At 41.2% G+C, this 528416-nt stretch overlaps 4 protein-coding genes, 2 long non-coding RNA genes and 2 pseudogenes across 24 annotated transcripts, besides 22 other annotated features; 2 read left to right on the forward strand and 6 right to left on the reverse strand.

Moving 5' to 3' along the window:
- Positions 1–7675: 7675 nt before the first annotated feature.
- LOC124900191 (uncharacterized) lies at positions 7676–122717 on the reverse strand. 5 transcript variants are annotated; one of them, XR_007058832.1, is made up of 5 exons: positions 119856–119980; positions 117759–117969; positions 116675–116781; positions 68001–68046; positions 7676–10662 (listed from the first exon to the last, which is right to left on the reverse strand). It is a non-coding gene; the product is annotated as an uncharacterized LOC124900191 (long non-coding RNA). The 5 variants fall into 5 exon arrangements; XR_007058830.1 differs by lacking the exon at positions 7676–10662 and having other exon boundaries at positions 67884–68046; XR_007058833.1 differs by lacking the exons at positions 7676–10662; positions 68001–68046 and adding an exon at positions 82824–84392.
- Positions 49324–50523: an enhancer, noted in NCBI's record as "P300/CBP strongly-dependent group 1 enhancer chr5:77995230-77996429 (GRCh37/hg19 assembly coordinates)". NCBI's record gives its function as "activates an origin of replication core promoter dependent on BRD2, BRD4, P300/CBP, MED14 and CDK7 cofactors, with strong dependence on P300/CBP, by STARR-seq in HCT116 cells {active_cell/tissue: HCT116}" and the evidence as "EXISTENCE:reporter gene assay evidence [ECO:0000049][PMID:35650434]".
- Positions 49855–49999: an enhancer, noted in NCBI's record as "145 bp enhancer 185 fragment used in the MPRA reporter construct; PK_construct_3747". NCBI's record gives its function as "activates an SV40 promoter by MPRA in K562 cells {active_cell/tissue: K562}" and the evidence as "EXISTENCE:reporter gene assay evidence [ECO:0000049][PMID:23512712]".
- Positions 49922–49932: a transcriptional cis regulatory region, noted in NCBI's record as "NFE2L2 motif; enhancer activity is reduced when this motif is scrambled". NCBI's record gives its function as "necessary for full MPRA enhancer 185 activity {active_cell/tissue: K562}" and the evidence as "EXISTENCE:site-directed mutagenesis evidence [ECO:0005528][PMID:23512712]".
- Positions 77703–77997: an enhancer, noted in NCBI's record as "tiled region #2428; HepG2 Activating DNase matched - State 5:Enh". NCBI's record gives its function as "activates a minimal TATA promoter and a strong SV40 promoter by Sharpr-MPRA in HepG2 cells {active_cell/tissue: HepG2}" and the evidence as "EXISTENCE:reporter gene assay evidence [ECO:0000049][PMID:27701403]".
- Positions 77703–78072: a biological region, named in NCBI's record as "Sharpr-MPRA regulatory region 2428".
- Positions 77963–78072: an enhancer, noted in NCBI's record as "active region_22714". NCBI's record gives its function as "activates an Ori minimal core promoter by ATAC-STARR-seq in GM12878 lymphoblastoid cells {active_cell/tissue: GM12878}" and the evidence as "EXISTENCE:reporter gene assay evidence [ECO:0000049][PMID:35858748]".
- Positions 85860–85939: a silencer, noted in NCBI's record as "silent region_16125". NCBI's record gives its function as "represses an Ori minimal core promoter by ATAC-STARR-seq in GM12878 lymphoblastoid cells {active_cell/tissue: GM12878}" and the evidence as "EXISTENCE:reporter gene assay evidence [ECO:0000049][PMID:35858748]".
- Positions 106965–107024: an enhancer, noted in NCBI's record as "active region_22715". NCBI's record gives its function as "activates an Ori minimal core promoter by ATAC-STARR-seq in GM12878 lymphoblastoid cells {active_cell/tissue: GM12878}" and the evidence as "EXISTENCE:reporter gene assay evidence [ECO:0000049][PMID:35858748]".
- Positions 107595–107644: an enhancer, noted in NCBI's record as "active region_22716". NCBI's record gives its function as "activates an Ori minimal core promoter by ATAC-STARR-seq in GM12878 lymphoblastoid cells {active_cell/tissue: GM12878}" and the evidence as "EXISTENCE:reporter gene assay evidence [ECO:0000049][PMID:35858748]".
- Positions 110331–110460: an enhancer, noted in NCBI's record as "active region_22717". NCBI's record gives its function as "activates an Ori minimal core promoter by ATAC-STARR-seq in GM12878 lymphoblastoid cells {active_cell/tissue: GM12878}" and the evidence as "EXISTENCE:reporter gene assay evidence [ECO:0000049][PMID:35858748]".
- Positions 111056–111155: an enhancer, noted in NCBI's record as "active region_22718". NCBI's record gives its function as "activates an Ori minimal core promoter by ATAC-STARR-seq in GM12878 lymphoblastoid cells {active_cell/tissue: GM12878}" and the evidence as "EXISTENCE:reporter gene assay evidence [ECO:0000049][PMID:35858748]".
- Positions 113667–113886: an enhancer, noted in NCBI's record as "active region_22719". NCBI's record gives its function as "activates an Ori minimal core promoter by ATAC-STARR-seq in GM12878 lymphoblastoid cells {active_cell/tissue: GM12878}" and the evidence as "EXISTENCE:reporter gene assay evidence [ECO:0000049][PMID:35858748]".
- Positions 127126–335875, reverse strand: ARSB (arylsulfatase B). Of its 10 annotated transcripts, XM_011543390.2 has the most exons (9): positions 335816–335875; positions 334854–335475; positions 318923–319109; positions 314333–314523; positions 305212–305419; positions 235501–235744; positions 189273–189343; positions 131769–131891; positions 127126–130579 (listed from the first exon to the last, which is right to left on the reverse strand). In XM_011543390.2, the coding sequence occupies exons 2-9, from the start codon at positions 335163–335165 to the stop codon at positions 130314–130316; spliced, it is 1602 nt and encodes a 533-aa protein (XP_011541692.1). In that variant the 5' UTR covers positions 335166–335475; positions 335816–335875; the 3' UTR covers positions 127126–130313. The 10 variants fall into 10 exon arrangements, 8 of the variants coding, with proteins under 8 accessions (XP_011541692.1, NP_000037.2, NP_942002.1 ...); NM_000046.5 differs by lacking the exon at positions 335816–335875 and having other exon boundaries at positions 334854–335227; XR_001742066.3 differs by lacking the exons at positions 127126–130579; positions 335816–335875 and adding an exon at positions 133234–133414 and having other exon boundaries at positions 131830–131891; positions 334854–335227.
- Positions 159601–160101: an enhancer, noted in NCBI's record as "H3K4me1 hESC enhancer chr5:78105507-78106007 (GRCh37/hg19 assembly coordinates)". NCBI's record gives its function as "activates a minimal SCP1, AML or CMV promoter by ChIP-STARR-seq in naive H9 embryonic stem cells {active_cell/tissue: H9 hESC(naive)}" and the evidence as "EXISTENCE:reporter gene assay evidence [ECO:0000049][PMID:30033119]".
- Positions 191743–192037: a silencer, noted in NCBI's record as "tiled region #14877; HepG2 Repressive non-DNase unmatched - State 16:ElonW". NCBI's record gives its function as "represses a minimal TATA promoter and a strong SV40 promoter by Sharpr-MPRA in HepG2 cells {active_cell/tissue: HepG2}" and the evidence as "EXISTENCE:reporter gene assay evidence [ECO:0000049][PMID:27701403]".
- Positions 237478–237527: an enhancer, noted in NCBI's record as "active region_22720". NCBI's record gives its function as "activates an Ori minimal core promoter by ATAC-STARR-seq in GM12878 lymphoblastoid cells {active_cell/tissue: GM12878}" and the evidence as "EXISTENCE:reporter gene assay evidence [ECO:0000049][PMID:35858748]".
- Positions 249986–250075: a silencer, noted in NCBI's record as "silent region_16126". NCBI's record gives its function as "represses an Ori minimal core promoter by ATAC-STARR-seq in GM12878 lymphoblastoid cells {active_cell/tissue: GM12878}" and the evidence as "EXISTENCE:reporter gene assay evidence [ECO:0000049][PMID:35858748]".
- Positions 324550–325069: an enhancer, noted in NCBI's record as "H3K27ac-H3K4me1 hESC enhancer chr5:78270456-78270975 (GRCh37/hg19 assembly coordinates)". NCBI's record gives its function as "activates a minimal SCP1, AML or CMV promoter by ChIP-STARR-seq in primed H9 embryonic stem cells {active_cell/tissue: H9 hESC(primed)}" and the evidence as "EXISTENCE:reporter gene assay evidence [ECO:0000049][PMID:30033119]".
- Positions 325070–325588: an enhancer, noted in NCBI's record as "H3K27ac-H3K4me1 hESC enhancer chr5:78270976-78271494 (GRCh37/hg19 assembly coordinates)". NCBI's record gives its function as "activates a minimal SCP1, AML or CMV promoter by ChIP-STARR-seq in primed H9 embryonic stem cells {active_cell/tissue: H9 hESC(primed)}" and the evidence as "EXISTENCE:reporter gene assay evidence [ECO:0000049][PMID:30033119]".
- Positions 334550–335409: a silencer, noted in NCBI's record as "silent region_16127". NCBI's record gives its function as "represses an Ori minimal core promoter by ATAC-STARR-seq in GM12878 lymphoblastoid cells {active_cell/tissue: GM12878}" and the evidence as "EXISTENCE:reporter gene assay evidence [ECO:0000049][PMID:35858748]".
- DMGDH (dimethylglycine dehydrogenase) lies at positions 347481–419591 on the reverse strand. Of its 5 annotated transcripts, NM_013391.3 has the most exons (16): positions 419437–419591; positions 413530–413704; positions 405727–405825; positions 404101–404265; positions 401204–401408; positions 394221–394469; positions 392200–392398; positions 383156–383325; positions 382604–382757; positions 380750–380915; positions 379821–379951; positions 378350–378567; positions 376341–376498; positions 374188–374247; positions 355190–355324; positions 347481–348214 (listed from the first exon to the last, which is right to left on the reverse strand). In NM_013391.3, the coding sequence occupies exons 1-16, from the start codon at positions 419535–419537 to the stop codon at positions 347999–348001; spliced, it is 2601 nt and encodes an 866-aa protein (NP_037523.2). In that variant the 5' UTR covers positions 419538–419591; the 3' UTR covers positions 347481–347998. The 5 variants fall into 5 exon arrangements, 3 of the variants coding, with proteins under 3 accessions (NP_037523.2, XP_011541657.1, XP_006714660.1); XM_011543355.3 differs by lacking the exons at positions 347481–348214; positions 355190–355324 and adding an exon at positions 366202–373850; XM_006714597.3 differs by lacking the exons at positions 347481–348214; positions 355190–355324 and adding an exon at positions 370572–371598.
- Positions 347804–349003: an enhancer, noted in NCBI's record as "BRD4-independent group 4 enhancer chr5:78293710-78294909 (GRCh37/hg19 assembly coordinates)". NCBI's record gives its function as "activates an origin of replication core promoter dependent on BRD2, P300/CBP, MED14 and CDK7 cofactors, and independent of BRD4, by STARR-seq in HCT116 cells {active_cell/tissue: HCT116}" and the evidence as "EXISTENCE:reporter gene assay evidence [ECO:0000049][PMID:35650434]".
- On the reverse strand, positions 350029–351065 carry LOC100505796 (IMPACT pseudogene; annotated as a pseudogene).
- Positions 371620–372121: an enhancer, noted in NCBI's record as "NANOG hESC enhancer chr5:78317526-78318027 (GRCh37/hg19 assembly coordinates)". NCBI's record gives its function as "activates a minimal SCP1, AML or CMV promoter by ChIP-STARR-seq in naive H9 embryonic stem cells {active_cell/tissue: H9 hESC(naive)}" and the evidence as "EXISTENCE:reporter gene assay evidence [ECO:0000049][PMID:30033119]".
- Positions 419684–439986, forward strand: BHMT2 (betaine--homocysteine S-methyltransferase 2). Of its 2 annotated transcripts, NM_017614.5 has the most exons (8): positions 419684–419732; positions 427397–427529; positions 429286–429377; positions 430604–430795; positions 432726–432873; positions 433109–433291; positions 433545–433773; positions 438410–439986. In NM_017614.5, the coding sequence occupies exons 1-8, from the start codon at positions 419700–419702 to the stop codon at positions 438489–438491; spliced, it is 1092 nt and encodes a 363-aa protein (NP_060084.2). In that variant the 5' UTR covers positions 419684–419699; the 3' UTR covers positions 438492–439986. The 2 variants fall into 2 exon arrangements, with proteins under 2 accessions (NP_060084.2, NP_001171476.1); NM_001178005.2 differs by lacking the exon at positions 430604–430795.
- BHMT (betaine--homocysteine S-methyltransferase) lies at positions 461726–482205 on the forward strand. Its single transcript, NM_001713.3, has 8 exons — positions 461726–461835; positions 465684–465816; positions 469176–469294; positions 470267–470458; positions 471135–471282; positions 475963–476145; positions 477672–477900; positions 480850–482205. Exons 1-8 carry the CDS (start codon positions 461803–461805, stop codon positions 481031–481033), a joined length of 1221 nt encoding a protein of 406 aa, NP_001704.2. The 5' UTR covers positions 461726–461802; the 3' UTR covers positions 481034–482205.
- Positions 462052–462896: an enhancer, noted in NCBI's record as "H3K4me1 hESC enhancer chr5:78407958-78408802 (GRCh37/hg19 assembly coordinates)". NCBI's record gives its function as "activates a minimal SCP1, AML or CMV promoter by ChIP-STARR-seq in naive H9 embryonic stem cells {active_cell/tissue: H9 hESC(naive)}" and the evidence as "EXISTENCE:reporter gene assay evidence [ECO:0000049][PMID:30033119]".
- On the reverse strand, positions 464724–469232 carry LOC124901012 (uncharacterized). The gene is made up of 2 exons (XR_007058837.1): positions 469154–469232; positions 464724–465215 (listed from the first exon to the last, which is right to left on the reverse strand). It is a non-coding gene; the product is annotated as an uncharacterized LOC124901012 (long non-coding RNA).
- RNY3P1 (RNY3 pseudogene 1) lies at positions 520152–520251 on the reverse strand (annotated as a pseudogene).

Genomic DNA, 528416 nt, shown 5'->3' on the forward strand with positions numbered 1-528416 from the left:
CTTTGCCAGAGAACATTCTGAATTCCTTAAAAATCATCAGTTCAAAACCATACAACAACTGCACCTCCATACGCACTTCTCAGAGCCTGGGACTCTCTTTAGATGGGGATCCTCCCCTCCCCCCGAGAAAGATCCATGCCTGTATCTACACGAGAGTTGCTGATGCTCTTCCCAGAGCTGGAATGCTCTCTTTCATCTTCTCCCGCAGCCAAATTCCACTTATCTTCATTGAAAATGAAGTTTGCAGTACCACATTTTTGCTCTAAAAGGATATATGTGCTCTTTCCATTTTGTGAAATCACACACTAGAAATAACAGGGCTTGTGGGGAAAGTAGGGTTAGAAAATGACTCAGAATCTATGTAACATTGTAACCACAGCACTAACAAAAACTAACCATTCCAAAAAAAATACCAGTAGAGCTAATGAACTGTGTTAAATTCCTAATAAATACTATAGTACATGTAAATATACGACTTTACTTTTATAAAAAGATGAAGATAACTGTTGAAGGGGAGTTGTTTGAGGCTGCTGACTTGAGATAAACACAAAATGTACAAATAAGAGGAGAACTCTCTGTCCTGTCCCCCAACCCACATCCCACAAATCCTTCCAAGGTAGAGAGGTCAAGGCCAAATCAATCCAAGAGAAAGAATGTAGGGTGAAATGGGCCTACAGCACCCTGTGTTCTCTGTAACTAGATGCACCCTGCTGTGTTTTGCAGCTGTAGTTACTTGGTGGTGCAGAAACATTAAAGTGCTGGGAACCCTTGAATATGAACCAACACAACTCCACCCATTTTACTAATATCTAATAACTAATGAGTTAGTTTGTGTTATCCATGCTCTCATTACAGAAACAGCCTTGATAACAGAGTACACTGTACTTAATTCTATGTTTAAAAAGTAGACTAAGGCTGGACATGGTGGCTCACGCCTGTAATCCCAGCACTTTGGGAGGTCGAGACAGGCGGATCACCTGAGGTCAGGAGTTCAAGACCAGCCTGGCCAACATGGTAAAACCCTGTCTCTACTAAAAATACAAAAATTAGGCCAGGCACAGTGGCTCACGCCTGTAATCCCAGCACTTTGGGAGGCCGACGCAGGCGGGTCATGAGGTCAAGAGATCAAGACCATCCTGGCCAACACGGTAAAATCCCATCTCTACTAAAAATACAAAAATTAGCTGGGCATAGTGGCGCACGCCTGTAGTTCCAGCTATTCGGGAGGCTGAGGCAGGAGAATCGCTTGAACTCAGGAGGCAAAGTTGCAGTGAGCAGAGATCACGCCACTGCACTCCAGCCTGGCGACAGAGCAAGACACCACCTCAAAAAAAAAAAAAAAAAATACAAAAATTAGCTGGGCATGGTGGTGGGCACCTGCAATCCCAGCTACTCAGGAGGCTGAGGCAGGAGAATTGCTTGAACCCAGGAGGTGGAGGTTGCAGTGAGCTGAGATCATACTACTGTATTCCAGCCTGGGTAACAGAGAGAGAGTCCGGCAAAAAAAAAAAAAAAAAAAAAAAAGTAGACTATACTTCATCCCACACATTTACTGAGCACTTACTATATGCCAGGGACTGGCTGTTCTAGGTACTGGGGATACATCAGTGAACAAAAAGAAATGCAAAAATGTCTGCCCTCATGGGTTGTGGAGACTTGAACACACATCACCAGATGGTTTGTATTATTCAGGATATATGTTTCATATGTGTGTAGCTTGAATTGATGCATGTATATTTTAATCTATTGAAGACTAGGGTTGAGCCTTACTTACGTCTTTGTATCTTCCCCAGTGTCTGACACAGTAAACTACTATTGGGACATGTAAATTAGGGCAATTATAGCCATTTAATACTCTGTGTTATGGAATTCACAGGAGAACTACCTGTAAAATATAAAACTAATTTTTCTCAAAACTGTGTTTGCAGATTTTTGGGCAAAAATCAAGACATGTATCCCCAGATGGGATAACTTGGGTCTAAAGAGCAGATAAATTACACTTAATATGAAGCAAGAAGTTAGGGATGGCAAAGTAGGGAAGAATAGAGAAGGAGACAGATGCTAAAAAGTGTAGTTCATGAAGAAAGTACATTCTAAGTTCTGTGGAAAGAAAGAGAACAGCAGGAACTTTGGGATATCGTGAATCCTGCTTTTATCATGTGCTTCAGACACATTTTCAAGAAGCACTCACTACAAGGCATAAACGAAGAGGAAATTAGGAGAAATTAAAGGGTGTCTGCACATTTTGGTCAAATGACAAGGAGGCCTTGGAAGAAGATTATTGAGCCAGTTGGATAGGTCATGCGGTGAAATTACAGTGATGTCTGGCTAAAATGTATGGTACTGAACTTACTTGCCTGTGCAAATCACTCTATTCTTTGAATGTCTGAACACTGTACTCCACCTAGAGTACCTTGTTTCAACACGGCTAGCAATTTTTCATATGTGAACACTTTGCATCCTATTTTTTTCTGAGTAAGAATCTGCTTGGAGTTAAATAAAATATGCATTTATAACAGACAGGAAAGCACTGATATATTTTCATGATTGTCAGCATACTGACTATTGATTAACTTTAAGTTTGCCTATTCATCTTCATTAAAACCTACTTCCCAAATCCACCACCACCCACTTTAAGAGATTAATTGATATTTCCTTTTTCTTTCTTTCTCTCTCTCTTTTTTTTTTTTTTTTTTTTTTTTTTTTTTTTTGAGACAGAGTCTTGCTCTGCTGCCAGGCTGGAGTACAGTGGCGCAATCTCCACCTCCCGGATTCAAGTGATTCTCCTGCCTCAGCCTCCCTAGTAGCTGGGCTTACAGGCGCACACCACCATGCCCTGCTAATTTTTGTATTTTTAGTAGAGATGAGGTTTCAGTAGGCTGGTCTCAAACTCCTGACCTCAAGTGATCCACCCATCTCAGCCACCCAAAGTGCTGGGATTACAGGTGTGAGCCACCACGCCCAGCCCTATATTTCCTAAAACTGCAAATGATCATAGAATTTCAGTGCTAGGTGCAAACTTAGAATTCAATGCCTTTTGAAGATCACATAAAATACTAGACAATTTAAGCTGAGAGTCTCTTCAAGGAAACTAGCAGATTGCAGTTCCCACCCACAAGGTCTTGTGGAAAGTCACTAACTTAAACATGATTATTCAGCTTTTTTTGTTCCGTGGATGTAATTATACAAAGAAACCATCTGAAATTCTAAGAATCCATTTTTTCTCTACAAATAAGGGTTGAGAAAAGGTAATTTTGAGCACAAACACTTGCAGGGCTTTACTGATGAAAAGCAGAAGTCTGACCTGCATGAGACAGAAGCCACTTTTTGGCCACAGAAAAGGTCTGGCCAAAGTCTCCAATGGACTTAGAAATGTCGTATATTTATTTCTGCTTCCAGTTGGCAGTTTTTAAGTTGGTGACAAAATGAAGCCTGTAAATATAAACGAAATTTCTCTATTTTTATTGAAATCTCATTATATCAAGGTGCTCGGCTGTCTCTTGAATGAAAGTAACAAAATATCTCCAACTAAGAACAAGGATTACAGGTGCAAATAGAGATGTAGGATATTCTAGTACCACATAACAGAGAGAGCAATAGCACTAAATCAGACACGAGGGTCATAGGATCCCAATAAGGAAAATAAGGAAAATCTCCACGATCTGTAGAAAAGACTCCTTTTTCCCTCACAGATCTGTTAAAGGATCCGAACAGTCCACGTTCCAGTCCAGCCAAAGAAAAACATGAACCTCAAAATACTCACTGTGGCTAAGTCATAAAAGAAATAAACACACAGAACTTTGGGCACTTGTGCTCTTCCTGGAAAAACTGAAGACTCTTGGCAACTTTTATCTTCCACTTACAGTCTCTACCTCCTGGCCTTCATTTCTTCTATACGTGAAGCAGTAGCTTTAACTTGCCCACTGACTTTTCCTTAAAAAATAGTCTGTTTTCCTGCCTCTAGTTCCAAAACTAGACTCCATGTGATTTTGGCAAATTTCAACCTAAGAAGGTACTCCGTTCATTTCCTCCTATTATGTCACCACTACCATAAACAAATCCATTTGGCCCTCATCCAGTTGAGCTTATCCTTGAAGTGAGGTGGAAATTTCCATATGGTGAGAATTTTTTACTGCAATATTACTTTATAAGTTGCATGCAAATTCTGCAACATTCTTAAATGCTCAATAACATGTAACTGACAAATTCAATTAAATGAATCTTATTCATTTGGAATCCTCACCTGCAGGCATTTTCCTGGATTACAAACCTTTCTCAGAAGAGGTATAAAGTACAAAGAATCTAGGGGGATTAGCTGTCTTACGGTGTTCATGACAGGCATAAAACCACCCAGGGAAAGCATGCTTTGGCCCTTTTTAACAATAATGCTGTGCATCTGGTCTGTGACTTGGGCTTTCAAGAGCTTCATCTTTTCTATTATGAATTATGTGCAGCTCTCAAAACCTCTAAGAGGTAAGATTTTACTGTTACCCTCCCCACTAGTACCTATAATGAAATTTGGAAAATACCCACTCAGCATGATTCAGTAGCAATGCTTAAAATGAGAACTTGAAGAAACCATTGCTATTTTTTTGCATCATGAAGAGGATGCTTGTCCTTAATCTAGCCCTGACTGAAAAACTAATTTCCAATCTAAAAACCTGCCTGCAAGGAACTTTTTTTTTAAAACTCTTCCAGTCCCTTTCCTGGAAACAAGAAGCACAAAAATGTATATCTGTAATACTAGCAATTGCTGGTTTGGGCATTCTATTTTCACTTAATGCTAGAGTTAGAAGATATATTATTTTCTATTGATAATAAAAATATTGGATATCACTGATTATAGTATGTATTCTGCATACTTCCAAATAGATCTGAGGAACTTCTTATTAGAAATAACAGAAGGTGGTAAGAGACTCTCTTGCCAGGGTTCTGGTTTACCACAGTCAAGCATTAAATTTAGCTCTGGGCTTCCCAGAGCCAAGACAAGAATGACATACAATTAATGATATAGTTCTCATGGTCTGGTAAAGGAATCATAGTTGTTCTTCAAGTCAGGCAAACATTTTCCTGGCACAAACTTCCAAAAGGAATTGAATCATGGGCCTCACATAAGAGACACTGGACAATCTAAACATGTAGGTGCAGAAACTTCACTCAGAGGAAGCAGTAGACTTTGCCTCAGAGAAACAGTGAATGTGGAAATTAACAAGAGAAGAAAGCCTGCTCTAGACTATGTTTCTGCTATGGCTGAAATTGCATTATTTAAACTTAACTTCTACCCAAACTCTAGAATGCATAGTGTACCCTCTGTGCCCTCAATTTAAAAAAGAAACATAGAGCTGGGAGCCATGGCTCATGCCTGTAATCCCAACACTTTGGGAGGCCAAGGCAGGTAGATCACCTGAGGGCAGGAGTTTGAGATGAGCCTGGCCAACATGGTGAAACCCTGTCTCTACTAAAAATACAAAAATTAGCGAGGTGTGGTGGTGCACACTTATAATCCCAGCTACTTGGGAGGCTGAGGCATGAGAATCACTTGAACCCGGAAGGTGGAGGTTTCAGTGAGCCGAGATGATGCCACTGCACTCCAGTCTTGGTGACAGAGTGAGACTCTGTCTCAAAAAATAAATAAATAAGTAAAATAAATAAATAAGAAAAATAAATGAGCCTTGTGTTAAGAGAATTATGCAAAGATAATTCCACTTCTTCATTAACTTCACAAATCTTTCTCAATTTTAAATCTTCTACTATTCCACATAGAACCCATTTGACAACTATGACCTGTGTTCATTTCAGAACAACTTTGGGAAGGTTTTCAATGAAAACAAGAATTAGGGACAAGGCCAATCCACACAGCTGAGATTAGTTCTAGTTCTCTTCCAACAGAATAGCATGTGCTATGCTAATTATACAAAATAATGTTCAATCACTTTTGAGGTCATATAAATGAGAACAACATAAGCTGTGAAATTAAAATGAACCATAAAACTAGTTTTATAGCTCAGAAGTGATTTCTTTAAATATCCCATGAAATTTTGCTCTAAGACAACTGTCTCAAAATAGTTATAAATGCCTGTTTTTCCAGTGTCATGAGAAAAATATTTGATATTAATTCAGCTCTCTCCACTACATTCAGATATGCTTCACAGATGTTTATGTTTTCTAGATGTGTAGTGAGAAAATCTTCTTGATAGGAAAAGATTATGGGCCTTAGAATCCTAGGACTGTGTACAAATTGCATTTCCTCCACCAGTTACTACATGATTTTAGGCAAGTTACTTAACCTCTACAAATCTTAGTTTCTTCACCTTTAAATTGGGATAATATTACCTACTGCATGGGGTTGTTCTGACTATTATTATTATTATTATTACAATGTATGTAAAAGTATCTACTACAATGCCTAACATAAAAATAGGTGCTCAATAGATGTTTGTTCCCTCCCACTGACACCCATACTCTTGCAAACAGAATTTTCTACTAGTCCAGGAGACTATCCTTCCCAACTTGCCAGTTACATAGCTTTCTTATACTGCTTTTTAAAAATGATACAAGAGTCTAAACAATGTGGTACTGGCATAAGGATAGATATAGAGATCAATGGAATAGAGAGCCCAGAAACAAACCCTCACATTTATGGTCAATGATTTTCAACAAGGATGCCAAAACATTTCTATGGGAAAAGAAGTCTTTTCAATAAGTGGTGCTGACACAACAGGATAACATATGCAAAAGAATGAATATAAACTCCTACTTTGTACAAGTAAAAAAATTAGCTCAAAACGATCATAGACCTAAACATAAGAGCTAAAACTATGAAAGTATGAAGAACACGTAGGAGTAAATCTTCATGATGTTGGGTTAGGCAATAATTTCTTGGCTATGACACCAGAAGAATAAATGCCAAAAGAAAAAATATATATAAACTGGACTTCATTAAAACTAAAAACTTGTGTGTGACAAGGGGACATCATCAAGAAAGTGAAAAGGCAACCCACAGAATGGGTGAAAATATTTGCAAAATGTGTATCTGTATCTCATGAGGGACTTGTTTCTACAATATATAAAGAACTCTTACAAAGCAACAATAAAAAGACAAACCAATTTTTAAAATGGCAAAGCACATAAATATTTCTCCAAAAAGATATTCAAATGGCCAATATGCACATGAAAAGATACTCAGCATCATTCATCATCAGTGAAATGCAAACCAAAACCACAATGAGGTACCACGTGATACACACTAGGATGGCTAAAACAGAAAAGACATATGATAACAAGTGTTGGTGAGGATGTAGAGAAATTGAAATTGTCAAACTTTGTTTGCTGGTGGGACTGTGAATGGTGCAACCAGTCTGAGAAACATTTCGATAATGTCTCAAAAGATGAAACTTAGGATTATTGTACTATATGACTCAGAAATTCCTCTCCTAGGTAAATATCCAAGAGAAAGAAAAATATGTCCATACAAAAACTTAAACACAGATATTCACAGCAGCATTATTCATAATAGCCAAAAAGTAGAAACAACCCAAATGTTCATCAGCTGATGAGTGGACAAACAAAATGTGGTAAATACATACAATGGAATATTATTCAGCCATAAAAAAACACGAAGTATTGAAACATGTTACAACATGGATGGACTTTGAAAACATTATGCCAAGTGAAAGAAGCCAGTCACAAAAGTCTACCTATGGTACAATTTTGTTTATATGAAATGTCCCGAAAAAGCAAATCTAAAGAGACAAAAAACAGATTAGTGTTTGCCTAGGGCTAGGGTGGGGGTGGGAGGTAGAGGGCAGTGTGGAGTGATTGCTAATGGGTACCCAGTTCTTTCTAGGGTGATAAAAATGTTCTGAAATCAGATTGTGGTGATGGTTGCGGAACTCTGTGAGTATACTAAAATCCACTGAACTGTAGACTTCAAGTGGGTGAATTTTATGATATGTAAAATATATCTCAATTTAAAAAAATGAAATCAAGGTAAAAATGATAGAAACAGTTGTGTTCTCAACAACCAGGAGCAACTTCAGTGAACATTTGCTGAACACTTACTATGTGTGTGAGAGGGATACAAAGGCAACTAAGCAAGGCCTCCATCCTCAAGGAGTTTAAAATCCAGTGTATTTATGTGGTTCAGTGAAGGTCAATGAATATTTTAATTGCCAGTGTGACCAGAATTAAATAAAGAGCTGTAATACATAGTATTTGCTTAACACTCAATGCCTTTAAGGACTGTGCTACATCTAGGGGTAGAGTTTGCATGTCCTGGTCCACTAGAGTCACCCAGGCTTTTGGGTGAGAGAGAAGGAACTAGGCAAAAGCTCTACACTAAAGATAAGAGCAGGTGCCAGGGGGGTCCATCCACACTAGAAACAGATGCTGGGTGGGGAATGGAATTAGAGAAGGTTCTCTAGGGACTGAGAGTTAACAAGGTGAGAGGTAGAAGGCAGTACACAAAAGCCCTGAAGCATCAGAGAGAATGGCAGAAGACACAAATGGAGGGAAAATGAGAAGATATTAACTCAGGGGTAAGGTTGATGTTAGTGGGGACACCAAGGGTCCTAGAAGTCACATTACAAAGTTTAAACTGAGGGCCCTGAGGAGCCATTGAGGGTTTTAAATCCCAGGAATGATCTGATCTTGTTTTAGAAAGATCTCTCTGGCTGCTCTGTGAAGAGATGCATTAAATGGGAGCAAGACCAAGAATGGAAAGACTGGTCTTCCAGGAGAGTGGGGATAGGATTAGGATCAGTGGTGGCAGTGAGCTTGCAATACTGATTGGGCAGTCATTGAGAGGAAAAGACGTCAAGGATGATGTCCAGGTTTTGAGGCTGAGTGATGCATGGCAGGTTGTCCAGGCCATGGAAGCAGCAAACATGGATAAGGGGCTGGATTCTGGTGGGGGCCATGGTAAATGGGACATATTCTTCATATGAGTGGAAAAGACCACAGGCAATGGGATAGGCAAAATTGGAGCTTCCCTCCTGGAACTTTAAACGCCAGTGTCAAATCCTTTCCTTTGCCACCAGATTGTGTAATTGGGTTCAGCTATACTTTCCTTGGCCAACTTCTGTCTCAAAAACTCAGACTACACCAACATTAAATTGTGCCGATAAATCTTACTGAATGCTTTTCAGCTTAGCTTAATGAAAAATATCAGCTAACAGACTAGGGGAAACACTCTCCCCAGGGGACTTCATGATCCAGATTCTGGTAGAGCCCGGGACACTAGCTCTTTATAAGTTTCTCCAGGCTGGAGTGAATGAGATATCATTGTTGTTTATTTCAAAGGCACATGAAGTGCACCAGTGGTCTAAATCAGTATTCCTCATGGACACCGCTACATTGGTTAGTTCAACAACTAAAATAACTACAGAAAAAGAAATTCACTTCTTTTGAGTTAATCTTTTGGAGTTACACAGACTACTACTTTAGAAACCATCATAGGTTTGTAAACCAGAACAGGCCCTCCAATCCTAATGGAATTATTGATTCTCAAGTCAAATAGAGTTTCAGGACAACTCTTAATGCATTTATTGATTGCTAATGGGATCAAATTAACATGAAAAAATAATTGATAAACACATCCTAAAAATAAAGTTACATCTGAAACCATCTGTTTCCTAATGTGGGATTCTGTCAGTGCAAAATTCCCTTAGAAACCTGAACTTTCTTTGACCTGATGGAAAGTAGCCACGTCAGCATCGGATGAAAGACAGTATGATATGCATGTCCAAAAATAAACAATTGCTGTTAAGTGCATTTTAACCTCAAAGGCCTCAAAAGAAAAAGCAACTACCATGTCTACTGATAACACAAAAGGAATTTAGGAGAAACATTGCAAACGTAGAAAACAAATTGTTAAGTCATTCTTATCTTTGTCTGAAACTGGCTGTGGCCCAGAAGCCCAGCTTCTCTTTCTCTCAGCCCAGAACCCTTCCCCAAAGCTCCAAGTTCATAACTATATTGTAAATAGATGAAATGTGTCAGCACCTAAAGACAGCAATGTCAGTGCAACCTGCTAACACTTCAATGTGAGAGGCTGTACGTTTACTGTATTCCTCAAAACACAGGCTCATGAAATGACTTTGAGAAAATGTATGCATTTCCCTCATTTTCAATAGTGTAAAATAATGTCATTTAATAATGCTTGTTTATATGCCTAAGTAGAACTTTAACAAATTCAGTTTTATTATATTGTTTAAAACTCAAATCTCACATCTTCACATCTTTATGGAAATTAATGGCAATAGTTTACAGCATTTAACAAAGTACAGACTGCAACCATGGTGGTTTAATTGTTATCTCGGGCTGTCTCAGGTAGTGATGGAGTGGGAAGACCAAGCAGTTTCTTTTCTTACAGTTTGTTGTCCAAGCACTAGGCAGGACCGTGTTTTAATTACAGACTGTTTTTTAAATAATGAAACCTAACCAAACATTTGTTATGGCAATTGCATGGCAAGGAAATGCTTTTAAAAGCCTCATTTCCAGGTTTAATTTTATTTGTATCTTGAGATAACTTTATGGTGAAATACATTTGCTGAGTGGGAAGTTCCAGCAGAGAACAAATGTCTACTTACCCAAGTGTTGCTCTTCAGCCAACATCTCATAATCAACTTATAGAAACCTCTCAAGTGGAAGGGTAAGTTGGACCTTTACCAGATAAAACAAGGAACTCACAATGGAACACAGACCTCAAGGTAGAAGCTATAGCACTCTTAGAATAAAACATGAGAGTAAATCTTCTGTACCTTGGATTTGGCCGTGGACTCTTAGAGATGCCATCAAAACCACAAGAAGTAATACAGATAGATAAATTGGACTTCATCAAAATTAAAAATTTTTGTGCATCAACAATGTTATTAAGAAAGTAAAAAGAGGGGGTGCAGGGGAAAAGCATCAGAATAAATAGCTAATGAATGCTGGGCTTAATACTTAGGTGATAGGTTAATAGGTGCAGCAAACCACCATGGCACACGTTTACCTATGTGACAAATCTGTGCAACCTGCACATGTACCCCAGAACTTAAAATAAAATAAAATGTTTAAAAAAGAAAAGAAAGTAAAAAGAAGGCAGGCACAGTGGCTTACACCTGTAATTGCAGCACTTTAGGAGGCCAAGGTGGGAGGATTGCTTGAAGCCAGGAGTTGGAGATCAGCCTGGGCAATGTAGTGAGACCCCAATCTTTACAAAAAAAAAATTTTTTTTTTAATTAGCCAGATGTGGTGGTGCTCACCTGTAGTCCCAGTGCCCTGAGGAGGGAGGATGGCTAGAGCCCAAGAATTTGAGGCTACAGTGAGCAATGATCACACCACCACACTCCAGCCTGGGTGACAGAGTGACACCCTGTCTTAAGAAAGAGAGAAAGAAAGAAGAAGGAAGGAAGGGAGGGAGACCCTGAAGGGGAGAGAATAATTACAAATCACCTGTCTGGTATCTAGAATATAAAAATAGTTTTTATACTTCAAAAAGACAATTTTTAAAAACAGGCAAAGCACCTGAGTAGACATTTCTTTAAAGAAGATGTGCAAATGAAAATAAGCACATGAAAAGATGCTCACCATCATTGGTCATTAGGAAAATGCAAATCAAAACCACAATGAGATACTACTTCATACCACTAGAATGGCTATAATAAAAAATAAATAAGTTGAAAATAACAAGTTTTGATGAGGATATGAGGAATTGGAACCCTCATACTTGGTTGGTGGGGATGTAAAATGATGCAGTTGCTGGGGAAACAGTTTGGCAGTTTATCAAAAGTGAAACACAGAGTTAAAACATGACCCAACAATTCTACTTATAGGCATATATCCAAGAGAACTGAAAGCAGGTGTTCAAATGAAAACTTTAACAAAAATGTTCATAGCAGCTTTATTCAGTGGTCAAAAAGTGGAAACAAACCAAGTCTAAGCTAAATGTAGTATATCCATACAATGGAGTATTCTTAAGCCATAAAAAGGGATGAAGGCGGGCACAGTGGCTCATGCCTGTAATCCCAGCACTTTGGGAGGCTGAGGCAGGCAGGCAGATCACTGAAGTGAGTGGTCAGGAGTTCAAGACCAGCCTGACCAACATGGTGAAACCCCATCTTTACTAAAAAAAAAAAAAAAAAAATTAGCTGGGCATGGTGGTGAATGCCTGTAATCCCAGCTACTTGGGAGGCTGAGGCAGGAAAATCACTGGAACCCAGGAGGCAGAGGTTGCTGTGAGCCGAGATGGCACCACTGCATTCCAGCCTGGGTGAGAGAGTGAGACTCCATCTCAAAAAAAAAAGTTGGGGGGTGGGGATGAAGTGCAGATACATGCATAGATACAAATGGATGCTGAAAATATCATGTTAGATGAAAAGAAGCCAGAGACAAAAAGGCCACAGAGTATATGAGTCCATTTATATGAGTTGTCCAGAATAGGCAAATTTGTAGAGACAGAAAGCAGATTAGTGGTTACTAGGGGTTGGGGGGATGGGGAAATGAGGAATAACTGTTTAGTGATTACAGGCTTTCTTTTTGGGGTGATGAAAACATTCTGAAATTAGGTAACGGTGATGGTTGTATAACCTTGTGACTGTACTGGAAGCTGTGGATTGTAAACTTTAAAATATGGTTAGTTCTCATTTATAAGTGGGAGCTAAACATCAAGTACTTATGGACATAAAGTTGGCAATGATAGATACTGGGGACTACTAGATGGGGAGAAAGGCAGAGGGCAAGGGTTGAAAAACTAACTGTTGAGTACTATGTTCCGCACCTGTGTGACAGGATCCTATATACTCCAAACCTCAGCATTGCACAATATACTCAGGTAACAAACCTGCACATGTACCCCGAATCAAAAATTAAAGTTGGAAACATTTTTTAATAATAATAAATTATGATTTATTTATGTTTCATGATATGTGATTTTTTTCTCTCAATTTAAAAGCTGTATTTTCCAAAACCAAAAATAATTAGTGAGAAAAGTGGCATGGTTTTATATTTTTGAAAAATCCCTTTTACATATGACTTACTGGGAGAAAGTTGGATGTTCATATTAGCTTCTGCATTGAAGCTGTGGCAATGTATTTTGGTTGAAGTATATGAAGAAAATCCAGCTTCCCACAGATGTGTAGTTGGAAAAAAAGGAGATTTTAATAGGCTTTCCAGATCATTGTGGATGTTCATCTTTGATACACCAAAATTCAACAAGTGATAGTTTTTTAGAGGTTAGTTATAATGTGGAGTCTGAAACCAAATCAATTAACTTTTCATATTCTATGATATTAAAATCCATTGGTTCATCTTGCAAAACTACAAAAGTGGAAGGGTGCGACTGAGAGGTGGTGAAACATTTTTCTTTGTAGATACAGAACACTGAATTGCTCTAAAGAAAAAAATGGAAAAGGACAAATATTATGTCTAAGGTATTATTTAATGATTAGCAATGGGGTTATTCAGCTTTGAGGAATCATTTAGGTTGAATGCCATAAATACAGCTGACCCTTTATATATCCATGGGTTTGGCATTCATGTATCCAATCAACTGTGGATCAAAATATTCCCCCCAACCCCGCAAAATCGATGGTTGCATCTGTACTGAACACGTACAGACTTTTTTCCTTATCATTATTCTCTACACAATACAACTATTTATATAGCAGTTACATTGTATGAGGTATATGAGTAATCTAGAGACAATGTAAAGTATACAGAAGGATGCTGGGTGCGGTGGCTCATACCTGTAATCTTAGCACTTTGGGAGGCTGAGGCAGGAGGATCACTTGAGGCCAGGAGTTCAAGACCAGCCTGGTTAACATACTAAGACCCTGTCTCTACAAAAAAATTGAAAAATTAGCCAGGTGTAGTGGCATACACCTGTAGTCCTAGCTATCCAGAAGGCTGAGGCAATAGCATCGCTTGAGCCCAGGAGGTCAAGGCTGCCATGAACCATGATCATGTGACTACACCCCAGCCTGGGCAGCAGAGTGAGATTATTTATTTATAAATAAATAAAGTCTACGGGAGGATGTGTGCAGGTTATATGAAAATACCACACCATTTTATATAAAGGACTTGAGCACCCATAAATTTTATGGAATTATGGGAATCCTAGAACCAATCCCCCATGGATGCTGATGGACAATTATATTAAGCTCTCTTCTATATGCCAGGAATTTGACTAGATGATAGGATAGGGTGTGAAAGGAAAATGGTAGGAGAGTGCACGACATAAACCTTTGCCTGCTACAAAAGTTTGCCAAGCCAGGCTGGGTAAAGGCTGCTTTTCTAGGACTGGACTCGTGATAGAAGACTTTATAGCCCAGCTGGCCTACACTACCAGAATGCAGACTTCGCCAGGGTAATGCTGGGGTGCCTGTGTCACACTGACTTACCAACACAAGATGTGCTCAAAAAATATTTGAACTTTACTAAATTAGGAAAAGCATACACCAGTAGAAATATTTTTCTTTATTGTTGCTTGACTCAAAACATTGAAAGGTCCTTTAAAAAACCTGTAATTTAGCTTATTCCATAATTTTAATGAGTCTTTTTATATCATTGCGATTATACTATAGCCTTGTAGCTTTCTTTTGTCATGTAATCCCATAATCTAAGAATTTCCTCATGTTAATAAAAATTCTGTCTGCTTGAATTTTAAATCCCTCCCCCGCCCCCATCAAGGCCCGTTTCTGTACCTGCTAGTACAACCCAGAGTGCAGATTCCACTAGAAAATCCCCACAGTTCTCATACATGTCTGTTAGGACCCCCAGATTTCAAAAATCACTTAAAAAACACCACAATGGGGCCAGGCACAGTGGCTCATGCCCGTAATCCCAGCACTTTGGGAGGCCGAGATGGGTGGATCACTTGAGGTCAGGAGTTTGAGACCAGACTGGTCAACATGGTAAAACCCTGTCTCTACTAAAAATACAAAAATTAGCTGGGCATGGTGGTGCACACCTGTAATCGCAGCTACTTGTGAGGCTGAGGCAGGAGAATCGCTTGACCCTGGGTGGCAGAAGTTGCAGTGAGCTGAGATCGTACCACTGCACTCCAGCCTGGGTGACAGAGCGAGACTCTGTCTCAAAAAAATAATAAAATTTTAAAACCTCAATCTTCTATCACACCATGTGTCCTGCATTGTTGTTTAATGGTGTCTTTGGTGGCCAGCCTGGGAAGGAAGGCCAGGCTGGCCAAGTAGAGTAGGGATGAACCGGACTCACTGTGGAGAAACATCTAGACCACTTCTATGGGTTCAAATCCATCCATACTATGGACTACTTGGACCGCAGACAAGGCACCTAATCTCTTTGTGCCTCAGTTTCCTCATCAGTGAAAGGAGGAAAGTGATGATTGTTCCTACCTTGTTGGGCTGAATAGATGCATGTAGAGTGCTTATTAATAGTGCTTGGCATGTAACAAATGCTGGCTGTTATTATTAATGAGAATCAGACAGCCCTGGGTTGGAAGCTCCTCTTTCCACTTGCCCCTGAATGTCACTGGGTACCTTGTTTAACAATTCTCAGTACTTCCATTTTCTCCCCAAATTCGTATTGTAAGACCTGTCTCACAGGGTTACTGTAAGGATTGGCATTTGAATGAGCTCTGTGCAAAGCAGCTACAAAGCATGCTCACAGTGGGCACACAGGAAATAGTTATGTCTTAGGCTTCTTAACAAGCCCACCACACTCAACATCACAGAGCAGGTGTTTGGCGAATTAAAGAGAGAGGTTTGGGGATGGAGGATTTTCCGGGCAGGAAGGGAGGCACAGGTGCTGGCATTTGGATGTTTCCCTGCTAGGGTCCAGGTTCTGCTGAGTGGAGAAGCCCCAGGGATCCCCACTACCCCAAGGCCCATCAAGGCGAGAGGGACCACCTGAGCCAGCAGATTGAGTTTTCTTAATTTGTTTCTAATCACATGTTCTGGCTGGAGGACTTTTCCTGCTGTGGTAGGGTGGGAATGTTTCCATGAATGTTTTACCAGAAAGATCTGGTTCCTCTGTTTAAACAAATATTTATCACTTGTGAAATCACAGAAATGGAAGGCTTTGTATGAAACAGGCACCCCAGGCAGTTCCCAACAGGAGGCTCCTTTGCAGAGTCTTCCTGGGAGACTCCTGCCTGGCTGGCCCGGGGTCCCTGGCAGTCGGCCCCACTCCTGCCCTTTCCCTGCAGCATGGTAAGTTGTTCAGCAAGCTCAGCTGTTGTAAAGTGCCTGAGTGCCTTGGGAATTAGGAGACGGAATGAAGAGAGTGAGTTGATGTGTAAGTCTGGTACTCAAATAACTCAGGAACCATTAAAACATGACTCAAGAAACACATCTGTCTCTGTGAGGCAGGCCTGCCTCCTTCTCCTCCAATCTCTTCATGCCTCACTCATCTCCATCTTGGGGCAGCTTCTTTCCTGTATTTCACCTCACTTCTGGCACTCTGTCCAAGTCTGGGAGCTCTCCTTTAATACTCTTGGACCCAAGTTATCTGCCTAGGCTGGAAGGCAGCCTCTCTCAGACAAAAGCTATGTCCTCAACTCCCTGAAAATGCAAATCATGGCCCCTCTGCATTGTCACAGACTATGACTCCACCTCTCCCCACTTCTAAGGACTCGGCTCTCAGCTCACCTGGACTCAGTGGGCTCCTTTGCAGTTCTCTCTCGCTCTCATGCTGCTTGCCTTTGCTTGTGGATGCTAAGGTGTTAGAGAATTCGCTGCTGCCCTTGCGTCCTGCCTTGCAAACCCTAGCATTGGTTTTTCTCCATCACATACTCCACATCCATTTTTGGTTACATGTGCCCCTGCCGCCTTGAGCCAATAACTGGTAAATCATTATGAAGATTTCTTTTTATTTTGCTTCTTCTTTTTTTTTTTTTTTTTTTTTTGAGATGAGGACTCGCGTCATTGCCCAGGCTAGAGTGCAGTGGTACAATCAAGGCTCACTGCAGCCTTGACCTCCCAGGCTCAAGTAATTCTCTAGCCTCAGCCTCCCAAGGAGCTGGGACTATAGACATAAATAACAATGCCTGGGTAATTTTAAACTTTTCTGTAGAGATGGGGTCTTGCTGTGTTGCCCAGGCTGGTCTCAAACTCCTGGACTCAAGCAATCCTCCTTCCTCAGGCTCCCAAAGTGCTGGGATTACAGGCATGAGCCACTGCATCTGGCCAATATTTGTGAAGATTTCTATGGACAAGATGCTGTACTAGTGGCCCAAGAATGGCAGGTTATAAGACTTGGCTTCGGCTGGGCACAGTGGCTCACACCTGTAATTCCAGCACTTTGGGAGGCTGAGGGGGAAGGATCACCTGAGGTCAGGAGTTCGAGGCCAGCCTGGCCAACATGGAGAAACCCCAACTCTGCTAAAAATAAAAAAATTAGCCAGGCATGGTGGCACATGCCTGTAGTCCTAGTTACTCGGGAGCCTGAGGCAGGAGAATTGCTTGAACCTGGGAGGCGGAGGATACAGTGAGCTGAGATGGCACCACTGCACTCCAGCCTGGGTGACAGAGTGAGAGTCTGCCTCAAAAAAAAAAAAATCACTTGGCTTTATCATCAAACAGCTTCTGAGCTGACTCACGGCCTTCTAGGCTGTAAGTTAGGTGCCACTGAGTGCATTCATAATGGCAACCAGGAAGGACTGTTCTTCACTGGCATGCTCAGAGAAGGCTTCCCATACGAGGCGGGGGTTTGAATTTAAGGCAGGACAGTGGTTCTCAACCTATTTTATTATATTTCATTTTATTTTAGGTTCTCAACCCATTTTAAAGAAATATATGTGCTGGGGTCATAACCCTAGAAATATGATACCTAGCAGCTCCTCCCTCTCCCCCTCCCCCCTTCCTCATCTGTATCCTCCTCCTCCTCCTCCTCATCTGTATCCTCCTCATTCTCCCCCTCCTCCTTTTTCTTCCCCTTTCTTCTTCTCCTTCATTTTTAAGTTTAACAGATAACTGAGTTAGGTAATCAATATTGAGAACTATTGGTTTTGGCCAGGCAGAGATAAGGAAGATGGTTTTGATGTTGGAAACAGGTTTATCCAATGAAGACAGGCAGGAAAGTACAAAGCTTATTTATCTGGGGGAGGGTGGACAAGAAAAAAACTAGCTTGGCTGGTATATTAGTGCTTGAAAGGCAGCTCAGAAGTTTGGATTCTATACTTTATGCAAAGTTGAGCCATTAATGGTTTTTTTGTTTTGTTTTGTTTTGTTTCCTTTTTGAGACAGGGTCTCACTCCATCGCTCAGGCTGGAGTGCAGTGGTGTGATCTCAGCTTACTGCAGCCTCAATTTCTCCATGCTCAGGTGCTCCTCCTACCTCAGCCTCCAGAGTACCTGGGACTACAGATGTGCATCACCATGACTGGCTAAATTTTTTTGTATTTTTATAAAGACAGGGTTTCATCATGTTTCCCAGGCTGGTCTCGAACTCCTGAGCTCAAGCTATTCACCTGCCTTGGCTTCCCAAAGTGCTGGGATTACATGTGTGTGCCACCGCGCCTGGCCTCATTGATGGTTTTTGAGGAGGGGTGAAGATCTAAGGAATACAAAGTGTTTCTATAACAGGCACTTGCTCCACCTAGAATTACCTCTCTCCTTACACTTGGAGGAGGTACACTGCTTTCCCTTGTCCAAAAGTTCCAGTCTGTTTTGTAAATTGTAGCTAAAATTAAAACTAGATGTCCCCATTGAACCCTGCCCCAGAATGAGTGGCAATGATTATATTCACTGTTTTTTTCCCATGTCCTCTGAAAGACAATCACAAACATCAGTCTGATGTTGTTACATTTCCCAAGGTTTCAACCATTTTATCATGTCTGTGGTGAAGTAGTTCATTTTCATAGAATTGCAGGTAAAATTGTTGGAACAGCAAGAAAGAAGGGACCAATGTATGAGATACAGCAAGGGAAGAAATGTAGGACTTATTGTCTCACTGGATTGGGAAGAAGGCAGCAAGGATCATATATAAGTAACTCTTGAGAAAATAGGGAATTTTTAATGGCAGAGCAGCTGCCTTCAAAGATTTGAAAGTTGTCAAAAGGTAGAAGAACTAGGCTTATTGTATGTATCAGTAAGCTTCTTCAAGAAGTAATGGCACAGGGGCTCATGCCTGTAAACCCAGCATTTTGGGAGGCCAAGGTGGGTGGATTGCTTGAGCTCCTAGGAGTTTAAGACCAGCCTGGACAACATGGTAAAACCCCCTCTCTACAAAAAACACAAAAATTAGCTGGGCATGTTAGCACATGCCTGTAGTCCCAGCCACTTGGGATGCTGAAGTGGGAGGATTGCCCGAGCCCAGGAGGCCAAGGCTGTAGCGAGCCATGATGGTGCCACCACACCCCAGCCTGGGCAACAGAGCGAGACAGACAGAAAGGAAGGAAGGAAGGAAGGAAGGAAGGAAGGAAGGAAGGAAGGAAGGAAGGGGGGGAGAGAGAGAGAGAGAGAGAGAGAAAGAAAGAAAGAGAGAGGAAGGAAAGAGAGAAAGGAAGGAAGGAAGAAAGGAAGGAGGAAAGGAGGAAAGGAGGAAGGAAGGAAGGAAAGAAGGGGAAGGGGAAGGAAGGGAAAGGAGGAAGGAAGGAAGGAAGGAAAAAGAATAGGAAAGGAAAGGAAAGAAAAGAAAAGAAAAAGAAGTAGTAACCGTATAAGAGAATTCAACTAGATCATGGGAGATAAGATAGGACGTTGTAGGATTCCAGGTCCTAACAGATGCTTAACATGCAGAGTCAGCCATCGCTCTAAGCAACAGCCATTAGTAGCAACAGCATCTTTCATTTGTATAAAGTCAGATATTAACCTTTTTTGGACACAGCACAAAACAGCACAATCTGGGCTCTAGAAGTTGCTGATGGACCAGGAATGGTGGCTCATACCTGTCCCAGAACTTTGGAATGCCAAAGCAGGGTTACAGGATTGCTTGAGGCCAGGAGTTTGAGACAAGCCTGGGCAATGGAACAAGACCCCTGTCTCTACTAAATTTTTTTTTTTTTTTTTGAGACGAAGTCTTGCTGTTGCCCAGGCTGGAGTGCAGTGGCTCGCTCTCGGCTCACTGCAGGCTCCGCCTCCCGAGGTTCACGCCATTCTCCTGCCTCAGCCTCCCCAGTAGCTGGGACTACAGGCGCCTGCCACCTCGCCCGGCTAATTTTTTGTATTTTTAGTAGAGACAGGGTTTCACTGTGTTAGCCAGGATGGCTCAATTTCCTGACCTCGTGATCCACCCGCCTCGGCCTCCCAAAGTGCTGGGATCACAGGCGTGAGCCACCGCGCCCGGCCTAAATTTTAAAAATTAGCTGGGAATGGTGATGCCACCCGTAGCCCTATGTACTTAGGAGGCTGAGGCAGGAGAATTGCTTGAACCCTGGAGTTCAAGGTTATAGTGAGCTATGATTACACCACTGCACTCCACCCTTGGCAACAGAGCAAAACCCAGTCTCAGTTGAAAAAAAAAAAAGTTACTGGTGAAAAACGTATTACTTAGGCCCTCTTTCCTCCTTCAACCTAGTAACCCAAATGAGCAAATGCATTATCCAAAAGAAAATACATATTATATTTACACAACATAATCTTTCCTCCCTGAAAATTAAAAATCCCTTTTTCAAGCCCTTCTCACTGTTATTCAGAATGTATCATAGTGTTCTATTCTCTCTAGAATCAAGAAAGCCCCTTGGGACAAGTTAGATGCTCAGCAATGTCTACTGGCTCTGCAAGATCTCCTGAAGAATGAGACCTTCAAGACATAAGTGGGCTCATAGAAAAAATAGAAAGGGCAGCTTGATGGCTGTCTACTGGAATATATGCAGAGTTCTCATCAGGAGGACACTGAGCAAACGGCCTTCATCATTGCTAAGAACAACAGGAAATAGCCTTAAGTTTAACAGTGAGGTTAAAATGACCCTCAGAAGGATGTAATAAAATGTTCTTTGTAAATCTCTAAATAATGTAAACCTCTTCCTCGAGATTGTGTTAAACTGAACCTCCAAAGGCTACACCTTAGCTCTATAATTCACTCTCTTTATGACACCTTTGCTAGACTGTGAGTACCTCTAGAGCAAGCTGCTATTGTCATCATTTCTGTGTTGTCACTGCATCCCCAGGATCAAGCATAGTGCCTGGTTCACAGTAGGCACTCACTGAGCATTTGATTTTTTTAAAAATGGATGTATTTCATTACCTACTGCCTGAGAGTACTGCATAGCTTTCTTTTTCTTTCTTTTTTTTTTTTTTTTGAGTTGGAGTCTCACTCTCTCGCCCGGGCTAGAGTGCAGTGGCGCAATCTCAGCTCACTGCAACCTCCATCTCCCGGGTTCAAGCAATTCTCCTGCCTCAGCCGCCTGAGTAGCTGGGACTACAGGCGCATGCCACCACGCCCAGCTAATTTTTTGTATTTTAGTAGAAACGGGGTTTCACCGTGTTGCCCAGGCTGGTCTTGAACTCCTGAGCTCAGGCAATCCTCCCGCCCCAGCCTCCCAAAGTGCTAGGATTACAGGCTTGAGCCACTATCTTGGCAGCTTTTTTTTTTTTTTTAATGAAAGTAAGGAAGTAGCCAAAAAGAAAACCCCTAGCACCACCAATCTCCCCACATAATATGCAGTTTGGCAAATAGAGAAGAACCTTGGATCCCAGTGAAGAGATATGAGGAGGTGATCACTGGGAATGTGGAGGCTTGGAAATGGGCCAGAAAAGTCCGGGCAGTTCCAGAGTTCTGCCTGCAGACGATTAGAGCAATAAATGGAGTGTATGCATCATTAAAATGAACTACAAATGAGAATCTGAGATAAGCTGACATTCAAACTCACTTAAACTTTGTACTTACAGAATGAACATTTTGCAAATAGCCTCGGGGTTACAGTTCTCTTAAACTTTTCACATTATTGCTGTAAGATGTGGTGGGCCTGAAATACCACAATGGCCTGCTGATTGTGCCAAAAAAGCAAGTGAGGCAGATGCACGAGGAAGGAGGGGTTCGCCTTCTTTCTCCCTGGTTGCCAGTTTATGAGGACAGGCTGTCTTTTAAAATGGAAAAAATCTAAAAGGAAATTTTTTTAAGCAAAAATAAGAAACAGGATATTTGGAAAAATATGTATATTAAGGAAAGCAAAGGAAAAGAAGGCACAAATAAGAATAAGCGTTCCAGGAGCTTCTTAAGAGGAGGGCCTTTGAAGCCCTATTTGAAAAAAACAATAAAAATGTAACCACAGAGCAGAGGTCTTTGGGAGTCTTGAAACATAAAGATATATCTAAGTCTTATGAGGGCAGCATGGTGTTTTGTGTTTACATTTTGCCAGGGATATAGCTTTCCCATGAATTCTTCCTTATCTTGAGGAGAAACACTATCTACAAACAGGCAAAACCCAATTATGATTATCACTTAGAAAGTTGTGCATTGGTGAACTGTTGGTCATAGTCAACCCGGTTACCCCTGCCCCACCAAAAGCCTTTCTTCCATCAACTCCAGATAGCAGCCAAACAGGCTATCACCTTCTCAGCTTTCATCTGCACATGAATCCTTTTTAATCTCCATTTCCCACCATTCACAAGACACTAAATTTTACCTCTGACTATTTTTTGCATGAACTTACCAAACATAATAAGACACAAGCATTATCAGTCTCCAAAGAACTCGAGCCAGCCTAGAAAGTCTCTCCAGAAATACCACAAAAATCTATTGGTCCATTGCTGTATACTCCAGCATTCACCATAAGTAACACCGTTAGTTTTTCTGTTTATTTGTTTCTGGCTTGTTTTTTTAAATTTATTTTTATTTTTTATTTTCCATAAGTTATTGGGGTACAGGTGGCATTTGGTTACATGCATAAGTTCTTTAGTGGCGATTTGTGAGATTTTGGTACACCCATCACCCGAGCAGTATACACTACACCATATTTGTAGTCTTTTATCCCTCGCTCCTCTTTCAGCCTTCCCCCTAAGTCCCCAAAGTCCACTGTATCATTCTTACGCCTTTGCGTCCTCATAGCTTAGCTCCTACATAGTAGTGAGAAAACATGATGTTTGGTTTTCCATTTCTGAGTTACTTTACTTAGAATATTAGTCTCTAATCTCATCCAGATCACTGCAAATGCTGTTTAATTCATTCCTTTTTAAGGCTGCATAGTATTCCATGGTGTGTGTGTGTGTGTGTGTGTGTGTGTGTGTGTGTGTGTGTGTATGAGCAAATGCATTATCCAAAAGAAAATACATATTATATTTACACAACATAATCTTTCCTCCCTGAAAATTAAAAATCCCTTTTTCAAGCCCTTCCCACTGTTATTCAGAACGTATCATAGTGTTCTATTCTCTCTAGAATCAAGAAAGCCCCTTGGGACAAGTTAGATGCTCAGCAATGTCTACTGGCTCTGCAAGATCTCCTGAAGAATGAGACCTTCAAGACATAAGTGGGCGCATAGAAAAATAGAAAGGGCAGCTTGATCTCATATATATATATAAAATATGTAATCATGGTATATATATAAAATATATATATAATCATGGTATATATATACATAATATATATAATCATGGTTCCATGATTTTTGCTGAATTGTGCTGCTATAAACATGTGTGTGCAAGTGTCTTTTTTGAATAATGACTTGTTTTCCTCTGGGAAGCAGGATTGCTGGATCAAATGGTAGTTCTACTTTTAGTTATTTAAGGAATCGCCACACTGTTTTCCATAGCAGCTGTACTAGTTTACATTCCCACCAGCAGTGTAAAAGTGTTCCCTGTTTACCGCATCCATGCCGACATCTACTCTTTTTTGATTATGGCCATTCTGGCAGGACTGAGGTGGTACTGCATTGTGATTTTGATTTGCATTTCCCTCATCATTAATGACATTGAGCATTTTTTCATGTTTGTTGGCCATTTGTATATTTTCTTTTGAGAATTGTCTATTCATGTCCTTAACCTACTTTTTGATGGTATTGTTTGTTTTTTTCTTACTCATTTGGTTGAGTTCACTGTGGATTCTTGATATTAGTCCTTTGTCAGATGTATAGATTTTGATGACTTTTCTCCCACTCTGTGGGTTGTCTGTTTACTCTGCTGACTGTTCCTTTTGCTGTGCAAAAGCTCTTCAGTTTAATTAGGTCCCAGCTATTTATCTTTGTTTTTATTGCATTTGCTTTTGGGTTCTTGGTCATGAAATCCTTGCCAAAGCCAAAGTCTAGAAGGGTTTTTCCAATGTTATCTTCTAGAATTTTTATAGTTTCAGGTCTTAGGTTTAAGTCTTTGATCCATCTTGAGTTGATTTTTGTATAAGGTGAGAGATTCTTATTCTCCTACATGTGGCTTGCCAATTGTCCCAGCACTATTTGCTGAAAAGGGTGTCCTTTCCCCATTTTGTTTTTGTTTGCTTGGTCGAAGATCAGTTGGCTGTATTTGGGTTCATTTCTGGGTTCTCTATTCTATTCCATTGGTCTATGTGCCTATATTTGCACCAGTACCATGCTGTTTTGGTGACTATGGCCTTATAGCATAGTTTGAAATCAGGTAGTGTGATGCCTCCAGATTTGTTCTTTTTGCTTAGTCTTGCTTAGGCTATGCGGGCTCTTTTTTGGTTCCATATGAATTTTAGAAGTGTTTTTTCTAATTCTGTGAAGAATGATAGTGGTATTTTGATGGGGATTGCATTGAATTTGTAGATTGCTTTTGGCAGTATGGTCATTTTCACAATATTGATTGTACCCATCATGAGCATGGGATGTGTTTCCATTTGTTCATGTCGTCTATGATTTCTTTCAGCAGTGTTTTGTAGTTTTCCTTGTGGAGGTTTTTGACTCCTTGGTTAGGTATATTCCTAAGTTTTTTTTTTGTTTGTTTGTTTTTTTCAGCTATTGTAAAAGGGGTTGAGCTCTTGATTTGATTCTCTGCTTAGTCATTGTTCATGTATAGAAGAGCTACTGATTCGTGTACGTTAATCTTGTATCTGGAAACTTTGATGAATTCTTTTATCAGTTCTAGGAGCTTTCTGGAGGAGTCTTTAGGGTTTTCAAAGTAAATGATCATATTGTCAGCTAACAGTGACAGTTTGACTTCCTCTTTACTGATTTGGAAGCCCTGTATTGGTTCATTGCTGTATACTCTAGCATTCACCATAAGTAACACCGTTATTTTTTCTGTTTGTTTCTGCCTTATTTTATTTTATTTTTTATTTTTTTGAGATGAAGTCTCTCTCTGTTGCCCAGGCTGGAGTGCAGTGGCATGATCTCGGCTCACTGCAACCTCCACCTCCCGGGTTCAAGCAATTCTGCTGCCTCAGCCTCCCGAGTAGCTGGGACTACAGGCACACACCACCACACCCGGCTAATTTTTTGTATTTTCAGTACAGATGGGGTATCATCATGTTGGCCAGGCTGGTCTCAAATTCCTGACCTCTAGCGATCCACCTGCCTTGGCCTTCCAAAGTGCTGGGATTACAGGATTACATTTCATGTACCCAGCCTACATGAAATATCCTTTCTGAGGGTTGAGCTTGGCACACAGACAGGGCCTGGTGAAATGGTGGGTGGGGACCGAGGGGCCTCACCACGGTGTCTTTTGATGGCCTGGCTTTCTTTGCTTTGATGTGCACCGGTTCTTCAGGCCTGGCTCAATGTAGTCCCCCTGGTTCATGTTTAGAAGGCAGACTTTCTCAGTGTCTCTGTCCAAACTCTAACAATCTAAACAGCATGGCTCTCCCATGGCTTTTCTTCTTTGAGGTGAGAAGGCCTGAACCATAGCCTTCTATTCTGGTCCAGACAGCTGTGGATGGCCAAGGCGGGGAGGATAGGCGGGTTCTCTGAGGAGGGGATGTGGGTGGGGAGTAACTGGTATCTCTGCTACAATTCCCTACAATCTCCCACTCTGTTCTGGTCTATCTGGGTAATGAGCAAATTTCTGCTCCTTATCATCTTAGACTTTTAATCTTAATAATTAACGCAATTATCTGCCAAACTACTTGTCAAACAGATTCTGTGAGAATTAGTGTCTAATTATTCTAACCTCTGGTTATTCACTCTAGAAAATGACAAGCTCTGGGAGTACCTTTGGGGTTAGGTTCTTTCAGGGCAAAGATCTTGATAGAAAGACAGAGCAAAGTCCTTTTGGGTGTGGTTCTGTGTGCAGGTCTAAATATAGTTGCTTAGAATGGGCCTCAGGAAAATCCTGAAAGTGGGTGAGGTTTCTGTGTCTTCTTCTGGAACCCCTCTCACGCTTCCTGGCAAGTTATCCTGAAGACTTCCATTTGTATAGAGCTTTACAGTTTGCCAATAACTTGACGTAGATTATCTCCTCTCCTACTCACAAATACCCTGAGGAAGGTATCATTACCATCATCATTTTATAGCTGAATTACTTTATCATTTTATAATCAAAGATACTGGGCTCATTCAACAAATATTTATAGAGTAAACCAGGTGTCAGGCCCAGTGGAAACACAACGATGAAAGAACAATACCCAGGTCCTCCCTTCAGGGAGGCCAGCAGAGAATACTAATCTCAAGCAGGAAGTGACAGCACAGCACTAGGCTAGGATGCCTCGTAGAAGGACCAATGATCCCAGAATGGAACAGCTTTCTGCAGGAGTCATTGCCTGATTTTTTATAGGACCATGGTTAGTAAGATAACAAGAGCTACAGGAAAAGCATTCTAGGCCATCCCGTTCATTCTTATTTGACCTCTCAAAAAGGAGATCTACCAATTCAAATGAATTTCCAATGGTGGCATATTGGATCTTAAAACCAAAAGAGGTCGTTGGAGCAGGCAGTGTGTGGGGTAGTGTGGGCCCAGACATGTCCTCCTGCAGTCCCCAGGTTGGCTATGCCTCCTTGCAGGGACTGCAGACCAGCCTCTGGGACACTTTGCTGAGTAGGCCTGACAACTGTGGCCTCCTCTTCTGAGGCAGAGCATGCAGTAACTCCTCATTCCTCCCCTCAATGAGAGATCTCATTACACCACATAGAGGGCAGCCCTTCTGGAAGTGACAACCAGGGAAACGGAGTCAAAGCTCTTCAACTGCAAAGGCGTAGTCTAATACACACAAGTACCAAGAAGTGTTACAGGTTGAGCATCCCTAATCCAGAAATCCAAAATCTAGAAAGCTCCAAAATCTAAACTTTTTAAAGTGCTGACATGATGCTTTGCTTTCTGATGGTTCAGGGTATACAAACTTCGTTTCATTTCCAAAAAATTTTTAAAATATTCTATAAACTTACATTCAGGTTGTATGTATAAGGCATATATGAAACATAAGTGAATTTCATGGTTAGACTTAGGTCCCATCTCCAAGATATCTCATTATGTATATGCAAAAATTCCGAAGTCTGAAAAAAATAAAAAATCTAAAACACTCTGGTTCCAAACTTTTTGGATAGGGGAGATTCAACCTAGCAATTGTTTGTGGTCAGAGGTGAGAGTTCAATCCAGGACAACTTTTCCTGTTTCTCTGACCTCCCTAAAGAATACATGGAACCTGAATCTCCCCTGCAGAGGTGCAAAGGCAGCTAATACCCCAGGGCAGCAAACAGATCTCCAGAATTTTCCGCAAAGAGACTAGTTCAGCATCTCCAGGGATTGTCAGGCATTTTTACCACTGCACGCTTTTGATTTTTCTCTCAACTGAGCACAACAGAAAATTATTTTGAGGAAAAAAATATATCACTTCAGCCATGCTAACTCCCCTTTAAAGCCATCTGGGATACCAAAATGGGTGAGATAAGTGTAAAATAATTTTAAAAGATGCCATTCCTAGAAATAGTACAGAACTGCTTCCTTATGTGGCTTGTTGGTGGCCAGGGGTCTGCAGGCTGTCCTGGATCCAGGCCCAGGAAGTGACTCAGATGTGGCAAAGAAGCCATGTTGTTGAAGAACATCCCGGGGCTGGATTTGGGAAAGGCACATATTCGATGATGACATAAATTCTGGTCTTGTGCACATATTGTTTTGCAAAATCCAGGCATGAGATCATTTGGCTTGAATATATTCTCTGAGGGTTTCTCACAGACAAACACAGTTATCTGAATTGAGTTAGACCAGGGGAAAGGCATTTTAGGGATTATCTGATTGTACATGTAGACGTTTAAGCGTTTCTCAGTCAGGACAAAAACCAAGGGTTTTCTATTTGCTCTCTGGAGGAAAAGCCCACGGATCTCTTATCATGTCATCTTTTTCTACTGCTTTATGGAGAAGAACTTACAATGTTTTCTCCAAATCACTGGATAAAAAGAAAGAACAGCTGTTGCTCTTCTTTCAGGCAGCATTTATTTGACTAGATGAGTGGTTGGTTGGTTTTGTTTAGTTTCTTGTTTTAGATAATTCAGAAGAATAAGAGCCTCTAAGATTACTCACAGTTTTAACTAGGACTTTCTACTGCAAGTGGGAGGTCATGAATAATACTCGCTTTAGAGAAGCTGTAGTGCCTCTTTCCAGAAGAGACTGGTTTGACACATCACACCCTTGTGGTGTTTCTGACCACTTACATCAGAATCACCCCAGGGAAACCAGTTAAACCACACATATCTGGACTCCACTCCAGAGAGCCTCAGGGAGGGATCATGGGCCCAGGAATCTGCAGGTGTTTCTGATGTCCACCACACTTGCAATCCATAGCCCTACCAATGCCAAAGAAAGTGGTCATTTTCTCATTCTGCCACATCCTTTGCTTGATTCTGCTCAGAATTTTTTCTTAATATAACAACTAAGTCCAAAATATTACCACTCAACAGAAAGGTACAACAAATTCAGGCCCATTAACAGTGTGAAATACTAAAGGGCGGCTGGGCACGGTGGCTCATGCCTGTAATCCCAGCACTCTGGGAGGCCGAGGCGGGCGGATAACCTGAACTCAAGAGTTCGAGACTAGCCTGGCCAACATGGTAAAACTTCGTCTCTACTAAAAAAGTACAAAAACATTTAGCTAGGCGTGGTGGCATGTGCCTGTAGCCCCAGCTACTTGGGAGGCTGAGGCAGGAGAATCACTTGAACCCGGGTAGAAGAGGTTGCAGTGAGCCAAGATTGTGCCACTGCACTCCAGCCTGGGCGACAGAGCGAGACTCCGTCTAAAAACAAAACAAAACAAAACAAAACCTGAAGGGCAAGAAAGAACCTGAAGTCTAACCGATCATCAGTTTCTTGAGTAGAAGAGAGAGAGCAGCAAGTGTCCTAAGGCAGACTTGCAGGCCAGAGGGGAAAGGAGATACCTCAGAGTCTTGTGCAAGAGGCCAGGTAGGGCAAGTTTTATCTTTTTTTTCATCTGCAAAATGTTTAGAGTCATCTTCTGCAATCAAGAGGCTTGCAAATAAGGACAGACTCAGAAAGGCTCAGAAATATTCTCAAGAAAGAAGGAAGGAGCAAATTTTATGAAATCCTGAGAAGATGGATAAAGAATGTACACCCCCATATTTGGAATACTAGAAATGGGGGAATGCCCATTGAAATTTGAAAGACATTTTAGGTGTATAGAAATGCAATGACTGAATAACACAACTGGTCATAAACTTAAGGTAATTATTATCTCAATAGATATTCCAGATTGGAACTACAAATACATTCAAGAAATATTTTAAAATTTAGGGATTATAGATCTCTATCAGGTTATTAAGGTAACTGGTGATAGATGAGATGCATGCCTCACTTTAAGGCTGATTTCCTTGGAGAATAATAGATATATACCAGCAATTTTTCTTGGGGTCACACCAAAATACGGTATTTCTAGGGTTTTCATGTCCTTAGTTGTTTGGGGTATACATCTGTTGCATGGCAGCAGCCGTATAACAGGACATGAATTTCAATTCTATTTTTCCTGCTTACTAGCTGTGAAATGTTGGGTAACTTACTTTACCTTTTTGGGCCTCAGTTTCCTCATTTGTAAAATTAAATATCTATATGTATGTATTGCCATTATATATTTACCATATATACACACTATATATGTATTTTAAATTATATATATAATTTGTATATTATGTATATAATTTAAATATATATAATTTGAAATAAAGTGTGTACACACGGTAAATATGTAAATATTATTTATGTATTTATTTACTTATTAAATATGTATTTATATAAATACATATTTAAATTATATATGATTTATTTCTTTATTTATATTATATATAATTTAAATATATAGGCCGGGGTGGTGGCTTGAGCCTGTAATCCTCAGCACTTCGGGACGCCAAAGCAGGCACATCACTCAAGGTCAGGAGTTCAAGACCAGCCTAGCCAACACGGTGAAACCCTGTCTCTACTAAAAATACAAAAATTAACCAGGCATGGTGGTGGGCACTGTAATCCCAGCTACTTGGGAGGCTGAGGCAGAAGAATCACTGGAGCCCAGGAGATGGATGTTGCAGTGAGCTGAGATTGTGCCACTGCACTCCAGCATGGGTGACAGAGCAAGACTCCGTCTCTCTCTCTCTCTCCACATATATATATATAATTTAAAATATATGTATATACACACTATATATATTTTAAATTATGTGGTACATATATATACCATTTAATTAAATGGTATGTACCTATATATATACACATACTATTACAAGAAGAATGACAAACCATCCTCCTGTAGCCACTAAATTACTGTGGTAAATTTAGCTTGTTGACCTACTGTAACATGTGAAATATACCGTGTTTCACATCAGAGGTAGATTAGTGCTGGTGTGGGATCAATGTGGTAGCTTGGTCTTCTTGGTACCAATTTCTTACATCTTTATTGTAATCACATTTTTATATATGTATTATATATGTATATATAAAATACTTTTTATAGAATGATCATAAGAATGAAATATATGATCATGTTTGTGAAAGTGACTGTCATGAGGTGGGTGGGTAATCTGTGAATGCTTCTGAATCATGACATTTCAGGCTGAGTTCTAGGGGAAACATGTTCTGTACATTTGGCCACACATCATAATTTTAGACCATACAGTAAATAGCGAAATGTCTACACTAAAAATATGTAGAAAAAATTATACATGAATACACTTATCAATTGGCAAATTAAAAACACAACTTAATTCATTTATTTCTGAGTTTTAAAAACAATGTATGAGAAATGCTCTGACTTTGTTTAGCAGAAAAGTGACTTACTGAATAGAAAATGCTAAGTGTCTACACTTGAGAATCCACATTAACTAGATAAGTATGAAGGGCAGCTGTGTCAGAGGTCCCTTTCTCTCACCTCCTTATGTTGGAGGTGTTCCTCAACAGTTGAGGAAGAATTAGACTTCCTCCACAATACAGACAGGACCAGTACCTGAATTTCCAGGTTCTGAGAAAAAGAACATGACCTAGAAGCTTCGGCTGACTGTCTGGCATTCCTCATAAATTATGGAAGGCATAATTAATTCTTTTCCATTCTGAATACACATAACTTATCTGTTCTCAAATGCAACTTTGTACTTTATATTCTGTTCTCCCACGTGGTTCTAATGGAGAATGAAATAATTTATATTTTTATTGCAACTTTCCTGGTGCTGTCAAAAATTCCATTGTGTAAACAGCTTTTTAAATGCAATTGACAGAATCCCAACAAGAATTACAAGAGGCATGTGTGAACTCATGTGTCATCTAAGTAATCAACAGAAAGCAGATGTTTAGATGCAAACACAGACTAACCATTTTCTTGTGGCTACTAAATTACTGTGCTGAATTTGGCTTGCTGACCTACTGTGGTATGTGAAAAGTGCCATGCGTGCATGTTCTTTTTTATGCTGGAGGTATATTAGTGCTAGTTTGGGATCTATGTGATACCTTGGTCTTCTTGGTACCAATTTCTTACATCTTTTATTTTAATCGCATTTTAAAAATATTTCTTACATCCTTTATTTTAATATCTTTTTTTTTTTGCAATTTTTTCCTATCTATCAGCTTATTTTTTCCTGTGTAACACTAGAAAAAGGAAATTAGGAGTGCAGTTCCAAGATGGCCAAATAGGAACAGCTCCAGTCTACAGCTCCCAGCGTGAGTGACGCAGAAGATGGCTAATTTCTGCATTTCCAACTGAGGTACCGGATTCATCTCATTGGGGCTTGTCAGACAGTGGGTGCAGGACAGTGGGTGCAGACCACCAAGCGTGACCTAAAGCAGGGCAAGGCATCGCCTCACCCGGGAAGCGCAAGGGGTCAGGGAATTCCCTTCCTAGCCAAGGGAAGCTGTGACAGACGGCACCTGGAAAATCAGATCACTCCCACCCTAACACTGCACTTTTCCAATGGTCTTAGCAAACGGCAAACCAGGACATTATATCCTGTATCTGGCTCGGAGGGTCCCATGCCCATGAAGCCTCACTCATTGCTAGCACAGCATTCTGGGATTGAACTGCATGGCAGCAGTGAGGCTGGGGGAGGGGCACCCGCCATTGCTGAGGCTTGAGGAGGTAAACAAAGCAGCCGGGTAGCTCGAACTGGGTGGAGCCCACCGCAGCTCAAGGAGGCCTGCCTGCCTCTGTAGACTCTACCTCTGGGGGCAGGGCATAGCCAAACAAAAGGCAGCAGAAACTACTGCAGACTTAAATGTCCCTGTCTGACAGCTTTGAAGAGAGTGGTGGTTCTCCCAGCATGGAGTTTGAGATCTGAGAACGGACAGACTGCCTCCTCAACTGGGTCCCTGACCCCTGAGTAGCCTAACTGAGAGGCATCCCCCAGTAGGGGCAGATTGACACCTCACACGGCCGGGTACCCCTCTGAGATGAAGCTTCCAGAGGAACGATCAGGCAGCAACGTTTGCTGTTCAGCAATATTCGCTGTTCTGCAGCCTCCGCTGCTGATACCCAGGCAAACAGAGTCTGGAGCGGACCTCCAGCAAACTCCAACAGACCTGCAACTAAGGGTCCTAACTGTTAGAAGGAAAACTAACAAACAGAAAGGACATCCACACCAAAACCCCATCTGTACGTCACCAGCATCAAAGACCAAAGGTAGATAAAACCAAAAAAGATGGGGAAAAAACAGAGCAGAAAAGCTGAAAATTCTAAAAATCAGAGTGTCTCTCCCCTCCAAAGGAACGCAGCTCCTCACCAGCAATGGAACAAAGCTGGACGGAGAATGACTTTGACGACTTGAGAGAAGAAGGCTTCAGACGATCAAACTTCTCTGAGCTAAAGGAGGAAGTTCAAACGCATCGCAAAGAAGCTAAAAACCTTGAAAAAAGATTAGAAAAATGGCTAACTAGAATAACCAATGTAGAGAAGTCCTTAAATTACCTGAGAGAGCTGAAAACCATGGCACGAGAACTATGTGACAAATGCACAAGCTTCAGTAGCTGATTCGATCAACTGGAAGAAAGGGTATCAGTGATTGAAGATCAAATGAATGAAATGAAGCGAGAAGAGAAGTTTAGAGAAAAAAGAGTAAAAAGAAAGGAACAAAGCCTCCAAGAAATATGGGACTATGTGAAAAGACCAAATCTACATCTGACTGGTGTACCTGAAAGTGACAGGGAGAATGGAACCAAGTTGGAAAACACTGTGCAGGATATTATCCAGGAGAACTTCCCCAACCTAGCAAGGCAGGCCAACATTCAGATTCAGGAAATACAGAGAATGCCGCAAAGATACTCCTCGAGAAGAGCCACTCCAAGACACATAATTGTCAGATTCACCAAAGTTGAAATGAAGGAAAAAATGTTAAGGGCAGCCAGAGAGAAAGGTTGGGTTACCCACAAAGGGAAGCCCATCAGACTAACAGCTGATCTCTCGGCAGAAACTCTGCAAGCCAGAAGAGAGTGGGGGCCAATATTCAACATTCCTAAAGAAAAGAATTTTCAACCCAGACTTTCATATCCAGCCAAACTAAGCTTCATAAGTGAAGGAGAAATAAGATCCTTTACAGACAAGTAAATGCTGAGAGATTTTTTTCACCACCAGGCCTGCCCTAAAAGAGCTCCTGAAGGAAGCACTAAACATGGAAAGAAACAACCGGTACCAGCCACTGCAAAAGCATGCCAAATTGTGAAGACCATTGAGGCTAGGAAGAAACTGCGTCAACCAACGAGCAAAATAACCAGCTAACATCATAATGACAGGATCAAATTCACACATAACAATATTAACCTTAAATGTAAATGGGCTAAATGCTCCAATTAAAAGACACAGACTGGCAAATTGGATAAAGAGTCAAGACCCAACAGGGTGCCATATTGAGGAGATCCATCTCATGTGCAGAGACACACATAGGCTCAAAATAAAGGGATGGAGGAAGATCTACCAACCAAACGGAAAACAAAAAAAGCAGGGGTTGCAATCCTTGTCTCGGATAAAACAGACTTTAAACCAACAAAGATCAAAAGAGACAAAGAAGGCCATTACATAATGGTAAAGGGATCAATTCAACAAGAAGAGCTAACTATCCTAAATATATATGCACCCAATACAGGAGCACCCAGATTCATAAAGCAAGTCCTTAGTGACCTACAAAGAGACTTAGACTCCCACACAATAATAATGGGAGACTTTAACACCACACTGTCAGCATTAGACAGATCGATGAGACAGAAAGTTAACAAGGATATCCAGGAATTGAACTCAGCTCTGCACCCAGCAGACCTAATAGACATCTACAGAACTCTCCACCCCAAATCAACAGAATATACATTCTTCTCAGCACTACATCACACTTATTCCAAAAATGACCACATAGTTGGAAGTAAAGCACTCCTCAGCAAATGTAAAAGAACAGAAATTATAACAAACTGTCTCTCAGACCACAGTGCAATCAAACTAGAACTCAGGATTAAGAAACTCACTCAAAACCGCTCAACTACATGGAAACTGAACAACCTGCTCCTGAATGACTACTGGGTACATAACGAAATGAAGGCAGAAATAAAGATGTTCTTTGAAACCAACGAGAACAAAGACACAACATACCAGAATCTCTGGGACACATTTAAAGCAGTGTGTAGAGGGAAATTTATAGCACTAAATGCCCACAAGAGAAAGCAGGAAAGATCTAAAATTGACACCCTAACATCACAATTAAAAGAACGAGAGAAGCAAGAGCAAACACATTCAAAAGCTAGCAGAAGGCAAGAAATAACTAAGATCAGAGCAGAACTGAAGGAGATGGAGACACAAAAACCCTTCAAAAATCAATGAATCCAGGAGCTGGTTTTTTGAAAAGATCAACAAAATTGATAAACCGCTAGCAAGACTAATAAAGAAGAAAAGAGAGAAGAATCAAATAGATGCAATAAAAAATGATAAAGGGGATATCACCACCAATCCCACAGAGATACAAACTACCATCAGAGAATACTATAAACACCTCTACACAAATAAACTAGAAAATCTAGAAGAAATGGATAAATTCCTCGACACATACACCCTCCCAAGACTAAACCAGGAAGAAGTTGAATCTCTGAATAGACCAATAACAGGCTCTGAAATTAAGGCAATAATTAATAGCTTACCAACCAAAAAAAGTCCAGGACCAGACGGATTCACAGCCGAACTCTACCAGAGGTACAAAGAGGAGCTGGTACCATTCCTTCTGAAACTATTCCAATCAATAGAAAAAGAGGGAATCCTCCCTAACTCATTTTATGAGGCCAGCATCATCCTGATACCAAAGCCTGGCAGAGACACAACCAAAAAAGAGAATTTTAGGCCAATATTCCTGATGAACATTGATGCAAAATCCTCAATAAAATACTGGCAAACTGAATTCAGCAGCACATCAAGAAGCTTATCCACCATGGTCAAGTGGGCTTCATCCCTGGGATGCAAGGCTGGTTCAACATATGCAAATCAATAAATGTAATCCAGCATATAAACAGAACCAAACACAAAAACCACGTGGTTATCTCAAAAGATGCAGAAAAGGCCTTTGAGAAAATTCAACACCCCTTCATGCTAAAAACTCTCAATTAATTAGGTATTCATGGGACGTATCTGAAAATAGTAAGAGCTATCTATGACAAACCCACAGCTAATATCATACTGAATGGGCAAAAACTGGAAGCATTCCCTTTGAAAACTGGCACAAGACAAGGATGTCCTCTCTCACCACTCCTATTCAACATAGTGTTGGAAGTTCTGGCCAGGGCAATCAGGCAGGAGAAAGAAATAAAGGGCATTCAATTAGGAAAAGAGGAAGTCAAATTGTTCCTGTTTGCACATGACATGATTGTATATTTAGAAAACCCCATTGTATCAGCCCAAAATCTCCTTAAGCTGATAAGCAACTTCAGCAAAGTCTCAGGATACAAAATCAATGTGCAAAAATCACAAGCATTCTTAAACACCAATAACAGACAGAGAGCCAAATCATGAGTGAACTCCCATTCACAATTGCTTCAAAGAGAATAAAATACCTAGGAATCCAACTTACAAGGGATGTGAAGGACCTCTTCAAGAACTACAAACCACTGCTCAACAAAATAAAAGAGGACACAAACAAATGGAAGAACATTCCATGCTCATGGATAGGAAGAATCAATATCATGAAAATCGCCATATTGCCCAAGGTAATTTATAGATTCAATGCCATCCCCATCAAGCTACCAATGACTTTCTTCACAGAATTGGAAAAAACTACTTTCAAGTTCATATGGAACCAAAAAAGAGCCCACATTGCCAAGTCAATCCTAAGCCAAAAGAACAAAGCTGGAGGCATCACACTACCTGACTTCAAACTATACTACAAGGCTACAGTAACCAAAACAGCATGGTACTGGTACCAAAACAGAGATCTAGACCAATGGAACAGAACAGAGCCCTCAGAAATAATACCATACATCTACAACCATCTGATCTTTGACAAACCTGACAAAAACAAGACATGGGGAAAGGATTCCCTATTTAATAAATCATGCTGGGAAAACTGGCTAGCCATATGTAGAAAGCTGAAACTGGATCCCTTCCTTACACCTTATACAAAAATTAATTCAAGATGGATTAAAGACTTGAATGTTCGACCTAAAACCATAAAATCCTTGGAAGAAAACCTAGGCAATACCATTTAGGACATAGGCATGGGCAAGGACTTCATGTCTAAAACACTAAAAGCAATGGCAACAAAAGCCAAAATTGATAAATGGGATCTAATTAAACTAAAGAGCTTCTGCACAGCAAAAGAAACTACCATCAGAGTGAACAGGCAACCTACAGAATGGGAGAAAATTTTTGCAATCTACTCATCTGACAAAGGGCTAATATCCAGAATCTACAAAGAACTCAAACAACTTTACAAGAAAAACACAAACAACCCCATCAAAAAGTGGGCAAAGGATGTGAACAGACACTTCTCAAAAGAAGACATTTATGCAGCCAAAAGACACATGAAAGAATGCTTATCATCACTGGCCATCAGAGAAATGCAAATCAAAACCACAATGAGATACCATGTCATACCAGTTAGAATGGTGATCGTTAAAAAGTCAGGAAACAACAGGTGCTGGAGAGGATGTGTAGAAATAGGAACACTTTTACTGTAAACTACTTCAACCATTGTGGAAGACAGTGTGGTGATTCCTCAAGGATCTAGAACTAGAAATACCATTTGACCCAGCCATCCCATTACTGGGTATCTACCCAAATGATTATAAATCATGCTGCTATAAAGACACATGCACACGTATGTTTACTGCAGCACTATTCACAATAGCAAAGACATGGAGGCAACCCAAATGTCCATCAACGATAGACTGGATTAAGAAAATGTGGCACATATACAGCATGGAATACTATGCAGCCATAAAAAAGGATGAGTTCATGTCCTTTGTAGGGACATGGATGAAGCTGGAAACCATCATTTTCAGCAAACTATCACAAGGACAAAAAACCAAACACCGCATGTTCTCACTCATAGGTGGTAATTGAACAATGAGAACACATGGACACAGGAAGGGGAACATCACACACCGTGGCCTGTTGTGGGGTGGGGTTGGGGAGGGATAGCATTAAGAGATATACCTAATGTAAATGATGAGTTAATGGGTGCAGGACACCAACATGGCACACATATACATATGTAACAAACCTGCATGTTGTGCACATGTACCCTAGAACTTGAAGTATAATAATAAAAAAAAGAAAAAGGAAATTACTAAAGGACATTATTATCTTATAATTTCTATTTTCTAATTAAATCATATCTTACAAAATTTATCCTTGGCCAGGTGCAGTGGCTCATGCCTGTAATCCCAGCACTTTTGGAGGCTGAGGCAGGTGGTTCATGAGGTCAGTAGTTCAAGACCAGCCTGGCCACGATGGTGAAACCCCGTCTCTACTAAAACTACAAAAATTAGCCAGGCGCAGTGGCAGGTGCCTGTAATCCCAGCAACTCAGGAGGCTGAGGCAGGAGAATCACTTGAACCAGGGCTGTGGAGATTGCAGTGAGCCGAGATCGTGTCACTACACTCCAGCTTGGGTCACAGAGTGAGACTCCATCTCAAAAAAAAAAAAAAAAAAAAATTCCTCTAAAACTTTCACTGGTGGTAAATATTTATATAATACTTGACAATTTATAATGTTCAGTTTTTCCTTTGACCTTTACAGCAACACTGTGAGAAAGGCAGGGTAAGAATGGCTACCTCCACCGCCACCCTGACCCCCATTTTACAAATTAGGAAACTGAAGTTAGAAATTCTAGAAAGAATGTAAAATGACTTGCTGGTTGTTCATTCTAAATAACTACAAATATCTTTTTTCAATGACAAAACGTCCTTTTTCAGCTTCCTGTGGTTTTCTTGAGTTCTAAATTATTACCCAAAAGAAACCCTAAAGAAGTGAAGTTCATAGTACATGTTCTCATATGTTTAAACCCTACTGCAACAAATACTATTATAAAGAAGTTAATGAAAATAATAAGAGTAACATGTTAATCATGATTATTATATATCAGGTAATGTATTAAGTGCTTTATGTGTTTCATCTCCTTTAATCCTTACGACTTCTCTAAGCAGAGAGGAATTATTATCTCTGTCTTACAAATAAGGGAAATACATTTGGAGAGATCTAGCCACTTGTCCAAAATCATGGACACAGTATTGTTGAATTTTGTAACAGACCCAGCTCAATCTGACTCCAAGCCCAGAACTCTTAAGAAGTGCTTTAAGGCCAGGCGCAGTGGCTCACGCCTGTAATCCCAGAACTTTGGGAGGCCAAGACGAGTGAATCACCTGAGGTCGGGAGTTTGAGATCAGCCTGACCAACATGGAGAAACCCTGTCTCTACTAAAAATACAAAATTAGCTGGGCATGGTGGCACATGCCCGTAATCCCAGCTACTGGAGAGGCTGAGGCAGGAGAATCGCTTGAACCCGGGAGGCGGAGGTTGCGGTGAGTGGAGATCGTGCCATTGCACTCCAGCTTGGACAACAAGAGCAAAACTCCATCTCAAAAAAAAAAAAAAAAAAAAAAAGAAGTGCTTTAACAAAACTAATTCTACATCTGTGCTGATGATGCAAAATAAAGGTATTTGTAGATCTCTCTACAAATAATTGTCTTTTTCAAAAAAATTCAGTAGTATATTGCTGGTGCAATTGCAAAATGATACTGCCACTTTGAAAAACAGCTGATCAATCTCTTGATTGACAAAGAGTAAGCATACACCTTGATAAAGGTAAGCATACACATAGCATATGACACAGCAATCCCATTCCTGGGTATTTCCTCAAGAGAAATGAAAACACATGTCTGCAGCAAGACCTGAGTTGGAATATTCATAGTAGCTTTATTCATGATAGCTCCAGACTGGAATAACCCAAATGTCTACTAACTGATGAATGGATAAAAATACAAAAATTAGCTGGGTGTGGTAGTGCATGCCTGTAATCCCAGCTACTCAGGAGGCTGAGGCAGGAGAATCATCTGAGCCTGGGAGGTGGAGGTTGCAGTGAGTCGAAATCTCACCACTGCACTCAAGCCTGGGCAACAGAGCGAGATTCTCAAAAAATAAAAAATAAAGGACAAGGAATGGAATTTCACGCAAAGAACTCCTCAAAACAATGCTTTCCAAGCTTAGGTGATATGGTTTGGCTCTGTGTCCCCACCCAAATCTCATTTTAATTGTAATCCCCAGGTGTTGAGGAAGGAACCTGGTGGGAGGTGATTGGATCATGGGGACAGTTTCCCCCATGCTGTTCTTGTGATAGTTGAGTGAGTTTTCACAAGATGTGATGGTTTTATAAATGGCAGTTTCCCCTGCACATTCACTCTCCCTCTCTCCTGCCATCTTGTAAAAAAGGGTCTGTTTCCCCTTCCACTGTGATTGTAAATTTCCTGAGGCCTCCCCAGCCATGCGGAATTGTGAGTCAATTACACTTCCTTTGTTTATAAATTACCCAGTCTCAGGTAGTATCTTTATAGCAGTGTGAAACCGGACTAATACACTAAGGGATGATGAGAACCCTTGGGAGAGGCTTATTCAAACTGCAGGTCCCTCTCTTGAAGATTCGGACTTAGGAGGTCCAGAACTCCTCTGTGGAGTCCAGGATTCTGCAGTTTAAATAGGCTTATGAGGGATTACAATCAGGGGAATTTGGGTAACAGTACAGAAAAACAAACCTGCTTATAACCAAGGAACCAGGCTATCCGGTGGGATTTATAGGGGTATTTGCCCAATCTGAATCTGTAATTTGAAGCTGCTTTAAGGACACACAACAAAGTCTCTTTATGATCCCTGTTATGAAGCAATTACTATTGCTCTGGGACTCAGCTGAGTCTCCTCCTGCAGGAGCTCCATTCAAAGTGGCTGATGTGCTGGGTGTGCCAGGACAAGACTAAAGAAGCTCCTGGCTTGTACAGATCCACTGTGGCCCTTCACAAGGTGGGTGTAAGGCAGAGTCTCAGCTGTTTTCTGAGCAGCAGCTTCCAAGCACACACTGAAGACACCCACCCAGCCTATGCCCCTTTATGAGGCTGAACCAGTGCCTCAAGTAGGAAAAAAGCTTAGAAACTGAAGGGAGAAGTACACTTAATATTCTCAAAACAGGTATTGATCTTTTTTAAAATTTCTTTTTTCAGGAAAACTTTAGCCAGGAGTAGAATGAACGTCAGATAAATATCTCGAAATAGCTGAAGAGTGCTCATGTGGAAGACAGAATTGGCCTTTCCCCGTGCTCTCCTGAGGGACAGAGGTTTGGCTTTTGCCCCATGCTCCTGAGTGGGTAGAAGCTATGGAGAGGGGGTATTTTGGGCTTGACAAAAGGAAGAACAAATAGAAAGAACAAGGAATTACAGCCAGACCAGCTGCTGCTTACCTGCTGGCCCTGCCCTCACTCACTCACTGTGGGAACTTGGGCAAGCAGTTAAGCTCTCTGCATTTCCTCATTTGCAAAATGGAAATAACAACATTTGCAGGGCTGTGGCAGGGATTAAATGAATTATTTGTAAAGCTCTTAGCAGAGTGCTGGGCACATAATCAGAGCTCCATATGGGGTAGATTATAAAAATAAGAACAGTCAAGGCTGAGAAAGGTGAAGGGGTTGCCTAAAGTGGAAGTCAGTTTCCCATCACCACAGGTGTGCAAGCACAGTCTCCACTCACCCTTAGGAAGGGATGAGTGAGCAGCAGGGAGAGGTCTAAGCATCACTTGAGTGGTTGGATAGGGAAACATTTGAGCAATTTTATGGCTCTTAGAGAAGGTAGGGAACATATTTTTGTGCTTATAAAAAAATTGTTCTTTTGCTTTTACTGAAAACATTTACTCTCTCTATGCGGCCAGCCTTTAACCTTTGAGTTTAAAAATCTGAGGCCTCATGATTTCTACTGGGAAGTTAAGACATTACACAATGTTCACTCCTATTCCATCTTTAATAACAAAGCTTGGAATGTGAATCCCAAAACAAAGTTATGGCAAAATACATACCAGAATAGCAAGGAAAATAACCATACAGAAGTTTTGATGGACATGCCCACTGCATAAACAATGCTGTTACCTCTAGAACATTTAAGGAAACAGTATTATCTGTGAGTCTTGGGATGCTGGAACTGTAAGTTTTCCTAAATGCATCATACAGATGCCCCAATGTTTGCAAAAATTGGAATAAAGGTAAAAGGAAAACAGTATGGACTTCCTGTAAGCCTACTGAAAATTTGTGTCAGATATTTTAAATTAAAAATAGTACATTAGGCCAGGTGTGGTGGCTCATATCTGTAATCCCAGCACTTTGGGAAGCTGAGGCAGGTGGATCACCTGAGGTCAGGAGTTTGAGACCAGCCTGGCTGGTGAACATGGTGAAACCCTCTACTAAAAATACAAAAATTAGCTGGGCGTGGTGGCACACATCTGTAATCCCTGCTACTCAGGAGGCTGAGACATGAGAATAGCTTGAACTCAGGAGGCAGAGGTTGCTGTGAGCCAAGATCTCATCACTACACTCCAGCCTGGGTGACAAAGCAAGATTCTGTCTCAAAAAAATAAAAATAGTACATGCATTTATATCTCTTCTGTCCAAAAGACCACCAGTCAAGACATATGAAAAATGTATATATATGTATGTTATTATAGTCCAAAGAAGAGGAGGCAACAGCCACTTAGAATTATAAAAGTTCTGAAGCTGGCACAGTGGCTCATGCCTGTAATTTCAGCACTTTGGGAGGGTAAAGTGGGAAGATTACTTGAAGCCAGGAATTCAAGACCAGTCTGGGCAACATAGTGAGACCTCTGTCTGTACAAAATATAAAGTAAAATAAAATATTTCAAAAAAGTGGATATAGGAGTAGTGACTGGTAGAACAGAGCTGAGAAAGCTGAAATCTAAGAACTTTCAAAGAGAGGCATCAATGAGAAGCAAGCCAGTTCACACTACAGAAAACTAGGATATCTCAGGAATTAAGAGTGTTAGGTATTTTGGAAAATGTAGGTTAATTATGGAAATAAAAACAGAGGACTGGTTGAAAGTTATGGAAAGAGAATTTATAATGCCATGTTTTCCCCTCCCCCACCCAGCAGGGAACTACTCCTTCCACCCCCACCAACACTCCCACCCCCGTAGTCTGGAAATTACACACTTATTCTCTGAGAAAAGTGGACATAAGAGGCTCTCTATTCTGGGACATCAGCACATCTTAGATCTTAGGGAAGGGTGGAAGGGAGATGTTCCACTGAAAATAGGAAGATGGAGTAAAAGTTTGAGTAGTAAACTAAGAGTCCCTCAGTCTCTTTCTCTACTGGAAAACAAATGGCAGCCAGTAAAGTAGCACACAGGTGGAAGACTGGAGTCTTTTTCTTTGAAAGAAATGTGAAGATTCCAAAGAAAAGGTCTACAAACCCTGACATTTTAGGACCTGCAATTAAAGAACAGCTTACCACTTGATCTCTCTAGAGCAGGGACTGCCATTAAACAACTATCAATGAGCTCCATAATATGTCACTATTAAATTTGATCAGACAATTAAGGTCAGCAGATTCCTCCAAGATAAAAGACAAAACAAAACACACAAGAAAAGAAAAAAAGGATCTAGAGGAAATAGAGATATTACAGAGAGCAGAATATTAAAAGAATTCTAATATCCTCCAAAAAATGGGAGAAAACATGAAACAAGAATAGGGTGTTATGAAAAAACAATTTGAGTATTGAAAAAGTGCCCTTGATAGCTGAAATAAAAATTCAACAGAAAGATTGGAAGATAAAATATCTCCCAGAGAGTTGATGAAAAAGACAAAAAATAGGCAATAGGAGAGAAAATATCAAAAAAGTTAGAGTCAATCTAGAAAGTTCTATATCTGACTAATAGGAGTCAAGAAAGAGAGACCAGAAAAAAATAAAGGAAATTATTAAATATATAATAAAAGATATTTCTCAGTATTTAATGAAATCATTCTCCAGATTGAACATGAGAATTGTATGCCCAACCTAATGAATGAACAAGGTTCACCAAGTCACATTATTTTAAATTATGATGGAAATTACACTGAAAATAAAGAGTAGATCCTAAAAATTTCCAGAGAAAGCAAAATAGTGCGGGAAAAAAGTGAAAATTTAAAGAGTAGGAAACAGAATACTATCGGATTTATCAACAGCAACATCAGAACTTAAAAGACAATAGAGCTACCAAAATTATAAGTCAAAGAGATATAGAATTCTATGCCCAAACAAACTGTCAAGTATGAGGGTAAAATGACATTTTAAGACATCCTAGGTCTCAAAAACTTTACATTTCAGCAACTACTAAAAATGTGCTACACCAAAATGAGGGTATAAAACAAGAAAGAGGAACACGTGGGATTCAGAAAATGGGATCTGTGCAGACCTAGAAAGGCACTGCTCAAGGCCGGGCATGGTGGCTTATGCCTGTAATCCCAACACTTTGGAAAGCTGAGGTGGGTGGATCACCTGAGGCCAGGAGTTCGAGACCAGCCTAACTATCATGGCGAAATCCCATCTCTACTAAAAATACGAAAATTAGCTGGGTGTGGTGGTGCATGCCTGTAATCCCAACTACTTGGGAGGTTGAGGCAGGAGAATAGCTTGAATCTGGGAGGCAGAGGTTGCAGTGAACCAAGATCGCACCATTGCACTCCAGCCTTGGCGATAAGAGCAAAACTCCGCATAAACAAAACAAAACAAAACAAAACAAAACAAAACAAAACAAAACAAAAAGCACTGCTCAGATCCCCTTCAGAAAATGACTTGTTGCTCTTGCTGCCCAACCAAAAAGGGTGTGATTAGCTGACAACCTATAGCTAGTAGTTCCTTTGGGATCTGCCTCAACTTTTGAGCCAAGGTCACATTTTTCTTGGGGTAGCCCTTAGTCAATGACTAAGCAAGATGTTGAAGAAATAACGTGGGCGTCTAAAAAGGCAGTGTTTGCACTGGCGCTCCCCATTGGACGGGTGGAATCTTTGTCAGGTTTGCAACTCAGGGCAGCAGCTCCCCTGTCCAATCCTTAATTCCCTTTTCCTTTCAGAGCAATTGCTCTTCCATAAATCTTTTGCACTCTTAACTCTGTGTTAACGACCTGCTTAGGCTAGAAGAGCTCTGGGCTCTGAAAAGGTAACCTCTAGGTTAAAAAATCTGATTAGATAATCTGATAGATTCTACCATGTAGAAAATTGTTTTAAGAGGAATTTTATAATTTTGTGAGAGGATCTAGAAAGACTAAGGGACACATATGTACAAGAGTAAAAGTAAGAAAAAAAGAAATGCAAATAATAACTGCAGATAGGCAAAAAATTATAAAATGGAGGAAATTATACTACTTAACTTGCCTGGGAACATAAAATGTAAAAACTAAATATCAATTTATTTATTTTTATTTTTAAAATTTTTGAGACAGAGTCTCACTCTGTCACCCAGGCTGCAGTGCAGTGGCATGATCTCAGCTCAGTGCAACCTCCACCTCCTGGTTTCAAGCAATTGTCGTGCCTCAGCCTCCTGAGTAGCTGGAACCACAGGAGTGTGCCACCATGCCTGGCTAATTTTTGTAAGTTTAGTAGGGATGGGGTTTCACCATGTTGGCCAGGCTAGTCTCAAACTCCTGGCCCCAAGCCTCAGCCTTCCAAAGTCCTGGGATTACAGGCATGAGCCACCGCACCTAGCCAAATATCAATTGAATTAAAAAGTTGTGACACTATATTGAGACAAGGCAAGTGGGGATGTTAGAGAAAGAGAGCTAAATCCCCATTCTGCCATTTGTTAGAAAGTCAAGAGATAACATCTAAAATTGATGTGTCTGTAATGGCAGTGTAAATATGGCAAATATCAGAAGAAATAGCTGAAGTTCAAAGTTCTGCCTCTGAGGCATGAGACTAAAGCGTGAAGTAGAGGAATGCAGTCCTCCTTCATGAGCCTTTAAATACAATTTGGTTTATATTTGTTTAGATAAAATATTAAAAAATTAATTTACAAAAAGAATGTTAACTCATAGGCTAGAAGTAGAAACCTCATTAATAGGCATTGGTTCCCAGCAGGAATCTGCAGAAATACAGAGGGAAGAATGGTGGGGGGAGGCGCCATAGCCTGAAATGGCCCTAGTCCCAGGCACCAGCCCCAGTGTAGTGCATGGGGCTGCAAGGTCTCCTCTGCTCAGAGGCTGTGATTCTGTATGTTATAAACTGAGTGATATGGTTTGGCTCTGTGTCCCCACCCAAATCCCATCTTGTAGCTCCCATAATTCCCACGTGTTGTGGGAAGGACCTAGTGGGAGATAATTTAATCACAGGGGCGAGTCTTTCCCATGCTGTTCTCATGTTAGTGAATAAGTCTGATGAGATCTGATGGTTTTAAAAACAGGAGTTTCCCTGCACAAGCTCTCTCTTTGCCTGCTGCCATCCATGTAAGAAATGACTTGCTCCTCCTTGCTTTCCACCATGATTGTGAGGCCTCCCCAGCCACGTGGAAATGTGAGTCCATTAAACATTTTTCCCATATAAATTAACCAGTTTCGGGTATGTCTTTATTAGCAGCATGAAAACAGACTAACACACTGAGAGTCCCTGATCAGCAAGTTCTTCCTCCATTAACTCTACCCACTGGCTTATCAAAGATGGAATTTTCTGGCCTGTTGAGGGGATATTCTTGAGTCTGGAATTTACTTATTGGAAAAGAAGAGAAACAGAATTGTTATCAGCCATCTGGCTAGGGGGAAATTCAAATACAATAATAAAAGAAAGAGAGAGAAAACATCCAATTCAGTGGGCTGCTTTTGTCAGGAAATCTTATTAAACTGCTGCTCTGTGCTCAGTGTCCATGATAAAGAGCATCAAGGCAGCTTTGGACAGAGATTTAAAAGCAGGGGCAGATGAGGAAAGTCCAGCAGGTCAGGGTAAGGAAGAAACACTGTATTTGCTCCCCATACTGATGATCAGATTATAATGGGGAAGCTTGCTTCAGATAAGGCATGGTGACTCATAATTTTATCATTTTGAGAATGCAATATAAATAAATCCATACAATATGTGACCTTTCATGATTGGCTTTTTTTCACTCAGCATAATGCCTTTGAGGTCCATCCAAGTTTTTGCATGTATCAATAATTAAGCACAATAGCTTGTTTAACCATTCTCCTATTAAAAGACATTTTGGTTGTTTCCAGTTTGGGGCTACTACAAGTAAACCTGCAGTGAACATTATGTCAAGGTTTTGTATGGATATAAGTTTTAATTTATTTGGCATAAATTTCCAGGAGTGCAATGCTGGGATAGTAAGAATATGTTTAGCTATGTAGAAAACTGCCATCCTGGCTGGGCATGGTGGCTCATGCTTGGGGGTTCAGCACTTTGGGAGGCCGAGGCAGGCAGATCACTTTAGGTCAGGAGTTCAAGACCAGCCTGGCCATCATGGGGAAAACCCGTCTCTACTAAAAATAGAAAAATTAGCCAGGTGTGGTGGCGTGCGCCTGTAGTCCCAGCTACCTGGGAGCCAAGGCAGGAGAAGGGCTTGAACCCAGGAGGCAGAGGCTGCAGTGAGCCGAGATTATGCCACCGCACTCCAGCCTGGGCGACAGAGCAAGACTCCATCTCAAAAAAAAGAGAAACAAAATGAAAAGAAAACTGCCTTTCTATTTTTCAGAGTATCTGTGTCATTTACATCCCCACCAGCAATATATGAAAGGTCCACTGTCTCCACATTCTCACCAGCCTTTGGTATTGTTTTATTTCTTTTTTGAAAGATCAGAAACTTCCTGCTGCCTTCCATTTTTTCTCTTAAAAAAATCAGTATTATGTCTGTATATAAAACCTTATGTACAGGCTGGGCATGGTGGCTCACTCCTGTAATCCCAGCCCTTTGGGAGGCTGAGGCAGGTGGATTACTTGAGTTCAGGAGTTCAAGACCAGCCTGGTCAACATGGTGAAACCCCATCTCTACTTAAAAAAAAAATTAGCCAGGCATGGTGGTGAAGGCCTGTAATCCCAGCTACTTGGGAGGCTGAGGGAGGAGAATTGCTTGAACCTGGGAGGCAGAGGTTGCAGTGAGCGGAGATTGAGCCACTGCAATCCAGCCTGGGTCACAAAGCAAGACTCCATCTCAAAAAAAAAAAAAACCCACAAAAAAACCTATGTACATTTAAAGCATAATAGTAAAACAAACACCTGTTAACACACCATCCAATTTAAAAACTAAAGCATTACCAAACCTAATTCCACCCCTCTGCCTTTCCCACTAAGAAGGTAACCACGCTACTGACAGTGTAAACCAGTTCTCTGGGAAAAAACACTGATTTGCAGTTCTTGTCAACTTCCATGGTGTAAATAATCCCATGTGACTGATGTCAAGCTACCAACCTAAAGTAACTGAGTGCGGAGCTGGAAGAGATGTGTGTAGTCGGTTGTGGCAAGCCTGTACAAATCTGTTCCAGCACCACTGTTGCTAAACTTGGTATTTATCATTCCAAGAAAAAAATGCGCATGCACACACACACACACACACACACACACACACACAGTGATAGGCTGAACAATGAACCTGAGATGCCTACATTCTAATCCCTGGAACCTGGAAATGTTACAGTGAATGGCAAAGACTTGGCAGATATGATTCAGTTAAGGCTCTTGAGCTGGGGAGATGATCCTGGATTATCCAGTTGGGCCCTAAATACAATCACAAGTGTCCTAATGAATTGAGGCAGAGGGAGGATCGACTACAGAAGAGAAGGCCATGTGACCACAAAGCAGACACTGGAGGGATATGGCCAAGGAATGCTGGCAGCCACAAGAAACTGGAAGAGGCAAGGAACACATTCTTCCCCAGGGCCTCTGGAGGAAGCACAGTGCTGCCAAGGCCTTGATTTTTAGCCCAGTGAAATGGATTTCAGACTTCTGGCCTACAGAACTGTGAGAGCATAATATAATAATCTGTTGCTTTAAACCACCAAGTTTGTGGTAATTTGTTACAGCAGTGACAGGAAACTAATACACACACACACACACACACACACACACACACAGTGTTTTCTACAAATTACCAAAATATCTATAATATTCACGTAGCTAGATTTTATCTTTATACAATTGCTATGTTCTTATCCAGAGAGATTCCAGGACTTGAGTTTTTTTCACTCAGCATTGTTTCTAAGATTTATTCATTTTACTTCATGTAGCTGTAATTCCTTTATTTTCACTATTGGTTAATATATTCCATCATGGCCGGGTGTGGTGGCTCACACCTGTAATCCCAGCACTTTGGGAGGCTGAGGTGGGTGGATCACGAGGTCAGGAGATCGAGACCATCCTGGATAACACAGTGAAACCCCATCTCTACTAAAAATATAAAACATTAGCTGGTCATGGTGGTGGGCACTTGTAGTTCCAGCTACTTGAGAGGCTGAGGCAGGAGAATTGCTTGAACCCGGGAGGCAGAGCTTGCAGTGAGCTGAGATTGTGCCACTGCACTCTAGCCTGGGCGACAGAGTGAGACTGCGACTCAAAAAATAAATAAATAAATTATATATATATATATATATAAAATCATGTATTACTTATCCATTCTCGGTAGGATTTAGGTAGTCTCCTTTATCAGATTAAAGAAGACTGGTTTTTCCCCTGAACTGAGATGATACCCAGGATATTACATTTGCTTTATTCTTTCAATCAAAGATTGGGTGAGGTAACAATTGTGGGAGGTAACAAGTTGCATTGAATGTTATAAGATTCCAGGATTCCAAATACTCCACCGAGAGTACATGTGAGTCATCTTACAGATAAGGAGAGTGGGGTAAGGTACATTAGGGTGTGATGTGGGCAGGGTCTCTCCTCATCAGCCTGGAAATGTGCTCACCCACAGGAGAGAGACCGCCTGCTCCCTGCCACACCCACACCCAGCACACAAACAGTACCCAGAAGGCACGCAATCAGTGAGGAAAGAGTTGGGGCCACTCTGGTTGAGGAAGAGCTGGATGAGGGTGGAAGGCTGGCCTGAGACACAGTGACTCACCAATGTGAGGATGGCCCATTAGATGCAACTCAAGAACAAGATGGTTTCAAAAAAGATGTCTGGCTTCTAGCTGGACAAAAGACCCTTGTTTCCCTGAATATCCAGAAAGATAAAAGGCATAAATGAATCGGAATTAACCACGGATGACTCAGCCTCAGGTCACATGGGTGAGTGTTCATGAGACATTTTTCTCCTTCTGCTTTGGAAGGTTTGCCTGGGGCAGTCTTGCTCGACTGGTAGGTGAATCAGCTTGCAAGCCTGAGTGTCATCACAGCTCTCACTGTTCAGCCTCCTATTTATTTACCCCTTACCACATAGGTGAGCTCCTTCCTCAGTTTCACTAAAATTATCCCTTCCTGTGAGAATCGCAGAATTTATGGATGGTTTCAGGGGGACATGGAAGGTATATCTCATTTTGCTCCATAGCCCAAGCAAATGAAAACCCAATTTTTCAAATTAACCCTCTCTCAAGTTTTACCTCGGAATTGCTGAGTCAAAGAGCAGGAACATCTCTGATTTTGGTATACTCCCTTGGAGCACCATCATAGTCAGCCCATGAAATCAAAAGTGCTTTATATGGCAGAGCACCTCCTTACTCCACCAGAGGCAGGGCCACCGACAAGAGTGGCCTTAAGTAAGGGAAGACACAGCCGGGCAGGTACGCCTGGCAGGCTTCAAGTGGGCCACAGCGGATACCTTAGACATGTCCTGGGCAAAGGCTTCCTTATGCCCATCCCATGGCACCGTCTCTGGGGCTGGGAAGCTGGCAGACTTGACCCCTCCCCATCAGCCTTCCCACACATTTATAGGCACCTCTCAACTGTTCAACATATGGTCCTCTAGCCTGGGGATGACTTACATTTTTTTTCCTTCATTTTTTTCTACTGTTTGCCCTTTGGCCACCTAATTTGTCATATGATTGACTCCAGAGACTGGGTGAAAATCCGATGGATGATATGTGATCAAGAAAGATAAAAGGATAAGATAGCCCTAGCTACCCACATTATCTCTGGCCCTTATCATTTAGAGACAATCTTTATTTTTTTGAGATGGAGTCTCACTCTGTCACCCAGGCTGGAGTGCAGTGGCACCATCTCGGCTCACTGCAGCCTCCGTCTCCTGGGTTCAAGTGATTTTCCTGCCTCAGCCTCCCAAGTAGCTGGGATTACAGGCACATGCCACCATGCCCAGCTAATTTTTGTATTTTTAGTAGAGATAGGGTTTCACCATGTTGCCCAAACTAGTCTCAAACTCCTGACCTTAGGTGATCCACCTGCCTCAGCCTCCCAAAGTGCTGGGATTACAGGCATGAGCCACTGCGCCCAGCCTAGAGACAATTTTGAATGGCCTATATGCTACAACTTCCTGTTCATGAGTTCTTCAGCAGCTTTACTCTCCAGAGCCTGGGGAGGAATTCCACCTAGCTAGAGCACATCAAGACTATATTAAGGTCTCCTGATTTTCTTTTTAATTTTTAAAAATTTTTCTATTTTTTTGAGATGGAGTATCACTCTGTCACCCAGGCTGGAGTGCGGTGGTACAATCTTGGTTCACTGCAACCTCCACCTCCCTGGTTCAAGCAATTCTCCTGCCTCAGCCTCCCGAGTAGCTGGGATTACAGGCACTCACCACCACACCCATCTAATTTTCGCATTTTTAGTGGAGACGGGGTTTCCCCATGTTGACCAGGCTGGTCTCAAACTTCTGACCTCAAGTGATCTGCCCACCTCAGCCTCCCAAAATACTGGGATTACAGGCGTGAGCCACCGTACCCAGCCAGGTATCCTGATTTTCTATCCAAAGTTCTCTTTCTGTTACACCATATCCTATTTTTTAGAGTTGAAATTAAAGACATACTTGTCATCAGCGGTTCAGTAGGGCATTTAGCAGGTCAATCTCCTAGCTCTTATTGTCATGAATAGGCAGATGATAACTCTGAAGGTCTTTGCCAATAGCTGTTAGCAGTCTTTATTTCCATAATCATAGACTGAGACAATAAACTCACTTGCAAGGCAATGTCTAATACCTTTAGTAACAACACTAAGATTGGGTACATCGCCAAGAGCTCCCAACATTTCTAGATCTATTCAAAATCAATGGCTTTCTTTGCAAAGCACAAAGGCAAACACCAAACCATCCAAAATCAATACAGAAGAGTGATAGATAGGGAAATAGGACTGGGTAGCACAAAGGATAAAGAAATAACAAAGCCAAAGGTTATGGAGTGATTGCTTTCTAATTTGTCTTTATAAAAAGAAAAAAGAATCAAATGAGAAATTGGCAAGTTACTGAGTGAAAATGTCAGAAACGTTTTATATTCTAGGGTTTTGCCACATACTGTCTTGCACAATGTTAAAGGAAGTGAAGTTGAAATTGAGAATATTTTCACAAGTCTGAGCCAGCCAGGAAGCCAGGGGAAAATACTCTTAAATTTGGGAAAATTACAGGCCTGCTATTTGACATTAGTTGGAGAAAAACATCAAACCTCAGAACTTATTCTGAGAACCTGAACAAGAGACGTACTTTAAGAAGCCCTGTGCCTTGTCCAGGGGAGCGTAGATCCCCCTAGGACTTAGAAACACTATTGGTAAAGGCCTTTAAGGAAGCCTCCAATGAGGGGAAATGGATAAAGGGGGCTCAGATTTCCTTTTTTTTTCTTTTTCTTTTTTTTTTTTTTGAGACAGGGTCTTGCACTGTCGCCCATGCTAGAGTGCAGTGGTATGATCTCAGCTCACTGCAGCCTTGATGGCCTGGGTTCAAGCAATCCTCCTGCCTCAGCCTCCCAAGTAATTGGGACTACAGGTGCACATCACCATGTGCAGCTAATTTTGTTTATTTTTTGTAGAGATGAGGTCTCACTATGTTGCCCAGGCTGGTCTTGAACTCCTGGACACAAGAGATCCTCCTGCCTCAGCCTTCCAAAGTGCTGGGATTGCAGGAGTAAGCCACTGTGCTGGGCCAGGGGCTCACATTTCTACTAAACCATCTTCTGAATGTGCAGAGAACAATGGCATAGAGAACCTGACCCTAAGGACTGGGGCTGGGGAAGAACACATAAGCGAGGTTGGAGAGCCAGGTCTCCCCCTTAGGCATGGGCCCAGAACCACGGTGAAATTAAAAATAAACAAACTTGCCATTTTGAAAAAGAAAAGTGATCAGGGCATAAGCCTTACCAGATAATAAAACATATTATCAAAATATAATAAGAAAAACTGTGTGGTATTTATATATTAATACAAATAGTCATCAAGCACAATGAAACAGCCTAAACATTTTTCACTCTGTTGCCCAGGATGGCTTGATGTGATCCTCCTGCCTCAGAAATGCCATTTCTGAATATAAAACAGAAAATTCAGTATAGAGTCAGCTGGCTTTCAAATCAGTAGGGAAAAATTATCATTTTAAAAATTATATTGAGACAACTGGGTAACCATCCAAACAAAATAAATTCTAGATAGTTGAAACTGTAAAAGAACCATACAATTACTAGAAGAAACAAAGGACACTTTTATTTTTTGTAATCTAGTAGTATAGAGATATAAGACTCAGAAACTATAAAAGACAAGACTGACAAACTTGTCTTTTATGAACATGAAAAGAAAAAATTTCTGCATGGCAACCCCTCTGCATAAGCAGAATCAGAAGAAAAGGCACTGGGAAAAAATGTGCAGTTCAAAATAGAAATAAAGGAGAAAATCCTTTAATGTATAAAGAGCTCCTACAAATCATTAAGAAAAAGACCAATAACCCATGATCACCCTTATACAAAATATAAGAAATACAAATTAAAACTATCATAATAATATAATAAAATATAATTAAGTACTATCTTCTCTTGTTAAACTGGCACAGATGAAAAATCAGATAGGGGCTCCAGAGACAGGTACTGTGTTATTGTTAGTAGAAGTGTGAATATATCCAACTTTCTGGAAGGCAGTTTGGAAAACACCTATCCAAATTATAATTGCACCATCACTTAGGTCCAGAAATTTCACTGTTAGGAATGTAATGTACAGATACTCTTGCACACATGTGAAATAAACTATGTATAAGGGTGTTCTTTATCCCACTATTTATTAATAGGAAAGATTGAACAACTAACTGTGTGAATGGAGTGGTGGTTAAATAAATTTTATTACAGGCTTGGTGGCCCACACCTGTAAGCCCAGCACTTTGGGAGGCCAAGGCAGAAGGATGGCCTCAGGCCAGCCTGGGCAACAGAGCGAAGAATGTTCAGAATTCTAGGCCTGGGTTTGATTCCAGCTCTGCCACTTACTAGCTTGATATCCTGAATGATTATTTAATTTCTCTGAGCCTCTTATTTCTCATCTGTAAAATGGGAATAATAATATGACCTACTACATATGAGTATTGGGAGGATTAAGTGACATAATCCATGTGAAGATCTTAGTCTTGCTCAGAAAATATTGGTTTTCTTTCTTTTCCACCTCTTTATTAAGGAATCACTGGTGTTGTTCGCTACTGAAAGTAAATATAATTAAATTATAAATTATAAAGTAAATATAATCAAATCATGACTGGGAGCCAAGTGTGGTGGCTCACACCTGTAATCCCAGCACTTTGGGAGGCCAAGGCAAGTGGATCACTTGAGGCCAGGAGTTTGAGACCAACCTGGCCAACATGGTGAAACCTGTCTCTACCAAAAAAATACAAAAATTAGCCAGCGTGGTGTTACGTGCCTGTAGTCCCAGCTAACCGGGAGGCTAAGACAAGAGAATCATTTGAACACAGGAGGCAGAGGTTGCAGTGAGCCGAGAGTACCACTGCACTCCAGCCTGGGCAACAGAGCAAGACTCTTGTCTAAAAAAAAAAAAAAAAAAAATATATATATATATATATATAAAATATATATGTGATAAATATATACAAAATATATATTATATGTGATAAATATATACAAAATATATATTATATGTGATAAATATATACAAAATATATATTATATGTGATAAATATATATAAAATATATATTATATGTGATAAATATATATAAAATATATATTATATATGATATTATTATACATTATATGTTATATATATAATATATAACATATATATGTTATATATGTGATAGATGTGTTATATATAATATATATGTGATATATGTGTTATATATAATCAAATCAGTGTAATCCTTGCACGCGTTCAAGAAAACACAGAACAATAAAGTTAGGTGAATTAGAAACAGATCCCAGAATTTTAAAGTGTTTAATGAATCTCATAGCAGGTTCTACAAATTAGTGGGGCAGGTAAGTATTAATTAAGATATAACACTGGGATCTTTGGTTAACCATGTGAATATAAATCAATTTAGTATTCTCACCTCATACCATATACAGCATAAATTTCAGATTAAGTAAAGAATTAAGTGTTTAAATTTTTTTTATTTTTAAGTAATATAAACTCACAGGAAGTTGAAAAGATAGTACAGAGTTCTGTGTACTCTTTGCCCATCTTCCCTTAAAGATAACATCTTCTGTAGCTGCCATATCAAATATCAAAACCAGGAAATGGATCATTATCATTAATTCGAGTACACACTGTGGCCAGTGCGGTGGCTCATGCCTGTAATCCCAGCACTTTGGGAGGCCGAGATGGGCAGATCACTTGAGGTCAGGAGTTCAAGACCAGTCTGGGCAACATGATGAAACCCTGTCTCTACTAAAAATGCAAAAATTAGCTAGGCATGGTGGCGGGCTCCTGTAATCCCAGCTACTCAGGAGGCTGAGGCACGAGAATCGCTTGAACCCAGGAGGTGGAGGTTGTAGCAAGCCAAGGTCGCACCATTGCACTCCAGCCTAGGTGACAGAGCGAGACTCCGTCTCAAAAAAAAAAAAAAAAGAAAAGTACACATTTTGCTTTTTTTCACTGTTTTAAAAATCATGATTTGCGTATGTGTATATGTGTAGTCCTATGCAATTTTATAAGTAAACTTCACTTATTACTTATTTATCTATTCATTTGTTTAAAGGAACTTTATTTTTTTTTTCAGAGCAGTTTTAGGTTCAGAGCAAAATTGAGTGAAAGATACAGAGATTTCCCATATACCTCCTGCCCCGACACAGGCAACATTCCTTACTAGAGTAGCACATCTGTCACAACTGGTTAACCAACCTTGACACATCATTATTACCCAAAATTTGTAGTGTGGGTTTGGACAAACGTGTAGTGACACGGATTCCCCATTATGCCATCATGCAGAGCAGTTTCACTGTCCTAAAAATTTTCTGTGTTCTACCTATTCATTGTTTCTCCTGATCCCTAATCCCTGGCAACCACTGATCTTTTTACAGTCTCCCTAGTTTTGCCTTTTCTACAATAGAATGTCATATAGTTGGAATCATACAGTTTGCAGCCTTTTCAGATTAGCTTCCTTCACTTAGTGATAGGTATTTGTTTCCTCCATGTCTTTTCATAGCTTGATAGCTCGTTTCTTTTTAGTACTGAATGATAGTCCATTGTCTGGTTGTACCACAGTTTATTTATCCATTCACTTGCTGAAGGACATCTTGGCTACCCCCAAGTTTTATGAAAAAAGCTGCTGTAAACATTTATGTGCAGGTTTTTGTATAGACATAAGTTTTGTTCCATGCAACTTTATCCCATTAACAGATCGGTGTAACCACTACCACAAACAAGCTTAAGAACTGTTGCATCACCACAAAAAGACTCCATCATGCTACCTCTTTGTATTTGCATTCACTTCTACCCCTGCTTCCCACTCCTTGCTACTCCCAACCTCCAACACACATACATTCCTGTCCCCTGACAGCCACTAACTATTCTCCATATTAAAGTTTTGTCATTTCAAAAACGTTATGTAATTGAGATCACACAACATGTAACCTTTTGAGACTGTCTCCTTTCACTAAAAATAATACCCTTGAAGTCCATCTAAATTGTTATACGCATCAATAGGTGATTCCTTTTTATTGCCGATGAATATTCTATTTTATGCTTATACCTGAGTTTGTTCAGCCATTCACCAATTGAATGACATTTGGGCTGTTTCCAGTATTTTGCTATTATGAATAAATCTGTTATGAAAACTCACACACAGCCTTTCATGTGAATGTTTTTATTTCTCTAGGACAAAAATTCCAAGAATACAATTGCTGGGTAATATCGTAATGCTCACTTCGGGAAGAAACTACCAAACTATTTTCCAGAATGATTATATCATTTTACATTCTCCCAAACAATGTATGAAAGATCATTTCTCCACATCCTCTCCAGCACTTGGTATTATTTTCTTACATTTTTTATGTCAGCTGCTTCTATAGTTGCGTTAGGAGTTAAATGTTTTAAAAATCTCAAATCTCCAGAAGAAAACTAGAAGAAAACGTGGGTGAAAATTTTCTGATTTCTGGCAGGGGAATTACTTTCTAAAGTTAACAGTTTCAACCAGATGAAACTTTAAAATTTCTAATGCCCCAAAACATCACTGACAACAACAAATATAAGCAACAAATTGGGGAGAAACATCCATGAAAAATCAACCCTGCATTACTGAGACTCCTAAGCCAGGCACCCAGAAACCTACCCTGTTTCTGTGACCCAAGTTCAGCTTGTCTTCGAGAAATTATAGTAGGTGAAAAATTTAAGTTATTGATACAAATTGCAAAAGGCTTTACAGAAATGTTTTATCAGTGTTTGACCTATCAGTAACATATGAAAGTGACTATGAAAATGGCTTTTTAAAGATATATTCTTTTTTTTTTTTTTTTTTTTTGAGACAGGATCTCACCCTGTCGCCCAGGCTGGAGTGAGGTGGTGTGGTCACTGCTCACTGCAGCCTTGACTTCCCAGGTTCGAGGAATCCTCCCACTTTAGCCTCTTGAATAGGTGGGACCACAGATGCATGCCACTATGCCCAGCTAATTTTTTTATTTTTCATGGAGATGGGGTTTGCCATGTTGGCCAGGCTGGTCTTGAACTCCTGGGCTCAAGTGATCCTCCTGCCTTGTCCTCCCAGAGAGCTGGGATTACAGGCATGAGCTACTCTGCCAGCCCAAGATACATTTTTTGAAAAACCAACCCTGGATCTTAATAAATGAGAAAAGGACAGGAAAAAAAAAACCCACAAATGGAATAAAAATTTTAAAACATGAGAAAAATATTGTAAATCATTAAAAATTAAAATTCAAAATTACCTAGGAAAAACATACTTATTAAAATATCAAAAACAGATCATGTATAATACTCAGTCTCACTGGGAGTGGGACGAGGCCAACATTCTTATGCATTGTTCCCTTCTACTGGTTTCCATCTTCCCTGGTCTTATTCCCCTGGTTCCTCACTCCTGCTCTTGGGTATCACTCCCAAGTAAACGACCTGATATGACCTTTGTCTCAGATTCTGCCTGTAAGAGAACCAAGCCATGAGAGTTGGTAACAGTGGTTTTAAAACTCAGACTCTCAGGATGGGATTTTGGAGTACAGTGGTGATAACCTGGGCAGGCAGTAACATCACAATCACCAAGACTGTCACCTGCACAGGTACAGGTAGAAGGTGACACACTGGGTTATGTGACAACTTTGACACTTGAATGGAGTTGAGCCAATAAAATTACAAAGATTTGGGAACTGGTCAGATTTTGTTAACTCTTTGGAAGTCTTGACAAACAAATGATTCAGGTTAGCTAAGTGTCAACTGAGGTATGATGTGAAAGCCAGAGGCCTCTAGCCATTGTAGGGTAGAATGTGGTTAAAATCAGTCCCAGGAACCGATTATAAGGGTGACAGAACTGCAAAGGACAGTTAACTCATGGCTTCAACAAGTCTTTTTTTTTTTTTTTTTTTAACAAATAGGACTTTTTATGTGCCACTATTATAAGTCTGAACTATAAATAGATTCTTGGAACTGGTGGTTCATATCCATCAGCTGGTTCAACTTTAGCACCTGTCTCGTCCCCAGTGGCTTTTCCAGAACTACTGCATTCACCATGAAGCTCCATGAGTTTTCCCAATTCAAACTTGGGCTTCTTCAGCATTTTTAGTCTTCTAACGAAGACATCATGGAGAGGATAAATAGATTGGCAAGCCTTTTCTGTGTCTTTTCAATGCTGTCTGGAATCAATTTATTGACCACTTCTTTCAAGTCATTTCTCTGCACTTATCAGGTCATGATTTCCAAATCTTCTTCCGGATTTGGTAGACCTGTTAATGCTGAGCATAACAGGTCTTCTATATCTGATTGTTGTGGTATTGTTTTTTTTTTTAGTAAAATCAATGCAGAACAGACAAAGCAAGTAACCATTGGTAGTTTTTTTTTGAGATGGAGTCTTACTCTGTCAACCAGGCTGGAGTACAGCAGCATGATTTCGGCTCACTGCAACCTCTGCCTCCCAGGTTCAAGCAATTCTCCTGCCTCAGCCTCTTGAGTAGCTGGGCTTACAGGTGACCACCACCACACCTGGCTAATGTTTGTATTTTTAGTAGAGATGGGGTTTCACCATGTTGATCAGGCTGTTCTCAAACTCCTGACCTCAGGTGATCCACCTGCCTTGGCCTCCCAAAGTGCTGGGATTATAGGCATGAGCCACCGCGCAGTGGTAGTCTTGACATGGACATGACCTTCAATCATTGTCTGCCATTTTTTTGACCATGAAGCACATTTTGTCATGGGTAAGATCCATGGCATGGAAGTTATGCAGTTTTTGCCCAAATATCTTCAAAAATCAGCTTAAATTTTCTAAATGCAACTTCACTATTCTGCAAATCAGCAGGACTCACTTCAAACATGTGACCCTTGAGGCCATCAGATGCAGTTTTGGTTCCTTGGGTCCTGGTGACTAGGGTCTTTCCAATATTTCTTATATTGAACACAGCAGGGGCTTTCACATCATGCCAATCTTTCTTAGAAAATGGATCAACTGGGGTGGAGCCAAGATGGCCAAATAGGAAAAGCTCCAGTCTACAGCTCCCAGTGTGAGCGACACAGAAGACGGGTGATTTCTGCATTTCCAACTGAGGTACCAGGTTCATCTCAGTGGGGAGTGCCAGACAGTGGGTGTAGGACAGTGGGTGCAGCACACCGTGCATGAGCCGAAGCAGGGCGAGGCATTGCCACACCCGGGAAGCGCAAGGGTCAGGGAATTCCCTTTCCTAGTCAAAGAAAGGGGTGACAGATGGCACCTGGAAAATCAGGTCACTCCCACCCTAATACTGCGCTTTTCCAATGGGCTTAACAAACGGCACACCAGGAGATTATATCCTGCACATGGCTAGGAGGGTCCTACACCCACAGAGCCTCGCTCATTGCTAGCACAGCAGTCCGAGATCAAACTGCAAGGCAGCAGCGCAGCTGGGGGAGGCGCCCGCCATTGCCCAGGCTTGAGTAGGTAAACAAAGCGGCCGGGAAGCTCGAACTGGGTGGAGCCCACCACAGCTCAAGGAGGCCTGCCTGCCTCTGTAGGCTCCACCTCTGGGGGCAGGGCACAAACAAAAGGCAGCAGTAACCTCTGCAGACTTAAATGTCCCTGTCTCACAGCTTTGAAGAGAGTAGTGGTTCTCCCAGCATGCAGCTTGAGATCTGAGAACGGGCAAACCACCTCCTCAAGTGGGTCCCTGACCCCCGAGTAGCCTAAATGGGAGGCACCCCCCAGTAGGGGCGGACTGACACCTCACACGGCCGGGTACTCCTCTGAGACAAAACTTCCAGAGGAACGATCAGGCAGCAGCATTTGTGGTTCACCAATACCCGCTGTTCTGCAGCCACTGCTGCTGATACCCAGGCAAACGGGGTCTGGAGTGGACCTCCAGCAAACTCCAACAGACCTGCAGCTGAGAGTCCTGACTGTTAGAAGGAAAACTAACAAACAGAAAGGACATCCACACCAAAACCCCATCTATACGTCACCATCATCAAAGACCAAAAGTAGATAAAACCACAAAGATGGGGAAAAAACAGAGCAGAAAAAATGGAAACTCTAAAAATCAGAGCGCCTCTCCTCCTCCAAAGGAATGCAGCTCCTCACCAGCAACGGAACAAAGCTGGATGGAGAATGAATTTGATGAGTTGAGAGAAGAAGGCTTCAGAAGATCAAACTACTCCGAGCTAAAGGAGGAAGTTTGAACCAATGGTGAAGTTAAAAACCTTGAAAAAAAATTAGATGAATGGCTAACTAGAATAACCAATGCAGAGAAGTCCTTAAAGGACCTGATGGAGCTGAAAACCACAGCACAAGAACTATGTGATGAAAGTACAAGCCTCAGTAGCCTATGCAATCAACTGGAAGAAAGGCTATCAGTGATGGAAGATGAAATGAATGAAATGAAGTGAGAAGAGAAGTTTAGAGAAAAAAGAATAAAAAGAAACGAACAAAGCCTCCATCAAATATGGGACTATGTGAAAAGACCAAATCTACGTCTGATTGGTGTACCTGAAAGTGATGGGGAGAATGGAACCAAGTTGGAAAACACTCTGCAGGATATTATCCAGGAGAACTTCCCCAATCTAGCAAAGCAGGCCAACATTTAAATTCAGGAAATACAGAGAATGCTACAAAGATACTCCTCGAGAAGAGCAACTCCAAGACACACAATTGTCAGATTCACCAAAGTTGAAATGAAGGAAAAAGTGTTAAGGGCAGCCAGAGAGAAAGGTCGGCTTACCCACAAAGGGAAGCCGATAAGACTAACAGCTGATCTCTCAGCAGAAACTCTACAAGCCAGAAGAGGGTGGGGCCCGATATTGGACATTCTTAAAGAAAAGAATTTTCAACCCAGACTTTCATATCCAGCCAAACTAAGCTTCATAAGTAAAGGAGAAATAAAATACTTTACAGACAAGCAAATGCTGAGATATTTTGTCACCACCAGGCCTGCCCTAAAAGAGCTCCTAAAGGAAGCACTAAACATGGAAAGGAACAACTGGTACCAGCCACTGCAAAAACATGCCAAATTGTAAAGACCATCAAGGCTAGGAAGAAGCTGCATCAACTAACAAGCAAAATAACCAGCTAACATTATAATCACAGGATCAAATTCACACATAACAATATTAACCTTAAATGTAAATGGGCTAAATGCTCCAATTAAAAGACACAGACTGGCAAATTGGATAAAGAGTCAAGACCCAACAGGGTGCCATATTGAGGAGATCCATCTCATGTGCAGAGACACACATAGGCTCAAAATAAAGGGATGGAGGAAGATCTACCAAGCAAATGGAAAACAAAAAAAGGCAGGGGTTGCAATCCTAGTCTCTGATAAAACAGACTTTAAACCAACAAAGATCAAAAGAGACAAAGAAGGCCATTACATAATGGTAAAGGGATCAATTCAACAAGAAGAGTTAACCATCCTAAATATATATGCACCCAATACAGGAGCACCCAGATTCATAAAGCAAGTCCTGAGTGACCTACAAAGAGACTTAGACTCCCACACAATAATAATGGGAGACTTTAACACCACACTGTCAACATTAGACAGATCAATGAGACAGAAAGTTAACAAGGATATCCAGGAATTGAACTCAGCTCTGCACCAAGCAGACCTAATAGACATCTACAGAACTCTCCACCCCAAATCAACAGAATATACATTCTTTTCAGCACCACACCATACCTATTCCAAAACTGACCACATAGTTGGAAGTAAAGCACTCCTCAGCAAATGTAAAAGAACAGAAATTATTACAAACGTCTCTCAGACCACAGTGCAATCAAACTAGAACTCAGGATTAAGAAACTCACTCAAAACTGCTCAACGACATGGAAATTGAACAACCTGCTCCTGAATGACTACTGGGTACATAACGAAATGAAGGCAGAAATAAAGATGTTCTTTGAAACCAACGAGAACAAAGACACAACATACCAGAATCTCTGGGACACATTCAAAGCAGTGTGTAGAGGGAAGTTTATAGCAGTAAATGTCCACAAGAGAAAGCAGGAAAGATCTAAAATTGACACCCTAACATCACAATTAAAAGAACTAGAGAAGCAAGAGCAAACACATTCAAAAGCTAGCAGAAGGCAAGAAATAACTAAGATCAGAGCAGAACTGAAGGAAATAGAGACACAAAATACCCTTCAAAAAATCAATGCATCCAGGAGCTGGTTTTTTGAAAGGACCAACAAAATTGATAGACCTCTAGCAAGACTAATAAAGAAGAAAAGAGAGAAGAATCAAATAGATGCAATAAAAAATGATAAAGGGGATATCACCACTGATCCCACAGAAATACAAACTACCATCAGAGAATACTATAAACACCTCTACGCAAATAAACTAGAAAATCTAGAAGAAATGGATAAATTCCTCGACACATACACCCTCCCAAGACTAAACCAGGAAGAAGTTGAATCTCTGAATAGACCAATAACAGGCGCTGAAATTGAGGCAATAATTAATAGCTTACCAACCAAAAAAAGTCCAGGACCAGATGGATTCACAGCCGAATTCTACCAGAGGTACAAGGAGGAGCTGGTACCATTCCTTCTGAAACTATTCCAATCAATAGAAAAAGAGGGAAGCCTCCCTAACTCATTTCATGAGGCCAGCATTATCCTGATACCAAAGCCTGGCAGAGACACAACCAAAACAGAGAATTTTAGACCAATATCCTTGATGAACATTGATGCAAAAATCCTCAATAAAATACTGGGAAGCCAAATCCAGCAGCACATCAAAAAGCTTATCCACCACGATCAAGTGGGCTTCATCCCTGGGATGCAAGGCTGGTTCAACATACGCAAATCAATAAACGTAATCCAGCATATAAACAGAACCAAACACAAAAACCACATGATTATCTCAATAGATGCAGAAAAGGCCTTTGACAAAATTCAACAACCTTCATGCTAAAAACTCTCAATAAATTAGGTATTGATGGGACATATCTCAAAATAATAAGAGCTATCTATGACAAACCCACAGCCAACATTATACTGAATGGGCAAAAACTGAAAGCATTCCCTTTGAAAACTGGCACAAGACAGGGATGCCCTCTCTCACCACTCCTATTCAACATAGGGTTGGAAGTTCTGGCCAGGGAAATCCGGCAGGAGAAGGAAATAAAGGGCATTCAATTAGGAAAAGAGGAAGTCAAATTGTCCCTGTTTGCAGAGACATGATTGTATATCTAGAAAACCCCATCGTCTCAGCCCCAAATCTCCTTAAGCTGATAAGCAACTTCAGCAAAGTCTCAGGATACAAAATCAATGTACAAAAATCACAAGCATTCTTATACACCAATAACAGACAAACAGAGAGCCAAATCATGAGTGAACTCCCATTCACAATTGCTTCAAAGAGAATAAAATACCTAGGAATCCAACTTACAAGGGATGTGAAGGACCTCTTCAAGGAGAACTACAAACCACTGCTCAATGAAATAAAAGAGGATAGAAACAAATGGAAGAACATTCCATGCTCATGTATAGGAAGAATCAATATCGTGAAAATGGCCATACTGCCCAAGGTAATTTGTAGATTCAATGCCATCCCCATCAAGCTACCAATGACTTTCTTCACAGAATTGGAAAAAACTACTTTCAAGTTCATATGGAACCAAAAAAGAGCCCTCATTGCCAAGTCAATCCTAAGCCAAAAGAACAAAGCTGGAGGCATCACGCTACCTGACTTCAAACTATACTACAAGGCTACAGTAACCAAAACAGCATGGTACTGGTACCAAAACAGAGATATAGACTAATGGAACAGAACAGAGACCTCAGAAATAATGCCGCATATCTCCAACTATCTGATCTTTGGCAAACCTGAGAAAAACAAGCAATGGGGAAAGGATTCCCTATTTAATAAATGGTGCTGGGAAAACTGGCTAGCCATATGTAGAAAGCTGAAACCAGATCCCTTCCTTACATCTTATACAAATATTAACTCAAGATGGATTAAAGACTTAAATGTTAGACCTAAAACCATAAAAACCCTAGAAGAAAACCTAGGCAATACCATTCAGGACATAGGCATGGGCAAGGACTTCATGTCCAAAACACCAAAAGCAATGGCAACAAAAACCAAAACTGACAAATGGGATCTAATTAAACTAAAGAGCTTCTGCACAAGAAAAGAAATTACCATGAGAGTGAACAGGCAACCTCAGAATGGGAGAAAATTTTTGCAACCTACTCATCTGACAAAGGGCTAATATCCAGAATCTACAATGAACTCAAACAAATTTACAAGAAAAAAGCAAACAACCCCATCAAAAAGTAGGCAAAGGATATGAACAGACACTTCTCAAAAGAAGACATTTATGCAGCCAAAAAACACATGAAAAAATGCTCGGCATCACTGGCCATCAGAGAAATGCAAATCAAAACCACAATGAGATACCATCTCACACCAGTTAGAATGGCGATCATTAAAAAGTCAGGAAACAACAGGTGCTCGAGAGGATGTGGAGAAATAGGAACACTTTTACACTGTTGGTAGGACTGTAAAGTAGTTCATCCATTGTGGAAGTCAGTGTGGCAATTCCTCAGGGATCTAGAACTAGAATACCATTTGACCCAGCCATCCCATTACTGGGTATATACCCAAAGGATTATAAATCATGCTGCTATAAAGACACATGCACACGTATGTTTGTTGCGGCACTATTCACCATAGCAAAGACTTGGAACCAACCCAAATGTCCAACAATGATAGACTGGATTAAGAAAATGTGGCCCATATACACCATGGAATACTATGCAGCCATAAAAAAGGATGAGTTCATGTCCTTTGTAGGGACATGGATGAAGCTGGAAACCATCATTCTCAGCAAACTATTACAAGGACAAAAAACCAAACACCGCATGTTCTCACTCATAGGTAGGAATTGAACAATGAGAACACATGGACACAGGAAGGGGACCATCACACCCTGGGGACTGTTGTGGGGTGGGGGGAGGGGGAGGGATAGCATTAGGAGATATACCTAATGCTAAATGACGAGTTAATGGGTGTAGCACACCAACATGGCACATGTATACATATGTAACAAATCTGCACGTTGTGCACATGTATCCTAAAACTTAAAAGTATAATAATAATAAAATTTTTAAAAAATTTTAAAAAAACAGGACAAGAATGGAGCTCATGTTAAGTGTTCTCATCACAAATTTTAAAAAAAGAAACAAAAAATAAAGTGGCACATGGAAAAAAAAAAGAAAATGGATCCACCACTTTCTTCTTGGCTTCCTTTTTGCTGCCTTTGTAAGGCACCTGTTCTTGCCAACCATCATGGTGCTGCTCAGACAGCCAAAAGGGTGGAAATGCCAACAAGTCTTTTATGGTAAAAGTCAGGGCCCTGATAGAAAAAGAGAGACTCTGAGACTTGATTTAGGGATATTTGGATGCACGAATCTGAGATGCAAGCTCTCATGCTTCTCTGAATTCTCTCCCCTTGCAGACCAGAGCAGATGCCCCTTGCCTGGGAACCCTGCTAAAGCCTCACCTGATTTGTACTCTTCAAGATGACCTTGCCTCTTTTTATTGTCTTCAGACCAATAACGAAGATTATGTCTCAGCACAATCTGAACAGAGAAACACAGCTCCCTGCTCCAAGAGTAAATATCTAACATACCAAAGACATTGCTGGGCTTGGTTAATGTGTCCCAGTAGCAACCAAGGATCACAATGGGGGTGTAGATCTTAAAGGAATAAGATTGTGTGTGTGGATGGGGGGTGGCAAGTGTGTATTACTGGCAAGAGTAGAATATAAATAAGATGGGATAGAGTGCAATTTATTGATATAGGAGCCCTCTCTCATGACTTGAAGTTTAACATCAGGGAAAAGACACCTAGAACCTGTCCTAATAGACGGCTAGAATAGCTCCTTAAAGTTTCTGCTAACAATGGCCCAAAAGAAATGAGGTGAAAACGCTGATATTGCCTCAGCATAGTATTCATGAAGGGTTCAGAAAGTTCAGATATGTGGGAATGTTAGAGTGGATTTATACAAAACCATAGGAGCCACCACTGTGCTATATTCCTCAGGAAGGTGGAGAGAATATTCCTGTCAGTAGAGTAGCAAGGGTACAGGTGAGGGAGGCACTGACATCTTTGAGAAGTCTGATGATGGCCATCCTTGATAGGGACCAGGGTTGATAGCAGGAGATGCTGTCATGGAAATAGGCTCCCCATGGGAATCATACAAACATACTTGAAAATATAATTAGGAACAAGTGACAGTTAAAGTCCCTGCTCACAAGACATGAAGAAAACAGGAGACTCCTGGAGAATTATCTTTCAACACTTGCCTGAAAAACCAAAACCAAGCAAATAAAAAACACCTTTGTGATAAACCTATTTTTGTTTTAAACACTCAACAGAGATCCTTCTGTAGATCTTTTATGGAGATGAAGATTTGACTTTGGTGGTTGTAAATCATCACTATGTTGGGGTTGCTAACTCAGGAGTTTATCCTTTTTATTTTTATTTTTTAGATGGAGTCTTGCTCTGTCACCAGGCTGGAGTTCAATGGTGCGATCTCGGCTCACTGCAACCTCCGCCTCCTGGGTTCCAGTGATTCTCCCGCCTCAGCCTCCCGAGTAGCTGGGACTACAGGCATGTGCCACCACGCCCAGCTAATTTTTGTATTTTTAGTAGAGACGGGGTTTTACCACGTTGGCCAGGATGGGCTCCATCTCTTGACCTCACGATCTGCCTGCCTTGGCCTCCCAAAGTGCTGGGATTACAGGCATGAGCCACCGCACCCGGCCAGGAGTTTATCTTCTCTATGGAGTGAACCTAATGCCAGTCGGGACCAGGATGAGCGTGCTATTTGCAACATTCCTTGTATCCAGCATCCTTTGCCATGTCATTCTATAGATGCTCTCACTAAAGTGATGGCCAATTTCCTTACCCTTCGAATCCGGGCTTTGGCAAATGGGATGTTAACAACAGCTCCCAAACAGAGGATCACATAGTACTTGCGTGAGCCCACTCCCCTCTTATGTTCTTCAAGCATGCCATGAGAACACGCCTGGGTCAGCCTGCTGAAGGAGCTGAGCTGAGTCATCCCGGTGACAGCCAGCTGACTCTTAGCAGTGAGAGGCACCCCCACAAAGCTGCTCTGCTGACCACCCCAGACACACGAGCAAAAGAAATGTTTACCATTACATGTCACTGAGGCTTTGTGGTTATTTATTATGTAGGATTGTTATGGAAAGAGCTATCTGATAGATACCATGAGGCAAATATGTAAGAATGAAAATTACTTTGAACAGGAAGAAGACATGATTACCTTCAGGAGTCGGTTGACCTCTTTTCTGCAGGTGCACAGTTGGAACCTGGAGAGAACGAAGAATACTAGTGGTGGAGTTGAACAATAACAACAACAACAACACCTCATAACCAGTAAGGTAATGGTCTCATCTAACAAATCCCTCTCCCAACACATGAGCATGAAGTGCTCCGGCTGGGCGGGGAGGGGTTTGCTGCTGTGTGTAGCTGCCTTCCTGGCCTCTTGTCCTCACCAGCTCCCTGTTCCCCATCATCCTTCCTATGCAGTCTCAATTCAACAAATATTTACTGACGCCCCATGCTGCCTGCTGTCCTGCTGAGGCGGGAGGAAACCTGTTTCAAGAGGAGCCCTAGTACAGTTCCTGCCCCCTGGCACCAGCTCTTGTTGAAGAGATATTTACACAAGCATACGGAGAGCACTGAACTCGGAGTCTGGTGATCCAGATTCGTGTCCCAGCTCAGCCACTCACAAGCCTGGGGCCCACAGAGAAATTCTATCTCCTGCCCACACCTCAGTTTTCTCCTTTCTAAAGCAAAGATAATAATCCCCAGCTCACACATGTGGGAGAGGATTCACGAGAATGGAAAGACATCGTAGGAGCTGGAAAGGACTCCCAAGGGACAGGGGTGGGTGCCACCAAGACCAGGCACTAAGATGGCCAGAGGACATTAACTCCTGGCTCTTCAAGGGGGAGGGAGTGTGGATGCTCACTCAGGGTGTGGAACCACAGAGTTGGAGGGAACCTAAAATAAGCCTTCCTCCACAGGGAAGAGGGAGACCCAGGCCTGGTGGGCCCTGGCTGCTCCTGCTGGAATTAGACTTTCATGGACTTGGTATTTGACCCAGCCTGAGCGATGTTTCCTTTGAAGCTCTTGTTGGAAGCTTCCACAAGTAGCACAGCCCATTCCCTGCCACCCACCAACTGCAACCACAGACTTAGCTCAATGTGGAATGTCAGAGAGACACAAATATGGCCTTTTGCCTCAGGCTGTTCCCACCTGGGGTGTAACTGCAGGAGCCTGAGGCTTCCTGGGATTTCAGTTGCTTCCCAGAGCTCAAAAATAGTTACCCATGGATCAAAATCAGCATGTGAACAGAGCATCAATCTACTTCAAAACCAAAGCATCTATCTACTTCCAAACTAGATTTGGGCCAGCTATAGTGGCTCACACCTGTAATCTCAGCACTTTGGGAGGCTGAGGTGGGAGGACTGCTTGAGGCCAGGAGTTCAAGACCAGCCTGGGCGACATGGTGAGACTGTCTCTACAAGAAATTAAAAAATTAGCTGGGCATGGTGGTGCACAACTGTAGTCTTAGCTACTTGGGAGGTTGAGGTTGCAGTGAGCTAAGATTGTGCTACTGCACTCCAGCCTGAGCAACAGAGCAAGATCCTGTCAAAAAAAAAAAAAAAAAAGAAAGAAAAAGAAAAAAGAAAAGAAAAGAAAAGAAAAAGAAAAATGATTAAAAAAAAAAAAAAGAAAGAAACAAAAAAACCAAAACAGATCCGGTTTCCAGGGCTCTAATCTTGGAGAGACTAGGCTGGAAAAAAGCTGTAGTCTCATCTATGACCTGAGGGACGACTCTACTGATAGGAAGGGGATGGGTTGTGTAGAACCTGGATAACAGGGACCAGGAAGCAAGACAAGGCCAGCTTTATCCAGGGCCATGCTAGGGAGGGAGAACCTCATTTGAGAGTGGGCATTCTGGGTGTCACAGGCTCCTCCAAGCCCGGATGAGACCCCTCAGGTTGGTCCTGAGTTGATGAAATCCCCTTGCTTCCTTCCCTCTCCATGTTGGAAAATGCACACTCGTCCCTTGGATTCGCTACTTTTGGCCACATGAGCAGCTTCATCTGGTTCTTCCTGACCCAGAAACTCCACACCTTGTGGGTGTCTTGTGGCAGGGTGCCCGGCCCCTCTCCAGGACACTCTGCTGAGGTTCCACACTCATCAAACAGCTTCCAGTAATTCAGTCAGCCTCAGTACCCCACTCCCCAGCTGGAGAGGAGATCCCCTCCTTGGAGGAACAGTTTGCTGACACCCTAAGTGACGCAATTATTCCCAGGAAGGGTTTGGAGAGGCAGCATTTGACAAGACGTGGGGCTTAGAAACCCAGCTGGGGCAGAAAACTCTGAGCCCCAGCAGATCTGCTCAGGTCTGTGACTGGAGTCACACTATAGCAGAAGCAGATCGTGACCCCCTCCCCAGACCCTGGTGGACCCTGAAAGGATTTGGGGAAGACCAAATTTCCTGTACATACCGTTTGTATGGAGAACAGTCCTCTGGCAGTCACAGTTACAGGGACTCAGTCCTAGGTTTTTATCCACTCAGACGGGGGACCTACAAGAGGGTGCCCTTTGCCCTCTAGCACAAAGATGCCTTCGGGCTCACAGCAGCCCCCCTGAGACCTGACCTGGGTGCAGACCTCTCCACTGGCAGCACCAGATCTTTCTTCAGCTCTGTGAGGTGCTTTTTTTTGCAGTTTCTAACATAGCCGTGGCAGCTAAGCAGACACTTGTCTTAAAATCCTCATTGCAGCTCCTCTTGGGTCCCACTGAGAGCCCTTTGGCAAAGCTCGAGAGCTTGCCCACACTATCAGTGTTCAGCCAGGCCCTGCCCTGTGTATAAACAGGAAATCTTAAAGTTCCAATGTGCACCTTCTTCAAGCAATAAAGACTCTTAACAAGCTCCACAGTAAAAGACACTGACCCAGAAAAGCAAACTTCCACAGAGGGGAGGCTGCGTTAATGGAGTCGACCAGTCATTAGTGGCAACCCCATGACTTTAAAGATTTGCACAGATGACCTGGACGGGAAGAATAAAAGCAGGCTTTTCAAAGAGCTGCAGAGTGTGGAAATTCAGGAAGTGTAGCCCACAAGTAGGACATGCCAAGTAATTATTAAGAAGGGAACAAAAGTGAAAAGAAAGAATCACAGGAAAACTCTAGAAGGAATTGAAAGAAACTAAGTTTTGAAAGAAAAAGTGAGTGAAAGAAAAGAAAAACAAATAACAAAAGAAAAATGTGTTCATCTGTCATAGGGGAGAATGATCTTCCTGCGGATCAGAAGCCAACCGGGTTATTGTTAGTAGGTGATTTCCCAGGGATGGCACCCAGCAAACAGCTGCAGGGTGAAGGTAAACAGGACGCTGGGGAGAACGGGAGGATGATACAATTTCATAGGAAGTGCTGTTATTCCTATGTAATATTTACATAAAAATCTCATTTAGGTTCACTGCCTTATTTTCTTGAAAAAGGATGGCAAATTTTCAGCCTCTTCCCGTGAAAGAAATCATACAATGCCCCCTTTAAAATGTCACATATGTCACATTTGAAAATTAACCACAAAAAAAGAAAAAATAATGCCCATATAGAAAAAATACCTTTCTGATTTTGAAACAAGGAGTTCCATTCTCTCTAATGCCAGGCATTTTTTTAATCTGATAATAAATTAGAGACCTTGGGAAGAATATTCACTTTTTTAGGCCACAATAAAAATAGCTACAATAACAACAGTGGTTACTTTTATTTATTCATACATTTTGGAGAGAGAGAGGGCTAATTCCAAAAAAATAACACGGGGAAGAATTCTTATAAGGCATTTACCATAAACAATATTCTCTTTTCTTTACCACCCCCCCGCCAACCCTGACTCAAGACTATTCTCAATGGTTTATGTATATTAACTGTTTTAATCCCAACACTAATTGCATAAGGTAGCTATGATTATCATTTCCTCTTTACAGATGTGGAAAAACACAGCACAGAGAGGCTGAGCAACTTGCTCAAGATACACAACTAGTAAGTGGTGAGGCTCAGATTTGAACCCAGCTAATCTGGTGCCACGGTCCGAGTTTTTCAACAGTAAACTATGCTGCTAGTAAGAACACCCCAAACCACACAGAAGAAATTGTGTCTAAAAGTAGAGTGTTGACTTTACATGAATATTTGTGTTAAGTATTAGGTCACAAGCTAGGCTGTAACATGGGTTCCCACTTAAAGTTACTTTCATAGGGTCCCAAATATTTTATCATAAAGCCAAAAGAGTCAATCTTTCCAAGTTTTGTTTTCCCTAAAGTTATCTTCCTTCTAGAGGTGAGAGGGATCCCCAGTGTATACTTCCTTCTAGGAAGAAGAGAGTCACTGCTATCACTGCTATGTGTCACTTTTTTTTTTTTTTTTTTTTTGAGACAGGGTCTTGCTCTGTCACCCTAGCTGAAGTGCAGTGGTGTGAACATGGCTCTGTGCAGCTTTGATCTACTGGGCTCAAAGGATCCTCCTGCCCCAGCCTCCTGTATAGCTGAGACACAGGCGAGTGCCTCCTTGCGTGTCTAGTTTTTGGCTTTGTTTTTTGTAGAAACAGGGTCTCCCTACATTGCCAGGCTTGTCTCAAACTCCTAGGCTCAAACAGTCCCCCCACCTCAGCTTCCCAAGTGCTGAGATTACAGGCATGAGCCACCGCACCTGGTTAATGTGTCACTTTGAAATCAGCTGTTTCTGCAAGAACTGTGAAAGAGTCATCATAAAAGACTAAATTGGCTGGGTGCGGTGGCTCACGCCTGTAATCCCAGCACTTTGGGAGGCTGACCTGGGCAGATCACGAGGTCAGGAGATCGAGACCATCCTGGCCAACATGGTGAAACCCCATCTCTACTAAAAATACAAAAATTAGCTGGGCACAGTGGTGCATGCCTGTAATCCCAGCTACTCAGGAGGCTGAGGCAGGAGTATCGCTTGAACCTGGGAGGCAGAGGTTGCAGTGAGCCAAGATTGCGCCACTGCACTCCAGCCTGGCAACTAGCTAGACTCCATCTCTCAAAAACAAAAAACAAAAAACAAAAAACAAAAAGACTAAATTAGGGCCGGGTTCGGTGGCTCACGCCTGTAATCCCAGCACTTTGGGAGGCCGAGGAGGGCGGATCATCTGAGATCAGGAGTTCAAGACCAGCCTGACCAATGTGGAGAAACCCTGTCTATACTAAAAATACAAAATTAACTGGGCATGGTGGCTCATGCTTGTAATTCCAGCTACACGGGAGGCTGAGGCAGGAGAATCACTTGAACCTGGGAGGCAGAGGTTGCGGTGAGCCAAGATCATGCCATTGCACTCCAGCCTGGGCAACAAGAGCAAAACTCGGTTTCAAAAAATAAAAATAAAAATAAATAGAAGACTAAATTAGAGTTTGGGGAAGAAAAAAAACCCCTAAGTTATAAAATCACAAATCCCGGGCAATAAGTTAAATCCTTCCAATCCTCCCCTTCTTACTTTGGTTTTGAAATATTTCTTTCATTTGTATCAAAAAGCACTCTCCAGACCAAAGGCTGTCACTGCCAGTGAGTCAGGTATATTCCTAACCCTGTTTTGTGGGACTCTTCAGTGCCTTCTGTCTCCGAGGAGACCCCATCCCATCCCAGGGCCCATCTGGAAACACATGTCTCAAGTGAGCCAGATTTAAAATAGGTTTAAGTGTGAACATTTTCACCTCTTAACTTTAAACCATGCAATGAGATAGAAAACAGTATGTTTGTAAGTTCTCCATCACATGAGAAACAAACTTTGATGACCACCCAGCCAACAGGGTTTTAGAAAAGCAGAAGTTGTAGTTTTGAAAACATTAAGATGCTTATTTTAAGAATCAGAAATCTAGGCCAGGCACGGTGGCTCACGCCTGTAATCCCAGCACTTTGGGAGGTCAAGGTGGGTGGATGACCTGAGGTCAGGAGTTCAAGACCAGCCTGGCCAACATGCTGAAACCCAGTCTCTACTAAAAATACAAAAATTAGCCAGGTGTGGTGGCAGATGCCTGTAGTCCCAGCTGCTCAGGAGGCTAAGGCAGGAGAGTCACTTGAACCCAGGAGGCAGAGGGTGCAGTAAGCTGAGATTGCACCACTGTACTCCAGCCCTGGTGACAGAGCAAGACTCTGTCTCAAAAAAAAAAAAAAAAAATTTAAGAATAAGAAATCTTACTTTATGCATTAAATAATCACTGGTCACAAAATAAAATTCAGAGTTATTATTTCCCTAAGTCCTATAACTATAACCTAAGTTCTCTAGATGGTAGTTTTGACATGTGTGGATGTCTTTATCAGTTCTGCAAATCTCTCAAACATCTGCAAAGCAGTTTTAATGGAATGTGATTGTGTGTTGAAAAGCAGTGTATAACTTCTCCAGAAATTTTGTCCTAATGCTCTTAGTCTCAGGCCTTCTCTGCAAGACCCTTTGTAATCCTTTAGTGGAAATGAATTTCTATTGGTGGTTACTTTCATTTTTTTCAAACCATACAGATGCTAATAAGGATTTGCTGCTTGCTTATTTAAAGAACATGATTAAGCCATTTTAAAGTATCTTTGTGGGCCAGGCACCAGGTGTTTTGTTTTGTTTTGTTTTTGTTTTTTTCATACACTTGGGCGGGGGGGGGGGGGGGATGGGGGTGGGGAATGGCTAATTCCAAGGAAACAACATGGTTAGCAGTGTCATAACACATATTTGCAAACAGCATTTTTCTGAATGTTGTTTATTATGTAAACTAAAGGACCTTTGTTCTGCAGTAAAATAGAGCAGATAAGTAAATCACTGTAGAAAATCAATTTCTAAATGGTTTCTTAAAAATAAAGTTTTAGGCCAGGCATAGTGGCTCACACCTGTAAATCCCAACACTTTAGGAGGCCAAGATGAGTGGATCATGTGAGGTCAGGAGTTTGAGACCAGCCGGGCCAACATGGTGAAACTCCATCTCTACTAAAAATACAAAATTAGCCGGGCATGGTGGCACATGCCTGTAATTCCAGCTACTCAGGAGGCTTAGGCTGGAGAATCGCTTGAACCCGGGAGGCAGAGGTTGCAGTGAGCTGAGATCGTGCCATTGCACTCCAGCCTGGGCAAAAAGAGCAACACTCCATCTCAAAAAAATAATAAGAGGAAGAAAAATAGTTTCAGGCCAGGTGTAGTGGCTCATGCCTATAAGTCCAACACTTTGGGAGGTCGAGGTGGGAGGATCGCCAATGATCTTGAGCCCAAGAACTCAAGGCTGCAGTGAGCTATGGTCATACCACAGCACTCCACCCTGGGGCGACAGAATGAGACACTGTCTCAAAAAATAAAGTTTTAGTCAATTTATGTTTTATATTTTAATTGTAGAAAATGTTAAAAATATAAGAAAACATTAAAATTACTCATAACCTCACCTCCCAGAAAAAGAATTAACATTGTGTTTCACTTTTGTCCCATATATACATGCATTTTTAAAATCTGTTTTGTGCCCTGAGTTCTGCTCAGGTTTGTCCCTTTCTCTGATGATCAAGGCTTGGTACGTGAGTCAAGGTGGTCACCCCAGTTGCCATCTTCTCTCTGGATAAGTTCATTCCTTACAGGATGCTCAGGCTCTCATTCAAACTTCTGGTGGGCCTGCCCCAGCAGTTTCCAGAAAAGCCCAGGCATTTCTGAACTTTATTTTGTATTTATTTATTTATTTATTTATTTATTTATTTTAAGACAGAGTCTTGCTCTGTCACCCAGGCTGGAGTGCAGTGGCATGATCTTGGCTCACTGCAGCCTCCATCTCCCAGGTTCAAGCAATTCTTGTGCCTCAGCCTCCCAAGTAACTGGGATTATAGGCACGTGCCGTCACACGGGGCTAATTTTTTGTATTTTTAGTAGAGACAGGGTTTCACCATGTTGGCCAGGCTGGTCTCGAACTCCTGACCTCAGGTGATCTGTCTGCCTCGGCCTCTGAAAGTGCTGGGATTACAGGCATGAGCCACCACACCTGGCTATGAACTTTAGCTTGGACTCAATCTGGACCATGCTCCCATGCCCTGGTCCCCAATATTCTTTGTGAAGAAGGATAACAGAAACATGGCAGCTGCATTCTAATATTGGAAGGGTGATTATGGAGCAGAAGGGGCACAGAGGCTCTTTGAAGCTCTAGGGGACAAAACTAGGTTGGGTGGAAAGTAGAATAGCTTACTTCAGAAGCAGAGAGTTCTCTGCCCTTGGCAATATTCACTTGTGGGGATGGCTGTGGGATCGAGCATGGAAAGCAGAGATAGTCAGTGACAGTGTCCTTGTCAGAAGGTTCTGTGACCGTATGTATTTCCAGGGTTGACTCTGTATCTACATGGCATGATTTATGGGTGTCCTGAACATTCTTTTTTCTTTTTTTTGAGATGGAGTCTTGCTCTGTCACCCAGGCTACAGTGCAATGGTACAATTTCGGCTCATTGCAACCTCTGCCTCCCAGGTTCAGGTGATACTCCTGCTTCAGCCTCCCAAGTAGCTAGGACTACAGGTGTGTGCCACCTTGCCCAGCTAATTTTTGTATTTTTAGTAGAGACGGGGTTTCACCATGTTGGCCAGGCTGGTCTTGAACTCCTGACCTCAGGTGATACACCCACCTTGGCCTCCCAAAGTGCTGGGATTACAGATGTGAGCTACCGTGCCTGGCCAATGGTGTCCTGAACATTCTGCCTCCACATCAACAATCTTGATCATGGCTGTAGCCACGGGGCCCAGGACGGGGCCTGGCACATTGCAGGCACTCAGTAAATGTTTGTTGCAATGAATGAATGAACCAACCTGGCTGCAGTGGCTGCTCCTTTGCTCTCCACTTTTAGAGACTATGGACCAGCAGACATGCTGGACTTTGACCAGGGCCTGGTGGGAAGTGCTGAGAACTGCTGGCTTCTTATTTCACAGAATTATCCATTTTCTGTTGTTTCTTGGGAGGGCCCTTGGTCTTAGCTTTCACACAGTGGTATGTAGAATGAACTGGGAGACAGCCAATTTAGGCTTTTTCATCTACCAAACAAACCAAATCCATAACATTTGATTTGATGGATGGAATCCCCGGTGGATGATTTCACTCAGCCCTTTAAACAATGGAATGAGACCACTGGCCTCCTGCAGACTTTCTCTTGATGGGGGGTGAGGGAGGAGTGGTGGTCTGGAATGGGGAGATAAGTGGTAAAGGATGGAGGCTGGGTGCAGTGGCTCACGCTTGTAATCCCAGCACTTTGGGAGGCCAGGGTGGGCAGATCACGAGGTCAGGAGATAGAGACCATCCTGGCTAACTTGGTGAAACCCTGTCTCTACTAAAAATACAAAAATTAGCCAGGTGTGGTGGTGCACACCTGTAGTTCCAGCTACTCGGGAGGCTGAGGCAGGAGAATCACTTGAACCCGGGAGGTGGAGGTTGCAGTGAGCCAAGATTGCACCACTGCACTCCAGCCTGGGTGACAGAGCAAGACTCCATCTCAAAAAAGAAAACAAAAACAAAAACAAACTTGGCCGGGTGTGGTGGCTCACGCCTGTAATCCCAGCACTGTGGGAGGCTGCGGCAGGTGGATCACTTGAGGTCAGGAGTTCGAGAGCAGCCTAGCCAATGTGGCGAAACCCTGTCTCTACCAAAAATGTAAAAAATTAGCTGAGTGTCGTGGCGGGCTCCTGTAATCCCAGCTACTCGGGAGGCTGAGGCAGGAGAATTGCTTGAACCTGAGAGGCGGAGGTTGCAGTGAGCCGAGATTGAGCCCCTGCACTCCAACCTGGGTGACAGAGTGAGACTCCATCTCAAAAACAAACAAACAAACAAACAAACAAACAAAAAACCCTCTACAAAATGGCATTTTAGGACTTTATAATATTAATATTTTTGGCTGCTTTAATGAGTATGAGTAGCTGTTCCATAAGCAGATACTATGTCACATAGGGTAGATTTCAAGCCACTGCTTTAGAAGATGGTATGCTTGAATTGATTGTACACCTGAGGACTGAAGTTGAAACCACCAGCTAGAAGTGAATGCTTTTTGCTTTGTCATGGGCCAGTGGACTTTGCCTGGGAATCTCCCCTGAGCTGAGGCCAGCAAAGGTTGCACTCTGAAAGAGTATGAAAGGGTGGCGATATGTCTCATTGGTGAACCAGGTAATGGAAAATGCCTCTCCTCATCCTGCACAAGAATGCCAAACATCAGCCACAGTGCTCCCTTTTCTTTTGTACCAGTGTGGTTTATAGAAACTGGACAGTATCAGTGGACATTTTCTCTGGGCTTTTAAGGGGAACACATTGTATCTTGAGGCATTTCATCTGCAGAACCTGTACTTAGAACAAAGAAAAACTTCTGCGTGCTCGGTAAACAAAAGATGCCCAGTTTCCCTTCCCCATATTGCCAGCTGCCATGACACACAGTTTGGCCTCAGCCCACTCAACCACAGGTGAATTTGACCACAACCATACACCCTCGCAACCTACCAACTACAGTGACCTAGAGATAGCACTTTCTAAATGTAAAATGTCATTAATATGAGTGTTTATTGTCTAGCAATAAAGTTATGCCTATCATCAAAGTATCCAGGATCCAGAGGGAATGGAATAGGGCAGTAATTTTGAATCTGGTTGTGATAAAAGCCCAAAGCTAGACAGGCAAGAGGAGCGTAAGTGGCATGGCTTTAGCCTGCGTACTCTCAGGGTCTTATCTGCTGTCAGCCAGGTAGGAGCCTGTGGCTTTAATTCTACCTCCCCAACTTCCCACCTCACCCCCAGAACTAAACTGCCATCGGTCTCATATACCCTCCTCTGTCCCCAGTGACTGAAGTCACCTCCAACCAGGCTGTGACTACCAGCCTTCCTTTTTCCCTTCATGATTTTTCCAAGTGAAGGGACTAAATGAAAATATAAAGCAAGTCTTGTGATTTTTCTGAGGCTACATAAACTACCTGCCTCATTCCAGTGAGCTCTGCAGGGGTGTAACCTCCATTTTAACAAGGTTATGATATACTAACCCTCACCCCATCACCCCACAATTCTCTTCTCTCACCATGGACTAAATATTTTTCTTTGTTCCCCCAAAGGAAGCTTACTCCGTAAAGATTTCTGAAAAAAAAAAAATTTTTTTTAAAGGAAAATGTGCCAGGGCAGAGATGGAGGAGGTGGTAGGGCAGGCTGGGAGGGTGGGGTAGGGAGGTCCACAGGCCTCCCTGTTCACATCACACAGAACGTCCCTTAGAAAAACCCTCTAGAGGCCAGGCACAATGGCACATGCCTGTAATCTCAGCACTTTGGGAGGCTGAGGCGGGTGGATGGCAAGGTCAAGAAATCAAGACTATCCTGGCCAACATGGTGGAACCCCATCTCTACTAAAAGTACAAAAATTAGCTGGGTGTGGTGGCGTGTGCCTGTAGTCCCAGCTACTCAGGAGGCTGAGGCAGGAGTATTGCTTGAACCTGAGAGGCAGAGGTTGCAGTGAGCAGAGATCGTGCCACTGCACTCCAGCCTGGCGACAGAGCAAGACTCCGTCTCAAAAAAAAAAAAAAAAAAAAAAAAAAGAAAAAGAAAAAGAAAAGCCCCCTAGACATATCTCTCCCCACCCCCACCCTCCATGTCCCCTGCCTCCGTCTTCTGAAAGCTCCCTTTGCATCAACATTCTAACCTTTCCCTTCATCCCAAACTCCCCATCCCGAATACCTCATCCCTTCTCTCATGCAAAGTAAGTTAGTTCCTGGGCCTGCAGAGACAAGATGACTTTATGGTTCATAAACAAGAGCTCTCCCAGCTACCAGGAGCCCCACTAGTGGAAACATTTTAAATACCTGATCATTTTCCTGGGTTTAAAATTTTTTTTGTTTCGGTTACCTGCACAAACTCATCCAGACAAATTGTACATGGCCTCCCTGGAGGTCCCCCTTGCCAAGCTGAGCCCACAACTTTGATGGTGGCAGCTTCTCGCTATGCCACACTGATTTCTGAAATGAGCTCGAGTCCACAAGTGGACCCCCACTGACCCCCCAGGTAATACACCCCTCAGTTCAGATTCAAAGCTTTTGGGGACCCCACTCACGGGTGGCTTCTAGGTACGCAGCCTTCGTGGCAGCACAGGCCGCATGGCTAGAATGCTCCTGCCTGTGGTTTAATCCTCTGCTGTTGCCATCTTTAATTTTTAATTTTTATGGGTACATAGTAGTTATATATATTTATGGGGTATGTGAGATATTTTGATACAGGCATACAATGCATAATAATTACAACAGGGTAAATGGGGTATCCATCACCTCAAGCATTTATCATTTCTTTATGTTATGAACATTCCAATTATACTCTTTGTTATTTTTAAATGTACTATAAATTATTGTTGACTATAGTCACCCTGTTGTGCTATGAAATACTAGATCTTATTCATTCTATTTAACTATATTTATGCACCATTAACCTTCCCCCCTTTCCCTCCCCTATCCACTACCCTCCTCGGCCTCTGGTAACCATCATTCTATTCTCTATCTCCATGAATTCAATTATTTTGGTTTTTAGCCCCCACAAATGAGTGAGAGCATGCAAAGTTTGTCTTTGTGTGCCTGGCTTATTTCACTTAACATAATGACTTCCAGTTCCATCCATGTTGTTGCAAATGACAGGATCTCATTCTTTTTTATGGCTGAATAGTACTCCATTGTGTATATATGCCACATTTTCTTTATCCATTCATCTGTTGATGGACACTTAGGTTGCTTCCAAACCTTGGCTATTGTGAATGGTACTACAGTAAACATAGGAGTGCAGATATCTCTTTGATACACTGATTTCCTTTCTTTGGGGTATATACCTACTGCTGTTGCCATCTTGAAATTCTTAAGAATTTTGAACAATTGGCCCTATATTTTCAGTGCACTTGGCCCTGCAATTATGTAGCCAGTCCTGTCCACATATGGCCATCCTAGAAAATCTCTCTTCCTTCAAAGCAGTTTCTCCACAGCTCCCCACCAGCCTTAACCTCTAGGCCCATCTGCCTTGGCCAGCTGGGCCCCACTCACTGTAGGGTGCTGGGCCTGTACAGATGGTGGGGACTTTTTCTCTAACAAAGCCACAGAAACTAGGGTCCCTGAGGGGGAGGTGAGGGGAAGGAGGCAGGGAGGCTTGAGAGAGGTGTCCCTGCAGTTATCCATCTGACAACATGCCAGTTCCAGAGATTCCCCCAGTAGAGAGAATTCCTTTCCAACTGTTCTGAAAATAAGAATATTCCTGAGAGGGCCAGCCCCCGCCACAGGATTGGTCTCCACCCTGCTGTGAACACGTCTGTAAGCTGTTGTAAGCTGACTGGTAGCGGAGATCCTGGTACAGTAGGAAGTCTGAAGGAAGGAGAAGGATATTTTGGCACTTGGAGGAGAGGAAATTCAGGAAGGAGAAATCTGGCTGAGGGGCGACAGAGTGGGCAGTAAGACAGGGGAGAGAGAATAGAGGGGACTGCAGGGGGAGATGCTGGAGAAGTGTTTCTTCTACTTCACAATTTTGCTGGACTCTGAAGACAAAAGCCTTGATGGGTAAAAGGGCCTGTATTAGCTTCCTGTGGCTTCCATAACAAATTACTGCAAACTGGGTGGCTTAAAGCAATAGTAATGTATTCCTACAGCAAGAAGTCTAAAGCGCACACAGTGTCAGCAAGGTGGGTCCCTTCTGGAGGCTCTGAAGGACAGCATCTTCCAAGCCTCTTCCCTGGCTTGTGGAGGCTGCCTGCCTGGCCAGCTTTACTGTTCCTCGGGTTGCTGACACCCACTGCAATCTCTGCCTCCTGTGTGTCTCTGAGTGTCAAATCTCCCACTCCTTTATTTTATAAGGACACCAGTCATTGGATTTAGAGCCCACTCTAAATGCAGAATGATCTCATCTCGAGAACCTTATCTTAGTAATATCTGCAAAGACCCTATTTCCAAATAAGGTCATATTCACAGGTATTGGGCATATATTCTTGAGAACCTAAGTCAACCCACTATGGGGTCTTTAGATTTTCAGTTTCCATTTGCCTTTTATTCAAGCTTTACTTGAACTGTTGAGCTTTGGATTTCCACTTGATAGAAATACTGAAATCCTGAGACCTTTTATTAATGAATAATAGCAAAACCTCTGCAAATTCGAGGCAGTTTAAAATCATGTCCTTCGAGAGACTCTGCAGGATCTCCTAGCATCCCAGGAGAATGGGAGGGAACAATAGCAACATGCCTTTGATCTCTTCAGTAGGAAAGTTTCAACAGGAGCCAAGGCCTGTGCTTTAATATTGTTGTGCATTAGTCAGAACATAGATATGTGAGTGTTTACAATCTTGAGACATAAGTGGAAAAGTAACAAGAATGTGGCTCTAAGAGATACTCACCAAAATAACTTGTTTGTTGAAAAATAGGGAAAAATCTAACACAATATTGGTGAATAAAACTTCTAATGAGTGAACCCCATTCATACTCCTTTCCCATGCTTTTAGGGAAACATAAATTATATAGAAATAGTACTACAGATGAACAAATGGAAGTTATGTATGATTTCTAATAATTAAAGAAAGGTTCCGTTATCTTGGGAGATTTGGCATTAAATCTAAATTATTAATATAGGAAGATAACCATATTAAAAGTTAGGGGTTTTTTTCATCATTAATCTCCACCAATTTAAGTTATTTCTCTTCAAGTATCATCATGGCTCAGATCAAGCCTCCAGAGTATTCTGCAGATTTGAGATGGAAACTTCTTCCTTCTAATGACAGGCTTCTCTCTATTTAGGATACCAGAGAACCTTTCATTTCTCTTTTTTTTTTTTTTTTTTTTTTTTTCGAGATGGAGTCTCGCCCTGTCACCCAGGCTGGAGTGCAATGGTGTTATCTCGGCTCACTGCAACCTCCACCTCCCAGATTCAAGTGATTCTCCTGCCTCAGCCTCCTGAGTAGCTGGGATTATAGGCTTGCACCACCACACCTGGCTAATTTTTTTTTGTATCTTTAGTAGACACAGGGTTTCACCATGTTGGCCAGGCTGGTCTTGAACTCCTGACCTCAAATGATCCGCCCGCCTCCACCGCCCAAAGTGCTGGGATTACAGACGCTCATGCCTGGCTGTTTCATTTCCCTTTTTTTATGTTCAGAAAAATCTGAAACACCCAGTGAGCTCGCTCATCCTAATCACATTTCATGACCAGTAATACCACCATGCAATTAACTTAATAAATGGTTTTCATTTAAAAAGTAGAAAGAATAGTTAACAAAATTATAAAAATGAATAAAGGGAAGTCGCCCTACCGGACAATACATCTCACAGCTACAATTCTTACAATATTGTAGCACTATCACATAAAGACCCACATACATGAATGAAATGGAATTACAAACGTTGACTTCAGTAATTTATATAATAAAGGCAACATTTCAAATCAACTAGATAGCCATCAAGAAAAAGGATATTTGCACCCCTACCTCATATCTTAGAGTAAAATTAATACTGAATACAGCAAAGGTAAAGATGTAAAAAAACGAACACATATATATACGTGCATGTGTTCATGCGTGCACACATGCACACACAGAGTGGAAGAAAACATGGGGAAAATTTTATAATTTCAGAGTGAGAGAGGCCTTTTCAAGTATGACAAAAATCCAGAAGACTAAAAGAAAAGAGAAATTTAACTACACAAAAATAACTTTTTTGCATGGAAAAACCATCATAAGCAAAGTCGAAAGGTAGATAATAAATGGGAAAAAATGTTTATAGCTCACATCACAAACAAAAGACTAATTTCCTTTCTCTCTTCCTCTGTCTCTGCACACACATACACACAACCACCTACACACTTTTCTTACAGAGAAAGATCTAAAAACCAATAGAAAAATGGGCAGAGGCTATGGAGACAATTTGCTAAAGAGGAAGCAAACACTGAAAAGATGTTCACCTCGTTCATAGATTTTCATATGTGTAATATGATTTGAAAGTACAATTCAATTACATTTCAAAAAGAAGTTTGTTTTCAAAAACAAACAAAATGCCATGTTTAACTCATCAGATTGGAAAGGCGAAAAGACCTTGAGCATATATCCAGTTTGCTCTTTATAACAATGTGACTGACACTATTCCCACCAAGATGGAGTTCCCTCCCTTTGTGTCCCCTCTCCTTACACCTGGGTGGGCTTGTTAACTCTCCCCACTGGATGGATCGTGGAAGGGATACTATGTGACATCCAAACACGTCTTTTTATAAGGATGCCTCCTTCGATCACTTGCCCCAGGCATCTTTCTTGCCTTCCCCTAGCCCTGGACATGCTTCTAAAGTCTAGACCATAAAAAGGATCTAGCTTCCACCTGGCACTCTTTCTGTCTTCCAGGTACTCTCTGGAGCCCTGGGCTCCCATGTAAGATGTTTGGCTACCCTGACGTCACCAAGTTGAAGAAACCATGTGGAGAGACCACAAAGAAATAGAAATAGAAAGAGATACCTGAGTGGTCCCAGTGATTCCATCACTGAGAGTTTTGGCCTGTGCACCAGAGGTGTAAGTCCTGTACCAGATATGTGAGGAAATCTTCAAAGTTACCCATCTGAAAAGCAACCTCCTCTGAGACCCCAAACCAGAACAGTCCAGCCAAGCCGCCCCTGCATCTGGAAACTGTGAGAGATGAGAAATAACGATTGTTGTTTGAAGTCACTAAGTTTTGGGGTGATTTGTTAGGCACCAATAGGTAACTAATGCACATACCCATATAACTTGCTGCTGGTAGAGTAAAGTGCTACATCCTCCTTGAAGATTAGTGATTTATTAACATCTAATCAAAATAACACATACATAAGCCCTTTCCCCAGACATTCCACTTTTAGAATTTTCTTGGGCTGGGCATGGTGATTCATGCCTGTAATCCCAGCACTTTGGGAGGCCAAGGCGGTTGGATTGCTTGAGGTCAGGAGTTCAAGACCAGCCTGGTCAGCATGGGGAAACCCCATCTCTATAAAAAATTTTTTAAAAAAGAAAGAAAGAATTTTCTCAACAAATATACTCACACAAATGCAAAGTGACATATGTACAGTATTATTTATCACAGCACTATTTCAATAGAGATTATTGGAAACAACCTAAATATGGGCCCGTTTTAGCAAATTTTCATTCCACAGATTATTGTGCCATCTAAAAGAGAATGAAGCTATTCTTTGTATGTTTATATAAAAATAAATCTCCAACTTTAATGCAAAACAACAAAAAAGTAAGGTGCAAGGCAGTGTGTATAGCACAGTCGCAATTGCAAAAGAGAAGAAAGAAAAAAATATTTGTCCATAATTGCATGAATATGCATAGATTATCTTAGCAGTTACACAATGAAATTTCTACATCCATTGCCTGGGGAAGAGAACAGAAGACTAAGAGATCAGAGTGGGAGGGCAGAGTTTCACTGTGTGCTTTTAGTACCTCTTAATTTTATGCCAGGTGAATATATTATCTAATCAGAAATAAATAAATCAGATTTACTTAAAAAATAAATTTCTATCAATTGTTTCCACTTTTACTTAACACTGGACTTTTAGATATTAGGGCTGGATCGTCAATCTGAGGTACATGTCATGCAGACAGGGAAATAATAGGAAGAGGGCAGTTCCCTGGCAAAGCCCCACCCTCAAGCCTGAAAACCCACAGCCCTCAATGAGAATAGGCATTCCTGTTTTCATGCCCCAAAAGTTGCCTTTTGGCCTGCCATGCCCCTATCTTGTACCCATATAAACCCTGAACCCCAGGCTCTGGGGGAGATGAGCAGACAAACAGCAGAACGCATGGCAGAGCAAGAGAGAAGAGAAGGAGCATCTGAATGCTGAGAGGAGTTTGGCTAGGGATGATCACAAAACAGATTGGCCACTGAACAGCCAAACTCCAGGGGAAGATCATCTTCCCACTCCATCCCCCTTTTAGCTCCCCATCCATCCCACTGAGAGCTACCTCCACCACTCAGTAAAATCCCCGCATTCACTCTTCAAGTCCGTGTGTGACCTGATTCTTCCTGGATGACAGACTAGACCTGGGTGCCAAGAGGGTCCACTGAGCTGTCTAACACTTAAGCCATTTGTGGACAGCAAGGTTAAAAGAGCGCATTATAACACACGCCCACTTGCGCTTCAGGAGTCACAGACACCCACCCCTACCTAGATGCTGCTGTGGGGCCAGAGCCCAAATGTGCTCACCCTGGTTCCTGCACCTGCCTGTCTGCATGCTCCCCCTCCTGCAAGGGGTTTGAGCTCATGGAGGCTGAACAGAAAGCCACACCCCTGTCACACTTCCTGCAAGGAGGGCCAGGGAACTCTCCTGTCTCACATACAGTCCTGAGGATTCAGGAAGATTTTTCCCCAGGGTGTATACACATGGGCTAGGAGGTTAAAGGAATTGGCTTCTAGATGCAGAATGTCTATAAAACTCATTAGTCTGGGAAAGCACCTTGCTGGTTCTTCCTCCTTTTCCCTCTCAGCCTTTCTTCTCTCACTTGACGGAAGACAAGAGTACCTCTCACCTGTCCTGCATTTTATTCTGATGCATTGCTCCAGGCCAGGAAGAATTTTGGGAAGCCAAATAAAGAAACAATTCAAACAATTCAACATTTGTTTGTTATTTTGCTTTAAGATTACTTTGGAGATTTATTTTCATCTCATCATACAAAGAATAGCCTCTTTCTATTTGGATGGCACATTTCAAAATGTTGGCATTGATCTTGAGAAAGTGAACAACGTGAAAGATTGGGAAATACATCTTTTTGCAGATCAGATTCTTGCAAAAGTAGTTTGTAGGCTTTTGTTTTCAATAAAATTAAAAGAGGACCCATTGAATTATCAGCTGGAAGAACATTAAAATTATTATTTTGAGACAATGTTTCACTCTGTCACCCAGGCTGGAGTGCAGCGACACAATTGGCTCACTACAGCCTCAACCTCCCAGGCTCAAGTGATTTTCCCACCTCAGCTGCCATGCCCAGCTAATTTTTGTATTTTTTAGTAGAGATGGGGCTTGACCACGTTGCCCAGGCTGGTCTCAAACTCCTGAGTTCAAGTGATCCTCCTGCCTCGGCCTCCCAAAGTGCTGGGATTACAAGCATGAGCCACTGTGCTTGGCCATAAATTATTATTATTATTGTTGTTGTTGTTGTTGGGTTTTTTTGAGACAGAGTTGGACTCTGTAGCTCAAGCTGGAGTACAGTGGCAAGATTTTGGCTCACTGCAACCTCCACCTCCCCGGCTCAAGTGATTCTTGTGCTTCAGCCTCCCAAGCAGCTGAGACTACAGGCGCGCACCACCACGCCCAGCTAATTTTTTGTATTTTAGTCGAGACGGGGTTTCCCCATGTTGCCCAGGGTGGTCTCAAACTCCTGAGCTCAGGGTCCAACTGCCACAGCCTCCCAAAGTGCTAGGATTACAGGTGTGAGCCACCGTGCCTGGTCCAAAAATTATTTTTGATGATAGATCACACAGATCATTTTTTATATATAACTGAGGACTTCAGAGAAATGAGTGATTTTACTCTGACAAAACTCCTTTCATGGACCTCTGCTTATTTATATGAACAATGTTCCTCTGCATTAACATTTTTAAAAACAGCCATAAAAACAGCCAGGCACAGTGGCTCAGGCCCATAATCCCAGCACTTTGGGAGGCCAAGGCAGGCAGATGGCCTAAGCTAAGGAGTTCGAGACCAGCCTGGGCAACATGGTGAAACCCCATCTCTACAAAAAAATACAAAAAAATTAGCTGGACATGGTTGTGCGTGCCTGTAGTCAAAGCTACTTTGGAGGCTTAGGTGGAAGGATCACTTGAGCCTGGGAAGTAGAGGTTGCAGTGAGCTGAGATCACGCCACTGCACTCCAGAGGCAACCCTGTCTCAAAAACAAACAAGAAAAAAACCACCACAGCATCATTTTTTAAAGACAGAAAAGTGGAATAAAATTGATGTAATAAATTATACTCATTCACATATAACTGAATTTGTTTAAAGACCCAAACAGCCCTATTGATTTTACTGAGATACATTTCTAATAAAATTTTAATATTTAATGATTACAGTTGGTCAAAACAATTATACTCCATCTAAACTTTTTATTACCCTTACTTAGAACTTTCCAGTCCCAGGAAATATTTTAAATTTCAATTTGTTTATATACTTTTGCTGCATGAAAGAAGGATAGAGTGACTTTTCAAAAAGACTTTCAAGTATTCAGAATGTTATATTGGGGTAATATTCTTTTGGTGAAATAGAATAAAATGAGTTAAAAGTGAAAGAGTAACCATGTAAAATTTCCAGGTGTTAAAGAATAATTTATTGATATATTTTTAAAATTATGATGGTGGCTATAAAATGGCTATAGTATTTGGATACATTTTAAAGAATGATGTAAGAAGGTTTTTAAAAGGTTCATATTTATTATGTATTGGAAGTTGTATCTTTTGTTAAAGAGACATTATTTATTTATTTATTTATTTATTTATTTATTTATTTATGACAGTCTCACTCTATTGCCCAGGCTGGAGTGCAGTGGCGCCGTCCTGGCTCACTGCAACCTTCAAGCATTTCTCATGTCTCAGCCTCCTTAGTAGCTGTGACCACAGGCCCGCACCACCATGCCCAGCTAATTTTTTGTATTTTTAGTAAAGATGGGGTTTCACCATGTTGGCCAGGCTGGTCTCCAACACCTGGGTTCAAGTAATGTGCCCTCCTTGGCCTCCTAAAGTGCTGGGATTACAGGCGTGAACAACTGCACCCAGCCTGAAGAAACATTTTAAATAACGTAAACTGCAAAGGGAAGAAGTAGTTTTTCAAATTATTTTAAGCAATACACAAATAATTTGAAATATTGCCTTAGAGACCACCTGGTTCACCTCTCTTTGTGAATGAAAAACTTCTGTAAGTAACTTTCTTAAGGTCACCAAGTAACAAAAGGGACCAGACCCCAGTCTCCTGCCTCCTGCCCAGTCAGGCAGGTCTAACACTGGCAATCTTCCTAGTAAGGGTAAGTCCTCTATGGTCCTGGGCAGAAACAAGTGAGTGACAAAGAGCAAAGGGAATAGAGCCCAGATAGGAGTGTTTGGCACTCTGCCACCCCCTCAGGAATGTGAATGTAGGTAAAACACAAGCAACAAAATGCTGTCTTCCACACATCCTCGTGGGGTTGCACAACCTTTTGATGCCTTCCTAAGACCACCCTTCATTTTCTTTCCCATCTTTTTCATCTCTGATTTCCATGACTCTCCTGCCCTCACGTGCTCATCGGGCACCTCTCTGGAGAAGCAGCCTTATTCCTGGCCCGAGTCCAGCAGGCAGAAGAATGAGGCTGGAGAAAGGTCAACACCTGGCACCTCCTTAGCTTTGTCTTGGCAGCTCCACTTTTAAGCTTTTCCTTTTTTCACCCCTACACCTGCTTTCCAGCTTTGCTCAAACTCATTCAGCTACAGGTGGGGTTACCCAATAATGTATCCTCTATACTTGCATGCATTTGAAAGATACAGAGGGGGTGTTGTGCTATTCCTAATTATGCCAGAAAAACAAGTAGAATCCAGGACCGTCCTGGGCTATAGGGCTCTTAGTGAGGAAGGAAGGGCAAAGCTGCTCAAAATGTTGGATTAGGAGTGGGGAATGTCAGAGCAGCAGATAAACCAGTGAGATCTGTCTGAAAATGAGTGATGAGACTCAGTTGAGGAGAGAGATGCATAGACAATGTCTGGTGTCTTGTTTTTGTCTAACACTCTGGGGAGAGCCAGTATCACTGTGGGCAAAATCAGCAGCAATCTACTTGATGTGATATGAGGAGTACAGAAAAATCCAGAAATTATACATATATATTTCTGGTGACTTCTGCAATGCCTGATATAGTCCCTAAATTAAAATTATTGCTTAGGCCTTCTGGAAATTACTTCATTTTACCTGGGAGATATAACTTGGTGGGCACACCACAAATCCATCCTTCTTTACCTTGTAGAGAAGTGTCACGAAAACATGGGCTACACGGATAGGTAAGTTTTGGAGTGGGAACTAGAGATGACATAGGAGAAAATTCTGAACAGAAGGTACTGGACCACGTTTATTGGGAGGAGGGGCACCTTCACACATGCAACCCACTTAGTCCTTCCATAACCACATGGATGAGCACAGCCTTTCCTGCTTTACCCACTGTGCAATGCCAGGAGGGCCTGTTGCCTCGTAAAGTGTCTTTGAAAAGATCATTACAGGAGACAGATTGTGCTAGAATAAAAAAGAATAACCCTTTGTATTCATGTAGTTCTCCATGTTGATAAAAGCTTTCACTCGCATTCCTTCATCCAGATGTGGTAAGAGCCCCATGAAGTTCTGACTTCAGGTTTGGTGACTTGGTGTTTTTTCTATAGGCCAAAACCTCTATGCAGTTTATGAGAGATCAATCCTGACAAATTGCCCTTGGCCTTATAGGGAGGATTATTGGATCCCTCCAGTCACGCATGTTGAGAAAATATTCATTGACAACTAGATTCACATATAACCTTTACTGAAGTCTCTAAGTTCCTTAAAACCGAATGATTTGCCCACCTTTCCAGCCTCTTCTCTGTTTTTTCCTGTTCTATCCTCTAGTGTGGTCTCTTTTGTGGTCCTGGCCTATACCAAATCATTTTCCACTGGTTGTTTTCTCTGCCTGGACCTGCTTTCCCCTAGATCTTTATATGGCTGGCTTATTCTCATCCCTCAGGATAAGATTAAATTCTTTAGACCCCCCCTTCCCCCTCTTATATAAAGTGACCTCCCTGGTTACTGTCTAATACATCATCCTGCTTATTTCCTTGATAAACACAGCACAACCTGTAATTGTCTTATTTACTTATTATATACTTTTATCATGTCTTCTCACTAGAACATGAGTCCCATGAGGCAAGGACCAAGTCTCACTTTTCACTGCTCTATTCCCAGTGACCAGTACTCAATAAATATTGTTTTATGAATAAAATGAACAAGCAACTGCAACTGGGAATATTTGCTCTGTGTCTGTGGCCAGCTAACATTTCTATCAGGGATAGTTTTGCTATAATTCCAAGCAGAGTTTATTCTGGAAGCTACAGTCAGTCAATCATTTGCTTACCTAAGTAGAGGCACCCAGTGTGATGGAAAGAAACCATCATCTATTTGAAAGAATCATCAGCATGTCTCAGGAAAGGGAGCATCAAGATCATATTGGGTCAACTTATTAGGTCCAAATCCTCCAATCTATATAAATAAAGTGCTTGATTTTTTAAAGGGAAAATCTCATACACTTTCATCAAATTTTAATCGTACTATTATGAGGAAGCATAGCATGTAGAATGGTTTAATTGGAAAAGATATCAAGCACAAAACACTCTTGAACCTGTTTTGGCAAGATGCTGAACTCAGCAATTATTCACCCCTAGAAGGTTCCAGAGGTTCCAGCATATGTTAATCCAAGAACAATTTTATTGGACTCTGTTCATCTTAGACTGTAGATACTGTAGCCTGTTTTACTTTTATTTAAAAATCTACTTTTATTGCTGTCTTAGGACCAGGATGTTGGATTCTTTAAGTGGAAATTCCCTGGGGTTCTGGCATAAGCTAGTGATCAGAAGGAAGGGAGCTAAAAAGTCTATGGGAAGGCAAAGGAAAAAAATCTTAGAAACAAAGAAGAGAAAAGAATTTGAAGAGTTTTTGAAGGGCAAAATCATTTTCAGACTTCCCCTAAAACAATAAAGGCCAATTCTAAATGTATGTGGTTCTACATTTATATTTTTACTCTATAAGAATATATCCAAATTAAATAAAAAATTACAAAGTGTGACTATAATTTTGGCAGTTTTCTTCCTAGACTGTAAGATAGGAAAACAAGTTTTCTTTTGTTTGTTTGAGACAGGGTCTCTCTCTGTCGCCCGGACTGGAGTACAGTGGCAGGATCGTGGTTCACTGTAGCGTCAACCTCCCGGGCTCAAGCGATCCTCCCACCTCAGCCACCCCTGGCTCCAAGTAGCTGGGACTACAGGTGTGCACCATCACACCTGGCTGATTTTTAAAATTGTTTTTAAGTACAGACAGGGTCTCACTATGTTGCTGAGGCTGGTCTCAAACTCCTGGGCTCAAGCAATCCTCCTGCCTCGGCTTCCCAAAGTGCTGGGATTACAGGTGTGAGCCAACACAGATGCCAGGAAAATGAGTTTTAATACTCTAATATTGGTATAAAAGCTGAGCAAATTTTCCCAGAAATGAGATACACATTTTAACTACAATGATGTAATGAAGACCTGTAATTAAGTAGACTCCATACTGTTATTAAAAAAAAAAAAACCAAAACTGAGATTCTAGTAATGATAGACTAGACAATTTAAACCAATCCACTCACTGAGAGCAGCTAGAATAATGAGATACAATACAAAAATACCTGCTTGAAGGTATCCGAGAGCTAAAAAGACAACAAAGGGCTGGGCATGGTGGCTCATGCTTGTAATCCCCGTACTTTGGGAGGTGAGGTGGGAGGATCACTTGAGCCCAGGAGTTCAATACAAGAATGGGCAAGATAGCAAGACCCTGTCTCTACAAAAAAAAAAAAAAAAAAAAAAAAAAAAAATGTAAAAATTAGCCAGGCATGATGGTGCATACCTTTAGTTCCAGCTACTTGGGAGGCTGAGGTGGGAGAATTTCTCGAACTCAGGAGTTTGAGGGTACAGTGAGCTATGATCATGCCACTGCACTTCAGCCGGGGCAACAGATCAAGATCATGTCTCTAAATAATAATAATAATTTTAAATAAAAAAAAAGGAGAGAAAAAAAGAATGTAGACCAAATCAGAGAAATAATAAGGTACTTTATAAAATAAGATTACAAACCCAAATATAGCAGTAATTGCATGTAATACAATAAGGCAATGAAAAGCCAAATATCTTCAAACTGGTACCAAAAACCAATTTGATGTTCATTAAAATTCTATCTGTGAATATAGACATGTTAAAAGTGAAAAGGTGGGCTGGGCATGGTGGGTCACACTTGTAATCCCAGCACTTTGGAAGGCTGAAGCAGAGGGATCCCTTGAGGCCACCAGTTCAAGACCAGCAAGATATTATTTGTAAAATAATAATACTTTTTTAAAGTAAAGAGATGGACTTAAAATACATTTTAAATATCAATGAAAACAAAGTGGGTATAGCCTTATTTCTATCAGTTACTAGTAAACCATATCTCCAAAAACATACACTTAATGATAAAATATACGTCTTATTAGGAAGATATCACAATTCTAAATTTGTATCCACCTAAAAATCTAATCTTCAAAATAATATAAGGCAAAAACTAACAGAACTAAACAGGAAAATAGACAAAAATATTAATTTAGATTTAGTGGGAGGTTTTTTCTTTTTTCTTCTTTTTTTTTTTTTTTTTTTTTTGAGACAGGGTCTTACTCTGTTGCCCAGGCTGGAGTGCAGTGGTGCAATCTCAGCTCACTGTAACCTCCGCTTCCCAGGCTCAAGCCATCCTCCCACCTCAGCTTCCCGAGTAGCTGGGACTACAGGCACATGCCCCCATACCTGGCTGATTTCTGTATTTTTTGTAGAGATGGGGTTTCCCCATGTTGCCCAGGCTTGTCTTGAACTCCTAAGCTCAAGTGATACAGCACCGTGCCCAGCCTAGCGGGAATTTTTTAAAAAACATATTTTGTAACTGAGAACAAGCAGATAAAAATTGGTAAGAACACAGAACACTTTAGCAACAAGTGCCAAATAACTTGAGAGATAAGATGGAGCATTCAACAACTACAGTGCATATATTTGTAAAGCATATATATAGAAAAATTGATCACATACTGTGTCATAAAGCAAGTTGAAACAAATTTCCAAGGATTGAAGTTATATAGCATATGAAAAGAATTGCACACCGCAGATGAAAAGAAATCAGTACCAAAAAACCCTAGAAAACCTTCACATCGGCCAGGCGCGGTGGCTCACGCCTGTAATCCCAGCACTTTGGGAGGCTGAGGCGGGTGGATCACGAGGTCAGGAGATCGAGACCATCCTGGTTAACACGGTGAAACCCCGTCTCTACTAAAAACACACAAAAAAATTAGCCAGGCTTGGTGGCGGGCACCTGTAGTCCAAGCTACTCGGGAGGCTGAGGCAGGAGAATGGCATGAACCCAGGAGGCAGAGCTTGCAGTGAATGGAGATGGCGCCACTGCACTGCAGCCTGGGCAACAGAGCGAGACACAGTCTCGAAAAGAAAAGAAAAGAAAAGAAAAGAAAACCTTCCTATCTATGGAAATTAAGAATATGCTTTTAAATGTCCTCTGGATCAAAGAAGAAATCAAAATGGAAATTAGAAAATATTTTGGAATGAAGTGAATGAAATCATGAAGTGAATGAAAATGCTACATATTAAAATTTGTAGTAATCCCTTGCTTTGAAAGCATTGCACATTATGTATTGACTTTCTCCTATGGAAGAGCTAAATTTAACTCCTTAAAACCTTCCCATGTTTCCCCTTCTCCCAGTATGTCCCTTCTTTCCATTCTTCATTCTCCCAGATAGTTATAGCACATTTTGGTTAAATTAATAGTCGCTAGTTATATTATTTGACTATATAAATATTTTTCACAAAACGTGAATGGGATAGATGTTGCCTTCAAGGCAGATCAGTCTTTACCTCTTACCTACATAATTTACTTTCTTATTATACTTTTGCTATCCTCAAACCTCCTCACTCCAGCTGCCAAGGACATCAGCTAACAATAAAGTAGCTAAAAATCTCCACAATCCAGACAGTTAAGGGCAAAAGCTTCCCTGATCAAATGGCAACTCAAGATGGAAAGGGATGTGTTTGTATATTGCAAGATGGCAAGAGCAAAGCTAAGGAATGCACAAAGGAAACAGTGTTAAAAAAATAAAAAGTAGTAGATGCTTTCAAAGTGGCTGGGGATAGCTGCTTCTTTTTGGCTGTGAGAGTGCAGAGCAAGAACAGACTGAGCTGAGCATTCTTAATGATTTTATTACAAGAGAAATATAAAAGTTCAAAATGGTCTATTTATTTTCCTCCTTTTTAATATGGGGGGGAGAGGGAGGGAGACAGACAGACAGCTCCCAGGATACACATCCATTGCTTAATGGGTGTTCCCTGGGATACAAGAACTGTGCTTATGAATTTGAGTATCGAGTCCTTTCTGCTGCAACCCCTAGGAGATACTCCTCTTTATATACTAAGTAGAAAGGGCATAAGCAGAAAAGAAAGGAAAAGAATCCTCTTTCCCAGCCACAGCAGGTGGGGAGGCAGAAAGCAACTGTCTTTATTAAAGGCATCGAAGCAGAATGAATATGGTTTTGGTGTTCTGAGTTCCTGATTGGAAGCCAAAATTCCTTTTCTGACAGAAGCAGTGTGAACCCATGTAACTATCAGGAATTGTCACGTAGGGTATATTCTTGTGTCAGGATGGTAGCAGAGAATAACAGATATCATCTATAAAAAATCAGAGTTAGGGTTTTACTTTTCTCCTGTTGAAACAGATTTCTTTGGAAGAGCTGGAAACTTAACAACTATTCATTTTTCCATTCATTCAGCAGATATTTATGAAACACTTATGAGTACTAAGCACTGAGCTAGAGCTGAAAAGTCCTCTCAAAATGAACTTATAGTCTAGTAGGGGATGCAGATATAAAAAGACACTCACAACTGTACAATAAAGTTACCCTGGGTAGATATGGTGCTGGGGGCACCAGGAGAGGTAGTCTTTGGTGCAGCCTGGGTGGATGGATGGGAGGCTTCTGGAAGAACTGTCATCTAAGGCGACACCTAAAACTAAGGATTTGTAGCACTGCAGCTATGGGAAAATATTATTAATCCCAACCTTCAGACTTACTAATTTATAAGACCTAAGTGACATGTAAGTTCAAAATCGATTGTATGCTACTTTTTCCTACACAGAGATTGAAGTCAATCATACTCATTGCTGCGGATGCTTCTGAAGCTTTTCACCAGTTGCCTTATCCCTGAAACCCCTTCTTTTGCTCTGCTCTCCACATCACCACCTGAAAAGATCCCAACCCACTCAGCTGCTTTGTTCCACTTCTTTCTGACCCATTTTGTAGCACTGCCCGAAAACATTACTTGGAAATTCAATGAGAGTTCATGGTGGGGAAGGCTGGGAACTGCTTTTTAGAACTTGCTCAGAAAATGCCTTCAAAATGTAACTAGCCAAGTCTAGCTTTTGATCAAATTTTAATGATCACTCTGATATAAACCACTTTCTATTCCTGATCTGTTTCCCAGGACCTTTCCTGCAATTAATCATCAGCTAAATAGATTCAGAGGGCTCCAGGCCAAAGTAAAAAATGCTCCGAGGCTTGCAAGTGTCTCAACAGATTGTGCAGGAACTTTAGTGAGCATTCTTTATTAGCTCAGACTCACTCTGGGCCGCCTCCACAACCTGAAGTAAGGCTGGCCTGTTACCTTTGTTTCCTCTAGTTTCCATGGATACCACCCGAAGGAGCTTTGAAAGTTTCTAATATAGGCTTCCCTTCTTTTGATAATTCCCTTGGAAGTCTATGGTGGGGTCTATATGGCTCTTAGTTTTTAGATGACATGGCATTCTCTCCATCACCTACCCCAATGTAGCGCTGATGCCCTCCAGTCATTGGGAAGGCAGTGTTGGGATGGCCCAAGCACACCAGGGCTGCCTCTAGAAGCCACATTTCTTGGACTTGAGATTTGAACCTTGTCAGGAACAAAGCAATTAACTGAGTTCCCCGTAAGTTGGCCGGACAAGTGAAGTGAGCTGGAAAATTGAGGTAATTTTCTGGACCAGTCAGACTAGAAACAAAAAATAAATGTAAAAGCAACCCAGCTTCAACTTTCTGGATCTTTCAGTAAAATAATTTCAGCCCAAATGATCTGGAGAATTGCCTCCATTTTATGTTGTATTGTGGACACAGTCTTAGGGAATCCATTTGCCCCCCCAAACCGGACATCTCTACCTTGAATGCACTTTTATAAGAAGTGCTTCCTGGTTTCCCCATTTTTTTTTTCATAATCTATGTAGAGGATAGAATCATTCCTACTTTTTCTTCCCCAAGCAATGCTTGCACATGGTCACAGTTGGAAGCCGTAACAAGCAGGATGGAAGAAATCACATCCTATTCACAGCTAACAGGTGAACCTGCAAATTAATTAACTGGTGGAAATGCTCAAAACAAGTCGTTAAGGAGCCAGGTAATGTTTGTGGATGAGCTGCGTGCAGGTGGGCTGGCCATAGCCATGGCCCAATTCCTCACACGCGTCTGGGCGGTCCAGAGGGCGGGGTAAGGGGCAGGGAAAAGGGCAGTCGGGAACTTTTTTTCCTTGGCAGCCCATCTGCTGAGGTCACAAACAAGCCACACTCCAGCTGCTCTGCCATCTCGGCCTTGTGGGTGGTCTCTCATATACTCGACCAGCCACACAACACAGCCCACCCCCTGCTTATGGCCTCTGCCAGAGTATTTATTAGGAACCGTGCCTTCTTGGAACACTAAATAGCTAGGCTTCATAATTAAAGACTTCATTAGTTACTTGTTGCGAATTTCCATGGCTAATGGGACTCAGGGCTGCATTATTTATGGCATTGGAAGGCTTCCCATCAATCAATCTCAGATCTCCTCTTTTGCCAGGTGCCCACCACACACCCCCTCCCCACAAGTCTGCCAGCAGGATGGGAGGTAGTCAGTGCCATGGTTAACAGGAAAAAAACTCCCAGGGTCTCCACACTGGTCTGCATGAATTCATAGTGAGGCCAAAACTAGGCTGGGAAATGGAGCAAATCTGATGCCCATTTATCATCTTTTAATTGTCTTCTCTTCTTGCTCATCTCATAAGGGGGCATTTCAGCAGATGAGGCTGAACTTGCTCCATGGCCTGTCTTTCAAGATTGTCACTCTAGGGATTATTTTAGAAGCTCTTTGGGGCAGAAGAATGGAGACCTTTAGAGAAAAGGAGCTAAGAAATGCGTTCAGAGCTGCCAAGGAAGCTGGCAGAATACGATCATGAGATCAGTACATTTTTCCTTGAAAGAGTCATTGTGTGGCCTAGTTTGAGAAAAAGCTTTCTTTTCTAATTCCTACTGCATGAGAGAATGCATAATATCAACACAGCTGATATTTGATTACTACCTCATTTCAGGGACTATTCTAAGCTCTTTACCCTCATTCTCTCATTTACTCCTTATGCAGTAGCTCTACACCACAATCTGTTCTCCTCTTCCAAGAGTCGTAGCTGGAACATGGCTGTCCAGCCTGGGACTGCATTCCTCGGTCACCCTGGAAGCCAGGTGAGGACATGTGACCACACTTTCACCAATGGAAGCTGAGCAAGGGCCTGCCAATCTCCAGCCAGAGCTTTTAGAAAGCAGGCTGCCTCTTTGATGTTCCTTCCTCCTTTCCTGTTAGCTGAGCTGGTGGAACATGGAGTGGTCTTAAAACACAAGTTGGGCAGGCTTCGTAGCTTACGCTTGTAGTAATCCCAGCACTTTGGGAGGTCAAGGTGCGCAGAAAATGAGGTGAGGAGTTTGAGACCAGCCTCACCAACACAGTGAAACCCCGTCTCTACTAAAAATACAAAAATTAGCTGGGTGTGGTGGCAGGCGCCTGTAATCCCAGCTACTCGGGAGGCTGAGGCAGAATTGCTTGAACCTGGGAGGCGGAGGTTGCAGTGAGCAGAGATCACGCCACTGTATTCCAGCCTAGGCAACAGAGCTAGACTCCATCTCAAAAACAAACAAACAAACGAACAAACAAAAAACACAAGTTGTTTATCAGAGTTGGTGTCCAAGCCACTCACCATTCCAGAGCATCCATCCTGGGTGGTTTTGTGACAGAAATAAACTGCTTGCTCCTTAGCTTGCTACATGTTAGGGCTCTTTATTAGAAAGCTTATCTTACTACCCTAGCATACTTTGCAACAACCCTCCAATGTAAGTTTATTTATTTTAATATTTTTTAGAGACAGGGTCTTTCTCTCTCATCCAGGCTGAAGTGTTGTCACACCATCATAGCTCACTGTAGCCTCAAACTCCTGGGCTTAAGCCACCCTCCCGCCTCAGCCTCCTGAAGCACTGGGATTGCAAGCGTGAGCCATTAAGCCTGGCCTTTAAATGAAACAAACAAACAAAAAACAACCCATTTTACTGCATTTACAAAACTGCAACTCAGAGAAATAAGGTACTTGGTTTAAATTCATCAGTTACAGTGAGCAGCACTGGGGTTCAAATCTAGGTTTCTGAAACAATCTATGATGATAGGGGGCAGAGTGGTGGTTCCCCGGGGGAGAGTGGATTGACTGGCAGGGTGCACAAGGGAACTTTTTTTGTTTTTTTAAGAGCAAGGTGCTTGGATTAGTAATTATGTTTAACATTTAGACAACATTTTATCATTAAACAAGGCACTTGCATGCAGATAACTCATTTAAGCCTCACAAGCACTCTGAGGAATAGGTATTATTCTTGTACAGATGAGATTGAGGTGTGGACAAGTGAGATATCTTTAAAACAGTTAATAAGAAGTGGCTCTAGGATTTGAACATGGATTTTTTACTCTACATCCTGGACCCATTCTATTATACAAGTGCTGAAGAAACTCTCCCAGGTACAAATTCCAAAAACCAACTTATTCTAGCTTAAGCAAAAGACAAACAAAAACCACACACACACACACACACACCACCCACCTTCCTATGTTTGGTCACATCACTGGGGACCAGATTCCTTGTTCTTTTTTTGCAGCAGTAGTCTTTCTCCACCTGGCTGGAAGAAAATGGGGCCAAAGACAGCTCCAACTTATGGCTTCCAAGCTTAGCCACTCATTAGGAAAGACTGAGTTCTTGCCCATTTCATTCATATATATATATATATGTGCTAGGGAAATACCTTTGCTGGACCAGCTTGGGTCTCTCGTCTTCCCCATGGGCTATTCTTTGAAGCCAGGGGGATGGAGCAAGACATTGTAATTAACAGTCCCACTGGAACCACTATTAGAATGGGTAGCCCACCAGGAACAATTGTTCATAGGAAATGGAGGGAGGAGGATGCTGATGTCAGAATCAGGAAGGGATGTTGGGCACACAAAAACAGACCCACTCTCCGTATCCCGCATAATGGAAAGAACTCCCTGTAGAACTGGCAGCAGCATCCCTTAGTTTGGAAAACTCTATCTATCTGCACACACACATGTAAAATTATTTTTCAGTCTTGCTATAGACATCCTATTGTGCAGTGTGGTCCAAAAAGTTGCATTCCATGACTTGCCTGTTTATTCCAAACCGTCTCTAGAACTTGTTAGTAGCTGCTTTTTAACCATAGTGCCAGGAGAGTCCATTCAGTACATGTGCACAGTCCTGTCCCAGGGAGAGCAAAGTCCCTGATTTAAGGTATTGAGGGAGTAAAATAATTGCACATATGTGTGGGTATGTGGGTGCTGTGTGTGTGTGTGTGTGGAGGGGTTATATTCACACTTAGTTTTCTGTCTCCAGGTTTTCTCTCCAGTTTCTGTCTGAGGATCAAAATTCATTTTCACAACAATCTCTCGGCAAGAAAGAAAGACTAATAAGATGTCAGATATACCATTCTGTCTGTCCCTCAGGCATGCAGGGGTTTTTGGCAGTGCTCCCAGCCAAGGCAATGCACTTAGTTACCCCATGGTCCCAACTGCTGTGCCACAGACATGAGCTTCACAGTCAACTGGAGCAAGAAAACAAGTGGACAGAGTTGTTCAGTCTGGCAGGAACTGTCACCTCTCCCCTCGGGCATGTGAGCTCTCTAGCAACTTGTGACCCATTTCTAAGGCTCCAGACATTTCTGTTCCATGCATTATATTAAACAGTAGAAACTTTTTAAACTTTTAAGTTAAAAAAAAATTAAACCCACAGTAAAACATACATTTTACATTGACTTTGTACACTCATATATACAATATAACCAAAAGCATTTCTTGAAAAACACCCGTTCCTGTTTACCCTTACCCTGTTTGTTGTACTCTGATATAGTTTGAATTTTATTTATATTTATTTATTTATTTATTTTTATTTTTTTGAGACAGAGTCTCGCTCTGTCGCCCAGACTGGAGTGCAGTGGCGCGATCTTGGCTCACTGCAACCTCTACCTCCCGGATTCAAGCAATTCTCCTACCTCAGCCTCCCGAGTAGCTGGAACTACAGGTGCCCGCCACCATGCCCAGCTAATTTTTTTTTTTATTTTTATTTTAGTAGAGAAAGGGTTTCACCATATTGGTCAGGTTGGTCTCGAACTCCTGACCTCAGGTGATCCACCTGCCTCGGCCTCCCAAAGTGGTGGGATTACAGGCGTGAGCCACTGCACCCAGCCTGAATTTTATTTAAAAAACAACTGCTGGGTGATTGATTTCATGACCTGCAGCTTGGAACGCACACAGTCTAACCATTCTATGCAGTGTCCCTGCTGTGCTATCAGCTGAAACTGTGAGCACCTTCCCATCAAACGCTTCCAAAGCTCTTTGTCTCAGGACTCCGGCCTACACCATTCAGCTCGAGAGTATGTAAACTGTGCAGGTGGGGTAGGCGAGTCTATGGCCTCAGACATCATCTCCTCCCTCCTTCATGAGGAGCCTCAGAATGGGAAGGGGCATTTCCTCAGCTGCATCAATCCCTTCCACATCACACCAGCACAAGTGGTCAGCTAGGCTCTGCTTCACATCTCCAGCAGCCAGGAGCTCATCACTGCTGCTCTAGCTGAGTAATGAAAACATCCTTCCAGTTTCCAATAGAAATGACCTTGCTGCCACTTGCACCCTCCATCCTGGTCCTGCCCTTTGAAGTCGGGTGAATTGAATCTCTTTTCCACACTACACACTATACTTGAAAACCCCTGAAGATACCCATAACTGTCCTGAATCACCATCACCAGTTCTTTCCATTTATAAAGGATCAGTTTTCCAGGTCCCTCACCATCCTGTCGGCTGTTTCTGGATACACCCTTGTTTGCCAACATCGTTCTGAAAGTGTGGCTCCCAGGGCAGGAAATTGAATACTTGGGGTGTGTGTGTGTGTAATTTGAAAATACTTATTTTAAGAAATCAGATAGGTTGTATAAGGAACAGAGCACTGGATTCTAAGATTGTAGACCCCTGTCCCAACTGCATGACATTGGGCTAGTCCCTTTCCTTTTTGATTTCTTCATTGCTAACAAGAGAGGGGGTATGGTTAAACGGGTATAATTTCAGTGTGGGAAAATGAAAAAGTTCTGGAAATGAGTAATAGAGATGGTTGCACAATGTTGTGAATGCTCTTAATGCCACTGAATTTTACAGTTAGAAATGGTTAAAATGATCCATTTTATGTTATATATAATTACAATTTTAAAAAGAGAAAGAGGGTTGGGCTGAATATCTTTCCAATGCTAAGATTCCTTCCAATATTTCTAAAGCAGTTACCTTCTGACCCCACATGACTTTGGCTTTGAAGGCCCTAAGGGCCAGGCCCAGCTCAGCAGGAGATGCTGTCCGGGACTCCCACTCCAGCACGAGGGAGACTGTGCATACACCCCTTTGCACAGCCTCCCTACCCCATTGTCCTGGAATCATGTGGTCTAGTAAGGTCTAAACACTTCCACAGCAAAATTAGAGCAGTGGTCCTGGTTGGACCCCTGGGATCAGAGTCCCTGCAGGGCACTTAAACCAAGCAAGAGCTTCTTCAGACAGCCTGACCTCCAGGTTATCTGTGGGGCAGACCCAGAGGTGCAGTCTTGAGGAATTTCTTCCCTACTCCCTGGTTCTGGATTTTTAAATTCTTTTTTCCCTGCTCTCTATTCCAGGGAAGTGGTCGGCTCCAGGGCTGTAGTTCCTTTTCTCTAGTTTTGGGAAGCGGCCTCCCCTCCACGCGCACACGACCTCCCTTTTTTTTTTTTTTTTTTTTTGAGATGGAGTCTCACTCTCACCCAGGCTGGAGTGCAGTGGTGCGATCTTGGCTCACTGCAACCTCTGCCTCCCAGGTTCCAGAGATTCTCGTGCCTCAGCCTCCCAAGTAGCTGGGACTACAGGCATGCACCACCATGCCCAGCTAATTTTTGTATTTTTAGCAGAGCCGGGGTTTCACCATGTTGGCCAGGCTGGTCTTGAACTCTTGACCTCAAGTTATCCACTTGCCTTGGCCTCCCAAAGTGCTGGGATTACAGATGTGAACCACTGCACCCAGCCGACACTACCTCCTTTTAAAAGGTAGAGGGAAGAGGAAATAAACAATAGAAACCCCAAAAATCTGAATCTAAGGACCAAAGAGATGGCCTTCCTAGGCCCAAAACGGTGTGTTGTGCAACCCAGGCAGCCTGCGGGGAGAGGGAGAGATTTGTTTAGTCTTGTGAGACTGATGATCGGCATCCTGCAGGGGTAGGTGCCTCCCAGCAGGGCAGGATCTGAGCTGGAATTCCCAGGCCCTTCTGAGAAAAAACACCCAGGGCAGACTGACCAGCTCCCCAGAGCATTGTGGAAGCCTCCACACCACAGTCAAGAAGTATTTAGGGACTTTGAAATTTAACAGGAAGGGTGAGAGTATTATATCATCCATGTTTTTTTTTTTTTTCTTTTTGCAAACTATGAGGGAGCTGCAAACGACCTCAGGGATCTGATTCACAGTGCTGTTCATATTTCAGACATTCAACAAATGACTGGAAGCAACTCCATGGGGCAATAGGAGATCAAATTCATTCAACAGGGACCTAGGACCTCTTCTGAGAAGCTGCAGCAGCTAAGGACATTCATGCACTCATCAAGGCTGACAAAAAGCCTACGGCAGGAGTCAAGACTGAAAACAACAGTCACATGAATTTGAAGGTGGCAGGGAAGATGGTTTGTGGTACAGTTTAAAGTTAAGAGCCATATATCACTTAGTAAGCTAATGAAAGCCTATTGTGAATGACAGGATTTGCCAGTGAGGTAGAGCAGATTCTGATTTGATAGGCAGCCAATCAGTCAAACAGACACACCTGCACAGGTGCACATGGAGGATGAAGATACAATTGATGGGGTCCAGCATCAGACAGCAAGTACCTACTAAAAAGGGAGCCGGCTACGTTATTCCAGATTTCTGTTCCTACAGACCAAGAATATGTTCTCAATGAGAAAACCACGACTTCTTTCCACCACATCCTGACAACTACAGCAGTTTCTCTAGTCTTTCATTTTCCCTTTCCCTATCGCTTTATTGTACAGTCATGTGTTGAATGTGCCGTGTTTCAGTCAACAATGGATATACATGCATATACAACAGTGGTCCCATAATCAGAATACATATTATACATTTTTTTTTTCTTTTTTGAGACAGAGTCTTGCTCTGTTGCCTAGGCTGGAGTGCAGGGGCACAATCTTGGCTCACTGCAACCTCCATCTCCCAGGTTCAAGCAATTCTTGTGCCTCAGCCTCCCGAGTAGCTGGGATTACAGGCACCTGCCACCACATCCGGTTAATTTCTGTATTTTTAGTAGAGATGGGTTTTGTTATGTTGGTCAGGCTGGTCTCGAACTCCCAACCTCAGGTGATCCCCTTCCCCCCACCCATTCCACCTCGGCCTCCCAAAATGCTAGGATTACAGGCATGAGCCACCACGTCCCACCTATTATACATATTTTTACTGTATATTTTCTATGTTTAGATACATAAATATTTACCATTGTGTTACAGTTGCCTACAGTACTCTGTACCATACAGAGTTGTAGCCTAGGAATGATAGGCTATACCATACAGCCTAGGTGTGTAGTAGGCTACACCATCTAGATTTATGTAAGTACACTCTATGATGTTCATACAACAAAATCATTGAACATTTCTCAAAATGTATCTCTGTTAAGTGATGCATGACTGTACCTAAAGTAACTGGTGTGTGTGCACAAGCTATCACATTTTTAAAAAGCTAAATGGCCAATGATATGTTTTGATCAACATCAGATGGCGATGGTTGGGAAAAATTAGTGGTTCTGTGAAAATGTCATTTTTCTCCATTGTGGCATGCTGATTCAGCTGTTTATATTCCAGGAAGTTATTTTGCTCTCACTGTTTAACAACAACACAAACAATGTAAACAATTCTTGCATGCCTTGTTCGGAGAATTATGTTTTTCATTAATCATTGTAAAAGCAAGGATGATCTTGCAACCTTTTTGTATGCAGCCATTATATGTAGGGCAGTCTGTCTTTAAGTAGGGATAGATCACTCTAAAAGAAATAAGTCCTAGATAGCTTTCCCTCCAAGTCATCTTGTTTAAATACACTTGTTTAAAATGAAAAAAAAAAAGCGGGGGGTGGAGATGAAACCAGAACAAAACTCGCAGGTGGCAGTCTAGGTGTCCATTAACAATTACAGAACAATTGAAGAACCAAACCCATCTGAAACCCATTAGAAGCAATGTAAGTGCTACCATGCAGTCACCCCTCCCACCTTCCCCCAACACCAAGTGGCTTCTCCTCAAGGCAAGGCCATGACATCCACATCTGGGTCCAAAGAGTGGCGTGGGAGTCACAGCTTTGGTTTCTGGAGTCAGTTAGAACCTGAGTTCAAATCCTGACCCTGACATTTACCACCTGCATGACTCTGGACAAATGTTTTGTGTTCTCTGTGCCTTGGCTTTCCTGTCTATGAAGTGAAGATGATGGTATTTACTTCATAAGTGCTTGGGAGGATAAATGAGACAGTTCACATAAGGTGCTTAGTGAACAGTGAGAACTCAAGAAACCTACATTATTATGTTCTGTGGTGTTCCAAATATGCAGGAGCCGAAAGCCATTTGTGCTCTTCAACAGATGGAGCTACATGGATTTTCTCCCCAACGTATTATAAAAAATTTCAAATATACAAAAAAGCCAAAGATTGTACAGTGAATACGCATATACCTACCACCTAGGTTCCACAATTAGTATTTTGCTATGTTTTTTCACTTATCTCTTATCCATAATCCATCTTATTGTTTGATACAATTTAAAGTAAGCTGCAGACATCAGTACTTTTTAGACTACATATTCTATAGATTTCTTAAAAAGAAAAATTACATTCAGTGAAATGCACGGACCTTAAGTACACCATGCATGCATCCATCTTGACTTCTTAGTAAGTGTCCAGCTTCTGTTGCCATAGAGATGGCTTTGCTGTGGGTTGGGCTCTGCCAGGGAACAGGTGGTGGGTGATAGTGGTGGGTGGTCTGGGAGCACGTGGGAGGAGAGGGTCTACCCCTCTAGAGGCTGCTTACTTTTTGAGGCCCAGCAGAGCTCCCAGCTCCCCAGGGAGGTGCAGATTGAGTTATGCTCCTGTCACTATTTCACAGGTTCAAGCCAATTTTAAAGGTTATTTAGTTTTCTCAATGTAGAAAATCCTGTTTCTGCTTCCCTAACAGATGGTGATTCAGTCTGTTTGCATGCCTTGGGCAACCTCACTATGTTGGCTTTCCCAATTTAGAAGTTCTTTCTAAAGATGAGCTGAGATCCTTCCTGAAACTCAGAAGTTCTTCCTTCTGGAGACAGGTTCAAGATTCCTGCTGAAAAAGGAAGCCTGTTCTCTCATGTGCCCTTCATTTTCTCTAAATTGAATTTCTCCAGGTCATTCCATCCTTTCTCATTTGGCACTTATCACGTTCTGTCTTGAACTGTTAATTAACATTTCATCAGCTGGGTGTCTCCTTAATGAGGTTTCCTGCAGTCAAGGACCACAGCTAAGGCTTCTCTATGTATGGCAGCCTGAAGGCACTGCCCACCTTGAAGGTGCTCAATGAATGTACTGATTGATTTAGGTGGAAAAAGAATATTACATGGGTTAGATATAAATGTAATAGATCTTCGAGTCCAAACAATGAGTTTTGCCCTTTAAACATAGTTTGGACCATATATTATGTGTAGGGATGTATGTGCATCTCTTAGTCTATATTCTGTAGAGGAAACAGCCATAGAATATAACACCTAATGAAGAGCCTTGCTTATTAAAGTTATAAATAAAAACAGTGTTCTACCAGCTCTATGTTGTCAAGGCAGGGCTGCCTGAGCCACCATGCTGTATACTTTGAATTATTTGCATCATAATTTTGGGGAAGAAAATCCTGCTGTCCAAGAACCTCTGAAATATAAGGCAAGTCTTAACACTTCTCCCAGGGATGAACTGCATTTGAAATCATATTTCAATCCAAGGTACACCCAGAGCTTTGTTGTGAGAGAGTTCTTCCAGTCCCTAGACCTATCTTCCAAACAGTGTCTCACTGTTTCCTGTAAAGGGCAGTGGTTTCTACTGGGCTGAATACATGAAGAAAGCCCAGTTCCATCCAAGTCTTCTCCACTCACGTTCTTGCCCATTCATTCACAGGAAACCCAAGTTGAAATGGCTATAAGTAAACTTTCTTTGATACCATAAATGCCTGCACTTGGGACAGGCAAGGACTCTGCCCACTCGGCGATTTACATCTTTTCAGGTTGTGTTTACAGAAAGGAACATCTCCAAGCTAATTTTTACCAGAGCTTCTCTTCTCTGCCTCCCATGAGACCAAGTGTTTGCCAGAAGCCGAGTCATCACTCTGACAACATGACGGTGCCCCTACCCTGCATGTGTTTCTTTTCTTCCAAAACCAATAGAAAAAAACCCCAAAACCTATGTTCACATGTGGTTTTCATGAAAGGAAAGAGTTGTTGACACCATCCAGATGGGGACTGGGAGGCGCTGGTTTCCAGCCTGAAGCTGGGTAGGGCTCTGGGTGAGCGGGATTAGGAGACTCTGATATACTTGGGATGACTCATATCCACTGGGGGCTTAGGAGATGTAAAATAAGCCTGTGCTAGATTTTGCTGTGAAACTCATGATACAAAGGCACATCTCCAACACACCATGGCATTCAGAAGGGCTTCTTTAAGGAGACATCTTCAGAAGGAAAAAGAGCAAATTAGAACTTCAGTGTTTTTGGAGAAGACTCCCGGCTACCTCACCTGTTGCATAAGGCCTTGTGGCCAGCCCGGGAGTTATAGACGATGAGAGTTACTGGTTGTTTTCTAGAGAGGCACAGTCTAGTCTTGTGGAGGGGCTGAGAGGTGCTCTCTGAAACAGCCAGACCAAGAAGGCTGGGGATGTGTGTCCATCATGCTGGGGGTGAATTAGCACCAAGGATCAAGACTGAAGAAGTCCAATTCTGTGTTCAGTACACTTCACATGGAGCCTGGGATAAGGTGAAATAACCTGCTGGGTTGGCCCTTGAGATGGATGGAAAGTGAAAGAAGGGATAGGAGGTAATCAGGAGTGTCCAGGACAATTGTCCTGGACAATTTCCTCGATCGGAAATGGTACCCGTGCTTTTATTTTATTCGTTGCTCAGTGCATAATGAATCTGTTTGGTTGAAATGAAAGGATAGCATCTAGGAAAACAGCTGCCTTCAAAACAAAAGTGATTTTGCTTTCTGGAGCTGCCCTATCAGCAAAGGCAGTTTCACCTTCACCTTGGGGTCAAAAAGATTTGCCTCTTGAATGCATGAGTCAAACCTAAACTGTGTCGGATTTTTTAAACCTATGACCTTTAACCACATTGTTGATTCACAATGTCAAAAAGCTTCATTCTTCTTTTGGACTGGAAAGTTTAAACATACTTAGCACAAAGTTGAATCCTGGGTCCACATTTTTAAAAAAATTACCTTTCTAGTTCAGCTAGAAGAACCTCATTTTAACAGAGCACTGTTTGAAAGACTGCATAAATTATGACCAACAATAACAAACCTTTTTAAACAAACACATTAGAATGTATAACCAAAATACATGTGAGTTTTAGTCACATGATGCTATTATTACTCAAATTATTTTCAAAGTTCCTCTTTCAGAGTGGCCTTGAAGACAACTTGAACAGAAGCAGAAAAATGTCACCTGACTTGATAGTCACAGGTTTGCTTCCTTGATCTCATCCAATTTTCTGCCTTTCACATTCTTTTTGCAACTTTAACCTTGCCCTTCTCCCCTCTTTCACTTCATGAACTAATAACCATGGGACTCCCCCGCCCAACCCTTTAAATATATTGTAATGATGCTACCTGGGAATGGAAAAGTCCAGGAGAAAGACTATGGGGCCAACAACAGCTGGGAATCAGAGAGCCCCATGGTGTATGGGGCGTAACACCCAATATTCCTTTGGGTATTAAGTGCATATAAGAAACATAAGAGGAGGCTGGGCGTGGTGACTCATGCCTCTAATCTCAGCACTTTGGTAGGCCGAGGCGGGTGGATCATGAGGTCAAGAGATCGAGACCATCCTGGCCAACATAGTGAAACCCTGTCTCTACCAAAAATACAAAAATTAGCTGGGTGTGGTGGCACGAGCCTGTAGTCTCAGCTACTTGGGAGGCTGAGGCAGGAGAATTGCTTGAATCCAGGGGGCAGAGATTGCAGTGAGCCAAGATCGTGCCACTGCACTCCAGCCTGGGAGACAGAGTGAGACTCCGTCTCAAAATAAATAAATAAATAAATAAATAAATAAATAAATAAATAAATAAATAAATGAATGTAAGAGGATAACTGATCAAGTGTTCTCTACACAAATCACCACCAGTTGAACCCCCATTAAGGCAGGTAATAGTCCTTGGCTATAGACAAGAGTTGGTACCATGCGCCTAATGTAGGTCTGGATTTGGTTAACATCCTTTTGTGCAACAGGTCAGAGAAGGACTGATAACCAGAACACTGGCAGGCTGTGCTGGAACTGCTTGTTGCTGGATGGCAGGGACATTTGAGGCACAGAGATAAGAAGGGAAAGAACCAACTGTTGCGCGGATTCCCTCAATGGCAGCAGCTGTGTCTTAGTCTGTTTGTGCTGCTAGAACAACATACCTGAGACTGGGTAATTTATAAAGAACAGAAATGTATTTTCACAGTTTTGGAGGTTGAATGTTCAAAATCTAGATGCCAGCAGGTTCGGTGTCTGGTGAGGCCCAGTCTCTGCTTCCAAGACATTGACTTGTCGCTTTGTCCTTTGAAGGAAACGCACTCTGTGTCCTCACATGGCAAATAAATGGAAGGGCGAAAAGGGCCAAGCTAGTTCCCTCCAGCATTTGAATAATGCGCTAGTCTCATTTACGCGGGCAGAGCCCTCCTCCTGGCTCATCACGTCCTAAATGTCCCTCTCTTAATACTGTTGCATTGGGGATTAAGCTTCAACATGAATTTTAGGGGAAGAAAAACACTGAATGCATAGCAAGCTGTAAGAGAGACTTATGAGTTGTCTTGGGCCAATGTCTGGGAAAGGATTAGTTTGAGGGAGTTCCAGTATTGTAGAGCTACAGGAGGAAAAAGTGCCAGGTCAGGGTAGCTGAGAACAATGGAGAAATTGGGGGATAACCTAGATTTGGAACTGGAAGACCCACTTGGATTGTTGTGAGGATTAAATGAGATCTTTATACAAATAATTTGAAGCCACAAAATTGTTTTTTGTTGATGCGTCATTCACCATTTTCCTCATTCACGAGGAAGGCAACAAGCATTAATTTTTCTGGCCCTCCATTAAGAACCTGTCTACATCCTCACCTAGCTCCTGAGCGCCTTGCTTTTTCCATAGCTTAGTGAAAGCCTGCTCCTGTCCTCACCCTAGGCTAATTCCCCCACCTGTGCAACACCTGTGCTCTTCTAGGGCCATCCCTTCCTACTTTGTGAGTTCTTGTTCCGTCAGTTATGCCTCATTTGTTCACATTCTCAGCCTCTCCTTTCCTCTTCCTCATTATCATTCAAACATGCTCTACTATCACCCAACTTAAAAAAAGAGCAACTTCCTCCTTTATGGCACTATGTCCCTATAGGTACTTCCTTTTCTGCATTCAATTTCCTCTTCACAGTCAGCCTTCTGGAAAGGGCGGTCTCTACTCACTACCTGAAATTGCTTAGTCCCTTCCTACTTGAGCTCACTTCAGCTTGGCTCCTGAATCCATCGCTGCACTGGAACTGGTTTTGTCAAAGTGACCAGTGACCACCCCTCACCAAATCCAATGGGCACTTTTTCATTCTTCTATTAATCAATGTTTTCTAAACCTCTTACTCAGCTTCTATGGGAACTTTCTCTCCTATTTTTCTCCCACTTTTCCAACTGTTCTGTCTCATTTATCCTCTGCCATCCACTTCTCAAACATTGGGGATTCCTCTTGGCCTCTAGGGGCACTGCTGTTTCTTCAGCTCTTAGGAGAAAGCTGGTTGGCACACAGTTGGTTCACAGTCAAGGACCTTTCTTGAGCCAAAGGGCTTGGAGTTGGTGCTTTCTTCCTCTTGGACCTGGCTTTGGGGGTTCAGCTCTCCCCAGGTGAGTGGTCTAGTGAACCAGCCTGGGGCTGCCCCTACTGGGAAAGAACCTGTCCTAAAGGTGCAGTTTCCACCAGCAATGCTCCAGCCACCAGAACAAACCCCAATTTATTTCCTCATCCTTATCCTTTTTTCGGCCATGCCATTTCTAGAGCTCACCTTGCCTCTTTAAGGGATAAAACAGAGCTGAGATTTGCATCTGGGCCTATGAGGACAGGGAATAGGTGGCCACTCAGTTTGCTGGATCTGTCTCAGATCTGTCTATTACCGGCCAGAGTGGCTCCTTTAGTTAAACCCGGAGCCCCACGGATAAGTCTCCGCACTGAGGTCAGGGGCTAAAGCCCTAAAACATCCATTCCTTGGGGGCTTCCTTTGCCTGGTTGCATTCTTTACAAAGTTATCTTCCCCAGGATCCTACAACTGTTTATGTGTTGAGGTTCTTGGAGCAGGCATTCACAAAGGCAACCTATCTGACCAACTGGTATCCACAGCCTCTTTTTTTCTACACATACTTGTTCTTTTTTGTTTTTTTTTTTTTGAGATGGAGTCTTACTGTATCACCCAGTCTGGAGTGCAGTGGCACAATCTCGGCTCACTACAACCTCTGCCTCCAGGGTTCAAGCAATTCTCCTGCCTCAGCCTCCTGAAGAGCTGGGATTACAGGTGCCTGCCACCATGCCTGGCTAATTTTTTTTGTTGTTGTTTGTTATTTTTAGTAGAGACGGGGTTTCACCATGTTGGCCAGGCTGGTCTTAAACTCCCGACCTCAAGCGATCCACCTGCCTTGGCCTCCCAAAGTGCTGGGATTACAGGAGTGAGCCACCGCTCACCCGGCCTTTTTTTCTACACATATTTGTTCTGAGATATCTGATCAAACACTAGGGCTCCAAATACTGCACGTGGCTGGTAGTACAATCTCTAGAACAAGAACAGGGCCTCTGACCTCCAGGCCACATGTTCTTGCATGATCAACACATCTAAAAGTCAACTCATCAAAACTCCCCAAAGTCGTCCCTTCTCTCTTTCCATTCCTTCTGCAACTTTCTTTACTTCCCCATTCCACTGCTGGCCTTTTGCTGGTTGCTCTTGCTTCTCCTTAAAAATGTAGCCAAGATGTCACCTCCTTGGAAGCCTCCCTGGTCCCAAGATTGGATTGGTAGTCCTTCCCTCTGTTCATATAGCGGGCTGTACTTTCCCGATATAACACTGTCACTTGTTCCCTTTCCAGTTTTCTCCCTAGACTGGGCATTGCTTGAGGGCAGGAGCCCTGCCTTGGTTATAAACATCCAAAAGAAACTGGGCATGTGAAATGGAAAAATCCTCTGGTTGCAAATGGGAATATTGCTCTTCCTCAAACACATCACCAGTTTATTGAGCAAACTGAAGTCGGTAAGATTCCATTTATTTTTCTCTCCCACCATTGTCTTCAAATGGACTCTGTCTAGTTCTCCTTACTTGCTCTTTGGTGACTTCTCCAGGCAAATGCCAAGACTTTGATCACGTTCAGACATCTGAACAGTCTCACTTGCGATATGAAAAGGTCCAGTCTAGGCCTGGGAGGTGGCTCATGCCTGTAATCCCAGCACTTTGGGAGGCTGAGACAGGTGGATCACCTGAGGTCAGACGTTTGAGACCAGCCTGGCCAATATGATGAAACCCTGTCTCTACTAAAAATAAAAAAATTAGCTGAATGTGGTGGTGCATGCCTATAATCCCAGCTACTCGGGAAGCTAAGGCAGGAGAATCGCTTGAACTCAGGAGGTGGAGGTTGCAGTGAGCCAAGATCACACCACTGCACTCAGTGACAGAGCGAGACTCTGTCTCAAAAATAAATAAATAAATAAATAAATAAATAAATAAATAAATAAAACAAATAAATAAAGGTCCAGTCTAAACCCAACTTAAATCTCATATCCAATTTAAGTTTATTCTCTCTATCCAGCTCAGTCTGATGTTCAATGGAGAAGGCAGCGTGACGTGTTCTGTCATTTTTTTTTTTTTTTTTTTTGAGATGGAGGTTTGCTCTTGTTGCCCAGGCTGGAGTGCAATGGCATGATCTTGGCTCACCGCAACCTCTGCCTCCTGGGTTCTCCTGCCTCAGCCTCCCAAGTAGTTGGGATTACAGGCATGCACCACCACACCTGGCTAATTTTGTAATTTTAGTAGAGATGGGGTTTCTCCATGTTGGCCAGGCTGGTCTCGAACTCCCAACCTCAGGTGATCCACCTGCCTTGGCCTCCCAAAGTGCTGAAATTACAGGCATGAGCCACCGTGCCCAGCCTCCTTCTGTCATTTAATCTTCTCACAGCCCTCTCCCCGTCTTAATCCCCTTCCCCTTCCCCTCTCACCCTTCAGGATTCCCCAGGACTGAGCAGATGAGGAGGAATGAGAGGGAAGGGGCAGAGAGCACCATGTGCAGTTTGTGGCTTTGCCTGAGTGTTTGGTGTCCTGTGCACTCTAAGCCTAACTCTTTTTAGGGCATATTGATGGGACTTTGAGGTATCTTCTCCCAGCACAGGGACTTCTTGCCTTGGGTCCTATGCCCTCTATCTCTGAGTTCCTGTCTGCTAGACACTTATGCCCCAACAGGTATCTCTCTTTAATACCTCTGGCTGTCACTGGGCCATGGAAACCCACTCGCCCTTAACTTTTTGTTAAGTAAAACTTATAGGAGGCCATTGATTTGGGCTGAGCTCCGGTACTAGGCTCCAACAGATCAGACCAAAATGGAAACACTCCCGCTAAAGTTCCACATCACCAAATGTTGCTGTTTATCTGACCTTCTGAGAAACCAGGAGAGATTACAGCCAAATCCCCAAACAGGCCAGTTTTAGCCGACATGACAAGGAAGTCCCCTCTGCTTTAATCCTTCCAAGGAAAGTAACCGAAAGTAACCTGATGCTAACCAATCCACTTTTTGTTCCCCATTTCTGCTCTCTTCAGCCCTTTTCTGTCCATAAAGTTAACCTCTTCTGCTCAGCTCATCAGAACACTCATTGTATTTTATTGAATGAGATGTTGCCCACTTCTAGATTCACTAATAAAAGCCAAGTAGATCTTTAAACTAAACGTGTTGTAATTTGCCTTTTGACACTTTCAAATGGCATCTTGCTACCCAGCTGCCCTCTCTCTTCTTACCCTGCCTCCTGGCTCCACCTGGCTCCTGCTTTCACAGCTCTCGAGAGCCAGGTGCCAGTCATCATGCCCCCAGACTCCAGGGGACACATGGCAAGCTCTCCCAAGACCTTTGGCATTCGCAACTCTGGTAGTAGCACTATGCGGGCTGAAATGTTTTCACCACTCAACAAGCTTCTGTCCATAAAATGAGAGTTTGTCTCTCCTTGCAAGGATCTCCCTAAACCCGAGGTTCTCTTGGACCCCTCTTTGCTTGCTTTGGGGGAGGGGATCCCCTTCCCCATGGAAAAGGAAGGAAAAAGCAAAGCTTGCTCCTCTTACACATTCCCTTCAAGGAACTCTCCATGAACCTCTAGCCTCTCGTTAGCAAGTCCAATGGGATTCTTTTAGCACCTCTCTTTAGAATGTAGGAGTGCTTATTACCCACTGACTCCAACTTTGAAGCTTTGGCCAACACCTGAGACAACAGGATAAGTTCCATTCCATATCCTGTTAGCTGTTTCTTCTGCTTAAAATACTCTTTCTCCTTCCTTAGACCTGCCTTCAGTCTCACATACCTCCCTACCTGCAACCTCATCCAAACTGCCACAGTAAATAGGACAAAAAGGGTTAGATTGGAAACTTATCTCTGAACAAAACTCAAAATCATAAAAATACATTTACTTTATCTATTTTATAAAACAGATATGGTATATATGATTGTGCACAATTCTGAGACTGAAAAAAGAATGAGTCAATTATATGGGGCTTTAGCTGTTTGATAAAATGATATGACAACACATTATGTTTTCCTTTATTTCACATTCAAAGGCAGGAAGATGAAGAGGAATACTTTTGCAAAAATATTCAAGAGTTTCATAATTTCCTGAGGGCCTCTCTTCCACCTTTGATATTCAAATCACCTTCTTTTGAAGAGGCTTTTTTGTCACATCCTTGTCAATTTTCCCTCTGTTAGCTGCTCTAATTCTGCCAGATTCTTCTTTGTCCATGGGCTTACCCATGATTGAGTAGTTCTCTAACTTCACTGCCCACTGCATAAAAAAAGTGCATTTGCTTTGCGTCATATTTCTGTATGGTTACAGCGCTGGGAAATCAGTGGGAGGATGGCTGACAAGGAGCATGAGGCGGCCGGCTAGAGGGAGGAGGCAAGTTTAACGAGGATGGGGTGTTTGCATTTGGATACCTTTTATAAATGGCAGGTAAGTTCATCAGTCAACACTGTGCTGTAACAACTTCTGCTTCCCCATGCCACCTTATGACTTTGGGGCTTAGATATTGAATACTGGGATAACCAGGAACCTCTGCCAGCATCCAGGGAGGTGGCATACTTTAAATGGCTCTCAGCTAAGTTGGAGGCAAGGACTAACTGGAGCGGGCAGAGTACGCAGGAGACATGGATAACCGGGGGGAGTATGTTGAGCCACAGAACCCAGAAGCAATTGGAACGTTCTGAAAGGGAAGGTAAGGGAGGGGCCAAGACGAGTTTGGCCTCTGTGACCACCAAGACTCAAGCTATCTTAGTCTACACATAGGAGACCAAGCTTGTGTCTTCTTTAACCTCAACTCCTGCCTTACATTTTTTTTCCAACTTCACTTTCCTTAAGGAAACCACTAGTTTATCTTCACTGTGTCTAAATCAAAAGAACACCCACACCCACCCTGTGGAAGAAGGAACGCCTCTGTAAACATGGATTGATAACTAAACAGCATCAGGAAGCACATCACCTGCCCTTTGTAACTAGTCCTCGGCATTTGCAAGACTAATCTCAGCACCAGGTATAAGTGATGGAGCCAGTTTTCTGCAGGGAAGTCACACGTGGAAAAGCATTTGTAAAAAAGCATGAACAAACGAAGGGGGAAAATCTTAGGGAAGGATTGGAAGATGAAGGGGGAAAATCTGAGTCTGTTCAAATCTGGAGACCATAAAAAGTGTTTGAAGCCATAAGCTTATATCTTGGAGGAGATCCCAGGGTAAACAAAACTTGCCTGAGGAGTCTGGATAGTGTAATAGTCCGCCCTGATTTGACGAATGTGCTGAAGCCCTCCCAGCTAATAGAGAACAAGCCCTTTGAAGCTCCAGATACAGACTTCCCTAGAGCAGGCAGCAGGGTGGAGCTGCCTGGAGGCTGAGAATGCAGGGTCTGCAGGCAGAACGTCAGGGTTTGGAACAAGAACCAGAGGGAAATCAAGGACTAAAATGTCATCCTAAAATCAGAAGGTGGTTAGGTCCTTGGAATTCAACAAATCGAACACTCATCCTACTAGTATTACCTAAGCCAAGCCCTGCTCTGAGGCAGATATTCCATGAAACAAAGCAGACACGGGCCATTTCTACTGATTAACAATACAGTGTGATGACCACTCCTATGGGAGATGCGTGAGTCAGGAACTCCCATTCCAGTTCAGCGGGGTTAGGAAAACCTTCCCAGGGAAAGGGGCCTTTCAGCTTAAACCTGAAGGATGCGTTAGTCAAGCAAAGAGAAAAGAGAAGAATGAACTGCACCAAGGGACTCACCTGTGTTAAGCCCAGAATCACGAGGGTGCTGGTGGACTGGAAGAGCTGAAGGAGGTTCAGGAGTTCAGATGAAAGAAACTGGGATTATTCATACTGGAAAAGGAAGGCTAAAAATTGAATGAAAGTTTTCATTATAATAAGGTGTTTATACAGAAGGCATGACCTCCTGCACTGAGCCTTGCTCAAAAGAAAAGGGGCTCAGGGGTTCCCAGAACTGATCCAGACTCAGGGATGGGCCAACCCAAGTAGAAGGGCCAGAAGGCATCAAAGCACCATCCCCAGAGATCCTCAGAACCCCTCTCAGGGAAAGCCTGTGTGGGGTTGGGTGGAGTAAGACCCTTGGCAGTGAGGGTGAGATGGTCCCAAGGGCTACTCTTAGTAAGAAATAAGTGGTTGTTAAATTGCTTTCTAAAAAAGGCAGTCAGTTATCTGTAGGGCTTTCCTTTTGCCAAAGGGTGTTCCAACTGGGACCAGACCTGTGTGCTTGGATCAGAGGGCAAGGACTGGGCAGCGCCCAGTGGCCTTCCCTCTCTAGCTCTTCCCAGCAGGGCCCTTATTCCAATATTAATGTCCCAACATTAAAAGAACATTGCCCAGGTGCAGTGGCTCATGCCTGTAATCCCAGCGCTTTGGGAGACTGAGGTGTGTGGATCACCTGAGGTCAGGAGTTTGAGATCAGCCTGGCCAACACGGTGAAACCTCTTCCGTACTAAAAATACAAAAGTTAGCTGGGTGTGGTGCTGTGTACCTGTAATCCCAGCTACTCAGGAGGCTGAGACAGGAGAACTGCTTGAACCTGGGAGGCAGAGGTTGCAGTGAGCCACGATTGTGCCACTGCACTCCAGCCTGGATGACAGGGTGAAACTCTGTCTCAAAAAAAAAAAAAAAAAAAAAAAGATCACTTTGAAGGATCACCAAGTGAGTAGCCTTTCCAATGTGCTCACAAGTCTCACTTTGGCTCTGTCCATAGAAAGGAAAAGGACCTTGACTATTCTCTGGCTACCTCTTCATTTTTCCTCACCTCCTGCCACAATTCCAGACACAAAATAGAAATCAGAGACAGCTGTGTGCTCAGAATGCCCACCTGGAACAGGAGGACTGGTAGCCAGCCTGGGACGAGGGTTCAGGTTCAAACAAAGGCTGGTTTTTCCTTCCTGTCTCCTCCCAGCTGGGGCTCCTTCCCACCCTCTTCTGCTCCCTCTACTATGGGGCCCAGGAGACTGGGGGAGAGGGCTGGTCAGGCCACTCAGGAAAGAGCCATGGGGGCCAATAAACACATGGAAAAGTGCAAACATCTGGCAGTGAAAGAAACACAAATTAACATTTTAAAGTCTGTCAATCCAGCAAGAATCTTAAAAATGTATAATAAGTACTGGTAAAAGTAAGGTCAATCTCTACTCACTGACGATGTTATGGATAAAACCTTAGTAACAAAGGGAAGGGCTAATGGCACCCACTGCTTACTGCTCAATGCCTTCCCTGTCCCAAGAGAGGCTGTCTCCCGCCATCTGGGGATGGGTTAGCTGGACCTAGTTTGGCTTTGCTTAGTAACTAGATGTTTTGGACTGGGGTGATCACCAGGATGACATATTCTCTTTTTTTTTTTTGAGATAGAGTCTCGCTCTGTCATCCAGGCTGGAGTGCAGTGGCCCGATCTCGGCTCACTGCAAACTCTGCCTCCAGGTTCAAGCGATTCTCCTACCTCTGCCTCCTGAGTAGCTGGAACTACAGGCACCCGCCACCACACCCAGCTAATTTTTGTGTTTTTAGTAGAGATGGGGTTTCGCCATGTTGGGCAGGATGGTCTCGATCTCTTGACCTCGTGATCCACCCACCTTGGCCTCCCAGAGTGCTAAAATTACAGGCATGAGCCACCCGCCCCAGCCGGGATGACATATTCTAAAAGCACCATCAGCGGAAGCCCACAGCAGCCCCAGTCAGGTCCTGTCTTCAGAAGGTGACTCCCCAAAACTGTTGCCTGAGAAGCAGGGACTTTGCCTCATCCCAAACAGTAAGAGGGGTGGTGGACATAATGACTCTGGCTTCGCTACTTAACTTTTTTTTTTTTTTTTTTGAGATAAAGTCTTTCTCTCACCAAGGCTGGAGTGCAGTGACGCAATCTCAGCTCACTGCAACCTCCATCTCACGGGTTCAAGTGATTTTCCTTCCTCAGCTTTCTGAGTCACTGGGATTAGAGGCATGCACCACCACACCTAATTTTTGTATTTTTAGTAGAGATGTGGTTTCGCCATGTTCGCCAGGCTGGTTTCGAACTCCTGACCTCAAGTGATCTGCCAGCCTCGGGCTCCCAAAGTGCTGGGATTACAAGCATGAATCACCATGCCTGGCCCCAGCTACATGGGGCAACAATGTTGCCAGTTTAGCCATCAATGTATTTTTCTAACCAGGTTGTGTTGACCAGTAGGGAGTCCTCTAATTTATATATTAATCCAAAACATGCTATCTGAACCTAAACATAGTTTTTGTTCCTCTTTTCAAAGATAGATCCTTGGCCAGGTGTAGTGGCTCACACCTATAATCCAAGCACTTTGGGAGGCTGAGGTAGGTGGATCACCTGAGGTCAAGAGTCCCAGACCAGCCTGGCCAACATGGTGAAACCCAGAGGCATGGTGGTATGTGCCTGTAGTCCCAGCTACTTGGGAGGCTGAGGCAGGAGAATCGCTTGAATTCAGGAGGTGGAGGGTGCAGTGAGCTGAGATCACGCCACTGCACTCTAGCCTGGGTGACAGAGCAAGACTCCATCTAAAAACAAAACAAAACAAAACAAAAACACCCCAAAACAGAGATCCTCACAAAGCAATATTCTTTATAAGAAAGTCCACATATCCAGGCCAACACTTTTGTTCATCCCAATCCCCAGAAATAAATCATTACAAACAGAACTTTCAGAAATATTCTTTGTATCTGAAGTATTTGTTACTCTTCACCTCAGAGCCCTAACCACAGAATGTAAGGACCTATTGACTTTGTAGCCAAGAGAACAGTCTACGTTGCTAGTAGAAATCACCTCCTCCTCCAGAATTCAGCAAGACGGTACCTGACTGTAACTACAGATTAAATAACAGCTGATGTCAACTGGTCATAGAACTAGATACAACATTCATTCCGTTCTCAAGCCAGCACTCTCATCAGAAGCTGTAGTGATACTTTATGAACCCACCTGTAAATTTCATCTGTTCTTCATATCAGCATTGTGCTGTTGGTTTTGTCTGCAAGTTCACTGGGAAGATGGCACAGATGGCCACCAACTTCTGCGACCTGTGTGTGGGGAGGCGATTTTCATGTGAAGTATATGAAAAACTCACTAAATTTAAAGATATTTGTAAAATCCCGGAAGCCACTAATTAGCATTTCATCCTACTATGTCTCCCTCTTTAGTTGTTGCTGCTTCTTGGCTGAACCAAGAAGCCAGCCCCCTCCCTGGCTTCCCCGCCCCCACTCCTCACATGCCTTTGTCATGCTGGTGTTCTTCTTCAACTCTAGCTTTGGCCATCACTCACCACAGATTACCTGGATCATAGATTGCTTGAACAGGATTTCCTACAAATTATCCTCAGTCCTTTGAGGGGCAGGTCAAAGGCAAGGGAAGGGGGCCAAGGGCTAGGGGTCCAACCATGCGCGGGAGAACAGAGCGGGGGCTTTGAGTTAAGAGCTTTGAGTCTGGGCTCCAATTCCAATGCTACTGGCCGAGCGACTTCACGCAACATAATTTCTAAAATGGCAAAAACATTTATCTAAAGAGTAGATATTATTGTGAAGGGTTTAGTGGCCACTGTAAGAGTCAGTAGTGTCTGGCCAATAATGCATCCTTAGTAAAGGTTAGTTCCTTACCTTGCTCCTGTAATTAGCAAGATATGGCACATCTGATGAGTTAAACCACAGAATCCAAAGAGGCTGTGGTGAACTGGGGCCAGGTGAGGCCACGTGGGCACCCAGGGGCTACGGGCTGGCTGATGAGACAGAAAAGGGGCAATTTCTAGGTATTAGTAACACTGAGTTTCCTGGGGTATAGGAAGGGCCCTTATGATCTAGGGGACCATAGATTATAATTGTAAACCAAAAAGTATCTGAGACAGGTCTCAATCAATTTAGAAGTTTATTTTGCCAAGGTTAAGGACATGCCCAGAAGCAAAAAGCACGGAATCAAAGAAATGGTCTGGGGTTTGTGCCTTTCTCCAAAGATAATTTTGAGAGATGGCTTCAATATTTAAAGGGGAAGCTGGGTGTGGTGGCTCATGCCTGTAATCCCAGCACTTTCGGAGGCTGAGGCAGGTGGATCACCTGAGGTCAGGGGTTTGAGACCAGCCTGGCCAATATGGTGAAACCCCATCTCTACTAAAAATACAAAAATTAGCTGGGCATGGTGGCGCACACCTGTAATCCCAGCTACTCAGGAGGCTAAGGCAGGAGAATTGCTTGAACCTGGGAGGCAGAGGTTGTAGTTTGCCAAAATCGTGCCACTGCACTCTAGCCTGGGTGACAGAGCAAGATCCAGTCAAAAAACAAAAACAATTAAAGGGGAAAAGCAGGCTGGAGAAGAAAGAGGGAGGGTATGGAAATCCACGTGTTGCAAGAAAAAGGATCAGGTAGGACAATAGTCAATTATGTATTCGTCTCAAGCTCAGTAAATTGGCACTTTACCGATAAGGTGAACCTGTGAAGATATTTAACCTTTTATCTGTAGCTTAGCTTTATCTGCTTAGGAACAGAAGGAAAGGCAGTTTCTGCATGAGTCAGCTTTCAGCTTAGTTTTTTTTTCTTCTGGTATAGTGAATTGGGGTCCCAGTTTTTCTTTTCCTTTCACACAACCTTGGAAATTAAGGTAGAGAAAGGGGATCAGAACCTGACTCAGGGAACTTCTTTTGTTCTTTCTTTTACTTCCCACACTATACTGATGTAATCAGGGAACTTCTTAACCCAAGAAACTTACGTGTTGTTTCTTTCTTCCTCCTCTCAGTATTGACTTATTTCTTCTAAACATTTCATCTCTGTCTATTGCATCTCTACCAACTTGTTTATTGACTTTCCTGGCTTCTTCCTTTGGTTGGATCCTATGATTTTCTACTGTCTCGCAGAGGATGTGTATGTTGATTTCTTATCGTGTTTATACATTTCACTCATTTAGAATTCTTCCCTTGCTTTGGGGTCTCCAGGCACACGAGCAAAACAAACTGTTAGAAAAAAAAGTGCAGCTGTGATTCTTCTTGGAGGAAATGACAGGCGGAGGGGAGAGTAGTGCATCAGGAAGTGAAGTCGCCAGTCACCATGGAGCACCACCCAGCACCAGGCGTCGGGCCTGGGCACATCAGAGCCAGCGTGCCTGCCCCAGAAACATTTCCTTGTCTCTAGGGCAGTGTTGCCAAGTCATACACCTGACATTACCGACATTGAATTACAGTGAAAAGTGATTCACTCTTTATTCTCTTTCTTTCCTTCCATGCTGGAAACAGTTCCTAGCTCAAGTTTAAGAACAATACATATTACTGTGTCTATTTTTGTGATTATCAATGATAGAGGTATTTCTTTTATCATGGTAATAAAAAAGCATTCCTTTAAAGTACTAGAATAAGTAAAGAATATCAATTTAAGGAAAGGCACCATGGTAAGACCCCCACTGACGAAAAGGCCTGCATGGGCCCCAGCGGTCTGAGGTGGGGCTGGGAGGGGCTGCTGGGGGGCTGCAGAACCTCTGAGATCGCTTGGCATCCCCCCGGCCCTGGCTGCCTGTGGCGTTCCAGCTGCTTTTTTGGGCGGGAAAGGAGCATCTGTGGACCTCAGTGATAGAACTGCAGGTCCCACTGAGACGAACCCTTATCCTTGTCCTGGAGTCCTGGATGTGGGGGGGCCCCATATTTCCATCACCTGTATGAGTTAAAGCCAAACACTTTCATTCATGCTCTGGCCTAAGAACCAAGGAAAACCAGATGCCCTATTATGAAGCCCCAACAAGTAACCTTTTATTTTTTCTTATTTTTTTTTGAGATGGAGTCTTGCTCTGTCATCCAGGCTGTCAGAGTGCAGTGATGTACTCTCACCTCACTGCAGTCTCGACCTTCCAGGCTCAAGTGATCCTCCCACTTCACCCTCCCAAATAGCTGGGACCACAGGCATGCACCACCACGCCCGGCTAATTTTTATACATATATTTTTTGTAGAGATAGGGTTTCGCCATGTTGCCCAGGCTGGTCTCAAACTCCTGGGCACAAACGATCTTCCCGCCTCGTCCTCCCAAAGTGCTGGAACTACCGGTGTGAGCCACCGCGCCCGGTCCAAATAACCTTTTCAAACCAAACCGGCTGCTTCCCTAACAGATCCAGAGTACATGCTAATCAAAGGTTTTGCCTTTAGAAATACTTTATACAGAAAGAATTCACAGCTCTCATGTGGGTAAAAAACGAAAACAGGCCGGGCGTGGTGGCTCACGAGGTCAGGAGATCAAGACCATCCTGGCTAACACAGTGAAACCCCGTCTCTACTAAAAATACAAAAAATTAGCCGGGCGTGGTGGCGGGTGCCTGTAATCCCAGCTACTCCGGAGGCTGAGGCAGGAGAATGGCGTGAACCAGGGAGGCGGAGCTTGCAGTGAGCAGAGATCGCGCCACTGCACTCCAGCCTGGGCGACAGAGCAAGACTCCGTCTCAAAAACAAAACAAAACAAAACAAACAAAAAAAACCCAAAAAACAAAAAACAAAAATTAAGACAATGTAGGTTTCCTTGCTGGGCTTCACGCAGCATTCCTCTGACTGGTGAGCCCCTCTGCTTTCCCATCCTGTCCTGGGTCCTTCTCCTCCTGTCCAAGCCTCACGTTTGTGCTCCGCTGCAAGTGAGCATCCTGGGAGCAGGGACTCATCAAATGCCCCCTCACCCCCTGCTGGGGTCTGGCCGGGCTTGGGTGCCTTTATCTTCACCCAGTGCATGTTACAGCATGAGCTTGAATGATTTCACCTATAAAATGTTGACATAAAGGGCAAATCTAAACTTCGATTCATTTAATGCAAATAAAAGCCCAGTAAATCCTGTTTACCTGTTTTCCCGAGGAAGGAGGAGCGTGCGTGTTTATCTCCTCTGTCTGGCTCTGCAAGGCTCTGGTCTGCACTAGAGGCAGAGTCCCTTCCTTGCTGGCCTGAATGATCACACACTGGCCCCTCGGTGTCCAGGCCCCCTCCTGAGGCCCGTGGAGGAGAGTGAGCACAGGGTGGGGTGTGAGTGTGAAACCACGGCCCTTTGGAGTCAATATCCTGGGAACATCTGGACCTCATTAATGAGATTAAAAGGAAGATTTCCTGAAGACTGACTGACATTTACCTACCATCTTGAATCTCTAAGAGGGCTCAGCAGGGCACAGTAGGATTTGAAAACCAACCTGGGAAGGGGCCACTTAATTACTGTCTTGTTACAGGGGTGTAAAGGTTCACGATGGCTGTCTCCAGGTGGTGGTTTACGGATTGTTTAATTTTGTTATGTTTTCTATATTTTTAAAAATTGTAATAGTAATATGTATTATCTCTATTGTCAGAAAAGTAATAAAGGTGATTAAATGAAATATCTGAAGTGCAGTCAATGACTGGTGACTTTGGTGAATTAGTTTGAGAATGAAAACATCTCTCCAGCTTCCTGATGGCCACAAATCCCTGATGTCAGGCCCAGGGAGTTGCCGCTCTCCTCTTCTGCCATCCTGGCGGTGGCTCCCATGGCACCAGGGCAAAGGTACAAGAGACGTGGTGGTTACTTCTATACCATCTGAATCCACCTGGGTAGCAGGGATGGTCAGGGCTTTTCAGCAGGAACCAGTCTATACACAGTATGACTATTCTCTACTTGAACAAAAAATAGGATTTAAAGTTTAAGTGGTCACTGCAAAGGATAATAATTATTTCAATATATTTAGTATCGGCCAGTATGATGGTTAATATTGAGTATCAACTTGATTGGATTGAAGCATGCAAAGTATTGTTCCTGCATGTGTCTGTGAGGGTGATGCCGAAGGAGGTTAATATTTGAGTCAGTGGACTGGGAGAGGCAGGCCCACACTCAATCTGGGTGGGCACCATCTAATCAGCTGCCAGTGCAGCTAGGATAAAAGCAGGGAGAGGAACATGGAAGGACTAGACTGGCTGTGTCTTCTGGCCTCCATCTTTCTCTCGTGCTGGATGCTTCCTGCCCTCAAACATCAGACTCCAAGTTCTTCAGCTTTTGGACTCTTGGACCTATACCTTTGATTTGCCAGAGGCTCTTGGCTTCCCTACTTTTGAGGTTTTGGGACTCGGACTGGCTTCCTTGCTCCTCAGCTTGCAGACAGTCTATTGTGGGGCGTTACCTTGTGATCATGTGACTCAATTCTCCTAATAAACTCCCTTTCATATATCCATCTATCCTATTAGTCTTGTCCCTCTAGAGAACCTGGACTAATACAGCTGGCATTTTATTTTAATTTTTTTTGAGACAGGGTCTCACTCTTATCCAGGCTGCGGTGCAGTGGTGTGATCATGGCTCACTGCAACCTCGACCTCCCAGGCAATCCTCCCACCTCAGCCTCCCAAGTAGCTGGAACTACAGGCATGCACCACCATGCCCAGCTAATTCTTAAATTTTTTTGTAGAGATGGCGGGGGTTCACTATGTTGCCCAGGCTGGTTTTGAACTCCTCGGCTTAAGCGATCCTCCCGCCTCAGACTCCCCAAATGTTGGGATTACAGGTGTGAGCCACTGCACCTGGCCAATTTTCTTAAAAACACTTAAGCTGAAAAGAACTTTATATCATAGAATTAGGTTGTAAGCCTCTTAGGTGCAGGGGCCATGCCTTTAGTTTTGTTTGTATCATTTCTCTGGTCACTATACCTCCTCCCCAGCACCTGATACATGGGTATGAATCCTTCTTCAGGAAAACCTGTGCAGCAAAACCTCAATTTAGGAAACCGAAGTCAATGTATTTAGATTTTGGAAATACAAAAGCAAAAATTTGCATTTACAAAAAGATTTACAAAAAGGTTTCTTCAAATAGTGAATTCCTCTGCATCATTTAAAATGTTTTATTCACAAATGTTTATGTTTACAAGCCCATTTTGGTTATTTTCTTGACATAAATCATTTTACACTTGAACAAAGATTGGCTATTGAAAAAATGGAAGAGATGAAAACCAAGTAAGCCTTTTACAATTAAGATTGAATGAATGTAAACATTACTTCCAGTTATTTAAAAATTATATTAAAGGCTGGGTATGGTGGCTCACACCTATAATCCCAGCACTTTGGGAGGCTGAGGTGGGAGGATTTCTTGAGTGCAGGAGTTTGAGACCAGCCTGGGTGATAGAGCAAGACCCCTGTCTCAAAAAAAAAAAAAAAAAAAAGAGGCAAGAAAAAAATTATGTTAAACAAGATACTCTTTTTAAAGCAGCTAGTACAATGCCTGGCATATAGTAAGCACTCAAAAAAATTAGCAGCTTTTATTAGAATACTTTCAGAAAATGAGATTTAGGAAATGAGTTTAGAAAATCTCAGGCTATTTTTTTTAGCACAGTATTATTTCACATCCTCCCATTGGATTTCAGTCATTTGAGAGCCAATCAACCAACATTTATAGAATATCTGTGTGCCAGGCATTGTTCTGGACACTAGGGATATGAGACTTTAGCAATTATCTAATTCAACTCATCACTTTACCAGGAAAAAAACCGAGGCACAGAGAGGATGAAGTGATTTGTTCATGGTTAGTCTACTGCTAAATAGCAAAGTTGAATGCTTTTTCTACCATCTCTTTTCAAACAGCAGCATTTGATAAATGCATGTGGACTTGACAATCTATTCCCCAGGAGGCTAAACGAGACCATTTTCCTCTGATGTGGTGTGAAATAAGTCCACAAATCTGACACTCCCTTTGAAAAGTAAGATTTTCCTCCCCTAGAATATGGGCTGGCCTTAGTGACTCATTTCTAACAAATAGAAAAATGGTATAAGTGACAGTGTACACCTCTAGAGACTAGGTCATGAAAGGCCCTGTGGCTCCCTGTTTATTTGCTCTGGAGGAAGTTAACTGCCATGTGTGAGGACATCCAAGCAGCCTGTGGAGATGCCCACATGGCAAGGAGCTGAGGCCTCCAGCCAAGAGCCTTGTGAGTGAGTCAGCTTAAAAGTGGAGCCTGCAGCCCCACTCAAGTCTTCAGATGACCACAGGCCTGCTTGACAACAATCTCACGAGAGACCCTGAGCCAGAACCACTGGGCTAAACCACTCCCAGTGTCCTTACCCTCATAGAATGTGTGAAGTTATGAATGTTTATTGTTTTAAGCTGCTAAGTTTTGGGGTAATTTGTTACGCAGCAATAGAGAGCTAATACTCTCTTTTACTGTCACTTTGTTTTCACTCCTACCCTTCCTTGACCTCCCTCTAATACCTTATTTTATAGTTTATATTCTTAGGGCAATGATTGACACTTTTTTTAGTTCTAAAATTTTTACTATATTTATTTATTTAACAGCTTTACTGAGATATAATTTATGTACTATAAAGTTGGTTGACACATTTAAAAATTGTAATAAAACATAAAACTTAACATTTTAACCACTTTAAAACATACAATTCAGTGGCAGTAATTGCATTTATGATGTTGTATAACCATGACCACTATCTAGTTCCAGAACTTTCTCCTCACCCCAAATGGAAGCCCCATACATATGGCTGACACATTTTAAAAGATTAATTTTATTTTGTCCCCCAAATCTGGGGGGACAAAAGTAACAAAGAAAAATGAGCTCACAATTAAATAAGCAAAACCTTCTGTAAAGGTAAAAAAATTTGCCGGGCACAGTGGCTCACACCTGTAATCCCAGTGCTTTGGGAAGCTGAAGTGGGTGGATCACTTGAGGTCAGGAGTTTGAGACCAGCCTGGCCAACATGGTGAAACCCTATCTCTACGAAAAATACAAAACATAGCCAGGCGTGGTGGTGTATGCCTGTAATCCAGCTACTTGGGAGGCTGAGGCAGGAGAATAGCTTGAACCTGGGAGTTAGAGGCTGCAGTGAGCCGAGATCACACCACTGCACTCCAGCCTGGGTGACAGAGCGAGACTCCATCTCAAAAAAAAAAAAAAAAAAAATTGGAAAGAAATAACATTATTTCTAACAACAATATATCAATCTTTTCACATTCTTATATAGAATCAGAGAATCTAATGAAATACATTCTATTATGGATAAACCAAAATCTCAAGTACTTGTTTTACAAAAAATTAAGTCTTCAAAACTCTTTTGAAGTCCACTGGGTGCAGAACATCCCCCACTGTGCCTGAAAACCAAGGAACTAGAACTGGAGACAGCTGTTGGGAGGACAGCAGCGATAACAGATAGGTGCCCTGTAGCGATGGCCTCCAACGGCTACCTACACCCAGCCCTGGGATTCGGAGGATGCAGAAGGAACATCTGGGCTCAGCTATTTCATGCTGTCGGCCATACACTTCCAAGTGGGAGGTGATGGCAGTTTGGTCAGCTGTTTGCCAACCCAGGAGTTGGGTAAAGGTTGGTAAGAGATGTTATTAGTTTTAGCACCATTTCCTTCCAATAGTCTCATTTTAATACAATACAGGTTAGTAGTGACCAGAAAATATTGCTACTGAATTGAAGGATGACTATACAAGGACTTATATCAGATTATTTGTTGCTTTTAGTTTCTAGTGTCCCATAAAGTATAGAAATGGAAATTGCTGACAAGAGAGTACCTTTGGTAGGCACAGTTCCTTTTCTCCCCCCACTGGAGAGGACGCTACAACCTTGCTATAGAGTGTCCTGTGACTGCCCAGTGATGTAGATTATGCTCCTACCCCAGGAGGGGCAGCTTGAGAACAGAAAAGCAACAGCTGGAAGACATTTATATTACCTCTGTATTCAGCTCATTGGACTAGCATCTTTCATGGTGTGAGACTTTCTCATTTACTCATTTGTCCATTTATTCATTTGTTTTAAAAAATGAGGCCAGGCATGGTGACTCATGCCTGTAATCCCAGCACTTTTGGAGCCCAAGCTGGGATAATTGCTGGAGCCCAGGAGTTTAAGACCAGCTGGGCAACATAGGGAACCTTGTCTTTTCAAAAAATAAAATTAGCTGGGTGTGGCGGTATATGCCTGTAGTTCCAGCTATTTGGGTGCCTGAGGTGGGAGAATCACTTGAGCCCAGGAGTTTGAGGCTACGGTGAGTTGTGATTGTACCACTGTACTCCAACCTGGTGACAGAGTGAGATCGTCTCATAAAGATATAAAAAATTAAAAATAAAATAAAAATTAAAAAATGAGTGCCTTCAGGCAGTGTTCCAAGCATTGGTGAACACAATGGTGGGGCTAATGCAGAAAAGAGTATCATTTTTGCACACATTTCTCTGGGTTTGACACTCTCTGGAGCTAATATGGACTGTTCCACATTAGTAAGACATTAGTGGGATTGAGAAAGGGCTGCAGGTGTCAAACTGCATCCTCTTTGCCAGACCCCAGAACCTCAAAACAAGCAGTAAAACAGAGAATAAGAGGACTGTGGGTGTGCCCTCCTCTGCTTTACCAAGGCCCAGTATCCCAGACACTGGCCACTTGCTTTTTCATATCCTTTCCTGAGGTTTCTTCTCACTGCTAGTAAATAGCAGTGCAAGTCTTAATATATTATGAAATAAAGCTACAATCACAATGACTAACTCCATGCAATATAGGAAAAGCCTCGCTGAACAGATGCCACAGAGCCAAGCATCTCCCACCCAGCCCTCTTAGTGTCTACCATGAACATCCTCACAGAGCAACTCCACCGCCTATTACGGGGAGGCCTCTAGCTTCAGCCCTAGGGGCAAAAGTAAGGCAGGGCTCAGCAGCGTTCCAGAAATCAGGGGTGCTCAGGTAGAGAAGCAAAGTGGCCTTCCCAGGGATAGGACTACTGAGGTCAAAAGGAAAGGCAGGAAAAGCCACAGAAGAATTGGAAGTGGCAGGAAGTCTAGACAGAGTGAGCAATGGCTGGGGGGAAATAAATTACGATAAAAACACATTTCTTTATTTTAAAAGCCACAGTCATGGTGCAGGCATTTTGCTGTTGACCTGAACAACAAAATGGGCCTTATGCTCTGTGATGAGATAAGTGAGTAAGGGGTGAACCAAGAGGGGTGGTTCACTTGGAGTGCCTGAACATGATCCTTCACCGACAGGGAGAAGCCTTGGCCAACAGAACCATTAATCACTGTCTGCTCCCTTCATTTGCGTAAGAAATGTGATTCACTCCAATAAAACTGGCTATTGGCAGAGGGGAATCGAACGTCTGACTTGTGAGTCTAAAAGAGCCAGCTGTTCCAGCCTCCAGGATTCAGTGAGAACTTCCTATTTCAAGTTAAGTTCCCAGCTGTCCCAAGGCTTAGGAAAGGGGGATAAACCCAGCCACCCCCACCTCTAGACACATGCTCCAGCCAACAGCAGGAGTGTTGCAGATTTTATCAGCTTCTTAAATGCATTAGGGGTTGAAATTAGACACCTCGGTGTGGTTTAAGAGCAAGAGAAGGGCCAAGTGAACCCAGGTTGGGATAACAAATGAGACAAGAGTCGTGAGAAAAGGCCTGAGGTCCAACTTCCAATTGAAAGGTTTTCTAGCCTCCCTGAAATCCTACATCCAAGGGCCCCACACCCCAGTGGCCTTGGGATCACAGCGGGGGTCCTGTGCAGGGAAGTACACGGGGACTGAGTGTTTATGGTAGAACTGTAGGCGGGACAGGAGCTTTGTGACGATGTGAGGATATTCTCTGGACAGGTCATGTCTTTCTTCAGGGTCCCGATCAATATCAAAGAGCCAGAGGGTCTTGGTTGGTGGGTCTGATGAGGGTATCTCAGAAACATTGTATTGAGACGGTGGAGGGAACCAGTAACCACAGCCTAGCAAAGAAAACAAAACAGTTTACTGAGGGAGAAGCACAGAGGCAGGTTCTAATTTCAGGGAAGGAGTCTGAGGCCAAGGCTGCACTGGGTTGTGGGTGTGGAAACATAAAAAGATGCGGCCCTAGATGCTGTCTCTAGATGCTTCTCAGACTTGACTTCTGGTGCTTTAACTAGACATGTCTCACTGCTTCACAAGCAAGGACACCCAGAAACGTGTGTGCATGTGTGTATGTCCTTGTCACAAGGACTAGGGCATAGGGGTGCTCCTGGCATTTAGTGGGCATGAGCTAGTGATGCTAAAGTCTTGCAATACATGGGACAATCCCAGTCAAAAAAGACTTGTCATATTGCAAACGCCAAAAATGTTCTCATTGTAAACATTGATTAATTACATCACAGCCTTAACCATCATCCCACATATTTTAAAAGTATTGAAAAGATATCACTCTTAGAGAATATAATCAGAGGAGCAACCTCCTTCCCCAGCTATACCACTGGTTGAGGGTGTAGCTCTCAGAGACTCTCTTTGTTAGCTAAATGTGCTGTGCTTGATAGCCACATATATTTAAAATCCGTATTTTCCATGAAGCATAAGAGTGACATTTCTTCCTTTCACCCCTGCTACAGTTAATTCTCTCTGTCTTTCTCTCTCTCTCTCTTTTTTTTTTTTTTTTTTTTTTTTTGGTTAGGACGAGTAGGTTAAACCATTTCTTCCTATCTCCTCATTCAGCAGCCCCAGAGATATGTTTTGCAAAAGGCATTTGTTACTTCGGTAAGCTTCTCCTTGATGATCCACTGGGAAAGCTTACTTGCACCATGACAATGATGGAAGCTGTGTAATTGGGAACAGGCGGAGTCTTAGAATTGGGAAAAGAAAACCCTGAATAAATAGTTGTCTTTCTAGGACATATATCAGGAGGGATCATGAAAGATTAGAAAGACAAATTAAGATTTCAGGTATCTGAGCAAAGTGAGGTAAGTGGTAGGGCTTAGGGGCCTTGAGGAGGAGCCACAGAGGAAGAGGTGGGAAACGGTTAGAACAAGAGTGATAATGTCCTCTCTTTCCAGAGAAATGGCCGTGGGAATCAAATCCCAGGAGGGCAGATAGACTGGAGATACTGCCCTGAGGACACAGCCCTGCTTTGTCTACCACGGGAAGGGAAGTTTGCTAAGCTAAGGACTCTACCTGGGTAGCCCGTGAGGAGTTTCCAATTTCCATGTCTAATTGCAGCATGGACAGATGTGTTAAAGGCTGAATATTCTGGAAGAGAAGAGTCATCCTTTGCTGGAGCCATGCTGTTCCTGGGACCTGGGAAGAAATAGTTTGAAAGAATTAGATCACTGTTATTGGAACGTGTTGTTATAAATCAGCATTTTATACCCTTGCAGAACAGTAGCTTTTATTCAACACTGGAGTGCAAATGTGTATCTTGCCACAGAAATGAATCTTTTATTAAATCCAAACAGAAAGCTATAGTTACATGAAATGTCAGTCATAAACCACCGCAAATATAAAGGAAATCCCAAAGAGATTACAACACTAATTCATCCTTAAAATCGCTATGTTCTGCCAATGTACAGCTAGCCATATGCAGAACAGTGTTCTGTTACAGCAGAGTGACTTTTTTTTGGTTTTTGTTTTTGGCTGTTAAACATTTAAACACACTTTCTGTGTATACTTATACCTATGTAAATAGTATAAGAAATTATAAAATGTACATTTTCATGCAGTCATTTCAAGCTATGAGAGTTCATGCATGCCATGATAGAGTACAAAGACTTATTTTTTAACAACTCTTAAGGAATCTAAAAGTGAGCAGTGCTCAGTTAACTATTCAGACAGGATAACTATGGGGGTAAGAACAAATTTGGTATACAAATTTTTGGCTGGTATCATGGATTATATTAATTTATCATTTTTGAGATCTTAATTGATCATCAGGTTGGTTTTTTGCTTTTGTGGGGAGCAATTACTAATCTCTACCACCTCTTAAGTTTGAAACCAATTAAGAGGTAGAAGATAGACAGATGGAACAAAAAATACTGCTTTTGTTACTGACAAAATTGACTGGAGAGAATACAGCTTCAGATCTGTAGCAGAGAGATCTTGTTTGTAACTGACCCTTGACTTAGAAAGATTTAATCCTCACCATTGATCTTGCTGAACACCCAGTGGGCTCCCTTAGAGCACACAGCCAAGAGCAGACCAGAGTGCTTACATATATCCAGGTGACAGGCTGGCTGGAAATTGGACAGCAAAAAGGGTCTCGGTTGAACATGCTCAGTTCCTCCTTTTGAATAACTCCTTCCTTTGCCTGATTATGAAAGGAGTGAACAAGGCAAGAGTTCTACTCTTGTGGAAGACCCTGGTGGGTCCACAAGGGCCCTCACCTCACTCCTACTTATGCCTATGGTTGAGGCCTAGCTGAATAACATATAGTCTGTTTTAAGCCCACATTTATCTGTTAGCTTTTCAAATATGGTCACAGCAATCATCTTGGGATCACTTCGAAAGGTTGCTGAACCACCAGCCTAATAATTAATTGTCATAATATGTGATATGTCTGTAAAAGTATAGACTCCATTGGAGTGGTTAACCCATCTGTCTGCCTTCCTTCGATAATAGACTTTGAGAGAGCCCTTATCCTCACCCAAGCAGGACTTCTGTGCTCCTGGGGTTTTCATGCAGGGTGTGTCGGTGGTGGAAAAGGCGGGACATGCCATTCTTTTGACAGTCTTTTGGAAATGACCTTGTAGAGACAAGCTGGAGACAGATCCGGCAAACACTGGTGCTTTCAGAACTTCAGTCTCAACAATCACACAGCAGCAAATCTTTAGCACCAAAGAGGAAAATATTTTTGACTTCTTGTTTCTCTGCTTGCGGATATTTTGGCTCCAATACAAATGGATACTTCTAGTACTTGAGGTGCATGAGCATGTCTATCACAGGAAATGGTTGCTAACATACAGACTGTGGTAAAACTGTGAACCCTCATGGTTTACTCCTCACAAGTTTGTATGAAGGCCACATTTTGATACCAAAGAATGTTAAATAAAACAAGCATGTTTTGTGAACACAAACAAAAAAAGGAAATTTAACTATCTCATCTATACTTATATTTATACACATTTTTTTCTTAAGACAAACAGGAACATAAAATACCTAAACAATAAATAAGCCTAAGACTAAACTATGAAAGATACTATTATCTTGACTTTATTGTTTTCATTTTGAGAAATTAAACAAAGGGAAAATTACAAAGAATAATATGACTAACACCCTATGAGCCATCACCCAAAATGAACAGATGTTAACATTTTACCATGTTTGCCTTTTTTTAAAAAAAATAAAAGAAACTGGACAATAAAAATGAAGTTGAAGTCTCCTTTGTTCTTATCCTCAAACCCTGTCCTTTCATTTACTCCTCTAGAGGCTGCTGCTATTGTGACTTCAGTGCATCCTTCAGCCATTTTAAAATGCAGAATACATATGTGCCAAGGGATAATATATAGCACTGTTTTATGCTTTAAAAATGTATGTGTGTACTGTTGGTGGGAGTGTAAATTAGTAAAGGTATTATGGAAGACAGTATGGAGGTTCCTCAAAAAATTAAAAATAGAACTACCATACAGTGCAGTAATCCCACCACTAGGTATTTATCCAAACGAAAGGAAATCGGTATACTAAAGGGTTACCTGCACCTCCATGTTTATTGCAACACTATTTATAATAGTCAAGATATGGAATCAACCTAAGTGTCCATCAATAGATGAATGGATAAAGAAAATGTGATATATAGACACAATGGAATACTATTCATCCACAAAAAAGAGTTTGTTGGTAAAGCCATCTAGGCCTAGAGTTTTCTTTGTGGGAAGGTTTGAAATTATTGATTTAATTTCCTGAGCAGGTATAGGACCATTTAGATCTTCTATTTCTCCCTTTGTCAGTTTTGATAACTTGTATTTTATTAGGAATTTGTGTAGTACATGTGAACTTTTGTTTTGTATTATCTTTTAAATGTTTGTAGCATCTGTAGTAATATTGCCTGTTTATTCCTGATATTGGCAATTCATGCTTTTCATTTTTTCCCAAGATACGTTTTGCTAGTGTTTAATTGATTTTATTAGTCTTTTTTTTTTTTTTTTTTTAGATGGAGTCTTGCTCTGTCACCCAGGCTGGAGTGCAGTGGTGCGATCTTGGCTCACTGCAACCTCTGCCTCTGGAGTTCAAGCAATTCTCCTGCCTCAGCCTCCTGAGTAGCTGGGATTACAGGTGCATGCCACCATGCCCAGCTAATTTTTTGTATTTTTAGTAGAGACAGAGTTTCACCATGTTGGCCAGGCTGGTCTGGAACTCCTGACCTCATGATCCGCCCGCCTTGGCCTCCCAAAGTGCTGGGATTACAGGCGTGAGTCACCGCACCTGGCCTGATTTTATTGGTCTTTTCAAACAACAAACTTTTGGCCTTGTAGATCCTATCTGTAGTATGTTTGTTTTCTATTTCATTAACTTCTTTTATCTTTATTATTTCCCTCCTTTTATTTTCTTTGGGCTTAATTTGTTATTTTTTTTATAACCTTTTGAATAACAGATATTCAACATTTTCATTTCTAATACGGACTATGAATTATCCAAGCACCAATGTAAAAAACATGTAGTCTGAAGTTGTTGGGCTCAATGCTCTGTATATCATTTAGGTCAAGTTTGTTAACTATGGTGTTCAAATCTTTTATATCTTTATGGACATTTTTGTTTGTTTGCTTGTTCTATCAGTTACTGAGAGAGGTATGTTAAAAATCTCTTCTATGACTGGATAATTATTTTGAAAACTCCCTCTTTAATTCTAATAGTGCTTTCCTCCTTTAAATCTACTTTATCTGATGTATAGATAGCTCAGTTTTTAGCTGTCATTGTTGCTGCTGTTAGTACCTGCATAATATATTTTTTCCATCCATCTGTCAACATGTGTGAGACTCTTATGCAATAGAAAGAAGTATAAAACAGGGTATGATAGGCAGGATAATGGTTCCTCAAAATGTCAACATCCTAATCTCCCAGAACCTATGAATACATCACCTTCCATGCCATAAGGGACTCTGCAGGTATGATTATAGGTAAGACCTGTAAGATGTGAGGATTATCTCAGATTTATCTGGATGGGCCCGATCTAATGACATGAGTTCATAAATGCAAGGAGTACTTCTTGATTATGGTCAGAGGGAGATGTGGCTGCAGAAGAAGGGTCAGAGAGGTGGCAACTTTTCCTTCTAATCAATAGGGAGACATAAGAGGAATTTAAATATATTTTTTAAAGAGTATATCATATAGTTCACATATGATCAAATTCACCCATTTTTAGTGTAAAATTCTATGGTTTTTAGTATGATATATTCACAAAGTTGTATAACCATCACTGTAACATATTTTAGAACATTTTTATCACCCCAGAAAGAAACCCTGCACCATTGGCAGTTAATCCCCATTTACTCCCACACCCTCCAGCCCTAGGCAACCCTTAACCCACTTTGTGCTCTGGATTTACCTATTCTGGACATTTTATATAAATAGGATCAGACAATATGTGGCCTTTCGTGTCTGGCTTCTTTCACTTGGCATAATGTTCTCAAGGTTCATTCATTTTGTAGCACGTATCAGTACTTCATTCTTTTTAAATAATGAATAATATTCCTTTCATTCCTGTATATTGCCAAAAATATACCACATTTTCTTTATTCATCAATTAATGGACACTTCTTTGTTTATACTTTTTGGCGACTACGAGTAATGTACCATTAACATTCATGTACAATTTCAGTGTGGATGTACATCTTCACCTCTCTTGGGTATATATCTAGAAGCAGAATTGCTGAGTTATATGGTAAGTCTATGTTTAACCTTTCGAGTAACTGCAGAGCATTAAAAAATGGCTGAAATGTGTTCTGTATTACATTCTCAATTTTATTCTTTTTAGAGACAGGATCTCACTCCATCACCCAGGCTGGAGTGCGATCTTAGCTTTAGCTCACTGCATCCTTAAACTCCTAGGCTCAAGCGATCCTCTCACCTTAGCCTCCAGAATAGCGGGGACTACAGGCACATGCCATCATGCCCAGCTGATTTTTTATAGAGATGGGGGTCTTGCAATGTTACCCAGGCTTGTCTTCTGGCCTCAAGCAATCCTCTCACTCCAGCCTTCCAAAGTGCTGGGATTACAGGCATGAGCCACCATACCCACCCAATTTCATCCTTTTGTATATAGATATCTCAGTTGTCTCCAGAACCATTTGTCTGAGAGAGTATTTTTTTCCTCTTTAATTGTCTTGGTATCCTTGTCAAAACCCAATTGACCATAAGCATGAGGGTTTATTTCTGGACTCTCGATGCCATTCCATTGATCTATAGTTATTAAAAAATCGATAACCATCTATCTATCTATCTATCTATCTATCTATCTATCTATCTATCTATATAGATACAGGTTTCACTATGTTGGCCAGGCTGGTCTCTAGCTCCTGGCCTCAAGCGATCCAGCCTCCCAAAGTGCTGGGATTACAGGTGTGAGCCACACACATAGCTGATCTATGTCTATTCTTATGCCAGTACCACACTACCAGGACTTGTCAAGCTTAGTAGTAACCTTAGAAATCAGCAAGCCTGAGTCCTCCCACTTTTATTTTTTCCCAAGATTGCTTTGGCCGCACTGGGTGTTTTCACTATTAACTTGACAGTGTATTGGATAAACTGTCAGGACCCAAGACAGGAGGCAGAGGTTTCTTAGAATGTTAACAAACTTTTAAAATTTCGTTGACAGAGTTGGACTAGATGCCAATTTAAGAAATATTTGTTGATTAACAACTGTATGTGGTAATACAGCACTGTGTTCTGGAATTCCATGACATGAAGTGATGAGCAAAGAGACATCTAAGAGAAGTTCCCAAGGTGAAAGCCAAGATATTTGGTGACAAAAGAATATAAAAGATAAATAAAATCCAAGGTTTTGAGTTTGGTGATTGAGAGAATACTGTTGATATTGGCAGAATAGAGATGTTCAGACGGGAAATAGTGGGGAGTAAAGGATTCTGGAATGAGACATACTGATTTTAGGAATTAACTTGAGCTCAAGGTAGACGGCTCCACAACATATTGGAGCTATAGGACTGGCCTCTGTCTGACAGACTGAGGCACACACTAAGCACCACCCGCAATGCAGTGATTGCTTAACCCTAGAAGTGGATTCGCTGCCTAGGGAGGGAAGCAAGAAAGCAGACGCCCAGAAACAGAGCACTGAGGGCCAAAGGAAAACAGCAAACGGAGTAGAGAGGAAAATAATATGAGGAAGTGAACCAGTTAAACAGGACATTACAGAAGCCAAGAGAGCAGAGGGTTTCAGATGGCGAATCAGAAGAGCCAAATATTCCATCTATTAGCTTGATGAATGAGCAGAAGCTAGGGAGTTAAGAGAGAAGTATAAACAAACAAATTTTTCTCGTTTCCTTCTGAGCTGAAAGCCACCTCTGAGATAATAAAGCTTTCTGGCCAGACAGAAATATTCAGCTATAAGATGGATTAGCCGTGTGTATTGATTTTGGATGGGAAAAAGGAGATCAGCAGAAAATTTTAGGACTGATGAAATATGTTACATAATACGTAGTAAACTTACAGCACTCCTTATCTGAGCAACCCCTAGAAATTGGGAGTTGTTTGTTACCAGAATGAGGTGGCCTGGTGGTGGTTTCAGTGGAGAACTGTGTTCTCCAGACCCAAAGTAGGTTCTGGAAGTAACTCAGAAGTTGTCTTGAAATAGGATGGTGAGTTAGTGGGTCGGGGTCCAGGTTCACCATCTCCATTTCAACAGAGTTCAACTCCTTAAGGAAGAATCTATAATATCTGCTAAATATGTTGTACTTCTCTACATTTTTTTAATTTATTTTTTTATTTTTTGAGATAAGGTCTTACACTGTTGCTCAGGCTAAAATACAGTGGTGAGATCACAGCTTACTAGCTTACTGCAGCCTTGAACTTCTTGGCTCAAATGATCCTCCTACCTCAGCCTCCTGAGTGGTTAGGACCACAGGCATGTGCTACCATACCTAGCTAATTTTAAAAAAATTAGAAAAAAAATTTTTAAAGAGGCCACTATGATTTTTGTAATTGTTTCCCTACGTTACCTGGCTGGTCTGAAACTCCTGGCCTCAAGCCATCCTCCCACCTTGGCTTCCCAAAGTGCTGAGGTATTATAAGTGTGAGCCACCACACCTGGCCTACATTTTTGTTTGAAGAAAGGGTCTATGGCTAATATATATAGTTTGAAATACACTAATTAGTGATTCCAATGGGTTCACCAAAAAGGGAAGGGACTGAGGGGAGGGCTGGAGATACTTCTGATCTTCATGAAAGGCAATCCTACTCTCTTGACTGCACAAGGCATCCTCTTGACCTTGGAAAGTATTGTATAATACAGTCTATGATTGTACTTTTAGGAAACACAGTATTTTTCATAACAATGCAATTTATATGTTTGTTGTATATATGTTGGAAAACACAGAAAAACATGAAAAGGAAAATAAAAATGACCTGTTAATTTATTAGTTGCTGTTAACATTTTCGTATATAGCCTTTGAGACTTTTAACTACATAATGTTTAAACAAAATAAATATGTGAGCTGACCTGCAAATAAGAAGAGGAAAGTCCATGGAAGACAGGAAGTTTTCATGCTCAGAGAGAAGAGCATGGGTAGAGATCAGCAAGAAATTAGTAGAGAATCTAATAATCCATCCAAAGTATGAAAGCAACCAAGAACCAGTTTGGCTTCTGAAGAGGGAAATGATGTACAAAAGCAATATCCCAGAAAGACAGTTCTTAACGATGCATGTACAGCAGACTGGAGTGATATGGTATTGAGTCTACAAAGTCATCACAAAGGCCACCATCATATCCTGGAGGGCAGGCTGCAGCTGACAAAAGGGTGAAAAAGAGTGAATTCAAGAAGGACTCAATTTGTACTATAAAGCATTTGGGGTGGAAGCCATAGAGAGAACTAATAATAATAAAATAGTAATAGCAGCTAATATTTAGCAAACATAATACAGATGAGGCATTGTTTTAAGCACTTGGTGTCTAATTTAATCCTCGTGAAAGTCCCATGGATGAATAAACTGAGGCACAGAAAGGTTAAAGGCACATAGCACCATTTGGGTCAATATGAGGAATATGTTTCCACCAGACAGAGCTTCCCCAAGACAGAAAGAATGAGTTTCCTTGGGAGGATGATTTTCTGGCATTAGAGGTGTGCAAGCAAGGGCTTGGCAGGGTGGTGAGGGAAGCGTGGCACAAACAGCGCTGTAGGGTGAACGGGAGGGTCTAGAGGCATTTCCTCTCCGAAATGCTGCTCAAGTACAATGAGCTGGACATGATTGGAGAATGGGGCTTAGGAAGACCTACTGTTGTGACCCTGAAGGAAAGCAGTGCTAGGGATGGTAATGAGGATGGAGGAAAGGGCTGTATCATTGAAGTGGCATCCTACCAGCCCTTCTCCAGGAGGCCATAGTACACAGTAGCATAGAACATGCACTTTTGGAGCCAGACTGCTTGGGTTTGAATCTCAGCTCCATCACTCACTGGCTGTGTGATCTTGGTGTTAGCTGGCCTCCCTAGGCCTCAGTTTCAGTATTGTTGTGAGGTCTAAATGCAACGATACATTAAAAATGTCTAGTACTAAGTACAGCATATAGAAAGTGCGCAGTTATTACCACCCGTGCAATCTCAGGCAACTTTTTAAACTTCCCATGCCTCAGATTACTATCTATAAAATTAACATAACAGTAGCAAGTGAGATAAGACATATATAGTGCTTAGTAGAATATCTGTTATATTGTTAAGACAATTGCCAACATTAAAGATAATAATATCTAATACTTAAATACTACATGCTTATAAACATAAAACACTGCTTTAAGTGTTCTATGTATAACTCATTTAATCCTTGCTCTATGAAACAGATATTAACATCTGTCAATAACTATCACTGAATGGTAGCTATTATCATCAGTATAATATAGTTTCATTTTCTTTTACAACCTCTTCTACCCAAGACCTTACAAAGAGGAGGAAAGGAGGCAAAAATCACTATTATATCAGAAAAACAAAATAAAACCAAACAAAAAAACAACCAAAGTCACTTCTCTGGTGTGGATTTAGAAAGGGTCTATATTTGTTCCCCCATTTATGTTCCAGAATTTAAAGAGGGTTGGGGTAAAAAGGATTTATGTGTAGAAGCTGTAATTTACCACTTTTAGTCTGTAGCCCCTTTTCTGTCCGGTTTGTTTGGCCTGCCATTCATTTCTACTGAGTTCTATTTGTTTTTTATCATTTCACAATTTATGAAGATCAGCAAAATTTCATTCTTCGCCAATAACCCATCTGACTTTCCCTGCCAGTGTGATGCCACCTTCACTTAATGATGTATGCATATTTACTTACAGTAAAACTTACTCACTTGGGCTAAGTGAGAAAAACACCCCAGCTGTCCCAGAAATTTGGTTCTTGAGGAGTTTTCTAAACTGGAAATTCTGTCGAGTATGTTTTTAATGTACAGGCAAGATTTAGGTTTAATTAGCAACTATCTTCAACTTTTGTACTTAAAAGTTCCTAAAAGTAGCTTGTTTATTTATTATGTAAATCAAATGTGTCTCTTAAAGCTTATTTACGCTAAAGTTCAGTTTATACTAAACATCTGATTGGCTGACCACTTCTTTATGGCTCACTCTAACAAAAGTTCAAAGGATCTCAAACTGAAAGTGAGGTTCAAGTCATTAAGGTCCTTCATGTGCCAGCTAGTCAGAGACCCAGAGCCCGTGAGTCCCCCTCCCAGATCAGCGCACCCAGGCCGCATCTGAGCGACTGCGCTGGTGCACATGTGGCTCAAATCTCCAGTCTGCTCATGGTTTTGAATGTCCCAACAACTGCAGGCTTTGGCCAAGGCCACCCTCTCATCTCGCTGTGTGGTAAGGGCTTACATATCCAGACGTGCATGTATGCACTGTTGTCTAGATTTTTGTTTTTAAAAATAATCGTGGACCTAAAAATAGTTTCTTCCTAAAATTAATTCCCTAAAATACACTGACTAGAAGCCCCACACTCTGAACTGATGCTTTAGTGAACCTCTTTGCTTAATTTTTGAAGATGAAAAAAGCCCCTAACAGCTGGGAAGTGGGGCTGTGCACAGCTGTTTTGGATGGCGCAGTGGTATGCCGTATGCCAGGCGTGTCCAATCTTCTGGCTTCCTTGAGCCACACTGGAAGAAGAAGAATTGTCTTGGGCCACACATAAAATACACTAACACTAATGACAGCTGATGAGCTAAAAAAAAAAAGAAATTGCAAGAAAACTCATAATGTTTTAAGAAAGCTTATGAATTTTCAGAAAGTTTACAGGCATGGTGGCTCACGCCTGTAATCCCAGCACTTTGGGAGGCTGAGGCGGGCAGATCACTTGAGGCCAGGAGTTCGAGACCAGCCGGGCCACTGTGGTAAAACCCCATCTCTACTAAAAATACAAAAATTAGCCAGGTGTGACGGTGCATGCCTGTAATCCCAGCTACTCAGGAGGCTGAGGCATGAGAAGCACTTGAACCCAGGAGGTGGAGGTTGCAGCGAGCCGAGATCGCATCACTGTACTCCAGCCTGGACGACAGAGTGAGAATCTGTCGCAAAAAAAAAAAAAAAAAGTTACGCATTCAAGGCCATCCTGGGCCACGTGCAGCCCGTGGGCCATGGGTTTGAATAAGCTTGCCCTATGCCATCACTCTAGTTCTGAAAAGTAACTCAGAGAAATCAATCACTGGCATTTCAATAGCCTTTAGAACAAGCTCTTTTTCTTATCTTATAAAGTCATTTAACCACTCTGAGTTCCTGTTTCCTTGTATGCAAAAATGAGAACCAAAATACTACCTAAATAGAATGAGTGTGAAGAGGAAATAAGATTCTACACGTAGTGAGCATTCTGTGCACCATAAGTGCACGGATTCTGGGTACAGGTCTCTTGAATTTCCACGGTGGTCGCCATAAGCCCAGGCAAATAGGTAAAACCAACTGACCAACTGAAAGAAATCATTTCAATATATGTTGAACCTATGGCCTCTGACTGACAGCTGTCAAGTCAAGGTGTGACCAACTGCTCAACCCTCTTATGACTGTGAGATCTGAACCAGCTGCAAAGGGAACGAGGTATTGTTAGAAAATTATGTGGGGAATATGTGGTAACATTTTCCCCACATAACCTGTAGTGGTATGCCACACTACAGGTCTGGCCAGAATTGTAAAAACAGAGTGCAATAGAACAGAGATTCCCAATTCTGGTTCTGCCTTGGGGTCACTGGAGCCTACAGTCCCTTTCATACCTGTCTTTGGTTCCCTTAGTCTAGCCCAGCTGAGCCCTGGCCTAACATAGGCTGCCTGAAATTACCATCTTCAGCAGCATCTGTTGCACTTATGATGGTCTTTGCACAGCTATTGCCCTAGGACAGTCCCACACAGGACTTCCTGCCTCACCAGGTAGCCCATGTCATGGATGGTCAGCTGGAGCAATTTGAAAGATCTCAAATGTGCCTCCTATAGTATCCATCCTATTATTTTCATGCTGCCTGCAGTGGGCACCTAGGAGACATTCAACTCCCACTCCTTAGAAGACAACGCTCTTTTTCCCACCTCCACACTTACCTTACACATAGTGGGGACAGGGAGGAGCAGGAAGTTTCTACTCTAATTGGCATTTTTATTTAAAATAGATTTTATAGCTAAATCAAATGTTTATGAGCATGGATGTACGCAGTTGGTCAGTGAATTTCAGAATGGAAGAAACAAAAAGATGTCTTCCCAACTGCTCGGGAATCAGAGTCTGGAAAGCAAGAGTAAGGAGACAGCAGAGAGCTGAGAAGTGTCTTGATCCTGTGGCCATGGTCCCCCCAAACTAAATTGATTTACTTCGTCAACAAATACTTCTTGAACTAGTCCTAGTTGCTGGGCACACAGCCAGGTGGAGGAAGGCAAGGAGACAAGCAGTGATGATCAATTTTGATGGGTGTTGTGGCTAGGGATGGGGGCTCTAGGAAGGCAAGGTGGGGACCTTGATTAGTCTAGGGAAAGGAGAAGATCTCCCTGAAGAAGTGATGTCTCAGATGAAACTGGAAGGCTGAATTGGCATTAGAAAGATTTCAATTTTTATTATTTTTTTTTTGAGGCGATGAGGCAAGTATGCGTGTGCTGGGGGCAGCATGGGAGGAAAGTGGAAAAGGAGAATAGTGATCTGGGCAGAGGCACAAAGCAACGTAGTACATTCTGTAGAGCCCGTACATTTAGGCCCCAGAAATTCTCAAGTTATATGGTTTCTGCTGCAACCTTAACTTGAGCATAAACATTTCTTTAGGCATTTCCAAATATCTAACCACACTGCTGGAATCAATCTCATCCTGTAGGAGTCTGCTTCTCAGGCTTACTATAAGCTGGGTATAGGTGCTGTAGTGGATTCTAAATTTGCTTGCTATTGATTTTATGAACTGATTTCTCATTCCTGGGCTTGCGGCTCTGTTAAAAAACAAAACAAAACCCACCAGGGTTCTTGGCTCAAAAGGGCAATTCTAATTCATATATCATTTTGGAAAAAAAAACACACAGAATGAATTCAATAGTCTTCAAGTGCACAAACATGAAATAAAATAAAAACATCCAGTGTTTATTGAGGCCAGTGAACTAACACTGAGTAGTAAGAGGGGAGGGTGTGTCCTAGTGTAGAAGCAAGAGTAAATGTGACCTGTCCTGAAATAGGAGCCTAAAGAATCTAACACAAGGCAAAGAAGACAGGACCGATAAGGGAGGCAAAAAGAAAACAGAAAACAAAGAAGAGAGGTGGGGTTGGGGAGAAAGGCAAAGGGAGAGGTGATAGGAAGGAGGAGGAGGGAGAGGAGGAAGAATGTTTTATCAGGCAGGATATTCGGGGAGTATTTACAAGCCAATTTTTTCTTTTTACCCTGTCTGTCTCACTGCTTGTCCAACTTTTCCAAAATTAGGTGAGGCCACTGGGGTGAGAGGGATAGAGTGAAGCTCAGAGTAACTAAGGCTCAAGCATCATTTAACGCCTGACTGTCATAGGCACTTACTAAACATGTGCTGTTCTGTTTTCCAGTTGTCCAGGCTGCCTCTTCACTTTTACCAGAGCTAATTAATAGCAGTATTAGCAGCAAGATTGAGATCCCTGGCTTTGGAGCCAGACTAAATGGGCCAGCTCTCCTACTTCATAACTCTGTAACCATGGGCATTTTACTTAGCCTCTGTTTTCTAGCTGATAAAATCAGTAAGTGCCTCAGAGATTTTTTTGGGAGAATTAAATGAGATAGTACATTGAAAGCCCATAATAGGGTCCCTGGCAGAGAGTAAGCTCTCAATAAATGTTAGCTATTATTGTTATCATCATCATATAGTAGTTATTGAAATTACACAGTTAAGGCAGTGGTTTTCAAACTTTTAAGGACAAAATCTTCCTCCCAAACAAACTCTATGCAGCTGCCCAGCAGAGGTGGCCAATGTCCACCTTGGTTCATCTTTGGGAGTCTCCAGAGGTCCCTCCAGCTCCATGGACCCTAGGGGGATGCTGGTGGCCTAGGGCACTCTGCTGGATGCCCCCATGTGGGTGCAGGTACATGTGGGGAGTGAGGGGGCCTGGGAGCCACACCAGCTTTGGGGAGGAGGGGGCTGGCTTGTGGGTCTAGATTATAGACCTTTCACAGGCACTGTGCCTTTCACAGGCACTGCCACCCCTCGGGGCCTGTGCAGCTCTGCCAGCGTGTACCAAAGAAGAGTAAAATAGGGAGGCCTGACCACCATTAAATACTTCCCTCATTTCTGAACTTGAACCTGGTTGCTGCAAGTTTTCTGTTAGACCCTCACTACTTACTTAGAATCCTGTCTGTCCTTGGAGAAATTCTTACAACACGAAACAGGAGTGTTGGGAAAAATATGCCAGACATGAAGCTAATCAGAAAAAGGTGAGGAGGAATATTGCAGATGTTATTTATTACCTACAGGGGACAAATTAAAATGCTCATAATTTTTATATATGCACTCCACATGACGTATTTCAAATGAATCTTAAGTTTATGATTTTCAGTTTACAAAGTCAATTTCTCTGACACCTACTCACTCAGTTCATATCTGATATTTTAAAAGTCCTAGTGAAAAAAGAGCTTTGATGTGGCTTACTCAGCCTAGACAGAGTTCAAATGTTAATCATTATTGCATTGTGCATAGTAAGTATTCAGAGAATGTGCTGGTGTTACAGGGAACTTCAACAATTGGTTAAGGTCTGACATCAGCCAGCAGTGTTGATTGAGCAGTGTAAACCAAAAATGACAGAAAACAACCATTCAATGAATCCTCAACTCATGACCGTTGTAGTAAATTAAGCCACCTATACCTGAAATAGGTTGACAAGAGCTCTTCTCATGCTTTGGTTTAAATTTGAGTCTTGAAAAAATAACTTATTTCATATTATTCATTTACTTACTAAACAAATACCTATGTTGTTGATCACTATATGTGTTAGACACTAAATCTTCAGAATGAATAAGCTGGAGTTCAGCAGGTAATAATAAAATAATTTTGTTTAACCACCATAAATTCTAAAATAGTGGAATAAACATTTGTTGCCTGAATAAATAAAACGCACAAAGTGCTAGGAGATTCCAAAAGACATACCAATTCCCCAGGAGGATCCAGGAAGAGCCCTATGGATAGGCCAATGCAATAGGTAAAGAAAGAGTGACAAATATGATCAAGGCAGAAGGAGGGTCTCTCTTTTTGAAATTTTCTTCTTTCTAAGGTGTCCTTCCCCTTTTCAGTCTCTAAGTGAGACAATGCGTGCAAAGCACTTACTGCAGTGCCTGGCATAGAGAAAATGCTCCATCTGGGTTCATCTTTGGGAGTCTCATTTCTACCTGCCATTCTTTTTTTTTTGACGGAGTCTCACTCTGTCACCAGGCTGGAGTGCGGTGGCACAATCTTGGCTCACTGCAACCTCTGCCTCCTGGGTTCAAGTGATTCTCCTGCCTCAGCCTCCCGAGTAGCTGGGACTACAGGCACACGCCACCATGCCCAGCTAATTTTTGTATTTTTAGTAGAGACGGGGTTTCACCATGTTGGCCAGGATGGTCTCGATCTCTTTTTTTTTTTTTTTTGAGACAGAGTCTCGCTCTGTCGCCCAGGCTGGAGTGCAGTGGCGGGATCTCGGCTCACTGCAAGCTCCGCCTCCCGGGTTCACGCCATTCTCCTGCCTCAGCCTCCCAAGTAGCTGGGACTACAGGCGCCCGCCACTATGCCTGGCTAATTTTTTGTATTTTTTAGTAGAGACGGGGTTTCACCGTTTTAGCCGGGATGGTCTCGATCTCCTGACCTCGTGATCCGCCCGCCTCGGCCTCCCAAAGTGCTGGGATTACAGGCGTGAGCCACCGCGCCCGGCAGGTCTCGATCTCTTGACCTTGTGATCCGCCTGCCTTGGTCTCCGAAAGTGCCGGGATTACAGGCACGAGCCACTGCGCCCGGCCTCTACCTGCCATTCTTTTCAGCCTCATTTGCTTATTCTTTTTTCACTGTTCATCTCTTCAATGTTTTCGTTCCTCTAGTTTCCATGCCCAACATTTCGCTGGGTATTCTAGACTCCAGAATCTTATCTCTAACCCAGACTGTTGTTTTGTGTATCCAACCATAGTGCCTCTAGCCCAGGTGAACCTGCACAGTAACAAAGCCCAGCCTTCTCACTTCCTTCTCACATCATTCCTTCGATGGTGCTCCACTCCTGTATTTCACATAGGGATATTGACATCCATCTGCTGGCCTTGGCCATCAAAACAGGTTCAACCTCTTCAGCTTGTCTCTCCCTGTATCCACCATGGACAATAGCTTACCTACTCTCTCTGGCTCCATCACCTTTCTGCTGCCCCCGTGAGCCATCCTGCTTTTTGGGGTAAGGGTAGGAATCACAGAGATCCTGTATATTCAGCTGCCCCTAAGATAGCTTTATGGGTAACCCCTCTCTAATGTCCGATGTGCACTGCCAAGTCCTGGACTCTCAAACTGGGTGCCTTGTCTCCACTTCTTCTGGCTGTATTTAAGGTGGAAAAAATATATGGACTGAGAAAAGAACAGGGAGGAGGATGGAATTCTGGAAAGAAACACCATTTGAAAGGCAAAGCATAGGGGAAGGGGCCTCTAAAAGGCTGAGAAGGAGGAGTTAGACTAGAAGAAGGCCTCAGAAGCCAGGGGAAATACTCCATGGAGAAAATGGTTAATGTCAAAGAGAGGGAAAGTATGAGAAAGCAGGAAAGGAGATAACTGGATTTGGCAACAGGATGTTATAGATGATGTGGAGACAGAAAATGCACTGAGCTTTTAACATATAATGGCCATAATAAACATGAACTTGCGGATCTGATGAGCTGGTAACAACAAAGATAAGATTGGAAGAAAAGCAAGTATTTTTTTCTAATCATCCTCCAATTAAAGTGACAACAGACAGCCATCTCCAGTTCTGGCACCAGCAGATGCTAATCGAATACAGAACTAGGGCCACCATTGAATTCACATTTTTGGTCTGTCTCTGTCTAAATACACGTTTTTTTAAGTAATTGGTAGAGTCTGTCAACAAATGGTTATAAATAGGCATTGTGTGTAAAAAAAAAAAAAAAAAGGGAAACTAAACCCAAAATATTCCTCTTCAGCCTGTGATTATGATGATGAGCATGGCCCAGGCTGAGTCTCTGGCAAGGGATGAAAGGAGAAAGACCCCCCCGCCCCCTACATGGCATTTAGTGCAATCCCAACCACAAAGCCTCACCATCCAAAACGCCTTGCTGAAGGCTGAGCTCACCCTGTGTTGTACGGTTCATATTCCGGTGTGCAGGAAAGACGTGTCTAGGCTCTGAGCACAGTTTTGGATAAGGATGAAATAATGTTCATTTAATACTTAATTTGGAAAAAGGGCCCTGCCCACGGAATCAGCCTTTTAATGGCTGTCAGGTGGGCCTGCCCCCTCCGGGAAGCTTGGTGATGCCATCCCTCCTGACCCCAGGAGCCCATACTGGGGTAGCAGTGGCAACAATTACAGTGCAGAAAACTGAAGCTGGCTGGTGTTCTTCCAAGGGCAGCCCTCCACAACATTGCTGTCCATGGCCCAAACCCAGGCATGTTACACAAACCCTGTAGTCACTGACATGAGGGCCACTAGGTGATGCTTGCCAAAGGTAAAAAAGCAAACATTTGAGACAACTCTTTCCAGCCTCCTCTAGTTCTTGACAGCAGCCCCCGAAAGTAAGGACGTTTTATATTTTGAGAAGTTATCAGGGTTTCACATGAACTGGGATTCAGAACACAATTTCTCTTTCCAATGAAAACTGGAAACACATCTGAGACAGTAAGCAAAGACGGTTTCTTAGCTCTGCAATTGACTTAGAATGAAATATGAAGGAGGTGCCACCCAGCTCTTCAGAGCAGCTTTGAAAAGGTCCAGCTTCAGAGGGCACCCGCCTCAAGTGCTCAAGAATCTGTAGATGCAGATTTGAATTTGGCAGCTTGGTTATGAAGCTCAACAGACAGACATTCTGAGATTGCTGAAGCCTCAGTCCTCTCTCAACCCATGTTAACTTTCACATCCATAATCCCAGCATGCTTCCTGAGAAATGCCAACCGTTAGACACTTTAGCCACATTCATGAAGTGACTCACTTGAGGGGCAGGATCTGAAGCTGTGCTGGCTAGCCGAGTCTGGAGAGAGACTCCCTCCCTAACAGTCAGTTTGTCTCTTTTCCTTCCCCTGATGCTGGTGCTCACCTACTCACATGAAGGATGATGTGTATGGCAAAATCCTACTTCTGAACCCGCATACGGAAAACCAATTAAGACGGGGAGAAAAATGAAACAGAACTGTATTTCCCATCTGACTCAAACAAGAATGTTTAGAATCAGGCAGATTTAGAAATAGAATGCAGGAGCCTGCTATCATAGTAGAGGCTCATTTTACTAGAGGATGGTACCCTACAAAGGTGTAGGTGAGCAGAACCCCACAGAGTCAAGGCAGATTTTGAAGCTTTGGCTGGTTGATCTGATGCCCTCTCCTGGCTCTCATAGGGTTTGGCAGATGAAAAATCTGGATAGAAGGGAAAATTGGAAAGACAGAGCCCCAGGGCAACACCCCTACACCTTGCGACCAACCTCTTTCTTGGGGAAAGAAGGATTGTGAATGAAAAAGTGGGAATATTTGTAAGCAAACAATCTGTGACAAACCCAGAGTTGGCTTTCTGAATGAGCAAGAGAAGCAAAGTAGCGGCCAGTCGCGGTGGCTCACGTCTGTAATCCCGGCACTTTGGGAGGCCGAGGCAGGCAAATCACTTGAGGTCAGGAGTTCAAGACTAGCCTGGCCAACATGGTAAAACCCCATTTCTACTAAAAATACAAAAATTAGCTGGGCGTGGTGGTGTGCACCTGTAGTCCCAGCTACTCAGGAGGCTGAGGTGAGAAGATTGCTTGAACCCAGGAGGCAGAGGTTGCAGTAAACCAAGATCACACCACTGCACTCCAGCCCGGGTGACAGAGCAAGACTCCATCTCAATTAAAAAAAAAAAAAAAAGCAGCAGCAGCAGCAGCAAAGTAGGAAGCTGTGCACAGAGGCTGGAGGAGCACTCACAGACTCCCCTCTCCACCATGCATTTTACCCAGACCTCCGTTTGGGGCTGGAATTCCCAGAAAAAGCACTCCCCCTTAACTGACCAAGACTTTGCATTTTACAGGGGGTTATACATTAAAATAACAATAATAACAAATCAACAAGAATTTTTTGAGCATCTGCCATGTTTAAGAAACTGTATAAGGTGTCACAGGAATTACAGAAAAACATTAAATTAATTAATAATTTTTTGGAGGGTGTGCAAGGTACTGTTTTAGATACCAGGAAAAGTATCTCTACTTAAGAAGCTTAGAATGAATTGGGAGAATAAATGTCAATAAAAGGCAATACATGATAAATGCCAAAGGAGTGGTAAGACACAAGTTAATTTAAGCATTAATTACTTTGAAGAGTAAGCACTACAGAACTCCAGAGATGGAAAGTCTATTTCTGGTTGGTTGGAGGGGAGACTTCCCAGAGAAGGTGAGACTTAGGGGATGAAGGCTTGCACTAAAACATCAGTAGGATTCAGAGAGGAGGATGAGCAGGAACAGGACATCCCAGGCAGAGTGTGGAAGAGTACAAGGTGAGAATTCACCAAGTTTGTTTGGACTCTGGATAGTTGAGCACCCTGGCTGGCTTGAGGAGGACAAAGTAAGAATTGTTAGGAAAAGATGGGTTGCGTTAGTACCTCCAACATATAGAAGTTAGAACTTTATTCAGTAGGTACTTGGAAGCAAGTAAAATTTTTTTTTAGCAGGGATGAAAGGCCTGTTTTAGAAAGACACATCTCCATGTTCATTATACTCTGATTACTAATTAAGTTTCTAGGATGACCTGATAGTACAAAAAAGTTGCTCTATACAACAGCCAGGAATAACTCTGTCACTGGAAGGGGATAGTCTACATTGTAAATACGTACCTTAGCATTCTGTATCAGAGCAGAAAGAAACCAATTGAAGAGCCTAGTCGGGGAAGTACTGAACCAGTCCAGGGTTGGATTGGTCAAGTAAGTCTAGACGATGAATAGAGCAGGAAAAAGGACTGCTAGGTCTGGAATGGCATCACTGGAAGAACACGTGAGAGATGTTGCTTTTGGAGGAAGATGAATTGCATGACATTAGCAATTGAACGTGTAGGTTTAGAAGTGCTGATGGATTTGCCACAGGTGCACTCTCACTCACACTCCTCAGCACGCTAGGAATAAAACTGAAACTGCAACATGGCCCACAGTGTCTGCGTCATCTGCCCTGTCTCCTTCTTGGGATCACACTCTGACCACATTTCTCGGCCTCCCTTGCAGTTGGGTGTGTGCTGGCGGAATGTGAGTGCGGTTGGGAGCACCACTTCCAGGCAGGCCTGGGCCCAGAAAACCCTCTCATGCACAGCCTTCCATGCAGAGAAGCACGCTGGCCTTGGCAGGTCATTAAAAATGGCAGAGCTGCAAAATGAAAGGAGCTGTGGTCTCCAAGACACTGCTTTGAACAGGGATATCTAACTGCTCAGGAATATCTAGTTTGCACTTCTGCAAATGAGAAATAAATGTCTATACTGTTCGAATGTCAGTTTTGGTTTGTTCCAGCAGCCAGCGTTATCTTAACTAATCTGTCATTCTCCCAGTCTCATCTCACCCCACTGCTCTCACTGTGTATGTTCCAACCACACTGGTTTCCTTCAGTTCTTTGGGCACACGAAGCTCTGTTCATCCAGTCTAGCCCTTCCCTGCTGCAAAGGTCTTTGTGTTAGCTCTTTCCTCTACCTGGAGCACTTTCTACAACTCCTTGCCTGATAACTCCTTTTCCAGGTCTCAGATCAAATAACACTTCCTCAGAGCAGATATTTTTTGACCTCCCAAATTAAATCAGGGCAACCCCTGTTCATCTTCCATAACACGTCTTACAATTTATCATTATATATTCATTTAATATATTTAATATTATTTAAATTATATTTGTTAAATTAAATTAAATATATTTAATACATGTCTCCCTAGAAAAGTATATGATCCAAAAAAAGCAGGGATCATGACTCTTGTTCACCAGTGTACTGTTCATTCAGCACCTAGCACCGTGTGGGTGTTTGAGAAATATTATGGAATAAATGAATGAACTGGAGTGCTGCAGTCACAGTTAGATTTGAGAATGATCGCAATAGGGACAGATAGAGAGTGGAGAGAACAGAGCAGCAGGCTGAGAAACAGCCCCGGGAAACACACACTAGGGTACAGCATCTACCTTCCACCCCTAAACAGAGGCCGTGGAGGAGAATAAAGTTTAGAGAAGAGAAACTAATTAGAGAGATAATGATTACAGAATGAAGAGCACTCAAGTTCTTGAGGGGCCTTAGACATCATCTAACCTGTTCTCCCCTTTGCATAGATGAGGAAATAGAAGTAAAGTTCCCTGGCTTAGCTAATTGGTGTCCACGTTGGGGTGGCCATACTAAAAATGTTAGAATTGTTCTGTTTGCATTGATACCTGAGAGGGAATAGGATCAAAGTCTTTAAATTTGTGGCCAGGATAAAACTGTGGTCCTACTGCCAGATTTAAGGGGTGCCTTGTGAAGGTCTCATAATGGACTTAAATGAACCAATGTCTCCTAAGATCTCAACTCCAGGACATTTTCTCCTGCAGGGATTAAAGAGAAGGGGGACTGTTTGAAAACATGAGGAAGGGACATCTAGGTCATTATTTGGTTGTGTTTGCTCTCCTTCAAGTGAAACACTTATCTGAATGCAATAAAGAGGCTTCTTCAGACAGATGAAGAGCAGGCCCTGTGGGCCATGGAGAGAGTCAGTTTCCTCCCCAGTGGGACTCGTCTGCTTTCCTGGAGAGTGTTTTCACTTCCATGTTGAAGCTGGAACTCCAGCCTCCCGACAGACAATTCTCCCTAACGCACTCCCCTCTGCACTAGGGACGGCCGCCTCTTGTATTAATACAATTAAATTAGCCCGTCAGTTCCCTGGTATCCTTTGAACACTTGAGAGAAAGTCGGCAGCTTACTGGGGCTTTTCCAAGAGAAATATGTGCTACTAAAAAGTGATTTCTACACACATCCCTCCCTCCCTTGATCACGAGGTAATTACTGGGCTATGAAGGCCGCTGAAGCTGGGTCCTGGCAAAGCTAAGTGTGTGCTGCTTTCCGACTGCCAAAGGGAGCAGACAGAGCCCTGGCCTTGGTCCACTGGGGCCTGCACCACTCTTGCAAGCTTCCATGAGTGAGGTCAGTGGCATCCAAGTTCCCACAGAAACAGTGCTGGTCTCCTCGGCTGGAGGGCTTGATCAGCCATCTGCTTCCCTGCTCAGGCTGCTTTCCTAGTCGATCCAGCCCAGAGCCCTTGCAGAGCTACAAATGATGCAAGTGCTATGAAGACCAGAGGTCTTCCCCCATGGGATATAGTAATGTATTCGTTTCTTCAACAAATATTTACTGAGCATCTACCCTGCACCTGTGCTGGGCTAGGAACTGGTTTTATCCCATTTGATGGTTATTTATTGAACACCTACTTTGTACTAGACGTTGTACTCCAGTGCTATTCCCTGCAGGCAAGGAGCTGGAGGTCTGGTCAAGGGCCTATTTGTTGTTTCAGTGCCCTTATTCTCCCACCCGAGGGCACCTGGCAGAGCCAGACAGGGCCCCTGGCAGTCCTGCTGAGTGAAAGGTATAAGCAGGCACCCAAATGGCTCTAACAGTCTTCAGCCATTAACGTTCTTTCATTTCAAGGAGCTCACATAAGACACAGGCACAGTGAGACTCTTGCAAAATGAAACAAATGCCAGGGAAGAGAAGTCTCTCAGGATTTGCAACTGCTCACTGCAGATGTAACCAAAATGTGGAATGAAAAAAAAAAAAAGATCCCTTCAGACTCAGTTTTTGTGGAAAAAAAAAAGTGTTTCACTTCAGCTCAGCATGATTTTTAAAAAATCAAAACTGATTCAATTCCCTTTTCCTTTCCTTGCCACCCCATCCGAACCACCCTATCACTGAGGTTAGAGGACTTACTTGGTCAATGTCATCACATAAGCCTCTCTTAAGGAAAAAAAGTAGAGAGTAAGTTAGAGAGGATGGGAAGGTTGAGAACTGCCTACTGTTTATATGACAGAAGAAATGGAAACCACTGTACAATTCTAACTTATCAAGCAGGGTGAAAACACCACTAGGAGCAAAAGGGAGAGAGCTCAGAGGGATCAGGAGAAATCTTTTGACATGGCAGATAATTAAGACACTAAAACTAACAACCAAAGGCAGAAAGGCAAGCTGTAATTACCCAAATGCTTTCAAAGCCTGGAGAGGAGACAAAAATGGGTGGTTCCTATTTTAACCAATGTGGATAGCCTGGTAGGGACTGGCCTTTCTGTCCCCAGTATGGTTGGCTGCAGTCATTGGCCTCTGACCTCCCAGCTCCCGGACAGTGGCCATTATACCTGTGCACGCTGAGGGAATGGGCAAATGCTGCCCCGTGCTCCATGCATCTTCCAGGTCCATGGCAAGTCTCCTGTAAAATCAAGGCCACTTGAGGGCAGGGACTACCCATTCAAGCTCCTTTCATATTACACATAGCACTTTGCTCAGAAAGAGTCACATGTATATTTGCCAACCAGAGACCATTAGCAGGGACACAGCATCCGGCCTCCAGGGTTTAGTGATAGCAACACGCAAGATACTGTTTCTTACAAGTGGGAAGTTCCTCACAGACTTACTCAAATGAGTGCACACTGGAGAGTGAAACAGAGACCCCGACCAACCAACGTTGTCATGTCATAAATCACATTTCCCAGGGGCTGCTGAAAACACCCAGCCTTTTCCTAATAATTGCTGAGTCGCATAACAAGCAAAAGGCTTAATCCTACAGTCCCATCAAGTTTACCTGTAGGAGGAGTTACTTTCCACTTATCTGTATGGAGAATCTGCCATATTAGGGACATATCAGAGCATAAGTCAGCCAACGAGGCACACAGGCAGCTATAAGACATTATCAGAACCTAAACTGTTGTGATTTTATACCAAGTATGTGAAAATTTAATAAGATTAGAAGGAAAACAAAATGAGGTTGTTAGGAAGAAAGACGTCTTTCTGTTTCTATTCGTTATTGTTACTTCTAATTGTTTTTCCTTCTATCCACCCTCCACCACTCCAGGAAGAGGCTACTGGAGGCTCTTTCACTGCTTTCCACAGAGGTAGGAACCATTTCTGAGAAAGCAAGGCTCACTCTTCTCAGCACTGGGTGTTTCTGGTCCTCTCTGACCTTGACTAGAAAAACAAGCAGGAAAGAGGAGGAATGATAATAAACATATGGTCAGCATGCCTTTGTCTTCTGATAAGAAAAGTGGCTGGATGAGCAGGAATGTCCAATGGAAGCAAATTTAAAATTTTTGATTATCATCGACTGAGCAGCCGGGTGGCTCTGTGGGTTCCGGGGCACAGTCACACTTAGACACGATGCCTGTGGAACTGGTCGCGGTGCCGAACCCCAGGCAAGGAGCACTTCAGGGGAGCAGTTATTCACTGCTGTGGAAAAAGCAACACCAGGGAGAGGCACTGTGAGCTTGGGCTCCCAGAGTCCCTGCCTTGTTGCTTTCTAGCTGTGCGGCCTTGGGGGCAAATTGCTTAACTTTCTAATATTTTACTTTTCTGTAAAATGAGACTAATACTACCACCTACCTTCATTGGGTTTCTGTGAGCGTTAAATGCACTAATGCGCTATGAGTACTGAGCAATACAATAGAGAGAAAATAGGGTGGCCTTTATTGTTATTATTATAAAATCTGTTCTGGATTACCTTCCTCTCTAACACCCTAGTGTGTAAGTTAGGAACTAAAGGGATGACAATAATCAAACAAAATTAACCCAAATGCAGAGAAAATACAAAACAATAACAAAGTCACAGTGTCCCCTGGCATGTGTAACAACTGTATACCTGAAGGATGTCATAGGCTGTTAATATGTAAAGATCTTTAGAGATCTTCTTCTGCATGCAACATGCAGTATCAGATACCATCAGAGAAATAATAATATCTTTCATATGAACAACCATCATTTACTGAGATGGCCCCCTTCAGAAACTTACAGGGAACAAAATGTGATTCCTGGACTGGCACTTCTCATCTGGATATATTACAGGATTGATGCTTTCAGCCTCCTGTATCCATGCAACTGGATTTTAAAGCATTTGTAGGTCTGTGCAGCCACATCACACTGTTGCCTCCTATTAAGTTCCTTGTCAGTCACTCCTCCTCACCCTGCGCTTTGCAGGTGGCCCACGCACAGCACTCTACATTGACCTGATGACATTCTGGCCTATTAGATTTGCCTCATTATGCTCCACCATCAGCTTCTCCTGGATTCCAACTTCATCGTCTCCATACTCACGATTACTCATAGGCCCTCTGGCCTCTGGAATGTGATAAATATGGTTTTGGTAGCTTCCTTCAAGTCACACCACCGGAATGTGCCATGTGGACAGGAAGCTAGACAAGACGGTTACCTCAAATGGGCAGACATCCCCAAGAACTCTACAGTTCCATTTAAGACTCCACCAGCTGGCATGCTCTCGCCATGCTTACTCTTCCGCTCCCTGTCACCTCCGATTAGCTACTCTTTCTCCACTTTCCTGCAACCATATCTGTGGTCTGCACTGGCAGAAAGCTGGGCCATGAAGGTGGGAAATGGCTGAGGACAATACAGTGAGTGCAGAGCATTCCGTGTTGGGGTGTGGTGATGGAAGGGGTGTTTTGGGAACACGAGGGTGGTAGAAATAAGGCCAAGAAAAAAATCCACTCTGAAAAATGTTAAGCTACTGGACTTAAGAGCTTCTAGTCTCCCTCCTTAAGAGTGAGACATAATAGAAACATTTGAGAGAGTCAATAATCCAGGGCCAAGCCTGCCCTCCACATTTTATGTTCCCAGTTGGTTGGTGGTCCCCAAGCTCTATCAGATAGCACATCTTCATCAGTTGGCTTCCAGGTTGATTTAGTCATATGAAAGTGTCTTTCTTTTAAAATGCTCCCATTCTGGCTCCCTTGGGTACAGGCACAGTGAAAATGGCACATTTCTCTTCTACAACCTCAGGAAAGCATACTCCTCATTGGAGGGAGGCAAGTGATTCACCTCAACAGAGCCTAAGCCCGGGCAAGGAGCACTTCAAGGGAGCCTGGTTTCCAGTACCATATGCTGCTCCCCACCCCTTCCTGAGCCAATGGGAGGAAATGCACCTAATTTCCAAAGACTTTTAAACATATTTGGGGAACCTTAAGGGAAGGCCTTTTAAGAAGGTACCAAAAGGGTAGATAGAACAACAATTTGGACCCTCTTCTCTAACTAGGAGATCCTCAGAGGTAACCAGGGGTGAGGAAAAGGGACAATAAAGCAAATCCAAGAAACGAGGGGATGAGAACAAAATACTGTTTCCCCTTAATCTCTCAAATACTTAAAAAACATAGGCCGGGCGCGGTGGCTCACGCCTGTAATCCCAGCACTTTGGGAGGCCGAGGCGGGCGGATCACGAGGTCAGGAGATCGAGACCATCCCGGCTAAAACGGTGAAACCCCGTCTCTACTAAAAATACAAAAAATTAGCCGGGCGTAGTGGCGGGCGCCTGTAGTCCCAGCTACTTGGGAGGCTGAGGCAGGAGAATGGCGTGAACCCGGGAGGCGGAGCTTGCAGTGAGCCGAGATCCCGCCACTGCACTCCAGCCTGGGCGACAGAGCGAGACTCCGTCTCAAAAAAAAAAAAAAAAAAAAAAAAAACACCTTGCCATGAAAAATGTCAAACATGCACAGAAGTAGACTGAGCATCATAATAAACACCATGTACCCAACAATCATCAACTTGTGGCCAATTTTCTTTATCTTTACCTCCCACCCCCTCCTCCCCATATTATTTCCAAGCAAATTCCAACCATCATATTTCATCGGTAAATATTTTGGCATATATCCCTAAAAGACAAGGATCCTTAAAAAAATAAACCCCTCATAATCATGATACTATTATATTAGTAGGAATTTAATGTGCAAAGATGAGCAATGTTTCCTAGAACATTCACAATAATTCCCTAATAGCCTCCCATTTCTAGTTAGTGTTCAAATGGTCTGACTCCACATGGTTTTTAAGCCACTTTTCTGATGACGAGGCCTGCATGACCTCCTGGGTGGCTGGGAGGATGCTGTTCTAGAGCACGTAGCTGGCACAGGGTAGCTCAGCATGCTCTCCGGGCACATCCTGTACTGGGTGGAGTGAGATTCAGTTCATGTTGCACTTACACCTCCCCGCACACAGAAGCACTCCCACTAAAGCATTTCCCTAATTTCCGGAGCCACAGGCAGCTTCAGAAGTCCAAATACTTTTGAAGGCCACAAGGGACCCATCTTACTCTCAGCCTTCAAGACAGGTCAGCGCTCCTGCCTCCACTGGTGCCCCCACCCTGTTTGCAGTGATGCTGGAGGGACACAGGATGGCCCCCTGGGCTCCCTCTGCTCGGGTCAACGATGTGTGACTTTTTGCTGGACACGGGGTGTCTAGGGCAGCACACAGCAAGACGCCAATATGTGTTAGCTGTGCCATGTGCCCTACTTTTGATTTCTCAACTAGTCAGAGCTAAGATGTTAATGAAATCTACAGGCTTTCATCTCAGATAACGGATTTGCAAAACAGACATGTATAAATGACAAACTGTGTTTCAGCCACTGTGCTGGGAGGGATACAGAGATGAATGGACAGATGTCCAGGTCCCTGTCTTGGACAGATTCAGCATCTAACAAAGAATGTGAATAAATAACTCTATCATAATGGGCTAGAGCTACAGGTGCATAGAACACGCTGAGCGGGCACCGAGGGGGTTGCAATCAGTATGCAATCCTGCCAGGAAAGGTGGTGGTCAGAGCGGCTGGGAAGGACTTGCCAAGGAAGCTTACATTTGAACTGGATCTCAAAGAACAAGCCAGATTTTACCAGGCACAGAAAGGCAGGAAAGGTCACTTGGGCAACGGGAACAGCATGAGGAAAAGCACGGCAGCACATTGGTGGTGTAGGTGTCTTGTGACAGAGCTTTCGGCACATAACACAGTGCCTCTCTTCTCTGTCTACAACAAAGGCCAGCCCCGTGGAGAGCTAAAAAGAGTGAGGAACAACAGGCAGACAGATGATCCTGGAGCACGTTCAGGGAGGAGGGCAGGAGCCAGGTCTGGCTCAGCTCCCCAAGTCAGCGGCACTTCTTGCCTTCAGCTGAAGCTGGGAGACCCATCCTACGGTCAGGCTGAGGGCCGCCAGAGCCTGCGGCCAGGCCTAACACTAGGCAGAGACGACTCTGCAGCTGTCTGCTCACACTCACTGCCAGTCACGCTTCACTCCACTTTCCTGCTCTGAAAATCACGTCCTGGCAACCTGCCCATCGGACCTGGAGCCAGCCTTGCCCTCTCCACTGCGGGCCTGTAGGCCTGGCCTTGAACCCCAGCCTGCTGACATGCTTCTCAAGCTACAGGCCCATTGCTTTGGCCCTCTGATTCTGGCTGACCATGGGCCACAGAGAGGAATAGGGGGCAGCTGATGCTGGCAGTTGTAGACTGCACAAGCAGGACCCATCTCTGGGCCCTTTCCATCAAGCCTGGTCTGGTGGCCAGTGTGGTGGGCACCCCACTAGACCCCTTGATCCGGTAGTGAGTTCCAGAAGAAAAGGCACAGCTCCAAAGCTCATCTGGAGCAAACTCTGTTCTCCTAATCTCCATTCACTTCTCAAATTTCCCGACCCCCGCAAGCTTCACTGGCCTCCTAGAACCTCCCTACCAAAGGAAAAGGTTAAGTGGTCATTTCTTTAACTCTCATTTCTCTTTCGGGGACAGAGCCTGCTATTCAGGGGCATCAGGGAAGCAGGGGAAATAAGGATGGGAGTGATTAAGTGCATGTCCAAAACCAGCTCTCTGATCTCATGACTTTCTTGTACCCTTGGTACAAGTGCTCCAGAGAGAACTGAGTTGTGAAATGACAGGTAAAAACAGCACAGTGAAAACCCTTCTTGCTTTGAACAGAAAATGCAGTTGGTGCCTGTGAGTTATTTGTTTCTCCTTTGCTTTGGAAAGAGATTGTCTAGAGAATTTGGAAACCTACATCCCATTTCAGAAAGCAGACCAGATTTCTGCTGACAGTTAGTTTGGCAGGGGGTAGAGTTTGTCTGTTTTTGCCATGAGAGCTCGTTTTCTGGGGGACACACCACACGGTTCTAATTCTAGATGCCAGCAAAGCTGCGCCTTTAACCATGAAACTTGAATTAGCATTGAATGGCTTTTGAGTTTTTATTTAGGATGCATTTTAAGAAAATACAAGGCCCTCCAGCTGCAAACAGTAAGTGCCACCAAGGACTATGTGAGTTAAACATCTTTAGGATCTGTAGTCAGCCTTCCTGTGCTTTGGGAGTTTCAGGAACTTTCAACCACAGAGTACTGTGTTCAGTTGTGTCAGAAAATGACTGGGGTTGGATTTCTCCTAAGCTCTCAAAGGCTTTGAATCTTTGACATAGTGTTGTTAACATAGTTAAACTGTTTTCTACACAGAAGGCTTACTCAATACAACAAATTAGCAATACAAGAAAAGTTAGGTAAAGTTTCTATAGAAAATTCAGATCCTACAATGTTAGATTAATTTAACAACATGAAAAAATGTCCAGAGCTGTAGGTGTGATGAACTGAAGGCTCCCCCTGCTTTTGGAGGCAGCAGGAGCGCAGTACAGAAGCATGCGTTTGACACTCACAACCCGCTGCCATCCTATCATCATGTTAGGTTTCATCTTTCCAACTGGACTGCAGTTGCTGAGGTTAGCCTCCGTATACTATCCTGGTCTTGCCCCCATTTCCTAGTACAGTGAAACAATGGATGCTCTGGAATGTTTGTTGATTAAATAATTGAGATCACACATGGATACACTAGAAACTTTTTTGCAGGGCAGCATTCTTTCGGTTAGTGGGATTCTGTTCTGGGTAGAGAAGCTGCTTCCCTCATTCTCTCCCTAAGAACCTAAATTCCATCAAGAGGACACAATCACACCAGCAAGAGAAACTAGTAGGACAACTGAAATTCATCACAGGAGGCCACAAAAGAGTTAATTCAGCTCTGATATGAGGATTATGAGACAAGGGTATAAGGATTACACACAATGGATTTATAAAAGAATACAATTTTTTTTAAAGGACAAAAGTAGTGACTAGGGACGTTTGTTTCAGATGAAGAAATAACCATGTTAACCTTTTAAACATTTGCATCTGTGAATTGTAGCGGCTCAACATAAAGCAGATTGCCTACATCCACTGCAGCCATTCTGGCATGAGAAAGTTCTCTTGCCTAAAGCAAAACAGATGTGTGAGAGGAAAAAGCAAAGTCTCTTATGGGTGTATCAACATTCATAATTATATAGTTATCTCAGGAACTATAGATCGTGTGAAGCAATGAATATGGAATCCTTCCCATATTTTTTCCCTAAAAACTCAGTATAAAAAGCAGAAACTTAATATTGAAAAAACACTAATTATAAAGGCAGATGAAAAAGTTAACAGTGTATTCACATTTCATCCATACATTTTTTTTTTCTTTTTGGCCAACTGAACTAATCCTGTACCAGTGATTAAATATTCAGAATTTTTGGCCAAGTGCTGCCTAAGAGAGATCCACTTGACTGTTCAAGCAATTAGAAAAAGTGCCACATCCTTGCATGTGCCTCCAAGCAGGAAAGAGCACATCAGGGACATCTGCATATGTGTTCACATATGGGATTCACAGGCAAATCAACTTGGAAATGGGAAAGTACACAAAGGCTACCCCACTTGAGATGCAGGTCAGTATTTACAGAGCAGTGGGCAGGTGCTCGGCTGTCTGCTAGGTCCTGGGAAAGGTACAGGAGAAACACAGGCAAGAGCATGGGCACTGAACAGGAAGGAAAACAATACCCTGGAGGGCACAGCCCCCTAGCCCAAAAGAAGAGTATTTACAGTGGGGAGGGGAGGACAGAGCATGGACAAAGTCTCAACAAGCAATCATCCGAAACCAGGCTGGGAAAGTTGTTTAAGGAAATTTCAAGTTTGAATGATATGTAAAACGTGTATATGTAACAGATGAGAAGTGGCTACACAACAATCAAATCAATTTGGTAAAGATAAATGCTAATACGATTAAAATGACCCCAAATATTTGTATTATCACATTATTATAGAAATGAAGTCATATGAACATTCTGTTCAAACACACACACACACACACACACACACACACACACACACATGATATCACAATTTAGCATTAAATGCAGCTTAGAGGGCTTGAAATTGTACTGGTACACATGAGTTTAATAATAATTGATGGGCTGATGTGGTGGCTCATGCCTGTAATCCCAGCACTTTGGGAGGCTGAGGCAGGTGGATTGCTTGAGCTCAGGAGTTCAAGACCAGCCTGGGTAACATGGCGAAACCCTGTCTCTACAAAATACAAAAATTAACCGGGCATGGTGGCATGTGCCTATAGTCTCAGTTACTCAGGAGGCTGATATGGGAGGATTGCTGGAGCCCAGGTGATCGAGGCTGCAGTGAGCCGTGCTCACACCACTACGCTCCAGCCTGGGCAACACAGTGAGACCCTGTCTCAAAAAATTTATAATAATAATTGATGATAAAAAAGTTTACAAATTATGTGTACAGAGATGGAATAAGTAAATTTCTTCCTTCCTTCCTTTCTTTTTTTTTTCTCTTGCTCTGTCACCCAGGCTGGAGTGCAGTGGTGCAATCTCGGCTCACTGCAACCTCTGCCTCCCGGGTTCAAGTGATTCTCCTGCCTCAGCCTCCCAGGTAGCTGGGATTACAGGCATGTGCCACCACACCGGCTAATTTTTGTATTTTTAGTAGAGATGGGGTTTCTCCATGTTGGCCAGGCTAGTCTTGAACTCCTGACCTCAGGAGATCCACCCACCTCAGCCTCCCAAAGTGCTGAGTTTACAGGTGTGATCCACCACGCCCAGCCAATATATTTTCATGAACAGTTTTTCTACTTATGCAGTTATACAAATTAAACATGAGATATAATCTCTACCTGAAGTCATATAGCATTTACTTATCACTTTTAAAAAATGCAAGGCCAGGCACAGTGACTCACACCTGTAATCCCAACACTTTGTGAGGCTGAGGTAGGAGGATTACTTGAGTCCAGGAATTCAAGACCAGCCTGGGCAGCAAAGTGAGTCCCCATCTCTACAAAAAATAAAAAATTAGTTGGGCATGGTAGCACATGCCTGTGGTCCCAGCTATTCAGGAGGCTGAGGTGGGAGGATCACTTGAGCCAGGGAGCTCAAGGCTGCAGTGAGCCGAGAGGATGCCTTTGTGCTCATCCTGGAGGACAGAGGGAGACCCTGTCTCACAAAACAAAAAAAAAAGCAGTGATTTGTACTCCAGATAATAGAGTCATGCAGTACTATAAAAATCTCTTCTCATTTTGTATTTATTATGAGTACTGGCAAAAGAGAGGGTCATCTTCATTTTCTTCTGATTTTTTAAACATAAAATATTTGCTGAAATTGTTTTCTAATATACAAAATTGTTTGAGTGAAAGAAAAAGAACTATAAAACACAAGTACCAAACAGTCTCCAATAAAAACACTTAGATAATAATCCATTTGGAAAGAATGAGCTCCAAATATGGATTTTATGAGTAAACAAAGGTTCTGTATTGCAAAAGTTAATAGACTGTCTTCACATTTAATTTCATGACCACTTCCTCTGTTTGACTCTTCTGTGGCATAGCTTGAGATGTCTGCAAGCCCTGCTACTTCTGAAGGAAAATATACAGAGCAAAAAGACATGCTGTTAATCAAAGACTCTGGCATCTGAATTTAATAATCAGATGCCATTTGGAGTCTATACAGTTTTTCAATAGTGTAACACACAAATCAGTCAGCACATACATTTCAATAGTGATTAATCTCTTTTTACATGCACATCTGCGATCCCTTATGAAATAGTCTTAAAAGCAACCTAATAAGAAAGGAGAAAGAACCTGTGGGTCAAAAAGGATCATCATGAAGCCAAGAGATGTTGAGTCAGTCTTTCCCTAAGTCTCTCACCACATAAAGCTACTGCGCCTTTATTTACATATTTTTCCCAACTGAAATGGTCTCTCCTCTCTTTTAAAGGCCCACTCTTTTTTTTGAAGTCTTCAGGGAATTCCATGTAGGAACATTCTTCCTCTTCCCACCTAATATGTCACTGGTTCATCATTTTCTCTGTTACTCACTTGCTTCTGTAGCACCCACTGTTGGGTGTTGTTCGTTATCTTTATGTATGTCTACCTCCTGTTCCCTAACTCAGTTATACGGTCTTACAGGACAAAGAACTATGGATTATATGCTTTCCATGTCTACAGCAAGCTTCCTCAAAGTGTGGTCCTTGAATCACCAGAAATTCCTTGGATGTTTGATCAAAATATAGCTGAGAGATCCTGAAGCTGCATGAAGGGAGGGCCTAGGAAGCTGCATTTTCAGCATGCTGCCCAGGTGACTTTAATTCACATCAAGGATTGAGGACCCCTGTATACAAGGACTAAGAGAGTGCTATGAATAGAATGGGTACCAAGAAGTATTTGTTGAATATATAAGGGCACACAAAGTAAAAAAAACCCCAAACTAAAACAACAAAACCAACCAAACAAACAAAAAACAATGTGCAAAGTTAAAGGCGTTGGGATTATTTAGTCTTGTGCCTGTAAGTTTAATCACAACCCAATTATCGAAAAGATTATTGAAGTTGACTGTAGTAAAGCATTATTTTAAAGAGATTGCTTATTTTCTAGTCGCATGGTTGCTGAATAAGGCAAACGATCTCCCCTAAACTCCTAATTAGAAGATCATAATGGTCATCTCCTTTCCCCTTCTCCACCCTTCCCTGTTGACCTTCCCCAAGAATCCTTTCCTTGGCTTTCCTTCTTGTCTCTATTGCTTTTTCCCTGCTTTTTTCTATGAGACTGACTGCTTTTCACTCATCTCACTGTGGCTTGCAGCTTCAAGAACAGAAGAGAGCAGGCCACAAAGACAAATTAGAACAAGACACCCCTCTCTGTGCCAGAAAGTGTGACTTGGCAAATGGAGGACAGGCTGTGCCCCTGTGCAGTTAGCAACCTGTGAAACTGTATGTGGCAGCCTGTCAAAAAAGGTGGAGGAAAGCATCTGGGCCTACATTTTCCTGAAGATGGCTTTTCAAAATTTCTGTTTTTAGCTGACTTCACTCTTCTCTATATGCTATTAGGTAATAAGAAAAGTTCCAAACATTATTCACTGGGATGCTCAAAAGTAAGCTACATGTGCCATATTACTGTAAGACAAGTATAAAGGGCTTGCATTTTATTTCCACAAGGAATGAATAAAGGGAAAGGAATTTACTTTTGGGAAAAGGTAACACAAAGAACTTTGGTCTATGAAGGACACAAATGAATTCTCATCTTCAAAGATATTTTGAAATAATATAAGAAATGACCCATCTGTGGTAGTTTATGGTTGATCTAAGTAAGACAGCCTCCTGGGGCCCCTTCTTTCTTGGAGAAGGCACTTTTCCTATGATGCCAGGTTCCTAGTTCCCGCCTCTTCTGCCACTTCTGCAGGAGCCACCCGAGGCCTTGAGGGGCCCTTTCAGAACCTTGGGTCTGAAGTCATTTCTTATGCCCTGGGTTATCATCTTCAGTAGAAAGTTGGTGGTAGCTACAACAGCAGCGAGCACTCAGGCCAGTCTGTAAAACACACAAAATGACTTTCCTGAAGATATACAGATTTCTCAGGGTACGGTTGTATCAGGACTGCATTTCTAGTCCAGGAGATTTCTTACAATCTCACTAGACTGTGAATTCCTAAAGGGCAAGGACTGTCTCCTTCATTATTCTAGTGCCTAACAGGGCCTAGAAAAGAAGGTGCTCAACAAAGACTCTTACTGATTAAGGGGGCTTGATTAGCTCTGTCAGCAAATTCTGCCTCCAAAAGTCCTTCTCTGTTTGGCTCCCGGAGAATATTTCCCTTCTGTGTGTCACTCCCCAGCCCCACCCTCAGTCACAGATTTCTGGTCCCTGAACCCTGGATTTCCAGGTGTCATTCCAAGGTCAGGTGGAACCAAGGGCTCCATGGTCTTCACCCCCTGGTGTTACTCCTGAGATTATGTTATGTTTGGTGGGAAAAGGAATTCTGCAGATGCCATTAAGGTTACTAATCAGAGAGCATCTGCATGGGCCTAACCTAATCACATGAGCCTTTTAAAAGTAGGGAATTTTCTCCAGCTTGTTACAGAAGCGAGATTCTTGTTACAGTTGAGAGATTCTAATTGTGAGAGGGATTCAACAAGAGGAAGCTTCTCCATTGCTGACTTTACCATGAAAGGGTCAATGGGACAAGAACTTGAGAAGCTGAGGGTAGTCCTTGCGGAGACAACAGGGACTTCAGTCCTACAACCACAGCAACTGAATTCTGCCAACAACCTGAGCAAGCTTGGAAGAAGGTTCTTCTGCAAAGCCTCCAGGTAAGAGCCCAACCTGACTGACACCTTGAATTCAGCCCTCTGAGACCCTAAGCAGAGAACCCAGTTGAGCCTGCCCAGCCTTCAGACCTACAGAACTGTGAGGTAGTAAACAGGTGTTATTTTAAGCTGCTAAATTTGTGGTAATTTGCTATACAGCGATAGGAAATAAATGCAGCAGCCCTCTGGGCCCTTCTGTAGCAGTACCCTCCTTGTCTTCCGGACTTCAGTTCAATCAGTTCTCTACTGGGAGAGATAAAGAATGATCATTAGTAGGCACAAAATAACAACAGCTATGGTGACCACTGTTGTCCTTGTTCACTGACCAATAATCCAACTGCTTCACTCTCTCTGGTTTATGCTTCCCTCCCCAAACCCACACATCCTTCACAGCTTCCTCTCTGTTCTTTCTCTAGGTGAGCTTTGGCAATTTATGGTAAAAGCCTCTATCCTTGAGCTATATCCTTTATGTTCCCAGGACCCACTCGGCTTCAACATAAGCAAATAGAAATATAAATAAAGATAAAAGTATGTGTAGATCCTGCAGAATATCTACAGTCAGGTCTGGGGCAATAAATGGGTGCCTTTAAGAGTCAGATCTGATTTGAACAGAAATAAATCAAATTAAGATCTCTGATAGGCCGGGCGCGGTGGCTCACACCTGTACTCCCAGCACTTTGGGAGGCCAAGAGGGGTGAATCACCTAAGGTCAGGAGTCCGAGACCAGCCTGACCAATATGGTGAAACCACCTCTCTACTAAAAATACAAGAATTAGCTGGGTGTGGTGCCATATGCCTGTACTCCCAGCTACTCAGGAGGCTGAGGCAGGAGAATCTCCTGAACCTGGGAGGCAAGGGTTGCAGCGAGCTGAGAGTACGCCACTGTACTCCAGCCTGGGCAACAGAGTGACAGCGAGACTCTGCCTCAAAAAACCCAAAAAAACAAAACAAAAAATGTCTCTGATATACAACTAAGGGCTGGGCACAGTGGCTTACATCTGTAATCCCAACACTTTGGGAGGCCAAGGCAGGTGGATCACTTGAGGTCAGGAGTTCAAGACCAGCCTGGCCAACATGGTAAATCCTCGTCTCTACTAAAAATACAAAAAAATTAGCTGGGCATGGCAGCACGTACCTGTGGTCCCAGCTACTCAGCTGGCTGAGGTAGGAGAATGACTTGAACCCAGGAGACAGAGGTTGCAGTGAACCAAGATCACACCACTGCACTCCAGCCTGGGTGACAGAGCAAGACTCCGTCCCCCTGTGCCGCCCCCCAAAGAAAGATCTCTGATATACAATTAAGATCTCTGTGGATCTCTGATATACAGCTAAGATCTCTGTAGATCTCTGATACACAACTAAGATCTCTGTAGATCTCTGATACACAACTAAGATCTCTGTAGATCTCTGATACACAACTAAGATCTCTGTAGATCTCTGATATACAACTAAGGCTGCACAGGCTTGAGCATCTAGGGCCGAGACAGCTGCAATCTTGGATACTCTTAGTTATATCTGAGATAAAAGTCCTGCATCTGAGATACATATCTGAGATAAAAACTCCCATTTGTAAGGTTCAGGGCTTTACCCAAACTACATGGTGCTCAGCAGAATGGCCATCTAGAATCTTGCACGGTTCGCATTTCATTTCTTCTTTCAGAAACCCCACTTTCCTTGGGTTTAAATGGAAAGAACCCATAAAATAAAGCTCTTTTTTTTTTTTTTTTTTTTTTTTTTTTTTTGAGACAGAGTCTCGCTCTGTCGCCCAGGCTGGAGTGCAGTGGCGTGATCTCAATCTCGGCTCACTGCAAGCTCCGCCTCCTGGGTCCATGCCATTCTCCTGCCTCAGCCTCTTGAGTAGCTGGGACTTCAGGCGCCCGCTACCAGAAGGGACATGCTTTTCAAGTGTCTTGCTTGATCTCCTATCATAATGAATCCTTCCTTTCTCCTTAAGCAACCTTGCTCAATCCTCTTTTTAGGACTAACTTGATTCTGTTTTGCATTGCAAGCAGTTGTTTATAGATGCCCCCTCCCACCCTTGCCCTGGCCCTCTCTGGCTCCTTAGGGGCAGAGGCCATGTCCCATTGATCTTTACACTTCCCTGGGGCCTGCACAGTGAGCAGTGAATACCCGTTGAAGGAGTTTAATTTCTGCATGGAGTTAGATTTATAGTTGAGATTTCCTTTGCTGTTAGGTTTCAGGTAGGTGCTTAAGATCCCTTGATCCAGGGAGAAAAGGGCCAGGCGGCAGTTGCCACTCAGTCTGCTTCTGAAATCTCCCCACAGGAGTAAGGAAGGGGCTGCTGGGAGGTGATGGTCCTACCATCATGAGGAGGTTGAAAGAAAGGGTAGGGGAAGGAAGCTCCGAGGGCCAACCTCACTTCCCATCCCTCAGCCAGCAGCAAGCAGGGCTGCTTCTCAAATTTGATCTGTTCTCTGCCTTGGCAAAGACCAAGTGCATTCCCTGTATGTGAAACAATGCAGTTGCTGTTTCAAGGCAGACAAAAAGACTGTGGGTGGGAAAATATGAGGAAAGTCTTTTTCGTGACTTATTTTTTTTCAAAACGTATGTTGTGAGAAAAGGTGTCATGAAGATAAAATATGCAGTAAATTCTGAATCATGAAGGAAAAACATTTCCCACTGTCCTCTAAAATCTACTATATTTAGTTATTTATTCAATCACTCAGCACACTTCAAATGTGCCCTGACTAGGTGATGCTTCCCTTTGGGAGATTTGTGTATGTGCTTGTCTTCTAGACTGGAGGGTCTCCAGGGCTGGGACCTTCCACAGTTCGTCTTCATATCCCTAATGCCTAGCACTGTGACAGCAAGAGCTCAGGAGATGGCAGAGCCACAGAGACTGAAGGGGGCCACAGAGGTAGAGAGGAAAAAGGCAGAGCCAAGGGGCCTGGGAGGCCAAGTGCTTTAGGACAAGCACTGGCAAATGGCACAGAAGGGCCAAGTCAGCTCATGCTGAAAAGGAGCCAAGGGATTCAGAAAACCCACTGGTCACCTGCAGGGGGCTGCTATGGTTTGTTGCTCCAAAATCCATATGTTGGAACCCCCAAGGTGATGGCATTAAGAGGTGGGGCCATTGGGAAGTGATTAGGCCCTGGGGGCTCCACCCTCATGGATAGGATTAGTGCCTTTATCCAAGAACCTGAGGAAGAGAGTTCTTCCCTTTTCCCCTTTTGTCCCTTCTGCCACGTGAGGACTCAATGTTTCTCTCCTCTGGAAGATGCAGCCACAGGGCACCATCTTGGAAGCAGAAAGGAGCCCTCACCAGACACCAAATCTGCCGGCACCTCAGTCTTAGACTTCCCAGCCTCCAGAACTGTGAGAAATAAAGTTTTATTATTTATAAATTACCCAGTCTGTGGTATTTTGTTAAAGCAGTAGCAATGGATTTAGGGATATTTAGGAAACAAGGTTGATTGCAGTTGGGTCAAAAGTAAATGGAAGAAACATTCACTGATATCTACAAATAAACATGTTTTTAAAAGTCTCTACTAAAAATACAGAAATTAGCTGGGTGTGGTGGTGGACGCCTATAGTCCCACCTACTCGGGAGGCTGAGGCAGGAGAATCGCTTGAACCCGGGAGGTAGAGGTTGCAGTGAGTCGAAATCGCACCACTGCACTCCAGCCTGGGCAACAGAGCAAGACTCCAACTCAAAAAAGAAAAAAAAATCATGTAAATATACACTGCTACATGACTGGCTAAATAAACTACAGAATACCATGCAGCAGTTAAAAGAATAAAGTAGACCTTTATCAGGGTTTCTCAGCCTCAGCATTATTGACATTTCAGGTGGAAAACTCTTTGTCATAGGGCTGTTCTGTGCATTGTGGGATGTTTAGTACATCCCTGACTTCTACCTACTAGATGCCAATAGCATTCCCCACTCAGGTCGTGACCACCAAAAATGCCTGCAAAAATTGCCAAATCTCCCCTGGGGGGCTCACTAGCCCCTGGTTGAAAACCACTGATTTATACTTACGGATCTGGAAAGATCTCCAAGACAGATCATTGACAGAAAAAAGTATGTGGCAAAAAAAAAACCCCACAACATTTTATATGATATTATCTATGTAAAAAAAAAAAAGTATTGTACACACCACTGCTCCATAAATCCATATTGTATACATAAGCACATCTAAAGTGGTCTATAAAGTCAAAACTGTTAGCAGTGGTCACCTCTGTGGAGGGGGACAGGGAATAAGGGTCATAGTGAACTTTGTTTTGTTTTATTTATTTATTTATCTGAGACGGAGTTTTGCTCTTGTCACCCAGGCTAGAGTGCAATAGCGTGATCTCAGCTCACTGCAACCTCTGCCTCCCGGGTTCAAGCTATTCTCCTGCCTCAGCCTCCTGAGTAGCTGGGATTACAGGCATCCACCAGCACGCCCAGCTAATTTTTTTGTAATTTTAGTAGAGACAGAGTTTCACCATGTCAGCCAGGTTGGTCTCGAACTCCTGACCTCAGATGATCCACCCACCTCAGCCTCCCAAAGTGCTGGGATTACAGGCGTGAGCCACTGCACTGGGCCAATTTTGGTTTTATTTGTATGGCTGTGTTTAAACAAATAATGAAAATGGAAATGTATTTGGTGTTAAAATTAGTAAATGAATGGAAATTGAAGATATGGAGAAAGCACATGCAAACTACTTCTGACAAGGTTTAGTGGTGAGAGTGAGGCAGAATTCAAGGAAGGAATTTTTAGAATGTGGGAAAATTGAGCACTGCTAAATTCAGTCAAGTTACAATTTTGTATAAAGCACTATGAGGAGGCGGTGCATATCTTCTAGAATGCTTCTACTTATTAGCTCAAGATTTCAATAACACTTTGCCAGCAATGACTTTCCCACTAGAATTAAATATGCATGAAATAACAGAATTCCTCTTTCTGTTTTTCTACCACATGTTTCTTTAATTTGTGTTTCTTTGGTGTGTGTACAGCTTTCTCTAACTAAACTGCTGATGCCATTATGGAAACTGTCACTCTTCAGAGTTGGAAAGACCCAAGAATAAAAGCTGACTCTGACTTGTTTGGTCTGGCGTGGCTGGGGATACTGCAGGAGTGTATTTGTTTTTCATTAATTTGTTTGTCATTTTTCTCCATGATCTATGGAACATTTATTTCCCCTGAAGCAAAAAGACCTGAAATGTCAAAGGTTTTTTGGTTTCTGTTGGGGTAATGAATTGTTGAGAAAAAGAGATTTTTTCTTATATGCTATTTTATTGTAGAAAGAGACATTTTGTGACCTTTTGCTGTTTTACAGTGATAATGAATTTTCTGACAGACTTGGAAACTTTGGGCTTCTATGTTAAAATAATAAAGTTTGAGGAATAACATTGACCTGGACCTTTGGAGAATTAATCAAATACAGATTTTGGAAAATTGATGACTTTGGTCTTTATCAAGACACTCTAGTTTATTACTGTCATCAAGGCAGTACACAGATTTATACCACATAAAAACATCCAACAATTAACTACAGACCCAAGTCCCTGAACAGAGATTTTGACACTCTTGGTGGTTGGGAGGTTTAGGCCCAGGAGACCTTCAGCCTGATCAGTGTTGCTTTGTTGCCTTTTTTCTTTGTTCTTTTTCAAAAATTTAGTTGCAAAAGTAATAGGTACACTGAATTGAATAAAAACGATACTAAAAATTATACATAATCTCACCCTCTAAAGCTAACTGACCATTATAACAATTTGGTATTCTCTTTCTAATCCTGTTTTTTTCTTCGTTTGTTTGTTTTTTGAGACGGAGTCTTGCTCTGTCACCCAGGCTGGAGTGCAGTGGCGTGATCTCGGCTTACTGCAAGCTCTGCCTTCCGGGTTCACGCCATTCTCCTGCCTCAGCCTCCTGAGTAGCTGGGACTACAGATGTGTGCCACCATGCCCAGCTAATTTTTGTATTTTTAGTAGAGGCAGGGTTTCACCATGTTGGCCAGGATGGTCTCGATCTCTTGACCTCATGATCCGCCCGCCTCGGCCTCCCAAAGTGCTGGGATTACAGGCGTGAGCCAACACGCCTGGCCTCTAATCCTGTTTTAATGTCTATATTATTTTTACACAACTGAGATACTGAATACAAAATTTTATTATTTTGTGGTTTTTCCTCTCAAATATTGCATATAATGTTTTGTTTCTAATCTCAAAACACTTTAAAGGAAAACTGTAGGAACATTAATAAATTCTACCATTGTCCCTATGAATGTGATGATTAGATCCATTTTTCACATGCTCTGAAATTGTAGGTGTGTTTTTGCTTTTATTTTTGGGAGGTGAGAAAACAGGTTCACTGAGTCCAGGAGGCAGGCCAAGCTCACATAATGATGACACTGGGCAAGATGCTCTGTGTCCCTTGGAGACACAGTAACTGACCAATGGGTGTCCCAGTGACTACTTTGGCCTGGTGTGTAATACCAGGCCACAGAAATCTCTCAGCCATTTAAGAGGCATGAGCATGGGGAATTTTCCTCTTTTGCACAAAGTAGTGGCACTCCTAATCACCTAGTTTCTCTACTAAAACTCTTTCTGGGGACTTTTTGGGGTTTGCCTATACCCATCCATAGTACTTCCGCAAGATCAGAGGAAGTACTTGAAAGAAGTCAGAACCCATAGCCTAAGTAGGTTTCCCCAAGAATGTTCATAGGAGAAGAAATCTGCTACCTGATTCTTGATTTCCAGGGACCTTCTTCTAGGGTGGTAGATACTGAGCTCCTTGCCATTTTTTAGAAGCTTGGGTTTTCTTTCTGAATGTTCACATAAGGAGAAAACCAGGAACAAAAGGAAAAGAGACCAAGCTTCTGTGATGAGCTCTAAAATCTTCATGTCTTGCTGGCTTGAATATATCTTAAACTTTTTTTCAGCAAATGCATCATGTTACTTTAGGATCAGAAAACATTTTGGCATTTGGATAATCTGAAAGATAATGTAAATTGCTATACAACTAGCTTAAATAGAAATGTGGGGGAAGAGATTATAAATACTTATGATATAATTTGGATATCTGTTTCCTCCAAATCTCATGTTGAAATGTGATCCCCAATGTTGGAGGGGGGGCACAGTGGGGAGTGTTTGGGCCATAGGGGCAGATCTCTCATAAATGGCTTGATGCCCTCCTTGAGTCTTGTTCTGTTCATGTTTTAAAGAGCTGTTCTTTAAAAGAGCCTGGCATCTCTCTTGCTGCCACTCTTGCCATGTGCATACCTGCTCTCCCTTTGCCTTCTGTCTGAGGCCTCATCATAAGCTGAGCAGATGCTGGTGCCATGCTTGTACAGCCTGCAGAATCATGAGCGAAATAAACCTCTTTTAAATTACCCAGTCTCAGACATTCCTTTACAGCAACGCAAAACAGACTAATACAATTTATAAAACAGTTCTGAAATTCAAGGTCTTACATCTCTGTCTTTAATTAGATATCTTAGAAAAAATATTTAGTCTTAAATACTTATACAAATATTTTAAATTCTAAAGATTGAGCTTCAAATTGGGTGAAAGTCCTCTAGACTAGGGGCTCAATATTCAAATTGTAGTCAGAGACCCAGCAGTATTGGCACCACTCAGGAGTCTGTTAGAAATGCTGAATTTGGGCCCCACCCCAGCCTGACTGAATCAGGTGATTCGTGTGCACATTCAGGTATGAAAGGCACTGCTTTAAGTGTAGGGTAATAGACCAGATGTGTGGAATGCCAATGTTTTCACCTAGTATTCCCAGGTGAGTTCCTAGGATATACAGGAAAGTTATCAGACCTGTTCACAGCCTGCTGTTTTCTTCCTCATTAATAGCCTAATTTCTGGTATTATCTTTTCATCATGACTTAACTAATCATCAGAATCTGCCCCCAACTGCTGAGAGAGACAGTAGCTCATAACTATCTGTGATTTTCTGAAGTAGGAAAACAATGCCAAGATTATTGTCCTCTTGGTTTTCAGTCAGGTTAAGATAGGCAGAAAAGAAGATGGCTGGTTTAAAAGCATTTTAACAGCTGCACTGGTAATATACTGCATTTTGACAGATGTGGTTAGTAACTCTAAGGAGTGCATTTTTCTCTCACTTGCTTACTTTTGTTTCTAGAAGTAAAACAGCCTATGGGTAATAATAAGTTTTCAGAAGTATTCAAAAGTAGGCCTACGGTCAGGAATGTGTTTGGTTTAGCAGTTAGGAGAATTTAAACTCAAATCCAGTTGGTTTTTAATTCAGCTTAATCACCAAAACCTGATAAAGTGCCACCAAGTTATCTAAAAGCAAGCAGATACTGCACAATGGAAGAGTTGATGTCATCCTTGGAGCTGCCAAACCATCAACAATTTGGAAAGCGATTTTAAAGAGAAAATGTAAAATATGAAAAATGTAGTTCTTAGCTTTTCTTACATGCTCTTCCAAGTGTCTGTGATTTATGGGCATCTTTTTCCTTTCTTTTCTAAATTGGTTTTCACTGTCATTATTTTCATTTAAAAAATGTTTATTCATTTCAGCTCAATGCAGGGTAAATGCTGCTGTTTATAATTTGTGGAAAGACTAAGAAAAAAATCCCATATACATTTGAAAATATGATTACAATTAGAAAAAGGGAAAGGTTTAGATTCCTTTTCAGTCTCTAACATTTGTTTTTTAAAACATTAGTTGTTAACAATTAGAAATCAAGTACTATATTCTAACTTGTCCAAAAAATAACCCAGATCCAATCTTCAACTTTCTTTAAATAAAATGTATTTATGTCACAAATAATTCTTATATCTCAGTCAAAAGATAAGGGAAGGTAGTACTTAAGCTGACTTTCTCATTCCTCTTTTATTATTTTTTTCTTTTTTGAGAAAGAAGCTAAAAGTCAGCTATAAGCACTGAACTATTTTTTTCGAAGGAGTTTTTACAAAATGATGTAAAAGAAAGGATCTGAAATGAATATAAATAGTTCAAATACCCATGACTTCCTCTTTAAGTCATTTTAAATTTATACTAATGTCAGTCTCAAGTAAACCTCAGTCTCTTAAACTTGCCATCAATTAAGCCAAATCTAAGCTTTCTTACGTCTCACTTTACAAACAAGCATTAGCTATTACAATCAAGTACCTCTGACATCTATCCAATCTTTTCCATAGATCTTTTTTAAAGGTTAAAAAAGTTAACCCCATGTCTTTCCTTTTTCTTTCTTTTTTTTTTTTTGATGGAGTCTCGCTCTGTTGCCCAGGCTGGAGTGCAGTGGCACGATCTTGGCTCACTGCAACCTCTGCCTCCTGAGTTCAAGGGATTCTTCTGCCTTAGCCTCCCAAGCAGCTGGGACTACAGGCGTGCACCACCATGCCTGACTACTTTTTGTATTTTCAGTAGAGATGGGGTTTCACCATTTTGGTCAGGCTGGTCTTAAACCCCTGACCTTGTGATCTGCTCGCCTCAGCCTCCCAAAGTGCTGGGATTACAGGCATGAGCCACCATGCCTGGCCCCTTTTTTCATTTTTTCTTTAAGAAAAGACATTTATTCAACAACTACTTATTGTGCTACTGTTCTAGATGTTTGGGTATAGAAAAGAACACAAAAGACTAAATTGTCTGCCCTCGTGGAACTTGTATTTTAATGGAGACAGGAGGATGATAAATAAATATTTAAAAAATAATATGTGCTCTAAAGAAAGGCAGGTACTGGGGGCAGGGGGTAGCTACACAGTGCCTAGAACACAGTGCACTGTCAACAATGGTTAGTTTCTTTTCTTTATTGCTCTCCATGTGATTTCTCTCAACTCCTTTTACTTAATTGTGTATATTCTCTGGTTCAAAACTGCTTCTGTGAAGGCATTTAGGAAAGAAAACAAATAGCACAGGTGTTACCCCTCATGTATTAAAGGAAGAAGCTAAAGCTGACTGCAAGCTCTTTTGCTGTGAAAACAGTATGATACCCCCAAAATAAGTGAGAGAGATACTAACAGACTTCTACAAACATTCCAAATTTGAAAATAAGGGCAGGTAACAGGGCAGAATGGAAGCCTCCAAGGGGGAACCTATTTGGCTGCCATGGGTCAGGAGCATTAGGAATCACCTATGACAGGAAGTCCCAGAGCATCCCTGGCATATCAGAAGGAAAGGGCACCTACAGGGGGTTCATCCTAATAGGGGCACAGCCAGCTGCATACCTAGAACAGAGTCCAGATAGTGACAAGAGACTGTAAACCTGGCCCCAGATCAACGGCTCCATCAAATAGAGCCCACCTAGACATGATTTTCTCTTTCTAGGATGGCCCACTGTACCAGTCACTTCTCATCCATAGGCTATTAGACCACTAAACTAGTTATAAATATCTTATATAAACTACTTCTCCTGCCTTTTTTTTGAAATAGAGTCTTGCTCTGTCGCCCAGGCTGGAGTGCAGTGGTGCACTCTCAGCTCACTGCAACCTCTGCCTCCCCGGTTCAAGCAATCCTCCCACCTTAGCCTCCCTAGTAACTGGGACTACAGGTGTGTGCCACCATGCCCGGCTACTTTTTTGTATTTTTTAGTAAAGACGGGGTTTTGCCATGTTGGCCAGGCTGGTCTTGAGCTCCTGGCCTCATGCAATCCACCCACCTTGGCATCCCAAAGTGCTGGGATTACAAGCATGAGCCACTGTGCCCAGCCCCTCCTGCCTTTATACTTGAGATTATTCTAACACTTTGCTGAGATGGATTCCAAGGATAATCCAGCAATATCATTTTTAGTAAAAACCAGCCTACAAAGGAAAATTTATATTTTACTCATATGACTGAATCAGGCCCACCCAGGACTTCCTCTTGGTTGAGGCACTTAAGGATATGGGACTTGGATTACATCTATCAAGTCCTTTCAGGCAGTGCCTAAACCAGCCTTTGTTTGGATAATTGGGAGAGAAATGGCTAGACTTTGACTAGGGCTGTCATTCCAAAGAATTCTGGGACCCACAGTCCTAACGGCAAAACAAGAGTCTCTACAAATAAACTTCCACAATTTCTGATTTTTTTTTTTTTTTACTTCACTGAGAGTTTCCGGTCAAACAGGAAGTGCTGAAACCCCAGCATCTATATAACCACCTGTGGAATTAGCAGATTTTTCTTTATTTTGGGATTAAAATAGTGCAGACACAAAGGGACTTTCCTGTGGACAACAGCAATAGCTGTTTTAAAAATTCTACAAACTAAGAATAGGAGGGAGTTTTCTTACACTGATAAAGAGTATAAAAAAAATCTGCAATCGATATCATACTGAACGGTGAAATGTTGAAAGCTCTCCCTAAATAGAAATAGAAAAAGCCCACCAAAATATTAACAATGCTTATTTCTGGGTAGCAGAATAATAGGTTTAGGGTGATTTTTTTTGTGTGTATTTTTAAAAATTTTGAGCTTTTCTGTATTTTTAAAAATTTCTTGCACCACCCCCCCATCTATTATTTGTACAAAAGGAGCTTCCCTGCTGCATACAGGATGAAATCCCATCTCCTTAGTGTGACATATTGTCCTTGTTTAGCTTTCCCATCTCTTCTTTCATGCCTCCCCTTTGTCCCCCAAATAGGCTCACACACCTTTTGCTCACAGCCTTTTCTATTTCCTTTGATGGTCTTTTCCACCTAGGAACTCTTTGAGGTTCAGTGGAGGTGAAAGAGGGCCTGAGTGTTTTAGCCCTCCTTCACTCTCATAGCAACTATCAGACTCCATGGAAATGATCTGACAATTAAGTACAACTTGTAACGTCTCTACCACCATAGCTTTCAACTGTTATCTGATTTTCTTTTAACTTTTTGTATGTTCTTGTTCTCTCCAACTAGGTTATAAGCGACTTGTTGTATTTTTCATGAAGTCTAGGGCAACACAGCAGGTATTTGTGGTAGCAGAATAATGGCCCCCTAAAGATATCCACGTCCCAATCCCCAGGACCTGTGAATATGTTAGGTTACACGGCAAAGGGGCATTCAGGCTGCAGATGGAATTAAGATTGCTAATCAGCTGACTTTCAAATAGGGAGGTGATTCTAGATTATTTATCCAGGTGGGCCCAATGTTATCACAAGAGTCCAGAAAAGTTGAAGAAGGAGGCAGAACAGGTCAGACAAGATGAGATGATGGAAGCCAGGTTCAAAGAATGTGCTAGAAAAGGACCCAACCTTCCATTGCTGGCTTTGAAGATGGAGGAAGGAGGCCATGGGCCAAGGAATGTAGGCAGCCTCTAGAAGCAGGAAAAGGCAAGGAAATGGGATGTCCCCTCAGCCTTTGGAAGGGACTGCAGCCCTGCCAATCGGTACCCTGGATTTAGTCCAGTGAGACCCATGTCAGACTTCTGACCTACAGAACTGAAAACATTCAAAAAATACGAAAATAGAGTGATGGTTAAGTATTGGTTGTTTTAAGCCATTGAGTTTATGGTAATTTGTTTGATCAGTGATAGAAAACTAATAGTGTTAAATATTCTTTTCCTTCATTCACATTAAAATCAAGAAAGATAAAACTAAAGTTGTTGAAGTAATGGACAAATTTAAAGATATCCTTTTTGAGAACACCTTTCCTAATCACTCCCAAATGCTGTCACTTCTTCATTTGTCCTTACTGCTTATATTATATCACTTATCATTTGTTCTACTTTATTTTATAACTGTGTTAATATCCTTTCCTGGGCATATGTTTTCCTCTGATTCAAAAGAATCTTTAGAAGCAGGGGCCATATACTCATTCCCTAGGTATTTTCTGCCAGAGGTAACAGACTTCAGTCTATAAATGCCTGATTACTAACATCTTACATTATGGGTTACTAAACAGGCCGTTTAGTCTGTTTTCAACAACGTCCCAGAAATGTTTTCAAAAGTTTTATTTCAGCCTTATACACAAGCACCCTAAAACCCCTAAAAATTCTGACAAGATCAATAAATATTTACAAAATAGATTTACTTTGTAAATTTTAATTTCATTGGATATGTTCCCTAAAATTTTATGAGGTTTTATGTTTTTACAGAATTTTATGGTAGACTCTTTCAAGAAAGATGGATATATTTATCTTTACAGATGGTAAGACTGGGGAACTGAGGTAGGAGAATGACTGGTCCAGACTGGGAGAGGAAAAAAGGAGTCTGGACACCACCAAATCTTTACCAGACCTGGGGAGGCTCCAGGGTGGAAGACGGAAGGGGCGGAGCCACTGGACCTGAGAGGGACTGTTTGGAAGTTAGTCTGCTTTTGTGTTGAAATTCAAAATCAGCATAGAACCTTTAATCAACTATAATTAACAGGCTACACTTGGAAGCTATGGCTAAAATTTCTAGGCTGTACCAGAATTAAAGAAAAGTAAGCAAATAAATAAATGGTCAGTTGGACATGAGACAGTTTGGCATCAAAGTAACCCTGGGGAAAAAAAAACAAACGCTGATGTACAAATGGAGTTATGGGCCACTAACCACGTGGTGCTGTAGAGAAGGGATCTGGTGAGGCAGCTGGCCCTTCATCAAATGGCCTAACTCCAGATGCAGGGCCAGGCCAAGTCCTTCAGGTCAGCTTCTGTGATCTGGCTCAGAGAAGCCCTAGAAAATGTTGCTTACCCTGATTTCTCCAAACATAAAATTGGGGCAGCGGGATTTGCCATTTCTGCGTAGCCTAGGCCAGTGGTGAGAGTTAATTAGTGTTTTTAAAGTGCTGTGGATTTGGTTTGGTTTGTGTATTTTCTCGGGATGAAAGCCAGGATGCCAGCACCAAGTGTTAACAGTGAAGGTTTCATGCGTGCTCCTTGAGATGTGCTGTGTGAAGTGGGGTGGAGGGGATACGAGGCTTGTGGGACTGCCTTTGGCATCAAAAAGGCCACATTTCCAAACAGACTTTAGTGCTCCCCAAAGCGGAGGGGGCAGACTAGAAGCCTTTGAAAATTAAAAAGGAGAAAGCTATCTGTGTTTTGGCTCTGTGATTGAGGGCATGTAGCAACCCACACCAAGGAAAATTTGACGAGCTGCTAAAGACAAATATTGGCAACTAGAGACGACACAAAATTCTAACTGCTCTGACCTAGTACAGGCAGGCACGGAAGCAGCAACTCCCACTCTATAAGAACCCAGCAGATTTCAGATATTCCATGCTTACCGGAACCCTCCTTGGAGGTGGTTTTCACAAATAAAGCTTTATGGCTTTATTCCTGATTAAGGAAGTCACATGTGCTCATAATTTAAAATTAAAACTAGAGAAATACATAAAGTGAAAAGTGCAACTTTCCCACCCTGCCCCAATCGTAGCAGCCAGAATGTAATTGTTGTTCACTGTTGTTTGGACATATTTACAGGAGATATTGTTATAATCGTTCCCAACGTATAGGTGATGAAACAGATGGCTGGAAGAACTTACCCACAAGCTCACAGGAAATAAGTCAGAGCTGGTATTGAATAAAACCCAGGGCTTTCTGGCACCCCCAAACTCTACCTGTTTTACTAGGTGACACTGCCCACCCCACACACAGCTCCCTCATCCCCCCAGCACCCTCCAGTGGAGTGAATACAAGGCACTGACAGGGCTTCCATGACTAGCTCTACAAGCAGAAGCTACCACCATCTGCAGAGTCAGATTACATGTGAATCTAGCAAGGCTAATGTGACTACTCGACCCATTTTTCCAGCCTCCTTTAAATGAGTCATGTCCCATCAACATGCTATTATATAGGTGAGATGATCGTAACTCATATCTGGGTGCCCTTCTCCCACAAGACAAGGGTAGGACACAAAGCGATGAGACCTGCGAAATCAGTAGGACATGATGTACATGCCGGGTCTGAACAGCCCTGAGTTCCAGCTCTGATATTTAACAGCATGCATGACCTGGTGCCTCAGTTTCTTCACTTGGATTATAAAGAGTGAACAAACTGCCAAGGGGCCCTTAGCCTCTGGCATTCTATGCAATGCTGAGCAATCTGTAGCAGGGTGAGCCCCATGCATTCCCCCTAACTCTTGATTCTGCTTAATATCTAATTTCAGGCTGAAAGAAAGATGCCTCTGTGTCACTACTTCTCTAATAGACCCAAAAAGAAATAAAAATGCCTTGAAAATGATGTATGAAATTACTATTGTTCTCATTAGACTGATTCTAATCGAATCAGCTGATGATAAATTATTCATTTATTAGCGTGCATTCTTTCAATATGTATTAATCTCTTATACATAAGACACCGAGAGAACTATACAATGAAGCCTTGCTCTCCTTATAGCTCCGGATGGGGAAAACACGTGAATATAAATACTGCACTATGAGGCAGCAAGAGCTCACCGTCCTGGGAAGCTCCAGAGAAACTCAAGGGACTCAAGTTCAAAAGAATCAGAGAGGGCTTCACGGAGGAGTAGGAATGTGCACTGAACTCTACAGAAGGCGCAGGGCAACAAGGGAGATAAACAGGACTGAAGGAGGGCATTGCAATGGTGCTGAATGGTGGGCGTTGTAGGAGGGCTTGCTAGTGGACAGCTGGGAACCACCAACAGCCTTCCAGCAGGGTGGGGAGAGGCTGTGTCCATGCCCTCTTCCAGACTCTTCCAGACTGGGTTTTAGCCAGACCTTTAGGTTTGGCTTTAGCTTAACTGATCTCGAGTATTTATAACAGTACCTCATGCATCCCAGGCCATCATCGTTTATTTATTTACTGAATAAACAATCTTGGAAATGGCAACATAATACTGGGAAATGGCTCTGAATGTCGCTCTGAGGAGGAAACAGGGAGCAGCTCCAAGCATTCCAACCTGGACGACTCTTGGATCTCAAGCATGGATTTGGCAATTGCACCACAGAAAATGTGTGTGTGAGAGAGGAGAGGGTGGGAAGAAGGCTGTTCTTTCACCCTATAATCAGGAGCAGAAATAACATCTCATTAGAAACTTTAAAGAGAAGAGGGCCTTTAAATGAAATAGTAACAAAGCTGTATGGAATCACTTTGAAGAGCTGGCCTTTGGTGGGGTGGAAAATGCTAACATCTGTCACTGCCCTTCATCTATAATCAAGCTTCTACCAGCAGAATGTGTGTGTCTCCTGTGTGTGCGTACGTTTTAAATATATACACCTATGTTACATGATCGGATATGTGTGTTCCAGCCATCATAGAATGCCACGTCTGACTTCCAAAGTGAGTCGTGGTCTCAGATGGGGCAGGATCATTACTGCAGAACAGCCAAGATCAAGCCCGGCACCTGCAGGATAGGTGTATATGTTTTTCCTCAGGCAAAATAATGCCTTTGAAGCAGTTCTCCTTGTGGTCTGAGCCATGCTTGCTGGGGCCTTGCAGGAGTGTGGAATTTGGGGCTGGAGCTCTCCTTGGAACCATGTAGAGCTGAATTCAGACCTGCAGGACCTCTTGCCTACCCTGGGATTATGGCTGTTCCCCACCACTTTAGAGGTTTCCAGGCTTTCCCACTAATCAGCTTCAATGGTGCTATTCCCCAGGCTCTCTCACGGGTTTCTTACACTGACCACCCTGTGCTGCTGGACGAAGACAGAAGTATTTTAAAGACATGGAGGAATAAATAATTCTTAGGAGTTTTCTCAGAAGGGAACAAAGGAAAAGAGAAGGGTACTATCTGAACAGAGACCAAAGCACTTCCAAGGTTACTTCAGAACAAAGCCTTCAAAAATGAATAAAAAGTCTCCTCAAAGCACACAGGAAAGCAATTACATCCCACACTCTGACACAGGTCATGAAGCTGGGAGGCAGTGGAGGGAGGAAGGGGATAAAAGCAGAGCTAGGGTTGGGGCACTGAGATAACCAGTGAATGATGAAACAACCAGAGGGAACATCCCAGAAAACAGGAGCAGAACCGAACTCAGAACAGCAAGAAGAGGCAGAGCCCCAGACTCAGAGGGAAGTCAGGCCGAGCCAGGCCAGAGGCAAAGGCTTTATAAATCTCTATTTGTCTATTGAGGAGGTCTGGGAAAAGGGATGAAGTTGGGCAGGGAAATCCCACATCATCTTTTCTGGCCGATCTTTTCAATGCAGGGAGCGATGAGGGTGGGCACTTAGAAGCTGAATGAACAGTTTCAAACATCTGTATATAATGTCAATTACAACTTAATAAGTGACTTGTAGCTTCTAAGTTATTTTTACTTAGGCACAAAAGGTAGGTTTGGGGTTTAAAAGGAGTATAAGTGGCCATCTGGAGGTACTTTTAGGCTCAGGAAAGGCTGTAAGACAATAAAACAATGACTTTGACAGGTTGATCTGTTTATCATTCATTAGCAGATATTTACTGATATTAACCCAACAACTTACTACGATGTTAGGTTCTGTGCTACGGAGACCTTACTGTGCATATGGCAGTAAATGAAAAAGATAGAGACCCTATTCTCATGCAGTTTCTCTTCAGTTTTGGAAGGAGGGAAAGTTACGTTTTATTTATTTTTTATATTTTTAAATTGTGGTAAAATACAAACAACATAAAATTTACTATCCTAACCACTTTTAATTGTATGGTCCAGTGGCATTAAATACATTCACGTTGTTATGCTGTCATCATCACCATCCATCTCTACACCCACTCAACAATCATGCCCCATTCTCCCCTCCCCACAACCTCAGGCAACCACCATTCTATTTTCTGTCCCTATGAATCTGACCACTTTAGGTACCTCATGTAAGTGGAGTCATATAGTTTTTCCTTTTGTGACTTGCTTAGCATAATGTCTTTAAGGTTCATCCATGTTGTAGCATGTATTAGAATTTCTTTCACTGTTAGTGCTGGATACTATTTCATGGTATATATATGTGTATATATATATATATATATATATATATATATATATATATGCCACATTTTGTTTATTCATCCATTCACTGATGGACATTTGGGTTGCTACTACCTTTTGGCTGTTCTGAGTAATGCTGAGTAATGCTGCTACAAACATGAGTGTACAAATACCTGTTCAAGCCCCTGCTTTTAATTCTTTTAGGTATATACTCAGAAGTGGGATTGCTGGATCCTATGATAATTCTATTTTTAATATTTTGAGTAATCACACAATGTTATTGTCCATAGAGGCTACATTATTTTACTTTCCCATTAACAGTGAATAAGGGTTCCAATTTCTCTACATCCTCAACAATTCTTATTTTCCCCTCCCTCCCTCCCTCCCTTCCTTCCTTTTTCCACTCTCTCTCCTTTTCTTTCTTTCATTTTTTAAATTGTAGTCATCCTAATGGTATAATTTACGTATGCATCCTTGAGACTTTATGCTTTACTGCAGAATGGTGAATCTCCTGATCTATGAGAGATTTGGTGACCCCTGGTGTGTGTGCATGTTTCTCTATGAATGTGTACGTGTATCAATATTTTGTGCCGATCTTTGAGTATTTTTACTGTTAGTATCCAAGCCACAACCTACCATGTGCATGTGACCATGAAAAAAATCCTGACTCCACCAGCAGGATGGGCCTCTGGGCACCCTATAATTTGACTAGGGGAATGGGGTGTGTGTTGGCAGGGAGCGGGGGAGGTGTAGCTGCTGAAATCCAAGAGGCCAGCTTCTGGGAGCATGTGGTGCTAGGCAGAGGGCAGAAATCTCCTGGGAAGTGCGTAATGCCTATTCGTATGATTCACAATCAGAGGAGACATTGGTCAACAAACCCCAGGATGACCCACTAAGGGAAAGAGGAGATAGAAAAGCGGATCGATACGGTGATGTTTCGGAACGGAAATCAGAAAGGTGGCCAGGATATAGTAATAAGAAACTCATAAAATAATTCAAATTCCTCTAGTGCATATAATGTTTCTAGCATTTGCACTTGTGTTTATCTATTTATGATCATGCCTTTGGCAACATCACTGCTTATCAATGGACACACTCCTTCTAGCAGGCAGAAAAAGGAGAGAAGCAGAGTAAGCAGCTTTGCTCCTTTGAGGTCCCATTCATATAGAGACCCACAGAACACTGAAGCCAGAGGGACCTTGGAGATCATTTAATTCCTTCTTTACTCCACAGGTGAGGAAACTGACGAAGTGGCTTTAGGGAAGGTGGAGGTGGAACGCTACCTTCTTCTCCCGCAGTAAGCACCAACGATCTGGGAAGAGCTGGAGTGAGAAACCACAGAAATGCTTCTGTGATAACACTGACTCCATTGTTAACCCTCAGTTTACACCCGAGATTGGCTACTTCTGATTTAACTCCACAAAAGCCTCTGTGCTCTATGAATATGATATCCAGACTTGGCTGTCCCCTAAGTACATGTTTTTTTATAGCTGGATTTAATTTTTCCTCATAAATGAATTGCATAGAAAAGGAAACGGGCTTGTATCATCATCCTAAAAATGAGCAGGCACCCAAAGACAGCTCTTCTTGTTTCTTCTTCTGCCTCTCAGTAGAGTGAAGTGAATATAAAAACTGGGCAGAAAAGGCCCATGGGATTGCCATGTGTGAGGAGGTGGGTGGCACCTTGCTACCTGCAGGCACAGACAGCAGAGAACGCTGTGTGTGTGTGAAGCAACAGTGAATGTGGTTCTACATCCTTGCAAGAGCTGACAATGTCCTTCGTTATCTGCAGGAGTCAGAGCAGGAGTCCCAAGCTGGTGGGGAAGCCAACATGAAGGCCTGGGTGGGCTCCAGAGAGGGAAGGAAGAGCAGCAGAAGGCCAAAGAGGATGCCTAAATTTGTGGCGGCAGTACTGGGTCTTATAATTCTACCACATAATACATAGGAAACTGAGTCCAAGAGAAGTAAATGTCCTTACAGTCTATGGATGGCAAGATTAGGAAAATTTTCTATTCTAATTTCCATGCTCTTACCAACTTTTACTCTGGAGAAACCTTTTGCCTGTGCTGTTATTTTGCTAGGGCCCTTTAGGTAAGACAGGAGAAAGCACAGCAAGTTGCACCAAGAACCCTGCAGCACACAGTGCTGTGGTGATAGTGTATTCGTCCGTCCTTGCATTGTTATAAAGAACTACCTGAGACTAGGTATAAATAAGAGAGGTTTAATTGGTTCAGGGTTCCACAGGCTGTACAGGAATCATGGCTGGGGAGGCCTCAGGAACTTACAATCATGACAGAAGGTGAAGAGGAGGCAGGTATGTCCTACATGGCTGGAGCAGGAGGAAGAGAGCGAAGGGGGAGGTGCCACACACTTTCAAACAACCAGATCTCATGAGAACTCACTCACTATCACAAGAACAGCAAGGGGGAATCCATGCCTATGATCCAGTCACCTCCCGCCGGGCCCCTCCTCCAGCATGGGGGATTACAATTCGACATGACACTTGGGTGGGACACAAATCCCAACCATATCACATAGGAGTATAGTTCTCAAGCTCCTACTTCAAATGCCAAACCAAAATACAGCTTAGTGAGTGAGGGGTCTTAAGGTTTTTCATTTGTAGGTGGAATTTAGCAGGTGAAGACATTTACAACCATTATAATGTGGGTGGCATATTCCACATATCCCCTAGACCTAGGTTATACTGGGCTTTGCAGTGCATTAAATTACTCAGAAAGTTTTAAAGCCATTCCTGCCTCCCCACTATTCTCTTCCAGCCACCCTTAGAGACTTTGATATGACTGAAATGTATCTCTTAGGTGTACTGGGGTAGAGAAAAGTTTAGGAGTCATTGATGTAGCCTCACAGTAACTATTCACAGCTCTGTGATCAGCTCAGCTGATCAACTTACTTCCTAGCACCTTCTAGAAGGGGTTTTTAGGCCAATAGAAATATAATGCAAGTCACTTATGTAAGTTAATTAAAATTAAATTTTCTATTAGCCACATTAAGAAAGGAAGAGGAGAGAAGTAAAACACTAACAATATATTTAATTCAATATATCCAAAGTATTATCCTTTCAACAAATAATAAATCTATAATATTGTATGCATATAATACATAGGTGTACTAAGTCTTGAAAATCGGATGTATATATTCTACTCACAGCACATCTCAATCCACAGTTAGCCATATTTTAAGTACCTGACAGCCACATGTGGCCTGTGGCTACTATACTGGACAGCACAAATCTAGACTGTTCTTACAGTCCTTAGGGCTCAAACCTTGCCCTTGCCTCTCTCACTGACATGCGTTTACTCCAAAAGAAATAGAAATTTCTCCACGATGTAGCCATTCTCGCCTGTCTCAGGGCCCTTTCCTGTCCAGGTCTTAATGTGTCCACTTGGTCTTTATTGCATCTCAACTCTCCAATTGTCCACTGAGTCATCAAGTAATCATTACTGAGTGCCTAGCAAGCTCCCAGTATTTGTGTTAACTGACAAGGATAAAAAAATACAGGAGATGCTGACTTCCAGGAGCTCTCAGCTTGGAAATGCAGGCACAAACACGAACATGTGAGGGATGCTATACGGAGACACATGCACACAGGAAGGAGTGACTGCTCCTTCTGGGGCTCTGGAAAGCATTCACAGAGGGAGACATGGGGCTGGGTTTTTAAGGGATGAGAGAGATTATAGACAGGTAGGGAAAATGTGTTTCAGGCATAGGGAAAAGCATATTCATGACAGTACGATGATCTGCATGGAGATGACAAGTGTCTAGGAAGTGAGAACATGACAAGGAGTGCCTGGAGTGAGGCTGGCCGGGCAAGTGGGGCCCGAGTGCCTGGTGACACATTTAGAATGACTGTGGGGTAATTCTCTGAGCAGGAATCTCTGAATGAGAATATTTTGTGGTGAGCTATAATGCAGTTTGGAAAAAACAAAGAAGTAAGGAGAGCCTGAACTAAGTGGGCAGCAGTATGTCCAGAAAGGAGCGGATGGGAGCCCCCATGTGAATAAGGGAATATAAGGGCACTGTTTGCAAGATGAGCATTATGATGAAAGCTGGGCAAAGGGTCTAATTGCTAAGGCTTTCTATGCCCAAACTCACTATGCTGAGGGCATTAGGGCCACTCGCATGGTATTTATACAGGCCTATTACAGTCCGTTGTGATCTGGAAGCACTACATGCATGCCTGCCCTGAAGGAAATGGTAAGGCTCTTTACAGGTTAATTTAGGCAGGAGGCAGAATCAAGCGGAATCACTTCCAGGACTGCTAGGAAAGTCACACTTGTGACACCCAGCAGGTGTTGGGCAGTACCTGACCAGCCCAATCAGATAATGTGGTTGCTCACACTACCTGGAACCCAACTGTGGCTTATCTGACTGTGAGTTTTCTGGAAGGTGGCTCTGGAGCTCTCAGGTAAGAACAGGGCAGCAACATGACATCTACAGTGAGAAGGAGCCTCAGAGATGCCATGAGTTCTTCTTTTGTAAATGGGGAAGGCTGGGGCAGGGAGAGTTCAATGGCTTAAAGGCTAGTAAGCGGCAGAGCAAGAATAGAATTCACCTTTCTTATTTCATAAGCTGGTGTTGCTTTCACAGCACACTGCCCTCTGAGATGAGCGGGAGATATGTCCCGAAGAACTGTTTACCTTTATAGCAACTCAGGAAAAAAGAGAAAGCTAGGCTAGAGACACACTAGGTAATCAAACCATCTTGGTGGGCCAATTAGATTTAATCTAGTAGCAATGCACTGGTACTCACACGGTGAAGAGTCCACGAAGTTCGGGTCAATATTATGCAGCAGCTCAATTCTGGGGGATGGGCTTCCTTCACTGGAAAACAATTTTTAAGGGAATGTTAATTTCCTCTCTCTAATGGGCATGAATTATTTTAATACTTCCCTTCCTTGTACTTATAGGAAATAACAAACCTGCCAGTTAACAACTCTGTCATGAATTTGGAGGTCTCCACAATCACGGCTGGTGCATCTTCAAGCAGTCATCGTTTGTTTACATTGACCGAACCCTTTACATAAGAACTTCAGTGTCAAGCATATGAAGATATTTTAAAAAATGATTCTGGGACCCTTTGAAATAAATATTGTGGCCTTATTTAAACATGACCATTTTTTACACCAGAGAAATGAGAACTCAAGTCACCTCATATAGACTTCATACTGAACACTTACGAGTAAATGAAGAAACTGCATCTGCCAAAATGGTGGCACCAATATTACAGATGCAACATGCCTCTTAAAGAGTAACCTACATCAGAAAAATTAATGTCCTCCATGTCCAAATTTGCAACACGGATCTTAGATTTAATATAAATACATGAGAAATACCTAGATCTCTTTAAGGCTTTAAAAAATGTGTACACACAAATACAATCACAACCTACATTTGTGCTGAAAAGTGACTTGGAGATCGCTTAGTTCAACCCCCTCTTCTTACAAATGATGAAGGTACATAGTAAGTTATTGGTAGAATATTGGGTTGTGTGACTCTCAAAGCAGTGTTCTTAAGAAATTGGGAGCATAAACATCACCAGATGTATGTAGGGAGCACAATAGGCACCCAGGTCATTTTGCTAGTGTAGACTCAGCCTTACAGAAGTAGCTAAAAACAATTTAAATCATTGAGGGTGTACTGAGGACTCCCTGATAATCTAATACAGTTCAGCTAAGTACTAAAGGTTGCAAAGTACTGTTAACACCACAGGATTCATACATAATATAAATAATCAATAAGGCTCCTGACGTAACCAAGACATGGTTTCAGGTGTCCCAGTGTCCACACGCCAAACTCACAGTTAGCTGTTGATAGCAGTGGTTTGGGATTTCAATGCCCAATACAATTTCAAAAAATCTGGGTTGTGATTCACAACTTTGTATTTGCCAAGTAAGGAAATATAAAAACAAATCTTAATGAATTAATTTAAAACAAAACAAAATAACAAACTTCAACTACCATCACCATTATTTTATAAAATAAACAGCAAAAAAGGTAGGAAAGACACGATCTCTGAATAAATAACAGCTCCTTAAATTGAGCATATTTAACTTTGGTATTCTATCAGATGTCATTGTCCCCCTCTACTCCATAAATCACAGTGATCAGAGACAGTGGAAGAGAAACATTCAGGGGTGCCCACGGTCCTGGGACAGCAGCGGCAGCACTGCAGGGGTGGGGGTGGGGCATATTTCCCAGGACCTTTCTTTTCTCATTTTCTTTCGGAGACACTTAACTGCCTGAATATCCTGGAGACTATCAACCAGTCCAAAATGCCAGGAACTACGGTTTGATCCCAGAAGCTCTGAATGGAAGTAGAAATGATATGTAAAGAAAATGGTAAATATGAGAAAATCTAAATAGAATGATGATGATGTCTAATTTGTGGGCTTAAAACCAAACAAGTATGCCAGGTACAATGGCTCACGCCTATAATCCCAGCACTTTGGGAGGCTGAGATGGGAGGATCCCTTGAGGCCAGCCAGGAGTTTGAGACAAGCTTAGGCAACATACTGAGACCTGGTCTGTACTACTACTACTACTACTACTACTACTACTACTACTAATAATAATAATAATTTGAGCATGGTGGTGCATGCCTGTAGTCCCAGCAACACAGGAGGCTGAGGCAAGAGGATCCCTTGAGCCCAGGAGTTCAAGGCTGTAGTGAGCTATGATCACACCACTGCACTCCAGCCTAGATGACAAAGTGAGACTCTGTCTTAAAACAAACAAACAAATAAAACCAAGCAAACAGAGTTAAAATCCTGGAAAATAATAGCAAGCAAGGAAAGGAAATCAAATGAAAGCATTTTAAAGTATTTATATTGTTTGGAAGTGGGGTAAAGCTACTGATTAAATTTAGATTTAGCTAAGTAAAACTTTTGTGTTAAATTTTTAGGGCAACTATTAAAAATAAAGGCTTTTTCTGGACTATAGGTTGAAAACTCAAAAATTTCAGGGCCAGTATATTAATACATAACTACGCAGCTTTAAAAGTAGAGTTCACTGTAATACCCCAAAATATTAGGCACAATTAAATAAAAACATTTTCCTAATAACTTTAGAGAGAGTTTATATACATACTCTTCATTCATGTCATTTTTTTCATTATTCAGAAGAGTCACAGGTATTTTAAAATAAGTAAATTTAATACGATGAGATGATTTTTTGAAACCAAGCGTTGTGTATAATCCTAGTTGATTGTTAGGAAAAATCTTCATAGGCAGAATCATCATGATGCAAATAGGAGCCAACCCCTCCAACTATCTTAAGTATGTTGTCATTCTACTTTTAAAATGCACTCATCAGAATATTTTGATAAGGATGTGGTTAGAGATATGGGCCAAGAAAACACAATATATGACAAGTGATTGAAACAATGACCAAACACCATTAGGGACTTCCTGAGGGGGAGGTAGAGAGGGATTGTGGATTTCCGTTAATAGTTAACACTTTATTAACACAGATTCAAGTAATTATACCCTCCACCACCACACACACACACACACACACATCAACTTAAGAAGGCACAGAAACTGCATGGTTAATTTCAGTGCAGACAAGGGTACAGTGTACTGATACTGCAACCAAGAAGGTGGGTTCAAGTCACCTGGAGAAGACAATCTGGGGGCATGGGACAGAAACGGAGCTTGTCGGAAGGAGGGGAAGGGGTGGGTGATGAGAAGTCTCAAAGCTAACTCTGCAAGCCTCATAATTTTGCCTAGGAGATATTTCAGAGTCATAATTTTGAAAAGACCAGTAAATGGCAGAGACAATGGTCATTAGAGAGACATGGCCGATTGCTGGGGAGGAGAATCCTCAGGGCTGAATGCCATATATAGGAAGAGCATGCCCCAGACCCTGCGCAGGGCCCACTGTCTACTGAGGAGTTAAAATTTCCCCAGACCGAAGAAGCTGGACATGGGTACACAGCTTGGGAAGAAATGTTCACCACCATATTAATAAACTTTCTCTTTATAAATTCAAAGAAAGGGAAGTTCAGTAAATACCCATATGTTTTCAGCATTAAAGACCCTCTTAAGAACCCACAAATTCTTGGCCACTTAAATTTGAGTAGTCTCCAATAATCACATGAAAGATCCCTCTCTTGGATTTAGAAGGAAAATGCCTGGTGTGTGGTGAGTTTTCTGTTTTTGTTTTTGTTTTTTTCCCTTTTTTTTTTTTTAGAGAAAACGTTTTCCATTGTTGTCTCACTGCCATCCCTTCCTCACTCCTCTGGAAATTTTTGATATCAATAATCTCCACTTTCTTATGCATGTTCATCTATCCTTCTGTTAAAAACAAAATAAGAAAATTTTATTAACCATCTTATTTGCCATTAGGTATCTTGTTTTTTGCAGTACTCATTCTCAAACTTTGCTGTACATTAGAATTACCTGGGAAGCTTTTAAATCCCAGATGCACAGGCTGCATCTCATACCCGTAAGATCACTGGCGGTGGAACCCAAGCATTGGTACTTTTGGACTCTCCAGATGATTCCAATGTGCAGCCAAGCATGGGAACCGCTGCTCCTAAGCAGTGCTTCCCAAACCTTAATGTACATATGAATCATCTGGGGAGCTTGTTAAACTGTGGATCCTGATGTACTTGAACTGAATGGGGCCCAATAATCTGCATTTCTAACAGTTTCCCAGGTGACATTGATGCTGCTGGTCTCAGAACCACACTTGAGGTATCATGGTTTGAGGAAGCCTCCCGGAGTCCTTCCACATGGGATCTCAACTCTTTTGGAGTCTCTTAAATTAAAATCTTATTTGGATTAGGGCTGATTCAAACATAATGATTCTCAACCTTGGCTGCACAATACAATCACCTGAAGAACTCTTAAAAAATACTGATGCATGGGTTCAATCCCAGGAGACTGAGTTCTGAGTTTCAGCCTGGGCATAAAGATTTATAAAAGCACCCAAACTTAGCTTTATTGAAGTATAATTTTAAAACCATACAATCACCCATTTAAACTGCACAGTTAAATGTTTTTGGTATATTCACATGGTTGCACAATCATCAACAGTCTAATTTTAGAACATTTTTATCCTCCCAAAAGAAATACTGTACCCATTAGCAGTCATTCTTCATTTTCTACTTCACTCCCCTCCCCAGCCCTAGCCGATTGTTAATCTGTCTCTACAGATTTGCCTATTCTGGACATTTCATATAACTGGAACCACACAATACTTGGCCTTTTGTGGCTGGCTTCTTTCACTTAGCATAATGTTTTCAAGGATCATCAATGTGGTAGCATGCATCAAATATTTCATTCCTTTATATGGCTAAATAATATCCCATTGCTTGAAGATATCACATTTTCTTTATCCATTTACTTGGTTAGTATTTTGATTGTTTTCAATATTTGGCTATTATGAATAATCCTACTATGAACATTCATGTACAATTTTTTGTGTGGGCATTCGTTTTCATATCTCTTGGGTCTATAACTAGGAGTGGAATTGCCAGGTCATATGGTAACTCTACAACATTTTGAGGACTTGCCGAACAATTTTCCAAAGCAGCTACGCCATTTCACACTCTCACCAGGAATAAGTGCTTCAATTTCTCCACATCTTTGACAACACTTATTAATGTGTCTTTTTGAATGTAGCCATTCTAGTTGGTGTAAAGTGATATCTCATTGCGATTTGATTTGCATTTTCCTAATAATTAATGATGAGCATCTTTTCATGTATGTATTGGCCATTTATATATCCTCTTTGGAGAAATGTCTATTCAGATCATTTGCTCGTATTTTAATGGGGCTACTTGTCTTTTTATGATTGAGTTGCATGAATTCTTTATATATTCTATTTGCAAGTCCCTTATCTGATACATGATTTGCTAATATTTTCTCCTATTCTGTGGGTTGATTTTTCACTTCCTTGAGAATATCATTTTGAGAATAAAAGTTTGCATTTTGATGTAGTTCGACTTATGTATTTTCTCCTGTGTTGCTTTTATCTAAGAAACTACTGTCTGACCCAAGATCACAAAGCTTTACTCCTGAGTTTTCTTCTAAGAGTTTTATAGTTTTAATTCTTACATTTAGGTCTATGATCCATTTTAAGTTAATTTTTGTGTATGCTGTGAGGTAGAGATCCAACTTCATTATCTTCTTTTTTTATTATGTTTAATTGACATATAAATATACATATTTATGGGCTAGAGTATATTTCAATATATGTGTACAATGTGTAATGATAAGTCAGTGTAATTAGCATAACCATCACCTCAAATATTTATCATTTCTCTGTGTTGGGAACATTCAAAATTCACTCTTGTAACTTTTCAAAAATATACAATAAATTGTTGTTAATGATAGTCACCCTATAGTGCTATAGAGCACTAGACCTTATTCCTCCTATTTAATTGTACTTTTATATCCATTAACTAACCTTTGGCTATTCTCCTCTCCCCTACCCTTCCCACCCCTCAGGAAAAACACTACTCTACTCTTTGCTTCTATGAGATCAACGTTTTTTAGCTTCCATGTATGAGAACATGTGGTATTTATCTTTCTGTGCCTGGCTTATTTCACTTAACATAGTGACCTTCAGTTTCATCCATGTTACTGTGAATGACAGGATTTCATTTTGTTTTATGGCTAAAGAGTATTCCATTGTGTATATATACCATATTTTCTTCATTCACCCACTGATGGACCCTTAAGTTGATTCTATATCTTGGGTATTGTGAATAGTACTGCAATAAATATGGGAGTGCACATATCTCCTTGATATACTGATTTCATTTCCTTTGCATATATACCCAGTAGCGGGATTGCTGGATCATATGGTAGTTCTATTTTTAGTTTTTTGAGGAGCCTTCATATTGTTTTCCACAATGGCTAGACTAATTTGCATTCTCACCAGTGGTGGATAAGAGTACCCCTTTCTCTACAACCTCGCCAGGATCTGTTATTTTTTAACTTTTTGATAATGGCCATTCTAACCGGGTTGAGATCATATCTCATCGTGGTTTTAAATTTGCATTCTCTCATGATTAGTGATGTTGAGCATTTTTAAAAATAAATCTACTAGCCATTTGTATTTCTTATTTTGAGAGGTGTCTATTCAGCTCATTTACCCATTTTAAACTGGATTATTTGGGGGGTTTTTCTGTTGAATTGTTTCAGTTCCTTATATATTCTGGATATTAATCCTTTGTTGAATGAAGAGTTAGCAAATATTTTCTCCCATTATGCAGGCTGTCTATTTGCTCTGTTGATTGTTTCCTTTGCTGTGCAGGAGATTTTAGCTTGATATAATCCCATTTGTCTATTTTTGCTTTTGTTGCCTGTGCCTTTGAGGTCTTCTCCATAAAATCTTTGCCCAGACCAATGTTCTGAAGCATTTCTCCTATGTTTTCTTTCAGGAGTTTCATAGCTTCAGGTCTTATATTTAAGTCATTAACCCATTTTGAGTTGATTTTTATATATGGTGAGAGATACAGGTTTGGTTTCATTTTTATGCATGTGGATATCCAATTTTCCCAGCACCATTTATTGAAAAGACTGTCTCTTCCTCAATAAATGTTCTTGGTGCCTTTGTCAAGGATCAGTAGGCTATACATACACGAATTTATTTCTAGGTTCTCTATTTTGTTCCATTGGTATATGAATCTGTATTTTACACAAGTAACATGCTGTATTGGTTACTATACCTTTATAGTATCTTTTGAAACCTGGCAGTGTGATGCCTCCAACTTTGTTCTTTTCATTCAGGATTGCTTTGGCTATAGGGTCTTTTGTGGGTGCATGTAAATTTTAGGATTTTTTAATTTCTGTTGAGAATGTTATTGGTATTTAGATAGGGATTGCATTGACTCTGTAGATTGCTTTTGGTAGTAAGATCATTTTCACAATATTTATTCTTCAAATCTATGAATATGAGATATCTTTTCATTTTTTGTGTGTTCTCTTCTGCTAGCTTGTTGCTGGCATATAGAAATGCTACTGATTTCTGTATGTTGATTCTGTATCCTGCAACTTTACTGAATTTGTTTATCAGTTGTAAGAGTTTTTTGGTAGAGCTTTTAGGGTTTTCTGTATATATGATGATATCATCTGCAAATAGGGACAATTTGACATCCTCCTTTCCATTTTGGAGGTCCTTTATTTCTTTCTATTGCCTGATTGCTCTGGCTAGGACTTCCATTACTCTGTTGAACAAAAGTGGTAAAAGTGAGCATCGTTGTCTTGTTTCAGATGTTAGGGGAAAGGCTGTCAACTTTTTCCCATTCAGTGCGATGTTTGCTATGGGCTTATGATATATGGCCTTTATCGTGTTGAGCTGTGGTCCTTCTATAACTAATTAGTTGAGTGTTTTGATTATGAAGCGATGTTGAATTGTATCAAATCCTTTTTATGTATCTATTGAGATGGTCATGTGGTTTTTATACTTCATTCTGTTGATGTAATGTGTCATGTTTATGGATTTGTATATGTTGAACCATTCTTGCAACTTTGGGATAAATCCCACTTGATAATGGTGAATGATCTTTTAAATTTATTTTTATTTTTTGAGATGGGGTCTCATTTTGTTGCCCAGACTGGAGTACAGTGGCTTGATCATGGCTCATTGCAGTCTCAATCTCCCAGACTCAAGCAATCCTCCCACCTCAGCCTCCCTAGTACCTGGGCTATAGGAGCATGCCACCATGCCTGGCTAATTTTTAAATTTTTTGCAGAAATGGGATCTCCCTCTGCTGCCCAGGCTGGTCTTGAACTCCTAGGTTCAAGTGATCCTCCTGCCTTGGCCTCCCAAAGCCCTGAGATTACAGGCATGAGACACCACACCTGGCTGTGAACGATCTTTTTAATGTGTTGCTGGATTCAGTTTGCTAGCATTTTGTTGAGGCTTTGTGTGTCTATGTTCATTGGGGATACTGGCCTAAAGTTTTCTTTTCTTGTTGTATCTCTGTCTAGTTTTGGTATCAACATAATGCTGGTCTTGTGGAATAAGTTTAGAAGAATTCCCTCCTCTTCAATTTTCTGGAAGAGTTTGAGAAGAATTTTTATTAGTTCTTTAAATGTTTTGTAGAATTCTGCAATGAGGTCATCAGGTCCTGGGCTTCTCTTCAATGGGAGACTTTTTATTACAAGATTCAATCTCATTACTTATAATTGGTCTATTCAGGTTTTCTATTTCTTCTTGGTTCAATCATGGCACATTGCATGTATACATGAATTTATCCATTTCCACTAGATTTTCTAATTTGTTGGCATATAGTTGTTCATAATAGTCTCTCATGATCACTTGTATTTCTATGGTATCAGTTGCAATGTCTCCTTTTTTGTTGGTGATTTTATTTGGACCATTTACATTCTTGATTCATCTAGCTAATTATTTGTCAGTTTTGTTAATCGTTTCAAAAACCAACTTTTAATTTCATCGATCTTTTGTATTATTTTTTAGCGTGAATTTTTTTATTTTATTATTATTATTATTTTATTATTATTATACTTTAAGTTTTAGGGTACATGTGCACAATGTGCAGGTTAGTTACATATGTATACATGTGCCATGCTGTTGTGCTGCACCCATTAACTCGTCATTTAGCATTAGGTATATCTCCTAATGCTATCCTCCCCCCTCCCCCCACCCCACAACACTCCCCAGAGTGTGATGTTCCCCTTCCTGTGTCCATGAGTTCTCATTGTTCAATTCCCACCTATGAGTGAGAACATGCGGTGTTTGGTTTTTTGTCCTTGCGATAGTTTACTGAGAATGATTTCCAATTTCATCCATGTCCGTACAAAGGACATGAACTCATCATTTTTTATGGCTGCATAGTATTCCATGGTGTATATGTGCCACATTTTCTTAATCCAGTCTATCATTGTTGGACGTTTGGGTTGGTTCCAAGTCTTTGCTATTGTGAATAGTGCCGCAATAAACATACGTGTGCATGTGTCTTTATAGCAGCATGATTTATAGTCCTTTGGGTATATACCCCGTAATGGGATGGCTGGGTCAAATGGTATTTCTAGTCTAGTTCTAGATCCCTGAGGAATCATCACACTGACTTCCACAATGGTTGAACTAGTTTACAGTCCCACCAACAGTGCAAAAGTATTTCTATTTCTCCACATCCTCTCTAGCACCTGTTGTTTCCTGACTTTTTAATGATTGCCATTCTAACTGGTGTGAGACGGTATCTCATTGTGGTTTTGATTTGCATTTCTCTGATGGCCAGTAATGATGAGCATTTTTTCACGTGTCTTTTGGCTGCATAAATGTCTTCTTTTGAGAAGCGTCTGTTCATATCCTTTGCCCACTTGTTGATGGCGTTGTTTTTTCTCGTAAATTTGTTTGAGTTCATTGTAGATTCTGGATATTAGCCCTTTGTCAGATGAGTAGATTGCAAAAATTTTCTCCCATTCTGAAGGTTGCCTGTTCACTTTGATGGTAGTTTCTTTTGCTGTGCAGAAGCTCTTTAGTTTAATTAGATCCCATTTGTCAGTTTTGGTTTTTGTTGCCATTGCTTTTGGTGTTTTAGACATGAAGTCCTTGCCCATGCCTATGTCCTGAATGGTAATGCCTAGGTTTTCTTCTCGGGTTTTTATGGTTTTAGGTCTAACGTTTAAGTCTTTAATCCATCTTGAATTAATTTTTGTATAAGGTGTAAGGAAGGGATCCAGTTTCAGCTTTCTACATATGGCTAGCCAGTTTTCCCAGCACCATTTATTAAATGGGGAATCCTTTCCCCATTGCTTGTTTTTCTCAGGTTTGTCAAAGATCAGATAGTTGTAGGTAAGCGGCATTATTTCTGAGGGCTCTGTTCTGTTCCATTGATCTATATCTCTGTTTTGGTACCAGTACCATGCTGTTTTGGTTACTGTAGCCTTGTAGTATAGTTTGAAGTCAGGTAGCGTGATGCCTCCAGCTTTGTTCTTTTGGCTTAGGATTGACTTGGCAATGTGGGCTCTTTTTTGGTTCCATATGAACTTTAGTTTTTTCCAATTCTGTGAAGAAAGTCATTGGTAGCTTGATGGGGATGGCATTGAATCTATAAATTACCTTGGGCAGTATGGCCATTTTCACAATATTGATTCTTCCTGTCCATGAGCATGGAATGTTCTTCCATTTGTTTGTATCCTCTTTTATTTCCTTGAGCAGTGGTTTGTAGTTCTCCTTGAAGAGGTCCTTCACATCCCTTGTAAGTTGGATTCCTAGGTATTTTATTCTCTTTGAAGCAATTGTGAATGGGAGTTCACTCATGATTTGGCTCTCTGTTTGTCTGTTATTGGTGTATAAGAATGCTTGTGATTTTTGTACATTGATTTTGCATCCTGAGACTTTGCTGAAGTTGCTTATCAGCTTAAGGAGATTTGGGGCTGAGACGATGGGGTTTTCTAGATATACAATCATGTCATCTGCAAACAGGGACAATTTGACTTCCTCTTTTCCTAATTGAATGCCCTTTATTTCCTTCTCCTGCCTAATTGCCCTGGCCAGAACTTCCAACACTATGTTGAATAGGAGTGGTGAGAGAGGGCATCCCTGTCTTGTGCCAGTTTTCAAAGGGAATGCTTCCAGTTTTTGCCCATTCAGTATATTGGCTGTGGGTTTGTCATAGATAGCTCTTATTATTTTGAGATACGTCCCATCAATACCTAATTTATTGAGAGTTTTTAGCATGAAGTGTTGTTGAGTTTTGTCAAAGGCCTTTTCTGCATCTATTGAGATAATCATGTGGTTTTTGTCTTTGGTTCTGGTTATATGCTGGATTACATTTATTGATTTGCGTATATTGAACCAGCCTTGCATCCCAGGGATGAAGCCCACTTGATCATGGTGGATAAGCTTTTTGATGTGCTGCTGGATTTGGTTTGCCAGTATTTTATTGAGGATTTTTGCATCAATGTTCATCAAGGATATTGGTCTAAAATTCTCTTTTTTGGTTGTGTCTCTGCCTGGCTTTGGTATCAGGATGATGCTGGACTCATAAAATGAGTTAGGGAGGATTCTCTCTTTTTCTATTGATTGGAATAGTTTCAGAAGGAATGGTACCAGTTCCTCCTTGTACCTCTGGTAGAATTTGGTTGTGAATCCAACTGGTCTTGGACTCTTTTTGGTTGGTAAGCTATTGATTATTGTCACAATTTCAGAGCCTGTTATTGGTCTATTCAGAGATTCAACTTCTTCCTGGTTTAGTCTTGGGAGGGTGTACGTATCCAGTAATTTATCCGTTTCTTCTAGATTTTCTAGTTTATTTGCATAGAGGTGTTTGTAGTATTCTCTGATGGTAGTTTGTATTTCTGTGGTATCAGTGGTGATATCCCCTTTATCATTTTTTATTGCGTCTATTTGATTCTTCTCTCTTTTCTTCTTTGTTAGTCTTGCTAGCGGTCTATCAATTTTGTTGATCTTTTCAAAAAACCAGCTCCTGGATTCATTAATTTTTTGAAGGGTTTTTTGTGCCTCTATCTCCTTCAGTTCTGCTCTGATCTTAGTTATTTCTTGCCTTCTGCTAGCTTTTGAATGTGTTTGCTCTTGCTTTTCTAGTTGTTTTAATTGTGATGTTAGGGTGTCAATTTTGGATCTTTCCTGCTTTCTCTTGTGGGCATTCAGTGCTATAAATTTCCCACTACACACTGCTTTGAATGTGTCCCAGAGATTCTGGTATGTTGTGTCTTTGTTCTCGCTGGTTTCAAAGAACATCTTTACTTCTGCCTTCATTTCGTTAAGTACCCAGTAGTCATTCAGGAGTAGGTTGTTCAGTTTCCATGTAGTTGAGCAGTTTTGAGTGAGTTTCTGAATCCTGAGTTCTAGTTTGATTGCACTGTGGTCTGAGAGACAGTTTGTTATAATTTCTGTTCTATTACATTTGCTGAGGAGTGCTTTACTTCCAACTATGTGGTCAATTTTGGAATAGGTGTGGTGTGGTGCTGAAAAAAATGTATATTCTGTTGACTTGGGGTGGAGAGGTCTGTAGATGTCTATTAGGTCCGCTTGGTGCAGAGCTGAGTTCAATTCCTGGGTATCTTTGTTAACTTTCTGTCTCATTGATCTGTTTAATGTTGATAGTGGGGTGTTAAAGTCTCCTATTATTATTGTGTGGGAGTCTAAGTCTCTTTGTAGGTCACTCAGGACTTGCTTTATGCATCTGGGTGCTCCTGTATTGGTTGCATATATATTTAGGATAGTTAGCTCTTCTTGTTGAATTGATCCCTTTACCATTATGTAATGGCCTTCTTTGTCTCTTTTGATCTTTGTTGGTTTAAAGTCTGTTTTATCAGAGACTAGGATTGCAACCCCTGCCTTTTTTTGTTTTCCATTTGCTTGGTAGATCTTCCTCCATCCTTTTATTTTGAGCCTTTGTGTGTCTCTGCACATGAGATGGGTTTCCTGAATACAGCACACTAATGGGTCTTGACTCTTTATCCAATTTGCCAGTCTGTGTCTTTTAATTGGAGCATTTAGCCCATTTACATTTAAAGTTAATATTGTTATGTGTGAATTTGATCTTGTCATTATGATATTAGCTGGTTATTTTGCTCGTTAGTTGATGCAGTTTCTTCCTAGCCTCGATGGTCTTTACAATTTGGCATGATTTTGCAGCGGCTGGTACCGATTGTTCCTTTCCATGTTTAGTGCTTCAGGAGCTCTTTTAGGACAGGCCTGGTGGTGACAAAATCTCTCAGCATTTGCTTGTCTGTATAGTATTTTATTTCTCCTTCACTTATGAAGCTTAGTTTGGCTGGATATGAAATTCTGGGTTGAAAATTCTTTTCTTTAAGAATGTTGAATATTGGCCCCCACTCTCCTCTGGCTTGTAGAGTTTCTGCCAAGAGATCTGCTGTTAGTCTGATGGGCTTCCCTTTGTGGGTAACCCGACCTTTCTCTCTGGCTGCCCTTAACATTTTTTCCTTCATTTCAACTTTGATGAATCTGACAATTATGTGTCTTGGAGTTGCTCTTCTCGAGGAGTATCTTTGTGGCATTTTCTGTATTTCCTGAATCTGAATGTTGGCCTGCCTTGCTAGATTGGGGAAGTTCTCCTGGATAATATCCTGCAGAGTGTTTTCCAACTTGCTTCCATTCTCCCCGTCACTTTCAGGTACACCAATCAGACGTAGATTTGGTCTTTTCACATAGTCCCATATTTCTTGGAGGCTTTGTTCGTTTCTTTTTATTCTTTTTTCTCTAAACTTCCCTTCTCGCTTCATTTCATTCATTTCATCTTCCATCACTGATACCCTTTCTTCCAGTTGATTGCATCAGCTCCTGAGGCTTCTGCATTCTTCATGTAGTTCTCGAGCCTTGGCTTTCAGCTCCATCAGCTCCTTTAAGCACTTCTCTGTATTGGTTATTCTAGTTATACATTCGTCTAAATTTTTTTCAAAGTTTTTAACTTCTTTGCCTTTGGTTTGAATTTCCTCCTGTAGCTCAGAGTAGTTTGATAGTCTGAAGCCTTCTTTTCTCAACTCGTCAAAGTAATTCTCCGTCCAGCTTTGTTCCGTTGCTGGTGTGGAACTGCGTTCCTTTGGAAGAGGAGAGGCGCTCTGTTTTTAGAGTTTCCAGTTTTTCTGCTCTGTTTTTTCCCCATCTTTGTGGCTTTATCTGCTTTTGGTCTTTGATGATGGTGATGTACAGATGGGTTTTTGGTGTGGATGTCCTTTCTGTTTGTTAGTTTTCCTTCTAACAGACAGGACCCTCAGCTGCAGGTCTGTTGGAGTTTGCTAGAGGTCCACTCCAGACCCTGTTTGCCTGGGTATCAGCAGCGGTGGCTGCAGAACAGCGGATTTTCGTGAACCATGAATGCTGCTGTCTGATCATTCCTCTGGAAGTTTTGTCTCAGAGGAATACCCGGCCGTGTGAGGTGTCAGTCTGCCCCTACTGGGGGGTGCCTCCCGGTTAGGTTGCTCGGGGTTCAGGGATCAGGGACCCACTTGAGGAGGCAGTCTGCCCGTTCTCAGATCTCCAGCTGCGTGCTGGGAGAACCACTGCTCTCTTCAAAGCTGTCAGACAGGGATATTTAAGTCTGCAGATGTTACTGATGTCTTTTTGTTTGTCTGTGCCCTGCCCCCAGAGGTGGAGCCTACAGAGGCAGGCAGGCCTCCTTGAGCTGTGGTGGGCTCCACCAAGTTTGAGCTTCCTGGCTGCTTTGTTTACCTAAGCAAGCCTGGGCAATGGTGGGTGCCCCTCCCCCAGCCTCGCTGCCGCCTTGCAGTTTGATCTCAGACTGCTGTGCTAGCAATCAGCGAAACTCTGTGGGCATAGGACCCTCTGAGCCAGGTGCGGGATATAATCTCCTAGTGTGCCGTTTTTTAAGCCCATTGGAAAAGTGCAGTATTAGGGTGGGAGTGACCCAATTTTCCAGGTGCCGTCTGTCACCCCTTTCTTTGACTAGGAAAGGGAACTCCCTGACCCCTTGCACTTCCCGAGTGAGGCAATGCCTCGCCCTGCTTAGGCTTGCGCATGGTGCGCTGCACCCACTGTCCTGTGCCCACTGTCTTGCACTCCCTAGTGAGATGAATCCGGTACCTCAGAGGGAAATGCAGAAATCACCCGTCTTCTGTGTCGCTCACGCTGGGAGCTGTAGACCGGAGCTGTTCCTATTCAGCCATCTTGGCTGCCAGATCTCCGTGAATTTTGTTTATTTCTGCTTTCATCATTATTTCTTTCCTTCTACTAATTTTGGATTTGGCTTGTTCTTGCTTTTCTAGTTTCTTGAGATACATTGCTACGTTGCTGATTGGAAATCCTTCTACTTTTTGGATGTAGGCATCTATTGCTATACATTTTCCTCTTAACACTTCTTTTGCTGTATACCATAGGTTTTTGATATGCTGTATGTCTATTTTCATTTCTTTCAAGACATTTAACATTTTCCTTCTTAATTTCTTTATTGACCCATTGACCATTCAGGAACGTGTTTAACTTCCATTTCCATGTGTTTGTAAAATTTCAAAAGTTCCTCTTGTTATTGATTTCATTGTGGTCAGGAAAGATATTTGAGATCATTGCAGTTTGGTGGTTTTCTGCAGTAACAAGGTTTTCTCTTGTTTCTCTTTCTCCTTTGTGCATCTGCTCTACCAGCGAGTTTTACACTTGTGTGTGTTTTCATGAGAATGATTATCATCTTTTTTCTTCCAGATACAGGACTCCCTTGACTGTTTCTTGTAAAGCCAGTCTAGTGGTGATGAATTCCCTCAGTTTTTACTTGTCTGGGAGACTTTCTTTCTCTCTCATTTCTGAAGGGTAGATTTGCTGGGTATCGCATGCTTAGCTGACAATTTTTTTTTCTTTTGGTACTTTGAATACATCATCCACTTCTCTCCTGGCTTGTCAGGTTTCTGCAGAGAAATATGCTGTACCCTAGAATGGCAGAACACAGCTGTTATTTGGGCCCTGGAAGACAATGTGCAGCACAGCAATGACTCCACTCCCCAGAGTCAAGGGTATCTCAGCAGCTCAGACTTCAGGAGGCTAGTACAGCCCCAGGAAGGAAGGACACTAGAGCTGTTTGGCCTGCAGGATGGGGTGTCTCAGCTCAGCCACTGCTCTGTTTCCCTGGGACACAGGATACCATGTCAGCACAGCCCTGGGATTTGCAGCTATTCAGCTCAGCCAGGGTACAAATTCCCCAGAGGGTGATGTGTCATTTCGGCTTGAGTCCAACAGGTATGACTGCTCTGGGTGGACCAGGCACCATTTCCCTAGGATGCAGCGTGCTGCTTTGACTTAGGCATTGGAGGGGCATGATTTCTCTGAGCAGTCAAAGTACTGTTTTCCCAGGAATCAGGACACTGCTTCAGCTCTGGCCTGAGGAGGAAAGGGTGGTGGGAGGTGGAGCAGCTCCACCTCTGCTTGGCCCCACAGGGGAGCACAAAACAGTTGCTCGACTTGGGGATGTCAGGCCATTGGGCTGGGGCAGTTCAGCAATGGCTTAGCCTCAGGGATAAAAGAGAGCCATGCATACTTGCCCCCAGAGCAAGACACATCCAGCCATAGTTCCAACTCCAAGATGGCATAGCATGGTAGCTATGTGGGCCACAGGGTGTGGATCATAGTATTGGCTCCTTCTCTGGGGGAAGCACGGACATGTGGACTTCAGGCAGCTCCCTCAGCTAGGCTTAGTGTCTGTGAGGATTGCAGGGGACCCCAGTGCTCAGGTCTGTAGGTATCCACGGTGTTGATGGGGCTGCTGGGATCCTTTTGTTTACCTCCTTGCAGTAGGGAAACGTTCCTCCTAGTTCATTCCCAGCTGCTTCCAATTGGGGTTAGGGTAATGGAGGCCTGGCATTTCTTCCCATTCTCTATGTGGCCATCCCAAGTTTCTGTGCTCACCAGGGTATCTGTTACTTCTCTTGTGCACCACTGTGCTCCTCCTCAGTTATTTTTGTTAAAATGAAGTTGTTTATTCATTGTTCTGGCTATCTTTTTGAGGGAGAATAGCACTAGGGTCTTCTAGTCTACCATCTTGCTGATGTCATGCTTCTTCAACTTCATTCTTCTGCATGTGGGTAGCCAGTTATCCCAGCACTATTTTTTTGAAAGGACTATTTTTTCCAATAGTCTTTTCAATAGTTCCAATGGAACTATCTTGGCACCCTTGTCAAAAATGCAATCTGATTTTAACCCACATCTAAGATTAAGAATCACTGCTCTCTGGCCTTGTTATAGAGGTCACCATATGTGATTACATGTTCTAAATTCTTGATTTTGTTCCTATAGAGCAAAAGATGGGTATCTAGCTTTTAGGACACTTAGGTAAGAAGTCCATATATAATGATAATGGCTTCCCCTTGAAAACAAGTCCTGGTTTCCCAGAAAGTATCTTAAGAAATCTGTTGATAACTTTCTATAATCAATATCTTAATATATGCCATATAGGGATATTAGTACCTTGAACACAAAGCTTTATCACAATGACACAATTTCTTCCACAAAGGTGTGTATACCAAAGTGGGTTGGAGAAAAAGTGTATGTTGTATGTTCATAACACAGTTTCAGCAATATCAACTCTTGTGATCACTTGTGATCTTGCAGAATAAACAGTGGCCCTATCAGAACCATAAAATGGTTGTGGGGTTGATTATTGCTATACTATAATCATGTGTTAGCTTCTATCTTCTCTATGTCTCTCTCTACACACACACACATATATGCATGTATTCATTTTTAGGTAATGCTACAAATACTATAGTATTCCAGGACATCATACAGTTCCAAAGTTTCATTTCCATACAATCATCAGAAAATGAACTTTCCTCCTGACCAATTTCTGAAGACATCACTCTCTCATAAGAAGTATAGCATTGTCTTTGGGAGCAAAGCCTTTCAGGGTGTGCATCCCAACTCCAGAAATTACTGGCTATATAAACTTGGGTGTTGTTTTTCTCATCAGCAGAATCTAGATAAAAGTACCTATCTTACAGAGTTGTTATGAGAATTGCATGAGGCAACAAAAGCCCTTTTATTGTAAAATATAGATCCAGATTCTGCAGACATGGAAATAATATAACCTCAAAGACTATAACCTGGGACACAGACACAAGAATAATATGAAGATAAAATGAAACATTAATATTCCTACCTATTCTTCTTGCTGGCAAGTGCTCCCTTTATGAAACACACTGGGGTAGATGTAATTTTAATTTCTAAGACATTTTATGATGTTCTCTCCAATATGAGAGTCTCTTTTTGGAAAAATATCAGTGTCAATATAGTCAAGTCACACAGTCTACTCATTATAGACTGTATATTAAAAAATACATATTGCAATCTGTTATCTAGGTATTTTCCTTATTTTTTGGTTTTGGTAGATGCTATAGTTTAGCTGCATGAGCTATACTGTCTTTATCAGATTGTTGATTTTATTTGTGAAATAAAAATCTCTAAATAATGACTGACGGTGTTAATGATAAACGGGTTTTCAATAATCACACAAGTTCATGAAATGTCCTGGTTTTACGTGAATCAAGGTAATGGGTGTTTTTATTACAGCAAATACTTGGGCTCCAGGCTTATAGGAACAAAGCAGAGCTCTCTAATTAGCTTCTTTAAGGTAGGCACCCATGGGACAGTTCAAGGATTGCCACCGTACAATGTTTACCCCCATCCCAGCACATATTATTGGCTATGGCAGTAAGTAGACAAAGACCTATGTAAAGAAAATAACAGAACTATCTTGTTTGCCATTTGCCACTTAGTGATGAAGACCTACCTCTAAACCGGTGAAGTTGGCAAGTTTTACCCATGCCTATAACAACCAAACTAGTTATTTTGGGGTTTCATTTGTTTTGGCTAGGCTAGTTTGGATAACAGTAGCTTGCACTGATAGAACATTTTTTATGTGCAACACACCATTTAAAATACTTTACACGTATCATTTCATTCAACCTTCAACACTGTGAGGTAGAGACAAGCTTGGCATGGCATGGTTAAGTGACTTACACAATCATGTGGTTGAGCAGGTGACAGGACTGGGTTTGGAGCTCAGGCAGACTGACCCCCAAATCCCATCTCTAACCTTCTATGCTAAATTCTCTGCTCAGTAAGATGTACACATGGCCTCAGTGTCTCCTTGAATGTATGGTGTTTCCATTCATTTGGTTTATTTTTAAGGCTCCATAAACAAATATCTCTATTAACTGCAAATGCTTCTATTAATAAAAGTTAAACATTTTTCTTCACCCTCTTCTCTTGAAAACTTATAAAGTAGTATATCATTGTCTCTGATGATATTTTCAGTATTCTGTTTGAATTTACCCCAAATTTCACATTTGCTAGAGTATTTTTATTTACAAAAACAGGGCAAGGAGACAGCCACTGACCAGTGACCAGTTTCCAATATGCTATAAATATTTTCTAAAAGTCTACAGTTTCAGACACTGAGATCACAGCACTGTCCATTTATAAATAGTTTCCAGTTTTTGATTTTCATTTTCCTATTAGTTGAAGGGTGGGGCAACAAAACATTTCCCATAAATAAATGAAATGGTATTACATTCCATACTTCTTTTACCACTAACTGCTGACCATCTGTCATAAAAGACACACCCTGAAAGGCAGTATCAAATTTTTAGAAATAGCAATGACAATACTTTCTGAGAAGAAATTTTGAAGAAAAAAAATAACCCCAGTTACTAATGAAAACATTGACCAACACATCCACAGGGTAATGTCCGACCTGTTAACCCTTTGGAAGCACCATCATCCTTGTTATCATCTTCACTACCAGCTACCGAGTTCTTACAATGTTCCAGGCATGGTGCTAAATGTTTCAAACACACTCTCTCACTAAATCCTCACATAGGTGTCTACAGGATAGGTTGTTATTTGTTACATTTGTTACAGACAAATGTAACTATTATTACATTTTACACAAGGAAATCAATGCTTAAAGATTGCACAAGTAATTAATGGAGGAGACAGGATTTAAACCAGATCTAATCAAAAAGTACCGATTTTTAACCACTATCCCGGTGAAACTCCTTACAGGACTTATTTCCTTTGTTAAGGGTGTGTGTGTATGGGGGGCAGGTGATATTTGGTTTGTGTAAATCCCATGCTTCCTGAAAAGCCATTTCAACATGCAAATATTACCATAAATTAAGAGTATAGGCACGGAAATTAGAAAATGTTGATGAAATTCAGTGAGGAAATATGTAAGTTGAATTCACTGGGTCTAGAGTTATATATGGAAAGATATTTTTCATATAGATTGTTATTAAGAAGGTTTATTAAGTTTTTTAAGTAGTCTAGAGAAAAAAGTAATCAAAAATCACTGAATCATACCCTTAATATAATCTTTTCCTATTCATTACTAAAAAATAATTGGTAGGACTTCTGGGTTAATTCAGGATAAACTTCAGGGACTAATATGCCTTTCTTCCAATTTCCATTTTAATATCCACGAAGAATTACAAAAAGATGAAAACTGGCAACAGCGTTGGAAACTAAAGAGAAGACCATATGCCAAAGTCCCAAGGGGATTTTCACTAATGCCAATGCTGAAGAGACGAACAACACATTCTTGGATTCTGCCATAAGAATCAAAACATGATCCCAAAGAAAGTAGAAGAAGATGGATTTGCTTTGCCTCCATCGAATGATGGGACTCAGGGGCTATGCTAAACAAACAAAAAAAAAAGAGTGATGATCTTCCATGAACTGTCCTTAGAGAGGCACCATTGTGCCTCCTCTCACCCCGAATGCTGGCTGCTTTCCTCTCTATGTCCACCCCCACAGCAAGCAGCAGACTAACATGGAAGAGATCAGGCATGAGATGTAGCTTCCTGGAACATGGAACCACCTAACAAAACAATCTGAAACAACCTCAGAACACTCCATACTGTGAGTGTAGGATAGAAGCCCTTTTATCCAAAAGGTTGGGAAATTAGGGAATCAAATAATATAGCATTCCTTAAACATTTAGTTTGAACTTAAAAACATAGATACTTCCAACTATGTTGTCAATTTTGGAATAAGTGCAACGTGGTGCTGAGAAGAATGTATATTCTGTTGATTTGGGGTGCAGAGTTCTGTAGATGTCTATTAGGTCCGCTTGGTCCAGAGCTGAGTTCAAGTCCTGGATATCTTTGTTAACTTTCTGTCTCGTTGATCTGTCTAATGTTGACAGTGGGGTGTTAAAGTCTCCCATTATTATTGTGTGGGAGTCTAAGTCTCTTTGTAGGTCTCTAAGGACTTGCTTTATGAATCTGGGTGCTCCTGTATTGGGTGCATATATATTTAGGATAGCTAGCTCTTCTTGCTGAATTGAAGTAAAGCACTCCTCAGCAAATGTAATAGAACAGAAATTATAACAAACTGTCTTTCAGACCACAGTGCAATTAAATTAGAACTCAGGATTAAGAAACTCACTCAAAACTGCACTACTACATGGAAACTGAACAACCTAATCCTGAAGGACTACTGCATAAATAATGAAATGAAGGCAGAAATAAAGATGTTCTTTGAAACCAATGAGAGCAAAGACACAACATACCAGAACCTCTGGGACACATTTAAAGCACTGTGTAGAGGGAAATCTATAGCACTAAATGCCCACAAGAGAAAGCAGGAAAGATCTAAAACTTGACACCCTAACATCACAATTAAAAGAACTAAAGAAGCAAGAGCAAACACATTCAAAAGCTAGCAGAAGGCAAGAAATAACTAACAGCAGAGCAGAACTGAAGGAGATGGAGACACAAAAACCCTTCAAAAAAATCAATGAATCCAGGAGCTGGTTTTCTGAAAAGATCAACAAAATTGATAGACCACTAGCAAGACTAATAAAGAAGAAAAGAGAGAAGAATCAAATAGACACAATAAAAAATGATAAAGGGTATATCAGCACCAATCCCACAGAAATACAAACTACCGTCAGAGAATACTACAAACACCTCTATGCAAATAAACTAGAAAATCTAGAAGAAATGGATAAATTCCTCGACACACACACCCTCCCAAGACTAAACCAGGAAGAAGCTGAATCCTGAATAGACCAATAACAGGCTCTGAAATTGAGGCAATAAATTAATAGCCTACCAACCAAAAACAGTCCAGGACCAGACGGATTCACAGCCGAATTCTACCAGAGGTACAAAGAGGAGCTGGTACCATTGCTTCTGAAACTATTCCAATCAACAGAAAAAGAGGGAATCCTCCCTAACTCATTTTATGAGGCCAGCATCATCCTGATACCAAAGCCTGGCAGAGACACAACAAAAAAAGAGAATTTTAGACCAATATCCCTGATGAACATCGATGCAAAAATCCTCAATAAAATACTGGCAAACCGAATCCAGCAGCACATCAAAAAGCTTATCCACCAAGATCAAGTTGGCTTCATCCCTGGGATGCATGGCTGGTTCAACATATGCAAATCAATGAACGTAATCCATCATATAAACAGAACCAAACACAAAAACTGTATGATTATCTCAATAGATGCACAAAAGGCCTTCGACAAAATTCAACAATGCTTCATGCTAAAAACTCTCAGGAAACTAGGTATTGATGGGACATATCTAAAAACAATAAGAGCTATCTATGACAAACCCACAGCCAATATCATACTGAATGGGCAAAAACTGGAAGCATTCCCTTTGAAAACTGGCACAAGACAGGGATGCCCTCTTTCACCACTCCTATTCAATATAATGTTGGAAATTCTGGTCAGGGCAATCAGGCAAGAGAAAGAAATAAAGGGCATTCAATTAGGAAAAGAGGAAGTCAAATTGTCCCTGTTTGCACATGACATGATTGTATATCTAGAAAACCCCATCATCTCAGCCCAAAATCTCCTTAAGCTGATAAGCAACTTCAACAAAGTGTCTCAAGATACAAAATCAATGTGCAAAAATCACAAGCATTCCTATACACAAATAACAGACAAACAGAGAACCAAATCACAACTGAACTCCCATTCACAATTGCTTCAAAGAGAATAAAATACCTAGGAATCCAACTTACAAGGGATGTGAAGGACCTCTTCAAGGAGAACTACAAACCACTGCTCAACGAAATAAAAGAGGACACAAACAAATGGGAGAACATTCCATGCTCATGGATAGGAAGAATCAATATAGTGAAAATGGCCATACTGCCCGAGGTAATTTATACATTCAGTGCCATCCCCATCAAGCTACCAATGACTTTCTTCACAGAATTGGAAAAAACTACTTTAAAGTTCAGATGGAAGCAAAAAAAGCCCGCGTTGCCAAGACAATCCTAAGCCAAAAGAACAAAGCTGGAGGCATCACGCTACCTGACTTCAAACTATACTACAAGGCTACAGTAACCAAAACAGCATGGTACTGGTACCAAAACAGAGATATAGACCAATGGAACAGAACAGAGCCCTCAGAAATACAACCTTCTGATCTTTGACAAACCTGACAAAAACAAGAAATAAGGAAAGTATTCCCTATTTAATACATGGTGCTGGGAAAACTGGCTAGCCATATGTAGAAAGCTGAAACTGGATCCCTTCCTTACACCTTATACAAAAATTAATTCAAGATGGATTAAAGACTTAAATGTTTGACCTAAAACCATAGAAACCCTAGAAGAAAAAAACCTAGGCATTACCATTCAGGACATAGGCATGGGCAAGGACTTCACGTCTAAAACACCAAAAGCAATGGCAACAAAAGCCAAAATAGACAAATGGGATCTAATTAAACTAAAGAGCTTCTGCACAGCAAAAAGAAACTACCATCAAAGTGAACAGGCAACCTACAGAATGGGAGAAAATTTTTACAATTTACCCATGTAACAAAGGGCTAATATCCAGAATCTACAAAGAACTTAAACAAATTTATAGGAAAAAATCAAGTAACCCCATCAAAAGGTGGGCAAAGGATATGAACAGACACTTCTCAAAAGAAGACATTTATGCAGCCAACAGACGCATGAAAAAAATGCTCATCATCACTGGTCATCAGAGAAATGCAAATCAAAACCACAATGAGATACTATCTCACATTAGTTAGAATGGCGATCATTAAAAAGTCAGGAAACAACAGGTGCTGGAGAGGATGTGGAGAAATGGGAAGGCTTTTACATTGCTGGTGGGAGTGTAAACTAGTTCAACCATTGTGGAAGACAGTGTGGCGATTCCTCAAGGATCTAGAACTAGAAAAATCGTTTGACCCAGTGATCCCATTACTGGGTATATACCCAAAGGATTATAAATCATGCTACTATAAAGACACATGCACACGTATGTTTATTGCAGCACTATTCACAATAGCGAAGACTTGGAATCAACTCACATGTCCATCAATGATAGACTGGATTAAGAAAACATGGCACATATACACCATGGAATACTGTACAGCCATAAAAAAGGACGAGTTCATGTCCTTTGTAGGGACATGGATGAAGCTGAAAACCATCACTCTGAGCAAACTATAGCAAGGACAGAAAACCAAACACTGCATGTTCTCACTCATAGGTGGGAATTGAACAATGAGGACACTTGGACACGGGGCGGGGAACATCACACACTGGGGCCTGTTGTGGGGTGGGGGGTGGGGGTAGGGATGGCATTAAGAGAAATACCTATTGTAAATGATGTGTTAATGGGTGCAGGACACCAACATGGCACATGTATACATATGTAACAAACCTGCACATTGTGCACATGTACCCTAGAACTTAAAGTATAATAATAATAAAAAAAAATAGATAGTCACTTCATAGTCTTTGCATGCAGGGCTACTGATTGTTGTTCCTATCATCTTTATTTCATAAACCATATCTATAATGTTTTATCTATAGTTTCTAGTGCTGTTTTTCTTAAAGTGGAATAAGAACCTAAGAACATGTGAATTTTTAGATTTTCATAGAATAATGGTGGCCATCTAAATTTAAAATCCCTTCATACATTCTCTTTAAAAACCATATTGATAAAGAAAGAAAGTAATATCAACCAAAGCAGAAGCCTATGACACAAGCAGGAGACAAGGCCTATTTAAACCCTGGGTGAAGTGAGGAAACAACCCTCTGAGACCTGAAGAGTCAGGACTGGTACCCACCCAAGGGCAGAGTCAGGCTAGAATTATGCAAAAGAGGGTTAGGGGGTACAAGAGGAGTGTATTAGTCCGTTTTCATGCTGCTGATAAAGACATCCCCAAGACTGGACAATTTACAAAAGAAAGAGGATTAATTGGACTACAGTTACACATGGCTGGCGAAGCCTCACAATCATGGTGGAAGGCAAGGAGGAGCAAGTCCCATCTTACATGGATGGCAGCAGGCAAAGAGAGAATGAGGAAGATGCAAAAGGAGAAACCCCTGACAAAACCATCAGATCTCATGAGACTTATTCACTACCACGAGAACAGTATGGAGGAAACTGCCCCCATGATTCAATTATCTGCCACCGGGTCCCTCCCATGACACATGAGAATTATGGGAGTACAGTTCCAGATGAGATCTGGTGGGGACACAGAGCCAAACCATATCATTCCACCCCTGGCCCCTCCCAAATCTCATGTCCTCCCATTTCAAAACCAATCATGCCTTCCCAACAGTCCCCCAAAGTCTTAACTTGTTTCAGCATTAACTCAAAAGTCCACATTCCAAAGTCTCATCTGAGACAAGGCAAGTCCCTTATGCCTATGAGCCTGTAAAATCAAAAGCAAGCTAGTTATTTCCTAAATACAAGGGGGATACAGACATTGGGTAAATCCGACCATTCCAAATGGGAGAAATTGGCCAAAACAAAGTGGCTACAGGGCCCATGCAAGTCCAAAATCCAGTGGGGCAGTCAAATCTTAAAGCTCCAGAAATGATCTCAAACTCCATGTCTCACATCCAGGTCACGCTGATGCAAGAGGTGGGTTCCCATGGTCTTGGGCAGCTCTGCCCCTGTGGCTTTGCAGGGTACAACCTCCCTCCTGGCTGCTTTCATGGGCTGGCATTGAGTGTCTGTGGCTTTTCCAGGTGCATGGTGCAAGCTGTCGTGGGTCTATCATTCTGGGGTCTGGAGGATAGTGGCCCTCTTCTCACAGCTCCACTAGGACTCCGTATAGGGGTTCTGGCCCCACATTTCCCTTCCATCCTGCCCTAGCAGAGGTTCTCCGTGAGTATCCCACCCCTGCAGCAAACTCTTGCCTGGGCATCCAGGCATTTCCACACATCTTCTGAAATATAGGCAGAGGTTCCCAAACCCCAATTCTCAACTTCTGTGCACTGGCAGGCTCAACACCACGTGGAAGCTGCCAAGGCTTGGGGCTTACACCCTCTGAAACCATGGCCCAAGCTCTACATTGGCCCCTTTTGGCCATGGCTGGAGTGGCTGGGACACAGGGCACCAAATCCCTAGGCTGTACACAGCACAGGGACCCTAGGCCTGGCCCCTGAAACCACTTTTTGCTCCTAGGCCTCCAGTCCTGTTATAGGAGGGGCTGCCATGAAGACCTCTGACACGCCCTGGAGACATTTTTCCCATTGTCTTGAGAATCAACATTTGGCTCCTGATTACTTATGCAAATTTCCACAGCCTGCTTGAATTTCTACTCAGAAAATGGAATTTTCTTTTCTATCACATTGTCAGGCTGCAAATTATTCAAACTTTTATGCTCTGCTTCCCTTATAAAACTGAATGCCTTTAACAGAACCCAAATAACCTCTTGAATGCTTTGCTGCTTAGAAATTTCCTCTGCCAGATACCCTAAATCATCTCTCTCAAATTCAAAGTTCCACAAATCTCTAGGGCAGGGGCAAAATGTCACCAATCTCTTTGTTAAAACATAGCAAGAGTCACCTTTGCTCCAGTTCCCAACAAGTGCCTCATCTCCATCCAAGACCACCTCAGCCTGGATTTCATTGTCCATATTGCTATCAGCATTTTGGGTAAAGCCATTCAACAAATCTCTAGGAGGTTCCAAACTTTCCCACATTTTCCTGTCTTCTTCTGAGCCCTCCAAACTGTTCCAACCTCTGCCTATTACCCAGTTCCAAAGTGGCTTCCACATTTTCAGGTATCTTTTCATCAGTGCCCCACTCTACTGGGCCAATTTACTGTATTACTCTGTTTTCATGCTGCTGATAAAGACATACCCAAGACTGGGTAATTTACCAAAGAAAGAGGTTTATTTGGACTTACAGTTTCACTTGGCTGGGGAGGCCTCACAGTCATGGTGGAAGGCAAGGAGGAGCCAGTCACGTTTTACATGAATGGCAGCAGGCAAAACGAGAGCTTGCACAGGGAAATTTCCCCTTATATTACCATCAGATCTTGTGAGCCCTATTCACTATCATGAGAACAGCATAGGAAAGACCTGCCCCATGATTCAATTACCTCCCACTGGGTCCCTGCCACAACACATGGGAATTCAAGATGAGATTTGGGTGGGGACACAGCCAAACCATATCAAGGGGAAAGGACTCAAATAACGTCTGATAAGATAAACTCCAGAAAGAGAAGGTCACACCCAAGGGACAAAATGTTGATAGAGGTCTCATACCTGACAGATCAAAGCACTGGCTAGTGGGGAGTCAAAAGGGAGTCCAAGGAAGTAGCTTGGATAAGGAAGTGTGCAGGACGAGAGTGGCTGCCTTGGGCAGCTGAGATGCTGAGAGAGGAGCAGCTGAAGAACAAGTGTCCTTTGGAAGATGGATGGTAAAGGGAAGGAAGGACATGGCCAAAGATCAGGGTTCCATTATAATAACACAGTGTCAGAGAATCATGAGAAGGCAGACCAAAAAGAAAGGGGCTGAGCCAAGATGGCCGAATAGGGACAGTTCCGGTCTACGGCTCCCAGCATGAGCGACGCAGAAGACGGGTGATTTCTGCATTTCCATCTGAGGTACCGGGTTCATCTCACCAGGGAGTGCAAGACAGTGGGCGCAGGCCAGTGGGTGCGCACACCGTGCGCGAGCCAAAGCAGGGCGAGGCATTGCCTCACCTGGGAAGCGCAAGGGGTCAGGGAGTTCCCTTTCCGAGTCAAAGAAAGGGGTGACAGACGCACCTGGAAAATCGGGTCACTCCCACCCGAATATTGCGCTTTTCAGACTGGCTTAAAAAACGGCGTACCACGAGACTATATCCCACACCTGGCTCGGAGGGTCCTACACCCACGGAATCTCGCTGATTGCTAGCACAGCAGTCTGAGATCAAACTGCAAGGCGGCAGCGAGGCTGGGGGAGAGGCGCCCGCCATTGCCCAGGCTTGCTTAGGTAAACAAAGCAGCCGGGAAGCTCGAACTGGGTGGAGCCCACCACAGCTCAAGGAGGCCTGCCTGCCTCTGTAGGCTCCACCTCTGGGGGCAGGGCACAGACAAACAAAAAGACAGCAGTAACCTCTGCAGACTTAAATGTCCCTGTCTGACAGCCTTGAAGAGAGCAGTGGTTCTCCCAGCACGCAGCTGGAGATCTGAGAACGGGTAGACTGCCTCCACAAGTGGGTCCCTGACCCCTGACCCCCGAGCAGCCTAACTGGGAGGCACCCCCCAGCAGGGGCACACTGACACCTCACACGGCAGGGTATTCCAACAGACCTGCAGCTGAGGGTCCTGTCTGTTAGAAGGAAAACTCACAAACAGAAAGGACACCGAAAACCCATCTGTACATCACCATCATCAAAGACCAAAAGTAGATAAAACCACAAAGGTGGGGAAAAAACAGAACAGAAAAACTGGGAACTCTAAAACGCAGAGCGCCTCTCCTCCTCCAAAGGAACGCAGTTCCTCACCAGCAATGGAACAAAGCTGGATGGAGAATGATTTTGACGAGCTGAGAGAAGAAGGCTTCAGACGATCAAATTACTCTGAGCTACGGGAGGACATTCAAACCAAAGGCAAAGAAGTTGAAAACTTTGAAAAAAATTTAGAAGAATGTATAACTAGAATAACCAATACAGAGAAGTGCTTAAAGGAGCTGATGGAGCTGAAAACCAAGGCTCGAGAACTACGTGAAGAATGCAGAAGCCTCAGGAGCCGATGCGATCAACTGGAAGAAAGGGTATCAGCAATGGAAGATGAAATGAATGAAATGAAGCAAGAAGGGACGTTTAGAGAAAAAAGAATAAAAAGAAATGAGCAAAGCCTCCAAGAAATATGGGACTATGTGAAAAGACCAAATCTACGTCTGATTGGTGTACCTGAAAGTGATGCGGAGAATGGAACCAAGTTGGCAAACACTCTGCAGGATATTATCCAGGAGAACTTCCCCAATCTAGCAAGGCAGGCCAACGTTCAGATTCAGGAAATACAGAGAACGCCACAAAGATACTCCTCGAGAAGAGCAACTCCAAGACACATAATTGTCAGATTCACCAAAGTTGAAATGAAGGAAAAAATGTTAAGGGCAGCCAGAGAGAAAGGTCGGGTTACCCTCAAAGGGAAGCCCATCAGACTAACAGTGGATCTCTTGGCAGAAACCCTACAAGCCAGAGGAGAGTGGGGGCCAATATTCAACATTCTTAAAGAAAAGAATTTTCAACCCAGAATTTCATATCCAGCCAAACTAAGCTTCATAAGTGAAGGAGAAATAAAATACTTTACAGACAAGCAAATGCTGACCGATTTTGTCACCACCAGGCCTGCCCTAAAAGAGCTCCTGAAGGAAGCACTAAACATGGAAAGGAACAACCGGTACCAGCCGCTGCAAAATCATGCCAAAATGTAAAGACCATCGAGACTAGGAAGAAACTGCATCAACTAACGAGCAAAATCACCAGCTAACATCATAATGACAGGATCAAATTCACACATAACAATATTAACTTTAAATGTAAATGGACTAAATGCTACAATTAAAAGACACAGACTGGCAAGTTGGATAAAGAGTCAAGACCCATCAGTGTGCTGTATTCAGGAAACCCATCTCACGTGCAGAGACACACATAGGCTCAAAATGAAAGGAAGGAGGAAGATCTACCAAGCAAATGGAAAACAAAAAAAGGCAGGGGTTGCAATCCTAGTCTCTGATAAAACAGACTTTAAACCAACAAAGATCAAAAGAGACAAAGAAGGCCATTACATACTGGTAAAGGGATCAATTCAACAAGAAGAGCTAACTATCCTAAATATATATGCACCCAATACAGGAGCACCCAGATTCATAAAGCAAGTCCTGAGTGACCTACAAAGAGACTTAGACTCCCACACATTAATAATGGGAGACTTCAATACCCCACTGTCAACATTAGACAGATCAACGAGACAGAAAGTCAACAAGGATACCCAGGAATTGAACTCAGCTCTGCACCAAGCGGACCTAATAGACATCTACAGAACTCTCCACCCCAAGTCAACAGAATATACATTTTTTTCAGCACCACACCACACCTATTCCAAAATTGACCACATAGTTGGAAGTAAAGCTCTCCTCAGCAAATGTAAAAGAACAGAAATTATAACAAACTATCTCTCAGACCACAGTGCAATCAAACTAGAACTCAGGATTAAGAATCTCACTCAAAGCCGCTCAACTACATGGAAACTGAACAACCTGCTCCTGAATGACTACTGGGTACATAACGAAATGAAGGCAGAAGTAAAGATGTTCTTTGAAACCAGCGAGAACAAAGACACAACATACCAGAATCTCTGGGACGCATTCAAAGCAGTGTGTAGAGGGAAATTTATAGCACTAAATGCCCACAAGAGAAAGCAGGAAAGATCCAAAATTGACACCCTAACATCACAATTAAAACAACTAGAAAAGCAAGAGCAAACACATTCAAAAGCTAGCAGAAGGCAAGAAATAACTAAAATCAGAGCAGAACTGAAGGAAATAGAGACACAAAAAACCCTTCAAAAAATCAATGAATCCAGGAGCTGGTTTTTTGAAAGGATCAACAAAATTGATAGACCGCTAGCAAGACTAACAAAGAAGAAAAGAGAGAAGAATCAAATAGACACAATAAAAAATGATAAAGGGGATATCACCACCGATCCCACAGAAATACAAACTACCATCAGAGAATACTACAAACACCTCTACGCAAATAAACTAGAAAATCTAGAAGAAATGGATACATTCCTCGACACATACACTCTCCCAAGACTAAACCAGGAAGAAGTTGAATCTCTGAATAGACCAATAACAGGAGCTGAAATTGTGGCAATAATCAATATTTTACCAACCAAAAAGAGTCCAGGACCAGAAGGATTCACAGCCGAATTCTACCAGAGGTACAAGGAGGAACTGGTACCATTCTTTCTGAAACTATTCCAATCAATAGAAAAAGAGAGAATCCTCCCTAACTCATTTTATGAGTCCAGCATCATCCTGATACCAAAGCCAGGCAGAGACACAACCAAAAAAGAGAATTTTAGACCAATATCCTTGATGAACATTGATGCAAAAATCCTCAATAAAATACTGGCAAACCAAATCCAGCAGCACATCAAAAAGCTTATCCACCATGATCAAGTGGGCTTCATCCCTGGGATGCAAGGCTGCTTCAATATACGCAAATCAATAAATGTAATCCAGCATATAAACAGAGCCAAAGACAAAAACCACATGATTATCTCAATAGATGCAGAAAAAGCCTTTGACAAAATTCAACAACACTTCATGTTAAAAACTCTCAATAAATTAGGTATTGATGGGACGTATTTCAAAATAATAAGAGCTATCTATGACAAACCCACAGCCAATATCATACTGAATGGGCAAAAACTGGAAGCATTCCCTTTGAAAACTGGCACAAGACAGGGATGCCCTCTCTCACCACTCCTATTCAACATAGTGTTGGAAGTTCTGGCCAGGGCAATTAGGCAGGGGAAGGAAATAAAGGGTATTCAATTAGGAAAAGAGGAAGTCAAATTGTCCCTGTTTGCAGATTACATGATTGTTTATCTAGAAAACCCCATTGTCTCAGCCCCAAATCTCCTTAAGCTGATAAGCAACTTCAGCAAAGTCTCAGGATACAAAATCAATATACAAAAATCACAAGCATTCCTATACACCAACAACAGACAAACAGAGAGCCAAATCATGAGTGAACTCCCATTCACAATTGCTTCAAAGAGAATAAAATACCTAGGAATCCAACTTACAAGGGATGTGAAGGACCTCTTCAAGGAGAACTACAAACCACTGCTCAAGGAAATAAAAGAGGATACAAACAAATGGAAGAACATTCCATGCTCATGGGTAGGAAGAATCAATATCGTGAAAATGGCCATACTGCCCAAGGTAATTTACAGGTTCAATGCCAACCCCATCAAGCTACCAATGACTTTCTTCACAGAATTGGAAAAAACTACTTTCAAGTTCATATGGAACCAAAAAAGAGCCCTCATTGCCAAGTCAATCCTAAGCCAAAAGAACAAAGCTGGAGGCATCACACTACCTGACTTCAAACTATACTACAAGGCTTCAGTAACCAAAACAGCATGGTACTGGTACCAAAACAGAGATATAGATCAATGGAACAGAACAGAGCCCTCAGAAATAACGCCGCTTACCTACAACTATCTGATCTTTGACAAACCTGAGAAAAACAAGCTATGGGGAAAGGATTCCCTATTTAATAAATGGTGCTGGGAAAACTGGCTAGCCATATGTAGAAAGCTGAAACTGGATCCCTTCCTTACACCTTATACAAAAATCAATTCAAGATGGATTAAAGATTTAAACGTTAGACCTAAAACCATAAAAACCCTAGAAGAAAACCTAGGCATTACCATTCAGGACATAGGCGTGGGCAAGGACTTCATGTCCAAAACACCAAAAGCAATGGCAACAAAAGCCAAAATTGACAAATGGGATCTAATTAAACTAAAGAGCTTCTGCACAGCAAAGGAAACTACCATCAGAGTGAACAGGCAACCTACAAAATGGGAGAAAATTTTCGCAACCTACTCATCTGACAAAGGGCTAATATCCAGAATCTACAATGAACTCAAACAAATTACAAGAAAAAAACAAACAACCCCATCAAAAAGCGGGCGAAGGACATGAACAGACACTTCTCAAAAGAAGACATTTATGCAGCCAAAAAACACATGAAAAAATGCTCACCATCACTGGCCATCAGAGAAATGCAAATCAAAACCACTATGAGATATCATCTCACACCAGTTAGAACGGTAATCATTAAAAAGTCAGGAAACAACAGGTGCTGGAGAGGATGTGGAGAAACAGGAACACTTTTACACTGTTGGTGGGACTGTAAACTAGTTCAACCATTGTGGAAGTCAGTGTGGCGATTCCTCAGGGATCCAGAACTAGAAATACCATTTGACCCAGCCATCCCATTACTGGGCATATACCCAAATGACTATAAATCATGCTGCTATAAAGACACATGCACACGTATGTTTATTGTGGCATTATTCACAATAGCAAAGACTTGGAACCAACCCAAATGTCCAACAATGATAGACTGGATTAAGAAAATGTGGCACATATACACCATGGAATACTATGCAGCCATAAAAAATGATGAGTTCATGTCCTTTGTAGGGACATGGATGAAATTGGAAACCATCATTCTCAGTAAACTATCGCAAGAACAAAAAACCAAACACCGCATATTCTCACTCATAGGTGGGAATTGAACAATGAGATCACATGGACACAGGAAGGGGAATATCACACCCTGGGGACTGTGGTGGGGAGGGGGAGGGGGGAGGGATAGCATTGGGAGATATACCTAATGCTAGATGACGAGTTAGTGGGTGCAGCGTACCAGCATGGCACATGTATACATATGTAACTAACCTGCACAATGTGCACATGTACCCTAAAACTTAAAGTATAATTAAAAAAAAAAAAAAAAAGAAAGGGGCTACATTTAGCAAAGAAACTGCACTTCACTATAGCAATACACAGCGCTCTTGAAGCACCTGAAGTAAATGAAAGTGTCCAAATCCCACTCCTACGGATTGCCTGCTATCTTAGATCCAGGAAACGCCAACATACATAAACGTGAACAAAACCAAAAAGAACTCAGCATCTATGCAAAGTTACCATACGAGTTAAAAAAAATAGAAAATGAGAATTCAAAAATTTGGCAAATGAAAACATTCTCCTACTATGGAAAAACAGTCATAAGGCAGAAGAAAACCATTACAGGATATTTCAACATGAATTAAATATAATGAAATCATCAACTGCCAATATTAAAGAAACAACAACCATGATTCAGAAATTGTAAAACTCAGACATCACACTTTTTAAAGGAAGGGAACTGGGAAAAAAAGGACAAAATCTTAGAAATGACAAAACATTATACATGACATTCTCTATGTGAAAGCGTGTAGAGAATAGAAATTAAAAGAGAAAGGATAATTAATTCAAAATAAAGAAAAAATAAAGAGGCAAAGAGGATACGAGAGAAATTGACAGAAACCAAATTTATGTAAAGAAGATTCAATAATACCTATAACTAGGAGTTCCTGAAGAAGAAAAACAAAACAGTAGAATATAATATTTAAAACTGTAATTTTTTTTTTTTTTTGAGACGGAGTCTCGCTCTGTCGCCCAGGCTGGAGTGCAGTGGCGGGATCTCGGCTCACTGCAAGCTCCGCCTCCCGGGTTCACGCCATTCTCCTGCCTCAGCCTCCCAAGGAGCTGGGACTACAGGCGCCCGCCACTACGCCCGGCTAATTTTTTGTATTTTTAGTAGAGACGGGGTTTCACCGTTTTAGCCGGGATGGTCTCGATCTCCTGACCTTGTGATCCGCCCGCCTCGGCCTCCCAAAGTGCTGGGATTACAGGCGTGAGCCACCGCACCCGGCCTAAAACTGTAATTTTTAAAAACTCTGAAATAAAAGAAGATCTGAATATACAAAGTGAAATAACTCACTTTTATCTGAGAAAACTGACACAGTAGGGTCACCTTTGTGACACATCTGGAAAAATTCTTAGATTTTAAATCATAACTATAATAATAGTGATAATAAAAAATCTTCTGGGTGCCCAGACAAAAAACACAAAGTCACTTGCAAAGGAATAAAATCAGGCTGATATTAGACTTATCAACAGTAACATAGAAAACAAGCAAAGATTAGGGTAACATTTTCAAGAAACTCAAAGCAAGAAAGTGTGGGACAAGGGTTTTATTTTAACCGGTTGAGCTGGTGTTCAATTATCAAGGTTGTAGAAAATGTTTTAATAAACATGCAAGAATTCAAAGAATCCTGAGAAATCTATTCAAGGATGAATTCCTCCAACTAAGAGATAATTGTGAACACTTTAGAAGTGGATGGGTGGTCAGTATTGAATATATTATTGAAGATCTAAAACTAAAACAAAATTGTGGATAAAGAGAGAACAGTATTACATATTACATGCTCTGATACAGTAGGAATAACACTACTTAAATCACAAAACTGGAAGAGAATGAAAAGTTACATAAGTTGCTTGATTTCCTTATGGGTAATAAGTGGAAGCTGAAGATGTCATTTAAATGTGACAAACCAAATAGTGGAACCTAAGTAAGAAAAAAGGGACTAAGGAATTATATAAAGATATTTGTATAATGATAAACAGTAGGATAAAATATAAATTTTTCTAAATATTAAAGAACTACTAAATAAAAGGTCAAAGATAAAAAGTAAATGTAACAAAACAATGAAAAAACTAAGAATAGAAATAAAAATATTTATAAATATGTATAAATTCATCTACTAAAACATTACAGACTGGATCATAAAGAAAAACCTAACACTATACTTAACAACTACAGAATACGCATTCTTTTCAATTACACCTGATGTGGACAACAAGAAAGACCATCTACTAGGCCAAGTCTCAAATTTAAAACAATTAGCCCAGGAGTGATGGCTCACACCTGTAATCCCAGCGCTTTGGGAGGCTGAGGCAGGAGGATTGCTTGAGCCCAGGAGTTTGAGACCAGCTGAGGCAACATAGTGAGACCCTGCCTCTACAAAATAAAAATTTAAAAATTAGCTGGTTATAGCAGTACATGCCTGTAGTGCCAGCTACTTGGGAGGCTGGGGTGGAAGGATTGCTTGAGCCCAGGAGGCAGAAGTTGCAGTGAGCTATGATTGCACCACTGCACTCTAGCTTGGGTGACAAATTGAGACCTTGTCTCTGTTAAAAAACAATAATAATAATTGAAATAATACAAAGCATTTCAATTATTTGTGGTCCTCAAAACCACAACTGAAATAAACTAGAAATCAATAATTTAACTAGGGAAAAACCCAAAATTTGGAAACTTAACAATGCACTTCTAAATACATGGTTCAAAGAAAAAAATCACCATTTGCACCATTCCCCATAGAATACATTCTTTCAAATGAAAGAACTCAAACATAAATAATTACATTCAAACATAAATAATATTAATATTCTAACATTCAAACATAAATACATTCAACATATTACATTCAAACAAAAATAATATTAATAATATACAGAATTCTTGTTAAATCCTTTCTGCTCAAGATGCTGTAGACGTTAGTTTATTGTCTACTGGTGAGTATTATTATAGCAAAGTGAACCAGGTAAAGGCAAACAAAAACAAGACAGGATTGCAGTTTTGGTATTTGACAAGGTGGAGTTTATGCCAACATTGTTGGTAAGTATCATGATCGAAAGATGAAATAAATACATTCTTTCATTTTTAACAATAATTATTTATATTATTATTATTTTTTTTTTTGAGACAGAGTCTCGCTCTTTTACCCAGGCTGAAGTGCAGCGGCGCAATCTCGGCTCACTGCAACTTCCACCTCATGGGTTCAAGCGATTCTCCTCCCTCAGTCTCCCAAGTAGCTGGGACTACAGGTGTGTGCCACCACACCCAGTCAACTTTTGTATTTTTGGTAGAGGCAGGGTTTCACCAGGTTGGCCAGCCTGGTCTCAAACTCCTGACCTCAAGTGATCTACCTGCCTCAGGCTCCCAAAGTATTGGGATTACAGGCATAAGCCACTGCGCCTGACCTATATTACTATTTATGTTTGATGGTAATAGAAATATATTCTTTCATATGAAAAATTTGGAAGAACTCACCATTTATGTACCTCTACTGAAAAATTACTTTAAAATATTAATCAACTAATCAAAAGATTAATCAAACTTAAGAACTAAGGAAAGTTATAAATAAAAATGTTGGTAACATTAAACATAATTAAATATATATATATAAAATTTCGCAACATGTGATTACAAAGTAGAATGAAGAAGAAACTTGCTTTGGAAGAAGAGTTATAAGATTTAAAGTATTCAATTGCAAAAAGCTGGGTCTGTACTGATAGATTGAATTTAAAACACTTGAAAGTGAGAAATAGGCAAGAAAATACTGGTAAAGAAAGTAAAGGCACAATAAATTTTTCTTTGGATACTTCTGCTTCCAGCCAAATTAGATTTACTTAACCCTCTTGCCTAAAACAACCCAAAGAAAAATGGACAGAATATTTAAAACAGTATTCAAAACACTGGATATCAGGCAAAGAACAATGATTATTCCAAGATGAAAAACAAAGCAGGTGAGTTTTTAATCATTGCCCAGTTTACTGCCTTGAGAGAATTTCTAAGCCCTGGTGCAGGGAAGGGCAACTGAAATGTAGTCCAATGAATTCCTTGAGTTGAGCAGACAGAGCTGAGTCCAGAGACCAAGGGAGCTTGAGCTCTTAGGACAGAGGACCAGAGAAGAGAAAGCTGCACAGAATGAGAATCCTGGAAATCTGCAGAGGATCCCCTTAGAGCAGAGGTCCCCCAACAAAGACTGTGGACCGGTACCCATCTGTGGCCTATTAGGAACTGGACCTCACAGCAGGAGGTGAGCGGTGGGCTAGCAAGCTTTACTGCCTGAGTTCTGCCTTCTGTCAGATTAGTGGCAGCACTAAATCCTCATAGGAGTGCGAATCCTACTGTGAACTGCGCATGCGAGGGATCTACGGTGTATGCTTCTTATGAGAATCTAACTAATGCCTTATGATCTGAGTTTCATCCTGAAACTATCCCCCGACCAACCCTGGTCGGTGGAAAAATTGTCTCTCACAAAACCAGTCCCTGGTGCCAGAGAGTTTGGGGACCATTGTCTTAGAAAAAGATGCCTGTGAGTGAACTACTCACAACACGGGAAAGAACTACCTGTAAGGATTAAGGGGAAGACTGCTCAGCATTCACACAGAGTTGGGAACAGTACCCGTTCCCATCAGCCAGCCTTGAAAAACTCACAGGCTGCTGTGAGAAGGTTTGACTAGAGAGGATTTGACTCAGCAGTGGAGTATAATTAGCTGTAGACTGAGCACTGCTCTGCAGTTGCCTAATAAATCCTAAAAGCAATGCTCAAAACGATCAAACTGTTTCCAAATAACTTAACTGCATCTCAGAACAAAGCCAGAAGCTTTATTTTTATTTATTTATTTATTTATTTTGAGGCAGGGTCTCAGTCTGTTGCTCAGGTTGGAGTGCAGTGGTGCAATCTCGGATCACTGCAACCTCTGCCTCCCGGGTTCAAGCGATTCTCCTGCCTCAGCCTCCCTAGTAGCTGGGATCACAGGCGCCCGCCACCATGCTCAGCTAATTTTTATATTTTTATTAGAGACGGGGTTTCACCATGTTGGCCAGGATAGTCTTGAACTCTTGACCTCAGGTGATCCACCCGCCTTGGCCTCCCAAAGTGCTGGGATTACAGGTGTGAGCCACCACACCCTGCCTAGCTAGAAGCTTTACAAGAATACAAAAATATCCAGCACTCAACAGGGTAAAATGTACAATGCTTGGCATTGAATCAAAGACCAAAAGGGATAGAAATATGACCGGTATAATGAGGAGAATAATCAATCACAACCAACTGAGAAGTGATATAGATGTTGGAATTAGCAGGGGACATTAAAATATTTATTATAACTGTATTCTATATGTTCAGGAAGTTAAGTAGTTACAGGGAGGATATTAAAAAGACCCAAGTGGAGCTTCAAGAAGTGAAAGCTACAATGTGTGAGATGAAAAATACATTGCATGAAATTGATGAAAGATCAGACATTGAGAAAAAAATCAAAAACCTTAAAGGCTTAGAAATAGAAACTGCCCAAAATGAAATAAAGAGAAAACAGAATTTTTTTTAAATAAAAAGAGCATTAGTAAACTGGGGGACAACTTTAAGTGTCCAAGTGAAAAGCATGAATATGTACATTGTTGCCAGATTAATTTACAGGCTTAATCTCACTCAGTATAATTTTTGAGAAGCTTTTCTTTTAATTTAACAAAATAATTCTAGAGTTCACCAAGAAAAATTAAAAAGTGAGAGTTGTCAAGAAAATTTTATAAAGACAATATAATGAAGGACAGGCCGATAACCATTTCTACCAGATATTTAAATATACTCGAAAAAGACAATGATTAATAGTCAGATGCCAGCATGAGAACAGATAAGTCAGTGGGCTAAAACAGGGGGCCCCAAGACAGAGCACAGTACTCATAAGAACTTAAAACCTAAAATAGTGCCATAAGTCAGTGAAAAGAGAAATATTATTCAATAATTAGTCTGAGTTCTCTTGTTAGTATGTGGAATGAAGTATCATTTTATGTGTTTTTTTTTTTTCTTGAAGTATCCATTTTAGATCAGAGGTTAACATTTAGCTCATGGACCATCATGCTTTATTTGGCTTCATGGCATCTGTAAAATTGAGGTGAAAAGATTTGTTTTTCCTTTAACTTTCTTCTTGAAATGATATTGATAGTGGGGGAAAAGTCTTTATAATGACATACTAAGTTTTTAAGATATTTTAATATTCAGTTGTCACCACTGTCATGTTATGACATCTTAAAGTGTTTCCCATTGATGATAAAAAAGAAATTCCTATCATTATGATCAGGAGATTGCTTTTTTTTTTTCCTGAAACAGGATCTTGCTCTGTTGCCCAGGCTGGAGTGCAGTGGCATGATCACAACTCACTGTAGCCTCAAGCTCCTGGGCTCAAGTGAACCTCCTGCCTCAGCCTCCTGAGTAGCTGGGACTACAGGTGTGTGCCAACACACCCAGCTAATTTTTGTATTTTTTGTAGAGACAGGGTTTCGCTATGTTGCCCAGGCTGGTCTCGAACTCCTGGGCTCAAGCAATCCTCCCTCCTCGGCCTCCCATAGTGCTGGGATTATAGGCGTGAGCCACCACGCCTAGTCTGCTTATGTTTTACATTGTTTAATTAAATATAAAATAATTAAAAAGAAACTTGCAAGGTTTTAATCCTTTGGTTTTCCTTTTTGTCAATCAACCTTATGAAATGTCTTCAAACAACCTATAGGCTGATTATTGAGCTGAAAAGCAGAAAAACTACACAGAATTGGAAAGAGCTTAGAGAAGTCATGTCCCCTAGAAATGGCAAACATAGTCTGTGGCTTGCAACAAAGAAAAACTGAAGCAGTCGAAGGAGCTCCTATTGTAAATAATGTCACCCACTCCAGAACTACTATTTCTTCTAACATTTTAATATTTTGAAGCAGTCCTAAGAGAAATTTGTAACTATACAGCTAATAAAACTTCTGATGCTCTCAGCACAGACAACTGTTTTTCATCCGTTACTGGCATTCCTATTTCACGAGCCTCTTCAAATTTTCAAAAACTACCATCATCTCGAAAGTGGTATTTCCATTTCTGGAAAAAAGTTTCAGACCTCTGGGCACAGATCGGGTGTCTCTGACATTTGGCTGTCCATTTGTTTTTGCTGCTTTGGAAAAGACACAACAGACGTCAATGTGACTGGGCGATTTCTGTATCAGCAGGCAGGGGTGCCAAATGTTCTGCCACCGATTCCGAACTTGCCTAATGCTGTGAGAAGCACCAACTTCATTAGGCTCGAGGCTGAATTATTATTTCAGGAATTTTTCTCAAGCAATGGGAACAGAATGAGAGCGGTTTTTTGCTTTCTAAATAGAAATTTGCTGAATTTCCAGAAAACAAGTCTTGAAATGTATGATCAAACTTTGGGCAGAAATTTTACTTTTAAATAAAAAAAAAAAAGAAAGCCCATTATCTCATGATTTAGCCTACTTGGACAATAATTTTGGCCATATCTTTTGGTTAAAGCCCCGCAGTCACCACTATGTACGGTACTGAAGAACGTGCCCCTGTTCCATAAGAGATTGGCCGCTAGGAGAACGTGCTAACACCGAAGAAAGATCTGCAATTTGGAGCTAAGAGTGATTAGACTTTTCCCAATTTCTCTGCAGTCAGAAGCAAACATGAGCCAAATTCTTAAAGGTTACTTCTGATCAACATAATCTTAAGGTTGAAATGTGCATTTGTAATCCAAAATTTAGCTATATGGACAAACATCAATGATGTGAACTTTGCCAAAGATAATAACCTCAGTAAATTTGGGACTCAAAATGAATTCAACTATTTTTCGATTCAATCCCACCCTCACCTGGCAAAGTGTCCTATAAAGCTTTGATTCCACATGCTATTATGTCCTTATGCAAGCCAGGGTTTACAACATTTTTGCCACCAAAACAAAACAAAAGAAAAATCAAAAATGATTGGATATCAAGCATGCCACAAATGTTGCCATCTCAAAGTCACTCAAAGCTTTCTCCTACTCCAAGCCAAACCGCTACAGCCTTTATATTGAAAGTTGATGATAAACTGAATTAAAGTTCAAGATTTGCTTTGCTTGGAAATCTTTGTTTTATTTTTACCATGAAGTGGGCATTAAGTTTTGCATTAAAATAAGCAAAAGGGGCATAGGCTTGTAAAGAATGTTTTAGAAAAGAATGTGTAATCAATTTCTAATATCACAAAATAGGTAATATCTAGATTTTTGTGCCTATGTTTAGGTACTTTTTTCCTGTAAGTTCATAGTTTTCATCGGTCTTAAAGAGGCCTACAATCTTAAAAAACTGCAAAAAACATTACTCCTCTGATTTAGACACTGACCTCACATAACACGCACACCATCTTGCAACAATTTAAGAATTATGGCTGAGCACAATGGCTCACACCTGTAATTCCAGCGCTTTGGGAGGCCAAGGCAGGTGGATCACTTGAGGCCAGGAGTTCAAGACTGGTTGGACCAACATGGCAAAACCCAGGCTCTACTAAAAATACAAAAATTAGCTGGGTATGTTGATGCATACCTGTAATTCCAACTACTCGGGAAGCTGAGACATGAGAACCGCTTGAACCCAGGAGGCAGAGATCGCAGTGAGCCAAGATCATATCACTGCACTCCAGTCTGGGTGACAGAGCAAGACTCTGTCTTAAAAAGAAAAAAAAAGAAAAAAGAAATACATGGAAGAAACTCAAACCACAACACCTAGAAGAAAATAGATATTTAGCACATTTGAAGCTGAGAAAAATATTTCTGAACAAAAAAGCAAGAGAAAAACATTTCATTGACAAATAAACATGGGAAAGACATCCATGTAGAAGACATAAACAAAATAAAAAGACAAAAAAAAAGGAAAAATATTTGCAAGAAATACAACAATCCAAAAACCTGACATAAAGAAGCAAACAAATCCACAAAAAACACCTACTTTTCAGTAAAATAAGTGGAAAAGCACATGGAATGAATACTTTCAAAGACAAAATACAAATGGAATATAAAAAGTTAAATATTAATCTCCATAATAATAAAAAATCAAGTTAATACAAGACTATTTTGTCTATAACATTAGCAAAGGTTTTTTAAAAAGCTTGATAAGGAAAAGCTATGAGGAAGATGAGCACTTTCTACACCTGTACAAGAGTACATTGATACAGCCTTTTTAGAAAGCAGTTTGGTAATGTTTATCAAATGCTTTTAAAATCATGTAGGGGCCACCCTTGGCCCTCCGCAAGTTCACTGAAAAATCAGTTCACAAAAGGTGAATTAACAGGAGAAAAGGCATACAAATGTATTTAATGTGTATACATGGGAGCCTTTAGAATGAAGACCCAAAGATATAGAGGAAATCGTTCATTTTTATGTATAGGTTTAACAAAGTATGGACAGCCATATAGAAACATGATTGGATAAAAGGGTATGCTCTAATGCTAATAGCCTGAGTGGGGAAACCCAGCAAGGTCTGTCTCTCTGGATTCTTCTCGGCCTCTCTGGGCATGCATTCCTTCCTTCTGGATGTGGGGTTGGACCCGCTCTGGAATGGGAATGTTATGACCTACAGTTAAAACAAGTTAGGCCAGATAACTTTTTTATGGCCACTTTTTACACAAATAGGGCAGAGGGAAAATTAGAATAATATTTCTAGGTTTTATGATTAGCCCTGGGGAGAAGGGGTTCTGGTTTCTATGACCTGCCCTGGGGAAGAAGGATTCTGGTTTCCATGGCTTGCCTCAGGAAAAAATGAGACTGAGAGACAAGAGAGCAGGAGGAGGTCAGAGAAAAACTTCTGTTGTAGAGGCTGCTTCTGGGGCCTCCAGTTTGGGGTATTGTTTTTCAAGCCCCAACATTGGTCACTTTCTTTAGCTCAATGATTTAATTTCAAATCATTTATATCTAAGGGAAAAAGTCCAAAATGTAGACAAACAGTTCATGTAGAAAGAGCTCATTTCAGAGCTAATGTTTTAAAAAACTAAAAAAGAAAGTCAAGGGAATGGGTAAGTATATCAAGGTATATCCATGCGATTGAATGTGCAGTGACTGAAATAGTGTTTGCAGTAAGTTTCTTGGATGACACAATCAAAAACCAATGGTCTGTTAAATAAGGAAAAAAGATGTAGTAAAAAAATGCTGAAAAGAAAAATTCTAAGGAAATATGACAAAATGTTTATAGTAGTTGTTTCTAGGTAAGATTTGAGTGATTTTTTTTTTTTTTTTTTTTTTTTTTGAGACGGAGTCTTACTCTGTCGCCGAGGCTGGAGTGCAGTGGCACCGTGTTGGCTCACTGCAACCTCCATCTCCTGGGTTCAAGCAATTCTCCTGCCTCAGCCTCCTGAGTAGCTGGAATTACAGGTGCCCACCACCACACCCGGCTAGTTTTTATATTTTTAGTAGAGACGGGGTTTCACCATGTTGGCCAGGCTGGTCTTGAACTCCTGACCTCAGGTGGTCCACCCACCTCAGTCTCCCAAAGTGCTGGGATTACAGGCATGAGCCACCACGCCCAGCCAATTATTTTTATTTTTTGTAGTTTGCAAATTATCTACAATGACATATAGTACTCACGCTTGGGGAAATTAAATTTAAATTTAACATATCAAGTTTAGATCATGGATAGAGGCAGAAATGTTTCAAAGAAAAAGAAAAAAAAGTCATCGCATATGAATGAGCACATAATGAGCACAAAGCTTCAAAATTTCTGGTGAGAGAAAAGGTTTTACTGCTTTGCTTCTCAGCTTAGCTGTTCAGTGGCATTACTTTTTCTGTGACTTGGATGCTGTAGAGTGTTCTTGAAATGACAAATCATAAACTGATCACTGTCTCCAAACTGACAAATCAACTTTTCAGGCAAGAATAAGAGGGAACAATTTGAGGCTAGTGAGGATTTTAAAATAATATGAAAATAATATGACTCATAAGAACCAAAATAATGTTTAGAAATGGTGAAGAAATGGCTACCCAATACTATAAATGTTGCTGCTTGAAAAGTGATCTTTAAAATTTAATAAATTCTCGAAGGAAAACATGGAACTTTGAGTTGCAAAATAATTGAAAGAAGGTTATAAAGCTAATTAAATCAGATTTTCCCTTGGGTTTGTAAGAGATGAGGACCTTCCCTAGTCTCACCCTTCTGGGTGAGGCCCATTAGAGAGGAACCCATAGACTCCACGTTGTGAGAGGTTGAGCGGCCTGGCTGAACACTTCTTCTATCCATTCCTGAACTCACAGGACTTTAAACTTTAATGTTTAAACTTGAATAGCTATCAAACTTCCTTTGTAAAAACTAATCTTAGGCTGCTGAACCCTACTATTTTTTAACATTAATTATTAATTACAGAAAAATTGATAATATAAAAAGATAAGAAATAATCTATATATTTTGCAACTGGAAATTGGTCAAAGTATGGTATTTCCAGAGTGTTGAATACTATGATTATGTTCAGCAGGGACTATAAACTTAAATGCCTACAGAGACTAAGTAGGTAACCTAAATGAGTGCAGTGGATCTGTATTGGAACTTGGGAACAATAGAGATTGAAGATTTGAAGGGTGGATACTTCATCTACAGAAGGCAGCAGCTATTTGATTCTAGTCAGTTGTTGGCCTTCTGGAAATGTGGGTGCAGTGCTGTCAGACCTTCCTATTTTTAAAACACTTTTATTTGGAAATAATTTCAAATTTACAAAAAGTTGCAAAAATAAGACATAACAAAAGAATACTTATGCACCTTACCTATATTCTTTTATTTAATTTTGCAGTCCATTTGAATTCTCTCTGTGCACATGTACATACATACACACACACACACACACACAATTTTTTTCTGAACCATTTGAGGGTATGTTAAATATATCATGGCTTTTTGCTCCTAAATACTCCATTGTGTATTTCCTATAACTAGAGACCTGAAACCTGCTATTCTTGAGCTGGGATACCTGGAGTGGGATGAAGAGATGGCCTGAGGAAGTCCTCTCCCCCTGGCCACTAAGGGACAGTCAATCAGCTGCTAACCCCAAACAGAGCTGTAACACCAAACAGAGGTTGAAAACCATTGCACTAGGTCATTCCACCCGTAAAAATAATACCTCCAATATATGCATATTTATTTATAAATTAGATTTATGTACAAGTCTACTAATATATTATGTGTCTTAAAAAACATATACTTTAAAAAGGATGAGATGAAATTAGATATTAATACAAATACAAGATTGAAATTTTCTTCCTGTACTCCAAGGGAACATCTTGCAACCTCTAAGGCATGTGCCTCCCAACCTTGGGGGCTATTGCTCTACACTGTGGGGGTTAAACAGGAAAAAGACCATCACGATTTCCAAATCTGAGTCTGGGTCCTGTTCCCTGATGTATCTTCTTCACATCAGCCAGCTCTATCTATCACAACATACTTTTTTGCCTTCCTGGCACTTATCACAACTGGCAGTCATCTTGCTCATCTGTGTGTTCATTTGTCCAACATCTTTCTCCCCCAACTAGAATACAGCTTCCTGAGAGGCAGGATCTTGACTGACTTGTTCATTCCTAATTTCTCAGCATCTAGAAGAAGGTATGGCACATAGTAGGTGCTTGTTAGATACTTGCTAATAAATGGAAATAAACATATCCCTAGTTCCTATTCCAGCTTTTTCCCTGCTGTTTTGTCCTCCATTCTTCCAGCAGACAACAGGACTAGTTCCCTGACCCCCTGCAGGAAGCTAACAATACCCTAGCCTACTTCTAAGCAAAACGTCGCAGCTTCAAAGACCTTCCATGGAGGGCGATGGGCTGAGGACAATCTTGTTCTTCACGTAAAACACAGGCCCACAATCTCAAATTTATAATTTAAAAATATATATACTTACAATGTCTCTAAAGGCACTTATTTTTCTTAAAAATCATGTATTTGTAAGCTGAACTATCATTTTAACACAAAAGCTATCATTCTTGCTCAATGGAGTCAGGCTGCTCTTGGAGTTTCTGTCCTGGGAGGAAAAAGGGCAGGGTGTAGGTACCTGATGGTTTTCCACACGTCGAAGCCATCCAGAGGCTTTGTGCCATTGGTGTGTCCCCTGGCCAGCTTCACGAGTGTTGGCAGCCAGTCAGAGATGTGGATGAGCTCCCGGTTCTTCACGCCCTTCTGCTTCAGCAAGGGGCTTGCCACAAAGCCCACCCCTCGGACGCCTCCTTCCCACAGGCTCCATTTTCTTCCTCGAAGGGGCCAGTTATTACCCCCTGCCAAAGTCTGCCCTCCGTTATCTGAAACACAGTAAGGTCTTGGCATGAGGATGATGTTAACTCTTAAATACATTTAAGAACAGAGACTGTATGTACATTGTTACTAAATGGTGCTTAAATAATAAAAAAAAAGAAAATTCCTTGCCTTTTCCCACCCTAAATTCCCTTTTCCCATTGACATAGCCTTTCATTATTCAGACATAAGTAAGGCCCAGTGTGATACATATCTACCTTTAAATCCTCCATGGAGAGAGCCACTGGAAAACAAGGCAGTCCCTCGATGATATGCGCTTTGGAGATCCCTAAGCTAAACAATCCACTAAACTTTAAATACACCTGTGTAACTTTGTATAGCATGGGAGAATGAGTCCATGGAAGCTGGGACCCTCTCCATGCATGAAGAGAAAACTAAGGGAATTTCACTTAGTGACTTAATGCTCCTTATAGGTGGAGACAAAAACTGACCTTTTTCTTTTCCTCTTGGAAAAAAAATTCTACAATTTAAACTGGAAAATGAATTAACACTCTACACTCTGGCAATAATATCTCTTTCTTAAGTGTGAAAGCTGAGTATTTCTCCAGTGGTTGATAAATGTCTCTGTAAACAGAACATTAGATGGAAAAATATAATTGTGAAAAAAATTTTTCCCCTCTTGACAGGATGGTGAAATAAAGTTTCATTATGCACAATACCAGGGAAGAGAAGGTTTCTCTTCCAAGACAACAGAAGGAATGGGAGATCTTGGCAAAGACAGGGTAGAAGCTACTAGAGTAACTGAAGTTAAGTATCTTCCCAGCCAAATGAGGGCTCAGAGTTAAGACATTAAAGTGGGCAGTAGAAAAGAAAAAGTGCCATTTCTTACATACTGGGGTTATAGAATCATACAAACTCCCAAAGTATCCACAGATTTAGGTGACTTTAGAGACACATTTTAAATAACACATATTTTGCATTAAACTTTAAAAAAAAAACCCACTATTACCCAAATGAGCCACATGAGGGCAGTATGACAGACCACCTGCTGTATAGAATGTTACATATAAAAATTTATTAAGAAATCAGAGATCTATCAAAGCTACAAGATGCATCTGGGAGGAAAGAGAATGAACACTTGTTAAGCACTGACTGCACTAGGAGTGACTCTGATTTTGCATTATCTCTCACAGAATCTGGGGTTGGCAGACCTGGAATAGAAGCCTGAGGCCAGACACTCACTAGCTGTGTGGCCAGGGGTGATATACCACCTCAGTTTCCTCGTCTTCATGTGGAAATAACAATCACTAATTGATTTAGTCCATTTTGTGTTGCTATAACAGAATACTGAGACTAGGTAATTTATAAAGAAAACAGGTTTATTTGGCTCACAATTCTGATGACTGATAAGTCCAAGCGCTAGGCACTGGCATCAGTTGCTGGTGAGGGCTTTTGTGCTGCATCATAACATGGCAGAGAAGTGGAAGGAGAGGCAGGTGCAGGTAAAGAGGGACCAAAGAGCAGGAAGAGCCTCACTTTATAACAACCCACTCTCATGGCGACTAATCCATTCCCTTGAGATTGAGAACTCGATCCTGGGAGACAGCATTGATCTATTCATGAGGAACCCGCCCCCATGACCCAAACACTTCCTACTGGGCCCCACCTCCCAAGATGCAGTGGCAATTAGACTTCCACATGAGCTTTGGTGGAAACAAACCACATCCAAACCATAGCACTACTTCATGTATTATGATGGAAATGAAGTGACATTGCTTATGATCTTTTCTTGGCAGGGTACCTGACACAACCTAAGTGCTCAATACATGGTAGTAACTGCTGTTGTTCTTAAAATTTACAACAACCCAAATAGTTTAGTATTATAACCATTTTGTCACGTTTTTTAAAAGGAAGTTTGAAAAAGCCAAACAGTGAATAGATGGCAATGCTAGGATTCCAACAAGGTCTGTGTGACACCCCAGGCCTCTGCCCCTAGAGCACCACACTCCTGCTATCCCTAGTATAGAGTGGGCTCACACATGTAGGCCACATAAACTTTCACTTCCTGATGAAAACCACAAGTACGGTCAACCTCAGCAAAGTGTACACTCTTCCTATGAGTGTACATAGGAAGTTATTTCAAGGTAATGGTAATTCCTTTTAGAGAAGGCTTAGCTGCTGTTGGGGAAGAAATTCAAGGCTCTACTGCCAAGGAAACTTTTGGTGGCGCCCTTAACACACCAGTTCTCAGTTCTTTTCTGTGCTTCTCGAAAGGGAGTAGAGAAGAGTCTTGAGTTAGATCAGGTGAGGAAACAATTCTTCAACACATGGGTCGGTGACAGACAATCTCATCATTTGACATCACAGACTTACAAGAATCTTTCTTCAAACCTCCCCACATCACTTCTTGACAAAAACTCAAGGCCCAAACATTCACTCAGGCCAGTTGTTGAAATACACATTCCATTTCATATTGAAGCTGAGCAGACCCGTATATTCAAAACAACAAAAGGTCACCATCAGTAGAAAGAAGAAATTCCTCCATGTTCATGATACTGCACAGAGTAGCAATCACTCATAACCAATGTATCGAAACTTAGAAGAAGGTGCTATTCATGTGATACAAAAATACACTGGAAAGAAATACCTACACTCTTCCCGTGATATCAAGAAAGGCTGAGACAGAACGATTATTTCACTCTGTTGTCTGGATTGCTGTAAGTGATGCTGGCTCAATACTTTAGAAGAAGCCTGTTGTCTCTGTTTTAAATAGATACACTTCTCTGAGGTATTATGTAGTGTCCTTCAGTTGCACATATTTGTTAGTGCTCAACGGAAAGTATTGGATGAAGATGGTGGTGGAAATAAGAGTGGAGATGATGGGGACAAGGGTGGCTGGATCTGGAATCTGATTCTAGGAGCAGCTCTTCAGTTATGACTCAGATAGGAAAATTCTCCGGGTTGTACAGAGAATTTGGCCACTTTTGCTACTGTAGGAAAGGGAAGGTGTTTCCACATATCATTAGGGGAGGCCACGGATGTAGTAAGTGTGACTGTTTTTGCAATTAGTTCTCTGTGATGTTTTGCCATTAGCAATAAGCGATTCTATCAACAGTTATTCTTTTTAAGAGCACTCCAAAGAGAAAGCACTGTCAATGGACACATGTGCAACTTCTCCAAGGCTCTCCTGGCATAGCGCCAACTGCAGATGTGGCCTCAGCAGAAGGGCAGTTCAGCTTCGCCTGTCCTTGTACCCCCACAGATGGCACCTGGCCGATGGTTGCCACTTATCAGCAATGGGGCAGAATCCACTGAGTTAGGACATTAGTTGGTTAACTATATGAGAAATAGGGTGCGGTCCATAAGTTCTAGTTCAGTCTCCTGGGTATTTCAAAGAATTCAACATAAAACTGGTAGGAGTAGCAACAAGAATAAAATAAGCTCTTTTGCAACAAGGTGGAAAAGGGAGTTTCCTATATTGCTCACTGAAGTTTGACATAAATTAGAATTTAAAAAGACAATGGAACCATCAGCATTTCAAAGACGTTTCTTCTCATTTTCCCTTCTAGTTTTATTTTTCGGCAAAAGTTAATTTCTTTCTTGTTAAGAATTCATATTCAAGAGAAATTTTTGTTTCATTTCCTGACTGACATATGAAAAAAATTCCAAATCAAAATAAGATGACGCCAGCTCCTAAAAGAAGCAAAGAAACGTTTTTTCAGGGAGATGGTTTTGCAGCAATGTTTTGGCACAGGGAAAATCTAATTATAAGGCCTTTACTGTCTAGAAAAGAAATGTCAAAGTAAGACAAACATTATCATATACAGACCGTAAATCTCACTTTATTATTCACTATTGAACAAAAATAACTGTCAAAAAGTCATGGAAAAATATTGGTTTGCCAAAGATCTAAGCAAAAACATTAAGTATATGACAATGAAGCCTCATCCATATCCAGCTGATAAAAATCAAAATGAAACCATGACAACAGCATTAATTTTTAGAACTACTCCCCAAACAATTTAATGTGTGGCTTGGCCGTGGAGGGCTGCCCTGAAACATCATCTCTACCCCAACATCCCTGTGCATGCTTCAGCTGGGGCTTACCCTAGTCATCCTTCCCAACCTGACTCAAAGATCACAAAAGGAAAAGCAAGGAAGGCTCTAGCAGCCTCATACCAAGCCTGGACATCTCTTTGAACACGGCCCTGATGCAAGGGTGACTAACAGATGAGTAGGCAACATCGTTTCAAAAATGGAGAAGCCTCTTTGTCCCAGAAAAGTATCTGCTTGTTGATGGTTGATTCTTTGGATTTTTTTTTAAATTACTGAGAGGCAAACTGGAGTGCTAATATATGTCTTAGTACACATCTAAAGGATTCGGTAAATTCAATCTTCTCCTGCTAAAAGATTTTGGAGACATTATCTACCTAGATATTCAAATTACATTCTGATATTCTCAAATCTTATCTTTTTTTTTTTTTTTTTGAGACAAAGTCTCACTCCTCCAACCAGGATGGAGTGCAGTGGCAGGATCACAGCTCACTGCAGCCTCGATCTCCTGGGCTCAATCAATCCTCCCACTTCAGCCTCCCAAGTAGCTGGGACTACAAGTGTGTGCCACCACGCTTGGCTACTCTTTCCCTGTTGCACTACATTGAATCATTTCTGACAGAATGTGCATTTGATTCTGCCAAGTCTACCTTTAAAACAGCTTTCCAATCATCCCCCCTTCTGCAGCCCATTGCTTTAGGTCAGGCACTCCTCTGTCTGGGCTCCTGGGCTAATTTATATACCGCTTCAAGTTCCCACCAGAGGTGTTTGTAAAACCCAAAATCAATCAGGCCACATGCATGTTTAAAGACCTGATTGCTTTCCAATCAGGGAAAAAGTTCCAACTTCAGGCCCACATATAGAATCCTTCATATCTGCCCCCAACCTCCTTTTTGGGTATCAACTCCTGTCCTCCCCCATAAAAAGTGCCCTGAGCTTCAGTCACGTAGAACTAACTTCTCCCTGTTGTTAGAATATGTCATGCCCTTTCATGCTAATTTTGCCTTTGCACATGTTGGCTCCCTTGCCTAAAGTGCCACGGGTTAAAGATCATATCTTCTGTGAACCTGCCACTTAGTGCCCTAGATGGTCTTCATCTCTGCTCTGTATTTCTGCTACATTTTATGTGCACATTTTCTACTATACTTAGCTCTGTCTATTGTTAATCAGTTGTTCATGGCTTTGTCTTCCCCATGAACTCTGCTTCTCAAGAGCAAAAAGTTTCTTAATGTTTTTATTTCCAAGACCTAGCACAGGACCTACCACACAGAAGGGCTCAATGATTTGGAGGAACAAATAATTAGGGAAAAGGCCACTCACCGAAAATAGAGGTTAAAGGCACTAAACATTAACTTAGGTCACTGCATTGTTTTTTCTAAGCCTTTGTCCAGCTACTCTGTGACCTTGACTTTTCATTGGCTATTCTACATACTGCTGCTTAAACTATAGGAGCTGGCAAGGGGTGCTCTTGGACCCCAGTGAGAATTTAAGTAAATCAAACCCTCAAATATCAGAATTGTTTGTCTAATCTGGTCCCTGGTCAGTTATGTTGGAGTCTAAGAGGGTTGATTGGGAGCATTTCAAGAAGCATCAGTCTTGGCCTGGAAGAAAGAACTCACTTATTCCTTTAACACATCTTTCTTGAGTGCTGCCATGTTCCAGGGACCACTCCAGATCTGGAAAAAGGGCAGCAAACAGGATGGACAAGGTCCTGTCCCTCACGGAGTGAGTGAGAAAAAGAGATAAGATCTCTCCATTCATGGGAGGCAATGACTGGGCTTTGTGGAGGAGCTGAAACCATAAGGACAGGACAGAGCCAGCCAAGTGACCACCAGAGAGATGAGAGCCCAGGCACAGGGAGCAGGAGGCCTTATGCAATCGCACATTAGAGACTAGGGTGTCTGTGTCAAGGCTGCTTCTTAATTAAAGACTAGTTATACTATTAGGTATACTCTGCTGCCAGAAGTTAAGGAAAACTTGAGCTAAATGATGACTAGGTATAAACAAAAAGGTATAGGTCTAGGTGTTTTATGACCATCATCACTTTCCCCTATCACCCCTACTGCCCCATGTCTAATTTCACTGAAATGCAGGGAACTGAGAGGAGCTAAGCACTGTGGGTTTGGGCAAGTACTCAATCTCTGAGCCTAAGTTTCCTTATTTGAGAAATGAGGATAACAAAATACCCACCTTAATATTGTGCCTGGCATAGAAGCAGTGCTAAATAATATTAGCTATTTTTATGTATGCTAGTCATCAGCACCAGCAAAGTACACAGAACAGAATAGGCTCCTATCTGGATATTTACTAAACATATATTAGATTTAAGTATCATAGCCACACTCCAAAACATCACGTTTTCATAAGACCAAAGTATTCTAAGCATAGAGTCCTCCTAGATTGCATTCTCTATTCTTTTTTTTTTTTTTTTTTTTTTTTTGAGACAGTGTCTCACTCTGTCTCCCAGGCTGGAGTACAGTGGTGCAATCTTGGCTCACTGCAACCTCCGCCTCCAGGGTTCAAGCGATTCTCATGCCTCAACTTCCTGAGTAGCTGGGTCTACAGGTGCCCACCACCATGCCCAGCTAATTTTTGCATTTTTAGTGAAGACAGGGTTTCGCCTTGTCGGCCAGGCTGGTCTTGAACTCCAGACCTCAGGTGATTCATCCACCTCGGCTTCCCATAGTGCTGGGATTACAGGCAGAAGCCACCACGCCCAGCCTGCATTCTCTATTCTATAGGTAATTTCTTGAGAAGTGCAACAACACAGTGAATTGTGAGGGGGGTTGTTACTATCAGGGGAGAGCCAGGATAACTCCTTTCTGTTCCCATGAGTTTAAATAAAGGACATCAATTATCATAGAAAAAAACACTATAACAATAGCCTGGGATTCAAATTAAACACCAGAAACTGAAGATTTGTTCAAATACACATTTGATTATTCGTAGGGGTTTAAAATGGTTTGCAGCATTCAGGGCAGATAAGTGCTCTGACCACCAGCTCAGACACTAACCAGACTTTACATCTTGACTAAGAGCACCAGCAAGGAGAATGTCCAGCTGGGCTAGCAAGAGGAGGGTTCTGGTGGAGTGCGACTGGCAGCCAGGCACCAAATAACCGATTGATACGGTTTGGCTGTGTCCCTACCCAAATCTCATCTTGAATTGTAGCTCCCATAATTCCCATGTGTTGTAGGGGAGACCCAGTGGGAGATAATTGAATCACAGGGGCAGATTCCCCCATACTGTTCTCGTGGTAGTGAACAAGCTTCACGAGAGCTGATGATTTTAAAAGGGGTTTCCCCTTTCACCTGGCTCTCATTTTGCTTTTGCCTGCTGCCATGTAAGATGTGCCTTTGTTCTTCCCTCACCTTCCACCGTGATTGTGAGGTCTCCCAAGCCACATGGAACTGTGAGTCCATTAAACCTTTTTCTTTATAAATTACCCAGTCTTGGGTATGTCTTTATCAGCAGTGTGAAAATGGACTAATACACGGATGTAGCCACCAAAAGATGTGGAGATTTAAAAAAGATGCATGCAGGGAAAGGGCAAAATCAGGGATGAATGAGGATTAAAAAGAAAAATGTTATAAAAGTTTGTAGTAAAATATTTCCTCACTTTAATGAGGCTAATGCCATTGCTTATAATGCTGAGATATCAATGGGGTTTTATCTCTCCTTTAACATTTATTAAGGATGAAAAGACTCCAAAGTCTGTTGAAAGATTGAAAACGTTTATTCTCTACAAGTTAAAATGGAACTGGAAACTGGAAAACAGTGTCCTAATTTATTACATATTGGCAAGCAACAACTTAACTTTTTCCTGTAATTTAAAACATAAGTATTCACAGATCTTGGAGATCTTTAGATGAAAGTTGTAAGGTAAGCACAAAATGTTGAGGTGCTCTCACTTAGGAGGTATGGGTAATGCAAGGTTTGATCTTCATATTCAGAATCCCCCTGACAAGTAGCACAGAAGACCCATGTTTGATGTATTAAGCGAGTAAAAGTACCAAATATTTGGTCTGTCCTTTTTAACAACTAAAACCCTGTTTGTTTTTCCTATTGTTTAATTTTTAGGAATGTTTGATATTTTTTACTAATGGATTTCCAGGCAAACTAATTTTTTTGGCACTCTTAGGGAGTGTTACAGTTTACTCACACATTATTTGGCTCCCCTTTCAGACCTAAAACCCACTGAACGTGGCCAGATAATTTTGACTAGACAGCTGTTTATCCTTCAGTAATGCCACTAGAGAAGTAATGAATGAGAAAAGTACCACACAAGTGCTGGAGAGTCTGGCAAGTTCAAGGGCAGCAGGAGAAAAGTGAAAATACCATCAACACACAGGAACAAACAGAATTGTGGTTTCAAAAGAACAGGTGTACTAACAACTTGCGTGGTGAGAAAGATGGAAATTTATGTCAATGTGTTTTCAGAGATGGTTAAGCCAGAGAAAGCTAGCACATTCTATCTGGGCAGACATCAACTATTTCAATTTGTCTTTATGATTCCAAGTATATAATACAAGTTAAATGTTCTCAATTTTTATCCTTGGAACAGAAACAACATTTTACTGAATCTCTACTTCTTAAGTAGTAAGATATGCCTTTAAGGTTACTCAGAAAAATCAATGAAACTGAGTGGACAGGCAGTTTCATTTCCTCAGAGTTCTCTGAAGTTTTGCCAGATTCTAAAGGATCTCACTGATGTTTGGGTGTTTAATGCAGAGAGAGGCAAACAAAAGTCACGAGAACACTGATGAGCACAATCCTCCCTGAAGAATAACCGGAGAGTAAAACATTTAATGGCAGAAACAAAAATAACTCAATATATCCAAACATGAAGCAGTTTGTTTAAAGCATTTCAAATATTGAATGCATACTTAATCAATAATAACAAGAACCTCTTCGGATCTGCAGATAACACTTGCTCCAAGGCCAAAGTGAAATAAACTCTGTGAGCCCCCAGAGTCCTGGGCAGCAGCCCCACCTCTGACCAGGGCATGCACAGTGGGAGTGAGGGCAGAATCCAGGTGATTGACACTGGACATCCCAAGCAGGTGAGGAGGCCACTCAGGAGGAAAGAACATGGAAGGCAGCCTGGAGCTCCATGCCTAATGAGAGGCAAATGGCTAACAGGAGGCCTTGCAGCAGGAGACAAAGGGATGAACAGCCAAGGGCCAGGATAAAAAACCAAACCAACCAACCAAACAAACAAACAAACAAATCAAAACAAATGCCCCTGAGTTACCACAATAGGCACCACGAAGTCCATGCAATTAGAGACTAACTCAGGACCTATTCAGTCTCAGACGCAATTCTAGCAATATGTGCGGTGTCTGGTGTCCTAATTTTATAGCAGGCTAGAATCTGCAAGTCAGGAAGATGCATACTGCTGGACATAATCTTTGTAGAAGGAGGAAAGGAGAAGAAAAGTATAAATTGTAAAAGTAGACCACAAACTAAAGTGTCTTTACCTGTTTTTCCAACATTAAATGATCCACACTGACGTATATTGAAGACACCACTGAAAGATGCATACTACAATAAAAAAATTAAAATGATGACCCTACATCATTAAGATAGTGAGAGACTCATGGCATAGTTAAGGATGGTTTAGACCTAGCAAAAAGGTTTATATCCCATATTCCTGTCATTAATCCTATTTATCTACAGCAATACAATGTGCCTGCCTTCTTCACCTGATACCTTGCAAAGGTCACAACGATAAGCACATGAAAACTTTCACTATCCTGGCATAAAGTTAGGCATATAGACTGAAAAGAGAGAAAATTATTACAGGCTAAGCAGTATGCCTCATGTGCCCTGCATCTCCACTGGAATGATGTTTCCAAATATTAAGTAACAGCTTTTCTCATTCCTAGTAATTTTGTCACCCTGTGACCCTCAACCCAGGAAGCAGGCAGGGAGATCCATGTCTGGGCTCCGGAAATGGATAGTCAGCAGGTGGATGAGCTAATAGATTTAGCTTAAGCAATCACTCAGAGCCAGGGGAAGAGAGAGGACTGGAAACGAAGCTAAAGGACATGGCTGTGACCTTAAGCACACATCTTGGGCTCTGCCCCCAGGACTGGATCTAGTGTAGAAGAAATAATGGACGGAGGGATACAAGAGTGGAAAGAACCATGCCTCATCCCCTGGAGGAGCCGGGGGGCAGATGAGAGGATAGCAAGACTCCCTGCGGTTCTTGTGCCCAGTATAGTGTGGCAGCAGCAGATGACAATGGTTGCACAAGGTGATGGAAGGCAGGCTCAGAGGCTTCTCACACCACAGTGTGGAAGGGGTTGCAGCTGAACTGATGAATGTTTTTGATTTGGTGTTGAGAAGAGCACAAATGTGGCACAGAGATGGTCCAAAGAGTCTCCGCAGGCAAGGAGGTCGCAGCATGATCTAGATGGATGATATAAAAAGGCCAGCCAGGAACAGGAATGTTTCTGCAGAGGCTTGTGCAAGGATGACTATGGACCACACACTTCCTTCAGCTCCAACGCACTGGCTCCCTGGAGGGGAGCCAGGATGAGATCATGAATTAACTGAGATGATCTGAATTGACTGGAACCAGGTTTCCTCCACCCAGCAGAATAGGGACCCCAGAGGTACTGCGTTCAGTGACAGGGTAAAAAAGAAGTAAGTTATATTCTTTGCAGATCTAAGTTTGTGCACTGAAATTTGTGATTACTATGCATATGTGTGAGCACTATGGCTGGATGTCCTAGACTTGATGGATATAATAATTGTGTTAGGCTATTTTGTAGGCGAAATAGAAGTTAAATCCATTTTTATTGTTTTGGTTATTTTGAAGCAGTAATATGGACTCATTCCAAGACTTTACATTTTTATGTAATAGCAACTATAATGATAGGAAAAGTACTGAAATCAGAAGAAAGTTTGTTTCTATAACATGCCTCTCAGGCTTTTCAAATCTAACATCCCCACCCTTTTCATAACAAATATTTTGTGATGCTCCTTTGTCCTGAAATGGAATTTATATACAATACTGTAACTATATGTCTAATTAAAAAAAATAACTCTCAGTGTAATACAGAGTAGAAAAAGGCAATTAATAATAAAATAGCATGTATTTCATAGGAAAATGCGCAGGTTCAACCCTAAAAGACATAGCAAAGTGGTTAGATGAGTGCATACAGTTATAGACGAAATAAATTTGGACTTAAGGCCATTCTATAGTAGAAATACAAAAAAAAAGAGAGAGCAGGGATAAATGCTAAAATAAAGATTAGAATATTAATTATATATTAAAACCACGCAAAAAATACTTTGTGTTTATGTGTAAAACATAGAGACTAGACTTAGGTTCTAGTCTCAGAAAATTGTAAACAAGCTTTTAATCTTCATGACTAACCAGCAGGATATTTTGTAAGTTGTACAGGACTTGGGACAATTCCTCACTGTGTGGGGTTATTACGGGCATTGCATCCTGAGCCCCCTACTCACTAACTATCAGTAACACTCAAGTGAATTTCTAAAATACTCTCAGTAAAAACCACTGCCCTATACAATGGCAGGATTGGGACATATGGCCAGAGATAGGTAGTGACCTCTCTTTCAAGAGGCTTCACAGGTTAGCACTCATTACCTTGTGAATTTAACACAGTTTGGGGTCTGGCCTAAACCTCTGTAAGCTTATAAATAATTCTAACAGCATATGGAAAGAGGTTCCACTTTTTAGAAGCAGAATCACTGTAAATGATATATATATAATCACAAAGTCAATTAATTGATTTACAAAGTAAATTTATCACAGTGACTGGCATGTTTATGGCCCATGGGAGTGGCATAAATGTATGGGAAATCAAGTTATAATCAGATCTCCTGGTAAGTAAGGACTCAGATATAATATTTGTATTTTTGTAATATGTGGACTCTCATAATAATTATTTTTCAGATCTAAAATATATTCTATAAATATAAAATATTTATATTTACTATATTCAAAAATGCACTAAAAGCTGCTTTAATGAGAAAATTCACCAATTTTTAAATATTTTTTTCTAGCAACTAAGACTTCAAAAATGATTAATCTAAGTTCATTCAGGAAAAAATAGATAACGTACATGCCCTATACCCATTAAAGACATTGAAATTAGTAATTAAAAACCTCCCCACAGGCCGGGTGCGGTGGCTGACGCCTGTAATCCCAGCACTTTGGGAGGCTGAGGTGGATGGATCACATGAGGCCAGGAGTTCGAGACCAGCCTGGCCAACATGGAGAAACCCCGGCTCTACTAAAAATACAAAAATTAGCCAGGTGTGGTGGCAGGCACCTATAATCCAAGCTACTCAGGAGGCGGAGGCAGGAGAATCGCTTGAACCCGGGAGGCAAAGGTTGCAGTGCCGAGACTGTGCCACTGCACTCCAGCCTGGGCGACAGAGTGAGGCTCTGTCTCAAAACAAAACAAAACAAAACCTTCTCACCAAGAAAATTTCAGGCCCAAATGCCTTCATTGGCAAATTCTACCAAACATTTAAGAAAGGAATAATACTAGTTCTATACAAACTCTTTCAAAAAATAGATAGGAATCCTGTACTTCCCAACTTATTCTATGAGGCCAGCATTACTCTGACACCAAAATGAAACAAAGACATTACAGAAAAAGAAAACCACAATGAACACAGGTGTAAAAATCTTTAACAATATTTAGGAAATCAAATTTAGCTTTATATAAAAAAACATACATTAGTTTTCTATTACCACACACTTAGCAGCTTAAACAATACACACTTATTATTGTACAGTTCTGCAGGCTGTACAATACATTCAGCTGCTGAGGCCTGTACAAGTCTGATGCAGGTCTCACTGGGCTAATGTCAAGGTGTTGAGAGGGCTGCATTCCCTTCTGGAAGTTCCATTTCCTTGCCTTTCTAGCAAATCCATTTCCTTGCCTTTCTAGCTTCTAGAGGCTGTTTTCACTCCTTGGCTCATGTCTTTTGAGCTTCATAGTAGAGTTATGAGTGGATTGCATACCAGCAATACAGTAAGAGAGTATTCTGAGTTTGTCCAGGTACTTAATTTTACCTGTAGGTTTTATACTTTGAAAAGTTTTCTTTTGCACATTAGCGTTTTTTCTTTCAGACTGAAGAACTGCCTTTAGTATTTCTTGCAAGATGGATCTAGTGGTGGTGAATTCTCTCAGCTTTTGTTTGTCTGGGAAAGATTTTATCTCTCCTTTATATTTGAATGATAATTTTGCTGGATACAATATTCTTGGATGGCAGGCTTTTTTTGTCTCTCTTTGAGCAATCTGAAAATGCCATTCCACTCCCTCCTGGCCTGTTTAGTTTCCTTAGAGTAATCCGTTGCCACATGAATTAGAGCTACTTTACGTGTTATTTGCTTCTTTTCTCTGCTGCTTTTAGGATCCTCTCTTTGTCCTTGACCTTTGAGAGTTTCATTTTTCTATGCCTTGGAGTAGTCTTATTTGGGTCAAATCTGTTTGGTGTTCTCTGACCTTTCTGTAGCTGGATATTTCTCTTTCTCAAGTTTTGGAAAGTTTTCAGTTCTTATCCTTTTGAATCAACTTTCTACCCCTTGCTCTCGCTTCACTCTCTCTTGAACACCAACAGCAGTAATTCTTAGATTTGGTCTTTTGAGGTAATTTTTTACATATTGTAGGTGGTCTTTGTTACATTTTATTCTTATTTCTTTTTTCTTCTCTGATTGTGTATTTTCACACAGCTGGTTTTTGAGCTCATAGATTCTTTCCTCTGCTTGGCTCACTCTGCTGCTCAGAGCCTCTTAAGAGTTCTTCAGTTTGGCAAATGTATTTCTCAGTTCTAAGATTTCTGTTTGATTTTTTAAAATTATTTCAATCTCTTTGTTAGATTTCTCTGATAAATTTCTGCTTTTCTGTATTATCTTGGAGATACCTGAGTTTCCTTAAAACTGCTATTTTAAATTATTGGTCAGAAGCTAATAGTCGCCATCTCGTTAGGGTCAGTCATTGGATTTTTGCTTTGTCCTTTGGGGAGACTGTGGTTCCCTGTTTGCTGTTGTTACTTGCGGGTATATGTCTATGTCTTTGCATTGAAGGATTAATTATTGATTCTAGTTTTCTCTGTCCAGCTTGTTTTGTCTTTCATTGAATATATTTGCTTAATCTTTGCAACTAGATTGCTGCCTCCTTTTCGGCTCTAGGTGGCGCTATAAGCCCAGGTTCACTTTGGCTCTAGTAAACGGTTGCAGTGCTGCCTGTCCCAAATGGGGGAGTCACCAAAGGGATTATCCCAGGTATGTTCTACAGGCTCCTAGGCAGGAACCCCTAGTCAGCAGTGTGGGAAGACTGGCTAGGGGTTCCTGCCCATGGGAACCTGTGGAATGTACCTCCTACAGTGTGGTGCTGCTGAATAGCCACTCTGATTTGGTGTCTCATTTGGCTGAGTTACAGAGCAGAGTTTCCAGGGTTGGGGATGGTAGTCTCACCTTCTGACCTTTGTTGCAGCCTGTCCTCAGAGATATTTCTCCCTACAGGCACTCACAATGCTTCCCATGAGTTAAGGCAGGGACAGGACTCCTGCTACGGAACCCAAGAAGGTGAGGAAGCTGGTTGACCACTCAATTTCACTTTTTCCAGTGTAAAAACAGAATTGAGGGAGATTTTCCACATGCTTGGTGCTGAAAGAATGTAGGGGAGGGGACTCGCAGACGTGGAAATCTGATTCTCCAATCATATGCTCAAGGTTTTTCCACTTCTCTGTGGCCCTGGGGGCTGTCTCATCCTCATACTTGAACTCTGGGTTGTTGCTGGTGAAAATCTCAATGCTATATATTTGTTTTTGGTCTTCTATTGAGGGATTGAAGCTGGCTTGCTTCTATACTACCATTTTGAAATCCTGCATTCCTTGATTCATGCCCTCTTCCTTCACCTTCAAAGTCAGCAATGGGCGGGCGCAGTAGCTCACGCCTGTAATCCCAGCACTTTGGGAGGCCTAAGGAGGCAGATCACGAGGTCAGGAGATCGAGACCATCCTGGCTAACACAGTGAAGCCCGTCTCTACTAAAAATACAAAAAAATTAGCTGGGCATGGTAGCGGGCGCCTGTAGTGCCAGCTACTTGGGAGGCTGAGGCAGGAGAATGGTGTGAACCCGGGACCTGGGAGGCAGAGCTTGCAGTGAGCCGAGATCGCGCCACTGCCCTCCAGCCTGGCGACAGAGCAAGACTCCGTCTCAGGAAAAAAAAAAAAAAAAAAAGTCATCAATGATGGTTGAATCCTTTTCATATCATATTACCCGACCTCCTCTTCTGCCTCCCTCTTCCACTTTTAAGGTCACCGATTGCACTGGTCCAACCAGATAATCCAGGACAATCTCCTCATCTTCAGGTCAGTTTATCAGAAACCTTAATTTGGTCTGCAATCTTAATTCCCCTTGTCATATAACATAACATATTCACAGGTTCCAGGCTTTAGGGCATGTTTGGAGGCAGGAGGGAGACGGGGGATTACTCTGCCTACCACAAACATGATGATAAAGTGATATTTATCCCAAGACTGCAATCAATTTTCAAATAGAAGAACAGAGTTAGAAGAATTATACTATCCAATTTCAAGAACTACTATAAAGCTACAGTAATCAAGATTTCATGGAACTGGAATGGAGTGCCTAGTAAAACAACCACATTTAAATGGTCATTTGCTTTTTAGCAAGGGTGCCAAACCAACCAATAGGGAAATAGTTTTTTCAAAAAAAAATAATGCTAGAGTATTCTGATATCTACGTTAAAAAAAACAAACAAAACCTTGACAAACCCTACTTCATAACACACATAAAAATTAAAGATGAATCATATTACAACTCAATAATAAAAGATAACCAAATTAAAATATTGACACAGGATTTAAATAGACATTTCTCTAAAGAAGATACACAAAAATAGATGGTCAATAGATACACAAAAAGATGTCCCACATTAGTCATCCAAGAGGCACAAACTAAAACCATAAGAAGATACCACTTTATACCCAATAGGATTACTATATAACAAAAAAGACAGACAATTGACAAGTGGTGGTAAGGACGTGGAGAAACTGGAACACTCATAAATTGCTGGTGGGAGTGTAACATGATGCAGCTGCTTTGAAAAACAGTGTCTTAGTCTTGTTTTCTGTTGCTGTAACAGAATACCATAGGCTGGTTAATTTATATAGAAAACAAGTTTATTTAGCTCATGGTTCTGGAGGCTGGGAAGTCTAAGAACATGGTGCTGGCACCAGGTGAGGGCCTTCATGTGGTGTCATAACATGACAGAGGGCATCATATGATAAGAGGGCAAGAGCAAGAGAGACTGAGAGAACTCACTTTTATAACAAAGCCACTCTCAATGTAATGAACCCATTCCTGTGACAGTGACATTAATCTATTCATGATGGCAAAACCCTCATTAATCCATTCATGAGGACAGAAGGATTCGGTTTCCAACACATGAACTTTTGGGAGATACCTTCAAACCATGGCAAAGGGTTTAGCAGTTCCTCATAAAGTTAAACATAGATTTACCACATGATCCACCAATTCCACACCTAGGTATATACCCAAGAGAAGTAAAAATATATGTCCACACAAAAATTGGTACCTGAATGGTCATAGCAGCATTATTCATAATAGCCCAAAAAAGTAGGAACAACCCAAATATCCATTAACTGATTAATGGATTTTTTAAAATGTATATTTTCAGCAATGTATAGCAATAAAAGGGATATTATGCATCAGCAAAAAGAAATGAAATACTGATTTATGCTACAAAATGGATGAACATCTAAAACATTATGCCAAATAAAAGAAGCCAGACACAAAAAGCCATATATTGTATGATTCCATTTTTACGAAATGTCTAGCTTAGTAAAATCCATAAGGACAAAACATAGATTATGTGATTGACAGAGGGAGGAAAGGGAGTTGGGAGTAACTGCTAAGGGGTAGAGAATTTCTTGTATGTTTAATTTTTAAAATGTTCTAGAATTAGACAATGGTGATGATTGCACAACTTTGTGAATATACTAAAAACCAGTGAACTGTATACTTTAAAAGGATGAATTTCATGGTATATGAATTATATCTCAATAAAAACAATACTGTATGAGGAAAAAGAAGATAGATCAAAGACCTAAATGCAACAGCTAAAACCATAAAACTTTTATAGAAAAACAGAGAATAGGTCTTAGAATAGGTCAAAAGTTTCTTAAAACCAACAGTTTTGTTTAATATATTTATGTATAAAAATAGATAAGACCCATAATGGTGTACCAGGGAGCAAAATGATGATGTAACTTCAGAGGGGGAATAAGCAGTGGGAGAAAGTACAGCTCTGGTCAGCTGGGGAGATCTCATTGCAAGTAAGCACCCATCCTGGATGTTTTGCCATTTGGATGAGAGGTGCGTTAAAGAAAAAATCCTACATTCAGGAAAAGTCTTCCTAGTGTCACAAGAATGTAAAAAATCTGCTTCATTTAAACAGTCCAAGCCTGCCCACTCCATGTATATTTCAGAACACAAGCAGGGATATATCTCAGCACAAAAGATGTGATTCCTCGAGACAGCATTCTAAATACTTCCCTAATTATCAAAACCCAGAGCTTCCAAGACATGTCAGATTCTTTGTTCTTGTTTTCACCAGTCCATCAAATTTGCTTGGCTTCTTTTATAAAACAGTAGACCTCCTCTGGAGTCAATGTGCTTCTCTTTCTCTTACAGGCCCCTACTTTTATACTGCATTTTTTCAGCGAGGCCTTTTGTGGTAAGCTGACCCTACAAAACATCTGCCTGGCATATGAAACACAAAATTCTTTTTTGGAAAGCTTTCTGTATGTATCAGAGACCATTTCATTGTTTATTCCATTTTTGGCTTCCTGAAAGTTTATGGAATCAAATGGAAAATGACTTCAAAATAGATAAGAGATTACATGAATCTTTTCTATACTTCACATAGTCATGAAGATATATTAACCATATCAGATATGAAATCATGTGCTGGTGATTTCTTTTTAATTTACATACAGTAAAATTCACTTATTTTGGTGTGCATCATTATGGATTTTAACAAATAGAGTCATATAAATACCACCACAATCAGGATAGAACATTCTATCACTGTGATATAACTCCTTTGTACCACCTCTTTGTAGACAAATTGTACACCCAGCCTTAACCCCTGGCAACCACTGATGCTTCTCTGTCGTTAAGGTTTTGCTTTTTCCAGAATGTCATATAAAAAAATCATAGTGTGTGTAATCTTTTCAGTCTGGCTTCCTGCATTCAGCATAATGCATTTGTGATTCATCCATGCTAATGTGTGTATCAACAGTTCATTACACTACTGAGTAGTAGTCCACTGCACAGAAGTACCACATCTGTTTATCTATTTGCTAGTTGAAGGACATTTGGGTTTTTCAGTTTTTAGTAATTATCAATAAAGATGCTATAAATATATGGGTATTGTTTTTTGTGTGAACATGCTTTCATTCAATTTCATTCAATCCCATGAATGAGACTGCTGCTTTCAAGGTATTTTTTTTTTTCATCTTTAGTTTTCAGCAGTTCCATTATGATGCTGGTGTAGTTTTCTTTGAGTTTATCCTGTTTGGATTTCACTGAGCTTCTTGAATTTGTACATGTATCTTGCACCAAATTTGTGAAGTTTTCACACATTATTCCTTTATATATTTTTTCTACACTAATATTTCTGCTCTCTTTCTGGACTCTAATGACATAAATGCTAGACCTTTTGATATTATTCCATAGGTCCCTGCAGCACTGTTTTTCTTCCTTTTTTCTGTGTTTCAGGCTGTATAATTTTCTTTCTTTTCTTTCTTTCTTTTTTTTTTTTTTTTTTTTGAGAGAGGGTCTCACTCTGTTGCCCAGGCTGGAATGCAGTGGCGCTATCTCAGCTCACTGCAACCTCTGCCCTCCTGGGTTCAAGCAATTCTCCTGCCTCAGCCTCCTGAGTAGCTGGGACGACAGGCGTGTGCCACCACACCTGACTAATTTTTGTATTTTTTGGTAGAGATGGGGTTTCATCATGTTGGCCAGGCTGGTCTTGAACTCCTAGCCTTAAGCAATCTGCCCACCTCAGCCTCCCAAAGTGCTGGGATTACAGGCACGAGCCACCACGACCAGCCCAGACTGTATAATTTCTATTGATCTATCTTGAAGTTCACCGACTCTTCTTTATCAGCTCCATTCTGCTATTGGACCCATAGAGTTAATTTTAAATTTCAGATATTGTGTTTTTCAGTTCTATAATTTTCATTTGTTTTGTTTGTTCATTTGTTTGGCTTTAGTTTCTATTTCACTGCTATTTTTCCATTCATTTCAAGAGTGTTCAACTTTGTCTCATGGAGAATGGTTACAATAGCTGCATTAAAGTTTTTGTCTGACAACACCAATATTTGGATGATCATCTCAAATGAGCTCATCACAGCTGAAATAATCTATTTTTAGTCTTTTCCCTTGAGTACTGCTCGTATTTTCCTGTTTTTTTTTTTTTGTATAATGAGTAATTTTGGACTGTCTATTAGACATTTTGAATACCATGTTCTGAGCCTCTAGGTCTAGTTAAAATCCTCTCGAGGGTGTTGATGTTTGTTTGGTTAAGCAGAGAATCAACCTAGTGAGACTCAGACCACAAGTTTTGTCTCACCTTCTGTGGACAGTGGCTCTAATGTCAGTTTAGTTTTTAAAGCCTTTGCTATGAGGTTTGGGTTTGCCCAGCGCATGTGCCACTCAGGGGTTAATCTAGGACCTGGGCAGTGGTTCACATGGCAGTTGAGTTTTCGAAGCCTCTGCTTTGCTCCTTTGGGCCTGTGTGGCATATATGCACTTGGAGGTGAGCCTGGGGCTTAGCTCATACACAGAATCAGGGGATCCTCTTCTCCAGTTCTTCTCTCCCTTTAGATCCTTCAGATCCACCCCCAACCTCCGCTCCAGGGGCCCCTTTATGTGGTTTCTCTGATCAGAAAAACAGGTTTCTGTTAGGTTGTAGTTCCCCATTCTGTCATGCACTTCTGCATAACTGAGGTTGCCTTTGGGAGCAAAGTAGCAAAAAAAAAAAAAAAAAAAAAAAAAAAGAGGAAAATAACAGAGATTATCTCACACTCCGGTCAGAAATGTGGGTCTTCTTTTGAGATTTTAGGTGCCTGCACCCCACCACAACACCAATGCAGATCTTCAACTGGGGCCTGTCTTGGGGTAGAGTTAAGAAAGAAAAGGGAAAGAAAAAGAAAAAACAGTCTGGACACTGTGGCTCACACCAGCCAGGCAACATAGTGTGATCCAATCGCTAACCAAACATAAAAAATTAAAAAAAAAAAAAATTAGCCAAGTGTAGTGGTGCATGACTGCAGTCCCAGCTATTTGGGAAGCTAAGGCAGGAGGATCACTTGAGCCCAGGAGGTAGAGGCTGCAGTGAGCTATGGTTACACCACTGTACTCCAGCCTGGGCAACAGCGTGAGACTCAATCTCAAAAAATTAAAAGAAAAGAAAAAACAAATAAAATAGGAATTCCCCATATTCTTGAGCAAGAGCCCACTTTCCTAGACCTCTGGTTAGAAGTAGGAGGTTTCTCTTGGAGATGTTGCTGCCAGTGCCTGCTGCATAGTTCCATAATTCCATTGGCTCTTAGGTCAAAGCCAAGAGATAGAGGAGAGAAAATAAACCTCCAAAACTCACCACACAAGGGATTCATGAAGCTTTGACTTTATTCCCCATTCTCCATTCACCTGATTTTGTTTTCTTCTCTGTCCCTATTCTTATCATCCCTGCTGTTATATTAGGTTGGTGCAAAAGTAATTGCAGTTTTCGAAAACCTCAATTACTTTAGCACCAACCTAAGTACTTTTAAGAAGCCTCAGATAGTTGCTTTCAGTATTATCCAGAGTTTTTAATCAATGAGAAAGATATTTGTTGACTTCCTCCATCCTGGTGAGCACGGGAAGGTGGTGCCCATGATTTTAATGAGAATGGGCTAAGGGAACTTGTGATACTTGTCTTGATTTTTTTTAAACCTTCATCTGAATTGATACAGGAGCATACTTCATGTCAGGTAAGAATAAAAAAGGAAACAATTATTTGACACACCTTAATTAAGCACCTGCTAGGTGCCCGCTACTCTGGGAAAAGGCAACAGGGGTTCAACACATGGTCCCTGCTTTCGAGGGAGGCAACATCCACAGAAAGCATAGCCTATGTGAAAAAATACAAGACTGTACACAACTAAGGGCAAAAAAGATACAGAGAAAGGAAACAAGGTAAAAACTGGGGAATTAGAGGTGACACGGAGGCCGTTCAAGCCCCCAGCTAGACCTTGATGGAGAAGACAAGGCACTTTCCATCAGAGGGCAAGGGGATGGGGCGGGGTGATTATTATTCCAAAGTTGGCTTTGTACCTTTTTATTACACAGTGAGTTTGTTTTCCCAAAAGGAAAGAAAGAGACTGTTTCTAAGGGCATTTGATCACTCCTGACCCTGTTCTTCCCTCGCCTTCTCTCAACGTGGTGGAAAAGTGTTTCCAGGACTTTGGTTCAGAGTGAGGACTGGAGGCCCAGCCACACTGGAGTGAGTCATGAGATCTTTCCTGGGGAGTCTTGAATTACCACATACAAAACTCTCAGTAACTGTCGGAACTCAGCTGGTTGCTGGTTTTGCTTGCATGCTTTAGCTGCGTTAAAGCACTCGGTAGTTTATTTTTCATATTTTATTTGGGTTAATTCCTAAAAATCACAAAGGCAGCGCCTTCATGCTAGGACAGTATCTATTATATTTTTTAAAATTTTGTTAAGTATTCAGGAAGGCTTTGCGTGGACTGCTCCTGTTAGAAGACAACCACAAAGCGGGGGAGGCCACGGGTAGAGCGGTTGCACAGATGGCAAGTGTAAGCAAATAGCGGCCAAGTCCATTGTGAAGTTTCACTTGCAGCTGTGTGGAAAATACCTATGCTGGTGACTCAATGTCTTTGGATTTCTAGCTTTAAATTACAGCAGAGAAGACTCATTTTCAAGTGCTGAGCATATAGGGAGACTGGCAAATGTGGGCCAGTTTTGAGCCCATCAGTTACCATACACTGCACTACAGAAGGATAATTAAAAGCAGGGGGAAGGGGGAAGTCTTGTGGTAATCAGGGCATCAAGCATGGTACCTGGACAGCTGGCATGGCAACCAACCTGACAGCAATACTGTGTCTATTTCCAATAATAGAAATTTAGCTCCCTTCCAGTGTAGCTGTATGCTGGGGTCTTGATTTTCTTTTCTGGAATGAGGTGTGCGCAGATGCAACGTTATTGCTCACCTGGCCCATCAGAGTCACGTATAAATGGTCAGGCCAGTGACTGTATCATACTTGTGCCTCTCACAGTTTTGTCTGGGAACTCTACCTTGTGTTGTAAAAGACCTTGTGTCCTCTGACCCCCCTCCCCCGACTTCCACTCTCCTCTTGGTCTGCCGCTGGGACTGTATTTTGTCGCTTATCTAACACAAAATAAACAGAACAATCTGGAGCTAATTTAAGTGGTTTACCATATCAGGATACAGCTGGGAAAGATTTTAAGAAAAGGCTCAACAGGAACAATAGCGCTGTGAAGTGGAGCAGCAGCGGAGAGCACAGGAAGGCAGTTTCAGGCAGCCTGGCAGACAGCTGTCAGCCACTCCAATAACAATTCCTGCAGCCAATGAAAACGGGCAGGCTCTGTGCGGGCAGCCTGGCCGGAACACCAACAATGAAAACAAGGGATTAGAGAGCATTCTCAGTTAATGGCTTGAGTGTCAGGGCCACCAGTCTCCCGGGAGCCAGTGCTCCCAACCAGCAAGGACTGGAGAGGAACTGCAGATGAAACAACACTTCATTTCTCTACAACACTGGCCAAGACTTTTTTTTTTTTTTTTGACATGCATGCATCCACGCTGGCTTTATCCTGACTTATGAATCCAGCAAGGCCCACAGAGGAACATCTGGTTTTGACATTAATTTCTTCTACTCTGCAGGATGGTTGGGTTTTTAACTCATTGGGGGCCTTTGGCTAGACCTTGAATTTCCTGGTGCAACTTGACAGAGGTGAGAGGGCTTGAGGGAGTTAAATAAAACTATGTGCTGCCCTTGAAAGGACTTGCAAATGCTTTATATATTAAACAAAGAAACTCCACTTGGATCAAGCTCTTGACAAAGATCCAACCAATTAGGTAAACGGTATAGTCTCGAAAGGCAGTGACATTTCATGCAAGGAATACTGAATTGGAAGCATGGAGACTTGGACTCTTGGTCTACTTCTGTCACTGCAAAAGGTTTCTGGGTCAAAGTTTCCTCACTTAGGACCATGTGCCCTTATCCTCTTCTTCATCATTTCATTTATGATATTAGCTTATGCTCACACATTTTTTTTTCCAGAGAGTACTTGACTTAGTAAAAATTTCCCTCTAACAACAGCAACTTTTGGGTTTATTATAAAGTAATTCCACATGTTTAAGAATAACTTTAAAAAATAATCTGTGTCTGTGTTCTTAAGTTGTAGGGAAAAGAGAGAGAGATCAGACCATTACTGTCTCTATGTAGAAAGGGAAAGACATAAGAAACTCCATTTTGATCTGTACCCTGAACAATTGCTTTGCCCTGAGATGCTGTTAATCTGTAACTTTGCCCCAACCTTGAGCTCACAGAAACATGTGTTGTATGGAATCAAGGTTTAAGGGATCTAGGGCTGTGTGGGATGTGCCTTGTTAACAAAATGTTTACAGGCAGTATGTTTGGTAAAAGTCATCGCCATTCTCCATTCTCGATAAACCAGGGGCACAATGCACTGCAGAAAGCCACAGGGACCTCTGCCCAGGAAAACTGGGTATTATCCAAGGTTTCTCCCCATGTGATAGTCTGAAATATGGCCTTGTGGGATGGGAAAGACCTGACCATCCCCCCAGCCCGAGACCCGTGAAGGGTCTGTGCTGAGGAGGATTAGCAAAAGAGGAAGGCCTCTTGCAGTTGAGATAGAGGAAGGCCACTGTCTCCTGCCTGCCCCTGGGAACTGAATGTCTCGGTATAAAACCCGATTGTACATTTGTTCAATTCTGAGATAGGAGAAAAGCCGCCCTGTGGCGGGAGGCGAGACATGTTGGCAGCAATGCTGCTCTGCTACTCTTTACTCCACTGAGATGTTTGGGTGGAGAGAAGCATAAATGTGGCCTACATGCACATCCAGGCATAGTACCTTCCCTTGAACTTATTTGTGACACAGATTCCTTTGCTCACATGTTTTCTTGCTGACCTTCTCCCCACTATCACCCTGTTCTCCTGCCGCATTCCTCTTGCTGAGATAGTGAAAATAGTAATCAATAAATACTGAGGAAACCCGGGGACCGGTGCCGGTGCAGGTCCTCTGTATGCTAAGCACCGGTCTCCTGGGCCCGCTGTTCTTTCTCTATACTTTGTCTCTGTGTCTTATTTCTTTTCTCAGTCTCTCGTCCCACCCGATGAGAAATACCCACAGGTGTGGAGGGGCTGGCCCCCTTCATAAAGTAAGAAGAATGTCATCTGAAGGTCCAATAAAAATAAACAAATGAAGAAGTAGAAATTAATGTTGTATTAGTCACTGCCCCATCTATTGTTACATCACATCATAATACATCATTGAAATAGCATTGATTATTAAAGTTTCCATGATAATAGAATGTAAGACTAAATTTTCAGTGTAAAAATAAGAGAGATATGGATAGGTCTTCTAAAAGCAGAAAAGAAGATGAAAACTTCTAAAGGATAAAAAGATGGGTAGGATTGGGAAATATCCCCTTTAGAAATAGAACATCTCTTCTATTTCTAGACCAAGTAAGTTCAGACAACGATTACTTCAAAAATATCTGAGCACACTAAAAAAATTTTTAAAAATCCAACTATCTGAAAATATAAAATCTCTCTAGAACAGCTCTCAAGCAATAGTGTGTCGAATCACCTAGAAGTCTTGTGAAAACAGACTGCTGGGAACCATCTCCAGAGCTTCTGGTCCAGAAAGGGGCCTGAGAATTTGCCTTTCTAACAAGTTTCCAGGTGATAGTGATATTGCTGCTCCTGGGACCATACTTAGAGAACTATTGCTCCAGAAAGAGATTTAATGGCTAATACAATAAAGTCAAGTGATCTTACTCTGTATTTTTGTTGTTGTTGTTCTTTTAAATCAACAAAAGTGATTCAAGTGTCAAGTGTGGTTGAATGGTGAGAATGAAAAAATAAGCAAAAAACGAAGGGGTATTGAATCAGTGCAGAATAGTCAGAAGTCACACACAGAGAAAATGGATGTATTTTACCTTTGGTGAGGAGTAAATTATAAAAGGACTGTAGCTACTTTCTGAAAGGTAAAATTGTCCTGACTCAAGGATGAAAAGGTATGTCAAAGGGGAATGTTTTATAATAATGAGTCCCTGGGTCTAGACCTGATACCAGTGGTTCTCATCCTGGCTACATTATAGAATTACTTGGGCACACTTTGGGAGGCCAACGCAGATGGATCATCTGAGGTCAGGAGTTTGAGACCAGCCTGGCCAACATGGTGAAACCCCGTCTCTACTAAAAATACAAAAATTAGCCGGGTGTGGTGGTGCACGCCTGTAATTCCAGCTACTCAGGAGGCTGAGGCACTAGAATCGCTTGAAACCAGGAGGCGGAGGTTGCAGTGAGCTCAGATCGCACAACTGCACTCCAGCCTGGGGAACAGAGTGAGACTCCCTCTAAAAAAAAAAAAAAAAAAAAAAAAAAAAAAAAAAAAAAAGAATAACTTGGGCAATTAGAAACTTGAAAGGGGGCTTTCCGGGTGATTTCCAAGTACAGAGAAGATTATGAACCTGCCTACAAGGTGTTCTACTCTGCAGAAAAGATGAAGTGTTGAATCACAAAGAGACGAGAGACACAGCTTTCTATGGATGGTGATTTTAATTCCCATGACTGGACCACAGAATCTCAATACAAAGACAATGAGGTCAAGATAGATTAAATGATATGCAAGAGGCTGTACAGCTAGTTAGGGGCAAATCCACTATTAAACCTCTTTTCCTGAAGCCCATCCAAATTTCTGTCTACCATATTATTTGACTGAATTTGCAATAATAATTTTAAAAATAGAAAAAAGGTGGTATTTGGGGAGAATCTAAAATAGAGATCTCAGTACACAACAGTAAGGTCAATTATCACATTGGAGATTCCAGTGTTTTCAATCAAAATATCCACTATAAGAAACTAAGAAGTCAACACAGGCTTTCATCAATTCTGAAACTACCTCTAATGTAAACAGAGCTTTCACTATCTACAAGCCAAGTGGTTCCAGTGAGGTTGGTTACTGACGTTATTGTAGTACACAAAAGCCATGGGAAATTGAAGCATAAGGAAAAAGAGAGAAGATGGCCTACAGTGATGTTGTCTGGCAACCTTAAGAGATCACAGGCAGGCTCTTCTCCAGCAAGCTGTTTCTCATACTCCATCAACGATATCAACATATTGCACTGGGAGAGGTTTGCCAGAAGGAAAGTGAGGTCATGGAGTGATTTGGTGAAGCCCACAGCTCGTCTGTAACTCAGCCTACTTTATGGGACTCAAAGTGAATTAAAACTACATTTTAAAAGCTGTGTCTTCCACCTGGTTCTCCTCACTGTTTTTGGCTAGCAGGAAAAGGGCCTGTCAGTTTTATCTGTAGGAGGTAAAAAGGAACAGCACATTTCAGGGAAAAGCAAATAAACATATTTGCTGCGGTGGTTTCAGGTTTACCAATGCAGCAGGTGGGTCAGGAAGCACAGCACTGATCCCAATCACTGCAACATTAACATTTTGCTCAACCAAACATGATGTCACATGGCCCATGAGAAAGCATGTTTTGAGCTCATAATATGAAATAGAGGTCAGACAGGAGCTTCTCCCCCATGTGACCAACGCATCTACATTTTACAGGAATTTCTTCCTCTTGGGATCAATTCACAATACCTCTATCCATTTCCATGTCTTGATAAAAACCAAATAGAAAATCAGAAATTATTTTTAAAGCAGCTTTGCTGAAAGAATATTCAAGGCATTAGAAAGAAAGAATCAATATATCATTTTGATCACTTAAAAGCTTTTTTTCATGGTTACTCAAAACCCACGCAGAGCTAGGAGATAGGGCTCATTAAATCAGAGGGATTCTGGAAGACCATTTCCTGGTCAGCTGGAGCAATGTTGCCTGCACCAGTCCTATCCCTAACAGCCAAAAACTGTGATGAGAACCAGGCTTTTAAAATGTAGTTTTAATTCGCTTTTTTTTTTTTTTTCTTTTGTTGAGACAGAGTCTCGCTGTCGCCCAGGCTGGAGTGCAGTGGCGCGATCTCCGCTCACTGCAGGCTCCGCCTCCCAGGTTCACGCCATTCTCCTGCCTCAGCCTCCCAAGTAGCTGGGACTACAGGCGCCCGCCACCTCGCCCGGCTAATTTTTTGTGTTTTTAGTAGAGACGGGGTTTCACCGTGTTAGCCAGGATGGTCTCGATCTCCTGACCTCGTGATCCGCCCGCCTCAGCCTCTCAAAGTGCTTGGGATTACAGGCGTGAGCCACCGCGCCCGGCTTAATTCGCTTTTGAGTTTCATAAAGTAGGCCAAGTTACAGACAAATGCAGCAGTGTGAGGTAGACTTTCTATTTTTCCTATCCTGTTGTGTGATGGAACTTACTTATTTCTTTTGATTCTCAGGTTTCTCATGCTATAATTAAACACAAATGTGGCTCCTATCATTTTATTTTACAAAAGTGAGTTAGAGCCTCTTAATCCATATTTCAATATAGGCTCAGTGTTACATATTTGTGTTTGGAGCTGAAATCCACAGACCTGCCAGCTTAGTGCATCACAATTATTCTCTGCTACTATGTGTACATGTTTATACCAAAGTATAAAGGTACCCAAGATTTCAGCTGGGGGAAAAAAAATTTCTTTGCTAGCTGTAGTCACCTCAATAATGATTTCTTAAGATGACTGCTATTGTTAAAACTCATGTTTTTAAAAAAATTTTTAGTGTCAGAAAAATTTTCACTATAAAAGGTTAAATATTTACCTTAGGAGTAGAATAATAATAATTCACATTTTCCTCTTTATACCTTTCAATACCATGATTTTTTTTTTTTTTTTTTAGACAAGATACCACTTTATCACCCAGGCAGGAGTGCGGTGGTGCAATCATAGTACGTTGTAACCTCAAACTCCTGGGCTCAAGTCATCTTCTCACCTCAGCCTTCTGAGTAGCTGGGATTACAGATATGTGCCACCACACCCAGCTAATATTTAAAACTTTTTTTTCGAGACAGGGTCTCACTATGTTGCTCAGGCTGGTCTCAAATTCCTGGCCTCAAGTAATCTTCCTGCCTTGGCCTCCCAAAGTGCTGGGATTACAAGCATGAACCACTGTGCCCAGCAGCCACATATTAATATTTTTTATCAGAAACATTATCAAATTTTTAATTAAAATTAATGAACAAATAATAAGGATTTCTTTCAAAAGCTGACTTTAAATCTAAAATCATGTGGTTTATTATACAATAAAGTCTAATCTGGTAATCCAAAAGTTAGAAAGTATTATTTTAAATATTAATTTACAAAGAAGAAAGAAATGAACTAGGAAGTACTACCTTGTTTTACAGAGAAAAGTAACATTTCAGAGTCTATTATTTAACAATATAAAAGAAAACAAGCCCTTAATGTGACCACCAATCCTTCTCAATGCCACACCTTGTTGGACAGAATGGCCCACGTATCAGAATGGAGCAGCCCAACAAATACTCAGAGCCATCAGATGATGCCAAGGATACCTCATTATTCGTTTTATTTCATGAAAGTCTTTGTTTTTGAGACAGAGTCTCGCTCTGTCACTCAGGCTGGCGTGCATGATCTCAGCTCACTACAATCTCCGCCAGGTTCAAGCGATTCTCCTGCCTCAGCCTCCCGAGTAGCTGGGACTACAGGTACCTGCCACCACGCCCAGCTAATTTTTCTGTTTTCAGTAGAGGCAGGGTTTGGTCATGTTGGCCAGGCTGTTCTTTAACTCTGGCTCAAGTGACCTGCCTTGGCCTCCCAAAGTGCTGGGATTTATAGGTGGTAGCCACCACACCTGGCCTCATGAAAGTCTTCTTATGGACATTAAACGTTCCTATTATTTTTCTAGTAATTTGCCAGGCAATGGGCTACTTTCTTTAGTTTTTGAGCTTGCTCCTTGTTCCTTATGTGTGTATTTTTGCCTAGAAGAGACATAATTCAATTCTGGCAGAAACTTTCCCTTTTGTCAAACAAATCTGGTTTTCACTATCAATGCGCAATCAGCTTGGTTTCTGCTTCCCAGTCATTTCCTGGATACCTTTTTGAGTTATTTGATAATTACTTGACCAAGAACTACTGCTGCCACCTCTAATCAATTAAAATTGACACAATTTCTAGGCCCTTGGCTTTTTTTTTTTCTTGAAGTTTCATCAGTCATGACCTTAGGACCTTTCTGAGCTGCATTGATACCGTAACTAAAAGGAAAACAAGTGATTCCAGGAAAAGACTATCTGCATTGAGGATCGTGATTAGGAAAGCACTTTGTTAATGTCAGTCGAAGGCAAGCTAACTCTACACACTAAAAGAAAAGATGTCCTACAGGCAATAATGAGAAAGGTCAAATAGGCTTTCTACTAAATATGGATACTACATTAATTTGGGGAAAAAAAGAAAAGGAGAGTGAGGGTATGAATAAGAAGGTAAAATGGAAGCTAACACCAACCAGATCTAAGTGGACACTACAGGTTGAATACTCCTTGTCCAAAACACTTAGGACCAGAAGTGTTTGGGATTTAAAATTTTTTTTGTGGGATATTTGCATATACATAATGATACATCTTGGGGCTGGGATCAAATCTAAACACAAAATTCATTTATGTTTCATATACACATAGCCTGAAGGTAATTTTATACAATATTTTAAATAATTTTGTGCATGAAACAAAGTTTGACTGCATTTTGAATGCGACTAGTCAAAGAAGGTCACGTGTGGAACCTTCCACTTGTGGCATCATATCGGCTCAAGAAGTTCCAGATTTGGGAGCATTTCAGATGGTGGATTTTCAGGTTAGGGATGCTCATCCTGTATAGCCTTTATGTAGTCTTAGTTTGTGTCTTCATTAATGCTCTGAGATTAGCATTTATTACAAGTCTTCCTTAAGATCAATGATTCATTGTAAAATTACTGAAGTTCGGGATGAATATAATGTGGTAAGCGCGTATGACTTCCATAAAATCCAAAATATCCAAGATACTTACATCTCATATGTGAACAGCTGATAATAATTACACACTCTACCTTACATTTCTTTTAAGGCTCTCAGCAGGCGGTCTATGACAGCTTCCCATGCAAGTTCTAAGGCAAGATAAGAGACAAAGCTGTGGCCAGGTGCCCTGACTACGGAAAGAAAGAGAAAAAAGGCCCAGAAATCTTCCCTGGCCTGTTCCAGTCCAGAAGAAAGGAGACTGGGCCTGGGCACACAGACAAACTGTCTTTAGTTTAAAGAGGAGAACAGACTTTATCAGATTTCAGGGTTAATGTGGTAAAACACTAAACTTGCCTGTCTTCCGGGAAAATGCACGTAGAACAAGAGGTCACTGAGATGAGGACCCCTGGGAATCCTACCTCAAGACCCTCTGTTTCCTTCCCATCCCCAAAGACATCTTTCTCTTATTGATAAAAACAGAAAGATAAGAAGGAAGCTACAACATCAATTTGTTCTGCAGATTAAATGTTACATTAATGCCAAGTTTTCTCCTTGAGATTTATCATTTTCCTATTAAGTTGTATCATTTATCATGTCCTAAAAGCAATACAAGTGTGTAAGAAAATCAGGAATGGAGCAAAGAATGAGACAAAGGTTTAGTAAGTGGAGGTTGTTATTCATTCTTGGGGGGATCTTTTTGGCCTGTTTCTACCAGTAATTATAAACACATAGATACACACACACATGTATTTCAATGTCAAACTTTAAATTACCAACTTGCTATGTGCCAAGCACAGGGAATGATATAGTGGTGAACAAGACAGACAAGGCCCCTGCTCCTATAAAGCTGAATTCTGGTGAAGGAGACAGGTGATAAATAAGGAAAGCAAATAATAAACGTTGAGAGAATTCCCACTGTGGTGAGTGCCAGGACAGAAACCAAACACTGTGATGGGGCAGACCATGAGGGAAAAGGGAGAGGGTGCAGAAGATAGAGGAGTTGACTTCTGAGCTGAGAATTAAAATGACCAGGAGTCAACCCTGTCAGGTCAGGATGAAGAGAGCTCTAGGCAGAGGAAGCTCAAGTTCAAAGGCCCTCTCTAATACAGTATTAGGTAGTTGGATACATTGTGCCAAAGTTCCTTTTAAACTACAGACTATATTCTATATTCCTATAGTTGTCTGTTGTCAAGAAAAACTTAAGCTAAATGCATAAAGCACAAAGGAACGTCAACTCAAATTTTATGATTATCATTACTTCTCTCTCATTATCTGTATAACCCACCTACTTAATTTTATTGAAATTTATTTATCTGATAGGATACATGCCCATCTGAAGTCATTTTTTTTTCTTTTTTGTCTGAGCATACGCATTTTTCTCAATTAAATCACTGGTTTTTTAAAATGCAATTGTGTTTGTTTTATTTTATTTTATTTTATTTTGAGACAGAGTCTCACTCTATCATCCAGGCTGGAGTGTGGTGGCACAATCTTGGCTCATCGCAACCTCTGCCTCCTGGGTTGAAGTGATTCTCATGCCTCAGCCTCCAGAGTAGCTCGGATTACAGTTGTGTGCCACCACACCCAGCTAATTTTTATGTTTTCAGTAAAGACGAGGTTTTGCCATGTTGGCCAGGCTGGTCTCGAATTCCTAACCTCAAGTGATCCACCCACCTCGGCCTCCCAAAGTGCTGGGATTACAGGAGTGAGCCACTGTGCCCAGCCTGCAGTTATGTTTAAAGGTGGAATATTAAACCACAGGTTCAAGGGGGAATCAAGGAAGACTAGATATACTTCAATCAAATTTGGCCACCATCAGTTAATTTCTTAGAAACTTATAAGAGAACAGACCAAGAGACAGACACAACTCAAACAGTCACCACACTTCCTTACGCTGGCTCATCAGCATCATGAGACAGGCTTTCAACCCTAAAGACAATTCATTCTAGTTTTTAACTATAAATTTGACTGAGGTGTAGAAAATAGATGTATTAGTAAATAGGCTTATTGTTTCTCTTAGGAATTGTATTGTCTTCTAAATACAGCAACTAAATATTTGACATGTAATTTTATAGTTAATATATCTGCACATTAGGGATTTCTGATGGCACTATTACATACATATTAAAACCACTACTCTTAATGCTTCTGTTAGCTGAAGTCAGAAGCTTTAGGAAGGCAACACATTGTGAGGTTTTTTTATTAAGTTATTTTCTACGTGGAATTAAACTTTATAGAAACTTTTCAGGGATGTTTTAATTCAGTTCATTGCAGACTGTATCAAATTTTATTTCAAGGGACTTTCTTACACTGAAAAAAATAAATTCCTTATTTTAGAATAGTTTTAGATATACAGAAATGTTGCAGAAAGTTTCCATATGCCCCAAGCCCAGTTTTCTCTATTGCTAACAACTGACATTAGTCTCATAAATTTTAAGTGGCAAAAATCTCAATATCATGTGCACACACACACACACACACATGCATGCACAAATACACATCTAAAGAACTTTCAACCCAACATGGTATTTCTGAAACTTAGAAACTTTCAAGACCTCTTCTTAATGCCTGATTTTCTAAAATGTTAGAATAACAGTGATTTATTAAATTAAGTAACTCTTCTTCAGACATTTTTAGAGTCAAAGCAATTTTTATCAAAAGGTCACTACCAAATAATTAGCTAATTAGCAAGAACATTTTTTTCTCAGTTCAAAAAGTAATTAGAAATTATAACCATGAAGGGGTGCTAATTGGGTTTTCACAGAAGCATTAAGTGCCTGAACATTTTTTTCATTTGTTTCACCCCTCTGCCGATGAAAGTTACCGTGATTAATCCTTTCTCTTCTGCATGACAACAGCAACATAAAATGCTGCAGTTGAGTACTGGTAATAGAGGATAAGGAACAGAGTCAATTAAGATTTGGGATTTTCCATAAGTGTGAGATTTCCTATTGATTGGCTACAATTTCAATACAGGAAGCTAGGAACCCCACTCTCCAATCTGAGAGAAGAAGGTGGAGTTGCAGAGAGAATGGAGCTCAATATTCCCTCGTGGGCTCACCTGCTGTGACTTTATACAGCATGTTAGCTGATGTTCCGGTGAACCTGTGACCCACACTGGAGAATGATCATGACAGGGCAAGCTGTGGGGACCACATAGTCCTTATTCCATTAATGTCTGCTTACCACAAACATCAGCGCACTTGCAACATCCCCGTGGTTCTTGAATGTGGAGAAGCTGCCAGTGCCAGTAGCTAGCCTGGGATTGGACTTCAGGCAGAGTTCATGTATGATCCAAATACCCAAGTTTGGTCAAGTTTGATTCACTTTTGTGTGCTTAGTGTGCAGCCCTGCATTGAGGAACCACTGAGAGAGTTACTTATTTATTCATTTATTCATTTATTTATTTATTTATTTATTTTTGAGAGGGAGTCTCGCTCTGTCACCCAGGCTGGAGTGCAGTGGCACGATCTTGGCTCATTGCAACCTCCGCCTCCCGGATTCAAGTGATTCTCCAGCCTCAGCCTCCTGAGTAGCTGGGATTACAGGTGTGTGCCACCACACCCGGATAATTTTTGTATTTTTAGTAGAGACGGGGATTCACCATGTTGGTCAGGCTGGTCTCGAACTCCTGACCTCATGATCTGCCCGCCTCGGCCTCCCAAAGTACAGGAGTGAGCTGGGTTTACAGGAGTGAGCCACCGCACCCTGCTGAGAGAATAATTTTCTAATAGATGAAGAAGTAAAGCGTTCACTTACCCTAAAAGAACTGCAGAGATTTTGAGTGATACATACCTCTAGAAGCCCAGGAATCAAGGGCTTTCCAATAAGGCAAACACAAAGCTCTCATCTGAATTCAGAGCACTGGCTGGTTTGCACAGAGCACTGGCTGCTAAGTGCCCAGACTCCTGTTTGGCAAGCCAGTGTCCTAGGGAGCATGAATGCATTTTCAGGGAAAAAAAGGCCAGCTTCACATCCAAACCCCCAAGAGATAGGAGGAGGGAATTTGGACAGAGGAGCCACCTGTTACAAATGAATTCCAGAAAGGGTAACAAGTGTGTTCTCTGAGAAAAGAAATTGGGTGGCTGGAGGGAGGCAGACTTACTTTTCATTCAGATGCTCTTGTCATTTTAAAATTTTGTACTTTGTGCACTGTTGGTTCAAAAATAAAATAGGCTGGATGCGGTGGCTCACACCTGTAATCCCAGCACTTTGGGAGGCCAAGGTGGGAGGATCGCTTGAACCCAGGAGTTTGAGACCAGCCTGAGCAACATAGCAAGACTGTCTCTAATAAAAAATAAAATAAATTATTATTTAAAAGTGAACTCTGGATGAAGTCATTTATCTGGAATAAGACTACTGTGCAGTCATCTGAGCAACACTTCAAACAGGAGACAGGATGGAAGTCAGGGGTAGAAAGATACACTGTGAGACTTAGGTCTTAGTGGTCCTCTACCCTGCTAGCCACAGGCCATACCTGCGGCGGGTTATCAGAACCCTCAGAAGGCAATAAGGCTGGGACAGCAGTGGGGGACACACCTCCACCACAGGGGATGGGGTGAGCATCCCTCGGCACCTGGACTCTTGTCCCCATAGAGCTCTGCACATCTGGTGATCTGACTCCTAAAACCATTCCTCTGTGCTTCAGCTCCTCATAGATCACCATCAGAAGTCCTTACAGCCAGAACCTCTGGCTCACATTGAGATCTGGCTCTCCCCAGAGGACAACTGCTTCCTCTGCAGCCTTGTTGCTTGTTACTGCACTTCCTAACTTTTTCCCACCCTCCTTTCTAACTGCTGCCCCGCCAGGTTAGAAGCCCATGCTATCAGACTATACTACTTGATTACAGGGATTTACAAACTCCTGGATCAGACCTGCCAGGAGTTTGTAGATTCTCTTTTGAAGATTTTAAGACCTAACATCCTATCAGTCTCTCCACTCTCTCATAAACCTTGATGAATTCAAAGCTGACACAGATGATCTTTCCCAAAACCTGGACGCTCAATGACCTGTCCTTTTCTCCTTCCATGATCTAAATTTCCACTCTGCTAAAGAAACTCAATCCCAGAGTTGTATCCTAGATCTTAAGATTATAAATATTTGCAAACCCTCCACAATCTCAGTTTCAAGTCTCACTCTCCAATGACCACCAACCATCTTCCAGCTCACTTCCTTTAGAGCTGAGCTGTTCAAAACAATACCCACTGGGCACATGCGGCTAGAAATGTGGCTAGTCTGAATTGAGGTGTTCTGTAAGTATAAAATACACAACAGACTGTGCGTGTGTGTGTGTGTATACACACACATATATGTGTATGTACATACATATGTATGTGTATATATGTGTGTGTAAAAGACTGTAAAACATCTCATCAATAACTTTTTATATTGATTATAAACTGAAATAATATTTTGGATATACGGAATATCTAATTACTAAAATTAATTTCACGTGTTTCTTTTTAGTTTTTTAATGTGGCTATTTAAAATTACATATGTGGAGAAGATTAAAATCATATCATGTATCTTTTCTGACCACAATGCTTTGAAACCAGAAATCAGTAACAGAAGAGATCTGGAAAATTCACAAATACAGTATGTGGAAATTATACAACATGCTCTTGAATAACCAATGGGTTAAAGAAGAAATCAAAAGGGAAGTCAAAAATATCTTGAGACATATCACTTAAATGTCTCCTTCATATCACTAAAAGAGGCATTGAAGAGGGTAGGAAAGACAGTCACGAATTGCTGCCATGCCTCACACATCTCCCCAGTAGCAGCTGCGTGGCACAGAGACAGAATCTGTGTTCTTGGGGGAAGGAAGGTGTAGCGATTGTGGGACTGTGCACTGGAACTCAGTGCTGCCCTAAAACAGTGGAAAGCAACACCGGCAGAATTCAGCTGGCACCCGTGGAGGGAGCATTTAGACCAGCCCTGGCCAGAGGGGATCAACAATCCCAGTGGTTGGAATCGAAGTTCCAGCAAGGCTCACCACCATGGGCTCAAGTGCTCTGGGATTCTAAATAAACTTTAAGGTAGTCCAGGGTACAAGGACTGCAATTTCTAGGCAAATCCTAATACCATGCTGGGCTTAGAGCCAGTGGATTTGGTGGGGGGGGAGGAGGGGGCACGTGACCTACTGAGACACCAGCTAGGATGGCCAAGGGAGTGCAGCTCGCAGCCCTGGGAAAGACTACTTCTTTCCACTCAAGAAGAGGAGAGGGATGACTAAAGAGGCCTCTGTCTAACAACTTGGATACCAGCTCAGCCACAGCAGGATAGGGCACCAGACAGAGTCCTGAGGTCCCCATTCCAGGCCCTACCTCCTGGAGGACATGTCTAGATATATCCTGGGCCAGAAGGGAGCCCACTACCTTGAAGGGAAGAACCCAGTCCTGGCAGCATTCATCACCTGCTAACTTAAGAGCCCTTGGGCTCTGAATAGTCAGCAGCAATACCCAGGCAGTACTTGCAGTAGGCCTTGAACGGGATTCAGAGCCAGGCTGGCTTCAGGTGTGACCCAGCACATTCCCAGCTGTGGTGCCTATAAGGAGGGATGTCTTCTGCTTGAGAAAAGGAGAGGGAATTGTAAAGCGGACTTTTGTCTTGCAGCTTAAGCATCAGCTCAGCCACAGTGAGGTAAAGTACCAAGCTGACTCTTGATATCCCTGATTCCAGGCCTTGGTTCTTAGCATTTCTGGAGCTGCCCCTGGGCAGTGACGGGGTTTCACCATGTTGACCAGGATGGTCTTGATCTCCTGACCTCGTGATCCTCCCGCCTCGGCCTCCCAAAGTGCTGGGATTACAGGCATGAACCACCGCACCTGGACTATAATAACAGATTCTTAATCTTTCAAGCTCCAACCTGCTGTGAGTTGGTCAGGACAAGGGAGTCAGTATGAACATGTGACTATAAGGAAACGCTTTTTGAAATTATCTTTGCTTGGACCAAAGGCAGAAGTTTGCATGTAGGTAGTTTATGTTGGAAGTGATCCCAGAGAGCAGGAGGGAAAGGCTGGGAGAGCCAAACAGGGAGGGAGGGAAAAAGCAACACCTGGATGTGTTATCAAGTTGGCTGACCACCGCCACAGGTGGCTCATGCTCCATCTCACTGGGACCCTTTGAGAATTCCAATAAGATTCATCTCACAGCTGGGGGATCCATGGGGGAAACATCCATCCACTGGTTCCCAATGAGTAAGTGTGGCCCCATGGGCACTGACTCCCAGCACACCTGGGTTATGCACATGTGAGCCCCTCAGTGTCAGAAAACATGGGCTCAGGGCAAGGCACTGTGATTGCCCCTGTGAGAAACTCACGAAAGCCTGCTCTGACCTGGTCACCATAGCAGCAGCTGGAACAAAATATGGTGCTTCAAGCATCTGCAGTGATGCATAGACGCGTCTACAAGAGACACTGTCTTAGTAAGTGTGGTTTCTAAATGACAGCCTGGAGCTGAAGGATGCAATTGTGGCTTTTGCTTTAACTATGGATCACAGTCCCTTAAGCTCACGTCGTCATCTGAAAAACAGAGAATAACATACCTACCTCACATTCTGGAAAAGACTTAAAACTAAAATGCTGCCATTCAATAGTTTTAAGAATTTCAGTAAGATTTAAAGACAGCAATTGGCTATTGAGTCATTAGCTCCTGCTTGCCCCAATCCTACCCAGTTGCAAATTCTGAGGACTTCAGTGAATAGGTTCAGCTCTGCTCAGGCCCTAGAGACTGACAGCTTCATGTTGAGTCTACAGTTTTCTCTGCTACCCTACAGTATTATGTGTGGGCATCTGCCTGCTTTCCAAATGTACATTCCAGTTTCCTGAAAGCGAGGTTCCAAGGCCTGCCCAGCCCTTATGAACCTCCTTTTCCAGGGGGTGCTGGGCTCTGTCCACATAGCATGGCTGAATATGATCCTGCTTCTTCCTGGACCTACGGAACCTAAACATGGATATAATATTTGTAATTGCCCAGAGATTACTGCTGCAGTATCCTCACCAACCAGTGCAAAATGGCAAAAGCCCAGATAGTGATGATGATGAAGATAATAATAATAGCTGTATTTATTAAATTCCTGCTTATGCCAGGCCTGGTGCTAGGTGCTTTATGTGAATTCTCTCATTTAATCCTCACAATAGTCCGCTGAGCAAGCTTTATCCCTATTTTGCAGATAACAAAACAGATGCTCAGAAAAGTAATTTATCCATATCACCAAATTAGTAAGTGGTAGAATGAGGGCCTGAGCCTCAGGTCTGTACAATTACAGAGCCTCTATTCCGATTTAATCATTGTGCTACACAGTCTCTCCAAGATGGGTCCTAAACCTGCCATGTCTACTTGGCCGTGATAAGTCAGACTCCTTGTCAATTTTCTGGAGCCTGTCCTATAGCCAGCTCAGCCTCCTATCTATGGCTTTGCCCAGCCTTGGCTTCCCACCTTCTCCCTGTTCCCAACATGCCAAGTTGAGTCTACTATTAACAATATTTTCCAAGGAATTGACTGGACCTGGAATCTTTTTGGTACATTTCCGTATCAGTCATTTGACTTGAGCAGTCTTTGAAATCAAAAAGTGATATAAAGTCCTCATGTATTCTTTGAGTTACGATTAAATCTAGGTTTATTACCAAGTTCCTACGATGAGCAATATATGCCCAAAGCTAAGACTAGTAAGAGAGCAAGGAGAATGTGCTTCAGGGAATAGACTGAATTGGGGTTGAGATAATGACATGTAACTTTAAAAGCAAAGCATTGTCCTGAAACACCAACAATTAAAATCATTTTTCTTTTCCAAAATGTGTCTCTTACTCTCTACACACTGTATATATACATGACAGGGAGAAAGATCCACCGACCATTATTTTCACACCTGCAAACATATTCTCAAAGTTCCATATGTTTTTCAAGGCCTCAATGCTTAAGAAAATACACCTTGGCTGACTGGTTGCATATCTCCAAGGAAGAGGCTGTTTATGTCTGCTCCTGTCTGAATCTTGAGACTTGGAACACCTTATTATCATGACCCATAATTTCTTCCTCATTTACAGTTCTCAGCAGGATCTCCAGTTGATGGCTACACAGACCGTGCCCTAATCCATAGGAACACAGTTTCTGCATTCAATGTAAAAAGTGATCTTGCTTAAGTCCCAAAATCAATTAGTGCTTCAAGACTTGGGAAAATATTATCAACAAAGGAATAGCCACCCAAGGAAAAAAGCAAATAAATCCCTGCAGAGAAAATAAATGCCATTCATTTCCAGTCATATACAGCAATAAAACTGATTAAATTCCTCACAAATATAAGCTGACAAAGCAGTGGGAATGTGATAATGAAGGTCTCATAGCTTCACAGGGACTTTGCCTCCGAGAAGCTAGCAAGGATGCCTAAATCCTTTTTATTACTATTGGGAGGAAAGAAGTAGCAAGATTGAGAATTCTTTACCTCTGTTACAGTTCTATAAATTTTTATAAATAACTGTATTACTAAGCAAAGCACAGGGTAGAATTTAAGAAAAAGGAATGCCCCTAAAAATGAGATATACCTCCCCACTTTTCAGAACAGTATGTTCTGTCGTAAACAAGACACTTTACTATTCACATAGCCATGTGATACTATGATTGCAGCACCTGAAATGGAAAGTAAAAGATCTAAATTTTCAAACCATTTCTGGCACTGGTCCCCTGTGCTTTTCGACAAATGACTTCCCTGTGTTTATTTCCCGATTTACAAAACGGTGATAATTATTTCTAACCTACCCCAGAGAAGTAGAAGATAAAGCATGCTCCAGAACAAAAAGTATTTTTAAAAGACCTTAATAATAACAACCCTCTTTTTTGGAAAAAAAGATTGTTTCTATTTTATGGGGAAATACTTTACTAATCGTGAGTTTGTCCATAGAAAGATTTTATAATATTAAAAAAGAAAGATTCCTGAATATGGATGGATTAGCCTTGAGAATATATTTGAACTATATAGTTTCTAATGATTAAAATTTCAAAGAAAATATGTTTTACAATATGGATCCTGAATAACATATTCAGGATCCCACAATCCTATTTGTTGTATGTTATAATAACTTTTCTTCCGGCCATAATCCTATTTTTTATATGTTGTAATAATTTCTCTTCTGGCACCAAGGAAGAAAGGATAGCACATCACAGCAAACAAGTTAAGCATCTGGGTTTTCTTTGAAGCAGCTGGAAAGGCTTTCTTTCCCCATTCTGCCTCCATTATGTTGCATTCTGCATTGATGAAATAACAATAGGTATGATCGTGGTTCCTGTCCAAGTGCCTTTCTACATGCTGAGTCCCCACTGGAGGTATGGACTATAAGAAATGAAACTTGCTTCCCCCACTTTTTTTTTTTCTTTAACATTCCAACCCCAGTCTTATGCAACCAAATGAATTGCATCTTTCAATGGAGTCACTGGGAGGCAATACCCTTATTTCAAAGATGATGCTCAAAACTGGTTTTGGAATTGCCTTCGAAGCCAGTTTATGAGTTTCCTAAGCAAAATGACTTTACTACTCCTGCCTCCAAAGTACATTAAACAGACACAGCTTTTGCCTTGAAGACTCTTACAGTCTACTATGTGTTATTCTCACCCAGCCTGATCATTGCAAGAGAAAATCTTCAACAAAATAATCCCTGGAGAACTCTCAAGAGGTATGAATTACTGCAATTATGAAGCTACCATCTAAAGCAGCACTGTCTAATGGAAACAAAATGTGAGCCACAAATGTAATTTAAAATCTTCTAGTGGCCAGATCATGAAAAGATAAAAATAAACTGTTGAAATTAATTTTTTTTGAGACAGGGTTTTGCTCTGTTGCCCAGGCTGGAGTGCAATGGCATGATCACCACTCACTGCAGCCTTGACCTCCCTGGCTCAGTCAATCCTCCCACCTCAGCCTCCCGAGTAGCTAGGACCACAGGCATGTGCCATCACACCCAGCTAATTTTTGTATCTTTTTGTACAGATGGGGTTTCACCCTGTTTCCAAGGCTGGTCTCTAATTCCTGGGCTCAAGTGATCAAGTTCTGGGATTGCAGGCGTGAGCCACCACGCCTGCCTGGCTGAAATTAATTTTAATAATATATTTTATTCAACCCAATATATAAAAATATTATCATTTCAATATGTAATTCATATAAAAATTATGGAGGTATTATTTTTCATTATTTTTTCATATCATCTTTGAAATTCAGTATTTTACCCTTACAGCACATCTCAATTCAACTTTACCACATTTCAAATGCTCAATAGCCATGTATGACTAGTGGCTACCTGTTGAACAGCACAGACCCAGGCCCTTTTCTCCCCTGAATAATGAAGGCCAGGGCACTATTTAGTATTGAATAACTGAGCTCTTCCTGCCATTTTCTTAATTCCTTTAATTTATGAGTAGATAAAGTATAAAAACACTATCTATAACACTGGGCAGTTTGGTGTTCTAACAAAGAAAATCTTAGGTCAATCCAACACACACCGGAAAGAATAGAAGTCAAAACAGAGATAGTAAAGAAAGGCTTAGAGGCTCTTTCACCCACCACCAATTCTGCCTCTGATTGGCCTCTGATGCCACACTAGCTTGGAGAGACTGTATGCAGCTTCCTCAAAGCTGGGAAAAGGCCAGAGGCAGCTTTGAACCAGAGGAGTTTGCCTCTGCCTAGGAAAAACAGAACCTGTTATCTAAATTGCCTAATGATTCACAACCCAAACAAAGGAAACTCACAAGACCAGAATCCAGAGACAGCAGGGGGCCAGAAAAAGCTGAGACAGGAATGTCATGCTTAGGACCAGAAGGGGAGAAAGGAGATGAAATTGAAGACTCAAGAAATGCCTCTGAAGACTCTTAATTTCATTATCTCAAGAGACCAAGGCAGCCAGGCCTCTGTGCATTCTTAGGAGTGCAGACTCCATGGCCCAGACTGTGCGCAGACAGACTTCATATCTGTCACATGGGATGGAGGCACATCCTTCGGGGAGTCACATTAACCATCATCAAGATTTGCCAGTGTCAAGAAGCACAGGATGAGTATGATGGGTCCAAAGGGCCTGGGACCTGAAGAGGGCTGTCTAACAGCCAAGCAAACCCCATGGCCACATGCTAGACTGCTTCCCCACTGCCCACAGGGAGCTAAGGGAAACCATAGCTCGTGCCTCATGATGTAAGTAAGGATCTGTGGGCAACTGTGATTGCCATTTGCTTTTGCTTTTTTTTTTTTTTTTTTTTTTTTTTTTGAGACAGAGTCTTGCTCTGTCACACAGGCTGGAGTGCAGTGGTGCCATCTCAGCTCACTGCAATCTCCGCCTCCCAGGTTCAAGCGATTCTCCTGCCTCAGCCTCTGAGTAGCTGGGACTACAGGGGCATACCACCACATCTGGCTAATTTTTTATATTTTTAGTAGAGATGGGGTTTCGCCATGTTGGCCAGGCTGGTCTCGAACTGCTGACTTCAGGTGATCCGCCCACCTCGGCCTCCCAAAGTGCTGGGATTACAGGCGTGAGCCGCCATGCCCGGCTGCTTTTGCTATTTTTGTGAATGAAGGAATAAAGTTGATCTCCTTTAAAGAATTTAAAATTCTTCCATCGAAGAATCAAAAGAAAACAATGGAAACCTGAGATTTTGAACTTTAACAAAAATCCATGAAATTAATTGTATTCTCTTCCATAATTTGCCTGTTTTAATATAACAATGTTTTAAATTATTAACCAGATAAATTATTTATTTTCCCTTCTATATATTCAAGCAAAATGAACACTCCAGGAAGATGTGCCCCATTTCTCCTGTGGTCTTGTGTGCCTCTTTGAACACCAAAGGCTGGACAGGCCTAGTCAACATGCTCAGAACACACCTTCACTTCCTCTTCCTACATCCCTGCTCACTCCCCATGCCCAAAACGTCCTGCTCTCCGTGTCCATTGCCTACCTACATCTTAACAATCACTCAAGCACAGTTTAATGGATGTCCCGCCTCCCCTAAGAAGCTCCTCAATGACCCCTCTGCTGTCCAGACTTCATCTTTCTGTTCTGCCCTTAACCTGGGGAACCGTGGCTCCTGCAGATGTGTAGCTGAATCTTGAATCCACGCATACTCCTGTACCTCACACAGTCCCCGAGTTCTTTGCTAGGCATTGTGCTAGACTAGTGCCTGACATGTTTTTGGTCCCTCCTTCACAATTCACACTCCCTTTGGTAACATTTCTTCTCATACTAAGTGATTTTCAGTCTAGAGGGCAAGGAATCAACACAGTCTTTACAGGGGATGGATCATGGCCTCAGACACGGGAAAGGAAATCTCCACACCACACACTTGCCTGACCCCCTCTTCACCCACAGAGGAATCTGAGACTTGTGCCTCACACTGAATTAGAGACCACTACCATGATTCTAGGTGTGCTTTAAGAGAGGAGACTGGCCCGGCGCAGTGGCTCACTCCTGTAATCCTAGCACTTTGGGAGGCCGAGACAGGTGGTTCTCCTGAGGACAGGAGTTAGAAAACAGCCTGGCCCACATAGCAAAACCCCGTTTCTACTAAAAATACAAAAAAATTTGCCCAGTGTGGTGGTGGGTGCCTGTAATCCCAGCTACTAGAGAGGCTGAGGCAGGAGAGTCACTAGAACCCTGGGGGCTGAGATTGCAGTCAGCCGAGATCGCGCCACTGCACTCCAGCCTGGGTGACAAAGCAAGACTCTGTCTCAAAAAAAAAAAAAAAAAAAGAGGGAGACTGTATCTTACTGATCTTCAGAACTCCTCAGGACAGTACATTGTCTTAAATAACAAGTAGAGTTATGCTTGTTAAAGTTATGCTTGTTAACTGACTAATTTCTGTTACCAAAAAGAAAATAATGAGTGGTCAGGTGACCTCACCTGGGACCAGCCTGATGATCACAACCCACCATAGACACCAACCGGTCAGGCCACTCCCTCCAGCGACTCACAGATGTGATCTGAATGCACTGTACACAGGGTTATTTGCAGCCCTGAGTTTTCCTTAGGCCCCACTACTCAGCCTGCTCTATTACCTCTGGACTCCAGAGGGACCTTCAAACAAAAGGGGACACCAAAGTGGGAGTTTAAAATGGCAACCTACGGCCAGCACTGTCAGCGCAAACACAGCACTCCCTTTGTTCCCCACCTCTATTTCTTTTATATTTTGACTAATTTGCATGTATCTGAATAGTTCACCAGATCACAGGCTATTTTGAGGACAGGTATATAACTTTTTTGGTAGCTTCCACGGCAATGGATGTCATTCTTAATGTTTGCTAAATTTGTTACAACAATCCTCATTTTTTAAAAAGAAGATATTGACAAGAAAGTGTTCTGAGATGGAAACAAAAGAAAAAGAAAAAGAAAAAAAGATCCTTTTCTTTGAATAGTCACGGTAGGAGAGGCTGATTAGATATGGCCCATACTGTGAAAGAAAAATACAAAAAAAGATCATAAAGATTACAGTCAGTTAAGAGTGTAAACCACTGGAAAGGAATAAACCTGTGGTGCCAATAATCTCTGAAATATTTTCTCATTAAGAAAACATGAAAAAAGAGTCCTACAAGGTTAAGGATTGTTCTGTAAGAAAGGAACAAGCCTGGAAGGCAGAATTTCTGTATACAACATTTTGTTGATGCTTTGTACCTAACTGCCAAAGACAGCAAGAGAAGCGACTGGGGATTTTTTTCAAATATATTTTTATTATTGTTTTTAAGCCTGATGGGGCAATCTCATGCTTCTGAAAGCAATGGACAGCAGCCTGTTTGAAGCCAAGCACAGCGGGGTGGTCCCCCACCAAGAGCTTAGGCACTGCGTTCCCAGGCCCTCCACGGAAGAGCAAGTCTCTGATAAACTCCTGGGGAGGAAGGCGACTGTAGTCTTTCCTCAGCTGACTAAGCCAGAGCTTCAAATCAAGTCAGAGAACCACAGTAATCTTTGTATAACCCCAAAGCGGAGAGGAATCTGGGACAGAATGCCAACAAAGGCTAGCCCGGGAAATCTCTCTCTCGTTTTCTGGAGCGAATGCCTTGATACAAATATATTGCACACATATGTGCAGCAGTTACCACTGCCCTCAAGGAGAACCCCACACAAGGAGAGTAAAATGGGAAAGTATTAGTCTGTTTTGGTTCTTTAGTAGCTAAAATCTAACCAACTTTCATTTTTTTTCTTAGAAATATTACTACAGGGTAAATCCTCATTTTTACATTCTAGAAGAGATGAGTATAAACAATGCATCACTTTTGTTTTTTCAACTGATAATACTGGTGCCCCCTTTGAAACCTAAATGTCTATCTTGAATCTATTACTAATGACAATGTTAAAAAGATTCCAGACCAAAAGCACCAGCATCTATTTTCCGCTCATTCATGAATGCATATTCCTCACTTAGTGCCCCCATCTTCCTCCAGCTGCCTGTCTCTGGCCATTTCACTGCTCATTAATATTTCTACTGGAAGGGGAGGAGAACTTGAGAAAGATAAAAAACACAATCAGCCCATTTTTACCACTGGTTTCTGGGTAGAATGCAAGCTAGAAAAGAATATGAAATTTTGTAGAGAGTCATGTTTTCACATGAAGTGATATGAAAACATGACTCTACAAAATTTCATTATTCTTTGGCAAATATAGTTTGTCCTATGCTGATTGGTATGGTTTGGCTGTGTCCCCACCCAAATCTCATCTCGAATTGTAATCCCCAGGTGTTGAAGAAGGGACCTGGTGGGAGGTGACTGGATCATGGGGGCTGGTTCTCCCATGCTGTTCACATGATAGTGAGTAAGTTCTCACAAGAGCTGATGGTTTTATAAAGGGCTCTTCCCCCTTCACTTTCTCTCTCTCTCCTGCCACCATGTAAGATGTGCTTGCTTTCCCTTCCGCCGTGATTGTAAGTTTCCTGAGGCCTCCCCAGCCATGTGGAACTGGCTCTTAAACCTCTTTCCTTTATAAATTACCCAGCTCAGGTATTTCTTTATAGCAGTGTGAGAATGGACTAATACACTGATTTTCACCCAATTCCAAAAGATGGCTGCATATGTATCAAAAAGGCATACTTCAGCCAAAAAGTCACGAGCAGTCTAATAGCTCTTTGTTTTAGTTGGAATTCAGTGAACTACATTCTCCCATGGTGGAATCCATTCCCAGGGGTATTATGTCAGATACCGCTTTACCTCCCATGTGACTGAGGCAGCCTATAGCTGCCTTCTGACAGTCATCAAGGCAACGCTAACCTTTCTGCATCATTATCAGATGGACTCACCTAACTGTGGTAAGAGGACAAGTGTAAGAGACAAGGCTAAGTCTCCATTCTAACATAAGTGGTTGCACTTAGCCTCTCTGGGTCTCTGTTTTTAAAATGAAAACATTGTGTGGGGATTGTCTCTAAAACCCTTTCCAGCTCTATCTTTCTAGAACTTCAATTATCCAGGATTTCTCTGCATGGCTCCCATACTCTAAGCTGACCTGGATCACAGCCTACTGACACAGTGATTATAAGCTTGAGCTCTGAAATCAGACAGGCCTGAGTTTGACTCCATTCCTCCACTTAGGAAGTGCTATGCTTTGAATGAGTTATATTACTCTCTAAGCACCTACTTCTTCATCTAGAAATTGGGGATAATAGTAGTACCTATTAAATGGGTAGATACATGTAAAGTGCTTGGCACAACAACTAGGTTACAGGAAGTACTCATAAATTTTTGGTTGTTACTGTCATAATCATTCTCCATTATTTTCTCCATGGAGGCATCTGGAATGGACCATTCTCTCTCTCTCTGCCTATTCAAACTCTAGCATCCTTCCGCCAACAGCTCAAGCCCCAGCTCCTCTGTGAAGTCTTCTCACACAACTCCACTCATATTTCCCCTCCCTACTACGAAACAGCACTTACTGTCATTGTCAATGTCACACCATTTAGAAATTAGTTGTATAAAGTCTTACACTATTAGCAAGTGGGTTGGATAGCTAGCCTTACTGCTCATATAAGAATGTAAACTCTTGAAAGCAGAACCTGGAACTTTTATATGTGCGTAAACACAGAGGTGACACTGCTCATCACACAGAAGATGCTCAATAAATGAAGGTGAGTTGAGGTTTTTATTTTACCGAAAAAGTATTAATGCAAGTTCCCAAGGTGTCAAATATATACCCATGGATTGAAGAATGGGCCTGAATTTTTATAATCGTTTACAGCTTCCTACGTATTTTTCTGGATTTACAACAAAATCCCTAAGTAGAAGAAATCAGTCCATGGATCCCCAAGAAAACTAGAGCCAGCTCCCGCTCAAGTTTCAAAGGCTCTGAGGTGTGATGCTGTTAAAAGCATCTATTTGCCCAAAGTTGTTCTTATCTTCACAGTCACTCACAAGTCACAATATTTTAAACAATTATTCCCAGGCCCACAACAATTACTTTTTTTTGTGGAGGTCAATGGCGATAGAGTCGCTATTGTCTGTTTTTCAGAGAAGTCTGCTGAGCTGCCTTGTGGATGGGGACACTGGGACTATCACACAAGTATTAGGACGAGCATTTGCATGTGTGGTGAATGTTTCTCCTAGGAAAAGAACTAGTAGAGGATGGGAGGTGATCAGAAAGAATACTAAAAAATTTCAATCATTCCAAAGTGACTGCATGGAATTATGGTCCCCAAAGATGTCCTAACCTCAGAACCTGTGAATATGTTACCTTACATGGCAACGGGGAGTTAAAGTTGCCATGGAATTGAAGTTGCTAACTAGCTGACCTAAATATAGGGAGATTATCCTGGATTATTGGAGAGGGCATAGGTTATGAGCTCTAAAAGTTAAAGAAGGAAGAATAGACTAGAGTGACGAGAGAGAAGAAAAAGGAGGAGAGATTCAAAACATGAGGAGGACTCAACCCACTGTTAAAGGCTCTGAAGGTGGAAGGAGAAAGTCAAAGAATAAGGGGAAGCCTCCAGAAGCTAGAATGAGCCTTAAGCTGACAGCCAGACAATGAGGGTCTTGGTCATAGGACCACAGGGAGTTGAGTTCTCCCAAAAAACCCAAATGGTCTCTGCATTAGCCCTAGAAGACCAAATAGCCCAATGCTTACTTTAATGCCATTTCTGGCATCCTGGAACATCAATAATGGTGAGGTACAGTTTACCAGCACAGATAATCAGTGTAGCTACATCACAGTAAAACAAGGCACATTATTTGGTGTTAGTATTAATATCTGAATAGTCTCTTTCAAATATAGATAAGCATTCTGGATGTCATTTGGAGCAAAAAACCTCCTATGTCCTTTACTATATATGTTACAATTTTAATCAAAGTATAGCTGTTTAGTATAATAAAAATAAAATACTACAATCATTAATGGTTAATATTTTGTTATAAATATGATTGCTGATATTATAATAATATATATACTTAAGAACTTTCAGAGTTAAAAAATAGGAAAATGAATGAATAGTTAATGAAAGAGAAAATGTTACTTTGGAAGGCCAAGGCAGGTGGATTGCCTGAGGCTAGGAGTTTGAGACCAGCCTGGCCAACATGGTGAAACCCTGTCTCTACTAAAAATACAAAAATTTGGCAGGCGTGATGGTGGGCACCTGTAATCCCAGCTACTTGTGAGGTGGAGGCTGAGGCAGGAGAATTACTTGAACTGGGAAGGCAGAGGTTGCAATGAGCTGAGATCACGCCACTGCACTACGGCCTGGGTGACAGAGCGAGATTCTGTCTCCAAAATAAAAAATAAAAATAAATAAATAAATGAGAAAATGTGGTAGATAGATAACTTTAGGAAGAACCTTGTATATTTATGAAACCATAAATATTTATTAAAATTAAATAATAATACATGGCAAATAGATTATATAATTTTGATTTTTCTAGTAGTATATGGTAAACTAGCATTCATCACTTTAAACAAAATGACCTTTAAGCATCACATTTAATTTTTGATTATTTAATTTCATTTTTAAGTCATACATTTTTCAAAAAAAGGAGATGAATTAAAAGCAGAATTTCAACTTTGCTCCCTCAATAATTAATGGTACAAAAAACTCCAAAATCATATCCAATAGCTTGCATAATAAATCACCTTCAATTTAAACATAAAGAATATAAGAAATATGAAGAAAAGAAGAAAGTATCAGAGGAAATAATGAGGTTCTCAAAACATATTGTATTCTCAGTAATCAAAATCAAAGACTGCTTTAAAAAATAATTCCTCATGATTTTCAGAAGCTAAAATATAAATGAAAAATGTGTCATAATAATTGTTACAGGCTGCTAACCATCTTCAGTAGAAGAAGGAGGATTCTTGACATTCCTGATGCTCATTAACAGACTATTGAATTAGGAAATAAGCCACTTCGTCCTGTGCATAGTCAGCCTCATTCCCTACTGTTTCCCAGGGCCTAGCAGAGAGCTTGGCCCGTGGCAGGTGTGCCGCTGATGAGTGAACAAGTGAATGAATGAATGAATAATAAGCATAGGTAGTAGCAAATAGCCTGATGAGAGTAACAAGAGGAAACAGAAGCCATAAAAACAAATAAAAAGCAAACCGGAGACCAAAGGCTAGAAATGGTTTAATCTCTAGCCACTTAGCTATTATTATATCACACAACCTAATAACAATAAAGCACTCAGTATGTGTCAGGAAGTGCTGCAATCTCATCAGTACTATCGGGTAGTTATAATTTTTATCCACACTTTGCTGATGAAGAAAATAAGGCACTGGAAGTTTAAGTATCTTACCCAAGATTGCATAGGCATCAGTGAGTGTTGGACTCAGGCCATCTGCCTCCTGAGTATTTACAAAAGTCCCAACGTCCCTCTCTGGGTATTTTTCGTTCTCTCTCCTCCCCTCTCCTCCACTCCCCTCCCCTCCCCTCCCCCCTTCTCTCCTTCCCTTCCTTCCTTCCTTTTCTTTCCTCCTTTCTTTTCTTTCTGTCTTTCTCTCTGTCTCTCCCCCCCCACCTCCCTCCCTCTCTCTTTCCCTCCCTCCCTCCCTCTCTTTCCCTTCCTCCCCGCCTCTCTCTCTTTCCCTCCATCCCTTCCTCTCTCTCTCTCTTTTTTTTTTTTTTTGGTGGATTCTCACTCTATTGCCCAGGCTGGAGTGCAGTGGCGCTATCTCAGCTCACTGCAACCTCCGCCTCCCGGGTTCAAGCGATTCTCCTGCCTCAACCTCCCAAGTAGCTGGAATTGCAGGCACAAGGCATCATGCTGGGTTATTTTTGTATTTTTAGTAGACATAAGGTTTTGCCATGTTGGCCAGGCTGGTCTCGAACTCCTGACCTCAAGTGATCTGCCTGCCTCTGCCTCCCAAAGTGCTGGGATTACAGGTGCGAGCCACTGTGCCTGGCCAGGGTCTTTATTTCTTTCTAAGATCAGATGATCTTGTAAGATCCTTACAACTCCTAAGAAAAAAAAAAAAAGAGGGGTGGGGAAGGGATAGGTGTAATACAAAATGTCAAGTTGCCCTTAACCCTTAACTTGAATCAAAATAAATGAACCTCTGCTCACATAGGAAGCTGTCTTTCTCACTTACCTCAAGAGATTTCTCAAAGCCTGCAGGTCTCACTGGTGCCTGCTAATTCCCTCATGATTTTATTTTGCATCTCTAGTCAGCAGAGTCTTGAAGTTTGATAAGCCCTGCATAGGTCTTTATGCTTAGACAGGGCTCACCTAGCTACTTGTCCAAATAGGAGTCCTAACAGTAATGCATTCAATAATGTTTGTTTGCAGAGTTCACAGACACATTAATAATTAGTTTGTCTTTGTAGATTCTATATCTTTAAATATTTGGCTAGACGACTGTAGGAGACAGCAGATATGGGTACCAGATAAGAAGCAATGTAAGTAAATGCATTTTTTTAGCAGCTTGTGACAACCTGAATTTATTTCAGCTCCTTCTTCTTGCTGTCACTGTAGTTTCCAGGTGATTATTTCTACATAGAATCTACTTTTCATTTTGCTTCATCCTCCAGTGCAGCCTGTCCAACATAACATAGCTCTTGCCTCACAGAGAATTTTGGCTCCAGTGAGTTCTGAGAGGAGCATAAAATATAAGAAACGGATTCATCTTAAATGTGACCTTCAAAATGGAGTGCAAAAGATGAGATTAAAGTAAACCCAAACAAATTGGAAAGTTTCTTGCAATTTAGTCAATAAATATGCTCAGTTCAAGGAAGTTCGATATATATATATCTTACATATATATGTAAGATATATATATGTAAGATATATATATCATATATATGTAAGATATATATATGTAAGATATATATATCATATATATGTAAGATATATATATGTAAGATATATATATCATATATATGTAAGATATATATATGTAAGATATATATATCATATATATGATATATATATCTTATATATATAATGAATATATATATTCATTAATTATAAACTCATAGAAAGGCCACAGTGCTCTCTTCTCACAGAATTGTGAAAATCATGACTACTTCATGTTTCTCCTGCTAAAAGTTCATAATATCAACAATAAGACATTATAGCATAGTATATATTAAGTACTATAATAAAACATTGAAGATCTGATAAACATAGAGATTGAGAGGCATTTTTTCCTTCGACTCTGGGATTATGAATTCAATGGTTTGACACAGAGAATACAAATGCAAGACCCTTTGGTGCGGGGTGGGGGTGGTTTTAAAATGTATTGGTTATTGATTTCGGAACTTCTAGTTCCAAAATGATAACACAGACACAATCTAGGTTCACTCCTCTCCACAGAAAACCAAAACAAATATAAGGTGCCAAGATTATCACCAGCAACATCGCAGAACTCAAACATGAGGATGATTCCATTTCCAGGGTCACAGAGAAGTGAAAAACTCTGAGGAGATGGTAAAAGAATCAAATGTCCATATCTGCTACACCCCCCACCCACTGTGGCCCAACTCATGGTTTCTACACTGGAAAAAGTGAGATGGAGGTAAACAACCAGCTTCCCCACCATCCTGGGTTCCCTGGCAGGAGGCCTGCCCATGCTTTAACCCATGGGAAGCAACACGAGTACCCAAAGGGCAACACATCCCTGAGAACAGCCAGAGACAAAGAGGGGAGGTGGGACTACCATCCCCAGCCCTGGAACCTCTGCTTTGTAACTCAGCCAGGGACACCAAATCAGCATGGCTGTTCAGTAAAATGTATTGGTTATTATTTTCACTCAATAAAATAATCAACAAATTAGTACCTATTACTAATAAAATTTTAAAGTGATCCAACATGCTCTCAGTGTGGACATTAACAGGTGAAATCTAAAGAGGTGGCATGAATTAATGACTGGCTATGGAAAAGTTCATTCAAGTCTCATTATTCTGAGGCATGGGTTGTAATTTTCCTCTATGATAGACGCGCCAAATAAATGCATAATTGCAAAGAGTAATAGAATGTGGACACACTCACTGATTTATTCACATAACAGCTTTTCCTTAGCTTTGTCAGAAATTCATTTAAGTGTCTGAAGAACCCAGTGAGATTGGTTTCCTAGCACATATAACTTTGTTCCTGGCACAGAATTTCTATAATATTTTATAAGTCTGCCAATTGCATAAGTATATTTAAAACCTTGAATGAGCTCTCTCTTTGCCAACTACCAGTTTTGAAGGAAATTCTTATATGTAAGGGGAAAAGGGACGTAAGATTTAGAGGAATTAGTTAAGATTATTAACTCCATTTGAGTATTAAATCACATGTAATATTGTGAAAGCTCAGATAATAAGTGCTAAAAGTTTAGACTCTGCAATAAATTGCTCTATTTGTCTAAGTAGAAATGTGTTATTGAACAGGATCCGGTCACTGTCCCTTAATGGTTGTGCTACTGACATCTGAGGCAGGACACTTCACTGCAGGACTGGCCTGAGCACTGCAGATGCCTGTTCACTAAATGGAAACTTCACCCTCAAGTCACTGTGACAACCAAACCACTTCTGCTCTCCGTCTCATGTGTACTATGAATCTATGCACTCTGATGCACTACTGCTATGTGGATTATGTGGGTACTCTGGCCATGGGCTTCACTCTTTCCAGCTCTTTGCAGATGTATCCATGCCATGGGGAGAACATGAAAGGCTTTCATTAGCACTGACAACATCCTGAAAACTGGCAGAATTACAAAACCATCAGCTTTCCTAGTAAAAAGAGCTCTCAACATCAAGTGGTCCAAGCTCTCCTATGTATTTCTTTTTTTTTTTTTAATACTTTAAGTTCTAGGGTACATGTGCATAACGTGCAGGTTTGTTACATATGTATACATGTGCCATGTTGGTGTGCTGCACCCATTAACTCATCATTTAGCATTAGGTATATCTCCTAATGCTATCCCTCACCCCTTCCCCCGACCCCACAACAGGCCCCGGTGTGTGATGTTTCCCTTCCTGTGTCCATGTTTTCTCATTGTTCAATTCCCACCTATGAGTGAGAACATGTGGTGTTTGGTTTTTTCTCTTTGCGATAGATTGCTGAAAATGATGGTTTCCAGCTTCATCCGTGTCCCTATAAAGGACATGAACTCATCATTTTTTATGGCTGCAAGTATTCCATGGTGTGTATGTGCCACATTTTCTTAATCCAGTCTATCATTGGTGGACATTTGGGTTGGTTCCAAGTCTTTGCTATTGTGAATAGTGCCGCAATAAACATACATGTGCATGTGTCTTTATAGCAGCATGATTTATAATCCTTTGGGTATATACCCAGTAATGGGATGGCTGGGTCAAATGGTATTTCTAGTTCTAGATCCCTGAGGAATCGCCACACTGACTTCCACAATGGTTGAACTAGTTTATAGTCCCACCAACAGTGTAAAAGTGTTCCTATTTCTCCACATCCTCTCCAGCACCTGTTGTTTCCTGACTTTCTAATGATTGCCATTCTAACTGGTGTGAGATGGTATCTCATTGTGATTTTGTTTTGCATTTCTCTGATGGCCAGTAATGATGAGCATTTTTTCATGTGTCTTTTGGCTGCATAAATGTCTTCTTTTGAGAAGTGTCTGTTCATATCCTTCGCCCACTTTTTGATGGGGTTGTTTGTTTTTTCTTGTAAATTTGTTTGAGTTCATTGTAGATTCTGGATATTAGCCCTTTGTCAGATGAGTAGATTGCAAAAATTTTCTACCATTCTGAAGGTTGCCTGTTCACTCTGATGGTAGTTTCTTTTGCTGTGCAGAAGCTCTTTAGTTTAATTAGATCCCATTTGTCTATTTTGGCTTTTGCTGCCATTGCTTTTGGTGTTTTAGACATGAAGTCCTTGCCCATGCCTATGTCCTGAATGGTATTGCCTACGTTTTTTTCTTCTAGGGTTCTTATGGTTTTAGGTCTAACATTTAAGTCTTTAATCCATCTTGAAATAATTTTTGTATAAGGTGTAAGGAAAGGATCCAGTTTCAGCTTTCTACATATGGCTAGCCAGCTTTCCCAGCACCATTTATTAAATAGGGAATCCTTTCCCCATTTCTTGTTTCTGTCAGGTTTGTCAAAGATCAGATAGTTAAAGATATGTGGCATTATTTCTGAGGGCTCTGTTCTGTTCCATTGGTCTATATCTCTGTTTTGGTACCAGTACCATGCTGTTTCAGTCACTGTAGCCTTGTAGCATAGTTTGAAGTCAGGTAGTGTGATGCCTCCAGCTTTGTTCTTTTGGCTTAGGATTGACTTGGCAATGCGGGCTCATTTTGGTTCCATATGAACTTTAAAGTAGTTTTTTCCAGTTCTGTGAAGAAAGTCATTGGTAGCTTGATGGGGATGGCATTGAATCTATAAATTACCTTGGGCAGTATGGCCATTTTCACAATATTGATTCTTCCTACCCATGAGCATGGAATGTTCTTCCATTTGTTGGTATCCTCTTTTATTTCATTGAGCAGTGGTTTGTAGTTCTCCTTGAAGAGGTCCTTCACATCCCTTGTAAGTTGGATTCCTAGGTATTTTATTCTCTTTGAAGCAATTGTGAATGGGAGTTCACTCATGATTTGGCTCTCTGTTTGTCTGTTATTGGTGTATAAGAATGCTTGTGATTTTTGTATATTGATTTTGTATCCTGAGACTTTGCTGAAGTTGCTTATCAGCTTAAGGAGATTTGGGGCTGAGACGATGGGGTTTTCTAGATATACAATCATGTCATCTGCAAACAGGGACAATTTGACTTCCTCTTTTCCTAATTGAATGCCCTTTATTTCCTTCTCCTGCCTAATTGCCCTGGCCAGAACTTCCAACACTATGTTGAATAGGAGTGGTGAGAGAGGGCATCCCTGTCTTGTGCCAGTTTTCAAAGGGAATGCTTTCAGTTTCTGCCCATTCAGTATATTGGCTGTGGGTTTGTCATAGATAGCTCTTATTCTTTTGAGATACGTCCCATCAATATCTAATTTATTGAGAGTTTTTAGCATGAAGGGTTGTTGAATTTTGTCAAAGGCCTTTTCTGCATCTATTGAGATAATCATGTGGTTTTTGTCTTTGGTTCTCTTTATATGCTGGATTACCTTTATTGATTTGCATATATTGAACCAGCCTTGCATCCCAGGGATGAAGCCCACTTGATCATGGTGGATAAGCTTTTTGATGTGCTGCTGGATTTGGTTTGCCAGTATTTTATTGAGGATTTTTGCATCAATGTTCATCAAGGATATTGGTCTAAAATTCTCTTTTTTGGTTGTGTCTCTGCCTGGCTTTGGTATCAGGATGATGCTGGACTCATAAAATGAGTTAGGGAGGATTCCCTCTTTTTCTATTGATTGGAATAGTTTCAGAAGGAATGGTACCAGTTCCTCCTTGTACCTCTGGTAGAATTCGGTTGTGAATCCATCTGGTCCTGGACTCTTTTTGTTTGGTAAGCTATTGATTATTGTCACAATTTCAGAGCCTGTTATTGGTCTATTCAGAGATTCAACTTCTTCCTGGTTTAGTCTTGGGAGGGTGTATGTATCCAGTAATTTATCCGTTTCTTCTAGATTTTCTAGTTTGTTTGCGTAGAGGTGTTTGTAGTATTCTCTGATGGTAGTTTGTATTTCTGTGGGATCAGTGGTGATATCCCCTTTATCATTTTTTATTGCATCTATTTGATTCTTCTCTCTTTTCTTCTTTATTAGTCTTGCTAGCGGTCTATCAATTTTGTTGATCTTTTCAAAAAACCAGCTCCTGGATTCATTGATATTTTGAAGGGTTTTTTGTGTCTCTATCTCCTTCAGTTCTGCTCTGATCTTAGTTATTCCTTGCCTTCTGCTAGCTTTTGAATGGGTTTGCTCTTGCTTCTCTAGTTCTTTTAATTGTGATGTTAGGGTGTCAATTGTAGACCTTTCCTGCTTTCTCTCGTGGGCATTTAGTGCTACAAATTTCCCTCTACACACTGCTTTGAATGTGTCCCAGAGATTCTGGTATGTTGTATCTTTTTTCTCATTGGTTTCAAAGAACATCTTTATTTCTGCCTTCATTTCATTATGTACCCAGTAGTCACTCAGGAGCGGGTTGTTCGGTTTCCATGTAGTTGAATGGTTTTGAGTGAGTTTCTTAATCCTGAGTTCTAGTTTGATTGCACTGTGGTCTGAGAGACAGTTTGCTATAATTTCTGTTCTTTTACATTTGCTGAGTGCTTTACTTCCAACTATGTGGTCAATTTTGGAATAGGTGTGGTGTGGTGCTGAAAAGAATGTATATTCTGTTGATTTGGGGTGGAGAGTTCTGTAGATGTCTATTAGGTCCGCTTGGTGCAGAGCTGAGTTCAATTCCTGGATATCCTTGTTAACTTTCTGTCTCATTGATCTGTCTAATGTTAACAGTGGGGTGTTAATGTCTCCCATTATTATTGTGTGGGAGTCTAAGTCTCTTTGTAGGTCTCTAAGGACTTGCTTTATGAATCTGGGTGCTCCTGTATTGGGTGCATATATATTTAGGAGAGTTAGCTCTTCTTGTTGAATTGATCCCTTTACCATTATGTAATGGCCTTCTTTGTCTCCTTTGATCTTTGTTGGTTTAAAGTCTGTTTTATCAGAGACTAGGATTGCAATCCCTGCCTTTTTTTGTTTTTCATTTGCTTGGTAGATCTTCCTCCATCCCTTTATTTTGAGCCTATGTGTGTCTTTGCACGTGAGATGCATCTCCTGAATACAGCATACTGATGGGTCTTGACTCTTTATCCAATTTGCCAGTCTGTGTCTTTTAATTGGAGCATTTAGCCCATTTACATTTAAGGTTCATATTGTTATGTGTGAATTTGATCCTGTCATGATGTTAGCTGGTTATTTTGCTCGTTAGTTGATGTAGTTTCTTCCTAGCCTCGATGGTCTTTACAATTTGGCATGTTTTTGCAGTGGCTGGTATCAGTTGTTCCTTTCCATGTTTAGTGCTTCCTTCAGGAGCTCTTGCAGGGCAGGACTGGTGGTGACAAAATCTCTCAGCATTTGCTTGTCTGTAAAGTATTTTATTTCTCCTTCACTTATGAAGCTTAGTTTGGCTGGATATGAAAGTCTAGGTTGAAAATTCTTTTCTTTAAGAATGTTGAATATTGGCCCCCACTGTCTTCTGGCTTGTAGAGTTTCTGCCGAGAGACCGACTGTTAGTCTGATGGGCTTCCCTTTGTGGGTAACCTGACCTTTCTCTCTGGCTGCCGTTAACATTTTTTCCTTCATTTCAACTTTGGTGAATCTGACAATTATGTGTCTTGGAGTTGCTCTTCTCAAGGAGTATCTTTGTGGCATTCTCTGTATTTCCTGAATCTGAATGTTGGCCTGCCTTGCTAGACTGGGGAAGTTCTCCTGGATAGTATCCTGCAGAGTGTTTTCCAACTTGGTTCCATTCTCCCTGTCACTTTCAGGTACACCAATCAGATGTAGATTTGGTCTTTTCACATAGTCCCATATTTCATGGAGGCTTTGTTCGTTTCTTTTTATTCTTTTTTCTCTAAACTTCTCTTCTCACTTCATTACATTCATTTGATCTTGAATCACTGATACCCTTTCTTCCAGTTGATCAAATCGGCTACTGAGTCTTGTGCATTCGTCACGTAGTTCTCGTGCCGTGGTTTTCAGCTCCATCAGGTCCTTTAAGGACTTCTCTGCATTGGTTATTCTAGTTAGCCATTCATCTAATCTTTTTTCAAGGTTTTTAACTTCCTTGCCATGGGTTCGAACTTCCTCCTTTAGCTCGGAGAAGTTTGATCGTCTGAAGCCTTCTTCTCTCAACTCATCAAACTCATTCTCCATCCAGCTTTGTTCCGTTGCTGGTGAGGAGCTGCATTCCTTTGGAGGAGGAGAGGCACTCTGATTTTTAGAATTTTCAGTTTTTCTGCTCTGTTTTTTCCCCATCTTTGTGGTTTTATTTACCTTTGGTCTTTGATGATGGTGATTTACAGATGGGGTTTTGGTGTGGATGTCCTTTCTGTTTGTTAGTTTTCCTTCTAACAGTCAGGACCGTCAGCTGCAGGTCTGTTGGAGTTTGCTGGAGGTCCACTCCAGACCCTGTTTGCCTGGGTATCAGCAGTGGAGGCTGCAGAACAGCGGATATTGGTGAACAGCAAATGTTGCTGCATGATCATTCCTCTGGAAGTTTTGTCTCAGAGGGTTACCCGGCCATGTGAGATGTCAGTCTGCCCCTACAAGGGGGTGCCTCCCTGTTAGGCTACTCGGGGGTCAGGGACCCACTTGAGGAGGCAGTCTGTCCGTTCTCAGATCTCAAGCTGCGTGCTGGGAGAACCACTACTCTCTTCAAAGCTGTTAGACAGGGACATTTAAGTCTGCAGAGGTTTCTGCTGCCTTTTGTTCAGCTATGCCCTGCCCCCAGAGGTGGAGTCTACAGAGGCAGACAGGCCTCCTTGAGCTGCGGTGGGCTCTACCCAGTTCGAGCTTCCCGGCCACTTTGTTTACCTACTCAAGCCTTGGCAATGGTGGGCGCCCCTCCCCCATCCTCGCTGCCACCTTGCAGTTTGATCTCAGACTGCTGTACTAGCAATGAGCGAGGCTCCATGGGCGTAGGACCCTCTGAGCCAGGCGCGGGATACAATCTCCTGGTGTGCCGTTTGCTAAGACCATTGGAAAAGCGCAGTATTAGGGTGGGAGTGACCCGATTTTCCAGGTGCCGTCTGTCACCCCTTTCTTTGAGTAGGAAAGGGAATTCCCTGACCCCTTGCGCTTCCCGGGTGAGGCGATGCCTCGCCCTGCTTTGCCTCAGGCTCAGTGCACCACACCCATTGTCCTGCACCCACTGTCCAACAATCCCCAGTGAGATGAACCCAGTACCTCAGTTGGAAATGCAGAAATCATTCGTCTTCTGCGTCGCACATGTTGGAAGCTGTAGACTGGAGCTGTTCCTATTCGGCCATCTTGGCTCCACCCCTCCTATGTATTTCTTAAATCTGTCCTCTTATCTCCATCCACCTTCCCTCTGCCTTTACTCAAGTGCTCCTTATCTTCTCTCCTCTCTTTATTGTCAGAGCCTCCTAAAAGGTCGGCCTGCTTCCAATCACCCTCCATTTCAGTTCTAAAGTGAAAATCTGATCCTGCTTAAAACTTTTAAGTGCCTCACTGTCACCATGAGACCCTTCACAATTCCTCCCTGCATGTGCACAGGCCCCTTCTGAGTGGACCCCTGGGTCATGCTCTCTAGCCTCACATCTCGCTGCTCTCCACCTTGCAGTCCAGGCTCCAGCAATGCAGACCCCCCTCCAGGACTGCTCTCCCAACCTCCCTGTCTTTATTTATGTTCCTTTCTCACAGGCTAGAATGCTGCCCAATCTCCTCCCCACCTGTGTTCTGCTTATCTGGCCAAGCCATTCCCAACCTTTCCATCTCAGAAAGCCTCCCCACACCCTGGGCTCTGAGAGGTGGCTCTTATTGTGTGCAGACAGCACCCTGGGCTTCATCCTAATATTCCCACTGCATAATAATAATACATGTACCTGTCTACTTCACTAGAGTGTGAGTTTCCTAAGGGAGCAATATGTCCCAGTTATCTTTTTATCTGCAATGAAAGACGGAGTGAATAAATGAATGGTCAATCAACTTGCGTTTAACAGATAATGAAACCGAGGCTAGACTCTACATATAACTCATTGGCAGGAAAGTTGGGACTCAAACTCTGATCATGTTCTATCAGAGAAGGATTAGAAGTGTCATCCTTGGATTTAAAAAACCTGGAATTAAAAAGTGCTAGCTAGAGTAATCAGACAAGAGAAAGAAATAAAGGCATCCAGATTGGAAAGAAAGAAGTCAAATTATCCTTGTTTGCAGATGATACGATCTTACATTTGGAAAAACCTATAGCCTCCACAAAAAAACTATTAGGACTGATAAGCAAATTCAGTAAAGTTACAAGATACAAAATCAACATACAAAAATCAGTAACATATAAAAATCGGTAACATTTCTATGTGCCAACAGTGAACAATCAGAAAAAGAAATCAAGAAAGTTATCCCTTTTACAATAGCTACCAATAAAATAAGATACCTAGGAATAAGTAGTAAGTAGATCACTACTTAACCAAAGTAGTGAAAGGGCTCTACAATGAAAACTATAAAACATTGATGAAGGAAATTGAAGCAGACACAAAGTAATGGAAAGATATTTCATGTTCATGATTGGAACAATCAATATTGTTAAAACGTCCATACTACCCAAAGCAATCTACAGATTCAATGCAATCCCTATCAAAATACCAAAGACATTCTTCATAGAAAGAGAAAAAATAATTCTAAAATTTATATGGAACCACAAAAGACCCAGAATAGCCAAAGCTATCCTGAGCAAAAAGAACAAAACTGTAGGAATCACATTACCTGATTTCAAATTATACTATAGAGTTATAGTAACCAAAACAGCACGGTACTAGCATAAAAACAGACACCTAGACAAAAGGAAGAGAATAGAGAACCCAAAAATAAATCCATACATCTACAGTGAACCCATTTTCAACAAAAGTACCAAGAACAGACACTGGAGAAAGGATAGTCTCTTCAATAAATGGTGCTGGGAAAACTGGATATCCATATGCAGAAGAATGAAACTAGACCCCTATCTCTCACCATATAGAAAAATCAAATCAAAATGGATTAAAGACTTAAGTCTAAGAACACAAACTATGCAACTACTAATAGAAAACATTGGGGAAACTCTCCAGGACATTGGACTAGGCAAAGACTTCTTGTGTAATATCCCACAAGCACAGGTAACCAAAGCAAAAATGGACAAATAGGATTCCATTGAGTTAAAAAGCTCCTGCACAGTAAAGAAAATGACCAACAAAGTGAAGAGATAAGCCATGGAATGGGAGAAAATATCTGCAAACTATCCATTTGACAAGGGACAAATAACCAGACTATATAAGGAACTCAAACAACTCTATGGGGAAAAAAAATCTAATAATCTGATTAAAAATGGGCAAAAGATCTGAATAGACATTTCTTAAAAGAAGACATATAAACGGCAAACAGGTATATGAAAAGGTGCTCAACATGATTGGCTATCAGAGAAATGCCAATCAAAACTGCAGTGAGATATCCTCTCACCCCAGTTAAAATGGCTTTTATCCAAAAGACAGGTAATAATGAATGCTGGCGAGGATGTGGAGAAAAGGGTACTTTTGTACAATGTTGGTGGGAATGTGAGTTAGTACAGCCACTATGGAGAACAGTTTGGAGGTTCCTCAGGAAACTAAAAACAAAACTACCACATGATCCAGTAATCCCACTGCTAAGTATATACCCAAAAGAAAGAATATCAGTATATCAAACATACACTTGCACTGCCATGTTTATTGCAGCACTATTCACAATAGCCAAGATTTGAAAACAACCTAAGTGTCCATCAACAGATGCATGGATAAAGAAAATGTGCTACATATACACAATGGAGTACTATTCAGTCACATAAAAGAATGAGATCAACCACGTGCAACAACATGGAGGGAACTGGAGGTCATTATATTAAGTGAAATAAGCCAAGCACAAAGACAAACATCACATGTTCTCACTTATTTGTAAGAGCTAAAAATTAAAACAATAGAACTCATAGAGGTAGAGAATAGAAGGATGGTTACTAGAGGCTGGAAAGGGTAGTGGGGTGAGGGTAGGGGGGAAGTGGGTATGGTTAATGGGTACACAAATATACTTAGATAGAATGAATAAGAGCTAGTATTTAATAACACAATAGGGTGACTACAGTTAATAATAATTTATTGTACATTTTTAAATAATCAAAAGAGTTTAATTGGAATGTTGGTAACACAAAGAAATGATAAATGCTTGAGGGCATAGATATCCCCATTACCCAGATATGATTACTATGCATTGTGTGCCTGTATCAAAATATCTCATGTACTCCATAAATATATATTTATACCTACTATATACCCATAAAAATAAAAAATAGAAATAAAAAAACAAACCCAGAATAGTATGTGTGTAATGAGAAAGACAATATTTGTTAACAGTGGTATTAATCACACACTGCAGAAGAAATGGCATGAATCAATTAAGGTTGTGATTTATATGCAGTAAGAACATGGAAAGCAGAATAATTAAATTTAAACTTTTCTCGTCAGCTTTTTGAAGAGTCTATTTCTAGAAATAGGTGCATTTACCTGAAATGAAAACTACCTAGGAGCGCCTGAACTTCAAACCCAGTTGGTTTCCAGCTGTCATATATATATTCCTCCTAGTGAGGAGGATATATGTATAAACATAAATATATGTCAAATTTAAATAACCACATACATTCCTTGTAAGGTAAATTCCTAAAGTTTGAATAAGAGTTACCTTAGCTCAGAGGTTCTCAAATTTCTGTGTACAAAAGAATCACCTGAATTCTTGTTAAAAATGGAGATTTTTGGGCCTCTGGGTTTCTAATTCAGCTGGGCTGTGATAGAGTCTGAGAAACTGAATTTTTAAGATTGTGGTGAAATTCACATTACATGAAATTAGCCATTTTAAAGTATCCAATTCAGTGACATTTAGAACATGGCACAATGTTGTGCAGCCATCACCTTGAAAATTGCATTTTTAACAAATGCTCCACTGCTGCAGGTGGTCCCCAGACAGCGCACTGAGAATAACTATGCTAAGATGATGGGTAGAGGTGGCAAGGAATGAATCATGGATTTCTCTCAGATTATAACAGAAATTTTTAAAAGTTAGCTTTATCAAACATCAAAATCTAAAAATTATGCCTTTGCCTTTACCGATCACCAAATATAATCCAACACCAGGAAGCTAGATTGTTTTCATGGTTTTCTGTACTAATGGACTCAACATTTATTGATTTGAATGCAACCAGTATTCTTATCCTTATAAAGAAGTACAGGGCTAAGTGAAGTAAAGTGAGAGAAGTGGGAAAAAATGAATCACTGCTCTGTGATTAGTTAGTCCAGGTCCTTGGGTTATAATTACATTATTATAGCACATTATTAATTTCAACTTCAGGAAATGAAATTGTCAATAAACACAGAAGTCTCTGGAGAAAGAAATGCAAATTAGGTTTCTCCTTATATTCAAACCCTCATCTAAATGTAAGTAAAACTAATTATTCTGGTAAGGCTTAATACAGGCTGGGCGTGGTGGCTCATGACTGTAATCCGAGCACTCTGAGAGGCTGAGGTGGGTGGATTGCCTGAGCTCAGGAGTTCGAGACCAGTCTGGCCAACATGGCGAAACCTTGTCTCTCCTAAAAATACAAAAATTAGCCAGGCATGGTGGTACACGCCTGTAATCCCAGCTATTTGGGAGGCTGAGGCAGGAGAATCACTTGAACCCGGGAGGCAGTGATTGCAGCAAGCCAAGATCATGCTACTGTACTCCAGCCTGAGTGACAGAGCGAGACTCCATCTCAAAAAAAACAAAACAAACAAAAAAAAGAGTTAATATAAATACACAATGGCTGCATTAAGATGTTGAGGTCAATCACTGTTTTCAGGGTTGCAGAATCGGTTTTCCTAGTCTTAACTCATGACCTAGTTACTCAAGAGTTGTCCCTAACCTTAACTCATTTTACTCCAGGTCAGATTCCTGTGCAGGTTCCTGGAATTTAGCAACTACAAAGATCAGCCATGGTGACAAGCATCCAGAATACAATGGTGTCTTCCTAACAGCCACTAGTGCTGCTTCTCTGGACCACTACCCTGCGAAAACAACAAACACAGAACAAGATGAAACCCCATCACAACATAAGAAACCAAGATGGACAGACAGCTTATAATGCCAGAATCTTGGAAACATGTCCAGAAACTACAAGACCAGAGAAGCTGGGCTGAGGAAATAAGAACTGGCCCACCCTGCTTTGCCTCATGACACAGAGCCCTTCACCTAGATTAAGAGAGGCAGGAAGACAGCCTGAGAAGGGATGGCACTAATTTAAGCAGAGGAGAATTATTACCTCCTCTACTTCTGTGTGCTTAGAGATCACAACTCCCAGAAGACAATAGGCAGGAAAAGAGAAGGTCTGGCAGTGCTGGCACACTGTATCCTGAGGAATGTCCCCAAAAATAAAGCCCTGAAAATGTGGAGATAGGAAGAGTCTGGGGTTCTTTTAGCCTGTCAAAGAATTAGAGTGCCAAAAAAGAAGAAACTGTAACTAGGTGGGTCAGGTTCAATAGAGTAGAACACTTAATGCCTATATGCCACCAGGAACTCTGTGAGGTGTATGCATCAACCTGACCTCAAGCTGCAGATTTGAGAAGGAATCAACCAGGAAACAGTGACCAGAGGCCACAAGACGGCCACACATTCTGTGTGTGCAGATCCTTCACCACTATACTCCAAGGAAGAGCATCTAGCTGGCAATGACTTCCTATAAAAATAAAGATTTTAGAAAAGTTCTATTCAGAAAGGTTCAGGAAAAGGATGGGTCCTGTGAACACAAGCGTAGAAATGCAGTACAATGGGATGAAATAAATGGAAAAGAAAATGAGATGCAAAAAGACAACTGATTAGGTTAATTGGGTTTTGACCTCAAGTAGATCTGGGTTTGAATTCTGGCTTTTTCAGTTGTTAGCTGTGTGGCCTTGGACTAATCGCTTAATTTCTTTAAGCGGCTCACACTGATAATCCTAGCATTTTGGGAGTCTGAGGTGGGAGGATCACTTGAGCCCAGGAGTTTGAGACCAGTCTGGGCAACATAGCAAGACCCTATCTTTATTTTTTTATTTTATTTTTTAAAAAGAAGTTTTGATTTCTTCATTGGTAAATGGGATCAAGAAACCATTTACTATCTCACAGGGTTACATTGAGGTTTAATGCTACTAAATACTATACTATACTATACTAACAAGCTTGGAAGAAAAGGGTACTGATTGAAACAGAGACAGCATTGCAAAAAAACTAAAAATACAATCAACAATAATCTATGTTGGAGATATTAAGGTGTAGGATTAAAATTGCAAAAGTGTCTAAACTGGTAATGCAGAAGAGCTCCAAAGCCTGAGAAAAAGGACAAAAAAAATGAAAAGGATGAGAGAAAAGCTGAATCAGGGATTCAACACAGTAATTAAAGATATTTTTGAGACATAAATCAAGTAGAACAAAAGCAATAAGCTAAAATAGGAACAAGGAAAGCCTCCTGGAGTGAATAATCATCTCAGCATGCAGTTTCAGGGCTCACTATATTTCAGGCAAAATTAATTTCAAAACATTTTAAAGACACACACCTAGATATAATTCAGCAAAAAATGTAAACTATGGAAATAATTTTTTAAATGCCTCCACAAAAGGCTTCAGGGACCAGCTAAACAGAAAGATCTTTCCAACATTCTATAAACTATTCCAGAGCATAGAAAAAGATGGCAAAACTAACCACATTATTTTATGAAGTGAGCACAACCAAGACAACAAAACCTGACACAAAAAAGAAACCACTAACTCTACTTCCACTTCTGAATTGATGCAAAAATCCTAAATGAAACCCTAGCAAACTGAATTCATCAGTATAATAAAAATACATAGGCACGGTCAAGTTGGATTTAACCTAACAAAGCAAAGATGATCCAAGATTAAGATATCTATTAATATAGTATCAAAATATAAGACAATCCTATTTAAGGTGATCCTCATTTTCTCAGTGAGAAGCTCCAAATGTTACTACTACCAGCTTGAATAAATATAGATGTTTATGAAATAGTCAACTATCTGTTTGAAAGTACAATTATACATACACATTTGCAATCATATAATAAAGGAAATATTTATCTTAAAATATTTTTCCATTCTCAAATATCATGAAAAAAATTGTATTCCACCTCTTCCCATGCACTCTTCTTTCTTTCTTTCTTTCTTTCTTTTGAAACAAGGTCTCGCTCTGTTACCCAGGCTGGAGTACAGTGGCGCAATCTCAGCTCACTGCAGCCTCAACCTCCTAGGCTCAAGCAATCCTCCAGCCTCAGCCCCTCCAGTAGCTTGGACTACAGGCACATGCCACCACACCTGGCTAATTTTTGTATTTTTTGTAGAGACAGGGTTTCACCATGTTTCCCAGGCTGGTGTTGAACTCCTGAACTCAAGTGACCTGCCTGCCTCGGCCTCCCAAAGTGCTGGGATCACAAGCGTCAGCCACCAGACCCAGCCTCCCATGCATTCTTGATGGGAATGTTATCACAAGAGCCACTTAGAGATATTTAATACAGTCTTCCAGAACTAGCATCTTCACTTCTGTCTGAGCACATTTAAGCCCACGTACAATACATTAATCCATATATACTTTCACTTTAGAAAATCATTTGTCCTGAAATTGTCTAATTGTGATCTCTAGAACAAAGACTTGTTTTATAAACTTATGACTTCCAATTCTTGCAACAATGAGGTCATTTCCCAGGAATAATTTTGCTACACCAGTGTTACATGTCCTAGCATCTTTTTTTTAATTGATTCTTTCTAGTGACTTCTCTAGGCATTCAAAACCAGCACTGATCAAAATGCTATGCCAGGATATTCAAAATAAATTAAATTGAGAATGACTCCCAGAATCTGAGAGATCTTGTTAAGGGCTGAAATATGTCTACCTTTTTTTTCTGAAGAGTAAGTTTTGGGAGAAAAACAAATTTTAACCTTTTTCACAGCAGGACATACTTAGAAAATTATAGTATTTGGATAGCACCCACACAAGTGAACAAGGCTGCTCAGGGTAGATGCTATTCTGGCCCTGCCCAGGCTCCTCAGTAGATCAATATTGCAGCACACCATATGGAAAGCTCTGCTATACCATGAGGTCCTATGAGAACACTGAGATCATCATCTGGGAGGCAGGATACTGTAGTGGAGCCAGGCTCTGCCTGGCTGCATGACCTGGGGCAAGTTACTTATGCCCTTTGTGCTTCAGTTCTCACATCTGCAAGATGGGACAATAATAGTTCCCAGAGAATCCATTATCATGAGGATTCACTGAACTAATTCGCATGAAACACTTAGAACTGCGTCCCACACATAGTAACTGCTCAACAAATGCCACGTTCAATAACTATGCCTGATTGAAAGCAAAACAAAACAACTCGTGAAAAAACAAAACCACAAAAGTATGAGTAGAATACCAAAATGAATTCCTCAACATGTCACCTCACCCCTACATGGTCATGTTACAGTAAAACTCACCAGATGACAAGCCCTGACCTGGCACTTGGAGTTTCCAATCAAATTGTTAGATTTCAGCCAAGAATCTCTAGGGATTTGAGAAAACCAAACCACTCTCATTAAAGACAGACTATAACAAAGATATAAACAAACTGAAAAAAAGAACTCAAAAGGAAGAGAGATAATGTTGGCAATATCAGCAAACTTTAAAAAAAGTATATACATACATATATATACACACACACATAATACACATTTAAGAGTAATGGTTAAGAGCACAGGCTTTGGGGAAACAAGTTATGACATCTATAAATTAAAAACAGAACTTCACAAAAAAGGAATTATCAGAAAACACAAAAGAGTTGCTGGTAATTAACAGACATGGCAGTTAAAATAAATTCAATAGGAAGCTTACAAAACAGTAAGATTTCCCAAATACTAGAAGAAAAATAAAGAAAACAGGAGAGGGAAAAAAAAAACTAGGAAAAATTAGAGGACTGACCTGGTGACCAAATAATAGGAGTTCTGTACAGAAAAAATAGGGGAAGGTGGGACGGAGGGCCACACAATTCCAAAATAAATCATATAAGAAAATTCCCCATAACAAAAGGATCTGCATTTTCAGATTGAAAGTGCTCTCTGAGTACTCAGCATGATGAATAAATGATGATCTACACCCAAAGCACATCACAGTGAAATTTCAGAAAACCGTCTCTAATGAGAGGGGGAAGTTGCACATGTAACAGATTAGGAAACAGAATGGCATCGCCATAATGAAAATGATTTTCAAAAGTAATCTCTGAGATTATGAGTTTTATTTCTCCCTTTTCTAATTTGTCTATAATAACATATATAACTTTTACTGTCAGAAAAAAAATATTTTTTTTGAGACACAGTCTCACTCTGTTGCCCAGACTGGAGTGCAGTGGCACAGTTTCGGCTCACTGCAACCTCTGCCTCCTGGATTCAAGCAGTTCTCCTGTCTCAGCCTCCCGAGTAGCTGGGACTACATGCACTCGCCACCATGCCCGGCTAATTTTTGCATTTTTAGTAGAGAAGAGGTTTCACCATATTGGTCAGGCTGGTCTCGAACTCCTGACCTCAGTTGATCCACCCACCTCGGTCTCCCAAAGTGCTGGGATTACAGGCGTGAGCCACCGCGCCCGGCCCCAAAAACAATTTTAATACCAAAAAAATCTAAACTTGGAGACACTTTCATAGATTTAAATGGCTCCATTATTTGTCTTCATAATGTCACAATCTGTCTCTTTGCAGTGATACAGAGACCCTTCTAGTTGGTGGGAGTTGTGACCATAGAGGATGTCTGGGTTGTAGAGAGAGCTGGGAACAAGCCACTCTAGGGATTCACTACCCAGCAGCCCTGTATATGAGTGATGTCCACTCATACTTACTCAGTTAGTGAACATGTGTTTTCAAGCCACAGTCCCAGAATATTTTGATATCTGAGGGAACGGGGGAAGCCCATCATTCTTTTTCCTTAGATATATCTTTCCATCCACAATTACCATGTCTCCACTATTGCAGTTTGCATTTATTTTAATAAGGCAATGCTAACCGCTCCAATTTGTCTTCATTCCACTTATCAAATACCATGTCCTAGGCTTTGCCAAGAGATGATTTTCCTATTGACAGACTTACCTGTAGAAAAGATGAACACCGTGTTGTTCCAGAGCCCACTGCTTTTTAAAGCTGCAGTGACATTTCCTACTGCTTCATCCATAAGGGACACCATTCCTGCATAGTGATGCCTGTTCTTGTCTTGGATAAAGTCATATGGCTTCAAGTATTCCTCAGGGACCTGAAGGGGCTCATGCACAGACTGGAGAGCAAGGTAGAGAAACAGAGGCTGGAAAGAAAGTTTGTGCAAACCAGTTAAGAGGATATTGAAGCATTAAATATAGAAGGATAAGACAGTTCAGATTTATGCATTAATAAAAATAATATCAAGACAACCTACAGAATGCATTGAAAGTATTTGTGAATCACATGTATGATAAGGGACTCATCTCCAGAATATATAAAGAACCCTTACAACTCAATGATAACTCAACTACAAAATGGGCAAAGAATCTGAATAGCAATTTCTCCAAAGAGGATACACAAAAGGCAATAAACACATGTAAAGACAGTCAACATCATCAGTCATTATTAAGATGCAAATTAAAACCACAATGAGGTAACACTTCACATCTGTTAGGATGGTGATAATTTAAAAATGGAAAAGAACAAGTATTGGTGAGGATATGGAGAAATTGGAACTGTCATTCATTACTAGCAGGAATGTAAAATGGCACACATAGCCACTTTGAAGAAACATTTTGGCAGTTCCTGAAATTGTAAAACATAGAGTTACCATATGACCCAGCATTTCCATTCCTAGAGAAATCAAAGCATACATCCACCCAAAAACTTCCATGAATATTCACTGCAACATTATTCATAATAGCCAAAGAGTAGAAACAACCCAAACATCTATCAATTGATGAATGGATAAACAAAATATGGTATATTTTCAGCAACATATGGCAATAAATGAAATAAAGTATTGATACATACTACAACATAGATAAACCTTGAAAACATTATACTAAGTGAAATCAGTCAATCGTAAAAGTCCTCATATTATGTAATTTCATTTATATGAAATTCCAGAAATATAGGCAAATCTATAGAGACAGAGGGTGGTTGCCTGGGGCTGTAGGAAATTGTGGGGGAGAGGAATGGTGAGTGATTGCTAACAGATACAAGGTTTTTTTGGGGGGATGATGAACATGTTTTAAACTTAGATTGTGGTATGGTTGCATAACTGAAAATTTACTATTGAACTGTATACTTTAAATGAGTGAATTTTATGATATGTAAATTTTGTTTCAATAAAGATATTAAAAAATATAACAAAAGACACAAGACAAAAAATTGAAAATAAAAGCCAGAGTCCCAGAACGGCCTCAATGGACCTAATCCAAACAAATAATAATATCAGTAATGGCAACCACATATTAAATGTTGTCTACATACTAGACAGTATGATAATAATTTACACATTCTATCTCATTTAATGAAACCACCCTATGTTACAGCAATTTTACAGATGAGTTAACTGAGGCTTAGAAAGGTTATATGTGTGACTTGTCCAACTCCACATTAACCGAAGAGCAATTTCCTATTGGAAAACCCACTATTACGATATGGATGTGTACCAATAGAGGCTTTAGCTTTTTGCTTTAGCTGAAAATAAGCCCTCATCTTTTAGAAGAGGTTTAGTATTTTTAAACTATATTTTATGAGAAAAAAAGTGAACACCATGCCTTGTTAGTCTTTGATGCAGGACCAAACATAAGACCAGTTTAATTCCTGAAACTAAGAAGTATGACACACTGATTCTATTTTACCACTTACATCAATTTGCAACATTTAACATTAGTGGCATACCAGGTCAGCTTCTCCTTTTTAATGAGCCTTTCTGAAGGCATTCTCTTCATAGTGCTACAGAATTCTTTAATGAGTTGAAAAGCCTCAAAGAGACAACAACTAGTTTAACCCAAAAATAAACGTATAATTCTGTTAAAGTATTTGAGGCATTTAAATCTCATAAATGAATGAAAATGGTTAGAAACAGACTTTGGTGGGGGGGTGGTGCTCATATTTCATTCTTCATTGTTGACAAGTTGTTTTAAATTTTATATTACACATCCTTGTAATGCAAAAAGGAGTATCCATACATAGAGCTCAAATAGACCCCCCAAAAGTTTATTTATTGTTCAGGTCTTTGGAACTCAGAAATACGTTTTCCCTAAACTCACAAAGTTAAAAATAGCTGCTAAATGTCAAAGTCGTTGCTTTAAAACCTATTAAACTAAGGACGCAGCTGATGGAGTGAAAATGATGATAATGTAGAACCCGTACTTCCATTATTTCCATGGGAAAACATTCCAAATTCCCACTCCAAAAGTCTATTCTATAACCTCTGACACCATTTCAGTTCTGCCTCTGCTTCCACTCGACACACATACACCTTCTACTCCAGCTGCATGGTCATGCTGAAGCGTCTATGTTCGTGTAGACCATGGTGCAGGACATCCCAACAGATGCCCTGCCTGGGGGTGATGAAGGTCTTGGCTGCGATGTCTGGAGGGAAGAACGTGCAGGTGCATCGCTGACCTGACAGTGCAGTATGGGTCTGCTCTGGGTACTGCTATCTGGGTCTTCAGCACTAGACTGAGCCAACTCCAGCCACCAGCCAAGGTCCAGATGGGGATAGGATTAAAAATCGGAAGTCTACAACAATTTGCAGCCCACGTAAAGTTTTAAAAAAAATCAGGAAATATCACATCGATCTGTTTTTATATAAAAAAACTTTTTTGGAAAAATCAGAATTTCTGACTACTCTTTGTCCACACTCCATCTGGTAACAAAAGGCTGGAGTATGAGAAACAGGGGCCCCATCCCCCTCAAATGCTATCCAATTTTCTAGTTTCCCACTGTTCTACATAAACTGCTTCACTTCTTTAGGTTAGCAGCCTGGCCCTTGCAAACACGAGATTTTGTGACTCTGATCTGGACTCTTAACAGTGGCAGGGGGCAGGGGATACAGTGGGGAGAGAGGGGGCCCACAGCTTAAGGAGAAGATGTTCTCATCCAGGTCATTAGCAGCAACATGGCAACCACCTGGCGAAGGAGAGAAAGGAGAAAGAGGGTAGGTGATTCCCAGCCAGCAATTGATTACTAAAGGCAATGGCTGGGAAGGCGGACAGGGGAGTTCTTGAACAATGACCAGGGAAAAAAAGATTTGGGGATCATTATTAAAGGTTCTTATAAATATTCAGTATAGAAATCATTCTACTCACTTTGTTAAATATGGTGAAAAATAATCTGAAAATCTTTCCTATAATTATTCCTTAGTAGCTAAAGACATTACCATCACTTTTATAAAAGAATATAAATTTTCAGGACCCTCTAAATTATGCCAAGGGGAAAATTAAGTCCTGGAGACTGTGTCACGTAGCATGTTTGCAACTTCTGTTTCTTAGATTATAGAGTAACTCTCTTCCTTATTGTTCTTCTTCTGTAAATAACTAGGAAAGACCAGAGACCAGGACTCCTCCCCTTCTTATTGAAGATCTTTGTTATAGATTAACCACCTCCTTTATTGTCCTGTACCTAACTCAGACCAGATGACCCAAAAAACACCATGACTGTTACATCTTCAGTGTGGAATGTTAAACATACCTTTCCCAAAAGAAAACCACCACCTTGACTAATCAGATCATTGTAATTATGCATTAAGCCTTGTACAGAAAGATGTTGAAATTCTTTTAAGCTCCCCTAAATTTTGTCTATGTAAGTGATATGGTTTGGCTGTGTCCCCACCCAAATTTCATCTTTAATTGTAGTTCCCATAATCCCCATGTGTCAGGGGAGGGACCCAGTGGGAGTTAATGGAATCATGGGGGTGGTTACCCCCATACTGTTCTCTTGACAGTGAATAAGTTCTCACAAGGTCTGCTGGTTTTATAAGGCGCTTTTCCCCCTTTGCTTGGCACTTCTCTCTCCTGCTGCCACGTGAAGAAAGACTTGTTTGCTTCCCCTTCCACACCATTGTAAGTTTCCTGAGGCCTCCCCAGCCATGTGGAACTGAGTCAATTAAACCTCTTTCCTTTATAAATTACCCAGTCTCAGGCAGCTTTTTTTTTTTTCCTGCAAAAACCCTCAGCTCACTGGAGGGCCAGTGGAACTCAGGCAGTTCTTTATAACAGCGTGAGAATGGACTAATACAGTAAGAAATCCCAAACTTCTACACTTTGAAACACGGACTTCCATTCTTTGGAATCTGTGCTTCCCAAGAGGCCATCCTTAAACTCTGTACTTGAATAAACTCTCTTTAAACTAGATTCTGATCCTTTTGATTATTTTAAGTTGACACTCTTGAGGGGTTAAAAATAAGAAACTATACCAGTCCATGTCGGTACTATAGCCCATTTCAAGAGGTCAGGACTGATGCACATTTTAGATATTTCCATCCCATACTACAAAAAATAAAGTTTCAACACTCAGAAGGTGAACTTTATTCATGAAATATTATAACTCATTCCCCAACAGTAGTAAATGTGAAATATTTCTATACTATTTTTAAATTGAAAAAAGAGAAAGAGTAGTGTTTTTAATACTATATGGTAGCCTAGTGGAATGAATTAACTAGGACTCCAAGGTTCTCCAATCACAGTGAGGACCCCACCTGCAGCCACTATTCCTAGGACCCTGCCTGTGAACAGCTGTGGTCAATTTTCCCACTCCTGCCAACCAGAGCTCGGCTCACTGTCAGCCTAAAGCCAGCAGCTGCCATCACTGGAGCCTGATCTCTCCCCTGCTTTTTCTTAGGTCCAGATCCCTGTTCTCATCAACTGTCACAGTTACTGCCTTAGCTCCAACCCTACCTGTAACCCTTTCCAGTGTCTTGGGAATGTGAAATGAAATCCTAGGCATGAAATCATTACTAAATATCTAAGTATTACATAAAAGCAAGACATTATCACCTAGAGCTATTAGCATATTCATGTTTGAGATATTGGGGGTTCTTTTCCCTTTATTTATGCTACATGGTTCCTAAGATATATACTGTAAATATCCTCACCATGCTAAGAAAACTTATTTCAGTGAGGAAGAAAGTCTTATTTTCATTTCTTTAGTGTATTCTCCTAATTTAAAGTATAAATGAAAAAAAAAGCATATGATAGGTTTTGAAATTGTTTTTCTTTGACTTCTAAATTAAGACATTCTTTTCCAAATTGTGTCACAGAAAAGTAAGAGTCTTCCACTAGAAATTAACATTTTCTTTAAGAAGCTTCTAGTAGATCAGGTGTATAACATTACATTTGCTTCCATTCTGCAAAGTGCTGACATGGGGGTGTTTTTTTGTTTGTTTTTCTTGAGATGGAGTCTTGCTCTGTCACCCAGGCTGGAGTTCAGTGGCACGAGCTTGGCTCACTGCAACTCTTCCTCCCGGGTTCAAGCGATTCTCCTGCCTCAGCCTCCTGACTAGCTGGGATTACAGGTGCATGCCACCAGGCCTGGCTAATTTTTGTATTTTTAGTAGAGATGGGGTTTAACTATGTTGGTCAGGGTGGTCTCAAACTCCTAACCTCACAATCCACCCGCCTCGGCCTCCCAAAGTGCTGGGATTACAGGTGTGGGCCAGTGCACCCGGCTGACGGGGGGCTGTTTTTAAAAGAAAGATATTTTATGAATATGTTACTTTCAGTCTGTAGTGTCACTAGTATGGGGAATTATCCTGCTGAAAAAGAGAAAGAAGGTTCCTTCTTAACATATGTGAAATGGTAATTAGCAGTACCTTCCTGAGTCCAGCATCAGCAACTGTGTTTCAGTTATGAACTGCCTCCAAATGCTTTTTTCCTCTTAAGTGCTTTTTAAAATAGGCACAATTTTAAGTTAGCCTGTGGATTCTTCATGTGGCTTTCTTTAATGATTTTTATCTTAGAACAAGTTCCTTATGCTACAATCTATATATAGTACCTGAGAAATTAGCCCAGAATTAGATTCAACATCGGGATAAAATCGTGAAAAGCTCAGCTCCTCAAACTGGTGAGTTGCATCATTTTATACAGAATTGAAAATGTAAACATGTATTAGCTGTCTTAAACATTCTTGGGTTACAGCTTGACTATTGATTATTTCATTCACTTATGTCTATGACTGAAACTTTCCTTTGAAGATACTGGGAATGCTGGATACTGCTATAGCATGTTTCAGACACAATAGGAAAATGACCATCCTCTCATCTGGCAATTTCCAAACAGTTACCTACGAACAGCGGCTATGGTAATAACACTCCTTCCATGGCTAGCAAGCTTTTAGGGCCTCCTATTGTCCTCAGTTCCGTGTTTTCCCCACCACCCTAGTTAAGAGAGCCCACCCACAAAGATCTATTATTTCACTCCAGTTGCTTCCTCTTATCTGCTTAATGTTATGGAACCCTGTGAGGGAATATTCCATCGTTCTTCAGTAGGAATGAATTTGTATTGTGGGCAGATTACAGTTGTTGCACAGATTAAGGTATGGCAGATTGTGAACCTGTAATAGGTAGCTGGCTTCTGCTTGCCTCTCCATATTTGAGAGGAATGCCCTGAATGACCCATCCGAGAATGGCTGTCACTGCACCAGGTGTCAGTGATGACTGCACATTAGAATCACTGGTAGGAGCCCAGGAGGAGGAATAATGAAACACCAATGATTGGGTCCCACCTCAGACCAATGAATCACAATATTTGGCATCAGTATTTCTTATAAGTTTCCCAGATGATTCTAATATATGGTCAGGACTGAAATCATTAAGGTGAATCATGAGCTGGGACTCAGAATCTCTGGTCTTGGATATTAGCTGTGAACTAGGGAGGCTGATTAAGTACATGAGGTCTGGAGTCAGAGAGCATGAGTTTAAATTCTGATTCTGACTCTCAATAGCTCTGTGACCTTGAACAAGTTACTTAACTTCTCTAAGCCAGTTTGCTTATGTGTAAAATGGTGGCTCCCTCAAAGAATAATACACAGTTCTCTTAAGACTTTACCTTGTTAAGTGTTAAGGTGCATCCATAAAATGTCAAATATGTAGAAGAAAACTGAGGATTTAAGCCAATTACCTAGCAACTATTTTTCCAATTATCTGAATATTTGTTTAGATTTAAATTTAAAATCTGTGTATTTCCACATATTTGAGAGAATGTTCCCATTTCTTCGTGTTCCACAGAAAGCATGGTTGCTTCAAGATATCAGCATAGGAGAGTGATCGCCAAAAGTGGGACGCAGCTGAGGACAGACACCTCTATCTGTGTTTTCACTTCTACATGTGCTCGATTTTTTTTTTTTTTTTTTTTTGAGACGGAGTCTTGCTCTGTCGCCCAGGCTGGAGTGTAGTGGTGCGATCTCGGCTCACTGCAAGCTCCGCCTCCCGGGTTCACGCCATTCTCCTGCCTCAACCTCCAGAGTAGCTGGACTACAGGCACCCACCACTGCACCCGGCTAATTTTTTTTGTATTTTTAGTAGAGACGGGGTTTCTATTATTTTTTAATGAATGTCAGGAGTTGTATAACATTTGATAGTGTAAATATAATTTGAAGTTCGAGGTAAAGTTGTCTTCTGAAAGATTTTACCTTAGCTTGTGGAAGTCAAATAAGGATGCCAGCAATCTGGCATTTAACTCATTCAGGGAAGATTTCCAATACTGAGTTCAAACAGGCAGAAACTGGAAGGGGAACCAGCAGCCACATACCAAGTCCAAACAGGTATGTAAACCAGAATCCACACGGTGATCTTCTTATAGTTTAGATATTTGACCCTCCTCCAAACCTCATGTTTAAATTTGATCCCCAGTGGGAGCCTAATGGCAGCTGTCTGGGTCATGGAGGTGGATCCCTCACGAATGGCTTCATGCCATCTTTGCAGTTATAAGTTCTCACTGTATTAGTTCCTGAGAGGGCTGGTTGTTAGAAAGAGCCTGGCATCTCTCTCTCTCTCCTCTCCTGCCATGTGATCTGCACACGCCAGCTCAACTTCACCTTCCATTATGACTGGAAGCTTCCTGAAGCCCTTACCCAGAAGCAAATGCTGGTGCCATGCTTCTTGTAGAGTCTGCAGCACCACGAGCCAAATAAACCTCTTTTCTTTATAAATTACCCAGCCTCAGCTATTCCTTTATAGCAACACAAACAGACTAAGACAGACCTGCACCAAGGACCTTCAGGCATTGTCAAAGAGGCAAAGTGCAGGAAATTGGAAGAACCAGGGAGCACTGCATATTCTATAATTTGTTGTGTCAGGGTCCCACTGAAGTATTATTTTTATGGGTGTTCTTAATGAAGCCATATTTTGAGCCCAGTGTCTGACAATACAAATATTTGTTCCCATTTCAAAAGCATTTATAAGCTAAATCCAGAGAACTTAGCTTAAACTTTACCTCATGAAGTTAACTCTAGGTTAACAAAATAATCATAATAATAAGATTATTCATGTGTTACACAAAAGCATCAGTATAGTAAATGTGAAAAATAAGCTCATTGGTATACCAGGTATATGGATTAGAAGACCCAATATTGTTAAGACATCCATTCTCCCCAAGTTGTTCTATAGTTTCAAATATAAATCCAAGCAGACACTTTGGGCAGGGGGGAGCTGGCATATAGAAATTGACTAGATGATTCTAAAATTAACATGGAAATGCAAAAGATCTAGAATAGCAAAATATTCTTGTAGGGAGGAAGTACAAGGTTAGAGGAACTGCCCTGATCCCAAAATTTATGGATCCCTTAACCAAAAGTTTGTCATAATAAAGCCTCACCTTACACCTAAGCCAATCATTTTTTAAGTCATTTTATTAATTACTCACAGCACATGCACGTAATATACCAAAATTTTTAAACTATATTTCTATTGAAATACTACCAACATAGTATTCCTCAAAGTGTGATCTGGGGACCACTCTTAAGAATCACCTTTTAAGAGTTTCTCTAAAATGCTGATGTACGGATTTCTCCCACGCCTAATAAATCACACCCTAGAGGTGGGCTCCAGGAATCTTCCTTTTTAACAAGCTTCCCAGGCTGATTCTGGGATACTGTATAATTTGAAAAGGACTTCCCTAGAATTTATTAGATTTTTCCCTAAACAACAATGGCCTTTTCCTACATTTGTCTGAAAAGACATTAGTGTAACAAGATTTTGCTATCAGTAAATAGAAGCAAAACTTACCTTCTCTGGTGGATGGTTAGTTATGAGGGCTATAGCCCTTTTGGTGAATATGTTTGTTGAATACATATTTTTATATCCTGTTGCAACTTCTTCGCCATCTCGAAAATCAAGAGCACATCGTGTGACATTCAGAGCGTCAATTAATGTACAGCGTTCATGGGAATAATAATCTTCACTACCCAGGAGATATCCTGCAAGAATGGAAGACGAAAATAGTCAGCATAGCATAAAACTTGTTAAACAAACTAATGTTTCAGCATTTAATTGCCTAATGCAATTGATTACCCGTGACGAGGCTAATCAAATGACAAGGCTAATCAGCACCATTTCTCAACATGTCTATATCTGGTGGCAGAAGGCATTAAAACATTACTGCATAAAAACTCAAATCTATTCCTCATTCGCCTTTAGAATATAGGCGCTATCATGTAACACTAACAGTTTTTTTTTTTATCAGAGTTGAAACTCAGTAAGGGTGATAAAATCTCAATCCTTCAAAGCTATATAATGGTAAAAATAATGTACAGTTAATGTGACTTGTTACAGGTTTTTACTCTAAGGTGATCACATAAATGAGTGCAGGATTCAAACAATGTTTGTTGTTACTGATGTTGCGAGACTGGCTTCAAGGTTATTTACAGAAGTGGTTCTAGGAAGAGTCATCTTTAGTCAGATGCTGACACCCACTGGTGAAAGATACAAACCTTTCCTAATAGAGGATCTCTAGACATAACAGAGCCAACAGATCAAACTAAAGTGAGCACTGAAATAAGACTTTTCTACCTAAAATGATCTCAATTTCACCCCAGATTTAAATGGCATCAACGGCCTATCCCATAATTTAGACTTCACATGGAAGAAAATGGGTTTTCTCAAATATAGTTGTTTCTGCAAATGTTCCATCTTTTCTATATTTTAAAATATTATATTTCTATATTTTAAAGTATTAAAATAAGCTGTGCTACGTATGATTCCACTTGTATTAAATGCCCACAACATGTAAATCTATAGAGACAGAAAATAGATTAGTGGCTGCCTAGGGCTGGAGGGACTAGGGGGAAATGGGGAGTGATTGCTGAGGTGGATGAGTTTCTTTTTTGGGGATGATAAAAATGTTCTACAATTGGATTGCCATGATAGTGGCACAACCTTCTGAATTTATTAAAAATCATTGAATTGTACACTTTAATTGGGTGAATTGTATGATATGTGAATTATACTTTGATAAAGTTATTAAAAAGAAATATTTGCTAGACTCTTAGCTATCTCCTGACATATACTGCTTATTAACCTTAAAATGAGGATGATAAAATTGACCTAGCTCTTTCTTCAGTCCTGAACTTTCCCTATAATGAAAATTAAGAGCTTTACATAGTTTATATAATAAATCAATTCATTTTAAATTAAATTCTCCTTTTCTATGACTCAATAAATTCAAGATCTTGAATACAATTAATACTTTGGTCTTAAAATAACTTTTATATGGCAATCTTTTCTCCTATGTATATAATGGAAAACGAAATACAAAGTACTTGTTAATTAATGTGTAACAGAGAAAGAAATGTATCCATAAAAATAATTTCAGCCCTTACATGGGTGATTAGAATGTCAGAACACTGGAGGTCTATTTAAGGTTTTTAATAACTACTGGGCATTAAAGCTTGAGGAAATCACTTCAGGTTCTTTAACTGTTAAGTGTGAGCTGCTTTCTATCAGTTAGCAGAATATAGGACAGATACACTTCATTAGCAAAGGCATGAACTACAAATATTTAAAAGATAATACAGATAGGAGAATTCCAGAAATAAAACTATTCACATACTTGGCAAAACTAATACCAAGCAACCATGTGACAATCACATGAAGCTTTTCTTCATAATAATGATTCACAAATTTGAACTTCAATACTGAGCCTAAAGATGATGGCAGCCTATGCTTTTGGGGGAAAAAAATAGAAAATGCTTCTTGAACAACCAAATCTTCTCTGATGCTTTATGTACCAGCTGCATTGAGATATAATTCACATACCACACAAGTCACTCATTTAAAGTGTAAAAGACATTGGTTTCTAGTGTATTCACAGGCTTGTGCAACTATCCCACCATCACCTGATTTTTAGCAAAAGAGCTGAGATGTAACAGTGAGAAGAGCTGTGTGGTCATCATAACCTTCTTGGCTGCAAGTCTCCCTTCAAATGAATTTGGGGTGTGTGTTCATCTAAATCCAGGTTAGGCTTCTTAATTCTCATAAAAGGATATCATTTCTACCTTCTGTCCAGCTGAATTTTTAAGTACCTAACTTGGTTTTAATAAACAATTCAAAATATCTACAGCCCATCCTCTTCCCAGAGTATAGATATTGACTCATCTTTTAGCAAAGGCCTGATTGAAAAATTTCTAAGGATGTACAGGCTGTTTGCTCCTCTAGAATTTCCAAGATGACAAAGTGATCTTACATCAAGTCTAATTTTAACAGCTATTTGAGGTACTGAGAATACATCCGGGTCCATTTAAAAAAAAAAAAAAAAAAGCTAAGATTGAGTAGTGAGGTCTGCTGGTGGACCTGGATGAGAGTGGGGCACACACACCCTCCTGTCTGACATCCTTGCATCTTGATTTTAACCCTGAATCCAATGAGGCATTACAGAGCCATGTGCTTCAGCTGCATTGTTTTGGCCCCCATATAATTACTTTTACTGAATTGCACTTTGGTGCTCTGGCCCTAGCTTGAACAGAAGAAAATACCTCAAAACATCTACAAGAAAACCACCTAACGTATTATTAAAATGACATTTTTAAAGATGTTGTCCACCTTACCTTCTCCTTCTCCCAAAGGAGAAATTTCTGTCAGGCCTAAGAGCCAGAAAATGCTTTTGCTTTTCCTGAACATCTGGTTTCCATTTATCTTGTAAATAATGTAACTCTTATAGTCTTTTCCTTTCTTTCTCCCTCTTCGGACAAATAAATTTCAAATCTCAGGCTGGGCGCGGTGGCTCACACCTGTAATCCCAGCACTTTGGGAGGCCAAGATGGGTGGGTCACGAGGTCAGGAGTTCGAGACCAGCCTGACCAACATGGTGAAACCCTATCTCTACTAAAAATATAAAAATTAGCTGAGCGTGGTGGCACACACCTATAATCCCAGCTACTCAGGAGGCTGAGGCAGGAGAACTGCTTGAACCCGGGAGGCGGAGGTTGCAGTGAGCCGAGATCATGACACAGCACTCCAGCCTGGGCAACAGAGCGAGACTCCGTATATAAAAAAAAAAAAAAAAGAAATTTCAAATATCAGAGATGAATATGAAGACAGCCTAGAGCCATGCAACTTTTCTGTAATTTGATGCCATTAACCTATTCCATCTTTTTCTACTCATCCTGATTATTTAATCCTGTTTAAACTTTCTATGTTCAATATGTGTTCCTTTTTGGCTACGGAGGGTTGTAAATAAATAAATGAACAGATGGGAGGTAGGTAGGTAGCTAAATAGCTAAACAGATAGCTCACTATAAAAAGAACTTGAAAGAAAGATATATAGCTACTGGCAAGATACACAGGTTATTAATTCAGGCACAGGTTATTACAGGTTTAAAGAGGGCATATTTTAAAACAAACTCTAGGTTTCACATTTAGTTTCATAGGGCTATCAAGTTTATAAAATACTTATTATTATTTCTTATTATCCTTCTTATTACCATTTATTTGGCCTCCTCATTTTCCTTTGTTTTTTAAAACCTATCTTCCCCAACTTTGTGATTGCAAAAACAGATTTCACAGGTGGAAGAATGCCAATGGAAGAGTCTTCCCCCACCCCCTTCAAAAAAAAAGGAAAAATTGTGAATACATTCCACAGGGAGAAAAAAACACACCAAACCTTTGTGAAGGAAATATTCATTTTTTATTTTATTATTATTATTATTATTATTATTATTATTATTATTATTATTATTTTTGAGACAGAGTCTTGCTCTGTTGCCCAGGCTAGAGTGCAGTGGCATGATCTCGGCTCACTGCAAGCTCCACCTCCTGGGTTCATGCCCATTCTCCTGCCTCAGCCTCCTGAGTAGCTGGGACTATGGGCAAGTGCCACCATGCCCGGTTAATTTTTTTGTATTTTTAGTAGAGACAGAGTTTCACCGTGTTAGTCAGGATGGTCTCCATCTCCTGACCTCGTGATCCGCCTGCTTCGGCCTCCCAAAGTGCTGGGATTACAGGCGTGAGCCACCGCACCCAGCCTGGAAATATTCTTACATTAGGTTTTGCCAGGCATTAAAAAAATAAAAAATCAATCCATATCCCTTTTTGGTAATAAGGGTCTCTGAGAGTACAGCGGTCTCCAACGTGGATAGTAAACTCTTGCAAGGCCCTAAGGTGGCATTTAGAACTCCAACAAAGGTAATGGGTTTGCCCACCATAAGGTCAGCACAGAGCCCTGTTTACAGAGGTAACATTAGAAAGCAGCCCCATTACAGTGCCGACTGATTCACTCTGTGTTCAAATATCCAGTTCTTTCATTTGATTGCACTTGGGTGTGTTTTATGAGATGGCTGCAGTTAGTCTAAGTTGTTAAAGAAACATGTGCATTTCCATTACCAAAGTAGGTATCAAATCCTCGGCGGGTTGGAAGGCATTCTTTCCGGTACATTCCCAGGTGCCATTTTCCGACCATATGGGTAGTATAACCTGCTTCTTTTAGGAGCTGGGGCAGGAGTTTTTCATCCAGAGGAACACAGCTGGGCTGACAGGGCCAGATTATTTGGTGCTGTAAACCTGTACGGATCTTACAGAGATAAACATAAAATTATAGATTAATGACATTGAAATATTGTGAACAAGCAGATAAAATGGCCTTCTACCTTACTGATCATATCTGTTGACTTGGATGTTTAACTCTATTCCTGTACTGGCTTGAGGATATTTCTGAAAGGCAGAATTCTCTTATTCAAATGAAGTAGTGGACATAAACAGGATTTGAAAGACAAATAAAACCATTCCAACGAACAGATATTTTCAATATTTATCAAGGCACTATGTTAGAAACCATTAACTTGTTACTTTTTGCCTCAAAAAAAGTAGCAATAATATGTGGTGTGAATCTAACAAGAAAAAAGCGTTCCAATTTTGGGCACACAAGAAGTTGGTGTTTGATTAGAAGACACTTCTGTAATCTTCGAAAACTTGGTGATTTTTTTACAAGTGGTTTTGTTTTTGTTTTTGTTTTGAGATGGAGTTTCACTCTTGTTGCCCAGGCTGGAGTGCAATGGCGCAATCTTGGCTCATTGCAACCTCCACCTCCCAGGTTCAAGTGATTCTCCTGCCTCAGCCTCCTGAGTAGCTGGGATTACAGGCGCCCACCACCATACCTAACTAATTTATTTGTATTTTTAGTAGAGACGGGGTTTCACCATGTTGGCCAGGCTGGTCTCGAACTCCTGACCTCAGGTGATCTGCCTGCCTTGGCCTCCCAATGTGTTGGGATTACAGGCTTAAGCCACCGTGCCTGGCTGAGTTATTTAACAGTATAATAAAACGATTATTGCATTTTTTATTCTACTTTATGTAAATCATTATCTCAAAAGAGAGTGTTCAACTTTTTCTTATAAAAAGCGGCCATCTGACTGCTGCTTGGGAGTGGCTCACACAAGTATGCCCAGGGCATAAGGTCCATACAGCAACTAAACTTTAAGCAATGACCACTTCTTAACTTTTGGTGTAATATTGAGTAGAATACCCACAATTATATGAAAAGGATATTAAAATAGCCCTCCCTTTTCCAACTACACATCTTTGTGGGGCCAGATTTTTCTTCAACTTTTACTAAAAATAATATATCATAACAGGTTAAATGCAGAAGCAGATACAACAACCTAGCAAACTTCTATTAGTAGAAAAGATGTACAAAAAATATAAAACAATGCCATTCTTCTCACTTAACTATTTGGTTTTGAAAAATAGAGCTTTTTTCATAAGTTATTTATGTTAATATAGTGGGTTTATTACTATTTTTCATTGAATAAAAAAATTTATAATTTGTTTTAACTTATGGGGCAAATTTTGAATGGTAACAACCCATTTAAATCTATGCTCCCTGGGGTCCTCAATAATTTTTAAGCAAGTGCAAAACCCTAAGACCAAAAAGTTTGAGAACTGATACTCTAATGTCCAACAGTGATCATTGCCATGAGGAAAAGTAAAGAAGGAGAGGGAGACAGTGACAGAGGTGGCACTTGTGATAGAGTGGCAAAAGAAAGCTTCTCTGGGCCAGGCGGGGTGGCTTATCCCTACAATCCCAACACTTTGGGAGGCTAAGGCAGGAGGCTAGCTTGACTCCAGGAATTCCAGACCAGCCTGGGCAACATGCCATGATCTCATCTCTACTAAAAATAAAAATAGAAAAAATTAGCAAGGCATGGTGGCCTGTGCCTGTAGTCCCAGCTACCAAGGAGACTGAGGTGGGAGGATCACTTGAGCCTGGGAGGTCGAGGCTGCAGTGAGCTGTGATCATACCACTGCACTGCACTCCAGCCTGGGCAACAGAGCAAGACCCTGTCTCAAAAAGAGAAAGAAAGAAAGAAACCTTTTCTGAAGAGGAGATATTTGAGCAGTGACCAGAATAAAGTGAGGCAGTGAGACTTGGAGAAATCCGGGGTAAGAGCAATCCAGACCTAAGGAATAAAAACTTCAAAGGCCCTGAGACCTGAGCTTACTAGACAAGTTCAAAAGGCCCGCCCAGAACCCAGTTTGGCCCTGTCACAGCTCTTGTGCTGGTGGGTGCCACTGTAGCCCCTGCTGCGGCATGACAGGGTATCCCTCCTTGTCTACCCAGTCCCACCCTTCCCTAAAACTTAACACCTCCTGCCTCCTTGTCCTGGCTTAGCCAGGGAGATGCTCTTCTTTGTAGAAAGTGGGACTGGGGTCTCAAATTCAACTCTGCACCAGACACCAGCCTTCCCCAGCCCTGGGAGCTCTTGATTTATAGAATAAACAGGCTCTGGGGACACAGGAGGTAAGAGTGCCAGTTCTCAACCCAGGCCACGGCTGGTCCCTTCATCAGCTATAAGGTGGAGAGCAAGAAACTTGTTGCTAACAAATGATTTTTATAAGTGTTTGTGAGTATTTTATTTGCCTTATAATTTAAAGTGGAATAGCATAAGGCTCAGAGGATTAAATCCCATCCTGGCTTTATCACTTATGAGCTTTGTAACCCCGGGCAGTAACTTCATTCAGTAACTCACTAACTTCAATAACTTTAGTAAGTTAGGAATTGCACCTGCTATTGCTTTACTGCATGATCTCTTTCCACATCCTCCTAAAAGAACCACATGGAATATCTTAAGTGTTAAGTTAAAGTGGGTTTATCTTGAGGATGATAGTTAAGTTCACTATCTTGATGTGGTGATGGTTTCACAGGTATATACCTATCAAAGTTTATCGAATTGTATACTTGAAGTGTGTACAGTTCATTGTATGTCAATCATATCTCAATAAAACTGTTTAAAAATAAAAGTGAGTTTAAGTTTCCTACTGAGATTGTTATGCCTCTCCTAGAAATAATTAGACACCTATCTACATTGGGAGATGTGTCAGATACCTTCTGTTTGCCCTTCAAATCCACGCTGCTTTCTCAGTCCTGCTCTCTGCCCTAGGAGGCTGACCTATGAGGATCAAGTCAAAGGACACTTGTCTTCAGGTTTCTGATTGGGCTTAGCCAATGGGGAGCCCTGGCAGGAGTGAGAGGGAAAGAGGAGAGTGCATGGCCTCACCTGACACGCTGCTTAGCCTGGCTACATGAGTCTCTCTACCAAAGGTCACTCTGGAAGCAGACTTCTTTCTCTATCTGCCTCTCTCCTTCTAGGTTCTGGTAATTGGCCCTTCCTTTCTTCTCTTCTGGTCTAGGAGTAGTAACAGCTCCACTGGATTACTACACTATCCCTAGCATTTTGCCCCACACATTCACACCTTTTAAAATGGTCCCTTTGTAAATAAACCCTCCCTAATTTGAATGTGCCACCTCTTTCCAGCTGGGACCCTGAATGATAAGGATGTTATAATATCCAGGCTGGGAAAGGGAAGCATTCCTCTTAGCACATTTGCACGCATACGTACACACACACACACACACACACACACACCCCAAATCAAAGTATTCTTTCCATGGTTAACTCTGGAAGCTTACTGAAGAGAAAATTGACCCTAGGACTCAAAAACTTCATAGCATATAGTATGCTAATTGGCAACCAGGCAGGATAAGTAAAGATAATATTTTATGGAATCCAAAAGCCCCAGTGGAGATAAATGCTCTGCGAAAATTCCCTTAAATGGAAAGCTCATCCATCACATGCAGAGAATTAATTCTGATTGCTAGAAAGCACTGCCAAGAGATGTTGTGTGATTTGGTTTTCCTAAGCCGTGGGCACCAAGCCAGGTGGTCAGCTGAAGCCTTCCTCCATTACTGACAATCATATGGAGCAGGGAATGTGTTCTTTTCAGTTCCTGAGAATTTATTTGACAGAGCATTTTTATGGCATTATTGGGAAGCAGAAGCCAAACCCTGGATGACATCCAAAAACATGTTTTCGGTCTGTTCAAACACTATCTGAAGGAAGGAAGCTGTAATGTGTAGAGAAGCAGTAAACAGGCAAATGCCGAACTGGTTCCAACCCAGCACTTCAGCACAGAACTACAGAGCCACGCCATGCTGCAAGGGGCAGGAAGGCAACCGGGCACCAATAGGAATCAAAAGAAAAAAATAAGGGTGCCCTGATAAACACAACAGAATATAAAACAATTTCATTCTAACACCCATCTGCAATGTCCAAAGAAGTGTGTGTGAATGGAGAAGGTTCTACATGTAATATACGAAAGTCCAAGGGGTTACTTCCCTATCTACCATGTGTGGCTGTCTCCTCTTCATTAAACCAAATCTTCTCTCAAAAAACAACTTCTCCTAAGATTTTACTTGACCATCAAAAATCCTCTCCACAAAGGCAAAAGGTCTGCAAATCCAGTGGAGGACCTGGCTTGTTCTAGGCTCTTTCTGTGACATAACTGAGAGATCCTTATTTACATATTGGTTGCACGTAACAATTTATTTGGTCCAGTGTGTTATTCTGTCTTCTGCACACCTAGGAGTTCCTTGCAGTATAGTCTCATGAGCTTAAAGGAGAAAATCCAATCTCTTGCTGGGGGAGAGGAAGATGGCAGCTCCCATATCAGAATCTCTTTCAACTCCCCTTTCAGAGGTCCAGACAGTCAATTGATTAGTTATCTATATGGGAGTTCAGAGCACAATATTTCAGCTACACTCAAACTCTCCCAAGAGCGAAGCAAACCACTGCTGCACAGAAGGCGATAGATGCTCTTTCTCTCCTCACCTCAACAGTGTTGAGATAATATCCCGTTGAACAGAAGGGAGGTTCTGTCCAGTCAGTCTGGTCTGAGCAAAATGAACTCATATCCTCATGTGCCCACATATGTGTGCAATACCTCCTGCTGCAGTACTTAAAAATTCAGAAAAATGGGCCACTCTACCCCTCCACCTTATACACCAGAGAGCCTATGGGAAGCTTCATGATCAGAACGCAATCACAGAACATGCTGGTGGCAAAGCAGGAGTTCAGAATTTCTAGCCTGTGCCTCGGCCAGTACACAGCAGGTTTTAATCACGGTCAAGTAACACTTGTGCCACCTTAGGGTTTATTCCTGGAGATGCCCAAAGAACAAATGGATAGTGGAAAATCTGCTCCCTCCCCACAGAAGCCATCTGAAAAGCAGTCAGCTGCCCATGCTGCTGAAGCCAAGAGCCTACAGACACGCATTATGTGTGCTAGGGGCCTGGCTTTGCCATCTGGCTTGGCCCTTCAGGACTCGGGCTGCAGAACTGGCCCGTGTCACTGACAGTTTTAAGAGTCTATTTATTTTGGTGTTGATTAGTGAAGAGTGCAAATCTCTGACTAAACCCACAAAGGGATGTTGTTTGTAAAAAAGAATAAACAAGTCAGAAAGGGTTTCAGTGCCTCCCTCTGTTTAAATTATAATTCCAAAGAAAGCCCAAATGGAAAAGGAAGGAAAATATGAAGAAAGCTGAGGGAAAGGAATCTCTCAAAAGGTGATATGATTAAGGAAACGCAAACAAAAGATAATGACCAGAGAGCAACAGCTTATGCTCAAAGTGATTCCTGAAATGACAAACCTCGTAAATCAAGCAACCAGAAAATCCTCTAACTCCACTGGTCATATTCCACTTAGCTCCAAACTTATTTCCTTATTTCCTCATTTGCAATTTCCTGGCAGGTAAAAGATATAAAATCTGGAATTGTTTCTTTAAAATAGCTGCAATGTTTGCAGAATGAGGCCTCCGCACTCCCCTTCCCTCCTGGGAAAATGTCTCTTGGATTTGGCTAGGCTTAGGAAGGACACCTGGCTTTAGCAAACCCATGAAAGTCACCCCAGGGCTCTGCTGTGCTTTAGTGAGGCCATCTTGCTTGTCCCTATGGAGCTAATGCATCCTTTGTTTCTCCCCCTAAAGGAGCACAGAAATAAAGACACTGTTTTCTCTTAGGAGGCACCCATGGTCTCAAGGCTACATGGTCCTCTGACAGCTCCCTCCTCCTGTGCCTTTGCCAGGGGATCCTAGGAGCGCCCACCTTGAGACATGCACTTTCCCCAATCCCTGCACCCTGTAAACATTTCTTCCAGCTCTGCACTCTCCTGTGCCCCACTTCTGAACCTCAAAGTCCAGGGAGAGGCGACCACTGGCAGGAGTCCACTGAGAGGCCAGCAGGCGAGGAGCAGGCAGGACAGTGAGGGCGAGGAGGACAAGAAGCAGGAAAGGGAGGGCATGCTCAGGCAGAGCGCCTGCACCACCATGCCCTCTTCTGCCTGCAGCATGCATCTTTCCTGCTCACCTTCTTGAAGCAAACTTGAAGCAAAAGTCAAAAATTACCCACGATGCTCCAGCACAGCCTCCTTCCTATATTTCCTGTCCAAGGTTCCGCCTCAGGGGTGAGTGAAAAGCCGTGAAAATGTCTTGTCCATTTATCAGTGTGATTAAGAAAAATGTGGTTTGGATCCCTTAAGAATGAAACCTTGGAGTCATCTTTCATTGCTTCTATTCTGTGCCAAGGTTTATGGAGTTCTGGTGGAGTGGCCCCCTTGGTACCCAAGGTAAGGACATTCCCAGTTGAGGACCAGAGTTACTTTTCTTAACTATTTTCCCAGAAGAGTGTTTTCCTTTAAGGCCTATCACTTTCTTACTCTTTAATCTTTTCAATTTCTTAAAAAAGAAGTAAAGGCATTAGAAATGACATGGCAATTTCAAGCAGTTTAATTAAGATGGTGAGCTCTTTCACGAACTGTGTAAAAGTGCTTCTCACATTTGATCATTTAATTGTCCAACACTGAGTGCTTCTTTAGCCCAGAGACAGACAAGGCAATCTAATGGAGAAGTCAGACCTCAGAACCACTTATCACAATTAAAATATGTATTAGGAATAACAAAGGTATAATGAATATTTTGTATAGAATAAAGTCAATTTGTAAGAATATGGAAAATTAGTAATATTAAGTTTTCTATTTGAACTAAATGCAGTACACAAATTCTATTAGAAAAGCTGGAGAATTTTTAAATTAATATTTTTAATCTTGAGGTTTTAAACAAGGGAAAAATAAATATAAAATCGATTTTCTCATATGCATAACATGCCTCCAAGCGATATCAAGAAACCAATAAACAGGAGCTGCCTATGGGAAGGAGGGTGGGGAGACAGGCTGAAAAGATCCTCATCTACATGTTTATATTTTTTACATCTTTTATATTTGAAGGTTTTGAATGTATTTCCTGGAGATGATTTTAAAAACAGGCTACTTTTTTTTTTTTTTTTTTTTTTTTTTGAGACAGAGTCTCACTCTGTCACCTGGACTGGAGTGCAGTGGCACCATCCTGGCTCACTGCAAACTCTGCCTCCCCAGGCTCAAGCGATTTCCCGCCATCTACCCCCCTGCCCCCGGGTCTCAACCTCAGTCTCCTGTGTAGCTGGGACTACAGGCGCTTACCACCACACTTGGTTAATTTTTTAACTTTTTATAGAGATGGAATTTCACCGAGGCTGCTCTCGAACTCCTGGACTCCAGTGATCCACCCACCTAGGCCTCCCAAATTGCTGGGATTACAGGCATGAGCCACTGCGCCCAGCCAAGCTTATTTCTTTTAAAGAAAAAGAGAGAATATGTACAATTAATTCTAATTGGAATTACATGCATCCAAAGAATGCCACATGGCACTTGACTGTATTTCCTTAAAATATGCCCATTTAGAACACTGTTAGATTCGAAATGTTCTTTAGTGTATAATAGCCTCAATGTCACCTTACTATAAAAACTGACACAAAAAAAGTTCAAGTTTTAACACTTTTTAATGGGTGGGCAGCATTAAACCCAGGGAGACCCAGCCTCCCTCCTCTAGCTCTTGGCCTGCCTCTGGCACCCTCATTCACTCAGCTACCATCTCATTCTTACAACAAGCTCGTTCCAGCCTCAAGAGCTTTGCTTCTGTTGCTCCTTCCTCCACGTTAAACTTTGCTAGGATATGTGCATGGCTGACTCCCTTCATTCAGGCCTCTGCTCATACTACCTCCTTGAAGACACCTTCCTGAGTCAAGATCACTTGACCTACTTTATTTTCTTCTCCACATGTATTGTCATGCTATTTAAATTCACCTTACTTGTTTGTATTTCTTTCTTTCCCCACTTCCCCCCCGCGAGATGGAGTCTTGCTCTGTTGCTCAGGCTGGAGTGCAGTGGCGCAATCTCGGCTCACTGCAATCTCCGTCTCCCGGGTTCAAGCAATTCTCCCGCCTCAGCCTCATGAGTAGCTGGGATTACAGGTGCGCACCATCATACCTGGCTAATTTTTGTATTTTTAGTAGAGACAGGGTTTCACCATGTTGGCCAGGCTGGTCTCAAACTCCTGACCTCAGGTGATCCGCCTGCCTCGGCCTCCCAAAGTGCTGGGATTACAGACGTGAGCCACCACGCCTGGCCTGTTTGTATTTATTTCACTTCCCTCTTGGTTACTCCTTCTCCTTACCTCACCCCCTTCAGATTATAAGCACCAAGAGATTCCCAGAGTACAGTGGCGTAACTTGCTGCTCAGTAAACATTTGTTGAATGAAAGAATGAATGAATATATCACACTTAATGGTGATCGACTGAAAGCTTCCCCTCTAAGATTGGAAACAAGACAAGTATGTCCACTCATGCCACTTCTACTCAATATTGCACTGGAGGTCCTATCCAGGGTAATTAGGCAAGACAATGAAATAAAAGGTATCTAGATTAGAAAGGAGGAAGTAAAACTTCTTCTACTTGCAGATGACATGATCTTGCACTAAAAAACTCTAAAGATTATACACACACACACAATTAGGGCTAACAAGTTCATTAAGGTTGCAAAATGATCAATGTACATATATCAGTTGCATTTCTATGTAACAGCAATGAACTACTGAAAATAAAATTAAGAAAGGAAGTCCATTTACAATACCACTGAAAATAGTAAAACAGGAATAAATTTAACCAAAGCACAATGCTTACACACTAAAAATTATAAAATATTGTTGAAAGAAATTAAAGAAGACCTAAATAGGCTGGGTGTGGTGGCTCACGTCTATAATCCCAACACTTTGGGAGGCCAAGGCAGGTGGATCATTTGAGGTCAGGAGTTCAAGACCAGCCTGGCCAACATGGTGAAACCCCATCTCTATTAAAAATACAAAAACTAGGTAGGCGTGGTGGTGGGTGCCTATAGTCCCAGCTACTCAGGAGGCTGAGGCAGGAGAATTGTTTGAACCCATGAGGCAGAGGTTATAGTGAGCCAACACTGTGCTCCAGCCTGGGCAACAGAGCAGAGTGAGACTCTGTCTTAAAAAAAAAAAAAAAAACCCTCTAAATAAACAGAAAGACATCTCATATTCTTAAATTGGAAGAGTTATATTGTTGAGGTAGTAATACTCTCCAAATAGTTTTACAGATCACTGAAATCCCTGTCTACCAAAATTCCACTTCCCTTTTTTTTAATAGAAATGTACAAGTTGATCCTAAAATTTATGTGGAAATGCAAGGGGCCGAGAATAGCCAAACTATCTCGAAAAAGAATAACAAAATTGGAAGACTTGCATTTTCTAATTCTGAAACCTTTGTAATACAAAGCTACAGCAATCAAGACAGTGAGGCACTGGCATAAGGATAGGCATGTAGATCAATGGAATAGAATTGTAAGTCATACGTCTATGGTCAATTGAGTCTTGACAAGGGTGCAAAGGGTGCAATGAGGAAAGAACACTCTTTTCAACAAATAGCACTGAAATATTTGGACACCTACATGCATCCACATACCTCAAATTGTACATAAAAATGAACTCCAAATGGATCAAAGACCTAAATGTAAAAACTGAAAACTATAAAATACTATAAAACATAGAGGTAAATCTTCATAATCTTGGATTAGAAAATGGTTTCTTAGACATGGTACCAACAATATAAGCAACCAAAGAAAAATAGGTAAGTTGTACATAAAAATTTGTAACTTTTGTTTACATCAAAGGACACTATCAGGAAAGTAAAAAGCAATCCACAGAATGGGAGAAAATATTTGCAAATAATCTATCTAGTAAGGGTTTATTTAATAGTATCCAGAATACATAAAGAAATCTTACAACTCAAGAATGAGAAGATAAATTACCCAATTTTAAAACAGGCAAAGGATCTGAGTAAACATTTCTCCAAAGAAGACATAAAAATGATCAATAAGACATTAAAAGATGTTCAACATCATTAGTCATTAGGGAAATGAAAATCAAAACTACAATTAAATACCACTTCCTACTCACTAGGATGACTTGAAGGCTATAATCAAAAAGATAATGACAAGTGTTGGCAAGGATGTGGAGACGCTAAAACCCACATACGTTGCTAGTGGAAATATAACGTGGTATAGCTGCTGTGGAAAACAATTTCCAATTCCTCAAAGAGTTAAACATAGAGTTACCACATGATACTAAGACAGCCAGGTGGGAGGGGGTCCCTGGCAAAACTCCAGCTGGACTGTGCACTGGGGTGGAGCCACGGAGGTGGCGCCTGGCCTCTCCTCTTCCTATGGCACCTGGGATTCAAACGGGCAATGAGGGAAGCACTGTAGCAGGGACTCTGACCTTTCAGTGGGTCCCTGTTTCCCCCTTTTTTCCTTTTCACCCAATAAAACCCTGCTTTACTCACCCTTCAAACCATCTGCGAGCCTGAATTTTCATGGCCATGGGACAGACAAGGACCTCATCGTTAGCTGAACTAAGGAGAAGTCCTGCAACAATACGGCGTTTCACTCCTACATATTAACCCAAAAGAACTTAAAAAATATGCTGATACAAAAACTTGTACATGGATGTTCACAGCAGCATTATTCATAATAGCCAAAAAGCGCAAACAACCTAATGTCCATGAATTGATGAATGTATGAACAAAATGTGGCATGTCCATATCATGGAATATTATTGAGCCATAAAAGGGAACAATACATGCTACAACATAGATGAAAGGACATCTATTGTATTCCATTTATATGAAATGTCCAAAATAGGTAAAGTCACATAGATAATAAGAAGGCTGGTGGTTTCCAAGGGCTGGTGGAATGAGGAAATGAAGAGTGACTGCTAATAGTTGAGTGGTTTCTTTCTGAGGTGATGAAAATATTGGTTACACAACCTTGTGAATGTACAAAAAACCATTGAATTGGATACTTTAAAATGGTAAATTATATAGGATGTGAACTATAACTTAATATTGCCAGTGGGAATGTAAATTGGTACAATCCCTTAAGATGCAATTTTGCAATATTTATCAAAATTACAAATGCATCTATCCTTAAACCCAGAAAATTCCATTTCTAGGAACTTATCCTTCATATACGTTCCAATATGTACAAAATGACATATGTGCAAAGTATTCACTTCACCATTCTTTGATATATCAAAAGGCTGGAAACAACCTACATGTTCATCAGTATGCAACTGGCTAAATAAACTACAATGTATCCATTTAACAAAATATTATGCAGCCCTAAAAGCTGTGAGGATAATCTTTAGTCAACAAAATGGAATGATTGCAAATGTTAAGTAAAAACAAACAAACAAAATAGGAGCTGCAGATCAGTGTGAAGAGTATGTTACCATTCATACAGAAAAAAGAGAGAAATGATATATAAAAATATATAATTCAGAGCATTATTTGTCTACAAACATAGGAACTGAATGTCTAAGGAAGTGTGTGTATGTGTGTGTGTGTGTGTGTGTTTTGGTAGATTTTCACTGTAAGCCCTTTTGCAGCTTTTAAGTTTTTAAGCCATGTGAATGTATTTTCTATTTTAAAAATAAAATACGGATTTTTTTAAAGATTTCACAAATAATGAATGAATGAGTCATAGGGCTGTGGGAAGGCCCCTAGCCTGAGTGTAGAGAGACCTGAATTTCTAGTTCTTTTTTTTTTTTTTTTTTTTTTTTTTTTTTGAGACGGAGTCTCGCTCTGTCGCCCAGGCTGGAGTGCAGTGGCGCAATCTCGGCTCACTGCAAGCTCCGCCTCCCGGGTTCACGCCATTCTCCTGCCTCAGCCTCCCAAGTAGCTGGGACTACAGGCGCCCGCCACTACGCCCGGCTAATTTTTTGTATTTTTAGTAGAGACGGGGTTTCACCGTTTTAGCCGGGATGGTCTCGATCTCCTGACCTCGTGATCCGCCCGCCTCGGCCTCCCAAAGTGCTGGGATTACAGGCGTGAGCCACCGCGCCCGGCCGAATTTCTAGTTCTTGAATTTACCAGTAACTACTTACCCCATCTGCTAATTAGTCTCCTCCATTGCCTCCAACCTGTACCCAGTCCCTACACATATTTCACCATAGCATGCACATTTAAAATAGTTCATTTGTGAGGGCTGTGAACAATTAAATGTCTCACTATAAAAGGCTGAATTAAGTAAGTTCCTAGCAGCAGAACAAGTAGTACACGCAATTTGTAAGATACACTGTGTTGGGCAAGATTAATCTTTCTACCAGTAGATGGGGTTAGTATGATAGGTATGATAATGTGCATTTGCCAAGTTAGAAACTCGCCCTAATGGACACAAGAGCCTTAGAGTTAAATTAATTTAGAGCTAGACAAAGTCTAGAGTTCAGCCCAACTCCTCTGTTTCACAGATGTGGAAATGATGGCCAGCGAGGTCACAGTCTGACCAGCCAAGACCAAAACCTACATCTCAGTTCCTAACCAGTCCTCTTTACTCAATAAATAATTTCTGAAACCAAAAAAACTAAAACTCAGGATTTCATGAGAGTATAAAGTCCAGTCAGTCTAGGCTTGTTTATCAACTTGTGCTTTTCTTTTCTAAAGTTAAATAATTATGGGAAAGGGGTCTGTAAATATTAACTTAAAGCATGACTGCCAAGTTCATAGATATGACTCTTTTTTTTTTTTTTTTTTTTGAGACGGAGTCTCGCTCTGTCGCCCAGGCCGGACTGCGGACTGCAGTGGCGCAATCTCGGCTCACTGCAAGCTCCGCTTCCCGGGTTCACGCCATTCTCCTGCCTCAGCCTCCCGAGTAGCTGGGACTACAGGCGCCCGCCACCGCGCCCAGCTAATTTTTTGTATTTTTAGTAGAGACGGGGTTTCACCTTGTTAGCCAGGATGGTCTCGATCTCCTGACCTCATGATCCACCCGCCTCGGCCTCCCAAAGTGCTGGGATTACAGGCGTGAGCCACCGCGCCCGGCCAGATATGACTCTTAACAACTTCCTTCAAGTAACTCATTTTGAGACAGTCAAAAAATTCCTTCATTTTATTGTCTAAAATTATGCATAACAAATGACTCAGAAATAAAATCTATTTTTATTTTACATGGAATATAGGCAATTCCTAACTCAGAAATATGATGGGTTGATTCTTTACCTTGAGATATTTAGGAATGACCCAAATGTCCAAAAGTAATACAGGGATTATTTAGTATGTATGAAGCAGTCCTTGGGATGTTATTTTTAATAATTTTGAGTAGGCAATATGGCTTAGTGGTTATAGGCATCAACCCTAGGGCCACGTGCCCTGGGTCAAATCCTGGTCCAACATATACTAGCCCTGTAACCTTGGGCAAGTTTCTTAACCTCTTCCAGCATCAGTTTCCTTGTTACAGAACAGAGATGATAGAGTTGTTGTGAGAATCAAATGAGTTAACACTTGTAAGTGCTCAGAACAATACCAGCATATAGTATCTGACGGAGACTCCTGAGCCTTCCCTGAAATTTCTACTTCATTAAAAGTGGACACTTGCTCACCCTGGGTAACATCTACTTGGGTCTCATGAACTCTAAGAGAATAAAGTGGGTGAGAAAACTGGAGGAAAAAAAATGTTTGGGGAAGCAAGGCTGCTTTAGAATCAGCTACACTGAGAGGCCTCTAAACCTTTCAGAGTGCCCAGCTTCTCTACTCATCCTTTACTTCATAACCATGGGGTACTCTAAATACTAAAGTTTGTTCTCCAAGACATAATTTTGGTGACTGGTGGGGGAGGATGTTAGGGGACAAAAGCAACTGATTACGGGAATGGGTTTTTTATTTTATTTTGTTTTGAGATGGAGTCTTGCTCTGTCGCCCAGGCTGGAGTGCAGTGGTGCGATCTCGGCTCACTGCAACCTCTGCCTCCCGAGTTCAAGCGATTCTCCTGACTCAGTCTCCCGAGTAGCTAGGACTATAGACGCATGCCACCACACTCGGCTAATTTTTGTAGTTTTAGTAGAGACGGGGTTTCGCCGTGTTGGTCAGGCTGGTCTCGAACTCCTGACCTCAGGTGATCCACCTGCCTCAGCCTCCAAAGTGCTGGGATTACAGGCGTGAGCCACCGTTCCCGGCCCAGGAATGGGTTTCTGAAGTTGGTATTTGCTTTCCTGTCCAACTCTGTTGGAAGGGAGGAAGTTGGAGAAATGAATGGCCCTTCCATTCTTTTGCAATCTGAGTTCAGTTCTCTTACTTCAAAGCAAATGCAGAACCCTTTGGGCAAACCTCACCTTTCCCTTCTTCTTCTTCTTTACTGGCACATCCCTTTACTCCCACAAAGTGTCCAGGGTGAGATTTACACAATGTAGGGGATTCCTAATTACACGTAGCAGCCAAGGTCAGAACCGCCAAAAGTACTAAGGTGGATGGTGAAGGGAAGCATCCTTTACTCCCATTTCTAACCTTGGCTACAGCTATTTCTCACCCTTAGCAACACCCAATCTTTCCTCTTTATAAAAGCCTTCAGACCACTGCGCATATCTTTATCACAAGTAAGCCCTCCCTTCTCTTGATCTTAGGACCACGTGAGGCTAGGGTTGATCTGACAGGTTATGCGAACACACACTTGGGAGGGCAACATTCAAATATATATCCCCTGTCAGTAGCACAGTAAGCTCAAAATATTTTTGTTGAGTAAACAGCATATGTACTCTGTGAAGGCATGCAGGTGGTATCCAACAGTTCCCATTTACTGTATTTAATATGGTCATAATAACTTCAGGGTCTTAGAAATATGACAATCGTATTCAGATTGAGGGGAAAAAAGGCCAATTTCATAAGCCCGGGACGACCAGTGGATGCAGGAAAAGCACAACGGACACTGCCTTGACCACTTTCTAGCTGTGCGATTCTTATGCCAACGAGCCTTTACAGGCTTCCTGCCTCGTCTGTAAAACGGGGTAAAAACAACTACCTCATGCACTGTTTCAATAATTCACTTTAAAAACAACAAAGTGCTATGCAAATGTTCTTGATATTCTTAGCCATCTAACATCTATGCACGCTCTACATTTATATTTCCTTCGTTAACTGTGGAGCCGTTCCTAAAGGGAAGCTTTTAAAGCGATAATGAAGATGCTCAGAAGAGTTCAATACAAGGTTACATGTGAAAGGAATGTCAGCAGCCTAAGAAAAATCAACCTAGCATCAGGTTTCATTCCAGGGGTGTTGAGAACCTGGAAAAAAATAATCTTTGGTGGGACACTCCTAACCTATCACCGCTGGGTTCCCACGGGCCAGGGTCGCACCCACGGCGAGCACCCCTTCATTTTACCTCTCCCCTCGTCTTTGCTCCCAGCCCACGCCCTCCCCAGCCTCCCACCTCAGGACCGCTCCGCCTGCCGGCCGCGGCGCCCAGCACCCGGCATTCCCATAAACCCCTTCGCCCGGAGCTTCAGAAAACGAAAGACAAAGCCACCCGCCCAACCCGGCGGCCGGGGCGCGGGTCCGCGGGGCGCCAGAGCCGGGCATGCGCAGAGGCCGCGGCGGGCTGCCGGCCTGGAAGAGCGAGGTTGGGGCGAGAAGCCGCCGGGACCCATAACTGGGTCGGCGGTCCGAGCCCCGCCTGCCAGCGCCCGCGGCCTCAAGGGCCGGGTAGGAGCGGCAGGGCGCCGGCGAAAGGCGGGGCGGGGGCGGCGCGGGCGGCGGGGGCGCCGCGTACCTGGTAGCGGCCAGTGAGCAGCTGGCTCCGCGACGGCGTGCACAGCGGCTGCGTGTAGTAGTTGTCCAGGAGCACCCCGCCGGCCGCCAGCGCGTCCAGGTGCGGCGTGCGGATGCGGGAGCCGTGGAAGCCGACGTCGTTCCAGCCTAGGTCGTCTGCCAGCAAGAAGACCAGGTGGGGCGGCCGGCTGGCCCCGGCGCCCGAGCCCGGCGGCGCCAACAACAGCAGCAGCAGCAGCGGGAGGACGACGGGGAGGAGCAGCCGCCGAGGTCCGGGGCCTCGGGGCAAGCTCGCCGCGCCGCGCGGACCCATCCTTGTCCGCCCGCGGTCCCAGCGCCTGTGGCGCCACCAGCCCCTTGTACCGCTGATAGAATGAGGAACTGGGCTGCCGGGGCCTGCTCCGCCCCGGCGCGGGACGGCACCCCCAGCGGGCCGTGGGCTTGCGAGGCCGGGCGCTCGGCCCCCGCCGCCTCCGACCCGGGCCCCCGGCTGCTGTGGCGGAGGAGGAGCCAGAGACGAACCCGCGGGCGCCCGCTGCCCGGCTTCTTGGAAACTCAGCTGACGCTTGGAGGGCACCAAGGCCCGTTATCTTCCCCGGCAATTAAATTTGCACTGTGGTTTCCTAAAAAAAAAAGATGTGTTCTTTAATAACGCTTCACAATTTACAAAGCATCTTCACAGCCCGCGTCTCCTGTAAAGCCTGCAACAACTCTGACAGTTAGACATTATAATTAGTGCCAATTTTTCATAAGAAAAAAGCTTATAAATGGTTAAACCTCTGACTCAGATCCTGAACCATGATGTCTAGCTAGCAAGTCATTTCTAGCACAAGAGCCCAGCCTGTGGCAGGTGGGAGGACGGTGAAAAGGCAGAGGTCTAAATAGCCTTTCACATTCATTTATGCGTAGTGTACACCCATGAAGCCGCTTCCTCCCCACTAGCAAACAGGAGGCCAAACACACAGTCTGATTGCACGGTGCCCTTTGGAAGGTGCGGTTACTTTCAAGTTGCCCTGGGAGGATTTGGAGTGTTGCGTGGTCATTGAATAAATAGCTCATTCGCTTGTCCGGATATGACCCCACTCAGAGCTGGCTCCCCCACTAAGCAGTGACACTAAGAAGCACACAGTATCTAGTTAGCCTGAAATATCTGAGTGGAAGGAAAAAATCCTTTAGTCACGTGCTTATTGAATTAGGAAGTTAGCCGTATGACCAGTAGATTCCCGTTGCCATCCAGACTTTCTGTCTACTCTGTCTGGAGATATTATAGTTGTTAACAGGTGTAGGGGAAAATTTTTGCATTGCCTAGAGACCATACCCTTCCAGGTTGAGTCTGATTCCGTGGAAGTTGTTTACAACTTTATAAGTTATAGATAAATAACAATGGAAAATAATTCTTATTTATATATACACAAATGAACTTTATCCAGCGGAGTAGCAATCCTTCCCCTCCACCACTACCAAGGAAAACAGTTTCACCTCCGCTTGCATATTTATTTTAGTATTCCTGATCTGTTCTTTGGATTGTCCTTTGAATTGGTTTTAACACCTTACCAATTTCCTTATTAATGAGTTAAATAAAATCATGTATTCACTTTTATATTTGTATGAGGGTCATGATTTTACCTTTTTTTCCCCAAGAATCCTTTAACACATGAAATGTTTGCCTCTTACATACACTTTTTTTCTTTGCATGAAGTAGATTAGTTTATGTTGTATGCACTTTAATCTCTAGTGGAATCAATGAAATTTAGCAGAAAAAAGTGAAAATTTTAGCATTAAATTCAAAGAATAACTTTTGAGAGAACTGTTTGACTCATTATGTCAAGGGTTGAACTTTTCATTTAAACACCCTGTAGAAGACCTTGAAGGACTGAGAATTTCCGCTGTGGTTTTGTGTCTTTCTCCCCCGTAATCCTTCCTATTCTCCTTGATAAAAATTAAGAAGAAATAATTGATGGGTGCTAATCTGCAGGAACAATTCCTCCTTTAACCAACTTCCCCTGAAACTAGCTAAACTTGCACAGATTCTTACGTCCTATGTTTTTAAAATAAAAGCATATGTTAATAGTGCTCTGGAAATGTGCAAATTGAAGAGTTAATTCTATTTTCCATCTATGTATTGAACACATAATGTGCAGTACAAGCTAGTTATTTTATAAAATCTCTCAATTGGAGTTTGATGTTTCTTCACAATTAGATAGAGGTTATGGATTTGTGCAGGAATACCACAAAAAGTGATGTGGTATGTTTCTCGGTGCTTCCTATTAAGAGGCACATGATGCTGAATTGCTTTCTTATGGGATAACTTTGTTAAGGTAAACATTTCCTCATTGTAAGGTTAATATTTTCTTCTTGTAATTAATAAATATTTTATGGAGAGATAATTTGAGAATATGTAAATATCCTATTATGCCTCACACACATTATTTTGCTTACCAGTTTTAGTATCTTGCTTCTTGCTTCAATTAGTTATAATTAGGATGGCTACCAAATGCTGATTTTCTAATTCCTTCATTTCCTCTATATTTATGAGTTGCCTTTCTACTGTAAGGAAGAACTTTCCCTTCTCATTTATTTATTTCACTATGAATTCATGAATTCTTGTTTTAATCAATATGCTATAATCCTTTGCTATAGTTATTTCAATGCTCAAATTTTCTCTGTTTTGGCCAGTGGGAGCCCCTACAATCTGGCTCATATCCTTTTGGCATGTCCTCTTGAATCTTTGAGCATGTCCACACATTTTGATACAATGAGATTTTCTAGCCTCAACTTGCACTTTTCCTCTCCCAATCCTGGAATCAGACATTTCTCCAAGCAACACTGATTCTTTTTTTTTTAGACGGAGTCTCATCCTGTCGCCCAGGCTGGAGTGGAGTGGCGCGATCTCAGCTCACTACAATCTCGGCCTCCAGGGTTCAAGAGATTCTTTTGCCTCAGCCTCCCGAGTAGCTGGGACTACAGGCACATGCCACCTTGCCCGGCTAATTTTTGTATTTTTAGTAGAGACAGGGTTTCACCATGTTGGCAAGGATGCCCTCGAGCTCCTGACCTCAGGTGATCCACCCCCATCGGCCTTCCATAGTGCTGGGATTACAGGTGTAAGCCACCACGCCTGGCCAGAACGCTTATTCTTTTTAGGGATGACATTGAGAAACCAATCTCTGTGTTTTAGATGTGCTCATTGCTACTGGGCTGTCATCACTTCTGGGATCTCTCTCAAGACAAAGACAGGAACTATATATATATATATATATACACACACACTCACACATACATATATAAGTGTTTATACATACACCACACCCACATACTATATCTAAACATATGTATAAAACCATGAGTTTATAATGAGTACCTCTAATTCTATTTCCCCTCGTTTCTATATGTGTATGGGTTGTACCAGTTTTCATCACTAGCAACTGAGTAGTATAGTGAAAACAGTTTGGCAATTTCTTACAAAACTAGACCTATTCTTAGCCTACAATCCAGCAGTCACACTCCTTGGTATCTATCTGAAGGAGGTGAAAACTTATATCCACACAAGAACCTGCACACATGTTTATAGTAGCTTTATTCATAGTTTCAAAAACTTGGAAGCAATGAAGATATCCTTCGGTAGGTGAAAGGATAAACGGTGGTACATCCAGACAATGGAATAGTATTCAGTGGTAAAAAGATAGGAGCTATCAAGCCATGAAAATACATGGTGGAACTTTAAATGCATATTATGAAGTGAAAGAAGCCAATCTGAAATAGCTACATACTATATAATTCCAGCTATGACATTTTGAAAAAGGCAAAACTATGGAGACAGTAAAAAAGATCAGTGGTTGCTAGGTTTGGGAAGTGGGGATAAGTAGACGTAGCATGGGGGATTTTTTTAGGGCAGCAGTCACCAACCTTTCTGGCACCAGGAACTGGTTTTGTGGAAAGCAGTTTTTCCACTGACCGGGCAGCAGGGGTGTGGGGATGGTTTCAGGATGATTCAAGCACATTACATTTATTGTGCACTTTATTTCTATGATTATTACATTATAATATATAATGAAATAATTATACAACTCACCATAATGTAGAATCAGTGGGAGCTCTGAGTTTGTTTTCCTGCAACTAGATAGTCCCATCTGAGGGTGATGGGAGACAGTGACAGATCGTCAGGCATCAGATTCTCGTAAGGAGCACGCAGCCTAGATCCCTCACACACGCAGTTCATGATAGGGTTTGTGCTCCTAGGAGAATCTAATGCCTCTGCTGACCTGGCAGGAGGCGGAGCTCAGGCGGTAATGCAAGTGATGGGGAGCAGCTGTAAGTATAGATGAAGCTCTGCTCGCTCGCCCACTGTTCACCTCCTGCTGTGCGGCCCAATTCCGAATGGGCCACGGACAGTACCATCCATGGCCCGGGGGTTGGGGACCCCTGTTTTAGACCAGTGTCACCCCTGTTTTAGACCAGTGATACTACAATGGTGGATACATGTCATTATACATTCATCCAAACCCATAGAATGTACAACACCAAGAATAAACCCAAAACTAAATTGAACTTTACATGATTATGTTGTCAATGTAGGTTCACCAGCTGTACAGATGTACCACTCTGGTGGGGATGTTGATAATGGGGGATGTAAGCATGTGTGGGGACAAGGGTTATATGGGAAATCTCTGTACCTTCTTCTCAATTTTGCTATGAATCTAAAACTGCTCTAAAAGAACTAAGTCTTTTTTAAAAAGCACTGTACTTTTTTTCTAATCTGATATGAGATGATATATCAGTATAGTATTTTCGTTTTGCTTTTCTGTTATGAATAAAACTGAATATTTTTTCATGTGATGAAGGGCCTTTTTAATGTCACTTTTGTGAATTGTCTGTATTATTTTCAATTGGTTTTTTGGTCTTTTCCCATTCAATTTTAAGAATTCTTTATATATTACACAGGTTACCCCTTTGATTGTGATATTTATCACAAATATTTTCTTCCAGTATGTCACTTGTCAAATTGGTGTTTTTAACATGGAAAAGTTATTTTTTAATGTTAGACAAATTTATCAATATTTTCTGTGATTACATCTGGATTCTGAGTCACAGTTAAACAATCCTTATACCAAAGTTAAAGTAAAATTTACCCATTTTTTCTACTAGTAATTGTATAGTTGCATCTTTATATTTAGATCCCTGATCCATGGGCATTTATTTTGTGTACAGTGTGGAATATGGATCTCCTTTTCTTTTTCCAAATGGCTGGCCAGTTGTCTCAGCACCATTCATAGGGAATTCCATTTTTGTACCAATGATATGAGATGCCACATTTATAATATGCTTAATTTCCACATATACTTGGCTCTATTTCTAGGTTTTCAGTTAGTTAGATTCTACTTGCCTGTCTGTTTACTCATAGCACCAGACTGTCTCAGATTATAGGCTTTACAGTATGTTTTCATGTATGGTAGGGCTAATGACTCTTCATAGCTTTTCACTTTCAGTGTTTTTCTGGCTGTTCCTGCATGTCTTCTTCCTTTTCTTTTTCTTTCTTTCCCTCTCTCTCTCTCTTTTTTTTTTTTTTTTTTTTTTTGACAGTGTCTCCCTCTGTTGCCCAGGCTGGAGCACAGTGGTACAATCATGGCTCACTGTAGCCTCGACCTCCTGGGCTCAAGTGATCCTTTTGCCTCAGCCTCCCGAGGAGCTGGGGACTACAGGTGTGAGCCACCACACTCAGCTAATTTTTAAAACTTTTCTGTAGAGATGGGGTCTCACTATGTTACCCAGGCTGGTCTTGAAGTCCTGAGCACACGTGATCTTCCTGCTCTGGCCTCCCAAAGTACTGGGATCACAGGCGTGAGCCACCACACCTGGCCCCAAAGTCTTTATAATATTCAGTTGTCATATCTAAGAATAAGGAGTCCCTTTCCATTTAAGGTCTATTTTTGCACCTTTTAGAACTGTTTTCCTCATATCAGTTTTGCACTTTTCTTGAACTTATTTCTAAATATTTTTATCTTCTCTTTTGCTATTGAAATGGGGCTTTCTCTACCATCATAACTTTTAACTGTCTATTATTTGTGGACATGAAGGCTACTGTATCTACCAATTTGCATCTACCAATTACTGAACTCTTTATTGTTTGAGTTGGTTTAATCATTAGTTTCTTTTAGGGTTTTCCCAGTACATAGTCATATCAGTAAAAACTATTCCAGCCAGTTAGAAGGTGCAAAAATTGGGACAGAAATAAAAGCAGCTCCTGAAGTCAGTAAGAAAAAGACCAACAAACCAATTTTTAAATGGGTAAAGTATAGGAACATAATTGTTTACAGAAGAGGAAATACAAGTGGCCATTAAGTATATGAACAGATGCTCAATCTCACTCAAAAAGAGAAATTCAAACAGAAACATCAATAATATACCAGTGATAACCCAATGCTTTGGGGAGAGTGTAAAGAAACAAGCCCTCTTATACATTCATCAAAGAAATGAAATTTGGCATAACCTCTAAGGGGAACAACTTTGCACATCCATCAAAATGCACATACACTTTAATTCAGCAATCCCAGTTCTAGGAATTTATCCTATAGAGATACTCAATGTGAGAAATATACAACAAGATAATAATTTTAGCCTTATTTGTAATAGAAAAAGGCCAATAATAGGGTCTGGTTAAATTAATTATGGAATGCTAAGCAATCATTAAAAAGGATGATATGGATAATCTCCAATATACTGTTAATTTCTAAAAGTTAGGCAAAGGACACTATGGTTGGTATGCTCTCGTTTGCTTAAACATAGATGTGTGTATATATATATGCATGTATATAGATATATATAGAGAGAGGTGCATGCATGTTTATACAGTATTTCAAGAATGTACGGAAGAAATAATAACATTAGTTGTCTCTGGATAGACTGGTTAACTGGGGACAGGGATGGGAAAGAGAATAACTTTTCACCATATACCCTTTTATATCTTCTAAATGTTAAACTCTGTGCATATATCATCTATTTCAAATAATAATAATAATGTAATAACATAGTTTACATTTCAACAAAAAGTAAAGTTCATCATAATTGAGAACAGAGGACCAAGAATAAGTCTTCCCCAGTGAACACCTTTGTAAAGCCTGCAGGCCATGCACTAAGAGAATCATATAGATGCTAGGGCTGTGCCTCTTGATTTCTGCAGTTTGCAACGTTCTTGGCTTGTGCTGACTGGTTATAAGCTACATTAAGAAGTCATGATTCCTGCATCTCGGTGTTTCTTCTAACTGTTTTTGTTGCAATGTCTTTGAATATGATAAATATGACATACAAAGACTAAACAATTTTAAATACTTTATCTCTAAATGATTAACTGTTGGGGTAGAGTAACAAGAGCTTCCTTGCTGGAGAGATAAGCGTGGTAAGAGGTCTTTCTTCAGAGAGAAAACTTGAAGTTCACTAACTACATGTGGCAAATTGTGGTTAGTGTTACTTATTGCTTCATTACTACCCTGAACTGTCCAGAAGGAGATAGACTTGAACATCAGAAAGGAGATTAAACTTTGTTAATTTAGATGCCAGCTATTAAATATTTTTATGATCTATTTAGTTTTAGAAACAGATAGGAATGGATTTATTACTACCTTATCTAAGTGAGGAGCAGAGAGTCTTCTTAAAAGCCTTTAAGATCATAAACCAAACTTATAGAGGTGTTTTTGAGGTCCTTTTATCCTTCTTTTAGCTAACAAATATAAGTTATTCATTAGTGTTAACTACTGTCAATGCATTAAGAACCATCAAGATTCTAAGCATATAGAAAGGTAATTCTCTGGCCAGGTGTGGTGGCTCACACCTGTAATCCCAGCACTTTGGGAAGCCAAGGCAGGCGGATCACCTGAGGTCAGGAGTTTGAGACCAGCCTGGCCAACATAGTGAAACCCCGTCCATACTAAAAAAAACAAAAATTAGCTGGGCATGGTGGCACGCACCTGTAATCCCAGCTACTTGGGAGGCTGAGGCAGGAGAATTGCTTGAACCTGGGAGGTGGAGGTTGCAGTGAGGCAAGATCGCGCCACTGCACTCCAGCCTGGGTGACAGAGCGAGACTCCATCTCAAAAAAAAAAGGAAAAAGAAAAAAAAATTGTGTGTAAGAAGAATCTTCAATTTATTGTTGGTTTTGTTCTTGAGTTAGTGTATGTGTGAGCATTGGGAGGAAAAGGGTCAGAGAAAGAAAAAGAAAGATTTACTTTAGTTCTGAGATTCTCCAAATTTATGAACTTGATAGTCTGAATAAGAACCACTATGGCCAATTCAAACTGAAACTCCCTTGACCACTTCATCCCACCCATTGCTTACCACCTCCTACTTCCTTAAAAGACAACTAACTAGAGAGAGAAGACAGGGCAAAATAGTGCCATTCTTATAAAAATATTCTGGCATAGCACTTTTTTGTGCATAAGACAATTGCATGAAAGTGTACATAGGTCAAGGAATCATCACAAAGTAACCACCATGTAACCACCAGTCAGATCAAGAAACAGGATGTTGGCCTTTTATCTTATTGCTTTTTTCCTTTCTTTACCTTTCATACAGCCTGAGCCTTAGAGTTGGCACAGTACTCAAAATATACTACTGAATTGCATCTGTTTTTTCTGTATGGGACATTTTACATTGAATACCCATTTCTTTTTTTAATTTTTTTTAATAGAGACAGGGGTTTCACTATGTTGTCCAGGCTGGTCTCGGACTCCTGAGCTCAAGCAATCCATCCGCCTCAGCCTCCCAAAGTGCTGGGATTACAGGTGTGAGCTACCATGCCCAGTCCATTGTATGTCCATTTCTTAAGCATCAGCTCTAAGCCAATTCCTTCTAACCATGCATAAGTATCTAAAACCAATGTGAGCACTTGTATTAAAAAAATTAAAATAGTCATATTGTATGACAAAAAAAGGATGATATGGAATAATCTCCATTAATATACCATTAATTTCTAAAAGACAAAGGAGGTAAGTCTGAATGATTCTAGAAGTTAAGAACTCTCAAAATGAATGCATGTAGCTGAGTCTATGAGTGTTGGAGGCCTATTGGTGTAGCTGCGAGTTCTCCGAATTAACTTACTTGTAGAATACAATGTTTGCCGAAGCATAGGCAATTAAAATGTGCTAATTTAAAGCCAGTTTAATCATATACATGTATATATGAGATGATTAAAATTGGGGGAGGGGAGGACTTGGTAGGGTAAATAAAAAAGAACTGAAATACTTAATGATGTCATCAAGCCTACCACCAGACTTCTTGTTACATGAATTCATAAAATAAATAATTGCTTAAATTACTGTTAATAGGATTTTTTTTTTTTACTTGCAGCTAAATGCTTTCTGATGCCCACTATAACCTGTCTTATTAGCAAACTGCTCCTGGATGGTAAGATCACATGTTTCCTGTCTCTTACCCTTACCTCTTATTCATTTTTCAATACAGTCTGGTTTTTGCCTTCACTGGTATCCTGAAATTGTTCATGCCAGTAGCACCCATGACCACTCTGCTTCACCTGAGGGATGCTTTTCAGCCTTTAGTCTTATTTGACATCTTTTTATCTTCTGACACTGTTAGCCATCCCCTCCTTCTCAAAATGTTCTCTCCCCTTGGCCTTCATGACATCATGATTTGTAATTAAACACCTCCCTGTTTTTTTTAGTTAAATGCTTGATCTCTCTAGTCTATAAACTTCATGAAGGCAGGGCCATGTCTGTCTTGTTTATCACTGCTCTTTCAGTGCCTAGCCTATAGTAAGTACTCCACAAACATGTGTAGACTAATGAATACTAAGAAAAGCAATTACTCATAGAACTTAAAATACAGGAGAGGCATTAGTAGATGTTATGTAGACTGTGCTTGGTTGGTGGCAGACCTGGGAAAAGCAGGTCTTGTGATTTTTTAGCCCAGTAGCTTTTGTATCACCCACCCCACCACCTCTGTGCTTCATGGCATGCTAATATTTCCAAAATCTTTTCCTGGAGAAAATACAATTAAATAATGTATTACCCTTTTATCATTCATAATGCAGCTTTCCATACATGTTATGGTTTGAATTTTTCCCCACAACTTCATTTGTTGGAGACTTCATTCCTCAGTGTGGCAGTGTTGGGAGGTGGGGCCTAGTAAGAGGTATCTAGGTCATGGCCTTTCTCATTATTACCTTTCTCTCAGGAATGGGTTAGCTATTGCAGGATTTCAGCCCCCTTTTCTCTCTCACAAGCATGCCCTCTCACCTCTTCTGCTTTTCTGCCATGCTATGAAGCAGCACAAGGCCCTCATCAGATGCAACCACCAGGTCTTGAACTTCCCAGCCTCCAGAACCATGAGCTAAATAAAGCTCTTTCCTTTATAAATTATCCAGACCCAGGCATTTTGTTATAGCAGCAGAAAACAAACTAAATACACTACTACTATTCTAATTCATTAGTGGCAGGGGGATAAATAAAAATAGGACAATAATTTATATTTTTTATATGAAGATTCATCTGAAGAAGGATATAATTAATTTGATATTTGGTGCTCTGCTTTCCTGGGACTTTGGCTAAAGAATGCTGTTTGCATAGCCAAAACTTTCTTCCTTTCACAACTGCTGTGTTTCCTGATAATATCAACCTTTCCTTTTGTTCAAGTAAAATATGCACAAAATCTTCTCAGTAAAATTCCAGAATCTCATCTGTCTGCTATTTAATGTCCCACATGGTATACTTTAAAATGTTTTTTTCTGTTATCCTTCCTTATCAGTAGAAAAGAAGAAAGACACAGATTAGTTAGGATGTGAACATTAGCAACATAACACCACACATTCATGTTTTGGTAATGTGTTAACTAGAAACTGTTTTTGCAATTCTAAAAAGCTTTCTTCACTCAAGGGAAGAAAGTGCCTATCATTCATCATCACATTCTTGAGAATGTTTTTCTGAGCTGTAGATACGGACTTCTGCACATCACCAGAGTGTTTTCAAGTATGCTGGCTGTTTGCTGTTCATGTCTGACGCTAACCCTGGACCCATTCCTTTGAGGCCTCCCTGGACCCATTCCTTTGAGGCCTCTCTCTGTGTATGTTCCACTTTTCAGAAGCTAGTGGTTTTAGTTGGACCCTTTTAAGTTAAGGTTCTCACCCAAGAACTGGCCAGCAAACCATCAGGAGCTGAGAGCTTTGGGAACTGGTCTTTCATTCTCTCTCAATGTCTCCCTCCTTATTGGGAGCTCTCATTGCCCCCTTGGCTTTATGGCTTCTATTTCTATCCATCTTTTCAGCTTCAGCTTTTAGTACTAACCAGTTTTTCCTCTGATAGTTCACAATCCAAATTCCCATGGAAGAAATCTGGTTAACTCATCTCAATTCTCCATGGCCAAGTTGTGTTGAAGGTCATTGTCAGCCCATGAATTGGCTGATGCCAACCCCGGTGCTGAGGCCAGGATGACTGGCTGGGTATGAGTGGGGGTGCTGGGGTAACCTACAAAACCTAATAGCACCTAACATACAACAAAAGAGAGAATGAGGGCAACTTCTTAAGGAAATCAGAGTAGACGTCTTTTATATTGTGGGTAGGATTTCTTTAAAACTTTAACATTCATCTGAATAGTCTATTCTTTTATTCATTAGTTTTAGCGCTATATTAACTATATGATATGAATTTAATGTTATACTTTCATTATTGCTTCTTGATAATATAGTATCCAAAAAAGAGTCTAGACCTATTTCACAGAGGAGGAACCCAGAGATGGTATGTAACTATCCTAAAGTCATGGGGTTATAGAAAGGCAGAGAATGAGAAGCAGATATCCCAATTCCCAGTCAAAAAAGCGGATATCCCAAATTCCCAGCACTAACATGAACTGGATTAAAGAACCTAGATAATATTCCCAATAATTAGGAAATTAGTTTGTTACCAAAGGGATTTCCTTCTTTTCTCATCTAAGAGGATATGCCAAAGAGAAATGAACATGTGAAGAGTTCTAATATGTAACTACTGTTATAAAACATTTAAAATGTAAAATTGGCACCTTTTCAAAACTTACACATTAAGAAATCATTTTAAAGTTTATTCAAATGACAGAATCTTATCATGCTTCACATTCTGTTTTTTGAATACTTAAGAAAACTTCTATAAATGTGTAACAAATGTATGTATGTATAAATTAATTATAAATGAGAAACCACCCTTTACAAAAAAAATTTATTTATTCCATCAACTACACCCAAATAATTTCAAAAAGTATATCAAAGAATTATTTCTAAATTGATTTTTTTCTTGCTGTACGTAGCGCTAAGGAAAACCTGTCAGCTCTTAAGCTTTTGTTTGACCTGCTTTGTCAAATGCTTTGTGAAATGATATTCAGAACAGCACCATGTGATGTCAACTTGCATTAATTCTTTCCCAAAGAGAGGTGTTCAGTATTCAAACTGTGTTTATACTGGCACAATCTATTTATGTGTCAGCTTCATTTCTGAAAGTTTACAAGTACCTCTTCCTTTGGAAGACTCTGTTCTTTCTTGCAATTTCTCTTCTAAAACAACCTTTGAAAGGACAATAATAATGTCCTATAAAGCTCCTTTCAGGGAAGTCATTAAGAAAATGATAAATATTTCACAGAATTGAATTAAAATGTTGGCTATATGTCAATGTTAAGTTTTACTATTTTCATCACAGATATATCATGAAAAATTAAAACTTTCATTTATTCATCTAAGGAAAGATTTCTCAAAGAAGTAAATCCATAAACAATATTGTACATGTTTTTATGTAAAAGATAATTTATTAATTTGTTTTCAGCTGTCAAGAACCGAATGCATTTGTTACTAAAATTATAAAATGTCCCTTAATTAGGTTATAGTAATGATTGTGTATATTAGCAAACACCTAAATGTTTTACTGATTGGGTAATGTGGGGTAAATAAAAAAACATTCATTTCAAATTTCTTCATTTAAAAGAACAATGTAAATCATTTATCTATTATTCTGTCTTGCTTAGAAAACACTTAACAGAAAGGTTTCATTAAGATTCTAAATTTAGACTTTGATGATTTTGAAATGAATTCCTGGTTTCCTCTATTCCCCTGGGAGCCAGTTATAATAATTTCAAGGACAGTCATTAGCAACTCTAATTCAGTTGACTGCTGAAGGTCTTTTTTCAAGTTTTGTCCTTTCCACCTTTTTTCTGAAGCCGGTTTCTGGTTGGTTCGGTCAATACCAAAGGTTCTTGTATGATGACTGCTGGGTAATTTTTGCCTAATAGTTCAACTTCCACTTGCTGTCCCACTTCACTTAGTTGTACAGGGACATATGCGAAAGCCAGACTCTTCTGGATGCTGTAGCTATAGCTTCCAGATGTCGTGTTGCCAACCACCTGGAAAACAAGACCCAACAGTCCTCAGCATCTTGGTCACAGCTCTGTGCTCCTCATCTCTGGGTGAAAAAAAACTAAAATACAGATTCAACTTACAAAATGGAAGTTTTATGAAGTGCTGTCTGGGGGGACAACGCCAGAGACACAGGAGGAAAACTTCACATTTTGAGAAGATGAATGAAAGTTTACAAATTATGAAAAGTAATTATCAAGGTACACATCTGTATTACTCTGAAATTTCTCATTTTTAAAATAGTAATACTTGGTTTAGGCCAGGAGTGGTGGCTCGTGCCTGTAATCCCAGCACTTGGGGAGGCTGAGGCAGGCGGATCATTTGAGGTCAGGAGTTCAAGAACAGCCTGGCCAAAATGGTGAAACCCCGTCTCTACTAAAAATACAAAAATTAGCTGGGCATGATGGCGGGCGCCTATACTCTCAGCTAATCAGAAGGCTGAAGCATGAGAATTGCTTGAACCCGGGAGGTGGAGGTTGCAGTGAGCTGAGATCTGGCCACTGCACTCCAGCCTGGATGACAGAGTGAGACTGTCTCGAAAAAAAAGTCTATATAACAAGCTTGATTAAAAGATAAAAAGGTTACTGGAAATCAGGTCTAAAGGAAAGAATGAAAAAGAAGGAAAAGCAGAAAATACAGAAACATTACATTACATCAAAACATTACATGGAACAAAAATAAAAGGAAGACAACAAAAGTAAAACACGATATATAGCCCTGCTCAAAATGGCTTCTCCTGGCCACACAACATTGCACTAATCCTTAAAGTCCTACCGTCTGGCACAGTGGACTGCTTACAGCTGGAGCTCAAGACATTCATGGATGGAAATCAGCCTGGTGATCATTCAGCTGCCTCAGCAAAGAGCACATTACAAACAACAATCTTACTATAGCACTTCTAGTATTTTAGATGCTAACACATTCATGACTTTAATTGCAGACTCCTATCTCTGTAGTCCCAGTTTTTAATTCTCTCTTTGAAACCCCAAATCAGAAGCTCTCCATATGATTTCTCTCTCTCTTTTTTTTCTTTTGTTTGAGACAGAGTCTCTCTGTGTCACCCAGGCTGGAGTGCAGTGGCTCCATCTCAGCTCACTGCAAGCTCCGCCTCCCAGGTTCATGCCATTCTCCTGCCCCAGCCTCCCGAGTGGCTGGGACTACAGGCACCCACCACCACGCCCGGCTAATTTTTTTGTATTTTTTTAGTAGAGGCGGGGTTTCACCGTGTTAGCCAGGATGGTCTCGAACTCCTGACCTCGTGATCAGCCTGCCTTGGCCTCCCAAAGTGCTGGGATTACAGGCATGAGCCACCACGCCCGGCTGTTCTCCATATGATTTCTAAACTTACTGTGAAAACTGGTTGACCGTGAAAAAAGAAAACTTTTTGACTGTGAAAAATAAAATGTGAATACATTCATTAGTAAAAGTTTATCTCTGGCTGATTAATAACTGCCAAGGTATAACACATGCTTTAAAATTGCTTTTCTCCTTTAGATCATAGTTCAGTGATACAGGCAGGGATTAGGGTCAGAGAGGTTAGAATTTTAATCATTGCTTTTTTTTTTTTTTTCTGGTGTGGAGTAAGACTACTGACACTCCATATTTATTGCTTTATATTATAAGAATTAAAGAAGCAGAGACTAGAAAATCACTTTTGGAAATTTCACAATCACCAATTTGCAACAGAAATGGAGGCATAATATTTACGCTAACAAATATGTTGGAAGAATTGTCACCTCAGCCCATAACTGCAAGTGGATACTCCTGGATTTTCACTTACTCCATTACTCAGTGATGAACATTTTTTGTTTTTTTTCCAAAGCCTTAGATGATTTTCAGGTGAATGTGTGTTGTTCTTCTCCACTAGTATGTTTCTGGCACAGTTATGTTTAAAGTGATCTGGTCCTACAGAATCCCTCCATACCAGCGTGATACCACCACCATGATATTCCTCACATTTAAAATCTCCATGAGATGAAGAAGATGCCCACCAGCTGCTCTTTCCCCATCATCCTCACAATCCTGTAAGAAGGTCTGTTTATTCTCACAATATACTCTGTAGGCATAGATGCTGTGGGTGGTACTAGCTATTTTCTTATTCTCATACAAGTTGGAAAGAACCATTTTCACCTGTTTGGGACAAACTACTGGATCAAAGTCTGCCTGAAAAGTACTTATTCGGTCTGTAACAGAAATGCCATGATCAATCAGAGATAATTCTATTTCTCTTTGATTTTCACTGATATCAAAATCCAGTGCTGTCACCGAACTTTCTGGCTGACATGCAAAAATGAGATCATCTTCACATTCAACATCTTCCTCTTCAGTTTCTTTCTTTGCCTCTGGGCCTGGTTCTGTCATCTGAGGTTTTTGTATTGGAACATCTCTTATTTTCTCCACTCACAGGTAAAGAATACTTTCACCAATATTCTGTCATTTTCTCATTAAATATTTTGGGAGGAAAAGAAACTTAGCCTGGATCCCAGGGACACAAAGCAGGTACTCTCACCGAACCAGATGGGGTGGCCACATATATATTTCCTCAGGCTATTCAATAAATGGACAAGTTCTTGCCCTTTAAGCCAATGAGCATTCAACTGATAGACAGGTGGAGCTGTACCTGGGTCCTCATTTGGCAGCATCACTTGCAAGCAAAGTGTCCATTTGGGGTCATCTATATCGTAGCTAATTCTAATACAAAATATTTTGGCACAGTCATCAATGACACACCATTCCTCGCCATCAATGGCTACCATTGCTTCAATTTCCTCATCCTGCCTTTGGTTACTCCCTGCGTCCCCCTCAGCCATGTAGCCCTGGAAGCAGCTCTGCGGCTGCACCTAATCATTGCTTTTGTTTGCTTGTTTTTTGAGATGGAGTCTTGCTCTGTTGCCCCAGCTGGAGTGCAGAGGCGCAATCTTGGCTCTCTGCAACATCTGCCTTCCAGGTTCAAGCTATTCTCTTGCCTCAGCCTCCTGAGTAGCTGGGACTACAGGTGTACACCACCATGCCTGGCCAATTTTTGTATTTTTAGTAGAGACGGGGTTTCACCATGTTGGCCAGGCTGGTCTCGAACTCCTGAACTCAAGTGATCAGCCCGCCTTGGCCTCCCAAAGTGCTGGGATTACAGGTATGAGCTAGCATGCCTGGCTTAATCATTGCTTTTTGAAAGACTTTCTTGATAACCTTGTTTTCATTTCCCCATCTGTAAGAAAGAGATTTGGGTTTGGAGCCCTGGAAGAGTTAAGCTGGTTTGCTTGAGCATCTTCAGAAAACAGGAAGAGACCTAGGCCAGTCTCAGGGTGTGATCCCCTGACTCACTGGGTCAAAAGCACACAATCCTCAGCCCTTCTCATCTCCTAACATCCCAGCAGTGATTTGTCTTGCAGTCATTCTGCATTAGTAACCTAAAAAAATAGAGTCCTTATTTATGAGTGCTATTTTTAAAATTTGCCTTGCTTTCTGCTAGAATTTACTTTCATTTCTACTTGAATTTCTCTCTAATCCAGGTTTAGAAGCCCAGGATATTTCAGAAATCTGGCTTTTCCTTTTACCTTATTACTAAATCTCCAGGGAAATGTTTTCCCTTGCATAAATTTTAAATAGTTCTACCTAAAATCTTCCAGGTTCAATTAGATCCATTCTGCCTTTTAGTTCAGTGAACTGTGAGAACAATCTGTCCCCACCCTCTGCCTGGCAAATTCTCATTCTTTGTTAAAACAAACATTGACCTTCTTTTTACCAATGTGAATAATTCTCATTTATTTTTAGCCTTTTCTCATTTCTCTCGCAAATTATGAGAAGTCTCTATCTGACTTCCAGAAGATAACATGGCAAATGGCCTTTGAAGGAAGTTAACATAATTTAAGTTTGATGTTCTATTGTGTTTTTCTTTGACTGTCCCCGTGTGTTTTAGTTTACAAATAATAATTTTAAAAAACCTTCTAAGCTCTCCAAACCTCTCCACAAACCTCTTTTTCAAAACTTCCTTCCAAGCTAAGCATCTTTTAATAACTGAGCCACCGAATATAAAGAAAGCCTTTCTCATGACCATCTTTATGCCTTGATTTCAAAAAAATTAAACCTCATTTAAGGTTATAATCCCTTTCTCCAGCACTGCCCAGCTCCCTGTTGGACTTGACCTTTCCCCAAGGCACTAAAGACCATCTGACATGCAATATACTTTATTTATTTTGTCCATTGTCTGTCTCTCCCTCCTCTGGAATGTAAACTCCATGAGGTCAGAGATTCTTGTGTTTTGTTCACTGCTGTATTCCCAGTGCCTAGAATATCGCTGGCATATGGTAGACACACACACACACAAAAAAGTCAATAAACAAATACATTTGTACCCTATCTCCAGCATTGGAAATGCTTGCAAGAATAAAATACTAAATACCAAAAGCAACACAAGTCAAGACAAAGTCTGAAAAGAAAAAGCAAAAATTATTTCATATCAGTCCAGAGTAAAGAGGATCCAAGGAGGGCCTCTGAAAAAGGATCAAAAAGAAGACTATCTGTATGTAAAATGATGACCTTACTAAGCATCAAAGAGCAGGCAAACTCATATTAGGAAATCTAAGAGATAGAATCCTATAATTGGATTAGCAGCTTTATAAGCAGATGGCAAGGAATATAGCATGTAAATGCAGTATATGCATAGGGCAAAGGAAAAAACCTTTAGATTAGACCTTGGGTTTTCAGGGTTTTAAAACTAATTTTGTTATCATCATATTTAAGGTGGCTAAAAATCAGTTGATTGTGGATGACGTGGGAATACAGAATAATATAGCATAATATCTCTTTCATTCCATGCTGAGTAAAACAGAAGGTTGGTGGAAGGGTAAGTGTAGACTGTATTAAGAAGTACTGAGAAAACTGAATGGGAATAGAGTGAAAAATATAAAACAAAGGGAAGATGAGGTGGGAGGAAATGTAGTGACAAGAAGACGTTATCTCATCCAATGGCTTCATTTTACAGATGAGAAAGCTGAGGCCCAGAGATCAGCTCAGGATCAGGTCAAATAGTTAATTAATGGCAGAGCTGGTTATAAGTATAAATCATGTGAATTGTGGGCAAATATGAATTGGAGGAAGAATACATATTGAGAAAAGAGGGCTGAACCAGAGATACAGAACAGAAAGAGAAAGAAGAGATAGGGAGAAAGGTAGCAACAGTTCAAACAGAAGAGCAAACTCAGCCCAATTTAAGAAGGAAGTGGAGGTCAGCCCATCCAGGCTTACAGACAGGCGAAGGCACTTGAGATCTGAGAAAAGTCAGTTGGCTTCACAGGCTCTAATAACATCCACCTGATACTCAGATGCACAAGAATGTGGGCATAGAATTAAATTCTTAAGGCCAGGGGCAGTGGCTTATTCCTGTAATCCCAGCACTTCGGGAGGCCAAGGTGGGTGTATCACCTGGCTGGTGATCAACACCAGCCTGGGCAACGTGGAGAAACCCCATCTCTACTAAAAATACAAAAATTAGCCAAGCATGGTGGCACGCACCTGTAAACCCAGCTACTGGGGAGGCTGAGGCAGGAGAATCACTTGAACCCGGGAAGCGGAGGTTGCAGTGAGCTGAGATCACGCCACTGCACTCCAGCTTGGGCAACAGAGTAAGGCTCTGTCTCAAAATAAATAAATAAATAAATAAAAATAAAATAAATTCTTAAGAAACTACAGGGGGACATCAACAGAGACAGAAAAGAGATCAAATTGAAGTGTTCAACATGTCTTAGAAGAAAGGACCAGAAATTCAAAGTTGGAAACTAGACCTGGGTTGGAGATCAGTTCTATCAATCACTGGCCACGTAACCTCAAGCAAGTTACTTCTGAGCCCCTCAAAGCCTCATCTTTAAAATGGAAATGATCATATATATCTGACAGGTGTGCTGCAAAGTTAAATGGGAGAGCACATGAAAAATATCTGGTATACAGTAAGAACTCAGTAGATGTTAGTTCTTTGTCAAATTGACCCATGCTTTAGCCCCAAAGGCTGTGATTTGACACCACTGGCTTTCTCCACTTCTAGCACTCTTTGTGTTACTGATGAGATAGAGAAAATGGAAACAAATATCAAGTAGGCTGCAGTGAATACGAAAAAAACCCAGGCACAGAAGCTCTGAGTCTTGGGTAATGACCAAGCTGACCCTGTTCATTGTGGAACAGCTGCTTAGATGAGCTTTGAAGGCTCCATTCCCTCCCCATGGTCTAAGCTGGGTGTCCCACATATGCCTGCTAACACCAGGAAAAACACACCCACACTCAGTTTCAACAAAATTGGGTTTTACAAATAGTAATAAAAAAATGGAGAAAGTAACTGAATGCAGAAAGCTTGGGAGAAAAAATGGAGAAAATAAAGTCCCATTGATACATTATCTGACTAACTCTGGTTTTACTGAACACAAATAGAAAGAATAAAAAGTAACATTCCAAAATGAGAAGGTGATTTTACTCTTCCTGAAGAACCAAATGGTTTCCACTTTTCACTTTATTTTCTAAGGTTTTACCCTCTATTGTCATAAATGTTTTCATCTGGATTTTTTCTCTGTTAATATGCTAATTGCCTCCTTCTGAAAGATCCATAAAAAGTTAAATCAGAATGCCAAATTTTTTATAAAATCCATCTTTTGCATTTACAGACATGGATGTGGTGAGCAAATAGATCATTTACCCTCTAAATCATATCCTTCTCATTGTCCAGTGTGTTTCAAGTCTTTGGGTTTGTTTTCTTTAAACAGAATATATAGAATTTTATGTTTTCAAAAATGAGCAACATTGCATTTTCCTTTCAGTCAATTGCGTTCTGTCTTTTGAATGTCAGCTCAGAAATCAAAAGCGTGTCATCCCTCCAACAAATAATTAATAGCAAAAGGGTTTAAGAGGAAATAGGAACAAGGGGAGTTTCTGTTGCAGAAGATGCCACAGCCCCTGGCAGTGAGGTCCTCAGCACTCACCTTGCCATTGTACCAGATGCTTTCATTTCCCTCTGGATCAACATCATCCGTTGCCAAGGTGAGGCAGACCAGTCTTCGTTTCAGCCCCTTGGCTTTAATCTGTTTCAGTGCTTGCTTTCCTATGAAGTCTGCTGGCTGCAGGAATCCAAGATAATGATGATGAATGAATGCTCAGACACTGTGACAAGGTTAGAGATGCAAGCATTTAAATTTGTCTTTCCTATTTTCTCACCAATTACACATTAAATAAAAATACAGATCGGATCATATGTCTAGACAAATATTTCTTAGTCCTCAAATGAGAGTATCAGCCACCTATTCCTTCAGAATATGTTAGACTTAAGGGTAATAACTTGTGATGACAATTTACCAGAACCAGGCAGAAACCTAGGCAGAAAAACATAAGGCATGTTGCAATGGTGGATTATGAAAGTGACCCTTGTGTCTAATGGGTCTGGACAGTGGTACGGGCTGTCGGTAAGCAATGTGCAACTCAATTTCTACCTATAGAAAGTCTTTTACCTGAAGAAAATTCACTTTTTTGAAACATGGTGCTAAAACAAACCCAAAATGCAGTATTTTTTTTCTTTTGCTTCTTCAGAATAATGTCTCTGGAATGTATTTACCTATTGGATTGCATTCATTAGTTCATTCTGAAACCATTTATTGAGCCCCTACTATGTGTGAGGCATAATGCTAGGCCCTGTGTGGGTAACAAAATGAGTTAGACACAGACATTTTTATCAAAGAGTTTATTCTCTAATACTGTGCTTTTCAACCTTTTTTTTTTTTTTACTTCTTCCGTGCAACACATGACAGATGACATTCCTATTCCTAATACACTCCCATGGGCACACTCAGGGCCATTCCCAATGCAATCAATGCAAGGGAATGACAGCGACATTGTTATAGGGATAACCTTGAATTCATTCTTATGTGTTACAAAAAAAAAAAAAAAAGTAGGAATCAGGCAAACTGGAAGACTTCGCACTTACTGGTAATACACCTTAATACACCTTACCTGTGAGTAGGACACACAAGTGAGCAATGACTCCTCAGCAGAGACACTTAGCTAATAAGGGAGATAGAATTCTACTCAACCAAATGCCAGGAGACACATGATAAGTGTGATAAACTAGTCAGAGGTGAAGAGAGAGCACTGAGAGTGAGCGCCCTGGAGGGAGGGCTGACATCCGTGGGAGGTTAGTATGAGACTTCTGCATACTCTGCCTAGACAAGCATCTCTTATGTGAAGGAAAGGAAATTTGTGATATATAAATCGTATCTATGGTGAATAAGATTTAATCAGAGATCACAATGTGGAAAACAAGATTCTCCAAACAGTTCCCACAGACAGACTACTCTCTGAACGCAAAGAAAGGAAACAACCAAAAGCTTTAATTTCTTTATTGGCAATAAGAAAGAGTATTTCATGCCTAAGATGTCCTCCACCGCTAACATTTAGGACTTACACAGTTCTTTCTGCACTTGAAACATTTAGGACTGAGTGTAATAAATCCCCTTAACCTCCAGAGAAGCAGCAGCAGGGGTCCTCACACACCCTCACCTGAGACCCCCCCAGTCCATTCCTTTCCTAGTTTAGAACCTCTAGGATGAACCTACAATGAAATATGATTTCTATGGATAATCCAACTTTAAATTGCTGACCTACACAGGAAGTTAGAGAAAGTTTCCATTAGCCGAGGTTAAAATAATGTGCAAAATGAACATCCAATTCTTTCTCCTTCCCCAGGGTGATACAACTGGTAAGAACCAACTATAAAGCTTTATTATGAAGCCAGATCATGAAAATTTAAAGAAGATTGGAACCCGTGTTATTTAATATAGGACAAATGGGGGTGGGGAGTCACAGGAAGAGCTTGATTCATTTGAATTCATATATAGGATAAATTCATGATAACAAGTCATAACAAACCAAAGTTCACTATAGTTAAAACAGGCAGAGTTGACCCTTGAACAATACCACTTTAAGCTGTGGAGGTCCACTTACATGTGGATTTTTTTCAACTAAACACAAATAGAAAATACAGTATTCGTGGGATTTGAAACCCATGTATATGGAGGGGCTGACTTTTTGTATATATGGGTTGGTGGTTCTTGAGTAAACTCAGATTTTGGTATATGTGGGGGTTCTGGAACCAATCCCCCACATACACAGAGGGATGACTATATCTAAGAAAGAATTCTATAACAGCAACATTTTTTTTTTGCTATCTTTTAAAAAGGAGACTTGCAATCATAGAATAATGATGACAAGGGGTGCTTTTCAGAGTTCTTGTCTATGTTGGAATCAATAACTATACTGAAAAAATTTTATGCTTTATTGTGCAGAGAAGCACTTAAACAATAGTCAGTGACCAAATTGACTTACACGGTGTGATTTATGGAATGCCAGCAGATCTGAAATTATTTCCTCACCTACCATCATGGAATCTGAATCTTTACCATTAGAGATTCATTTACAGCTTGAAGGTTCTTAATCTTCCTGAGTCCCCTATTAAATAATTTTCTTTCAATTATTTATTCAACTATTGTTAAGCCCCTGCTGAATATCAGATACTGTGTTAGGCAGCGGGTATTCAGAGCTTCAGAGAACATGATCTTGGGCCCAGTCCTGAAATTACTACATCTCCTCAATGTTTTAACAGAAAACAATGTTTTAACAGGAAAATGTTTTTCCTCAATGTTTTAACAGAAAAAAAGAACAATTTGAGATTATTGGAAACATAGCAGAACATGACACACAGTAGCATATCAATTAGCAATACAAATTTTGAAATATGACTCATGGTTGGTTCCTTGTGTTCTAGGGTGTAAAAATCACAAAAGTTTTGTAAATCTAAAACAAAGAATATCTAATATGTGGAGGCAGAAATGCAAACAAATAGAAGCTTTGATAGAGGTATGGACAGTGGGGGCCCAAGGAAGAAAATGACCCAGTTCCGCCTGGGATGGGAGAGCGGGGATCGGGGCATTCTTTGAGTTGAGTTTTGAAAGACGAGTAGGTTTCATAAAACTACTGTCTGTACAGCCTTTCCCAAAAGTGTCTGTACTTACATTATAATCTGATCTACACAAAAACACCCCACAGATACTGGATTTGGAGTCCAAGAGCAGTGCATTAACTCAGTCAAAGACAGGCAATCAACAAACTGGTTAAGAACCAAGATCTCAGGAGGCCTAGCCCTGTTCATTTCGCCTACTCTGAACAGCCCTAATGGAGCCACTTAAATCAATATCTGCTACACCTCTGGAGGCGATGTGGTGGAAGCTGGCCATGACCAGCTGGGGGTGCTGGATGAGAGCTATTGGGGCAGAGCTAGGCGAGGGTTGAGATGTGCTGGAAAAGGAGACTAACTCTACCTTTGTCAAATTCACAATTTTACCAAAGGCTAAGAAGGAACATCAGGTATTAGCTAACCATGAGGGAAACAGGAAAGGTGGGGGGAGAGTGGGCAAAAACTTTCTCTAGAAAAAAAAATAGAGTAGTAAATTCAGTTTAAAAAATAATAAAATATTAATCAGTAACATTTACAATTTCTTATGCCCTTGCTGTGTCACATACTAAAATGATGGCTTCACATTCAAGAGCTCATTTAATCCTCATGACAACACTTTAAGATGGATATTTTAATCCCCAGTTTATGAAAGACTAAACTGAGGCTCAGTTACATGACGAGATAAACCTGCACCTTTAGATTTTATCCATATTTTTTTAAATGCCTGTGCCTGGAGTCTATCATTAGAAAGCACTCTAAATAAAGTGCTTTAAATACTCTAAATAAAGAATGTTTCTTTTAAATTTCTTTTAGGTGGCCGGAACCTATTTTGAATGAATTTACTATAAAATAATATTTGTGTACTATGTAAAAGTATCTGAAAACATTCAGAATGTTAATATTAATGCAATTTGATATCTGTATTTGTATATCCCTAAATTAGGAATTAGGTCTTTTCAGTAATTTCATCCTCAGACATGAAATAAAACATATTCTAACAAAAACAACAGCAAAAATCTTATTGAAAGTAAGAAACACTTACTTTCTTTCTTCTTTTCTTTTCTTTTCTTTTCTTTTTTTTTTTTTGAGACAGAATCTCTCTCTGTCACCCAGGCTGGAGTGCAGTGGTCACAATCTTGGCTCACTGCAACCTCCACCTCCTGGGTTCAAGCAACTCTCTTGCCTCAGCCTCCTGACTAGCTGGGACCAGGCACACACCACCAGGCCTTGCTAATTTCTGTATTTTGGATAGAGATGGGGTTTTGCCATGTTGGCCAGGCTGGTCTTGAACTCCTGACCTCAGATAATCTGCTTACCTCAGCCTCCCAAAGTGCTGGGATTACAGGTTTACAGGTGTGAGCCACCGCACCCAGCTGGAACACTTCAATAAGTGCCATAAGTACAGACAGGAGGCTGCACCTGCCCATTGGCACAATCCCCCTGTCTCAAACCAACAAGGCTCCTGACTTAGGAAGATTTAAGTAAAATGAGGGCATTTCATTTTCATTTTACTTGGCTTTGCTCCCAAGATTATAGATTTTACTCTACTATATAATTATTAATTATAAATGAGAGGAAAATGTGTCTGAAGGTTAATGCTGTAATTAAAATAGGTGCTTTCAGGATGACCCAAGAACAGAAGTATATTTCTTTAATAAGTCATTGCCAAATTAACTATATAAATAGCTATTAATATCTTTGAAAAATGTATAAATTTCTGGAACACTGAGACTGTAGCCTAAAAATAGTCTTGGCTTCTGTTTTTAAAATTTATTAATTTTAAATAGCAATATGAGTCATTAAAACATCCACCTGTAATACATACTAAATATAATATCTACCTATATGAAAACATTAAGTAGATTTTTAAGTGAAATATAATTACTCATCTCTCATTAGCTCTATTAAAGGAACCATATTACCTAAAAGCACATGTAAATGAAAGAAAGTAAATCAGTATATTTTTGGTTGTGATTCTTAGGGCAATGGAGAGCTCTGAGATATGTAGTTAAAATCAAATTTGACAGCAGCACGGTAGGCAGGGTCTGATATGGAGAGTCAGGGTAGTGGGCTATAAGACACTGGGTAGAGATTATGAAAATACAGTCTTGGACCTTTTCTTTTCCATCTATATGGAGTCAAAAACCCATCAGAAAATCCAAAGAAGTCATCAATTTTTTGATTGATTTTGTATCAGTCAAAATCTACTCATCTTTCAAAACTCAGCTCAAGCAACTTCTCTATACAATTGGTGATGATGGAATGCTGTCCCCAGCCCCACTCTGCCACCCCAGGTAGAATTGAGTCATATTCTTCCTTGAGCCCCCACTGTCCATACCTCTATCATAGCTTCTGTTTGTTTGCATTTCTGCCTCCACATGTTATTCTTTGTTTTAAATTTATAAAACTTTTGTGACTTTTTACACCCTCATAGAAAGTTCTAGAGACATAAGGGAATCCGTGTAACATCCTCTGTCCCAGTAAAGCTTCCTTGGGAATCAGGCACAGCACTGGTTGTGGAATCAGGCTACTGTGTCTTATAGGCGGGGAAGGGCTGCAGAGACTGTGATCATCAGGTACTGTAAGTGGCAGAGTGGAGATGGAAATCCAGATGACAGGCTGTGCCACTATCCTTCAATATTTTCCTGAAAAGCTTCTCATTTAGAATGGATTTTGGATCATCATTTAAAGCAATCTGGGTGGGAATCCCGTTGCAAAGCCTATGGCCATCACTCACCTACAGTCTATGACAATCTGAACTTTCTTCACTCAGTTGTGCAGTACCCTGTGCACCTGTGACACTGTTTATGCCTCAGGAAACTTATAATAAAGCCATAAACTGGATTCATTCATTTGGGGGAATGAATTCATTTAACATCCCCAACCCCCATAATAGACAAATTACAGCATTATTCATTTCATATTTACAGACTTAGAATCACAGGAGTCTTAAAGCAAGCAGAAAACTTAGTCCAAACTCATTTTCCATATGAGAAAACTAAAGCCCTACAAAATTATGGATCTTGCCAGCAGCAACAAAGTGAGTTAGCACCAAACCTTAAACCCAAGCTTCTCAACTCTTGGTTCCTTTTCCACTATTCAGAGCTTCTTAACATTCCACATAAGTTAACAATAACCACAATTTCAACATCTCCTTGATAGCAAAATGTTAAATTATTAGTTTAGCAACTAAATTGGTTATTATTGGCTAGAAAATGAATATTCCCTGTATTAGTCTGCTCTTGCATTGCTATAAAGAAATACCTGAGACTGGGTAATATATAAAGAAAAGAGATTTAATTGGCTCATAGTTCTGCAGGCTGTACAGGAAGCATGATGCTGGCATCTGCTTGGCTTCTGAGGAGACCTTAGCAAGCAAAGTTAGAATCATGGTGGAAGGCAAAGGGGGAGCAGTACTTCACATGGCCAGAGAAGGAGCAAGAGATAGAGTGCAGAAAGATACTACTCACTTTTATATGACCAGATCTCATGAGAACTCACTCACTATTGCGAGGACAGTACCAAGGGGGATTGTGCTAAACCAGTCATGAGAAATCTGCCCCCATGATCCAATCACCTCTCATCAGGCCCCACCTCCAACATTGGGGATTACAATTCAACATGAGATTTGGTGGGGAAACAGATACAAACCATATGATTACACCTCTGACCCCAAAATCTCACATCCTTCTTATATTGAAAACTATAATCATGCCTTCCCAGAGTTCCCCAAAGTCTTAGCTCATTTCACCATTAACTCAAAAGTCCAAAGTCCAAAGTCTCATCTGAGACAAGGCTAGTCCCTTCTGCCTATGAGCCTGTAAAATCAAAAACAAGTTAGTTACCTCTAAGATACAATGGGGATACAAGCACTGGGTAAACATTCCCATTCCAAAAAGGAAACATCAGCCAAAAGAAAGGAGCTATAAGCCCCACAGAAGTCAAAAACCCAGCAGGGAAGTCATTAAATCTTAAGGCTCCAAAATAATCTCCTTTGACTCCATATCTCACATCCAGGGCACACTGGTGTGCCCAAAAGCTTTGGGCAATTATGCTTCTGTGGCTTTGCAGGGTTCAGCCACCGTAACTGCTCTCATGGGCTGGTGTTGAATGCCTGCAGCTTTTGCAGGCTGAGGGTGCAAGCTGCTGGTGGGTCTACCATTCTAGGGTCTAGATGATGGTGGCTCTCTTCTCACAGCTCCACTAGGCAGTGCCCCAGTGGGGACTCTGTGTGGGGGCTCCAACCCCACATTTCCCCTCTACACTGTCTTAGGTAGATGTTCTCCATGAGGGCTCCACCCTTGCAGCAGGCTTCTACTTGCCCATCCAGGCATTTCCATACATCTTCTGAAATTTAGGTGGAGGCTCCCAAGCCTCAACTCTTGCACTTTGTGCACCCACAGGCTTAATATCATGTGGAAGCTGCCAAGGCTTATGGCTTGCACCCTCTGTAGCAGCAGCCCAAGCTTTACTAGGGCTCATTTGAGTCACAGCTAGAGCTGGAGCAGCTGGGATGCAGGGAGCAGTGTCCCAATGCCATGCAAGGCAGTGGGGCCTTGGGCCTGGCCCACAAAACATTCATTCCTCTTAGGCCTCTGGGGCTGTGATGATAGGGATTGTTGTGAAGGTCTCTGAAATGCCTTCAAGACCTTTTTCCCCAGTGTTTTGGTTATCAGCACTTGGCTCCTTTTTACTTATGCAAATGTCTCCAGCCTGCTTGAATTCCTCCCCAGAAAATGGGCTTTTCTTTTCTACTACATGGTCAGGTTGCACATTTTCCAAACTTTTACACTCTGCTTCCCCTTTAAATATAAGTTCCAACTTCAGGTCATTTCTTTGTTCACACACATGAGCATTGACTGTCAGAAGTAGCCAGGCCACATCTTGAATGCTTTGCTGCTTAGAAATTTCTTCCACTAGATACTCTAAATCATCAGTCTCAGTTTCTAAGATCCATAGATCCCTAGGGCAGGAGCACAATGCAGCCATGTTATTTGCTAATGCATAACAAAAGTGACCTTTATTCCCATTCCCAATAAGTTCTTCATTTCCATCTGAGACCTCCTCAGCTTGGCCATCTCTGTCCATATCATTATCAGCATTTAGGTCACAACGATTCAACACATCTCTAGGGAGTTTCAAACCTTCTCTCATCTTCCTGTCTTCTTCTGAGCCCTCCACATCCTTCTAACCTCTGCCCATTACCCAGTTCCAAAGCTGCTTCCACATTTTCAGATATCTTTATAGCAATATCCCACTCCTCTGTACCATTTTTATGTATTAGTTTGTTCTCTCACTGCTATAAAGAAATGCCTGAGACTGGGTAATTTATAAAGAAAATAGATTTAATTGGCTCACAGTTCTGTAGACTATACAGGAAGCAAGATGTGGGCATCTGCTTTGCTTCTGGGGAGGTCTCAGGGAACTTACAATCATGGCAGAAGGCAAAGGGGGAGCTGGCATGTCTTACATGGCAGGAGCAGGAGCAAGAGACAGGAGGGAGGTGCTACATACTTTTAAACAACTAGATCTCATGAGAACCCACTCACTATTGTGAGGACAGTACCAAAGGGGATGTTGCTAAATCATTCATGAGAAACCACCCCCATGATCCAATCACCTCCCACCAGGCTCCACCTCCAACAATGGGGATTACAATTTGGCATGAGATTTGGTGCAGACACAGATCCAAATCATATCACTCCCACACACAGGTAGTTTTCATTCTCTGCCCTTAGCAATTTAAAAGAAAGCACTCATATAGCATTTTTCTAACCAAAATTACTGACCAGTTAAAATTCCTTCTCAAAAATGTTTAATATTACTAGAACAGGAACCATAGTCACTAAAAAAGGGGGATAAAATAGAAACCTGGGAAAATAACTAAAATATAGTTCCTAAGCCAGGCAAGTAATCAGGCTAATTAGCGTTCAAATCAAACCAGATTTTCAAAACTAAAGCCCCCATTACATGTCTTTAATATTAAATCTTACTAGATTTGATGTTAAAGAGAACACTTAATTTTTCGGTTTTTTAATCTGATGATTCAAAGGAAAACTGTGAAATGGACCTGTGGCTTTATCAGATTTATGTTTAACTGCTTTGGCCAACAACTATAATATAGAGTTTTCATAATAGATTTCATCTCTCTAGAGTAGAGTGAAGAACAATTGCCCATTTGATATTTTAAGCATAGCACTTAAGCCTAAATGCAAAGTAAATAATAATCAAAGGAAATTTTAAAAGCATGAAGAAATGAGGCCTCAATAGGGACCCAAGATCTTCCTTACTGGGATCTTAAAAAAAGAAAAAGGATTTCATGTATAGTTCCTTTACTCTAAATGACTTATTTAGATTCAAATCAATAATATGGAAAGGAACTAACACTTAGTGAGGTACCAAATGTTCTTTATCTCATCTAATACTTATGACAAATTTATGGAGTGAACATTTTCTTCATTTTACAGATGAGAAAACTGAAATGCTCATAGATTAAGCAATACATCTAGTCAGAATCAGTAAATGTCAGAGTCACAATTCAAACCCTTCAACAAATATTTACAGAGCCCTCACTAGTGATCAGACACAGGGGTGAGGCTAAGGATTCTTGGCCTCTGTCCTCAAAGTTGAGGAGGTGGTCAGGAATATAAGGCGTGGTCAGTACCAGGGCAGAGGCAAGTGCAGAGTGCTATAGAAAACGGATTCTCAACACTCACCTGCCTCAATGACCACCTATATCTGAAGGGTCCAAAGCCATACTTGCAGAGCTAAGCTCTCCAAACCCACATGCTCAGATGCCTTCTGGGACTCTCTGCTTGGCTACCCCAGAGTCCTCCAACCCAAGTCCTGACAATTTCCCACCCACACCCCTCCACCTGTGTTTCCTAGTTAATCCACAGTTCATTAACATCCTCCTCTCACCCCTTCACATGCAGTCCCTCATGTGGTATCCACCCTTCCTTCTAAATAGCACTCATTGCTCTTTCTTCTCCATCCTATGGCCACTGCTTTAGTTGAAGTCTTCGCCTTCTCTCCACTGGATTTATTTGATAATTAGGAGAATGATCTCCCAGTCATCAGACGAACTCACTTTTAATCTGTTTCCCATCACTAGAGTGTCACTCCTTACTCAAAATTCTTGGGTCACTCCCCAGGTTCTCCAGGATACACTCCAAATTCCTTAGCTTGGCACATGAGACTCTTCATAATGAGGGCCCAGGACTTTTCAAGTATCATCTTTTGACATTACTTTCAACAACAAAATATTTACTGGGCATCTGCTATGTGCCAGCCCTGAGCTGGGTGTTGGGGATAAAAATAATAAACAAAACATATGTTGTATGGCCAGCACCTGTACTCAGGAAGCTTACATTCTGTTCAAAAGAAAAACAGGAAAAATAAACAAAATAATGGCAAGCTCTAAGTGCTGTAAGGAGAATACAGCTGCAAAATTTTTAAAAATTATCCAGTAAAATCCAATGATGTTTTAAAAGGTGACATATCATCACCAAGTGGGTTTTATCCTAAAAACGAAAGGCTGGCATAATGTTAGAAAATTAATAAATGTAATAAACCATATAACAAAGTAAAACAAACAAAATGATTATCTCAGTAGATGTGGAAAATCATTTGCTAAAAATCCAGTATCTATTCCTGATCTTTTTTAAAAATGTTAACACTAGGAATAGAAGCAAATGTCTTCAACTTGATAAAGAACTTCCAGGCAAGAATATAAGGCAAGCCCATCTTGGCCAACATGGTGAAACCCCGTCTCTACTAAAAAAATACAAAAAAAATTAGCTGGGTGTGGTGGTGCATGTCTGTAGTCCCAGCTACTTGGGAGGCTGAGGCAGGAGAATCGCTTGAACCCGGGAGGCAGAAGTTGCAGTGAGCCAAGATCGCGCCACTGCACTCCAGCCTGGAGACAGAGTGAGACTCCATCAAAAAAAAAAAGGAATATAAGGCAAGAAAAAGAAAAAAAAGATATCCAAATTAGAAAAGACAAAGAAAAGCTTTATTTTTATACAACATGATTGTCCATGTGACAATCTGATGGAATCTACAAAAATGCTACTAGAACCACTAAGCAGATTGAGCAAAGTTCCAAAATATAAGATCAACATATAAGACCAATTGTATTTCTATAATTTGGCAATAAACAACTGAAAATTGAAATTAAAAATACCATCTACAACAGTATCAAAACATGAAATACTTAAGGATAAATATGTTAAAAGATATGTAAGACCTGTATACTGAAAACTATAAAAGATTCCTGACAGAAATAAAAGATGACCTGAATAAATGGAGAGATGGAACTTGTTCATGAATTGTAATACTTGAATTGACCTGTAGATAAAATGCAATTCCAATAAAGTCTAGCAGGTTTTTTGGTACACATTGACAAGCTGATTCTAAAATTAATGAAATTCAAAGGACCTAGAATAGCCAAAACAGCTTTAAAAAAGAGAACAAAGTTGCAGGGCTATCACAACCTTATTTGAGCAACAGTAATCAAGACACTGTAGTATTGGCATTTGGAAAGATAAACAGATATACAGAATACAACAGAGTCCAGAAATAGACCTACAAACAAATGGACAAAGATATAAACATACTGACGAAGATATAAAGGCAATGAAATTCAGAATATATAGTCTTTTCAACAAATGGTGCTGAAAGCAATTGGTTATCCAAGTACAAATAAATAAAACTTCAGTCCATACCTCATACCAGATACAAGATCAACTAAAAATGGATCATAGACCTAAATGTAAAAAGTAAAATAATAAAACTTCTAGAAGAAAACATAGCAGAAAATCTTTATGACTTTGGATTAGGCAAAGATTTCCTAGATATGAACCAAAAGCATGATTCATAAAAGAACAATTGATAAGAACTTTAAAATTCAAAAATTAAAAATGGCTCTTTGAAAGACACCATGAGACAAATGAAAAGTCAAGACATCTGAAAAAAATTTGCAAAGCATGTATCTGATAAAGAATACAGAAAGCACTTTAAAAACTCAATTAAAAAAAACAAACCCTAGGTAAGAGATTTAACCAGACATTTCACAAAAAAAGATATAGAAATGGCAGGGAGGCACATCAAAAAATGTCCAACATCATTTGACATTAAGGAAATAAATTAAAACCATCATGAGACATCACTACATATCTCTTAGAATAGCTAAAGTTAAAAAGACTGACCATGAAAAGTATTTGACAAGGATGTAGAGGAGCTGGAACTTCACATACTGCTGGTAGGACTATAATATATAAAATGGCACACAGCTTGGCAAAACGGTTTCTTACAAAGTTACCATACACTTTCATTTTATTCAGTCATTTCACTCCTAGGTATTTACCTAGGGAAAAGAAAGCCTATGTTCATACAAATACTTGTACACAAATGTTCACAGTGTCAGCTGACTGTTGAACAACTCAGGTTTGAACTGCACGGATCCACTTATATGTGCATTTTTTTCAACCAAGCAGATCAAAAAGACAGTATTTGCAGGATGCAAAACCCAACTTTTTCTATAGGCAGTTTCCACAGACAAACTGCCGGACTTCAAGCAAATTTTGGTACCCTTGGGCAGTCATAGAACCAATCCTCCAGGTATACCAAGAGACTACTGGAGTTTTATTTGTAATAGCCCTAAACTGGAAACATCCCAAATATTTATCAATGAGTGAGTACACAAACAAATTGTAGTATATCCATACAATGGAATACTACCTGCTATAAAAGGGAATTATTATTATTTTTTTGAGGCAGAGCCTTGCTCAGTTGCCCTGGCTGGAGTGCAGTGGCACAAACATGACTCACTGCAGCCTTGACCTCCCAGGCTCAAGCAGTCCTCCTTCCTCAGCCTCTCAAGTAGCTAGGACTACAGGCATGTGTCACCATGCCCGGCTAATTTTTTGTGGAGATGGAAGTCTCACTATGTTGCCCAGTCTGGTTTCAAACCTGGGTTGAGGCAACCCTTCCACCTCCACCTCCCAAAGTGCTGGGATTACAGGTATGAGATGCCACTGGGAATGATCTATTAATAAACATAACAACACAAATGACTCTCAAGTTATGCCGAGGGAAAGAATTAACACACAAAAAAAGTATATACTCTATGATTCCATTTTTATAGATTTTGCATTTATTTTAAAAATTGCAAAATAACCTATAGTCTCAGACATAAATTGTTGCCTGGGGGGTAGGTGAGGCTGTGGGGAGGGTGGCGGGTAGGGATCACAAAGGGGCATGGACACCCCGGGGATGAGGGATAGGTTTACTATCTTCACTGCGGTGATGGTTTCACTGCTGTATCATGTACTAAAACTTATCAAATTGCTTACTTTAAATATGTCAATTATTGCATGTTCAAATACACTTAAAATAATAATAAAAATAAAAGCAATCTTAAAAATTATTTCAATTCATTCCTAGACCTGGGTTTCCATGGATATCCAAATTTGAAAGCAGTCAGCTAAACTTCACATTTCAGCTCTTAGGGTAGAAACAAAGTACTGTTTCATAACAGAAATTGGATATATATGAAAATAATGATTCAATGGCTTTAGTTTAATGTATCCTGACAGGTGTTTCAGGAATGGTCAACTACACTTCAGCTAGGTTTTACTTCTTTCCTCTTCCTTTCCTTCTCTTCCCCTCCCCTCCTTTCTCCTCTCCTTCCCCTTATCACTCAGCAATGAAAATGGGTAACAGAATAAGGATAGCTTAATTCAGATGACACAATTATGTGGCTCATAAAGATAACATGGCACCAATGTCTTCAACCACTGTGTTGGAGGCATTCCATAGGATTTTAGACTTGCAAAAGTAGCCTTCTTTTACAGATTAAAAATCTCAGCATGAAAATCAAGTTAAATGGCTTTCCTGGGCCACGCAGTTAGAATTTGGTGACTTAAAAAAAATTCACTTACTACCCAGTTCTAAAAGAAAAAACAAAGATATGGGGCAGAATACGAACCTGTAGCCTAGCTGGAATAGGCTCTAGATCTATTAATTTACATCCTTTCCACCACAGTTCTATAGCACCATCCTCTGACCAATCCACATGTTTTTCTACTTTCCTATGTACTTTCAAGACTGAAGTTGGTATGAAGTTATAAGAACTAAAACAGTGGTTCTCAATATTCACTGCATTAAAAAAAAAAAATCACCTGTGGAGCTTTAAAAAGGAACCATGGACCTTACACCTAGAGAAAATCTAATTGATTTGGGGTAGGTCCATGTACTTAAATAAACTGCATTGAAACTACCTGGAGGGCTTATTAGAATAGATTGTTGGGCCAAGTGCGGTGACTCATGCCTGTAATCCTAGCACTTTGAGAGGCTGAGGCAGGTGGATCACCTGAGGTCAGGAGTTCAAGACCAACCTGGCCAACAAGGTGAAACCTCGTCTCTACTAAAAATACAAAAATCAACTGGGCATGGTGGCGGGTGCTTGTAATACCAGCTACTGGGGAGGCTGAGGCAAGAAAATTGCTTGAACCTGGGAGGCGAAGGTTGTAGTGAGCCAAAATTGCACCACTGCACTCCAGCCTGGGCAATAGGGCAAGACTCCGTCTCAATAAAAATAGTTAGATAGACAGATAGATCGATAGATAGATAGATAGTTGGGCTCCACCCTGGCAGCTTCTGATTTTGGGGGTCTGGGATGGTACTCAACAATTTGAATTTTCTAGCAGGTCCCAGGTGACAGTGATGCTGCTGGTCTGTGGACCACACCTTGAGAACTACTTGAGTAGTTTTTAGTTCTTTCAGTTCAGGTAATTTTTAGTTCTTCAGGATAATATGTTCAGCCAGTTGAAAATCTTTGGTTGAAGACAGTAATTCTCCATCTCTGCAGAATCACCTGGGGAATTAAAAACAACTGATGCCTGAGTCCCTACAAGAGCTTCTTTTTAAATTGATCTTGGGTGTAGCCTGGGCCTTGGGATTTTAAACAGCGAAATATTATTTAAAAGAATCATACCCCAGATGATTCTAATGTCCAGCCAGGGCTAAGTATCACTGAAAATTTTCTGCCTCCTCAATTCTTATTACCATTTACCTCAAATTTCCCAAAGAGAATTGGATGCTTTGACCACTATATTAACAATTTCTTTCTAGCTTGTTGTCTGTGAACAATGGTTTGATTCCACTTGGATTTTTTTGTTTTTAGCACTCTGATGTTTTAATAATAGCTAATATTTACTGAACACCTGGGGTGTGGAAGGCTTGGTACTAAGCGCTTTGCCTCTTTACCAGCTTTTTTGGGTTGTTTTGTTTTTGGTTATCGAACAGTTATGCTTTAAATATTTCTTCCAAAAGAGACCCTGCATTTTCTAGAATCAACATTGTCTTATAACTTATGTTTAATAGAGATTACATTTTATTCTGTTTCTACTAGTTAGAAGCTCTACACGGGGAGAGAGGGGAAGGAGAGAGAAAAAGGGAAAGAGAGGGAGAAGGAGAGAGTGAGAAAAAGAGGGAGAAACATATTATAGAAAACAAATTCTTCTGATGTGCTTCAACACATTACGTTTAATACTTGAGTCTCTGTGAATCTTCGTGGAGGTTCTCCAGAAATGGACAAAAATTCAATATTTCCACCATGAAAATTCCAGGAATGCCTATGACTCCATCCAAAGGCAGCTGATTTTCCTTTTGCTCTTGATTAATGCATTTCTTCCATCTCCAACTAAACAAAGGCTACTGATTTTCCTCCCAAAAGTTACTTCCTTTGGAACATACCAAAAATACCATTGAGAACAATGATATGAGTCGTTTCAGGTGAAGCGTTTTTAGTTAAGAAGATTTTAAAAGTACAGATTCAATTATTTTTACCGCAGCTTTGGTCAAGGCTTCCTGAAGTGGCTCTACGGAGCACTTCCCACAAGATGGCAGTGTTGTATGCGGCTGGAGAGCCCTCCACTTGCGGAAGGGTTATCTTCACAATTACGGCTAAGAACGTATCCCTACAGCTTTAGTTCCTGAAATATTATTTGTTTCCAGGTTCATGAGATCTGAGAGCCATCAGGAGTATATCTTTAACATTTAGATCTATGGGTTAGCAAGGTGTCTAATCAGCGGTACTTAATAAATGTCTACTAGATGAACGGATGAATGAATGATACATGTGTATCAACTTCACATAAGCCAACAGCAGGGGAAGGAGGCTGGAACAACTCCAAGACGGAAGGAAGCAAGGGCCACTGCGCCGTCTCCCTTTGTGATGAAAGAGTTCTTCAGTACTCCATTGTTCTTTTCCCTACTTGCTGACAGGTTTTGACAAGAACACGATTCACCCTAATAAGGCCTGATGGCCCATCTGCTCACCCAGCCATTTTCCTCCTTAAAATGGGCAAAGCAGCTATTCTGATCCTATCATAAAACACAAAATTAGTTACAGCAAAAACATGTGGGGGAAGTGTCTATTAATAAAAGGTAGTCCATACAAACAATATATGTTACCAGAGAGAGAAATTCTTGGGCAGTCTTTCAAGTCTGATAAGCCCACTGTGGAAAAGGACTTTGTGGGGGAAAGTGGTGGGTGGGAAAGCTCCACGATGAGGTCAGAGGGTGGCGTTCGACCTAAGCTAAAGCAGTGGCCTCCCCCAGGTCACTTTCCCTCTCTGTGCTTCAGTTTCCTCTGCTTCAGATGGGGGAGGGGAGTACCAGCTGATCCCCAGGGACCCATCTAGCTCTGATACAGTCAGCTTCTACCTTTTCTTCACATTATGGCTTAAACGATCATAGTGTAAATGCCTAAGGGCCAACCAGAGAATTCTAAATGTTTGCTCTGAAGGGAAAGAAATAACTGATTTCAAACAATTGTAAAATGCCAGGGTTTTTGCTGTGTTTGTTTTGGTATCAAATATAAATATCTCTCTGTATTAGCTGTTGCTTCTGTTCTCCTATAGCATCGATTTTCCGAAGCAATTATAGGCTTACAGTATTTAAAATGTTGTATGAAGCTAGTTTGGGTAACATTTTGGTTTTTAGGCACAGGACTTGAATGGTCAAGTTACAAAGCTTAGTTTGTAATGTTAATAAGGTTTCCAGGCATCCGTTTCACATTATAGACTGCTACAAAACCACCAAAGTTGATCTAATCTATTCACCTGTCTTGGAGATTAGCAAGCATCATTATGAGTAGGTTAATACCAACTAGCCACTTGAATTGACATAATTGAAAAAGACTGGCTCAGTTGGGGGCCAGGTCCTTGGGCTACAAGGACCTTTACCCTATAAAATCATTAGGAATTAACTTTGTGACACTTGAATGAGAAACAACAATTCAGAAATTATAAAAACATGCCAGAAATCAAAATTAGTATCTTCTAAACAACTAACTACGTTCTGAGATGAGCTTTGGTTATTTGGCTGTATAACTTAACTAACAAAGACACAATCCACCCCTGCTAATAATCATAAAAGATATTTGAAAATCCCATTTCAATACGAAGGGATTATTTATCTATGCCTTATCCCCAAACAATAATATCCGAACACTGAAGCAAAAGAATCAGTTATCTATCTACCTACTGGTGACCAATAACAGAAATTTAGCACTTTCAAGAGTTGGGCCATTTTTAACCTTATTTGAAACAGCTAAAGTAAGGCTTCTGCTATCAGAGGGAGCAATCTGCTGCTAGGGTCTGCCCAAATTCCAAGCACCTGCTTTCTCTGGTCTGGAGGCAGATGGTACATCATAAAAATAAAAGCCATGGGGAGAATGTACAGAAAGATATTCCCTTTAAAACCCTTTAGGAGGTTCGTTTTCCTAAAATCTCATACTATAAATACACATGTTTTATTTTAATATTATAGCTCAGAATTTGGGAACTGACACAGGGTCATGAAAAAGGTTTCCTTGGCCTGATTGAGTCATATACATGTATTCACGTATTTCCACAGGATGGGAAATCAGTCTTTAGTTTACAACCATCTAGGGCAGGACATTTTATTTTTGGAGTTCTAACAAATATCCTAAACAGTAGCCGCTGCTGCCCTTATTCTTCAATACTACCACTCACCCCAGCTCTATTAAGTTGTTTTATTATAACTCTTAGGCACTGCTCAATGGAGTAACCTCATTTATATTTGTAAGGCTTGTACAGATGAGCTTGGCTGTAATAAATTGGCCTCATGATATGCTTTTCCACTATAATTATTTAGAGTAATGCTTCTCAAACCTTAGATGCATCAGAATCCCCTGCAGGGGTTGTTAAAACAGATTTGTTGGCCTGACTCCCAGAGATTCTGATTTAGTAGTTCTAGGGTGGGACCTGAGAATTAGCATTTCAAACAAGCTCCCAATGAGGCTGATGCTGTTAGTCTGAAGGCTACATTTTAAGAACCACTGATGTAGGAGTTCCCTTTGGAGTGTCTTATCGGTTATGATTATTTGGGCTTATATTAGCTTCTCAGTTAATACCCATTTTATGCCGAAAACGTTTGAAACGTGTTATTTGCTTATATTCAGATGTTGCAGTTACCCACAAAGATGCTTGATAAGCAGATGGACAGATATGCTGAAGTGAGGCTGCTCCACACTGTGAGTATCCAGAAGGATCAATGAATGCACTATGTTTGATCAGCTAATGTGCAATTTCCCAAGTCACCAGGAGTTACTGCAAAATACACAACATGGCGCACTTCCAACATAAATGTCTACTAGAATCTGACAGATAATCTTCTTATCCTTACTAATTTTTATCTTAGAATTTAGATTTAGCCCTTAAAGATGCTGGATTCTGCTATCTTAAATCTGTAAGCACACTCCAATAGTTTGAACTAAGCAAATGTTGACAAAAGAGTAATATGACACAATTGAGCAATGCTAGTATTTATGTTCACCTTGTTTCTCCTATAATCCATACTTGGTTAAATTTTAAAGAATGGCTCTGTCACAAAATAGCATCATAATGTTAAGATTTACTTCAAGCACACTTTGGAATGTAAACATACCTTATTTAACTTCACAAAATATTCCAGTCCAGCTTCCAAAGGATTTGTATCACAGTTCATCTAAAAAGGAAACACACATTTTAAATCTTAGATGAGTGCAAGTCATTTTGGTAACATCACTTTCATATTTGTTTTTAGGAGAAAGAACCCTTTTTGATTTTTCAACACAGATTCTAAAGAAAGGCAAACTATAGACCGGTTTTGAAAACAATTTTTTAATCCAAAATTCGATGTAGCCTTTCAGCAAAACTGGTCATTTGAATATAACAAATATAGAAACTAAAATTCACTGTGTTTCCACAGCTCTCCCATTTTAATAAACATCTGAGGGAATGTACGTGATGTTTCTTCTAGAAACAAGATTTTCACATGTTTTTCTGCAATAATTTTACATAACTACGTTTTGAAAAGTTATTAAACAATTTACTTATCTTACAATTCACCAAGAATCAGGGTAAGGTGGAGGGAAAGCAGATAGTAGGAAGGTGGCTGATAGAGTTCAGGAGAGGAGAAAGGAATAAGCGGAGTTTGAATCTGTATCTCTTCAAATGTGGCCAAGTCACTGTAATAGCTACCAAGTCAGGGCTAACGCCAATATTTGGTAATAGACCTGAAGTTAATGGTTTTTGTTTCTTTCTTCGTTTTGTTGTTTTCTTCGCAGTGAGAGAACTAGTCTAAACCCCCTACAAGCAGTCAAACTTTTAAAGCAACACAGCACCTGCATAAACTAAATGAAAGTACGCTTGTTTTATATGACGTAAAACGTTGCCTCATATTTCTTAATCAATTTGAGCTATTCTAAAATTATATTTATCTGTTCAAAATTTCAGAATTTCTTCAAAGAAAAAAATAAAAATGAAGCACAGAGGATTGCAGTGCCAACACTAGAGGGCGCTCTGGCACTGCTGGGAAATCGGAGGGACGGGAGAAGGAGAAAAGCTCTCCAGAGGAGGTCGCCGGGAGAGGAAATCTGAGAAAATAAAAGGCAGGAGAATGGAGAAATGTCTGACTCCCAAAGGGCTGCTCCTGCTGCTTCATTCCTCGGAGAGTGTGGGGACCGCGCTGTCCTCCGTTTCTGTCCCTGCGCCTAGCCTCGCCTCAGTCCCCAGTTGTAGCTAGAGAATCCCCTAATAGGGGATCTCTCGTGGAGAGCTTGCCCACTTGCTTCTGCGCACTCTAAATGCCCTTGGGTCTCTGCCTGGGCTTTGAAACACACTCTCCCCTTCAATCAAATGCACTTTATTATGTGCTTGGCACTTCCTAGACTCTCTCTACTATCTATGATAATTCTGTAGCATAAAAAATCCATTTTTTAGAAAAGTAAACAGAAGTTCTGGAGGGTTAAGCCAGATAGCTGGTGCGTGGTGGAGGAAAAATTCAAACCCAAGAGTCCCCGCTCTGAGTTCATCTTTTACCACTATCCCTTATCTTACCTTTCAGGTCTAAAACCTCAGTGTCTTCCAAAGAAACAACTACTGAATCTGAAATAGTGACTGGGTCCAGGGATAGCCTGCCATATTGGAAATAAAGTAGGAGAACAGAGTTTAAACCACAGGCTGGCCACTTACTAGGTAATCTGGACCAAGTGGTTCTCTAAGTCTCAGTGTTATTATGCGTAAAATAGAGGTAATGGAGAGTTGAGAAGGAAAATGAAATCATGCATATGAAAATATGTAAATGGTTAAAGCACTATACAAATAGAAACTCTTAATAACCATTATTAATGGTGGAGGAAGGCTGGACCACCACATTCTGGACCATCAACCCTGCCCCTCAGAAAGGAGTGTTAATTCACCAAAAGGTATAAGATAAGAAGAAAATGAAGACGGGCAAAATGACAGAGGAGGAGAGATTTTGAAAAGTGTTACTCTAATCCCATGAGGCAAGCCGGCTCCCCAAAGTCCAAGACAGTTATCTAGGGCTGTCAGCCAACTAGGATGAATTAAGGCAGAATAAACATATGTCAGAATTCCACTGAACTTTCACTTGAGAAATTAAGGAGAAAAACCTCTTCCCCTAATGAAATAAAGTTATCTAATGATATGTAATTTCTCTTACAGCCAAAACCAATGTTATTGCAGTTCAAACCAGCCCTTATATAAAAATGAGATAAATAAACATAAAATGTTAATAAAGATGCTAGCATTTCAAACCTCTAACCCCCAGGCTCTGAAGGCTTTCTCCAGGCGTAAGGCATTCATGGCATAGGTTCCAAAATTGTCGATTCCCTCCTCCTGGCCTGCATTCATGATAGCGTCATACAGCGCCACAGAATCTTCTCTTCTGTGATACAGCTCCCAACCCAGCTCACCTGAAATAAACCCACAGGTGCCACAGCAGGGCAAGAACAATGATCACTAGATCTAATGTGCATTAGCTAGAACACATATAAGCAGGAGAAATTCCACTTATGCAACACAGACATTGTCAGTCTCTAAAAAGACCAGCTCACAAAAAGTTACAAGACCCCACTGCAAAGAAGCCCACCATATCACAGATGCATTTGTGCCGATCCTGACTCCCATGTAGATGGTGGTATGCAGGACACCTCTTGTCATGACACAGAAAGACTATAATACAGGAATTAATCTCCACCCTGGACCCCAGCTTTCTAATGAGGCTTGACTGTTTTCTGGGACAATGACGTTAGGTGAATAGTTAGCATGGCACAGTTTATCAGGGCAACGAGTTCAAGGTTTAAACCAACCCCTTGCCCAAAAATCACAAGCTTAAAAATATAGTTAACTAAGAATTATTCAAGTTATCCTCATAGTGAGAAAGCCATAGTCTCTGACTTCTCCCCCTCCCACTTCTTCCCTAGTCATTTCCTTCACCAACAGAGCTGTGGGCAAAAATCAAAAGAAATTAAATGTAACCCAAAAAATCCTGCTTATTTTTGTGTTCTTGTTTTGTTTTTTTGTCTTGTTTTTTTGTTGAGACAGGGTCTCACTATGTTGCCCAGGCTGGTCCTGAACTCCTGGGACAATCAATCAGTCCTCCCACTCTGGCCTCCCAAAGTGCTGGGATTACAGGTATGAGCCACTGCATCCAGCCCTGCTCATTTTTTATTCTAGAATTTGCCAACGTTGGGTGGAAGAAGGGCAGGGAAAAGGTATAGCAGCAGCCCAGAGAAAGAGCTATGGTCTTTAATCTCTGTGTTCTCCTGTTTCCCAAGGTGGAGGGCTCATGGTAAGGTGTTTTTATGGGATACCACAGAATAGGAGCAACATATAATTGAATGAATGCCTGGGCATGCAGTACTCCTGTGAGAGACAAGGAGGTCTAGAAAAACTTAGAAGGGAGCCCAGAGCACCACTGGGGAACTGAAGAGCATTCATTCATCTCTGTATCAAATACCTACCATGTGCAAGGTTAGGTGCTAGAGGAAGACATCTCAGTGAACTTACAGTCTGGAAGGAAAGAAGGATTGTTGGCAATGCTCTAGGAGAGGTACCTGATACCTTCAAAATGGTCTCTATGGGAGATTCTATCTCCAGGAGACCATCTTGAATGTTCACAAATAGAGTTGGCTGGCCCGACTATTTCAGCCAATCCTCTTCCCCACTTTTCTTTTTTTTTTTTTTTTTTGAGATGCAGTTTCACTCTTGTTGCCCAGGCTGGAGTACAGTGGTGTCATCTTGGCTCATACAACCTCCGCCTCCCGAGTTCAAGCAAATCTCCTGCCTCAGCCTCCAGAGCAGCTGGGATTACAGGCATGTGCCACCACGCCCAGCTAATTTTGTATTTTCAGTAGAAACGGGGTTTCTCCATGTTGGTCAGGCTTGTCTCGAACTCCCGACCTCAGGTGATCAGCCCGCCTCAGCCTCCCAAAGTGCTGGGATTACAGGTGTGAGCCACTGCACCCAGCCCCCACTTTTTTTTTATCTGCCCTTCCAGATGGTAGGCAGCGATGGGACTGGAGCAACAACTAGAAATCTGTGGAACCACTTTCAAGATGAGGAGTGAATAGACAGACTAGACATAAGAGCTGGGCAGAACAAAAATCTTCCTCCAAAGTCGCATGGACAAAAGTGAGTGTGAGTGTGCACATGCATACACACTCACACATTTCTTGTGACATGACCTTTTAATTTTAAATTTTAAATTTTAAATTGACCTTTTAAATTTCAGAGACTTAGTCCAGGTTGTTTTCCAATCTTACCAGTATAAGATATCCTAATAGCAGTGACAGGAATGTTGGAAACCTTTAAGGACTTGGTTTGAAGAAACTTGAAAACATCATCACTAAGATCTTCAGAGGTCAGTTTCTGAAGGACCTTTCTTGCCTGTGGCCCAGCAACTCCAAGAACTCCAAGCTCATCAGTTATGTTTTTAATTTCAACATCATATCCACCTTTGACTGCTTCTTCTTCAATCCATCTGCGTTTTAGTCATGAACATGGTGTTAAATATTGCTTGAATAATGTACTTTGGTAATAAATTATCTCTCTGAAGACATGCTTTGTGTCTAGAGTTATCAGAAAGTCCCCAGAGTGTCATTTCATGAAATCACACTGATTTTTAAAGTTGAGGAAACCAAGCCCCTGAGATGTTAAGTGATGATTCTCTTTAAATCACCCACTTATAAATTTGGGGGGTAATTTTTCACAGTACAGAAGGATCCTTCAATTTAATGAGCTCTGCCACACAATTCTTTTAAATAGTGACACAGCCCTTTTGCATTTAAACTAATGATTCAGCCTTGCAAAATTAATTTAAACCCAAATTTTCTCTAATACCTGTACACAGGAGGCACACTTATGTTGCTAAAGGTTAATAATGTGCCTGCCACAAGACACGTAATTGCTCTGAGAATCACAAGGAAAAGACAGAAACTCTAGTTTCAATTTCTATGGCTTGATGAGTTATTGGGACCCAGCTATAGGGCTGGTTTCTAATTTATTGAGCAGTCCTTGAGCTATCTAAGTCTATCACAAAATGTTCATCTGGATTTACACAAAGCTAAGCTATTAAGATGGTCCCAGTACATCTTGGATTGGAGCATATAATTTGCATCACTGTACAACTAAGATGAGAATCTGTCAGAGTAAGACATGTATTAAATAATAATATTCCAAAAATATTTGGAATATTAGACTAAAGACTTTATAATAGAATGAAGATTCATGTAAAGGCTGGACTTGGCAGGTCAGCAACTTAGATCCAGCTGTGGGCCAGAAAGCACAAAGCATCACAAAGGACAAAGATAATTTAGGAAGACAGCTTACAGAAGTGGACCAAATGCGGGCATCAGAATCAAAAAGCTCGTGTGAGTAAGTTCCCTTATCCCAAACCTCAGTTTCCTCATCTGATCATGGGAATAATATATACCTTGCAAAATATTAAGAGAATTCATTAAGGTAATATCTAAAAAAGGTTCTGGCACATTGATGATGCCTAATAAATGGATTAATATTATTAGAACAAGTAACCTATGGATGAATTACCTTTGGGAGGGGCAGGGGCCCTCACTTCAAATATTTTTGTATTAAAAAAAATAAAGTTTATTTGAAACAATCAGGTTTAAGAAGAAATAAAGTTGTACTTTCGAGTACTGGTAAAAAGAAAAACTTAATGTAAGATTGAGTCAATATATAATGTGTACAAAATTTTCTTACTAGGTGTGCACTTACCTAAGATCATGAAGTTCTGATCCAGAGCCAGTAATTAAAAGAAACTCCCCAGGAGATTGGTGAGAAACAGTCAGCTCAGCATACACTCGACCCTTGGGTGTTAACATGTGACTTATATTTGTAAAACCCACCTACATAAAAAAATTAAAAATTACCTTAGGATGAACTAAAAATCACATGCATCCTTTTAACACCTATTGAAATAACAATGTGGGTGTTAAGAATGAAAAGTATCTGAATCTTACTGTTTGTGTCAATCGTATGAATTATCTGTAAACCTAAACCCAACAGTAATTTGAAGTTCTCCATTTAAACAATCATTTAAAACTATTTGCCATTAAAAAGCTCTTCTTCATTTAACTGCAGAACTCAATTTTAAGTTCCCATCGAAACAATTAAGCAAAGTCATAAGGTCCTTGGATGAGAATTCACTCAACAAAAATTTAAATTTGAAAATTAGCTTGTAGGCTGGGTGTGGTGGCTCATACCTGTAATCCCAGCACTTTGGGAGGCTGAGGCGGGTGGATCACCTGAGGTCAGGAGTTCGAGACCAACATATAGTGAAACCCTGTCTCTGCTAAAGAATACAAAAATTAGCTGGGCATGGTGGCACATGCCTGTAGTCCCAGCTACTTGGGAAACTGAGGCAGGAGAATTGCTTGAACCTGGGAGGCGAAGGTTGCAGTGAGCCGAGATCACACCACTGCACTCCAGCCTGGGTGACAAAGCAAGACTCTGTCTCTCAAAAAAAAAAAAAAAAAAAGAAAAGAAAAAAAGAAAGTAAATAAGCTTGTATACTTGTATACTTTTGGTCAGTTGAAGAGTTCTAGTGTTCATCCAGAAATCATTAGGTGAACTAAAATAACATATGGGATGAAGAATTAAATAGGTCAGAATCCTGGACCTTGTATCCCTACAAGGCTATTTACCTTTGGAATGACATTTGCAAAGAGATGGTCCAGTAGTCTAATGGAATCTTGGCCTTTGATGTTAAACTTGCCAAATGGTGATAGGTCAGTTACCGCTACTCTTTGCATAACCTGTTTATACTCCGAGCCCACAGGCTCAAACCAGTTTGTGCGGCGAAAACTTGGCCTGAAACACAACATTTAGTGTCATAAAACAACTCCCGTTCATTTTTCAAAAATTACAGAATACGATATTTTAATAAGCCCTACTCATCTAGAAAATCCTACGGGCAGCGGGGAGTGGGACTATGGGAGGCGAGACCATGCAACCTGAAATTCTGTTCTGCAAATCATTCATGTATGTTGGAATCTGACCCTTTAAAGTTACTCATTTATCCCTTTGACCTATTTCTCAGTGAGTAAAGTGCTGATTAACTGGAAAATAAGATATAATTCATGGGCTCTCAGATCTGGAAGAGAGTTTATAAGTCAACCAGTCTGGTGGTTTTCAACTCTAGACGCATATTAGAATCATCTGGAGAGCATTTTAAAATGGCCCTAATTAAATCAGAGTGTCTGGGTTGGGAGGCGGGGTGGAGCTGTCTGGTCCAGTGCTTCTCAAACATTAATGGGAATACAAATCACTTGCACTTGTTAAATTCCACATTCTGAAGCAGCAGGTATGGGGTGGGACCCCATAGTCTGCATTCTGCCAGGCTCGCAGGAGATGCCTATGCTGTTGGTCCACACCTGGGGTACATAAGGATCTGGTCCCAAATCTTCATTTTTCAGAGAAAAGGCACAAAATGATCTCCAAGGCCTTCACATTAATGACAGAGCCAGACCTGGAACAAAGGTCTCTTGACTCATTACTAAAGGTCCTTTCTGCTTTATGAAGTGGACTTCTAATGTGGTATTTTAACTTCAGAGCAGGATGCTATGTCTGTAACATGAATTTTCAATAGTTTAATTATTAAATGGTAGAAAAAACTTAGGCCAGATCCAATCAGCACTAAGTGAAGAGTAAAAGTGATGTGTTAGAGTAATTTAGGAAAAACCAAATCAGTATTTGGCCACCAAATAATCTAGATTGGCTGCTTATAAAGCCCAAATTCATTCATCAACAACGGGTTCTCTGCTATACTTTGTATGAATTAGATCTAGTCTTAAAATAGCAAAACCTATTGTAAAAAGCAAAATGACAGCATAAAAATAAGGATAATGTAACTTCTAAATTTGCAACTTGTTTTCCCTTGATCTGTGGATTCTCTTGAGAAAAAAATATATAATCACTATTAATCCAAAGTACAACAATGGCAGGTAGCACTTTACCCAAATTCAGAGAACTGTTTCAGTGGCATACTTTATGTTTTCGCTTAACCTGGAATGCTATGCAAATGACCTTATCAACTGCACATATAATTTGCATGACTCAGTGCACACACTCTAGAAAGCAGTTGCTTTGAGCAATTTCAGGATGAACAGAAAATCCAAAACTCCAGGTACATTTTGTGGTTATACACGATGTGATTCCACTGAGCACCCTAAAGTACAGCAAACCTTTAGGAGCCAACTGAAGCCAGGTGGGAATTTGGAGGGCGGTCGCAAGTTTCTTCCGAGCATCTGGTAAATGCCAAGAGGCTTCACCAAGGCTGGCTATAGGACTCTCAGGGTCACGTGAGTCCTAGATGTGGGCCAGTGTCTCGTGGGCTAGACTAATGCCACCACTGCCAGAGAGTAATTTTTGTAGGACAAAGCTCAGTGCTCCTTGGAACAGGGTGGAGCAATGGAGTGTAAGGCAGAATCAGCGCTTTTTGCTGTCCCGTTGTTTCACCCCTCGGTCAGAACCACAGGCAGGTAAAGTCCTTCTCCCACCTGTACTGAGTGTCCTGGCCTGGTTTGTAGAACCAGTGCGGCTGCTCCCAGCCAGCATGGAACCCCATGGAACACTTAGACTCCAGCCTTTGATAGAGCCCACTGACTCGTTGAGTCGGCCTCCCAGCAAACCGTTCTTCTTTAGGATAACCAACTGAAAAGGAAAAATTGGTACTTTAAATCACATATAGCCAAAACAACAAGATACTTACATGGGATTCCAAATATGGAAATACAGTACTTAAAATCCAGATGCATAAACATACATACATACATATATATGAATGATTCATGTAGAAAACAGAGCTGTCATTTATATGACTCATCAAAGAGTAAAGTAAAAATATATTTAAAATTTAAAACCAGTGAGGCATTCCACGTGTTAAATATATACATCCATATATATTCCTTGTTATGTCTCAGGGGCACAATGCTTTTTGGAGTCCCTAACTACCGCCATCCCAGTGAATAGAATAAAGACCATCTAAAGTCAGAGATGCTACAATTCAATTCCGTCAACACTTTGTAGACAACAGTACATTTGTACCTTACCAATATTGTTGAATCCATATGATTCTCTTGCTTTGGCCTCAGTGTACTGGGTTGTTGTCCATTTGCCATAGCGATTAGGATCCAATTCTATCAGATCAAAAGGAGGTTCTCCATGCAGGATCCAGTCACTGAGATATTTCCCTACCCCACCAGCGTGGATTATGCCATATCTTTCAAATACAGGGATAGAAAACCCATTACTAACACATGTAGTTTTCAAATGAAACATAATCAAACTATTTTATAGGGCTTCAAAGTTGGACTGTTCTGTGCTAATCAGAACACACAAGTAACATAATCTCTATGGAACAATTTTTTCCTTAAAAGTGACATGTTTAGGCATCCAAATTAAATGTGCCTGACTTGATAGCTAGTTTATTTACAGTTTCAAGAGATGTACACCTGCGAAATAGCTCCTTATTGGGCAGGGCACACTAACTCACACCTGTAATCCCAGCACTTTGGAAGGATCGTTTGAGACCAGGAGTTCGAGAACGGCCTGGCCAACAAAGTGAGAACTCATCGCTACAAAAAAATTAAAAAATTATCTCGGCATGGTGGCACGAGACTGTGGTCCCAGGTACACGGGTGGCTGAGGCAGGAGGATAACTTGAGCCTAGGCGGTAGAGGCTGCAGTGAGCCATATTCGCACCACTGCACTCCGGCCTGGGTAACAAAGCAAGACCCTCTCTCAAAAAACAAAACAAAACAAAAACCAACAACAACAAACAAAATAGCTCTTTATGGGGAAAAGGCTCGGTGATCCTTGACTCCTAACTAATAAGAATTTTGCTTTAGGAAAACTAGGGGTTGGAGCCAGAATGCAAACAGACAGATGTGGCTGGTACCCTAACAGCCCTCCTGAGCTATGATTATCCTGACTGGTAGGAAACACGGTGGGAGAAACATATGTACTGTGGTGTCCCATCCATCTCTTCTCAGACTCAAGTTAGTTCTGACCTCCTTAGACAATGACCTGTGCGCAAGGAACTTGAGCCATTATCTTAGAAACATTCAGGCAAAGAGGCCCTCACCTGAGGACTTGTGGAAAGAGGTAGAAAGGAACACTGTCTCTTGTATTTTGCAACTAATAGGCCACTTGATGGGGAAGGTGGGCTTGTTTTCTATTTTCTTAAGATGATACTTTAAAATCAAGAACACGATGCGGAAAATAAAGGGGTTTTGACATCAGAAAATGGATGGGTTTTACATTGGCCATGTGTAGTTCTACCCACTCAGTCTTGTCTAATGAAGGCCTCTACTGTGGGTTTATGTGTGGTTTAAGTCAGGAGCTTCCAAGGAACTGAATGAGCAGAGAGTCATGGGGAGAGAAGCAAGAAAAGGGGATACAAAGCAGACATCAAGACACAGAAATGCTAGTATCCCCAACAACAACAACTTAGCCAGAACCACAGCTTCTAAGAGCATGGGAGGAACTTTAGCAAATGCTGAAAATGTTAACTAACTTTTCCCACAACAAGACACCTGTTTTGCTTTCATAAAAATGAGTGCCTACATTTTATAAAAGACTTTCTCAGGCCGGGCGCGATGTCTCACGCCTGTAATCCCAGCACTTTGGGAGGCCGAGACGGGCGGATCACGAGGTCAGGAGATCGAGACCATCTTGGCTAACACGGTGAAACCCCGTTTCTACTAAAAATACAAAAAATTAGCCGGGCGTGTTGGCGGGCGCCTGTAGTCCCAGCTACTTGGGAGGCTGAGGCAGGAGAATGGCATGAACCTGGGAGGCGGAGCTTGCAGTGAGCCGAGATCGCGCCACTGCACTCCAACCTGGGAGACACAGCGAGACTCCATCTCAAAAAAAAAAAAAAAAAAAAAAGACTTTCTCAAAGAGAATAAAAACCCAGCAATTTACATTCCTTTGGGCATTTTAATAGACATGGGGCATCCAAGTTATCCACAAACAACCTCTCTAAATTTTAAGAAAGCAAGAAAAATTATTAAATATATGCTTAAAATGTTTATTAAACTTAGCACATTCACTTAACCAGGCCCAATGCCCATATAGATCAAGTACCATTTTTGAGAGCTATATTGTTGATAAGACTTGAAGGCTTATGAAGTTCTACCAACACTGAGTGCCTCCCATTTACCAGGCATAGTTTCCGTCTAACACATAGAAGCTGATTTATGCTTTAGCAAGTCTATTTTAAGGAGAAAGATCAGCCCCCACACAGAGGCTAAATAAAGTCACACAGCAGTAAAGAGTAGATTCAGGATACAAATTCATTTATCTGACCCTGGAACGCATGCTCCTTGTTATCGGACTTTCCTATCTTCAGTAGTTCTCAGTCTTTGTTCAGCCAAGACACACATAGCAGATACAGCACTGTCTATATTTTTGACAGACTTCCAGGGCAGAGCCAGGGGTGCTTTGATTTCCTATGGCCTGGCTGCTATACCATCATGTTCTTTCCCTTTCAACCATGCACATGAGCAAATAAATGGGCAGAGTGCTGTTATTTGGGTGGGAGTGGTGGGCGGGGGGGGAATCCTGAATCAAATCTAATTTATTTCTAAAAAGTAAATATTTTACAAACAAGTTATCCAACCATTAACAAGCTTTACATAAAATTCCATACAACTGAGTGTTATGAACTACACATGGCCAATGTAAAACCAATCCCTTTTCTGATGTCAAAACCCCTTTATTTTCCATATCATGTTCTTGATTTTAAAGTATCATCTTAGGAAAATAGAAAACATCTCTGGAGAATCCCTGGCTTAGCAGCTAAAAGTATAAAAGTATGGGGAAAAGATCTGGGTATGATTCTTATTCTTCCACTGTTAGCTGGGTGACCTTGGGCAAGTTATGTAACCACCCTGCGCTTCATTCTTCTCCTGTGCACACTTTATGGTGCTGGTGGAGAATTAATTGCCAAGGCATTTAAAAGCACTTAGTATACTGCATGGCACATAGTGGGCAAGGAATACATGGTGGCTATTGGGCCCTTGTATGACCAGTTGAAAGGATTTTAATAAGGAAGTAAGGTGTGAAGTGAAAGTAGAAGGGAACTTAAAGAGGAGAGGACAATTAGGTTCTTCTTCTGTCTCTAGCATTAATCTGCAGAATTCTAGATTCTTCTCAATGACCCTAGGCCTATATGCTTTTTGAGTGTTTGTATCTGCTTTTTATAACTCTGTTAAATGACTGGATGTTACATCTTATAGCACTCTCCCCTCTTTAAATTTGCTGTTTATAATCCGTTCTAAGCCAAGAAAATCAGATTCAATTAAATACAATTCATAAGACTTTTTTGGGCATTGTGTTAGTTACCTAGAAGCAGAAAAACTTGTTGGAATTGTGACAAAACAAATGTCCAAAGTAAAATAGCTGTGGCTGAGGATATTCTGCGAGTAAGGTAAATGGGCACTGGCACATATGTAAGCAGTTTGCAAACACCTATTCCCTGAACTGGCTGTACCAAGAATTACAGATATTATTATAATAAAATACAGATTCCTGGGCCCCTCTCCGGACCACTAAATCAGAATCTATAGGAGTAGTGTCTGGAAATCTGTTTGTTTGCTTGTTTGTTGCAATTCAATACATCTTTCATGGTGCTATGGACTGAATGTTTGTGTCCTCCCATAATGCATCTGTTGAAGCCCTAATCCTCAATGTCACGGTATTTAGAGATGGTACTCTAAATACTTTGGGAAGTACTTAGGGTTAAATGAGGTCATGAGGGTGGGGCCCTCATGATAGGGTTAGTGTCCTTCTATGAGGAGACACCAGAGAGCTTGCTTTCTCTCCACACACACCCACCCACCAAGGAAAAGCCACATGAGCACACAGCCAGAAGGTGGCCATCTGCAACCCAGGAAGAGAGCCCTCACCAGAACTCTGCCATGACGGCTCTGTGATCTCAGACCTCCAGCCTCCAGAACTGTGAGAAAGTAAATTTCTGTTGTTTAAATCACCTAGTCTATGGTACTTTATTATGGCAGCCCAAGCAGACTAAGCCACATGGGTTCTAGTGACAAATAATAGGAATTTCACAGATGAGAGGTATAGGAGATAAAAAATGTGCATGTGACTAACCACATGGTCAAGACTCTGCTTTTTAACGTGCTCCTCAGATGATTCTGCTCCTCACCCAGGTATGGGAACCACTGGCCTCCAGAGCCATGGAATGAGTGCACTGATATAAGCCAGGAGGGGCAGCTAATGGGGGTATTCCATTATATTACATAAGAAATATCTTAGAAACCTCAACTTTAGGTAACGGGAAGGCTTTTTTGGTTTAGACCAAACCTGTCAAAGACAGGGAGGCACTTTGCCCACCCCCACTCCCACCTGTTGTCTTCTCCACCCACCTCCCAGTATCTATGACCTGAGAAAATTAGCCAGAGCAATCAGGGGAGGAGTCTGACATCAGTCACATGCAAACAGATGTGATTTCTAGGTTATAAGTAACTTGTTCTAGAGGAAGCAACTTCCTACTTTCTTTAGCAATTAGTTAATAGGTGTTCCACATGAGATCAGTGACTCTATCTGCTCAGAACATGCCTTACAGTCAATGATCCTCAATTTCTATTATTTAATACTAAAATTCAATTGGAATATCAAAGAGAATAAAATACTTAGGAATAAATTTAACAAAAGACGTGCAAAACTTTTACTCTGAAAACTACAAATCATTGTTCAAAGACATTTTAAAAGACCTAAGTAAATGGAAAGACATTTCATGTTCATGGATCAGAATACTTAATATTGTTCAGATGTCAATACTCCCCAAAATGATCTACAGATTCAATGCAATCTCTATCAAAATCTCAGCTGGCTTCTTTGCATAAATTGACAAACTAGTCCTAAAATTTATGGGACTTCCAGCCAAAACAATTTTGAAAAAGAACAAAGTTGGAGGATTCATACTTCCTGATTTCAGAAATTACTACAAAGCTAGTAACTTCTAGTAACAGTAATTAAGAGAGTGTCAGCTGGGTGTGGTGGCTGATACCTGAAATCCCAGCACTTTGGGGGGTCGAGGTGGGTGGATCACTTGAGGTCAGGAGTTTGAGACCAGCCTGGCCAAAATGGGAAAACCCCATCTCTACTAAAAATACAAAAATTATCCAGGTATGGTGGAGCGTGCTTGTAATCCCAGCTATTTGGGAGGCTGAAGCAAGAGAATTGCTTGAACCCGGGAGGTGGAGGTTGCAGTCAGACAAGATCGTGCCATTCCCTGGGCAGCAGAGTAAGACTCTGTCTCAAAAATAAATAAATAAATAAAAGACAGTATAGTAGTCGCATAAGAATAGACACAGATGAAGGAACAGAATTGAGAGTCTAGAAATCAACCCATACATCTATGGTCAATTTATTTTTTATAAAGATGCTGTGGTATAATAAAAATTAAATATTTGGTCTTTATTCCCAGTTCCTGACACAGAATTCATAAAACATTTGAGATTTACTATTTTTTGAATGTTAATGAGATGACTCTTGTGGAGAGGAGAGCAGTCCTAGGTAGCTTCAGGATGGGGGCTGGTAGCCAGAAAAACCAACCATGTGATTAGAGAGTTAGAACTTTCAGTCTACTCATCTGACAAAGGGCTAATATCCAGAATCTACAAAGAACTCAAACAAATTTGCAAGAAAAAAACAAACAACCCCATCAAAAAGTGGGCGAAGGATGTGAACAGACACTTCTCAAAAGAAGACATTTATGCAGCAAAAAGACACATGAAAAAATGCTCATCATCACTGGCCATCAGAGAAATGCAAATCAAAACCACAATGAGATACCATCTCACACCAGTTAGAATGGCAATCATTAAAAAGTCAGGAAACAACAGGTGCTGGAGAGGATGTGGAGAAATAGGAACACTTTTACACTGTTGGTGGGACTATAAACTAGTTCAACCATTGTGGAAGTCAGTGTGGTGATTCCTCAGGGATCTAGAACTAGAAATACCATTTGACCCAGCCATCCCATTACTGGGTATATACCCAAAGGACTATAAATCATGCTGCTATAAAGATACATGCACACGTATGTTTATTGTGGCACTATTCACAATAGCAAAGACTTGGAACCAACCCAAATGTGCAACAATGATAGACTGGATTAAGAAAATGTGGCACATATACACCATGGAATACTATGCAGCCATAAAAATGATGAGTTCATGTCCTTTGTAGGGACATGGATGAAATTGGAAATCATCATTCTCAGTAAACTATCGCAACGACAAAAAACCAAACACCACATATTCTCACTCGTAGGTCGGAATTGAACAATGAGAACACATGGACACAGGAAGGGGAACATCACACTCTGGGGACTGTTGTGGGGTCAGGGGAGTGGGGAGGGATAACATTAGGAGATACACCTAATGCTAAATGACGAGTTAATGGGTGCAGCACACCAGCAAGGCACATGTATACATATGTAACTAACCTGCACATTGTGCACATGTACCCTAAAACTTAAAGTATAATAATAATAATAAATAATAATAATAATAAAGAACTTTCAGTCTCACTCCCTACTCCAACCTCCAGGGAGTGGAGAAGAGATATTGAGTGCAGTCACCAATAATGTAATCAATCATGCCTATGCAATGAAACCTCCATAAAGACCTAGGCATGGGGTTCAGAGAGCTTCTGGGTTGGTGAACACAGTGATGGGCTAGGAAGGCACCTGGAAAGGGCCTGGTGGTGCTGCCCCACCCACCCCTAACCCCTCACATTTTGTCCTATGTATCTCTTCCATTTGGCTACTCCTGAGCTGAATCCTTTATAATAAAAGAGTAAACATAAGTATTTTCCTGAGTTTTGTGATTGGTTCTAGCAAATTATCAAATCTGAGGAGAGGGTTGTGGGAACACCCAGTTGGTCAGAAGTATGGGTGTCTCCCGAGACTTGAGACTGTTGTCCGAAGTGAGAGCAGTCTTGTGGAACGGATCCCTTAACCTGTGGGGTCTATGTTAATTCCAGGAGTTGGTGTCAGAATTGAATGGAATTGTTGGACACCCAGTTAGTACTAGAGAATTGGAGAATTGGTTGTTGGTGCTGGAAAATACCACACATTTGGTGTAAGAAAAGGAATCAGAAAAAAGACATTACAGATGCCAGCATAATTCAATGAGGACAGAATAGTCTTTTCAATGAATAGTTCTGGGACAACTGGCTATACATATGAAAAGACTAAAGTTGGACACCTACCTCACGTCATATGCAAGAATTAACTCATGACTGATTACAGAACTAAATGCAAAAGCTAAAACTATAAAACTCTTAGAAGAAAACATAGGTTTAAATCTTCACGAACTTGGATTAGACAATGGTTACTTGTATATGACACCAAAAGTACATGTGAACCAAGGAAAAATACATATTCTGGACTTCATCAAAATTAAAAAGTTTTGTATTTCAATGGACACCATCAAGAAAGTAAAAAAACAACCCACAGAATGGGAGAAAAGTTCTGCAAATCATGTACCTGATAAGGTTCTTATATCTAGAATATATAAAGAACTTCCATAGCTAAACAATAAAAAGACAAATTACCCAATTATGAAAATGGCAAAGGATATGAATAGACATTTCTCCAAAGAAGATACATGAGTGATGTGCAGGAGAAGCACTCCTACTTCCACATGCCTGCATATGGACTCTATAGGTGACTATAAAACCCTCAATTACATTATAACTTCCCATCCCAAATCTCCATCTGACTTTCTCCCTCTGGATGTCCCACATACCTAAACTTAACACTTCAAGCCCAACCCATCAAAAATGGAACTCATTATTTTCTTGTCTCTCTCTCCATGTCTCCAACATATAGACGGTGGTCAAGTTAGAAAGGTTGCCATCATTTGCCATTTTTCTCTTTCCCTTCAATATCTTATGAAATTGATCACCAAATCTAGATGATTTTATCTCCCATCTCTCAGTCTTCACTGCTGCTACCTTGGTAGAGACCCCAGCTTCTCTATTGGATCAGCAGAGCTGTGCCTCAGGCAGCCCTCCAGCTCCAATCAGACCTCACTGCTTTGTTGTCAGCTGTATTCCAATGCCTAGCCCTAGGCCTGGCACAGAGCTAGCAGTTATTATACATTAGTTGAATAAATGGCCAAATAAAATGGGGAAGAAAAATAGAATATTAGAAGATGTGATATGATAGTTGAGTGGGCTTGACATCAATATTCACCAAATTAATGGAACAAACATCAGAAATGAAACATCAAAGAGGCAATGGAGTCATAAATAGAAAGCAACCTGAGGACTTATAAAGAAACAAATCATGTTGGACAAACATGAATTATGGTGAAAAATGCAGCAGACATGTTATACATTTGATATTTTGAATTATCTTTGTCACATCGTGTTATGAAAACATCCTTGTAAAACTGGGGCAAATTGACTATCTGAAGATACACAGCATAAAACCAGAAACAGTTAATAGAAATGGCAGGAAATATGCAAAGAGAAAGCTCCAGGAGGCCGGGTGCGGTGGTTCACACCTGTAATCCCAGCACTTTGGGAGGCTGAGGTGGGCAGATTGCCTGAGGTCAGGAGTTTGAGACCAGCCTGGGCAACATGGTAAAACCCTGTCTCTACTAAAAAAAAATTACAAAAAATTAGCCGGCGTGATGCCGGGTGCCTATAATCCCAGCTACTGAGGAGGCTGAGGCAGGAGAATCGCTTGAACCCAGGAGGCAGAAGTCGCAGTGAGTCAAGATCACGCCACTGTACTCTAGCCTGGGCAACGAGAGCAAAACTCCATCTGAAAAAATAAAAGAGAGAAAGCTCCAGGAAATCATTGCCCTTCTGTGTTCCAGGAAATAGTTGCCCTTCTTTAAAACATATACAAGTGATTGAACCAGTATTTTTTATTCATTGTATGAATCCTTGGTCATGAAAGGGAGAAAACTCTCTGGGTCTCTCTCTGTTTCTCTTTCTCTCTCTCTCAGCCTCCCACATTTCCCTTTTGCATCCTGAGAATATGGAACTAGATTTAGCTAAAATAAGTGATTCTACAATAAATGTTGAATTACATGAAGATACTTACCCAAAGCCTATAGCCACCCAGTAGTTTCTGACCCCCTGATGGGGCCCCACCATAGGCAGAATGTCAGGAGAATACGTGATAGGACCATTGACAACATTGATGATGTCAGCCTTTTTCAAGACAGGAACCATTTCCATGGCAGCTTTGATGTGTTCCATGATTCGATCTAGATCAGACTCAAAGAGTTCCTTTCCAAAACCTAAAAAGATTTGCCCTTGTGGTCAGGATGCCGTAGCTGAGCTGACAAGTCCTGTAAAGTGATTTAAGCCTCTGACATGGCCTACATTTAAAGATGGCCTGTTAGGAAAGTACTGCCATTTTTTGTTAAAGTCTAAATTTCATATTCCCTATCAACAGATGAGTATCCATTTATATTACTGAAAACAATGGTATTGTTCTTGAAACAAAATCATAAAAGTTAACCTTTAATTAATATAAAATTTAAATGTATGAATAATATAGTTTCTGATATTTAATCCAATCAGTTTTTTTTAAAAAAAAACTATAATTTGGTTTGTCAAGAAGATCGTTATGCTTCAATTAACCATAAGAACCTGTTTCATCCCCTGAGATGAGGGCAAATGGGAGTTTACAAAGTCATGGCAGAATACTGGAAAAAGTGGAACACTCCTCCAAGATCTAAGATGATGGATTTTAGACCCCTTTTAACTCTCCTTTCAGCAAGAAAGGAATGGTGTGGAGGCCTCCTTCCTCCAGCCTGCCCCCATACACATCCAAGGGCTAGAGTTCTGAAAACAGGCAGGGTCTTGAAGTGCAATCCTCCTCTTGTCCTAAAAGTCATTGTGATGAGCTTCTAAAAGAATGTCTCTACCAACACTAGTGATTTTTCCACACAGCAGCCAGCCAGCTTCTTGCCCTTCCTGGGGACTACAGGTAGGGTCAGTCTCATGGAGGCCTGCAGACCATCAGGGTGGACTAGCACACACGGGTACCCATGCTCACAGACAGCTAACAATCCAGCTCTCCCTCCAAATGGCATTATTTAAATATTTGTTCAAGATTTATTTGAAGGAGAAGCTGCCAGCATGGGGGAACAGCAGAGAGGGAGGCTCTCAGTGGCATTTCAACCCTCCCTGTGGGATCAGGAGCAATTCTGCTCAGGCCCAAATGTGCAGAGCCCACTCAGCACAACCAAAGCCCTGAAACCAGCTGGCCTAACTTCTGTAGAAGGCAATTTAGTGATCATTTGCTATTATTTGGGCCTACTCTTTGAGGAGTAGAGTGGAGGGATTCATTTCCTATCTCAAGAAGCTTATCAAAGTATAATTTTAGGAAGTACCATTTCCTACATTTCTTTGTATTCCCTGTAATATTTCAATGCCCCAGTGATTTTTTAGCTCTTTTTATAGATTAAAAGCTGAGGTACCTCCTTAGATGACCCAATCTTCAATCTGGCTCTGTGGAAGTATTTCATGAAAAGCAAAAACAGAACCATCTCCCTTAAAGAACTTGAAAGAGAAACTATAGTATCCCCTGCTTTGGCATAGAGGCACAAGCCTTTTCCATATCCACTTATGTAGCATGGGAAGTACTCCATTTACAGTACCAAAAACCCTGCTCTGTTATAGACTCTTGGGTTTTCCTTCTTATTAGGATGGATATCTGGCCTCTGATATCAGTTGTGTTTCCAGCTGTAAAAGCACAATAGCATCTATATTCAAATCTTGAAAGCAGACCAAGCTGGCAGTGGATTGAGGAAAAAACGGGGAGGCAGGAGGTTGTGTGGGCAGGTAAAAATGTATCTGGAACCTTTCAAAGCAGCTGGAAATGTTACTTCAGCTTCTCTACCATCAACTACATCTTTCTTTTCCCCTACTCCCTGCTGTGATTGTTCAAAGGGATACGAGAACAGAGCTCACCTCAAACCTGTCACCTCCAATGTCCCAGGTATCTGAAAGTCTAGTATTATGTTGTTGTCTTATTCTACAGCCATCCTCCAGCCATGGAGAGGATGAACCATTCATGTCTGACTAGCACACACTTTCATTTGCTGAACCCACCTGGAGGAACTCCATTGGTGACCCAGGAGTCCTGAACTTTCATTTTCTCTTGACTTTCATATGGACCAAACAAAAGCCCATCCCTTTCCTGTCGGAGATAATATGATCCTTCCAGGTCACGGAGCACAGGCAGTTCTCGTTTCAAAGCTTTCACTTCAGATATAGTCGATGTAACAACATATTGATGTTGAACCGGAATGAGAGGATGTTCTAGTCCAATCATTTTACCTACTTCACGAGCCCAAAATCCTTAAACAAAAAAATCATTTAAAAGTGTCAGCCCATATATAAACACATAACTGACACTCATATAGCAATTTATATTAGAATAAAATGTTTAGAAGGCTTAAGTACTCATGGCAAAGTCTAATAAATGTCATAACAATCTAAACTTTTGTCATTGCAAAACTGAATGGGGGAAGAGAAGACAATATTTTGCATTACCCAGAGATTTGAAGATATCTGTGATCTAGGGGAACTCCATTCCTGAAAATGTTATTGCCCATAAGCAAAGGTAGGCAGGAAAAAAACAAAAAAATTTATTTGAAAGAAAAAACGAACAACCCAAATATACAAAAGGCACAAATGTTAGTAAGAAGTACCGTAACAAGACTGCCCATATTTGTGGACAGGGACAGTCAGGCAAAGGAAGAGGCCCCTGTGTTGCTGTGACCAACATAATACATAATGATATACCTAAGAAAGCCCTACAAGCCAACTCCTCTATCCTCTAAGCCCTATTCTCCCCAAATTGTTGATGCCTAAAATTCCAAAAGTACAAGATTGTTCTGTTAAGCTAAAATTGAAAATGGTGCATACTTCGGGAGAGAAAGCACATTAAGTTTTATCTGTTGTTTTAAAAGTTTAGTTTGAATAAGTTTGTAAGATCCTTTATTGTAAAGGCACAAAAGCACCAGAAGTCAAAACCAGGGAGAAAGAGAAGCCACAGGAAAGGGGAGATTGGTCTCATAAGTAGGCAGGGAGTTCCCCAGACGAATGTTTCCCACTTCACCGTTAGCACAGAGATTGTTTTATTTGCGGAGGTGAATGTTATTTTTTTCATTTGCAAAAGATAGAACTGGATAATTTGTGGCTGAAAGGACCCTTGATTCTTTCCCAGGCTGACCCTTCAGTACATAGATGTGGGAGCTAAAGGCTAGTAGGGTAAGACATGCCCCAGGCCACACTGGACATCCTGTAATCATCACATCTTATTGGTTTTTCTTGCTGCAGACTTTATTTTAAAAATCCAAGGCACCTTCACTGTATAAAGGGATTTTAGAATCTAAAATAATAAAAATGCTTATTATTTGGCAAGGACATGGTGTTGACTGACCACCATTAGATGATTTGGGGGCAGGGAGTTCTATTTGCTTGTTTGTTTCATAATAATTTTGAGTGATCATTGAAATGATTACATGATCCTATTTATTTCTTTAGGGGTTACACAATAAGTTTTTAACCAGTACTGTCTCTGCTGTTTTTCTGAATCTAATAAGGAGTTCTGAAGTCTCTATCATTATGAGGTTCCAAGCTAGACAGAGAATCATCAATTATGAGTCAGTCTGGGAACCTAGATTATGTACTTGTGTGTGTAAGTTTATTTCCATGTAACCATCTAAACCTTTCCTTTGCATTCTATTGTTTTGTTTGTTGCAATGGCTAAGTTGGTCACACTTGTATAATGAATCCAGAAACGGGTACCCATTTGCAAACCAGAAATCTAACTGTGGGCATCAGAGCTATTTGCCGGTGTTTTGTTTTGTTTTGTTTTGTTTTGTTTTGTTTTGTTTTGTTTTTTGAGACAGAGTCTTGCTCTGTTGCACAGGCTGGAGTGCAGTGGCACGATCTTGGCTCACTGCAACATCTGCCTCCAGGGTTCAAGCCATTCTCCTGTCTCAGCCTCCTGAGTAGCTGGGATTACAGGTATCCGCCGCCATGCCCAACTAATTTTTGTATTTTTAGTAGACGAGATTTCACCATTTTGACCAGGCTGATCTTGAACTCCTGACCTCAGGTAATCCGCTGCCTGGGGCTCCCAAAGTGCTGGGATCATAGGTGTGAGCCACAATGCTTGGCCTGTTTTGTTTTGTTTTTGAGACATGGTCTCACTCTGTTGCCCAGGCTGTAATGGAGTGTAGTGGCGCAATCATAACTCACTGCAGCCTCGACCTCCCAGGCTCAGGTGATCCTCTCATCTCAGCCTCCTGAGTAGATGGGACTATAGGCACATATCACCATGCCTGGCTAATTTTGTATCTTTTATGTAGACAGGGTTTTGCCATGTTGCCCAGGCTGGTCTTGAACTCCTGGACTCAAGCAATCTGCCCAACTCAGCCTCCCCAAGTACAGGCGTTTTGGTCTTTTAGTAATTTTGAGACTTAATTTACTCTTGCTAGTAGGAAGATGTGAATTACCAATGTCAGGACTGTGTACAAAAATATAGTAAAGCCACATATTCTAGTTATATACACTAGGACAATTTTTAAATATACAAAAATCAAAATTTTTAGCTAAGCAATTCAAACTGCTATAGTATCCCCAATATATTTGTTTCAATTAAAAACATAAATTGAAAAAAATAAGTTCTGCCCTATTCAAACATATTTATGAATTTCTGAGTCCAACTGCTTGCTTACTAATGCACTTCATCATGAATACAAAGTGGAAATGTATGCAGAAATATCTTATCACTATATTACTTCAAATCCCATAGCAAGCTGTTTTACCCATAGATATCTATGGGGCTGGTGTCCTTTAGCATTCTCTTCTTCCATATGTCAATCAAATTAACCTAAATCTAGCTAGAGTTACACTTCAACTCCTGCCTGATCACCCACCCATTAAGTTCAAGGGAAGAGAGACAAGTGTGGAAGACTCATTCTAAAATCTACCATTATCACCTGAAAAACAACTAAAGAGAAGAGTCAATTAAAAATGACTACTGGAAATGGCTTCCATTTTTTAAAAATGCAGTGATTAATAAAAATGAGGTTAAAATGCAGGCTGAAGGTTCATGGACAAGTTTACTTCTACTAGATGGTTTATATGATGACAATGATGGCCTCATGCTTTGACGCAGAGTATCAGGCAAAATTAAGCAATTCTTTTTGGCTGAACACTGAGCTTCAGGTGAGCACAACCCAATCACATTTCTGATTTGCCATGTTAGGAAAATTCTTAAGTAAATTTTACAAAGTTATCTCAGATTTAATGAGTCAATTGGAAATGAGGTAAAGAAAAACGTTCAACACCATGCGGAGAAAAAGCCTGCATCATAATAACTAGTACCTGCCCGCGTCCCTGAGCTGTACCTGAGGGAAAGGGTAGAGTGAAGCCAATTTGGAAAGCTTTGGTAACTAAAGGCAAGTTAGACTACTGCCCATCAAGAGGTCGGAAGCATCAGAAACTTCCCCAGTTCTGCTAGCTCCGAATACAGTCATTATATTCTCTCTCCTAGAAACACCTACACAATAGTGTTTCTTCAAAGATTTTTCTTGCAAATCATCTGGTACAGACAGTACAGTACCTGGAGTAGTTATTTAAAATGCAGCTTCTGAGAACCCACCCAGAACACCTGAATTAGAATCTTTTTGAAGCTTGGGAAACTTCCCAAGGTGATTCTTACTCACACTAGCTTGATTACCAAGCTCTTTGGGAAGTCAACTTACCAGCAGAATCGGTGCTGGATTCTGCACCCACTCTGCTAGTAAATTGGAAAAGAAAGGAGTTGAGCAGTCTTAAGTCTGGTACCAAGAAGCTATCATAACCTGATGCTAGTGTCTCCCAGACTACGGCATGGAATATCAAGGAAATAATTGCAATGATCATAATAATTATTATACCTTTTTTTTTACTGCTTTCTACCTGGTGAGCCCCGTTCTGGGTACTTTACATTATTAGCTTATTTACTACCCATAATAACTTTTCAAGATGGGGACTATTATCCCTATTTTACAAATAAGTAACTTACCCAAGTCACTCAGTTGGCAATGTCTATGTCTCTGGGCCACAGAGTGCCACTGCCATGGACAATGCCGAAAACACATCAGCTGACAAATTTTTACTCTTAGACTTTTCTTTTTATGGATACCCTGCAGACCCCAGCAGCCTTTACATCTTTTTCATTTTGGTTGTATTTCCAAGTCCATATCCTGGTTCCTTTAATCATATTTCAGTGCTGGTCTGAGGGCCTTGCCTGAATTTGGGAGATACCCTGGTCACACTGAGAAACTGTGGGAAACATTCCACCAGCCACACACTCTCCACTCATTTTATTATAGCATGATGACTTCTGCAGATAGTTGCTTTTGTTCATAAAACTGGTCTTTGCTAGCTTCAGTTCTAAAAGGGAGCATATCCAAACTTTTGTTCCCAATTACTGAGGCTTACCCTTTGGGGAATCTTCTATCTTTTAAATACAGATGTTTTGAAAACAGACTTACAGATAATTAAAAACACACATACACACACACACACACACACACCCCTCCACACCTCCTGTGGACTACTAATATGTAATCAGTTAGATTTTCTTGGTAATTTTGCCCGATGGAAGAGAAAAAGAAAAAAAAAAGATTAGGGAGCAGAGATCTGGTCTAAATGAGATAAAGAATTGAGATAAGCTACTTCCCACAAGTTTCAGCAAAGAAATGCCTGGAGTTACTAGGAAAAGGGATTGGAAGTGGCTGGGCAAAAAGCACAAGAACAAGGGAAAAAGGGAGGCATTACCACTCCATGCAGGGCCACACTGTCCTAATACCAGGGACTTGTTTTCCAGGCTCGTACGAGACAAGCTGTTCTCAAGGACCTCCTTTCCCTGCCCTCCTGCACCCCATCACCCCACAAGATTTCACAGCTGCAGAGAAAGCTTCATCTGGTAACTAGTGTTACGGGTTTAGGTCAGATCTCTTTGGAGATCATTCTATCTTCCTCTTCAGTGATTCCTTTTTGTTACAGTATGTAGTTTAGAAAAAAAATGTATTACAATGACAATTCATTATGTACATATGTTTATCCATTTTAGGAAAACAATGCATAAATGTGTTAAATTAAGGTCTTCTATGTTATTTCTCAAAATGTCAATCAGGAATGTATGATTGCCTAAAGTACTGTGTTGAGAAAAATGGTGGGGCTTTGTCCAAGTCCATCTGAAATGAGTGCAGCGATTAATTAGCAATGTCTGCCACAGGTGCTGGATGTGGAAGTCTCAGTATGTTACTTTAGTATTTGCTATAATGATGAAAACAGTCAAATGTTTTTAGGGCCTGAATTCATGAGACTATAGAAAAAGTTGCAAAATTACAAAGAATCCTTGCTACTTAGAAAAAAGTCTGAATTATTTCATTGCCCTAAGTTTTCTGACAGAATTTAGACCAGAGATTCCTAAGGACATTAAGAGAGGATAGTGTCAGATGGAGACTGGAGGGAAAGTGAGCCTTAAAAACAATGCAACATTGTATTGTACCACTGCTCTTATTTTTTAGGCAAGTTATTTTATATTATTGCAAATTTCAAATTATATTAAAGAAAGCATGAGATTTTATGGCTTTTCAAATAGGAGGCATGGGTGAGAGAAATTCGGAAATAACTAATTTAGACACTTAAATATTGAAGACATGACTTTTTCTCTAGGACCACTAAAAATGCTTTGTTAAAAATAATATCAATCGGCTGGACGCAGTGGCGCACGCCTGTAATCCTAGCACTTTGGGAGGCCGAGGCGGGTAGATCACCTGAGGTCAGGAGTTCGAGAGGAGCCTGGGCAACATGGTGAAACCCCGTCTCTACTAAAAATACAAAAATTAGCCGGGTGTGGTGGCAGGCGCCTGTTATTCCTGCCACTCAGGAGGCCGAGGCAGGAGAATCGCTTGAAACCTGGTTGCAGTGAGCCGAGATCGCGCCATTGCACTCCAGCCCGGGGCACAAGAGCAAAACTTTGTCTCAAAAAAAAAAAAAAAAAAAAAAAAAATATATATATATATATATATATATATATACCTCAAAAGTTACAATACAGAGGAAAGAATCATAAGGGTATGGGTTTCTGGCTTGTCCTCATGGGATATCATTTGATCTGATAAATAATAAAGATTGTTTTCATTTTATAATTTAAGCAAGAGCTCAAAGAAAATCAGTCACTGCCTCATGCTTATTTTAGGTTTTAAAGGAAACATTATAAACCATAGGAAAATATAGACTATTATCCCAGTTTAGACTGCACAAGCATTTTCACTGTAATTTATTTTGCATGTGTGATACTTGAAAATGACTTGACATGCAATCCACCTATTAGAAAGTGTATTAACTCAAGAATCAAAAGGCCAGATCCCAGTCCTGGCTCTGACATAACGATCAGTGGCCGCTTGGCCAAGTAACATGACCCTTTTGGACCTTGCCTCTGCAAATGAAAATGAGTGTGTTGTTGGATTATCCCAAATATCCCTTTTGGCTTCACTACTCTGAGTCCAAACGTAACAGAACAACAAAAAGAGAAGATTATGAAATATGTTTAATAATGTTCTAGAAGGAAAAGCATTTAAAAACTTTTTCAACTAGAGTCAAAAGTCATCAGAAATGGATGAGAGAGAACCCAAATGATCAAATCTGCCCTAAAAAGCAAATTGGACACAAAGAGGATGCTTATGAACTTCAACACTAGAATCTGGTTATTCATATAGAGAAACAGTGAATACAGGAAGGAAAAATAAACATAATTTGGAAAAACACAATCTGGAGCAAAATAAAATGCAGAATGGAGAAAATAAGCAACTTTTTTTGGATAACCAAGGACAGAGTGATAGCGCATCCACCAAGAGCAAAGTGATAGAGGGAGGGCTTTGTCACTTAGAAACAGACAAAATGTTTAACTTGGGAGCATCACAGTGCTTCATGACAATGTCCATCGTACGAAACATTACGGCTAAATATCTTCTTTCTTTGGCACTTAAAAAACACTAATTTCAAAAAAATGATATGCTTACCTGCAGCATTCACAATTCTATTTGCTCTCATAGACCCCTGTGGTGTTTCAACGTCCCATGTTCCATCTGACCTGGCTTTCAGAGAAGTTACTGGTGCAGGATATTTTAAAAGGGCACCACATTTCCTAGCCCCAGCAGCCAGTGCCATAGTTAGAGAATAAGGATCAATGTGACCATCTCCAGGATTATACAATCCAGCTAAAACCTAAATCAATCATACCAGAGTCAATACTCAAATATATATATACTTATTACTCAGTAAAAATATATCCTGCTAGTAAACGTTTAGTAAAACTGGACTTCAAAAGTGTTTCTTGATCTGGAAAGTGACTGGGTCCCTGAAGACTTCATGAAAAAGCCACCATTCAAGTCCTGGACTGCTGAAAAGAAAGAGAAATAAACCTCTATCTTGTTTACACCTTCTTATTTTGGTTTCTGACATTTGAAGACAAATCTAATTCCAACTGATATATCAATTATAATTTATATTTAATTTTTAATACTGTTAATAAATTCACATTAAATAATATATCTGGTGTCAGGAAATTTATGTTTGATTCAATCATTCAACAATTAATTCTTGCATATCTACTTTGTTTTAGGCCTTCAGGCAAGGTACTGTGGGGAAAACAAAGAAGAATGAAACTCAGATGGGATACGTTGATAGAATGATCAGTGAAATATTATATATGGGTCTCATCTATTCAACAAAAATTGGCTGAGCACCAAATACAAGCAAGGAGCTTTTGTCAAATGTCTTTTCTGTATCTATTGAAATAACTGTGTAGTTTTGTCCTTTATTCTATTAATGTGGTATTGTTACATTGATTAATTTTTAGATGTTAAACCAACCCTGCATTCCTGGAATACATTCTATTTGGTCATACTGCATAATCTGTTTTATATGTTACTGAATTCAGTTTGCTAGTATTTTGTTGAGGATTTTTGTATCTATGTTCAAAAGGGATACCAGTCTTTCTTTTTGGGGGGATGCCTTTGTCTGATTTTGTTATCAGGGCAATACTGGCCTCATAGAATGAGTTGAGAGGCATTCACTCTTCTATTTTGGAAGAGTTTGAGAGAGATTGGCATTAAGTCTTCTCTACATATCTGGTCAAATTAACTAGTGAAGTCATCCAGGCCTGGGGTTTTCTTTGTGGGAAGTTTTTGATTACGAATTCAATCCTTTCATTTATTATAGGTCTTGTGCAAGGGACTTTCTATTTTAAGGGAATTCACATTTCTAAAGACTTCCAAATGTCACACAGGTGTTTTATAATGGATAGGACCTCGTTGTAGTAATCCCACATCTGTTTGGTTTGGTACCTTCTCCCAGATGCAGAGAATACCCTTCACACATATTCCCATTGCTTAATGAATGCCCTTGAGAAAAATTCATGATAGTGAGGAGTTCCAGCAAAGCATTCAGGATTGACATATAAACAAATGTAAGTATATCCTTACTGGTAGTGGAGGTAAAATTTCAATGCAGACAATGCAGTGCAACACCAATCTGCCATCACACTGGTATCACACACAACTATAGACAAGGGAGTGCCAGCAGCCTGTGAAGACTCGCAAAGGCAAACAACCCTAGCACCCAAGTCAATGATACAAACCCTCAGAGATGGGAACTGCTGCAGTGGTCACCAGCAGGGAAATAAGCATGTGTTTCCCCAACAGCCCCATCTGATACACTTGGGCAAGATGTATAATGCAAGGGAGTCAGAGAGCATGGGTTTAAATCTCTACTCCAGCTCTTTCTAGTGAATGAGCTTGGGCTCACTATGTAAACTGTCTGAGCTAAAATTTCCTGTTTAACAATAATATATACCGCATAACATAGATATAGATATAAACTTTTTTTTTATTTCTGAAATTTTAGAGACAGGCTCTCACTTCGTTGCTCAGGCTGGAGTGCAGTAGTGTAATCATAGCTCACTATAACCTCAAACACCTGGGCTCAAGAGATCCTCTTGCCTCAGCCTCCCAAGTAGCTAGGACTACAGACGGAATCCTACTACCCCACACTCAGTTAATTTTGTGTGTGTGTGTGAGTGTGTGAGACGAGGTCTCAGTATGTTGCCTAGGCTAATCTTGAACTCCTCGCCTCAAGCAATCCCCCCACCTTGGCCTTACCACATGCTGGGATTACAGGAGTGAGCCATGGCATCCAGCCTGCCCCATACTATTATTGTGAAGATTACATGAAATTATGCATGTAAGGACTTAACATACTAACTGGTACATAAATACGTGCCATGAAATTATGCATGTAAGGACTTAGCATACTAACTGGTACATAAATATGTGCTACAGTAAGTGTTAGCCATTGTTATTATTATTCAAAAGGAATTATTACCCACTAGGAAAAAACACTAAATTTCATGTCAAGTAGGTTCTCTCAGGCAAATGTGGTATAAATCTAGATCCGTACCTAGCACAGAGTCTGTAAGGGGAGTACAGCTATAAGCTAGGTGATATTTGTAGAGCAACGTACCATGGCATTTCTTAATTTGATTTTTAAAACATTTTAATACCACAGTCTTTCTAGACATTTATCATATCAGGTTATCATTCTCTCTGCAGTTCTCAAACAGAAGGTTTGTGTATGGAAACCCTTAGATCTGGGGGACACAATAATGGAAAGGTATTGAAAATGTTTAATCAATTGTCAAAGGTGAAAAACTAACAAGATTTGTCATTACCTTTTTATATATCATTTACTGTATATAACAGCCTATCTTGTAAGTTACCCAAATTCCAAAATTAATCATATGATTTTGTCACATTTAAAATGTGTGTACCAAGTTTTCTGTTTTTAGTTAACTTCTTAATAACTTTTTCTAATTTTTACTTAAGTCAACAAATGGTAAAAATGCCCTTAAGATAAATACCTTATTCATGTTGAGTAAAGGGAACATCTCTTGAATTTTTTCAGGTTCAATGAGATACTGTTCTGTTGCATGCCAGCCAGTCCGAGTCATTTGATATTTAAATTCATCTACCCTTACAGGGGTGGTAGCAAGTCTGATACTACCTGGCTGATGGAATCCCACCACCTGTGACAATAATTCCAGTGAGAGCATATAAATAAGTCATTGTTTGGTACTCAAACATGGTTCTGCTCCAGTATAATGAAAATGCAGCTGTACAAAAAGATTTATTACGAGTGAAAGAAATAACTATTAAAATATTTGCATCTTATTAAAAGACACTTATTCAGCAACTACCATATTTACTAAGTGCCTGTTCGGAGCCAGGCACTATTCTAAGCCCCACAGGTGTAGGGGTGAACAAGAAAGGTAAAGACTCTGCCTAAGTGGAATTTATACCCCACAGTTGAAGACAGACAGCTAAATGCAAAATCACAGTAGCATGGAATGAGTGTTAATGTACAGCGTGAACAAAAACTGTATGAAAAAGAGAAAGACAAAAAATTTAAGGAGAGATCATGTAGAATCAAAATGTTGCAATGCTTAGATTGTCTGAATTGAAGTAAACATTCATTTGACATTTATTAAAGTCCTTCAGTTTGCCAAGCACTCAGTTACAGAGATAAAAGATATAGCCCTTGCCCTCAAGTTACTTGTAGGGAGGACCAACAAGTAAATCAACAATTACAATAGAGAGAGATTCAAGTTATAAAAGAGGTGTGCACAAATGCTCTGAGAACCAAGAGATGGGACCTCCAGCTTTGACTTGCCTAGCAGGCAGGAAAAGTCAAGGAAGGCTTCTCAAAGGTGGTGACCCCAGGGAAGGTGGATGCCGAAGATGGGGCCAGGGGAAGCAGCAGAAAACAGAACACAACAAAAACAAAAAGCAGTGATTTGAGAGAGCTCAGCACATTCCAAAACTATATGTTATTGAGAGTAGCTGAAGCAGATAAGCAGAGGGAAGAATGGAAAAAGAAACAGTTGGGACAGCAGGCAGAGGTCAGCTGACAAAGGTCATGTTCCTAAGGCCATGCTAATCCTTTGGCTTTGTCTGGTAGACTGTGGGGAGCCATTGGATGGTTTAGGCAAGGGAAGTGACATGGAAAATTTGAGACCTCAGTCTTAGCCTATGGATACTCTTTTGCCTGCCATTTTATTTTGAGAGTTTGAGTAAATATGAGAAGGGATAAACATGAAAGTGAGGGGCTCTTAATGAAGTACTGTTCAGAGTCATGGGACAATCTGGTACATTCTATCGTCAGATCCTTTGCAATGCAATTGCTGAAAGACTCCAATTTCTTAGTTTCTAGATATAGTAACTGGCTAAAGATACTTTTGAAAGCTGCTTTTTATTCTTTCTTCATTTAAAAAATAAAGAATGGTTCATGACATGAATAATATACTTTGAGAAATTAAGTTGATTTTAAAGCAGACTCTAGAGGTTCTTACCTTAAACTCTCATCATATTCCTCTACTACATTAAGCACTCCACACGGTCATACACAATGATGCATCAAAATCCTTCAGAAATCTTACATGTTTCTGAGAAGCCGACCTAACAGACAGTTTCAAGTTAAATGCCTTTACCTGACCAGTTTCTTCTTCCAGTTTCTCATAAAGTTTGATGCTATCATAATGTATTTTCTTCAAGTTTATTCCAGGATGAAAGTAAGTTGTTAAACCTGCCTTAAAAGCAGAGAGGAAAAGAAATACTGAAAAAAAATTAACATTCTCAAAATGTTGACAGTTTATCTGTTAAGCAATAATTTAATGCTGGAAAGAAACTGAGAAGCACCAGCCAGTCCTTTGGGATGAGAACACATCAGCACCAGTTTGAGCACACCAGAGCATAAGGCTCATGACAGGTTTTAAGAAGCAATGTGAACTATGTGAGTAAAGTGAGAGCCAGCCAATAAACATACATGTTAAGTCCCTACAAGTTAACATGGATAGCGTTGTACAGAGATTCAGAAATGGGATGATTTAGATGGAAGGTTTAGGACTATGTGCTATATAGTCCTATGTATGACTATATAGAAAAGTATCTTGGGAGGCCAAGGTGGGCAGATCATGAGGTCAAGAGTTCGAGACCAGCCTGGCCAACATGGTGAAACCCCGTCTCTATTAAAAATACAAATGGTGAAACCCCGTCTCTATTAAAAATACAAAAATTAGCTGGGCGTGGTGGCGGGCACCTGTAATCCCAGCTACTCGGGAGGCTGAGGCAGCAGAATTGCTTGAAACTAAAAGGCGGAGCTTGCAGTGAGCCAAGATCACGCCTCTGCACTCCAGCCTGGGCAAAAGAGCAAAACTCCATCTCAATAAATAAATAAATAAAACTATGGGGGAGGCCAGGCGTGGTGGCTCATGCCTGTAATCCCAGCACTTTGGGAGGCCGAGGTGGGTGGATTACCTGAGGTCAGGAGTTCGAGACCAGCCTGGCCAATATGGAGAAACCCCTTCTCTACTAAAAATACAAAAAATTAGCCAGGCATGGTGGTGCAAGCCTGCAGTCCCAGCTACTTGGGAGGCTGAGGCAGGAGAATAGCTTGAACCCGGGAGGCATAGGTTGCAGTGAGCCAAGATCACGCCATTGCACTCCAGCCTGGGTGACAGAGTGAGACTCTGTCTCAAAAAAGAACAGAAAAAAGTAATGGGGGAATGGCATACAATGTGGATTCAAGCCAGCAAACCATGTGTGTGTTCCCTTAAGCAGAAGGACCATGGACTAGCACAGGATCTTCTTTGACCCAGTCTCCACCCTTCTCTTAAATGGAGCAGCCCTCCTGGCCCTTTCCTGAAATTGCAAAATTTAAGAATTAGAAAATTCCTTATCACTGGAGCCTGAAGAATAGGTGAACAGACTTTTGTCAAAGTTTAACCTGTTTGATGAGCACATAGGTGGTACACTGCAAATCTTTGTTGAATAAATATTGATTGATTATTCTCAGAAAAAAGTATCTAAATATTAGCTACACTAAAACTCCTTTTCTCAAATCTGGCAGATGTAATGTGGAATCCAGAAAAAGAATTCTAAGCAATTATTTGAAGCAGGTTCTCTCAAATATCTGGGGCCTCACTGGGCAGCTAATTTATCCTGGAAAGCTCATCAGAACACAATCTGTTCACAGTAAAATCTACTTAGGAGTATTTATAAGGTACTTCTATGGTAGTGGTGGGCATTTCATCCTCCTGCACTCAAATATGCCATTAAAGTTTGTCAATCATCCTTTATAACCAAAACCCTGAGGCTTCCATCCAGTACTTGTTCAAACATCTGGACATATCCATGGCTGATTTTTTTTTTTTTAAGAAAAATCCTGGCCCAGCTTATAGGTCATCCAGTAGCACAGCTCCATGTGGAAGTAGAGAAGGGATTCCATTACAATGCACCTGTAAGCCAAACTCTTCAACTTCATGGCCAAACATGCCCTGCTGCTTTAACATGTTGGTATCCAGTGTGCATGCAAACTTTCCTGGTTCAATAATAGAGAATCTCTGGCCTTCAGGTATCTGCTAGTGACCCCCATTTTGTCTTAAACATATCTCCTATATATATGTCCTATATAAAACTGACAATATATATTTTCAGTTGAGAAATCTGGTCATCACAAGCACTGGCCTAGGGTACTGATCACCATCCACTCCTCAAGATCCTGTAAGCTTTATACCTGGGTTAAGCTAGACCACTGGAAAATTATCTATCTACACTACGCAATCCTCTTCTCCCTCACTCCAGAAATTTTAAGTTAATTCTCTTTCATGTGAAAAGGTCACATTGGTTCATTTTTTCAAAAACTCTTACTGAAGACATTTAGCCCAATGTACTTTGTGTAGGTAACAAATTATTTTAGAAATTCGTTGTCAAGGAAAAGTTAGTCTCCCTTACCGCAACAGTATACCCAGTTCTACTAAACAATTTACACTACCCTCTTTTCCTTGCTGCTACGATAGTCAGAAGTAAGATATGGACTCAATTTTCTCACTCAGACATAGAAATTATTTAATTTTTATACCCTTTCTTTTATATATTGGCTTTTAAAATCTGTGTTTAAAATTTGGGGCTACCCATATTAGCGCTTCCATTTAAATTATTTGAAAGTGATATTGCACATGGTATCTTTTGTTAATGTAAGTGCCAGGCTTGAATATGAAGATGGCACAATGTTTTAATCTTCTGTGACTTCAACGAGGACATATTAAATGAGAAGCCTGAAAGAAGGAGAAAACATTGTTCTTATCACTCAGGATTTTATAGTCTGAGGTTATGAAACTTTCATACAGGAAACAATTAAATCAAGGGTAAATGATTGAGTCCTAGACACATAGTAACTATGAAACTAGGGAAAGAGAAGATGCCAGAAAGGTCACAGAAGTCATAGGAAAGGAGTTTAGCTGTCGTTTGGAAAAAGTGATTGTAGCTGGTAGAGAAGATAAGGAAGGGAAGATGAAACGGAGATATAATCATTAAGAATTACAACCCTTCAAATAAATTAAGAATTTGTAAATCTTTCTTGAGATAAATAAACAAATAAGTACAGGAGAATGTAAAGGTCTTCCTTAGACTGACAATTAATAAGATAGAAGGAATGATGGAGTTAGAAAATTCATTCCTGGATGCTAAATAATGGATAGCATAACGGATGCTAACTAGTGCTTCCCCTGTCTCCTTAACAAACCTCTCCCTCTCTCAGGAGCCTCTACTACCTCAAAAAGTCCAGTGACTGATGTCAAACCATCCTATATTCCAGTGGCTCCAAATCTTTCACTCATACATTTACACCCAATACAAAGTTTGGAATATAACCACTAAAATACGTGTATTTCTTTCCTTACATGTGATATGTAAATATTAATAGAGATCATAAACACACAAAACAACTGAGAATAAGTGAAGTACTCAAAAACACTTTTTATTTTATATACTGTGTAGAAAAGCTTTTGAATATGAAGCTTATTAAGAACATTTTAGCAAGAGCTATGTGATTAATACATTTCACTATTAAAATATCTGTGCTACCTTAACGTTTGTAATACAGCGATGTGAAGGCCTGGTTCTGGCTTTACGTTATTTTGAGACTGCTTTCAATGGTGGTATAGCTGCAGAAGACACCGCTCAGTGAGGCACACACCCAAGTGAGAGAAGTGCACGATTGGCTGTGTCTCTGCATCCTGACACCCCTTCCTCTACCTCAGTCAACACCCATATGAAGGTTTCTCTTCACATTTGACTATGACATTTCATGTTCTTGTGTCTGCCTGTTGTTACAAACTAGTTGGAAGGTATTGCATTTTTTGTATTTTAAGTAAATGGGAACAAATCCTGTTGAAACTCCTCATTTAGAAAAAAATTGAAATGGATTAAAAGTTTATTTCTCACATATATGAGAGTTTTTCTATGTGATACATATCATTTTGGGGCAGAAAACCTAATAATAATACCAACATTTCCAAACATCCCTTTTCAAAATGCTGTTTTCCCAACAGGACTATTTTGCAAAAGGCAATTATTTCTCACCTACTGAAAGCATCACTTTTTCTGTGAAGGGACAGGCTGCATCTATTTTTTTAAATATATAATCTGCTATGTAGAAATCACTGGCAGCCATTTGCATTCACAACTTTTTAGCTACTGCTAGTAGATAACCAGGAAACCTGTATGTAATACAACACTCCAAAGTTCACCCCTCTCCCTTTCATCACACATGATATTATTTAAAGCCCTATTTCTATAAAGCTAATCACAATGGTGATATCCTATAGCACGCAATCTGCACCATGTCATGGTATACGGAAGACAAGAGAAAGAATGAGGACACTCCCACCATGAAGTGCCAACCTCCCGCGTAGTCAACCTTGAAATCATACACAACACATCATCCACATCAAATGTGAGGGTTATTTATAAATATCAGTAAAGCTTAACTTCTTTCTTACATTTGCAGACAAAAACAAATGGAAAGTTCTTATATCACCTCCTACACCCCAAATGGATCATCCTGAATCTTTAGTCCTCAGCTCTCAAAACATCTACTTTGGTACCATCCCCAAGGGCAGCCCCTTCTCGGGATCCCAAGCTCAAAACTTCCTTCTTACTCCATCCTCTCTTGTTTCCCTGCATCCACATGAAATGCTCTATCCTATTAGGTATATCATGAGCTGACAAAGCAGTCTTGTTAAAACCTTAGGATTTATGGATTTGTGATTCCATTTAGAAGATTCACTTTGCAAGCTGTGCTTTCCTCTCCAAGCATTTGATTCCCACACTCTCCAGACACTTCTCTCATGGAGCACATATCGTGCTTCAGGGAAACTGCCTTTATTTTTATAGTCTGCCTCTTGTTAGCTGGCTCTGCAACCTTCCTTATTCTCAGATCTACTCCACAAATATCTCGGTGTTAAAAATTCTTAATATCAGCCTGGCGCGGTGGCTCACGCCTGTAATCCCAGCACTTTGGGAGGCCGAGCAGGGCAGATCACGAGGTCAAGAGATTGAGACCATCCTGGCCAACATGGTGAAACCTCATCTCTACTAAAAATACAAAAATTAGCTGGGTGTGGTGGTGCGCACCTGTAGTCCCAGCTACTTGGGAGGCTGAGGCAGAGAATCACTTGAACCCAGGAGATGGAGGTTGCAGTGAGCTGAGATCATGCCACTGTACTCCAGCCTGGCAACAGAGTGAGACTCTGTCTCAAAAAAAAAAAAAAAATCAATGCGGCCAGGCTTAGTGGCTCAAGCCTATAATCCCAGCACTTTGGGAGGCTTAAGTGGGAGGACTGCTTGAGCCCAGGAGTTTGAGACCAGCCTGGACAACGTAGGGAGACCTCATCTCTACAAAAAACTTTAAAAATTAGCAAGGCGTGGTCGTGCACAGCTGTGGTCCCAGCTACAGGTGCTGATGTGAGAGCATTGCTTGAGCCCGTAGGTTGAGGCTGCAGTGAGTCATGATCACGCCACTGCACTCCAGCCTGGGTGACAGAGTGAAACTCTGTCTCAAACACACACACACACACACACACACACACACACACACACACACACACAAACACCTAATATGTTGGATTTCTTCATGCTGCTGCTCAGAGGGAGGCATCTTTGACTTGCAAAAAACCCTAGAATCAACTTCCTAGGACAACTGTCTTTTATTCCAAGGGGGCCAAATAACCTGGCTTCTGATGCCTGATTCCACCTTGAACTCACATTGCATGGATCCTTATTTTGTAAACCATAGCCTAATACCTTGTATGCAAAGCAGGATAATGCCTTTCCCCACTCACTTTGGTATCTTTGTGTTTAAGAAAAAAATATTTTGCGTAGTTAACTTTTAGATTAAGGGTATGTTGCTTTTTATTCATGGGACATCTAAGAAATAAAATTTCAAGGAATCCCGTAACCTCTTCTAAAATGCAGGCCAGGCCAGGTGCGATGGCTCATGCCTGTAATTCTAAAGTCTTGGGAGGTTGAGGCTGGAGGATCATTTGAGGCCAGGAGTTCAAGACCAGCCCGGGCAACATAGTGAGACCCCCATTTCTAAAAAAATTAAGAAAATAGCTGGGCATGTTAGCGCACACCTGTATAATCCTAGCTAACTGGGAGGATTGCTTGAGCCCAGGAGTTTGTGCTTATAGTGAGCTATGATTGCACCACTGCACTCCAGCCTGGGCAACAGAGAAAGACCCTGTCTCAAAAAATAATGATAATAATAATAGTAATAAAATCCAATGCAGGTCACATTAAATCAGTATATAAGTGAGCAAATAAGTAATTCAAACATTAAAGCGTATGCCCTCAGTAACAATTCAGAAGTGGTGAGAGGGTGTAAGCCCTCCCTCGAAGGGTATTTCCACTTGCCTACATTTCCCTGCCTAAATGATCTTTCCAGAATAGCCTCATGGCCCCCTGGCTCACTGCTCCCTGGTCTCTGTTGGCAGGTCGCCTCTTTGAAACATCCTCCCTAGCACCTCCTTCTTCTCCTCCTCCATCATTTTGCATCCTTGACTGTACTTTACTTTTCTTCATGGTGATTACTCTCTAGCATTGATAGGTGTTTTCTGTCTGCCCCACCAGAATGTGAGTTCCACAAGGGCAAGGTCTTTGGGCTTTTATGTCTGGGCAGCACTCTCCCCCAGATTCAGCTGGAAGCAGGCAATCCTTTTCATGCTAGACTCTCCACCCTATACTTTGAGCACATACTAGATGTCAAAAAGCCCCTCAAAGTGAGGTTCCCTCTTCTCAGCCAAGGAAGGCTAATGATGAAATGGGATGATGAGCAGGGGCTAACGCTGCCCAAAAGAAAACTGCACCAGCAGTCCTAAAAACTTCCTCTCCCATCCCTAAATGATGTCAGAAATCCCTGGTTTGGCAATATGACAGCAGTGTCAATCCCTTCATCTACCTGGGCAGCTTTCCAGGTAAGCCTAGTCAATTATGGCGCAGCCCTGGAACAATTATGCATACCATGAAGAATGCAAGACTGACTTGGCCTGTGTCTCATGTAACACAAAAGCTGTGCTACACTTTTGCAGTCCTCATATTCAAGTCCTCAGGGGGCCAAACTGTCATCTCACAGCATAAAATTAAAACCATAAGGCCAGGCGCAGTGGTTCACTCCTGTAATCTCAGCACTTTGGGAGGCCAAGGCAGGCGGATCATGAGGTCAAGAGATAGAGACCAGCCTGACCAACACGGTGAAACCCCGTCTCTACTAAAAATACAAAAATTAGCTGGGTGTGGTGGTGTGCACCTGTAGTCACAGCTACTCGGAAGGCTGAGGCAAGAGAATCGCTTGAACCTGGGAGGCGGAAGTTGCAGTGAGCCGAGATCGCGCCATTGCACTCCAGCCTGGTAACAGCGAGACTCCATTTCAAAAAAAATAAAAAATAAAAAATAAAAATAAATAAAACCATAAGTAAATAAAAGGACCACCAAATGCAGGTGAGGGGAGTATAGGTAAAGATCTTGGGCCCATATCCAGGCTCACCCAGACAGTATCCTTCCATATAAAGCTGACATTTATTATCCAATACCTTGCGTTTAATAATTTTGCACATGTTAACTCAATCTTCATCACAATCCTATTAGGTAAGTACTATTAATATTCCTATTAAGACATCAGAAAATGGAAACTTATGTAACTTGCCAAAAGTCACACAAGGGTAGAAAATTGCAAAGCCAGGATTCGAATCCAGAAGCCATCTGTTCAAGATAAAGACATCATAAATATTGGTTGTCATCTGGAAGTACACCAGTTAAACTACAACTGCACTTCCAACGCTATTGAAGGGGAACGCACTCTAAAGAGCTCACAGTTGGGAGTTGTGAACGGGAAGGAAATGGACTTTACTCATGCACAATTCCACGCTTATGACAGTTTGGGGTGCTTTTCTTACTGCGTGCCAGGTAGATCCAGCCGTGAGCTCTGATTTCTCCAGCAGGACCACATCTTTCATCCCTGCTTTGGCCAGGTGATAAGCCAGACTCACACCAACACAGCCACCTCCAATTATCACTGTTTCTGCTCTGTCTTTCCATTGTGTTTCTGCAGATAAGGGTGGTTTTTCCTCTCTGGAAGAGGGAAAGTTAAAATGGGAACTTCAATCGGCAATGGTAGCTATAGTTCTGGCCTAAAGCACTTCCCCTTACCCGTTTCTCTAGTACTTAACACCCACTGACTGAGATTTGCATGATACTGATTTAATAATTTGGAGCATCTAAACTGTGATTTAGGCAACCTGGTTGGGGGAGGGGTGTTTGAGCCCCATTCCATATAATGATTCTGGTCCATTGTAGCTACTATAGCCAAAGAAATGAACAAGTAGCTTCTTTTTTTCAAAGAATCTAGAGAACAGGTCAGGTTTGGTGATGCACACCTGTAATCCCAGCACTTTGGAAGGCCGAGATGGGAAGATTGCTTGAGCCCAGGAGTTCAAGACAACCCTGGGCAACATGACGAAGCCCCGTCTCTATAAAAAATACAAAAATTATCCAGGCTTGGTGGCACATGCCTATAGTCCCAGCTACTTGGGAGGCTGAGGTAAGAGGACTGCTTGAGCCTAGGAGGTTGAAGCTGCAGTGAACCATGAGTGCGCCACTCCACTCAGACCTAGCAGACAGAGTGAGGCCCTGTCTCAAAAGGAAAAAAAAAAAAAGATTTAAAATTGTACAGCTGTCTAGGGTACTTTACCATGAATCAAGCTTGTAGGACTGGAAGTTGCTCTAGATGAGTCTGAGTGAGAGGTGAGTGAATGTGAAGGCCTAGGACATTACTGTACACTACTGTAGACTTTATCAACACTGTACATTTAGGCTACTCTAAGTTTATTTTTAAATGTATTTTTCTTTTTTCAATAATAAATTAACAGCTTACTGTAACTTCATTATTTTATAAACTTTTAAATTTTTTTGATTTTTGTAATAACAGTTTAAATGCAAACACATTCTACAGCTATATAGAAATATTTTATTTCTTTATATCCTTATTCTGGAACCTTTTTTCTATTACAAAATATATATATTTTTTTAACTTTTCAAACTTTTTTTTTTCCAAGACAGAGTATTACTCTTTTGCCCAGCCTAGAGTACAGTGGCTTGATCTTGGCTCACTGCAACCTCCACCTACTGGGTTCAAGCAATTCTCCTGCCTCAGCCTCCCATGTAGCTGGGATTACAGGTGTGCACCACCACACCCAGCTAATTTTTGTGTTTTTGGTAGAGATGAGGTTTCACCATGTTGGCCAGGCTGGTCTTGAACTCCTGACCTCAAGTGATCCTCCAGCCTTGGCCTCCCAGAGTGCTGGGATTACAGGCATGAGCCACTGTGCCTGGCCTCAAACTTTTTTATTAAAAACTAAGACACAAACACACACATTAGCCTAGGCATACACAGGGTCAGGATCATCAATATCACTGTCTTCACACCTCCAAATCTTGTCCCACTGGAAGGTCTTCAGGGGCAATAACACATACACAGCTGTCATCTCTTTTTCTTTTCTTTTCCTTTTTTTTTTTTTTTTTGAGACAGCGTCTCACTCTGTCACCCAGGCTGGAGTGCAGTGGCGCCATCTTTGCAAATTCCACCCCCAAGGTTGAAGCGATTCTTGTGCCTTAGCCTCCCGAGTAGCTGGGATTACAGACACGTACCACCACGCCCAGCTAATTTTTGTATTTTTAGTGGAGACGGGGTTTCACCATGTTGGCCAGGCTGGTCTTAAACTCCTGACCTCAAGTGATCTACCTGCCTTGGCCTCCCAGAGTGCTGGGATTACAGGCATGAGCCACCATGCCCGGCCAGAGCTGTCATGTCTTATGATAACAATGCCTTCTTCAGGAATACCTCCTGAAGGACCTGTCTGAGCCAATTTTACTGTTAACTTTTTATTTTATAAGTAGGAGTATACTCTAAAATGATGATTTAAAGTATAGTGTAGTAAATACATAAACCAGTAGCACAGTGATTTATTATCATTGTCAAGCATTATGTACTGTATGTAATTGCATGTGCTATAGCTTTATGTGACCGGCAGCACAGTAGGTTTGTTTAACCAGCATCACTACAAACACGTGAGCAATGTGTTGCATATGACATTATGACAGCTATGACATCACTGGGTGATAGGAATTTTTCAGCTCCATTATAATCTTACGGGACCACCATTGTATATGTGGTCCATCATTGACCGAAACATCATTATAAGGCACATGACTATACATATATGTATATTATAATATGTATATTCTATGTGTATACACATTTTAGAGTAAATTGTAGGTATCATACCCAGTTACTTCTAAATATTCTTTTGCTAGTTTGGTAAGAAAAAGGACATTCTCTTACATAACAACAGTACAGTTTTCAAAGTCAAGAAATTTAACATTGATATACTATTATCTATAGTCCATATTTAAATTTAATCAATTATTCCAATCAATTTATAGCTACTTTTTTCCAGTCAGAGATCAAATCCAGGATTCTGTCTCTTTAATCCCCTTTAATTTGGAACAGTTCCTAATACTTCCTTTGTGTTTTATGACCTTCACATTTTCGAAGAGTACTAGCCAGTTATTCTATTTTATTTTTTTTTTAGATGGAGTCTTGCTCTGTTGCCCAGGCTGGAGTGCAGTGGCACGATCTCGGCTCACTGCAAGCTCCACCTCCCAGGTTCATGCCATTCTCCTGCCTCAGCCTCCCAAGTAGCTGGGACTGCAGGCGCCCACCACCACGCCCGGCTAATTTTTTTTTTTTTTTGTATTTTTAGTAGAGACGGGGTTTCTCCATGCTAACCGGGATGGTCTTGATCTCCTGACCTCGTGATCCGCCTGCCTCAGCCTCCCAAAGTGCTGTGATTACAGGTGTGAGCCACCACGCCCGGCCAGTACTAGCCAGTTATTTTATAGAACAGTTCTTACTGTGAGTTTGTCTGGTGTTTCCTCATGATGAGACTTATGTTATGCATTTTTGGCAAAAACATCATGAAACTGATGTTGACTCCTTCCCAGTGTATATGATTAAGAAGCGTATGATGTTGGTTTGTCCTGATATTGGTGTTGTTTCTGTCTGATGACTTGCTTAAGGTGGTGTCTGTCTGATTTGTCTAGTAAAGCTACCATTTTTTCCTTTGTATAAGTAATAATGTGAAGTGTTACTTTGAGACCATGTAAATATCCTGGTCCTTATCAAACTTTTACTGAGTGGCTTTAACATCTATTGATTATTTCCTAACCCCATCATTCCTATTATATTTAATAGTTGGCATTCTACTGTAAGGAAGTAATTTTCTTTCACCCTTGTTTGTTGGTTGTTTATATTAACATGAATTTATGGATATTTATTGTTTTCAGTGGTTTCTAATCCATTACTAGTCATCATTTATTTGAATACCAAATTGTCCTAGATTTGGCCAGCAGGAGGTTCTTTCAGTTGACTCCTGTATGCTTTTGACATGGCTACATAATTCTTAGAGCATGTCCTTATTTCCTGGTGCCACAACATGTTTCAGCAGTTTTGTTTCACCGGTTTTTAGATGACTATTAATGTCTCTTTGTATGCTGTGTGAGAAAAAAATAATGTACATATGACCCAACTACTTTGGACGGAAATCCATTTTTAAACAGACTGGGCATATCTTGTACTTTAGTTGAAACCATTATAGTGGTGACAAAAATAATAATCTTAAAGGTTCTTTTTTGTGTGTTCAAAAGAAAGAATTATTTCTTTCAGGACAGTGGTCAGTTGAAACAACAACAACAAAAGAGAACTTAAGATCAGGAAACCTGGGTTTGAGTCCCCAATCCAACTGAACAGCTATTTTAGAGAAATTTACACAAGGGTCTCAAAGTTTTCTCATTTGCAAAACGGAGCTGTGAAGGTTCTGTTTGGCAACATATGATAAAGCATTATCAAATATATAGTATTTCCTCGGCCCAGCATGCCATAATAGGTTTCAGACTAGGTATAGTGTTTTTGATTATGTGGATAACTATCTTAAAATCCTTCTGAATGTAGTCGAGGATGTTTATAAGAGTATTTGAAATAAAACTTAGGAGCCATGCAAAAAACCCAGGTCAGTTATCTTCTGTATTAGAAATGATAAGCACAAACTGTATGCTTGTTCAACTGCTTTCCAAAATAAAACATTTTTTGATAGTTTGAAATTGGGTATATAAAGAATATGCAATTGAAATAACTCAACTTTTGGGTGTTTTTGTTTTTGTTTGTGAGATGGAATCCCTGTCGCCCAGGCTGGAGTGCAGTGGTGCAATCTCGGTTCTCACTGCAGTCTCCGCCTCCCAGGTTCAAGCGATTCTCCCGCCTCAGCCTCCCAAGCAGCTTGGACTACAGGTGCACACCATGACACCCAGTTAATTTTTGCATTTTTATTAGAGACAGAGTTTCACCATGTTGATCAGGCTGGTCTCAAACTCCTGGCCTCAAGTAATCTGCCCACCTCAGCTTCCCAAAGTGCTGAGATTACAGGCATGAGCCACCACACTCAGCCAAAATATGAATTTTTTGGATAGTCTTGAAATTTGTATCTTATTTATCTAATCAGTTTGTTTGTTAAATTTCCATTTTATTTTGCACTGGATTAAAAACATCATTATTATAAATATTTTTGCATTGCTTTACAATTTACAAAGCACTTTCACATGCATTCTCTTATTTAATATTCACAGCAATCCTGTGAGTTATATAGAGCAAAATTAGTATCCTCATTTTATAGATGAGGAAACTGAACCTCAGAAGTGTAAGGTCACATTCTGTGTAACAGATGGCGCAGGAACTGTGAGTTGGTGGCTACTGCATTCCCAGTACTGGAGACAAACCTAGCACATCACAACACCCAGTAAATATTTGTTGAATGGATAGATGGAACTCAAAAGCAGGTCTTCTGATTCCAGAATTTCAGGTCATAGGACATAAAATAAAATTCGAATCAACTCATAATAATGTTGAGTGATGCTGATAAACAAGCCTTTCCTGGCAACCAGGAATAATCTACAAATATAAGAAGTCGAAAGATGTTCAGCATTGCTCATATTTAAATACAGACCAATCAAAACAAGGACATGCCATTTTTACCTATCAGATTTAGCAAAGATAACAAAATGGGCTATTCTGGGAACCAGGGAAGATGTGGGAAACAGACACACACTGGTGTGCCGCATGCAAACTCTTGCCACCCACTTGGAGAATGTGTTGCTGTCTTTCAATCTTTCAGATGCACGTAACCTTTTCCCTAACAAGTTCACCTTTAAAAACTGTTGCTACCGACTCCCATATGTACTCAAAGATAGATGCCTAAGAATTTTCACATGCACGTTATTTGCAGTAATAAACAACCAAAAACCATTTAAATGTTAATGAATAGACTAACGATAGTGTAGAATATTGACAGGATGGAAAACTATGCAGCCATTAAAAGGAACAAGGCAAGTCAGTGTGTGCTGATATGGAACAATCTCCAAGATATATTGATAATTGTAAAAAGCAAGATGTCAAAAAGCCAAAGGAAAACCTATACTGACCTGTGTTTGCCTATGCGTAGACTGTCTCTGGTTAGATTCAGAAGACACTATTAACAATTGTTCACTGGCCAAGGGGATTGGGGCAGGAGAGACTTTACACGGGGAACCTTTGGATACTGTTTCACTTTATAATTAAAAGATAATTCGAGAAGATATATCAAGGCCTATTTCTTGGAGGCCAGAGCGCTCCTAACCCCTGAGCCTGCCTCAGCCTCTGGCTCCCACCCCCGCAGCCGCCCCGTCGCCTCTGAGCAGGACGGGGCCCCACTCACCCTTCCCGGCCGCAGACAGAGCGCGGGCGCCCGGGGGAGCCCTGCAGCGGGCAGCTCCGCAGCAGGAGGCCCCGCAGCAGCTGCGCGCCGGGACGGAGCATGACTAGGCCGAGGCCGAGGGCGCAGGCGCCTGCTCCGAGGCCAGCGGGCAGCCTGAGGCCGCGGGGCCGGCGGGGCGGGGGTCGGATCCTCCCCCCGGGCTGGGGGCGGGCTCCTAGACGGCCGCGCGCCCGGGAACCCGGCGCCCACAGAGCCGCGGCACCATGGCACCTGCTGGACGCCCGGGGGCCAAGAAGGTGAGTTTCGTCCCCTCGATCCTCGCGGAGCTCCTGGCCGCTGGGCTGCGAGCGACTCCGTTCACACCCGGCGTCCATCCCTAGCCAAGCCCTGGGGCCTCGGCAAAACACTTGGACGGGATGGCCCTGAGCCTCAATTTTCCCCTGTCACGGGTTGGTTAGCGTTTATGGAGCCCTTACTCGGTGCCTGGCGCTGCACAGAGTGCTGTGCTCAAGTTATCTCCTCATCTTCACAATTATCCCCATTTCACAGGTGAGGAAACTGAGGCTCGGCGAGTCAGGCGACTAGCTCAGGGTCACGGGTCCAGCCCCGCGGGGAGCGAGGATCAGAAGTCTAGCTTTCGGACGCATGTCGCGCACACATTTTCTTCCCTCAACCGACCCTCGCCCGCAGCTCTTTGGGCTAATCCGTCCGGGAACTCTTCGGACTGTCCCCTCGCGTTTTGGAAAAGTCAGCAGCCTGGCCAAGCAGCCTGGCCTTGCGAGTCGCCGGCTGGTCTGAAACTAGTCCTGGGCAAGGACGCCCCCAGAGCTGCGGTGCAGGGTGGAGGGTAGGTGGGATTCGCTAGCACCCCTCAACCTCCTCTCACCCGGTGGTCCCCAGCTCCTGGCCCCTTTCCTGGTCTGGTCACCAGATGTTGGCTTTATGCCCAGCCATTTCTACGTCGAGTATGTGTGGGGGTGGGATGAAGGAGTGACTAAGCAAAATTAGGAAGGGCATGAGCTTGGACGAAAGACATCCCCAGGACCCTTCAGAGACCCCCACCCGCTCCAGCCCTGTCATTCAGAATGGGAGGAAGGGAGGAGGGGCAGTTTATGCGTGGAAATGTGCACCACCGAGCTATTTATACTAAAAAGTTAGAAACGACCAAGATACTCTGCAATACGGGATTCTAAATAAATTAAGGTTCATCTACTTAAGTTATTAGACAGTTAAATAACTTAGTATGAGAACCAGCTAAGTGCCTTGGCAATGTTAAGTTGCAAAAGGAAATATATCACAAACTGATCCCAACCATATACAAATATTTATATACACACTGTAAGGAAGGACACAATAATGGTAATAGTTACACAAGATGTGGAATATTGGTTTAAAAAGCATGTTTTAGGATATTTTTTCAGGTTATAAAAGCAAAATGTGAGCATTGAAAGAATACAGTTAATAAAAATAATCAAAGAACATTGTGCTTTTTTCTCTCAACTTTCTCTAATGCTATGTTCATCTTTACAGTTCATATTTTTAAACGTTTTTAAAATGCCCTGTTTTTGTTCAGTGTCTTTGGGGCCTCTACTGTTACAACACCAAGATTATCACACACTAATCCATGTGAATGTGTACCTGGGAGTTAAGGTGTTAATGGGAAGGAACTAATCTCACCTCTCTCCTCAGCTAGCAGGTACATTTTAAGAATTCATTTAATTGCCACAGACAAGACCTCCAATTAGGTCTTAAATCCAAAAGAGCAGTTCTGCTGGCAAATCTAGGAAAAGGGGAAGTTATTTTAGACAGACTGGGTTTTTCTGATCACCTCCTACTACACAGTGAAGTTGATCCCCACTGAGTATGAATAGAGATGTCTTGAAGCCAGATCTTAAACCCAGAGGTCTTACGTAGTGATATCTGCAAAAAGGGGGCATAAATGCACCCTAGAGCTCGCTGTCAGATGCAAGGCAGGTTCACTGCCAAACTGATGGGGAGGAGGGAATGAAAATATAAATGTACTGCAAAATTAATTTACAGGGTTCCTTATTTTACATGTTCCTGTCTTTATAATTTTACAGTTGACTTTAGATCGTACTAGTATAATGGTGAGGAACAACACACACTGGGGCCTATCGAAGGGTGGAGGGTGGAAGGAGGGAGAGGATCAGGAAAAATAACTAATGGATACTAGGCTTAATACCTGGGTGAGGAAATAACCCATATAGCAAACCTCCAATGATGCACATTTACCTGTGTAACAAACCTGCACATCCTGCACATGTACCCCTGAACTTAAAAGTAAAAAAAAAAAAAAAAAAAAAAACTAAAGAAGGGATCATACTGGTATAGTAATTAATTGAGGTAGTTAGAATAGCAGTGAAGGAAGGGCTAAAAGATGCTCTGATCTCAAATCTTGATAACTTAGTTATTTTGCTAATGGCTATGTAGAAAAATGGCAAATTGGCCGGGCACAGTGGCTCACACCTGTAATCCTAGCACTTTGGGAGGCCGAGGCAGGCAGATCATCTAAGGTCAGGAGTTCGAGACCACACTGGACAACATGGTGAAACCCTGTCTCTACTAAAAAATACAAAATTAGCTGGGCATGGTGGCATGCACCTATAATCCCAGCTACTTGCGAGGCTGAGGCAGGAGAATTGCTTGAACCCTGGAGGTGGAGGTTGCAGTGAGCTGAGATCGCGCTACTGCACTCCAGCCTGGGCGACAAGAGTGAAACTCTGTCTCAAAAAAAAAAAGAAAGAAAAGAAAAGAAAAATGGCAAATTTAAAATGGTGGACAAACATCCAGATAACAAATGAAAATGTCCTCCCTTTACTTGGTTTCATAAAGACACAGTCAAAATATATACTACAATTTTCTTAAAACCTACCTAATTGTCTGCTAAAGAGTAACATTTTTTCTTCTTCAGGACAAAAATTCTAGCATATGCAATACATCTGACATTTTCAAAACAGTCCTGTTTATTTGCTAATTCTTGGCATAGTTTCTTAAGTGTCTACTCATTTTAGTTGTTATATGTGGTGGTAGGGATATAGACCAATAAGATATGTCACCTGCCCCCAAGCCTCTTACAGTCAAACTGAGGTGACAAGTAAGTAACCAGATACTGCTGTACAGGGGGATGCATGAATGAAGGATCTGTGAAGTTAAGCAGGACACAAAAGGGGTATAATCACAGGTGAGACTGGGTCAGTGAGCCTGTGCTCTGGTAGCAATGGAAGACAGTTCAGAGTAGGGCTGGAGAGAACTGGAGACCATTTCAATAATCAAATGCAGTGAGGATGGTGGGGCATTTGAGAAATGTGTAATACACTTGGCATAACCCTGTGATAGGTTGGATGTGGGAGGTGAGAAGCTAACCTACAACATCTGAATTCTGTGCCAATGTTTTCCCTCGACAATTGTTTGAGTAAATTTGATTCTTTTTTTTTTTTTTTTGAGACAGAGTCTCACTCTGTTGCCCAGGCTGGAATGCAGTGGCACAATCTCAACTCACTGTAACTTCCAACTCCCAGGTTCAAGCTATTCTCCTGCCTCCACCTCACAAGTAGCTGGGATTACAGGCACCTGCCACCATGCCCAGTTAATTTTTGTATTTTTAGTAGAGATGGAGTTTCACCATGTTGGCCAAGCTAGTCTCAAACTCCTGACCTCAAGTGATCTGCCTGCCTCAGCCTCCCAAAGTGCTGGGATTACAGGCGTGAGCCACCGCGCCTGGCCTAAATTTGATTCTTAACATGGTGAACCTAATGAAGTGTATGGGATTTTCAGGAAAACAGTTTGTACACAGTAACTGTACCTCTGACTTTCTCTTCTGTATTCCTGTGTAGCATTTATTGGTCACATTCTGCTGTGATTATTTGTTGATTTATTGGCCTTCCCCAAAGTAGCCAGACTTTGAGCTTGTGGAGGGCAGAGACCTTGTCTTATTCTGATGTTTATCCCACTTGCCCACAACTATACCTGACATGTGGAAGGTCTCAATAAACGTCCAAAATTTAAGGCCTTTTTTATATTTCAAAAGTACAAATTGAAAAGAGTGAATTGCATTTGATGCAGGGAGGAGAAAGAAAGAGATGAGAATCAGTAAATATTAACATTTCTTCTGCATTCAGCTAAAATTCAGCTTTAGATATAAAATATGGAAAAATAACCAGAGTTGAGAGCTCTCTCTGCCAAAATAGTGTTTATGTTTAACATAGTTCACACAGCTGGGCTCCATTTGCCTGCCCTCCAAGTGCACAGTAAAAAGATGCTGTAGGTAGAGTGACCTGGTATTTACCTCTAGTTAAACCCCTTCTGATGGACCTTCTTGCACTGCAGAGGAAAGAAAACTAACCACTTTGCCAGACTCCTTTGCAGCTAGGATCTGGATAAGAACTAGCATCCCCAATCAGATGCACCAGTATGAGTCTGGGAAGGTGGAAGCATAGCAAATGTGGCCATAGTGCAGCATTCCAGGGTCACGTGAGGGGCAGCTGAGGTCGCTGGAGCAGCCTCCTTCTCCCTATATGACAGCTGTGTCCTGAAGCCAACAGTTCAATAGTGGCTTCTCTTAGTTGTGGCAGAGGGTGCAGCCCCAGCCGGCCAATTCAGTCATGTTTTTCTAGGGGTCATTTCTGGAAGCCCAGTGTAAATTTTTTATGTACCCATTTCTCAATATTAAACTCCTTTCTGCTTAGTCAGAGTGGTTTGTACTTCTGCAGCTAAACTGAACATGGGGAGAAAGCTAGAATAAGCCCCCTCTCTAGTCATGCCATTCGATGGAGATTAAGAGATTATTCAAGCCATATTTGACCTCTCATGTTTGGTTCCATACTGTTAACAGGACTGTCCTGGGAGGCTCTGTGGGAAGATCCTCACGTCTGCTTTAATTTCTGGTTGCTTTTATTAGATCCAGGATTGACCCAGCTAAGGACAAAGACTCCTGTAACCAAGATCAAATTAGCTTCCCTCTTATTCTTTATTGCCTTTATGGCCTTCCAGCCTCCTGGGAAAAGATTGAAGAAAATAGTATATCAAGCAATATGGCCAAAATGTGTTTGGGATCTCTTTGTTCCTTGGTATCCAAGGAAGCTCGCTCCTGACACCTGGGTGGGTCACTTTGTGTGGGGAGTAAGCAAAGGAGAAATAGCAGATGCCAGACACTAGAACAGAAGCAGTTTCTCTCCAAAATCTGTTCCCCCTCCTTCCGAAGGATTAGCGTTGGAGCTGGACACATGGACATTCACTGATGATACTTCCTGGCTTCCCTTGCAGCAAGGTAGAGCCATGTGGCTAAACTCTCACGCAGGAAATGTAAATGTCAATGAGATGAGTCACTTCTAGGTCTGAGCTAAAAACTTTAGGATGAGCTTTGCCACACTGTTTCCTCATCGTTTGAGACAGAGTATGAACGTGACTCTGATCCAGTTTCCCCCATGCTGAGGAGGACAGTACCCTAGGGCTGGGTTGGCAAACGCTTTCTGTAAAGGGTCAGATAGTAATTATTTTTAGCCTTGGGGGCCATACAGTCTCAGTGGTAACTACTCAACTCTGCTACTGTAGTGGAAAAGTGGCCATTAGACAATATGTAAATCAATGGGCAGGGTTTTACCTAAGACTGTTTTTACAAAAACAGGTGATGTGCCAGATTTGGTCTGTGGGCTGTCATGTGCTGACCCCTGCCGTAGGGAATGGCAAAGCAATAAGATAAAAGGACTGTGCAATTTGGTGCACACTCTGTAAAAAAGAGTCCCCCACAAACAGTGGCTTTCCTCTTACAGAGGAAAAAGAAACTACTTTTATTTAAAGCCACTGTTGTGGGGGCCTCTTTTTTACACAGCTTAGTTTTACCCTACACCCAACACGTAGGCCAGTAAGCTGCCTATGTACCCTGCTTGATGTCTCCCTTGGATTCAGGAACTGAGGGGGTTTATGTTGATTTCATAGAACAGATAAGACTAGTTAAAAGAGGCATCTGAGGCTTTTCTCCCTGATCCATTCATTGCTTTGTGTCCAGCTATGGGCAGGCCTGAAATGAACTGGCCTATTATCAATAAAAGGTTGCATCTTCCACTGATGCAGCCTACAAAAGAGGGATCAGGATTGCTGTGGGGAGTTGGGAGGAGTGGGTGGTTTGCATTGCTCAGGGAAGGCATCTCTGAAAAGGTGACACTTGACCAAAGACCAGAAAGCAGTGAGGGGATGACCCTGCAGGCACCTGGGGAGATGTGCTTTAGACCAAGTGAAATGGGAAAAGTTCCCTTATGCCCCTTGCAGGGTGTGTGATGGAGGCGTGGATCACTTCTTCAGCACCCCACAGCTTAAACCCCTAGGGGGAGCATGCAGGTACCCCATGGCAGCATCTAGGGGTGAATGTTTACAGCTCCTGAAGCCCCAGTGGGTGTGTGTTACAGTGTGCTCTTTCAGCTTAGCTGTCCACTGGCAGCTTGTGTTAATCAGCTCAATTAGACCCTCCGCCTTATCGAAAGGACAGAGGGCTTTCTGTATCCTGGGGTTCTTGCCAGTGTACTGGAAAAATTGGATCACACATGGGCTTGGAGAATGAGTGCAAGGTTTTATCGAATGGTGGAAGTAGCTCTCAGCAGATGGATGGGGAGCCAGAAGGGGGATGGAGTGGGAAGGCGGTCTTCCCCTGGAGTCAGGCCGCTCAGCAGCCAGACTCTCCTCTGATTACCCCTGGCTGAATTCCACTTCGTCTGTGTCATTCTGCCACCGATGGCCTGCCAGAGTCTGTGTGTTCTTCTGCCAGTGTGTTCCTCTCAACGTCCAGCTGCTTGTGTTTGTGTTTGCTAGGGTCTTGAGGTTTTTATAGGCACAGGATGGAGGTGTGGCGGGCCAGGGTGGTCTTGGAAAATGCAACATTTGGGCGCAAAAACAGGAGTGCCTATCCTCACCAGGGTCTGTGGGCACAGGCCTGAGGCCTTTCTGTATCAAAAGGAAACTGCACCCCATGGCTAACTGCTCTGAATGGAACCTTTTAAATAAGTTATGAGTGGGCTAAATAGGAAGGTGGTAAAATAGAAGGAAAAGAGAGTAGGAATTTAGAAGCTAGTCTGATTTTTTACTTACTTAGCTCTGTGATCTTGGGCAAGTCAACCATTCTGAGCCTCAGTTTCCTCATCTACACCTGAGAATAAAAACTGTGTCCTGCCTCACTGGCAGAGTTGCTGGGAGTGCCAAATGATAAGACACGTGTGAACACACTGCATGACTACAAAGCGTTGTGTCCACTACCGTTCTGTTCAGTGGCTGACACGAAGAAAAATTATTTTTCTCACCTAACAAGAGGTCCAGGGGTAACAGCCCATGGCTGCCGCAGCCACCCAAGGATGTCTTAAGAAATCTGCCTCATATGGCTGTCAGATGACTGCTGTATTCCCAGGCATTATGTTGGCATTCCAGCCAGGAAGGAGGAAAATAGACAAAAGGGAAGGGAGTGGGCGTCTATGTCAGGAAAGCAAAACTTTTCCAGAAATCCTCCACCAGCTTCCGTATGTGTCTCACTGGCCAGCACTGTGTCACAGGGCTGCTCCCAGAGGCAAAGGAACCTGGGAATTTTTTGAAAGTTAGGGGCATTGTCCCCCCACACAAAAACAGGGGAGAGAATGCACACTAGGTAGACAACTAGCTGTGTTGTCACAAACATGTTGAAAAGCCAAAATAACTATCGTGGAATCAGTGCTATAATTTGACTCAGATTAAATGTTATTTAAGAATAAATAGTCTCAGCCCTTTCATTGTACAAAATAGGAACCTGGATCGGCCAAGAAATATGGTATGCTCAATCTTTCTGAAATATTATTAGAGCACATGATTTTAACAAAACTACAGCTCTAAGAACGTAATACCACTTCACCTAAAATTAGAAAATGCTTTTAGGAAAAAAAAAAAAAGTAGAGCGGAGCTTAGGTGCTTTTTTTCTCTTCTTCAGGGGATTTTGGAGCGCCTGGAGAGTGGGGAGGTTGTGATTGGAGATGGCAGCTTTCTCATTACTCTGGAGAAGAGAGGCTATGTGAAGGCTGGGCTCTGGACTCCAGAGGCAGTGATAGAACACCCAGACGCAGGTTGGTGTCCACATCCCCAAGAGTGTCTACCTGAGTGGTATTTTATTTAAATCTGATTGAGAGAAGATCAAGAAAAAAATAACAACTGTTTCAAAGGGGTGTTTTGCTTGCTAAGATTGCCAAGATGTGGAGATAATGGCAGTATACAGGCGGAAGTATATGGAAGAAAATGACCTCTCTCTCTCTCATACACACACCTACCCACATCACACACCCACCCATCCACACGCCCACACACACTCCCACACACACACATCCATGCACTCACACCCCAACCCCACATCCACACACACCCCACATCCACACCCACATACACCACAAACACACATACACACCCACACAACACACTCTCACACACACACACACTCTCATACACACACACATCTGCATCTTAATGTACAGGCAGTGCTAAAATAGACATCTTAATATTTGTTCCATGAATATTTACCTTGTAGATATACAGAGTTTCCTTAAAACAGCAAAACTGTTCCTGCTTCTGATTCACCCTGCTGACAATGTGCATGGTTAAGTGTAACAGCGTTTATAGTGAGGGTGATTAATGGTAGTCACAGTGTAACAGAGCACAGACAGCCAGGTTCCAGGGTTGGGAGGGCAAGGAAGTCAACACAGTTTTATATCATCCTCCTGGCTGGGAAAAAAAAAAAAAAAAAAGAGCTAGAGGTAAAGAACTATGATGGGATTAGATAGTTACCTGAAATGAAAACTTTAATTCTCTTCTAACTCTTTTTTTGTGTGTTTGTTCTCCTAAATTAAAGTGAGAAAATAAAGCCAAAGAATGAAATGGGTGTAAGAGAACACTAGCTGAGACTGGAACTTTTGATTCACTCTGATTTTATGTATATTCACACAGCGTATCAGATAAACCTAGGGTCCTGTCTTGATTCTTCCACTGACCAGCTGTGTGACCTTGGACAAGTCACTTGACCTCTCCAAGGATCCATATCTTAATCTGTTTCATGGGGGCACAACATGGGCTAGGTGTGAGGACTCACAAGTTAACCCGTGTGAAGTGCCCGTATCATCAGTACGATGGCCGTTATGATTGGTGCATCGGACACCCAGAGTTCTGTGGTAGAGCAGGACCAAGTTTTGTTCCTTTGGTGCTTAACAGGATGTTTTCATCTGGCCCAAGAAGAACTTGTTCTTAATGTTAAAAGACCTTTTTGCTAAACTGGGAAGAAAGTGCTGGAATAACAAGAGTAAGGATAAGGGAGGAGGGGCGAAAGTGGTGAAGGAGAGGAAGGAATGACTTTCAGATAGCCAGGAAAAGCTTCCAGACTGCTTTCTGATGTTCCCAAACTGCTTGCTCTGACTCTGATATGGGTGCCACCCACATGCATTCTGCTTTCTATGAGAAGCTCCTCACTTTACTTTAAGGGCTGCCAATGCTGACTATAGTAGACCAGCTCTGTCCTTTACAACACAGGTATAGAATAAACCTCTCTAGACCAAGAGACCAAGGGTTAATTGGCCAGTCAGGCCTTAATCTCTGCATGTGACTGCACCAAGTCATTGAGGCCCATCACCAGAACAATACAAGGCTGCTCTAAACAGTACATCCTGCCTATGAATTCTACTGACCTTAATCTATAATTTTTTGTTACTACTAGGTTTGAACTGAGGTATGATTGAAAGAGATGGGAGTCAGTGAGCTACTGCTGCTTTTGAAAATGATAGCTTCTGTAATATTTCTTTATTCATTTATTTCAATGTTTAAAACCCAACTACTTTGTAGTTCGTCAACTTCACATGGAATTCTTGAGAGCAGGATCAAATGTCATGCAGACTTTTACCTTTTCTGCCAGTGAGGACAATATGGAAAGCAAGGTAAACGGCAATGGCTGGGTGTGGGGGAGGGAGTCATCTATTAAAAAATAACCTCTTCATGGGAAGCTATGGAATTGATTATGTGTTACTATACTTTATTACAAAGTCCATATAAATATGTATTAATTTTCACGTGAAGATATATACTAAATAGGTCGGGCACAGTGGCTTACACCTGTAATCCCAGCACTCTGAGAGGCCGAGGTGGACAGACCACTTGAGCCCAGGAGTTCCAGATCAGCCTGGACAACATGGTGAAACCCTGTCTCTACTGAAAATGCAAAAATTAGCTGGGTGTGGTGGCAGGCGCCAGTAATCCCAGCTACGCAGGAGGTTGAGGCATGAGAATGGCTTCAACCTGGGAGATAGCATTGAGCCGAGATCACACCACTGCACTCCAGCCTGGGTGACAGAGCAAGACCCCATGTCAGCAAAAAAAAAGAAGTTAATATATACTAAATGAATTAGCTTTCTCTTCCCATTTAGGTAGAGGAGGGGTCAGGACTAGGGGTAAAATAAACCATTGGAAGGGCATGGCTGTCTTCTTGTGCTATTTTTTAGAGAGAAAGCACTTCATAGATGCTCTTTTCACCTTCTCATTTCACACTTTTCTCTTCTGGAGACAGGGAGGCCCTAAAAAACAATACTGGAGTAGAAATGAGAAAAAACGGGTTTGATATCCAGCATTGCCACCTATTGGCTGTGTGGCTTTGTGTAAGACACCTACCTGCATTGAGCATTGGTTTTCTCTCTGTAAAATGGAGACAACAGTAGTGCTTAAATTCATAGACCTGTTGAGAAGAGTAAGTAAGACCAAGGATGTGAAAGTATTGTGAAATATTCTGCAAATGTAAAATGTTAATACGTGTAAATGTTAATGCCCATTAATTCATTCAACCAACCAACATGTACTGAGTATCTGTTACAGTCCATTCTCTATGTTAGACTCAAAGTTGATACAAAGGCATAGACCCTATCTGGAGGTGCAAGGTCAAGTATGGGAGGCAAACAAATAGTTATTAAAATCCAATGTGGTAAGTACAATAATGGAAATATAAGGTCATGGTAACAGAGGAGATTGTACCCAACTCTGCTGGTCTTTTCTGCTTGCATTGAAGAGAGTGGCTTATACTCATCTTACTTGTTTATTGTCCCTTTAGTTATCTTTTATATTTTACCTTCAAACTGCTAGGCTCACTATCTGAACTCTTGCTCTCTAACCTCAGTGGGAAGATGTAAATGCTGCTGCCTGTGACCTCGCCAGGGAAGTGGCTGGCAAAGGTGATGCTTTGGTAGCAGGGGGGATCTGCCAGACATCAATATACAAATACCAGAAGGATGAAGCTAGAATTAAAAAACTTTTTCGACAACAGCTAGAAGTTTTTGCCTGGAAAAATGTGGACTTCTTGATTGCAGAGGTGAGGCTAGTATTGGAGGAAAAGGATTGAACCTATTTTGCAAGCATAACTGCAGAGTCTTCACATTTCATGAGGGTATTGGACAACATTCTGCCCTCATTTCTTCCATGTGGATGGTCAAAGGTTTATTTAAATGCATGGTAGTCAAGGCCAACATTCCCTCATTGGTATGCTAGGTTCTCTTAGAGCCAAAGGACAGACCCAAGAGAGGCCTGACCATAGCCTTTTATCTTCTAAGGTCTGGGTGGCTGCAGAAGCTGACTTGGGGGACTCTACAACCTATAAGGAAGCATAGGGCACAGTGCCTCCGGGAGCACCCTCTCCAGAGGGAGAATCCACACAGGAGGGCACTGCATGTGTGGGCTGGGGACTGAGAGAGCAAGGCCTGGAAGGTGGTGGCTATCCAGGCTCGTCTAGGCCCCACCAATAATGCTCAGCACCCAGTAGTTTCCATAGCCTTCTCCATCCATGTCTTGCTCTTCTTGCCTCTCTGCTTTCACTCAAGCTATGACATGTGAATTACATTTTGAAGAAAGAATCAGTAAGAATTGGTCATTGATTGGACATGAAGGCCCAGAACATTCTCTTTCCTCCACTTCCAAAACGAAAGTCCTCATTCCCCATTTCCCAACATAACTGCTACTGCCTGGGGTCATGCCTTCAACCCACAACTTTACTCCAAACAAGAGAATATCCCCTGGCTTGGCGCGGTAGCTCACACCTGTAATCCCAGCACTTTGGGAGGCCAAGGCAGGTGGATGGCATGAGGTCAGGAATTTGAGACTACCCTGGTGAACAAGGTGAAAGCCCATCTCTACTAAAAATACAAAAATTAGCTGGGCATGTTGGTGGGAGCCTGTAGTCCCAACTACTCTGGAGGCTGAGGCAGGAGAATGGCTTGAACCTGGGAGGCGGAGGTTGCAGTGAGCCAAGATAGGGCACCACTGCACTCCAGCCTGGGCGACAGAGTGATACTCTGTCTCAAAAGAGAGAGAGAGAGAATAGCCGCCACCATTATTCCCCCTAGTGACCCCACTGAACTCTACTGAAAACCTTGCCTCATCCTCCTGCCCACGCCTGGCCAACCCCACTGGGAACAGTCATCTGCAGGGACAAGCACAAATTCCACCCTCTGTGCTTTCCAGATGGATGATGACACCACTCTGTTTGTTTAAGAACCCGTCTTTTGATTCTCTCATAATTCCTCACACTGCTTCTGCAGAATTTGTTTCTAACTCAAGAGGGAAGAAACAGGAAGATTTCTGGCTTTTCTTTAGTTGCCTTAAGGTCAGCTTTTCAGCTGTGGCACTGAAGGGGCTTCCTGGGAAGCACCCAAGAAAATGACATGGGTTTACCAGACAAGATGTCCTGTCCACCACTGGCAAAGACAGGGAGTAGCTATTTCTCCTATGCTGTGCCTCAATCTTCTCACCCGGGGAAATGGTGCTTCCCTTCCTACTTTATGGAGCACTTATGAATATCTAACTAGAAGTGAATATAAAAGCTCTTTGAACTATAACACATGATAAGCTACTCATTGTTTCAGAGATTACCCCAGTTTTATAAGAGATGAATCTAAAATTTATTAGCAAAACTTTTCCTCCTTCAAAATTACAAAATTATGATTTTAAATACTCAATTACTTTGAAAACCTCTGGGTGTGTTTTCTTCTTTTTTACTAATAGGCATCATCTCACTGAATCAATGAACCCTGAATGAAAAACTATATGTTATTGTTATAGGAATGAAAATGTTTACTCAGAAAGGTATTCTTTAGTCAGTCTGATAGACACACATTCCTTAGCAAGTTTTATTATGCATATGTTTATATTCTATTTGGTAATTTTTATAACTGTTTTGCTATATTTACCTTTACCATTCAAAATCTGCTTTATGTTTGGACCAGTAGAAAAAGTGACATTTCTCTTAGTATTTTGAGCACGTTGAAGAAGCTGTGTGGGCTGTGGAAGTCTTAAAAGAATCAGATAGACCCGTGGCAGTTACCATGTGCATAGGCCCAGAGGGAGACATGCATGATATAACCCCCGGAGAATGTGCTGTGAGGCTGGTGAAGGCAGGTAATTTGGACCCATACCGTGATACACAGCTCAGTTGTTGCTTACGAAATTTAACAAAGTGTGCTTGATATTGTGAGAGCAGTTTGGAAATAGAAGAATGAACTCCAATCAGTTTTCTTATCTGTAAATTGTGGGAGGTGGAGGGGAATGGCTAACCTCTAAGGTACCTTCCAACTATTAAAAAAAAAGAATAAACAAATAAATAATAAAATGTAAGTGTTATTTCTTTGCACAGGGGCTTCCATCGTTGGCGTGAACTGCCGCTTTGGGCCCGACACCAGCTTGAAGACGATGGAGCTCATGAAGGAGGGTCTTGAGTGGGCAGGGCTGAAAGCGCACCTCATGGTGCAGCCTCTGGGGTTCCACGCGCCTGACTGTGGCAAAGAGGGGTTTGTGGATCTCCCAGAATATCCCTTTGGTAAGCTCAGGTGCATAGTAGAGGTCCTTGTATTTCTCGTGACAAAATCCAAATGGCTATAATAAATTGTGGCCCAGTTTTACAATAAGAGACTGCATATGACAAAACATTCAGAGTTAACCAAAAATGAGCTATCAGAAGAATGCATCATCTAAAGTTTATAGTTTTTTTAATTGGAAAAACTGCTCATTAGAGCATCCATCATTTGAAAATGAGAACAGTAACAGAAATGCTGTTAACTATTGTGATTCAGGACTGGAGTCCAGAGTTGCCACCAGATGGGATATTCAAAAATACGCCAGAGAGGCCTACAACCTGGGGGTCAGGTACATTGGCGGGTGCTGTGGATTTGAGCCCTACCACATCAGGGCAATTGCAGAGGAGCTGGCCCCAGAAAGGGGCTTTTTGCCACCAGCTTCAGAAAAACACGGCAGCTGGGGAAGTGGTTTGGACATGCACACCAAACCCTGGATTAGAGCAAGGTAAGCATTTTTAAATTAACATTCTTATTATTTTCCTTTAATCTCATTTTATTTATTGTTGTAAATGTCATGCATGCACATGACAAAAAGTATAGAAATGTATAAAGTGAAAAGTAAAAATTATCCCCTTCCTGATACCAGCTCCATTCCCAAAATTGTCTTTAGTCCATTTGGGCTGTTAGAACAATACCATAAACTGGGTGGCTTATACACAACAGAAATTTCTTTCTCAGTTCTGGAGACTGCAAAGTCCAAGATCAAGGTGTCAGCAGATTCAATTTCTGGTGAAGGCCTTAGAGATGATAAAGGCCATCTATAAGGAAGCAGGCATTCCTTATAGATGATACCTTCTTGCTGTGTCCTCACATGGTAGATGGGGCACCACAGCTCCCTGGGGCCTCTTGTCTTTTTTGTTTGTTTGTTTGTTTGTTTGTTTCTGAGATGGAGTCTGGCTCTGTTGTCCAGGCTGCAGTGCAATGACACAATCTCGGTTCACTGCAACCTCTGCCCCCCAGGTTCAAGTAATTCTGCCTCTGCCTCCCGAGTAGCTGGGATTACAGGCGCCCACCACCACATCCGGCTAATTTTTGTATTTTTAGTAGAGACGGGGTTTCACTATGTTACCCAGGCTGGTCTCGAACTCCTGACCTCGTAATCCGCCTGCCTTGGCCTCCCAAAGTTAGAGTGGGGCCTCTTTTCTAAGGGCACTAGTCCCATTCATCAGGGATGCATCCTCATGACCCAATCACCTCCCAGTGGCTCCACCCCCTAATATCATCACACTGGTGACTAGGTTTCAACATGTGCATTGTGGGGACACAGACAATCAGACCATGGCACAGAGGAAACCTGTTTGTCATTTGTGTTTTGAAATCTTGTACCTCTATTTCTTTTGTCATCAGTTTTAAGTGGTAACTATTGATAACCCTTTATGAAAGCTGAGGGATTTAAATCACATAGGCTTCCCCTTTTCCCCGTTCTCCTTTTTCCAGTTTTGATTCGTTACACTTTTATTTCTTCTGTTGGATATCTTTTTAAGTTAAAATTATATATTTAACCACCTGTTTCTTAGTTCATCAATATAAGGCAGGAATCTCTTGACTCCACTCTCTGTAAAATAAGAATAGATTCCCCTCTGCTTCTTTCCACCTTCCCTCTCTCATCTACCCCTTGGTGTCTTTAAGTTTTACCATACTTTACTATCATCAAGGTTTATAACCATTTTGTTCTATTCTATAGTTATAATTGTCTTTCAAGCTTTCTCTGTAGGTTGATCCTAAAAATATAAAATCAGTGAATAACATTTACAATATTATTATAATTGTTATATTAAACAAGCAGGACTCATGAGACATAATTAGAATTCACTTTTATTTTTGTCTCCCTCTATCCCTTTAAACCTACTCAATGAATTCCTTCGTTTGTTCCTACTTGAAAATACTGACCAGCTCTAGAACTTCTCTGGGTGCTCTTAGGCAATGGAAAGTTCCATAATCACTTTATTTCACAGATAGTCTCAGTTCAGTAATTAAAAGTGTTTAGGACTGGGCACAGTGGCTCACGCCTGTAATCCCAGCACTTTGGGAGGCCGAGGCTGGTGGATCACCTGAGGTCAGCAGTTCAAGACCAGCCTGGCCAACATGGCAAAACTTCATCTCTACTAAAAATACAAAAGTTAGCCTGGCGTGGTGGCGGGAGCCTATAATCCCAACTACTCGGGAGGCTGAGGCAGGAGAATCGCTTGAATTCAGTGGGGTGGAGGTTGCAGTGAGCCAAGATTGTGCCACTTAACTCTAGCCTGGGCAATAGAGCGAAACTCCATTTCAAAATGAACAAACAAAAAAACCCCAAAAATAAAAAATAAATAAAAGTGTTCAGGTTCATGTCAAATCAAAACTCAGAGCATGTTTGAAACTTGAAGCTTCTCCCTTTGTCCAGCAACAGCCTTCCACAGACAGGAAACCAGGAGAGGCCAGCGCGCTGCTTCTCTTTCTCTGTTATGCTCCCAAACTTCCCTTCCCATCTTGCTACCATGGTTTCTGGCCTCCTCAGATTCAAAGTAAGAAGAAAGAGGATGGATAAAGGAGTAAGACTGTTGTTGCTTGCCTGGCACCCTGATAGGAAGCCGGCATCCTCTGACCCTGGCAGATCTTTGTGAGCACGCTCATGGGTCTTCAGAGGCTCCCACTGGAAACTTTTGTCTGTACTTCTCATGCCACAGGCATTTTTCTGACTGTGACTTCTGCCTCAGACAGTGGCTTTTTCAACCAGGTCACTCCAGATATACTCTGATTTGGGGGTCCTGTTGTCCTCCCCGGTAATTCTCTTGGGCCAGATTTTAGATAGTTCAGGCTGGCTCTCTCACTCTCATTAGGCTCAAAACAGCTTTCACCCTTTCTGCAGACAAGCCATGAGAGTGTGGTCTGACCCCAATTTAACAGCACCCCTTTTGCCCACAAGCAAAGTAGCTGGCCCATTGTTCTCTTGTGGTCCAGATTTTCCAGGGGACAGTCAAATGAGTCATCTGGCTGGTTCGTGGCCACCTCCTTTTAACTTCTGTGCAGTGTCTGTCTTGCAACTCCCCTTGATACCTAAAATCCATCATGCCTTGGTGTTTCCAGTCAAACTTCCAATCTAATACTCTGTTGCAGGAATAATAGAAAATTGTTGCATTTAGAAAAACGTTCACTGCAGAACAAAGTAGTATGCATGGGACCATGGATAAAGAGAAATAATCCTATTTACAAAACTTGAGCTACTTGTTGGAGAATGTTCCAAGCATCAAGGTCAAATGAATTTTCTTCTCTTGCATTCCCGTGGATATATTGTCCAAATCCATGCCATATTTCAATTTGCTTCATACTTGGTCTGACTTTCTTTGTATAGCCTTTGGTTTTCTAGGGATTTCTGATTAACTTCCTTTTCCATTGTTGAAAGAAAAATAACAGGGCTTCACTTTCCCTGAGGTCTTATAATTTCTAAATTATATTGTTTGTTACAGTAAGTCACTTTATTATTGAAGGCATTTTTCTTGGGGCCTCAAGAAAATTACTGTTCTGTTATGGATCATTGTATTTCACACACACACACTCATACTCTGTCTCTCTCTATCTTTCCATATAGATAATCTTTTGTGTATGTATGTGTGTGTGTGTGTGTATATATATATATATATATATATATATACATATGTATGTATATCTGTTGATATAATTCCATCCCCCTTCCATCTTCTAGAACTAGTCACAATCTCTGCTGTCTTCTCTCTGTTCAGTACTCTCATGTACTTCACCCATTTTGTGCTTATTTATTCATTTCAGTGGGATTTGAAAGTCTTCATTTTTGAACTGGAAAAATTTGCCTAATGCAAATTTACTTAGGTTGTAAAAGTAGGCAAGAATCACTTAGCCAAAGCTTTCTTCTAGGAGATATGGATATTTACCAGAGAAGATGTTTTGTATATGTGTCATACTTTTTAAAAAGTATTAAATATAAATATAATTAAAAGGTGAGGAAAACATACTTTGGTGATGATTAAAATAGTTTAAATAAGTGAGTAGTTTATTTAATTATCATCTGCTAGGAATCCTTAAAATTCATTAGCTATTAGAATTAAAACATTATTCTGTAGACCAAAGCAAGAAGACACCCTTTTTACCCTGACTCCCAAACCTACTGATATTCACAGAAATTTATGATTACACAATAAACACTAGATTTCTGACATCTCATCATCCAAAAATATTGATTTATTCATTGTTTTGTAAGTAAAGTGGAAAAAACAATAAAAATATATTCATCAGAAAGGGCTACGACCAGGGACCTTTGTACTCTTCTTCCTTTGTCTAACAACAAGAAACAAATATTGGTAAAGTAATTTGTATTATTTTCTTAGTTACTTTTTGGAGAATTATACTTTGACTCATTACATTAAAAACTGTTCTCGTATTCTTCTCATTACATTAAAATATTGATAGAGTTAGAAGGACTCTGTTAGAAATTTCAGAATAAATATAATTCATAAAAGTATGTGAAATGTAAGGCTGGGCATGGTGGCTTACACCTGTAATCCCAGTACTTTGGGAGGCCAAGGCAGACGGATCACTGGAGCTCAGGAGTTTGAGACTAGCCTGGGCAACATGGGGAGACCCTGTCTCTACTAAAAATACAAAAATTAGCCTGGTGTGGTGGTGCACGCCAGTAGTCCCAGCTACCTGGGGGGCTGAGGCAGGAGGATTGCTTGAATCCAGGAGGTCTAGGCTGCAGTGAGCCAAGATTGTGCCACTGCACTCCAGCCTGGGCAACAGAGCAAGACCCTGTCTCAAAATAAAAAGTATATGAAATTGAAATACGTTGTCTTTTTCTGAAAGGTGGTATGAAACCTAATGATTGTTATTGAAATGTAAGAAAGGCCCCTGGCATTAATGGATATGGACACAGTTTTCCGTCTGTATGTTAAAACAAAAGTTCTGCTTTAGCCTGATTATCCACCAAGTTTTGACTGTGTGTGTGTGTGTGTGTGTGTGTGTGTGTGTGTGTGTGGTTATATACATATACATACATATATACATATATGACATATTGGACTTATAGGTAAGACTTTTAATTAATTAATTATGTATATATTGAAACACAGGGCTCGAAGGGAGTATTGGGAGAATCTGCTGCCAGCTTCAGGCAGACCTTTCTGTCCTTCGCTGTCAAAGCCAGACTTCTAAGGAGTAGTGAAAGAAAACCCTGAAATAATCGAACAGGAAAAAGTTGCCCTCAAGCCTGACCTGGAACCGTTCCTCACCTTCATCCTCACCATGCCCTGCTATCTCCAGCTGCTGAGCAGCTGAGGTGCTGCAGCCCCTTCCCTTCCAGCCCACAAGTGTGTGCATATTGAGCTCCTGCTGTGGTTAAGCACTGCAACAGACTCTACCAGAGATGCAAAGAGAAGCGAGAGAGGCACCTTGTTCTCCAAGAACTTACTGTCCAATCATGCTGTGGTGCATTCCTTTGAAGATCATGAAGAATAGCCAAACTTGTCTTTGAGGGTGAATTTGACACTTTAAAATAATCAGAAGTCACTGAGACCCAAAGCTAGTGAATAATTCAAGTGACTAAGCTAGATACTTGAGGATGATAGAGCAACACTAAACTAAAGCAATGAGTCTGCTTTTTTTAATGATTTATACAATGACTCCAAAGGCAATCCCAAAGAAAAGATGTAAAGAATGTTTTGAGCAATGGTAGCATTATTGAAATAAATGTTTAACTATCCAAAGTGATTACTTTCAAAGATGATTTTTACTTAAAGATATTAGGTCTGGCCAGGCGAAGTGACTCACACCTGCAATCCCAGCACTTTGGGAGGCCGAGGCGGGCGGATCACCTGAGGTCAGCAGTTCAAGACCAGCCTGACCAACATGGTGAAACCCTGTCTCTACCAAAATACAAAAATTAGCCGGGCATGATGGCGGGTGCCTGTAATCCCAGCTACTCGGGAGGCTGAGGCAGGAGAATCGCTTGAACCCAGGAGGCGGAGCTTGCAGTGAGCCGAGATCAGGCCATTGCACTTCAGCCTGGGTGACAGAGTGAGACTCCATCTCAAAAAAAAAAAAAAAAGATATTAGGTCCTAGAATTTTTAAAATGTGTCTTCATAATCATAGGTAGCTAGGTTATAAACTATTTAAAGACAAGATCACGTGATAAGCTTATAATCTTCTCATAATTCCCCTTACTTAGCATTGTGTTAGACATACTAATAGGTGCACAGTGAAATACTTATTGTTGATTGTTTAAAAATAAAGTTTTAGAAAACCTTTTCAAAAGTCAGAGTTTAGGCCAGGGGCACAGGCTGACACCTATAATCCCAGCACTTTGGGAGGCCAGGGCGGGCAGATCACTTGGGTCAAGAGTTCAAGGCCAGCCTGGCCAACATGGCAAAACCCCATCTCTACTAAATAAAATACAAAAATTATCCAGGCATGGTGGTGCATGCCTGTAATCCCAGCTACTTGGAGGCTGAGGCATGAGAATTGCTTGAACCTGGGAGGCAGAGGTTGCAGTGAGCTGAGATCGCCCCACTGCAATCCAGCCTGGGAGACATAATTCAAATCTATTTTGGTCTTATATCTTCTTATGTTTGTGTTATTTCATGTGTGCCAGTTTCTCTTTTTTTCACAACAATTTATCAATTTGTGGCAATAAAAATGATTTACCTTTTATAGTGTTTGAATGTCGAAAATGTCATGAACATTCTTTGGAATAATACTAGCAAATATTTATTACTCACTATGTCGCAGTCTTTGTTCTAAAGATGATCTCATCTACATATACCCCCCAACAGGGATTCAAAATTAGATAGTGTTTAACACAGTAGTTTACAGGTAAGGAAACTGAAGTTTAAGGAGGCTAGGTAACTTGCCTGAGGTCACACAACTAGTAAATGTGAAATTAGTAAATTTGGATTTGAACCCATGGGGCTGGCTCTAGAATCCATGCCCTTAGCTACTGCACTACACGGCATCTGTCATGCACACAGCTGCTGCTTTTTGTCAAAAATCTATCCAAATTTTTCTGTCGCTGGATTCAAAGTATTTTTTATCAACTTTCCTTATTATGAATTAACTCTTCAAACCTGCCATGACTGTTTCTGTAATGTTGACAACCTGGAATTTATTTGATATAGCCACTTTACCCATAATACACAACCCCACCCTGCTGGAAATTAGAAAGTGAATCATTTACTATTATCTCAAGGCCTTTGGGGTCCTTAAGGGTGACTAATCCAAACCACCAATTAAATACCTGAATATCCTCGCCAGCATCTTCATCAGGACCATCCAGTCCCTGTTTGAATCCCTTAAATAGTAACTCACTACCTCTCGAGATCACTTACTCCTTTTTAAGAAACACTTCATTCTCTGGAAAGTTATTCCATGTATTAACTAGAAATCTATTTATTAATGACCCTCACCTGCAGACTTGGAGCACCTAAAGTGCAAATTTATAATTTCTTCCATATAACTCTTTGAAATTTAAAGATAGCTGTATGGCTTTCCTATACTTACTTGTCCTCATTTCCTTCAACTAAAAGGCATAGGCTAAGATGTGCTTTGTCAAATCTACCTGTGTGACACTGTACAGTTACTTAAGCTTTATGCCTTAATTTCCTCATCTGTAAAATGAGGGTAAAATAGAACCATCCTTATTAGGGTGCTATGAGGATTAAATGAGATAAGTTTCTTAGAAACAGTGCATGTCGTATAACAGGCATTCATTGCACATTATATAGTATAATATAATTATGTTGACTTGGTTTCCAATCCCCTCATCCTCATGGTGACTGTCTTCTGGGAACACTCTGGTACCAAAGCCTCTGCTTATTTTTAGTATGTAGTCCTGAACACCACATTCCAGGGGAGGACCGTTTACACAATATCTCCTGCTTGCTTCATAGATTTTGTGGAGAGGGCAGTGCAGGACATCATGAGAATAGCAAGAGTGAAGAAGGTACATTAGGAGGGAGAGATGTCTCCACACCGAATCCCTTCCTTGGGTCTGCACCAGCACAAACAAAGGCTTTTATCTAGTTACTGTACAGTTTAGGTGTGCTAAACTGTATAGGAGTTTGAGACCAGCCTGGGTAACATGGCAAAACTCTGTCTCTACAAAAAAATACAAAAATTAGCTGGGCATGGTGGTGCATGCCTATAGTCTCAGCTAGTCAAGAGGCTGAAGCTTGAGCCCGGGAGGTCGAAGCTGCAGTGAGCTGTGATCACACCACTGCACTCCAGCCCGGGTGACAGAGCAAGACCTTGTCTCAAAAAAAAATAATAAAATAAAATAAAATAAAAATAAAAATTAAGAAAGAAAAAAAGATAAATTTTACCATATAAAAACTTTAAATGTATGAACACTCACACAAAAATACTCTAAACAAAGGCAAAGGCAAATAGGAAAACTGTGTAACAGAGGTCAGAAACCACTCTTCCAGTAAAGGGGTCTTGAGCTGCTTTTGTTCAAACCTCCCCGAACCCAAACAGATGTTGTGAGGGGGGCTCGCCTATGTGATTGGCATTCAGAACCCCACTCCACTCCATTTTCTTGGGCTTACAGGTATTATGAGAGGACAGTGTACCCAGCTGGGACCAAGCAAAGCCTTGGGGTCAGCACTAGCATCAACACCATCAGCCATGTTGATGGTCACTGTTTCAGGTGTAGGATATGAGGTTGTGGATCAGGTGCCCCAGGAAGCACAGTGCACCTCGTGGAGATGATGTGAGGGCCAGGTCGTTGGATCTACAGGCACTGACACAGAGCTCGGACAGTTTCTGAGCATTCATATGTTATCCCGTAACATGGTACCTGCCAGCCCCACTTGACTCTTTCCTTCCCAAGAAGCAGGTCCTCTCCCTTGTTGGGCAACTTCTGGGGATTGATGGTCAGCTCCTGTGCGCCCCCACGTGCACTTTGTACTGCCTCCTCCCCACCTCCCTCAATCCCCACAACTATGTAAGGTTTTCAGAAAAACTTTCTTTTCTTCATATGTTATTATAATAGGACATCACTCCAAAAGCAATAGGAAAGTGAAGTCCTCTTTTCTCAATGGCATCCTTATTAGAGGTGGGGAAATATTTGCCTTATATCTTTCCAGTGCTGGGAAAAAAGGGTGGGGGGAACAGAATAACACAATCTGAGTACTAATATCCTGCCACACATATTTGCATACATTTGATAAGCTAAGGGATAGTTTCCTTAATCTATAAATTAGGAAATAATTACCTTAATCCATTAAATATAGAAAAAGATAAACACATTCAAAATTAGGTAAATGCACAGCAAAGTGACGAGATACCTTTTTTCACCTATCATCAACTAGGATCAATAAGTGGATAATATGTCAATGAGGGTGCAGGGGAAAAGACTTTCTCATACATATGCTTTTTGTAGAAGCATAATCTGGTACAAACTATTTGGAAAGTAATTGGTCCATATTTACAAAATTTAGAATTCACATGCCCTTGGATGAGCAATTTTACTTCTAGGAATATAATCTGCAATTATGTTCATATATATGCAAATATGTATGTCTGGAAACCACCTAAATATCCATCAATGACATATTAGTAAATGAATTATGGAACATCTACAGGATGTTAAAGCATGGCATCATTACAAAGAGTACATTATATCAATATGTGCTAAGATGGAAGGATCTCCTCCATATATTGTTAAATGAAAGTATGCTCCCATTGTGTGTACATAGAATATTTCAGGAAGGAATATCTCCCTCCTAGGGGAGAAAGACTGGTGATAGAAAGTGTGGTGTAGGAGGAAGACTTCCTTTTCTCTGATGCCCTTCTTTAGTGTCTACATTTGTTAATATGGTTTGGTATTACTTTTTCTACAAAATAAATTAGTTTTAAAACATATGTCAAGATTTCTGATTCCAAGGGGAAAAATCAGATAACATGAGTTTCCTGTTGTGATACAGAATGGGAAACGCTACATTACCAATGATGTACACCAGCCAGAAGTGCCTGGGGGAATCTAATCAAGCCTTTAGATTTCACTTCCAGTTCAGTGAAATCAAGGGATATAGGAACAAGGTAAACACCACAATCAGGTGAATCCTATATTCTACAGGCTGGCTGGCCTGGTCTTTTCCACAGGTCATTGTGTTGGAGTTGCTCATCTTTATATGACAAACCAATGCAATGCATGGTCCTGGTTGAGACAAACTGGCTATAAGAGGTCTTTTGGGAACAACTGGGCAAATTTGACTAAGGAATCAGGTTAATTTTGGCAATGCAGGAAAATGTTCTTAATTTCTGGAAATAATGCAATTTTTTAAAATGCATACTAAATGTTGATTACTATTTATAATTTATGCTAAATATTTTAGAATATAAAAAGGAGGCGTTTTTAAAAGGCAAGATTTCCACAGGTTTTGATTTTGTAGGGGGAAATTAAGGAGAAGGTAATTGTCTGCCAAAAAAAAACAGTGCAATTAAGAAAAACTGGCTTGAACTAGCTCTTTCCAGTTCTACAGCAGATGTTTGCTGTACTGGAGTTATCAAGAAGAGCAGATGGCCCTCTGATAAACCCTGCTGTGCATAGACTCAGCAATGCAGACCAGCAAATAGCTGGCATGGAAACCAACTGAAAGGGATCGAAGAGATTTGTTGAAACTAGGGGCGAGGGTCAGCTGGAAAAACAATTCCTGCTTTGCAATGATCACAGCCATGATTTGATACTTTATGCAAAATCATAAACAAAGTTAAGCAACTCACTTTGGCTGTACAGTCAGCTGCCTTGAAGGTGAGCACATATTTTATTTAATCAGTAATGAAAATCCTGAAAAGAGTTGCAGAAGGGTGCAATTTTGCCTCATATCAGTGTTGTTTTGTGAAAGGATTTTGAGAAAAGTAGATGGGGCATGCTAGTGGTGCTATTGCTGGCAGTCACGTTTCATTTATAACCTCCATTATTTATCTGGAGCACAGAGGTGGGAAGAGGAGAGAAAGAGAAATAAAAGTTGTATTTTCCATGATACAGGTGCAGATGAGCCCGCCTTTCAAAATAGTGAAGTTGGAGGAGAATCTTTTCATCTGGTGGTGGCAACTCACCTCGAGGGTTCTGTGCTTTCATAACTAATCATGTTCAACCATTTTTTAATTTATTCACTCATTCAATCACTCATTCATTCACTGTTCAAATAACATTTATTTAGTGCTTGACTATGATAGTCACTCTTATATGTTCCATAGTACCCTATATTTATCATTAATAAGTTCAATGTAGTTTTTGCTTATTTGTTTTGGTTTTTTTGTTTGTTTTTGAGACAGAGTCTCACTTTGTTGCTCAGACTGGAGTGCAGTGGCAAGATCTCAGCTCACTGCAGCCTCCGCCTCCTGGGTTCAAGTGATTCTCCTGCCTCAGCCTACTGAGTAGCTGGGACTACAGGCGCCCACCACCACATCTGGCTAATTTTTGTATTTTTCATAGAGATGGGTTTCACCATGTTGGCCAGGCTGGTCTTGAACTCCTGAGCTCAAGCGATCCACCTACCTTGGACTCCCAAAGTGTTGGGATTACAGGCATGACCCACCATGCCCGGCCAGTTCAATGTAGTTTTAATACTCCCTTGGTCATTCCTGTTTACTTGCCTATTCCCTACTCAACAGGACAGTGAAAACATCTTGTTAGTTGTTGTATTCTCAGCATCCGGCACATTATAGAACTCAAAAAAAAATTGTTGAATGAATGAATAAGTAAATGAATGTACAAACCATGCTAAGGTCAAAGGATGCAAAGATGAATAAGCCACTCTCTTATGTTGCCTTGCTGAATCCTCTTGTCAAAAGTATTTTGAAGAACACGCACATGGTGTAGGACAGACCAGCATCAGATTGTGCTCTTTTAAAGAAGCTGAAGTTGAAGAGACTGGAAGGAGGAAATGGGGGGCATCAGAAAGTGAAATGGCAGGCTGTGCAAACAGAATGGCTCAGGGGGCAACCCTGAGAAGGCCCAGACCAGAGTAGATGAGGAAGCATTTAGGACAGAGGAGAGAGTTAGGACTCAGGGTCATTAGCAATAGACAAAAGTGCACATTCAAAAATGCATCATTGGCTGGGCATGGTGGCTTATGCCTGTAATCCTAGCACTTTGGGAGGCTGAAGCATGTGGATCACTTGAGCTCAGGAGTTTGAGACCAGCTTGGGCAACATGGCAAAACCTCATCTCCACCAAAAATAGGAAAAATTAGTGGAGTGTGGTGGCGTGTGCCTGTGGTCCCAGGTACTCAGGAGGCTTAGGTGGGAAGATCGCTTGAGCCCGAGAGGTGGAGGTTGCAGTGAGCCAAGATTGTACCACTGTACTCCAGCCTGGATAACAGAGTGAGACTCTGTCTCAAAAAAAAAAAAAAAAAAAAAAATTAAAATATGGGAACCATTTTAATGTCTTAAAAAAGTAAAACCAACACAAGCATTTTAACTGTTCAACTAAAACATGAGTGTGGGATACACTATTTCAAACCGCTTTTTTTTAAAATTATTATTATTATACTTTGTTTTAGGGTACATGTGCACAACATGCAGGTTTGTTACATATGTATACATGTGCCTTGCTGGTGCGCTGCACCCACTAACTCGTCATCTAGCATTAGGTATATCTCCGAATGCCATCCCTCCCCACTCCCCCCACCCCACAACAGTCCCCAGAGTGTGATGTTCCCCTTCCTGTGTCCATGTGTTCTCATTGTTCAATTCCCACCTATGAGTGAGAATATGAGGTGTTTGGTTTTTTGTTCTTGAGATAGTTTACTGAGAATGATGATTTCCAATTTCATCCATGTCCCTACAAAGGACATGAACTCATCATTTTTTATGGCTGCATAGTATTCCATGGTGTATATGTGCCACAATTTCTTAATCCAGTCTATCATTGTTGGACATTTGGGTTGGTTCCAAGTCTTTGCTATTGTGAATAATGCCACAATAAACATACGTGTGCATGTGTCTTTATAGCAGCATGATTTATACTCCTTTGGGTATATACCCAGTAATGGGATAGCTGGGTCAAATGGTATTTCTAGTTCTAGATCCCTGAGGAATCACCACACTGACTTCCACAATGGTTGAACTAGTTTACAGTCCTACCAACAGTGTAAAAGTGTTCCTATTTCTCCACATCCTCTCCAGCACCTGTTGTTTCCTGACTTTTTAATGATTGCCATTCTAACTGGTGTGAGATGGTATCTCATTGTGGTTTTGATTTGCATTTCTCTGATGGCCAGTGATGGTGAGCATTTTTTCATGTGTTTTTTGGCTGCATAAATGTCTTCTTTTGAGAAGTGTCTGTTCATGTCCTTCGCCCACTTTTTGATGCGGTTGTTTGTTTTTTTCTTGTAAATTTGTTTGAGTTCATTGTAGATTCTGGATATTAGCCCTTTGTCAGATGAGTAGGTTGCGAAAATTTTCTCCCATTTTGTAGGTTGCCTGTTCACTCTGATGGTAGTTTCTTTTGCTGTGCAGAAGCTCTTTAGTTTAATTAGATCCCATTTGTCAATTCTGGCTTTTGTTGCCATTGCTTTTGGTGTTTTAGACATGAAGTCCTTGCCCATGCCTATGTCCTGAATGGTAATGCCTAGGTTTTCTTCTAGGGTTTTTATGGTTTTAGGTCTAACGTTTAAGTCTTTAATCCATCTTGAATTGATTTTTGTATAAGGTGTAAGGAAGGGATCCAGTTTCAGCTTTCTACATATGGCTAGCCAGTTTTCCCAGCACCATTTATTAAATAGGGAATCCTTTCCCCATTGCTTGTTTTTCTCAGGTTTGTCAAAGATCAGATAGTTGTAGATATGCAGCATTATTTCTGAGGGCTCTGTTCTGTTCCATTGATCTATATCTCTGTTTTGGTATCAGTACCATGCTGTTTGGTTACTGTAGCCTTGTAGTATAGTTTGAAGTCAGGTAGCGTGATGCCTCCAGCTTTGTTCTTTTGGCTTAGGATTGACTTGGCGATGCGGGCTCTTTTTTGGTTCCATATGAACTTTAAAGTATTTTTTTCCAATTCTGTGAAGAAAGTCATTGGTAGCTTGATGGGGATGGCATTGAATCTGTAAATTACCTTGGGCAGTATGGCCATTTTCACGATATTGATTCTTCCTACCCATGAGCATGGAATGTTCTTCAATTTCTTTGTAACCTCTTTTATTTCCTTGAGCAGTGGTTTGTAGTTCTCCTTGAAGAGGTCCTTCACATCCCTTGTAAGTTGGATTCCTAGGTATTTTATTCTCTTTGAAGCAATTGTGAATGGGAGTTCAATCATGATTTGGCTCTCTGTTTGTCTGTTGTTGGTGTATAAGAATGCTTGTGATTTTTGTACATTGATTTTGTATCCTGAGACTTTGCTGAAGTTGCTTATCAGCTTAAGGAGATTTTGGGCTGAGATGATGGGGTTTTCTAGATATACAATCATGTCATCTGCAAACAGGGACAATTTGACTTCCTCTTTTCCTAATTGAATACCCTTTATTTCCTTCTCCTGCCTAATTGCCCTGGCCAGAACTTCCAACACTATGTTGAATAGGAGTGGTGAGGGCATCCCTGTCTTGTGCCAGTTTTCAAAGGGAATGCTTCCAGTTTTTGCCCATTCAGTATGATATTGGCTGTGGGTTTGTCATAGATAGCTCTTATTATTTTGAGATACGTCCCATCAATACCTAATTTATTGAGAGTTTTTAGCATGAAGGGTTGTTGAACTTTGTCAAAGGCCTTTTCTGCATCTATTGAGATAATCATGTGGTTTTTGTCTTTGGTTCTGTTTATATGCTGGATTACATTTATTGATTTGCGTATATTGAAGCAGCCTTGCATCCCAGGGATGAAGCCCACTTGATCATGGTGGATAAGCTTTTTGATGTGCTGCTGGATTCGGTTTGCCAGTATTTTATTGAGGATTTTTGCATCAATGTTCATCAAGGATATTGGTCTAAAATTCTCTTTTTTTGTTGTGTCTCTGCCCGGCTTTGGTATCAGGATGATGCTGGCCTCATAAAATGAGTTAGGGAGGATTCCCTCTTTTTCTATTGATTGGAATAGTTTCAGAAAGAATGGTACCAGTTCCTCCTTGTACCTCTGGTAGAATTCGGCTGTGAATCCATCTGGTCCTGGACTCTTTTTGGTTGGTAAGCTATTGATTATTGCCACAATTTCAGATCCTGTTATTGGTCTATTCAGAGATTCAACTTCTCTCTGGTTTAGTCTTGGGAGGGTGTATGTGTCGAGGAATTTATCCATTTCTTCTAGATTTTCTAGCTTATTTGCATAGAGGTGTTTGTAGTATTCTCTGATGGTAGTTTGTATTTCTGTGGGATCGGTGGTGATGTCCCCTTTATCATTTTTTATTGCGTCTATTTGATTCTTCTCTCTTTTTTTCTTTATTAGTCTTGCTAACCGTCTATCAATTTTGTTGATCCTTTCAAAAAACCAGCTCCTGGATTCATTAATTTTTTGAAGGGTTTTTGTGTCTCTATTTCCTTCAGTTCTGCTCTGATTTTAGTTATTTCTTGCCTTCTGCTAGCTTTTGAATGTGTTTGCTCTTGCTTTTCTAGTTCTTTTAATTGTGATGTTAGGGTGTCAATTTTGGATCTTTCCTGCTTTCTCTTGTGGGCATTTAGTGCTATAAATTTCCCTCTACACACTGCTTTGATTGTGTCCCAGAGATTCTTGTATGTTGTGTCTTTGTTCTCGTTGGTTTCAAAGGACATCTTTATTTCTGCCTTCATTTCGTTATGTACCCAGTAGTCATTCAGGAGCAGGTTGTTCAGTTTCCATGTAGTTGAGGGGTTCTGAGTGAGATTCTTAATCCTGAGTTCTAGTTTCATTGCACTGTGGTCTGAGAGATAGTTTGTTATAATTTCCATTCTTTTACATTTGCTGAGGAGAGCTTTACTTCCAACTATGTGGTCAATTTTGGAATAGGTGTGGTGTGGTGCTGAAAAGAATGTATATTCTGTTGATTTGGGGTGGAGAGTTCTGTAGATGTCTATTAGGTCTGCTTGGTGCAGAGCTGAGTTCAATTCCTGGGTATCCTTGTTGACTTTCTGTCTCGTTGATCTGTCTAATGTTGACAGTGGGGTGTTAAAGTCTCCCATTATTAATGTGTGAGAGTCTAAGTCTCTTTGTAGGTCACTCAGGACTTGCTTTATGAATCTGGGTGCTCCTGTATTGGATGCATATATATTTAGGATAGTTAGCTCTTCTTGTTGAATTGATCCCTTTAGCATTATGTAATGGCCTTCTTTGTCTCTTTTGATCTTTGTTGGTTTAAAGTCTGTTTTATCAGAGAGTAGGATTGCAACCCCTGCCTTTTTTTGTTTTCCATTTGCTTGGTAGATCTTCCTCCATCCTTTTATTTTGAGCCTATGTGTGTCTCTGAACGTAAGATGGGTTTCCTGAATACAGCACACTGATGGGTCTTGACTCTTTATCCAATTTGCCAGTCTGTGTCTTTTAATTGGAGCATTTAGTCCATTTACATTTAAAGTTAATATTGTTATGTGTGAATTTGATCCTGTCATTATGATGTTAGCTGGTGATTTTGCTCGTTAGTTGATGCAGTTTCTTCCTAGTCTCGACAGTCTTTACATTTTGGCATGATTTTGCAGCGGCTGGTACCGGTTGTTCCTTTCCATGTTTAGCACTTCCTTTGGGAGCTCTTTTAGGGCAGGCCTGGTGGTGACAAAATCTCTCCGCATTTGCTTGTCTGTAAAGTATTTTATTTCTCCTTCACTTATGAAGCTTAGTTTGGCTGGATATGAAATTCTGGGTTGAAAATTCTTTTCTTTAAGAATGTTGAATATTGGCCCCCAATCTCTTCTGGCTTGTAGAGTTTTTGCCGAGAGATCCGCTGTTAGTCTGATGGGCTTCCCTTTGAGGGTAACCCGACCTTTCTGTCTGGCTGCCCTTAACATTTTTTCCTTCGTTTCAACTTTGGTGAATCTGACAATTATGTGTCTTGGAGTTGCTCTTCTCGAGGAGTATCTTTGTGGCGTTCTCTGTATTTCCTGAATCTGAATGTTGGCCTGCCTTGCTAGATTGGGGAAGTTCTCCTGGATAATATCCCGCAGAGTGTTTTCCAACTTGGTTCCATTCTCCCTGTCACTTTCAGGTACACCAATCAGACGTAGATTTGGTCTTTTCACATAGTCCCATATTTCTTGGAGGCTTTGCTCATTTCTTTTTATTCTTTTTTCTCTAAACTTCCCTTCTCGCTTCATTTCATTCATTTCATCTTCCATTGCTGAAACCCTTTCTTCCAGTTGATCGCATTGGCTCCTGAGGCTTCTGCATTCTTCACGTAGTTCTCGAGCCTTCGTTTTCAGCTCCATCAGCTCCTTTAAGCACTTCTCTGTATTGGTTATTCTAGTTATACATTCTTCTAAATTTTTTTCAAAGTTTTCAACTTCTTTGCCTTTGGTTTGAATGTCCTCCTGTAGCTCAGAGTAATTTGATTGTCTGAAGCCTTCTTCTCTCAGCTCGTCAAAGTCATTCTCCGCCCAGCTTTGTTCCATTGCTGGTGAGGAACTGCGTTCCTTTGGAGGAGGAGAGGCGCTCTGCTTTTTAGAGTTTCCAGTTTTTCTGCTCTGTTTTTTCCCCATCTTTGTGGTTTTATCTACTTTTGGTCTTTGATGATGGTGATGTACAGATGGGTTTTTGGTGTGAATGTCCTTTCTGTTTGTTAGTTTTCCTTCTAACAGGCCCCTCAGCTGCAGGTCTGTTGGAGTAGCCGGCCGTGTGAGGTGTCAGTCTGCCCCTGCTGGGGGCTGCCTCCCAGTTAGGCTACTCGGGGGTCAGGGACCCACTTGAGGAGGCAGTCTGTCCGTTCTCAGATCTCAAGCTGCGTGCTGGGAGAACCACTACTCTCTTCAAAGCTGTGAGACACAGGGACATTTAAGTCTGCAGAGGTTATTGCTGTCTTTTTGTTTGTCTGTGCCCTGCCCCCAGAGGTGGAGCCTAGAGAGGCAGGCAGGCCTCCTTGAGCTGTGGTGGGCTCCACCCAGTTGGAGCTTTCTGGCTGCTTTGTTTACCTAAGCAAGCCTGGGCAATGGCGGGCGTCCCTCCCCCAGCCTCACTGCCGCCTTGCAGTTTGATCTCAGACTGCTGTGCTAGCAATCAGCGAGACTCTGTGGGCATAGGACCCTCCGAGCCATGTGCGGGATATAATCTCCTGGTGCGCCATTTTTTAAACCCGTCGGAAAAGCACAGTATTCGGGTGGGAGTGACCCGATTTTCCAGGTGCCGTCTGTCACCCCTTTCTTTGACTAGGAAAGGGAACTCCCTGACCCCTTGGACTTCCTGAGTGAGGCAATGCCTCGCCCTGCTTTGGCTCATGCACGGTGCACACACCCACTGACCTGCGCCCACTGTCTGGCACTCCCTAGTGAGATGAACCCGGTACATCAGATGGAAATGCAGAAATCACCCGTCTTCTGCGTCGCTCATGCTGGGAGCTGTAGACCGGAGCTGTTCCTATTCGGCCATCTTGGCTCCTCCCCCTCAAACCGCTTTCAATAACAGCAAAATTGATAAAGCATACTTTTCTGATAGGAAGATAAGGAAAGGTTGATCCCCCATTCATAGAAGTTGGGCCTCGTTCCATGCTGAAGAAGCCTTACAACTTGCCCTAATGGACAGATACATCTATATGTTCTGATTTTAGAGGCAATAAATACCATCTTACACTCCCCTCCAAAGGTACTACTTTCTCTTACCTACTTGCTCATTCATTCATTCAATTCATTCGTTCATTCAATTCAACGAATATATGTTAAGCCTGTTATGAGACAGTCACTGTTTCAGATGCTGGGACTACATAGGGTAAATAACTGTCCTGGTTTCCCCACTAACCCGGGTTTAGCACTGAAAGTCCTGTGTCCTGGGAATCCCTTCTGTCCTGGGCCAGTGTTGGTCATCCTAGAGCTTACATCAGTGACGTAGGATTGAAATTTTAGCCAGGGAGACCCCAGAAAGCCTTTACTAGAAAGGTTACTTTCAAGAAAAGACCTGGAGCGGATAAGGACAATAGCTGCACCGATATCTTGGGGAAGAGCAGTCCAGAAAGTCCAAGCCTCAGGCAGGAGCTTCCCTGTCATGTTCCAGGGACAGCCAAGAAGCCACGGTTGCTGGGGACATAGTGAGAGGAGGGGAGGACAATGGGAGATGAGATCTCAGAAATACCAGGAGTTAGATCATGTGAGGACTTGTGAGTCTTAGCAAGGATTTTTGGCTTTTACTCTGAGCAACATGAGAGGATACTGAAAGGTTTTCAACAGGGAAAGAACAGGCTTACTTTGGCTGTTGTGTTAAGAATAAGCCACAAAGAGGTAAGATCAGAGAGACAAGGAAGCTAAGCATTTAAATAATCCTTTTGAAAGTTCTAGTCCCACTGAGTTGTTCCAAAGGAAATTGAGGAAACAGTTATGGTCTGTTTTGTGGGCTCAGTTTTATCTTTTTTGAAAAAACAGGGTAGGAGTCTTTATTCTTTCCTGCTTCAATTGCAACTGTTGACTTTCCATTTTACAATAAGAGGGAAGCAGTTTCAAACATGAAGAACATAAATGGTGTTAGCTAAATTGAAACTCTTACTGTAACACGAATGTACAGCCATAGAGGGGTGTTAGGAATGTGGGCCAGACTGCCTGAGTTCAGATCTCAGCCCTGCTACCTCTAGCTAGGTGCTTTGAACAACTGACTTGGCATGAGGAAGTTCCTTGCTGTCTTCATCTGTAGGAATTATAGCTCCACCTACTCTTAGGGCCATAGGGAGGATTCGGTGAGTTAACCCATGTACCTGGAGCAGAGTGAGTGCTCATTAATGTTTAGTATTATTACAACTATTAAGTTGCCCAAGAATAGATGGTCAGCTTTGCAATAGATGTGGGCTTTCAGAGACAGGGCTTATATCTTATCATCATATTTCGACTAGAAATACTCCTATGAGGTTATTATATTAGAATCTAATCCTGTGTATGAGATATATATCATATTTAGTACATATATGGGTTCATAAGTGAGACTACAAGTTAGTGAACATTGAAGTAAAAAAAAACAAATGGAAGAGGGGAATCCATTTAAATTTTCCAGAAATTTTAACGATCGTGAGGATTTGATTTAAAATAGAGTATTTACATTTAACTGTTAACCTGCTAAATTTATTTTTCCACATTTTCTTTCAAATAAAATACTAAAATAGATATATAGCATTTTAGAGCCCAAGGAGAATAGCTTTTCCTGATGAGAGAAATTGAGGAAATGGTTATGGTCTGTTTTGTGTGCTCAGTATTTTTCTTTCTTTTTTTCTTTTTTTTTTTTTTAAGATGGAGTTTCACTCGTCACCCAGGCTGGAGTGCAGTGGTGCGACCTTGGCTCACTGCAACCTCTGCCTCCCAGGTTCAAGTGATTCTTCTGCCTCAGCCTCCCGAGTAGCTGGGACTACAGGCGCACACCACCACGCCCGGCTAATTTTTGTATTTTTAGTAGAGACGGGGTTTCACCACGTTGGCCAGGCTGGTCTGGAACTCCTGGCCTCATGATCCACCCGCCTCGGCCTCCCAGAGTGCTGGGACTACAGGTATGAGCCACCACGCCTGGCTGGTTTTATCTTTTCAAAAAAAAAAAAAAAAGATAAGAGTCTTCATTCTTTCCTGCTTCAATTGCAACTATTGACTTTCCATTTTACAATGAGAGGGAAGCAGTTTCAAACATGAAGAATATGAATAGTGTTAACTAAATTGAAACTCTCACAGTTACCTGAATGTACAGCCATAGAGGGGTGTTAAGGATGTACTTTGAGTGGCCAAGGCAGGAGGATCGTATCAGGCCAGGAATTCCAGTCCATCCTGGGCAATGCAGGGAGACCCCGTCTCTACAAAAAAAAAAAAAAAAATGAGCCAGATGCAGTGGCACACACCTATAATCATAGCTACTTGAGAGGCTGAGGCAGGAGGATTGTTTGAGCCCAGGAGTTTGAGGCTGCAGTGAGGTATGTTTGCACCACTGCACAGCAGCCTCAGTGACAGATTTGAACACTGCCTCTTAAAAAAAAAAAAAAATGGAGACAGTGTTTTTACTGTACTACCACTTGGTTCAATGGGGGCAGAGTGTTTATACATATTTCTTGTACATACATTTCTGACTGAACATGAAAGAACTGAAACTTGGTTGACTGGGGGAATTGGATGCTTGAGGGACGGGACACCCTTTTTTAACTTTTGAATTTTGAGCCACATGACTGTCTTACTTAGTTAATTAATTAAAATGAGATTAACTTTTTAAAAATGAATCTTGTATACATTATGCAATGCTCCTCTAACAGACACTTAAAAATAAAATGAAACTGGCAATATAAAATAGTGTTTTAATTTTTCCTTTTTATTTTTTATTCTAGATCATGATTATATAGTTCATCTCATTAACAATTAATGACCTTTTAAACATTGGGTTATATAGATATATCTGAATTTATTCATATATATCTGAATTTATTTTTCAAAATGGATTACCTTTATAATAAAGAAACTATTGGAATTAACACTGTCTACCTAAATAGTTGCTTACCACAAGTGAAATGACGGTATTCAAAATCTAGACTGGTTTGTGTTAGTTTTTTTAGTTTATTTAATTTAACTGGGGCTTTCCTGGAATTCATAAAATGTCAAGAAGCTGTTTCATGTCATTTTGATTTTTACTTTTAAATTTGTATTGGGGTATAAGATACATACAAAAAAGTATACAAGTTGCAAATGTACAGCTTGATGAATGTTCATAAACTGAACACTGTCATGTACACAGCAGTAAGATCAAGAAATAGAACATTACCAGCACCTCATTTCCTTCTATTTACTCTCCTCTTCCCTGGGATAATCAATATTGAGACTTCTGAGAGCATAGCTTTGTACTGCCTGCTTTTTACCTCATACAAATGTAATTTTACAGTATTGCCCTTTTGTGTCTGTCTTCTTTTAGTGAATACTATGTTTGTGAGATTCATCCATATTGTAGTTATAAATCATACATTCTCATTGCATATAGCATTCCATTGTGTGAATATGCCACAACTTAGTTACCTATTCTATTACTGATGGCTATTTGCGTAGTTCCCAGTCTTGGTCATTTATGAATGAGCTGCTTTGAACATTCTTGTGCATGTTTTTCAGGGGGAGCATTTGCATACATTATCCCCCCAGGAGTGGAATCATTTGATACAGATATGTGAAGCTCTCATAGATGCTGCCAAACATTTTTTTTCTAAACAGGTGTACCAATTTACACTGCTATCAGCACTAATGAGAGTCCAGTTGCTCCCCATCCTCCCCCCAAATTTCATATTTTTTGTTTTAGTTATTCTGGTGGGTGTGTAGGGTATCACCAGAAGCTGGTTTTTGGAAATTCTAATTGTTTTCAAAAATTCTTTAAGCTGGATAGGTTATAAATACCAAATAAGTTGAAGCTGAGAAAATGCAAGTCAAAGAGAACCCTACTTTTATGTATACCCTTATTTAATACTTGGGGGTTCTTATTATATGCATGTATTAACTTGAAAAAATAAATATATGTTCCTCTATTCTTGAAGTTCAGAAGCTGTTGAGTGATGACCATTTTGCTAGTCAGAAATGTGTCACTACTTTTCTAAGTCAACAGGGGGCCATGTACTGATAATAATCTCAAAGTAGACTAAAGTCATGTACTAGTTTACCGCCAAAGAAACGCTTTACATAGGCAAAGATTTCCAGCATCAGCACCAGCTAAAGCCCTCACAAAATCCTCTTCAGATGCAGCTGACTAGTACAGTTATGTGCAAACCATCAGGAAATGGAAATGAGAAAACAGCATGTTTTGTGTAAGAAAAAAAAGGGGTGGCAGGGTGTGGATTCCAACCTGGTAGTGAATTTCCCGTCACATGTAAGCTCCTCAGTGTGGTGCTGGTGTCTAAGTTCCCCCGGGTTAGAATCCACATCTCATCCCACTATAACCAGCTATCCCCTATAACCAGCTATCCCTGAGTTGCTGTTGATCTTTCTGTTGCCATCTCTCCCTTCTCACACCACACACCCGCCAGGCTGCTGTGTATTTCTTTCTTCTGCAGGGTTGAGACCAAGTCGCAGGGCTGTCCCTGGGGTATGACTACCCAGATCAGGAGCTACATACTGGAGCTGATGGACCACTTAAACATCATGTACCAGACCCCTGGGAAAAAGGGGACCTATAGCATCCACTCCAACCGTTTCCTATTAAGACAGAGAAAGATGAACTAAGACATCTATTAGCAGCTCACAAAGATGATAGAAATTAAGATTTGAATGGCTATTCCCAGAACTTAGTGCTTCTGTTTTCCAATGCCTATCAAAAACAACAACATTTCAGAATGACTAGGCAACCCAAGGGTTACACACAGTGCAGAAGTCATGGGGTATTTGGTGGGGTAGCCTGGTCAGGACAGACTATTTTCTGTCTGTCACTAACTGTATGTCCAATGAATTGGAACTTCTGACCAGGAGAAGGGACCTCTGGGTCGGGCCAGGTGAGTGGGAATGTCCATGAGTCAGATGAGGTTATAAAAAGTTTGGGGAGCTTTTGAGAAAAACAATCTACTGAAAAGAAAGCATAGAGTAACTCTAAAGAGTGTGATCTCTGGCTTCATTCGGCCCAGCTGACGTCCTCTCTCAGCTCTGTGCTTACTATTGACATGATCTTGGGAAAGTTCTCATCTGGCCTCCATGGGCCTCAGCACTGTCATCAGTAAAATCGGGCTGGTCAAATCCCTACCTCACAGGGCTATTGTAAGGATTACTAATGCTTACAAAGCACTTAGCACAGCTAACTCCACATAGGAAGTGCTCATAAAGTTACAGTTATCTGCTTAAAAAAAAAAGCCACAAAAGGGCATGTGACAGGCTAATCATCCTGTTAGAAAGCATTTGAGGAAAAGCAGAAGAGAGGAAATTTCAGAGCTAGAAAGGGAACTCAGGATGCAATTACCATGCTGAGAGGATAGTTCTGGGAAACTGGAGGTGTCCAGAATGAACAAGAATATCAGCTGGAGGACTCCTCTGTGGAAAGCCAGGAGATGCTGGAGACGCTGGATATGCTGGCTAATCTGCAAGCCCTGAGGGAAGCATTTTCACCTGTGGTGGAAGGAAGCTCTGAGATAACAAGCAAAAACAAAAAGCTCAGCTGTTTCTCTAAGAACTAGGAAATTAAAGGCAAAAACTCAAGCATGGGCAGCAGTTGGAGGCACCAGCAGGAGCCACAGGCACGGTCAGAGCCGGGCTCAGGAAGGGCTCGCTGATGGCAAGGGAAAGGCAATGAAAGCACCCTGGGAAGAGGCTGTTTTGTGCTCTAAGTTTATGCCAAACCAAATGCAAAGACAAATCTGAAAAGTCACCCAGCTTCAACTTCTAATTTTCCATATGAAGAAACCAAGACCCTTTAAAGAGGAGTAATTGTGCAGTGGTTGGCTATGCATGAACGTGTTGGGACAAATGCATGTATGTGGCCACTGCAATAGACAGGGTGCTGGACAGGACAGGTAAACTGAGGAAAACCTGTGCACCTGCAGAAGAGAGTTTTAGAAGGAAAATCCACCTCATCAACCTTTTAGTATCGTCATCCTGGCAAGAAAAAATAACGGGGGTTAGTGGCAGTAGGAAAATGTAAGGCAAATGAAATCTTCGGTTTGGGGGCTACTTGGGGGAACATGTATTCCGTAACCCCAAATATACCTTCTATTTATAGCAGAAGTTGAAAGCCCAAATGCCTTTAAGGTAAGGTAAATATGTGAACCAGAAGAGTGCAGGGCAGCTGGGTGTGGTACAGACCAGCAAATGGGAAGGGTGGAAGCGCCACATAAAGGAATTCACATTCAATTTTTTAAAAACACTGGCCTTGCCAAAGGAAACGCAGAAGCTGGCTCCATTTCCACATCAGCAGTTTGCAAACACTGTTCTGTACAGTGTTAACATGTAAAACCACCATTAAACACAGTGTTAAAACATCATTAAACATCATACTAAAATATAAAACATCATTAAACACAGTGTTAAAGTATCTTCAATGGTTTAAGGCTAAATGAAACATATTTAGTCTAAAAAGGCCTGTGAAAAGTCAGTTTCATTTTAAAAGAGATCCCAGTTGAGTGGGAAATGAAAAGTCCTGACATTTTTCCATCTACATATTGGTAAAAGGAACATTTTAGCACTTATATGAGATGGTTTCTATCTCTTCCTTGAAAAAAAAAAAAAAGGAGATGATATCCTTTACTTCCAGCACCAAGCATAGGGTTTAAAACATTGTATTAATGGTACCTAAATGTTTATTGAGTGAATAAATAGGATTTCAAATAGAACAAAGCACTGGTCAGAGACAGAACAATAACCGAGTATCTTTTGAGGTTGTAAAATGAAGGGGGTGGATCGCCAGCTCTAAGTCTCCTCTTCTTCTTTGGGATTTATTTTTAACCCCCAACATCTTTGTACACAGCCATGGACTTCAGTCTTATGACCTCCCTCATCTGGTTGACTCCAGTAGAGATCAGAGAACATAGGCAGCCTCCCAAGGACAGTTTATTGCAGAACTCACTTCCTGCCAGGTGCAGTGGCTCACGCCTGTAATCCCAGCACTTTGGAAGGCCGAGGCGGATGGATCACCTGGGGTCAGGAGTTCAAGACCAGCCTCTCCAACATGGTGAAACCCCGTCTCTACCAAAAAATACAAGTTAGCCGGGTGTGGTGGCGCCAGCCTGTAATCCCAGCTACTCGGGATGCTGAGGCAGGAGAATCACTTGAACCCAGAAGGCAGAGGTTGCAGTGAGCTGAGATTGCACCACTGCACTCCAGCCTGGGCGACAGAGTGAGACTCTATCTCAAAAAAACAAACAAACAAGCAAAAAACCTCACTTCCTAAGTGGTATCCAAGCAGACTTAGTTCTCTGGGAATGGGGCAAAGAAACTTCAGGGAGCATGCTGATGATCCATCTAACTCCCTAACTTCGTGGTTCTTGAGAACAAAGAGGGGACACCCACCTCACAGAGTTGTGTGGGGTAAATAATGTTGTGTAAGTAAAAGGCTTAGTGCCTTTTACATACATGGTGGATATTATCATCTATTATGGAAATAAGTGAATAATTTTTTAAATGGACCTAATTGGGGGTGGGGGCATGGGATAGTTAGGACAACAAATTGAGAGGCCCAGAAAAAACAAAAATATTTTGACAGCACCTATAAATCATTCTGGAAAAGCTGGGAGTCGATAATTTTTTTAAAAAACGAAAATTCCCTACGTTCGAGTACAAATCCTTTTATATACATCTATACACTTAGGTATGCATAAAATTCCTCTGGAAGAACGGTTAACAGGCAATAGTGGTTACCTCCAGGGAGGGGACTTGATCTGCAACAGCAGCTGGGGAAAGGCTTCTAAATTTTTTTTGCCATGTTTGTTCTTGGAGAAATAAAGATTAAAAAAGTAAAATTTTTGCCATGTGTCTATATTACCTATTAAAAATTCATAATTCACTTCTAAATTTAATGCTACTAGTTTAAAATTTCTCCCAAGTTTTGCCACATTTTGAGGAAACTGAAATTGGGAACGTCGGCTTTCAGCCTTTATTGAGTGTTAGAGTGCTTATACCGCCTCCTAGTGCCAGATACCCACGACTGCGGCTGCTCCCTGCAGCCACCGCGGGGCTCACTCTAGACCTGTTCATCTCACCAGTGCTCACCAGGTGAATACCTTAACTAGTTAACGCATTAACTAACTAAACTGTTACCTATTCGGATACTCCAATGCCTTCAAGGTGTTTTTTTTTTTTAATCTAGGTACTGTGAAGAATGACTTTACCTCATGCCTCATTCTTGCTGACCCCAGATCACAGTTGGGGGTGGAGGAGCCAATGAAATAATAGATCACTTGAATAACAGTATATCCTTTCACCTTTTCATTTCTTTTTCCATTTTAAACTTGACATACTTAGAAGCAAAAGGACATTTTTACTTTCTCAGTTGTATTTCAAACACATGTCACTTTAGCCGTTAAATTTGTATTAATTCATCAGGTGTTGCAGTAACTTTCTTCTCTGCATGTGTTGAAATGGAGGTTGTTTGTCCACATACAGAATTTTTTTACATGCTTTTATTTGGGTAAAATTTTCTGAACTGTGTTTCAGATATTTCATTGTTCTGTAGGCTATTTACTGTCATGCTGTACATTTTTTTTTCTTTTGAGACAGAGTTTCACTCTTTTTGCCCAGGCTGGAGTGCAATGGCACAATCTCGGCTCACTGCAACCTCTGCCCCCAGGGTTCAAGCGATTCTCCTGCCTCAGCCTCCCGAGTAGCTGGGATTACAGGCGCCTGCCACCATGCCCGGCTAATTTTTGTATTTTTAGCAGAGACGGGGGTTTCACCATGTTGGCCAGGCTGGTCTCGAACTCCTGACTTCAGGTGATCCACCCGCCTCACCCTCCCAAAGTGCTAGGATTACTGGCATGAGCCACCGTGCAGGCCATGCTGTACATTTTTTAAAGTAATGTTTTTATTATTTTAAAATCAATGTATTCTCATTATAAAAATATTTTGGAAAATACAGTGAAACATGAAGAATAAAATAAAACAAGCCTTAATTCCGCCATCAATAGGTAACTACTGTTAACATCTCTATTCCCTCCAGTTCTTCTAATGTCTATGTTTTTATATCGTTTTCATGCTGAATTTTGAAGTCTTCAAAGTACATTTCTGCTTCCATTTATAAATGTTAAAAGTCTGTCCTTGTTAAATATTACAAACATATTCTTATTAGAAACTACTGTGTTATTAGAAACTGCAAGGCATGTTTGGGTATAGGGGTAGAAGGTCATTTTGAACATACCCGCCAATTCAGGGTTAGTATTGGACTCCTCTACTAAAGCCGCATTTGTGTCCCGTTATACTGGATGTATATCACACAGGAGATCACACTCCAGGCTGAAGATCTTCCAGGACTTCATCCCCTGATTCCATAATCTTGACGCCTTGGCCTTTGACAAATATCTGAGCATCGAATGGACTTCTCAGAGGCCTCTCTGGCAGCCTAAGTGGGCCATGGTGCATGATCCCAGGTGAGCGAGAGGACGGTCAGGGTCGGGGCAAAAGTGCAAGAGGCAAAAGGGACGCTAGGCAGGTTTGAAATCTGAGCGAGTGGCAACCTCGCTTTTTCTTATCTTACTTTTCGGTGGTTCCACCCATTTGGGTGAACAATCTGGATTACCTCCTTGGCAGGCCAGGTTCCCAACAGGAGGCGGGCCTGATGAAGGGCTGGTGGGCGTGTTCCCGCCCAAGGTCCGTGTTGGCCCGCGCGGTGGCTGGGAGGCCCTCCCCACGCCCAACTGCGGGTATAAAGAGGCAGGCTGCGGACTCGGAGCAGCTCGGGGCTGCGCAGCGGGAAGGCTCGCCTAGTCGGTCCGCATCCGTGTCGACCACCTGTCTGGACACCACGAAGATGCCACCCGTTGGGGGCAAAAAGGCCAAGAAGGTGAGTCTCCAGGGGACCCGAGGGCGCTCTCCTTCCCCTCCCACCTGCTCTGTATCCCAGCCTCTGGGAGCGCAGAGGGGCCCTCGGACCCTGCCTGGTACCCATCATCCTCCTACTCCCTCCCCTCCCTCAGCCTCAGACCAGAATGTGCTTCCAGAACTTCTCCAGCAGGACCCCAAGGCGCCTCTGAGCCTCCCCACTCCTGCCCCACGTTCAGAGCGCGCCCCCAGAGCGCCTCTGTCCCCTCCAGCCCCAGCCCAGCTTGGACCAGAGTGCGCCCCAGATCTATGTGATCCTTGCCTCTCAGACCCAAAGGCACCCTCTGAGCCCTCCCTGACGGCTGGGTGTCCCCAGAACTCCGAGCCTTCCAATATCTTCTGAATCTGGCACCCCAAGACCAGAAAACTCCCTAGAGATACTGCTCCTAGCCCCGCAGGCGCGATATCCCGTCCCCACGGAGCCCCTCCGCATCTGTGTCCGAGGCCGCCGCGAGCGCCCTCTGCACCCGGCGCGCCCAGAACAGGGAGGAGTGCACGGCGCTGGCTCCGACATTTCCCGCCTGGATCTGCACCGCGGGTGTCGGGGCCGCCTCCCCGCCGGGTTCTCGCTGCACCCAAGGCCCAGGCGCTGGTTGGGTGATTGCAGATTTTCACAGGCAATTTGATGTCCGTGATGACAGAAAAATGTCATCCGAAATGTCAGCCTCGAAAACATGGTTTAAGAAAAAATGGGCAGAGTGGCTGTAAGATACTGAGGAAGGGCTGTTGATGAAATTGTAAAACCCAATTCCAGCTCCAGATGAACAAGTCCATCTCTTGGCTATCCCAGTGGCTTGTTGGGAGGGGTATTTTCAGTCCAGACGGTAGGCCTTCCTCTAATTTGGGGAACGGATGGATAGATGGACTGACTGCCGTGGAATGAGACTGGACAGGTGGGAAGAGAGAGAGAAGGATGGAGGGAGGAGAGAATAAACTTGACCTTTTGGTCAAATGCCCAGTCCCAGGCCTGGCACGACAGAGGCCCCCGGAAAATGGTAGGGAGGCAGATGGGGCCAGGCCAACTGTATCCTCTGGGCTGTAAGGACAGTGAGAAAGGTCCAGCTCTCATCCCAGTGCCTGCCCTGCTGGAGAACCAGCTGAGGTGTGCCCAGTTTCTAAAGGGATGGCCTCCCAAATCAAAAAGACCTCTACACAAGGAAGAAGGTCAATTCGGTTACAGATTCTAAATGCAGCATCGTGGATGCATGTTGATGGCATGAGTGGGTGTTGAGATGGCAAAGGACTATGGACTATCACCAGTCAAAGGAGGGTGAGAATTTCGCCAGTCCCTAAATGTACTAAATGAATAGTCCACAGAGACTGGGAAGGATGATTCCTATAGATATAGATATTTTTTGTTTGTCCCCATTCTCATAGCCACGTAAGTCTAACTTATTCCCCAAACTCAAACTCAGAAAATCTAACATTTTAAAGAATTATCTTTGTAGAATTATCTAAGCAACAGATGAATGTAAGATGGAAAAAACAGTTTCCTAGTAACTTGTTTCCGTGCATATGTCAGTGTTAAAACAATATATGGACAATAACATGTCTACACATTTGAGTTTAAAATTAAAATAAATGTTACAAAGTTTGCACATGTTCATTATAAACAATGAGGGAAAGCACAAAGAACAGTGCCTGTTAAATTCTGGTGTATATTCTGCTAGTTTGTTGTTGAGGCAAATATGCACTTCTTAGACAAAAATGGGCTGATATTACATATACTGTTTTGTAATACTTTTTCACAAAATGGTATATTTTTTTCATAGCACATTCCACCTTTTAAAAAGTCTGTTTAGCTTGGGAACAGAAAATCCTGAAGTCTAGATAATTTTAAAATGCAATAGAATGTAAGAGATCATATTTCCAGAGGTAACCACTCAACAAGTGCATGAGCCACATAGTAATTGAATCGCCACTACCCACCCTGCCACCCAGCATCAGATCCTTAGCTATGCTGCACATTAAAATGCTGTGGTACTAAAATTTGAAAACACACACGTTCAATGGGAGCTGCTAACTGCCCAAATGTCATGAATTATTTTATCCAAATAAAAGTTAGTAGCAAGTCATATCTCATTTAAGTGACCCTTGTTATGTTTTTTATGTAACTGTGCTGGCAGTAGTATATATATATATATATTTATATATATGTATACATATATATATTATTGTTGTTGTTAATTAGGTCATAATCAAAGTTGCAGTTTTCAGATGTGACATTTAGATACATTGCAATCATGACAAATATTTGGATTTCAAAATGACGTGTGAGCCATTTATATTTTTGTTGTGCTTTGTTATCTTATGGGCTCCCATAAGATAACAAGGCTTCAACACTATGGCTTGAAAATGTTTTGATCTGAAAGGTATATTAGGGAACACACAGCATAATCCTACCACTTTGCTTCTGTCTGGTGAAATGTCAATTGTTTCCTCTCTCTGAGCACCAGCTGTCCAAATGGCATGGGAAGGGGCAGTGGAGGGGAAGAGAATGAAAATGAGGGAGGTTCTAAGAAGGTGGCAAGGAATTGGGATGCAAAATCCTGTGACTGCCTCTCACAGATTTCTGGAATCTTGTTATTATGTCAGCTTTTGTTTTATCCACTGTTATTGGTAGTAAGTGGAACACACTGGGTAAATACGTCCCAAGTTATTCCTTTACACTATACAGTTTTTTTCAGGGCTGTCCCACCACCCCCAATCCCATTTGAAATCAAATATAGATGTTATTTAAGCATAAAAGAGTCAGGAAGCCCTATGCTCCCCATCTGGAAAACCATGTATAAATTACTCAGGGACTCTGGGTCTTAATTTCTCATTTGTGAAATGAGAGAGAGATCTCAATTGAATTGAGTACTATTTATTTTTAAAGTCTATGATTCTTTGAAATTACAAAAAATCTATTAAACTAGAGAATTACTTTGTAATTCACAAAACCCTTTCAAAATACTTAATTCCAAAGTTATCCATAGAACAACACCAGGGTGATTACTGCACAGTATTGTAAATGGAATAAGTATGGAGATTGGGCTGAAAAATCATTCAACAAATACTTTAGTTGTCTCTTCCTTGTTCTCATCATAGAGTACAGCATGTGCACACTCATAACCTGGACTGTATAGCATAGCTACTGTTGTGGAAACTGAATTTTAACACCAAAGATAGAAGTCTTTGAGTGATTTGGCCACCTTTTCAGTCTTAAAATAAAATGGCTTAATAGCATTGCTGGGCACTGTGGCACGAGCCTGTAGTTTTGGCTGCTGGGGAGGGTGAGACTGGAGGATCTTCTGAGCCCAGGAGTTCAAGTTCCTCTGGGCACATAGTGAGATGCTGTCTCTAAGAAAAAAAAAAAAAAATAGCATTCTATGCCATTTCAACTTCTTTAACAATTTTTTAACCCTCTCTTTAGTTTGTTGATAGAGTAAGAAGACTAGTATTTACCATTTTAAGAATCTGTGCTTAAGTGCAGATTTGAGGCTTTACAACAAAATCTTTTCATTTAATCCCTCAGCAGACAGTTCTTCAAACACACCTCCCACGGTGTTCTTCAAATACTCTTTAACGTGTTAAGAAAGACCCCCCCACCCACAGCACATACAAAGGAATACACAAATGTTTATTTTATGAGCATTCTGGTTGTTTGTCTTATAGATAGCCATAAATGTATATATAAAATATACATTTTTCTCTGAAAATTCTAAAATAACCACACATCTCCAAGAATATGTTAGCAAAAGTAATAAAAATAGAAAATTATCTTAAACACTCAAGTAACTCCTTTTCCTCCCTCATCTGTAATTTTAGGGCATCCTAGAACGTTTAAATGCTGGAGAGATTGTGATTGGAGATGGAGGGTTTGTCTTTGCACTGGAGAAGAGGGGCTACGTAAAGGCAGGACCCTGGACTCCTGAAGCTGCTGTGGAGCACCCAGAAGCAGGTTGGTGCAGAGCTCTATTGTAAGTTCTCATAAAGGAGCCGGGTGTGGAGGCTCATGCCTGTAATCCCAGCAACTCAGGAGGCTGAGGTGGGAAGACCACTTGAGCCCAGGAGTTCAAGACCAGCCTGGGCACATAGGGAGACCTAGTCTCTCAGAAGTTTTTTAAAAATTAGCTGGACATGGTGGTGCACTCCTGTAGTCCCAGCTACTTGGGAGGCTGAGGCAGGAGGATCGCTTGAGCTATTTTATGCAAATGATTTTGTGTATCTGCAGCGCTTTTGTAATTTAGACTGAGTGGTAGCTAGAATTGATGGAAACCCCTGAAGAGTCTTCCTGCAAGCTGGACTTCACCTGCAACATTTTTATATATCTCATGCCTGGGCCTGACTTTTTCATGTTCTGGGCAAAAAGAAAGGAGTGGTTATGCTACAGGCCCACAATCCCCTGTCCAAACCACATTTTGGGGTCAAACATATCTTGGAATCCAGGAATCTGGGGATGTTAGAAAGTTAATACAGTACAAATGTAGCATATTATGTAACACTCCCAATGGGCCCTGAAGCAGCTCCCATTGAAACACATTAATACATTTTTGCATCAAAATACATGACTACCCTTACTAATTGAAACATGTTTATCAATACCTTCATGTTGGTTCAGGTCATATTTTGCCCCCAAATGGTTTTGCTGCAAACTTACCCAACTGAAGAAATACTTCAGAATTTTATTTGACCTTTTAGAGTTTGCTGTGGAATTTTAAAAACTTGCATTTCTCAAGCTAAATCTATAAGGCTAATCTCCAACTATGCCATGTACATATATAATCATGTATCAATGTACATTTAGCTTCTATGATTTTAAAATAAGTAATATAATGAGGAGTTAAGGCCATAAAATGAAGGTAATCAATTAGTATAAGCGACGTCATTGAGTAAAAGGGACTAGCCCTATTGTATTATGGGTTAGAGTAGGAACCTTGTGGTCAGGAAAAAGTAGGTGAAAGGATACTCAAATTACCAGCCTCATTCTCTTGCTAAAGTTTATGCCCAAAGTTATGGTTCTTGCACCCAGTGGAAGCAGCTTTAATTCAGCAATGAATTCAGGTTATCGGGGTCTGGAAGAGTTTGAGGAATCTGCCTTTCTGATAATTGCCCCCAGGTGACTCTAAGATGGATCATACTTAGAGAATCACTGCAGTTTTAGAAGCATGATGAATAATCAAGAGTGAGGAGTTGTCTTCAACTGTTTGGGATCACTGCCCTGTGGAAAAATCTGATAAAATTTTATAGACCTTCTGCACTGTAAAATGTATTTATACATAACAATTTGCACACATTTCCAGGGTTTTTTTCATGAAACCTCTGGAACTCCACCCAAGGACCATGTGAGTGGACTTCGTAGTTATAAACCATTTATTCCTAGTGTCCAGAAACCTAGTATATAGGCCTTTCAGCCCTCTCCAGCCACAGCAGCTCTGGGTTTATCTGATTGATATATGGAACTCCCTATATTTTTCATTGGTTCTGTTATTAATTAAAACAAGTTTGAAGCCCGCTAATTTAGGGATGCTTTTGAGGTCCCACTGAGAACTTTCTATGATTTAAAAAATCATGGAAAATCTTTGGCTACAAGCTTACAAATGCATTTTCTAAAATTTAAAAGCTTTTTTCACTTGTGTATTCATCTCTTTAAAAACAAAAACCAAGGTTTCTATGTTCCAGTTACTCTACTCTACTAGTCGTCTGGGAGACAAGAGATGAGTATAGACTCATCTCCAGCGTTAGCGCTGAGAGCTAAGAACTTCAGTGTCCTAGTAATTTCCTAGCCTGTCATATAGTTGCTCCTGGACCTTTGGATTTCATAAACCTCTGAAATTTCAAAATAATTTTCAGGAGCTGATATATTAATAGCATGCTGATTTCTTACTTTGCCCAGTTAATTCTCCTAACGAAAACAACCAAGTTTTTGTGAAATCCAAGTTTCACAGTCATTTTATAAAAGGAGTTTTTTTCCACTATCTTACAATGGCAGTTTTTGACAAGGCTGAAAACAAAGATGGGTTGGGGAAACTTAAAAAAAAAGATGCCTATGCCTCACTCCAAACCATTTAAGTCAGAATATCTGTGGATTTGACATTCCAATCCGTAATTTTAATTTGCAGGGGATCTAATGGGCAACCACAGCTTAGGACAGCTATTTTAAAACAAATGATAATTTCTTAAACTGAATACTTTTAGCTATATGGGGAAAAAATCCCACCATATTTCCTCCAGCTGATAAAACTTTGCCATTTGGAGGCCTCACGCCTGTAATCCTAGCACTTTGGGAGGCTGAGGTGGGCGGATCACTTGAGGTCAGTAGTTCAAGACCATCCTGGCCAACATGGCGAAACCCTGCCTCTACTAAAAATACAAAAAAATTACCAGGCGTGGTGGCAGGTGCCTGTAGTCCCAGCTACTTGGAAGGCTGAGGCAGGAGAATTGCTTGAACCCAGGAAGCAGAGGTTGCAGTGAGCCAAGATCACGCCACTACACTCCAGCCTGGGTGACAGAATGAGACTCCATCTCAAAAAACAAACAAACAAACAAACAAACAAACAAACTTTGCCATTTGGTATTCATCCATGGAACTGTGCTTGGAAATCTTGCTCCAATTCTTATTTCACCATGCTACCAGAATTATCTTTTGAAAACACTGTATTAATTACATCATCCAGTTGCTTAAAAACTATATATTTCCCTGATTCATCAACTCCAGCCACTCAAGGTACTTGTCATTCCCCCAAATGCCATGCCTGTTCCCGCTTTATTATCTTTGCTCAGGCTATTCTCTCTGGATGGAATTCCCTTCCCCACCTTCTCTGCCTGGCAGTAGCATTGAATTCTTCCAAGTGCAGCTCAAATGATTCCTCATCTTTGGACCTCCTTCGCCCCCTTGCCCCATGTCCTGGGTAGAAATGATCCCTTCTTCCTGCATAGCCCAACCATGCAGTGCTGTAGTCAGTTATTTCTGGACAGACTGTGAAGTTGTCCAAAGACAGAATAATGGATTGTTTATCCTTGTGTCCATGGGTGCCATCCACAAATACAGTCAATGAATGATAAACAAAATAAACAATGAACAAGATGAGCAAATACAGGAATATGAGCACCCCCTGCCCACCCATTCATCTAGTCATAGCAGGTTCACAGGAGTTTCCAAGAGACTTCAGATCTACCTCTCATCTACCCCTAAGATGTGCAAATGTCAAGCAACCAGAAATTCAAGCAGTTGTTTTCCTGCTTGTTTATCTGAGAGCCATTTGAAAATATCGTGTGTTAATAAACAGAAATTATACCTTTCCTCATTCACTCTCCCAGTTCGCCAGCTTCATCGAGAGTTCCTCAGAGCTGGCTCAAACGTCATGCAGACCTTCACCTTCTATGCGAGTGAAGACAAGCTGGAGAACAGGGGCAACTATGTCTTAGAGAAGATATCTGTGAGTAAAACCAGCCGTGGGACTTTTAGAAGGATATTGTCGACCTATTGCATCAACAAAGCTCCCATAGAGAAAAGGGTTCAACCTCTTCAGAGTTTTGTTTTATTTCTAATAATACAAAAATGAGAGGCGTGAATAACAACCTTAGGTTTTATTTAGCTGGAATCCCCAAAATTAACAAAGAGGCATTTAGCGAAGCAGATGAAGAAGAGGTATTTAATGATTAATGATTCTCCCAGTCTCTTGACTAAGTTGCTGAGTAAATTGGGCAACCTTACAAATTCTTTCGTCCTTAATGTTTTTAAATGTAGCATGGCTAGAGGAAAGATCATAGGCATAATAAATCAGTAAACCTGGAATAGTGCCTGACTCAAGCATGTCTACTTTGTGATGTTGAACCAACCCCTTTACCCCATCAAGGCTGAGGTTTCCAAAATTCCACGAGTGTACAGTGCTAGGTTTGGGGAGCTTTTTGTTTGTTGAGCATAACAAACAACTTTTAAAGTCTAAATAATTAGAAAAGACCTTATTAGTTATGCATGTATCTGTTAATTGAGAATATACATACAAAAACATCCTGAATTCTACAGGTATTTAAATTTAATTTTAATCTTCTCAATCATAAAAGCAAATCATCATCACCACCACTACTATTTGTTAGGTACTCTTCTAAGTGCATCTCAGGCACTGGAAGATACCAGATAACATCCTTCAATGTAAAAACTTTTACCATCTCACACATCTTTGGTACAATGTAATGTCATATATATATTTATTGTTACTATCACTATTATTAGTGTTATTGTTATGGCAAACTGTTCAACTTGGTAAAGCTTTGAACTATTCCATAACAGTCATTTTCTGGAATAAGATACTATTGTAAATATACAACTAAGATGTGAATGTTTGAATAATAATTTTATTTCAATTTCACATGAAAATTTAGATGTCTCATATACTCACCCATTTTAGGGGCAGGAAGTCAATGAAGCTGCTTGCGACATCGCCCGACAAGTGGCTGATGAAGGAGATGCTTTGGTAGCAGGAGGAGTGAGTCAGACACCTTCATACCTTAGCTGCAAGAGTGAAACTGAAGTCAAAAAAGTATTTCTGCAACAGTTAGAGGTCTTTATGAAGAAGAACGTGGACTTCTTGATTGCAGAGGTAAAGAAAGATGTGGTGAAAGATAAGACAAATACACCTAGTACATTTTCTCTACCTTTTGCTTTCAAGAGTACTGTGTGGGGTTAGGTGACAATCATAACTAGCAATAGTAATATTTAGTTTTTGAAATCGTTTTCCAATTCAGGGCTACTACTAAATTTGATTTAATTAATCTGATATGGTGTTTTTCAAACTTTTTGACTGCAATTTACAGTAAGAAATCATTCTATTTCATTTTAAAAATGCTAATGGGTCACAATTCAAAGTTTGAAAACAGTAATAATGAAGTTTTTAAGCAATAGAATACATTTTCAAATTGTTTTGGGAAAGGCTGGGCACGGTGGCTCACACCTGTAATCCCAGCACTTTGGGAGGCCAAGGCGTGTGGATCACGAGGTCAGGAGTTTGAGAACAGCCTGGCCAACATGGTGAAACCCCGTCTCTACTAAAAATACAAAAATTAGCCAGGCGTGGTGGCGGGCGCCTGTAATCCCAGCTACTTGGGAGGCGGAGGCAGGAGAATTGCTTGAAACTGGGAGGCAAATGTTGCAGTGAGCCGAAATCGCACCACAGCACTCCAGCCTGGGTGAAAGAGCAAAACTCCGTCTCAAAAAAAAAAAAAAAATTGTTTTGGGAGAAACGAGATTAAAAGTACTCTAACCTTAACTGATTCCAGTATTTTGAACACGTTGAAGAAGCTGTGTGGGCAGTTGAAACCTTGATAGCATCCGGTAAACCTGTGGCAGCAACCATGTGCATTGGCCCAGAAGGAGATTTGCATGGCGTGCCCCCCGGCGAGTGTGCAGTGCGCCTGGTGAAAGCAGGTGATGATAGATTTCAATCAGTTTGTGATTAGTAAGTCTTAAAAGAACACACTAGTGCACATCTGTCTACAAATCAGTGTATACTACTTTCGTTAACATAAAAACCATTAATTTATTTTTGTAAGAATATTGATATTATTGAATCCCAGAGGAAAAGTTTTAAAAATGGCTGGGCGCGGTGGCTGACGCCTGTAATCCCAGCACTTTGGGAGGCAGAGACGGGTGGATCATGAGGTCAGGAGATCGAGACCATCCCGGCTAACACAGTGAAACCCCACCTCTACTAAAAAATACAAAAAATTAGCCGGGACTGGTGGCGGGCGCCTGTAGTCCCAGCTACTCGGGAGGCTGAGGCAGGAGAATGGCGTGAACCCGGGAGGCGGAGCTTGCAGTGAGCCGAGATTGCGCCACTGCACTCCAGCCTGGGCGAAAGAGCGAGATTCCGTCTCAATAAAAAAAAAAAAAAAAAGAATATCCTCAGTCTATAGTTTCCAATCATCGAGAATGTTAATAGGGTTCTGTGGTTAAATACATTTAGAAAATGCTGTGTTAAACCAAATTAAGCAGATATCTTGTTTTGTTTTGTTTTTTGAGACGGAGTCTTGTCACACTGCAGCCCAGGCTGGAGTGCAATGGCGCAATCTTGGCTCACTGCAATCTCCGCCTCCCAGGTTCAAGCGATTCTCCTGCCTCAGCCTCCCGAGTAGCTGGGATTATGGGCACCCGCCACCATGCCTGGCTAATTTTTTGTATTTTTTAGTAGAGACGGGGTTTCACTATTTGGTCAGGCTGGTCTCGAACTCCTGACCTCGTGATCCACCCGCCTCGGCCTCCCAAAGTGCTGGGATTACAGGTGTGAGCCATTGCGCCCGGCCTTAGGCAGATATCTTTACTGTGGAACTTATCAATATCTTTGATATGTTCACATATATTCCTAGTCTCCAAGAAGGTGATGTGGTGAACAGCTACTTCCTAACTTAATTGATCATGGAACATTATTTTCATGGACCAAACCTTGGAAAACCCTGTGCTAAATTATAAAATTGTTGATGTCAGGAACAATGTCCTTTATTTCTACTTCTCTATAATCTCTTGCAAGGAGGCTTACACCTAAAAGACATCCAATAAATAGCCAACATATTATTAATTTATTAATATAATGAAGTTAATTAAGCAAGGAAAGAGAAACTCTGGCAGCACAACATCCAAAAAAAAAGGGTAGCCAAAAATCTTCAACAGCTTATAGCTTAGTTGATATCAATGATCTTCCCACTTGGTTCCAGACTTGGATATTGTGGATATATATACTTGTGAGTATATGTATACACAATCTGATGAATATATATATATAAAATATATAAGTATATGTATATATACACACACATATTCTGGCTACATAGGTATACACACACATACAAGTATATTTACTTCTGGATACTTGCATATATCCACAATATTCAAATCTGGAGCCCAATGGGAAGGTCAGGGTAAGAGAGAGGAATATGGGAGAGACCTGGATATAGATGGTATTGAAAGCCTAGGACAGAAAAGGAAGTTTAAATGGGGAAGAAAAGATGAATCAGTGCAATCTTGGAACACTCCAGTTGAGAGTTTTAGCCTTGAGGAGGAGACAGCACAGAACATGAAGACATTTTTAAAAAGAATATTAAACAGGACATTTATTAAAATAATAAACCAGCAAAGTAGAAACAATACTTGGACAGTGTGTGGGAAGTTGCAGAAGCCAAGAGAAGGGGAGTGTCAATGAAGGAGGAAGTTGTCCACTAGGTTGCATACTGCTGAGAGCTTCAGTGAGATGAGAACAGAGAAGCAGCTGCTGGATTTGGCAAGGTTGAGGTCATTGGTAACCTTAACAAAAGCTGTTTCAGAGGAATGAAGGGGAGTGAGGCCTACTTGGAACAAGAATGAAGAGCAAACTGCAGACCCAGCCCAGCAACAGCAAAGACACCTGCCACTCACCACTGGATTCCATGGGTTGTGGCACCAGCTCTGCTGCTCCTGGGAGCTGAACACTGGGGTCACTCATCACTCATGCTGCATCCAGAAATAATCTCTCTTGCTCTTGTTCTTGGTATCTCTATATACAAAATACAAAATCCTAGGCCATGAGTCCATCCAAAAAAGTCCTTTTTGGTTGGTTGGTTGGTTGGTTGGTTGGTTCGTTGGTTGGTTGGTTGGTTTTGAGACAGAGTTTTTGCTCTGTTGCCCAGGCTGGAGTGCAATGGCACCGTCTTGGCTCACTGTAACCTCCACCTCCTGGGTTCAAGTGATTCTCCTGCCTCAGCCTCCCAAGTAGCTGGGATTACAGATGTGTACTACCACGTCCAGCTAATTTTTGTACTTTTAGTAGAGACGGGGTTTCACCATGTTGGCCAGGCTGGTCTTGAACTCCTGACCTCAGGTAATCCACCCGCCTCAGCCTCGCAAAGTGCTAAGATTACAGGCATGAGCTACTGCACCTGGCCCAAAAAAGTCCTTTTTGGGGGTGGAAACAATCTCAGAGTTCATCAACAGGTGAATGGATAAAACAAAATGTGGTGTATCCATACAATGAAATATCATGCAGCTATAAGAAGAAATGAAGTTCTCAAACATGCCATAACAGGGATGAACCTTGGAAACATCATGCTAAGTAAACTAAGCCACTCACAAAATGACAAATATCATATGATTTTGTTTATATGACATATCTAGAATGGGCAAATCCACAGAGACAGAAAGTAGATTTGAGGTTACCAGGGGCTAGCAGAAGGGGAAAATAAGGAGTTAGTTCTTAATGGGTAGAGTTTCTCTTTGGGGTATCGAAAAAATGTGGAAATAGTGATAATGGTTGCACAACATTGTGAATATAATTAATGCCACTTAAAAATGGCTAAAATGCGCCAGATGCAGGGGCTCATGCCTACAATCCCAGCACTTTGGGAGGCAAAGGTGTGAGGATCGCTTGAGGCCAGAAGTTCAAGACCAGCCTGGGCAACATAATGAGGCCTTGTCTCTACAAAAAAATAAAATTTTTTAAAAAGGTTAAAATGCCCAGTTTTACATGATATATATTTTACCACCATTTTTAAAATGCAAAAAAAAAAAAAGGAAAGAAAAGTCCTATTTGGGAATTCCTCCCACTTTGAGAGGAGAGAGTAAAAGAATTATAATGTCATAATGCCTTCTCAAATCTTCTGGAGGAGGAAACTTCCAAAATCATGTCTAGTGATTGCCATGGTAAATCATCTGTGGTCCAAATATAGTTAAGAACATAATGACTATAAAGAAAGTTTTTGAAGAAAATGAAATATCTAAAACATAGTTTGTTCTCACTAAATCAAACTTCACAGCACCAAATTTTACAAGAATACTGTAGGAAGACAATCCCATATAGTTGTGAGTCTGGGGAGGCTGAAATGTAAATTAAAAGCTTGTCAAAATGATTGATAGGCTAGTAACCACATTGAGTAGCTGAAGTCAAAGGATTTTTGAGATTCTTTTTCCCCAAACTATTAATCCTAGACACAAAATTCCTTCTAGCAAACACGTGTCTAAAAAACTTTTTTCTAAATTACATTCTGCTGCTGTGCCCAAGAAGGCTAATGAACTTATTAAGTTGGCCTGGTGAAAAGGAATATTTATTTACACCTCAAGCAAGCAGTATGGTAAACACAGGTGTAGTCTAGCAGCTGGGAGTGTTGAAAAATTATTGTGCTTGCAACATAATGTCCAACGTTGAAAGTTTGACTACTAAAATTTGAAGTTTAAAAAAATTCTAATAATTTTTTTTTGAAAAAAGATGGATAGGGCTGGGCATGGTGGCTCACACCTGTAATCCCAGCACTTTGTGAGGCTGAGCTGGGCGGATCACAAGGTCAGGAGATGGAGACCATCCTGGCCAACATGGTGAAACCCTGTCTCCACTAAAAACACAAAAATTAGCCTGTCGTGGTGGTGTGCGCCTATAGTCCCAGCTACTCAGGAGGCTGAGGCAGGAGAATCACTTGAACCCAGGAAGCAGAGGCTGTGGTGAGCTGAGATCGTGCCACTGCACTCCAGCCTGGGCAACAGAGCAAGAGTCTGTGTCTCAGAAAAAAAAAAAAAAAAAAAGAGATGGACAGCCAAATGTGCACAAATTACACTTCAATTATACCAGACTCTTCAAAGCACTTTCACAGAAAGCACTTCCTGCCTGCTAGTAATCATTCTCACTCAAAGGTAAGAGGTTTGTGGGGAATGAGGACCTAATGCTATGCTTCCAGTTCATCATTCCAATTAAAAGCTTCCTGCTGGGTGTGGTGGCTCATGCCTGTAATCCCAGCAGTCTGGGAAGCTGTTGGATCACTTGAGCTCAGGAGTTCGAGACCAGCCTGGGCAACATGGCGAAACCCCATATCTATAAAAAAACAAACAAACAAACAAAAATTAGCCAGACGTGGTGGCACACACTTGTAGTCACAGCAACTTGGGAGGCTGAGGTGGGAGGATTGCTTGATCACTTGAGGTGGAGACTGCAGTGAGCTGAGATCACGCTACTGCACTCCAGCCTGGGCAACAGAGTGAGATTGTGTCTCAAAAAATGAAAAAAGAACTTCCTGATTCCTGATGAAGAGAGGAGAGCTGGCCCTGCTGGTTTCTGGTGCATCCCTAAGTCTATCATGTTCTTCCCACTCACAGGAGCATCCATCATTGGTGTGAACTGCCACTTTGACCCCACCATTAGTTTAAAAACAGTGAAGCTCATGAAGGAGGGCTTGGAGGCTGCCCGACTGAAAGCTCACCTGATGAGCCAGCCCTTGGCTTACCACACTCCTGACTGCAACAAGCAGGGATTCATCGATCTCCCAGAATTCCCATTTGGTAAGACCAACATTTGATGAATCATCTCAATATCTTCATTTGATATGCATATAAACTCAAGTAAATCTATACCCAGAGATCTTTTGTCATAGTGAAGAGATGGCTTGGTGTCTCCTCATGTCTTGTCCCTGGTTTCTGTCCCTGCAGCCAAAAGCCCCTTCGTATTAGAGAAGAGCAGAAGGAAAGGATGGTCCCAGCTAGCAAAAAAGATCTCTGAATTTAAATATAAAATCTAAGGTGAATCAGCATCTAAACAGACAACTAGTGAGTCATACTTTGGGGTTGGTGAGGATGCCCTTCATGGGAGAATCAACAGATATTTAGTTCTAGTTCCAGCTCTGTTGCTAAGTCCTGTCACCTTAGGAAAATCTTTAAATTCCTCTAGCTCTCAAATTCTTTATTGGGAAAATAAGATCAGACCAGTTATCTCTAAGGTCCTTTTCTCCAATTTTTAATATGGCTCAGCTACTCCAGAGTTTTGGGATTGCAGGCAAGATACCATCATCGAGTGACTGTATAACAAGTTTTAATGAAGAGACCAAGCAGATGAAGTGAGGGGATACTTGCAGTCCAGGCAGAAGGAAAAACTTTCCCAGCATGATTGGGAAGAGCGGGTGGGTTGATCTCACAAATTAAGCCAGAGTGGTCAGCAGGGGCAGAGCATGCCCAGCCTCCTATTTCCTTCTAAGGTCTTTACACCCTATCCTATATTTTATAGGGACCCTTAGACAAGTAAGATATTATAAAATACAATCACTCTGGAGGAGCCACAGAGGAAGAAAGGCAAGGCATTTGTGTTACTTACTGCTGTATAACACATTAAATTAATGCAAAATGTAGTGGCTTGAAAAACCACTTCTTATCTCACAGTTTCTCCAGGTCAAGAATTCAGGGATAGCATAACTAGGTGGTTTTGGTTCAGGGTCTCCTAAGAGGTTGGAGTCCGGATATTTGCCAGGGCTATTATCACCTGAAGGCCTGTTGGGAGCTGGGGGATCTACTTCCTAGCTCACTTAATTGGTTTTTGGGAGTTAGTGTCAGTTTCTTGCTGTCTGTTGACTGGGGGCCTCAGTTCCTCAGCTCATGGGCCTTTTCACTGTGATGCTAGAAAACATGCTTGAAACATGTGATGCTTGCAACATGGCAGCTGGCTTTCCCCAGGGTGAGTGCTCCAAGAAAGTGCAAGGCAGAAACCATGATGTTTTGTATAGCCTAGACTCTGAAGTCACATGCCAGTTCTGCCATATTCTATGGATCTCACAGACCAGCCCTGTTATAATGCAAGAGGGGACTGCACAAGAAGAAAAACATCAAAGGGCAGGGGTCATTTGGAACCTCCTGAAGGCTGGATACCACAGCATGTAAAAGTGAACATACAACACAAAGTAGCAAAGTTTTTTCTTAAATGTAAAAATTGAATATTGAAAACAATTCATTTATTGAAAATTACATACTTGTAGCTACTTATCTTGAATTTTTATGAAAAGAATGTATAATGCCTAATGGCATAATGCCACTTATTACAGGACTGGAACCCAGAGTTGCCACCAGATGGGATATTCAAAAATACGCCAGAGAGGCCTACAACCTGGGGGTCAGGTACATTGGCGGGTGCTGTGGATTTGAGCCCTACCACATCAGGGCAATTGCAGAGGAGCTGGCCCCAGAAAGGGGCTTTTTGCCACCAGCTTCAGAAAAACATGGCAGCTGGGGAAGTGGTTTGGACATGCACACCAAACCCTGGGTTAGAGCAAGGTAAGCATCTTTTTACTAACCCAAACTAATTTAGATTATGAATATGTTCAAGTGAGGCCATTTAGAAGACTGCAGCAAATTTGTTGTGTGATGATGAAGAATCAGTCATCCCCAAATTCTCTCCCAGAGATGTTTACAAAGCATCCTTATTAGGTGATTTCTGGAGATTGTTTTAAGAATATAGAACGTATTTGACCTGATTTTGGATTTTGAAAAGAAAAAGAAAAATTTTTTTAAAAATTGTTTTTAAATATAGGCTGGGTGCGGTGGCTCGCGCCTGTAATCCCAGCACTTTGGGAGGCCAAGGTAGGAGGATTACTTGATCTCGGGAGTTTGAGACCAGCATGGGCAAGATGGCAAAACTCCATCTCTACTAAAAATACAAAAAAAAAAAAAATTAGCTGGGCATAGTGGTGCATGCCTGTAATCACAGCTACTTGGGAGGCTGAGGCACAAGAATTGCTTGAACCCGGGAGGCAGAGGTTGCAGTGAGCCAAGATCACGCCACTGCACTCCAGTTTGGGCAACAGAGTGAGACCCTGTTTTAAAAAAAAAAAAAAAAAAGAATATAGCATGTAAATAAACGTAAGTGGCAATGAAATGTGATTTTGTGCTCTAGTAAAGCACCATTAGTGTGGTGCACAATACTCTTAAATTGCATTGATTTTTAAGAGTTAAGGACCACTTAAGTATAGCTAATACTGATTGTTCTATATCAAGCATGATTTTCAGAGCTGGGAATACGGTGGCAAATAAGACAGGCAAGGTCTTTGCCCTCAGAGTTTACATTCCAATGGGGAAGATGAATAATACACTAGTAAAAAAAAATGTATGTCAGGCACTGGGAAGGGCAGTAGGAATATAGAAATGAGAAGCCGTGGATTAGAGACTCACAGTCTACTGGGTAAAAGAATACGAAAGCCAATGTATTATACTGTGGTAGCTGCTTTAGTAGATGTATGGATAGAAAAGTAACAAGAGAAGAGAATGACTATCTCTGCCTAACAGAAAGATATTTTAAAAGAAGGGTTTTGGGGCTGGATTTTGAAGGCTCAATAGGCTCCTACCATATAGAGAACTAGGAAGCGGGTGGAGGACAGGTGCTCCAAGGAGAGGTAGCAGTTCCACTCTGTTCAGCAGCTATTAACAGAGCACAGCTATCTGTCAGATGCTGTTGTGGATGCTGAGGTAGCAAGCTAAACAAGGAGCTAGCAATCTAGCAGGCAGAACGATAAGCAGGTAATGTCCAATGAGTATAGTAAGTCCAAGGATGAAGATGTGCATAGGTGTGCAGGGTCTGAGCTAATGTCCCAAGGGGCAAAAGGCAGAGAGAGGGTGAATGAAGGATTTCTAAGAAAGCTGATGCCTGAGTTGAATTCTGCGAGAGGAATTACATTGCTAGAGGAACAGCCCTCAGGAAAGCACTGAGAAGTGGAAAGAGAATGACACATTGAGAAACTGGAAGTTTGAGAATAGCAGAGACAGAATTTGGTGAAAGACACCTCCCAGGAGGAGGAGGCAGCCTCTTTATTCATGCTCAGGAGTTATGTAGGACCCCATCCCAAAGGCAAAGAGGAGCCTGGGTGGTCTCAGGTAGCCCAGGGCAAGGTTAGATTAGCAAGTTAGCAAGTTGTAATCGCCATGTGAGGAAGACTTGCTAGGAGGGACAGCAGACAGGTTGAGGCCTGAGCTAGAAGGAAGCAAAGGAAATAGAAGGGCAGAAGTGGAGCCTGCAGAGTGAGAGGTGCAGAAGTTATCCAGGGTTTGGGGAAGAATAACCAAGGTGAACTCAGCTGGCTCATGAGGATGTGAGGAAGGACAGGTAGTGTAAGTGGAATAGACAGTACTCCTATCCCAAATTTTCCCTGTACATATATTAAAAGAAGAAATTCAAGGTGGGCATAGTGACTCACACCTGTAATCCCAGCACTTTGGGAAGCTGAGGCAGGCGAATCACTTGAGCTCAGGAGTTTGAGACCAGCCTGGGCAACATGGCGAAACCCTGTCTCTACAAAAAGTACAAAAATTAGCTGTACTAATTTTGTACCTATGTGGTGGCATAGGCCTATAATCCCAGCTACTCAAAAGGCTGAGGCAGAAGAATCACTTGAACCTGGGAGGCGGGGGTTGCAGTGAGCCAAGATCGTACCACTGCACTCCAGACAGGGTGACAGAGTAAGACCCTGTCTCAAAAAAGAAATTCAAAGTAACTTTAGACTTACAGATTGAGGGGAGGGGGTGGAATTTTTAGTCCAGATTAATGTGTGTTTTAATGGATGCACTCTGAGAATCCAAAGATGGCTCCCTCAATGTGCACTCATAACAGAACAAGAAATCACATCAGTTTTTACATCAAAGGGCACCTTCTATGACAAAAACCATTGTTAATGAGGCAGATGCCTCTGGAGGAAACACTGTAAAAAGCCTTCCAGCAGAATGGACCGCTTCCCAGTCCCTCAACTGCTTCTGATGTTTCTTCTCATCTACAAAAGTAAAATACAGTGTACAGTAACCTTTTAATCAAAACACAGCATCATGGATGGAGACAAAGCCTGTTGCTGATGGTTGTTGCTGTTCAGCAGCTGACACGGGTATTCTAGTGATGCTACTGTGCTGCTTAGTTACCCTGAGCACATGATTTTTTCACTGTGTTAATGGTATGTCATACTTTTCCTGTTAAGTATTAATGTGTGGATAAGTGTAAGCAAATGATTGTTTATCAGTAGCATATAAATTCGTAGTCAGGAATCATGGTGAAGCCAAACAACCACAGACTGCCCACACAGGTGGCTGAGATTGACACCTTTGCTTTTTAATGTCTGATAGGCAACTTTGTGTGCTGCGTGAAATTATTTAAAATATTATATAATTTTTAAATGGTTCCATGATATAAAGACCAAAGCTAGGGGAGGAGTCTGTTGTCTGGTGTCATGTGTTTTGTTCACACAGGGCCAGGAAGGAATACTGGGAGAATCTTCGGATAGCCTCAGGCCGGCCATACAACCCTTCAATGTCAAAGCCAGATGGCTGGGGAGTGACCAAAGGAACAGCCGAGCTGATGCAGCAGAAAGAAGCCACAACTGAGCAGCAGCTGAAAGAGCTCTTTGAAAAACAAAAATTCAAATCACAGTAGCCTCGATAGAAGCTATTTTTGATGAATTTCTAGGTGTTTGGGTCACAGTTCCTACAAATACGGAAAAGGGGGTTAAAAAGCAGTGCTTTCATGAATGCCATCCTACACATATTATTGCTATTACCTGAACAAAATAGAATTACAAATAGCACTTGATAATTTTAAAGTATGTTTTAGAAATTTTCTTAGGAGCAAAATAAGTACAAAGTAAATCTTGAACAGGTTCACTAAGCACCCACCCTGTGAAAAGTATTATGGAAATCACTGCTGCACAGGAAAAGTAATTCAGATGTTAATGCCACTTGAAGAAGTTGGTAGGCTAGCAAAGAGGATGAGACATGAACTGTCATAAAGGACTCAGCAACCAGCCAGGGACAGATAAAGCGCTATGGAAAGGGGCTTCCAAGTTCTTTTGAACATGACCCTTAGTAACAAACACAATTTATATAATGACCCAGCAAAACACATCACATCTTACTGTCGAAATTAAATGTGTGATCCATCCTAGTATTTTCTGTTCCATTCCTTTTCATTCTATTTCATTTATAAAACATGCTAGTTGAGACTTTTCAAATGGATTTTTATGACCCACTACTGGGTTTGGATCCACAGTTTGAAAAATATTGCTACAAGACACTTAAGGAGACCATCCTGTTTAAGTTTATTCTTATAAGTAGGTCAGTCATATGAGACCTGATCAATAAATATCCAATACCCAGAGTCCTGCTCTCAGAGTTCTTCTGTTTCGTGACCCACTTTTCTACCAGTAAAAGACATAGACCAATGGGGAGGAGGGGAGGAGAGATGGATATTTCAGCCCTCTCCATCCTAGTCAACACTGGATCCACCTAGTGCCTCTGGGCCATAAGGCTGAGCAGAGTGAGCTTGTATTAGTTGGTAGCTTTTAAAAAATATAATAAGAAAAAAGTAGAGATTCTCCAAACTCTAGCCTGGTTTCCTAGATTGAGAACTATGATATTTTTCTCTGATAATTTAATATCTACTCTCCTACAAAAGCTCAAGCCTGAAGATACAAGACTATTAGAAGAAACATGACTACCCTCAGTGTATTAGAAAAGAGGTCATGCAGCTTTCTAAACATTATTGAATTGTTTGAGCTGTTTTGAAATTGTAATTCTTTTCAGCTATTAAAAAGAAGAGCAATGAGACTATATTGCTTGTATTTTATTCTTATCCTGGTTCTACAATTTGCTAAGTCTTACATGAAACCTCTATACCTCAATTTCTTCACCTATTTAAAAGAAAAACCTACTTCACAAGTATGCTGGAATTTTAAAGGAGCAGGTGGCAGTATTTAAAAGGAAAAGAGGCCCTACTGGCTCTTTCTGGAGAGCCAGTCAGGGAATTCTAGAAAACAAAAATAGGCCAGGTGTGGTGGCTTACGCCTGTAATCCCAGCACTTTGGGAGGTGGACGGATTACTTGAGGATAGGAGTTCAAGACCAGTTTGGCCAACATGGTGAAACCCTGTCTCTACTAAAAATACAAAAATTAGCCAGGTGTGGTGGCACACACCTGTAGTCCCAGCTATTCGGGAGGCTGAGGCATGAGAATCACTTGAACCTGGGAGGCAGAGGCTGCAGTGAGCTGAGATTGCACCACTGCACTCCAGCCTGGGAGACAGAGTGAGACTCTGTCAAATAAATAAATAAATGGAAAGGCAAAGAAATTGCTAGAATTTTGTTACTAAGAGTTAATAATCCACCCCTAATCCCTCAATGCACAGAAACAGAGCCAAAGCAGCACAACTTTCAGAGGCTGCATATGGCTAGTGGAAACAAGAGTGAACTCCACTTGTTTTTTGTTTTTTGTTTTTTTTTTTGGCAAAGTTGTTATCTATCATTTCTCTTATATTCTCAAACCAAGCTCAGTATTTAAAGCTTTCACTCACAGATGACATTTTATTGGACTTGCTGTTCTATTACTGTGTAAAATGCATGTTCCTTTAATATTCTTTTCAGAGTTTTGTTGCCACCAAAATATTATAACCTTTAATCATTTTTATATCCATCGTTTTTTAAAATATTTTTCTGAAAAGGAGCTATGGTAAAGACATTCTTGAATTAAATTATATGTCAACACTGCCTCCTAGTGGTATAGTTCATATTTTGAAATTGTTTTTAAAATTTCAGTCCCTCCTCCAAACATGTGCATTTTATTTCCAGAAATCTTGTTCATTAAGAGAGAAAGCTCATTTAATACCTAAGAGTTGATTTATGTTAAATAGACATTTCTCACTGGTAAATATTTTTTATGGACTCCGAACCAGAGGGACCTTAGAGATCAAAAGTCCAAACTATCCTTTTAAGGATAAGATTACCAAGGCAGGATGCAAAGTCAGGAAGCACTTCTCACTATTCCAAGGCTGTCAAGAAAGACGGCTTTAGCTTAGCCTTTTGTAGGAAGGGTTGGGGAAGCTGGGGGGCAGTACCAGAACAGATGGTCCACAAAACTAAGGAGTCATCCTCCAGCCAGGAATAAAATAAAGGTCTTTGGCGTTACTCAGAGTAAACATGAACTCACTAAATAAACTGTTTGCAGTTTGTACTCTGACACTTCTACACACTGTAGCAAACCACCTTTGGATAAGACAGCCAAGCCAACGCAGACCCCTAAAGGAAACAAGAACTGCGCAGGAATGAATCAAGAACATCCGTTCCCAACTTCTCCAGATGGGGGCAGCAGGTCGCCAGCAGGAAATGCATGAGTAACCTTATTTTGTTTGAACTTAAGTTATTTCATCAGGCTAAGCTCTAACAGTTTTGGTCAGTTTTTTCTTAAGACATGTGGATCTTTGAATCACATCCAGGACAACGCACCCATCAAGAAAAGCCTTTAACAAGTTTGAGTCAGGAATTAAAAAAGAGGAAGGAAGGGAGAAAGGGAGGGAAAAAGGGAGGGAGAACGGGAGGGAAGGAAAGAAAGGAGAGAGGGAGGGAGGGAGGAGAGAGGCAGGGAGGGAGGAAGGAGGGCGGGGAGGGACTGCAGGAGAGCAGGCAGGCAGGCAGGCTTTATGCATCTCCAACTAGATCCCCATTTTCCCCAGAAACGTTTTTTTTTTTCCAGCCTTCAGCACACTGAAGGGCTTGAGGGCTTTATAGACTGTTCTCCCAAATAGCCTCCTTGATAGTCAATAACATCCACTCAGTCAGTCTGGAACCTCCCACGTGTTACCTGCCAGGTCAAGGACCCTGGCTCTTAGATAACAAAGGAGGAAGAAGTCAATTTCAAGAGAGAAAAATAGGACTTATGAACGGCTTCAGAAATAGTATGCCTGGTGGGATGTTAAACGACAGAATTAGAGATAGCAAGGTATAATATTTCTAAACATCTTCAGGAAGGAATATTTAGTGTTTGAACAGAAAATGATGAAAGGCAGGCAAATGCAAAGAATTCTCAAAAATGGTAACAGGAAGGGTAGGATCCTTTGGTAAAATTGGTGGGAGTGTGGTGAGAGAAAGGAATGGCCAGAAAATGCTTCCGGTTTTCAAGCAGCTGGAGGCATTCTGTTGGCATTGGATAGATGAAAAATTAAGATGATGGAAAATGAGAGAGACAGATGTCATCATTTATGCTGCTGTGAGTTACAGGAATAATACCAAACAAGTCATGTACAGCAAAACAGTAAAAACAGGTTAATTTATATGCCATGAAATCAAACGCATGATCATTTTAACTTGTGGTTAGATGGTTAGATGTTTACATTTAAATTTATTAAAGCTTCCAGGCTGGGCACGGTGGCTCACGCCTATAATCCCAGCAGTTTGGGAGGCCAAGGCAGGCAGATCACTTGAGGTCAGGAGTTCAAGACTAGCCTGCCAACATGGTGAAACCCCATCTCTACTAAAAACGCAAAACTTAGCTGGGCGTAGTGGCAGGCGCCTGTAATCCCAGCTACTTGGGAGGCTGAGGCAGGAGAATCACTTGAACTTGGGAGGCGGAGGTTGCAGTGAGCCGAGATCGCACCACTGCACTCTAGCTTGGGCAACAAGAGTGAAACTCCATCTCAAAAAAATAAATAAATAAAAATAAAAATAAATAAATTTATGAAAGTTTCCTATGTAAATACTTACATGAAATGTATTAAGGGAAACATTTCACTTATTTTTAATAAAAAGATATTTCTCTAAATGCCTGAACTATCTTTAGCAGTCATCACTTGCATGCAAACTGTTAATGTACCCTTCAGAAATTATTCCAGTTTGTTCTTTTGGGCAGGTTCAGTAAGACCTCTGCTTGGCCCCATTCTGTGGTTATTTGTTCCAATTTACTACATGATCTTGAAAGGAAAAAGCTGAATATCTTTTTAAATAGTTCAGACTTTTTCTCAAGTCAGCCTGGTCATTCTTCCAATTATTCTGACTTAATGAGATTTTACTGTTCTTTGCAAAAGTTAACGTCCTAAACACCTGAGGTAGCTTAGTGGAATTCACCTATGGCTCAAAAACACTAGTGGCACATAGCAGAAAAAGCAAGGAAGACATTTAGAATCAAGACTTTGGGGTGCAAGTCCTAGCTTTGCCCCAACTCCCTGCAGAACATTGGGTAAATCACCCCACTTCTCTGTCCTTCAATTTTCTCAACTGTAGGATAACAAGTTTCTAATGCCTTGCTGGAAAACTCCACAGTTGTTTGCGATTTGATGATATAAATAAATAATAGCCTCATCATTGTCAATAAATATTTACTGAATGCCACTTGGTGGTATGTTTCCAGCGGACTGAAATTGTTAATTAATTATTCCCCTGGCTAAACAGACAGCCGACTAAAACAAGTAACACTGTTCAGAGGGCAGGGAAAATGTTACTACCCTAGACTCAGCCTGGTGCTGAAAAATGAAAATGTCATTCCTCCCCACAGGTACTGTTTTCTAAGGAGACTTGGGTCTGTGGTTTTTCATATTATGAACTGTTTCTATTTTCAAGGTTCAGAATTCTTTGTAGATTTGCATAAGCTAAATATTCTAAAAATCATCAAGTGAGTAATTTTTGGTTTAGAGTCCTTCATCTACCTAGGAAGGGAGAGAGCTGGCTTCTCACATTTTGAGAATAGGAGAGTGGAATTTGGGAGCTAGACACCTCAGGATTTTTTTCCTTCCATCAGGCCATTCTCAGCAGCTTGATGACTCCCAGATTTCTCTCTCCAGCCTGGACTACTCCCCAGCATTCAGGCACATGATATCAGCCTGGCCTGTAGACCCAAGCCAGCGGTCCGTGGCCCGGACCCTGTACCTCAGGCCCCAAGCCACTTCCCATGGCCATTCAGGCAGATGCCCCAGGTCTGGAGCAGGTCCCACATGGATCCTGGTTGTCAGAGGCACCTTCCTCAAAATTGTTTACATCCTCCTCCAGTGGCTGAGAGCAGCCAGGGCCAGCTGTGCCATCTAGGAAGGGAACCCCAAGCCTGGACCAGTCAGCATGGGACCCAGTCCTCATTTGTCTCCTTCTGAGTGTTCAGTGACCCTGTACATCCCCGTACCATGTCCCTCACACCCACCCCACTCCTGGAGTGACCAAGTGCCCTAAGAAGCCTAAGGCTTTATGTTGGTCCTGGTTCCAGGAGGGAGCCCTGGTGATAGGATGGCTTCTGCTGGCAGGAACTGTATTTTATCCCAAGATCTGGTGAGATTGGGCTACCCAGTATGGTGCTGACACTCTGATTTTGGCTGACTCACATCAGACACAGGACAAGTTCAGGACCTTTGCCCCTTGCCTTGAGCAGTGAACGTAGGCCTTCATTGGCTCTCACCTGTGAGGGTTCTGACTGCAGCAATACCTATGGTCTGCAGCACTCAAGCGTAAACAAGAATCTAACATAAAATGAATTATTGACACTTCATGTATATATATATATATATATATGAATATATATTCATATATATGAATATATATGAATATACATATGAATATATATATGAATATACATATATGAATATATATATTATATACGAATATATATATGAATATATACGAATATATATACGAATATATAAACGAATATATACGAATATATATACACGAATACATATACGAATATATATATACGAATACATATACGAATATATATATACGAATACATATACGAATACATATACGAATATATATATACGAATACATATACGAATATATATATGAATATATACGAATATATATATGAATATATACGAATATATATATGAATATATACGAATATATACGAATATATACGAATATATGTGAATATATACGAATATATGTGAATATATATGAATATATGTGAATATATATGAATATATGTGAATATATGTGAATATATATGAATATATATGAATATATGAATATAAATGAATATATATGAATATATATGAATATATATATGAATATATATAAGAATATATATACGAATATATATGAATATATGAATATATATGAATATACATATATGAATATACATATGAATATACATATATACGAATATACATATGAATATACATACGAATATACATGAATATACATACGAATATACATGAATATACATACGAATATATATGAATATACATACGAATATATATACGAATATACATATACGAATATATATACGAATATATATACGAATATATGTGAATATATATACGAATATATGTGAATATATATACGAATATATATATGAATATATGTGTATATATATGTGAATATATATGAGAATATATATGTGAATATATATGTGAATATATATGTGAATCTATATGTGAATCTATATGTGAATATATATGTGAATCTATATGTGAATATATATGTGAATCTATATGTGAATATATATATGAATATATATGTGAATATATATGAATATATATGTGAATATATATGAATATATATGAATATATGTATATATACGAATATATATGAATATGTATATGAATATATATGAATATGTATATGAATATATATATTGGTATAGATATAGATATATATGTTAGTTTGAGACAGTCGTTCTGTCACCCAGGCTGGAGTGCAGTAGTATGAGTTCAAGCAATCCTCCCATCTCAGCTTCCCAAGTAGCTGGGACTACAAGTGCACACAACCAAGCTGGGATGATTTTTGTATTTTTGTAGTGATGGGGATTCACCATGTTGCCCAAACTGTTCTCAAACTCTGGGCTCAAGTGATCAGCTCACCTCTGTCTCCCAAAGTCCTGGGATTACAGGCATGAGCCACTGTGCCCAGCCTGTTCCCATATATTCTTGGTAAGACTTGCAGTTGTGGTCATCATCAACAAAGCACAGTAACCACCTCACAGAGAGTCATTTAATGGATGCCAGTTTTCAGAAGCATCCATTGATGCTTAATGTACCACCAGGAGTAATGATATAACCAGTATTAAACAAATGGTGTTGGGGAGCTACAGAAACAAGATCCATATTGTCTCAATACAGTTTCCAAAGAAGCATGGCATTGTCAGTAATAATGGCATTGCTATGTTTTTCTCACAATGGGAGATATGAAAGTATCACATGTGACAATAAAGAACAAGAGATTGTCCCTGTTCCTCAATAGGGACAGATGGTGTCTGGATACTATGAAGAATCTTTATGTGCACTAATTGGACAACAAGCAGTTACCTCTTCTCAACCCATTATTCTAAATCCTCATGAACATGTCACTCACTATACCTCACACAGGCCCATGAATGTTTAGATATGTTTTTAAATCAAATACCTTTAAAAATATATTTTAAAATCTAATTTTATATATATATATATATATGTAGGTGCTCCATAAAAATATTTTCCCAGAGCTCTCCACACCCAAGGAGCAGCCCAGTTGGACTCTGAAAACAAGGTCCTGATCTTCCCTTGCCCACTTAAACTTGTCTCTCCCACAGGATCTTTCATATTTGAAAATGGAAGTTCTACTCTTCTAGTTGCTCAAGCCAAAATCTTGAAGTCATCCTAGACTTTTCTCTTCCTCTTATACTCACATTCAATACATCAGCAAAGCCTGTCAGATCTACCTACAAAATGCATCCAAATTTGACTGCGTTCCACTTCCTCCTCCTTATTTCCTAGGGAGTAATGGACTAAGCTGCCATCATCTCTCACCTAGAATATTTCACAATAAATTTCTCTACAAGTTCCCTTAATTCCTCCCTAGTCTCCCTCAGATCTATTCTCCATAGAGTGTCCTGAATGATTCTTTTAAGAACTAAGTCATATCATGTCAGTCATCATTTCAAAACTTTGCAGTTGCCTTGTGTCACAGATCTTGAGTCATGCACTCAGATGTCCCTTCAAGGAAGGACAGGCTGCCCATCTGTGGGTTATGTGACTGCAGCCCCCAGCTGCCATCCCCTTCAATGTCAAAGCTGCAGACCCTTTGTTCAAAGTCACATCCTTCCCAGGCCAGCCTGCATCTGATGCCTGAGCAAAGCAAGGGCATAAAACCCTGGCATTCTGGCCTGACTAGCGGCAACTCTGACAGGAGATATTCTCTCCAGAACTCACCACCAGATTGGCCTAGGCATTTTTTGACCTGCATTGCAGTTCAGCTTCTACTTCTGCCCAGTCCTATCTCCTCTTCCTCTCTTTTCAAAAGTGTCAGACTGCACTGCAGTCTGAAGGGTGTCTCTGCCTACTCCTGTGCCTTCTACCTTTAATTTTCACTAGTATTTCCACTGCCCCTCCAGCAAAATCTTGCACTTCTATGTCCTTCTCAGCATGTGATTCCCAGAGGACAAAAAATGGCTCATTTTCCTTGACTGCCCTATGTGAAATAGCAACACACCCCTCTTCTATATCCTCTATCTTCATTGGGGTGCTTATTCTTCTCCATAGTGATTGTTACCACCTGCTGTGCATTTTTGGTCATATTTTATTCATTCACTCATTCATTCATTGTTTCCCCACAACATTAGAATATAAGCTCCTCAAAGGCAGGAACTTGACTTTGTTCACTTCCATACCTGAGTGCCTAGAATAATGCCTTGGGTATAGTAAGAGCTCAGTAAATATTTGATGAATGAAAAAACATGAATGCATATTTGGGAGACCCTTGCTAGAAAGAAGAAAACTTGAAAATTACAGAAACATTTCATTATTTTTTCTCAGACATCAGACTATTAGGAGCTGAAAATGTTTGTGGTTGGCTTACTTCCAAATTTGAACCTACACTCCCATTCTCTTCATTCCTACATGCACATATTTATGCTTCACATATTTGAGCACCTTATATGAGGCCTGACACTGGACTTAAGGGCTGAGAGGTACAAAGATGCCACTTGTCAGTTCCTGGATCAGTGAGGGAGACAAGCCCTCACTAAAGGACTTAAGTGCTCTAATAGACACTATGATTTGGATGTGGTTTGCTCCCACCAAAACCCATGTTGAAGTTTAATTGCCAGTGCAGCGGTCGTGGGAGGTAGGGTCTAGTGATGGTATATGGTCATGGAGGCAGATCTGTCATAAATAGATTAATGCCTTCTGGTGGGAGTGAGTGAGTTCTCGGTTTCATGGGAATGGATTAGTTCCCAAGAAAGCAAGTTGTTATAAGTGAGCCCAGCTTCTCCTATGTGTCTCTTTGCACATCCTGCTTCTGCTTTCTGCCAGTAGTTGAAGCAGCAGGAGACTCTCACCAGATGAGCTGCCTGATCTTGGACTTCCCAGCCACCAGAATCACGAGCCAAATAAACCTCTTTTATTTATAAATTACCCAGTCTCAGGTATTCCATTATAGCAACCCAAACAGACTAAGACCATAAATGCCACAAATGATGCTGTGAAGGCACAGAGAAAAGCTGCTTACACCAGCATAGTGAGGGCTGCGGTGCCCTGAGGAAGCCCAGAGAAACACTTCCATTCTGCTCACCTCTTTCTGTTCTTCAGACCCCCTAAGCTCATTCCTACCTCAGAGCCTTGGCACTGGTTGTTCCCTCTGCCTCCTGATCTTCAAGTGGTGGTACCTTCCTGTTATTCATGTCTCAGATCAAGTGTCACCCTTTCAGGGAGGCCCTCTTGAATACCTAAAGTTCTCCATCCACCCCGATCCCCTCAACCCCTAAACCTTGATTGGTTACTCTGTCAAGTAGCCTTGCTTTAGTTTTGTTGTTATTGTTGTTGTTCCCTTTTTGAGACAGGGTCTCGCTCTGTCACTCAGGCTGGAGTGCAGTGGTACAATCTTGGCTCACTGCAACCTCTGGCTCCTGAATTCAAGTGATTATCATGCCTCAGCCACCCAAGTGGCTGGAATTACAGGCACGCACCACCATGCTCAGCTAAAATTTTTTTGTGTTTTTAGTAGAGACAGAGTTTTGCCATGTTAGCCAGGCTGGTTCAAACTCCTGGCCTTATGTGATCTGCCCACCCTGGCCTCCCAAAGTGACTGGATTACAGGCATGAGCCACCGCACCAGGTACTTTTGTTCTTCATAGCACTTCACATGATCTATTTGGTTATTTAATTATTGTATACATTCTATCTCTTCCTCCCTGTGCTATAAGTCCTAAGAGGACAGGAACCTTGTTTTTCTTACTTATTGTCCCAACTCCAGTGCCTACAAGAGAGGGCTTGACACACACAAGGGACTTAATAATATTTATTGAATGATTATGTGGAAAAATGAATAAAAAGATAATGCTCCTATAGAGACATAAAGAAAGACTAGTGGCCAGGCTCAGTGGCTCATGCCTGTAATCCCAGGACTTTGGGAGGCTGAGGCAGGTGGATCACTGGAGGTCAGGAGTTTGAGATCAGCCTGGCCAACATGGTGAAACCCCATCTCTACTAAAAATACAAAAATTAGCTGGGTGTGGTGGCGGGCACCTGTAATCCCAGCTGCTTGGGAGGCTGAGGCAAGAGAATCGCTTGAACCTGGGAGGCAGAGGTTGCAGTGAGCCGAAATCATGCCACCGCACTCCAGCCTGGGCAACCAAAGCAAAACTCCGTCTCAGAAAAAGGAAAAAAAAAAAAGTGACTAGAAAGTCAAGGTGGGTGTGAGAGCAAGGCATTCCACGTTCCACATTAGGGGAAAAGCTTCTGCAAAAAAATGGTTTGCACTGCCTTTTTTTTTTTTTGGACAGAGTTTCGCTCTTCTTGCCCAGGCTGGAGTGCAGTGGCGTGATCTCAGCTCACTGCAACCTCCGCCTCCCGGGTTCAAGTGATTCTCCTGCCTCAGCCTCCCACATAGTTGGGGTTACAGGCACCCGCCACCATGCCCAGCTAATTTTTTGTATTTTTAGTAGAGATGGGGTTTCACTATGTTGACCAGGCTGGTCTTGAACTTCTGACCTCAGATGATCCACCCACCTCAGCCTCTCAAAGTGCTGGGATTATAGGCGTGAACAATCGTGCCCGGCCTGCACTGCTCTTTTTTCTTTCTTTCCTTTTTAAAATATCTTGCCCTTTCTGTGAAGATTCCAGAATGCACTACTGTTTTTTATCTCCCCAGGAGTCCCAACATCAGAAGTCTTCAGGTCTGGGTAATGGGATATGGTGATTCATTATACCATTCTCTCAACTTTTGTATCTTGAAATTTTTCATAATAAAATATTAAGGAAACAAAAGTCTTGGAGGCAAGTAAGTAATATAGATGTATGAAACAGCTCAGTTTTCAACCCAAAGGTGGAGCTGCATAAACCGGAAACAGCAGGCTCTGCATAAAAAATACTCAAATTTATTTTTTCCCCAAACTCTGGTGTGAGCTAAACACACCAGAGCCTGAATTCAGCCAGTTTGTGACCCCTGAACACCATAGGCTAAGACATGGATCCCAAATAATCTATTCACTCTATTCTGAAAAATGTTTACACAGAAATCCTCAACCATCTGGAGACCAAACCTCAGTAATATTGAAGAAACAATTTATTACATATTTTCACATAGCTAAAAGGGCAGATTTTGAATATTCCCAACACAAAGAAATAATAAATGTTTGAGGTGATGGGTATATTAATTACCTGATTTGATCATTATGCATTGCATATATGTATCAAAATATCACACTGTACACCATAAATATGTACAATTATGACTCAATTTAAAATAATAGCCAGGCACAGCAGCTCATGCCTGTAATCCCAGCATTCTGGGAGGCCAAGATGGGTGGATCACTTGAGTCCAGCAGTTCAAGACCAGCCTGGGAAACATGGTGAAACACTGTCTTTACCAAAAAAAAATTTAAAAATTTGAAATTGTTGGGTGTGGTGGTATGTGCCTGTAGTCCCGGCTACTCAGGAGGCTGAGGTGGGAGGACTGCTTAAGCCTGGGAGGCAGAAGTCACAGTGAGCCAAGATTGAGCCACTGTACTCCAGCTTGGGTGACTGAGCAAGACCTTGTCTCAAAATAATAATAAAAGAAAATAATAATATTAAAGAGTACCTCTATTTTCCAGAACCTCACTTCTGTTATGGCTCTGTTTTATGGCAGACTGCTCATTTTCTTACCTTCTCCAAAACTCCCCACAGGCAAAGGAGTTGGCTGCAGCTCTTCCATGCTCCCACTGCAACTTCCAACCATTCCTCTTCCACCCCCTGCACCACCCCATCAAAAGCCTCTTCTCTGAGGATCATCTCTTAACAATAGCCCACCTTCTTCCTGTCCTTGTTCTTTCAACCTTCTGCCTCCATGTCTCTCCACCACAGTCAGCAAAAGCTTGAACACCTCCTTACGAATTCTATCAACCCCAGCCATCAATCCCAGAGAACTCCAAACACCCACGAAGGTGACCCAGTCTGAAGCTGTCTTAGCAGCCACTTTGTCTCCCTCCCAGCTCACCTCAACTGCCCCCACTCCCTGCTAAGCCACACCTGAAATTCATAATGACCTTCCACCCTGAAATCCCACTCTCAGAGGCAGCCTCCCTCCTGAATCCAGGCCTCAATGAGTCCTACTACATCCGGGATCCCCAATCCCTTCGCCTTTCATTCTTTTTTCAATCTATCAGCCCCAATCTAACTTCACTTCTTTTCCTGATGTACTGCTTTGGTTTGCAACCTTAGCTAAATATTAGAATCACCTGGGGAGCTTTCATGACTCAGGATGACTAAGCTGGCTTAATCAATTACGTCAGATGCTCTGGGGGAAGGGCTCAATCAGCAGGGCTTTTAAGGCTCCCCCCAGTTGATTCCAACATGCAGTCACGGTGGAGAACCACTCAGTGCCCTGCAACCTAGATTCCATGGTTCATCACTTTAACCAATTTCCAGTGCACCTTCACTTCCTCATTCTTTTCTTCTCTGCCACATACTCCCCAAAAGCCCCTCAGCCTTGGAGCAATCCTGCTGCATACTTTCTCTATTCCTATAAGGAAGCTGCTGAATTCTGATGGAGGAAAATCACCAAACCATTAGCTTTCTCATGAGAATGAGTCTTACATAAGGCACTAACATAGTGGGATTTGAAGAATACCACCAATTCAAGATCATTCCTTTGCAACACACATTGACATCTAGCTCCTTATTGAGAGCTAGTCCTACCCCTATTGTTACCAGAATAGTGCAGTTAGTTCTGCATTGAGAAAAAATTATGAAATTCTCAGAGCTAAAATAAAGAGGGCCCAGTTGCTAACTAGAGACTCCTGTACTTCCAGGAGAGACTAGACTGGTTTGCCAGGTAATATTATGAAAATGTCTAAAGGAGAACTTTCCCCTTTGGGGGCAAAGATAAGGTTTGATAAGAGACCCCAGTCCCTGGATTGGGCCTCTTCTTCAAAACTAAGGGAGAGGAACTCAACGGAACCAAACCAAGGTTACAGGTTTCAGGGAAGAGGGAAGCCTTTCCCCTGGTCCCTGCTTGCATGACCTGTGAACACTGTTCTTGCCTATCTACCTCGAGCTACCAGCAGGAGAAGGAACATTGAGGCCAAAAGTGGAATGGTATGATCAGAAAAAGAGGGGCCAGATAACACCCCCTCAAATTCCCAGTTTCTTGAAAGTAGAGAACACGAGGCTGCTTCCTCCCCAGAAGCCCCATAGTTGGAATCCTGGAAAGTATGTGAGATTGGAGGCCATGGCCTTGTCAAAGCCATCACGGCATGAGGCAAAGAGGCTCTGGCCTTAGAAGAAGGTGGTTCCACCAGCTGGAAGCCCTAAAGCCCTAAAGGGAATCAAACCCAAAGAGTACCAGAGGTAGTCTCTCAAAGGTCTACCTCTGGTTTGCAACCTATCTAAGTCTCTCAAAGGTCTACCTCTGGTTTGCAACCTATCTAAGTCTCTCAAAGGTCTACCTCTGGTACTCTTTGGGTTTGATTCCCTTTAGGGCTTCCATCCTTGTCTCTCAGAGACAATGAGCCCCACAGCAATGCTGACTGCAATTCCACCTCAGGAGGTATCTTTTCCTTTTCCCTCCTCCCTCTCCCCATGCTAGAAGGGTACACGATGGAAAAGGGTGGGCTCTTGTGAGAGAACAGCACACACCCTACCCCTCTCTCACTCACACATACAAACACAAAATCACACACAGTCACCGAGGCTACAAACCTGGTATGTACTGAAGGAAAAGGGAGAACTTTAAATCAAACATGAACTTGAAGTTTAAAATGGAATCAGGATTTGTGGAGAAAGAATCTGATTGTCACTTTGGGTCAGATGTTCACTCCTAGTACAATCCACCATGGCCAGGGCTGGGTTATCTAGTGTCAAAATGGCTACCCGGTAGCCACCCCATGAAGGAGGGAGTCAGGCTTAAAAGACAGGCAGAGAGATGGTAAGTATGGCAGCCACCTCAGAGGTGGTTTTCCAGGAGTTTCTTTTCTTCCTGATCAGAAATTGGGACAAATTGGGAATGCTGAGCTTCTGAGAAGCTAAGTAATGCTGCAGGTAGAAAGGAATAAAGAAGCAAGACAAAGAAAGGGAAGCTGAAAGATACCCTTCACTTATGTAAATTTAGCCAGCCCAAGCTTATTCCTTTTTGGTTAACAGATTTCCTCCTGTAACTTCCACATTTTTATCTGCAGGTTTCTCCATTTATTATATACTTTATATGGCCCCACAGAAATCATCTTTGACTAATATATTACTAGAGCGACATATGACTATATTACAAGCTAAAAGAAAAAAACAACACAGGGTCAATAAACTATCTGGAGGAACATTGCAAAGCTTGGAAAAACTAAAAATGATTGCCAAGACACACATAAGAAGAAACAGGGAAAAAAAGCACAAATATCTTAAGGGTATAGGACAAGAATTGGGAATTCTGTCACATCTATGCCTGGAAAATAAGGGTGGTACACAGCACAACATGAAACTTGTATGATTACAGAAAACCGTCTCCAGGTGACTGCCCAGAGGTATTCACCTGTCGGAAACATATGACTGTCAAGATGAATCAGAGCTGTGTAAATTAACCAGTGGGTACAGTGTAGGCAGAAATATGTTTTAGAGAGAAAGGCTGTAGCCTTGGATTTGTGGGCAGGAGTAGGCATGCAGAGAATGAAAAACAGAACTAGGAAAGAGAACAAAACAAATTCCTAATTCTTTTCTTCAACTGCTTGTGCAATTCAGTAGCTGGGCTTAAGTTTCCAAACAGGATAAGAGATGGAAAGTAATGACATCACCTAAAGTATTAACATAACCTAAAGAATGGCTTAAATATTTTTGCATGTGAAAGGAAGTATAATCGGGAATAATGACTTTTTTTTTTCTTTTCCTTTTTTTGAGACAGAGTTTTGCTCTGTTGCCCAGGCTGGAGTCCAGTGGCATGATCTCAGCTCACTGCAACCTTCGCCTCCTGGGTTCATGCAATTCTCCTGCCTCAGCCTCCCAAGTGGCTGGGGATTACAGACGTGTGCCACCACACCCAGCTAATTTTTGTATTTTTAGTAGAGATGGGGTTTCACCATTTTGGTTAGGCTAGTCTCGAACTCCTGACCTCAAGTGATCCACCCACCTTGGCCTCTCAAAGTGCTGGCATTACAGGTGTGAACCACCGCACCCAGCCCTAATGACATTTATTTTGAGCAAAATTTTAAACTGTTTCCTTAAGCACACTCAGGACTGGATCCATAAAACCAGGTAGAGTGATTAACAAGCCTGCTCTCCAGTTCCTCAGCTTTATTTATGTTTCCAAATTGTAATAACCCTACTTAATGATTAAGAGCAAAAAATAGGATCCAAGTCAGTGTAAAGTGCATATTAAAATATTTTTCTTGCTAGATCATTATGTTTCTAGGAAACTTTTGGATTTCCTGGAACTATTTTGTATAATTTTTTAAAAATCTACAATAAATCTTACATGACAGATTCTGCTAATGAAAGAGATGGGAAAATGTTTGAATACACAGAAAGCTTTCTGGAAGTAAGACCTATGACTCCATTGAATAGTAAAAGGAAGGAAGAAATATTTTTAAAGATATTTAGCATTAGAGTGGCCTAAATGTTGTAAATAAACCCGTACTTTTGAGAATAACCTGTTTTGGCAAAAACGTAATTTCTTTTTTCCTTTTTTTTTTTTTAGACAAGATATTGCTGAGATGTTGCCCAGATTGGTCTCAAGCTCCCAAGTTCAAGCAATCCTCTGAATCCTCTGGCCTCAGCCTTCCAAGTAACTGAGATTACAGGCATGTGTCATGGTGCCCAATTTATCAATGCGATGTGTCTACAAGTGGAGTGGCACATTCAAATATTTGTTGCTGTTGTCATTTGTCCATTCATTTGTTGACTCAGTAGCATTAACTGAGTGTCTATTCCAATGTGCAGACACTATGCCAGGTGCTCGGGTGGAAGGAGGAATAAAAATAATGGTCATAATAACTACCATTTCCTGAGTGCTTATTACATGACTATCTCCTCAAACCTCACAACAAGAGAATGGCTACGTATTATTATTTACATTTTCCAGAAGAGGAAACTGAGACTTGCCTGAACCCACCTAAACCAGAAGGATAGAGCAAGAGTGAAGCCAGAGGTGGGCCCAGCATCTGCTGCTCCTTTTTGTTTTTTTGAGATGGAGTTTCACTCTTGCTGCCCAGGCTGGTGTGCAATGGTGAGGTCCCGGCTCACTGCAACCTCCACCTCCCGGGTTCAAGCAATTATCCTGCCTCGGCCTCCCAAGTTACTGGGATTACAGGAGCGTGTAATACCTGGCTAATTTTTGTATTTTTAGTAGAGACAGGGTTTCACCATGTTGGCCAGGCTGGTCACGAACTCCTGACCTCAAGTGATCTGTCCGCCTCGGCCTCCTAAAGTGCTGGGATTACGGGCGTGATCCACCGCACCTGGTCTGCTGCTCTTAATCACTATATGCACACCTTCCTGCAAGAAGCTAATTAGTGTAGAATTTATTTCAAAATCTCTAGGAGCCAATATATTCTTGGCACATAGCAGATTCAATAAATATTTGCTAAATGAATGGAAACTGAGTTGCCAAATTTGTATTTTAATTTTGGCTTGTGTAAAACAATGTGTTACCTACTTGCTCTGGTGGATGTGATTGTAAATAATTACAATCTTGCCAATTGCTTGCAAATATTGTGTTGGTCACATGTAAAAGTCTTGCTACAGAAGCCAGGCCTGAAGCACCTGATTAAATAGGTCTGAATAGTATGTTGCAGAATTTAGAAGTGGGTGTATTATGATTCCAGAGCTTAGCACTCCTCTCCCTCAGCAGATTATTCATATTTTAGTTTGGTTGAAGTTACTGGAGCTATACAAGCTGATTGAAATTAAGCATTTCATTTATTTATATATTTTAAAGAAAAACACTAATTTCTATCAGAGTGAAGGGCTAGGAAAGGTTTGTGACCTAGGGACGCTTACGTCCCTTTCCAGGTCTGCGATGGGCTAGTGGTGCGTGCCCCTCTACACCTGATTCTGAAATAGGTTCGGAATGAACAGCCTTCCAGCTGCCTGTGTGACTCTAAGACTCTCCTCTGGGGTACACAGACAGAGGTTATTGAAAGGGAATCTATTTCCATTTGGAAGGACTGTTTCCTACGATTAATCTGCCTGAAAACACACCTATGGTCCAGGTGTTGTGTGGGTTTTCTCACCCACCTTTTCTTTAAGGACCACTTCCCACCATTTAAAAAATAAAAACAAAACAAAACAAAAAACACCTTCCACTCACCCCAAATCTTTCTATGGCACCTCAATGTAAAACCTGGGATTGCCTTGAGAGGTAAAAACCCTGAGGTAACACACACGGGCAGAATCCTAAATACTGGTGCTGAGAAAGTGAATGACTTTAACGATTGATTAAATCTTCTTTTTTCTAGATGTGGTCTCGTTCTGTTGCAGTGGCACAATCATAGCTCACTATAACCTCGAACTCTTAGGCTCAAGCAATCCTCTCACCCAGCCTCCCTAGTTGCTAGGACTACAGGTATGTACAACCATGCCATGCTAATTTTTAAATTTTCTTTGTAGAGACAGGGTCTCACTAGGTTGCCCAGACTGGTTAAATAATCTTTTTGCAAGTCAGGTTTTTCCCAGTTATTTGCTCTCAATATAATTGAAGCAGGACATGTTAGCTGATGGAGCATTAGTTATAATTCTTGGTGATATATCATTGAATTATTTCTGATGTAAACTTTGGCATGAGTTCAGAGAATTGAGCAATGTTATGATAACAAAATACTCCTTTCCCGTCTGCTTATTTTTGTGAACAAGGTTTCTCAGAACTTACATCTATAATAAGCAAGCACAGAATCAATGCTAAACCGTTTCATTCTAACAACAAATAATATTCAAACATGGATACATAAGTTAATTGAAAAAATAGTTCCGCTGGGCGCAATGGCTCACACCTGTAATCCCAGCACTATGGTAGGCCGAGGCGGGCGGATCACAAGGTCAGGAGATCGAGACCATCCTGGCTAATATAGTGAAACCCCGTCTCTACTAAAAATACAAAAAATTAGCTGGGCGTGGTGGCGGGCGCCTGTAGTCCCAGCTACTCGGGAGGCTGAGGCAGGAGAATGGCGTGAACCCGGGAGGCAGAGCTTGCAGTGAGCCGAGATGGCGCCACTGCACTCCAGCCTGGGCGATAGAGTGAGACTCGGTCTCAAAAAAAAAAAAAAAAAAAAAAGAAAAGAAAAAAAGAAAAAATAGTTCCACCCATCTAATTAAGAAATGTATTTCTGGCCGGGCATGGTGGCTCATGCCTGTAAGCCCAGCACTTTGGGAGGCCGAGGCGGCAGATCACCTGAGGTCGGGAGTTCCAGACCAACCTGACCAACATGAATAAACCCCGCCTCTACTTAAAAATACAAAATTAGCCGGATGTGGTGGCGCATGCCTGTAATCCCAGCTACTCGGGAGGCTGGGGCAGGAGAATCACTTGAACCTGGGAGGCAGAGGTTGCAGTAAGCCGAGATCATGCCATTGCACTCCAGCCTGGCAACAAGAGTGAAACTCTGTCTCAAAAAAAAAATGTATTTCTAATAAAATTTTACTGTCCATTTTATAATTACATACAAACATGTTTCATATATTTATATTTTTGATCATCCATATACTAATAATTATAATAACTCAATCCAGAGGAAGTTTTCAACACTTTGAGACTTGCAATCACCAAAAATTTTTCATGTATTTATTCATTTAAGATGGCATCTTGCTCTGTCGCCCAGGCTGGAGTGCAGTGGCAAGATCTCAGCTCACTGCAACCTCTGCCAGCTGGGTTCAAACGATTCACTTGCCTCAGCCTCTCAAGTAGCTGGGACTATAGGTGCCTGCCACCACTCTGGCTAATTTTTGTATTTTTAGTAGAGATGGGGTTTCATCATGTTGGCCAAGCTGGTCTCAAACTCCTGATCTCAAGTGATCCTCCTGCCTCAGCCTCCCAAAGTGCTGAGATTACAGGTGTGAGCCACCACGCCCAGCATCAAAAACTTCAAACATTTAAATTTAAATGTATACACATATTTCAGTTGTAGAAAAATTTCATAGGTCTACCCCTAGAAAACATTTGGACATAAAAATATATGACATTGGGAGTGGGAGGAGAAGTGGAATGAAAACACAAGTTTAGCCAGAAGCAGTTACTCATGCCTGTAGTTCCGGCTACTCACACAGCCTGGGTTATATAGTGAGGCCCCATCTCAAAAAACAACAACAACACAAAACAGGATTAAGGCAAAAAAAAAAAAATGGACACTATAATATTTTCCATTGTTAAAGATAAGCTCGTTAATATGTTTTTTAAAGGAATGAAAGCAGAAATCAAATTGATTTGATATTTAATATAATTTTTTTAAGTATCGATTTACACTGTTAGAAATTCTGTCTTTGCGGTCGGGCGCTGTGGCTCATGCCTGCAATCCCAGCACTTTGGGAGGCCGAGGCAGGCGGATCAGGAGGTCAGGAGCTTGAGACCATCCTGGCTAACATGGTGAAACCCCATCTCTACTAAAAACACAAAAATTAGCTGGGCGTGGTGGCACGTGCCTGTAGTCCCAGCTACTCAGGAGGCTGAGGCAGGAGAATCACTTGAACCCTGGAGGCGGAGGTTGCAGTGAGCCAAGATTGGGCCACTGCACTCCAGCCTGGACGACAGAGTGAGACTCCATCTCAACAAAAAAAAAAAAAAAAAGAAAGAAAGAAAAAAAGAAATTCTGTCTTTGCAAATATTTAAACTTATGACTTTAAAAAAATGAATAACTTGAAAATATGTGAGGGTGTCAATTGTTTTGTTTTAAAATTATGTGGAGGACTAAGGGAGCAAAAACATTTAAAAGTTGCTGTTATCAAAGATCTGAGGTTCATACAAACCTTAAAGAATCTGTGGCTTTACTATTTCAAACTTCTAGTCAAAGAAATGAACACATTGCGAGACCAGATAAAACCTACCATTTCAGAAAATTATCCCATTAGTCCAATTAATGCTCATAGCACTTTATATGCAATCAAGTTTAATTAAAATGGCACTTAGAAAAAATCAATATTCATAAATTTCAAGAACAAATTCTAGAGTTTGACATTAAATCCCTCTAAAATTCATTCACTCACTCACTCAACAAATTATTGAGCCCCTCTCCTAGGCAGAGCACAGTGGGAGGCCCCAGGAATGCAGCTTGAACCACAGAGACCAGGGCCCTACTCCTTGCCAGCAGTTCGGGGAAGGCAGTCTGTAAACAGGCGAGCACATCACTAAAATAAAGTCAGAATGTGTTAAGTGCAGAGGAAAATGAAAACCAGGCAGAGTGCTAACAAGTAATTGTGGAGTGGAGACAGAGACGGACCTCCTGTGAAGCTAATGAAGCTGCAGTTTCACAGCTCTTTATCTGCACAGGCCCCTTCTGCGGCCCCGGGAGGGACATTTGCACCCCAGGATGAAGGCACATGTGTACATGCCTCCACACATACCCCATGCACACACACACACACACCGAATCACACACCACATATACCACACACACACCACACAGACACACCCACCATACAGACACACCTACACACACTACACACCACACCACACAACCAAAGCCAACACACTTGAAACACTCTAAAGTCTTACAACTCATATATGAAAAAAGCATAATAGATTTCTCAGATTTTTACAACAATCCTAAAAATTTACATGACATTACCAACAATGAGTAATGAAACCAAAGAAACTTTTCTAAACTATCAATCACAAAAACACTTTTTAGCCCAAGTGCGGTGTCTCACACCTGTAATACCAACAACTTTGGGAGGCCAAGGCAGGAGGATTGCTTGCAGCCAGGAGTTCGAGACCAGACTGGGCAACCATGAGACCCCATCGCTAAAAAATAAAATAAAATAAAATGTAAAAAAACAAAACAAAAACAAAAACCACATCCTTCAGCCAGACACAGTAGCACAGCCCGTAGTCCCAGCTACTGGGGAGGTGAAGGCAGGAAGATTGTTTGAGCCCAGGAGTTCAAGGCTTTAGTGAGCTATGACTGTGCCTGTGAATAGCCACTGTGCTCCTGCCTGGTTGACATAGTGAAATTCTGTCTGTCAAAAACAAACACTTTCCAATCAATGATAATATGCTGAAGACTGAATTATCTCTTTAATTGCTGTATAGAAAATATCACACAATCTTTTTCTTTTCTTTTTTTTTGATGGAGTCTCACTCTGTAGCCCAGGCTGGTGTGCAGTGGTGCAGTCTCGGCTCACTGCAAGCTCCGCCTCCTGGGTTCACGCCATTCTCCTGCCTCAGCCTCCGGAGTAGCTGGGACTAGAAGCACCCGCCACCATGCCCCCAGCTAATTTTTTTTGTATTTTTAGTAGAGACGGGGTTTCACCGTGGTCTCGATCTCCTGACCTCATGATCCGCCCGCCTCGGACTCCCAAAGTGCTGGGATTACAGGTGTGAGCCACCGCGCCCAGCCCACACAATCATTTTCATATGAAGAGGTGATCAGAGAGAATGCAGCCAAAATTGTAGGTAAAAAAGTATTCTGTCAGGCAGTTAATTAATAAAAATATATGTTGTTTTAATGGTTTTTCAGGTAGTTGGGGTATTTGTCAGCTTTTTTATTTTGTTCTATGTTGAGATTTATTATTTTAAATAAGTGCTCACTTTTGTATAAATTTTTATATTCATAATTTTGTATTCTTTTTTATATAAGCTTCAACTTCCACAAATCCTGTCTGGTCCCTGAGTAGAGCTACTTTAGAAGGAAGGATCTGGAAAGCCCTTACTGAGTTGCTGACCCAAATGAGCAGAGCATTCCAGGAAGAGATAAGAAGGGACAGGGTCTGGAGGGACAAGTTGTCGCCCCTGGCTGGAGAAGCCAACATGGCTGGAGTAGAGAGGGGCAGCAGCCAGCTCACTCAGGGCCTTGGAGCTGGGGGAGAAGTTTGAATCTCATACCAAACACAACCTGTGACCTTCTGATTCATATTTAAACATAGCAGCATTGATGTAAAAATTGCAGAATATTAAAAACAGCCCAAAGTCCTAACATGTATATACTGAACCATCTTCCCACTCCTAAGAAATAGAAATCATTGCTTTCTTTGTGAAAAGTTACTGTCTCTCAGTGGCTTAAAAAAAATAGAATAACATGATTTCTTAACTAAAGTAAAACAAAAATCCACTGGGCTTAACTAATTTTTTCACTAAACAACAAGCCCAAAATACCAGTTTCTGTAAAGTATAAATTCTAAGGTCACAGACTTAACAAAGTAATTTTATTTTTTTGAGACAGAGTCTCATTCTGTCACCCAGACTTGAGTGCAGTGGCACGATCACAGTTCACTGCAGCCTTGACCTTCCTGGGTTCAAGCAATCCTCCCACTTCAGCCTCCCAAGTAGCTGGGACTGCAGGTGCATGCCACCATGCCCAGCTAATTTTTGTATTATTAGTAGAGATGGAGTTTTGTCATGTTGCCTAAGCTGGTCTCAAGTTCCTGGACTCAAACAATCTGCCGACCTCTGCCTTGAAAAGTGCTGAGATTACAGGCATGAGCCACTGCACCTGGCCAACAATGTAATTTTCAAGTAAATCTGAGAATACTAATCCACAAACTAATTACTAATGAAGAACAACACACACAGAGCTATCTCTTTACAATGGGCTTTAAGGTCTTGGTAGTTATTTCCTTCCCTCCCTTCTCCCTTACCAGCTAGATATCTTCCCTACTTCCTTCCTCCCACCATCATTCTTTCCACCCTTCCTTTCTTCTCTTCCTCTCTCCCTCCCACAATGTTTATTGAGTGCCTGCTTTGTGCTAGGTACAGGTACACAGGCAACCAAGACAGATATCAGCTTGCAGCCTAGCAAGGGAAACAGACATCAAGCAAATAATTTATTGACTGCAACAGTGGTGTCTGCTACTGGAAAAGGAGTTTGGGATGCCATAGGAGCATCTATCAGGGAACTAGCCTACTCCGGGCAATTAGGAAAAGTCACTTTGAGGAAGTGTCCTCAAAGTTGCTGTCTCAAGGACCACTAATTCCAGGTAGAGGAACAGCATCTGCAAAGGCCATGAGATGGGAAAAGAATGGCCTTTGAGAAACTAAAGAAGATTAAGCCAAAAGAGAGAGGGACTAAAGATGAGGCAGGAGAGGTAGGCAAGGATTCTGTCACAAAGCACCTTGCAGGCCATAAGGATTTTGGACTTCATCCTAAGAGCAGTGGGAAAATGGTAAATAGTTAAACAAGTGGGTCAAATAGGACTTTTTGTTTTGTGAGTGACCAAAACCATAGCTCCCTGTCACCTATCTGCCTAGTTGCAGAGGCAGCCAATATCACTAGGGTTTTATAAATCTATTCAGAGATGCTGTGTATACACATGCAAGTATGTTATCTTTTCATCTTGTAATAATACATGGCAGCATATTGTATACACTATCTTGAATCTTGTTTTTTTAACTTAATGTATTCTAGCAATCATCCCACGTCTGTGCATACGGATCTGCCTCGTTCTTCTTCCTCTGGACTAGATTGTCTATTGTATGGAAATACTATTATGTATTTAACTAGTATTTAATAGACTTTAGGTCATTTCCAGGCTTTTGCTACCACAAAAAATACCACAGTGAATGTTCTTACACATATCATTGACACATGTGGGAGAATATCTATCAAATTACTGGAAAAGGGATTGCTAGGTCAAATGGTATGGAAACTTGATAGATATTGTGAAAATGCCCTCCCTAGAAGTGGTATTAATTTACATAACCACCAGCAAGGATGCGACAGATAAAAAAATTGGTATCTCAGTAGAGTTTTAATTTGCACTTCTTTTAGTAAAAGTGATCCTGAGCAGATTTGATCTGATTAAGAGCTAGTGCTTCTTAGGAATTAAAAATAATTAGGCTGAAAGCAAAGCAACAGCTGGGAGCTGAAAATGACATTTCATTCGTTCAACAAATTTTGATAAACAACTCTGCACTAGGCACTGTCACAGGCACTGACGAATCCAGACAGGTAAGACCCAGAGGAGCTCACGTCTAATGCGAGAGATGGAGGTACAATTAAATGAAATATGCTATTTTTAAAAAACAAGAAGATGGGCCAGGTGCAGTGGCTCATGCCTGTAATCCTAGCATTTTGGGAGGCTGAGGTGGGCAAATCACTTGTGGTCAGGAGTTCAAAACCAGCCTGGCCAACATAGTGAAACCCCGTCTCTGCTAAAAATACAAAAATTAGCTGGGTGTGGTGGCAGGCACTTGTAATCCCAGCATCCCCAGAGGTTGAGGCAGGAGAATCGCTTGAACCCCGGAGACTGAGGCTACAGTGAGCCGAGATTACTGCACTCCAGCCTGGGCGAAAGAGCGAGAATCCATCTCAAAATAAACAAACAAACAAACAAACAAACAAACAAACAGAGGAAGAACAAGAAGGAACACAGAAATATGGGAGCACAGAGAAGAGCAACTAATGTGCCAAACGCTCACATAAATTTTCTTAGAATACCTAATTTTTAAAAGGCAGGGAGTTGGGGGAAGCAGATGATTAATGCTTTTTAATTTTTTTAAGGCCTACTTGGGTTTCTTTCAAAACTTGGCTCTGTACATTAGCAAAAATATTCACAGTTGCTTTAATAGAGCTAAGATATTTTTAAGTGTTTTAACTAAAAATATGTCTGAAATTATGGCAAGATTTCCATCAAAAAAGACAGTAGAGGCTGGATGTGGTGGCTCACACCTGTAATCTCAGCACTTTAGGAGGCTAAGGTGGGGAGATTGCTTGAGCCAAAGGAGTTGGAACTTCAGACCACAACAGCAGCTAAACATACAAAGGAGACTCAGCCACTGCTGGTAATAACACTGGAGCAGGGAGTCAGGAAGAGACACCTTGGCTTCTCCTTCTCCTACCTCCTTTTTGGCTGTTCCCAACCAGGAGCCAGTTGACAAGCGAGCTAGGAAACATAGTTTGCAGGGGTCTTTTCCCCAAGATGCAGAGCAGGGAAAGGGCAGGGAATGGGCCTGCAACGAATCTGAGAGCTAAATAATTGGCATGCTAGCCAGCCAGTTGACCTTCCCAGAATTTTGGAAACCATCATTCAGTCACTATAACCTGTCGATTCATCCTCCCACTGTGTCTTTTCTCTATCCCATAGCTACTAACTCAGTTCCAGCCCTTATCCTCTCTCACCCAGACAATGGAAACAGATTTATAACTTGTTTCCCCAACTCTACTCTGTCCCACTCCAAAATGCCCTCCATGTAGTGTGGACCTCCAGAATTAATTTTTAAACAGAGCTATGTCCCAATCTCTACCTACAGCGAAAATCCAGTTCCTCTGGGCCTTTTGCAGTCTGGCTCCAGCATCACTTTCCCCCAAATCTTTCTATAAATATGCTGTGTTTTAGCCACAAAAGGAGAACTCAAGACTTCCCAAACATGGCATGTTATTTCATGCCCACATCCTTTGTTGCACGACTTGAAATTCTCCTTTTGAAATTATTTCTTCCTCCTGAAATTGTTTAAATACTAAAAGTTACCTTCTAAAGGAATACTGATTCAGCTCCCTCAGGCAAAATGAATTATTCCTTATGCTGCATTCATTCATAGCAAGTAATTCATACTGCTAATATAGTTTACTTATCACATCACATTTGTACTGCTAGTGTAGAGCACTCCTTTTCTGTGTGTTTTTTTGTTTGTTTTTTGAGACAGAATCTTGCTATATCACCCAGGCTGGAGTGCAGTGGCATGATCGGCTCACTGCTGCCTTGACTTCTTGAGCTCAGATGCTTCTCCCACATCAGCCTCCTGAGTAGCTGGGACCCCAGGCATGCACCACCACACCCACACAGAGCACTCTTTATGTTACATTCTAGTTTGTTTTAAAAGTCTCAGTGATCTTCTCCATCAGGGACCCATGTCCTGCTTTTGTTAATAAAATTTTATTGGAACACAGCCACACCTATTTGTTTTCATATTGTCTATGGGTGCTTTCACAGACAACAGCAGAGTGGGGTAGTTGGGACAGAAATAGCATAGTTCCCAAAGCTTAAAATACTTGGTCCACTAAGTTTGCCAACTCCTCTCTTTGATGGTTCATTGAAGGGATTCCCAGATCTTAGCCCAACATCTGGCAGATAGGTGCTCTGTAAATGTTGATTGAATTATCTAGAAAGATTCAAGTATATAGGTTCAAGAATAAGAGAAAAGGCCAGAAACACAAAGGAACATTTAAAAATACTGGCAAGGGGAGGCCAGAGCAATTAGTCCAGAGAAAAAAAATAAAGGACATCCAGATTAGAAAGCAAGAAGTCAAATTAGACTTGTTCACAAATAACATAATCATATACTTAGAAAAGCCTCCTGAAGTGGAAATGAAAAAAATTTTTTAAAAAGAAAGAAAAGCCTAAAGACTCCACCAAAAAAAACTTTTAGAACTAATAAACAAATTCAGTAAAGTTACAGGACACAAAAAGTCAATAGCAACTGATTGTAAACACAGCCAGTAAACAATGTGGAAAAGAAACCAAGAAAGCAATTCCATTTACAATAGCTACAAAGAATATAAAATACCTAGGAATCAATTTAACCAAATAAGTGAAAGATCTAAACCAGGGGCCAGGCGTAGTGGTGCGTGCCTATAATCCCAGCTACTTGGGAGTCTGAGGCAGGAGAATTGCTTGAACCTGGGAGGTGGAGGTTGCAGTGAGCCAAGACTGCGCCACCGCACTCCAACCTGGGCAACAGAGTGAGACTCCATCTCAAAAAAAAAAAAACCATACAAGGAAAACTGGTGAAATGAACACACACACAAATGAAAGGGTATTCCATTCTCATGGACTGGAAGAATTAATATGGTTAAAATGATAATAGTACACAAAGAAATTTACAGATTCAATGCAATCCCTATCAAACTACCAATGACATTCTTCACAGAAATAGAAAAAAAAATTCCTAAAATTAATATGAAACCATGAAACACCCCGAATAGCCAAAGCAATTCTAAGTAAAAAGAACAAAGCTGGAGGCATCACACCACCTGACTTCAAAATATATTACAAGGCTATAGGCCAGATGTGGTGGCTCAGGCCTATAATCCCAGCACTTTGGGAGGCCGAGGTAGGAGGATTACTTGAGCCCAGGAGTTCAAGACCAGCTTGGCCAACATGGCAAGACATCTCTACTAAAAATACAAAAATTAGCCCAGCGTGGTGGCACATGCCTGTAATCCCAGCTACTCAGGAGGCTGATGCACAAGAATCACTTGAACCCAGGAGGCGGAGGTTGCAGTGAGCTGAGATTGCGCCACTGCACTCCAGCCTGGGCAACAGAGCGAGATCCTGTCTCAAAAAAAAAAAAAATATATATATATATATATATACACACACACACACACACACATTGTATGTATACATATATATTACATATATACACATATGTATATGTATACATATACATATGTGTTATATATAAGAAGGCTATATTAACCAAAACAAGGCTATATTAACCAAAACAGCATGGTATTTGTATAAAAATAGACACACAGACCAATAGAACAGAATAGAGAACCCAGAAATAAATTCACATATTTATAGTCAACTGATTTTAAACAAAGGCACTAAGAATATACACTAGGGAAAGGACACCCTCTTCAATAAATGGTGCTGGGTCCACCAGCCTCTGGACAAGTCTTTCCACCGAAGGCCCATTCTCTTCTGGGAGGTTCTCTGTATCCCCTTGTCCCCCGACCCCCAGGCAGCAATAGAATAAGTGTTTGTATAGATTTTTCAAACATAAATAAGTATACTGGGGAAATTGGATATCCATGTTCAGAAGAATGAAACTTGGACCCCTATCTCTCACCATATACAAAAATCAGCTCAAAATGGAATAAAGACTTAAATGTAAGAAACAAACTATAAAATTGCTAGAAGAAGACAGGCAAAATAAGACATTGGTCTGGGCAAAGACTTTTTTGTGTAAGATTTCAAAAGCGGCCAGGTGCGGTGGCTCATGCCTGTAATCCCAGCACTTCGGGAGGCCAAGGCGGGCGAATCACCTGAGGTTGGGAGCTCGAGACCAGCCTGAACAACATGGAGAAACCACGTCTCTACTAAAAATACAAAATTAGCCGGGTATGGTGTCACATGCCTGTAATCCCAGCTACTCAGAAGGTGAGGCTGAGGCAGGAATATCGCTTGAAATCAGAAGGCAGAGGTTGCGGTGAGCAGAGATCATGCCACTGCACTCCAGCCTGGGCAACAAGAGCAAAACTCCATCTCAAAAAAAAAAAAAAATTTCAAAAGCACAGGCAACCCAAGCAAAAATAGTCAAACGGTTATATCAAAAAGTGTCTGCATAGAAAAGGAAACAATCAACAAAGTGAAGAGACATTCTGCAGAATGAGAGAAAATATTTGCAAACTACCCATCCAACAAAGGATTAATAACTAGAATATATGAGAAACTCAAACAACTCAATAGCAAAAAAAAAAAAAAAAAAATTCAATTTAAAAATGGACAAAAGATCTGAATAGACATTTCTCACGAGAAGACATACAAATGGCCAACAGGAATATGGAAAACTGCTCACCATCAAAAAGCATCAGAGAAATGCAAATCAAAACCTCAAGAAGATATCATCTCACCCCAGTTAAAATGGCTTTTATCAAAAAGACAGGAAATAATTAATGCTGGCAAGGATGTGGAGAAAGGGGAACCCTTGTATGCTGTTGGTGGGAATGTAAATTAGTACAGCCATTATGGAAAACTGTATGGAGGTTCCTCAAAAACCAAAAATAGAACCATGGTACGATCCAGCAATACCATTACTGGATATATATATATATAAAATATATATATGAAATTAGTATATTGAAGAGATATCTGCACTCCCATATTTTACTGCAGCATTATTCACAATAGCCAAAATATGAAATGAATCTAAGTACCAGTCAATGACGATTGCATAAAGAAAATGTGGTAGAAATACATAATGGAATAGTTTTCTGCCATAAAAAAGAATAGAGCTGGGTACTGTGGCTCACGCCTGTAATCCCAGCACTTTGGGAGGCAGAGGTTGGCGGATCGCTTGAGCCCAGGAATTCAAGACCAGCCTGGGCAACATGGTGAAACCCCATTTCTAAAAAAAATACAAAAATTACCCAGGCGTGGTGGGGTGCCACTGTAGTCCCAGCTACTTGGGAGGCCAAGGTGGGAGGATCACTTGAACCCAGAATCCTTGATCAAGCCACTACACTCCAGCCTGGGCAACAGAATGAGACCCTGTCTCAAAAAAAAAAAAAAAAAAAAAAAAAAAGAAAGAACTGGAGGTCATTATGTTAAGTGAAATATGCCAAGCACAGAAAGACATGATCACACATTCTCACTTACATGTAGGAGCTGAAAAAAAAAGGTGGATCTCATGAGGACAGAGAGTAAACTGATGCTTACCAGAGGCTAAGAAGAGTAGGTAGAAGGAGGGGATGAAGAGAAGTTGACTAATGGGTACAAATAAACAGTCTGATAGAAGAAATAAGACCTAGCATTTGATAGATCAGTAGGATAGCTATACTTTATAATTATCTATTGTATATTTCTTTTCTTTTTTTCTTTTTTCTTTTCTTTTTCTTTTTTTTTTTTTTTTTGAGACAGAATTTTGCTCTGTCACCCAGGCTGGAGTAAAGTGGCACGATCTCAGCTCACTGCAACCTCCGCCCCCTGGGTTCAAGCGATTCTCCTGCCTCAGCCTCCAGAGTAGCTGGGATTATAGGCTCCTGCCACCACACCTGGCTAATTTTTGTGGTTTTAGTAGAGACGGGGTTTGGCCGTGTTGGCCAGGCTCCTGACCTCAGGTGATCCACCCGCCTCAGCCTACCAAAGTGCTAGGATTACAGGCATGAGCCACCGCTCCCGGCCTCTATTGTATATTTCAAAATAGCTTAGAAGAGATTAATTGGATTGTTTCTAGCATAAAGAAAAGACAAATGTTCTAGCTGATAGGTGTCCCAATTACACTGATTCAGTCTTTACAAATTACATGAATGTATTAAATTAGCATATGTACCCTGAAAATATGTACATTTATTATGTATCAATAAAATTTAAATTTTTTTAAAGCGAGGGGAAAAGGGGAACCTGTTTTCATTAATGTAAAGAATTATTTTTAGAGAAATGCCCATGGGTGTTTTTAAAACAGAGCACAGAAACAATTTTCTAACTCTCATAAAGAAGTTTGTTTTGGCCTAAAAAAGAATATATTCATAAAGAAAAAGTTGGGAACTTTTCTGCTTCAGTAAGCCTAGAATATCTGGAATTCTAGAAGATATGGGCAAGCATCCTCTGCTGGACATGGCTTAAATGGGTCAAGCTGATCGTTGAACTAAAAGCATCTTAAGAGTCCCTCTATGGCCAAGCGCGGTGGCTCACGCCTGTAATCCCAGCACTTTGGGAGGCCGAGGCAGGCAGATCACCTGAGGTCAGGAGTTCAAGACCAGCCCGCCCAAATGGTGAAACTCCGTCTCTACTAAAAATACAAAATTAGCCTGGTGTGGTGGTGCATGTCTGTTATCCCAGCTACTCGGGAGGCTGAGGCAGGAGAATTGCTTGAACCTGGGAGGTGGAGGTTGCAGTGAGCCGAGATGGCACCATTGCGCTCCAGCCTGGGCAACAAGAGCAAAACTCCATTTAAAAAAAAAAAAAAAAAGAGTCCCTCTAGCTCCTAGGTCAAAGAAGGCACAGATGAGCCTTGCACTGACAATGTTAAAGGTCTCATTGTCTCTTTTGAATGTTTAGATAGGTAATCTGAAAATTACATTAACAAAATAGTTTGCATGAACTGAAAAATAACTCTGCAGAACACACTCTAAGCCTTTGTAGTTGTTTTACACACCCAAGTGAATTATTCTTGCATGCAAAATTGACTGGTGAGAGATCTTCCTATTGTGTAACAAACACAGAAAAATGTGAGTTGTGTTCTATTTGATGTTGTGGAGTGCAGCAAATTTATTAAAACTTAGAAAATAAGGCTGGACTCAAACTCCTGGGTTCAAGTGATCCTCCTGCCTCAACCTCCTAGGACAACAGGCACATGTCACCAGGCCCAGCTCAGAAAATAATTCTTTTGGAAAGGGGAGGGGGTCTCATGCTGTGGCCCAGACAGAAGTACAGTGGCATGATCATAGCTCATTGTAGTCTCAAACTCCTGGCCTCAAGCAATCCTCCCTTCTCAGCCTCACAACTAGCTAAGACTACAGGGGTGCACCACCACACCTGGATTATTTTTAAAAAAAATTTTTTTTTAGAGACAGGGTCTCACTATGTTGTCCAGACTGGTCTCTAACTCCTGGGCTCAAGTGATTCTCCCACCTCAGCCTCTCAAAGTGCTGGAATAACAGGCTCAAGCCACTGTGCCCAGCTATTTCTTCCACTAATTTTTTTTTTTTTTTTTTTTGAGACAGAGTCGATCTGTCGCCCAGGTTGGAGTGTAGTGGCACGATCTCAGCTCACTGCAACCTCTGCCTCCCAGGTTCAAGCAATTCTCCCACCTCAGCCTCCAGAGTAGCTGGGACTACAGGCAGGTGCCACGATGCCCAGCTTTTTGTATTTTTAGTAGAGATGGGGTTTCACCATGTTGGCCAAGCTAGTCTCAAACTCCTGACCTCAAGTGATCCGCTTGCCTCAGCCTCCCAAACTGCTGGGATTATAGGCATGGGCCACCACACCTGGCCGCTAACATTTTTTCCCTTTTTTTGTGTTTTAATTTTTTTTTGTTGTTGTTCTTTTTCTTCCATTAACTTTGAAAAGGTATTTTAAAGTATTTTAAATACAGAGATCTATATCATTATGCACTGTTAGTAGAAATGAAAAATTATGACAGCATTTCTGGCAAGCAATTTGGCAAGAACCTCAAACGTGTTTATTTCATTTGAACCAATAGTTTTTATTTGTTTGTTTGTTTGAGACACAGTTTCACTATGTTGCTCAGGCTGGTCTCAAACTCCTGTTCTCAAGCGATCCTCCTGCCACAGCCTCCTGAGTAGCTGGGATTACAGGCATGCACCATGATGCCTGCCTAATCAGATAGTTCTGTTCTAGGAGTCTATACTTTAAAAGTTTGTGTGTGTGTAATTGTAATGAAAAATAACGAAAAATTTGAACAAATGAATGGTTAAATTGTTGCATATGATATTATGTAACAATAAAATTTTGAGGAATATTTAGTAATAAGAATGTGTCTAACTCATGATTTTTAAATGTGAATATCCTATTGAGTTTTTCTAATATGGTTTTTTGTTGTTTTTTTTTTGTTTTGTTTTGTTTTTGAGACAGAGTCTGGCTCTGTTGCCCAGGCTGGAGTGCAGTAGCAACATCTCAGCTCACTGCAACATCCTCTCCCGGGTTTAAATGATTCTTGTGCCTCAGCCTCCAGAGTTGCTGGGACTACAGGCGTGCACTACCAGGACTGGCTAATTTTTGTATTTTTAGTAGAAATGGGGTTTCGCCATGTTGGCCAGGCTGGTCTCAAATTCCTGACCTCAGGTGATCAGCCTGGCAGCCTCCCAAAGTGCTAAAATTACTGGCATAAGCCACCGAGCCCAGCCTGATATGCTCCTTAAAAATTAAAATAATGGCCAGGCAGAGTGGTTCATGCCTGTAATCCCAACACTTTGGGAAGCCAAGGTGGGCGGATCACCTGAAGTCAGGAGTTCGAGACCAGCCTGGCCAACATGGCGAAATCCCGTCTCTACTAAAAACACAAAAAATCAGCCAGGCAGCTGGAGGCGGTGGATCACACCTGTAATTCCAGCACTTTGGGAGGCTGAGGTGGGTGGTTCACGAAGTCAAGAGATTGAGACCATCCTGGCCAACAAGGTGACCCCATCTCTATTAAAAATACAAAAATTAGCTGGGCATGGTGGTGCGTGCCTGTAGTCCCAGCTACTCGGGAGGCTGAGGCAGGACAAACGCTTGAATCTGGGAGGTGGAGGTTGCAGGGAGCCGAGATCACGCCCCTGCACTCCAGCCTGGCCACAGAGCTAGATTCCGTCTCAAAAAAAAAAAAAAATTAGCCAGGCGTGGTGGCGGGCGCCTATAATCTCAGCTACTTGGGAGGCTGAGGCAGGTGGATCACCTGAGGTCAGGAGTTGGAGACCAGGCTGGCCAACATGGCGAAACCCCCGTCTCTACTAAAAATTCCAAAAATTAGCCAGGCATGGTGGCGGGCGCCTATAATCCCAGCTACACCAGAGGTTGAGGCAGGAGAATCGCTTGAACCCGCGAGGCGGAGGGTGCAGTGAGCCAAGATTGCGCCACTACACTCCAGCTGGGCAACAGAGCGAGACTGTATCTCAAAAAAAAAAAAAAAAAAAAAAATTACAAACACTATTGAGGTATAACTCATTTGTTGGCTTTATTTTATTTTATTTTATTTTATTTATTTTTGAGACAGAGTCTCGCTCTGTCGCCCAGGCTGGAGTGCAGCTGAGCGATCTCGGCTCTCTGCAACCTCTGCCTCCCGGGTTCAAGAGATTCGCCTGCCTCAGCCTCCCAAGTAGCTGGGATTACAGGCATGTGCCACCACGCTCGGCTAATTTTTGTAATTTTAGTAGAGTCGGGGTTTCGCCATGTTGGCCAGGCTGGTCTTGAACTCCTGACCTCAAGCGATCCGCCTGCCTCAGCCTCCCAAAGTGTTGGGATTACAGGCCTGAGCCGCCTTGCCTGGCCCTTTTTTTTTTTTAAACCTAATATATGATGGAATCCTTACATGAAAGTATACATACAAATAATCTACTTCTATCTTTCATCTTTAAAAAAAGTTTCATAGTCTTTCATGATGCGGAAGTACTTTGGACTTCATAAATAAATAATTGATTTTATTATTTGCAGAATTCTAATTGAATGGATGTAACAACATAGTACCGTAGACAATATTTGCAGCCAGGCGCGGTGGCTCACGCCTGTAATCCCAGCACTTTGGGAAGCTGAGGCAGGCGGATCACGAGGCCAAGAGATTGAGACCATCCTGGCCAACATGGCGAGACCCCGTCTCTACTAAAAATACAAAAACTAGCTGAGGGTGGTAGTGCGCGCCTGTAGTCCCAGCTACTCTAGAGGCTGAAGCAGGAGAATCGCTTGAACCTGGGAGGCGGAGGTTGCAGTGAGCAGAGATTGCGCCACTGCACTCCAGCCTGGCAACAGAGCAAGACTCCATCTCAAAAAAAAAAAAAAAAAAAAGAAAGAAAGAAAGAAAGAAAGGAAAGAAAGAAAAAAGAAAACAATATCTGCAGTGGGTTGTTGACTAATTTTGTGTGTATAGGTCTGTCCATATGGATGCATACAAGAGTTTTCAGAAGGATATACACCTAAATAGTAATAGTGATTATGTCTAAGTAGTGAGATTATAGGTGATTTTCTTCACTATTCTCAGCTGTATTTATTCAAGTATTCTGTAGAACTACTATATTACTTTTACATTAAAGAAAATTATTAGTACGTTTCTCCACTGATATGGTTTGGATCTGTGTCCCTAGCCAAATCTCATGCCAAAACGTAATCCTCAATGGCCAGGTGCAGTGGCTCACGCCTGTAATCTCAGAACTTCGGGAGGCTGAGGCGGAAGGATCACAAGGTCAGGAGATCGAGACCATCCTGGCTAACACGGTGAAACCCTGTCTCCACTAAAAACACACACATAAAAAATTAGCCGGGCGTGGTGGCAGGGGCCTGTAGTCCCAGCTACTTGGAAGGCTGAGGCAGGAAAATGGCGTGAACCCGAGAGGCGGAGCTTGCAGTGAGCCGAGATCGTGCCACTGCACTCCAGCCTGGGCGACAGAGCAAGACTCCGTCTCAAAAAAAAAAAAAAAAAAAAAAAAGTCCTCAATGTTGGAGGTAGGGCCTAGTGGGAGTTGATTGCTCCTGGGGTTGGATTTCTAATGAATGGTTTCACACCATTTCTTGGTGCTGTCCTCTCAATAATGAATGAGTTCTCTGGCGGCGATCTGGCTGTTTATAAGTATGGCACCTTGCCCTCTTTCTTGCTCGGTTTTCACCATGTGGTGTGCCTGCTCCTGATTCGCCTTCCACCATGAGTAAAAGCTCCTTGAGACCTCCTCAGAAACAGATGCCACTATGCTTCCTGTGCAGTTTGCAGAACCATGAGCCAATTAAACCTTTTTTCTTTATAAATTACCCAGTCTGGCCAGGCGCGGTGGCTCACGTCTGTAACCCCAACACTTTGGGAGGCCGAGGCGGGAGGATCACCTGAGGTCGGGAGTTCAAGACCAACATGGGGAAACCCCGTCTCTACTAAAAATACAAAATTAGCTGGGCATGGTGGCACATGCTTGTAATCCCAGCTACTCGGGAGGCTGAGGCAAGAGAATCGCTTGAGCCCGGGAGGCGGAGGTTGCGGTGAGCCGAGATTGCGCCATTGTACTCCAGCCTGGGCAACAAGAGTGAAACTCCATCTCAAAAAAATTAAATAAATAAATAAATACATACATAAATTACCCAGTCTCAGGTATTTCTTTATAGCAATGCAAGAACAGACTAATAAATCCATTCAGTTGAGTAAAAGAGTTCCAGGCACTAAATATGAGCTTTAGCATCAACATCATTAAGGAAGATACTCTACTGGCATAGTTTCAGCAGGCAGCTGGGCCCATCTCTTTCCTGGGCTTAACCAGGCTGGGTCCACCTCTTTCCTGGGCTTAACCAGGCCCGGCCTCTGCTCATAGTATGCATCCACTTGGGATGTCCCCCATTCTGCCCCTCCAAACCCCCTCCTTCCTTCAAAGCCCAACCCAGCTCCTACCTCCTCCAGGCAGCCTATTGGGATTATTCTAGCCTATCTTATACTTAGGTGTATCCTCATTGCTTTCTGGTTTCTTGTCTCTTCATTCCAATCAGATTATAAGCATCCTGAGGGTAAAACTCTTGATTATACTTATTCACATTCTTCACAATGCCTAGTACTGCAGTGAACATGCAGCAGACACCTAACAAATACTTGTTTGTTCTTAAAAGAGATAAAGGAGTATGACACAAGGAGCATTTTAAAAACAAACAAAAAAGAGATAATAAAGGTGAAAATAATGTTTGCCACATTATAGGTAATCAATACATGCTTATTGTACCTGAATGGATAATTTCTCTACTCAAAATTAACAAATCATAAAAGAAATAATCAACCACTCACTGGCAGAGAAGGTAAGAGCAACAGCCCCAGGATATTGGGAACCAGATATGGAGTAAGGAAGAGCCACACCTCTCCTAGCTGTGCTGGCTGTTAAAGATTACATTTTGGGCCAGGCAGAAGTGGTGGTTTATGTCTGTTATCTCTGCCCTTTGGGAGGCTGAAGTGGGAGGATTGCTTGAGCTCTGGAGTTTGAGACCAGCCTGGCCAACATAGTGTCTCTACAAAAATTTTAAAATTAGCCAGATGTGGTGGTGTGAACCTGTAGTCCCAACTACTCAGGAGGCTAAGACAGGAAGATCACTTGAGCCCAGGAGTTCGAGGCTGCAGTGAGCTATGATTGCACACCACTGCACTCCAACCTGGGCAACAGAGTGAGATCTTGTCTCAAAAAAATTAATTAATTAAAGTAAATTTGAGGCCAGATGTGGTGGCTCATGCCTGTAATCCCAGCACTTTGGGAGGCCAAGGCTGGTGGATCACCTGAGGTCAGGAGTTTGAGACCAGCCTGGCCAATATGGTGAAGCCCCATCTTTACTAAGAATACGAAAATGAGGCATGGTGGCGTGCACCTGTAGTCTCTGCTACTCAAGAGGCTGAGGCAGGAGAATAGCTTGAACCTGGGAGGTGAAGGTTGCAGTGAGCCAACATGGCACCACTGTACTCCAGCCTGGGTGACCGAGCAAGACTCCATCTCAAAAAATAAAATAAGATAAAAAATGAAGTAAATTTGAAAGATTACATTTCAAAGGAATGTGAACACCTTGACATAGAATAAATACCTTTAACTTACTAAAAGACAATAGGGGTGATTAATTAGATTGCTTAATCAGATTAATTCAGTCTTCATGCAAGAAACATCTTCAAACTGCTTTAGATCGAAAGGACATCTTCCATCATCTTAACCGGTTTGTTTGCCAACATAGGATTTAATTTTCTGTGTAGGCCTCTGCATTTTACCTATCCTTCTCTCCATGCATACTATCTGCCTCCCAAGCAGACAGCTAAATTTGATTTTTCCTAAATATTCAAAAAAATATCTTTCAGGCTGGACATAGTGGCTCATGCCTGTAATCCCAGCACTTTGGGAGGCCAAAGCGAGTGAATTGCTTGAGGTCAGGAGTTCGAGACCAGCCTAGGCAACACAGCAAGAGCCCATCTCTACGAAAAAAATAAAAAAAGAATTAGCTGGGTGTGGTGATGTGCACCTGCGGTCCCAGCTACACAGGAAGCTGAGGCAGAGGATTTCTTGAGCCAAAGAGGTCAAGGTTGCAGTGAGCCATGTTCACGTCACTGCACTCCAGCCTAGGTGACAAAGCGAAACCCTGTTTCCCCTGCACCACCCGCCACTTGCAAAACACACACACACACACACACACACACACACACACACACCAAAAACTTTCATGTCTTTTCAGTTAACTTTTAAACAAGCCCAGCAGGATTGAATTATGTGGTATAATTTTAGGGACATTTCTGCCCAGGTTCATGAGTTTATCCACCTGCTCTAAAACCTGAAAGACCTTGATCAGGAATCAAAGTGATATATGCTGTACTTGGAGACAAAGCTTAAAAGACACATCCTCAAAGGAAAGCAAAAACATTTATTTAAATTCATTATAAAATATTATCTTCCCAGGTGCTCTATTCAATTTCTTCATCACCATCCACACAGAGAGGACTCACAAATTTATATCTCCAGTGCAAGGCTCTGTGTCCTCAGGTTTCAAACTCGATTATACAACTCACAACTTGCCTTGTCCTCCTGGGATTCTCAAAGCCATCCAAACTTAACATGAGTTCATGCTCTCCCCACTCCCCACACTCACTGATACTCCTAACTTGGTTTCTATGGTCCCGTATCCCAGTGAGCTAGTCATCTGGTTGAACAAGCCTGAAAGGCAGAAGTCATCCATGACAGCTCTCTCTCTCCTCCATGCCCACACCATCCCTCAATTCTGTCAGAACTCTCCAGTGTCTTCCATCTTCTCCATATCATTCAGCCAAACTTTGTCTAATTTAATAACCTCCTAACCAGTCTATCTAGAGCCCTTCTAACCCCAGCCACACCTATATAACATATTAGAGCAAAAGCTCATGTTTTTCAAAGGTTAGTCAAGTGAAGCAGTGGGAGTGGAGAAGGAACAAAGAAATCTGTAACTGGTTGTGATCAATTAGTTGTAAACACCACTGCACTCAGACCAGCTGCAAAATTTGTTGTTGTTGTTGTTGTTTTGAGATGGAGTTTCACTCTTGTTGCCCAGGCTGGAGTGCAATGGCGCAGTCTTGGCTCATTGCAACTTCCAATTCCCGGGTTCAAGCAGTCCTCCTGTGTCAGCCTCCCAAGTAGCTGGAAGTATAGGTGCCCGCCACCATGCCTGGCTAATTTTTGTATTTTTAATAGAGACAGGGTTTCACCATGTTGGCCAGGCTGGTCTCGAACTCCTGACCTCAGGTGATCTCCCTGCCTCGGCCTCCCAGAGTGCTGGGATTACAGGCGTGGGCCACCGCACCCGGCCTGCAAAATTTTTAATACATATTATACTCCTTGACCTCCACTATCACAGAAACTTTGCTATATACTGTTTTCTTGACTTAAAACACTATTCCCTCCTTAATAACTCCAACTCCTCCACATTTCTGCTCAAGCATCAGTTTCCCAGAGAAGCTTTTATTGGCTTTTATCACCAGGTCAAATTCCTATCTCCTAGTACTTTGTACAGTCCTTCATAGTGCTCATCAAGTTGGAATCTGACACATATATATGTGTTATTATATCATCTCCCTCACTAGTCTAAGCCATAAAGTCATGGATCATGTGCAGTTTTTTTTCTCCCCACTGCATCCAAACACCTAGCATAGTGTCTGGTACATAGAAGTGGTCAAAAAATATTTACTGAGTAAATAAATGCATAAGTTAAAATATAAATAACCAACATAAAATCCTTTTCCAAGAATAAGTTTTTATGACAGATATCAACCAGCAGAAAAATAAAACATTTTCTAGAATGAAAGAACATATGAAAAATGCCTGGCAGATAATAGGTTCACAATTTTGTAAAAATTCATCTGCTTTATGATTTTCATAGAGCCAATATCTGCAACCTGCCTTTCTATGTATTTATGGAGAGCAGGACCAAAGCAACGTAATTTGCTGCTAGGATGCCAGTACTAAAGTGTTTCTTTTTGTCTGTTCCTGCTTCCTGAACATATTTTGCTTTGTGTAAATTTACTATGACCACACAAAACATATCAGACAAAATGAAAGACAGAGTTGCAAGAATTTCCAACTTGTTAGTTGGGTAGGATGCCTTGGAAAACAAAGTACAGGGCTTCCCACTATATATAACCAACTGTCTAGTCTTAAGGTGAAGATAAATAATATGTTCTAGGAGCTGGGCATGATGGCTCATATTTGTGATCCTAGGACTTTGGGAGGCCAAGGCAGGAGGATCGCTTTAGCCCAGGAGTTTGAGACCAGCCTGGGCAACATAGAGAGACTCAGTCTCTTAAAAAAAAAAAAAAGAATATCTTCTAGAAAAGGAATTATCTTTAAATACTGTACAGATAATTCAGGATTTCAAGTTTAGTTTCCACAGTGTGTGAGTGAGACACTCAAAGGGATAGAAGATGAAATGTTTAATCTGCGTGAGTTCGCTTAAGGACACATCCCAATAAGGAAAAGCTGTGGGGCGTATGATTGTTTTATAAAACAGTGCGAAGAGAATTGTTTGGCACTGTTTGCACATGACAGGCTCACAATTCATTTCTTTAAATATGAAGCCCCAAATCAACCCATCTAAAATTATGTTTCCTACCAAGATTGCTTAGTTACTACACATAGGAATGTGCATAGGCCTGGAGGCAGCACTCTCAGCTCTTCTGAGATAATCAGTTGCTCTTTTATTTACAAGAATCCTGGTCAAGACACTCCATTCCTGTCCCATTTCTCTGCCACTAATTGACTCTGTGGCTGTAACAGGGTCTCAGTTCTTCATGTGTAAATCAAGGAGATTGGATTTTTTTAAGTCCTTAAAGTTCCCTCCAGCTCCCAGTCCTTTGATTCAGGCCTGAATTCTAGCCAGTAGAGTATCAAGCCACCTACACGGTTTGTCGAGTTGCACGAGCATTTAATGAAGAGTTTCCCTACTCTTTGGAAGAGTCTGTTCATAGGAGAAATTTATGCCACCTTAATAAAATGAGCAGAGGAGAAACCTGTTATTTCCTCATAGGTGCATAAGCAGCCCCGAAATGGGAGCTGACTAGAGGGGTGGGCTGGGAGACAGGAGTCTGCAGGGTCAGGCTGCCATGAGGTTGATAGGGAAGTTTTGCCCCACTGGCCAGATTTCTCTTCACTATTGCTGCATGCAGGCTGCTGAGCTCACTGGTGTCACATTCCTCAGCCTTGATCCTCAGGACTCAACCAAAGAATATCAAGATTTCCACAGCACACTTGTCTTTTTTCTTTTAATGGAATGAATGATGCCATACATTTGTCATGTTTATAGAGCAGCCTTCCCTGCATTAAAACACACACACACACACACACACACACACACACACACACACACACATAGATATAGATATAGATATATCCCACTGGAGGCTTTTTATAAAAAAAACAAAACAAAAAACCCACAGATATATCTATTTTAGATAGATAGATAGATAGATAGATAGATAGATAGATAGATATAGATATATAGATATATTCTTCCAAGTAACACTCTGGCAGGATTATCCCACAACAGAAAGTGTCAAAGGCAAAGAGAAATGCCTATACAAGAAGAACTTTTTAAAATAGAAAGCATAGATTCAAACTGCCTCAATCACTGTGGGCTTCCTTCCCTGGCAGAGGAGAGACACTTCCTTCATTCCTTTCCAAATAAAGCACCTTGGCTCTATTCAAGGCTTTACTATGGGCAGGAAGACCAATGGCAACTTCTTGATCTATAGGAAAGTTTTATTTGTTCGACTGACCTACCAGAAAAATATTCTAAATTGAATTACTTTGCCATGTTTTATAGATGATACATAAATTGCCTTGCCCAGGATACTTTTTAAAAAAAAGTTACACAAAACAGAGCATGTCAAAATAATTTTCAAATATAATACCTATAAGATGGCTAAAATGTAGCAAAGTATAATTTGCCTAAGATTGTAATATTATAAATTGAGACATGTACTTGGCTATAATCTACATTTGTCATTTCTTGGACAAACTTTTGGTTAACTCTCTTCTAAATTACGTTTGCCTATGTGTCTTGAATTAAAAAATGGCTTTAATCGTAAATAAACATGAGAAAAAAGTATTTTTCTATTTCGAAAGCCCACAAGGCCGGGCGTGGTGGCTCACATCTGTAATCCCAGCACTTTGGGAAGCCGAGGCGGGTGGTTCACGAGGTCAGGAGTTCAAGACCAGTCTGGCCTATATAGTGAAATCCCGTCTCTACTAAAAATACAAAAAATTAGTCGGGCATGGTGGTGGGTGCCTATAATCCCAGCTACTTAGGATGCTGAGGCAGGAGAATCGCTTGAACCCAGGAGACAGAGGTTGCAGTGAGCGGAGATGACGCCACTGCACTCCAGCCTGGGTGACAGTGCAAGACTCTGTCTCAAAAAAAAAAAAGAAAGCCCACAATATGAACTCATTCTTTCAGTATCCAGTCCTACAACCTCACCTGGAGTATTTTTAGCCTAAGCCAATCTTTCAATATTTACTTTGTGTATGTAAATAACAATGTTCCTGTAAGTAGTGCTACTTACATTCTAAAAAAGCCTTGATTCTAATTGCCCTAGTGTTGTCATTCACGTCTTGAGGGTTCCAGCTCAAGTTTCCTGCGTGACTGGAGGCACCGCCCTCATTCTATTTGATTCATTATGAATAACACAAGGATAATGATGCCTGTAATTACTGACAGTTTGCCACCTTCTTTGAAGTTCCCAAAAGCAAAATGCTCCAAATGTATGCTCATAATTGTTTATTAGTTGGTCAGTTTACAAAGCCAATTTTTGTTTCCTCAAAATTAAATGGCATTTGTTCATTTTTAAAATTTGAGTGACAATGTTTCTAAGTTAAACCCAGGAGGCTGGGCTCAGTGGCTCATGCCTGTAATCCCAGCACTTTGGGAGGCCGAGGTGGGCAGATCACTTGAGGTCAGGAATTCAAGACCAGCCTGGCCAACATGGCGAAACATCGTCTCTACTAAAAACACAAAAATTAGCCAGGTGTGGTGGTGGGTGCCTGTAATCCCAGCTACACGGGAGGCTGAGGCAGGAGAATCGCTTCAACCCAGGAGACCAGGGGGTTGCAGTGAACCAGGATCGCAACACTGCACTCCAGCCTGGGTGACAGAGCTAGACTCTGTCTCAAAAAAAAAAAAACAAAAAAAAAACAAAACAAACCACAGTGTATATGCATGGATACATAAATTGAAAAGTACCATTATTAATGAAAAGTCAGCATGTAACAACTGTTGTTTTAGGATAATTATTACTAATGTTGAAAATAATCAAATCTCACCAAAGAAAAAGAGATTATTTTCCTTATAAGGCAGATTACGTGTCTCAGTGATAGTGATTCAAAAATAATCATTTCAAACTTCTTATCTTAAGATTTTTGAGGATCCAATGTCTAAAGGTCTCTCTGCTCCCTGGCCTTCTCATTTCCTACTATATTATAGATTAAATCTCCTAACATTGCTTTGAAAACCTTTGTCTGGCCTTCCTTCTGATTCTACTTTCCATTTTTTACATAGTAAATTTATTGACAGTTTGATACCTAAAGCTCCATGTCTATTTTAATCTGTCTCCATAGTAACAAAACCAGTGTTTAGTTACATTGGTTTAGTTACATTAAGAACACTGTAGCCAGGCACAGTGGCTCATGCCTGTAATCCCAGCACTTTGGGAGGTCGAGGCAGGGGGATCAACTGAGGTTGGGTGTTCGAGACCATCCTGACCAACATGGAGAAACCCCGTCTCTACTAAAAATACAAAATTAGCCGGGTGTGGTGGCACATGCCTGTAATCCCAGCTACTAGGGAGGCTGAGACAGGAGAATCTCTTGAACCTGGGAGGCGGAGGTTGCGGTGAGCGGAGATCGTGCCATTGCACTCCAGCCTGGGCAACAAGAGCAAAACTCTGTCTCAAAAAAAAAAACAAAAAAAACAACCACACACACACACACGCACACGCACACACTGTAAAACATTAGACCAAAGACAAAAACATAGCCAAGAAGAAACTGTTTTCTAGCACCTACTCTGAGTCAGTCTGGTACATTTGATCTAGATTCCATCATCAACATTTTTGTAACAGAATTAGCTGTGCCCTTTAAATCACCCCTCTTGGAGAAATGACATAAAGTTGATGGTAAAATTGTGCATTATCCTGAAGGACTGCTCAAGATGTAATGGTAAAGACAAATAATTGCCTAGACTAAAATCCAAAGGGAAGACAAATTATGGGATCAAGAGGAGCTTCCCATGACTTGAGCAAAACTATTACTTCCATCAAGGGAGCAATTCCCCTTCCCAGCAGGAAACTCACCGAAATTTCCCTGAGTCACTTGCGAACAATGTTGTTATAAATGTGACATGAACTCTCATCCACAATCATAATCCCATAATTTTTAATGTTAATTTTAAGCCCCCCATGATTATTTCATGGGCCTACAAGTTATCTGGATAAAGACGACAGACTCCAAATGATATTCAGCCAAGTGACAGTAATCCTGAAGAACCCTGCCTGGGACGGCTGACCACCACTGCATAGTTACTTACATGTTTACATGTCAGTTTCCCCAGAACCTATCATTATAATGTTCAGGTGTTGTAACACATCAAATATTACAACAGGAGAGACTGCCAAAGACTTAACGCATGCTACAAAGACACAATCTCCTTGGCAAATGATTCAGACAATTAAAATGACAATAACATCAACAAAGTTGGTAAACCAAACCTAGTGTTAAAAAAAAAAAAATGAAGCTTTACTGTATGGAAAAAGAAAAGATTCTGGCCTAGAATCACAGAACTCTATACAAAGTTGGAAAGTGCCTTAGAGGTCATCCAGTTCAGCTACCCACTTGATGAAGAAATCTATTCTACAAAGTTCTTGACAAGTGGTTATTCAGCCTCTCCTTGTTTATATCCAGCATCCCAATGCAAACTACCGCCACTGAGCCAAAATTTACTTTGCTGAAACTTGCACTCATTGACTCTGTTTTGTAGAGCTTTTAAATCAATTCTGCCACTCCCTTTACTAGTTTAGTTGGGTTTTTAAAAAATACATTATAATAATAATAGCAAGCATTTATTGAATACTTACTATATGCTAAGTATTGGACTGGGTGTTTTTATATGAACTATCTTATTTATTTAGTGATTATGAGCATAAACTCTGGAACCAGATTGTCTGAGTTAGAATTCCAACTCTGCCATTTATTAGCTGTAATCATTGGACAAGTCATTTAACCTGTCTATGCCTCAGTTCCTCAACAATACAAAATAGGGATAAACATAATAATAAGGTCTACCTAGTAGGATTATGAAAATTAAATGCCAGTGTATGTAAAGTGTTTAGAACAGTGCCTAGCATATGATAAAAACTGTAAAAATGTTGTTGTGCTGCTCATTGTTAGTATGATTATTATTATTTGAGACGGAGTCTTGCTCTGTCACCCAGACTGGAGTGCAGTGGCGCGATCTCAGCTCACTGCAACCCCTGCCTCCAGGGTTCAAGTGGTTCTCCTGCCTCAGCCTCCAGAGTAACTGGGACTAAAGGCATGCACCAGTACGCCTGGCTAATTTTTGTATTTTTAGTGGAGATGGGGTTTCACCACGTTGACCAGGCTGGTCTTGAACTCCTGACCTCAGGTGATCCGCCCGCCTTGGCCTCCCAAAGTGCTGGGATTACAGGCGTGAGCCACCATACCTGGCCTATTATTACTCCCATTTTACAGATAAAAAGATTGAGGTTTAGTAAAAAGGTTAGGCAACTTGAGGATGGGATTTTCAATTATCCTTGTTAGATCACATCTGAAATCAGTTTATTACTCAAAGTGTTTGCTATTTATTGTGCATTTGCTATTTTATTTAGCTTTGCACATTAGTCTATTTTCTTTTTTTTTTCTTCTTTTTTTTCAGACAGGGTCTCACTATATTGCCCAGGCCGGTCTTAAACTCCTGAGCTCAAGTGATCCTCCGGCTTCAAAGCCTCCCAGTAGCTGAGATTACAGGCACAGGCCACCAGGCCTGGCTTTAGTCTATTTTTAAACAGATTCAATTCCAGGAACTCTTTCCAGTGTTTGTCCTCCCGTGAAACAAAACAATCTCGCATTAATCTAGAGATGGTACAGGTATGTTTGGAAAACAATATTGCAAAATATATCAACAATCATAAAATTGTTCAAAGCATTTTTTTTGAGACTGAGTCTTGCTGTGTTGCCTAGGCTTGACTGGACTGCAACAGCTGTTCACAGGCACAATCATTGCACACTACAGCCTCGAGCTCTTGGGCTCAAGCAATCGTCCTGCCTCAGTCGCCCAAGTAGCTGGGACTGCAGTCACACACATCTCCATATCCCACTCTCAAAGTCTTAGATTCAATAATATTTCTTATGAAAAGCTATCCTCCAGAAATAATTTAACAAAATGAGTAAGCTACATATTCCCAAATTTTTCTTATAGCATTACCAGCTGAATTTCCCCAAACTATATTAGAGATAAATATTAGGGGTATAGTGACGTAAATTATAATAAACATAAAAAGAAATTATATAGTTAATTAATCATTATGATACATAAAATCACGGAAAGAAATTTATGATATAATATTAAATAAAAGGCCAGGCACAATGGCTCACATATGTAATCCCAGCATTTTGGGAGGCCAAGGCAGGAGGACTGCTTGAGGCCAGAAGTTCAAGACCTGGGCAACACAGCGAGACCCTATCTCTACCAAAAAAAGCACAAAAATAAGCTGAGTGTGGTACCCCACACCTGTAGTCCTAGCTACTTGAGAGAATGAGGCAGGAGGATCACTTGAGCCCAAAAGTTTGAGGCAGCAGTGAGCTGTGGTGGCACTACTGTACTCCAGCCTGGGCAACAGAGCAAGACACTGTCTCTAAAAAAAAAAAAAAAAATTAAAATTAAAGTTAAAATTTAAAAATATATATATAAGGCCAGGCACGGTGGCTCAAGCCTATAATCCCAGCACTTTGGGAGGCTGAGGTGGGCGGATCATGAGGTCAGGAGTTTGAGACCAGCCTGGCCAACATGGTGAAACCCCATCTCTGCTAAAAATACTAAAAAATTAGCCAGGTGTGTTGGCGTGCACCTGTAATCCCAGCTACTTAGGAGGCTGAGG

The sequence above is a fragment of the Homo sapiens genome, chromosome 5 (assembly GCF_000001405.40).
Source record: "Homo sapiens chromosome 5, GRCh38.p14 Primary Assembly".
Classification (NCBI taxonomy): Eukaryota; Metazoa; Chordata; class Mammalia; order Primates; family Hominidae; genus Homo; species Homo sapiens.

Coding starts and splice junctions, on each gene's coding strand:
- ARSB (XM_011543390.2), bottom strand. CDS start 335,165: ATGGGTCCGCGCGGCGCGGCGAGCTTGCCCCGAGGCCCCGGACCTCGG. Junction 319,110..334,853: donor TGCTCACTGGCCGCTACCAG/GTACGCGGCGCC, acceptor TATCTCTGTAAG/ATCCGTACAGGTTTACAGCA. Junction 131,892..189,272: donor CTTCGTGGACTCTTCACCGT/GTGAGTACCAGT, acceptor ATTTCTTCCCAG/GTCCCAGGAACAGCATGGCT.
- DMGDH (NM_013391.3), bottom strand. CDS start 419,537: ATGCTCCGTCCCGGCGCGCAGCTGCTGCGGGGCCTCCTGCTGCGGAGC. Junction 378,568..379,820: donor TCAGAACTTCATGATCTTAG/GTAAGTGCACAC, acceptor ACTAAAACGCAG/ATGGATTGAAGAAGAAGCAG. Junction 374,248..376,340: donor TCAGAGCCTGGGGGTTAGAG/GTTTGAAATGCT, acceptor TTTCCTTTTTAG/ATGAACTGTGATACAAATCC.
- BHMT2 (NM_017614.5), top strand. CDS start 419,700: ATGGCACCTGCTGGACGCCCGGGGGCCAAGAAG. Junction 419,733..427,396: donor GACGCCCGGGGGCCAAGAAG/GTGAGTTTCGTC, acceptor TCTCTTCTTCAG/GGGATTTTGGAGCGCCTGGA. Junction 433,774..438,409: donor AAACCCTGGATTAGAGCAAG/GTAAGCATTTTT, acceptor ATTGAAACACAG/GGCTCGAAGGGAGTATTGGG.
- BHMT (NM_001713.3), top strand. CDS start 461,803: ATGCCACCCGTTGGGGGCAAAAAGGCCAAGAAG. Junction 469,295..470,266: donor ATGTCTTAGAGAAGATATCT/GTGAGTAAAACC, acceptor CACCCATTTTAG/GGGCAGGAAGTCAATGAAGC. Junction 470,459..471,134: donor TGGACTTCTTGATTGCAGAG/GTAAAGAAAGAT, acceptor AACTGATTCCAG/TATTTTGAACACGTTGAAGA.